The sequence below is a fragment of the Micropterus salmoides genome, unplaced genomic scaffold, assembly GCF_014851395.1.
Source record: "Micropterus salmoides isolate LMB-PRFRI ecotype aquatic unplaced genomic scaffold, ASM1485139v1 Ms_hic_scaffold_11, whole genome shotgun sequence".
Taxonomy (NCBI): domain Eukaryota; kingdom Metazoa; phylum Chordata; class Actinopteri; order Centrarchiformes; family Centrarchidae; genus Micropterus; species Micropterus salmoides.
Window position 1 is genome coordinate 29,383,407 of NW_024040152.1, and position 496,673 is coordinate 29,880,079.

The window sequence follows — 496,673 nt, forward strand, 5'->3', positions numbered from 1 at the left end:
GACTAGAGAGAAGACACAGTTATTACAGCACAATCATTTTGTTGTGACTGTGTTTCTGGCCCCGTTCACCTTACTCGGTCAAAAGAGCAACACTACAAAATGAGCAATTAATGAAGCAATGCTATGACGCTTTCCTCAGAAATGGGTGCGTTACTGTCAGATCCTAAATAAGCACTTGTAAATGTGATTATTTTCTTGTCGGGTTAGTCGTTTTAAGGGATTTGTTTCTGCACCACAGTTATTTTAATTGAAGTACAGCATCATGTGCACTAGTTTGACTAGATTCGTCTTAGTTTACTAGAGAGGCAGTAACATTGCTCCCTCAAGATGTACTGTAACTTCTCTTTGGTTATGACTGAGTGTTCACACGCAGCTGCTCATTCCTCGGAATATATGTATCTAAAAATAGATACAACTTATTTGACAGGTTTCTTGTTGTTTTTGCTAAATCTTAATTAGTGATTAGTTATAATAATTCTCAAACTTCTTTTTTTTCTCCCCTCAGTGGAGGATGGGCTGTTATTTTAATTAAGCAGAGGTCAGAATTATTAACTCAGCAGGAGTGTGTTGAGTGAAGCTGTGGAAATCAGCATCAACTCTACACATTATGCCACTCAACACACCGATGCACATTTTATCTCCCCCTCCCACTCCCCTCCCTTCCCACCAAACTGTGAAACAAGGGAGGAAACGAGTCTTGGGAGGAGAAAGGGGGGCTTTTGTTTTATGTTATGTTGCTCACTGATTCCTTTTTATGACTTAGTTGATGCTGCCTTTCTGCTCTTTCCAGTGGCTGGGTGATAATACGGCTCAAACAGACCCCTGATGGGAGTATCCACTGGGTTTTGAAAGTAGGGCGTGGTACAGGAAGAAAAGTTGAAGCAACGAGGTGAAAGAAAGAAAATTAAAGGTTGTGTGAAAAAAAAGGAAAGTGTGTTGTATGAGAGGAAAAAGATGTGATAATTAAAGGGGAGTGAGAGATAGTGTATCGTGCAGCTCACGCAGAAGAGAGCTGATCAGACTATAAATCAAAATGTCTTATCTCGGTTCAGATCTTTTGACAGTATATTGCTTGTTTTCCTCGCGCAACATGGCAGCTGGCTCCACATCAAGTGGATAGATGTACAGTACATAAAGATTTCATTTTCAACCTCCTCTTAGATAGTGAAATCTGAAAAAAACATGACTGAACCAATCAAATTCACTCAATACTTAAAAACTTCTGATACTTAAAAAAACTTCTCCTCTTGGCTTCATTCTGGACTTTCAAACCAAGTCAGGAAGATGATTCATGGTAGATATTAGCTGAATTGTGATTTGAAATCCATAACACGGTGACTCGGTTGATATGTAAATACAGAGAGACAAATGCAAATTTCAGCAGCGAAGAACAGAGTTCATTCTTGGGTTTTTATTTGTTAGAAATCTCTGCAGGGAAAGATTGCAAAGTGTTGTACATTCTGTGTGTGGCCAAAAGGCAATTACAGCCAGAAAGCTTTTGACTCCTTCTGATTATGTGATGCCTTTCAAAAAATTACACAGATTTCACATCACATGCTGAGCATACCTCGGCTTCAGTTGGGAGCCTCAGAAGAAAATCCTGACATTCATGTACACCACCCCAAGCCCCATATCTACTGTAGGCTTTATTTTGTCTGTGGGGATGATGACAGACAAATAGAAGGGGGTGCCGCTTCCACTCCCTGGTCAGTACTACAAAAAACATCCATATTAACAAGTCAGTTAGTGTAGTCTTGATTTTGAAATCCCATTTTTTTATAAAACTAAGTGACAGCTTTTGCAGTCAAGATGGTGAACTAACCAGTTTCTGATCAAATAAATTCTTGACATTACTATAGTGATGAAGACACTGTGTGACCTTAGAATTATTTGATATATTTAACTTAATTTATATGGTACATTTCATAGGTTATAAACAAGTAGGTTTAATTGACATTTTATGCAATAATGGCCCTACATTTTGAAAAAATAAAAAAAGGTTCTATCTCCAAAGTCATTTTGTAACTTGGTTCTAAGAGGGTCCAGCTACTGTACACCAATTAGTGCTTGGAATCTACACAGGAGAACCAATCAAGTTCTGCCTCTTTACTGTGTCACTGCTCTGAGAGTGATGTTAATTAACCTAATGAGATGGTTTTATTGAAAACATTGGCTCTGATACAAATCTCAACTAGCTGAGTGTTTTTTTTTTATTGTAAAAGCTAATTTTTAACAATAGTTGCCATGCTAGAAAGCTAGCTTGCTAATGTTAGATACATATTATATTTAATGTTATTTTTAGTGAATTAATCTTAGTATTAGCAATTCAAGTAATGGTGACTACCTCAGAGATGACTGTTAAACCTGATAAACCTGACATAAATTGAGGTTTCTAGCTGCTAGTTGCTGAACATTTTAGTGACCTGATGCTAACTGCACTGTGCTGCAACTGGGGTTGTGTCTGTTTAGTTTTTAACTAGTTCTTCAGCTGACTTAGCCTTATGACAGTTACTACACTCAGTGCTCAGACCCCAACTTGACCTGGAAAAAAATTAGAAGTTAATTTGGGAATAGAAAAGATCAACAGCAGACAGTGGGACAGTAGACAACAGGAAAAAAACCCATCAAATTTAGAGAAACAGTTCTGAATGTTTTGAGTTGAATTGTTAGTATTGCTTTGTCCTAGGAGTAAAGACCTTATTATTTGAAGCGGAAAATTAGTTTTGAGAATTTAAAGCTTCAATCAGAAAATTGTATTTATTTATATATAGTGTATTAAGGATGTTGGTTATATTATATCATTGTAAATAAAAAAGGACTTCACCATATATCACTTTTGCTATCTAGCATGTGAAAACTTTGAAACACAATATGCTAAAACCACTCAGATTGCTGAACCTTATAATTCTATGGTCACGACTGGCATTTGTCAGATTTCTAAAAAAGTGACAATGCTTCCCAAATGTGTTACGAGGTTCAAACATTCTTTTAAACAAGTAAAACTACATTATTAACAAGTAAAATTTATTTTTTCCAAACGGTAGACTGTTATCAGCTATTTATTAGACTCAGTGCTGGATGAAATGGCTTCTTAAGCTGGATATTTTTTGCAGTGTGCCCTCAGAAGTGTTCAGGTTGCACCAGCGTCAGTCAGGGGCCTCAACACTGACTGACACTCTGTGAATGATAGTGAAATCTAGCAGGTGCATTTGGCTCGCATACCTCTGATCAGTACACCAGTGTGCTTGTCTTCTTAGCTTGCTCTGTAATAAGCTCCTTCAAAGATCAGTATGTACACCCCCACCCACTCCCCCCTCCCACCTCCCTCCTGATAAGATCTGGAATATGTAGTTCTCTCCTTCCCTTTATTCCCAACTCTTTTCGTTTTCTTAAGAAAATGTCAGTTTAATCATATCTTAATGCTTTGATAATGGGGTTCTTTTACACGGGCGAAGAACAGTCACTTCAGTGTCTTAAAAGCCCAGGATGTGGAGGGAAGGAGAGAATGTCTCTAAATTAAATTTGCTCGGCCCTGCCTCAGCGCCGTGTATGTGCATTCATGTGTGTGTGTGTGTGTGTGTGTAACAGCAGAAACTGAGGTTCTTTTTCACCCCTCTTGACAATCACACAAAACATGTAATTGTTACATGTGCGCAAGTGGAGACTATTAATATTTAAATGTCAACTTGGATGATTTAAGTAATTGGGAAAGTTTAAGTGGAGACTAAACAGGAATGTCAGTGTAGGCCAAAAACCTCTTTAAATGTAATGTATGTAGCGTGCTTTATCTTTACTGCTTTACTTCACATAATGAGGTGCAGAGAAATGTCACTTGTCTGTCATGTGAGACTTTTTTCCCCCCAGTATAGTTGTATCTTTGCTGTTTTGGATATAAAGTATTTCAGCACCAAATTGCCAGAAGGAAATGGCCAAACAAGAGCGAACAAATGAATAATTTCTAAAGTGTCACTGCATGCTAACAGAGAAGGAGGGAGCACGATGATCCCCAATGGAAGTGCGTGTGCGATTGTGCAGGTGCGACGCCAGCTGCTGCCCCCCCACTTCCCCTGTCACTCACAATGACAGGCAGGTGAGGCGCAAGCGCACCCACATTCCCTCAACTACAAGTGCACAACGGTTAAGATGTGTGTTACTCGATTGCCATAAGGGAACTGTGCACTGAACTTGTGTTACTCTGAGTGTTAGGGAAAAGGGGAAAAAGTTGTTCATGTTAGGTAAAGGCTCTGCTACTCAAACAAACCCTGAAATTGCTTTGCATTGTGGAGGAAGAAAATTTGTAGCAGCGCCACCCACTTTCAGCCATTTAGACAGTGCGAGAGGGAAAGACCAGAGGGCATATTTAAACAGCCCTGTGGCTCTTCCATGTTGCTGTCAGTCCGCTCTGAGACCGAGACACTGCCGGCTGCAGCATTGTCTTGACCTACTTGTGACTCGTTATTGCGCTGAATTAGAGGGATGGCTGACAAAAACAGCTCAACAAAGGGAGGGGAAAAAACAGCTTAAGAACAAATAGCCATTTCTGGTGGAGTTTTGAGTTCTAATCAGTGAAGCAGAAGCCAGAGGAGAGCAGGGGAGTCTGCGCGCAAAAACATTATCTGCGTCTCAAGATGGATCCTTGACTAATCCCGCTGTCTGAGCTCAACACTCCCAAGATGCTCCGAGAGGAAGGAAGGAATACTGGAGGAGAGGAGGTGGTGAGGGGTGGGGACCACAGATTCAATGAAAAAAGAAAAAAAAAGAAAAAAAAAGCCATTTTAGTCTTCCCACAAGGCCGGTGTCAGTTCAGGGACAACATTTTGGCCCTAATTGCACTCTCTCCACCAGCAGCATACTATGGTTGGATCCCTTATACGCCCAAATCGAGACTGTTAGCTGCTCTACAGTAGATCCTTTTTAGCATCACACTCATTTTGGCCAAGTGTTCAAGACTACAGTGTTAACATTCTATGAAATAGCATCATCTTACTGCTAGGAAGACATCCCCCTTTCATCTTTTAATTAGTTAGTTTGCATTGGCTCGTACAGTAAGCGGCGGATTTGTTATTTATTTGCTGAAACACAGGCTGCCACGTTATTGTGTGGCTCCACGCAGGCTGCTGTCCTCTTTGATTCAGGCTAATGGAGTCCCACCAAGCTACATAATATGTGCTGTATGAAAAGCCTCTAATTCCAAATCATCTTAAAGGAGCGATGCATACAGCAAGAGAGAATGTCTGCACAATGACACAAGCAAACAAAAAAAGAAAAGAAAGAAAACACAAAAACTCCATGTGATTTTGCCTGGACATGAAACCAATTTGTTCAGAGAATCATTTTACTGCCATTCACAGTAAATGATTAAAGGGGAGCTACTTCACATTGATCTCTCGCACAAAGCTCATAAGCAACTATGGTTAAACAAGGAAATGCAAAGATTTCATATTCACAGCTGAGCTGCATTTGCTATGACTTTGTCGTAGAGGTTATTAAAATGCATTGAGCTTACAGTTGCATAGAATGGTGAACTTGGTGTGTGTGTTTGCCACTGAAAATGCATGTTCAGTGCAACTCACGCCATTTAATTGTGCTCTAATTTTCAAGTAAAGATATTTCATGAGGGCTGACAGAAGAGTCCAGTGATGCGGTGAACAGCATTTAAGCTGTTGCAGACTGCTGCTTAACAGGACTCTGTCACTGGCACTCTGTAAAACTGTCAGGGTTACCATTGAGATGAATCTAAAACTGGCCACAGGGTTATTTTTAGACTTGGCTGCAGGATAAAAAGTTTCTGAGCCCCATAAGTAGGTCAGCTCAAGTGGTGTTCAGATTGCTGTTATGTACAATTACTGAAAAGTAGCATCTCCGGTCAAGAGCAACTTTTAATCCACACTCCAGTGAATGAGCAAGTCAACTTCTCCCTCGCCAACTTAAAAAAAAAACAAAAAAAAAAAAACTCCCTAATCCACAAACAGTTGGTTCTATAAGTTGGTTTTGTCTGCGTACCTGACATGAGCGTTTTGTCAAAACAGCTGCTGTAAATTTGTACAGTTTTTCCTGCCGGGGTGGAGAAAGATTATATATAAACAGATATAATAGTTTCCTACAGCTACTGTGGTTTTCTCTCACTATAACCTCAAGTATCTTTACAGCGCTGTTAGTGCTAATGCAGAACATGCATTAGGACACAAATCTGTCTAAACGTGCATGTTCCTCCTTTTGTTTTTCAGCACTAGATATATTAGAATTACAGTACGATAGGGAGGGTTGATTTGAATTACAACTTTCATATTCAGGGTTTCCTTTAAAGTTGTATGTATTTTGTGTTTATTGCCGGCCCATAGCAGAAAATGTCTCACATTTTCAAGTGCTTTTTTTCTTGCCAGTATAAACCTTTTTTACTTTCATGAGGTTCAAGGGCAGCTTTCAATACGGTATACCATATAATGAGAGCAATCGCGGTCAAATAAACCCCTGCTGTATAAAGATGCTATTTCACAACTGTGTATTCAATTGCATTAATTGAATAACAGGAGGAGAGCAGATGACAGTGCTGGAGTGAAAATGATGAGCGACCGTTACAGTGGCGCGGCCTCCATTCCAACTTTGACAGGTAAACAATCTAATTGATTTTCCATGGCGTCTTGCCGGACTGTTCAATGCCATATTTCCAGTTTAAACGCAGACCATTCTCGGTGTTTGCAGAACAGACAAGCCCGTCATCTGTACCACTGAAAACATGTCAAGTTAGAACGAGTAATTTGTGGTGATGAATGACAAGTGCAGGCTCCTGTTCAGTAGTCTGAGCGCTCATTAGAAAACACATTTTCAGATGTCACCAGGCTTCTGTGTTTTTGTACTTTTTGGGTAGAATAAACAAATATTGCTTGAATACTGCAGTGTCACAGGAATGAGCAGAAGGAAGTTAAACCTCAATTGACATGTCTCACGCAGCCGACTTTTTTGAACGTTGACAGCCATCTGTGTGGATTCCTTTCACTCTCCACTAATGAGCTGTGGGTTGAGGAGACCCAATCTACACAGGCTTGTCCCTGGGGCCCTGTGCAGCTGCTGGGCACATACACTCATGTTCATGCACGTACACACACACACACACACACACACACACACACACACACACACACACACAAACACATACAGCCACCAGCTTCCCTCTATGTTTGAAAAGCACACTTTGGCTAACTAAGATCTGAAGTCGCACAACTTCACATAGAGTATATTTTATATTCTTGCACCACACACATTCCTGTGTGCCAACTAGAGAGCGTAAAAGTGCCAACATCGGAGTAAAACAGAAGCAAAAAAATGGATCCAAAGAAAATGCGAATGCTGCACATAATGCTTTGGTTGTGGCAGGAGCATAATACAACTGTTGAGTGTGTTTTTGCAGAGATGTTAGATAAATTATTTAATTTCGTACCGTCTGACTATGTGTGTCTTGGTGTATGATTGTGGGCATGTGTTTTCATATTTCTGAGCAGTAATGATGTGTCTATGACAGTGAGAGAGAGCCAGGCAAACAGACTGAGAGACATCATGTGTAGAAATGGAGACAAGAATATGTTATTAAGTCAAAGTTTGACTGGCTATTCACGCTTTCCCATCCTCACATTCCCGTACCTGTAAATGTTGTGACAATGTGTGGAAATCTATTTGATCCCTATCACGCACAAAAGCAGATGAGCTGGAATGCCACTGATACAGTGTATGAATAGGAAATGACAGGAAGAGCCTAATCAATGTCCTCCAGGACCAGCAACCGCCTCGCCTTTGTTTCTTTTTGTAAATACAAGCCTCTTTAACATCACAATATAAGCCATTATCTCGCCTGGCAAGGTAAATTTTGGGGGGAGTCGCACAAAAACATACATTTTCCCTCTGCTTGGAGCAGATCAGTCAGGTGAGATCTAAAGTCATGCAAATGTTACGGCAGAAAAATACTGGCAAACTCATTCTAATTATTCCATATCAGCACATTTGCATGGAATGGATTTTTTTTGAGAAGGGAAGAGTTTGTGATCAGTGGAGCTTGGGCATGGGGGCTGTTTAGGAATTCACAGCATTTTGATCTAATCACAAAATCAAAATATTCATGAAACACAATGATATCTCCCTGAAGCAGGCGGCTAGCCATTAATTTTCAAATTCAGGTAATTTATTAACACTTATCAGAGGCTGAAAAAGCCTTGCTCTGTGTTTGTAAAGTGGGTGAGAGGGAGAGAGGAGTTCGAGAAAACTGATTCCAGATGATTTATAACAGTGTTCTGGGTGCATTTTCAACCAGGTATTCAATTAGAATGTATGTCCAATTTTCTATTCTAGATCTACAGTTAAAAACTCTATTAAAGCACCATTTTCCTTAGCATACATATCTATTATCAGCGTTCACGGCAAATTTGATAATTCTGGCTCTGGCTCTGTCATTGTGCTCTTTTAAATGCTCATTGGTCTTTTTCTCTTTTAATTGGAGGAGGTTTGACTAAGGTCTGCAAGACGCTGCTTGGACATATTTTTCTTGCCTGTGAACGCTTGCGCTGAGTATTTGTTCCTATGAATAAAGCCATCATTATAACCATAAAAATCACAATTCAACTAATTGTGAGTGGTGATAAATATAGCGACTAGTAGTGAATAGAATTTTTATTTTATTTTAGTTCATAACCTGTAACTCCACAAAATAATGCAGATAGTTAATGAGTATCTCCTTTTCCCTGGAAGTAAAGCTTGATTACAACAGCAGGTGGTAAGCTAGTTAGCTGGACATGCTAACAATTACAGTTTACTTTACTGTAGAACAGACAAACAAAATATCTTAATTCATTTACTATGGGCAAGCAGTTTAGTGAACCATCTATTATCATAAGACACTTTTTCTTGTGATAGTTGCTTATGTTTGTGTATATAGAGACCTCAGATTTCCAAGCCTACAAGTGAAAGAAATATCCAATAAGGTGAACTTTTGAGCAACAGCTTTAGATAGAACAGGCCGACATCGCAGGCCATCTGGGTGTATGTGAATCCATCTGGGTGCATGTCTCCCGAGGGAGGAAGTCAACTTCTCTCAACTGCAGCTTATATTATGATGCTATACTTCTTCAAAGTATTCAATGTTTCTCGCTCCATTTTAAATCCAGAATGCATCTTTGATTCTTTTGAACAGGTAAAGACAGTGAATATCAATGAGCATGTTCATTAACATGCACTTTGAAGGTGCATCTATTATGGGAATGTGTTAATAAAGACAAAAAAAACCCCTCTTGATTAAGTTATTGTGAATCATATCTTTCCAGAAATAAAAAAACACATTTTTACATGTTCTGGATGAGTATGGAGACTCTCATTGCATCACTGGAAAATCATCAAGGGGATTGTGTGGGCGTTTTTTCTTAATCATTCTACTCCACTGTGCCAAGATTATATCTCATACCTCCCATTGTATATTTAGCCATCGCAAGGAAACAGCCATGTGACACATCTTCCCACTGTTCCACTGACAAAGTGGTCTGGGGAAAAGGATGATCCAAGGACAGGAAAAAAAAAAACAGAAGGCCAGGATCTCTTTGTCTCCCAGTAATATTGCCGGGTGGATTCAAACAGCCCCTGAAGCTGAGCTGAGCTGAGCCCTGAGCTGTGATCGTAGCGTGATAACAACCAGATGGATCAATACATGTGTTGTAAAGGTTAAATGATGTTATGTTGTTCGTTGTTATTGGACATGGCATGTCACACTGCATGATACTGACACCCTTTCTGCCCTTCCTCTTTCCCTGCTCCAGGTTGGGTTGAGGTTGAGGCTCCGCGATGATCCCAAGAAGAGGGTCAAGTGTTGAAGCCTTCACCTGCTCAGCCAGTGAACCGTTGCTCACCACAGTGATTTGTCCTGGCTGCAGCTTAAAAGGTCCAATAACATTTTTTTGACTGATTCACAATCAAATTTCTGTCAAGGGTCCTGATTTTAAAATCACCACACCAAAATACATTTCTGCCCGGCAACCCCCCCACCTTTCTATATACAGTGTTTCAGAACAAAATTCCCTCCGCCCACCCTGTGCTACTTTAACTAGCAGATATATATGTATTTTGAAAATCTGTCTAAAGGCCAACATAAGATGTTTCAGAATGATGTTGTGAATAACATGCATGTTGTGCACCACAAATGACATGTGACAACAGCATAAAATAAAAACATAAGCAAATTCGACAGGAAACTGCCATGTGTGCTAAATGTGAAATGCTAGTTAATGGTTAAAATTAAGATAATAAACCACTTTGGCTAAAGCCACTAGGTCCAGAATTAGAACTGTCTTAATTGGGTCGTCCCATGGTAGTACTGAAAAAAGATACAGTGGAGAACGGCAGTGCATTGACATGAATATGCTACCACCACCTAGAAAATTACACAACCACTGGTTGTGTAATTTTTCTGCAAACATTATACATCAAAGTTTTAGTTTAAAAGATGTTATAATCTTAAAAATTCTACTCACATTGCAAGTCAGGGTTAAGATTTGGCTAAAATTGTGGCACTACGGTTTGCTCAGGATTCCTCAGATTCCAAATCTATCCCACCAGCTAGTTAATTACATTCACCCAGTGCTCCAGCTGTACATCACTCACTGATTAGCTAGTCAGAATGAAAACCAGCAGCTCTGGGTGCAGCAGACCAGGATCAAGTAGCACAGGGTTAAAGTTGACTGACTAACTATATACTATACTATTTAAAGGCCCTGCACACCCACACAGGTGTTTTCAGTTTTGGGCTGATTAGACCTCTGCTCATGGGGAAGTTGGGTGGAGCTTTAATGGGTGTTTGATGAGGTCACCAAAATATATAAAAGAATGATAAAGTTTTTAACCTATCCCACCCCAAAGTGCAACACAATGAACAGGAGAAATCAGGGAGATGCCAGTCAAGCATAGTCTGTAGACACCCACACCAGGGAAGACTAATCAGCTAAAATAAGTGTGTGTGTACCAAGGGTGGGAAAAGGCTGTCGCTGTTTTATTCAATGATTCATAGACACAGTGAAGACATGATCATTTAACATCAAGGTCATAGTCATGTTCTATGTACTTTTGTTGTCCTATGATTGAATCATCATTAAGACTTTAGCTGTAAACACAAAGCTGACATATTATTACTTTAAAAAAGGTTGATATAGTGAACGTATTAGCAGTTGCCTATTTTGCACATCCACCAGACACAGAGCAACATTAGCATTTAATTTGAGTCTGTGTATTTCTGTCCTCCTGGTGATTGTAAGTCTAACATTCATTCTACTTTCAGCTCTGTTTGGTCTCCACCAACTCTTGCAAAAAATGTCTGGCTCTCCAGCTGTTAAATGTTCCATTGTTATATGTTCACCAGCTAGTCGCTCATTTGTGTGTCTGCTGTTTGATACTGGCAAGTAATGCACAGTGCGTTGATCAGAGTTTTTTCATTATAAACAGCTAGCTGTGACAAATTTGATGAGAGCTGTGAGACTGAACCAAAACAGTAAAGTTGCTGACCTTTAAAACCAAAACAATGAGCTGAAAGACACCAAAAGATTTTATAGAGTTGAAGGGAATTGCAGATTTGGGTGATGATTCTTTGTTAATTTGTCACTATAAGTGCGGCCTTTCACATTACACAGTCATTTGATCCTGTGTAATTAGAAAAATGTTGATTAGTGGAGCTTTAAAGTCGAAAAAAATATTGATAAAAAATTTGTAGTGCTCAGCTTCTAAAGTAGTAGAAATTGACCAATAATACATTATGCGGCACACATTTGGATGTCTTTGCTTTCCTTTTCAGAACTGATTACCTGTAACTTAAGCTTTTCTTTCACCAGCTGTACCATGTGTTTACCCTCAGTACCATAGAGGACTATAGCTTACATTACCAGTCACATTACCACACCCAGCAATTAGCAGCTTAGTCTTTAGTTGGCTGCATGTTGACGACTCTGACTCTTGTTTCTGAGGTGCGCAATGTGGCAGTCCTGGAGGATTATCAGTGCTCCAAATTACATAACTGAACTAATGAGATACATACTCACACAGTTTCAACCCCTATTCCCACCGGGTGCCTCACTGGCGGAGTGAAATATTCCTCATCTCCCTGTGGACTCCCCGCACATCCCTGCCTGTCTGGGGAGAGGAGAGCAGAGGAGGCGAGCAAGCACAGGGAGAAAATGTAGAGAGGAAATAAATGGAGATGTATCGTCTCCAAAAGGTCTGACTGACAAGTAGCTAATATGTTGTAATTGTTTAGTGAGTGGATTGGAGCTTCTCTCTACAGTGAACCAAGGTGAAAACGACTTCTTAGGCTAAGTGTTTGTTACACTTCAGGTTCTTTTCTGTTGCTGATGTCTCATTAAATAAAGGCTAAAGCAGGCTCAAATTGCTATGTGTATATTAGGGATGCATTTCTATCAACAAACTATACTGCAGGGGAAAATGGGTTGTTATAATAGTTGCCTGTGGACATGGACCCTGAATATTATTTCTACCAATTCAATACTAAACCGTGTGATTGTTGACTTTGTGATAGGAGCGAAACTGAGACCAAACAAGCACTTTGGGATGGAATAGCACTTAAACCATTGGTTTCCTACACTCTCTCACACAGTGCAGAAAATTGAGGTCATGCTGTCATTTGTATTCATGGTAATATGGCACCGCAAATAGCAGTCGGGTTTGTTTAAAGTTCTATGCTCCAGATGTATGTTTATGCTTCTCAACCTGGCACCCAATTCATTTTGCACCAACGTCCACTCTGCTTGTAATTCTCAGCTAAAACCACAACCTTTTGATTTATACCAGATAAGAGGAACAAAGCTAATATATTGTTTTGGTGCTATTTCTCCTTGAATGTGCCTTGGGTGACATTAGTTCAAACACAAACGCTGCTAGTCACACCAAGTACGTAAAATATTGGTAACGCTTTTACCTGTTGTCTAAGTTATTACTTGTTATATTTACTCCATGTGACACTGCGATCAAGGGAGACTCAAACACAAGGACTTCACACGACTGCTTTTATCAAGGAATGTAGGCCTTTAACAAGAAGTGAGAGCAACAAAGATTTAGAGCAGACACATATCTTCAAATGCCCAAACCCAAGTCGCAAAAATACACATTTGCCTTAAAAGCTTGTAGTCCCTACTTAGTATTTGTATTTAATCTTTGACACACTGATGGCAAGCTAAATGCAACATAATTTTCTCTAGAACAACACAAGATGTGGAATTAAAGTCCACCCTAATAAAAAGAGGAGACAACCTAACTGGAGGGGACAGATTCACCGCATTATTTATCATGTTACAATGAGCTTATCCCATAATTACTGCATGGTAATTCCCTTATGGATGTCAACTATGTTTTTCCCCCTCTCTCCCCATCCAAATTAAAATCTACACTGGCTTCTTTATCATTCTAACTACTGTATATTACTTCTAGTACTAATAATGAGGCTTTTAAAAGACACTTACCTCAGAAAGCTAATTGTTTTTGTTTGATTTTGGTGACACGTTATCAAGACTGGCTGTTAATTAACAGCAATTATACATTAACTATTAAAGGAGGCACCTTATTAATTAATGGCCTCAGATGCAATTAAATTACAGATGCACACACCAATTTAGCAACCAACTTTCCTTAATCCTGCGTAATTTCAAAGGGATTTCAGAAAGGGGGAAAGTGATTCTATTATTATGGCTGCAGTAGGTGTTAATTAAGAAGTAACTAGCGGGTGCATCTAATATGGATGTTGTGTGTGTGTGTGTGTGTGTGTGTGTGTGTGTCTCAGGGCAGGCACAAATTTAGGCTGGGTTTGTGGGGTGCTGGGTATTTACGCAACAGAAACACAACATGGGAATTCACCCCACACACCAAGGCCACGTTTCTGCTCCAATAGCGAGCTATTTCTCTGATAGAGCTGTGTTCACTTTTACTGCTGTCACTGTCCCTCTTTTGCTTTACTCTGTATGCTCCTCCTGAATCTGTATCTTTGAGGTAGAGTTTCCATTTTGCTTCCAGCAATAAGAAAGAGTCCTCGTGCTGTTACTGAATCTCTGTGTTCATGCTTGAATGCTTTTTTTGTGTTTCTTACCTTTGCAAGTAGGTGATAGATATTTCTTTCAAACAGTCAAGGCTACAAAAAGGCAACTACTTGTTTTAAAGAAAGAAGACCACTCCATAGGCAAGTGTACCACTTTTTTGTTACAATTTGGCTCTCTATACATCAATTCTAAATAAGGTTACAGTGATATAAAAGGTTTGTCTTTCTTTACTAGAGGTGACCATCACCAAAACCATGTCTATGACGATGCTGTGGAAATCTCTCTCTGATTAACAAAGGTTGTTTTTTTTCCACATTAATCCTGTGTAAGTATACAACCTGCTCCAATAGTCAGGCTGAAGTTAGAGAAACAAAGAGCAGCTCATGGGACCTGGATGTACATTCACCATCTCCTTCTATAAGGTTTAGAAGAGAAATGCAGCTCATAAGGGAATTTCCAAGTCAACGCGCGCGCTGTCCGATTATGTTAATAGTAAATCCAATTATGCACTTATAGCCTAATGCTTGAGAAGGAAACTAGGCTTGTTGCCCATGGGGTCCTCGAGAAGTGGGACCAGTGTATGTTTCCTTAGCAAAAGGGTGGAATCGATCGTTTTTCTGCTCAGGAGACATTGAGCGCACACGGTAATTACCTCAATTTCTGTGTTTGTTGCGTCAATGTCAATTAGAATATTAGGAATGGTCAGAGAGGTTGAGAGTCCTAATTTATTTCTTATGATCTGCTTCACTATAATAGAGTGTGGTTTAGAGCCTAAATAATTTGTTAAATAATCAATTAATGAAGAAATATATGATTATATACATATAAATGATAAAGTGAATATCATTGGGTTTTGGACTGTTGGTTGGACAAAATAAGCAATAAGAAGATTTCACAGTGGTCTCTTTAATAGATAGACATTTTTCACTGTTTTCTAAAAACTTCAAAGACCAATCGATTAATCAAGAATTTCATTGGCAGGTTAATTGATAATGAAAATAATCATTAGTTACAGCCCTGGAACAGTTTGTTGTGGCACTACAAATGCTTCTAACCTATAGCAGGTTATATCTTCATTTACAGACTCTGATTTAACCAAAACACATCTAGTTATAATGTATCATTATGGTCTACAGTATGTCCCACTTTGCTAATGTTTTTGTATTTCTGCAATAGACACAGTTCTAGCAGTCCTGATCCATGTGACTCAGACAGTTGCTGTTTGTGCTGCACATGAAACGCCCTCTAAAACACCCAACTGTCTGTGTCCACGCTAATTAATGTTTACTAAACTTGAAAGCCTCTATAGGCTACACTGGGAACCACAATTACAAATGTGCCTTCAACAACAATTTGTTTCTTGGGTGACAGAGAACATTAAAAGTCTGAAATAAATGAGCGTACAAAGCTAACACACACATGTATTTAAACTATTTCAAGCCCATTTTGATCCCCCAAGACATCCTATCAGTAACAAGTCCCTGATCGGAGAAGAAACTGCACAACACAGTCAAACCAGCAATTAGTGCAAATTAACAGACATTTTCAAAAATGTCTTTGCTCAGAAAATGGCTGCTTTGTAGTTCAAAAAATTCCCACTTTGGCCTTAGAGTTGGAGTGTTTCCAGCAAATGCTTAAATCCTAAAATAAGTACTGCAATCTTCTGGCACAGACACACTGTAATGCTTTAAAAACAATTTAGCAACTGTCATCGCTGTAATTACAGTAACTAATTACCATCCTCAGCAAACAAATAGCTTAACATAATACGCAGGCCCAATCAATTTTGAAGAAATGCAAATTCCGAAAGCAAAAAAAAGGACATTTTGGCAAACCTGAAAGAATTACAGGGAAATAACACTTTGTTTTATCCACACATAATTCCCAGGGAATATCATATCATAAATATTTGCATTCAGTTCTTATCAGGACATTTGCATTTGCCTCTTATCAGTCAGCAAGCCAGGCACTGGCAGATAGGGAGAGCTGCCTCCACGCCATACACACATTTCTAATGAGTCACGTCGCAGGCTGATATCATATTTTGGCTAGAACTTTATCACCAAAACGAGGAGGTCATTTTCTCCTGGAGTTGGCTCATCTTGGAACTGTCTTTGAGTTTTTTCTCTGATGTGATTCAACTGAGATTCATTTTTTAAAGCCCACAAAAAGGATTATTTCCTCTCCTCCCCCAACCGCAACAGTCCCATATCAGTGGCACGTATGCTTGCAATGATTATCATTCTGTCATAAAATATTTCAGTTTTATCAGAGTATTATTTTATTTGCCACAGCATCCCTCGGAACAGAGACTCTGGGGAAGGGAGGAAAAAAAAACAACAACAAAAAAAACTAGCTCATCTGCATGAACAGCAGTGGATGACAGGCAGGAGACTCTGCTCCACCATCTCATTTTAGTAGGCATGTGCAACAGTTTCCAGGGGGAAAAATTAAAGTAATTGTTTGATAACATTTTCAAAAAGGTATTCCACAATAACAATTTCATGGTGCATTGCAGAGTATAATTATAAATCAGCCTTTTTTTCCTGGACAGCCAAGGAACACTGGGGGTCAAGTAAAGTATCCTAGTCAAATTCTCCTCTCATTAGTGCAATCGCTTCTCTCTGCTAATTATTTCCTCCCTCTCTCCCTCTCTCCCCCTCTTCCTCTCTCTGGATTATCCTGAACAACATGCAGCATTGGGCCGAATGATGATTTAATATATTTTTATTGAAATGTGTTGTTCTTGCAAATATGTTTTGCATTAATTACAGCTTGATGTGACAAAATGTTAAACATTCGTTTGATGTAATGTAATCATGCATTATGCCAAAATGCATTTATATGCATGCTTTTTTTTATGCAATTGGACAGTTGACATATTTTTTTTATTAGTTATGTATGCAATTAAAAGGCAAAATGCATTTTCCTGCCCACAGTGAGGGGGGGTGAGAAGGGGATGTGGAATAATTGAGAAAATTCAAACACAGAGTAATCATTGAAATGTGCTGTAAGGAATGGATGTGACACATAAATGATTTGCTCTCCAAGTAATTCACATGTAAATCCAAAACAGAAAATGCCAGTGAATTGACAGGGACTTGTGATAAACAGCGGACAACTGCAGCGGCTACTCTGAAACAAACCAGGAAAACGATAATAAGGAGTGTGACAAAACTAAAAACAGAGTCATCCCTCTTCCTCTCATCTCTCTTTGGCTGTCTCTTTTTCTGGAGAGGGGATGAGCTGTAAGGAAATGCGAGAGGGAATGTATTCATCTGCAGCCTTGCCTTCTGGAGGTGGGTCTCTGAGCCTTTTTCCTCAGTCCTCATTATGGCTCTGTGCCTGCTGCAGCTTGGAGGAGGGCAGCTGGATCACCTTAAGGATTCTCCTTAAATCTTATCTCAGGCTTTGTTTAAACAGAGGAGGGGAGACATTCCACTCGGCCCAGCTCTGAAGATCTATCAAGCAGCATTCATATAATCAGCAGCCTCTCTTTTCCAAGCAGCAGAAAAATGAGGACATTTAGATCCCTATTAGCCTGCTATATACAGTATTTCGAAGTAACAGTGTACTGAAGGCATCCAAAGTGTGCACCAGTGCAGCATTTCCAACAAATCTGTGACTGTTAATTTGTAAAGACATATTTTGTGTTACTTTTTAATTTTTTCTCAGTTAGCAGCAGCACATGTTGTGTCAACTGTGCTGATATTCACACATCATTAACATATTTGATGAAAAATTACACAATATGTGGTGTAACACAACTAAGCTCGCAGGTGCGCAGCCCTCAGTCAGTTGCATGTTTTCTAATGGCAAGCAGTGCAAAGTATGTATGTGGACATTATTGTAGACAGTGTCTCTACTGGAGTTCACGTTTTGGAGGGCCCAGCCTCTGGCACACAGCCTGACGTCTGCATGGATGGTGGTGGCCTCCAATCCCTCCACCAAGCCTGACAGACCGAGTCCAGAGCTGTTAACTAGCTGTAAACACCATGATCTACAGTCTTCTGCTCTGTTCTGGCCCACACTGCACAGAATCATTAACTGTTTGTCCAGCCACTGAACTCTAAAATCTCTCTCTTTGTCTCTGTTCATCTTACTGCAACCATCAACCTTCTGCAAGTTTATACTCCATTTTTTCTTTCAAACACTTTGATTCCGCCTTTCACTGAAAAGCTTAAGGTTGACATTTTAAACATGTGTTGTGACTCAAGTGCTTTGAATGGTTAGGATAAAATAACTGACTCTTAATTTGAACGAGGTAATGAAACTACAGCTACCCTTTCATATGTCCTGGTCTTGCTATACATATTAACTAATTTCTGGTAACTAATAATACTAATGCTATGAACTTACAGCAATGGTTAGAGCAACGCTCAATTGAAATACCAAAAACATTATCACCTTCTCCAATTTTTATAATTAACTGTTTCAAAGTACTTATGCATGGAAAGAATCCTTGTGACATTTGATTCCAAACTTCTTGATGCTTGAGAAAATCAAAAACTATGGCTAATGTATCCTTACTTCACACAACATGACAACTGGGTATAATGTATTTAGATAAGATGGACTTACCTTCTCTCTCTTTTTTCCTTTTCTTTTTTATTATTGTTTTTGTTTTGTGTGTGTTTCTGTGTGTTAGTCATATAAATATATAAATTAGTATGTATAAATGTGTGTGTGTGTGTGTGTGTGTGTGTGTGTGTGTGTGTGTGTGTGTGTGTGTGTGTGTGTGTGTGTGGATATGTATTACAGTATATACCCTTGGTATGCACATGTAGAATATATTATACAAATTAATCAAATGTGTTATTCCAAAAAACATGTTGGTTTAGTACTCTGTTGGGGCTTAAATTTCAAACACACAAGTTTACAGTGCAGACATTACAATGTTTGTCATATCTGCAAGCAATAAAAAAAATACTTTAACAAAAAAGCAAACTGCTTTTTATGGTTCATAAAAAGCTACTGCAACACTTCTAATGTGGAGTAAGACTTGTTCCGTGTAGCTAGCACCTAATAAAGTTTTATGGTACAAGCATAATGAACCATTTACTCCTTTTGATACGACTTTCCTTTTAGTCTCCGTGTGTGCATTACCTTCTGTGTGAGCGAGTCAAGCATATATTTTCATTTGGTAAATGATGGTTCACATTATCACATGTTTATAATCATATTATTATTTCCTTGTGTGCCAGAATACAGGTATGTACTTATGATTTGTGACAGGTGGACCCATAAGGCTGACTGGTACAAAAAAGTTCAGACTGAAAAAGTTTCTGACCGTGTTATATCATGTAACGTCATGTTAGTAGGAATAGATCATCAAGCTGGCGCTGGAGCAGTCTTAGATGTAACTTTTGGATAAGATTCATCTGCCCAGCTGTTGTGATAACAACCTTCACAATAGCCCTCATTCAACATTTCCCCAGGCACCTGGACTTGTGAGTGTACTGGTTTAATTCACAAGAAAGTTGTTCAAATGAAACAGGAGTCACAACAAAAAGACAAGTCAACTAAGTGGCCTTGGATGTTGCCACCACACCACCCTTCCATGATTCCCTGTGCTGTAACATTTATAGAGAAACATTCACACAAAAGGAAATAGTAAAACACATTCAGACCAGCTGAAAACAGTTTTTGAACTGACATGTGATTTAGGCCAAGATTTCATCAAACAATGCAGGTACAGTTGCAGCAATGGATGACTGCAGATGTCGTCTCATCTTCCATTCTGGCACTATATTTACATGGGTTTTCAACATTTGTGCAGCCTGTGGTGTCATTATCTTTCAAAATGCTTGTTGAGCAGCATTGCTGGAGCCTTTTCCTGCAGCCATGGTTGGGCTTTGCCTGGTACATGTGGGGTCGGCGCATTAGAAGCCAAGTTACCAGCCGCTCTCAGAGGGGGGCCACTGTCCGCGCCGACTTTTACAACTGGTGAGCTGCCATCAAACCAAAGTGCTGCTAATCGCAAACTCATGAAGAGCTAAAGGCCTCGCAAATGAGTGCAGATATGGTGTTATGGTGTTTGCAGAGTGCGGCAGTCGGGTCCAAATCAAGAGGAGTTTCGGCCCAGTCTTTGTCTGTGGATCTCAGTTTGGCCAGCGGTCCAGCCCCAGCAGGGACCGGGATCTAGAGGATTTGAGTAGAGCTTCGGCAGCTTTTAGAAATAAGCTTGTCGGGGAGACGGTGCTGTACAGTACAGCAGTGGATCACAGTCAATGGAGAGGAAGTTTAGAGGGAGACTCAGACACAGAATACAGAGTTTATGTAGCGGTTTTATCAGCATTAACTACTGGATGTACGACACCTGGAAAACACTAGCATCATAAATTAAACCATTCCTTTTTAGTCTTCAGTTTGTAAGTAAAAGTCCTGTGAAGTTTTACAAAAGTGAAAGTATTATAAGAAAAAGTTACTTAGGAATCATCAAAATACTAATTCTGAAAAGAAATGGTTCATGTGAGTGTTATGTTATATTATGTAAGTTTAACCAATGTTTCAGACCACCAACTCAGGGAAATGTAATTGGGGCTCTGGCAGTCGTTTGCTACCTGTATCAAGTTACTTAATTACTGGGCTGAACAAATCTGAAATTGCAGGAAGCTTACAAAAGACTTAAACTGACCTAAATTCTTATAACAGATGACAATGAGTGCAAAAATATTAAACCTTGGTTTTACACACACAAATTTATATATATATATATATATATATATATATATATATATATATATATATATATATATATAAAATGATTAGAGAGAAAATAAAATCCTTCACAAAAATAAAATGGATGTGCCTGAAATTCACACAAAGTCATCATAAACAGCATTTTTACTGTTGTAGCTGTTCAAAGTGATTAGTCTAATCTGTAAAAAAAAATGCATCATATTTTTTAATCTACTCTTAATTTTTTTTTTTTCTGAATTCTTAATCAAAGTAACAAGTAACTCCAACCGTCAAATAAATATGGTGCAGTAAAAAGTGCAATGTTTGAAATTGTAAAACAAATTGTACTCAGTAACAGCCCTTGAGTAAATGTACTTGACTACATTTTTTATTGTAAGAATGATTTCCCATCTTGCTTTGGGTTTGGTATTAAGTTGGTCTTCATTAAATACGTCTCCCTCAACCTGACACCATTCAGGTTGGTCATCTTTTCAGCAGGACTCAAGGGTTACCACTGCAGTGCTACGCTTTGAAAATGCAAGGCCACCCTCCACTGTGACACAGCCATCAGTGCTTTCCGTAACCCTTTTACTCAGATGTTGCCCACACGCACGCACACACACACAGTGAAAACTGACTGCGTGGAACAGGGGAAATAGCATATGATGGAAGACAGGGACAAGGCTGGGTGGAGTCAGGCTGATTAAGTGATTGTGACCATTCTGTTACTGAAATGCTTTCTTCAATCCTGCAGATAACATCATCCTTGGGCTTTATCTTTGTTCTTGAACTTATTTTAAACATTCCCCTCTGCTCTCTCTTCATTACATACTGTCCTCTCCTTTTGGCATCCAGTTTCATTACAGGCGACTTATCTCATACATCCTTCCTTTCTGTCACTCTGTTTATTGTGTGGCAGGGATTTTAAGATTAGCTGTTCCCACATACCCCTTAACACTACTGTATAATGAAGACTTGATGCACAAAACCAGTATTGGCCTGTGTGCTGCACTTGCAAAGAACAAAATATTTATTTATAGTTGAAGTAAATTAATTAGACTATCTAAAGAAAGATAGGAGAAAAAGGCTGTGCGTTTAATTTGAAATGGCATATCTGCAATGCATTTCTTCATTCTATAATCCCACAGCAAATACGTTGTCTGCTCATACAATATTACCACTCGGAGCAGATTATTTGCATATAGGTTGCAAAGTATAAAAGGGTGTGTGATGTTATTTAGATTAATGAATAAAAGTGTGCATTGAATCAACTGATATGGAGTCGTCTTATTAGAACAAGGCCAGGCTGCCAGGCTGGGATTTGAGGCACATGGCTGAATGCAGCTCTCTATTTACTGCAAAGAAATCAAGGCCTCATCATGCTCATATCTGCTGTACACATAAGTCCTACAGTTGTGTTGATAGATGAGGATTGCTCCTGAATGGCCCCTTATTAACACCATGAATGCTCTATTAGAGGAACATTTAAACATATCACTGAGTGCATCCATGAGTATCGAGGCAAGAAGAAAAACAAGCGGAATGTGTTGCTCTCAGATTCTACTCTCACTTTGATTTGACGTTACTGAAGTAGTTCTGGAGCTGTTGCAAGATCACTGCTTATTGGCTGCATGCTCATTGTTCCCTCTTCTTTTAAGGCAAACCGATATTGCCATATAATGTATACCTACCACACTTTGAAAGGGGAATTGAACTAGTGTCTCTATGTGTTAGACGATTAATTGTTCTTTAAATAGGCTAGTTGACCTTTTCCTTAAAAAGACTACAGCTTTTATTTGTAGGAGTGTACTGACGGGGAGGAACAAACATTTACTGGGAACAAGTCTACTCAAGATTACAGAAATCATGGAGCTTAAATATATATTTATTTTTCAATTCAAATTGAAATATACAATATGTGTCTGTATAGATGTTACGACCTTAAGGGTCATGTGTTTGGGTTGGGGTGTGTTCCTTCTCTCTCTCAGGTAGTGGCCCTTCCCTCTCCCATGCCTCAGCTGCATGAGTGAGTGGCAGCAGGTGTGCCTGATCACCACTCAGTGCCTGGAGGATAAGAAGGCTTGGGTTTTCCCCACAGCATGTGGTCTGTTTCCTTCCTTTTCCTTCTATCTGTTGTGACCACACTGCAGACCAACACCTGTGAGCAGACCACTGCCAGCCCAGCGGACAGGGGCAGCCCATTCAACCAGTGGGTTGAACACCAGGTTAGAGCTTCCGTGAGTCCAGTGTCGGACAGTGAGAGAGGACTCTTTTAGCTGTTCATTTAGTGTTGAACCTTGCTCCCTCAGTTACTTACCCTGTGTTTATTGTTACCTTACCTTGTTGGCTCGCTATCTCCTTTTGAGAGAGTAGTTTTGAGTTGGTTTCCTTTGTCAATATTGAATAAATACTCTTTATTTTGCATATAACCCTGACTTCTTGTCCTCTTTTGCCCGGGTTTTATTTAATATTGTTGCTCCTCCTCCCCCTGGACTTACCATACAGAGCAACGTAACAATAGAATTGTGTAATTAATTATTAACATACTCTTTCACAAGTTTGGTGTTATTCTTGTAACAACTACAAACAGTTCTTGAAATATCCCACTTTTTAACCACCGATTTGACCAGAATCATATTTATATGTAAAAATAGTGGGGCACCAACCATTTCAAAACAGATATAGATGTCAACAAACAGCATGGCTCCAAACACACAGCGGGAGGAGTTTATTTACACAGGTTACAGTATCACTGTCACAAACCTTTTATTAAGAATGCAATATTTTAGCCAACGCAACCGAATTCAGAACAAATGAGCCTACAGGGCCATAAGCAAACAGTGAGCTCAACACTGCTGAAGTCAACAAGGACGCGCACAGACAATATTTTAGGGATCCGGAGATCCTACAATCATAATGGAAAGACTGTCCACCAATATGCATCCCATTCCCAGCTCCGTACCTTTCATACAGCACAGCGAGCCGGCATATTGGCCTAATCCCGAATAATAAACCACTATGAAAGTGGCTATATGACAACACTGTGTCCGTAGCCTAGTCTCAACCAATCCAGCTCAACAATTGCCCATGCAGGGACCAGCAGCAGAGTCAGGATGATAAAAGGTGCTTTCACTCACCACAGAAAGCGGCACAGCGGTTTTTACTCTGGGCAAACTTCTGGGTGACTCCATATATGTTACGACCCCCTGTTGGTCTAGGGGTGTGGGGGCCATAAACATATAGGCACAACTGGTAGATCTTAACAAGGTAACTTTTATTGGTAACAGAAGAGATGTAGACAGGTAACAAAAAAAACAAAAGGAGGGCGGACGAGGGTGCTGCGAAAATAACAAACCAAGTTAAAATAAAAAGGTCCTCAAAAGGAGGCCTGTACATATCAATCGTTGTAAGCAGAGTTGATTCTTGCTACAAAAGAACAGCGACAGCCGTGACACTCCCCCCCATAAACACAAACTCCCCAGTTTGGGAATTAACCAGTTTAGACCTAACTACTTTCTTTTCTCTATTATGATTGCAGCCTAGACAAGGCATCTGCAATAATGTTCTCTGAACCTTTCTTGTGCCGTATCTCCAGATTGTATTCTTGTGCAATCAACGCCCACCTCATGAGCCTCTGGTTATGGTTGTACATACGGGCTAAGAACACAAGTGGGTTGTGGTCTGTGTAAACTACCACGGGCAGAGAGGTGGAACCAACATAGACCTCAAAATGCTGTAAGGCCAACAACAAAGCAAGGGTCTCTTTTTCGATGGTTGAATAGTTAAGCTGATGGCGGTTATACTTCTTTGAGAAGTAACATACAGGATGGTCTATGCCCTCTACATCTTCCTGCAAAAGCACGGCACCAGCTCCCACGGCACTGGCATCCACCTCCAGCTTGAATGGCTTGGACAAGTCGGGGGCAGCCAGGACGGGAGAGTGGTAGAGGAGAGATTTAGCACTATCGAATGCGACTTGACATTCTGGGGACCACACAAAGTCTACTTTAGGGCTAAGTAACCTAGTTAACGGTTCGACCACGGATGAGAAGTTCCTACAAAAAGCTCGGTAGTAACCAGCTAGGCCGAGGAACGAGCGCAACGCCTTACGAGTGGTTGGAACTGGACTCGAGGCAATAGCTTCCACTTTTGCCTCTACTGGCCGAACTTAACCTTGACCGACTTGATGGCCTAGATAGGTCAAAGTGGCCTTCCCAAATTCACACTTAGCGAGATTTATGGTAAGGTCGGCTTGAGCAAGGCGAGAAAACACTTCGGAGAGGGTGGACATGTGACTCTCCCACGTATCTGAGTAGACAATGAGATCGTCTAGGTAAGCATTGCAATTTTTAACACCGGCTAACACTGTGTCAACTAACCTCTGGAAAGTAGCTGGAGCGTTACACATTCCAAAGGGCATTACAGTGTACTGTAAAAAGTCATCGGGAGTCACAAAGGTTGCGACCTCAGACGCACGCTCGGTAAGAGGGACCTGCCAGTATCCTTTTAAGAGATCTAGTTTGCTCACAAACACGGCAGTACCGAGGGTATCAACGCAATCCTCCATCCGAGGTAAGGGATACGAATCAAGCACTGTGACCGCATTAACTTTCCTAAAGTCGGTGATAAATCTCGGTGAACCATCAGCCATGCTTTCTACAAGACATGGTGAACTCCACGGACTGGAGCTAGGCTTGGCGAGGCCATGCTGAAGGAGGTACTCTACTTCTCCTTTCATTACATCACGCTGCGTTCGGGTAGGCAGCGTTTAAGCTCCTCTATTAAACAAAGTTCTCTAAGTGAACTGAACTCAGCTACATTAGATGACGCAAGCCACCGATCAAAGAGAATGGTTTTCTCTCGGGCAAACTCCGTGTAACTTTGTGTAGCCGGCTTCTTATGTGACCGAAAATTTTGTCTGTAAGCTTCGGGCACTAACTCATAAATTCGCAAAATTGCTGACTTAACTGTTTCATAGTCTGCACTGTCCTCTACAGAAAGAGCAGCTATAGCCTCCTGAGCTTTTCCCTGTAGCTTACACTGCAACAATAACGACCAAACCTCAAGCGGCCATTTTAATGCTAAAGCTATTCGCTCAAAAACTTGGAAGTAAGAGTCCACTTCAGCCTCTCGGAACGACGGCACCAAAGCAATATTTTTGCCGACATCAAATCCGGGACTTACCGAGTCCAATTTGGATGAGTAGGGGAGAGAAGTTGTACCACCAGAACCCGCGGCCCCACCAGCCCTAGCTGCATTGGCGCTTTCTAGCTCCAACTTCCGCAGTCTCACCACCTGGTCAGCCTCAATCTCCATTCTCCTCACTTCGAGTTGGAGTTGCCTCTGACGTTCTCTGTCCTGTGCTTCATACTGGAGACGGGCAAGGCGTACCTTGAGCCGCGCTTCTCCTAGCGATCGAGCACTGCTGGCAGAGGACGGATCAAACCTGGGCAGTGTGAACGGCGTTGCTGGCCTTTCACCTACTTTGTCTGAGTCCGCTACGTCCGTGGCATTGTCAGGGGTAGGCGTGACCTCCCCTTTGGCAGCTGAACCAGCAACTGGGAACATGGGCTCTTTCTCGGGCGGTTCTGGCACTACAAGTATCCCCCTCTCAACTAATGCTAACCAAAGCATAGGCTTCAACTCCTTTTTAAGAATGGTTTTGGGAACCGAGATGCTAAAGTGGGCTGCTAACTGGAGAAACTCGTCTTTCCGACACATATCAAATTTCTCTACTGAGGGCTGTTTTAGAAAGACCTCAATCTCAAAACGTGCAGCGGCCATGATTCCCTGAATCAGGCAAGCTGTACCTCGTTACCGTCAAGCTAGTCACTCAACTGTTACCAAGAACCAATTAATGCCAATTGGGATTCCTCTAGAAGGAGTATCCCGGACGAGCCCCCATATAGCTAGTTACCTAGTTTTTCAGACAGTCCGCCAACTCGTTGTGTCTGCGCAGTGTTTGTTATGCTGCTCAATGGAGTGCCTGTTGCGATGTTTACGTTTTGCAATGAAAATGATGATGAAGACAGGCACAGGACGGTCTCCCTCGAAGCATACCGTTAACAGCCGGTCACACGCGGCGCTGTCGCGTGTGACCGGCTGTTAACAGGTCACACGCGACACAGTCACAGGTGCTCCAGTGTTCGTATGCTTAGCTTGCTGTTAGCGATGGTGCTAACCTGTTATCTGCAGACTATTAGCTCTCACACATTACAACACACAACTGTGTAGCAGTGTGACAAACTAATTATAAACTAGCCAGGCTACTAACTGTCTCTGTACATTAATTAAATGTCACAGATCAGGGTCAGAAGTTACCATCTTAAAGTGATAGAGCCTAATATGACAACACTGCAATTCACCTTTTAACTCAAACGCAGGGGTGACATGATAGGTGCGTTTGACTTAATGCGGCTCTGCGCAGCGCTGACTTAACGTTATGCATGCTGGACTTAAAACAAGTCATGCTGGTTAGAAATTGTGTTCGACTTTCGCCGGCGCTGCAAAACGTCACCATGTCACATGACATTAAACCCTCGAGGTAGCAAGGGCGGCTGCAGTCGCCAAGTCCGGTGGCCACAGTTGCTTTTCCCCGACTGCACCAAGTTGGAACCACACTATTGCCTGGTCTCGCGGTATTGTTTTTTGCAAATACGCAAGATCAGTCAATGATCTGTGCTCACAGAAAGCTGCTACAGGTAGAATGTGTTCGACGTGATACCCCGCCCCCGCAGTCACCTGCAGCTCACGTTAGACTATCAAGTTGGCAAAAATCAGCCGCCGTCATCTCGAACGCACCTAATATATACAGTCTATAGCATTTTGTACATATGATCCGTGCCATTTTCTTAGGGTGGCCGTGCCCCCCCCCTTCTGAGATTATGTGCTCTGTTGAGGATATATACATAATGAGGAAATGCAAAAATTTAGATTTTGTGAAATAATTAGTAAGTTAAAATCAAGAATTTTCCCTAACCTCAACCAAAGTGCTTTCACCGCCTAAACCTACAGATGCCAGTGTGGATACCCTGGACTCTGGTATCAAAGTCCTGCGCTTTGCACACCCACCAACGACCCCAACCACATCATTGTGCCTCTGGTGCGAGATATATACCGCTTCATACAAAAAACAAATAAGAGAGTTAAACGGTGCTTCTAAAAACAATCCAGGCAATGCTTATGTTTGTCACAACAGCATAATTTGGAAATCCAAAGATGGATATCCAGCATTTGTATAACAAAAGTGTTTTCACCTGAGTTATGTATTTTCCTTATGAAAACATGAGGTGGGTGACAAGTGAGTGTATACATGTTTCACTGTACCCTTACATCATTTGTTATATGTGAAAGTACAATTTATTCCTTCCTTCAATAAATTAGAGAAAAAAAACACACAACCCCATTTTATCATTTATTCATAAAATGGATTAAAAATAACTTTACTGAAAAGAAAGAAAATGGGTCTGAGTAAAGTTACTTTGAGTACTATTTGGAGAAATTCAAGGAAACATTAAAATCATGATTGACCTGCCATGACACAGGTGAAGCAGGCTTTAAAAATACTTTTAGTTCTTCACAAAATAACAAACAGGAAAATACAATTTGTTCCTTTAACAGGTGGAGCCCAGGTTTTGTTCAAATAATCATATATTGCAATACTGAAACATCGCTGTTATCTTGAGGTCACCGCTTTATCTCCACTGACGATTTTGTGGATTATACCAGTTTTATTGTTCGTCACTGATACAGAGACAAAACAGGAGGTCATCATAACCTCATGATCAGATGATACCATCAGCATTTAGTGTTAAATGTAAAAACCTTCCAGCTTCCACATAAAGTGATTGGGTGTCTTTTTCATCCACATCATATCAACCCTTGTCTGCACCACAAAGATGTAATTGCATCACTCAACAAGCAGGTTCAGAGACGGGGTTGGAGAAATTAACGGGTTTTCTTTTACATTGCAGATTTCCCCAGTTGTTTTAATAACCCATCTCAAACCTGTGATCTAATCTACAGCAACAGTGGAAGTAATTAAAGTTGAAATTAATTACCGTCTGTGCCTGATATTCTAATAACGGCTTTGAGTTTTGTAGCAGGAAGTTGATATTTTGTCATCCGTGTTTTATCTCTCACGGCAGTGTGTGATTGTCTGCTCTTACAGATTATTAATGTAGCCAGGAAGGGAGCAGGAAATGGCAGATAAAGGCGGAGAGACTTTCCTTTCTAGCGCTCCTCCTGACCACAGTGGCCCCTCTTGACAGCTCCAAGCCCCTCCTCCCCCTCCTCCTCCACCAGCCCTCTTCTTTTAACAGTTCCTTTATCATGACAGTATTTAGAAGAGATACCGTAAGACTGAGCAGGCCTTATGACTGCTTTTGATAGAAATTATACAATTGTTCATTAGTAGTTAAGATAATGCCCCCCCCACACCCACCATCACACACACCCCCACCCACCCTCAGCATTACTTTCCCTTTGGGATCTCATTTAAGGCCTGCGTTCAGCAGTGCATACTGCAGGGGCTATAGATGTGACACCACACAGGACCCACCGCAGACAGTGCAGCTGGAAATGTCAAGTTAAGTGAAGGGAACTGTTCGGCCTGCACACTCTAGTAAGCAGGGTGCGTACCTCCCTGTGGGGTGGGTGAGGTTATATGTGAGTGTGGTACGCCTTCTGCCTGGGTCTGTCACTCTTACAGTGGCTATCATGTTTTTAATGGAAAATGGTCAACTAAAATCATATATTAAGCTTTGATAACCATGGTGGAGGAGCAGTGCCTTTTGAAGTGGAAAAAACCTTTCAGCTTTCTTTATATTGTATCACTTTACACCAACTCAGGAGCTTCCAGACTCCTGTTTGCTCCACTTGCCTTAAAGATAAATTCAACCCTTGGATACTTTTGCACTGCTGATCTCATCAATCTGTGCTGTTCAATGCATGTCAGTGGTGAACAACCGAGTAAGCTGTAATTCTTGTTAAGTGATTTTTTTGTACCCACTTTCTGTTAAAGTGCCTCCTCTACGTCTGTAAGCGTTCAGCAAAAGTTACATAGTTTTGTATTTATGCGTTCCATTCTGCATTCATAAATGCAACTGGAGTGGACTAATGTCAACTTGACAAATTTGTTGCCTTGCCTTTAATGTTCAAATGCAACAACTTTTGTCACTCTTAGCAACTGAAAAAAAGTCCTTTATGTCCTTTTAATTGTCCTTTATTACACTTGATGCTAATGTTCATTATATAACGAACAGTATTTTTCTTTTCTGGCATTTTATTTTCAGAAATGATTTGTAGTGTGGTATGAATAGTCAAACTAAATTGATTTTTAAAACAACGGAAAGAGGATGTCAAAGGATATTTAAATCAAAGAAAAGCACTACACAGAGCCATATATTAAATATAAAGGCAGGGATCATTATGTGAGCAATCAAGAAGTATAACTGTATCACTGGAAGTGGAAGCAGGCATTCCTGCACAGCAGTGTTTGTGTTTTTTGTGATGTTGGTGTCTCATTGCCCTACATGCAGCAGCAAACCTTTTGGTGAAGGTAATATGTTGGCTTTTTAATGAGGACAGTTATGTTTTAGTGTGATTTATTGAAAATACATGACAGCTAAGACACTTTATCCTTCATGAATCAACATTTCTGTTGTGCAGGCTAAATAGATTTTTTTTGTTTGAGGATCTGCACTTTATGATTTACCATGTGATCATCTTGGTAGTTGTATCTAGGGTCTTGTAAGTTCATCACTCAATCAATAGTCAACAGTCAATATGATTATCTAACACAAAGAGGTCTTTAACTTTTACATGCTGAACACAAAACAGCTCTTGCCGTTGAAATGACATCATATTGTCTTTTTGGTGAACAATCTGGAGGATTTAAAAAATGATATACCTCCAAATGAAAAAATGGTCCCCAAAAATGTGTCATTTATGATCAAATAAAAATGTTTTAGGATGGACTTTTTCAAGGTAGCCTATGTGTTCTATCAACTACTGTACAGTAGAACAAACCATATAAACTAACTGGTCAGTCAGTCACATTGTAAAGAAAAAAAAAAGACGCAGCAGAACTTGTCTTCCTTGCCAAGGCTGAAGTCTTATAGCTGGATCAGCTATAAGACGATTTCAATGACATGCAGAAGATCAACTGTTGGGAGAGTGAGGACTGCGAGACAGGGGCTTAGAATCGCGGCCGGATCAGAGTGAGATGAACATACAATCAGAGGCAAAGCCACACGGGCTTATCTGCCCTTTCACGATGGCTGTCATCATTTGAGAGTTCCCTCGGCTGCTCCTCCGCTAAGATGAGAAGGCTTTCTGGCAGAACCGGAAAGTTTCTCTTTTCCGCTTCAGGAAAAGTTTTGGAGAAACTTGCAGCGGCCCAGAAAAGAACACATGAAAGTTGTCGAGACAGGGGTAAAGCAAAAATGAGAAGTCAGGAGGTGTCAACCTGGGTGAGAATAACAGCATCAAATACAAGGAGGGCAAGATATCAAGCTGCAGGGCATACAAAATAATAAATAATGAATGGATCTGTGGAGGCATGGCTTTGAAACACAGGTTTTAAAATAAAGGTTTTTTTCCATTACAAGCTGCTCTTCTCTTTCCCTCTCACTCAATCAGATCTATTTTTCTGATCTTCTTGAACATTAACATATGCTTTTCCTGCCAAGCCTTCCCGCTGTGATATTTCATGCTCACATACAATACCGTATGTAGCTTAATGTAAACCTGCAATATCCTTCCAAAAACAGAGCTTCGTCCCTTGAGTGTCATTTTGATGTGAGCTACTGATGGACTGCCGGCACACTCGGCATATGTCACATATACTTCATAAACAAAACCCCATTTGGCAATAGTGCTGTCAGCCTGTGTGGGAGATCTGTAACATGAAATGGATTTCTTTCAGTGCACATCACTGAACATATCCCATACAAGGCTGCGGCCAGTGTTTATAGCTTACCCCCTGTGAGGTGTTGGCATCCAGTAGCGGCTCTATATCTGAGACAGTATGGTGGTTGTGTAGTCTTTTCCCATGTGAGCCCTGCTATGCGAGGTGATTAGAGCATCTCTGTCAGTGACTGAGGGGACAGATGGAGCAACAGAGGACTTTTTGGAGAGGCTATGGTAATTAGGAGTGAAAGGAGAGAAAATGGCGGCTTCAGAGCAACTGGGTTCAGGGACAAGCTTTAAACAACACTATTCAAGTGGCGCAGGGATTTGTATGCCCTTTGGCCACTCAACATGGCATTGTTATATTCATGTTAACATGTTTTCACATGCTGTGAGTTGTGTTGTAATAGAAAACTATTTATGGTATGTAGAAATCCTTTTTCTTTTAATGAGCAGTGCAGAATATTTTATACAAAAACATCTATTTAAGGGACAGTTCACCCAAACTACAAAACAGAAAAAACAAACACATTTAAAACATACTGCAGTTATAGGCACTATTTTTTTTTATTGAAACTGTTTGTTGCTACTTTATGATTAAGAACACCAATGCCATACTTTCTTCTGCTGTGCATTTGCCCTTTGGCCAGTCAACGTGGCATGTTCATGTTAACATGTTTACATGTTGTGAGGTTTTCCCCCCAGGGGGTCTCTAACTACAGTTCAAATACAAATACAAACACAAAACATTTTGAAATATATTAAAGGGTCAGTCCACCAAAATAACGTTGTAAGAACCTCAATACAGAGGAGGTAAATTGTTTTTTCATTGTGGTGAACAGAAACACATTTCAGACTATTTCTTCAGGGACAAGTTGCTTTTTTCATATTAGTTTTGGGGTGGAGGCAGAATCTCAAAACTAAAAACAAAATTTAAAAAAATAAAACCAACAAAAAGATATTTTTTCACATACACAGTATATATTTGTGGATTAATTTGCCTACTTTTTGCAATATCTGCCAGGAGCAACATCTCTGTTCCGAAAAAAATACCTTGGTTACCTTAGCTTATTCGCCATCCTCTCTGTGAACAGCTTTAAAATTAAATTTCATTCACCTCAAAACAAGATCTGAAAACCTGGACAAATAATAGCAGAATGAATCTGCATGATTCAATGATGCTAGATTTAAGTGAGAAAATGTTTTCTTTTTACAATGTGGTCGTAACTCAATTCCAGACTTTTCTCACGTAATTGAAATTGTATGAAATATAGCATTAACTCATCACTGTCGACATTTTAAACAATCATTCCTTCACCTGCTACACACACTGAGGAGAGGGTCATTCCTACATGTGATTAATTGCGTTGTCAACTATCAATCTCCAGCACCATGAAAGAGCCACAGGACCTGCAACCAGCAGGTTGCTGGTGAAATGATGGCACTGAAATCCCCATGGGGCAAACATTAATGAGGCTACAGCAAGAGTTAACAATTCACCATTAAAATGTAATGCATTCTTTAATTAATGAAGTACTCATTTCTAAACATCCACCACTTCCCTCTCACTCCAAATCTGACCTAACAATAGAGTACTTAATGTTTTACTTTGGAGGCATAACATATTTAAATGTCATTAATACATGAACAGCAAGATAAACATACTCAAAAATTCTATTAGCAGTAATAGGTGGTGTCTGCGCAAAGAGTGTCCCCCTGTTTTTGACCAAATAATTCAAAATGAATTTACATTACAGCTTACATGCCAGTGCTTGAATTTGACTTTAATAGGAAATATTCAGAGAGGTGAGGTGTTTTTTAGCCCGAGAGTAGGTAGACTATCAGTCTTCTAGTAGATACACATGTGACATCAAATGATTATCTTCCAACTCGTCCCGATATCAACTAACTGAAGATCTAATTTCGTGTTACACATGCTCAATAAAAAAAAATCAAATTGGCTCCTAAATTGGTTGGTCACTCCAACATTGAAAAATAGGTCAAAGTTTCTGCAATCCAAAGTGTCCGCTAGGCTCTATGATTGCAGATTGATATGTGGGGGAGTTTTTTTTTCTTCTTTTTTTTGCCCTGGCGAAGCAGGAACTAGAGATCTCATGCACAGTGGGAGTTTTCAGGAAATGTTCATCTCTAAGGTATGCTTTTACCCAGCTGAAGAGGAATGTGGAATCAAAAGTGAAGAAATTGGCAAAAGTTATCTTTACATTTTGATGATCAAGGATGATATTTGAACCTTTATCTAACTTTTGGAGGGAAATAACATTCCTAACTGTGTACATTTGGTTGTTTGTATTTTGTTGTAAGATTAAATTATCTCATATTAATGTCTCTTTTTGGAGAAAGGATCATGTAGCACTGGTCTAGATGCAAATCCTACATATCTCTAAAGCAGAGCAGCAGTGGATCCCGAATGAATTCCTTTCTATTTCAGATGTACGTGGACGTGCTTACAGCTTAATTTAGTGAGTTTTCCTGCATCAGACTGTTGGTTGTGTTCAGCTAAGCCAAACTGCTCCACCATAATCATTTTGATGTTAATGATGTCTGCAGAACTGCAGCATCACCCCTGTGATTTAATCAAACCTCATTTGGGTCAGTCTATTTTGGCTGCGGCTGAGTACTTCAACATCATCATTGCGCTCCTTCAACCCAACCTCTGTGCTCATCTCGTGCCCTCGGAGTCTGGACGAGACGACCAGGCTGCAAACAGCTGTTCAGCATCTGCCTTGTCACAACCTGTCCTGCTTTCGGACAAGGGGCTCGTACATTCCCGAGTTTTGGTTCTGAATTTCACCATGATCCGAATCAGAAATGAGACTTTGTGTTTAAGATTTCACTTCCAAGCTCTCTCTGCCTGTGGGACCTGCTCCTTGGGCTTTTCATCAGCTGCCATTTTCGACGGCATGCAGTAATTTCATGGCTCATTGCAAGCGCTGAAAACCTTTGAAACTGCAAATGTTAACTTTGCCTGGCCTGGAGCCATTTAGGAAGCGATTAATTTAGCAAACAGAAGTGAGCCACTTTCTCCTCCTAGCTTGCGCATAATTTTTGGGGGCTTCTATCTGTATTTGAGTAAGAGTGAGCAATGTAATGACGGTTCCTGTAATTGTGGCAGTGTGAAAATGATTCCTACCTCAGCCTCCACTATCTCCCTCATCTCTCTTGGCTGAGCCTCGACAGCCTCGTACAGTGAGAGCACACGCAGATTGAGAAGAGGTGGAATCACTTACAACGTGCTTGACCTTATTTCTTGTTGGCAGTTGTTAAAGCGTGTTAAAAGAACATGTTTGTTTGCAATTTCAGCACCTCGCCGAGTGATGCCATGCTCACATTTGCAAGCCACTGACTGAACAGGCATTTTTCTGATCATGACTATTGCATATCTTTGATAGCAGTGTGATATGGAAGCAACAATTCAATTTAGAAAAAAGAAGTGAAGACAGTATTGGAAGTGTGAAGCTTTTTGGCTGTGGTGCTCTCAGGAAATTGTGCGGATCCCAGTGAGAGGCTCTCAGTGTTTGCCCAGTATTCCTGGAGGCTTGTTTTGTCACAGACTCTGTGCAGCTAGGCATGGGAGAGGCAGAAGGCAGCGGGTCGGCCAGCCTTCCCCCACAGCTGTCCTCCTCCATCCTGGCACTCAGCGCCACCGAGCCAATATGAAAACAAATTCTCGTCCCTCTTTGCAATTAATTTTCCTTTGCGCGGAAAAAAAAAATCAGTCTTGACAACATAACATATAGCAGGTTGTGTACAGAAAATCTGGCTGTACACAGGAGCAGGAGTAATATTTCTCTCTGCTGGGAGCAGTTGCCTAGCACATATTCCTCCCCATGTGCATATAGATCAGTGCAGTCCAATGAAGTGACAGAAGTAAAGAAGTCTACAAATTGTATTTCCACAGAATGAGTCTGACTGTCATTAACTATAGTCATGAGTATAACAGGATGTTTTTATATTCAAATGATACATTCTTGATTCACATTTTTATAATCAAGCCTGCATAGACCATTTTAAGGATGTTTCATGTTGCTTATGTACTTCTCTGATGCTAATAATAGGGTCAGATTAGATATCAAGCAAACCAAGCTCATGGGAGTCTTAAAAACTACAAAACAAATCTACGTGTTCACAGAATTTCGAGGTGGGTCAAGGGGCAAAAATGACAAAAGAGAGAACGGGGGAGTAATAGGAACACACGATGACAATGATCCGAATTCCTATTTTGCCTCTTACATTTACACCATGCATGTGTGTGCGTGTGTATCCGCGCTGTGTTTAGGAAATGACTGCTTCCTTACCTGGATGCCCTGTAACCACATCTGCATCCTGTTTTACCACGGCCACACTGCAATCTCCCCCACACCATTAATTTTACTGAAAGCCATTCACAATAACCATGAGATACTGGGCAGCGGTGTTCAAATGTTTTCTTCCCCCTTCTTATCATAAAGGTCCCACATGTCTTGGCAATATCCCCTAAATAAAAAAAAGATAAATTTGTCCTAATTACGTCCCTCGAACAATGTTGTTTGACGGCCAAAGACATCAAATTAAATACTATTTTGATTCTGCAAAAGTGGTGTCAAGGTCTTATATTTTCATTGCAGGTACACTGACTGATAAATATGGGGGAGAGAACAGTAATTATAGGGTGGAAATGACATCAGAAATTAAGCAAATTGTGAAAGGGTTTGCCTTTAAATGGGTTTGAGCCATGAATTAAAAAGACCATTAACTGGGTAGAACCAGGTGTTATCCTCACTGCCCAAAACAAAACAAACAGAGAGGGGGAGGTATGTGTGTGTGTGTGTGTGTGTGTGTGTGTGAGTGTTATGAGTGTGCTTGTGCAGGGAGGACGAGATGCAGGTGTGTGTTGTTATCTATGAACAATCCATGTCATTACCAAGTGAAGGTGTATTAAGCTGATTTTCCTCAGTTTCAGTACTGTGGCAATTTGTATTGTATTGTTCCATAAATAAACCACTCTGGACTGAACTAATATGTCCTGTACGTTCAGTGCTGGGAAACTGTCATTATAATACAAACTAATATAATTCTTTAATGCCTTCTAATTGCAGCTAGTGTTCTCTTTTACATGTTTAATTTCTAGTTTATATAGGAAAATGCATTTGAAATCTGCATGCAATGTCATTGATACAGCATACTAGTTTTTTTATTTTAGCATTTTTAAGTATTTCAATAAGAAGTTCACTTCCTGTTCTTCCTGTCTCCTTCTCTGGAAGCATGCATGGATTCAAATTCAAAGAACTTTAAATTGTACTACAAGTAAATTGTGCATAGTGACTCCACCAAATATCAAAAGGCAGAGGATCAGAGTCTCATTCCACCCCATTTTGTGTTGCCATAGTTTTTTTTCTTTCATTTTTTATCAAACCTGTGTCTGGTCTTTTCATGAGCCCAGAGAAATTTAAAGGTGATGAGAGGTCCTCTGCCTGATAGGACACAGGGCCAGTGCGGTGATCAGACAAAATTACATCAAGTTTTTCCCCCTCGACTATGCTTGTCTTTTTTTTTTTCATTTAATCAAAGCTCTTGCAGCCTGATGCTGCCCTCTCTCTGGGCCAGGTGTCAAATGGTTTCCATTGATGTCAGTGCGGTGGTAATCACAAAGTCTATCCACAGATGCCTGCTTGCACCAGCGTCTCACTGGGGCATCGCATTCTCCACTCCTCAACACCTTTGAGGCATGTAAGATTATTTCTGCAATCTGAAAGAGAGAATAACCTCTAGGAAGAAACTAAATCACAATATAAAGTAATTAAGCACATTATCAACGTGGAGGTTAATTAGTGAGACCCTGTACGCCAGCACCACTGGTAGCATTGCAAACAGACAAATGCTTTCGTTTTCGTCTCTTTTTTTGACCACACTCTCACACATGCACACACATACCCACACATATACACACGTGCACATGCACATACACTAACTGCAGGCGGTTGATTGTCACTGTTTGGGGCTCTGAAATTGATTAAACAACTTGCAATCCAGTTTAATTAATGGAAACTATCTGTAGTTCAAAGCTATTTAGCTGCATGTTGTGCCTTAGCGCTGCCCTCCTGTCTAATTTTGCTTAGACAATCGTAGAAATTAATTGAATTCTAGCATTACTGTATTGAATAACCTTAAAACAATCTTTGATGTTATAGCCCATATTAAAAGCTATTCTATGTATAAACACACACAACGCGAGAGAATTGATATACTGTTAGCCGGTGTTTATCCTTTAACATGAAAGAACTGTGCCAAGCTGTTATATCACAATACAGGGAAGACAACATGGCCAGCCTTTATATCTCTGAAGTGCAGCTCAGTCCGAAATGGCACATTGACAACAACATACATAGTTGCTGCATAGAAACAAAGGCAAGGCATTGCTAATTATTGACAAGCAACATATATTTACTTTTCCTCATTTCAAAATGATAAGTCCTTCAAGCTCCACTCAGTGTCTGCAGTGTGAAGATGTCCCTATCAAAAACTACAGGCGTACCTGTTTGTTCAGGAAGGCTTGGCAAGAAAATGCCATCCCTTCTGTTCCAGCTGTGGGTGAAGCCATTAACCAACTTAACTTGACTCTTTTTCTACACATCATATTTCTTATTGCTCCTTTTGTGCTTCATATCTCCTTTTAGGCTTGTAACTTTAAATGTATATATTTCTATCCTTGTCTCAGTAGTTTGAAGTTTAAAACTCTCCCTCTAAAACATTCATTCCCAAACATGGGAACTTCTGCAGTTGCAGGGGTTCATGGAAAGCTCAATTTACAATAACCAGTAGCCTAAGCTTCCCATCACCTCAGTCGGTTGTAACACAGTAAGCTCCACATGTTGCAGTTGTGTGTGAACTAGTTAACAAGTGAGCAGAGAAGTGCACCTGCACATATGTATTGAAGCCTGTCTAACCCCTTCCTCTCCCATACATTCTCACAGACCTCGCCCTTCAACCCCTTCATTCTATCCTTCCTGAACCTTCTCGCTAACCAGATAAACTACCTGTTGTACCTCAATTGGCATGGTGTTAGTGAATTAACAGTTGAAACAGTTAGTTAAAAGTAATTGTTAAAATAGTTAGGTTAAAGTAATTAACAGTTGAAATAGTTAGCTTATCTGTTGTAACAGTTAGCTGAAAGTAAATAACTGTTGAAATCGTTTGTAAAAGTAATGAATTAATGTTGAAATAGTTAGCTGAAAGTCATGAATAAATGTTGAAATGGTTGGCTTAAAGTAAATAACTGTTGAAATAGTTGGCTTAAAGTAAATAACTGTTGAAATAGTTAGCTTAAAGTAATTAACTGTTGAAATGGTTAGCTAAAAGTAATGAATTAATGTTGAAATAGTTAGCTGAAAGTCATGAATAAATGTTGAAATGGTTAGCTAAAAGTAATTAATAAATTAGTTAGCTAAATGTGATGGATAAATTTGTCTAGTTTCTGCCACTCCATGTGGTAGTATTAGTGCAAACATGACCAAACCAACCATGACAAATCAATTGTATGAAGAAAAAAATTACAATACAATAGAATTATATATCCACTTTCATATAATAGTGCTAAATAACATCCAGTTTGTAATCCATTCCTAAAACATATTTGGAACATTACAGGTGTGGTTGATGAGAGGGTACTACAGCGTTGATTGGACAGGGTGACCAAAAAAGTTAGGTTAGGAAATACTGCTCTAAAGCGTCTATATATTATGTAGCATTATTTTTCTGCATTTCTTGTGTATCATCATATAATTTCAACATTGTCATATAGAATGTATCATATCCGATCAGTCATTGCTTTCCTAATTTTGAGTTAACTTAACAACATACATTGTTGGTAACCTCATGGTAGGTGCTGGACAGACAACATTCAATGCAGCATACAAACCATCATATAAATAAGACAAATAAAAATAAAGTTAAATAATCTAAAATCGCAAAATACCAGAAATTATTAAAAATAAATTCAAGGTATAAGGCAAAGTGACAGAAAATAAGGAACTCTATTCTGTTTTTAGATTAGCTATACAGCTGTGTGCCCAACAAACATGCCAAACAGCTGCTTTCTTGCCCTAAAACTTAAAAGCAGGATCGGCCAGCCCTACTCACAACCCTCCCTTTCCTCCCTCTCTCTTCTCTCCATCCTGCTGCACCTCCACCCCCTACCCCCTTTTTTTTCTTAAATGGCATGAAGGTTGAGATGGCGGGAGTCCAAGATCATCGCGCCTGAGACCACACAGATGTGGAGAGATAAAAGTTCTCTGTGAGCTGCTCACAGTGCTGCCATTTTCCACACAAGTAAAGGGGATGTTGGGGGGGAGGGGAGGAGGAGGGGGGAGCCACCTGCGGCCGTGACATCACCGCCTTATCGCATATCATGTATCACCTGCAGCTCCACGTCAAGCCCAAGGAGACAGATTTCATCTGTCATCTCTGAGAGGATCTCAATATAATTTACTCTGCTGATCTGACATCCAGAGGAGAGAAGTAGAGTTGCCAAACCTAATCTTACAGATGAGGACTCTCCTTTTTCTGCCCAGTCATGTCCTTGTGTGCCGTTGCAAAGGGAGAGAGGGGTTGGCATATCAGATTTAGTTGTTATTTGAAAGCAGCATTGTGGGTTAAGTGGCTCTTGTGGTTTAATGTCTCTGTAAACTCAATACATGTACAGGACGACTTACTGTTCCTTTTGTTCCTAAGAAACATCACACAACTTTGCATGCAGAAATATTCCCAAAAAATCCAAATATTTTGCAACAAAAAACAGCTACATGCAAGATATTTATTACAACCATGGATGTGAAAATACAGACTTTACACGTATGTGCTCCTGTCTCCATGTTCATGATGCCAGTGTATGAGTACAATGAAATAACTTCGTAGGCAAGTATGCAAAAAAGAGATTATCATACATAAAAGCCAGAAGCAAAAAACACAAGCGGTATCAAAAAGCATAACCTAATTAGAAAGACTAATCAACTTTAATGTCTTCATATTTAAGGGAGAGGGAAAGGATAATTAGTCTTGGGGTTCAGTCTCCTTTCCTCTGCAGTCATGCTACTAACAAGAGTTGATGCTGTCTAGAATGGCCACCCACATATAACAGCTAATTGCAGGTCTTCGCCCTCAAGCACCCTTCTAGTCATAGAGACAACAGGGAAATTGGCCATTTCAGCTGTGCTGGGTATCATTAATAATTAATGGCACTTTCAAGAGTCAGACTGTCCCTAAAAACCTAAGCAAAAGGTGCTTTGGGAACTACGCAATGTGTCATTTGCCCTGATAGCAAATATAGCCTTTTACTTTGTTAAGCGTTTTTCTTCTCTCAAGAATGCTGTTTTTATTTTATGAGATGTTTTGTAGCAGGAGATAACTACTGTCCTGAGATTTGTCACATTCTTAAAATCCCAATTAACTATCAACACAACTTTTTAAAAACACAAGCTCAAATGAATTGCATATCGTATTCTGGAGTACATATAATTCTAGATATCAGCTACAGCAGAGATAACACACATACACACACTCAAATAAAAGGCAGCTCTCATTGCCATCTCTGTATAGTAATAACCAATACAATAACAGATAATGGCCAATAATGCATTGGCCTCTAAAAATAATATGTAGGCTACTGTAAATTCACCCTAATGTTTTGTTTGGTCAGGGAGAATTGCTCATAAATTTGATTTTGAAGTGCTGCCATGTTTCACAGGTCCGCTTCAGAAAACGAATACTTCTGTTTGGGATGTCAGAGACCTCAGCTGTAAACACCGCTAAATATAATGGACTTTCATGTGCTCTATATCTGTGATTGGTGTTGACTGTACTCTTTTCACAGCACGTCTATTATAAACAGGTCTATTTGGATTTCTGTTATTATTGTTCTAACAGGGAGTTAGACCTCTCCGGGGGCACAAAACATCCAGTAACATCAACATAGAACATAACATACATAGTCTAACATACTGTACATTTCTTTGTCTGTGAGTAACTTCTTGCAAACAAACACAGAGAATATATATTTGTTCATGCATTGCTCAAATAACAGCTACTGCAAAACATGAAATATTTTCTTATTTCGTGTAATAGCAATTCTTTATGGTATGGTATAATGTTGCAGTGGGGAGGGTTACAACTGCTTCTCTTCAAATTGCTCTTTAATACAATCAAAAGTAAATTGAAGAATATCTAAATGGAAAAAAAAATGATGATTATCATTGTTACATATACAGCAGTGAGGTCTGTGGAGCCCTAAATAATGATGTCAATGTCAACTCATTAGTTTGTCATTGTAATTCTACTTTGCATCTTCCTGCTGGTCTTTACAATGGTGCTGCACTGGCTGCATATTTATGAATCATATGGCCATGCGGCAGCTAATCACTATAAATTTCATATTAATAATTGTTTTATGAGGTTGCTCAAGAGAGTAATAAAATAGTAAACTAATCGTTTCTATGTTTAAAACAGTGAAGAAGATGATTCCCTAATAAGCAGCAGAAAGGATGATCATATTTCCCCTCCTCAGGAAGTCATCCACAGCACTGTTCAAGGGTAACCAACCACTGTCTTATAACTTTATTATTCTTTCTTAATCGGTTTATAAATATTTATGAATAGCCAAAGCCACCCTGACTTGCAGCTGAGATTGAAGCCGGAGCGGAGTATGTACGTTCCAAAGCAGCCATGGGTTGGAAGGAGAGAGATAGCGTGGACAGGAGATTTGTGACAGAGGAGAGCATGAAACCCATCAGTTGATGAGTGGAAATCCCTACTTTCTAATTAATAGAGGTACACAGGCCAGGGGGATAAGGAGGATCAGGGAAATGAAATCAGCAAAAAGATACCATCACTCATTTCTGAGGTCCATTGTCACACTTCAGAATCTGCTGTAATGAATCACTCAAGCATTCTGCAGATACATTTGAATGGTGGGGAAAATTCATTGTCCGGTGGAGAGCATTCGATAAGGATCTTTTCTCTTGCCTCTCCCGCTTCTTCAGCCTCTTCTTTCCCTCTTTTGTCAAAGGGCCCTCTGATCAAAAAGCGAAATCAAGGCTCAAGCAACAGGTGGGCCGTCTGAAAGGCTGCCACAATCTGCAAGTGAACTGGAAAGCTATCTCGGATAAAAAGACTGATTCCAGAAGTTTCAAGGGATTTGCTTCTTGGGTTCAGCTGAAAAAGTCGTGGTAAGACGCTCGAGTAGGTCCATAACTTACTAAAAGCATGTGATAGAAGAATTACAGAACACAGGCTGGAATGATTCTGATATCTTAAATACAAACTGTGATGTACTTACTCCCCTTTGACTTGAGACGCAACTTTAGACTACCTATCGACCAGAAAATAATACAGTAGAGTAAAACATGACACAACCTCATATATGTTTTCAACCCTGTGTTTCTGCGTGATGTGTTGGATGTGTTATTTAAGATTTGTAGTGCTGTACTGCTAGCCAAAGTGTTGTTGCTAGGATATGACGATATGTTTTAGTTACTATCCACAACATTATAGGCCAACACAAAGGGCGTGTGACCCTCATTAGCCAGATCAAACACAGATTTTTGTATAAGAATGTGAGGACAAAGGCAGCCGTCACTCTGCGCTCCCTGCATGCAGCATTTTTACATTTGACATTATTAAGCTTGCAAATCCAACTTATATGATGGATTCATCTGCAGCCGAGGCAGCCATAACCTTTGACCTTAAAGCAAAATGTGTTTTGCCAGAGGTGTCTCAGAAAAAGAGGTTTTAAACCTCTTGCCTGTTTGTAACCAACTACTGTACGACATTAACAGTTTAATCTGCTACTCTTTAAGGAATAAGAGAAATGCAAGCATAAGCCCAGCACATATTAGCTTTTGCTCACAGAACTGGCAGGCTGAACACAGCTCCTCGACATCCTGGCATGCATAACTGTGATGGTGGAATCTGAAGTCGACATGAAATGAGAAACAAAATGCAGCATATATCTTTCCATATCATACATCCTCAGAGGGGATTTGCCAGAACTGCCTTTAGACATTATTATTCTTGTTTGCAAAATGCACCAAGAGCCATTTCAAAAACACAAGTAAGTAAATATACACTAGCTTCAGTCTTCTCTCTTTAGCCTTTGTCTTTGTTTGCTTTCCAAAGATAATTTAAGTTTTCAGTTTCTAAGTAGTTCAATCCAACCCAGGGGAGCTATACCCCTGTGAGACAAGGTTTTTTTAAACTTCTTTTTCTCTCCTTTTTTTTTTTAACTTCAACCCTTATATCCCAATGCAATTATTTAATATACACCCACTCATAGTCTGCATATGAGATATGAATATAATTGTATGTTACTTTTTAATTACAGGAAAAATCTAACTTGTAAGATGATGGGCTGGAAGGTGCCATTGCATTGTTATTTTTTTTCATCCTCGTTTTCTGATTATGTGAGCTGGGCTCCTTTGCTAAGCGATGATAAGCAGAATTTCCATGTTCTCTGCATAATTAATCCATCTTTGCCTCTCTTCATGCCAACTCTGCCGTTATCGCCTGCACATGCCTGAATTGCAAAAGAATCCTCTCTTCAATTGGAACTTATTGATATTCTAAAAAAACTGGAAATCCTCAAATTTAAGCCACAGATTGTTAAATGGATTAATTTCGCGGCAATCGCAAGCATCTAACGCGGGGAGACAGGCAAAGCAAATTGAAAGTATCTCCTGTTTGTGGAGTTTTAGTCCCAAATGATAGGGTTTATTGGCATGTTTTTTTCTCCATAGTCAAAAATTACCATTTATTTGCATGCCATAAAATACTTTTATATGGTTGAAAATTCAGAGGAATTTCTTTCAATGCCTGTCGTTGGCTTCATGATAACAACTTCAGCTTCCCACATCTGGACGCTTTTGATACTGGGTGAAAGGAATGTCTGAATATTTAATATTTTTATCTGTTTTCATCGATGGTTTCACCATTAAGGATGGCTCTGCTGTTTGCATGGAGCCTGGCAGATGTAGATTTATTTTCTGAGCTGTCTACGGCCTGCCTTTCTGTGAATATATTGATGCATTTTTCCATTTTGCTGTGCACTGATGCCTCTGCATATGTAATAAACCAGCAGACACACTTATAAAATACATCAACAGACTGTATTATAATGCTGCGTTCAGATGTGGGTCCTCAGTTACTTATGAACATATAGGAAAAGGAAGGGGGAGGGAAATCAGCCACACATATCAAATATAATTTACTTGACTTCATAAAAATGAATAATATGAAATCACAGGATGTCAAAACACATGAGGTGCTCATGTATAAAGCATCACATATGTTACTTGGACACTTGGCATACAAACCTCTGACTTACATACAAACAGTGATATATTGAAACATGGACATGATCACTACAGTGAGGCATACTGCAACTTATAATGTCATGCACATTTTAACTGATTTTAGTGGTTATTGATGGATGTTATAAGATTATAACAGCTGCTTTCAATTGAGTGCTAGTATTAACAAAAAGTCATAGTATATTAATATCAGTATATTGTATATATCATAAACTGTAAAAAATAAATAAATACATAAAAATCATACTCTTAGTATTTTCATTGTAGTTTGGATTCAGATGAAACTTAAAATACCAGCTAAAGATCTTTAGTTGCACAGCTGAGACAAACTGTACAGTAAAAACTATTGTGAATTAAGAAAGTTCATTTCCCCTGAAATTCTTTCACAAACACTAAAATGATCAGATGAAGATGATCAGAATTTAGAATAGTTGTTGAATTTGTATGTGTTTAAGTTTGCTAACTTTGTCTCAAAAGCATGAAAAAGAAATTGAGATAGACTATCCAATTAGTATTAACTCCGGCTTCCCCAGTATTATGTTGTAAACATTTTTTTGACAGTGATTTATGAATTTTGCAGACAGTGAAGGTCTGAAGATCTGATTGTGAAAGTGGTTGAAATTGGTTTTCTTTATTTTTGAGCTTCATATTGTTTAAAAATGTACATGCAGCACTCTGGATCTGGCTTATATGAATTTGTGCTGTTTTCCAAGGACATGCAGTCACTGTTCAAAATTTAATTAATTCATTGTATGTGGAATTGCATATTTACACATGTGATAAATAATAATAATAATCAGGAGTGGAAAGGTATTCTATATTAGGCAGATATCACCGGAGCACTGATATATAATGTTACAAACATTACTTCAGGTCAAATCCAGTTCACAATTTCACCTCACAGGGTAAAAAAGTACAGTAAAAACAGGAAACAAGTGACATCAGTTTGTCTGACTTTTAATTCAAGCGTTAATGATACATTTATAAACATATTTTTTAAATTACAAATGATTATTTATTTAAGGATATCAGAATTGACTATTAAAAGGTAATTCGGGGGTCATGTTAAAGTTTCCAACAGAAAGTCATTGATTAATTAATTCATTCTACAGGCTGCATTCCCTCACCCTCCACTGTCAGATCAATTTTTCTCCTTACTTAATAATGCAACACTATTATTTTAAGAAATGAACTCCTTGAAACGAGTACGGGTATTTATGATTTTAATCCATAAAAGGCTTGTGGGTTGTCCCCTGGAGGTGTCACAATCTCAGCTTGTGACCACATAAAAAGACACTGAGATTAGCAGTAAGAATATACTGCCCTGTGGTTCTCTCCTCCTCCTCCTCCTCCTCTACAAAAGGCCTTTATTTACAGATTTACACACTCCCAGTGGGAGGAGCATAGTTTGTTCATCCCGCCCTCTTTTAGTCTTTTCAACACTTCCCTAGACTTCAACGTTTGGTGTAATCTTAAGATGCTTTGGGGATGTGTGGCATTTTGATTTCATTTTTTGAACGTTCCGACTTTTTCTGATGCTTTGTTGATGCACTGCATGTTATATATCTCCCTGGTAAACGGAAAGGATAGGAAAGATGTGGGGAGGGAAAGGCACTGGATGGTGGTGCGGAGAGTGAAGCCTCCCTGGAAAGAGCTGGCGCTGAGGCCTCCAGGGCCGCGGGTGGTTTTGGCAGCTCGGCCAGCGGAGTGGGCACTCTCTCAGACATCTGTTTGCTCACTGCTGCTGGAGCTGCTGGTTGGGTGGATGGGGGTGGGGGGGCTGGAGAGCTGGAGCATTCAGCCACAAACAGCACCAGCATCTTACCCCTTACCCACGACAGACAACATTATAGCTATTAAAAGTCACAAATCATATTAATGTAATGTTGTGTCTTTTGGAGGGGTGCTTTCATTGCTAGGAGTAAAGCGGGATTCTTTAAACTGTAGATGTCAGCATTGGGATGCAGCACTACATCCAGGGCATCCAAGGACACATAACTTGAATAGAAAATCACAAAGAATTATGGGATATTATGCAAACAACATTTGGTCCTAAACAACTATATATATATATATATATACACACACATATATATGTCATCCCCGCCCTGCACCCCACATCACCCTACTTCGTACACACACACACACACATAGACCTTCCAACCTCTGGAGACAAACCAATCCCCAACAGCCAGAGGGTGACACCACAGCAGGCAAACTCATAACACTGATGTCCAAGTTGAGCTACTGAGACTGCTCTTTAAGGATGGATTCCCTGTCCTACCGATGGCTGTCACTCCCAGCGCCACTGGACATGTGTGATCCCTTAAAGAAATCAACCTAGTAATTTGTCATGCCAGACTCGCTGTGATATTACTCGGTCAGCACAGCAGCTCACTTAAACAGTGTAAGAGGGAGACTGCAGTTGCTGTTATTATGGCAATAATTCAATTTATGGTATGAAATTAACATAATACAAACAACTGGGAACACCTGGTGAAGTTACTACAGGGGTAGATCAATTAAGACTTAACTGTTGGATAATTGTTGCATTGTCACTTTGTTACGATGCAATCACGTCATTTAGGGACTGTATAAAAATTTATAGGAGGAGTGGGGATCAGAAAAGGGGAATAGGTATTTATTTTCATTTTTGCTGAATATAAAATTTTGGGCGAGAAGGGGAGGGTCTTTTTTCTCATTCAAGAATTTTTTTATTCTTACTCATTTTAATTTTAAAAGGATCAAATATTTTAATAAAAAAGCTGGCTTTTTTGTGGGCCAGAGTTCCTGAAGGTGCATTTGACCATATGAGGGCAACAATCAAATCTCTGTACCAGTTGTTTTTTTTTCAGATCAAAATGAACTGCTAGCTAATAATATCAATATGACAGTGTTGAGAAACAGATTACATGTGGACCTTTGTCTTTGTCATTTGTGGGTGCATATATCTCCAAATGGTGCATCTGAACAGAAAGTAGATAAATGTGTTAACAAAATGATAAATGTGTCATAACAAGTGACAGTGTCATCTCTTGTTAATAAAATAAAGAATAGGTGGAAAACTTGGTAATAGGACACATCATTTTGTTACGTTTCCTATAATTTTGGTAAATACTAATTCCATTTCTATTGTACAATTTCGTGGCTATGTGAAAATCATTATTCCATTATGGTTTACGTTGGAGCACAACATCTGAAGTACTTTCTACATTTATAGATATTAAATGCAATAGTGCCATCTTTTAAGATATTTGAGGGTCCAAAGAAAATATAAAACGTTGTTGTTGCAGGGGTTCTTAAAAACGTTAACCATATGGTTCGGCTGCCTCCTCCCCACCCAACTATTTTTTTAGTCCCTTACAACTATAATGTTATAACAAGCATATAAATTAGGAGTTTGTGCAATGATGGCACCCTGCCACCAAGTTTAGGGTACAGCAAAAATGTTTATTGACACAAATATTGAAATTCCCTATTTGAATACAGGTTAAACTAAAGAAAAAGTGCTATACATCCATGCCACCCTCTTCTTAATCATGAAAAAATGTGCCATTGCTTGAGACATAGCTGTCAAAAAATAATCACATCGGTAAACAATACTTCATCTATTTATTTAATATCAACAAGTCACTATCACAAAATATTTCCAAACTCTGAATGAGACACACAGTTCATGTAGACATGCTGATGTGTTTTCAGTCAGAAGACTATTGGGCATACCAATGAGCCACACAAATACCATTTGTTCTGAAACATATTTTCTTTAAGAAGGAACATGATGAAGCCGCCAGACAGCCCACCTCCACTGCCCCAACATTGAATGGCATTCCCCAAATGTGACTTGGCAGTTCTAATCAAATGATTTAGCACGTTAAATCAACCTTTCCCCCTATAATCAGATTATGTGAGTGCACTGTGCAGCATCTCCACAGCATACAGTATACCTTAACCTATTAATATGACCAACCTTGTGTCAGTGATTTCCCTTGCGATGGAAACAGTATCATGTTAATTATCACAACCATCTGGTCCGAGCAGTGAAAAAAAGCTTTCTCTTCCTCTCGCAGATTTGTACCTGTCAATCAAAGACGGCTTCAAACAAGCCACTGGGGCTCAGGAACAGCAGAGAAGAACCACGCTCCAGTCTCAGAGGATTTAGGAGTGGCGTTAAATTAATCTTCAGCTGGCAATTTGACTCTACTCTCTCACTATGTTGTTGCTCTTACCACAAATCATTATTGATTTTGGTGTTGGGTTTCTAATATGGCCATTAAACTCTATTTATGGATGTTTAGCATGGTAATGTTAGACATTGTGTAGTACTGCTTTATTTTTAACCTTCTTATGGGTTTCAAGGTAATTTTACTTGTGGAGTTTAGGAGAGTTTATTGTGTGTATGACAGAAACACACACACACACACACACACACACACACACACACATTTTTTTATTCCCATGTCGTATTAACTTGTTTTTGTATTTAACAGTTTTTTTTTTACTTTGTTTGAATAGACCATCACTCTCTCATTTCTTAACAGAAACTCTGAAAGTACAATGCAACAAAGCTGAGATACTGAATCACTGTCTACCACCGTCCCATGACATCTCTGCGTTTGGATCATGACCAAAGCTGTATGTAAGAAGAAAAACAAAACAAACTTCAGCCACCACAGGACTGGGGGTGGTGCAGGAAGAGACAAACCAAGGAGTCTCGCAGGACAGATGCTCTCCTCAAGGTGAACCACTGCTGACCCGTGTGCCACATAAATTATTCTGTAGTTTCAGACTCCATTCCAAAGTTGTGGAATTGGGTTACAAGATAATTTCACAGGCCACTTGCTTGTCTTCCTTGGCAGTCCAACTGGCTAATTGAAGAGAGTGATTTCCAGTTTGGGCAACTATTCAGAACATGGCATTCAAAATCTAAATGATTTGAAGGCTCTCTCTCGCTCTCTTTCAATATTCTGAATATTTTCCCCGTCCATATGCAGACTAATTGTCGGTAAGAATTTTTTTTTCATATTCTGATTGACAGTTTTTTAAACACTGATAAATAAACAAAGCATAAAAAGCAGAGTACTGCCTCTCACTGGAACTACAGAAAAAATAAATATATTTTAAAGTTATAATTATATATACAGTAAAAAAAAAAAGTATAAGGCTCAGGTACAGAGAACACCTGGCTTTTAAATACTGTATAATTTTGAATTATAGATTTTGTGTGTGTTTAAAAAAGTTACTTCTTTAAGCTTTTGGCCACCAGGTCAAGTCATATGAGGTCATGGCATCTCAAACTTGATCACCTCTCAGAGTGCATTATGGGGGAAGCTCAGCAACTGGGCTAATCCGGGTGTATTTAACCAATATAGGTTCAGATTTGTTGGTGATATGAGACCACATGCTGTATTAAATTACCCTGGTGCAAAAGTGGAGCATTATCCCCTAAACCTCTTTTTTTTATGTGTTTAATGGATAAAATAAAAATGTAGCTGTTACATTAATCTCATAGATCATTCAAAGCTGAACCAAACAAATGGCAACATGATCCTTTAAGAAAAAAAAGGTGTGGAAAAAAATGTTTACCTGAAATATAGGCGAGGCAAATGATTTGTTTATATTGTGACTGTGATGCCTCATGATGATCTGGAGCTCGGTTCTCTCTCCATCTGCTTTTATATTTACCCCCAGAACAGGGGCCTTCAATAAGGGTGACGCTAATTAATAACTGAAAGTTAAAGTAGCCTAATTGTGGATCAAGTGAAGTTCACGAAGCTGCGGCTACGGTACCCGGGGAGGAACAAACCTTATCTTCAAACAAAAGCGCGAAACGCTTTCACCTCCCCAGTCAGTCCGTGCGGATCGCGGCGAAGCGCAGCCTCATCACGGAGAACTGTGCTCAGAAAGAGTGAGAGAGAGCGAGAGAGAGAGAGGGAGAGAGGGAGGGTGTGCATGTGTGTGTGTGAGAGAGAGAGAGAAAGCCAAAGCCAGAGCCAGGGAGACGAGAAAGATAAAGGAAAGACAGACGGAACGATAGACTTGTGCCTAAAAAGTACTGGTGCCCCCCTTCTTCTTCTTTTTCTTTCTCAATTTCCATCAGACAAAAACCTAAACCGGCTGCTTGGATGAACCAGAACCTATCGATCTGTCAGTACTACACCTGGATTCACTGACCAGCCGCACAGCAGGCATGTCCCGAAGGAAGCAGAGCAACCCCAGGCAGATCAAACGTAAGTTTTTGTTTTTTTTTAATGTTGTCTAGTCGTGACACCGCGTCTCCTCGAGCTTATTAGAGTTAGCAGAATATTGTAATGATAGTGACCACGCTGAAGCTGATTCAGCAGCGCTCAACTATCGCCACTCATGTGTTGCCTGTCACGGTCCGTACGCACCAGTCTCTCTCTGCACGTATTTTGTGTTTTTGAAGAGATGATTTACAATCCAAATCCCACGGTGCTGCTGGCTGAAAAGTTTCACCGACGCTGCCAAGTTGTAGCAAAATGAAGTTATTTCGTTGGTTGTTTGATGTGACCATTCTAGTTTTCATCCAGAATTTTGTATCAGGCAGTGCAGCACTTTTGGCGTGCAGACTAAAGCTTTTTAGGCCAATTAATCGCCAGTAATTTTAAATTATAGGCCAATGGTAAATACTGAATCTGTGTTGTGCAGTGGGTTTAAAATGTTTTTGAATTGTGTCATTATTAAATGTTTTTATTTGTAACACATAGACACACGTGTCTCACACACACTCCTGCACACAGTCTTACATCCCCCCCCCCCCAATTCCACATATACACAGTCTCTTGCAGGTGTCTGATCGTAAATACAAGCACACACTCTTTTTCAAACTTCAGAGTATCCTACAGGCTAGATGGCATAAATATCGATTACTAGTGTTGATGCTTGTGACTCCTGGTATTGCAGTAAAAGAGCAAGTGTGGCAAGTAATAGCATGTTTTAATTTTAATTTCACTGAGGAGTGTCATTCCTCTGGGTAAAGGGTTGACCTTGTCTCTGCAGTGTTTACACGTATTTGCTTTTCAAATTTAGATGAAAATGCATACAGCTTTATCCTAAAATGTAGAGGTTTGTTATTTGTTTTTTAATACACAGACATTTTTGAATAAAGTCTAACCTACATTAATTCAAAAGCGTGCCATATTCCCATTGTTCAATCTTAGTCAAAATACTTATTTTTAAGATATTTTATATGAATGGTTTTATCAACTTTTCATTATTTTAAGGATTTTAAAGAGCCTGTAGTTTATTCATAAATATGTTGGGATTATAATACACACACACACACACACACACACACACACACACACACACACACACAAATACACAAGCACATGGACATAAACACACTTTCACATCTCAAATACAGCTGACATCTGAGTGTGTGTACAGTGTGTGTTTTCAGTTTGCCCACTGTGCAGTATGCTGGAAGAGGCTAAAAGCAGACTGTTGCTGCTTTGGGGTCAGAATATCCAATTTTAAACCACTTCCACTAATTTGCATTGTGCCTATGATGCTGTTTAGCTGTGCTTTAAGATATTATGGAGAAGTTAGAACTAAGGCAACATTTGTATGTGTGTGTGTGTGTGTGTGTGTGTGTGTCCATGTGTGGGTGTATATGTTTGCATGTGTGTGAGCTCACATGCATGAACTCATGAGGGCATGTGCATCCTGCTATACAAGAGCTTTTTTACTACAGTTGTGTGAGACAGATTTTGCGACACAACAGGTTTGTCTGTTGTCTTGTTTAATTTTACACGTAATTATTGTTGTTTCACCAATTCAATATTTATTGATTGTACATTTTTTGTACAAGTTTTTAAAGCAATCTTTTTGGAATCTGGTTTTATTTTTTGTTTCTTTAAGTAATGAAAATTGGATTTTTTTTTAATAGTGTGCTGTGCATTTTATTACATTAAAATTATTGGAAAAATCTGCAGTTTACAGCAGTAACACCATTTTTATTTTTTTGGTTGATGGTGAAAAGGCTATAGTTTAAAATGTTTAAATGAATAAATATAGTTTTTGCACTTATTTTTCTTACATGAATGAAAATTATTATTTTTACAGAAGCATGTTTTTGTTTTAACTATCTTTGAGCTCCTATTTGTGCTTTTGCTGGCATCCACCACAAACCCGCAATCATTTCTAATCAGCGAAGAAGCACGACAACGTATGACGTGATAGGCCCACTCATTTTTGGACCAATCCCATTGTAGCATCCAAATTTTGTTGTCGAGCAAAGGAAGTCTTTTGTCGTTTGTGTTATGCTTTTGCCAGTGTGACCTGTTCGTGTGTGAATTAGTATGTCATGTGTAAGATCTTGTTAATATGGAGCTGGTGTGCAGTCGTATAATCAAGCTGTAGTTAGAAACAGAAAGGTCACGAGGAGCCTAGATCCTCTCTCCTACCCCGGGAACTCTGGGAAAAAGGCAAAGGAGGCACTGCACAGAAAGTCAGCACAGACAGTCATTCTAAAGGACAAAAAGGTTGTTGGGCGCAGTCCCCCCCCCACCCCCCTCCTGCATACATTGGACTGTTATCTAAAATTGTGATTTATGCAGTATTTTAATATTTTGCTTATTCTTTCCCCTTGGGTGCTCTCTGAGCGGTGATAAAAAGGCGATGCTGAAAGAGCACCATTAATTTGCTCCGATGACTGGGGAGATAAGGCCAGATAATGGGAAAGATAAGCAGAGAAGATATACCATCAGAAACCCGATTATTACCATTAAAATTCCAGCCCAGCAATCTGCAGCTGGCTGATAATTCCTTCTCCGTTTCCACCACTTTGGATGATAAGGCAAAAAATAGTCACTCAGTGCTCCTTGATTAGGCTGCCTGGATATCCCGATAATACAGTGATAAATTATGTATTTTCCACCCCTTGTTTTTTTCTGTGAAATGTTACATCTGATTTTTATATATAATATATATAAATATATTTCTGGTCCCCTTTCTGTATCCCCCTCCCCTTGTTGCTTTTCCAAGAAAACAAAAACACCCATACACTTTTATTATAATAACAGTTAGATAGAAAGAGGAGATAGTGGTGGAGGTGTTTTGTGTGGGAGCACATATCAATGTTATCAGCTCATCTCCCAGGGCCAGCTGCTAGCTGCTGTTGTTTTTAGCCTTATCACCCCGTGCCAATATGCCAATAAATTGCCCAGATTGTTAGCCGTTCCAAGGCGGGTCAGTAGAATTTGACAGGGATGATGAAAATATCGCTGATGCTCTGCGGATTGCGATTAGCTGCTGTAATATGATGTGTGAATTCCACCAATCTCCCTCTATCCTCTCTTCTCCCTCCCTCCTGTCCTCCCTGAACCCCCACCCCCCCCCGACTCTCTCTGGCTGCTGGTGGTGTCCATACCTCTATTCGTACTGAGAGGAGAACATTTTGATGCTTAATAGGAAGGAAAGATATGAACAGGCTGAATTGAAACCAGGCCCCTCAGAGTAATTTTTCTGTAAAATTGCCCCCCAAAGTTTCACGGCGTAAAGGGGAATCTGGATGATGTAGGGAGCGTGCCTCCACCAGTGTTTATGGGAACATATTGAAGCGGGCCTCTGAGGCTATGGGCGGACATCTAATGTCAAATGTGCTTATTAAACTGACTTAGTGTTCTCCCCTTTACTGTTGTCTTCACCATATGAACCGTCTGAGAATTCATGTTGCTTCTTCTGGCTCTTTTACTCGACGCTGTCCAACCAGAATCAAGCACCATACTGTAGTGATTATCCTGCTTTACTGTAAGTTTGTATAGCAACCGAGCAGCAAGTGCATTACTCCCCAGAGCTTACCACTATGTCATACTGTCAAATTGTCTAATCTACTCAGTCTACTCAGTCTCCACTGCAGTGTACAGTTATCCTTTTTGTTATTTTGTTTTGATTATGTTGGAGGAGGAACTAGTGATGCTATAGTAAATAATGTCTTTCCTGTCTCATTTTCTTAGATGCATCATTTGACTGATAGTCTATATCTATACTATTAAGGCCTTTGAGGAATATGACCCCAACTGTTTTATTTATTTGTAATTGTTAACTGCTGCTACTACTGCTTTATACCTTAAATGCTAATTAATGTATGTACAACCTTTGGATTAATATAATAAGATTTGTGCTTTTTTCAACCAGTCAGTTTGGAACTGAACAACAGCCAAACAAGGTTCTCCGCTGGGGCTAAAAGTCTGTTTTTTTTTTATCGTAGCAACCATTTTTTTCCATCTCCGCTCTACTGTTAATCTCTCCAAGTCCTTAGCATAAGGCCACTTTTATGTAACGTTAGCATACTGTTTATCATATCAGGTGACGTTTCTATCTTTGAGGGGCATTTATCAGAGGCAGATTACAGTAGTAAGGGATGAGGGGAGTGTTTACTGAACTGACTGCCAACATCCTATATCTGAATTTGTGTGTGTGCGTGTTTGCTTGTGTATACATTGGTGCATGTACAGTATGTGCGACGAGCATGTGGCTTTTAGCAGAAGGATCGGAGCTGTTAGCTTGATACTTTTTTTTTTCTCTCAGGGAGCAGACTCCTCGTCCATATTTCCTACAATTTAGCTCAGCCTTGCTGCCTTGTATACGGAGAGCGTGCTAATGCTGTGGAAGTTGTAGACGCTGCGTTTCACCCTTGGCCCACAAACGCTGGCAACTCCAGCAGTCAGATGTTTTGGGGGTGTAAAATCAAAACAATGTTTGCATGCCAGTCTCCCTGTATATTTAAGGGTTTCTCTTTCATTGGGTGACAATCACGGCGTGTCTCTTGTGTTCCTCTTGTTGATTTCTGTCAGAAGAAGAATGGTAGTTGAATGCCAACTTTCCCTCAAACATCTGTTCCCTGCCAATAACAGCTTGTGCTGTTGCCTCGTCTTAGCTGAAGGATCCCCAATTGCCTCCTCACTTTTGACACAAAACAACAATACAAATGAATGTCATCTTCTTGTAATGTTTTTTCTATTGTGTCTAAAGTACAATGTTTCTTGTTTAGAGAAAGTATTTACAACGCTGCTTATGTCACAGACTCTACAGCTATATGGAGTGGAATGTATAGCAGCTGCTGTTTCCTTTGTTGACAGCAGTGCTGTGTGATGTGTTCGATGGGCTGGAGCTGGCAGCCGGTGGACTGACTGACGGTTCCTACTCCTGCCCTCTCTGTTGCTGTAGCCTGCAGTGCCTGGACAGCAGTGTGAAATGTGGGCAGGGTTGCTGCAAAAGTGGAGGTCACTTCCTCATGCAGTTTCCTCTTTATCTTCCTCTTTCCTGAATTCCACTGCTATTCCAATAACCGCCGTTCCAAGCTGTCACCATTGTGTTTTCATTCAGGCACTGTAACTGTCACAATGTGACCAAAATGTTAGTCTCAGAAATATGTGCAAAAACAAAATGTGCTAATGCTTCACTGCTGCTGGTTGTGCATTTTATCCTGACCGTATTCCTCTCTGTTTATTTAGATTTTATATCAATGATGGCCATTGAGCCCCCAGGTAACAATTGACTTTCAGCCTGCTTTAAGTTAATAGCCTTGTCTCTTGCTTGTAGGGATCAATATTGGTATTAATTAATCACCATTATCAAGAGCAGGATCTAGTTCCATTTGTTGTTACATCAGCAAAATATCAATAGAGAAAGTGGACTCCCTGATCGTCATGGCAACTTCATCTCTTAGGTCAAAGAGAGTTTATCTTATCTTGCTGCTGAGAGTGGCAAACTGCTTAGGAATCTAGTTTAGACTCAAAGATCATCGATTTAAGCCTTTTTTTCACCCCCACCTTGTTGTTTCAGGAGAGAGAGGGGTGAAAAAAAACAGAGAAAGGCAGCATTCTAATCACAACAGAGATGTAAGATTTAAATATTGATGTCCAAAGGCCATTACAGCAAAGAAGGCCTCTGGTCTCGCTGTTGTTCAAGTACGTCCTTTTAAGACCCAGACAAAGCTTTGATTATCAGAGGTGTCACCGTGGAGTATGTCTGTATAGCTGACAGTGGGACTGCAGGGGAGATCAGTTTCCTGCAGCCACCGTCACAGAATATGAACAGATCACACTCTACATCCTGGTATTTTTACAGGCCTCCTAGGCTTACAGTATATACTGGCATTGACTGTTTATGGTGATCATTATATTGTGACTTAGCAAAGTTGTGTTGAGCTGAAACGATTAGTGGATCTACAGAAAATTAACTGGCAACAATTTTGATTATCGAATCATTTTAAAATGAACTTCTTAAATGTGAATATTTACTGGGTTTCTTTGTCTTCAGTGAGAATTAACTGTTGACAGCATGAACTTTACTATTTTCACTATTTGGTAACATTTTATAGAAGAAATGATTAATAATGGTTAGCATAGATCCTTTACTTAATATAACAAAACCACACTGTAAAAATACTATTACATGTAAAGGTCCTGCACTCAAAAAAATATCTAAAACTAGAGAAGTATTAGAAGAAAATTTACTTTAGGTATCAAAGGTAAAACTGCTCGTTGCGAACAAAATGGCCCACATGAGTGTTTTATTATTATACATTATATTATTATTACTGATGCATCCTTGTATAAGTTGTGGTTTACTGTTGTAGTTGGTCATGGTTGTGCTTTTTACTTCTATTATGTCTTTTTTTAACTAAAGATTTTTAAGGTGGATCTCCAAACTAACTACTAACTATAGTTTCTATAGAAGAAGATGACCATGCACATGGTTTGACTTTAGTAAATTAAAAGCATAAAGTAGCATCAAATTTAAATCCTGAAGCTAAGTATAAGCGCCACAAAATTATACTTAAGTACAGTACTTGAATAGATGTACTTAGTTACTTTCCATGTCCATGACTGCCCATAATAAAAATAAGTTGTGCTATTTGAGCATATTGAGGTTTAGCTCGAGTTCTTATTTTGGGTGAATATGTTCACTGGCATTGCATATTCTTTTGAACCCGTACGTTTTGTGTGCATTGTACAATGAAACTGCTTGATTAGGAATTCGACTAATGAGCAGTGCATTTGTATGTGTATTAGAGTGGAGTGGCCTGTTCTCATGGGAAGTTCGGTCTGGTCTGAGCTATTTGGGTGGTGGCAGGCCTGGGTGCTTGGATGTACCTCATCATGCTGCAGAATGCTCCTCAGGGTTGGAGCAGAGAGCAGGGGCACTGCCTGCTTCTTTTTTTTCTTCCTCTTTTTGCCTCCGGGACACAATTGCCTCATTTAACATTCTCTATTTGGCCCCTGCCAAGAGGGGAAATAGCCAGGGTGAGTAAGAGAGGCCGCCACACATCATGAATTCTTCTTTCATTTAACTTGCACAGTCCCTTTTCACCTTGGTGATGCACATGGATCAGGAATGGAGATATTGCTCAATTAAGGGGATTTCTGAGGTTGCTCCTGAGGTATTGCAGTTATTTTTGTGCCATGCCAAGGTTTTGATGTATCATGGATATGGATATTGGGTTCATCACATTTGTGTGATGCTTTGACATCTCCATAGCCCAGAAGAGAAACAGCTCTGCGCTTTGCAGCACTTACCTCTGTCCGTCTGTCTGTCTGTCTTCCATTGCATAGATGTAAATAACTTTTATGTCTGTGTTCAGATTATTTTTGTTTATTTCAATTTAATTAGCTACAGTTAATCAAAACATTTTCATGGCATATGTCAAAATTGATACTAGGGTTTTGACTGAATCTTGGATGAGAGAAAGGAAAGGGACTCCCAGGAAATATGACTCACGTTTTGCAGCAGGCATTGTTACAATACGTCAGCAGCAATATACAGTGAAACTATTAGCCAAGCATTAAGTTTGACTTCATCCACATAAATTGTTTCAGTAATTAAAAAATACACCAAATAATAATATAATTTGGTGAGCACCTTCTCCAGAGCAGGATAGTAGCTGGCACACCAGAAAGTGATGCCCTAATAGCTGTTCAGTGTAAATCTCTGGCTTGGCAGGATTTACTGAGAGTGTATTTGTGGGGGGGGGCAGCGCGATGCAGAACTTTGCATTGGAATGAAATGCAGCAGGCTCTATGGTTAAGGGATAGGTGGCAACAGAGGATTAAGTAACAAGCTTTTCAGTTCAATTTGTACATCAGCATTTCCCGCCAGACGAACGGCACAAAACACATAGCATCTTGAGGCTTCCGTGGAAAATCACTAATGACAAAGCTTTGTAAATAGATAAACAATTTATGTCAAATATGCTGAAAATATAAAACAAACTTCAAAACACGTTAATACTTTAAAGAGGCTGTGTTTTGATTTGCACCATTGCAAAGCTGGTAAAGCTGTTGACAGCACAGCTTACACATCATGTGATCAGTGGCCATATCTGCCTGCATGTGATTAGCAGTGCTACAGAAATAGCCGTAATGGAGCCATACTCCAATTGGAACACTTTTTTGATGATCGATTATATTTATAGTAAATTATGCAAATTGGTGTGTGCGTGATATTGGACAGTGACGAAAAGAGTGACGTGTTGCAAAGCACATGTCTCCTGCTTCGTATTATTTCAAAGCAGGCTTTGTGAAGTGGCAGAGTAAACATCCAGCGAGAGATGCAGCCGCTATTATTTCAGAATCAGCCAATTTTCTTTCTCTGTGTATTTCAGAGAATGCTTATCTGGTAATTACTAAAAACTGTTGACATTGAGCAAGTGCTGTAGCCAACTAAAATGCCTTTTTGTCTTATGATATCAGATTGGATTTTTATCTTAGTTTCACGCTATCACGCATTCCTGAAAAGCAAAGATAACTGGCTCAAACTCCTTATTTCCAGCATGAGGGTAAAATTAAGAGCCTCATTTTGAAAAACTACAATCATTACATCCTGCATTCATTTCTGTGACGAAATACTGATAATAATGTTTCCCCCTTTTGGTTCAGCCTAGGATGTGCCTGTGAATCTCTGAGACATACATTTGACCATAATCAAGTTTTTTTTTAAGCTTCAGAAACAGGATAACAACTGGGTCAGATGATAAGCCCGGGCAAAACAGGAAAAAAAGCCTCCTTTGATAGACGAGGACAAAATCTGATTGATTGATGTCTGCTAGCTTCGGCACCATCACAAGCCAGCTGACAGTTAGTTTGGGATCAGATGATTTCACTCTTAAGATTGGGGTTGAAGGGAAGCTAGGCAAATATGAAGGACACAAAGGTCAATGGCTTCTCTCCTCCTCTCTGTATCTATCTCTCCCTCGCAATAGCTTGCTTTGACAAACTGTAATATGTTGCTAAGCTTTGTGGCAGCAGGACACATGGTCATAGTTTGTACTGTAATATCCTATTGCAGTAATCTCACAAGGAATGATTGAAAGTGCTGGAGGAATCTAGTAGAAGCAGGGACCCGTTGACATCATCAGCTGCTGTGGACTGGCAGATGTCTCCTGACTTGTTTGAACTGAATTTTCCCATGGGACTGAATAAGTTAAACAACAGCTTTGACTCGAAGTGAATCTGTTATTGTAAGCAGGATCTGATAAGACGGCACCATATTATGAGTTTGTGTAGCAAAGAGGCCAAAAATGGAATCTCCAGCGAGTGTCTCTCTGTGGTTTCGGAAAAAAAGACGAACATGGAACTGTGACAAAGGATGATTGGATGCATATTGTAAATAAACACCCAAGTCTTTCACGATTGCCTCTCAGTCTCTCCATAAAGATGTTCCATACAACATTTCATCTGCTCTTGCTGCTTAGAAGTTGTATCACTTAGATGAAATGATAAGCGTTGTTCTGGGTTTGACCCCGTGTGGCAAAATAACAGTAACAATTAGATTATTTTTAACCAAAACAAACACTTAGAAGATATTTTTTTGGTCAGAGCAGGCCGTAATATAGCCAGTGTTTGTCATGTTGTTCCTTTAGCTATTGTTATGGAGCTGAAATTTAATAAGAAAGGCCTTGGGTGCCCATAGTGATGTCTGTGATATCGAATAGAAGGCCGTGGATCCTCTGAGGGTCCATCTCTTATAGACATAACAGACATGTCCATTAGCTTTGTATGGGGCTGCTTTCAAGATCAAGGTCTCACTTGTAATGAAGTGGCTATGCAAATGCTAGTCAAATTCTACTATTGTGAATCACTTGTTTTAATCAAGTTTTTATTGAAAGAAATGTAGCCTCCATTCAGAGCCACTAACCAAACAATAAAAAGAATAAGCCGAAGACAATTCCCATCCGAATGGAACCGGACATCATTTAGGGGAAGAGACAACAATTCTTTTGTTTGTTTGAAGTGGTTGATGACAACCTTCTTGTCAAAGACTCAGGGCGAATAAAAGGGATTTGTAATTACCATAATTATCTCTTATATGTTTTCACCTAATGATGTCCATTAAATGCCTGAGGCTTCATTTAGAGTCTGCCTCACTGTAGGTTGGCATAATGCAGCATGTTACATTACACAGCGCACAAGTAATGAACTTCTTTCATCAAAGATGTTTATCGTGCAGTGCTTCTGGGGGGAAAAGCCAATATACTTCAGCTTTTTGTTACACTTGGATTATAACAATTCTCATAGTTCCCACTTATCTTTCAAATTTTCTCCACATGTGATATCAACCCAATTGGCTTCATGTCTAAACAGGATGGCTCTCTAATCTAGACCACTGTTCGTTTCATGTAAAACATCTCATTTTGTGGCTTAGGCTGGTGGCTGTCTTATCGTTACATAATACACTGCCCTCTCTGTGATTTTCTTTGTGGCAATTTATTTAAATTCCCCCATGTTTATATATTTTCTGTCGCCTTTCATTCAAAATGATTGCCTTTCATAAGTTCAAAGACTCATCTTCATGACTTTTGGTAACTTCGCAGATATGAATTCACAGTGGGGAGAATGGAGGTGGGGAAAAAGCTGTTTTGTTGGAGAGCAGAAGAAGAAGGAGTGCCAGTGCATGTCCATCCCTGTCGCGAGGCCGAATTCAGAGGTTGAACTAACCCCGATCAAAAGCGCAGATATAGCACTCTAACAGTCCACACCTCAGCAAGTACAGCATTTGAGAGATCATGGCTGAATACATGTGTGCTGTTCTGCTCCTGCGCTAAGGCCCTCAGTCCTGCATGTGGCTCCGCTCCTGTGGTTGCTTTGGTCTTTGTCCGCCACCTATCAGCATATCAGCAGTGTCTCTGAAGCCCAGTTGTATAATGCACCATTTATGGCTTTGTGGAGGGAGATGGCGGTCGGGCGGCGGAATAGCTCCAGGCCTTCCCCTCAGTGAGTGGATTAACGGCGGCCTGCTTTAGCGCACACTACCGCGGTGTGAAATCGGCCCCGCTTCGGCGCCGGCGATGAGGCTCCCTCTCTCTTTCTCCCTCTTTTCTCTCTCTCTGTTTCTTCACCTCCATGCAAAGCCTCTCCCAGCCATCTGTGAAATGTGGAAACTCTGTGTCTAAGTTGAGTTCAGATCCCATCCTCTCCGTCAAGCTGAGGCCAGGAAGCAAATGGGCAGGCAGTCGGCGGAGGGGGTTTGCAGGGGAGGAGGAGGGAAGGAGAGTGAGAGAAGAGGAGGAGTGTGGCGGTGGGGGGATCAGCTCACTGATGTCGTGCCGCGTGTGCAGGAACCCTGCCTGTTCTCCGCGGGCGAGTTGGAGGAGGGTCCAGGCCTGGGTGCCGGCCGAGAGATCTCTGGTTCCTGCTTGCAGGTCCAAATCCCCCCTCTGTGTGCGCCTGTGTGGAGGCGAGGCGGTGGCACAGCTCCCCTGAGCCCCTGCCCAGTCCTTTGAAGATAAGATGGTGATACAGAGTCCCTTTCGGTACGTCGCTAACCGATGGTCTTTGTGTGACACACATGCTTCTCTCCTTTGGAGCCTGCAGCTAAAACACCTATGGTCTTTACTGAAACGAATCGGCTGTATGGCCTCGGGTCAAATTAGATTATGAATGGGTGACAAAATCCTAGATCGTATGTTTAGGATATTTCATTTTTTTCGTCATTTCATGCTGTTATCGTGGAGTTGTTGCTGTGGTTGATATTTCTATTTGATTTCCCCTCCACTGAGAATCACTTTCATAAATTCTCCTCATACACTCGCTGCTGACTTAATTTTTTTAGTTTTCCATGGCAACGAGTTGTCATCTTAACTCTGATTTCTCTGCTATCTGTGCTGTATTGCTCTTGATCATGACAGTTTTTTAAACACGTTTCTCCTCTGCATTTATAACCATATTTTGTAGCACTCGCAGGCCAATTCTCCCACTTCTGGCTCTCAACAGCAGCTTTTCACAAGAGCAACCATCATAATCAGGCTTTTGAATTATGAACTCAATATTCCCTTTTTTTCTCTCTATCCTGTGGCTTTGGGGTTCAGATCTGTGCATAATGTCTTGTGATTGCATGGCATTATGGTGGTTTGGAAAGCCGAGTCAAGGTCCAGCCACGCATCATCTTTCCATAGACAATGTGGATCTCTGTGTCTCTCTGAGCTCATCAGGGATGGGGCGTTGATTGCTTTTTGATACCCCTCCAACGTGGATGAGGTCCTGCATACATCAGCTAATTAGAATGTACTTATAGTGTGTGTGTTTGTGTGTGACAGACCCCACACTTCTCATCAGATCCTCAGCCCAAGTGCTCTAACCACACTCACTAAAGGCTTTATCAAATTCCAGAAAAGAAAAGCTATACAGTGCAGGGCTTGGGCGGGCGGGGGGCGGGTGGTGTTTTTTGTGTGTGTGTGTGTGTGGGATTGGATGTCAGGGAAAAATAAAACAGAAAATGAAAAGAGAATGTATAACGACAGGAGTCATTTCAGTATTTGGGTTAAAAGTCCACAAACCCACTTTACATACAACACATATAGGGAAAATCTAACGACAGCTGTCGAGTTTAAACTATAAAAAAAGATGACTGTGTTTAAGAACAAACCACCTTGCTACTGGTCCAGACCACATTCAGAAGAGTCTAACATACTGGCAGCAGTGGAGTTAACTTCATCCCACAGTAGCTAATGATGGTCGCTTTGCTAGAAGCACTGAATGGATGGCACAGCAGTGGGGAGGGAAGTTGCAACAGCTAATTAGGCAGCACAAATGAGTGAGTGGTATCACCCCATGCACCTTGAGATTACGGTCGTGAAGCATCATAGAGGAACATGGGGAAAGTTTTGCGGTTGCCTTACTGACTTTTTGTATTGAGGTGCGTTTCAGCAAGGCCATATTAGTCAGGGGCACTTTCCCTCCCTTTGCCTCACACACACACACACACACACACACACACACACACACACACACACACACACACACAAACTCCTTCTCACCAACCATCCTATCCCATGCTATGATCTGTGGAAGGTGCTGGGGCGTCTCTATATATTTCATAAAGGCATCCTATTACACCCCCGTGGCTTGTGGGGAACAGTACACTGTGGTTTAGTCCCCAAGCAGCGGAGAATAAAGTGTAGGACGTGGCACTGGAACAGAAATCTAACTGCTGTTTCCTCAGGTAATCTTGACTTGGATCTTAATTCCAATAAAGTGTTTTTTTTTTCCACAGCATAAGCCAGATCCAAGCAAGAACACTCCACTCTGTATTTCTGCGGTCATACTTTATTGAATATCATTTCAGATAAGAGGTGTAATCCTTTGGGTGGAAGTGATGTACGTATATTGACCAGCTCAATGATAACGATACAGTGTATGTCTCTGATCTGAGAGTGGTAAATAACTATTTGTCATGGGCTCAATCAAATGCCGTGGAATATTGAAAACTGCCCTACTTGTTGTCAGTCTCCAAGTTTGTCAGATTCTGTCTGAATATTTTAAATGTCACTGCCAGAGACCGGGAAGATGCAGGTATTTGTTTCTTTTGTGCTGCGTACAGTTTTTTTGAATTGGTGCACAGAATTGTGTGATGTTACCTTTTTCCAACTGAGACCCCTCTGAAAAACATCAATACATAAATTTCTCATGTAACAACAACTTATTTTTTTACACATTTAGAAGTGTTTTGTGAAATTCAGTGCAGTAGCAATGCAGCCATTACAAGTAAAAGCAAAATAGAGTTAGGTATACTAAACCAAAATTAGACAACATGTCCCTGACATTGCACATGGATAATATGGTGAAACACATTGGCACAATGTAGCACAGTGTTAGGTGAATAAATCTGTTATAATGCATCATGTTTCTTAAGCTTAACATGTGTTTTGTGTGTAAAATCTTTATTTGCAAAGTAACTGGTCGCTCTAGCAGTCACAATATTTACCTCTAAAATGTAGAAGAGTAGAAATATAAATTAGGAGAGTATGAAAATACTCAAGTTAATGAGGTTTGTTTGGTGTCTATAACAACTGCAGTGAGATTTTATTATATTCTATTTATCCATTTAGTTCCTGAAATATAACACTTTAACTGCATAGACATCATATTTATACAACAGAGATTAAAATGCGTCATACTAATAATTTGTTTTGGCCACCAAACAGCTATGGTGTATCAGTAAAACCCTATTGTCTGCTTTTTCCTCTCTAAACAGAGTGTGGTAGAGTTCAAGCGGTGAGCCAGGTCACTCGGGTCAATACAACACTGTTACAGTCTCACCTCTCAGAGTGACTGGGTTTCTTCCATCAGTAGAGAGCAGCCCTCTCTGTTCCCACATAGTTCATTTCATCAGGGTTTGTTTTATCTTGACTGGCCAGGCCCATGACCCCTGAGCACTGATAGTCCAATAAGACTGCAAAAGAGCATCACCGGGGCATTGTGGAGACTGAAACAGAACTTAACTGGGCTAAGTTTTCTTTCCCATTAGGTTTGTGTGTTTGTGTTTGTGTGTGTTCGTGTGCGTTTGTGCATTGATTCACCGGTCAGACCTGTACATGTGTGCGTTGAACTGTTTGAGCAAAAGTTCAGTTTGAAAACTTCAAACAGAGTTTACTGGAATGGCACATGAATGGTGACAGATTTAGCATGAAATATGTATCATGAATGAAATGCAAATTCATCTTTGAAGCATTTGAAAAAAAAATATATATATATTGACTATGCCAAAGCTGTGGTAGAGCGAACACATCTAATTCTAAAACACAAGAAAAAGAAAGGACTAGCCGTTATGCTCAGAACTGTTCAATTTCATGAGCCTGCAGAGAGTGCCATGTTTACTTTTCTTTGCATAGAAGAAGAGAAATGAATGCTCTGGGTTCCCTGTAAAGACAAACATGAAAGGAATCACCAAGAGTTCTTTAGGCCCTTTCTCTTGTGTTGTGTGTAATGCAGCTTCTTTACTGCCTAGGTAGTCTCTGCCATCTGACTGGTGTTTGAAGTCAGCAGAAGTCGACAATATTTGCTTTTCAGCAATTCTAGCCCACTGTGTGTCTCTGTTGCATTTGAAAGTGTGGCCAGTGTGGAGTCTATCAATTCCCTTCTTGGAAGAAATGGCTCAAATTGGATGTTTGGTTCATTGGTGGGTTGACGATGAGCCCCCACAAGTGAGGGCTTGCCGTTCATTTTTGTCGCAGGGTGAACGTGATGGACAGCGGAGGAGGGCAGGGGCGGAGGAGGAGGAGGTGGTGGGCAGTGGTGGGGGGGGCTTGCAGGAATAGTCTCAGCTCAGACCTGCTGGGGTGCGATCTCACCAAAGCACCATGAGTGGGCCAATCTCAGTCAACCCCCCAACCCAAAAAAAAGTGGTCACTTTTTTTTTTTGAGGATTGGAGAGAAAGAAAAGGGGAAAGGTGCTACCAGTGCCAGACAAGAACAGGCAGCCCAATTCAACTTACCTCATTATCCTCCCTTCATTTTGTTTGTTTTTAATAAGGCTGGGTAACTGTTCAATACCAGTGCCAATACATGTTTTACACATTTTTTGAGCAATGTAAACATGTTTTTTCCAAAAAAAACCCATATTTTTTTAATTAAAAATCACAAGAGGAGTAAATACCCAAGACTCAGAAACTGACCAAGCATTCAGTGCTAACTGTCACAGAAACATTTCATGCTACTTCTCCACTGAGCTCCTTCGCTGCAGCACCTCCTTTGCCTTGTAACATACAACAGTCATGCCATAGAAGCCACTAAATTAAGAGATGCAGCACAACCTATTCCCAACATACTGTACTGTGTGTTTTCCTAGTTCAGCAAGCGCATCTTTGTGGTTTTGAGTGCTATTTCTAATGGCAGTATCCAGTGGATGCGCATGAAAGCTGCTCCTTTTCTCTAGTGGAGGTGCGTGTGGGTGGGTTAGAGGGGAGGCTGTAAGGCTGCTGAGACCCCGGCGTTATCAGCACCAGATGCAGGTTGACTTCAGACTTTCAATGGAAGGTAAAGAGAGAGAGGGGGGAAATTAATGAGAGCCATAAAGCCAGCAGGATAAATAATTAGCCAACTGGTCCTAAGATCCGTCCCCACATTTGCAGCTACAAATGAATTCTCCTTGCAAAGTTTGTTTGTCAAAACTGCAGCCTGATGCCATTTTTATTTTATTTATTTTTTTTGCGATTGCATACATGTGTGCGTTTTTAAGATTCATTTGTTGGTGTTTTGCTGTGCTGTCCCTTCTTCATTTGTCATGTATATCCGAGTGACAGGTTTCTCTGTCCTGCCACCGATAATTGGCCGGACGAGCGCTTCCTCCAAATGTGTTCAGCACAGGCAGACTGAATAAAAGACAATTCAGCTGTCATAACGTTCTTCATAAATCATCTGGATGAGCGCGTGTCATATTGGTGTCCACATTTTTGTTTAGAATAATCAGGAGGACATAATGTTGCTTGTTTACTCGTGGCTGATGTTCCCCAGCTGAGCTTCTAGAAACAGTGCAGGCTGTAAAACACATTACTTTGTGCAGATACTGAACCAGACGTGCCTCAAACCGCGTTTATGTTGAACAAGGGATGCCGTTTCACTAACCTGATTGCTACTTTGCCGTGCCCTCGTCAGGATCAAAGCTAATTTTTGGTGCATTAGAGGACACTTTGTGCCAGTGTACTGTGTGTTGATCAGGAGTGTTTACATGCAGTTCACTCCCTGAGGATTTTGTATTATTGTTGTCACACTATATGGAGCACAGCCACTTGCATTGTTCTAATACTCCACCGGTAGATTTGAAAAGAGCTGAGCAATCACTGAAAGACTTACATTATCCTCCAGTCTTTGATCGCTATTCATGTGTCTGCGCTAAGTAATCTTCCCCTCTAATCTCATTCACAGATATAAATAAACAAGTAATGCTCTAAACGAGAGAGAACACACGAGTGAACATCCAGAGGATTATGGTAATTTTTGGCTAAATAGAGGTGTTTAAAAAATGTGACTATTTATTAAGAAAGTTACTTATTTAAAAAAAAATCTGTTTTCACTCCATGAACCCGGAGAACTTAATCAGTAAATTGTATTTCACTCAAATATTCTGCATGAGTAAAGGATGAAGTGATGATCTTTCAGTGTTTTTTGGCTGATTTAGACGAGAAATACTGCATTAAGCTGTTGACATTTGTTGTTCATTAAGGTATTCTCCATGAACGTAAAATTCCCCTGGGAATTACTTAGATAGTATAGACACTTCAGTATTTGCTTACAATTGATTAACAATTCATAAATAAAAGCTCAACACACTAAATACCATCCAAATCAACATGCCCATATTGCCGATTGATTTTTAGGACATTACTCTTTTTTTCTCATCTCTTCCAACTTGACATTTGGGAAGTCAGAAATCAATTATGTTTCCTTCCCAAATGAAAGGCGGAAAAAACTAGTATATGACTTTAAAGTCAGCCTAGCTCGCCTTTGACACGGCACATTACAAAGGGAAAGGAAAATCACACTGCATACCTGATCCATAAAAAAAGCCTTTGAAATGGATTGCTGGGTGGTATCCAGTCTGGCACAAGTCATGGCATTGATGGCACAGCCCCTGGGCGCAGGGATACTTGGCCTGGACAAGACGGTTGCTGGGCCCGTATCAGTGGGCACTGGCCCATCCTCTGGGAGCTCCTAAGCCATGCTGTCTGAAGAAGAACTGATGGGGTTGGCAGCACATATGGGCATGCTACGGGTTTTATTTCAGTCAAAAACAGCCCCGATGTTATCGCCTTCAGTCACGAGCACAGCAGCATCAGCGAGGCTGACCGAGATGATTGGGATTCACAGGAGAGAGAAAAAAAAACCCTCCTGCAAATTAACTTCAAAACGAAAACTTTTCTTTTGTTCCATCTGCACAATTTTTTTAGTTTTACACCGTATGTACAACCCAGGTGCTCAAATCTAATTGCAAACCACCATTTCTATCTCACATATTGTGTTGAGGTGACAATTTGTTCCAGCTAATTGGAAATGTTGCATTGCCCTTCCTTGCACAAAACATCAGCCTATCACAAATGACATTGATATGATAAGCATGGATTCTGCTAGCCTCCACTGTTTTTCAAGGCAGGACAGGAAGTTGACAGCTGCAACAGTTTTCCGTAATAGTTAGTTGATAACCATCCACAGGGTAATGAAACTTCCACCTTTGATGAGAAGTTGAAAAGAGAGAGTGTTTCACTGTTGGCTTGGCAGAACATTAGACGTGGCTGCAGGCAGGCAGGGGCAGGCAAGGGATCGAGCTGTTTTAATAGGGCTCATCCAAAGGTGACGAGAGCACTGCATGCACTGAACTGGAGGTGTGAGCCGGGGCTGCCAGTACATATCCTTTGTCTTTCATTATCTTTATTTCCTTATTATTTTAAATGGCCGGTGTGTGTGTGTTTTTTTCTTCACTAGAAGCTTTTTTGATATCCATTTAGATTGGAGCTTCATTAAAAAACCTCAGACAATGGAGTGACTTCTAATTAAGAAGCGCCGCATCTGGCCCCTGGCACCCTATCCCGTTGTTCCATCTATTTTGCTGGGGAGAATTCATTTGTTTCTTAATTAAGAAAAACACCAATAGCGTGAAAAATCTGCTTATGGTACCTGAATCCTAATTAGTTAAATAGTGAGGGGAAGGGGAAAACACATTCCAGTAGCCCTAGAAATGAACTCAGAGCTGATAAAAATGAACTAACTAGCCTTGCATAAATCGAAGCTGGGGAGAAAGTGTACCATCATTATGGCTAAGACAATATGCAAACTATCTTCAAAGAAATCAAATTGCCGGAATGTTTTCATTTGCATGTATTAACCATTAACATAATGAGGAGAAGTGACATTGGACCCGGATTGTGTGTCTGTTCGGATTGATAACTCTGCTGCATCTGCAAATAGTCTCCTCTGCAAAATTATGCTAGCAGTCAAATCAGTGTTGAACTGTGGAGGGAGAGGGAGAGTGATGGAGTGAGAGAGAGAAAGACAGAGACACAGACAGAGAGAGAGAGGAGAGAGAGAGCGGAGGCTTTTGCTTTTCTCCGTTTTATCAGGGAGCTCTGTGCGAACCTGCTGCAGTGTTGAATCTGAGCCATCATCCTCTGACAGCTATCCTTAAACAGGAAGGGGCCGCAAGTCATTGTCTCTATGGCTCTGCGGAAAGCTGCTGTGCATGTGTGTGTGTGTGTGTGTGTGTGTGTGTGTGTGTGTGTGTGTGTGTACGTGTGATTGGGGCAGAAGGAAGCAGGGGGATGTGCCCATGTGGCTGCTAGCTGGAGATGGACCTTGAGTGGGCACACTTCACACTCCTTGCCCTCCCCACTTTGTACATATCGGACACATGCACACACACGCCTGCACACAGACTCATGCATACGTGGCCCCCCCACCCCAAACACACACACACACACACACACACACACACACACACACACACACACACAAACACACACACACATCTGAGTGCTTCCAGGATACCAAAGGCTCACTTATCTGTTCTGTAAAGACTCACCATGGCCCACATTGGCGAGTTGGCGGGCAACCAGCCAAATCCACTGTGTGTTCTCCTACTGCAGGCATCATGCAAAACACTGAACTGTCTTCAATATTCAAAATAATTTTTCCAACATGCTACTTCCCAGGATCAGCAGCCTCTTAGGTCAAATTATTCAATTAAGTGTCTGTTTATTACTGATACCAAAGCTGGGTGGCGGTTCTACTTATCACCTTTTTTGCAGATTGGTGTTCTCGCAGAATACCACCATAAAGATTGCCTTGGCTGTAATTAAAATGGCACAGAGACAAATTTGGCGCAGGGCTAAGACACGGGGAAATGAAGGAGGTAGGGGGAAATTGCAGGGGCTACAGTCTGTCAACCAATGAAAAAGTTCAGGTCGTAAAGCAGCAAAATTATTGTCAGAGCGCTACTGTACGACACAGGTATATGAACAAGAAAAAATAGCAACGTTGTGGTTGTGGTGTCATCGCGGTGCGTTCATGTGCAGAAAATGTTCAGGAAACAGGGGCTCTTCTTTGTGGCTCTGACTGAAGCAAGTGAACAGGCGTCAATGATAGTTTGTGTGGCAGAGCGGATGCTGTTTAGCTGTCCTAAACGCCAGCCGGGCTTGCATCCATCCACAGGCCTGTGTGTTTGATGAGCTATTGGCAGGCTATGGGGACACGTGTTCCTGTGCCTCGTGGCAAACATACCTTTCACTGTCTTTGACTCCACAAGCCTGTGTGACTTCTCAGGGAAAAAATATGAAAGAAATCAAAGCGCCAATAAGCTGAGGGTGTTAAGCCAGAGAGAAAAAAAAAGAAAAGAAAGACCTGAGCGACTTTGGATTTTGACAGAATCTTCATGCGCTCTCTGACAAAAATTTGCATTGTTATCACAGATAACTGGTGATGTTTTTACTTGGTTGTACATTTTTGTGAAATATGTAAAATGTAAACCGAGCCTCTAACGATTCCCTTAATGACGCGGATCTTGCTTTTTTCCTTCGAATCGCGTCTTAGCGGGCTTCTCAGTGCAGGATGTCTGATATCTGAATATTAAAAGGGAGTTTCAAGCTCATCTGCAAATGTGATTTGCACATATCACACTTCTGCAGTCGTCAAGCTGCTTCATCGCCAAGCTTCTGAGCAAAGAAGGCTGGGGAGGGGAGGGAGAAAAAAGAAAAAGAAAGATGCACATATGGGTTGCTATTGATGTATTCCATTTCTGACCTAATTTAAATCCCTGCCAACAAGCTCATATGCATACTGTACATTTGCTAAATTACAGAGTGTAAACCTTGCCTTCTCACAAAGACAGGTGTAAACATCAATGTTGTCATAATGCACCACCAGTAAATATGATAATCGCTCCATGCTGCAATAGAGCACAAAATAATTTGGACATCATTTTGATGCCTGAGGGGCCCAGGGGAATGCCCTCCAGAACGAAGGTGGCCCATTGACATGCTATACACGCCAAGATATAATTATGGCTGCCTGTCTTTGTTCCTCCCAAGCTTCCTCTCAGTGCACTAGTAATTTGCTTGTGATATTTTGGTATTCTTTATGATTGAGTTATTCTCCGTGGACTTGAGTATTACATGGGTGTAAATGAAGATGCGAAGAAGCTGCTCTACTGCCAAATCCCAAGTTCAGGAACTGTAAGTGTAATATAATATCGTCAAAGTCAACGCTGATACTAATGTTATTTTGTAAAGCCTGATTTGAAAGTTTACGGGAGATCCTGACACATGACAAATCCTATTCCTTTCGATTTTTGGTGTCATCTCTGGCTATCTGTGTGGGACATTCCTGATAATAAGGGGCAATGCCAGAATATCTTTAGGGTATGCAATGTGTCGAGCTGCGGTTTGTTGTCATGATAATCCCCTCATTTGTAATGTTGGGATCAGCAGGTTACGGCTCTCCACTTGCCTGCCATGTCAAGACTTGGGACTGGCGAGGTGGATTGTCATTTCTGAAGCAATATTTTGACAGCGCCTTCACTTTGCTCGTATGCTGCGGCTCAAAGGTCAGAGCTGTGCCACTTCCATTTACTGTGTGTGAACACTCAATCCCTGAGGAGTGAAGCTCTCTACATCCCGCCCTGCATGAGTTTCTCTCTCTGACACAAACACACACACACACACACACAGACTTGCACGTTGTCTTTCTTTCTGCCTCTCACCGTTTAACTCACTTGTTTTAGGAGATAGATGTCAAGGCTAGTCCCACACAGAGCTTTATAGTGGGTCTAAAGCTCCCAAATTGAAGGGCAATTACAACTTATAAACCTTTATAATAGAAAATGGAAAAAGGCAGCTCTTTTCAGTTTAGCTCACTGTGATGCCTGATTTCCCCTCCTGCCATCATTCCAATTAGTGCATCGCAAAGACAGCCACCTTTCCCTCAGTCACTGCTGTTCTCACTCGCCTCATATCACACACACTGCTGGGTATTTTTTAAAAACATAGTCTGCTATGATTGTTACAACTGCACAATGTCTCAATGGTGTAGCTGTCATCCATTTTCCTGTGCGCTTAGTGCCACTCCTCAGACACCGAGGCAGGTTATGTCAACCAAATAAGGCACATGTCAGTAATACAAAAAGACATTGTTGCTGGTCCATTGTTACCTGCTCTGCCAGCTATCATATAGAAAGTGATGGAGTGACGGTGTTGTGGAGCGCGGTGCAGCTCCGGAGCCCCAGGGGTATTATGGGTGTAAATCTCCCTCACACAGTTCTGCTCCAGGCCAGGGAGAGCATCATCATTAGCCAGAGCAGATGGAGGGGCTTCAGCACTGTTTTCCTTTCTCTTCTGTCGGGCTATACTGCTGGAATCTAGTTTGATACAATGCGAGTGGATTGGAGCAACAGCCGAGCTTAGACAAGGAATGATGAAATCCACATGAAATCAGATGAAAGCTACAGTACACGCACACAAAGGCAGTCTGATTCATCATTTATTTGTGAAGTGATGATAGTGGAGGTTAGCTTAAGTATTGTTCATACAGCATGTGTTATGTTTTGGTGGCAGGAAAGGCTCATGCAAGCTAGGCATTGACTAATAACAAAGGCTGGCTTGATAGATAGAGAGGAAATTATCAGTTGATCAACAGAAAATGTATGTAGCTATTTTGGTAATTATTTAATACTGTTAAGTCATTTCTCGAGCAAAAATGTCAAAACATCCTTTGGTTGCAGCTTCTCAAATGTGAGGATTTGCCTTCACTTGTTTTACGTTATAGTAAATTCAATATATTTTGGTTTTGGTCAGACAAAACAAGAAATTTAATCATGGGCTCTGGGAACTTTTGATGGACATTTTTCACAATTTTCTCACATTTTACAAACAAACAAGAGAAGATTATGCAGATTAGTTGCAGCTATAAAATATATATTTTAATTTGTATTACAGATAACATAGCTAAAAAGATTGCATAATATGTTTAAATCTAACCATTGTGTGCTACAATGTTTAATGTTTCAGGTAGAGTTCTAGTTTTCGTGTCTTTGAAGGCTTTATAGAGTAACCTGCTTTTTACATCATGAGCCACCCTCTATTTTCAATAGTATGCGAAACTTTACAAATTAATGGCAAAATCAGTAAAATTGATAAATAAAATTACATGTTTCCTAGAGATTTTTACTGTGGACTGGAACACATAACTTAATATACTTCATAAAAGCCAATCAGCCTGATATAACAATTTAAACCTGATTACAAACAGCTCATCAGTGCAATCATTTATCAATGAGGAGTATTTATCTCCAGCAGCCACTAGCTCCCCATTGATGCAGTAGTATTTCACAGTGTGCTAGAGGCCTGCTATCCAGGGAGCAGGGAGTGTGTGTGTGTGTGTGTGTGTGTGTGTGAGTGGGTGGGTTGGTGGATGGGTGTGTGTGTGTGTGCTGTCTGAAGCACTGGCAGAATCCTAATCTTCTAGCAAGAAGCTTCACATGGCCAGATCAAGAATTAGGAGGGAGACTGACGGGGGGGGGGGGAGGAAAAAAAGCCCATCTCGGTCTGTGTTTTAAAGGACAGTGCTTTGAATGTCATTTGACAATTTCCTTTTAATTAGAACTAATTTACAGAAAGATGCCCACCAGCTAATCTTTACAGGATAATTAACTTCTATTTTCTTTACTTTTAATTAAAAAGTGGAAAAGATTTAGCTGATCCATAAAGAATTGTTCTTTTGAAATGTTCATCAGACTTCACACTTCTTTTGGCATTGGTAATATTTAGATCCTATCTGTTGCTCACAGTCTCCACTGAGTTATTGCAATGATTCCCCCCCCCCCTTATCCGAGGTATTAAGAAGTGGAACTATCAATAGTAGAAATGGGGAACCAGAGGAAAATTAGAATTGAATTAATGAAGAATTTATTGCAAAAGGAACCCCCCATCCTTCATAATACTGGAATGAAATTGACATCTTAGATATATCCATTTCATAGAAATTCCTTGATGGGAAACTGTTGTTTTATCTACATTATTTGATACAGTAATCATTTTTCTTTTTCTGAAGGCTCCCTATTAAATTCTTTGAAATGATGCTCCACTAAAAGCTAATTGTTGCAGAGGCAGTTTGAGCGTTTACAATATTGCTATTTAAGCCCCCACAAACCGGCAGGCCACTGAATGTTATGGATATGATGCTTTTCAGGTTAAACAGCGGCATCTTATTAAGCACTTAAGACACAGTGAAGTGCCTGGTGCTGCTACAGGATGAAACCTCACTCGCCCTCATCAGAGCTGGTGGAGAAAAGTATTTTCTTGCCACTGTTAGCACCTTCCAACAGACTTTACTTAGTGGAGATAAAGTGAGCCAATATGAGGTGAGCGTGCAGTAGACAGAGCCCCCACTCGTCTGCAGACGAGCCAATGGCTGAAGATGGATGCCCCCACTTAACCATGATAGCTCCCTGGAGGAGCCTCAGTCAATGGCTTCATTAAAAGTGAACGTTGAAGTGAAAAGCTCGCTTATAAACCAGTAATTAAGACTACACATATTTTACCCGCTTTGTTTCAGCTGTCAAATCCAGTGTTCAGGCACATGGTTAACTTTTATTTTCTTATAAGTAACAGAATGACACTAATAAATCATTCAGCTAGAGGAGAAGCAAGCGTGTAACAGGAAGGACTTGAAGATGCTTAAATACAGCAGACTGGCCATTTTAACAGCATTTTAATCTGGTCACTGCCCCTGCAAAGCAAATATTTCCCTGCAAGAGAGGCATCAGCTAAGGCCATATTAGCTGGAGTACAAGCTTTGTGACTTTTATGGACCAAACATTGTACCATTGTCCACTTGGACATGTGTGTGTGTGTGTGTTTGTCTGAAAACTCTAGAGAGGCAAGTAGAGGCAGTAGAGTGAAGCAGGACCCAGCTAACTCCACAGAGAAAGTGGTTGGCATCTGCTGAAGCCCTCGGGCACGCTCAGAGGTGCCTCCAGCATTTTAATGGCATAGTCAAATGCCAGCATGTTTTCATGCCATTCCAATTCAAATTCATTGGATAAAGAAGTAAGAGCGTGTTATTCCCCTTCAACAGTCCAGACAGAAACACTGGGCGCAACAACACAGAACTTAGCAACTCTGCAAACATGCTGAAATCCAACGCTGTGTCTGATTGGAATGAGATACCCGACTAGAATTATGTTAACAGTATTTGTGAAATGTGAACAATAATATTTCTTAGAGAAATAATATTATTCAACATCTGGGTCACAAGCTGTGATGAGGAATATGGAGACAGTGATATTGACAGCAACACTTTTTCCCAGTCGATGGGTGAGTCTCAGTCTGCATAAAGCAAACTGTACAGTAATGTAAACTTAGTGGGCCATCTAAATGCATGATGTCATCAGACTGCATATAGAAGCCTTGTCATCTCTAGCGCTGCAGCCTCACAGTAGAGTGTGTGTGTGTTCGTGTGTGTTTTACAAGGATGTGAATACATTTATTCATCCCCGCCCTCCCTCCTTTTCACCGCAATTTCCAGACGAGCGTTGGTGCTGAGTTTTCAAGCAGTTTGTTGACTGTTGATTGTAAGTGCCCGAATTTAGGAAGGCAGCCATTTCTAATCATGAGAATTACATTGCTTAGCAACCGGAAAATCAAGTTAAACAATACCATCGCTTATTCTTGGTCACAGACTGCAACTCTGAGAACACATCAGTCTCCAATGAAGCTGTTCCACGCTCCTCCCAGCACACACACACACACACACACACACCCACAAACAGCCATTCACAGACAATATACAAATGGTAATTTACTTCTGACTTGTGTTACAGCATTAGCTCCACATTTAGTTTGATCACAGTGTACAACTTGAAAAAGACTTTTTTTTGGTAACATTTATGCAGTATGAAAAAAGATTTCTGAAATGAAAAATTCCTTTGAGGGTTCCTGTAGCATATTAAGCTATTAAGAATTGCGTAAATGGTATCTATTTCATTACAGTGATCAAGGATTAAATTAGAGGCTTGAGCCCTGTAACATATACACTAAGTCTCCTCCAAGGCTGAGGGAGCCCTCTGCTTCCCAAAGGTCATTAGAGCTGAGGAGAGAGTATGGCCCCCAGTCACTCCTTGCCTCTCTCCACTTTCTCCTCCTTCTCTTTCTCTTCTCTGTCAGCCTTCCCAGCCCTTCGTGCAAGATGAGACAAAATAGTTTTTTCTATTTTCACACCTGCTGTCAGAGAGTCAGAGTGTTTATCCTTTTTTTTTCTTCCTCCAGCTGTGGAGGCAAACATATGAATGTGTGTCTAAGCCTACCTGGCTCACAGCGTACAGCTACTTGCAACTTGAGACAAAGTCTATATTTCCTCCCTCGCAGAAGTTTGAAGAGTCCTGCGGACTATGTGTGTGTTCACCTGGAAGTAAGGAAGGCCCAGTATCAGTGTTGGCACAAAGGGCCAGTCGCAGGGAGCGGAGTTGGCAGAGGTTGAGCAGTGTGGCCCTGTTGGATTTTAGGGCTGCATTATGCATTCATGTTTAGTCTCAGGTGCTACGTTTTATCCCCAGGCCAGCTTGGACACATTTTCAATGGACCCTTTGGATGAAAAACTGTATAGGTGGGAGCAAAAATGATTTCCATGCTTATAGAGATCTGCCGCTTTGTTCTGTCAGATTCAATTACCTCACCTCTAATTAGGGAGCTATAGAGGAGGCTGGGTTTGTGATCCACACATCACACTGTGGAGCCTGCTGATAATGTGAGGTATCGCTATCGCAGCCCGGCCACAAGCTCCCCATATTGCGGACGGCTGAAAAAGCATGCCATGAAATTACCAGTCACTCATACAGTTTTGCACATACACATATATTTGTTCAGAGCTCTTCTTTTTTTAAGTGCGAGTTTCCGAGGCAAGGTTGGCACATCTGTGCTTTTTTTTCCTTCTATTTTCTGTTTTAGTCCACTGAGGCACAAACTCGTGTACAGAGTATTTTCCTGAAAGATATGCTCATTCCACCACCTCTGTCCGTACTCCTCTCTTCCCTGCTCCCCTTTCTCTGTGACTCATTAATCCTCTGTCCATCATATGGTCTCAGAGTATCACCCCATTTTATAGACTCAGTGGGGGCATTACCATATCCCTCTCCGGAGCTCCACTCCGCATGGCCGATCCCTATCAGACAGAGGCCATGCCATGAACAAAAGAGCTACTGTGATCAAGCCTGCATTCAGCTACCAATGTCTCTATTAGCATTGGCTGCTCCTGCCTGCTGCTCCTGCTGCATGACTGTTTGAACAAGGCTGAGATTTCTCTCTCCAGTCAGCAGAGGAAGAGTCTGATGAATGCGGATGATACACTTCAGGGAGGAGGGTGTGGATGACAGGGGTCGGGGGGAGGGGGGATACCTGGACAGTGACCCTGATTGAGAGGAAGTTCAGACAGGGTGCAGTTTCCTAAAACATCCTCTTAAAATTGAGCAGATATGAGTCTTTGTGCTTTGGTGATTTTAGCAAACCAAGCCTTTCTGTAGAAAGTGAAGCTCCTGAATTAGCACCTGAAAGTCTGACCAGAACAGCTGTCAGATATAAAGATAGAGATGATTATTGTAGGACCGCAACTAACACTTATCCTCTTTGTTCATCCAATCATATTTTTCTTAAAATGAAAAGTTTCGTCAGACTCATCACATGGCCTCTCAGGTTGTTTAATCTGAAGGACTTTTAGAGACCTGAAATGGTAATCTGGAATTTACAAAATGTGTTTTCAACATAAAAACCAACAGAAACACATTATTTGTTCATTATTTATGCATTTGTTTATTTATTATGCATACTTTTTTCTTATACCCATATAATTGTTTAATTATTTATTTGGGATCCCTTGGGTTCCAATTGAGAACCACCCAATTAGTGAAATGCAAAATAAGCACAGAAAAAGACCATCATACGTTCTGAGACCAAGGTAGCATCTCCAAATTTTGTGTTTTGTCTGACCAAATGTCCAAAAACTTTTGAGAGGCTGAAATCATTGAATGTTTGGCATTTCTGCTGTATAAATGGCATTATTTTGATCAACTTATTATCATCGTTGATTAATTTTTAGTATTTTGTTTTTGAGTGGTACTGAAAATCACTGATTTGTTCAGAAATGGGGTTTTCTGAATGTAACCGATGGATGTTTTGAAGGCTTAGATATGTATTACGAACTTCAAAAGAGCCACCATTTAGTGCTGACTTGGCTATTCTTTTGTAAACAGTGTAATAGTGTAAGACACCCACAAAGCAAGGTATCTAGAAAGTGAAAGACACCACATAGATTTCCATAATATTTCCAAGTAAACTTCCAAAACAGTGTTTCTTCTGAAGATCACCTCTCATGTAAAACCCTTTGCTTATTACTGATTTTTTTGGTGTCTGTTGTTGTAATGAGCGCACGATTTTTAAAGGAAAGAAAGGGGAGCAGGGCTTCCACTGTGTCATTGGCCATCTGAACTCCAGAGGAGGCTTGATAAGAGGGTGAAGCAGCAGACATTCTCTGGCCCAATTCGTCAGCAGACCCTATAGAAATGCACCAACAAGCGTAGGTCACACAGTGAATGTGACAGGATTTTAAACAGTACACAACTAAATATAGCAGGAACGCCACTATCAGAAAATGAGTTAGGAGTGTGGTGCTAGTCGTTTAGAAAGTCATTATTCTTATCATTGCTGTCTCTGAAATAATTTCAGGTCTCTCCATGCAATGAATACTGTATAATAAACTAAACATGTGAGAATGCACACAAACTTTGGTAATCTACGCAGTCCCCAAGAAGTAGCCATCAGACCCCCTCTAATGTTTCTGACTGGGTGGAGTATTTCATTTTTCCATATTCAGTAAGGCCTCCAATATCTCTATCAGGTTGAAAATGCTCCATTTAGTTACTATCTGTTAGACTGGGGAAGTGAGATGCCCTTATTCTGAGTCTATTAAACCTCAATTCTATCTCATCTTATCTACCTAATCTTTGTGTCTTATTGGCCATGAAGTTTATCTTTAATCTCCCTTTACCCTTATTATCGCACAACACTGTAGGTCTATTTTCTGTGGTGCAATAGTGCTGCTGTATTTGCCGGCAACAGAGGAAGAATCGTTTAGTTGTACACACAGTTCTTATTCAGCTGTGTAATGGAATGTGTACACGGTGTGTGTATAGAAATGTATTTCCCCTCTTTCTTTCACACTGTCTTCAATTGCCTTGGCAGGAGCCTTTAACGCCAGTCATACAATCTCCCCTTGATACTGTGATATTTATCTCTCAGTATCATCTTAAGCGATGGTAGACTCATCGAGTCACTTCACGCCTCACTTCACTCCTCAGCGAATCAGCAGAAGGCATCAGATAAGATCATAAAACTGTATCCTAATTTAAAAGCAGCACTCTGCCTCCACAGTGTCTATTAGAGATCTGTGCGCTAATTCTTTTCATGTCCGGGGCTCCTGCAGATGTAGGCTTCTACAAAGGAGTAATTTATAAGACTAATGAAAAGAGCAAGCAGTTTGTGGACATCAGGGGGGTCTTTTATGAGGCTCAGTGCAGGAAGAAAGAGAAACAGGAGAGGCACACCAGCCCCACTTTCTGAATTGAAATTATTGCTTTATTAAAGCTGAGGGGCTCACTCCCACTACAATAGAACAAACACATTGAAAGGTGTCGAGAGGATATCAGCGCACTCTGTTTGAGCTCCAGGATGATGCACAAGAGGCTGCAACATAGCTGATGTGTGACAGGCAGAAACGGAGACAGCATCCACATCTAGCAGCACTTCAGATATGATTATTCAGTTTAAACACAGCTCGAGATGGAGATTTCTTTTATAAAAATGACACGGTTTCTTGCATGGAGTGTATTATTTCAAACATAAACTAACCTTAAACTTGAAGTACTCCATCACTTCTTTGCTATGGTAATTCACGCGCAGACACTGGAGACATGTTTTGGTAGGAAGGAGAGGTGTGCACATTATCTTAATAACATTCAAATGCCAGGTGAGATGTTTTTTTGGAGCTAATACAATTCAGGTGGCTGTACAGTAATTCCATCAGCGCGCTTGATTGAAGCAAAATGGTAATATGCAAATACCAAAAGAGATGTACAGCTACAAGCAAAACTCTGAAATCATTTAGATTTAAAGAAATAATATTGCACAGAGGGGGGAAAACATTAATCACACGGAAAAGTGTCTCCTTTAAGATTGCACTGGTGTATTACCCGGAGGCATGGAATGTAAATGGAAAATCAACATTGTACCCTGTGATAAGGCTAACAAATTAATAAAAGTATTTTCTTTCCTCCTCCCATGCTGATGCCTGTATGAAAAGTCTGGAATGGAACTTTTTTTTTTCTCTTCCCTCTGCCTGGGTGAGGTTTTGTTTTGCAGGTAGCGGGATTAAAATCAACGCTCACCTTGGCTGCATGTCAGCTTGTTTTCCAGGTGGCACAGTCTCAAAAGCTACATCGAAAAGACCTTCATGAACTATTATAGTAAAATAATCATCTTTATTAACATGGCCTTATCTTTGACTACACTGAATGTCTGAACATAGAGAGCATATACTGTAGAGAGTTACATCTGTCGTCACATTTGTCGTATCTCGGCAAAAGAAATAAGGAGAGGCAAGGTTGTTTTTTTTTGAGAGCCTGAAGGATGTGATGAAACTGCTGAACATCTCTCTTGTGTGTGTGTGTGTGTGTGTGTGTGTGTATGTGTGTGTGTGTGTCTGTGTGTTCCCTCAGGTCCTCTGGAGGATGGCCTGGAGGAAGAGGAGGAGGAGTGCGTCTCCGAGGAGAACGAGCTCTTGGCCAAAGACGAGTTCTCGGTGGAGGAGAACTTCTCCACCGAGTTTGAGACTGAGAACATGAGCTGTGAAGACATGGAGTACTTCTGCAACAAAGGTGAGAATCGTTTACTTATTCGAAACCAAAACTCCAGAAGCCGTTCTTCACAAGCAGTGTGCAGTGCTCTTGTTAATAACTAATCTGAGGCAATATGTTTAAGCCACCCTTATGCCAAGCATAAAAAATAAGTTAAACTCCTGCCAATGGCGTCTAATAAAATTCCTCAACATGTTCAAATCAAACCTGGCAGAACTTGTATCTGTATGAGAATTTCTCCCCGCATTAGTGCCTAGAAATGAAACTATCCATTTTGATATTTGATCCCAAGAGCAGTGGTTTGATCTGAGAAAGATATGGCACCGGCCACACTGGCTCTCCCTCTGTGATAGCGCTGTGAAGGTGTGCTATGGTACACCAATACACTGGAGAGCGTAGCACTTCCCTTTGAGCCGGCGCTAAAGCTCTGTGAACACTCAGCAGCACCTGCTACTGCTCGGAGGTCCAGCACTAAAAAGCGCCTTAGCATCGCCAAATGCGCCCGAGTCCTCTTTGAACTCCAATTCAATTAGATTGCTTCTTTGTATGTTTGTTTCATTTCGGTCACACCTTGCCATCACAGGAGCTAATTTGTGGTCTGCTCCAGGTTACAGTGTGAAGATGACAGACTTGTCCCGCCTCCCTCCCCCCTTGCTACCCCCCGGTTGCGTGGGTTTCACTACCCCAGGTGTCCCCACTCTTACTGGCGCACGGATGCCATAAATTTGACTTTTTAATGAAGAACCAATGCTTTGAATGTCTGCTCTTCCGTCTCCTTTCAAAGGAAAAAATTTGTTTAGAATTATTTCTTCACACTTCTAAACTGATGTGCCTCGTGGGATTACATTATTGAAGAAAAATAAATCTTTCATGTTTCAGGTAGGCTATGCCCCAGTAATCGTATCAATAATGTTTTCCTTTTGTTCTCCGGGAAAAGTTGAACAGCACCAATTGTTTGGAAATTGCAATTAACCAGCGACGCCTCGTTTGCTTTACCCTTTGTCTCCTTAATAATGTCTCCTTACACATACTTCAAAGTAGAATGTATGGTCTTGTAATAACACAGTAGCTAGGAAATAGATGGTGCAGTACATATTGGCTGCTGCAGCCAGAAAAAAAAAGTACAACTTCTGAAAATCTTCAAAGAACCTTGTCGGAGCTGTTTGATATTTCCATTGTTTTGGATAAAACCGTGTGAGGAACTGGGCCTCAGATCTCCTTTCCATGTTTATGAATAAAGTCAACACTAAATAGTAATCCCAAATGTCAAACACTACTTTTGGGGGACGCTGGTAATCTGGTCCTTGTCATACACAGGCCTTACGAGTCAGATTTCTTTTTTATTACTTTGCTATCTAAGCTTACAGTAGCTAATTCTCCCATTGCTTCCTAAGACCCAAATGATGTACTATCCAAATTTTCTTTTTTCCTTATGGCAAGTTGTGTGCAATCATCAGGTGTAGCCATTCCCCCCATGATCCCTTCCTCAATTAGATCTATTTAAAACTAATGTCAGCGTGGCTTAAATTTACCCCACTTGTGTGAAACTGCCGTGAATTAAACAGGACGCAATCCTGGCGGCATTAAATGGTTTAAGTGTGTTATTCCTCGACTATAGGAGGAAAAAGAGAGCCCCCTTGATTAACTAAACCCTCTCAAATGTGATGGCGTGCTGTAATTAGCCCTGTGCGGACTTGAACGTGGGTTTTAAAGCAGCCACTCATCCCATGGCCTTTATCTTCTGCTGCTTCCCGGAGAATAAGGTCTCCCGTGTAAGGTTCCTCCACTGAGCAGTGACTCTCTGGTCTTAGCTTAGCCTTGTATCTGTGTAGTCACTCTCTGAAATGGGCTTGTCAGGGGGACCTAAAACCTCCATTAAAAGTTTCAGTCTATAATAGGTATTAAAAAGCTGTAGGAACACAAAGAGGAGTACCAATTTTCATTAACATATGAAGCACTTATTAACTTTGATCAGAGTGCGGTGAAGTAGCAAAGCCGCTTAAAGGCGCAAAGGTCAAGAAGTTGAATGCCACCAAAGACTCAGTCATTTGCCTTACCCTTGCAGAAAAGGGACTCCCCAGATAAGTGCATAGAGCACCTTGACGTCCCATCTTGGTCTGAGGCTTGGGAACCTCTAAATTGGGTGATAGTTGACTCCATAACCTGTTTACTTAATGGTGTCATGACTCACGGTGGTTTTTGGTGCTCTCTTGGACGTGGTTTATAAGATGCTGGTGGTATCACATACAGGGGCCTGTTAGCTTTGCCTTTTGCAACATAAATATGAAGTCTCATGCTAAACTGTGAGTATACTGCATTTTTCACACATATCCCAATACATTTTCCTCCAAAGCCCCTGCTGTATTATCTATATCTGTTCCTAACCTTTTAGGCTTGTGACCCTCAACACAAGCTCTTATCAGCTTGCTACCCTCATCACTAGTTGCATATGTTGTGACCAGTTCAACATCAAGAGTGATTCTTTTCCTTGTTCTGTATGAAACATTTTTTGAGGCCGACAAGGTAAAATTCCAATAATCCATAAGAAAACTATTGTGGAGCAGAACAATGTTTTCCCTGTTTGTTAGCCATGTTGCGACCCCTCAGCAGTGGAAAGTAATCCAAATACTGTACTATTTTGAGGTCACTGTTCTTAAGTATTTCAATTTTATGGTACTTTTAACTTAAGGGGGGAATAATGTACTATTTACTCTACTACAATTATTTACAGTTTAGTTGTTAATTTGCAGGTTGAAATTTTAGATACAAAATGATCAACAAATAATATATGGTTCTTTTTTATTAGATTAAACTAACTGTTACTTTAACTAGTAGTTAAAATTAGCACTATCTAGACCAACTAAAACATGAAAATGCTGCTTTCATGTCAATGCATTGATAAGAACATTACACAACAAATAATAATTTTATATATACAAGAATAGAACACTTTGAAACGGTGAATTCTTAATACTTTAAGTACATTTTGATAATAATACTTTAATGATACTTTGAAGATGAGTACAATTTTGAATGAAAGACTAAAGTAAAGCATCTGACTCCTTCCACCACTTGCTATGCGACCATTTAGGGGGTCTCAACCCCAGGGTTGACAACTCATCAATCATCAATCATTAATCAATAATACAGGAAATGTGTGGGTCTAAAATATAACAGTTATAGTTATATTAATGAATAAAGAGTCCCTAGTCACTGGCACTCAACATGTTCCAAATGTTACTGAAACGACATGCATGGGTGTGAAATGAAGCAGCTTGGTAGAGTATAGAGCCCCAGAGAGAAGGAAGAGTGTTTTAATATACATGAAATTAGAGGGGGTCTTCCTAGCTATCGAGAGCTCTGTAAGAAAAAAGCCACATATCTAAAGAAATAACCTTGGCTTTGCCTGCGATTTAAACAGAATCTTTCCTCAAACAACTTCTCCTGCTCGGTCAATTTCACATTTATGGAGCTCTGCTTGTGAAGAGCCCACAGCTGAACACACTGCCTTCACAGCAAAGATTTATACTCTATTGATACACCTGGCTCTATAATTGTAAGAAAGACACTTCTTTTATATACACTGAGGCATCTTTTTTTTTACTGAAATAGTGAAATTTCACCTTGCTGTTTTACCCCCTCTTTTATTGTTGGCTATCTGTGAAGTTCAGCACAGGGTGTTGCCACAAGCTGTTCCCTTTGTGTGTTCCAAGTGTTGTCTGATGACAAATGACTTCCTTAGTTAGCTCTGACAGTAAATTTACATGTCATTTCATGTGTCTCATTTCCTCAACGTGAAACATTTTTTTTGTGAAGTGATATTACATGTTTTTTTCAGCTCAAACTACCTGCTTCTGATCCTGTAAGTGTTTATGTGTCAGGACACATCAAGCGCAACTAAATATGAACATTTTGCACTCTTCTGCACCATTCTCTTCAAATTACAAAAATGATAATGTAGGCAGAAACATTTTATCAGAGTGGAAATGAGGAGTGAAAGCTCACAACTGCATACACAGGACTTAACATAGCAAATAACAAACCCACCTTGACCCTTCAAATAACCTCTTAGTGAGTAATTTGACTTGCAGTGGTCAGAGACGTACAGTAACAAACAGAAAGTGGCAGAATTAATTATGCCACTCTTTGTGTAACACAGAAGTAATCAGAATCTCCAGTAACACAGGAGGAAGATCTCCTTGGCGCTTTCGCCACAGCTGCCAGTGCCCAGAATGGTAAATGTGGAATTTTAATGCACAGTTGATGCTGGAGAATATGGAGAAATGCTAATTTGTGGTGCGATAAGATGAATCGAGTCATCCCTTTAGCCCCATTTGACTCAGTGGAGGAAATTAATCATTAATGTTTGTTAAGTATGACAATCTAACTGGGCCAGATCTACATGCTCAGAGACTGAGGCAGAGTGAGATAAAGACCCAGGCTGCAGACAGGGAGGAAAACTGCCAGATTCTGTAATGATGGGAATTTATTGGCATTTAAAGAGACAGTGGCAAGGCATTTCACTAATAGCCTCCCTCCATTGGAGTGCTCTGCCTGCCACAAATTGCATGCAATTCAAACCTATTTTTCAGATAGCCGAGAAGTCTTACAGCTATGCTTGACTTTGGTGAAAGAGGTTGCTTCCTGGAATTGACTTTATCTGTTGCAGCATAATCTGCATCAACAACCAAATATGCAATATCAACTGACTAGCACTTTCAGTGCTGGGGGGATAGCGGGCACATCCTCTAATATTACATTCTGAACATCATTGCCAATACTAGCTAGATTGTGATGGGTTTAGAAAAGTGGCACTGGGTTAAAGTCATCGAGCCAAGAATTCACTAACATATAGAACTCTGCAATCCCATATGAAGACTTAAAAATACTTATACTCCATTTTGCAGAAATTGCGACCTGTCTCTAGACTCAGTGGTCAGGATTAGAGCGCTCTGAGCTTCTTAAAGTCGCACACGAGAGATTGACATTTTCAAGGGCTTCCTTGGCAGAGACAATGCTAAAAGGGAGAGAAAAAGCCAATATGACTTTGTTGCTACCTTGCTCCAGGAATTGTGTGTGTAAATCGCCTATAAGCTTATTGACCTGAATGCATAGCACGCTGCGAGTGACTGTGATTTGGCTAGAGAGCTGTCCTTTGATAGAGCAGCGATAGGGCTGATTTTAACAGCTCACTGGCTCCTCTTGCATGCCCGCCAACCCTGCACTCAGCAGGCCACCTCGCTTCCCCAGCCCTCCCCGTCCCTTCTGTTCTGTTCAGCCTTCTCTCACTCAAGTATCTCCATTTGATTGTGCAGGGAAAGAAACCTAAGCCAGATGTAAATTATGATCTAGGCGATAATGTAGAGGATGATCATTGACAATCTGTCTCTCTTGATAAGACAGCAGAGGGATTCAATTCAAATGATGAAACATGGCAGATTCTCTATTACTTATTGTGCACCTCTGTAAAATGAAATGGAGCATCTCAATCAATCTATTTCTATATCAAAAAAAGGTCAAAATTCTTTTGTCATTTAAAACCATAAAAATGGCTCTCCATATTCATCTGCATTCGAGGTTTTATCAACCGGTACTGTAAGCAAAGAAGTGCTGCTCCTGCACTTCTTCCTCTGCTACGCTTTTTCCTAGTGACATTTGTGCAGGAAACTTCATCAAAGCCCTGTGACATTGTTCCCTGTGAGGTTGCCTTGGCGATTGTGTTTAAAATGCATTGCAAACTGTGTTAGATAGAAGGCAGAAAATCCTTAATCACTGCTTAATTAAGGAATCATCTTGTAGCTTCATTTCCCGGGCTGTAATTAAACACTTCCAATACGTTTCGTTACAGGGCTTAACATGTTCGCCTGAGATCAAGGTAGTGCCTTTAATGTTATCTCACCAGCTTTTTTTAAACTCCGCTCCATTGGAAGGAACTGTTGATATGCGCCTTTGTTATCCTCGTCATAATACGAGCCTAGTATGCTAAAGAGGTTCTCTGGGCCCAACAATAAATAGTGGGGGAATTTAGTTGAGTGGGCTTCCTGATAATATAGTGGGAGAGGGAATAAGTGGGGGGAGAAATCGCCAGCCCAAGCAGACACTTGCATAAGCAAAACTGGGTCATAATGACCTCATGTACTGTAAGTAGGACATTTCTGTAGACTTCCCTTCAGAATCCCTTTTTTCTTCATATACATCTCCCCTTTTAGTGCGCAGCAGGACGCTGACATCCTTTTGGCAATGTTTGCTACCTTCTTTGAAGTGAGCCATGTCAAAAAAAGCTAAACAAGCATGATATGTGTGCTTGATCTGAAGATTAACCTAACTGAGGACGGACGGCGTTGGAGTGAAGTGGTGTGTGTCCCGTGGCAGTTGTCACTGGAAGTGCGATAACTAACACTCTGAAATGCTTTTTGGAAGCTGTGGGGGGAAATCAGATACAGATGTGGTAAACAACCATATGAAAACAACAAGTACGTATATCCTATCATATCTGGTGCATTTTTTAGTACTTGGTGTATGTGCACCACATGTTAACTATTGTTTTTGTCAACCTAATATATTTATATATATATTTTCATTTAAATCTACACATACATTTCTTTTTTTCTTGTTGAGTGTATAAAATGTAGTAATCCATTGTAGTAATCCAGGCCTGTCCTTGACCGTTCACTATTGGGTTTAAAACATCAAAGGGATGAAAACGATATGGTGACAAAAGTGAGAGAAATGTTCCTCCACAAACTATCAACTGCCGCCACATGCCCCGAGCAGGTTTGCTCTTACTTGCCCGTGTTTGGAGAGACACTGTGCAACCACTGTGTCAGCCACATTGGATTTATTCAGAGCACCACACTAGGGGCACCTACTAAGCACTGATTTATGTGCCTATAAACTTTGAGTACAAACTGTGCTTACTTACATGCAAAGATAGATTTTCTTATAGTAAGTGCATCTAAGAGCGCTCAACAAGCCGTTCCCGTCAGTGTTACCGCTGCATACTCAGAGGTGGAATCTGTTTAATAAGGTCTTTAAGCACTTACACCTTGGAGAGCGATACCCAAATATCCCTTAGCATGGTCTGCGTGAACCCCAAGACTGTAAATCAGCCCTACATCCTATAACACACATTCTAGCCAGCTCCACAATAGATCAAACAGTAATAAATAGCCACCTCTCTCCCGCACATTGCTTTCCTTCCTGTTCCATGGGGCTTCCTCCTGTTCCTGCAAGCACTCATGGGAACTTCTTTTACATGAAAGTATGCAGCTGGACCTGGTGAGCTCACAGCAAATATACATATATACACAAAAATACATTGTCGAACACAATAAGAGTGGGTGAAATGAGTTCAGATGGTGACACATGCAAATATTACAGGAAAGAGTAACATAAAACTAAATGATTTTTTCTGGGATAATATCCAAAGTCCTAAGAATTTACCCTTTCGAAGGGCGGCATAGTCCATAATGCAGTACTTAATTTAATTAGGTGTCTGAGCATTAAAATTGGATTGAGTGCCACTACCTTTGTGTCATTGTGTGTTTTATGGGAATTTTTTCACCATGCAGGAGGGGAAGATGGCAACCGAGAAGCAGGAGAGACGGAGATGGACGGGCAGGGGGAGAAGACCAGGCATACTGCCGTGGGGCCAGATGAATGGGACGGTCCAAGTAAGAAAAGCCTTCATATCACTTTTCTGAGATACTTTCCATCTGAGAAAGTTTGTGTAACTGTACTGCAATGCATGCTACATAGTTTGAGGTAAGGTAAAGATTTTGTCATTGAATAGAAAGTATATACTTCTGATTCAAAGTAAGAAAGCATTACATCTTGTACAGCAACTATAGATGGACAAATAAGTCCATCTATAGTTTAACAAGTTGCATTAACTGATGCACCCACTGTTCAGTCAACAGTACCTTCACTTACCAAAAATTGCTTGTTTTTTTTTAAATAAGCCTATAATGCAGATGCAGATGTAGGAACACATTTTCTATCTTGTTTTGCCCCTTTGCTAAAAGTAACTTCATCAAAGTGATGGATAATACATTGAACAAGATAGTTGTGCAGCAATAGCCTGCACCCACACTGCTGAACACACAAAATATGATTCCTTTTAATACATAAAATGACCTCAAGAATTTATTGCAGGTACATGCATTTGTAAAAAAAAAAAAAAAAAAGAGAGAGAGAGAGAGAAAAGAGGAGAGAGAGGGAAAAAAGTGGATTTGGGCAAGTTGTGCTTGCTAGCTCACAGCCCCCCGGGGTGTGTATTTTATACTGACAGTGAATCAGTGTTATCGCACCTATCAGATAATGCATTTATCATTAAATTTCACATTTGCATTTAAATCTGGGGAAGGAAATGAGCATTGCTGGCTAAAGATAAGAACGCTGGGACGACAGTAATAAACCATCACTGTGATCAGTCAGGAGACAGGGCTGAGGGGGTCAGCTCAGAACTATGGGGGCCATGACAAAAAGAAGGCATCACATGCGGAAAAAGGCCCTTTTTGGAGAGAAAATGCTGAGCTTAAAAATACTGCTTTGAAAAGGAGGGATGGATGTAGCATGACTAGATGTATGACTGACTGTAATTATCCTTCCCCCTTCTACTTAGCCATCAGAATGAGAATTAGAGGCTCAGAAACACACTGCTGGACAGGCAACAGAGAGAGAGGAGGGAGACTTGAGTTTTATGGGAGGAAAGTGTTTGGAAAGTGAGGATGGCTGAACTGCAGAAGAGGTGATCTGAGACACCATGTCCATTTTATGTTTTACTAAACCACAGCCTGAGTGGTTCCGAGTTATCAAGTGACATCCAGTCTGAAGACTTCAACACTGTGTCCTAATCTCTGCTATAAAAGGGCACTTAGCACATGGCTGCATTCCACTTACACATGAACAGAAACATGCTTTTATACATGTACTGTATACGATCAAGCCAGGATTATCAAAGAAAAAGCAAAAGTCTACTGTTTCGAATCAACATGTTACCACCAATGCAAAATTCTCAACATCTCTATGACATGCCAGCCAATTAGTAAGTGACTTACATTGAGGCAGCCGTGCCCCTCTGTTTTCTCAATGGGCAGCGTAGAGTGGGCAGAAATTAATCTTGGCGCATAATAATGCCATTCACTCCCCCATCATGGCTGCCATGAAAGGTCATTTCCCTTTTTAATTTTTCCCATTGTGCTGGAAAAGTCAGATGGGCATGTTATAATTTGAATAAAGAGGGGAATCAGACAATCAGATAGGAACATTTGAAATGACATGACTTCCTGTTCAAAGCGATTAAAAGCAAATTTATTTAGCTTGAGACTGTCTACCCTTTAATCTCTTTGTAAATGTTCAGATAGTTCAGCATTCAAAAGTTCTTTGTTATTCTTTGGCTTAAGTTTAAGCAGGTGTGATTATGATCACCAACAGATAATTTTTAATCACTGCACGTGGGCATCTGAATAGGATGTGTAATGGCCGTTACATAAAAAGAGAGTGAAGCCTTTTAATGAGGTGGGCTAACTCAGAACATGCCCACCTGCTTTGGTGATTCTATTGAAGCACCTCCATACCGTTTCCCTTTTGCTGAGTAACAACAAAAGCCTTTACAATCTACATCCTTTAATTGAACTTTTTTTTGTCCCTGCATTTCATCTCCACTTTAGTAACTCATGTCAAGTGCTGTCCGCGATTGCCCCGTGTTCTCTGATTGTCTTTCTGTCTGGAACAGCAGAGAACCGCACAGAATGACTCACTATTAATCTGATAGCTGCCTCGCTGTTCAGAGTGCTGGGTCTCTGATGTGGAACACCCAGCGAGTTCCCTTTCTCTCCCCTCGTCTCTACAAGTATGTCCTTAAGCAAATCTGCACACTGATCTTCTGTCTCATGTTCATTTCTCGTCACGGATGTTTCGCAATCAGCCGCTGATTTGGGAGATAGCGTGTCATGCTATTCTATTCATTTTCATGGACTAGCGGTGATAGGAATCTGACTCTCTCATTCTCTTGTTCTCTCTCTCCCTTTGGCTAATTGGGAATGGTGTGTGTTAGCTAGCTAACTCTGCTAATGAACTTATTCTCAGCCTTATCTAAATGCTTGCTCGTGTAAACTACACCCAGTTATGAAAGTCATGAAAATCCAGGGTTCGTTAAGAGCGCTGTAATTGGGATCTCGGCCATTTCCTCTAAAAGTGTTAAGCCTGTAAAATACCATTTGTTTCAGTATGGTATTTAGTCATACATATGTTAATCTACATTTATGAACTTTTATGGACTAATGAATATATGAAGCAGTATTAGTGGTCTACTGGCCTTTAAAGACATTGCATATTTTCCAGTCTGTGTTGTCCACCTCAGCTATGATGAAGTTTGGCTTGTTACACATATAACTGGGAAACACTACACTTCTTGTGAAGCCCTTAACTTGAATTCAGTGTAATGTATTTCTTGGTAGCAGTATTTGCCAGATAGGTATAGAATACAGTACAATACAGCTTTATTATCCACCCAACTGGTAATGTGTCTAGGTCTTTGCAGAACACAACATTATGAAAGGGACACTCCACCGATTTTACACAACAAGTTCAGTTTACTCATCACGGCCATTCACCTGTTAAGCAGTTGTATAATGTCTTTTTTGCCTGTGGGAGGACACTGATGACATCATTGGGGTTATTAGGTTATTTCAACTTGAGTTTGGAGCCTCTTCAACTCATACAACTACAGACACAACATGTAAAATGACATTTTGAATGAAATTGCAATAATATCAGTACTAATAAAAAGACAGTAACATTTTGATAAACGTACTTTGTAGCGGGACTTATGTAGCTGTCAGATTGCAGCTAACATTCTATATCCTATGTCAAGTGACTGTATATCACTGCCTTTGCATCATACAAAGTGGTGACATCAGGATCTAAGATAATGCAGCAAATGCACGTAAAATAAGGCACACAGCAAAGGAGGAGATACAGAAGGAGGCGATGAGTGTGACAGAGAGGTAACAGAAGCCATGTGATCACCTTGTCCACAAATCTCTCCTCTTGGCTGTCCCTGACGGCCGGCATGGCCCAGCTTGCTCCGCTCCTGGTGCCAGCTGGGCATCGGCCAGGGCGAGGCAGGGGTCAGCTGAAGGAGTGGCCATCTGAGAATCTACCTGACGGTCAGACACAAATGGAGCACAAGCAAAGAGAACCCCCCCCCCACTACCACCACCACCACCACCACCTTAAAAGTAATATCCATTTTCATCCACCTCCCTTCTTCCCCTTTCAAGACATCAAACATGCACACACTGAAAACGCAGCTTCACTCAGATGTAAAAACTCTCGAGTCTCATTTTTGACTCCAGCCAACCCAGAAGGGTCTGTGGCCCGATCCGTCTTCTTCCAGTCTCCAGAAGAAAAAGAAAAAAAACAATAGCCGTTTCAGGTTTAATGCACATATGTCATGCTAGGAGAATTGGAGGACCAGATGGCCACGATACTGTGGCAGGTGCCTCAACAAATGTTTGCGGTCGCCCGTGCTGCTATTTATATCGTGGTGAAACACAGACACGCAAATATTTGAAAAAGGACAGTGGGCCCTTTTTGTTGGGAGTCAAAATGATCACCAAAAATAAACAGATGGGATTAAACCATTTGGGCATCAGTCACATGAACTTTGAAATTCCCACAGTTCCTCAAAAGAAACTTCTTGTTCTAGAGGAAAAACAGGTAAACGCTACATCATTGCAATCAACAGCTCATAATGTTCATAGTTTTGCATTTGAGTTGCAGAAGCATTTCAACATTTTAACTGAATGTAAACTGACCCAAACTCCATTACAAATAGTGCGAAAAACTTTTAAATTCTTGCACAGCGACATTCCATTTGTTCAGTTCACCCAGGTTGCTCTCAGTAAACAAGGCATTTTCTAACTCAGCACCCAAGTCCATTATAAAGTCAGGGTGTCGTCAAGAAAGGAGGGGCGAGCCGAAATGAGAGAGAGAGACAAACGGAGCACCCAGATGCAGATTAGGCTGCAGAAGATGAGGGTGTAAAAGGGATTTAATGGTAGGATGGATTAGAGAAATCCTTGTAACAATGTTAAATAATTATGGTTCCAGCCGAGATCAAAGCGCCATTGATTGAACCCCTCAAGCCTTCAGCACACACAGTCTTGGAAAGCAAAGATTGGTAAACTAGTGCTCAGACCACTCCGGCTGCTCCAGTTAAATTGGATTGGAAATATTAGGATATAGATGAATCCTTCAGGAGGCTTTCGCAAAGCTTTTGTCACCGGAAATGTAGCTTGGGAACGGTATGAAAGGTTTGATAGTGTACTGTCTCGACAGAATCATAAGACGAGGGTGTCGCAGCTGTCTCCACTGATACCTAAGCGTTTTAAGTAGACTTATAGACACACTTGACTGTTATATCAGCAAACTGAAAACTTTCAGCGCAGGCTTTCATTCAAGGTTTTATTTTTTCCTCCCCCCTCGTCTTGTAATCAAGAAATTTGGACGTGCATCATGGCAATTCTCTCTCAGAAAAGGAAGGTTTTATCTCGCTCCTCCAGGGGTTTATTCAAAGTCTTCTGACAAGTCTCACAAAACATGAATGACACTGAGATTGCTGATACTGGTGATGAAAGTCCATCATCAGCTTCTCTGTGAGTTCTGGGCCCTGAGTGATGTAAAATTAAATTGCAATCAAAGTGCTGTGTGTAAACATTGTCCGCCTTTTCCCAAATACATTTATTTCTTAAGAGATTGCTGATGAAGGCTTAATACTATATGCATCACCTGTGTGCAGAGAAGACACTGCACTCACACACAGTTTCACAAATTCACAATGTGTGATTATAATGATGAAATATGCAACAAGAGATTAGAAAAATCACTGTACTCCTATGCTGCATTGCCTTGATGCAAATTTAGTCGCTGATCCGCTATACTAAGAGGCTTTATGAAGGAACTTCATGGTTGTTAGTTATATAATCTAAAATAGGGCAAAATGCAATCACTGCTCTTATCATCTGAGGAAGATGTCACTATATTCAGTAGTTTTGTGTGGATACGTGGGATGTGGCACACCAAGAATGCCCTTAATAAGATAATTCACTTCCAACCATTTTGTCCGGATTTCAACTGAATTTGTGTCCACTTACAATGCAATCTTTTCACTGCGATTACTATTTCACAATAACAAGCCCAAAGAATTCAGAAGAAAACGAGAGCTGTTGCTAAATATGAAGCTGACTTAAAGCACGGCTGGTGGTGATGTTCCTGCCCCCGGGGACGTGACACCCATCGCGTCTTTCTTTAGCTCTCTGAATATGTTTGTTCTGCAATGCTTACCCTCCCGGGCACTGTAGCTGCACACGTTTTTCTAAGAGGTATCATTGTAATTGGTTGAATATTGGATATGTGTATTTAGCATTAACATGGAGACACTCGTGCAAGCAGTGCTAGGGGATATAATGCTGGGTAAACTCTGGATTGCTCAACTGAAACATACTCCATGTGTGGAAGTTTTCATTTCTCTTGGCCTTTTTCAAATGAAACTACAAAGTATATTTGAGGGATTTTGGTTTGTAGTTCTTTTGCATGCATTACTTTGCAAGTTTTTTTTTGCAAAATGAAGGATGACAGTGATTCAGATAGTGCATAGTTTCATATGCATGACTTTTTACTGACATGGAGTTTACTTTCCTCACATTATGATTTGGCCATTGGAATGCACTCAGTCCCATCCGAGCAATATCTTTCCCAAAACCCCAACCTCGTACTCTTTCCCTCTCTCTCACACACACACACACACACACACACACACACCCATGTGCAGCCTTCACACTGATAGGTATTGATATCAGAACAGTGCCCCTGCCTGTGAAGACCTCTCACTGGTGATGAACAGCTGGGCCCAGCTTGGCCCGCTGGTCACGCCAATTCCACCTCCCTTTTTTTTTTTTGTCTGTTTAGGGGTGGTGGGGGGTGGGGCCCACTTGTCAAGTGAATTAAAATACCAAATAATGGTAATAATAATGATAATAAAAAGTTAATAAAAAATGGCATGTTCCTCCCTGATTGTGCGGGTGTTGTGGTATTCAATTATGCAATTTTCATTGGCATATTAATCATCTTTTCAACAAACAAGCCGCCGTTAATTAAAGCAAAGCATGGATAAAGACGTGTTGCCGGATCATCACTCCGTTTATCACCGCGCACAGACCCGCAGTTAAGTAAATTCAGGCTGTGAGATGAATTTCAATGGTCTCCCTGTTTCTTCCTCTGTGTGTGTGTGTGTGTGTGTGTGTAGTTAGCCATGTATTTATGCACATTGTGTTTAGAGGTGTGGTTAGTGACGTTTCATGTCAGTTTGTGTGGGAAATTGAAATCACACATTGCTAGCAGTTGAGAAATACTTTAATTGTTTAATCCAGACCTCCAATTCATGTGGTTTCTTTTTATCATTCCTTTTTCTCACCACAGATGTGAACGTTAAATACTCCTTGATTGTGACTGCCGCTACTCAGATTAGTCAGACTGACTCCGGTTGAATGAATTTTTCCTTTGCCTCTGAGTGGCCACAGTGAGTGTGTAGAGGACACAGTGGAACTATATGACATCTCTGTACACACAGGATAGCTCTGCCCATTCTCCTCGTCTCTTTTTCTCTGGCTTTTTGTGCCGCCTCTGTGCCTTGCTCATTGGTGGGAGGGGATGGAGATTATTCAGGATCTGGTAAGATATGGGCTTCTCTAATCATAGCTCACTGCCTCTACTGTCATTCAGTCACTAAATAGAAGTGGGGAAAATGTCTTGGTGATGGGAGCAGCCAGACAGCCATGCAAGTACTTGAGTTCCGCCAGCAGAAAAAGAACTCGAGGCATCTGTAGACATGTCGCTTGTCCCTGTCCCTCATTGTAGAGCAACTTTATCAGCACCAGCCGCTCACCCACTTGCTAAACTGGAGGGCCAGTCGCCTCTTAACTTAAACATAAGATCTTTGTGGTTTGAAGCACTCGGCTGCTCTGCGCCCAATGTGGATCTGAAAGGCAAACACGACTCCAGTGTCGCCGTCGCCCATCACAGAATCACACCTCATGGAAAACTTGTTTCTGCTGTGTTAGCTCGAATCTAAATGCACTCAAACAGACTGTTGCACTGGAGCAAGATCCCCCCCCACCTCCTCCCTCTAAAAGAAAAAAAGGAGAGATGATGGAGAAAGAAAGAGAGAGGGCGGGAGAGAGGGAGGAAGAGGGAGAGTGGGAAAGAGATGGAGATGGAGGAAAGAGAAAGAGGAGGGAGAGAGGGAGAGAGGGGGAGAGAAAAGTCAAAAACCTCCACATAACAATGCCGGAGAAAAATCAGAACATTTTCCACCGAAAGATGGGCCATTTCCAAATCCTTGTGCCCTATCAGACAAATTAAAGTAAATCAAGCATGAAATGAAGCAGAAGAGCCCGGAGATAAGGCTCCTTTAAGTCGTTTACAGATTAGGACAGAGAGAGAGAGAGAGGGAGAGGTGCATCTGGTCTCTGGCAGTGAAGGAGGCTAGTTTCTCATTTCACAATAGCAGCCTGTGTATAGGATTACTCTCCCCTGTCACCGACATGAGGAGCAGTGGGGGAATAGACGTCCACAAAATGTGTCTAAATATGTCCCCTCAGAAATGTTTCTACCAAAAACCTCTCAGTGTTGGCCCGATGTGACATGTGATAAACAAACATGTGACACGCAGCATTTTTACCTGGTGTAGCATTCTGATTTGTTTGTTATTTCAGTCGCCCCTTCACCTTTTCTTATGCTCAAGAGGCTTCATCACGGCGCGGCTTAAAAATTCAAATGAATTCAGGATTGGCTGAGCAGCGTCACATGATTGTACGGCTGTCAGCTCATATGCGCATGTTAAGCACGCCTCAGATCAGGTTTGGGGGAGGTGGGAAGGGGAGGTGGTGGTGTTGGTGGTGGTGGGGGGTTGTACAAATTATATTCTCAAAATGTGATTTTATTTTAATGTTGCATCGCTCTGTAAACTGGGATGTTTAATATGTACGTCGTACTTCTATTTTCTGTCTTACATCAACAGATTAATTGCTGTTTTATTTTAGTCCTCGCAAATAATCAAAACATAATTATGGAGCTAGTTGCTCATGGAGGAACGATATTTTACAGTGTACACACAGGAATGCACGCACGCACATACACACTCCCATCTCATTCATGCATGCACGCAATGCAAGCAGGAACTAAACAACCCCCCTCCTAGCACACATGCTTGCTTACACACACACACAGGCACCCACACAAGGCAAGGGTGCACTGCTCTTTGATGCCGCCCGTCGAGCTCTTGCTGGATTTTGTTTCACTCCTTTCGTGTATCTTTTCTGGGAGTGATGAGAGGTGGGCTCGGCTGCGGCGCTCAGCTCACTCTGAGAGAGATGAGAGCTGGCCCCCGTCACCGGGTAGCTGCTCTCCAAAGCCGCGACCTTGACCTTCCCGGCCCAAGTCTTAGGTTTAGCTCCTTTATCGCACTATCTCCAGGCATTTAAAAATACTCCTGAAACTCAATGATTTAACCCGCTTTTACGCTGTTCACATCAAAACTGGATGAGAAAAAAAAAAAAGCTTAATCCATCTTATCTGTTGACTGTCAAACTGCTACGGCTAAAACCTACTCACAAAAGACAACTAGGTCACCCAGGAAAAAACAGAATTCCCCGTTACCCAAGGGAAGTTGCAGCCTGGTAATTGACTTGGGAGGAGATTCAGGAGTACTTTAAAAATAGTCTAGAATTAACTGCAGAACATCAAGACTTGGAGGTAGCAATGTTTATGTGTTTTCCTTGTTAAAAAGTTCTTTGTTTAGATTTTTCGCAGTCATATAAGGATTTTTCAAACCAATCTCTACCGATATTTCCTCCCAAATATAACAATTTAATGTCATGCTGTGTTTTACACACTTTATTTATAATCAGACAAAATAAGAAGTTCCTTTTGCAGCTGAAGCTTTGTTATCCATCCGTCTTCAAATGCATGCATTCCCACTGCACATACCATCAATTCCTCATTCATCCTGACACACTCAGATGGAGTAATGTCCTTTCAATGGTTCTGAAATTTTAAGGAAAGCATTTAAAATAATCCAATTCCAGCAGGAGTGGTGTGTGTCCTCTAGATGTTGTCGGCGATACGGTGATATCTCTGTGTGAGGACTGTCATTCTTTAAGTTTTGCTGTCTGCCTTTACATGCTATCAATAGAAATTGCAGTGCTCCTCTAAAGATGGATGTCTCAGAGATTGTTGTCAGCGAGCCTGCTGCTGACTTCACCAGGCTTCTGATGAAACAGAGTGCTTGACAGCTGGTATATTTCAATTGTTCAATGACACCAAACAACAGTCTTCGTGTTGGTAATGTACTACAGGAAGTTCTTGTGTGTCAGTGAGTGAGTGTGCCTTTGCAGCTGTACCTAAATGTTCTAATTTCTTTATGACTTTAATTACTGACGTTGAAATTCAAAGAGGGTCGTGAGTTCAGTATCCCTAGGATTATGTGCACAATGGACGATTCCACACTTGCCAGCGCAGGAAGTAGTGCGCTGTTTATGTAAGGTGAAAAGTAACTTCGTGGAGGTCGGGGTGGATGGGCATGTAGCGTCTGACTTGTCACAGTCCTGTTGCAGACCTGCAAATAAGCTTTGCCTTTTCATTAAAGGAATAGTGTTTGCTCTCTGGCGGAGAGGTAGATGAGGAGATTGATACCACTCTCTTATCTGCCTGTTGAATATAAGGCAGCAGCCAGTTAGGTTCACTTAGCACTGGAAACAAGGAAATAGCTAGTTCTGTTCAAAGGTAATGAAATCCACCTCCCAGCACCTTTAAAGCACGCTAATGTTATATTATGTTTGGTAAATCCATACAAAAACGTGTTGGAAGCCAGTGCCAGGCAACCAGCGGAGGATTCAGCAAGTTCCTGCCAAGAAATAGTCTGCTACGTACCCAAAACGACACACTGATGTTTTAAAACTTTTTTTTTTAGTGATTTAACCAAAAATATAATGAGTTTAATAGTAAGCTTAAGAGGCAGTTATGAGCAAATTTTGTTAGTTTTGGGCAAGGCCAATGCTAGCTATTTCCTCATTTTTCCAGTTGTTATCCAGCTGCTAGCTGTAGCTATGAATTTGGGGGGAAAAAGGGGGCAGATGTAAGATTGGGATCACTGTTCTTATCTAACTCTCCACAAAAAAGCTAATAAATATGTTGAACATTTGCTTATATTATATAAATGTATATTGCAAAAATCATGCATTTTCAAAACATTAGCATTGAATATTATCAGGGGGGGACATGTTCTTGTCTGGCAGTGGGTCTGAAACACCTGAATTTCTAGCTGTGCTTTTGCAGGCATTGTTGGATCCTTCAACAGCAAGGGGGTGGAGTCCTCCATCCAAGGGACCCCCACAAACTCCACAACCCCCTGCTCAGCCTATGTGCAGTGTCACAGCTAAAATGCCCTAATCGTTTCGGCCTGTTTAACTCTTTCCCCCCAAGCCCTCGGCAGCCTGAAAACAAGCCTGACCTTAAGGGGTGAATCCCTCTATCAAATCAGCCCTGTTTTTCCTCTCAAACACTCCCCCTCCTAGTATGGCCAAACTCATGTGGTTGCCTGGAAACTTGCTCTCCAGCAAACGGTCAACTTTCTCCCCGCTGTTCATGGCCAGAAGCAGCCACATCTAGATGGGTTAGGGCGGGTTGGGGGGGTAGAGGTGGGTGAGGAGGAGACGGGGTGGTTCTGCTGGTAGTGGGGGTCCTCCACTGTTTTAAGACAAGCGCCTTTCTCAGAGATAATAGTGTGAGCTGGGGCTTATAAATGATGCATTTTGCTCACTAGGACCTGATAATAGCAGTTTGGTTGAAAGCGGGAGAAAGTTCATCGCTTTCTTATCAAAGCTCTGCGACATTTCTCCTTCAGTTGTAAAATTTCATATCACATCACTGCTTTAAAGATCTGGCACCTTTTGTTGAACCGATATAGTGCATTCCATTTCACCCCATATGCCTCTCTCATGGTATATTAATTTATAGCCCATTTGCTGGCTCTATAACACAGCCTGTCAGTGGAGATGACTGGGATTCAGTAAGACATCTGAGAATTGCCACGCACTGGTTATTGAACTTTGAACAGCAGTCATTTATTTGCTTTGATTCAAAGGTACTGCGTGATATCAAGAGGGATCATCTGCCGTGTGAAGCTCAAGCATATTTTCCCACTTGTCTCTTCTCTTGTCGTTCTTTGTTTCCTCATAGCAGTCGCCCTCACTGTTAATATGCTCAATATAACTAGAGAAAAGGTGAAGTAAACCATAACCACTGTCAGGTTGTTTTTTTGCCGTGGGCAGTTTCTTTTCCTTTAGGTTGGTTCTTTGAACTAGCTAGAGAAGAATTCATGTTGAAAATAGCTTGAGCAGATCCATTGCTTTAACAAATGTTAATCTGCAGTAGCAAGCTGATGATGTCATTTGTCATCTCTGACCATTAGCAGGGACCATTACTCCGGGCCAGAAATTATATTAAGAAAATTCCGGCTTACACTTCATATGAATTAATAGAAACATTTGCAGTGAAATGTAAATCTATTATTGCATTTCAAAGAATTAAGGGAATGAATATTTCAGTAGTCTTAAAACTCAAAACCTGTTCAGAAAGTGTTCAGTAGTGTTTTTTACCTTTCAAAATGTATAACTTACAAAACAGACTTAAACATCATACCAAACTCATGCTGTGCAGCCAAACATTTCATCAACAGATCTTTGTTTATTATTCCAGTGGAGATCCGATTGATTGATTGATTCAATGGAAAATTGGGGACAATTGCACGTTGAGTGATTCATTTTATCCAAAAGTATTATTTAAAAGTAGAAAGTGGTTTTTCACCTCTTTTAGAGTGGCTGTCTGTCAATTGTCCACACCCATTTATTCTTTAAATCATACCAGGCTGGCACCCTGCCACTGAGAAACTCATTAGTATTCAGTCATATGCCATTGAAGGGAAAGATGAGGTCCCCTATTCCTCTGCACCATAACAGAAAAGAAAGACAGGACACACACAAAAAACTAAAAAAAACTAAAAAAAACAAACAGATGCCAGCGTGGAGCATCTTGGGTGCTATCTGAGGAGGATCTCTCCACACAAAGGGACATTCATTGGTCTGCCAAGTATCTGTGGAGTGCAGGAACAGACCCTAGAGTCTAGCGACAGATGATGATCTTATCGAGGGAGGGGTGGGGGGGTGGGGAGTAGGTGGTGGTGGTTGAGGGGGTGTTGGATGGTGTAGAGGGTGAAGGTGGCGGAGAGGGCTTGGTTGGGATTCGGAAGAGGGGGTAGAGCTCTTGAGCCACATCACGAGCTCTATTTTGCCAAGTGTGTGGCATTTGAGAATTGGACAGTGAGGAACACTGAAGAGAGAACACAGGCGACGGGTTTGTTAAATCTCCTAATAGCCCATTATGAGCTTTCCTCTTGGTTCAGTCTGTCGTTTTCAGTTTGACTGGTTAAACACTGTGACTTCTCTATTTGCATAAAATGTATTTGTGATGCATGTAGGTAAGAGAACTGGGACTTGTGAGAAATTGAATAATCACTGTGACATCAAGAGTTTTTGCAGTGATCATTTTAAAACTTGTCAGTAGCCCAGCTGATAAAAGAACTGTATTTTCCCAATGTTACTAAACCTTTAAATGCTCATAGAGAACATACAGGCAGCGCATGAAGGGAGCTCATTATTCATCCACGGGTGTTTTTGTGGAGATCTTCCACTAGTATCTGCAACAGATGTGACAAGCCATCTGTGAGCCAAGGTCCTCAGGCAACATTTGGTGTGAGATGCACACAACTGGCACCTAAACATGGTGGACCGCAAACTGCACAAATTGAATCGTACCCCCCTTTCCCCCTCTTCTTGCACCTACACAACCTATTACCCCCTTTTTACTCCAAGCATCCCACCCAAAAAAAAGAAAGAAAGGGTAAAAGGAAAGGATTCAGAATCGTTGGCTGGGGATGGCTTGAGCTGTTTGTCACGCGGGGCTAAACAGGAACTTGCATCCAAGCGGTTAAAGGCCGTGGGTCTTATCTGAGGACAAACAGAATGCATCAAGCAGTGGCTGTTGCTCTCAGTGATGACGACCAGCTGTGCACCAATGTTTAATTATTTCTCTGTAATGAGCTTACCCACCTTCAACTGCAGCACCAGGAAGACAGCATGCAACAGCGGGAACATGGGAGGGTGTGAAAGAAAGAATGAGATAAAGCTGTCTAGATTATCTTATTTTTAGGCCTATTTCAAAACTGCATGTATTTTCGCTGAAATATAACTTAATGTTTACACCACGTGTTGGTGTTGTAGTGATTTTGTATCTACCTTTGACAAAGATTTGGTCAAACAAGTGAATTTTTATTATGGGTGACATTTAGCTTTTTATTGTTACCGGAGTGACCACTGCTGATGAGTATATGATCAGCAAGGTGTCATTTGTAGCTGGTAATAACATTAGCCTGATGTTTGGATCATGTTTATGCATGCAAAGGAGCACATAAGCACACATTTCCATACCAGCACAACAGACGGACACAATAGCGTGTTGCAGATACACGGGTGATATTTACACAGTAGAAGAGGGCTGAATAGGTCATTATACCACATACGCATCAGAAAGTTCAGTGATCACTTCAGCCCATTCAGCATGAACCGAATGCCCTGAATACCTATTAGCCACATGTGTGAACAAATAGGTTAAAAGACACAATGTTAACAATTCATGTAGAGTTTGTTTGAATAATAATAAATTGATTTAAAAAAAATATTATTTACATAATCAAAATAATAATAATAATAATAAACAGGTAGCAGGTTGGTTTCCTGCTAAAGGATCAGTCCTTTGGTTGGAGCGTCCCAGAACAATGATTATTTCTGAGGCTGACCCAGATATCTGTCCTCCCAGATCAGTCCAATGATCAAATTATCACATTTGAAGAAAGCCTAAAACACGACTCAGTCCTGATAAAAAAATATATATATTATTTGAGTTTCTGGACCTTTTTGTGTCCAGAAAGTTTTTGAAATCGGATATAACTTGTAGCCACAAATGTCTAAATTATCTCACTTCCTCTTACAAGAATTCATAGGGTTGTCAAGGCAACCAGTGTAAAATGTACAGTCGAGAGCTGTATACTTTCCCTGTGCAATGCACACACATAGACACACACCCACGCACAGGGAAACATCCTCATCGGTAAACTATGTCATGGCCTGCCATGGGGTTTATCATAACTATTTGATTAATCACCATCCCGAAAAAGTACACTGAATCTAAGAGATAAGATAGTGGGGGGTGACAGGGAGGTGAGCACCGGTAGTTCTAACAGTGCTATCCGGTTTCACTGTTAATTAACTGGAGCTCTGCACAGCACTAACAAGGGCCCAGCCTTCCTGGAACAACAGAAATAGGTCTGCCACTAGCTGCTCTTGCCAGCCAGTGAGCCTGCACTGTCTCACAGAGATTATCTCAACACAAGACACCTTTCAAGTAAGGTTAGCGCGCCATGTGTCTGACGAACACCATCAGATGGATGCTTGTTTGATTTGCTTATCCATTTTGAAACTGCTTGGTTTTAACCTTCACTGTTTACTCCAGGGCTTTGAGGCAATAATGTGATCGCATATGTAGGTTTGAGGGGAAAGGACAATGAATGAACGTCAGTGTGATTTGATGTGGAACTTTCGTGCTATATAGAGCACTGTGGCTGACTGCTTTGGGATCTGGTGTGTTTTTAGGAGAGCTGGATGCATTCCTTAAAGATGGCGAGCGTCGGATCCACAGCCGGCAGCAGCTCCCTGTGGGGACAACGTGGGGACCCTTCGAGGGGAAGATCGAGATGAGCACTGACAGCACTGCATTGGTATGTCCTTGGTCATCTACTGTATCGCTTTGAATGTTTGGGTACCACTTTCTTATATTAACAACCAACTACAATTGTGAAATTAAAAAATAAAACAACAACAACAAATAAAAAAATAGAACTTTTTTGTTACTAGTTGTTACTAGTTATTAACTACTTGTTACTAGTTATTTATTACTCATTAAAAAAATGATAATATTACTTTACTTATTATTAGGTGATAAAAGTGATAAAACTAGTTACGTTACTCGTTACATTTCTATATTACTACCACCCCCCCAAAAACTCTCTCCCGAACTTTAACTAATATCATATTCATAGCAGTAGCAAGGAGTATGGTTATATTTATATAAATATACATTGTTTCTTTACTGCACCGGCTGAAATAAAAAAATAAAGCAAGTAAATCCTTTGAACTCCTGTTTTTCTGCAAATGCATTTATAAGAACAGTATTCAGTATTTTTACAAATCGTTACGTTGCTTAAGTCCAAGCATCACTGGCAGCAGCGGCTGGAATTTCTGTCTAAAAGTTTACATTGCTGTGCTGCTTTAGATGCTTCAATAAATTAGATATAGAATTGTTCACAGTTGAACAAAGGACGACAAAGTTCTTTGCACCTTAAACTGTGGCACAATTATGGTGATACTTACAGCTGTAGAAAGAACACATTATTATTATTACAGTAATGCGTTACTGCCCAACACTGAGTAAAATGAATAAAATAAGAGGGAGCTGAAGAAACTAAAATCAGGGTAAGCAATGCGATAAAAGTGGGACCTGAGAAGTCATTTGAGTAAGAGGACCCAGACTCAGATGAACAAATCTTGTTTAAATCTTTGTATTGTTCCCAAGATAGTAGAAAACAAGACTGAACTAGAGGAATAAATGAAAGCTGAGGTCAAGGTTATACTAATGTTTTTAGCTACAGGTTTAATGTTCTACGATAAGAATCCTGAAGGTTGGCAGTACCTGATCAGAAATGTGTTGTGGACCAATAATAAGATGTCTAGATTTAGCTGAAGAAAGTTGTTGTTTGTCATCCAACTAGACAGTCCTGTATTGTGTGCAACATACTAAAGTGGGCTTTATTGGAAGGTATATATTGAGGCATACTTTATGAGGTGTTATAATTGCTGAATCACATTTTTAATAAATGCGTACTGTTCTGGATGCTCTGAAGTGCTTTTTTAGAAGGTAAGTGCTCAAACAGTCCACTGGTGGGGTACACATGATGCCTAAAGACAAAGGAAGTCATGCCACAGTAGAAGAGGATGCAAACCAATCAAATACATACAAACCCAAATATTGTCTTATATGAATGACTTACTTCAGATACATAAAATACCAAGAATTGATTTATTAATCATTATTAAGTCATTAGTTACAGCTTATAACCCCTTTATAAAGTGTGCCTTAAAGTGATTTGATTTGATGAGTTGATTGGACTAAAGGGATCATTACAACATGTTGTGAAATCACATTAGTTGGTCCGAGTTTGCCTAGCCGCCATAGAAATATGATCGCCAGAAAGTTCTACATCTAAAGAGCAAATTTATGGCAATTCCCATGACATTCATACCTACTGAGGTGTCTCTTCCGGGATCCAACTGGCCCCCAACAAAAGCCTTTGAAGTGCATCCATTTTAACCATTTAATCTGCATAATTTATGAAAAAACACTTTAATTGGTGGATTTTGAACTCAGTCCAGGCTCCAATTGAATGACTCACAATCCATTATTTTTGATGTTACCCTGCACACAGCAGCTTTATAGCTCTTGTTTCAAAGATCCCAGCAGACGCTCGTGTTGACCTGCTGCTCTGGTGACAAGTCCTCCACGGGTTTGATATTCCATTCTGCATTGGATTAATTAAGAAATTCCTATTAAAATTGTAACCAAGCTCACATTCATCCTGTTAAGAAACATAAGGACAAGCCCCTCCCGCCTCCCCCCATTTTCCGAGATTCCTTAAATGCATAACTTTATTAAATCATTTTCAGAGCAGTTTTGACTGTTTTCTGAGCTCCCCTCATGGTATTGAAATCATCAGTGGCTTTAAATAACTCAGGCCGTATTATAGCCATGAAATATGGCTTCTCTCAGGGCAAAGCCAGTTATCCTTGGGCGGAAAAGTGATTTGACAGAGCAACACCTCAAGTTGCCTTCCAAAGTAACACACTTCATATATTTCTCCAGCAATCTCTGCATGAATTTCCTTGAAAGGCATCAAAAACCAACCTTCAACAGTCCCTCGAATGACCCTCAGACTCGCTACGTGATGTCATATAAAACATCTTCCTGAGTTGCTTGGGTGCTTTTAGTAGATACAAACTTTACGCAATCATCCCACTACTTGCTGAACTAGATGCATAAACTCATTGTTGTTCTTGGCGAGAGTGATAAGTTCTTAACTAACTGCCCTCTGAGGAATTCGTTGCTGCTTTCCAGATCCTCCTCAGGTTTTCTCTGGTTGTTTTAAGTGAGCAGGTGCTGGTCATCACCTGTAATAGGCTGTGGAGGGGTTACAGAATATGCCAAACCTCCCTCGCAATTAAAAGCAGTGGAAGAAGCTTTGGCATATTTCCTTTAAGGATCTCATGTGTGTCTATCCTCTAGGGAGCCCTTTAAATGCTTTGCTGCTTGCACCCTTCCTCTCCTAAGTTTCATTCTCAAATGGGGTACTGGCTGTTAGCAACTTCTCACTATCTCTCATTAAAGGCTAGATCAACCGAACTGGCATGTTTTGTTTTATTATTATATATTGTAGGGTTCAGTGTAACTTTTTACTTTGTTTCTTAGATGCCGAATAATCCAGAAAATATCAATTCTTGTATTTTTGCACATCACTAGAGAATCATCTCATTTGCTGTAGCGTAGTTTTATTTCTTTCCCTTTTTTATCAAACCTCTAGTTATTGAGCTGTTGCCTAGTTAAACAAGCAGCCGTTGGCAACGTCCCTAATACTGTGCTGTATTTATCACAGTTGTTTCAGTGGGAGGCGAGGGAGTTGTGCAAATCTTCAAACACTGACACGTCAAGACAGGAACAAACCCTGATGCCTCACCTGGAGAGGGAAAGAGGGAAAATAAAAAATAGGAGCGAGAGGAGAGAAAGAAGAATATGAAGGAAAAGGCCTGGCTAGTTTTGATGCATGTCAGGTCGACCAGTGCTGCAGAGCAGGGTCAGAAGGCGGTAGAAAGTGTTTGAGGTAGAAATAAAGGCTCATTGCTTCGTGGGTCTCTACCTCAGCTAGGAGGCATCTCAGTCATTCTTATGAAGTGTGACCTCCACAGACTATTAAATCTCCTTTTACTCCCTTAGACTTTTTGAAACCATAGAGGTGAATGAATTACCCTAAGGCAGCCAGGTATATAGCAGGAGTGACACCTCTCTCACGCTTGAAACACATGACCCTCTGGTGAGATATTGATATGCCCTCTCTGAAATCAAACATATATTATCCCTTCATCCAGACACATCATTTAAGATATGACTTTTCTAGAGGTCAAGCTATTTTTGTCGAGCTGCCACGTACAGTGCAGAGGTCCGTTTCTCAATCCTTGGCATCATGCCCAGAGATGGACTAAAGTGTAATGACTCCATAAAGTGGCTTACAGTAAATAATGAAAATATAATGAATTTAAGCAGTATTTGTATTAAACTGGACAGGAGCAGCACTTTGGCACATGCAGAGCCGTTTAGTAGGAAAGTATGTTAGGTCCGGCTGGTGTCTGGGGAGTAGTCCTGGGGAGTCTGATGGAGAGGTGGGTAAGGATGGGAGGAGGGAAGGGTTTCTGGTCCCTAGAGGCAGCAAATGGGAGCTGAAGCTGGAGCTGGCCTAGCTATATGTGTTGTGGTGTGGGAGCTGATGTGGGCTGGCGGCTGGTGGACGACAGGCCTCAGTAGCTGACTGCAGTGATGGATGATGCTGAGAAAGAACGGCGAGTGAAGCGTTACGTGCAGTTGTCCGGGCCAGGCCTGAAAAGAGAGGTATAAAGCCTGAAAAAGAAAGAATAAAAAGAGAGAGAGAGAGGGGTAGAGAGAGGAAGCACAGGAAAAAACAGAGGGGAAAAAGCATGACAGGAAATCTGGGCATCTGCAGGACAGAGATAGGGTCACATCTCGACCGTTTATCAAAGAGGAAAGCAGATTTCACAGCTGATGGGTCGGCCGTGGCAGGTCTGTAGACCCCAGGGGCTCAGCTTGGCATGAGGGACTGGAGTTATAGTTATTGCTGTTGCAGACCTCTTAACACAATCACATTGCACTGTGTTTGGCAGCTCATATGCCTTACTGTGATATATTTATATGCTCTTTATCATTCTTAAATCACATACAGACTAAAAACATTTTTGTACAAATACAGAACTAGTTTCCACATGTAATATTTTGTAAAGAAGATAACAGGACTAGATGTAGCTAAGGTTGTGAGCCCTGCCTAAATCTGAGAAACAGAAGCCTCTCAACTGTATAACTAAGTAACTGGCCTGGGTCAGTGCACTTTGTAGGTAGTGAGGCAAAAGTAAGGAAAGTGGGATGGTGGCGCTGGAGGGGGTCAAAGTACAGACAGCTAGACATAACATAAGGCAGAGGAAAAAAGGCTAGAAAGAATAAAACACCCAAGAGTTGGCGTTTTGCTGCTGTTGTCAGCCACCTTCTCAGCTCTGTTCCTCTTCCTTCTCCTCTGCTCTCTGTCTGACTGATGGAGCTGCCAGAGCGCCGTCTCATCCCTCACTTCTCTCACTGATCAATCAGACCATTAGACTCCAATTACAGTCGCAGCCCAGGCGCAGGTGAGCGACGAGCACATTCAGCCGGCTGCCGACAACGCCTCCGCCCGGCTTCCTCACAGTCTCCAAATTAACGCAAATTAATAGTGACACTCAGACATAAATGTCTGCAATCGAGGGGCTAAATTAACAGTCTGGGTCGAAGCTATTGAGTAGCAGGTGTCTTTAAAAGCGGTAATTACCTGTGCTGGACAGAACCGGGAGGAGAAGGTGGCCCACGGTTTGCCTGGAGTAAAAGGCCTGGCCCCGGTGAGCCTGGCTTCCATTGTAGGTGTTAATAATTGATTGGGAGGCAAGCTATTAATGAGCAGCAGATTTAGAGCTCTGTTGTAAATGTGTGTTGATGAGGGTGTTGCCGCCTCTTGTACAATGCCTTACCCATGCTAATTACTGGGGCTTAGTCAAGGTGCACTGTAATGAGTCTGGTTTCAATAGAATTCTGGTCTTTATGTGTTTTGAGGACCTTTTAGTGCAAATTGCATGCTAATTGTAATGCATATGACTTGCTTAATTCCAGAGTAAGATCTATCAGGCAATTTTTTATCTTGTCTGCTATCACAATATGCTTTTTGTATATCAGCTAAATTTGAGCAGAGGTTTATGATAAAACAAATCTACTCCTGTAAGGGTCCTGAAACAAAGGCAATGATGTGGAAGGTTACAAGGACGTAATAAAAGTCAATAAGAGCTACAGGCTAATAACCAATTCAGTCTTAACACAATATTACTTGAATCATAAGGGTCATCATAATAATACCGTGTTATGTTTATCCAATATCTGACGGCAGGGGGAGAGTTTCACTTGGTGCTGAAAAACTAACGTTTAGTATTAGAAAGTTGCGTTTTTGTCTAATTCTGTCATGTGGATTTGTTGAAGTCAGAAAATTAGCCTAATTTTCTGCCTAATTCTTTTGAATCTACTGGTGTAAAGTCTCACACTGACAGAGGGAAAAGACTTAATTTTTTTGCCAGAATACCTGTGTGCATGCACATGTGCGCGCATATTTGAGTCCACATGCACTTAAGTCTGTGGTTTTGGGTCATACTGTAGTGTCTGTGTATGTGTGGGAGGGCATGTGCGGGCATCCCAGTGTGCATGTGCAGACTGTGTGCTGCGTTTGGCTGTAAACAGAGAGCTTTAGCTTGTAGACTACAGAAGAGTGAAAATGTCAAGATACTGTCCTAATTTTCACCTGGGACAGAGAGAGAGGCAGAGGCTGTCAACCGATGGAGTGTGATTATTGTGTAATTTAGTACAAGGGTAGGAATATGGGCCTGTGCAACCAAAAAATGTTCCAGAAAATATTCAGCCCATCACTCAAGCCATTTATCTCACCCCTTTTGCCCACCCTCTCCCTCCAATATGTTTATTGTTAGCTACCCCTAAACTTTAACAAGTGGTGGCGGATTTTTCTGTTTCAGAAATTATATTTTTCTTCTTGTCATTGCTTCATTAATCAAGAGGAGGCATTCTGAAAAATGTTTTGTTTTGGAGGCTGCAATCTATTTTGTGTGTGTGTGTGTTGTAGTTAATCTGCGCCCGTGGCAGGTTTCCCCTCCGAAACGCAGCGCTAAGCAGCGGTATCGCAGGCCTATTGTTGTAGCCTCTGTCATAGCAAGGAGAGCCTGATGCAGGCCTGGGCTCGCCTGATAAGGAAAAGAGGATTCAACATGGCTGGAAAGGAGAATCAGTGGGACTTGAGAGTGGAGTACGGATGGGGCAGATGCGCTCGCACACACACATACACACACACACACACACACACACCCATACATACAGACTCACACAGACATACAGGGTGATGCACACATGTTCTACACACATACAGTCACACATGAGCCGGCACACACACAAATCATCACCATCATCACACTGGCACATGCCCAGGCAATTATTTACAGTAACATCCAATTACATATGCAAGAAGGCACCCCAGGATAGGACCTCTCTGTAGCATAGCTGCTAAATGACACACACACATACTCCTGGCCTGAAATATGCATGTATATGCACATAAACAAACAAACCATTAAATTAAAAGAAATCAACAATTTCAAGTCCAAACGTTTTGGTTTATGTTTGCATTGTAAGGTGGCCTGCGCTCTCTATCTGTAAGTCACACTGTCTTGGATATGGTTTGAAAATGCCAGACATTATCAGGACTAACAGGATTTGAATTTCTGTGTTGGACACACAAATAATTTTGGCACAAAGAATGTGGCTTCATCTAATGAAATAATGGGCCCAAATTTTAGGCGGAGAACCAATTTGTGATTGCATGCATCAATTATTTCTTGGGTTTAAACCAATATCAGGGCTGGGGTCTCTTCAGATGGGTAAAATGGTAATTATCTGGCCTGCTTTCCCTTGCTCAATGTCATCCATATATTTATCGATGGTATTATCAATGGTTTTCATGTTCTTACTTTAAAATGGGAAAACATCCAAGCTTATTCAATTGAAGTTTCCACTTTAAATCTGGAACAACATGACATTTATTATGTCTGTGAGTCAGATGGAGAATAGATTGCAGGCTTTTATTGCTATTTACATTTATTTCACAAGCCCACACTTTTAAAGTTTCTGTGAGCTTGGCCGGAAGTCATTGCCGCCCACGGCTCTATGTATTAGCCGTGAAGCACTCCGTCAGTCAGCTAGTCAGCGCTATTATGGGCACGGCTGAGCTCCACTGTTTGAGAGATAATGCATGGTTGACTTGATCTACAAGTGAACCTGACATTTTGCTGTCCTTACGTCACAACACAACTACCCAAAGTGATATGGCAGGTCCCCTGATAAGCAAAGCAGGACTCACTGATATGCTTTGTGCTCACTGTAATGGCTGCCTGGTTACCTCAAACATGCCATGGATACAGTGACTAGATCAAAACACAGTGCATTTTTGGTTTAGAAGTTTTGTTTCAAATACCGACTATTCTGATTTTTGAGTAGTAAGTGTAGCATTTGTATCTATGAATATATCACTTTCTTGTAATAATTCCAGCAATACTGAAACTTAAGCCATGGTTGAGGATGATCGTCGCAGTATTTTCTCAAAATTAAGACCATATTTCCCATAAATCCCGTTGCTCATATCACGAGCATCAAAGCTTTTCTCTTTATCTCCTCAAAACAAATAAACAAATTAAACATTTACAGTGGGTTTTTTTTCAATATCCTTTCACTCCCTCCATCATCTAACACTTTAGCTTTCATCAAAGTAAAAGCACTGATATGCTACTTCATACTTCCACTCCAATACATTTCAGAGGGAAATATTGTGCTTTGTACTTTGCTACAGTTATCAAACAACTATACTTTTCAGAATAAGATTTTAAATAAAAAATCAAATGATGACATTTTAAGATATGATATAATAAAATAGATTTAACTACCTAACAGTAGATCAAGTAGTTAAACCTAGCTCTACCTCAGTAAAATACTACTTATGCATTGATGCATCAATATTAACAACCTAATAATGTATATAGAATATATATAATAACATAATATAGCACTCGTACTTTTGCTTTGATACTTATACACTATATGTTTATTTAAGCATGATTACTCAAGAGAACAATGTATTTTACATTGGTTATTGTACGTAAATAAGGATCTTTTCTGTTTTATGCCAATAAGTTATGTGTAGTGCTTGCAAAGGTATGCAGGTTTGGTTGCACACAGATTTATTGAATGGAAATGCAGCCACTGTACAGTGTGTTGGAAACATTCTAAAACATCCACTGTTAGCCTTTCAATTCCTGTCACTAGTTTTATTATTCACTCGAGATAATTTACAAGTGCTAAAATGCTCATGTCTCTGTATAGACATTGCTCCATCCTCACAGACACTAAAGTTGTGACCGTTCTACTGTAATAGATAGACATGCTGCCTTCCTGCAGCAGTGTGTTCAGCCATCGTTCAGCAGCTGCAGAGCAGGACTGGTGATAGCTTAAACCCCTAGTGAGGCTACAGGTCCTGGGGGGCCACTCTTCACAACCACAGGGCTTGAGGGTGAGGTGGGTGTCCGTGTCCCCCTCACAACTCTCTGGGTGTTTGCTGTCTGCCAGTGGCCCATCAGGGAGCGACACAGTCTGGATAGCAAACTGTCACACTGAAGAGATGTAGTATCTGCATGCTTATGGTTTCTGTACGTCATAAACACACACAAACAGCTTGATACGAACATTAACATTCATGAACAACTGTTCCATTTGGGATAGTATAACACTTAAACAAGTCACACACTATCACTTACACACTTATCTCAAGAGTTTTATGAATTTAAATGAATGCTTACGTGTAGCAGATTTGGGGAGATGCTTCTTTAGCTGGGATATACCTTACAAACAAATAAGCAAAGCAGGGTTTCAGTCTTTACAGAATGTTAGTCTGACAGGCAACAATAGTCAAGCTCAGAACTCCCTGGCTTCACACGTATCGCCTTGTTTTACAGTACACAGTATGTCTTCCCAAATGAATGATTATCCAACACTTCAATACACAACAGACCTCGATTGCAGCAAAAGGCGCAAGAGGAGGAAGAAGAAGAGGCAAAAAGAAAGAAACGTGAAACAAAGTTGAGTGGTGCCAGCTGCTTTGCCATCTGTCATTGTCATGGCTGTACTCGTGATATGTTGAAACAACTTTCTTAAAAAGTGGTGGAGATAATCCTTGATTGTTTCCATTTGCAAGCCCCTGATAGTCCTCTTGGCATTCCAGCACAAAGTGAGTTCAGATCGGGGGGTTTGATGGTAGTTGTAAATGGCTTACCCACCCTCTACTGGCTGTGATTGTAGAAATATAAAGCTGCTGCCCTTATCTTTTCTAAAGGAAGTTTAAAATTTGAGTTCTCCATGTACGGCCTCTGGTTAGAAAGTGAGGTCATGAGACTTTAAAACATCTCCAAAATCCTATATTATTTACAGCAAAGACCTTTCTACATAAGCATTGTCACTCTTAGATATTCAGCAATTTTCCTCCTCTCTTTCCCTCTCGTTCACATTGGCGAGGGAAGTGGAGAAGCACAGAGGCTTTGCTTGCTTCACCTCCTTTAGAGAAAGAAGGACGGCCACCCTACCGGGAGGCAAACCCCTGCTGGTAGACCTTGATAAGTCCTTGCTGTCCCCTGTACTGGCCTTAGCCCTCTGATCCTCAGCCTAGTTGGATCGGGGCCTACCAAAGACAAAGCCCTGTCAAAATGACTCTTGACGGATGAACAACCAAGCAGAAAAATTCAAGTCTTCTGACGAAAAAAAAGGTTAGCATTGAAGATAAGAAAGCTGATAGGTGCTGGAGGAGATGAAGGTCTGGACAGTGTCCATTCACTCCCCGGTGGTCCAGCAGCACCTCATTAGATGAATGTGTGTGAGGCTGTCAAAGCAGGAATATTATACCACGGGGTCGTCAGCAAACTAATTGGGTAACAAAGACCATTTTCAGCTCGGGAAACCCATCTTTTAACAGTCCGTGTGCTGAGACTCTGATAAGAGAGTTCACGTCTAATGCATTTAGTGAGGGGCAAGTTCACCATCTTTATCTTATTTACTTAACTTGGTGTAAATATTGTTGGTCTTTTACGGTGGATTTAGTGAGACCCCATTTCTCTGAAGTGCGCCCAAGGATCAAACTATTGAACGCTGCCGCAATATGTAGATGATCGGGTGGAATGCAAATCACAGATACCTTTGTTCAGTTTGTCCGTCATTACAACAAAAGCTACGTTTGCGATGCATTACATGTGTTTCTTCTCATAACTCTTTGTCTCAAATGCTTTTTAATTAGTTGTACTTTGTTGTACTGTAATTATTATTCTGCACACCTAGATATGGCTTGAGCTCAGTTTCTGAATCAGGAGGTGAGACTGGCTGCACAGACTAAGAGACTAAGAGAGTCTTCTGAAAAATAAAATCACATACAGTAGATGCTATTCTAATGCATCATAAAATGTTTAACTCCACCAGAGAAGAGAGGGGAGTTCAAAAGAATATTAAAATCTAATACCTAAAAGGGGGCACAGAGGTTTATCTAAAGTCAGGGGCTTTATTCAAGCATCATGCCTGCTATTTTATTGTTTGTCTTTATTTACTGCCTCTGACTGATCCTAGTCTTCCACGTGTGGTTATGAGAGCAGGGATTTGTTGTGACCCCATCGACTGATTGACTCTTGGGTTCCGTTCTTCCTCTCTGAAGAAATCCCCCATCCGTATGTTTATTCCTGACAGAGAAAGAGTGGATCTGTCCAGAGAATATGCCACCTGCCACCTTGACCCCCAGGGGCCATGGTAATATCCATACAGGTGAACATTACTGGGTCCGGGTTCCCTATTATGTTCCCTCACACAGCTCCTCGCTGCTCGGGGAGTCAGCTCTAACTTACATGCAAAAGATCAAACAAGTCCTTCCCAATTGAATTCAAATGGGAAATTTTGAGTAATTCAAACAGTGAGTAGTGAAGCGACAGGGCTGTTCTATCCCCTGACCAAAGCCAAACACAAGAAGTACACGTGTGTCTATGTGCGCTCTACCTGCAAGACATGATTAAGTCCTGGAGCACATGCATTACAAATTCAGCTTTCTCTTGTTTACAACTTCAAATAGTTCTCAGGACATGTGCATTATGGCAGTATACACAAATTTACGTGTGAAGTTGAATTAAATATTCTCCATTACAAAGAAAGTTGGGGACATTGTTGTATGATGCTGAAGGGCTGGGGACGGGAATGAAGTATAGATGATATTTATTGAAATTTTGACTGACTCGGTGGAGAGTGGTGTGGGTGATGTACAAATATAAGAGGAAAGAAAAACGGAGATGAGAGAGGATGGTAGATAAGGGGAGGAACAGCAAAATATTTTATAGAAAATGATTAAAAAAGAAATGAGAGGAATGGAAAAGAAAGAAGAGGAGAGAAGAAATTATAGCAAAGGAAAGGTAAGGAATAGCAAAAGAATTAGTAGAAAATGAAAGGAAAAAAGGAGAGGAAGGAAAGGGAAGCATATCAAAGGATAGGAAAGGAAAGGACGCAGGGGTGGAGAAAGGGGTTGCTTGTCTTCAGGGCAGGTACAGCTTACACTAAACTGTTTGGCTTTAGAGTTGGAGCACCTCAATGTGCCTGAAGGTCTTGAAGAATGGAGTATGGATATAGCACCCCCTCCCTCTGAATCTCTATTCTTCTCTCTCCTCACTCACTGATTTAGTGTGCAGCAGATTCAGTTTAAAAACAAACAAAAATAATATATAATAATATAATTATTAAAAACCAAAATAATTTCTAGATGTGCTGTTAATAATTAGGCATTGCGCCTTAATCAACAACCCGAGCAGGCAATCACTAGTCCTAGGCCTTGTTACCAGTCGGTTATGTCTTAAACAAGCAAGTGAACATACAGTAGTCATGCAATGCCACCCATAGTCCATATAAATACAACCACTGTGAGCATTTCAATGGCATGAAATAAGTAATAGCTAATGCAGCACATGCACTTTGATGCTTACAGTCCAGTCAGCAGGATAAAAGGTGATTTAAATGAGAAAATATTTATTCCCCATAGCGCCGCCATGATAGCAGCAGCCAAATAAAGGCACATGCGCACACTGATGGGTGTCCCTTTAAAGATTCCGGGAACAGCAGTGACTCTCTCAATTTAATCGATTTTAAAATGAAAAGTCAATTTAACAAAGTTGAAAAGAGAAAGATGGGCTAAGGGAAGAAAAAAGCATTCTCTTGCACTCAAGCAGTAAACTAACTGCCGCACAGAGCAGGCAGAGATTTGAGCTGAATTATCTCCCACCTCACATTTGCTCTTAGGCAAGCAGTTTAAAAGCCAAGCGATTGAGCCAGTGATCCAATTTGAAATGCAGAAATGATTAGAGCAGCTTGCCTCATTTCATATCGAAATTCTCTGATTTATGACAGGGCACCAGCCAAGATCTATCTCTAAAGGGAATTAGTGTGCAATTCCTGCATATTTCTGTTATTTAGTTTCCCAATAGCAGATGCTATAGCCTTAGAGAGAGGGAGAGAGGGGGGAGGAAAAGGAATGAAAGCAGTATGTAGGTATCTTTTCATTTCAGCAGATGTAACCATGGCCATTTAGAAGGGGAGAAAATGACACAAAAGCAGACTTGAGAAATGAAGGTATTTCCCACTTTATGTAGGCTGTTGACCGAGAATCTTATTTCAGGGTGCAATGAAAAATATGCAGCACCTAACTAAGCATTTACACAGCTTTCGCCAGCATGGATAGGAGAGGGAGAACACAGACTGTGAGTTTGGCTTTGGCCGTTTTATTCAACAAAAAAGACCCTTGCAACCCATCCATCCTTGAGGCTAAGAAAATATTAATACGCAGAGCGATAACGAGGGCTAGAGGAAAATCTCCCTTAATGAAATTTCCAGTTGACCACATGCAATTTGTTTCATCGCAGTGAACAACTAATTGCAAAGGACGTTATCAAGGTGTGAGTGTGCTGTCTGCTGTAAACTGACTGGTAAAACAGGTACAAATCCTTTATCCTCACTCCCATGTCAGAAACAGAGAACATATAAACTTGACATAACCCATACATAAGCTTGTTTTTTTGTTATATTTATACTGCCAGTCTCATCTGAAAAGGACATGGTACTTTTTATTTGGGCCATGTTGCTGGGACATTAACACAGGGTCAAATGTAATGTAGGGGAGAGTAAGTCAAATGTTTACCAGTAATTCAAGTGAAAAAAACCCCAACTGTTTAACTGAGTTTAACTGGGGGAAAAGGGAAAAACATGTAATGTTTAAAAGATGTAAATACCATCACTTGATTGTAATTTCCACTGGTGTTTTTGTTTTAAAATGGCACTACTTCATACTGAGTGGGTGTTGAAAGCGGAATGTATAAAGCCAATGAATGTCTTGAGATATTCAGACGGAGTGGTTTTGATCTCTCAGTTGTCTAAATCCTGCAGCTGTGGGATCAAGACGGATACAGTGCCAGTCAGTGACCTTGGTGGGGGAAGAAGAAAAAAAAGCGATGAGGAAAATAATCATTCCCACCAAGGTTTGTATCGATTTCACCTGCCCTGACCATGAAGCGGGTTAAGAGTAGCCAGTGGTGGTGAAATGGTCAGCGGTGATATCATTAGCTTGTTGTTTACACAGGGAAGCAGGGAGTTGAAGGAAGGCTGAGTGTCACAAGCCACTTTCTTCTTCACCTCCTTCAGCTGATCAGAGGATCATGGTATCAAGGAGGGATTAGTAGCGACTTGGGATTTGTGTGATTGGTTAATTTATTGCGGTGATGGCAGGTCTTTCATCTATGGCAACATTTAATCAGCGCAGCCACAGAGGCTATTACAGGTTAGCTCCTTTCTGGAGTCAGTCCGGCTGTGCCATCAGCTCTATCACAATTCCCCTGAAATTTCCAAATTATCTGGAACAGGCTTTAGCTTCTCAGTAATAAAAATTAGAACAGATTCCTGATAGAAGCTTTTGCTCACACAGGGCCAATTATAAATAGTACAGCCCTGCCTTGGAAGAGGGAAAGGAAAGGGGAAAAAAATCCAACTCTGAGAGATGTGCACGGAACTTATCGTTCAGCCCCTGCTCCGCTCTGATCCAAATCCGTGTGGCTGAAAATTTATATTAGATTTTATCACAGAGGCCTAAGTCTAGAAAAATCAATGAAGGTTATCTTTTATGTTGCAGCAACTTGTGGAAATATTGATTTTCATTTTATAGCGAATTTGGAGCATCAGTTTGTAATCACTTCCTCGCTGACTACACTGTTTTGGTCACTGTATCTCTTACACGAGGAACGGTAACAGAGCTCAGAGGGGGAAAAAAATAAAAATACCGGGAGTGTATTGAAACCACTGGAGTGAAGGCAGAGGGTGGATAAACCATAACACACTACATAGACAGGAAGGCCAGAGGGGCTTTTACAGGTCTGAGAGGGATGATAGTCTGTAAACTGATATTTAACTCTGTATCTCTTAAAACTAAACAAATATTTACTTGTTTTTCAATATCTCTTTATTTGGATATCTGTAATATGTTTATATTTCAAGTAGGAATATATTCAGATTTCTTTTAGCATTGTTAGATCTAAAAGATGAACTAAAAATAGTGGCTTTAGTTAACTTTTATATGCATATACCCAGGTTTTTTGCACTTGACATATTTAACTATCCAATAGGGGTCAGCATATTTTACAAACACTCCTCATAGTCTGTTTTGGACAGGAAAGAGCTTCCATACGTCACATCCCCTGGTTGTGTGAGGAGTTTGTTTCTATAAAGCCAGTTCATCATATGCTCCCCCACCAGGGAAATCAAAATGTTCTGCCTGTCAATCTGCATTTCTTCTGGCCTCGGCCACTTAGGCCAACTGATCTGGTTGTTCAAATGTTTTCATTTGCATTTCCACACGCTCCTCCCTGCAGTGACGCCACTGTGTCTTAATCCTAAATATGTTGTGTGCAGTTGCTCCTCTGCATTTCTTTGTCTTTGTGACGGCTGGTACATGCAGCATGCTTACAAAGCACATAGGCCACTATTGTCACGATAGATGCATTATGTAAATCTGCATTGAGAAACTGTGATGGGTTGTCTCCACTCTGTTTACAACAAAAGGAAAGCAACGAAAATAATAGTAATTAACAATTCATTCAAAATAATATGTAATACCCATAGTCAGATTTTTAAAACTTTCTATCTCAGCTATAATTGAAGGAAGAATTATGATTACTGCAAAGATTTCTAACAAATTTCCCATGATTTCTAACAGCAGGAGGATGTCTAGGCAATGTGGTATTTTGTCCCTGTTGGCTACATTAAGAGCAGCTGGAATATCATGAATTCCCAGAGGCTCAGAGGGACGGCAGAGAGGCCTCACGCTGCTGAATAAGAGATGGCTCCAGTCTGGAGATCTAAGGAAGGGTTAATCTGATTCCCATTTCAGATAGTCGTCCTAGCAACAATCGGCCGGTCTGCTCTGCTCCTTTGACAGGGGTGTGAGATTTTCAGGTTAGCCAGATAGAAGACTTTATTGTGAGGCTAATTTGAAATGCGAAATCAAGGATGACTTAAATTACAGAGGTTCTATTAGAAATCTGTCTTTATTTAGCATCTATATTCCTTTCCTTAATTTCCAGACAAAATCCAAACAGATTGCTATCGTCTCTCTGAGATGTATTTGCTATTTGTAAATAATGCTCTCTAAAAAAATCAGTTTGTCCTCCAGCCTCCAACTAGATAGAGTTCAGGGAAAGAGAAATGAGCGGGTGGAGGAGGAGGAGGAGGGGGCATGCAGGCGCACTGCCGGAGCACAGTGCTCATCTCTTGTGCATATCTGTGCCAATTCAGACCTTTAACATGCTCAAGTGACATTTGCATTTATCCTTGAAGGTTGTTGCCTTTTGCGGGGGAGAAATAAGTGAAAAGCAAGAGAGAGGACTAGTATTTTTCTGTTGCATTAGGCAGATGCACAGTGTCCTGTCGCTGGCTGCCTCAGATGGAAAAAGAAATGAAGTGTCGAGATTGTACCCCAACCCAATTTCTCTTAGCTAAACTATTTCTGTAACATCCTAATGAAGGAGGGCCCCGGGGTTCAAAAGTAATGGCCTTGAAATACTGACATTTTGCCTTTGAGTAATAGGCTACTGTACCCAGCTGTCTGAGATGTTGCTACCAGCCCCCCAACACACACATCACCAGCACACCATCTTGTAAGAATCAAAATAAAGAGAACACCAAAATGAAATCAAACAGAATAGAAAATCATATGAGGATAAATAGAGCAAGCAAATCTGGTGACAGTGCACCGTGTGGATCTGTTGTTGTGGATGTTGCACTCTATCTCCCTGTTTTATTTTTTCTTTCCCAAGAAATAAAACTCCACGTTCGACCTCTGACCAAGAAGAAAAATGACCTTACACATTCAGAATAATTTCTAAAGCTTATTATAAAAACTCTAACCTCAATCGCCCTTTGAAATGGATACTGATTCTTTAAATTCTTCCCTGCTTGTTTCAGGAAATAGTTAGATCCTGGCGATAGCGAGGCACAATGTGCCCAAAGTTCACCGCTGAACACTCGCTTCCTTCTCTCTGAAAGTCACCAGCCATTTATATTTGCCCTCTTTCTACTTTCATGATTCCCAGACACTTTAGATGTTCTTCTTAATCTGAAAGATCTGGTGCTGAATCACTGGGTTCAATCCTGGATGATTTCTCCTACGTTTTGCTACAAGACAGGCTCTTGCACCCATTTGTCACCACTCCAACCACGGTACAGTCTTTGCCTGTAGGTCATCACACACACACGCACACACACAAAACCTGCACTGATTCTCAAATCTTCTCTGGAGTGGAGAAAAAAAATAGGATTGGGGTGGACTTGAGTTGCATGCTGTATAGTTTCTGAAATTGTCTGTTTATGGCCATTCAGTGCAGCCGAAGAGCGTTACTCAGTGGTTATTAATGTTTCTTTAATCACCAAAATAAGCAAATGATTAGTGTTTGTTATCTGTCCCCGTCCAGAAGACGAAGAGCACGGTCCCGGTGGTGCTGAGCGCCGGCCCCAGGTGGCTGCTGGATGTGACTTGGCAGGGAGCGGAAGACAACAAAAACAACTGTGTGGTGTACAGCAAAGGTAAGCAAGCAGCGCCGGCATCCTGTTATCTCTCCACAGCGCAACACACCCCCGCCGCAAAGACACTGACAATCCTCCATCCACTCCACTCTCGCCTGTCTTTCTCTCTGCCTGTCTCTCTGTCTTTCTTTTACTTTTTCTCCTCTCTTGCCCTCCTTGCTTCTCAAAGTCATGAAACGCACTCAAATAATTGCATTTACACAGCTACGGGGACACACAAAAAGACATACATGCACACACTCCCACACCATATCTGTTTTACTCCTAAGAGTAATTTATATCACTAAAACTCTGATTAAGAACTGAGAAACATCACTTGACACACAAAGTTAATGGTCTTTAGATTTCACAAGGTAATTAATGCCCCTTTTTTCTCTTTTATACTAAGTGAATCGCTATCTCAGTGCAGATAGCGAGCAAAGCACAAGTGGAGATGGGTTTGCCATTTTGCTTCATTTGTTCTCTCACTAATTCAGCAAAGCTTTAGCTGTATATCTTTAGTAAATCAGACATAATCATACAAGCCCCACCAGAAATGGATTTATGTAAATATGTGGAAAGAAATACAACTTATCTGTCAGAAAATCCATGTTGTTTATTCAGCCTTGACCCTAAAAGCACAAAAACCCAAATGACCCACTGTCATAAAGATCAACTCCTCAATCTGCTGCATTGTGTCCAGCAAACCCACATTACAACAGGCCAACATGGATCTGTAGAGAGCCTGGCTTGTTGCAGATTGTATGAGAAGATGCTTTAAACTGTACATTGACGCCACAGTCTATAGCTTCACTTCCCATGAAAGCACAAGGCTTCTGCAGCCATAATTGGGTCTTGACGGGTGTTAACCAGGGAGACGCAGCAAAATAAATACGTAAATAAAGATGTGTTTTGGATTCCAAAGGGTGAAGGAAAGGGGCTCCATTTATCACTTTTCAAAAATGATTACCCCGTGACAATACCCCCAAAGCTGAAATGGAGCTTCTTCTCCCTCAAAGTGAATAAGTGGCAGGAGTGGGATTTGCAACCCGGATTTTCAGTCTCCCAATTCTCATCTACTAATCACTAGACTGCACTGGGGATTTATCCTCTTAACCGGCTACTTAACTTTGTGCTCTTTATCACCAAATCATTAAAGTTTTGATAAGCTGTTAAAGAAGATTATGTACTTCTTTAAAATCTTCTAATCTTTATGCTTGGAGACTGACTGTATGAAACAAAAAAAAGGGCAATAACAGGATTTCTCACTTTTTGTGAATTCTGGAGAATTTCTCTTCATACAGATATGCCCGAGATAGCATCACATGCAGCATCATCACCTCAGCTGTGTATCACTGAGAGCTCCTTTGTTTGTCACTTCCAGTTTGACCTTATTAAATTAAACACAATAACATCTTCAGACGTCCCCTTGTGAGACTTGTTCTGTGTTGTACTGTATAAGTTCATTACAGCAAATCCTCCACAAGAATCTTCACACGCTTGCCAACTGATGGTAAATGATAATAGAGAGAACATTAAATACAAAGAATTAATTTAAATCTCGGAGTAGAAGTTAAATATCTCCTGTCACCTCATAGATGCCGCATAAAATACACCATTTATTCTATTCTGTCAGTTTTCTATAGTTTTGGTATGTTAAGCTACAGAAGTATTATGTTTAAGTTAATTTAATTAAATAGTAAAGTCATGTTTTGACAAGATGAAAACTTTTTACTTTGAAATGAATGTTTTGATACTTCTTTGATACCACGAGGTACAAAAAATTCAGGCTGTGTAATTCCATCCTTGACTCAAACTGCTTTGTAGCAACTTTGCCACAAAGCTTTGGATAAATTGGTTGGGTGTCCGTTTTTCTCGCCTCTCTATCCAAAATTGTTCCACATTTTGCTTCTGGCGCAGTTTTTTTTAGGTGTACTGGGAGGAAGTTCAGAAAGTGGTGAAGTGTTTGATGCGGTTCAGCTGTTTGACTCTTGCGTCCGGACTGACTCGATTTATACCGCTCATTCTTCTTCATCGCCCTCTTTTAAATATTTCAATCTGCATGTGTGGGCACCCTCTGGAGGTGACATTGAAAGTGAATGTCAGCTTGCCGCAAATATCAAATCTTCACATCACTCTTCAATTTCGAATTCTGCCTTTTTGCTCCAGTTTTGAAGCAGTGCTGGAATTGTGCTTATCGTGTCGACACTAGCGTGGATCGACTGAAGGGAAAAGGCCAAAGAGTCCGACAGGAACTTTCTTCCCACCTCAGAAAGCTGAGGCCCAGATTGTTTATATCTTCACCCCTGTGCTATTTCTCCTCTGTAGGCTGCTTCATTGCTCCCTGAGATGCGTTACTTATGGAAAACAGTGAATATCTCAATACACAGTATGCTTACAAAATATGTTTTGGCTCACGTTTCAGTGGTCTCGGCTTTCTTTATGGCTGCCTGCAAAGATAGTAGCAGTTCACTTTGGATGCTTGCCAGTGTGAATCTATGTGTGGGGGGGGGGGTTATGTAAGAACTGGTGATTGGTTTGAGTGGCTGTAGCTTACTGTTGGGTGTTCAGTCCTATGATTTCTGCATTATAGTTTGTACAACTGCTTATCCTCTGTCCCCGAAACTTGTCTTTCAGGAAATCTGAGAAATATGTGGAGAGGGAAAGAGGACAGGATTCAGCAAAATAACTCCTCTGAGAGTTGTATTCCAGCAGTGTGTTATGCATAATACATGCACTGGAGTGTGTAACAAGCACCAGGGTGGTGTACTCAGGTCCCCCACGGGGTGCCCCTGGTCATCAGCACCAAGACAAGCTTTCTATAGTGTCAAATATAGAATTTTTTCTGCTCTTTTTTGGGATACTACAATTCATGTTGCCAGCAAAACTATGTCTATCCTGACAATTTGTATTCTGTTTTCCTGTCTGAATCATTTTATCCAGATGAACAGAAAGACAGGAGCATTTTATCCATTTAAAGAAATTAGAAGTTATAGACCATGAGTGATGTTTGAGGAATTTAAATGTCTCAAATTAGGATCCACAGAGCATTTCATGAATATAAATTCTTTCTTTGAATTCCCGTTCTTAAAATGAGGAGCCCTGAAGTGGAAGTGGAAAACTGCAATATCTGTTTTTCCCAGGCTGTCAGCATGGCCCTGTTTGTTTTACATTAAACTCCCAGGAAGAGCCTTAGCAGCCAGCCATTACTAAAACTCTCAACTCTACTACTGCGCTAACTCATTATCGAGAAATCCACCTGGAACTCCCACAATGCTCTCCTCCACACTCCGACAGTTTCTTTGAACCGCTGAAGTTATAGAAACAGGCAGTAAGTCTGCAGAGTAATTATATGTTACAGTAACGCTGGAGACTGAGAGAGAGAGAGGGAGAGAGAATGACGGACAGGGACCCAGAGAGAGAGGGAGAAACCAGTGGAGAATTTTCTGTACAGATAAACAACAGATTGATAAACAATACAGCTGGAATGTAGGAGAGATTTAACAGAGAAAGGATATTCAGCCCCGTTTTGTTTTGTTGTTTTCTTCCATCATCTCTGAATATGTTACAAGTTAAGGCTCTGTTCAAATTCTGTAAACCTGCTTGATTGGAAGAATTTTAGCAACATTTCGGAGAGCGAGTGTGACCAAGCCCAACTGTGATGTGTTTCCTGTAGTCAAACAGCTTTTTAAAGGATACGTCTGGTGTTATTCTATATTTTTCTTATTGTGAACAAATCCCATCAAAACATTCTGACGTCCCTATATCCTGTCTGTGGCATACAGCCCCAAGCCCATTTGTTTCTACTGAAGACATGAAAATCTTTGAAAAACAGGACATAAATATATTGTTTCATTTTTGAAATAGGCTAAATAATTTCCTACCTCAGCTGGGCACTGAAGTTTTTGGCAAATGTTTCTCAAACAGGAGTAAATTATGAATTTGTTGGGGACTATTTTCAGCAGCAGATGAATACACAGCTGTAGGATGGTGTATGTGGCACTGAAAGATAAACTACTGTGCCCATGTTTATTGTAACAAAGGAAAATGTCACCCAGTGCATTGGTCTGACCAAATTATGTGTTTGTAATAGTTTTTGACAATAATGGAGCTCTATGGCACAGAAGAATAAGATATATCCAACTTTGGCTACACGGGCAATACTTCCTAGTTAATTTATTTCTGGTTTTGGTCTTTTAGGTTTAGAATAGGATTTGTTGAAGAACAAAAATATTTTTAACACTTTCTATATTATATTTTATTAGATTGTTATCATACATTTTGAAATCCAACAGCCCCCTTTAAAAAAAACTCTCTACAGTGCACACTTGCTGAAATCAAACACAGTCAGATCTGAGTGTATGGTTGAAGACACGTGTCATTTTTAGGTCTAAATATATGACTTCATTCATTCTCAGTGTGAGCCTTCATTGTGCTTACTCCATTGTTACCTGATATCTGAGCCCATTGAAACTATACACACTCACTGTGACCACATTATGTGGCATTATTCAGAGGTCACCTAAACTTTTCAACTGTAAGCCTCTTAAGCCAGACCACATTCAGATACAGCATGTCCAATAAGTCTCCAGAGCAACTTAGCCCATTGTTCGTGCAGAAATTGACCAATGTAACTAGGCCGTTTTACATAAGCCCGGACGGTGCCGAATTAGCCAACTCACTGTGTCTTTGTATTATTTCATATTCTCTAAGTCCTCACAATCAGATCCTTTTTTATGCCTTCATTTGCTCTTTCCACTGCTCCAAAGCTGTAGACCTCTGAGGCATAAGATGAACCAGCATGAACTGCCTGGACAGATGTAGTATCTATTTTTCTATGTCTCTCTTTTTATATATATATAAAACCAGTCTTGCAATGTGCTGCCAAAGACATTTTGAGTGTTTATTTTTTCACTAGAAATGAAAGCGTAAAACTGCAATGTTTCCTGCACTGCTCCTTGGCAGCATGCAGCATTAAAGGGTGAGAGGAGAGGGCTCTTACAGTTCAAAATTTAATTGTTCATTTCAACCCTCCTCTTTTAAAATGACTGCGGCGAATAGGAGGTGCGAGGTTATTATCTGTTATCTGGGAACATAGCGAAATAGTGTGACTGAATAATAACTAAACAACTGACACAATGTAAAAATTTCATTATCAGTGTATTAAAACAAAATTGTACCCTAAAGGAGTCCCCACCACAGCTCCGAGCAGCCGACTAATTATGTTTAATTAAAAGACAACAGATCAACAGAATCATTTTCATTAGGAAATTATTAATGATTCCACTGCAACAATAATTGATTGCACTGAGCCACGCGATAACTCGGTACGGTCAGGCTGGAGTGAGTCGGGTGGAGAGGAGTGGCTGGTTTAGGCATTTGGCAGCTGTTGAGTAGCATCTCTTATAGCTGAAGCTTCCATATTAGCAATTGAGGAGAAGTTGTAAAGCTGGCTTTATGGAGAGGAGAGGCGGAGGAGGGGAGTGTGTGGTGGGTTAAGGACAGCAAAATCCAAATCTTACGGTGATCTGAGAGGACTTACCATCCCACACATGTATTTAGGCGCACAGGCATTCATGCACATACAGTCACACACATACTGGTACGCATGACTAAGAGGGGAACACACACTCTTATTATTTTCTCCCGTCTCTGTCTACAAACATATTCAAGAGGGCGTTTTCTCTTTTTTTCTTTCTGTCTCCCTCGTAAGCATATAAACTACATGCACACACACACTTTGCTGCTGCTCCATTCAGAGCCATGTGAAAGACGTCAGCTCCAGACGCTTCCTCCGACAGCCTTTTATGTGCATTGTTCTCGCGCCGCGCAGGCAGTTTCCCTGTGCTAGACAGTATAGCAAAGGCAGCAGACACCACACTCTGCCACAGCATTCCCTGCGAACACACACACATAGACCAAACGCCATTACCGAAAATCTGCATAATGGCTGCTGACACATATATGTCCATCTGCATTCAGCGTAGACTAAGCCTTAAGACAAAAGCAACAATACGGGGAGAAAATGTAAAAGAAGTGATGGGCACTGATGAGGGACAAGATTGTTCTTTTTGTATATCACCATGCAACTTTAAATTTTGTGGCTGTGGTCTGTATGCACATTTTTGAGTATGTGCTTGTGATTTGTGTTGTGCGTGTGTGAGTATAGCTGGTCACCCTTGTATCAATGCCACGGAAGGTGTCGGGCTAATGAGCGTGGGCTGTCCTTAGAGCAGGAGGGTTTGGGTTGCGCCATTCACTCTGCATATTTAAATGCCTTGTAGAGCTTAAGTAGGCCCACTTTTCCATGTCAGGGCAGCGTTCAATCCTGCTGCGACCATTAATTATGATACCATTGTGCTCCAGTGTGGCTAATAAGAGTGATGTATTGCACCCTCGTGGCATTATAATCATCTGAGTGAAGTACCTGGACTACACTGAGCTCGCTTTAAGCACCACGTGTAAAAAAAAAAAAAAAAAAGAAAGAAAGAAAGAAAGAATAAAAAACAGTGAGTGAAGAGGCAGGTTTTTCCCTCCTCTCACTCTCCACCGCTGGCTGCATTGGTTAATGCTTCTACATGAGAGTGTGTCACAGATTTAACTTCTCTATAATTGTATAATCAATGATGAGAAATGCTTTGGTATTGATCATGTAGGGAGGCTGTGTGTCTAGGAGTGAAGACACATACAGTCACTTGTGGTCAAAATTCTGGAAATGCACAGGCATCAAAAAATATGTCAAATATGAGTCATTTTTTTTGGTTATTTATTTCACTTCACATGTGCACTCCCCATGTCTACACTGTAGAATCATGTCATATGAGTTATCTGCATTGCTTTCGCAGATGTCTTTGAAAACAGAACTTGTTAAGTGGATTTTGAAGGAGCTGCTTCTTAGTATTTGGCATGTCTCCTTAGTGTGTGTTCAATACAGATGGGGAAAGAAGATCACATTTTATTACATGAATCCCTGCAAGTTAATGTGATTAAATATACTTTATATTTCCCTTCTTAACTTCCCTCCTTAACGGCATAATCAATGACCATTTTTATATTCATTGAAAAATTCTGCGGATATGAAAATAAGCTTCTGCAAGGTTTTTTAATCTACTGCGGGATCGGGTCAGTAATTAAAGAGTCCATTCTGTGTGTGTCTTCTAAAAGCCCTTAGCCTGCTTTTAGTCCTGGGTATGATGCAGCCCACCGCCCCCATCTCTGCTGTGGTAAGTAGGTGTGAAAAGCATTGTCAATGTGCTTCAGGATAAAGCCCTGCTGTTGGATGCCATTGGTCAGAGTCAACCCCCCCCCACCACACACACACACACACTCACACATACACAGAAGATCAAGGAGCAGGTTGAGAAGAAGAGTGTGTGTGTGTGTGTGTGTGTGTGTGCAGGAGAGGATGTAGGGGGTCGCGGAGGGGTGTGCACGTGTTTGTGTGCAGGGATAATCAGAGACAAAAGCTGAGAGCTGGAGAGAGGGGCCTTTCTGCACATCCACACAGCTTTTTTGGGGGTGGGGGGGGGGTAGGTGCCTTTTTTATCAGACTTGGGGGGTCACAGTGTGTGTGTGTGTGTGTGTGTGTGTCAGAGAGAGTGAGCGAGAGAGATGGAGGGAGAGAGATAGAGGAATCACTGGGGTGGAGGGGTGTTTAGATCGTCAGTCAGCGTGATGGAAAACCACACGGTTAAAGTCTCTCTGAGGGTTGACACAGGACTGCAGCGAGTGGAACTAAACAAGTGAAACTGAGTCTAGGTGAAACTCTGATGCACTGAGGGAGAGAGGAGATCATCATACTATGAAAAAAAATCCCACAGTGAAGGAAAAAAGAACATGACAGTGGAAGAAAAACACTGATACACCCTTGAAAGAAAAACATACAACACTGACTATAACAATGATACCACTAGCTTAGAGAATAGAGGAAGAACAATTCCATTCAAGCCTTATAAGGTCCATTTTTCCTTTGATAATGTATACCCCTGCAAATCAATTTTTAGGTAGGGCAAAACATAATCAGATTTTCTCTGAAGAAATAGCTCGACACATTACAAAATTGTTTCGTGGGGTCGCCACTGTGTTCATGCAGGAGAACTAAGCGATAACCTTTATACATACCTTTGCAGCTAATCCATTTTATTGATTGTACATCCACCTGCGTGTAAAAAAAAAAAAAAACACATAGCCCCACAGTCTTTAGAGTGCCGTATCAGTGTGATATCACACTTTTTCTTTTCTCATTGCAGTGTGCGGAGGAACACAACTGCAAGCCACCTCTAGCATTAGTACCTTATCTGTGGGTTGTTTTATCATGCTATCTGGTCAAGGGATCTAAGCTATTCTACCCCTCTTAAAGTCAAATGCCATGGGTAAGGACACAGATATGCATGAGGTGGATTCAACAATGAGCTTAAAAGGTGTAGTTGTAACAATTTGGAAATGTGTTATGTGGTTAACTTGTGAATAATCTTGCTAAAAGCATGGCTTAAAACATGTTTCATCTTGTGTTTGAATCATGTGGAGATACTTAAGAAAAGCAGCAAACCACGTCAAGTTTTGGTTATCAAGTTTGGTTCAGGATGCCAATTCTTATTGTCAAAGAATCCAAACAACAGGATTGTCTAGAGACTGTCCTCGCCATCACAGGCCAAAGTAGCGTGAGGTTTTTGTACTAAACTTGGAGAGTGAGGTTGCCTTCCCTTCTGCTCCCAACCATCAACAGTGGTTTCTTTTAAGCTTGACCATGATCTTTCTCTAAACTTAACCAAACCTCATCCAAACTTATTACTATTATTATTACTTATGACAAGAAAAGTATGATGACTTCTTGTTCTAATGTCAATTATATTAAGTTACAGTTTATACATTTTTAACATTGTTAAGGCAGAAGCCTGGTGTCTGTCTTAACCATGACAGTGATATTAGCTGCCTATGAGCAAAAACTCTACCGCCTCTAGGTTGCTTTAGTGCCTGAGCTCTGCTGACCTCTGCCTGTCGGCACTGGGTGACAGAGATGGGTGCGCTTACTGTGTGTGTGTGTGTGTGTGTGTGTGTGTGTGTTAGAGAGAGTGAACAGAGCGGCGAGCGAGCAGACAGGCGTGCTGTAGGTACAGTAGTGTAGAGGACTAGACATCAGTGTCGTCCAGGTCAGACAGGGCCATCTATTCTCTAAGCCCCAGGGAAGAGAGAGAGAGAAAGAGAAGGAAAAGGAGAGAGAGTGGAAGAGAGAAGTGTGTGTGTGTGTGTGTGTGTGTGTGTGTGTGTGGGTGTGTATGTGTGTCCGTACAGAAAAAGAGAGATGGGGGGGCATTGATGCACTGTTTCTCTTAACTCTGTCAAAGCCACTCCATTGTGCTCCCCCCGTGCAGTGAGTGGAAACCAATCTGTCATCGCTCCACTAGCCAGCATACTAGAAGAGGGCTAGACTGCTGGAAACACAAGTCTATTCAATGTGAAATGTAACTGGAATCTGAGCCCTTCGATAGCTGGATTGAAGAAGAAAAAATTGATGTAAGATTTTTGAACCCCGCTCTCCCACAGACTGTGAAATGGAAGCCGTGAGTACAGTATTTGGGTCTGCGCAAGATAGGTTTCAGTCTCGTATCTCTCCCTTTTTCACGGAGAGGTGATTGACATGTTTTGTTGATGGAACTCTATCCAAACCATGTGAGGTTTGCATAGGCATGAAGGGCTCAGTTAAAACCTCAGACAGACATCCTCGCTTGATATTACCCAGCAGAGTTGGCCTCGTTTGTTTAAGATTGGAATTGTTTTCTGGCTTTGACAATATTTAGACAGTCACAGTCACAGAGGAGTGACTGAGTAGCAAAGACAAAGCCTTGAAGTGGGGCTGTGAAGAGTTCAGCTTTCTTTTTCCCATCCCATATCCATGTTGTCCTTACACCTGTTACCTATAGAACCTAGCATCACCTGACCGGCACAAAAACATGGCCACCTCTCCTGATGCCCTGAGCTCGCTAAGCCTGCATACTGTTGAATAGTGGCTGCTAATGCTATGTTCCGATGCCATTTGGAGTCACTTCTTCGCCTCTCTTCGCAGGAATCCCCCTTGCGCCATTTTCCCTGTAATCTCCCCACTCCTCTCTCTTATGGGGTGGCTCACCTGCTGCTCCCTTCACTATTTCACAGCCCCTCTCCTTCTTACAACCAGCACCTCCACTATTTTAATCCCTTTGACCCAAAACCTGTGTGTTTCCCTGTATCAACAGCTCCTGGAGATTACATCCTGCCTGCCTCCTCACCGCTGTGTGCTTCAGTCACTCTGGCTGTAGCTGGCTAGTGCATGCTAGGGTCTTAGTCAGACACTGCTGGGTGTGATAGCCACTTTGGCTAGTTAGCTTGGGCAGGGTTGTAGCCAGAGTGCAGGCAGCTGGAAGCGAAGTGATGGAAAAAGATGCACTCAAGATGAGCTCCAGCCTCAAGTAAAAGTTTGTTTAGGTGAATGGAAACATCAGATACTTTGGGAAATTGAGTGAGCATTACTGTTTCATTATTTACTACTCAGCTACTCTCAGTGTCCCCCAGAGCAAGACAGCTATCCTCCATCTGCTCCATTGGAGGTGTTCATCGGCTGACAGTTCTTCAGCAATATTGAAATACATGGGAGAAAGTGTGTGAACCTAAAAAATAGAAAAAAGCATTCTCATTTCACATTCCCGGGAGGAAGAAGGATCCAGACAATATTTTCGGTGATTTGCTTAACCACCTATTGTTTTGGCTCGTCCTGCAGCCAAGGATTTGAGGCATCAGCCGTGAGCTGCGTCTCAAATTTAGAAAAGCAGTGATTACGAAAGCTGCTGACATTGCCGTGCACCACTCCTTTCTTTACAATGCACTAAGATAAAGTCATTTGTGACACTGATACCACATTGCAAGATTTCTGGGTAATGAAGTGCCTCAACAATCCAATTATGTCACCCCATGCTTACATTTGGTGCTTCCAAAGTTGTGTAGTGCAGATAAAAGCTATTTTAGAGGTCAAACTGAAACTGCGATCAATTAAAATTATATAGTAGCGTATGCATACACTTAATTTTAAACACTTTCCAAAGATGCTGATATTTCAGGAAGAACTATGGTGAAATGTGTGTGAAATGTGAAAACTATGGTGAAATGTAGAACAGAACATTTGAATGTAACGGCACAGCCATTATACCACTGGGTTAGATTCTAGTATTTGACTCAGTGTGAGCATCATGTAACTTCAAAGAGGTGCTGAAACATGCAGATACAGAACAAGGTTAGAAATGTGTTTCCCTAAAATTAATCTACATTAGGGGGAAATTAAGAGGAAATCAGGGTTCAAGAGGTTAAGTGAGTTATCTTGAAACAGCCTGCCAGGATCCTTTACTGCTTCTGCACAGCTTGTCAGAAAAGTGAAGCAGCCGTCAGGAGAGTTAGAGCCGGTTCTCTCTTTATGCTGAGGAGCAGTCTGTGCTCACGGAGGGCCCCTCCTCTTTCATGTAGTATTTCTGGTAATGGGTCAGGGCTTTATTGATGTGAACTTATGTGATCATTGCATAAAGAACTACCATTTCTCTCCCTCTCCCTCTCTCTTTCCTGCTCAGTGTTCCTGTGGGCCACATTAAATCAAGCCTCCGACCTAGACTCTAGTTAAATTAAACCCTATCAGCATGTTGCCCTCTCATATCGGAGAACAGGCCTTTATATAGACGGCCTGTAAATGGTGATTAGTGAGTGTTTTGATTAAAATTCAACCACATATGTGATACTCTGGTGGAGCCAATCACCTCCTTTTCCCCCTCCCTCCTTCTGTTTCTATCTCCCTGTGCATATATACATTGAGACATACATGTTACATGCACACACATACATACATACACACAAACCCTCCCCTCTCCCTCCCACCCTGTCTCTGTCTGGCCTGTTCTCATGGCTCAGCAGAGTGCAGAGCTGATTTAAGGACCCTTACAAATGGGAAGGTTGCAAGTGAAGACAAAACCCAGAGACAAATCACACCACAGCAGTCTCAAGGTTTCTACTAAAGCTATTCAACTGGAGGGGAGCGGCAGAACAGTGAAAAATATATACACACTCCATCCTGTCAGAACGCTTTTGGCTTATCTTGAGTGACTGTCAAGGCTGGGAATATCAGGGAATGGACAGAAATATATAAAATTAATAAGCCGCTGGATGTTGTCGGGAGTTATGATGCTTCATAAATCCTGGTTTGATCATTGCGGACAAGGCTTAAACCCACAGCTTCCTAATGCGCACAGCAGTGTTTTGGACTGGATTTTATTCTGTTTGGGAGATAGAGGCCCTTAGCTGGCAAAAGTAAGATTCATCATCTCCCTACCCTCCCTCTTTCTTTCATGAGTGACAAATATTAAAAAGAAGGCCTGAGGGAAGTTGGCAGCCATTACCACCTTTAATAGAAGGGCACAGGCGTAGCAAGGTGAAACTGGGGGCAAAGGCAGAGAAATGCTATTCAGAGAAAAAAGAGAGAAGCAGAAGAAGAGGGAGAAATTGGTACTAACTTATCAGTTGTACTTCCTTTGTCGGGTCAGGGGTCTTGGAGCTTTTGTTTGTTTGTTTGTTTCTTATACTGAAAGGATGGATGCTATCTCTGCTGCCATCCAAGCAGGTCTGCTCTGTCGAGTGCTGCAGGTAATATTTCATGTCAGGAATTAAGCAAGCTTACCCACCGACTCCTTTCTACAGTTAGATGGCCACCACATCCATCATCGTCCCCTCTTCCACTTTATAGTGTAGGCTTCAGTGGTGGAGTGTATCTCAGTACATTTACTCAAGTACTGTACATAAGTACAAATTTGAGGTACTTTATATGAGTATTTCCATTTTATACTTCTACCTCACTACATTTCAGAGGAAACTATTGCACCTTTTACTATCTGACAGCTATAGCTACTTTACATATTAATGTATAACATACAAAATATACGTAAAACTTGAAAATATTATTCATAGTAAAAAATAAACTACCCAACATATAATTTGAATAAATATATTTTTTTAGCTTAAACAATTAGTAGATTAATCAGTATGTTGAGTGGTCAATTATCCTTAAATTAACTGGTTTGATAACTGATTAATAGATTAAGTAATTTTAAAAATGACAAACATTTTATGGTTTAAGCTTCTCAAATATTGCGATTTGCAGCCTTTTCTTGTCTTAAATTAACTGAATCATTTTGAGGTTTAGATTGTAAGTCAGAAGAAACTAGACATTTAAAGGTGTCAATTTGGGTTCTGGATAATTGCACGATGTTATTACATTTTACAAACCAAACAATAAATTGGTTGATCAAGAAAATAAACAGCAGATGAACCATCCATCCATCGTCAACCACTTATCCTGCGTACAGGGTCACAGGGGGCCGGAGCCAATCCCAGGTGACATCGGGCGAAAGGCGGGGTACACCCTGGACATCTCGCCAGTCCATCGCAGGGCCACACATAGACAGACAATTAACCTAGCCTGCATGTCTTTGGATGGTGAATAAGCCAGAGCACCCGGAGAGAACATGCAAACTCCACACAGAAAGGTTGGAACCCACAACCTTCTTGCTGTAAGGCGACAGTGCTAACCACTGCACCACCGCGCTGCCCGCAGATGAACCAGCATAATGAAAATAATCATTAGTTCCTGTCTAAAGATTACGCCACTTTAACCAAGTACAAGAGTGACATGATGCTTGAACACTAATGCAAGAGTAATTTTAAATTAATGATATACCATGTAATAGTACACATTAGTATACTATATCATTAGATATACAGTAGTACACAGCGGCACGTGGTGCAGGGGTTAGCACTGTCCACTCACAGCAAGAAGGTTGTGTGTTCGAACCTTTGTCATCCCAGGCCTTTCTCTGTGGAGTTTGCTTCCTCCCACAAACTAAAGACATGCAGGCAAAGTTACTGTAAATTGTCCTTAGGTGTGAGTGGTTGTTTGTATATGTGGCCCCCCCGCCCTGTACACAGGATAAGTGGTTGATGAATGGATCATTAGATATACCATATATACTCACAGGGGCCATTTCTCTGCATTGAGTAGATTTTGATAACACATACACTAACTTCTTAAGTAACTTCAGTTTACAATGCAGAACATTTATTATTGGTACTTTAACTTACTGTAAGTAAAGGATCTGCTTGGCTTTGTCTGGATCACTTTCCTTTCAGGGGCTTCGGGTGTGTAAATACGACAATGGGGAAATAGACTAATTAGACCACCATGTCTAATCTCCGGGGATTTACCTGTCAATAAAAATGTTGTCAGTGAAGATGAAGCCTCTTTAAGTGAAAGACTTGGCAGTTTTGATATGTAAAACACATGTCATAGTGTTACAGTCAGTAACATCCCAATGAGACAAGTTGTCAACAGAAGTAAAATGACAACAAAAACATCTTTGCTGGACCAAATCAGAATAATGACATTCTAATTTAAGATCCCCCCCCCCCACGTTTCTATTTGGGAGAGGTCATGCTTTTTGAACACAAGTTGTTGTAAGTAAATTTATTCCACTTATTTCTTGTAACTGCATGAAAAAGTAATGAGGTGTTGGAGATAAATATATGAAGACAATAAGCCATGCAATCCTTTTGTTACAGCTGCTTTTGTGTCAATTAGCACATTTCAGAGAATACAGCTGCCTTATGTAGCTTCTCAATATGCAGCATCTGACTTTTTATCCAATTACATTATGTGAGGTCTGTGGGCACGCAGGGCACAGCACACATAATGGAGGATGCCATCTTTGGTGTGATATTCTCTAACACTTTTCCTTTGCATATGCCTATGGCTCTCACTATGAATTATTCAAAGGCTTCATCCACACAGAAGAGAGTGAGGAACTCGGCTCCATAGTAAACAGATTTTCTGCTCACCATCCTCACAAATCTGAAGTGTAGGACATTGTAAGTGCCAAATAATTACACGGCGCCCTCTTTTCCCTCCTGTCTGAGTTAACCTGGCCTCAGAACTGCATTTGGACTGAATAATAGTTTGTCATTGGTGAGTTAATTGAAGTTTGGTTGCTCCGGACCTCCAACTACAGATGCATGAAATTGATGCATGAAGATACATGATGATTCATCTTTCTATGTAAAATAATCCACTATTTAAATATTTCTTATCCCATTTTTTATCTCATCAAACATATTTGGCTCAGGAAACGGCTCCAATATGGTTACCGAATATTTGTGCACCCTGTTCTCCCTCTGTTGATTTATTAAACTATAATAGATAACGGCCCTAGAGTTTGACTCTGGCTATGTATAATCACTTTAGTTCCTCGCTGGCTATTGTGCTGTGAAATAGAAAATATGAATATTACATGGGTTTTAAATCCCTGCAAAAATTCTTTTTTCGAGAACAAGAAAATTGACATATCCATTGCATTACTGCAGCGCCCATCTTTGGCTAATGGAGATTTCACATTATAGCGCCATGAAATATGCTAAGCATTTAAGAAGAATGAACTTTTTGAATAGTCCATCTGTGTAAAAAAAAAAAGAAAAAAGAAAGAGGTCTACGGGATTTTTTTCCTCTGTTTTCTCTGCTTCAGGGATTTGCCCTGACCTTCAACTGGTCATATCTTCCGGTGCAGATCTGTGGCAGTGACACATGTCATGTGTTGGAGAGGATTGAGGAGGAAGCAGGGGAGACAAGAGGGAGTGATCTTGGTCTGTAGCCCAGTCAGAGTCGGAGTCCGCCCTCGTGTCAAAGGATGGGCATGTTTGGCCCAAAACACAGACTGTACCTCATTCTACTAATCTCAACACAAAAACACCTTTGGGTGGCTGACGGGGAAGCGAGCGCACACACATTGTTCAAAGTCGAAAGAACACTGAGAGGGTTCAAAGCTGGCCTTAAATTCTTGGGCTGTGGGGAGGGATGGCTATACGGGGGAGAACAAGAGAAAGAGTGAAGGGGAGGGGAAGAGGAGTGTATCTCCAGATTCGCCTCTTGTAAAGTCGACCTGGCTGATGCAAAGCCAAGCCTCCCTTTCTCCTTCCTATTCTGCTTTGTAGGAAACCCTCTGTCGCGCTTGTTCTCTCCCACTCAGTAGGAAAACACAAACTACAAAAGAGTAGACGCTCTCCATAAAGAGGCGACATCTTAAGGATCCCCCTCCTCCGCTTGAATCTCAGGTTCGCTATCGTGTAGTTGAAAACACATTATCACATGTGAATGAAGTTAACACACACATCGACCTGCGGTGTTTCTTTGTGTCAGTGCAATGCTTGACTGAACACTCCCTTTTCACTCAGACAGATTGTATGAAGGCGGTGGAATAATTTGTTATCGACTCACCGAGGCTCTGAAATTGAGATCAAAAATCTGCAAACCCCCCAAAGATTAACATCTGTATCTTACAAAGATGGCTAATGTCACACGGTTGACAACTATCATTATGTCCTGGTTACTTCTGAAAGTATTTAATGATCAAAAGGCTGCATTTTACCTTTTCTTGGGAGCTAATTGATAGACTGAGACCTTGATGTTTGAATGCAGCGTATCAAGCAGACGCTGTGACTTTCAGCGTGTGTGTAAATAAATAAATCATAAAGTTTGTTTTTCTCCCAAGTCAAAAGAAACCTTTTCTTTGTCTTTGTGTTTAGCGCCTTTTGCATCGACATGAGGCTAAAACCCTGAAGACTACAACGTTTAGGAAAGCTCCTAAATAGCGGCTCTGAAGCTAGGTTTGAGCTTTGTCATCACGCTTGAAGAATTTCCTTTTAATGTACTGTAATGTGAAATTCAGTGGGGACAAGTTTAATTGAGTTTTACACAAACCAGTTGGGAGTAGCGCTGGAAGGTAGGTGATGTTGAGGTTTTTAATCTCTGGCTCCGGAGAGGCTTGTTGACGAAGTGGTTCTTTCTCTTTGTGGAGAAAAAAAGAGGAAGCCTAAGAAATGATACATCCATGGATAAAACCAATTGGCAACCCTCAAAGGGACGGGGGGTGATAAGGCAAATCCAGCACTTGTAGAGAAATAAAAGAATCCAACTGTTCATTAAAACGGGAAACAAAACAGGCGATTGAGAAGGAAGGCAGACTGCTCAGTGGAGGAGTGAGTGAAACAGACAAACAGAGCCAGAGATATCAGAGGAAAGGATTGGAAAATAATCAAGGATTTGTGAGGAGAATTAATAAGGAAGATAGGCACAAATAAGCATTTTTTCTGAGTCTGTACAAAATTAGGAGGGATGGACTACAATTATCAAACAGGGGAAATGGCATAAGCTACATAGACACCTAATTATAAAGGATAACCTAGATATGAAGGTTGCTGTCTTTTTATTTTACACACTTTGACTATGAGGCAGTAGGGTCTTTTGTGCTCAGTAAACCAGATATTCATTGGATAAAGACTATTCAGGGACTGTTTAATATAGTATTATTCTCTTATTCTTTACCAGCCGTCTACATTCTGTTATTAGTAAATCCATTTAGAAAAGGAATGATTTTAACTTCAAATAAAGGATTTAATCAAGCACTGGAACAATATTTTAACCCAGGGAAGGCCAGATGATTTTCTGGGTCTAAGATAAAGCCAACAAACAATCACATGAACAAGAATAAATATAATTACAATTATTATTCCTTTGTATCGTTCAGAAAGTGTAACAACACTAGTTTGTGCAGAAAGGGTGGCTCTAAAAGTCACTGAAGGAACTTTTATAATAATATTTCATTGTACCATTTAAATTAGCTGAAAACTGACTAGTTTGGCCTTTCTAGTGTTGAATTCAGGATCAAACCATTGACACAGATTTTAGCTTTAGGCACGTTGTGAAATGGTCCCTGCTTGTCTTTAGACTTAGGTCTCTTCCCAGACATTGTGCTGGGTATCTCATACACAGGACAGGCGGATGTTTGTGTGAAGTTGGACTGTTTATTTCTGACAGTAATAGGTGAATTACTGGAGCCTGGAGGTTAGCTGACTCTATCACCTGATCCAGCTCTTGGTAATGAGGTTTGAAGTCACAGACTTAAGGTGATACAAACAAAGGGGTAATGAAAGACTCAAGAGGAGAGGTTCAAGGAAAAGCAGGGCGGGGGGGGCGTGGGTTAAAGAAACTGTCAGTGAAATAATCAGCACTTGTATGATCGGCCACTGAGACATTCCATAGGTGTTTTGTGTGAAAGAGAGCCATTCATCAACATATCAATAAAAATATGGAATAGATTATTATTGTGTTTGCTTACCATGGGCCCCCATCGTAAATAATGGGTCTGCTGCTGCTGCCTGTATTAATTATAATTAGAATGCTGATAATGTGTATGCTCTTTTATTACCGGAGCTGAATCAATTTTACAGTCTTATTCAGCCCCACAAGGTCACACAAAGTTGCCAGGGTGAGAGATGGCTCATTGTAGAGCCTCTCTGCAATCAGGGCTGCGAGAAGAAGGATAGAGAAAGAGCCAAAGCGGTCAGATAGATGTCTCAGCATCTTCACATAGCAACTACCATGAACTTTTTACTTCGGTGTAGCAAATTCAGGACAGGTAGAGAAAAAGACTCCGCCTTAAATATGGTAGGACAAAGAGTAATATTAGAATTCATTTTGAGTCAAGTTTCTGGCCACGGAATGAAGTGTTCTCTTTTTAGCATTTGTTTTTCGGTATATTTGGGTCTTTAGCTTACTAGCTGCTCCATTATGTTTTTTTTGTTTTTTGAAAACAGGGCAGGTACTCCTGAAAATGGTGCCGTAAGAGCAGAATCTGTAGGGCCGTACAACAAAAACTATGAGCTAAAAGGGACTAGGTGATTATTCTCTGTTGGGTAACCCCTTTCACATTACACAAAGTTAAATGTTAGATTATGAATATAAAAATATTGATTAAAATCTGTTTGGTGACATTTCTGCATTTCATATTTCTGCTAAAGAAAGATTTACGCCTGTTATAGCAATTTTAGTATTACTTATTTCTCAGCTCGTTACTTTCATTAACCCCAGCAAAAGCGATTCTGGCATGTGTTGTCAAAGTGGCCCCCATGTAAAACCACATGACAGATTACAAAGCGGCGCTGGCAAAATGCTTTTTCACCACTACGGTTCTTGGTGGGTTTGGTTTGCATTTGTTAACAGTTCACAGGAGAGAGTGTGTTTTGGCAAAATGTTGAATCTCAACTTAGTCTAAATTCATAAGGCACCCCACTGGCTTGTTCCTCTGTTTCCCCCTTCCTCATGAGGTAGACTGTCAGATGGCCTGACAACAATGGATCTCACCAGCCTATCAGCCGGCTCCTACCTTTATAGCTCGCTGCGTGGCTTTAAAGACTGGATTTAGCATGGCTGGGCAAGGTTCAAACCAACAAACCATGCCACAGATATTTTATAAATCTACATATCTGTTCGCCCCATTTTCACATTTGGAATACATTGTGTTCAAGTTGCCACACATTAAATTGGTCTCCTTCCATTACGAGTCCAAGACCACAGTGGTGTGTTTCTAATGTGTCTTCTCAGTGAGTCACCTGTTAGAACAAATAAGCTCATAATCTTAACAATAAACATGATCATCCTAATTAATGTTATGCATACACAGGGATTTGTACAATTAGAGACGCATATTGATATCCATAGGATGCTGTGTTTCTAAATAGCTAGATATGTTGGTATTAAAAGAAAGACACATATTTGTATATATGTGTATATCAGTGAACAAACATTTTACATATTTCATTTGCAATTGCCTCCTTTTGCCCGTTAATAATTGGGTGTGCATTTCCTTTCTAGGGTAAGTTGTTGTATTTTTTTGCCTGTGAATGTTAAAATGACCTTGTGTTCCCCTGTGAATATGTGCATCTGTCATGAAATTATACATTCCATCAGCCCTCATTGAACTGGGCATTGACTCTGTGCTGCAGACTCAGGCTCTAGCAGTGAATCTTGATTATGGATTCTGTGATATTGTAAATGACTTGAGATTCCTCTGAATGTTTCGGATTAATCGGTTTTTGCAGATGTGGTTCGCTTTTTGGTGGGCGCCATCTTGAACAGTTGCTCATTTCCATTCCTCCATCACATTCTGCATACAAAGCAGATTTCATGATAGGTAATCCTTGTAAGGTTTTTAGAAGACAGGTTATTAGAGGATTGAGGGCTCTGTGTGTGTGTGTGTGTGTCTGAGGGAAATTATGTACATTCTTTAACTTGGTGACAATGAGCTGTGTCTCAAGGCAGGAGACATAGTAACTGTTTCCTTTCACTTCTCACCTAACAACATCCCACCCCCTTAAAAATGAGCACACTCCAGGTACACAGACACACACACAGTCCCCACCTGCTCCCCCTTCTCCCTCTCCGCCACCGCCACCCAGAATTCTTTGAAATGCCTGAGGCTAAAAAGCTGGTTACTCTCCCCTGGCTTGCAGCTCACAGCTCCAGATTATTCCTGAATGCCAGAGCTGGTCTGCCCCCATCATCTTGCAAACCCAGCACCCACCCCCCACCACCCAACCCTGTCTTAAACCTGGCTCTACCTGTCACCTGTCAGACGCACCCCACCTTTAAGTGGCCAGTTATTTTCCATTGGTTTTAGATGTCTTTCATATCATGGCTCATTAAAGCGCAGCACAGTAGGCAGCATATTTACATAGGCTACTGGGGAGGTTTTAATTTGCGTCGGTACAGAGCATGACCGGAACTGAAGAGTGCAGCGCCAAAATGACTTTTTCACATGACACCCCCCCCCCTTCTACCGCCACCCTCCCCTTTCTCATCCATTCCCATATGAAAACATGTAGCTGGGCGTAATTGCTTGAACGGGGCACAAAGACGGAGACAGAGCCGTCACCGAGGGGACTGAGGTTTCTCCCAAGCGACAGACCGGGAGGCCAATCAAAGCTAGCAATGAGCTGTGGTCTGTGGTTGTGATCATTCTACTGAATATATACCATTAGTCTCTTCAGAAAATCCCAACTCTTTCAGCCACTGTGGAACTCCTTTTTACTCACTTTGTCTGGCTACTATACTCATGACTCAGTCCAGAATCAGACTATCCTGCCATCTGCAGCTCCACTTTCATCCCAGTAATGGCTGCGTTTATGTTTATTTAGTTAATTAGTGGATATTTTTCACTTTCAAATTGATACTTTAATCATTGCAGCCAGGCTCAAGGTGAGTTTTAAATGTATTTAAAGCTGCAAAGAGTTCATTTTCATCATTGTATTTTTGGATCCTATTTTTGCAGTTTGTCTTTCAACAGTTTACAGACTAAATAAGCCTTTTATGAATCTATTTCCTGTGCTATACTTCCAAATAAGGCTACAATGTAATGTAATGCTGTGTTTGTACGGTAACTATGAAAGAGATGGTTTCTTTTTTTTTTTGGGAGGGTTAGGGGGAAGGCCATTCTGTTAAATTATTTACATGACAAGATAGTCAAGCTGCCAACTTCTGCAATTCTATCTCACACTGCGTATAGCAGAGGAATAACGTAATTTCCCTCAGACAAGATTTTCAACAGAGATTTCCCCAAAACAGCAGACCTTTCCCAGTTCGCTGCAGAGACTCCCGTATCAGTAGGAGATACCACTATCAGTCTCCAGTTCAAGATTCTATTCAAAAAGACAAGGAGGGATAGAGGCTAATATTGTCATAAGATGCTCTGTGTCACTCCCAAAATACATGGAGCACTGGGAGATTCAGCAGTTGCAGAGTCCGCTCCTCAAACATTTGCTCTCCTCCCACATCTCTCTAAGGACCCAGCGCTACAAACTGGCTCCTGCAGATGCACTCCAAATAGCAGGCTGTTCATCATGCATTGTCATAGAAACATTCCCCCCCCAACAATCCCCCTCTCTTCCCCACGTCCACCGATGCTCCTGCTGGCCCTACATCCCAGTGCTGCGATCCGATATCAATCAACAGCAATGAGGCTGGCTGGCTCCGGCTTCTTCATCATCCCAAACAACGCTGCGTTGCCCCTGCCCAGGTGCCACACCCAGGCAAAGATGGCCGGGATGCCATGCGGGACGGACGGAAGGACAGACAGGCAGGCAGGCAAGACACGTGGCCATGTGATTTCAGTGTAATTTTGGAAAGCATATTGTCTAATTTTGCCATCTGTCCGGGAGGGAGCGATGGCAGCATGGAGCTCATTTGCCGTCTGCTTGCTTTATTGCGGCTATACAGAACAAGTTTTTGGAGCAGGATGCAGGCCCGGGTGTGCAGCCCACTGGAGCTGAGAGGCGTGTCGATACAGGCACCATGTTCTCACCACTCCATCATGGGCTACTGTGTATCTGACATCCAGAGACACATGCAGAATACCTCAAAATGAAACCTAGTTTGCTTGAGTGATAAATGTAACAGTAAAGAAGTTAAAAATGCAGACCGAGAGCAAACTCTTGAATGTCGACAGTCCTTAAGTTTCTGAGGACAAGTTGGAGAAATGTTTCACACTCTATGACAGTTTTGAGTTGTCTGTCATACCAACAGACCATAATGAATTTGGTCCAGTTTGCGGCGAATGGTCATATAGACACACACACATACACACACACACACACGCGCGCGCGCGCATGCATCGCTGTCACACATTGTGGATCACGTCTGGTTCAGCTGCTCCTTGGCTCTGACATTAATACAGAGCAGATTGGTGGAGATCTGCAGCCCTTGTTGTTTGATCTTTCCTCCTCTTGCCACATTTCCTGGCACTGCCCCCCTGCCACACCGCGTGGCGCAGGCAGGACTGGCATGGCCTCAACGTGCCTGCCAGGTTTGTTCTCTGTCTTCTTCCCCTTCCAACTTATTCCCTTATGCCCGCTCCATGGATTCAGTTCTGCAAATTACAAGAGCTCCCCTACCCCCAGCGACAGCCCGTATTCAAGAGACCTTCAATCTACCAGTTTGTCTTCTTCAGAAAGGAGTGATGCTACCTCGGCCTGCAACGTGTCACTCGGTTGCTTTTTTACATGATAATTGTCCTCTGCACCAAATTAGGTTATTGTCCTCATTCTCCTTTCCAAGTTCAGCTAAAAGATTCTCCTCTGAAAATATCTTTTTGGAATAAATTGTTCCAAGACATATTAGAAGTATTAAGTTGTATGGCTATGACTAAACATTAGATACATTAGATACAGACCAAGCTTCACCTGGGAACAAAAGACAATCCTTAGCCAACAGTAGCCGCAGACTCAATTTGAACAAACACTGTATTCTCTTATCAAGACCCCATCCCCTCCCATGTTCTATTTACTCAGGACTGTCATTTGGCCCGTAATGCTTTGAGTCTCACTAGAGAAATTGTTTAAAATGTCACAATCGAATGTATGAATTAAAAGCAAATACATCTTAGAGGTAAAGGCGGCATCAGTGCCTCCTGTGTCATCTGAAGTATTTGTTCAAAGAATAATGTCTGTGAGAGCCACACAATAGTGTCTTTTCTCTCCATTCCTCCCGAGGTTGTGATCAGGATGGGCGGGAAAAAAGCACAAGCTAATTTGGTAATAACATTGCCTCATGATGTCGGCACCCAATTTGCACGGTCTATCTGCCATTTTACAACAATCTGCCTTCCCTTTTATGAATCAGCATCAGATCTCAGCCTTATCTTCCCCCTTTTTTGCGTTAACCACTTCATTTGTGACTAATGGCACACGCGCGATCGTTATCGTTCTAATTTATTCCAAGTTTAAGATGAAGGGCTGGATAAGGTGCGAGAGACAATAAGTTGAAAAAGCCAGTGTGATGCCTCAGTTAATGAGGCACATCGTCTTTTTTTTTTTTTTGCGCCGCCGCCGCCGGGGTCAAAAGCAGAACGCATGCTGATTGAGAGTGAAGGGAGGAAAACTGAGATGGCAATTCAGCAAAAGAGGGAGCAGAGAGGGAGGGTGAACCAGGGTTTTCTTCAGTGAAAATCAGCCTTTGAAGGAGATATAAGATCATCAGAGCTTTGAAATAGAAGCTCAGCTGGAGATGAGGGTTAGCTAATGCCTTCATGGGAGACACTGACTCTACATGGATATTGCTGATGTCTAAACTCAGGTAGCTGCACATTCAAATGGACAGTAGTGACTCAGAACTATGTCACCGTTCAGAGTGAGGCGCCAAATTGAAACCCCGAGTCTCTCAAGCATCTCAAATTGGACCTTTTGAACATTTGTATTTTACTATATATTTTTTATTTGTTCAAGCAGCATAATGTCTTGTTAAGTGGCTTAGCGACTTTTTAGTAGTTTGCAGCTTTAATATTTTGAACACACATAGATAAATGATTATTGTGTATTGTGGTCATTTGTGTATTTATTTGCCTGAATATCTCTATATATCTATGCATTAAGGTCTCCATATTTAAAAGGACAAATTTTAAATGAAGGCAGCCCAAAGATACATATCTAATGATGAACACCATTCATTGGTTTGGCTATCCATGAGAAGAATGAAAAAGCTGCTCTCAGGAGTGAACATAGTGTTTCATAATGTGAAATACGCTGGATCGGTTTGTCTCCCAGGCCTCCTGGGCAACATATGGAGCCCTCCAAGTTAGTGTTCAACTTCCCAACGGCTGTTGTGAAAACTGCTGCACTAACTGCGGCCCTCAGAGAGCTAATTAGAAGCCCTTGTGCATAAACCTTGCTTTGGAAGTTGCTGTAGGCTGCACCAGCCCAACCAAGGCAGGATCTGTGCTGCCTGCAAGATAATAAACAAAATTTGCATATAATGTCAACGTTTGGCATCCTTCAGCGATGGCCTAGACACTCCAGTGGCAGGCTTTTGAAACGCATCGATCAAAAAAGTTTGGGCAAAAAGTCTCATCATTTACAGCCTTTTTTATGTGCGAGAGATGTTTGGATTCATTCAAGGGTTTTTCTATTAGAATTCTGGATGCCTAAATCCTCACTAATTATCACTCCCACCCTCCAGTGGTTTAAACTTGTGATTTGTAACAGATAAAAATCCCCACATAAGGGATTCCTACAATACATATTTAGCTGTGGAGTAATTAAGCTGTATTAGACTTCATTCATACCTGCCAGAGTGTAATACTGCGCTGTTACACAGTGACGCTTTCAATTAATGAAAACGTCTAAACCAGCGCACATCTGGGATCACTATGCAAGGTCTAGCTCGACTGTATTTATCATGCGCTGTAAGCCAACACAATTACACAGGCCTAACATAGTAATTGCTACGTAGCAGCTCTTACAATGGTAGAAATGGAATTACCTTGACAGAAAGCGTTAGTAGGTCTAGAGGGAAATGGAGGAAGAGGAGGAAAGGAGGGGAAAAAAAGAGAAAAGGCGCAACCTTTTCCCAAACTGTAAATCATGCTTCACTTTTAAGAGGTGGGAAAATAAATAATGTCTGAAAGTGCAATGATTTCAGTGATTTAGGGGAGCTTTTGAGAAGCGTATTACTAGAGGTGACAGCTTGTGGGAGATAGGCAGGTTGTGTTAAGAGGGAAGGATAAGAGGCTATGACATTATGTCTGCAGGGTTAAGGTGTCAGAGTCAAAGCGTGGACCACTATTACTGGATCAATACTTCTCAGTTTTGCACTTATCTCTGGCCCGATGGTTAGCAGCAGCTTCTCTGGATATACACAGACTAAATGCCACTACTGAGAGGGGGGCTGCATACCTGCTCCATTTTCTACAACTGGAGAGGAGTATTGTAACAGGAAATGATAAATATTTGAGCTTTTGTGCAGGAAATGTTTAATTCTCCACTGGTTTGAAATGGATTCCTGGGCTCAGTGAAGGCTGAAAATCTACCAGTACTATATTTTATTAGACAGTTCTTTTAATTTCAGATATCTGTCAAAACAAATAAATATAATGTATATGTATATAGTTTTTGTTTTATTATTGTAAATTTGGATTTGTCTTGTACTGCTGCTGATATGTCTCCTTAAGGAAAGTGAAGTCCATCCTTTATGCTTCAGGTATAAAAAAGTTGTACTCATGTCATGTCCGCTCTCGCACAGGAAAAAGAAACATTGTCACAGCCAGAAACAAGGAAAAGTGTGTACTTTCAAGTCTTTCATTAAACTTCTGAAGCTTCTGAGTTAATCCTTGCTGTACGCAGAACAAAAACTCAGCATTCAACAATTTAAAAAAGCTGAGAGAGAGAGAGAGAGAGAGAGAGAGAGAGAGACAGAGAGAGAGAGAGAACGGAAGAGAGACAGAGAAAGAGACAGAGATGAGGAGGAAAGGGGGGCGGGGGGGCTGGCCTGATCGCTACATATTCATATTCCTATGCAGGCGTTATCACTTAAAAGGCTTTCTAATTACAACAACAAGACAAAAACTCCTTGGATTCCTTCCAGACCCGCTAAATGATAAAATAAGCTTGCACTCTCTCTCCTTCTTAATCTCTGCAAAGCACCTTGGAGCCTCATCTCCCAAATACAGGCGAATGAATGTGAAAATGCCATTTAGAGATGCAGGTGTGACATTTGATAAGAAACTTCTGGATTAAATATGTTCTGCTAATGAGGAACCCAGCTACCCCATCAGGGCAAACTATTGGTGGGATTGTGTGCGCGCTGATAACATTCCACACGCAAACATCCAAATTCATTATTAATAAACAGCCGCAGTCTCTCTATCACACAGAAAGTCTGGATCCTTCAGTGGAGAGACAGGGATGTTGCGTCTCATTAGGAGAGGCTAAGGAAAAGAAGGGGGAGGTACGGGCGGTGTAGGGGTGTATGTGGCAGTGTAGGGGTATCAACTGTTTTCATATTTAGCTGTTTGGGGCTTTTTTTTTTGGGAGCGGGGGGGAGACAATTTCAAAGGGTATGTTAATGGTGCATTGAATGTTGGAACAAAAGGGTTGAAAGTTTCAGGGGATCTGGCAGTGAATGTAATTCTCTGGCTATAGCTAATACGGAATAGAGGGGATAGCGGGCTAAGCCATTGGTGCGGTAGACTGGGAAGTCCCTGGCCCCAGCTTGACATTTATAACGATTTGGAGAAGATTAAAGCTGCATTACTGCTGTAGTCCATAATGTGGCTCTGTAATGAGGTGTGAGTGCATTACCGTCCTGTGGAAGTTAGCAGCTGTTTCAGACCTTTAAAGGAAAGACACAGAGAGAGTGGTTTCAAAGAACACCGATACTTGACTGTACTGTGGTCATCTGCGGTGAAAGACTGTGAGGCTGGGAGCCAGAGCGAGAAAGGACTCCAGAGGCCTGCCAGTGGAAGCTGAGGCTGCCACCGTTGAAGACTTGTCAGTCTAAACCAGCTTAGTTCAGCCAGCCAGCAAAGTGTCTCAGACTGACAGGCAGCACTTTGTTATTCGGACCAGTAACTGGAGGTCTATGTCTGCCACCTGGAAATATTTTATATTCAAATAAAAATTAGAAATGGAATGTGTTATTTCAGGCACAGCATATAGCAGGGCACTTTTTTTAAGCTGCATACAAACTCACAGGGGAAAAAACAGCTTTAGGAATACTGCCAGCCCTCTGTTTTGACAATTATTATTTTTGGCTTGGTGTTTTTTTGTTTTTTTTACAGTACATAGTGAAAACGACAGTGGTGCCAATTCTAAAGCCAGCCACGGAAAAATGAATATTCTAAAAGGTGTTAAAAAAATGCATGCGTTATCTGCAAAAATAAAAACACAGGTAATTTTGTGTTAGCGTGTGCAAATGAAGGTTGCAGGTGTCGTCCGTCCATTTAAACGCTCTTTATGATGTTAATTAGTTGTTAGCGTAATTTTCCAGCCTCCGCTATCAAGCGTGAGAAGTTCAGAGACCTGCTGTTAACTGAGAGTCAATGCCATGGCACCGTTTCAAGAGCTCCCAAACAGGACGGCCAGTGATAACGAACAGGTGATGGGGCCTGATGCCTATGGCAGCAGGATATTGCAAAGACAATTGAAATCGTAGGGAGAAATGAATCTTCTGGACAGCATATCAAATGTTAAAACAACACACATTGCATGCAATTTGCTTATGCAGGAGGGTGATAAAGTGTGCTTATTTAAAAGATAAACAAAGGGGGGATCTAGTGCAGTAAATTGTGCATGTGTGTTTATTCCCTATGAGTAACGCCAGAGGTTTATAGTCCCAGACACAGGCAGCCGTACTTTATGGCTCCTCTGTTTGTGTGATAGGAGTATTTATGATACTGGAATTTATGTTGTACTGTATTCACACTGTCTGCGTGCTAGTGGTGGTCTGTATTTAATGTACTTAAGTAGATTTGGTGTTTGTCTTGTGTTTGAGTGAATGCCTTTGAGTGATGTCAGTTTTAGCAAGAGGTCAGATTCATTATCCCCGCCGCGCTTCTCACAGGAATCTGGCCTCCCAAGGTTAAATTCAGCATTCCAAGTTTTCCTCGAGGAATGAAAGCCGTTCGAATAGAGAGGAGTTTCATCTCCTCAGCCCCTGCTTCAGCTAATCTTCACCCCTCGCAATAACATTTCCACTCGGGTTCCTCCGACTCCAGACATATTTGCTCTCCCTTGCTGCCTGTGTCCTGTTAAGATTTAAACAGCAAACATAAAATGTGGAAGATAACCTGCGAAAAGCTTTGGAGAGACTTGACTCCGAACATTATTTTAAAGACCAGATCTGAGAGCTCCTGCACAGCAGTCGGGAGCGATTATCTGCTGTGATCCCTCTCCGATGCACCAAAGTCATTCATCTGCCGATCCTCCACCCCCCGCACACACACACGCAGCCCTATGCAAAGGCAGACCCCTAATCATGTCGACACCGTGTGTCAGTGCCGTGGATGAGCAAGGCCTAGAGATGAGAACGGCTCTGTAAACATGGGCAGGCAGCAGGGAGCTTCCCTCTCCCCCCATGCTGCTCCGAATAAGCAAACGGGAAGATTTAGGGATTTTGCCGGGGCCCAACTTTGTAGTATCGGCTCAGGGTCTTTTTCGACGTTTTCCGGGGTGCTGCCTATGGGATATTGTTCTTAGCTTATGAAGTGCCGCCCGCGCGTTATAAGCTGTGTGTCTTTTGTCAATAGTATTACAATTTTGGAGCTGAATCTTTTTCTCCTCTCTGCCTCTTTGGATTTAACTCTTCAGTATCTGCTGTGGCCCACATATTGTCTACATATTCTGTCACTGACCTTTGCTGTTGACCTCTAACATTCCAATAAACCAGCAGGATCTTTATGAGGAACTCCTTTTCTCCTGCTGCAGCCATTTTGTCATTTGACCTCTATATTCATTGAAGTCAACTTTTTTTTTTCCAGCACTGTCGATTATGAACTATCATGACAGACTAGTAAATCTAGTGTGCATCAACTGGGTGCATTCCATAAACAGGCTAATACAATTGGCTGTATCAAATGGGATGTATATTAACAACAGTCAACTGTGCTCTCTCCGCTGTCAGGATTCTATTATGGAGCATGCTCCCGCCCCTTGTTTTGATACAGCGGTAATTTAAAGACCGATCTTAATTGACTTATTTTTTCCGCATGTCTGTCGGAGCTTGTGCATGCACTGCAATAAGAGTCTTGTTTCTTTATTGGGCCACACACAATGTACTGAGTTCAATTTTACCATTCATAATGAATGCAGCCTCGCCATTCAAATGCAGCCATAAGCACACAGCAGATAAGAATTTAATTAAATGTAGATTAAAACCAAACAGGAAAACACACTGGCTGATAATTTTTTATCACGTCCCCTGGTCATATTTTTTTCCCTCATACTTTCGACTTGTTCTTCCTTGGGCTACATCTTTTCAGCTTGCCAAAAGTGGCAAAACACCTCACACATCTCACCGTGGCGCCGTGAGATTGTGTAAAATGCAAAACGAGGGGCGGTCACACGATTAATCAGAATCCTCGTGTCTGGGGAGGATGGAGGCTGGCGGAGGATTGAGGGAGGGGGTGTACAGGGGTGCAAGGAAGGAATTAGTTGCTTCATCCCAAATTTGCATCATATTCCAAAGGACAATCCCAGCACTGTAGGCAAGGGGAAACATATCTCGCTCTCTGCAGGAACAATTAAATATTTTCTACAATGCTGAATAAATGTCACCTTCAGTATCAAATTGTCCATACTTGCTAAACATGGTGTTACAGTGAGTGCCTCGAAAGCATGCCTGAGCAGAGGGAAACCTCTATTTTAGATGTGGACCACAGCCTAAGCTAACATACTGTAACACACATTTAGAAGCTGTTCACCTCAGGCACTAATAGACTGTTGAACTCCACTGGGGATACTGGTAAGCAAGGGACAACTGCAGCCTTGTCAAGCATTTCCCACTATTGAAATATTACACCCGGATGCTCAGTTACATATTAAACACTTTTTTTAAATGTTTGAAACACTGCAAGAATGTTCCCCTATATTGTATTTATTTATTATAAAAAACTGCCCGAAAGGCCTTCTAAAATATCAGAATACAGCTCTGGTGTAAATGCTCAAGTATTTTGGTGAAATTTCTTTTTTTTTTTCCTGAAGAAATACATTAATTTACCACCATCTGGTGTACTTATCATGTAGCATATTTCACTTGCATCCAGCTTTTCTAACCGTTTCAGACAGCTGTTGGCTTAGACATTTACCTGAATGACTTGAAAGACAAATTCTGCTCTTCAAATGACAGTTTTTTTAATCAGAGGAGATGGTCTCATCTTCAGCATGCATACACATGGTTCTCAACGATGTGCTCAGAGTGGAAAACTCAAAATTTGCATGATTGTAAATTACAATTTGGAAAGATTGTGTTACTGTAAAATTAGAAGTGCTGCAGTTGCATAAACAGAAAGGTTAGATTAGGTTAAACATGGTCTTGGTAACGTGGCAGTGGACTTTAGCACTTGTGCCATTCCCAGCCACCTCCACAGCGGCTGACACCGCCGTGCCGCTGCCTGCCTGCCTGGCTGTGCCCGTGCCCGCCTGCCCACCGCGCTGGTGCTGCATCTCAGTTCCACTCTATTACCCTCACGCAGGCGATTGGCCTTTTCTGTGGGGAAAAGAGCAATTTCCTGTCGCAGTCTGTTTGATCAAGTGCTAAACCCTTGTGATCAATAGAGAGACAGATGTCGGCTCCAGATGGCCGCGTGGTGATACCTGGGGCAGCGCAGGGGCTTGCCAGGACGACAGAATGGCAATGAGCAAGGGCAGCGGCTGTGCTCCCGATGTACCAGCCACCGAGACACAATGTGACAAACGCAATTAGGCCTTTTAGCTGCAGATTATTTATTTCTCTTGCAAACCGACAGAAAATTTAATTAGCACATACTTTAAGCAATATGTAGAATTACAGGGGTGCAGAGACAGAGGGCATGCTGGGATGTTGCACCGGTGACTAGTGTATATGCATGTGTGTAAGTGTGTGTTTGTGGTGAGAGTGCGAGAGTGTCTGTGAGTGTTTATTTTTTTCTGTGTATTGCTGTGCTGTAAACACCAAATCAGCATGCTCGTAAATAAGGCACAGAAACACTTTGCAAAAGAGAAATATGTATGTTTTAAGGCACAAATCAATAAGTATTCATTTAGAAAGACACATAGCATCATAAATTCCATTCCTCATGACCAGATCAATAATGTTGAATTTCAAAATGGATGACAGGTGCATCTTCCTGGCTCTCTGTCCTTCTGGAAAGGAAAAAAATAACTGCCAGCACCAGAAGGCCAAAATAGACCTTTCCAAAGAGGAGAGACAGAGGAGGAGAGAGGCTCCCATTTTTTAAACGGCAAGCATTTGCATTAGGGCTGGCATCCACCATACACCCCCACATACACACACACACACACACACACACCCACACACTTAAAAACACACAGACACACAGAATGGCCAGCCAGCCCATGTGGCGTAGGGCCGGAGCCATGTTGGAGGAACCACTGAGGCGCGTGGCAATGGCGCACTGCTCTCCCAGGAAAAACCAAGCTCACCGGCGTTGGCCCTCCGCCGTTCACCTGCTCCCGCCGAGGCATGATGGGTAGGGGGACATGGGCCATGAGGCCGCAGCTGGAGGGGAGGGAGGGGTAGAATTTGCTGCGGTGCTCACCACAGCGGCGCCCTGTCACGAGGGGTCTTCTGGTCCCATTAGCAGGGCTTGGTCAGGACGGGACCCCGACCAGCCTGCCGCCACAGCAGGGGCCGCAGTAAACACATGTCGACCGGCCACAACCAGGACACAGGCAGCACTACCCGCAGAGAAGGATAGCTAATAGAGTGCTCAATGGGACAAACCTGTCCAAATAAAGAATAAAGCAGAGCGGAGCTGAGAGGAGAGGAGCCAGTCAGAGCTCTCCTTTAATAGTCTACTCCACTTTACTGTGGACAGGGAGGAGCTGACTGCGTGTGTGGCAGCTAATGAGGAAGAACAGCTTTGTGCTATAGGAATTTGTGGCTGGTATTGTCTCAGACTGACAGCACACATGCAATATAGAAACTGTAAATGATCTCAATAGCCATTTGCTGTTTACAGTAGAACATTTTATTTGTTTGGAAAAAAAATAAAAATGTCAAAAAGAAATTATTTAGAGAGAGTATTTTTTGTCCATCTTAAAATAGTTTAAATATAAAAATTAAAGTAAAACATGGAATATTTAGAATGTTAAATATGTCACCATTTAATATGTTTCACTAATAAATAAATTTGTATGAGAAATTGAAATCTAAATATCCTTCCTCTGTCGTTAAACTTTAATAGAGCAAAAATAGCTGCTAATTCACATTTCTATTTTTTCCCCCCTCAAAATTATTACAACACTATTACCAGGCAAACATTCCTCTGCCAGTATCTATCTCACTGTATTGAAAAAGCTGCATGAGTCTCCAGAGACTAGCCAAACGTTGTGTAATTTCAAAGTGAGACGTTTATTTTTTCTCAGTAAAACATTTGCTGAATCACATGATCGGGATTTTTTTTTTTCAACTGTTTTTGTGATGTTCAAACAATGCTTAAATATGTGTTTAACGACATTGTTCAGTGTGCTGTGCAGCTTTTATGTCTTTGTTGCCTGTGAATGTATACTATTGAGAGAGCGGCGTGTATGAGGCTCCCCTGGGAGGACTTTTTAATTTGTGGATTCTGACCCATGTGCCATTTGCTTGAGGGCATCCATGAGCTCTCGGTACTGGCTATATCTGCAAAAACACTTGATGCTAAAATTAGTCTGGACGCTGTAGTGCAAAAGTAGGGAAATCTGGGGCTTTTTGGTGTCGGGCAAGACAAGACAAGTCAGGGCTCTTTCAACACATATTTACTGAACAGTATTAATTTCCATGGAAAATAGGTGATTGTTTTTTCCTTCTATAATTTCAAGATTTTAGAAGTAAAATTTTAAATGTGTTAAAAAGTGACAAAAGCATTCTGGCATGCTTGATTACTGTCATTACAGAAATGCGGCAGCAACAGACAAAAGATTATTAAACATAAAAACATCACAGAACATTTTAGTTCCACGTTTAGGCTTACACAATGTAATTTTCAGTCAAAAATAAGGTCAGAAGAATGCCTTTTGATCCAAATACATTTCTCACAAGAGTAAGATCTTTGGCACCTACCTGCAAAGATGTATAGGCAGACTGGCGTCTACGCTGCTCTGCCATGTCTGAGGTGTCTGCATCATCGCAGCAACAACATCCACCAGCAGCTTCTGCATGAGAAGAGTGCCTCCTAGTGGCCAAGACAAAACATGAGAAGGAGGAGGTGGAAGAGAGTGAAGGAGAGATAGAGAAGGAGAGAGTCAATCTGTGTCAGTGCCTTAGTGAAATAATAGTAGAGTCAGCTAATTCTAGTTTAGTGTACCGTCAATAATAGTAAGCTTGTTTTGACCCTGTGAATGATGTTCCCAATCGGGTCTAACTCAGCGTTTTCCTTTCTGCGGCCTGCTCGGGGCTGGGGATTGTGACGGCCGGGTTGACAGCCATGAGTCATCCTAATGTGTTCAACTCTGATGATCCAGAAACATCCAAATATTTACCAGTATTCATGAGGAGCATTTGTTTAGTGTTTGCTGCAGCACCGTCTGCTGTCAGGTGCAGATACAGATATTATTCATCCCTGAGTTGTGATAAATATTTTCACAAGATCCAGGGAAGTTGACTGGGAAGTTGTTTTGTGTGTGGCACTGTCATTTACTCCTCCTATGATAAAGCACTGTTAAAGAAAGAAGTGGTGGTTAACAACATGCAGCTACTTGATATTCGTAGGTGCGAGGAGCTTGTTCCCATTTGACCAGGAGGGGCTGGAGCTGATTTGAAGACAAGGAGAGTAGAGGTCTTTAATTACAACCCTCTCTCTAGCTTCAGGCACCGCTAGCCTCTCTTCACAATTAAGAACGGCTGTTAGCGCAGAGCCAATAGACAGTGACGAGAACTTTAAGGGGCAGAGTCACCAAACCAAAGGAAAGAAAGAACAAATCAGGCTTCACAAAGGAAAATTTGACTAACACATTAAACATGACAAAAAAGATTCGAAACCTTTGCTCTTTAAAATGTATACCGTGGTCACCAAGCATGCACTATATGAGTGCGGAACTTTTTATCATCCTCTCCCATTTCTTAAAGTGCACCGTGATGCTTTATTATACATGACCCCATGATACATGCAGGTAATGCCAATGGGCCACTGTTAGTTTTCCCAGGAGCCCCATTCAACCCCTCCCATAATACGTGGCTGTGGTGCAGTGGGACTGTACCCCAGTGCTGTAATGGCCTCTGCAACGGTAATGTGTTTGGACAGATGGGAGAGGCAAGTGCTGATGTGCTTAACTACGCATTTTACAGCTAAACTATTAAAGAGTTGTGCTGTTTACACACCAACATTTGAATACCTGTCTTCAGGCCAGTTTAATTATCCGGGCCCTTCTGTTATTTCTGCTGCTTTGTTGTCTCTCAGCTTTTGCACGAGGCATGAGAGATTTGTTTGCGGCTTCATTAAGATATGGTGGTGGTAGCCGTTTGCAGGGAGCAAAAGGAAAAAAATGTATTCCTGCTCAAGTATCTCATACTCTATTCTCCCTGCCTTCCCCATACATATACAGATACTGTACACATCCATTTTCTTATAAAGTCATTTAAAGTGAGAAAATTAAAAAATGCCCTGTGATGCCTGCACTTTGAAATCTCTCGGGGCTTTAGGCAAAGGGGAGGGGACACACGCCCTGAGTCCCTGCGATTCATCCTGAGACATTTGATTAGTTTATAAGTACTTATAGGGGGAAAGGGTTTGCATTATAATATTGTTTCATGAATTCCTTCATATGTTCATCTTCAACTGCATGTTCAAATAAAACATTAATCAAAGGGAAGAGAGAGAAGAGGGCATTTAGCCAGCAGAGCCATAGTCTCAGGGCCTCAGTGAGCTGGTGGATATGGTATTGAGAGACTGTAGGAAGCAGTGGTTTTTAATTATCTGGACTACGTACAGGATGCCGTTTTTGATTGTTTTAATGAGGCAGCTGGCCTATTGTCTCCGCTTAATTCCTCCATTGTTTTTAGAATATGTCATAGTTCTTTATTCTTTTATCAGGTGCTCTGCAGGAGGATTTAGACAATAGCCTTCATTCCAACTGCATTGGCCACTGCACAAAGGCAGCTCACTGCAGACAGTTAGCAGGCAAACAAGTGCAAATCACAAGCTGCACTTTTCCCAGCCTTTTCCCCCAGTTTCACGACTTACGGGTTTGGTCTTTCGCTCAAACTGTTGACCCCCCCCCCCCGACCCACTCCCCTCCACACTTCCTCATTCATGTGGATCATGCCATTGTCATAGGTGGCTCACCTGTGTTTCTATGATTTTAAATCACCTGTCATTAAAAGACTGTCAGAGGGAAACAGCCATGACTTTCGACAGAGCTCCTTCATGGGATATTGATTTTGTCTGTAGCCACCTGATGCCTCTGTACTGACTATTTTCTATGCCTTGCATCTCCATATGTGCATGAAAATGACATGTTCCTGCACAGTAGTTTGTATGCATTACATACATGCACTGCAGGCGTGCATGTGCACTTGCATTTGAGTGTGTGCAAACTTATGGCTGTACAGGTAATCAGAAATACTGATATGAAGATACAGAGCTAGGATCATGATGCATTTCAGAAACAAAAATACAGGAAATTGCAGTAAAAATGTCACAAATCTGAGAGAAACAGCTCTGATTTCAATGGTAAGTGCAGTTTAAACCATAATCCTGCAGCCAGAGCACATGTATCTTTCTACCTTGTCTTGGTTGAGTGACTGTAACACGTATTGCCTCAGTGTTTTGGTAGCTCAGTAAAACTAGGACATGCAGTCCTGAAACTCACTTCCAGCATTCTCGCACACAACAGATGGATCTGTAGCATTCTTGGCTGAAGGGATGCAATCTGAGTGCATATTCCGCTGTCAAAATGCAGTAAAACATTTTCATCAGACTGTACAAAATCTACTTCATTTCAGCTGAGGAGAGCATACAGTATATTTGATTTGGATTGATCCAAAAAAACACTGATTTGTATCTCAGCATCAGGGCCTGGTTCATAATTCTCTTTGTAAACTGAGCGCGTCTGAACTAAAAGATCCATTCAGAGGAGAGAAACTTTTGTGGCTATGACTGCGATATATATTCCCCGCCATTGTCAGTGGCAGTTTGTATCTACCTTGATGGTAACTTGGGCAGACAGTGGAGAGGAGTTTTGTTATTTTAATTAGGAGATAAAAATTCAAAGGGCCTCTCCAGGCAGTGTGTGGTATGACAGAATCAAAACGATGAAGTGGAGCGGCCTGAAGTGTGTGTCTCGTCACAGCAGATTGGCCGACAGATAGGCGCTGCTCTTTAAAGTGGCGCTGACATGCACGCGCAGCCACATACCCACACTCATGGGGAGGAGGCCTGCACACAAATGGGACTTTGAAAGATAGCATATTTTAATACTATTTCACTCCTTTGACACATTTGTGCTCGTCTAATTTTCAGTGCCTCACCAGCAGATAGGAAGGGCTAGAAAGGTTTTAATCAAAACAGCGATGTGAAATCTGAAATATTCAATTTTGCATTGAAATAATGGGGCAATTCATTCTAGAAACCTAACAATGATTTATACATAATGCTTGGCATAGTGTAAGTTCATGGTGGATCTGTTTCCATCCCCTAGTTTTTCAATTTCCAATAAATCCACAGAAAAGTGGATTGTTTTCAAACAGAGCCTTACTCAAGCACCTTCACCGTGTCTACAGGGCGATTTTGAACCTGGTGATTCATAGGTTTTGTGTAAACATGAGTAATCAGTGTTCGGCGTGTGTGGGGGCTTTTCTAGCTGCGTCCCCCCTGCCTTCACACCTCTCCTCGGGACTCTCTTTATTCCACATCAGCCAGGGCTCAAATCACATGTCCCCTCTCAGCCTGACACTCCGTCGGTATGTTTGCACATCTTTGAAAGCTAACAGCGTGCTTTAATTAATTGTCCAGCTTTCCTCAGAAACAATGTCCTAATTCTGCCATTTAGCAGGCACATATCATAGTTTGTTGTTATCTCCTCAGCCAGATTTCTGTAAATAGTCATATTAAAAACTTTAATCTCTTCAATGGAAAATGAAGTGCAGCTGAAAAGCCTGTCATGTGCTGAGATAAATATTATCTAAGCTAAAACCTTCACTCTCTCCCTCTACCCCCCCCCTGTCTTCCTCCTGCCCCCTCCCCCCTTTCTCTGACTTAATGAATATGTTCAGAAGATTTCAGAGGAATGCTTAATCCCAAAACACAACAATCTAATAATGTGGAGGACCTGTCTCAATGTTCCAGCTGACAACAGCACTGTAGGCTACAGTTTACCACAGCTGAGGTTTGCCTTGTTTCTGGATAGGAGCGCCAGTAGCCTAGAAAGACATATGAGTGACAGTAAAAAGAAAGAAAACACCTTTTAAAAGGTTTGTTTACAAATCATACTTTCTCATGCACCTTTAGTTGTATAGTTTTGTTTTATTTGACCAGGTTTTTAGATATCTGTTTCTGAGATTCTCCAACCAAAAACAACAAAGGCGAATGGAATTTCATTTTTAGTGCTCATAGAATTGAAAATTGCTGAGAAAATTGACCTCATCGTGAACAGTTTTTATCAGAACAGAAAAAGTAGTGCTTATGAAAACTGTTGATGGCATCCTCTGTCAATTATCCAGAGTAATGTGGGCACTGATTTTGGATTTTGGCTGCTGAAAGTGTAATTTCTCAATTTTCAACAAACGAAATTCAATTCACCTTTGTTGTTTCAGGGTGGCAGCAAAAGTGAGAAAATTGTTTGTTTTTTTTTTATACTGGTGTACTGACCATTTGGTACTATTGGAAGCCTTTCTCAATTACATGGAAGAAACAGTTTTATACTTTTGAACAATGCATCAATTACACACTGTTACTCTTTGAGATGTTGTACACAAATGTAATTTCTTATGTTGCATAATGACTTGACATGATAAGTCCAGACTTACTCACGTGTACACGCAGCAAAACTTTCTCTTGTCTCGGAATAAGTATTTAAATGTCTCCTCTATCTCTGTTTTGTCCAGGTGGCCAGCTGTGGTGCACCACCACCAAGAACATGATGGAGGGCGAGGAGCTGGTGGCGTTTGCGGTGGACTTTGACTCGCGTCTGCAGGCAATGAACCACATGTCTCTGAGTGAGGGCATGTACCCAGCCAGGCTGCTGGACAGCATCCAGCTGCTGCCGCAGCAGGCCGCAATGGCTTCCATCCTGCCCACTGCCATCGTCAACAGTGAGTGCCCGCGCACCAACACGAGTGCACGTACACAGAGCTGGAACGAGACGTGCCTTTGTTTAGACATGCACAATCACACACGCGTGCTCTTGTTCTCTCTCTCTCACTCGCGCGCACACACACACACACACACACACACACACACACCAGTCCACAGCCTGCACTCAGTCACCTGCTTAACAAGGAGCGTCGTCTCCGCCGGGCGTAGATTAACCCAGATGAGTCTCTGCACTGGAGATAAGAGCCATCGACCTTCAAGTTTTGGGTTCACATAAACACACTGAGACTCAAACTAACGTGTTAATTGCGAAATACACGCCTCATGCAAATAGTGTGTTTGTTTACTTAGCGAGGGCTATCTGGGTTCAGCTCAACAGGGAGGCTTCTGTAAGCAGATGGTCCAGTGTTCTTGTTTGCCCTTGAGAAAGGGCACCAACCCAGTGGTAGCAACACAGCGATATGCAGCAGCTGAGGATTTGGTCGAAAAGCCTTTTAACACAGGCTTTGAGAGTCAAAACTGTAGAAGAAGAGGAATATGTTTGTATGCATGTGTGCAAGCTCTTTATCTTTATACTTGTGAATAAAAATATGTAAGTAGTGTATGCTGATACCATGTCCCCTTTGTCCCTTTCCGTGTCCCTCCAGAGGACATCTTCCCCTGCAAGGCATGTGGAATCTGGTTTCGGAGCGAAAGGAACCTGCAGGCCCATCTGATGTACTATTGCAGTGGGCGACAGAGGGAGCCAGAGACGGTTTTGGAGGAAAACGACACTGGTCCCCATCAGACCCCCAGTATCTGCCCCTTCCCACAGTGCAACAAGAGCTTCTCCGGAGCCAGGGCCCTGGAAATGCACCTGAGCACCTCACACAGTGGTGAGTGACAATGCCATGAATCAAAGAGTTTTTGGTAGATTAGAAACTAGATTTTTACCACAAAAGAAATATATATATATATATAACAGCTTGAAGATGGCTACTTTCAGTCCCCTTTTATTAAAGAAAGAGGGGTCCTAAAAGTGCTTTAGAAAAAAATGACAGTTTTTTAGTTTTACACAGGTTTGGAAAAATGACTGTCATTTCTTTTCAGAAATATACATACCCTGCTGTCAGCTAGCATAGTTGACAGTTTATCATTGAGAAAAAAATCTAGTGGATGGCAATAGGCTTGGCATAATGCATGAGTGTTTGATGGTTTCTACAGTTAACTCTAAAGGAGAAGTGGGAGGCGAGATTCTGAGCATTTCTCCCTTTTATCTCCTTCACAGGTGTCAAAATGGAAGAGAGCCTCCCTCCTGGCACCAGCTTGAAATGCACAATCTGTAACTACACGGCAGATTCTCTTATTACATTCCAGCATCACATCATGTCTCACCTGTCACAGGCGGCCTTCAGATGCAATCACTGCCATATCAGCTTCCAGAGCCACAGGGAACTCTTACAGCATCAGGACTTACATGGGCACGGCAGCAAACTTCACAGGGAAGGCGACGGCACCGAGCATTCCCCCAGGGGGCCTGAGGAAAGCCTCCAGCAGCAGCAGCAGGCCCGCACTGAGCTGGCCAACAGGAAGGATGCTCTACTGGGAAGTCCCAAAGGGGCCCTCAACAAGGAGACCAGCACAGACGGAGAGGCTGACAAGGCTGAGAAGAAGCCCATGCTGTCTGTTCAGAAGGGAGAGGCCCACCCAGGAAGCAAAGCCAGTTTTTCTTACACTAGGATCAAGTCTGAGCCCTCAAGCCCCCGGCTGGCCTCCTCCCCTGTGCAGCATAACATGCCTACATTTCCCATGGGCCCCTTCTTGTCTCAGTTTGCTTTCTCCCAAGACATTTCTGTAGTCCCGCAGGCTTCTGAGATTCTGGCTAAAATGTCAGAGCTAGTTCACCGGAGGCTGCGCCATGGAGGGAACAGCTATCCCCCTGTCATCTACAGTCCTCTTATGCCCAAAGGGGCCACCTGTTTCGAATGCAATATCACCTTCAGCAACCTGGACAACTATTTGGTCCACAAAAAGCACTACTGTAACAGCCGCTGGCAACACATGGCAAAGTCCCCTGACTTCTCTGCCCTCTCAGATAAGGTCCCTGAGGCGGTGAGCCCCAACAGTGGTCACAGTTCTGTTAGCATGTTGGCCGGCTGCCACCCTACAGAGGCTGACAACCACCTCATGCAGTCTGCCTGTCTGAACTCCAGTGTGTTGGACATGATCAATGCTGGGGCTAAAGGACCTGATAAGGATCTAGCAGGACAGGTGAAGAAGGTCTCTACCCCAACTGGGGCAGAGGAGAGGCAGAATGGCAAGCAGATGGAGGGGAAAAGCCCCAGTACGGGTTTGGTGGAAAGTGACAATGACCCAAACAAGACAACCTGTGATGCCTGCAATATCACCTTCAGCCGTCACGAGACCTACATGGTCCACAAGCAGTACTACTGTGCCACCCGTCACGACCCACCCATGAAACGCATGTCCACCAACAAGGTACCCTCCATGCAGAGAACCATGCGGACCCGCAAGCGCAGGAAGATGTATGAGATGTGTCTCCCTGACCAGGACCACCAGAGGCCCCCTATGGGTCAGCCTGGTTTCCTCGGGGTTCCGCCAATGAACCCTTGTACATCCCAGGAAGCTGTAGAGAGCCTAGCAGACCGCTTCCACCCCCGCTGTGACATCTTCCCAGGTATGGTACCCAAACACCTGGAGGCCTCTCTGACTGTCACTAAACCTATTCTGGCTCCCAAATGCAATACAGTGGAGCAGCAGGAGCTAGATGCTCCCATTGATCTCAGCAAAAAGTGTTCGCCAGTCCCTGACAAGACATGTAGCTCCCCCAAAAGACTGTTGGACTATCACGAATGTGCTGTGTGCAAGATAAGTTTTAACAAAGTGGAGAACTACCTGGCGCACAAACAGAACTTTTGCCCTGCAACAGCCGCCGCCGCTGCTGCTGCTGCCGCTCAGCAACAGCCACAACCGCAGCAACAACACAGTGAGACTGGTAGCCTGGAGACGACCATGTTCCCAGATATGAAGAGTGACGGCAACCCTGATGACGTGTATGATAAGAGCCCAGGCAAATGTGAGAAGAATGGCAATGGGAAAGTAATGGTGCAGAATGGAGGCATGTTCCCCCCTCACCTGGGGCCTGTTTCGGGACTCAAGCCTTTTGCTGAGCCCCAACTCATCCCATCAAAAGATGAGAACAAGAATATGTTTCTACCCCACTGCCTTTATCCCGGAGCAATAAAGAAGGTTAAAGGTCCTGAGCAAATATCGCCGTATTTTGGGATAAAACCAACCGATTATGTGACCGGGGGAGCAGTGATGCAGGGAGAGGCCAGCGAACAGGAGCAGAGCGTTAATGGGGGAGGAGGAGGTGCAGGAGGAGGGGGAGAGACAGGAACAACCAGAGAGCAGGCCCAGCAGCCTGCTGCTAATGGCTGCCCCCATCCTGGCAAGGAGCCCCTTCCCCTACTGCCCAAAAACCGGGGCATGGTCATCGTCAACGGGGGGCACAAGCCAGAGGACCGTTCAGGCATAGCTCCACCACAGCAGGAGAACCAGCCCCAGCCAGACGGCCAACCTCCCAATCCCTCACCTACGTGGGCCACCGAGAACCAGGCCGACTCCAACGAGAACATGTCGCCTTCCTCAAAGTCTCCAAACGATGAGGCAGCACCCACAGCCAACAAAGGTGTGAACGGCTCTGGAAGTGGCAAGTACTGCCGCCTCTGTGACATCCAGTTCAACAACCTTTCAAACTTTATTACCCATAAGAAGTTTTACTGTTCATCACATGCTGCAGAGCATGTAAAATAAGTTGAGAAGATTAAGACACGTTCTTCTTCTCCCACCCAAACCCACCCCCCCGTTCCCCAACTTTTCCCCCTTTTTTCTCCTTTGTTTTGGTACACTGTTGTGTCTGGAATAGTGCATCACGCAGTGCTAAATGCTGCTTGTGGACAATCAAGAGAAGCTTCTTCTTTCATCGTTTTAAGACTTAAAAATGCAAAACCATTGGTTAAAAAAGAAAAAGAAAAGAAAAATGAATCAAGAATAATATTGGTGCCACTTTCACATTAATTTATTTTACAATCAGTATTAATAGGGGTAGTGATCTTAATTTAAATTCAAAATGAAATTTATATCAGAGTTGTTTGTAATGTTATTGTATAGTCATTCTTGTGTAGCACACATATTGTTTACACTGTAATGTAGGCTCAATGAAACAATAGACAATACAAAAATGAGATGCATTTTAGACACAAAAATAGCTACTGAGGCACTTGTGTATTCTTATTTGCTGTACCAGTTTCTGTATATGCCCAAAATGTCACATGCAGATTGCTACTAATGACTTGTTTGCCTTAAAAAAAATCTCCATTTGGGGGTGATAACCAGGCACAACCCTGCATCTCACATTTTGGCATATACACATGGCTTTGCATACATATGTGGCTGTTTGTCCCTGTCTCTTTTCTTCAACTCAGATGTGGATGTTTTCATGAGGATGGCAGCATTCTTGTATAGTACTCGTATTTCTGTTTGATGATACACTTTGGTCTCCCTTTTTGAAATTTGCTCTCAATGCAATACTTTGTAAATTAGGGAACATTACTGAAAGCAGTATTATGAAATGGGGACTGTGCATATAATTATTTGTAACCCCATAGGGAAAAAAAGAAGTTGTACAAGAATTACGTTTATTGCTGATGAACAAAATGGGTGGGAGGTCAGTGGGGATACTGATGTAAAATGATCATTCCAATGTCCTGATTATGGGAGAAAATGTTTCTTAAAACGTTGTTGCTATGCATGTATATGGATGGAATTAAATTCCAGATCTGTTGGAAATTTTTATTTTGATGTGGTGTCATAATTAAAAACTTAAATCCTCAGGATAAACCACCGTTGTCTGGTCGTTCTTTCACACTCCTGTATGTAATGTTTTCCACAGAATTAAGCACAGTGCAGTTAAAAGCAGACGCAAAAATACATAAAGATGTATTTACAAAAAAAAAAAAAAGCCAAATTAGCTTTGCAGACCAGAATCCTCTGTTTACAAATTATAAAATGAATCCATCAATGGAAGTCTAAAAATAGGTTCAGGTCCACGTCTGGTTGTGATGTAACTCAATTATATGCAAGTAACAAATGACAGAAGCTGATGCAACAGAGAAGGAGGAACTCAGTATGCCTTTCCTCTGTGGCTATAACATGTTAGAATATTAAGACAGAAGTAGATAAGAAGTATCAGGTTAAGCAATGATGTGTGTGGCCTTTCCATTGATAAGGAGCAATGTGTTAATTTTTGGCACTGGCCAATCAGGTAAAGAGACTGAAATAACTTGAAAGATTAGATTTTCTGAATCTAAGACAGCAAATATTTCATCACTGAATACCCTCTAGTTAGTTTCAATTAAAAAAAAATCCAATAAGGCAGAGCTGTGCAAAGATATGTTAAAAAACTGACTTCTTGATGAACCTTATCAGGTATATAGACAATCTCTACAGATTGCTGCAGGGAACGGTAAAAAAGATAACTTGAATATTTTATTGAATATTTAAAACATATTCAACAATTACTCTGTACAAGTCTGGGGTATAGTTACATGTTGGCCACGGGTCACTCGCTCTGCTGTTTTGCTTGTCGTTGATTGACTAGCTTCCTCAGGTGCTTGCTGATGGCAGATGGCTTCTTGTAGATCATTCGCCGGTCTGCTCCTTTTATGTGAATGTGATTGGCTGACGGGTAGGACTCCTCCAGAAACTTCTTTTGAAGCTTAGCAACCATCTGGTGCAGAGAAAAGATGATTTACTATGGGTTTTACACAGCCATTTCTACAGTATTGTTCAGCCACTGTACAAGCGTTAATAATGCATCATGGAGTTTTGCAGCTATAGGAAAAATTCTCACCTGGTTTAGGTGTTCTGGTATTTGCTGGTCAAAGGAATCCCCGGTGATCACACTCACTGACGTCCTGCCGGAGAGGGGCTTAAACTTTGTGATATCCCTTTAAAAACAACCAAAAAAATGTATATACTCATTTTCCTTAATACTTCAATGTTCATTTTGCCTACATCAAATATGCAAATAGCAGACCCAGAAAGCAAATAATGGCATACCTAACTTGAGCCGCACTTTCATTTAAAAAGTAATGCTCATCCACAGCACTGCTCTGGTGGGCAGGGTTACTTAGTAGGTATTTCTGTAAGAGACAGAGAAAACAGACACAATATTTAAACAGTGTGTATTTATTGTCAGCAGCATCTTTCCATTGCTCAACCTTATTTAGAACCGTAGGATCAAACTCTGATTGCCAGTGCCAAAAAAAATGTAATACTCTTAACTTCTTAGTCCCATCCAAACTTTACATTTCCAAGATGATTTGGAAAAGATGGGGAAATTAACTTCAACTATTACTATAGTAAGTCACTTTGAATGCAGTGAAGTCAGCTCCAGACAGAATACTGATATGACGTTGTAAATCTCAGTCTTGGTTCTCTGAGTCTCCTGCTGAGGGCAGGGAAAGTTCACCACGCTACCAGAAATATATGTGAATTCTCAAATTGAGCAGAATTCCCCTTTAACTGTGTCTATCGCCCACATGTGATGAGACTAGATAGCTTTGGTGCCGTTAACATAGCTGCAAACAATTCTGCTCCAGTTCAATTAAGCAGTGGTTACAGAACATGCCCTTGAGAAATGGACTGCATGCTCTATTGAGTCCGGCAAGCTTGTGAAAGTCTGTGCATGTTGTAACCTTCACTAGCCTGTCTACAAAACCTTTCTCTGTCCTTGGAGAATTCAAGCACAATGATGTCCTTATCTCCTTGGCAACAACTGCAATACTTGAAAAGCTGAAATAGGTCCCTCATCACTGCTGCCATCAAATCGTGGGTGGCTGGCAGCAGAGAACAAGGCGTCTTAACGAACTGCATTTATCCCAGAGCAGGCGTTGTCGCATCATACACAGGCATTTTATGCTGAACGGATGTTATAAATGTCACTGAGCGTTCACAGAGGGTCAATAAAGTGTAAGCTGTTTCTCCAAACAAAAAAAATAAAAGAATATGAAGGAGGACTGTATGGTTTAAATGCAATAAACGGCTACTAAATTACCTTTCCTGAAATAATCTCTCTTTCTCTATGCCCCTAATGCACCTAACATGAATGTTTGTTTCCCTGCTATAATAAGGTGTCAGTCTATAGAGAGCATTATTCCATGTTACCAAAGATATTGGTTGTTGTTCATCACCAGAATCCATTACTATTCCTCTGCCTTAGATGTTTTTCATAGCAAGTAAAAAATGACTACAGGACTTCATGACAGGCAGTGTCACTACTGGATGTGTGGGTTGTTTTGTATAGAGTCACAGCAGATCTGAGTATGGACAAGTGTAAAATAAAAAACCCTGCCCTGTAGTAAAACTTCATCTCTAATACACAGCAAAAAGCTTGTCGGTTATATTAACAGCTTTTTCAGCTCCTTTCTACCTGTCAAAAGGCTGAGTTTACAATATAGGAGGCATCAGAAGATATAGAGCAATAGCAGCGTCACGTCAGCTCCAGGAACGGGTTCAATTTTCATTTCTTCTAAAATGACATCTGGTGTCATATCATGCCAAATTCACAGTCTCTGACGATATGAAGACAAACACTTCTGCAATCGACATCCACTCCTATCTCGGCTGAGGAGGAGAAATGATTTTGCTCACACTAGCACCATCCTGTGGCTGTATAGCAAAGATGGGAGGAGTAAATTTAAAGTGCCTGAAACGTGCCGTTTTGTCCTCCACATTTCTAACCAGGTTAACAAAAGCTGAGCAGTCTGAGCAGAGGAACAGAGGCTAAGTATATGGCAGGATAACACCTTCCTACCCTGATGACGTATGTTATATTCAACACTAAATCACCCCTGACCTGCTGTGTCAATTTAAAAAAAAAAGATTTCTGCAGCTTTATTCTTTAGTTTTTATTTTTTTGTCTCATAGCCTTTCATCGTATGCATCGTGTGTGTGTGTGTGTGGGTGCACATTAGCCCGACCTGGCGCTGGATGACCTCCTCTGAGACATTTTCTCCTTTAATAGTTGGTTCGATGGCCCCAAGGATAATCAAAATGCGGCTCAGCCCTGTAGCTGCCGAAAACTGCCTGGTTTGGAGGGAGGGCAACAGCTTACCATACCTGAAGAAATACAAAAATTCATGCTCATAAAACTTTAGAACGAGACAAACTGAAGTCTAACAGTTTAACGATTTGAACTGCTGGTTTTAAAAGCTGTATTCATTGATTTTTGGCCACTTGTGTGCAGCAGGAGATGCTAAAAACATTGACATATTATAGTGTTATGAAGGCATTTTAGCTAACATTTTAGCAAATAACTGCCTATTTACAGCTCATGCAGACATGGAGTATCCATTAATATGTCAGCATTCATTTTAGGGATTAAAGTTTGACTCTCTTGCTCGTCATTAGCTACGTTTGTTTGTGGCACCAGGTTATCAGAGCTTTTTCACTGAAAACAGCCACCAGCTTCTGTTGAGCAAAGTTGTAGACAGTTTGCGGGCAGTAAAACCAAAGTAATGTGTTAATAGATGCCAAAAGAAACCAAAGAAATAAGGAAGACTGCAGAATTTGGTGAAATGTTAACATCAAGAAAATCGAACAGTGCGGCTTTAAAGTGTAACCCTCAATGCCAGCATAAATTTCTATCATTTGTTTTCCAATAGTCTAATCTATAGTCTACATAAGGCAGCTGAAATTGATCAAGTTAGACTTAATTTGTGCTGCTCAACAAAAAGCTCAAGTTTTGAATGGCTCTATTACAACGACATGGGGGATTTTTATGATCACAATAACAGTGACTCAAGCTAAAACATTTATAATATTGTCTTCCTCCGTTCTTTCTCCAACCCAAATTTCAAACTTTCTCTATGAAAACATTTGCCTGGGGAATGAGAAATACACTTTTTTTGGCAGATGAGAGAAGAAGAGCTGGTGGGATTTTGTAACTCAGGAGGCCCAATCGGTCTCGGCTCACTGGTGCTCTGAATTGGCTGGTCTCAGCCTGCGGAGCCCAATCAATAGTGCCGTGCGCCTGCTGCCGTCCTCGCCGCACCGCGCTGCCTGCCCCTACATGCAGCCAACACACTGTAGATCAGCCCACCCTGCACCAGGAAACACTCGCTGTCTCAGTTTTACTCCTGATCTGGGCAAGACTTAAATCACTGGGCCCCTATGTGCCATCGGTTTCTCTCTATTATATTCAATACTACGTTAAATTTCAATATCTGATATTTGACTATAAATAAAATATCCGAATAGATTGGCAGAAGATGCTTTCTTAGTGGACAGGGGATGACGCTTATTGACTTTGGTGCCGCCGCGAGGTTGACATTTGTGTTTTTTCAGTAAAATTTCTCAGTAGTGATTGATTGGTTGCTATAAAGTACAAACAAATATGTTAATGAAGGTTAATTTAGATAACTTGTATTTGATAGTAGCAGTAAAGATACACACAGTGCTAATTAACAAATGTTAGCCCATGATAAACATGGGAAACATTACTTGCTGATTATCAGCGTTCAACATTGTCATTGTGAGCATTTTCACAATCAGTTTTATTCGCCAGGTATGTGTACATGTACGAGGAACTTGACTTTGGATTGTACATTGCTCACGATGTCTTTAAGCAACCTCACAGAGCTGTTAGCATGGCTGTTCACTCTGTATTACAGTATACTATAACATGCAGGCAGTCTTCAGCGCTGCTTCACTGCAGTTATACTGATCATATCATAAATATACACTTTTCATGTGTAAAATAACCCATTTCATCTGTTGTTGATATGACATCGCTACCCAAAGAACTGAAGCTTGAAATATCAAGCTCTGACAAAGCATGTCAGCGCTGATTGGTCAGATAACAGCGGAGGAGGGGTTTTCAACTGCTACAAATGGCTATGTAAAGATAACATATCTGCCACAATCATGGCAAAGAGACAATACATACAGGTCAATAACAGATATAGGCAGAAGGGGGGAAGGAAAGGGGCCTGTTCTAATTTTTAGTCTTCAAGTAGACAGAAAAAAACTTTTCAAATCAGGCCTCCAGAGAGTGACATTTTGACATTTTCATCTTCCTTTCCACAGTTTTCCCCCGAAGTCATTCTGGCACCACAATTTAGAACTGACTCTTCGACCTGGCTCTAAAGGGACTTCGCAGTCTCTGCACATTTTCCACCTGTCACCCTTTTCTTACCCCTTGATTCCAAAAATAAAGGGAGAAAAAACTCTCTCCCTATCAGCCCCCAAGTTCGAATCTGGTCAAATCATTCCTGGGTCTGGCATTGAACATTATTTCAAGGATTCTCCAGCCACCTGTCCTATTCCCTCCTCTTTTTTCCATTTTTAATTCTGCCCCGGAGTGAGGATTATGCGAAGCAAGGCATGCGTGTCAAAGGGAAATTTAGTGGGTAAAGACAGCCAAGATTGGCGGGATGAATTAAACAGATAACGGGAGGAGACGAAGTGGGGGAACCATGTAGAGCAAAACGCCTCACCGATGTTGGTCATTTCAGAGGGGCTCTTTTTTCCCTCCCCACAGGAGCGAGGAGGCAATATCTAAATTAATAAAGTGATGAAATGAGTTTGTGCCGTGGACTTTCTGCTGTTTGACTTTCCCATCTGGATTAGTGCAGGCTGAATGGACGCTCTGTTACTTTTGTTACAACTGCGCAATTCACTGTCGGAATTTGGCCCTGTAGTGATAAGGCTCCCCTCTTCCTCCTCATTACCATCTCATTTCATATGCAGGGCCTCTGTTACCTGAGAGCCTGCTCACACACAAAACACGAACTATTACACGAGCTTCTGCCAAATATTACAATGAGAAGAGAACATTTAAACACGGACTATTACACGAGGCTCAACTAACTATTACGCCGAAGGAACATTTTTCAAAAAAGCGGTTCCCGCAAAGACTTCCAGAGACTATCACAAAAAGGAGGGCACACAGACGTGGTCAGGTACATGATAAGGCCCACAACTCTCCACAGGCAGGACAATTTGACCGTATTTGGAAGATTCCTAATCGTCAATGATTTGTTAGCATCAAGATTCATCACAGCGAGCAGAACATTTAACTTCAAATTTTACATGAAGGATGACACAAGGCCATAATCCCACAATCAATTTGTAGTACGTAAGTCTCAAATGGTTTCACACAGTAAAATGTAGTCTTGAAGAAGCAAAAGATAGTGTTGAAATCAAGACAAAACTGTAAGATTTAAAAATTTGTATGTGAAATACCAGGATACATAACATATGAGTGACCTTCTAGTCAGACACATCCGACCAGTGAAGTCAGTGTGAGTATACTCCCCTGCATATGTATTTTGTATTTATTTATTTTATGTAACTATGTTTGACTGGTTTTATTGTAGTGTATTTGAGTGTCATTATCTAAATTAATAAAGTGATGAAATAAAAGCTATAATTATTATTACTTTGAATGATTTTATTGATAATGATATAGGTATTTAATGTGTTGGTTTGTCGAGGCAAAAGCATCCAACTGCATCACCTCAGACCCTTTTCAGACCTCTCTTCTCAGACCCCTCAGACCAGGAGTATGTTTAGCACAGACAAAACATAACAAAACAGTTATTTAAACGGGAAACAGTGTCAAGTTGAACACCCTGTTGTGTAACGCAAGTAATGCAACTCTGGCTGATGAGAAGGCCATTCTTTGCGTTGTTTTCTAAGAGTTTTCAGAGTCTGATGAAAACGGTCCTAAATACGTGTTTTAACAAAATACACAATACAATGTTACTGGCTATGAAGTCTAGAATGCAAATTTGCAAATCCTACTATGGCGAATGTGTGTGTTTGAAATGGCGGTAAGCCATGACTAAGCATAATAACACTAGATCACCCCTTCCAAGGATTTATGTGTAGACTGCCAATAGATTCATCAGACCTTACTAATGTTCAGTGAAATGACCCAGATGGACCCTGGTGGTATAAACATACAAAAACATTTATTCATGAATGAGTTGCTGCTGTGAACAAATGGACTGCATTCAGAAGAAATTATTATGGTACAACAATTTTGAGCTTATTTCCCTGTTTTTTTTTGTTTTGTTTTTTAGGGAGGACTACGTCAGAAACGTCATCGTCCGGCTAAGCCAATCAGAAGAAGAGTAGGGCAGGTAATGCTTTGCTGTAATAGGATTCACATCCAGAATAGGCCTATACACATCATTGCTGACTGGGTAACAACTCAGGAAAATGAAAAACAAAGTACAGTGTTCTAGTTGCTGACCACACCTGGTTTATTAGAACGGCATTTGTTGGAAAGCTAGACGCTGGCAGCCAATGAGCTACCCATAGACTGTATAATCCACAGACTGTATGCCAGTGTTAGCTAACACGCTAACTCAAAACAAACTTTTAAATAATAGGCGTAAGATCTGAGTGAAGATTCAGCAACTGGATTGCTTATTTCTCGCCTCATAAACAGATTTTGGTGGACTAAGTGAACGTTTACATATCTTACTAAATATAATGGAACCCTATTACTCATGCTCAAACCCCATTGGCTCACAGAACAGGGGCCCTCAGGAGGGAGGACTGCAGTTTCGACTCTCTTCAACTACAGTAACTTAACGACCTAATACGTGGAGCATCCCACAAAGTGAACATGTAAAGAATGTGTAAGGTCTAGGATCTAGGTTGTTGAAAAAGCGACACTGTATGGTGACACTGGGACCAACATCATCAATTTTGATGAGTGCAGTGCATTTCTGCGACAGACCACAATGGAAAAAGTGGTACTAATATAGATTTTTTTTCCACATGTAGCGATACATCTTGTCTCTAATGATCTTTGTTGGGAGTTAGACTTGCGCAGTTCCTAGTTAAGGACTACTAGCCAAGCAGAAGCAGAGAAGGGCAGGTCAGTGAGAAGCCCGTAAACACGGCTTCAGTTCAGCTGTATATCCATCCCCTTACCAGCTGAGAAACATGGACTGGAGATAGAGTTTAAGAACGGTGAGTAATTAATCTGTAACAAAAGTATCTTTCATCCATAAAGTTATAACGGAGCTCTGTCTCTACATCACAGTAACATCTTTATGTCCACTGACTGTCTGGAGGCTAGCTATTGTTTGGAAGGGAGAGGAGAGGTGTGTGCTGCAGCTCACTGTTTTTCTACCGGTGATTTTGAGGGCGGAGTAGCTGCTTGGCGAGCGTTATAAGACGCGCATTTTGCTTGAAAACTACAAACTGGAATACAAATGAGCTGTTTTCAGCCAGTTCAGGAGCAGTGGTTGGGGTGGACTTTGGGCTTTTTCACTTTGCAACCCTATTACATGCACAAAAAAAAAGATACATAATTCAATAAAGGAGACGGAAAAGGGCAAAAAGCATAATACCACCTCTTTAACAAAAGAGCCTGCAGCAAATTTAAGAATATAGTGATTTTTTACACTGACAAACATTTTTTTTTTCAACAGCCTGTCACAAAGTTTTCAGAATTCAATAAACTGAGAAAACTTTTGAAATCAGACCCAGAGAGAGTGACCTTTTCATGATCCTTGCCACATTTTTTATGCAGGCTTTATCTGTGACACAGTAAAACACACTGTTGCAAGTCAGATCAAACTTTACATCTTCCTCTGGCCTTCATGAAACACAGCCAACGAATCAACACTTACATTAGGCCTACACTATACAATCATACCAGAGTAAAAAAGTAATTTTAAAGTCATTGCTTGGAACACAGACACTACAGTTTGGTATCACATTTTTCTCATTTTCAAGAACAAAACAATCTCACAAATTAAAAAGGAAATTCATGAGACTCAAATTGCGCTCGATTGTATTCCTTCACTATTTAATCATGTGTTTATATGTTGGATTGTTATACCTTTTTGTAGTTGTGTGGTTGTAATAGCCCAGTTTCCCCATGGGAATCATTAAACTTCATACTTTACGCCAACAAGGGGCAGAAAAATGGTTTTTGGAGAGCTTTAATCTTGCAACAAATTTACTGCTGTTCCTTGATACAGTAAATGCATTCTGGTTGCATTCTGTTTAATTATCTGATATAAATTGTGCTGATTCTGTTTTTATGAATACTCAAGGACAGTTGAATGTATTCCAGCTACCATAATTATTGTACATTCCATTTTAGTAGCATATCTGCATTCTTCATTACTAGCCTGATAATCAGACTTAATTGCCATTTTGTTTCACTTCATTCATTCACTATTGGAATAGCTAAACAAATCTAAAGCAATTCAGTTCAGAGGTCTGGAACCAGGCTATGTTTTACACTCCATATTGCTCAGTGGAGACTGATCATACTGTATGTGTGGTTGTGAAAAACGCAACATAGGTATTTACAAATCATTTAAATAGAGTAGAAGCAGAACTTCTAAACTGCCCAAATACAAGACAACTGAAACATAAAGGTGAAATCCCCAACTTGAAGGTGTAATACCCAGTATTAACACAAGGTGTCACTCAAGCACCACAGCCGACGTCAGGCTGATTCCAGCATCCCTCTTCTGCTCTCAGTCTTCCTCCCTGCATCAATACTATAGATTACACTGGGGTAAATACACAGGGGCCACAGCAGCCCTGCTTCATTAGTAGAACGCAAGAGCAATAGTTATGCTTACAGTGGTTCTAATTACAATTAATTGTGATTCCTGACTCGTCTGGGAGTCTCTGAATGAATGGGGAGGTATCAGGGAGGGGCACCGCACTGTGAAGCATAATGAATCGCACGCTGTTGAAGCCTGCAGGGTCAGATACAGAAACTGAACTGAACTATAAGTACAGATAACATACTATAACGCACACATATATAGTATATCACAATTTATTCTCTATTGAAAACTGCTTTACATTTTACACCAAATGTCTTTCATATCAATCATGCGGTTTATTTTTAACTAATTTTGTGCCAAAAGATGATCGAAGAGAATTTTTAAAACATTTGTATTAGTTGAAGTTAATCAACAGTCTCTGCGCCATAGCTTTTGTCAGGCTTTGGTCATACTGCTTCATTTTATTTCAGCTGTCTCAACTTTTTTTCTGTTTCTCTTTTTCCCTTCATTCCTCTATCTCCCTCTTTCCCTCCCTCCCTCCATCCATCGGCCCATGGCTGGGTGATTGCTGCCAATCTTAGCCAAGGATCCCTAAGGAGGGGTTTAGAGCAGGGCTGTGCTCCAGTGGGTTATTGACCGCAGCTCACAGTGAAAGCGAATGGGCTCTGAGGGGGAGACTGCATATGCCATCACTGACTGCTAGTTTACCAATCAAGGCAGAGAGAGCGAGAGAGAAAGCGAACACTAACAGATTACATAATGCCACTTATGGTGTTAGATTAACTACTGTAGCATCCGAGTATTAAAATGTTTATATATCTCAACAATGGAAGGTACAGTACAGAGGAGACGAGTGAAGAGATGAGAAAATTGTTAAGCCTGTACATCTACCCGCTAACAAAGTGCTGTGAGGAAGGATAGAAACACTCCTTATGTCCTCATAATAAACGCTGTCTGGCTTAGAAATCAAACCAGATGCAGCAGTTGTGAGACTCTGAACAGTCGTCCATCAAGTGTCACACGCTGCCTGTCATACATAGAAGGCTCCAGGTGAGCCGCAAAACATGTCTATCTGCTACACGCTGCAGCAAGCTGTGCGGGTAACTGTTGGGAGTGTGTGTGATATGTATACAGACAGTTTATACTGTACATGTTTGTGTGCTGAGCATATTAATGACAGGTAGGATTATGCAGGCCTGCTGCCACAGCTGTTAGGCCTGCACTGACAGACTCGTCACCTCACACACCCCCTCCAGAATGCACCATATATCTACACAAACATAAACAGCGGATATATATAGCTTGCATACACATATAAGCTAAAACAATCTCACTTGATATTCTTTTGCTACGTACCTGTATACAGACCTTAACTAAAGACTTTGTGCCTCAGCATCAAGCTCAAATTATTCAAATTATGACTGATTAACTGACTAACACTTAAAAGAACTCAGACGCAGAGGAAAGGGATGAGGAGACTTTCAAGTGGTGCTCCTGTGAGGGCCGAGTTGCACTAAACACAGTAATGGTACATTAAAACGGGGAGTTTGCCAATCAATCAGCATTCATTAAATTGTAAGGACCATCCCATTAGACGAGAGTGTTCCCCACTGTTTCTGCTCTCTGAGCAAACATATTCCCCATGGGGTAAATTAGTTTTATACTCCACACACAAACACACTCATCTGCAGAAAGACAGGAGACACACACGCTTGAGTGTGTAAATGTACAGCTAAATTCCTTCTTTTAAAACACAAGACGAAAGAATTATAAGAGCAATTTCCTTAGTGACATTTATTATAACCTTTGAAGGCATTTGTCAAATTCCATCTGAAATCTCTAACCAGGGACGGTCTCTTTGAGAATCCAGAAAGCCTAATTATTATAAACAGAACACTATGTGGCCAGAAGTGTGTCGACTTGGTCCCTAATGTCGGGCTGCAACTACTGATTATTTCCATTATTGGTTAATCAATGAATCACTTGATCTGTCAGAAAATAGGTGCAGAGGAAAATCCCAAATAAGAAAGTTGACCCCTTACAACAAGTGCACATAAGCAAACGCCTACACTCACACATTCATAAGCGCACACACAAGCACGCAGAAATACCATTCTCAGGAGATGGTGGCGATTCATTTTGTAGGATGTAACAGAACTAATTTTGGGAGTGAGCCTCTGTTAATGAGCAGGTCTTTGATGTGTAAATCCTCCAGTCCCAGTGCAAAGCTGATACGGTCTCCAACAATCCTGCTCAGGTGCATCCCTGCTCCCTTCTGCATTTCTTATCTTGTGTACCAAATACTGTAAGGCCTCCGACAGCTAATAAACCCGTGTCTAAGAGAAAGAAATACACACCGACATGCAGCCATGGTGAATGAAAAAAATAGACAAAAATGAGGAGGAAAAGCTAGTCAAAGAAAGCCAGCGGCACAGGAAGCTGTGGTGCCACATCTCTTAAATCGACTTCATACTGTAAATCCCCATTCCAGTTTCCATTTTTACTACACCGTGGAAATCCGGCACCAATGACAAAATAAATGTTATGAAGTAAACCTAAGTTCATTTCATTACTCCATTACGTTCCCACAGAATAATTAGATAGTGGCTGCACTGTCATGTACTCAGAGAAATGAATGCCTATTAATCAGAGGATAATTGGACACATACCCCTGATAAATGGTGCTGCTCCACTTTGAGTCACGTACAAATTAGGCAATTTTCAAGGATCCATTTCTTATCTGGCTTGACTCATGCTTATATAAGCCGTGAGCTAATATTGGTGGACGGAACTACAGATGCACTAAGTCATGAAGTCATGCCCAAAATAAGATTACTGGATTTAACTTTATTTATTTTCTGTGATCTCTAAGTGCATATTATCTCCCTGTTTGTGTTTCTAGATGACATCACAAAATATTAGATTATGTGAACAGAAATATGTTTTTTAAACTCTTAGATCCGCTTTGCTGGCATTGAGGGCACTTGAGAAGGAAATACCTGCTGCAATAAAAGACAATGAACATTCGGGGTATTTCTTGATCTTAAATAAAGCAGACTGAGCCTTATTTTGAAGGCGAATGCGAAACACAAAGTTGTTTTGCAGATGAACACATTTATTTCATCTTATTTTGTTTGGTAAAAACTTGATTTTGGAGTTGGTTTTGATTTTAACTAATTATCTCTGAACTTAAGAAATACTAAATTCATCATATTTGGAGCTTTATTTTTGCAACAAATTTACAAAGCAACATACTTATGCTTCATTATATTATTTACTGCACTCAAGTAAAGGGAAATACATATAAATCAAATACAAATCAAATTTTATACTTCCGAAGAGGGCTATAAGAACTGTATAAAAACTACTACCACTATCCAACAACTGACCCACTGTTTTAAATTAAAGGCTCTAAAATTCACAGACTTGGTAGATTTTAAAACAGCACAAATCATGCATCCGGTCAAAAACGAATTAATTGAAAGTTGAAACAAAAGTTCAGGACTAAAGGAAAAAAGGTCATTGTATTTCTGTTAAAGGGGTACATTAATGTATTAATCGCTGTACGGATGAACAGAACATGTGTAGCACACAAGAAATAATTAAATGGAAAAATGCATGATCCCAATGGCATGCTGGTATTAGTATAGTTAGGAATAGTGTAATTTTGACTGATGTTATGTTTTACATCCAGTGAAATAGGTAATGTTTTGTAAACACCGTAAGAGAAATAAGCTGTATTTCATTGGGTGGAATTGTTTTCCTTTTGTTGTAGTTTTTCACTTTCAATTGACAAAAAACACAGGACAGACACACTCCAGAGATTTGTTCATTATGTAGCCATCGCTGCTCGGCTGTCAGCTACATCTTAAAGCTTAGCGTGGTTTTCTAAATGATATAATGGATTAATTATTGTCTCCTCAGCAGTGAAATACCTTTTAATGATAACACATGACATGCTTGCTGTACTTGTAAACAATCTGAGATAGTGTTAGTGTTGCATAATTGACACTTCCACCAATATTCCTCCTCTTCACTCCCAGTTATCATTAATAAGCCCCCCCCCATATGATAATGAAAGCATAATGAGATATATGCTGTGACAATTACTACCACTTGACATATATCTTGCCTGGAGGATTAAAGCAGTGTTATTACACTCTCTGTCACTCAGTCCCGACCACCACCACAACCCTCGATCTCCCCTCATCTGTTTCACGCTAAAAGGGTGCGATCAGCTAATTAGTTTCTTTGGCCTCCAATTAATCATGATAATGAGCCCCACCCTGCAAAGATAATCAACTCTTCTCACCATAAAGGCCAATAAGGGAAGAGTTTGGAGTTTGACTCGTGAAACACGCTAGCGTCGCTGCCTCCCAATCTCCTCATGCTAATCCTCTTTTTCTTGATACATTTCCTATTTTCTTCTCCTCTTCCCTGTCTTTATCTGTCCCTCAGAGCTTCTTATCGTCCTCCTTGCTCCTTTCCAAGCTCCTCTCCAAGCTCCTCTTTTCTCAATCTTCTTTTACATTCCACTTTTTCACATCCCTCCCTACTTTCTGCATCTTCAGCATCTTTCTATTCTCCCTCTTCCTCCACTTTTTCCCCCACTTCTCTCCTTCCTACGCCCCTGAAAGCAGCTATAAACTCACCAGTAGTCTTTCCACTGGTCCTCCTCAAAAACGTCCTCTGGGATGGGATCAATCAGCACCAGGTCTGACACTTGCCTGAGGACAAAGGGAGGACACACACAAACTCAGATGAAGTAAGACTCATTGACTGCCCTTGTCCACTTTACCGCACCACCCCTGCCTTGGCTGTAATGAGTGTGAGATGGATGGTGTCATCTGGTCAGTCTTTCAGTAGATTCGTCTGTCCTCTGTCCCCACAGACAGATGACCACACGTATACCAGTTCCAGTGGCAATATTTCCATTTGGACAGGTGTCATCCACTCACCACTAGTTCATTTTCTCTCTTAACGGCAGCAACATCATGCTTGATTAAATACAAAATCTTTCATCCCTGGTACGGGCTACTTCTCCTGTTAATCACCATGTTGTCTCTGAGATGGCTGAGTAATGGGAGATGATGGGAATGGACACTGGAATAGATTTTGTTAAGTGTGTGTTTGGGAGGCACTGCATGCCATATGTTATAAAGCAATTTCCAGACTACCGATTTTTTATTTTACGTCTTATGTGAGTGATGTTGAGATTGTGTCAAAGCAACTTTTTAGTAAATAGTAAATCATGCTGGAAAGCACAAGTCTTATAGCGTTAATTTGTACTTATCATTTACTGTGTTTAATCGTGGGAAATACCTATTAAAATAAATAAAAAGCCACTTTTATTGACCATACGTACACCTTAAGTTCTTAAGTTCCTGCCTGGTTAAATAAAGGTTTAATAAAAAAAATAATACATTTATATTCCCAAACAGAGCTATAACAACTGTGAACAAAAAATACTGCACCAACTCACCCACTTTATTAAATTAAAGGTTCTAAAATTCAGACACTTGGTAGATTTACTAACAGCAAAATATAGCATACCTGTGTCTTTTTTGCTTGTTTTTAATGTGCCAGAGTGAGTCATTAGGTTATTTCTTTCATCCATTTGTATGTGTATTTATTTGAGCAACTCTAGTGAAGTTACAGCAATGTTTATTAAAGTGTACTGTCCCTGTTAAATAAACCAATAAAAATACAAATTTTGCTTGTGTCAGTAATTTCATTTTGGCACCGGTTAGTAGTATTTAAGCAATTTAGTAATGCACTTTTAAAAAGCTTACGGGGCTACAGATGAAAAAAGAATGGCCAAAATTTAAGTAGGTGAGGATGAGATGCAAGTCCCTACTATGGGTTGTGCTCCTAGAGCTCAGGATCCTACATTTCCCGTAATGTTTAATTCTCATCCTGCTTGTCTGGTAAATCACATCTTTCAAACTCCAAGCAGTTTGTAATGCTTTCTGTTATAAATATTTAGCCTTCAAAGCAAGCCCCAGTTCTCCCACTTAGAAATCATGGAGGGGTCTGAAATTGTCATCGTAGGTGCATGTCCACTGTGAGAGACATAATCTAAAAAATAAAATAAAAAAAAAATCCAGAAAATCACAATGTATGATTATTTAACTATTTATTTGTATGATACAGCTGCAAATAAGTATTTGAACACCTGAGAAAATCAATGTTAATATTTGGTACAGTAGCCTTTGTTTGCAATTACAGAGGTCAAACGTTTCCTATAGTTTTTCACCAGGTTTGCACACACTGCAGGAGGGATTTTGGCCCACTCCTCCACACAGATCTTCTCTAGATCAGTCAGGTTTTGGGCTGTTGCTGAGAAACATGGAGTTTGAGCTCCCTCCAAAGATTTTCTACTGGGTTTAGGTCTGGAGACTGGCTAGGCCACGCCAGAACCTTGATATGCTTCTTACAGAGCCACTCCTTGGTTATCCTGGCTGTGTGCTTCGGGTCATTGTCATGTTGGAAGACCCAGTCTCGACCCATCTTCAATGCTCTAACTGAGGGAAGGAGGTTGTTCCCCAAAATCTCGCAATACATGGCCCCGGTCATCCTCTCCTTAAGACAGTGCAGTCGCCCTGTCCCATGTGCAGAAAAACACCCCCAAAGCATGATGCTACCACCCCCATGCTTCACAGTAGGGATGGTGTTCTTGGGATGGTACTCATCATTCTTCTTCCTCCAAACACGGTTAGTGGAATTATGACCAAAAACTTCTATTTTGGTCTCATCTGACCACATGACTTTCTCCCATGACTCCTCTGGATCATCCAAATGGTCATTGGCAAACTGAAGACGGGCCTTGACATGCGCTGGTTTAAGCAGGGGAACCTTCCGTGCCATGCGTGATTTCAAACCATGACGTCTTAGTGTATTACCAACAGTAACCTTGGAAACGGTGGTCCCAGCTCTTTTCAGGTCATTGACCAGCTCCTCCAGTGTAGTTCTGGGCTGATTTCTCACCTTTCTTAGGATCATTGAGACCCCACGAGGTGAGATCTTGCATGGAGCCCCAGTCCGAGGGAGATTGACAGTCATGTTTAGCTTCTTCCATTTTCTAATGATTGCTCCAATAGTGGACCTTTTTTCACCAAGCTGCTTGGCAATTTCCCCGTAGCCCTTTCCAGCCTTGTGGAGGTTTTTGTCTCTAGTGTCTTTGGACAGCTCTTTGGTCTCGGCCATGTTAGTAGTTGGATTCTTACTGATTGTATGGGGTGGACAGGTGTCTTTATGCAGCTAACGACCTCAAACAGGTGCATCTAATTTAGGATAATAAATGGAGTACAGGTGGACATTTTGAAGGCAGACTAACAGGTCTTTGAGAGTCAGAATTCTAGCTGATAGACAGGTGTTCAAATACTTATTTGCAGCTGTATCATACAAATAAATAGTTAAAAAATCATACATTGTGATTTCTTTAGATTATGTCTCTCACAGTGGACATGCACCTACAATGACAATTTCAGACCCCTCCATGATTTCTAAGTGGGAGAACTTGCAAAATACCAGGGTGTTCAAATACTTATTTTTCTCACTGTAACCTTGAGGATAAAATCAGGGTTACTTTCTCAGACTTAACAAAGCTCTGTCTGTTGTCTTGCTGTTTTCACAAGATAAGTAGTACTCCACATGACAAGTTAACTAACCTCTATGTGTAGAATTAGTGGAGCTACGCATTTCCATTCAGCAATACTTACACATCATGAATGTGGCTGTAAAACCTGCCATTGAGTGTGCCGAGCTCAGAGCCCACCAGGATGAAGGGCTTGGCTATCCCAGCAGCCTGCAGGAGTCTGTGTAGATCATCCACCATGCTGGAAGACAACAACATTCATCTATCTCTGCACAAAACCAGGGCACGCTGTAAACTGGGCCAGGAGGTTTATTTATTCAGTTAGGTGGGACTAGGACTCCTAGCGTGAAAGATGAACACCACAGGTCATCATTAATCTTATTCATCTCTAATCTGCTCATTAACAGGTTTATTAAGAACGTACTAGCGAGTCATTATTAAAAAGCAGAAATAACCTAAGAGGGAAGTTTTACATATTCTATCTTAAAATTAACAATGGTAACAACTGAATAAAAGGTCAGCAGTATTTTAAGTTTTCTATTTAATCTCTTTCCAGACATGGCACCAAAATAAACAGCACTGCTGAAACCCAAATGACAGCGTAAAGTAAGGGACTGCTGGCTCCTTTTCAATGCAATCCGCAGGAAAAACAAACTTATATCATCAGAGGACGCATCATCATTACATGAGATGCAGCAGCTCCTCTCCGAGAGCCATCTGCTGTTTGTTGTGCCAATAAATCAAACCTGTGGTGTCACACCGCAATGGAGAGACTCCAAGGGTTAAGGTTGAGAAGTCATCAAACTCCTTGAGATATTGAATTCTGGGAAATTGATTGCTTGCATCTCAAATGGGCAGATGCCCGCTTACTGGGCCAGATGCCAAGGTAAACTAGTCTGCTGGCCGTCGGAGAACCACGCCTGCTCATACCTCTGGCAGATTTAAGACTCAACAAACGCGTTACGATGTCAAAGACCGTGGTGTGAAGGCACAAGTTCTCCACCCGCACACTAGTCTACACTTCCAGTAAGGACAATAATGTCCCAAGCAGCCACTTTATCAAGGAAATATTGATTCCCAGTGGATAAATACTGTATAGTAGTAAATAATAAGAAACTGAATTTGATGTGCTTTATTGCACTAGATGCAGGCCCTGCATCATTTTCACAATCTGACTGATCTAGTGCTGAAATGATTAATTTGATCAACAGATAGCATTAATCTGCAACAATTTGTATAACTGATTAATCCTTTTAGTTATTTATAGAGCTGAAAAAATGTGTCGATCAACAGAAAATTAATTAGCAACAATCCAGATAATCAATCAACCGTCTTGAGTCAATTTCCAAGCAAAAGCTTAATAAATTCTATGGTTCCAACCTCTCAAATGCTGCTTTTGCTCTGTGTTCGGTAATAAAATAACAAGCATCAATTCCTTGGGATTGTCCACATAAATGAATTGCCTTGGATGTTAAATAGACATTAGATAATACATGACCTACATCAGCCGCCTCTGTTGATGGCGAAAAGGAAGTTGACAGGTGTAAAACAGCCCATTCACTCAGAAACCACTTCATGGCAATAAAAGAACATTTTGAAATGGTGGCATTATGTTTACAGTGTAGACTTTGTGTACAGCAGCATGCTTTGCAAAAAAAATAATGTTACCCCACATTTTATATGCCACTCAAAATGACTGAAGTAGTATACAAACCGTCCAGTTGTTGACATCCCCCAAACTTTCTCAGTTCCTGTGGTTTCATTCTGCAACAGCCGCTTGCTGAAGCCCAGTCCCATTCTGTCATAGGTGCAAACCTGAGCAGTGTGACAAACAAACAGGGACACCACAGGTTTAGAGGGATTTTTAAATGCACCTTGCTCTACATTCACACAATATGCTCTCTTTAAGGGGCTCAGCCCAACCCTATCCTGTGTGGGCACTTTAAAAATGCATAAATGGCTGAGTAACACAGAAAAATAAGATACAGATAAAGTTGTAAACAATACCCCGCCTGTTTGTTTTTGTCACTGCTTATGTGATTTAGTTCTGATGAATCTAGGTCATCCCCAACAAGCCTGTGACCTTGTTTGGGTCACATTTCAAACAAACAACATGGGGCAAGCTGTCAGCCCAGACTTTCTGCTGTACTGAGTCCTTGTTGAGCAGAGTGGATGTGGCAGAGCCAGGACTGTCCCTGCATGCCCCCGACAACAAACAACATGGCCGCATTAGTAACTGATTCCAGAGAAAGGTCAACACAGTGTATTTTCTTGGTCAAAGGAAGAACTAAGGTCAGTACTGTATGCTAACTCACCCTTTGTGAATGAGGCACCTTGTTTTAACATAGTGATAAAAAAGCTTTTCAAATTGCAACCATTCAATACAATCAGCAATATTTGTGTAATTTCTCACCTTTGTTAATGAGGCCACATTTTCTTGGACATGCAACCAGACGTCTGAGGACATTCCAGTTGGTGCATCCAGTATGACTAAAGAAAAATAAATGGGTTAGGTTGTGCTGTGCTCAGTTAAAAGACAATAACAAGCCACGCAGACATAAGACCATGTGCCTGAAAAATGTTGATCATTTTTCATAACCTTTCATGGCAGATCATAGATTATCTTCATAGTATTTATTACCAACTTACCAACTGGTTGTCCATGTCCTTTACACAAAAGATGCATCTTTTGACCCAAACCAACATCAACAATCTGGCTATCTGGATGTAAGAGGGAAAAGAATAGACAGAAAGATAAGGATTTACAGGAGACTTCTCATTTGGCAAAACAATAACAAAAAGCTACAGACTATCTCCCACTGGATGCTGTCTAATAGTTTTATACATTTAATAAAATTATTTAAAAAATCTAAAATTAAAAAAGCACCTTTAGGCAAGAGCATTTGTCCTTCTCTCTGCAATGATGCATAGTTGAGGAACGGAGGGATGATGATGATTAAAAGTAAACACTTTCCAATGTTCATGAGCATAGAGCTGTAAGACACTCTGCCCTCTGCTGCAGCTGGGCTGTGCAGTCTTTGATCCGGATCCTAGTTTATGTAGAGAAGAAAATGCAATGTTAGCTCACACACTGTCCTGACTACAGCACCCTAGAGTCCATGCCCTGCAAAAATATTTTTCATCAAAACCCCAAAAGTTAATTGAGGGTATCTGGGTTAACATTTTGGTAGATTTGACCTTCTCACTAGTCAAACAGCTGCAAATATTGTAATTTTATTGTTCTGGAAGCATGCCGAATAAGAGAACTGTTGTTAATGATTTGTTTTAAATATATATATTAATAGGGATAAGAAGTGAGTAAGCTGTATATAAGCAGAGTTATTAAAATTGTGCAAATCTGAGGGACGGATTCTGAGTCATGCTCCACATAACGAGAAATCAGAATAAGAGCAGGAAAACGTCCGTAGCTGACATACTTTGACGACAGCTTTCGACTTGAACGAACGAAGACTTGGCGAACAGCTACTGTTAGCTAATTTAACAGACACAGTAAGTTAGCTTTGGGAAGCTAGCTATCGCTAACGTTGCATTACCTTTCTATCAGCATTGACGGGTACATTGCTTGGTGCTTGAGCTTCGGTTCGTCTACGCATTTTGAAATAAAGTGTTGTAATACTTAATGCATAAACTCTACAGTCCGTGAACTGAACTGGAATGAATGAAATTGTAGCAACTTCCTGGTGAAGATACAGAAGCTGACGAGAGACAAAACTTGCTCGCGCGTTGCTCTATATTGTGGCCGCCCACAGCAAACGCTGTTCTTGGTAACGTTAAATGGGTAAACACACACCCATTTGTCAATTATATCAATACTAAAAAAGAAATATGGTGGTGGAAATTAGTGGTAGACTAATTTAATACTGAGCTAGAAAAACAAGCGTGATATTGGAATTATAAATTGGAAATACATAAATAATGCCATAAATAATCGTTTTTTGTATGTTGATGATTGCTGTATGCTTATTTATTTATTTTATTTGCCTTATTGGTGGTTTATTTTGTTTTTGTATGTCTCTGTCTTTTCTGTCAGGCACATGCAGGATTATAGTAGTATAACTACTGGCCTGCAGGGGACACTATACTACATCCTGTATTCATGCATCATAATGGACTGCACTCACCAGCAAAGGTAGCAAGATTAACATTAAATTGGCTCATATTCACCATTTAATTAGACTCTTATTTAAACAGCTCACACTTTCAAATTAAATGCACCCTCATACAAACTGGAGGTCAATGACTAAACATATGGAAAATTTAGACTGCATGTATAACCAAATAGCCTACATATCAGAAATTGGGGTTGTGTTGTTCTCTATTCTTCTAAGAACAATCAATCAACCCCTCATTATGTATATTAATAACACATTTATGATGCGCAGGACTGCTGCTTCTAAGACAAGTAATATATGCTAATTGCCATAGTTTTTTGTAGTCACACATGTGTGGCATGCCAAAGTGTTCTGGTTTGTGACATTGGGTTCACTGTGACATCCATGCTGATGAATTCTGCATCATTCACACAGATTTCACACAGTGCTTGTTGCTCATCTTGCATGTTTCAGACACCAGGGAGACATCAGATAATTAAGCTTAATGGTTTTAGGAAAAGAGTCACATTTTAGGCAGTTCATCACAACAGAAACGTGTCACCAGTACGGGACTGTGAGAACTTATATTTGATCGCATTCAGAATTCAGAGTCAAGTAGCTGCAAAGATGTATTTCTCCCATTTGTTCATATTCACCAAAGAGAGAACAAAGCCAGACTACCCTGCCTATTTATCCATTAAATAGTGTCTAGACAAAGCAAAACTTCAACAATAAACCCTGTACGTACAGCAGGTTCATTGCAGTAATTAAAAAGCCTGGCTGGACTGAAATGATGAATGTAAGGTATTGACTCACTGTCAGACTAGCTGTGTGTGTGTGTGTGTGTGTGTGTGTTTCATGTTCTTATATCTCGGTGGGGACTTTAACCTGAATGAACACTGACCCATGGGAACTCATGTAGCAGCGGGAACAAAGTTTGAGGCCCCCACGAGTACAGACCGCTTTTTAAGGGTTAAGACGTGGTTTTAGGGTTCAGGTTACAATTTGGTTAAGGTTAGGAGTAGGATCAGGGTTAAGGTTAGGCATGCAGTTGTGATGGTTAAGGGTACGGTTAGCTGCTAGGGAATGCATTAGATGTCAATGAGATGTGCCCACGAGGATGGTGGATCAAACATGTGTGAATGTGTGCATGTGTTGTCTTTGTTTCAGGGTATGCAGGGTTGATTAAAGCTAATGATGCAGGGCCTTCTTAGCCTTTCACTTCTGTTCCAGCTCCACATAATTAGGACTGAGAGAAGGATGGTCTAGCCAGACTACTGTAGTTTCACTCTACAGTTTGAATGCCATTCAAACAGCAGTCACTCAGCCCTTGACTTCAGTACGGCGCTGTCAGTCTGAACAGCGGTGACCAAAACACAAAGGTTTTTTTGCTGTCTGCCTCCTCTGGGGAAAAAAAGACAACCCATTCCATCAAAGATTTAGACTTAATAATATGATTTGCCACAGTAAAAAGTACTCTGATGATGCATGATGTCCTTGACTGCCAGACTAAAGGTTAGTATTTGTAGTTTGTCCCTTGGATTACCTTCTCAGGGTTCAGGGCTTTACACATCTCTGATTGTTGGCAAAGCTCTAAATCAAACCCACAGAATCCAGCAGTGATTGAACCCTGAGATTGTCAGATATGAACTGCAACGGCATTGCTTTTATATGATTGCTTTCTTTTGAAGCACACATTCCTTCTCTATAATATCCCTACAACATCCCTTTGGGGATTTAAACTACACTTGCTGTCCTGTTGTGTTTACAGTGACCTTTATATAATAAGTAAAATAATCTTTGGCATCAGAGTTATCCTTGAAATACTAGTTTAATATTCCTTATACTTATAATTCTGTGATGATGCTCATTTGAAAATTGCTCTTAATAAAAATAGTGTTGTAGTTTCTGTTTGTTTCAGATTAACATGATGTTTCTGTGTCCTTTAGCACCCTCAGAACAAGAAGAGACTGTTCTTTTCAGTTTATTGCTTTGAACACTCTGCAATTCTAATTAGGTTTTGCTCATAAACAACATCTGCCCTTTAGCCACATGTAACATCTTCATACTCCCCATGCACAGAGATGAAGAGCCATTCCTTCAGTGCCAGGTCACCTTGACACCATTTGTGCCATTTGTGCCATGTCTGGAGGCAGCAGCCATTTTTAAAGTGTTGCTTCTTCCTCCTTTAGCCATGACATTCAACCAAATCTCACACAATGCATTTCCTCCTTAGTTACAGGACACCTTTCCCAAATAACAGATATAGCATAGAACACTCACTAAGAATGGAGAGCAGAGCAGAGTCTGTGCAAATAATAACCTATTATTTTGACATTTCTCCCATGCCTTTGCTCCCATACCCGCTGGCCAGTTTCAGCTCCTTCCCGAGCGGTGCTACTCACTTTTGCTCTCTGCTTGATCTCAAGCCCTGAAAATTGATTTGTTCAAAAAAAATCACATCACACTGAGACACCGACTCAGGAGACTTTACTAGATGTACATGAAATCAAACCGTAATTGAGATAGCATGGCAGGCAGATGAAAAGCCATTTCCTGTTTGTCTCATCTGTTTTGTCACAGAGCAGGTTAAGTGGGTGACATTTTCCGCACTCAGCTATCTGTATCACCAAAGGCCATCACCAAATTCTGCTTGGGCATTCATATCTGCTGGCTTGCCTTTATTAAATCCACCTAACTGAATGGTGGTATGATGTTCCAATGCACCAGCTCAAAGTCTTAAACAGTAGCTGTGGTTTTTAGCCACTCTAGCAGCACATCTCTGTGGATGGCAGTGTTGGTGGGTTACTCGGTGCAGACTGAAATATCTCAACAACTATTGGATTAATTGCCATCACATTTTACGCAGGCATTTGTTGCCACTATGACGTTTATATTTGTGGATTTTGAGTTACTTGATACCAATTGATGGATTGCCATAAATATTTAGTACAGATATTCAGCATTCAACATGCTAAATAAGAGGGTGAGCATGCAACATTATAACTTCTGATGCCGCATTTATGTCAAATCTGTCATACCATAATTACCAGCTGTAGAGTGGGAAAGGTTTTTCAGTAAAGTGCAACGCTTGTGAGTACTTCTTGCTTCCCAAGTTGGAAAATTGACCAGGCAGACCACTTGTGCCTTTCTAGCAGCAAGGTCGGAGAATATGTACCTTGGGTCCCAGGTTTCCTTACCCCCTTGAGAGGAGGAGGACTCTGTGTTATACATCGATGATGCTTGGTGATCAAACGCAGTCAAGATGGACACTGTTTCCCGAATATCAGACATTTTAATGTGAAGATGAAACCATATTATCATCTTGTTGCTGCTGTTTACATTCACCCAGATGCAAATTCAAAAAATGCACTGCAGAATGTTCTGGGTGTGTATGTGTATTTGTATATAAATAACTGTTCATACTATTTTTTTTATTTTACATCTAACCACATGTAAGAAACACTTAATGTTACGTCTGTGTGTGTAGAATGAAGGGACTACAAACTTTCTTTTTTCGTTATACAACCTTGTGTTGTATAATGACAAACAAACAACCTTGTACCTTGTATCACTTGCATCTAGCATACTGCCAGTAAAACTTACACCTTACAAAACTCAATTTCACTATATAACTTGTTATATTGAGAATACCAGGTTGAGTGCTTAAGTTAATTAGGCTAAATTAATGAATTAGACAGGGTAAACTATAGTCCCGGGTCGCTAGAGACCTAAGGTATGTATTTATAGCTTAAAAGGAGTTATACAAGATTTAGGCTTTCTGGTTTCACTTGTTCACAAACTGTTCCAAAAATCTAACACTGCAAAATAAGCTAATATTGGACATTTAGCTAGCTAGCTGTGGGGTAACCATCTTGGAATGATGTGCGAACGCTTCAAAAACATTTCGCAAATGCAGCGTAAATATTGAGCTTGTCACTGTCAGCATGTTAGCATTTAGCTCAAAGCACTCCTCACAGAGCTACTAGCATGGCCATAGACTTTTAGTCTTGCTGTTACCAGTGTGTAATATAGTGATGATAATGAAGGACATATCTCCATTTCCTCCTTTTTCCTCATTAGATTTATCAAACCTATCTTCCTGCCTTGTATAACCAAGAGGGTGAATGTGCTAAAATTGGATGGAACAGCCTGTCATATTAGGACTTACAAGTACAATATCACCAAGAAAAACAATGCATTTCAAACATTTACTGAAAGCATTAAATGTTCCATGTCCATTTTTTTGCTGCACAGCTTCACTACAAGTACACACCCCAACGGGAACAAACTATATAAAATGAAGAATCGATGTTTTTTTTCATGTTGTTGAAACCAGAAAGGTGAGGTGAGATAGCCTCCACTTTGTAGACCAAGAGGTGGGTCTGTCATATCCTGGCCTAAAGAGGCCTAAAGTCATGGTATGTTTTCATTTTAATTCATTAAACTTTATGTGACATTATAGGCAATGTCTTCCAAGTAATTTCACACAGATTCACTCAGATGAGAAATTCATACTTAATAGCTCTCAATATGTCTCAAGACTGTTTACAGTTTGATGACGGGTGTAAGAAAAATCACACATGCACACACACTAAATGTTTATGCTGCAATAAAGTTCCTCTTTAACTGAATTCTGATTGATGGATTTTCTGCTCCATGAAGAACATGACTATATTGTGTATTTGTGTAGTGAATCTGTAATATCTAATTTCTTAATGGGTATTGTCCTATTCTGCATATGATTCAATGAGAAAAGATTCTATATGGCGGCCCTTCTTTTGACAAAGCAAGCTATTTCTCAGGAAATGCAATGTCTCTTTCACTTATTTATGAGTGAGCTCTGGGGTGTTCAGGAGGGTACGCATCACAGGCATCAGTCTTCAGCCGTCAGTCTTCCATGTAGACTCCATGTGGTGCTCATCGATTGTTGCCCCTTGCTGTTGAAGTGCATCATCAATCAATACAGTAACAAGTCTTCATTTATACTTGAGAAATGCAGTTTCCAACTCAGTGGGCAGGAAGTCCTGCTGTTGTCAATGTGGTCAAGACAGAGAGGCACTGGTTTGCATTTGGCCTTGGGCCATCCGTGGAGGGCTGGAGCCAATCCCAGCTGATTTTGGGCGAAAGGCGGGGTACACCCTAGACAGATCGCCAGTCCATTGCAGAATACATACATATCATACAATATAAATGTTAATTGCAAGAACAACCATGAACAGCAAAATTTCAACTGAATGGTTTTCAGGGGTTCAAGTGGATGCTTTTCTGCATCCTACTGAAAGGGTCCCAACACTGAATGAGTTTGATATCTATTTTGGGTTTTCTCCTTTACACCCACAATGACAACTTTATGGCACATGAGTGCAATCACCTGGAAATGAAGCAGTGGTTTTTATGAGGCTGTGTTCTTACAAGGCTCACATTTAATGTAAAGTAAGGGCCCAAGGTGTTTCAAATCACCACTTCCAGGGCTTTTATTTTGTTAGCCTATACACACATGACTTTACAGAGTAAAATTAGGACTATATTATGTGGATGGTAATAACATTCACGGGGATGTTATCTTTAATCCAGATGAAATTGTTCGTAAAGCTTCTCTATGAGCTCATAGTGTGCCATTTGACCAACTGGATATTCTACAATTTAGGTTCTAATTCAAGCCGCTAATTATGAGTCAGTATATTTGTAACTGATACACATTTGACTACATGAGATTATTCTATTATATTTATCACTTATTGGTATAATATTCAAGTAGTGTTCTGCCAGGATATACGGCATCTACAGTATGGGCAAAGTGAGTGACAGTAGCTTTTATACCCACTGTTGTCAGATTAAATTCCAACAAGGACTATGTCAACTGTATAGAGTGAGTCAACAGAGCCCTTTTACCTACTATATCATTATAATATACTAATATACATATACTTTTTGTTTGATAGGCATATGAACAGTAATGCACAGTGCTTTATTTTTTCCTCTTTACCTCATAGAATGTCATTTATTTAACAGTCCTGAGGGGACTTACTGTTATACTGTTATATGTGAAACATCACATCATTTAATGTATAAATGGTATATATGGGCGTTAAATAATTAACTGTAAATGGATTGTAAAAATAATGAAAAATCAATTATTCTCTCTCACCACTGCTGTCCATTCTTAACGCTACAGCAAAGATCAGAAAATACAACTGTGTGCTTTCTAGTCATGCCGCCTGCCACATGCTGAAAGCAACTCTGATGTGGGAAACCGTGAGTTACTGGCTGTGAAGCTTGCTTTGGAAAAGTGGGAGCAATGGCTTGAGCGAGCTGAATATCCCTTTACTGTTGTGCTGAACATAATAACCATGCCTAATTCCAGACAGCTAAATGCATTAACTTTCACCAAGCTCGCTAGGCACTGCTTTTTGGTCACTTAAAGTTTGTGTTCACTCTCGACCTGAATCAAAATATGTGAAAACCTGATGCTCTTTCTCACCAGTTTGCCTCCAAAGAAAACTTTGTGGCTCTGCTGTAACTCCCTACTGCAGAGATCTTGCTCGACTATGTTTTCCACCTCCACAGTATGCCCTCAGACACTGTCTTTGATAGAGGGCCTTAGTTCTCCCAGGTGTGACAGTCATTCTGCCAAGCTCTGGAAGCCATGAGTTGTGGGTGAGTTTGTCTTCTGGTTTTCATTGCCAGACAAATGGTCAATCTTAACACGCTGGTCAGGATATGGAATCTGCTCTCTGCTGTATTGCTGCCAGAAATTCCTCCTGGAGCACACATTTTTCCCGGGTCGAATATACTCATAACTCTCTGGCAATCAATCCCCTTTATTTACTTTCCAGAAGGCTGAGATTGGGTGCAGCTCATCTCCAATGTAGAGTCGGATTTGGAAAAAGGCTCGAGCTGCTCTTCTCTGCACTGCGGACCGCAACCGGCGTCTTGTTGACCACCGCTGGATTCCATTCCAGACTTACCAACCAGGTCTGAAATTGTGTTATCATCTAAAGACATTACACTCAAAACTGATTCAAACAAACTCTCACCCACTTCATTGGTCTTGGCATTGAGATTACTTCCATCATCTGTTGTGAAACAGAAGTTACCCAGATCCTTGAGAATTCACCCTAACTTTGATTTCTCAGCTTCTTTCAATTTCTTTCAGTCCATTATGTTTATGGAATAGTGATGTCAGTTAGATTTGGTTAGGTCAGAGCTATGGAATATAAAATCATCGATCTATGCTCACTAGATCTTTCTTACCCACAGGTAGTGTTGTAGTCAAGACCGCCCAAACCGAGACCAAGTCAAGACCAAGACCAGAGTTTATCGAGACCGATACAAGACTTTTAGGGGCTTAGCGCAGTCGAGACCAAGAATGAGGGAGGGCAAGACCGAATCAAGACCAAGACCAGTTCCCTGCATTGCATGGCACGCAATAAAATGTGGAATCATGGAGATCATAGGTACTTCTCAAATTGATCTGAAAGATCCACATTCCCATTGAAACACCCACATACAAAGAGCTGAAATCAACTCAGGGGTGACAGTCGTTATTTAGGGTTATTGGTTGCATTTAAAGCAATAAATTTTACTTCCAATCAAAGTTAGGAGGTTAACAAATCAGACAATGCAAAAGCAATTTATCGATATTCCCAAAGTCATGGTCTTGACTGGTCTTGAAATAAAATCAAAAAATCAAAAAGACTGAGACAAAACCAAGACCATCAAAAAGACCGGTCTTAAGATCAAGACCGGTCTCGAGTACTACAACACCACCCACAGGTGTGCATAAACTACAGGTTATGAGCTTCTTTTCAAAATACAGAAATCTGAAATTATTGGTTATCTTATCAGTATCAGCCATGAGAAGTAAGTCATCATTGTATTAGCTGAAAAGAAATATATTGTGCATCCCTACACTCAACCTCATCACTCTAATTTATGTGCAATATCTGCATGGAACTCCTTTAAATGATGGAGGAAGATTCATTTGTACCTTTTCAATCAGTTCTTGGTCATTTCCCTGTCTTCCTCTGTAAAATGCTTTCTCCTGTTTCAAACCGCTATTAAACCAAATCATCAAGATAAATAATCTCCACCGTCTGTTCTGAACTACAATTTGCACTAACCCGGGTTTGGAATATTTTTTTTAATGTTTTTTTGATTTATTTAAAATTCATTCATACATGATTTTAAACATATATCACAATAACACATTTTTATAGTTTTATGAATAATGCAACTGTTTAAAATATTCAAGTTCTAAGCCAGTCAATGCCAATTTGCTATACCTTACTCCGCACTGCCATTTCGGCCAGGAAATGTAACTACATAAACTCGTCTAATTCCATTTGAGTAAATATGATATGTTCAGTAAGTTTCAGCATAAAATTAAAAGTACTTTTAAATCATGAAGTGTGGACGAAACAGCAGGGAGAGTGAAACCTCTCACCAGAATGTGGGATCATTTCTAAAGACTGATGAAACTGTGAAACTGAATTAAAGTGCCACACTCTTATTCCCACTTAAAAGTTTTCACATTTCTTTCAATCCTTTTACTGCAACTACTTGGATGATTTATTTACATCCACACATGTACGTCCAGCTTTCCCTCCTCCCCCTCGCCTTGCTGGGACTCCTGCTTGGTATGGTCCGCTCCTCCCCTATCCCAGGCTACGTCTCAACGATGGTAGTTTCTATTGGGAGAAGGTCAAATGACTTCGCATGTCTGCCTCTGTGTACATTCCCGCGATGGTGCACGCCTGATGAAGAAACACTTCTCAATCGTGTGTCCGAAAATTCTGGCGACCATCTGAAGCGGCTGCTCGCATTGTGTCCGGCTGAAAGTAAGTAGTGACGTGCAGCGACATGTTTGTTATTTCCGAAACGATTCATCCGGCTTATATCTTGATATGGCCGGATTGGTCGTTTCCTTATAAAGGTTTAATGATTTTTTAAAGTGTTGTGTTTCCGTGCAGATGGTAGCTCAGGAGCCCGGATGGTTTTCAAAATAGTTATTTAAGGATACTGATTCGTGTGACGCCTCAGACGGTGCAGGTGAAATTCAGGTGAAGGGTCTGTGTAGTTCTTCCTAAACTCGTCATTGCATGCTTTTTATGTGGTTTAATTGTAGTATATACTACTATCAAGAGGTAGGGTATGTCTCTTTTACATTTTAGCATTACTAGAAGAATATGTATCTATCATTTCTACATCCCAGAATACATTATAAAAGCACAGTGAATAAATATCCCAGCAAAAGTAGGTTGTGACTTCCAGCAGGAGTGTTATAGGATCATTAAGAGATACCAGAGGAGCATAAAGATAGCATTAAGTACAATAAGGTCACTAAATTCTTTTTACAGAATATTTTATTTAGTAAAAGAAAAGCATAAAAATACTAAATACATTGCAATAAGGCAATTACGAACTCAGAAATGCTTGTCAAAAATATATATTTTATAAATTTTGTTATTGTGAGTTGATAATTGGATGTTTACTGTCTGCACTCTACTGTTTATGGCATCTAAGGTCAATGTTAATGTGGGGGGGGGTGGAAAGTTCACTCCTCAGCAACTAGAAAGCTCTGAGGGAAAGAGACTTAATGAAATGAGTCATCATACTCAGCCCCAAACTCCCCCCTGCAGAGTAGCATGAAGCTAAGCCTATTACATCATTGCATAATGCAAGAAGGTATATAGCCCCTTAAGGTGCACAATGAGCTGCCTCCAGGGTGAGATGGGGGCGAAGCCTGTATATTGTCCAGGCTCCCTAATCTCCTATTATTATATATCCTAATAAAACACATCAGTCCAGACTGGGGTCAGCATGTTCAGGTACTGTATTCCTGTCCAGAGACATGCTGTGCTTTGCTAATGCACTCTGTTGTTTGTTGAAGGTCGTGAGCTGTTCAAGGTTGAGTCAAAACAAAGTGAGATGGAGGAGCTGACAAGTGTTACAAGTCATGCTGATGAAAATGTGTCACCATATGACTAATTTTGTGACAACAGTGGCTTGTGGTGTTTTATATGTGCCGCATTAGTTAGTGGTTATAACCAACAAAGATTACACCTGCAACGAGCAAATATTTCTAACAATTATTTGACAATTATTCATTGTCAAATAATGTGCCAGCCAGGTGTTTTCTCAATTCATCATTTATCTGTAAAATATTGCGGGGAAAAACCTTAAACAAATGCCAGGCTGTTTTCCGTAGCCTAGGATGACATAATAAAATTGTTTGTTTTGTCCAACTAATAGCCAAACCCAAAGAGAAATACTATTAAAAGTATGTAAGAAGAAGAAAAGCTGCTATTCTTTACCACTGAGAAGCTGGAACTAGGTAATATGGCACTTTTGCTTGAAAAGGGACTCAATGATTACTTGATGGTCAAAATGGTAGATGATGAACTTTCTGTCAATAAACTAATCAATTAATTGACTAATTGTTTCAACTGTAACTACAATATTTTTTAACATGTGAAGACCATTACTTGAATATAAAACCCTCCGTCTTTTCCCTAAGTCATCAAAGGCAAATTTGGTTGAATCTTCTGAAATATAAATCCACTTGTTGAGAACCTGTCATGTTAGAGAAAACAAGAACCATCACCTCTGTCACTCCTATAAAGGATGGCCATGACACACTCACACACTTTAAATGATGACTCTCATGATGAAATTATCCATGGTCCTGCTGACTTTGATTAATCCTTCACCTTGCCATCATCAGTGGGTGCTTGCTGTTACCAATTGATTACTGCATTGAGATTCGTGTTGATGAAACTGAACTATTTTCACTTAGAAGAAATGATTATATACATGTTATCTTTAAAAGAAACAAATTAGATTAGCAGACTTCTGATAAAAATATATTTCAAGTATATGAAACTGTGCTTTCATGCTTTTGATGCTTTGTTTTCATGCTGATAAGCCAAAGCAGTAAGGGATGAGGCTAGATGCTTATCAAGAGGGCTACGACAAAATCTAGCGCTTCTCCGTCAGATTCAACTGTGAAAGCCTCTAAAGTCATGTGGTGTTTTAACAGCTGCAACTATCTCATCTGTCTCTGCAACCTCATTAATACACCCACACACACATAGGTAGAAGCGACCTGCACTACCCTGAAGAATACCGACAAATCACCGACTTCCTGACGTCAGATCAGACTTGTTGCTTGGAGCAGTGTTTCTTGAAAGCGTGCATAATGAAAAACTAGTTTTAGTGTTAAGCTGCTACTATTTTTATACTCTTCAGTGAGGTGTTTACTATGACAATATCTAGAGAGCAAACTGCTTTTACATCGAGCCCATGCTATCTGACTTTCCATAATATGAAGGTAAATTAGTGGTTCTGTGTAACCTTGAGTGGCTCCATGCGGATATAAGTGGTTCCATGGGGATCCTGCGGTTTCTAAGTACTGCAGTTTTATGTAAAAATGACTGATCCTGAAAATATATTCCCTTTTAAGTCATTAATGATTATCATCTGTTTTATAATAGTCAGTGATGAATTGTTTTTGTACGCATTTGTAATACATATGGTTCTCCAGTGGTTCTTTGAGAGCTCTTGAATCAAATTGACCAGAGGGAGCCACCATCACTAGTGGAGACAGGGCCTTAAATCTGCCTTTGTAACTGGCTGGTGCTAATCCATGTTCAAACCCCACTTAAACTCATAGAAGCGGGTGCAGTGAAAAAGAATAAAGAAGCATTTGAGGCTGAAAGATGCTGAGAATTGTAATCTTAAATAATAAATCTCTTAAAGATGGTTTGTTCCCTCTATCATGGGCCAGAGTTTTGACTGTGGTAAGCGCTTTGTTCAGGCTTCACAAGAACCTTTTAGTTGCCCAGTCTCATAATACTGGTTTTACTGGTCAAAAAAAAAAATGTAGTAGAAAAACTTTACTCGATTCACGAAATATGTTGACATTCCTTACGTTATGCAGTCTGCCTGCTACTAGTTTGGTCAATATTCTACAATAGCTGATTAACATGAAAGAAAAGAAAAACCTTTATCAGAACAAGTAACGAAGTGGGAGCATGTCCTGTAGAGTTGTCTCTTGTAAACAAACAGAAGTTAAAATTGTGTGCATCCTTGAGATCTTACAAACAGGCTGAAAGCTTTTCCTTCCCTACATAAAATTTGCAAAGCCGATTTTTTTTATTTTTTAAGGTATTTAAATCCTGTATTGTTTACATCCATTATCACTAGCTTCCATGCACTTGGTTGGTCGTAAGTGTGCATGAGACAAACTTCGTGGATCTTTGTTAATCAATTAATGGAGTAATCATTACAGCACTACCTGAAATAATCCTGTCGTTTAAAACTTTCTGGTGTTAATTTAGAATGTAATAAAATAATGTTCTCCGATATTGGAAAGCAGCCGCATGTGCATTTCATTTCAGTCCTGGTGCCAGCAATAAAACTGGTCAGGGGATTTATTCAGCTTTTTTTAGCTTTTGCAATTATTAGTTTTTCACAGACTGTACTTTTGTTTTTGGAATAATGGAGAAGAGTGCTGTTGCAAAACATTAATAGACGTAGACAGAAAGACAGACACACAGACCGGGAGGGAAGGAGGGATGGAGGGCCTTGAATCCTCAAGAAAGCAATTGGATAACGACAGGGGCAGTGACACAGTGATTTGTTGCCTTCTGTTGTAATGTGATTCCAGGAATCCAGCTGAAAATTAATTTTAAGGCTTCCAAGAAATCTATTCTTCCATTAAGTTGCGTCATGGATCCATACCGGCTTGAGACATTGTTTACAAAGACGCACCAGAGATTCCTAGACAGGATGATGCTTTTATGGCACTGGGATGTTTCATGTGCTGAGTGGTTTGTATGTAAGAGTGCTGATCTGGAGTCAAACAGAAAGTTTCAGTTCTCCATAAAGACTTCTAAAGAAAGCTGTGATAATGCAGCCAGACTGCAGGCCATAAAGCGCCCCCCTCCAGCCCTCCCTCATTGGTATAAATACCCTGAGGAAGGTTTTGTTTTCTCACCCCTCTCTATGTGATTTTCATCTCTTTTGTCTGGCTCCCTCACTGTTATCCTGCTGTCTAATGACGATATTCTCAAAAGAGACTTGCGGAGGATAATCAAATGTTGTCTTAAAAAAAGAACAGGTGAACAATTGTGGAGGACTAACTGTAGCAGTTGTAGGATGTAGCTAACATGGTAGCAGGGCAGACTTGGTCTGCTTCCATAATAGCTTTACCTACCTTCAGTAAACAGCGCCATGGGAGTGGTTGGAGGATTACAGAGGATTTGCCATGCTAAGCCATAGGAACCCAGCCCAGTGACCCCCTCATGTCTCCTCCTCCTTTGAGCACATCAACAAACCACCTTCTTCTTCTCTCTACTCCCAGCCTACTGGGTCGGGGGATGGCCATGGGACCCAAATCAGTGATTACATGGGTAGGATAACGGATGGCGGAGGCAGTCTTTGGATGTTGATGTTTCATAAAGTGATTAAATCTGTTTCCCTCGAACTGGTTTGAGAGTGATGAATCTGCACTCATTTCCTCTGTTCTACCGTTTTTCACTCCTGCTCAGCCAGCGGTTTTCTGATAAATCTGCAAATTTTACTTTAATGACAAAACTTATCATCCAAATAGCTGTCAAGGTAAGTTAGGAGTGCATTTCCCCCCATTACTAATGGAGTGATGATGTGACAGTCAGATGACATGCGTCACAAAACCCGCGTCACGTAATTTGATGGGAAGAAGGCGATGCTGTCAGCAAACTAAAATCTGATTTGGCCCCATCACTTGAGTTGAGTGTACATTGCCTTTGGTTCCACTTTGGGACACTGCTTGAAAGCTAATTGAATCAAAGCAAGGGGATGGGGTCATTTTAGAGTGACACTCCACAGGCATTTGTCTCTGTCAGCCTTATATCATGCAGTGAAGTGACTCAGCAGAGAGCAGTCCCCAACACAACTGTGTACATGGCCTTAAGTCCAACTGACAAGTGTCCTAACTCCCGTACATACCTTGCCATGAGCTACTCTGCTTGAAAGCTGAGGTTTTCTCCCCCCTTCTCCCTCCTCCCCCACTATTGTCGTCATCATCATGTGCAGACTCCATGCACATAGGAACCTCAGGAACATACAGACAGCAGACATTTATTTTGAGGAAAGGGTGAACTCAGTAGTTTTCTTGGAATAATGTAATCTCATGGGGCCGTTTATTTCCTGGGAACCAGACAAATCTGCCAAGCTCATGTTGAATTTGCTTTGGCAGATACGTCAGCCCCCCCCCTCACTTTGTTATGTTGTCTAAACTAAATCTAAAATTGATTATGGGAATCACTTCAACAAGTTGAATGAAACATTAAATGAATTCAGCCAGCTTGAACTCATACTGGGTTAAGTGTGTAATGGTAATTCAAGAAACAATTATAGTCTTCCATATTTTAACCTCATTGCAGTGGCATTCCCATAAGCATAGAACTCAGCTCTAATAATAACAAAAGCATGCTGTCTATAATAGATATAGCTGTTATGATTCAGGCTACAATGAGCCTCTGGTTGCTCTATTAGGAGGTGGAAACAAACTGGATGAGTGTGATCTATTAGTTGCGGTGAACCCCTCAGTGTGTTAAAGTTATTATCTTCCTTTCATAATTTGACATATTTTAAGCTTTTTTCTGTCCAATTCAGTCCTTACTAAAAAGTGTACTAGTGTCATTCTTGGGTCTAAATTGGATATCCTGAATTCAAACAAGATGAATCCATTATCCCTTTCCACTGACTGTGGCTGGCAAAATTTACATTGGAAATTTTTTCATTTGCAAGGAAAACACTCTCAATCAGGACAACCCAACAATCTGACCTCAAGCAAGTTCCTCCAGGAGACGGAGATAAGATGCCCCTGAGTAGATAACCACCGTGCGTCGCAACCATTAGCCCGACGCAAGTATGAGAGTCAAAAATAACAGAGGGTGTTTATTCGTTGCCCAGTAATTGACGGAGCATTGCCATAATGGCATTGTGTTTCCTGCCAGGCTAATGTGACCCCTATTAGTTCAGGAAACTTACCACAATTAGGCTCTGTGTGTGCTGCCAGACGGGCCAAGGAAATGAATTGGGGAGAAAGGGGAGATGAGGGACTGGAAGGGAGGAGAAATGTAAACAATGGTGAGGTGCAGACAATGGGATTACCAGGGGACACAGGAGTGGAGAACAGAAGGGAAGATGAGTCATATCACTGCAGCGAACTGGGTCCTGATTGAAATGCCACTGCAGCTACTGGACTTTTTGGCTGGCCCATATTTGAATTTACAAGGTACTCAAAATTTCAAATTAGGCATTGGTTTTCTCTTATTTGAATGCTTTACTTTGAATCTTTGTGCTAGTCTGTAAGGAAAAATTTACATGTATTAACATGTACATGTATTTAAGCTAAAAATTGTTACAATAATTTTAACACACTGAGAAATCTTGTACAGTTGAATGTGAGTGAGCTGCTCGCCCTTAAAACCTACGGCATATATCAATACATTCAACATGCCTGACATTAATTTTGACAACAGGGTATTGCCTACACTATCTCAGCTGTTAGTACCATAACTTCTCTTCTCCACTATACCCACTGTATTACATGGCCGATGTTGTGTTGTTTTCTTTCCTCTGTACTTCTTCATGGCTGTTACTGATTTAGCTGCATGCTGGGTCAGCTAATCCTGCCTCTGATCAATACTCCACTTCTCCATCTCTGGATTTCATCCAGGAAACAGCACAGCAGATATCTTTATTTACCTCCTCTCTTCTTGTCAATCATTCATAAACCCAGCAACACGGGGAATTTAAACTTCTGTCTGAAACAGAATAGATTTGAAACATTTGATAGAATTGACTGTATTTGCCTTGGCTGGGATTTAGTCTGATGTGTTTGCAGTTGGTTGTGTTAACAGGCCACTGAATACATGCTTAGGTCATCTTTGTTTTGTGTGAAATAGCTCTGTCAGCCTAGAGAAAGTTGTGTGTTATGCCGAACACATCACCCCTGTGTCGTTGCTGTTTTATGACCAGCAGCTTTCAACAAAAGTGCAGACCCGAGCACCGGTGATACCTGCTGTCCCTCTGTCTGTAGGAGGGATTCGCCTCAATCCATTACATGCTTGGATGCTGATAGTGTTTGTCAGGATGCTCTGCACGCCCAGAGACAATTAAGCTGAAACACAAGGCTGGCTTAATGAAGCTCGGCAGGAAAAACATCCTCCAACAAGGTTCTTTTGCTATAGAGATAGAAGTAGACAAGGTCCATTCATGTCAGGAGGAACCACATGGCTTCACTGGTGCATTGTTGTGGTGCAGGTTCATGCATTGGTGATGGGGCAGAAGGACAGATAAACCATACAAATAAGCTAACACTGAATGTAACCTTCTGGAGACATTAGGATTTACTGACGCACTTGCAACTATATGCGACACTAAATTGTAGACTGTTTTCTTGGTCCTGTGCAAATCTGCCTTGTTTGTAATATTTCACAGCAAATTTCTTGCTGGAACAATATTTTGACAACCAAGGTAATTTGAAGTAAATATTTAGTCTGACGCATCTGAAAAACGTAAAATGAGTAATTTCAAACATTTCTTGTGGTGTTCGTTTCTTCTTTTTCTAGTGGCTATAAATGACAACTTTAGCATTTTGGGTGCATATTTGAGAGCTTTATCGAGCTAACAAGATTCAAGCAAAACACAGATTTTGTGGATTTCTTCAAATGTGCTGCATGAAACAAAGCAATGTTAGTTAAATATCAGAATCACACAAGTTGCCAGATAATTCTAGTTCAGTGCCTTGTTCTTCATCCGTTGTTTAACTAATCAAAGCTGTCATGGTGTTAGTCAATTAAAATTCAAAAGCAAACAGAGTTGATTTGTTTCCTTTTTATGTCAGCTGGACGGCAGCACAGTGAGAATAAACAATGGTCTATTTACTGTAAATCTTGCATGGTTGCCAGAAATTGAACCAAGCCTGCGAGATAGGTCAAGCACAAAACCTGAGTGTTCTGCGCATGATATACTCTACTTGCTGTGCCTTTAAACAGCGATTTAATTCAATTTAAGCTTTCAATGCACTGCTCACCTGAAACTCCTACTAAGGCATCAGCATCCACCTGTAGGCCCTGAGCTGTAAATTCTCCTGGGGAGGAGTTTTTATGTCACACCCCAATCTCTGCTGTGCAACATGGTCCGAACAAATTTCAATACATTTGTACTTCTACTCCTGTAGTATCCTGTCCCTTTTCCTCTATGTTGGCTTCAAGTTACTTTTCTTTTTATCGTATATTGCTTAAAAAAAACTTCTTGGTTTGTGCTCACTTTAAGCCCGCTAGCAGGTGATGCTGGCCTCATATAATCCCAAATAAATGTATTTTTGCCTTGGTTCGGTACGGACCCGTGAAAGCTTGAAGGTTTGTTATTATTTTTGAGGGGAGTGCTGGGTTTGGTAAAGTACTGTGTGTAATCATTTTAAAGCCCTGCAACACTGTGACGAATGGGAGGATGAGTCATATTTTAACAGCAATGGAAAAGGAAATTATGTGACGGTTTGAAATTATCTGTCTGCATTCCCTGGGCTCTGAATTTTCCCACAGATTAAACTGTTCCTTTTTAATGAAATGTCGGTTTGCATGTACCTGCAGTCCTTTATGATGAGGAATTTCTCATCTCATTAGTGTCCCCCTGTTGCCATAGTGGTATGACATGTTTCAAGTGTGATGTACTGCTGTAAAGTTTAAAGATTTTCCAAGTTGATCTCAATTATGGTATGAATTTCTATGAAATTCTGTGCAGACATTCATGGTGCCCAGAGGATGAATACTAATGACTTTGGTGATCCCTTGTCATTTCCTCTAACACCACCAGTAGATTGACATATATGGTTTTTGAAGTCTGACTGAACTGACCACATTTGGTCATCCCTTTTTGCATGATGTCAGTGTTTTTTTTGTTTTTGTTGTTTTTTTTTGTTTTTTTTTAATTACAAGGAAGGACAAAAGGTCTTTGAGGTCATTTCAGAAATTCTCTTTTTCTGTCTCAGTGTGTCAAGTCAGTGTCTGTATTTGATTGACAGCAGCTGGCAGGCTCAGCTCCAACAGGGGAACAAGAGAAACAAACCTTGGTAGACGGTGTATTTTTAGCATTGGTATTGAAGAGTAAGGACCACACTTGCATGTAAACGGACCAAAGTCATTTGCAGGTACGTTTAGCCACATTTGATTTGAGTATAAAACTGTTGACAAACTGTTGACAACAGCTTTTACCCTTATCTGAAATGTGTGTTTTGTTTGACGCCTAAAAGTGAGACTGCTCTAATCCTTAGTCCAGCTAATTGCATTATCAAATGCACGTCATACCTTGAAAGTAATGCAGTGTCACAACAATTCAACTTAACTGCAGGATGCACTTAAAATCATTTCTTGTCTGCCAAAGATGATATGAAGAAATAATATTAATACATTTGGCACTTTGGCTGTGTGCTGTTATCGTCTGTGAATCATGGAAGCCTCAAAATTGGCCGCCTCACTGCCTTCGATTAGGGAGTACATCTGTGGTTTCCATGTCACCCGAATGAATTATCAGATGTTTCCAGTGCTTTGTTAACCTTCATGCCTGCTTATTCAGCTCTCTTCTGCTCCTTGCCGGTGTGTAGGAGAGAGGAAACGCACTCCAGGTGTTATAAATGAGATGGTGTGTGTGTATGTACGTACATGCTCGTGCGTCTGACTGATGGAGGGGAAAAAAAGAAGGTAGATGGGGCCGAGCCAGGCGCTATAATCACCCAATTCTCCTTCCCTTTCCCTCCCTCCTTCCCTCTGGCCCTTCACTCATCTCATTACAGACAGGAGAGGGTGAGAAGTGAGGCCTGCACAGACCTCGGCATTAATTATTGAACCCTATCTTCTTTTACTCCAGCTCCTCCTTCACAGTCTCTGATAACCTTTACATAAATGAGCAGAGGCTAACTCCCAGCCATTATACAGTGTGTTATAGGTGTATACAGGTATAGCACACGTGTACAGTATATAGAGAGACCCAGTTTGTGGTTCTAACCAATCAGAGACGGTCCTACTTAATAGCTTGCATGTGACATGTTTGCCTACACAAGCAGATATATAGTTCTCCTTATTAATATCACTTTTCGTGTTCCTCATTGCTCCAGTTGAGCTTCAGTGTTAATTAATTCTGTTCTGTTTTAAATGGGTGCTGTTGTGGCAAGGTACTGTAAAGCAAGTAATTAGTAAAACAGACATTTGACTCCATGCGTTTTCTTTGTCATGTTGGCTGAGTTGTGCTCCGCTCATTGCCCCCCCTGTCATGCCAAGTCATTTTGAATCGCTCAGTTGGACGCCAGCTAATGAAGATTCTTGAGGTCATCATGGCCAAGGCATCCAGACAACTTGAGGGTGACCTGACTGTGATGCTGAAAATCTCACCGTGATCTATTTCTGTCCCCTCCCTCCGTCTTTTTGCTTTGTGTGTGTGTGTGTGTGCGTGCTTCCTGCAGGTTTGACAAGTCAACATCAAACCTTGACCTCCCAAAGCCTCTGAGCAGGAGAAAGACGACGCTGCCAAGATGTTCAGCACCAAAAGGTCAGTAAAATGTCACCTTTGATCTATTCTTATCTGCTCATAAAAAATAAAACAAAAAAAAAACAGCAGAAAGCTCAGGGCATTTTAAAATGGCTTCTGCAGATAACTGCTGACATTTCCGGTCAGCTACGTTCCACAGATAACTTTGGATGTGAAAAGGCATTGATGTGAAGAAAGGTGATGGTTGATTTCAGGTCACAACACAGAAAATTGTTTGTTTAGGGTAAAGTCCATGAAATAGATAATTTGAGACACACTATCTTCACCCATACATGCTTCTGAACTGGTGTTTTCAGCTACCACATTTCTAAATAAGTAGAAATGGTAGTATTGAAAAAAATGGAAATACTCTCTCAAAACCTTTGTAGGAAGTTTAGGAAACCCAGTTCACAGTCCTCTTTGGTTGTCTGTACATTCTATATTTTTAATGTGACTTGTGGTAGCTTACAGTGTGCATAAATCATTTATCACTTTGTCTTCTGTGGATGTTGACTGCAAATGGTCAGCCAGTATGTGTAACATTTAGGTTTCAAAAGAAAGGACATCTTTTCGGCGGGGAGGTATAAACTTTAAGTTAGCTGTCCTGTCTGCCTGCGCAGAGAGCAGCTGCGCACACGGCCATTGGATTGGGTTAAGGTTTGCCAGGATGCGGTGACATAATGGTTGAAATTGTATGTGGTGTATGGATTGTGTGAGTAGATTGTGTTTCATAGACAGTCTGGCAACTTGGCTGACGTCAGACATGCATCCAAAACTTGTATCCGTGTATGATGATTATTGGGAATAAAGTCTGAGGGCCATGCAAATTAAAGGGCTTTCCTGGGAAAAAAAACAACACGAGTAGGGATGAAACAGTATGAAAATGTTATATTATGATTATAGTGACCAAAATTATCACGGTTATCAGTATTATCACGGTATTGTAAAAATGTGCCAAAAAAGATTCAAATGTACTGATACAATAAAATAACAGCCAATACCTTTTGTAAAAATATGAAAACCATCTAAGTGTGCATTACCAGTATTGTATATTTTATATTATATAGGTAATGCAATGACTCCATGCACAATTACATGAAAAGAAATAAATCTTTAGAAGGCAGTGATGCTATGAGCCCAACAACTGACAGAGGAGTCAGCGTTTCTCCCGTTCAGACACTTTTACAACTAATTTGATAGCTGCTGGATTTAAAATGAACAAGATATGCTGGTTGGTTGACTGAACTGCGTAAAAGTTTTCACAGCGCTGTCCTCCATCATGTTGTCATTGACGCAAACAAACCCACGTTGCATACTGCGCATGCGCACCTGCTTCTGGGAGACTCTCGCTAACTTGGTTGATGCTGCGAGTTTATAATAGCGCAGTAAACGAGCCCGGTTATCATGGTATTTAAAATGTGTACGGTAATAATAACCGTCGGGAATTTTACCATTGTTTATCAATAAACCGGTTATCGTTTCATCCCTACACGGGAGGGTGCTGGGAGAGGGCCTTGAAATATGGAAGAAACCTGAGAAAACGTGACTGTTGGAAGATATGGTAAGGTGGTTTAGGTGGATCAAAACAAATGATTTTGGTTGTTTCTTTTATGTTGTTTTAATCCTATGGGAAACAGTTCACAGCTTGGGTTTGGTTTATATGTGAGTATCTTTAGTACTTGATAAATTACTGAGAACCCCCAATCATTCTCCCTCTTGAAAACAAAAATTAATTTTCTCTTGAATTATTAATCCCATGAATTCTAATAGAACAGTGCAAATTGAATCAATAAGGTTATAATGTACACACTTATTACCTTTTTAAAGCCTAATTTTGTTTTCACAACCTTCAGTTATATATACATATGGAGTGGTTATCTGTAACTAAGCCCATTGGCATGTGAAAGGGCTTTGTGTTGATGGCAGCAGAATCCACAATGGAAAGATCCACATGGTGAGATTAGGCTGACATTTTCCTTAAGTCCTGATTTACACTGGCAAAGAGGACTCACCTGCATCAGTAAGATAATGATTGCACCTTTGTCTACACGTTGAAAGTCATAGCGCCACATACCGTTGTGGTCAAAAGTTTGCATACACTCTTATTTTTCTTTGATGGAAAAAAAAACAGACAGAATCTTCTGTCTTTTGAAAATGTGACAGAGTCTACTGGGTCAAATACACATTTAGCAACGTAAACGATCAATTTCGGTGATGTAGAAAGTTGTGTCCGTCAAATTTGTTTTGTGACGTGGCCTCTAGTCTAAGGAGCTCAGCACGGCTCTGAAGAAGCAGATCACTGACTTGAAGAAGTTAGGAAAGTCACTTGGAGCCACATCAAAGCAGCTACAGGTCCCAAGTTTCATTGTGCAAACAATTGTTCATAAGCATAAAGTGTATGTCACATTTGTGTCACTTGTTGTTGTCTGATCAGGAACTTATTATATGCTGCTGAGGGAAAATCGTTCACGATGGTCAGTGGTCAACCAAGAACCTCCAAAAAGCAGGTCTGCGATGAATTAGAAGCTGCTGGAACACAGGTGTCCGTGTCCACAGTTAAGCGGGTTTTACATTGCCTTTGGGTGAGAGGCTGATGTGCAAGAAGGAAGCCCTTGCTCCAAAAGTGGCACCTTAAGGCTCGACTAAAATTTCCTGCTGATCACATGGACAAAGAAAAGGCCTTCTGGATAAAAGTTCTGTGGTCAGATGAAAAATGCTACATGGCCACTAGAGCTGGACCCGAATATTCGACCGTTGGGTACACATTCGATTTTCAATTATGAGATTCGATTATTGAGGGTTTTTTTTCGCGCGCCTGACCTCCGCTAACAGCAGTGAACGTAACACTTCAGTTCACATCAAAGGGAAAATGAAATGAAGCCCTCAGCTGTGTGGGAGCACTTTAAACTGAGTGATGACAACAGTAGTGTGGAAGTTATGGTGTTTATTGATTTTACAATTGCTTAATTTCATTACAGATCAAAACAGTCCAATTTCCCACATTTTAAGATTAATCAGGATCAAACTGTAGGCTGGAAACAAACAGCAACACAATGCATTTTGTCCCCACTGAGTCGGCGTGCGACCTCCGACATATATGGCAATTCTAAGTCGCTTTGGATAAAAGCGTCAGCTAATTAAATAAATGTAAATAAATATTTCTCCCTTTCTTAGTCCTGCACTTGGTTTCTGCTAGCCGTGCTATAACAAAGTTAAAAACAAAGAGTTAGTAATAATCACTCAGCCTAACTATGAGAATAAATGAACAGAGCGCTCTCTCTGTTTTTCTTTCTCTCTCACACACGCACACACAGACAGACTTGCGCATCCATGCCGCGGGGAGGGGGGGGGCGAAGCTTCAATTATTCGCTCTTCATTACTATTGAAGCGTCGAAGCTCAAAAAATGACATTCGGACCAGCCCTAGTGGCCACAATGACCACAAATATGTTTGGAGGTGAGGCCTACCTTCAGGCGTGGTGCTGGTAGTATTCTCTGGGCTTGCTTTGCTGCCAGTGGACCTGGTCCTCTACAGAAAGTAAATGGAATAATGCAGGAGCATTACCTCCAACTTCTTCAGGAAAACCTAAAATCATCAGCCAGAAGGTTGGGTCTTGAACGCAGTTCAGTGTTTTAACAGGACAATGACCTCAAACATACATCAAAGTGTTAAAAGAAGGGTTAACTCAGGCTAGAATGGCCTTCCCAAGGCCCTGACTTGAACCCCATCAAACAACACCGACAAAATTGAGTTGAAAATGCCCAAGGGACATTTGACCAAATATTAACATTGCTGTATGTAAATTTTTGACCCAGTAGATCTGGTCACATTTTCTGAAGACCCATAATAAATGCATGAAAGAACCAAAATTCATTAAATAGGCCTATGTGCTCCAATGATTCCATCACAGAAAAATAAGAGTGGTGGGAATTATTTGAAATTGAAACTGCCATGACGTAAATGTTTTTTACAAATGATTGTAAACTTTTGACCACAACGGTATAAGACACATTTTATTTGCTGTCTGTCAGGACGAGATGTCCACAGAAAGAATTAAGGAGTGTATTTGCAGTAGGAAGTTTGTTTTATGGGAAAGTGAGATGTGTAGGAGGAGGTTTAGGTATCATGATGTGATGGCGACGGAGTTCTGTCACAATGTGGCATCCATCCACCTGTTACCTCGCTGTTTTTGATCCTCATACTGTGGGTGAGAAGATGATTAAACCAAGCCAGCTCTCCGTCTTCAGGGAGCTGTGTCAGCACAGTCGATGACACAGATACGCTCAAAATGACTGTAATAGACTATCATCTTGAAATTCAAAGACTCCGAAACCTCATTCACATTTTTGCTGAATATGAAACAAAGCATTTTTCTCTCGCTAAACTGCTGAACGAAACATAAAGTGGATGAGGAAATATGTGTATCATCAAAGATTGCTATGTGCTGTTGTGGCTTTATCTGTGGGTTTTTAATATTGGTTTTCTTCACGGGTTCCTCAACTCATCTCCAACAACACTTGCGTACAATGCAAGAGCATAATTAAAAGTCTTTAATTAAAATTTAATCAGTCAAACGTCTTAACGTCGCAGTTTACCTTTTGATTTGAATGGAATGAAGTGTGGAAGAGAGGCACAGACAATAAATCCAAAGCATTAGCACTTTGTGCTTCTGGCTTTGTTTAGTGCTCTCTCCTCTGATTTTATGAGCTGTTTCACTATTATGGATAAACTGAGAGTGCATGTATCCATAGCCTGATTGTTTGTGTCTACATGTGCTCATTAAAATGTAACTGGAGCACTGTTAATCTGACTTTGTCTTCTGGATGAGAACATTTATGAAGTGATGCACCAAAGCTTTGATTTTGGTTACACATTTAAACTCTTACTTGCTATAGCTGCGTTGGCCTGCTTGCATAAATCAAAATCATAGAGAGAAGAGCTTTAATTCTCTTTGGATTTTTTTTAAATGCCCATTATTTTCTGGACAGAAATGTCTATAAACAGCAATCACAACCACAGTCTTAAGGCCTAGCCTGTTAAATAAATTTCAAGATGACATTGTGTTCATGTTAGTGAACACAAAATGATATTTCTTTTTTTTGTTTGTTGTAAGTTGACTAACAGCAACCTGTACAGCTTTGTCAATCTCATTCACACTTTTTTTCATGGATGTAGCTAGCTGTGTAGAAAAAGGACACGCATATTCTTAATCCCATCTGCAAAACTCTGATTGGTAAATTGTTTCTCCAACCGGCAGAAATAACACCATGTTTTATCCCATGCATGTTAAGCCAATTTATCCCAACTTCTTATTTAATGACAATTAAAGTGAATGTACCTGAATGTGCACCATTTAATTTCACTTTCAAAAAGGTAAAAAAGAGGGTTGTTTACAACCGCTCTAAAAGCCAAAGCAAAAACTCATCCCATCGGAAATGCACAGGGTATTCCCGTAATATTCCTGACAACTTTTTTCAGGAATATATATTTTGTCTGCAAAAAGGTGTCATACATGGCTCTTGGCTACTTTTTTGTGGACCAGTGTGGGTGGACAAGGATTCAGTTTAGGACCTAGAGGGATGTTGTTACCATGTTGTCAGCCATTTGACTGTGACTATTTATTCTAACCTATCTTCTCCTTGTAACTACTGTAATCTGCATGGATATATACCCTCTTTTAGCTCTCAGAATTATTAATACTTCTACTGACTCAGCATTAACTTCCTGGGCTGTGGAGGTGTTTACTTGGATGACTGTCACAAAGAGTAATTCGGTTTCCATCCTTGGTTGCCAGCCATGTTGGGTCATCAATTCAAAGTACTTCCTCCCAGCTGTTTTTCGAAACTGTCGTGACAGGAACAGGAAGTAACTGGCAGCAGCTCAGACAGGGATCTTGGAGAGACGGCGTGAAGGTTTCACAATTGGACGAATAATAGCTTCCAGTGGGCGCTGTAATGAAATTACCACAATATGAGTTGGACTCATATTGGGATGTGTGCTACACATACATTGTGGAATGCCCCCATTATAGTGATAAATTGTGGAAATATGCCTTCTGGTGGTAGATGATAGTTTCTTCCTTTGCCTCAATGAATGACTTATCACAAACAGTAAAGAAAGTAAACACCTTTTATCTGTAATGCCACGCACTCTTTCCATGTTATGTGCAGTGTATCCTTGGCTGAATCTTTTACTGTGATGACACAGCATGCATGTACCTGCACCTCTGCCCTCATCTACAAAGAAATCAATATGTCACGTCCTCATCATGGTAGTTACGCTTATAATGACAAGTTAGTAATTACAGCCTTGACAAAATATCAGATCTGACATTGACCCCCCCACTTATCTTGACCTTCATAAGGAGTAATTGGATATCGGTCTGTCTGTAGCTCTGAGCTGTTGATCGACATCAGTGGGCCTTGCGCTTGATTACTTATGTATGCGGAGGGAAGAGAATGGTGTCTGGGGAGTAGAGTGCATGCTGGGAAATGTTAACCCCCTGCAAGGGCCTGCTGATCCAATCATGATGAACAGGCTGCCATCCCGTCACTGCACACTGACTCTCCTTGGAGCGACATTGGAGGGAGTTGCAACAGTGTGGCTGTAACAGCCAAACATTCAAAGACATTATCTATCTTGCACTTCGAGGACTTTTTAATGTAATATACATTAGGTTTGGATGTACATTATTGATTTAGTTGGCTACTTAATGAGTTTTTGCATTTAATTATACTGTAACTTGGCCTCAGAAAATACTAGTTTCAGAGAGGCAAGCAGATGTTCATTATAATCAAATAACAGGACACCTCAACAGCCAGAGTTAGCGTTTTAACCATCTTTGTCAAGTAGCGCATAAAGTACAGTATGTTAAACAGCAGATATCAATAGTAATGGTACTTCTACTTTGTGCTACAGCCCCACTAAAGAGAAAGTCTTGTTTCATACAACCGTAGTCTTATTTTTGTAGTTTTGAGCATTATCCCGGTTTTACATTTTACTCATTTTAAAACAAATATCTAGGTTAGCCAAATTCTTCAGGAAGCGGAAACATACATACAGACTGACTTGTTCACCTTGTACTACAAATCCCTTGCCTGCCACAGTTTTGTACAGACACAGTTTTCCTGTGCAGTTAAATTATATTATATTCAATACAATCACTTCCTATTTAATGTGTAGTGCATTAATTAATTCTTACAGTAGAATGAGACAGTAGTGTCTGTCAAATGGACTTTCAGCTACCATCATTCAATTACATATTTTCAAGATGTTAAAATGACAGTTTTTCAACAGTACACCTGTAAGAAAACTATTGAGTATGTATCATGGGTGATAGTGAATGAGGGAGTGATGCAGCCTAATATTTTGGGAGCTTTCATTTGGATTTAATTTAAATAAAACCCATACATATGGCTCAATAGATCACAATGCAATGCAGCTACATATTATGTTGTCTTTTTGAGTAAGTAACAGTGAATCTTTCTCAAGTGGATGAAATTGGTAAGAACTCTTTCTCAGTATTACTATCTTCATCTACATGTGAAACACATGAAGATAATAATTATTCTGTGGGGCAAAGATATTTTAAGAGATGTAAAAGAGACTGGTCACACTAAAAAAACAAAATGTCATAAAACAGATGACATAAATGCATGTAGGCCTTGGATGGGCTGTGTATGCCGTTGGAGCCTCAGTCAGAACGAGTGGTACTGCTGAGAACACACCCAGAGCGCACGAGAGGCGACTACGCAAGCCTGCAAGAACAATGTGGATACAATCAGTCTCACGGATAGAGATGTCCAAGTAAGTCTGTACCTACACTGCTCAGTATTTACAATTTAGACGGCGGCAGCATTTTGATCAGGCAGCCTTCGATGCAGCAGGTCCACATAGGAAGTGACAGCATCAGTAAACGAGACTGAGAACTGCTAAACTCTGCAGGAAAGTGATGAGGAGAGGGCTTTCTGCTGACACAGGAAAGGGGGAGGTATCAAATGTCAGGGGATACATTCATTCTGCTGCTTCATAGTCCTAGGCAAAGTAAGTGAACTGAATATATATGAAATAATAAAGGAAAAGGCTATCTGTCTATCTATCTTTGCATTGCTATCTTTTCAATATTAAATGTGTTATCTGATCTGTTCTTCCACATCGCAAGTCAGTTTCTATGTATAATGCAAGGGTGCTCCGATCGATCGGTCACCGATTGTAATCAGCCGATAATGGCCGATTTAAAAAAAAAAACAAACAAACAAAAACAGCCAATCAGATGATGCAATACTCGCCAGATAAATTTTCAACGGCAGCTAAAATGGTTTCACTAGGTTTCACTTTTCAAAGCTAGCCAAAAGTCCTTTTTAAACAGAAAGGGATTGATGCGCCCACTTAATCATTTACAATAAGAGTTGAGCAGCAGTCAGACAAGCGGAGCAACAAGCAGGAGCGATCATGTTAAACTGTCGCGGTTGTGCTCATCTCACACACGCACATAAAACGGAGACCTCTTGCTACGTTTTTTCCGCCTTCCAGAAGATGTTTGTCTAAAAACGCTGCTGACCTGGTGGGCAAAAACAGAGGACTTATACAACGATGACACACACTCACATTTGGCTTTCTGATTCGGTCTTATCAGTCATGCAGTTATAGTTTTTGGTATTTTTATTCAGTTCCACTTCGTTGTCGGTCAGTGCAAAGAAAGACCTGGTGTGGTTCTTCGTCTGTATTACTTTCTTCTTTCGGCAAATGTTCTGCAACTGCGGAGTAGACCATCTGCTTCATGTTTACGCCGGCTCGCGCATGCCCAGTGTACGTGAATGGCCACTGAATGTATTTTCAGTCGTTTTAATATAGACGGAGATAAACTCTGATACGCATCTAAAACGCTGCTGTGGACGGAGAAGATCGTATTCGTTATAAAACTGTCTAAAAAACCGTAGTAGTGTGGATGTAGCCTCACATTACCCCACTCCTCTCTCTACTCCTCTCATGTCAAGCCTCCAGGTTTTCCCCGGGATTCTCCCGTATGTTTCCGTTCTCACCCGGTATCCTCCCATTAAATTTTTCCCTGTAAATCTCCCGTGTCTTTAGCCTTTATAAAATCAAATAAAAACCTGCTGGCTGTATTTAAAGTGTTTGCTACTCTCTCCTCTGGTAAAGCTGGTGGCAGGTGGCCTATGTAAAAGATGTAGACTGTGCTTCTTGCACAAGGATTAAATAAATAAAAACAACCCACTGAAATGATATAAGGCCTGTAAAACTAAATTATAATGAAAATAGTAACTATAAGTAATATTAACAATATACTAACAGTATACTATGGAATTAAAATTGTACTTTTATTTATTTAAACGTCCCTTATTTTCAAATATCATTGATGACAGTTATGACTCTGTAGCCCACTCTCCCTCTCTCTGCTCCACTCTCTACCCCCTAAAGCCCAAACAACCTGAGCTTTCCTGAACAAAAAGCAGCTACTTCAGAGATGCCGTTTGTTTTGTTTTTGTAGTTTATTCCACAGTAAAGCTATATTTCTTAAGCTATAAGATGTTCACATTAACCAGGCAAAGGCTGCTATGGTTTAAGTCTCTAAGACAGATAGAGTGGAATTTGTTGCCCATGTTTCCTGGCAATAAAATAATAATAAATAAAAAACCGTTGTCATTTCATGATACTTTATCATCTGTTAATGTTAATACTTTATACATTGTTTTTAGGACTAATTACATAAATATACAGTATACTGTATAATGCTACATGATAAATAAAAGGCTTCAAATAGACCTAGTGATCGGTATCGGCCGATACTGCTTTCAGTGCTCGGCACAAAAAATACTGATCGGAACACCTCTAGTATAATGAAGACATTGTTCAGTCTATCTTCTGTTATTGATTGAAGGCTGTTGAATTGATTCATCCGGTCTATTGATTTTGCATGCTATTTAAACAGAGTAGGGTTTTTTTTCAGATTTTGGTGTGGAGCATTGGTCAGTAGGCATTGACCAAAAATAAAATCATAGCTCCTGCTGTGCTCTGGCATGCAAAACACCATCTCAGCGTTTCAGCTGCAGGACTGAACAGTAGGGCTGAACGATTAATTGCTTTTGCGATATTATCGCGATATGATAAAACAAGATTTTCTAATCGCAAAGTCTGCAATTATACTTTGGTCACATGACACACGAGAGTAAACAAGTCTGCAGAGACTTGTTGTACAATGGCCTTAAGCTTGACAGAAGTTGACAGTACAGAAACTTTAGTGTCACACAGGGAATGAAAGTAGCACACGCCACCCGCGGGTAATTTGGTGGTGGTGGTGGTGGTGGGTGAAATCATCGGGACATTCGCCGCTTTGACGGACTAGGAAAAAAAACAAAAACACATGTGTAGTAAGGTAAGCATATTGTGGCCTGTGCCATACACTGGTAGGGCTGGACTGGTGATCTGGCATACAGGGCAAATGCCAAAAAACTAGCCCCCACCCCCTCTGCTCTCTGTTTCTTGCATTTTGGGCCAAAAAACCCCATTCTTCAGACGGCTGCTGCCAAATGAGCGAAACCAACCGATGTGTTGGCTGCAGTAGCTTCAACATCAGCTGCAGTACTCTGTGTAGAGCAGGCACAGGCACTTGAAGGAGTAAAAGAGCTGTGGTAGCCACTGCCAGGCAGAGGAGGAGGTGTGCATTAGCGAAACAGAGGGACAAAGTGACAGGGCTGAGTGAGAGAGAGAGAGCAGGAGGACAGTGAAGGTGAAGTGCATGGTCAACCTGTGGGGAGGAAGCAGGAAGGGAGGGTCATTTACAGCGGGGACGCTGGGGACATTTGTTAAAAATGTTCTGAAAAATGGCTTGCACCAAGAAATGTTGATTAACAAATAAAAAAGCTATGCGAAAGGTTTATTTGCACAATAAGAAAACCTGCAATGCAATGTAAATATAGAAGAAACCTCTGCGTTGTCCAAAAAAGTAACTGATTACTGCATTATATTTTATTATATTTTTATCATGTGAATTGTCACCTGCCACCTGAATTTTGTGCTTCCCTTTATAAAAATAAATACTTTTCCAGCATAAATTGGTGTCTCCAGAATGCAGGAATTAAGTCTTTAATGCTAAAAATACCCCCCTATCGAATATTTAATCTATAAATATTTAATAATTTTTTTTGTTTTATTAAATACTAGGTCTATTACAAAACATTCTTGTCCTGTAGTCATGCACACCAATCTTGTGCAAATGTTACATCTCAGTGTTTCATCACACCCCTAATCTGACCCCCTAAATGGATTGATGGTATATTGGTGAGGGGTGTCCAAAAATGCCAGGGTCGATTTTTATTTTTATATTTATTTTTTTGTCCCAGTCCACCCCTGAATCCTTGCCTCGTGCTACTCTCTCTCCTCCAATCATCACTAGGATAAACACTACTACCATGGCAACAGCAGATGTATGTTGTTGCTGTCATATACACACGGCCTTGGTCTGCTTCAAGTGCACTCTAGTAACTTTGATGACAGATTCTATTGTCCTGCTTTAATCAGAGTAACGTTCAGATTGGTTCAGTCTGTAATTCTGGGAAAGAGTGACCTTCATGGAAGTATACCTCTCCAATAGGATATGTTGATGTGTGGGTTGGGGTTAATGTTTGGGGAAAAGGAAAGGTTAGTAGTAGGGAATGTGGTAATGTTTCAAAAGATAGAGACTTCTAAATATGTGAAAAGCCTTTACCACTGCTAATTGTGCGGGATTTATTGCCTTCATAAGAGACCATTTGTGTTTGTGCAAAGTAGCTTGCTCTAAATGTCATTCATTGCCAATTTTAGATTTTAAGGTAACAAAACTTACATGCATCAACTTGAAAATCAGTAGCCACCTATTAACCCTTGCTCATCTTGTGAAATTGTTGGAGTCCAGTTTTAAAAAACAATCTATACTCCAGAGATATAATTTTTTTTTATTCTTTGCATTCTTTTTCCTTTTTAAAACCTGGCGTTACCTGATATTACCCACTATGCAGTGCGGTGTGATTGCATTTTATATGCCGGACTTCCCTTTTAAAAGCTGCATCAATGCCAGCGGCTACCAATAAAACATTGACATATTATTGCCTTATTAAGTTGTATTGACAACCAGCAGACATGGAGCAAAACTTTATTCATTTAGAGTCGAGTTTCTGGCAAACTGACAAATGTAGCCAGTTAGTTGCTAACTTTGTGTTAAGTGCTCGGCATCTAGCGTAGCGGGTTTATCGGAGCTTTTGTTTCTCCCTAAGAACTGCTGCCTGTTGCAGCTGGAAATGGATGATAAAAGCAGAGTTGTTGGGCCAGACAACCAAAATCATTAGCTAAAAGATGTTAAACATCTCAAAGAGCTGAGTTTGGTAATTCTGTGTGGGTTTGTCACTACAAGTTATGCCTTTCAATAACGCACTGTATTCTGTAATGTATTTATGTTGTATGGAAACAAAATTCCCCTTTGGAGACAGTAATTATCTGTCCTTTATCCTTACATTGAACATAATGATTTGATTCATTATTTATATAAAATATTGATTCGTGCAGTTTAAATATTTGTATTTCACATGAATTCAGACATAATTTGGATTCCATGTCTGTGAAACTGTATTTGTGCGTTCCATCTAGCCTAGAAGTGTCAAGTAAAGGCCCCTGAGATTCAACAAGTCACTGCTCGGTTTTGTTTTTGTTTTTTTTGTTGGTCTTGTTTACTGTCAACTTTGTAAAATGGGGTAATGTGTCAGTAACGCAGGGCATGAATTAATTCTTTACTAGAATCCAGTTAATGTCTAGAGCATCTGTATTATCGGGGGCTGTTCCCAGTACACCCAGTACGTGTTTGTCTTTATTCAGAACATGTACCCTGCATTCTCTGGCGATCGGTAATCAGTGTGAATGGTTGGGGATGGGGCATAGCTCCACCTCACCTCATAAACCACAATGTTAACACATAGAAACATTAGAAATAGTATGAAGGTCACTGTTTTAGGATTTGAGGTGCATGTTTTGTCTTTGAGGCAGATTGTGACAGTTTCCCCCCCCAGCACTTGTCACTCATTTTGATGAGCTGTCTGCTACAACTGAGAGCTGTCCGCCTCTAGCTGGAGGGCTATAAATCTGCAAGAAAAAAAAGAAACAACAGAAATGTTCAGTGTTTTTAAACAAGTCCACTGGTCGCATGTTCTATACTGCTGTGACCTTTCTGTGTCTTGTCTTGACAGCTGCACAACAACAGCAAACACTAAACACCCCAGGAGCAGGACTTGTGTACATATACACGTGACTTAATGGGTGAATTGGTGCATGCTGTAGCTTTAACAGAATGAAGTATTTTATTTTCTTGACTTTACAGTTGCAGCTGAACTAAAGCCCCTCAATAAGAGAGTGCTGGGGGGTGCATAACAAAAAAAGAGCTGTACGTGTCTTCAGGAGCCTTCATTAGTTGAAATGTATTGCCTCATGTATCAGATCAATGTACAGAGGTTGAATGTCACCTAGTGAAATTAGTGAAAGTGAGCCTGCAGCCCATGGGGACCAACTAATGAAATTTTGATGCAGCTTTATTTAGAACTATTTTTACAGGATTATGTTCGAGGCTCTGTTTCCAACTTCAAGGGCGAGCTTTCACCACTGCTGGGGGTGGCAAGCCTAGCTGTACCACTCCCCGGAATAGGACGGTTCCTAACAATTTTGTGCTTGGGTTTAGTTCCCTTTCTTCCGTCACTCAGAAGGCTTTCAAGTGATCAGTTCTAATCTGACTCACTTTATTTTTCATCCTTTTCCCACTTCGCTCTGTTAATCCATGAAGTGAGATATGCAGCGGGTTTGTGTGCGGCTCTCTCGATTAGATTAGATTAGTGCTTTCATCACTTGTGACCAGATAAGAGATAGAATGACTGGGGGCAGGTTTATAGAACAGCCAGCTCTCTCCATTTAAATGGTTCTGGAGTGGTGACAGCTTTACCCCAGACTAAAGACATGATGGGCTGTGTATGATGTTAATATTTCTGCTGCTCACATGCATTCACATCGTAGAGCTGAGGTGAATGCATTTCACTGGTTTTGTATTTTGGTTGTGTCGGTGTCTTGAGTGCATAACGTGAGACCACGCTATTAAGATCTTGATTTAGGCCTCTATGCAGTCTCATTTTTGATGCATTCTTGCTGTGTTTGCATTAGTGGGGAGATCCATTGCATCAAACCAAGTGGTCCCAATTTCTCCCTGAGCTGCATCAACTCAAGTGACAAGTGTTTGTGTTACTCCATGTGATGAACTGTGCATGGGACAGGAGGAAAATACAGTAAAAAAAGGAACAACAAAAATATGTTAAAGAAATGGAAACCCAGCGATGGTGAGGGAGAATAAATGAATGTATCCACCCCCAGTTCTGACGAAAATGTAGAGCTGCTACGATTGAGTAGTAGTAGTAATCTGCAACTATTTTGATAATCGATTAATCGGTTTGAGCAATTAGGGAAATAAAGTCAGTTCTCTGATATCAGCTTCTTGAATGTCAATATTTCCTGGCTTCTTTACTCCTATGTGATTGAGGAACTGCGTATCTTCGGGCTGTGGACAAAACAAGACATCTGATTAATTGCCCACCCTACTGTCTCCATAACCTGCGTGTTTGCTGCCATTAGGGCTGCAGCTAACGATGATTTTAGTACTCGAAGCGTCTATACGTTATTTAAACAACTCATCGATGCGTCGTTTAAGAGGTACTTTTGCTTGCCGGTGACGACTTTCACACTACACAACTTGCAGTCTTGTGACAGGAGTCTTGAAGTCATTGTGGCGTTCACACCACGTGACTGATCGGTCACAGGGGGTCACCCACTGCATGAGCCGACAGCAGCGTGTCACCCGACTCTGGTCTCCAAACCATGTTTTGTCAGCATCCTGACTGGAAACATCTCAAACTGGCTTGAGATGTGCACGGCCGGAGGGCTCTGCAGCGGGTGATTAAAACTGCACAAGATCATTGGTACTCATCTCCCGAGCTTCAGTGATACATAACATTGTAAACACAAATAAAAGTCAACACATACTTTAAAGATAAAAAATAAAACATTGGCTTTTTATAAAAGACCGTTATACCAATGTTTCCACAGGGGTGACTGGTGCCGTACGACACTAAAACAGACAGACAGATATTTGTACTTCAGATTTCTCAGGAAAGTGTTTGCTCTTGCATTACAAAACAAGTCACTTGCACTACAACATCTAGGTTTTTTAAGTAATATCCACATACAATCATTATAGGTAACCTGAGGCTTATGTTTGCCTTTATCAAATGTCTCCCACAATGGTGCAGTATAGAGAGGAGTGTGATATGCTCTGAAGAGCCTTATCTGAACATGGTTTGAACACATTTTGAATTTTCTTGAGCATAGCAGCTTGAGCATATAATATCCGACACTGCATGTCATCATCATCAGTCATTAGTTATGTAATAATTTTTATCAATCTCATTTTGACTAGAATCACATGAAGGAGAACAAAACTCATGGTTCATTTAGACACTTATAAGGGAAAACTATCCACTTACAGTCTGGCATTGAAAAAAGCCAGACTGTCATTTTCTCTGAACTCATTAACAAAAATATTAATAATGCACGTGTCTTATTTTCCACAGTTGACAAGCTAACTAACTAAGCTCTCCACTGAGTCATGCAACGACTTTGCCTCCTTTTCTCAGAAAAGATTATGAAGATCAGGAAAGAAATCAGCTCCTCTACTCTCAGTGACACTGGTACAGTTACACCAAACAAACATGCCATCATGGCAATCATGCCAGTTTAATCCAGTCAACCACAAAACACTAGAGGAAGTGGTTGTCCATCTTAAACCCACTAACTGCTGCTTTGATAGTCTTCCAACAACTTTCTCAGAAGTGACTCTGACTCTTTGACTCTGTTGCCCATGATCGACAAATTGTCCCTCCTTTCAGGTGACTTCCCTAAGGCAATAAAAACTGCAGTTATTTAACACCGCTAAAAAAGAAGAATCTTGACCCTTCAGTAATCTGGAATTACAGGTTCATATCAAATCTACCATTTATATCCAAAATTATTAAAAAAGGTTGTCTTCCTACAACTAAATAGTTTTTTAGCCTATAATAACATTTTAGATATCTTCCGATCTGGATTCCAGTCCCAGCACAGAGACTGTTTTAATAATGGTTTTAAATGAGATTTGTTTTAACCATGACTGCGGAAATACAACAATTCTGGTTCTACTGGACCTTTACGCTGTGTTCGATACGGTAGACCACAACATACTTGTTGATAGACTGGAAATGCATATAGTTCTGTCTGGCACAGTTTTAAAGTGGTCCTTATTTAACTTGTAAATGCTGCCAGTTGTTCAAATTATCCAAAAGAACAATATAACCCACCATAGTTACGCAGATGACAGATCTACATAGCATTATTAGCTGATGGATATGGTCCAATTGATTCAGTAACCAAATGCATAAAAGAAATTAACAACTGGATGTGCTGCCATTTCTAAATATAAATAAAACAACTTATTGTCTTCGGTGCCTAAAAGGAGAGTCTTAACTTTTTTGCTTACCTCGAACCCCTTTCGCTGACTATCAAAACTCAAGTCAGAAGTCTCGGTATAATCATTGATTCAGATTTCAACTTTAACTGCCACATGAAAGCCATTACAAAATGAGCTTACTATCACACAAAATGAAGACTCTCATGACCAAGGAGGACCTTGAGAAAATTATGCATGCATTCATTTTTTGTTAACTGGATTATTGTAACCGTGTTTTCACAGGCCTCTCTAAAAGCTTGTTTACACAACTCCAGCTCATTCAGAACGCCGCTGCTAGAGTTAAAACCAAGACTGGGAAATTTGATCATATCACTCCAGTTCTGAGATCACTTCACTGACTTCCAGTGAATGAGAGAATTTGCGTTGAGTTTAAGGTCTTGTAGCTTGTTCATAAAGAACCGAATGGGGCTAGGACCAATATACATGATACATGATCTCCTTCAAAGGCATGAACCTGTCAGACCCCTCAGGTCTTCAGATACTGGACTGCTTTGAGTTCCCTTCATACGAACAAAACATGGAGAAGCAGCTTTTTGTTTTTATGCTCCTCATACCTGGAATAAACTGCCAAAATACCTGAGATTGGCTAGCACCATACGGTCTTTTAAGTCAGGTCTTAAAACATTCCTGTTCTCTGAAGCTGGTATCTTTGCGTCTGTAAAGCACTTTGAATGGCTGTAGTGTTTGAAAGGTGCTATGTAAATGAACTTGCCTTGATTTACCCTAGCATATAGGACAGAAGGCAGATTAAATCATAAACCTTGAGAATGCAGTGCATGAACTCATACTGCAGTTCCTGGCATATGATAAACATCCATGTTGCATTCAAGTAAAGTCAACCTTCCCCTTTGGCCTTCTCCCTCCTCATTATGACTTTTACCTTTCCCTCTTTCTCCTCGTCCTCCTGCTGGATGGATGGTTGGCAGCTCAGTTGGCTGAAGCAGCTGGTGCCCCGGGAGATCATTGACCCGGGGTGAACACCGAAGAAGAGTCAAATTAGAGTTTTATTTCATTACTCACAGAAACACCAGCAGTTCTCAATGTCATCCAGAGGGTAAACGCTGTTTAACCAGGGGGAAACAACAAAAACCTCAACAGCACCATCACAACACAGGAAGACCGTACAAATTTACATCTCCCGCACTGGAATCAAAGCTGGTGTTTATTTAAATGTTTCTATGTATTTTAGACTATAACAGTTTTGTAATGCCAACAGCATCTCTCTCTTCCTGTTGTTTCTTCCTTTCTTTATCACTGAGGGTACAGTATCATGTCATGCAAACAGATTGGGCCAGCGGTAGCCAGAGGAGAAAGCACCTCCGGGTGGTTGGATGTGTTTAAGCATGGTAATTCACTGTAGAAAGCGTGCCGGAGTAAAAGAAAATAACTGCCACCATTTCAAAGATAGTCTGCCTCTGTAACTGTGCCGTCTTACTTTATCTGGGCTTTTATCCTCATGGCTCAAATGATTCCATATCTTATATAAGGAGTGATTAAGAAATAATAAATAGTTATACAAAAAAGACAGTGAGTCCAGACAAAATAACTTCAAACAGCCAGCAATTAGGAGTCAGATATGCAGTGTGTATGGCTATCTCCCACTGCCATTGCATCTAACTCAATTTGCCGACTGCTGTGACATTTTTATGATCATGGAAAAGTGCAGTGACTGAATTTATATTTGCAGGGCTTCTGCTTTTTTTGATGAATGCGCTCTGAGCTCATCCTTATCTGGCAGAAAGCATTAAAACATGAATCATACCATTTTGTTTTCTGCCTTATTCGAAAATCGACCGACCAAAAATGGCATTTAAAGACACATGAGTTAAGGTGACCAAAATCAAAGTGATGCAAATGAAGGACTTCATGGTAGTCTCTGTAGGACAACAGGACATAAAAGAAATGTAAGATTTATCTTTACAATCATGGAAAGTACATATAGTTTCTGTCGTATATGTAGTTTACTGTATGTGGGAGTTGCATATATGAAACCATCTCCGAAAAGAAAACAACTTTTCATGAGTTAAGGCCAACAAGTATGTTTTCATCTTCTTCTTTTTTCTTATATTATCAAATGGTTTTGGAGATACATTCATTGAACAGCAACACCCTTATATGGTACATATGGCACACAGTATATGTCATATATGCCCCTTTTGTGTTCTTACCATTAATTTAATATAAGTTAAATAGATGCTACACACATTTAGCATATCTATATATCTATCTATGTCTTTCATATATGTACAACCTCCTGGATACATTTGGAATATACTGCACGTATACTGTAGACACCAGCTTCTGGTCATTTCAAAAGGTTTAATGATCCTATTGAACTAAAAATGTATTTGCTGCTTCACTCTGTTGTTGTGTGAATTTCTAGCTACTGAATGGTCAAACTTAATTACTTATTAATAAACGACTGGGGGGTGATCTGGGGAAAATCAGTGAGGGATTGGCGCCCGCCAAACGGCACTCGATCATTATGTGTGAACTACTTAACAACTTATCAAAGGGGCTCACCAGTGCATCTCCAATGCATCACCAACGCTGGATGGATATCTAGCATTTTTTATTTCCCTCCAACTCTTTCTGAAGAACAGAGTTTTGTGTTGTTTCCTGTATCACTTCTCGTGTGTGTTTTCTTGACAAAATGTGGTTTGGAGACCAGTTGTCCGGTGACAGGGTCGTTGTCAGCTCGTGTAGCGTGTGACCCCCTGTCGCCAATCAGTCATGTAGTGTGAACACCACTGCGACTTCAAGACTCGCGATTGCAAGACAGCAAGTCGTGTCTGAACAGCAGAGTGATTGGCCAACGTTGAAAGTCACACTGCTGGCATAGTGAATTTTTAATATCATCGCTTATTTATTATGTTTAACACACTGAAAATAATATATTTCTTTCTTCTAATGCAACGGGTTTGGGGATTATGATTCTTGATCCCACACACATACAGAACAAATATAGATAAGTTGAAAATTGAGTAAATGAATCATCATCGTGATGCTGACACGCATGGTTCTTGAGCTGCTTGCAATTGTCAAGGAATGTGATATCAAATCCACGCTCTCGCACAGTCGCAAGTATAAAAGTAATGTTTGAGATGTAGTGGAAGAGGTGTAGAGAAATCAGAGCATTGAGACATTTTCAAGGCTAGCGTGGGTATTAGGACAGAGGGAAGAAGGTGCCAGTTCAACTCATTTTACACAGGGTTCACAGGAAGGTAGCAGCCTCAACGACACGCCAGTGCTCATCAGCCTCCTACACAGAGCTGGCTCCACTTACTCCGCTGTGTAGCCTGCGCTTTCTTTCCCTAGTAGTTATTGTTACTGTTATTCAGAGAAAGGAGGTAAGAGAGAGATTCTGCTTCGAACCAACAGGAGCATGAGCAAAACACACTGTACACATGTTTTGAGGCCCATGAAAAATTTTAGGTTTACAACACTAAAACCAGAAGGCTTTTATCCTTTGGACACAAAACAAACAAAATATAATGGGTTAATTAATGAGCTTCTGGTACTGGTAGTTGGATTTTGTTACTACTGGACCGATTCAGGCTGGCTGTTACCTCTGTTTACAGTTTTTGTGCTAAGCTGACTAGATGTTGGTGTTAGCTTCATATTTACCATATAGCCAAGAGAGTGATATCATCGTACGCGTATACATTTTGTGACATTCAGCCCAGACAATTATCTAATACCAGTATTATAATTCTTTCACTTATTTTATTGGCACGTTCCACTGGAGCCCCTTTAAATGGTTTCTGACAAACCTACCCAGTGGTACAGAGGCATCCAAAAATAAACTGCCCTTTTCCCTCCATCTCCTCCTGACTGCTGCTGAATTCAAATCACATCTCTCCCCCTTTCCTGAGCTCTGTTGCCTAAGGTTGGGCTGTGACTCATCATAAAAAAAGGAACAAGTTAGATAATGTGGTGGCACCCTGAATGCTACACACAGCATACATAGAATGGACATTATGTGTCTGCACACGAGGTTAGCCTGCTGTACAGCGGAATCATACTAATGAGGCATGCACTGGGGGATTAGGATGAAATTATGTTAGGGGTGGTATGGAAAACATAAAGCTATAACATAAAGACAGCTGACTCTGAGGGAAAGTTTGTCGTTTTCCATAGCTGAAAGATTACATTTTTTACTTTGAGCATTCAGATGTTTTCCTAATTAGCATATTATATAAAGGTCAATAACCCATGTCTTGTTAATAAATTATAACTAATTTATTAATAATGTAATACAATATGAATGTATTCACTCTTGTTCAATAGAGAAGGTAAATATAATCACGAATGAACTAAAAAAAAAATAAAAACAGCTACTAGCGTATTAGAAAAAAAAATAGAATAAAAAAACCTCTAACATGGCTGAATCCATCTGGTTTGTAAAAGGGAGGGAGGGAAGGGGATATTGTTCTGCCATTATTATATGTTAATATGAGGACGGATTAATTTAAAGAAAGCAATATTTGTGTCCCTCAGTAATGCTAAGTCTACTCCAAATGCACCATTAGTTTGATTTAATTTGGGTAATTTTCTGCAGTGGAGATGTAATATATGCTCTTAATTAGGTATTGATGTTATACACTGCATAGTGCATACTATACTGCAGTATACCATAAATAAGCATAAATTACCTTTTTAATAAATCATGTTACAGGAGAGGTGCCCCCTAATTTCCCAGTTGTCAAAGCAAATCTTCAAATCGGCAAGCTGAATTGCTGTAAAATAGAAGCTACTTACAAGCGCTATATCTGGCATAAGAGGTATCGGTGCGAAGAACATTTCACTTTCATCAAACATGAGCTGGTTACCGACTCTGTGTGTATACTTTGTGAATTGCACATTGTACTCCTGTGCATTCTTCTGAAGACTGGAATAAATCTGCTCCAATGAGGCTTTTCTCTCTCTGGCTTTGTAATGGCACCATCTTTTGACCTCATACTGCCTCTCTGTCTATATCTGGGTCTTTCAGACATGTGTATTATATAGTGATATATGTGTATCTGATCCACATCCAAGCTAACTCTTTAATCTAATTCTAATCAAATGCAATTCCCTCTCTTGACCTGTGAGCTACGAGCTCTCTGCAGTCTGATTGCATCTTGTGATGTGTTTACAGTCTTATGGTGCTGATTAAGTGCTGGGAAGGTTTTTCTCCACCAGCCACAGCTAAATTAAAATGGGGAGGTGTGATGGGTTCTGTCAACACAAGCTTTAGCACCTCATACACAAGAGGAGATGTGCCAAAGAGTCAGCAGCAAATGCTTGTTTACCTGTTGTGACTGCACTAAATTAGCACTACTACTTTGAAATAGCTAAAATTGAAGAAATATCCAGGATTTCCCCATTAAAGCAAGAGTGTGGGACTTTCTCATATAAGTAAATATCCATTAAATTCAAGCATTGATGGCCACTTTCAGGAATGATCTCTTGTGCTGCTCTTCTTCGTCACCGCCTCCAGCTAGACTTCTCCTCAAATCACTGAACCACTCTAACTAACTTGTTTAGCCTGTTAGCATCTCTTGCCCTCGCTCTCCGGCCCCAGCACACAGCAACATAAAAGAAGGCGCTGGCCACCACAGACTGATAGAACATGCTGGAGCTGCTGAGCCTCCGCAGGAAGTATAGCTGGCGCTGGCCCTTCTTGTTAGAGGGGCTTTGTGTTTTGAGCCCACTCTAGCCTTTTACAGGATTATAGGAGCGAACCACCTCGACATCCTCCCTGTGTATGGATACAAGGGCCAGAGGAGGCTTAGTCCAGTGGAAGTCAACAATCGGCTCCCTCATCTTGCTAATGTTTAGCTGAAGGTGGTTCAGTCTGCACCACCCAACAAAGTCTTCCACCAGGCCTCTGTATTCCTCCTCATGTTGTCCACTGATAGGTGGCATGACATTGCAGCTTAAGTCAGAGGTGTGTAGAGTAAACAGGAAGTGGAGAGGATGATCCCCTGGGGGGGGCTCCCATGTTTCTCATTACTGTTCCTGACACACAGTTCCTCACAAACTGTGTCCTGCCAGTCAGGTAATCTGTTATCCAGGAAACAAGTGGAGTGTTCACATGCATGGCCCTGAGCTTCTCTCTCAACAGCAGATGTTGTGTGGCGTTAAATGCATTGACATAGCAACAAAAATAAGAGGGGCAGGTTTAGTGAATGGTCAATTGTAGAAATGCTGGATAGTGCTTTTACAATGTCATTGTCATCAAGGGGTGGTGATGGAGCAGTGGATAAGACACTTGCCTTTGGTGTGAGAGACCTGGGTTCAATTCCCCACTGTGACACAGCCAGCAATGTGTCCCTGAGCAAGACACTTAACTCTGACATATATAGCAATTGTAAGGCGCTTTGGATAAAAGCGTGAGCTCAATGAATAAATATCATTGACAATTAGTCAATGATGAGCAAAAGTGTTGAGGTTGTGCCTTTTCATAAATATTCACTAACCAATTTAGAAAGTATTTTTTGATGAAGGAGGTTATGGGAGAGACATGAGCATGTCGGCGTCATATATTCATTTTCACTCTACTTGGCTTGTGAAATTGAGACATCCATATTTGATGTCCTGTCTGTGCTTTTCTGAGACCATCCCCTCTCCCAGAGACCCATCCCTGCTGTCCTGCCATACAAATGATCTGTTTCTGACACGCTCTCCATGTGGGCCCTGACAGACATTCTCTATGGGTGTGACAGCGTGGCACTGTGAAATGCATGAATCCCATTTAAAGAACATGTACAGCAACGACTGGGTGGCTAGCAGCAGAATTAGAGTGTCGATGTGGCAGAGTAGATTTACAAATTGTTCTGCCCGATAGCCTGCAGAGAGAGGCACATACAGTCATTGTCTGTATAAATGGAGCATCACTATCTGTCTGACAGGTTATCAGTGAGAATGTTCAATAATAGGGACCACGATACTGCTTCCTTTTCCTTTGAATACCCATGAGCTTTGTTCTTAGTGGTCAAGGAATTGATATACAGTAACAGAGTGTATCCATCCAGAGAGAGAAAGCTGGCCTAAACTTTAATGATGCCGGGGAAATGGAGAGGTCAGACCAAGGTGTCTGCTGATTTCACTAATCAGCCGCCCAAAGCAGAGCCTGTCTCGAGCAACAGAAAATGACTCTAAGTATTCAGTCTCCTCTCTTACTTACTTTGTTTTTGTACCGTAGCGCCTCATAGAAAAGTGCTTAGCAGCTTCTTCAAGGTTTTAATTACGTGTGGTGTTTGTTTGTTGCTTATTTGAACCCCTTTTTTCATTGCTTTTCATGGGAACAATCCTGTTCACTATGTAATGAGAACAAATCAGCAAATAAGCACGTGTAATTACACCATAAAACAGGCGACTGACTCCATATGACCAAAAGTATGTGGACACACATTTGTCATTACACCTGTATGTGATTGCTAAACATGTCATTCCAGAACCACGGGCCATAACATGCTGCTGTAATTGCCTTCTGGTTTCAGGCTTTCCAAAAGACTTTGGAACCTGGCTGCAGGGATTTGTTCCCATTCAGCCACAAGAGCATTAGTGAAGTCGGCCGATGATGATGAGTGATTAGCCCTGGCTCGCAGCTGATGTTTCTCTCCCAACAATAAATTGGCTAACATGAAGACAATGTCAGGCTGAAGAATGACATCAAGAAATATGCCAGCCCAGTCTGATTAGCAGGCTAGAGGTCAGGGCTCTCCATTAACAACATCTCATATAACTGAGATTGAATGACGGTATGAACTGTGGACATGGCCAGTGTGAGTTACAGAATGAATAAAAAAAAACTGCTGTACCCACAGTAGCTCTGTTTCGATGTTGTCTTCGCAGATTTGAGCATTCCAGATCCATGGCCCACTCACAGTCATCCCACACACACAGTCACTGTTGTCGCTGACAGTGGCTCTAACAAGGCCTGATAAATGATGTGTTCTCTGACCCTAAAGAAGGGTGCAGGAAGCAGACGCTGAAGGCAGTGCAGTGAAACCAACAAGGCTTTTATGACTGCTGCTGTCAAAGGAGCGTTTTACTTGAAGTTGATATATTGTGTAACTGCTGTAAACGACCTTGACAGTTGTCCTCTGAGTGGTACCATTCAAATGACTGTGTTTTTGAAACACAGTGATGTGATGTAAAAAAATAATTCTATACTTTATGCTGCTCCCAGCATGATGTAGCTGCAGACAGCCTATATAGGTTGTTTTGTGTTGCCATATGGCTGTATGGAAGGTGACATGTGACAACTACAGACACAGCTGGCCCTGCCGGATGTGACAGGAGTAAATAATTTGCTTTAGAGAACCCGCCTGTGAGGAAGAGCATTTATTTTTAGCCAATAAGCTCTCTCCGCACCTCCTCCTTCCACTCGATGTGTTACTACAGTCCTTACCTGGCCTTATCCGGACTTTGTTTGGATATGGATTTGTGGTCAAAGCTTATTCATTTAAGATTAAACATTTGGAGGAAATTATTCATAAAACTGATGGGGTGGCAATTACTGTTCAAAACAAGGTGACATACTGTTTGTTTCTAATTATCTCAGAAGGAAGTTCCCTTGTTAATGATGGATAACACTTCTGCCTATCAAAGCCTTTTTTTGGTGCATCACAGGGACACAGCTCTGCTGGAGCAATGGTTGTAGCAAACATTTGTCAGTTATGTCACATAAAATGATTCAAGTAAAGAGAAATGACTTAGACTCTGTCAAACAGCTCAAGGAGGTATATGCTAGAGTTTGACGAAGATTAGCTACCCAGGATCAAACCGATCAAACAGTTTGAAGACAGTTTCACACCTGTTCAAGCAGGTGAAACCCTGATATGCTGCAACAAAGTGTCCGCAGGTAGAAATTGCTCTTTATTTCCTATGGGCAGACAAACAGCGTGGTTGTTCTTTGACAGCTTGTGCTGCACAATAGTAGTGTGCTTGCAAATCCATCTCTGGGTCATCCTGAGTTCAGTGGCACAAGAGGTAGTGGAAACACTCAATACCCAACCAGTCATGACCCATACCTGTCAACCTGCCAAGAGGAGATACTGTCAAAGGCGTGCTATTAGCCTTGCATCAGCTCTGTATCAAAGCATTGAGATTTTGCTGATGGGAAATTTAAGTTGTAGGAGTAGAAACTAGCATGGATTGGCTTTTGAATTTCATTGCTCACAACTGAAAGTGTGTCTTTATCAACAATGTGTTGTATTATGCTTTTAGGTTAATTTCTAATCTCTTCTGACTTCATCTAATATGGTCCTACTATCTTACAGCGGCTCTGGAATGTGCAGTTTGTTTTTATTAAGAAGTCTGAATTACCCTTTGCTGTTAATTCATTTTTTTAAATAATACACTAAAATGCCATATCATGTCAGATTCAGACATTAGATTAGATGCCACAAATATCAACTAGTCCTGAAAAGTTACCAGCTGTCAAACCGCTGGTATTTTAAAAACCTTCCAGTTTTTTTTGTAAAGGTAGATGGGTTTATTGGTAGGTAGAAGGTTTATAGAGAGCTAGATTGATGAAAGCAGATAAAAAAGGGATGTGTGAAAGTAAAACAGAATAGATAGATCAGAGAGCAGAATAGGAAATACAGACAAACATGCATACTGTGATTACCACCAGAGTCTGGTGTATATTACATGAACTTATTATCATTAGGAGGCAGCAGAATCCCAGGCTGTCTTCTCTGGGGTTGAGTCATGTTGGATATTTATTTAGCAGGCTAGAGGTATATCAGCATTACTGTGCCTGCTTCCATAAAAGATGCAACAAAAGGGACACTCTTTATCTGGCCTTGTTATCCTTGACATGTTTGACATTTGAAACTAACATATAGTCCAGTTTAGTCATCCCAGTTGCATAATATCCACTCCCAGGCTGAAAGCCCAAGGACACATGGCCACAATTATCATGAAAGGTCATTTAGTGTAGCAGAATACGGTGCATCCACTCCGTTGCATGCATAATTCAGGAGCACAAGCTCAGCGGTAGAATATATTTTATCTTAGACTCCGTTGCCGGTCAGACATAGTTATTTAAGGCTGTTTTGAAAGTTTATTGAAATAAATTAAATTAGCTTCTGGTTAACTGATAGGGGAGAGATCTGCTTCTGTGCTCAGGGCAAACGTTTGTAGTGTTTGTCAGAATCATCAGAATCAAAAAGATGAAGGACACAGTCGGAGCCATGCCAGCAAACTGCCTCTTATTATATGCAAGGCTCTTTAGCCCTCTGTTTTCACCCCGTGGTGTCAGTACTTATGCCATTGAACTCTGCCTGTAGTTAATGTATGATGACTCATAGTGAAGTAAAATGTAAATATGACATTACGTGTAGTAGAATCCTTTCTTGTGTGGTGGAAGTTGTTTCTTCTAACGTCTAAGAACAGAATAAATGAAATTATGCCTCAAAGAAATGGGAAAATTTAATGCTTTATCCCGTCTTTAAAGTCAATAGTCTTGTGAAATTGTATCGAGGCTCTGAAGCTCACCAGGAAACATTGCAAATGCTAATTTTGTGTGTGTGTGTGTCTCTCGAATTGATTAGCTATAAATTATTCAGTGATTTCTGCCACTAATGAAGATTCATCTCTTGGTGTACCTGTGAGTAGTCACCCGCAGAGGTAGGGGTGTGTGTGTGTGTGTGTGTGTGTGTGTGTGTGTGTGTGTGTGTGTGCGTGCCCAGGAAGTGTGGGGAATTCAGCTCTGCTCTGAGGTGTGAGTAAGACAGAATCCAGACAGAATGTGTGTGTGTGTGTGTGTTTGTAAACGAATGAGTGTAAATGCACACAAAAACATGTTTTACTCCATAAATGAGAAAATGTCTAGAAAAGACGAGATTCTTCACCCCCTGAGATCTTTGTCTCCGTGCTATCAGCTGTCTGATATAAATGTCAAAACAATTGAGATTTTCCCCTTTGGGACACATGCAATATTGTCTCCTTTGTGTGCTCTATATGATGTAAAGACCTGTGTTGTTACTGAGCATCCTCATTCCAAGCTGTCAAACATCTGCAGCGCATGGAGACTTTGCATCATTTGTTTTCTGTGTGTGTGTGTGTGTTTCTCTCTTTTATGACTCTTGGTTGAAAGGTGCCATCTCTCATGAATGTGTTCAGATGACTGCGTCCTCCGCCACACCACTCACACATAGGAACTGGTTAAAGAAATAGTGCGATTTTTAGTGTTGACCACAGCATGTTCATCTTGAAGAAATTAAAGTGGTAGATTTGAAGCCAGAAAAAGCTGTAGTATGACAACTCCAGCATTTTTCCTGGCAAAATGACTTTTGGGATACTAAAAAAAGGAACCCTTACTTGTCTTGGAGATGAGACTGTAATTTTCATAAGCTGTGACACACCTGTTAATGTTGTTGCACTTCCTTTAGTTACCAATAGAGGCCAGCAAGAAAAGGATAAACCGTTTACTTGTGAATGTTGACCTTTTGGCTGCTGTTGCTTACACAACACAATTTTTTTTGTACTTGTATGCTGTAAAGTATTAACCTGGTTTACCATCATGATGTAAGCCCTTTCTAAATATAAATCTGACAAGATTAATGTCTGGTATGAATTTTGATGCAGCATAAAACTATTTATGTAATGCCCCCATCCTCCAGGAGGATGGGGGCATTACATAAATAGTTTCTGATTAAAAGCCCATTTTCCACTGCTCCCTAGTCACAGGCTTTTCTCAATAAATCGGAGAGAGCTGGAGATAAAGCTTTTTACATTCCTATTGGCCAACAGAGGATTTATTTTAATTTTTACACTGGATGTTCTCTTAAGTTAACAAATGTTGCATGCTATTTTTTAATCTGAAAAACTAAAAGACTGGGACTAAAACAATAATACAAACCTCAGATTTAACAAGGTATTACTTACTAATACACATGATTTACAAAAGGTGTGGAGTAAAGTTAAATAATAGAAAAAAGATGGGATGCATTGACATTAAAACATAAATATAAATCATTAAAAAACAATATAATTTTCATAATCATTTATACGGTGCATTGGACAAGATTTCTCTTCTTCCAGGGTGACGCAAATTTTGTTGCATAGTGCCCTGTTAACTTAACTGTAAGTATCTTTGTAAATCTTTAATTAAAAAAATCTTTAAAACTAATTTTCACAATTGTATATAGCACTAAGCCCATGTGTAAAGATGAGGTGGCTTTTTATTTTGTATAGTTTTCTCCTGTTACGCTTTATTTTAGGGAGTTGGGTTTAATGGATGTATTTTGTTCTTTTAGCACATGTCAGAATTAAGCAGGGAGTATGCACTCAGAGTATGGACCCAAATGCAAGACACCATGTCACTAGGTCAAACTTAGAGCAAGTGTCCGAGGTGCTGGGGAATGGGGCAGGCGATAGCAATCAAAGTTGGACCAGGGTGGGTGAAACGGAGATCTGGATGAGGGATTCAGGGTCAAGTGTCCAGGGAGATGAGGAAAAGGGTAGGTGCTCTCAGGTGGGCGGCCTGAGAGCTGGCAGGCCAGGAGACCTGAGGTGGTGGTAGGCAGGGTGTTCGCTTCACAGTTGGCGGGTGACTTTGGCGGTGAACTGTCCATTTTGATCTTAGCTATAGCTGCTGTTCTCAGCCATAGTTGGAAGGTTAAGGAGCCCGGGCCAAGAGAGAATGTTTCTCTGCAGTGAATATACAAATAATCTATACTTAACAATAACAAAAGTGTTGGGGAAGTTACTCAGAAATTGTAATACTTTTAACTTCTTACACCTTTAAAAAGTAATAATTAAAGTAGTAATATTACTTATTACTGGGTATTAAAAGTAACTAGTTACGCCACTTATACTATGTCACTTATACTACGTCACTTATACTATTTTATACTGGCGCTGCGCAACGATTCAAATTTATAATCACAATTAATAGCATGATTAATTGCATGATTTTCTGTGATTAATCGAGATTAATCGCATAGTTATGCGCAAAAATTAATAATAAATTGAAAAGTAGTGTATTGCGCACATTTAATTTAAATGTACTGCAATTTACACAAAAGTGCAATAACATGTGGTTTGCAAACATTTTAAACAAATAATCTGCTTTTTACCAGCAGTATTCCCTTTACACAGTAGCAATAAAATATTTCTTGTAAATCTCAACCTAAACATTACTGTAATCAAATATAAAACCAAAGCTATTTGCCAGTGCGAGGGCATTACATTTTATAGCTTGATAAAACGTTTTTTTCTGAACAGGTATCAACAGAAAGATGTTTCTTTTATCAGGGAGCAGCATAAACAGTCTATGTTCAAGAACCATACGCTATGGCTGGAAAACTATAGCACTGATGAAGAAAACCTCGACAACTAACAATGGAAAAACACTGACTTAAATACACAAAGACGGAGGTTAATAATGAGACACAGGTGGAACACATTAGGGTGGAGCAAACATCAACCAAGGAACACAAAAACAGGAAAGATACTTTCAAAAACAGGAAATCATAAAACTCTGAACAGATGCTGTGCTGATTCAGCATCATTAAATTCATTATTATACATATCTTGATATATGTATCTCTTTCACAACTATACAACACCGTGTGACAAGATCTTGTCTGTAAAATGAGGCACAGAGAACCTAAAGCACAAACACTATGCAGCCATCTGTTCCTCTGAGGACAAAATGACTGCATCACTTTTTGATTGTTTATAATGTAGAGAGAGCGAAGGCAAGATATATAGATTGTGTTGGACTAAATTAAATAAAACTTATGACTTTGTATATATGGGAAGTTAGAAGGAACCCTTTGTTTTGGTATTTATTCTTCTGTCCACACAGACAACAGGGCACAGTATTGCTTTTTTTGTATTGGTCATCCACTATTACTACCAATTACATACTTTGACTCAGGCAAACTAATACTTGGCAAAAGAAAATGCTTTTCATTGTTTCTCAACATTGCATTTGTTTAATCATTTTTTTCTCTCCTAGAGTGTCTCTTTCTTTTTTACAACTCACTCCACTAAGTTATTTACATCCTGGGGGTAGATCAGTATTCTGCAGTGTTTGTCTATCAGGAAGGCATTACAGTCCTCAGCCATTTTTCACCCTCTGCTCAGAAACATCACTATGCATTTCCCTACTCAAATCGGGCCACAGTACAGACAAGCAGTTTCATTACCCAAAATATTTCAGGGCGAGAGTGGCGTTTCTCATGAAGATGGAGACCTGAGATTTTCCCAACCTCTTCATTCTCCTCTCTGCAGCTCTCTGGCAGGGTTTCACAGTGACGGAGCACCTTGTGGTTTAGTCAGCCATAAAAACTGCTGAGCCATATGACTCTGTTACCAGGCTACTGACAGCCAGTTTAAAGACAGAGGGGTAATTTGTAAGGAAGTATGCTTGTAACATCTATACTTAACTTCACTAACTGACTTTAAATGACTTGGTGTTTACTGTATAACAACATTACTACAGTAAGCGTGTGCGCACCAATGAATTCCAGTTTTATTTATTGGTAAACATATAAAAGTGAGTTTTTCCTTGACCATTTCAGAAACAAAAGTATTATTCTTATTCTTATTATAAACTAAGTAATTTTGTTCCACGAACATGTACTGTAGGCGTAGCGGCTTTGCAATAAATCATATTGTGCAGTTGTGCGGGTGGCAAACATTTGCTACAGGTCTATGAAATTACAATGACACAACGCTTAATATGCTAAATATGAAAGATAGCAGTCCATTTATGATTCAATGGGTGAATCCTCAGCCAGCCACTCTCTCTCTGTCTTGCCAGAGGTGCTATTGAGTTTCCATGACAATGATAGATGGATGTGGAGCCAACAAAAAATGTTAACTCTGCAGCTTTTATTGCTGCTGTTTTGGGACACTAATTTTTTGTGAAATTTTGTGACCCATGTGTCCAGATCATCTTTTTCAAAAGCTTTGGGTTAACCTGCACAAGGACATGTTCATGAGTTGCTTCTCTTTACAGTTATAATGTAATAGGACAGCACTCTCAAGGCCAGCCTTCGTTCAGCACCTATATGTATAAATAGTGTCACAATAGGAGCAATGATCTAGGATCACTGGTCAAGTCACATTAAAATGATTTTCCTTCCGATAGAGTTGGAATTCTTAAATTTCAATATTTTTTTATTTCATAGTATTCATTTTTCCTGCAGTAAAACCTCAAAAACATACCTAGCGAGTGTTAAGCTGGGGTTTGAGCCTTTGTCATTTCTTTATCAGAAAGTACAGAATTGGTTCAGTAACTTAGTAATGTATGGCGTGTCTCCTTATTTTTATTTATTTTTAACTAATGTCTGTTTGTGGACTTGAGAGCAGTATATCAGCTTTTCAATGGCCAGGCAACATTAAAGGCTCTTCAGCCATAGGCCTTCATAAAACTGTAGGAAACACATAATGGAATGAATGATGGCTGACTTTCATTTAGCTGTTTCAGTTTCAGGGTCCTGCTATTGTGCATCCTGGCTCGCTGCAAGACAACAAAGCCATCGTTAATATTATTGGGAACACCTCTGCTTTTCCTTCTCTGACAAGTCAACATATCTGTTGTGAGAAAGGCCTCAGTTTGTTGCCACTGTAATGCAATACAAATACATAATTTTCCCTGGAGGAAGCAACGGCTTACGATTTACATTTTCAGGAAAGAGATGAGGAAAAAGTAGAGTATAGAGAAAAGATCTGTTTTTCCCCAGATGTTTAGCATCTCCTTGCAATTCTACATATATATGCAGATGTCATTTTGTTTTAAACTGAGTTTATTTTTCTCAATCTAAAGTAATAATATGAAGTCAGATTTTTCACAATCAAGTTTCAGTTTTCCTAATTCTTGTGTTGTTGTTTTTTTAAAGCACTGTACTGTATCTGCTGTATGTGCTGTAATTATCTGTACAGTGAAGTTAGGCTACATATTGGAGGATAGGGGGCAGTAGAAGTATGGCTACGAAACCAGTAACCATAGCATGATAATAGTATGAGCAATGGTACTGGGATTTGAGTGTGGAGTGCCCACTGTCCCAACCTCTGACGTGGAATTATGGGTAAAGTGGAGGAGAAAAAAAAACAGATTTAGGTCAGCTCTGGCCTGGAGGAGGGGAGCTGTCATCCAGGAACAGGGCTGTTAGTTGGCTGCTTGTATCTAGGAGGCAGCATGCATGCCACCATCAGGCATCCACAATACTGAGGAGATTAATGTGTGCATCGCCTCCAGCCCATGTACTATACCTTTTTGCATTTTATTTGCAGCACAGAGATGCATTTTTAACCATGTTGCTATCTAGACTGCTGTGTGTGATTCTGTCTTTGCACTATTACCATTAATACCAAATTAGCATCTCAGCATATCTTCTCCCTCTGTTTCTAATGCTCGAATAGGATACGTAACTCTGCACTCACGACGCCTCCTTGTAATAATACGCCCACGTTGCTGTGTTGATCCACAGGACTTTTATTTTAGAGGGTCACAAACTCGCTAAACTAAATGAGTTGTCAAGGCTTCTCTCATTGCCATATCGCAGATGGAATCCAGATACTTTCAGCTTTTACTGATTACGTCTTTGCTGAGTTGCCATCACAATAAATAGGATGCTAATGCATTGAAGGGACACACACATACACACACACACACACACACATACACACACACACACACACACACAGTGATGGCCTGCAATCTCATGCCCAGTCAGAGCAAACAAGAGCAGAGACAGAGTGACTCATCACCAGATGGCTGAGTGTGGCACATCTCCGCCACCAGGAGCCCTTATGCTTTTACCACCTGGAACAGACACAAGTGACACGGCCTTGGAGACCAGCCACCCGGGATACACAGTGAGGACCAGGCAAAACACAGCACATAACACCCCCCCCCCCCATCCCCCATCCCATCCCCATCAAGCCTGGATCTTTTTCCTCTTTTCTTTGCTACTTCTGCATTACTAGCTTGCTGTGTCTGGCTTGCCTGTTTTGACAGCTTCTCTATCCCTTTCCTCTACGTCCAGTCCATCTAAATTTTTTCTCTGTCATCCCATCTACTGTACCTCCCTACATACACACACGTCCTCCTACTCCTCCCACCCCTCAGCTCTTGGCTCAGGTATCAGTAAATGTCTGAAATCGGCTTGGCCAGCTCAAGCCTCTCCTCCCCCTCCTCCTCGTTCTGTCTGTGCGTCCCTGCTTGTCTGGGTTATATTGGGTAAATAAATCAGCACCCTCTCCTAATGAGGATACAGTCACATGACAGGCTTTTGCCTATGCTTAAGTTAAGCAGTTTAGGAGATCGATATCATTATCTCCTTTGCAAAAGCGTCAATGGAACCCGTTTCGAAACCGGCTGGGTATGTACCAAATCTTTTTACTGGATTCTTCCTTTTACCCCAAAGCAATTTCTTTTCCTAAAGAAAAAACAGTAGCTTTATTATAAAATTAGGTTTGTTTTGAAGGGAGAAAATGCATAATGAGGAAAAACTACAGGCTTAATGACTAATTTTCCTGTGCAAATGAAGATCACTGTTGAAGGGAAATAGTGGAGAGGCGTATTTGTTGTATTGCAGCCCCTTAACAAGTAAATCAAATGAGAACTAATGGCAAGGCCTTTTCTTAGAGTATTTGCCAAAGCTTGAGCTTTGAACTTTTTAATAGCAAATTCCTGAAGTACAATGATGAATACTTGGTTTTCCAAGAATTTTCTGTCGTCAAACAGAGTTCAAACCTTTTCCGATATTGGTTTGGAAACCCCTTTCAGTCGATTGTGTGAGGGGATTGGAAAAAACAGGGTTTTATTTTTAAATGAAAAGAGAGTTGACAAACACTGGCATTTTCTCCCAGGAGAGCAGAATGGAGAGATTTGAAAGGCTTAGTGGGATTGTGGAGGAAACAATTGGTGTGTCAGAGATGGGTTTGAAAGCATTCTTCAAAGAACAGGTCAGTTTTCAGTAGTGGCTATAGCGTCTTAATAGGCCACTTGAAAATATCCTTCTAATTTTTGACACCAGATGGTACAGTCGTCATTAGGCTGCACTGACAAGCCTTCTGAAGTGGAGCGAGCTGTGCGTCACTTTACACACCAGCTTTTCACAGACACATCACCCATTTGTCATCTCTCTGTTATTGTATGATCACACACAATCAGGGCCATCTGGCTGAATCATCATAAAGCTTCAAAGCAGCATCACCAGCAACAGAGAGCAGTAATGGACATATTGGAATAAGTAACTTTTTTAGAGCATAGTGGTCATAAAATTAAGAAATGCATAGTTGGAGAAAAATGTGCTTTATACCTTTTTATGAAGCTTTATGTCTGTCATTAACTTTTTCGCAGTAATTGGGAAGAAAGTATCTGATCCAACAGCCAGAAGAAAACTGAGTTTTGAGTATCAGATATCATCATAATAGAGCTCAGAAAGGTTAAGCACTAGAAAGGGAATATATTCCCCTAATCGGATTGGAACACATTCTTTTTGCCCTGCAACTTTAAGCAAAGTGCAAGTTTGGAGCCTCTAACAGCATGTGAAATACTCCTTTGGGCTGCATGTGATAATTTTTGAACTTCTCTCAAGCACATACAGATGTACGTACATATGCAGAACAATGGAGGATAACAGAATGACAGGCTGTAAACTTTTAAATACTGAGTCTTGTCTAAACCGAAGGATTATAGAAACCGAGGACAGTGAGACCCAGAGCAGGAGGTTGATGCACTGGTACATCCTCCTCTATTGCTATGTAGTGTGACCAACACAGCGGAGCCTCTACACTTTTATAAATGAACTATGACCAAGATGCAAAGTTTTTATTTCTCTGTGTGGAAATCTCATCACAGATGATGAACAAAGCATCAAAACAGGTATAATGTACATGTAAAACATTGGACTCAAAGACTTAGTTTGTTTGAACTGAACCCTTTACCACTATGACTTTAAATAAACCGGCCATGAAACCACAACTCAAGTTCCCAGATAACATGTGCTGTAAATCTATATCTTACCCAGGGCAAAGTGTCCATCTTCATTCAATCCTTATAAATGTATTATGTAGACAAGTAAGACTCCTATGTTAATAATATTAATAATATTTATTAATAATATTCATCTGAAACTGGATGGAGATCACTTTAGTGTCCTTAATGTTGTATGCTAGATCAACCCTTGCATATGTAAAGTCCACAGGGATCATAAATACTCAACAATGCCTGCGATCACTGCAGAAAGCCCTTTAACATGACATGTGCATCTGTGCAGACACACACACACACACACACTTGCAGAGCCAGCATTAGCTGTGAAGTTTCTACTCCTCACTTCTCGCCCTCGTCTCTCGACCATTTGACCAAACTGCACCATCTGTTCCTTATGAGGAAAGTAATTGATGAGAAAGGGATTTCACCTGAAAGGATTGGAGATACTGTTGGTATTTTTTGGGCTCATGGACTGTATATGGTATATGTACAGTATTTGTGTACAGGGATACGTGCACAATTAATGGTTGGATTTGTTGCATGTTTTGTTGAACAGAAAGGGAGTTCAAAGTGTTGAATTATGCAGCAACTGTTCTTCTGTATGTTTATTAATAAGCATGAATTAACAAGCACCGTCACACGTTACTGTGTGTGTGTGTGCGTATGAGAGGGTCACACCTTAAAAGTTATGCATGTGGCAGCTGCATTGTTTTCTGTCGGATGTGATTAACATTGAACCCTAGAGCAACAACATGCTGCGTGTGTCTGTAGTCAGCTCTTTAGACGTGTCTAAAGACATTAAACTCGGACAGATATCCAGCTGTTAAGGTTATGTAAGCTCAAAAAGTGAAGTTAAAGCATTAAATGTTAAACTTTTCTCATGAACATCCTCCATGTTTGCAAGAGTTCCTTATGTAAGGACAGTTGTGCTATTTTTTTTTTTTTAGACAAAAGAAGCCAATTTCTGTGATTTATCCTCATGTTGCATTGTAAATGACATCTGTACCGAAAATGGAGATTTTTTTGTTTTTTTGTGAGCTTTCATATTTTTACATTTCATTTCAACCCATACCTGTGCATATACTCAGAATGCATTTGTTCCCCAGTCTGCACAGACAGAAAAGTGGTTTGTAGCTAATCGCATCATTTGATTTATAACTTCTTTGCACAAAGCAGTTGAAAATAGTCTGTTTAGATGTCAAATGGTCCTGCAGCATCACCACTTACAAAACAGTGTTTCCTTTGCTTTCAAGGTACAGTTACCAGCCCAAAGTTTGTTTACATTGTTGCCTGGTGTGTCTGCTGGCTCAGCTGTCAATGTATATGTAGCAAGTTATCAAACATTTACACTGGCCTGCCCACTCAGTGGCTTGGAGGTTAAAGGAGCATTTCTGATATTTCACAAAATACTTTTTCCCCCTTGTCTTTAAGTAATAAAACAACATTAAAGAGGCTGTATGTAGTTTTTAAGTAAATCACTTTTTTCCTGCCTATCTGTCAACGGCAACAACACTGCAGCTAACGAAACGGAGTCCACTAACACCATAAAACAACCGGCTCCCAGCCCACAACGCCGACTCCAACAGAGATTGCAACACACGCTCCACGTAAGGATGAAAAAGAACATCAAAAGTTTTATGTCCTGAAGTTAGATAATGTTAGCTCGCTGGAATGTTGCTAACATTATCCGGTGTTGTTGTATGGTTTTCCACATTACTTCACCAGCTAACACGATCCATAGTGATATCCTGTGTACCATCGGCATTATGTTAAAGACTACATTCAAACTGCAGGCCAGTGTGACCCAAATCCAATTTTTTTGCCCATATGTGACTCAGATCTCATCATTTTAGAACAATGTGTCACATGGAATCTGATTTCTTTCCGGTTCGTATTTGGACCACTTATGTGTGCACTATGTGGATCTTTTTAAATGCGACCTCAGTCTGGACACTCAGGTCAGAATTAATGTGACTTGGATGAGCCGCTGTAGACTGATCCGCAGTTAACGAACAAGCTCCTCTTCTACCTTGCTGTCATCAGCTCACACATTCCCTTTCTTACACCTGAAACCCAGCGGACCATGAGCTCTCTCAAATAGCATGAGTTATGTGCATGCTATTTGTCCGAGCGGAAACGGTGGGGGGAGAGACAGAGGGGTAGAGAGAGGGAGTAAGTGGTGGGGCAGTTGCTTTGTCCAGCGCCAGAAACTAATGAACAGAAAGTTATGAACACTTATAATTCTGGAGAAATGTGATCCGTGAGAGGACAATGGAAAACCGGAGTCTCCCATGAGCTAACTGGAGCTAACCTCTTTTGCTCCTTGTTTACTTCTGTAGCAGACAGCGTGCTGCGTGTGACGTTGTTATTCTTCTGCGCATGCGAGTCACTTTCAGGCCGCGGAGAGTTCACAGTGGAGGCTGATATACATTTAAACAACAATGTGAACTGTCAAACAAAAAAATCGGATCTGGGGAAAAAAATTGGAATTGAGCTTTAAGGCCTGCAGTCTGAACGTAGCCAAAGTGTTGATTTTAGCCTGCAAGAAATGATGTAACGGTACAAAGCAAATGTGGAGCGAATCGTTTATAGCCTTCATCGATGCAAGGCAGGGGCAGACAGCTAATGTTAGCATGGATCTACCACACAGTCACTGTGACCCACATACTATACAATACAGTGGAAGACCAATTCACTATAATTACTGCAGTCTAACTGTAATAAAGTGTGGAAACAATCTCATTATAATATTCAGTCTTGCTCACTAACAGTTTTCGTTATAATCCACAGTTAGCTGTGCTCACATTGCTTAGCCTCCTGTGAAAGAGAAACAAATAACATTAATTACTGAACGTAGGCTAAATGCAGTCAATGTTAATTTATCGTGTAACAGTTTTGGATTAGTTCAATCTCAAGCTGATACAAATGTGACTAACGTTGCAATGGGAGATTACCTGAGTTTACAGCATGCTGTGTGCAAAAAATTCTTTTTTTTTTACTCTGAAATATCAATATTGGTATTGGCCTCAAAAATCCAAATCCAGTATCAGTGTATCAATGTTTAAGTCCAATAATAAATTGCGCAATCAAGTTGATTCATTTTATCATGTTGAGATAAATCAGGGACTGCAGAAGTTCCAGGAATTGATTCATATTGTTTTAACATGAATTCAACTTCATCTCATTATATCAGTTAGTTTCTTTCATCTTTCCTTTTTTTTTAGTGTAGAGTAAGGAGGATTGTTGTTTTCTCTTTCTAAATTTGTATTCCGTTCTTTCATCTTGCTTTTGTTCAGTGGGAGCGTACGAAATTGTTATCTACTACTCTAAATTAACGCAGTATACAAGAGCATGAGATTTGTTTGTTCTTTTAGATGGGGATTGTGTGTTAGTATCAGTACGCACGTTCCCTCGGGGGCTTCAGGGGATTGAGGTAAACAAAGCAGATGTGAATCATGGAGTGGACAAACTCATTAGCAACCTATCATTAAACAGGTTCACATCTGCACTTCCATTTTTGGAGGGCATTGACTTAGAAAACAAGTATTTATGTCAGCAGCTATTAGCTCAAACACAAAGAGAGGCTGTCTGTCTGTTTCCATCTAGATCATGGGGCAGATATCAATACAGCATCGTTTAGTGTGTACGGTAGCGACTCAACGTGTGTGTGTGTGTGTGTGTGTGTGTGTGTGTGTGTGTGTGTGTGTTGTTTCTGAGGAGGTCTATACTTGGGTGACCTGTGTGTGTGTCTTGGGGAGCAGAAGTCGGCACACTTGTTTGTTTAGGAAGTTTGCGGGAGATTTGCACTGATGAATTAATGGTGGCAGAGCAGTGGTGCAGAAGATGCTTTGGGGGAAGGAGAGAGAGACGGTGAGAGAGAGCGAGAGAATGGAGAGAAGTTGCTGCTCCATCCTGCCATGCTCGTCTCCCCGCATCTAAAAACCCAGCTGGGGCAGAGTGGCGCTCGCTCGGCGGTGGTGGCGTGGGGTGTGGAGAGAGGGGATGAAGGAGAGGAGGGATGGAGAGTCAACACGACAAGGACAAAGCAAAGACAGGCCTCAGGCTTGCTGTGTTGTTTTTTGTTGTTTTTTTCGGTGTGAGAAAAGAAAGCAAAGGAAATGCTGTACTGTGGCGGCAGCCTTCCACATCACCACACTGCTGCTGCAACCAGCGGCCATCAGCAGCGGCCAGTGAAGGCGAAAGACTAGACTGTTTGATTCATGGGGACTCAAAGTCATGTGTCATGATGCCTTTTGAAGACTTCTGCTGAGCAATAGGCTTTGAATCTGTGGCTGAACTTGGATGTAAATATCCTAATACTTTGGTTCTCATGAGAACCTCCCACTGATGATTTAATTCATAACCTAACCCTCACCTCCATATGCTTAACCTTGAACCTTACTTCACAATAAACTTAATCCTTACTCTAATCCTAACCCTAAATGCAAATCCTGCAGTGGGTGGACAAAATAATAGAAAACACCTGTAGAGCAACCACTGCTTTCAGAAGCTGTTGTTCGCATAGAGGCACTGATTTACATTTGTTTTTGAGTCTGTACTGTAGTGTCTGGTGTTGACTTCAATTAAGATATATTGTAAGACATTCATTTTCTGTATGTAAGTTTTCCATTAATATTTTAAGGTGTTTCAGAAGCACTTTCGGGACACCTTTCAAAGTTACATACCCTTCGGGCCCACTTACTCGTTGGTTCTAAAGCTTTCAACCATAACAGCCAGTCTTGATCAACAAGAAGATCGATAACACTTCCACATCTGTATGGTAAACATGAAGTTATAGCTAGCAGCTGGTTAGCTTATCATAAAAACTGGAAACAGGGTAAGCGATTAGCCTGGCTCTGTCCTGCCTACCAACATCTCTAGCAGCATGTCTACACAGGAGGCGTTTCAGCTACTTTTCTTCTGTTTTACACTTGGAACTAAGGTGATTGTGTGTTGGGCTTTGAGTGATGCCAAAATGCAGGTGACCTACAAGCAATACTATGCCTATCTTATGTAGAGACGGATGAAGGACTGAAGCAGCTGCTTAGCTAATGAGCTGTCATGCAGTCCCTCCAGTAGACATGTGTAAAGCACACTAATTAGTAGGTTGTATGTTTGTTTTTAATCTGTACAAAAAACATAGTGTTTCCAGTCTTTGTGTGAAGCTAAGTTTCCCTGCTGTAGTATTTAGTGTACTGACATAAGAGTGGCATCAATCATTTCATTTAACTTTTGCAGAGCTTTTCCTTTAAAGTGGTCATATTTTCATTTTCAGGTTCATAATTGTATTTAGGCATTGTACCAGAACAGGTTTACATGGTTTCATTTTCAAAAAAACACCATATCTTTGTCATACTGCACATTGCTGCAGCTCCTCTTTTCACTCCGTGTGTTGAACTCCCTGTTTTAGCTACGGAGTGAGGGATCACACTTCTACTACCAGTGTTTTTTGAGGGCATACCACACTAGCCGCTAGGCGAGCATTATGATACGTGTTACAAAGTGACGCAGATAGGTTACCGAAGTAGAGGCTGGACTGCAGTCAAGCTGTTTTCAGGCACTTCAGGAGCAGTGTTTTCTGTGGGAGATGGGAACTCCCTTAGGGGTGAACTTCGGACTTTTTCACTTTGCAAACCTGTTACAGGTGACCGGCATTGACTGGTTTTCAGATTGATTGGCCATGATCACTCACATCATTCACTGAGTGGAGCATGCACAATGCTTTAAATTTCTAATACGTATGAGGCCAGAATGAGCTGTTTCCCAAACAGACTTTAGTTGGGCGGACCACCCCGGTATATTAACCGTCGCTATAAATAGTAGGCTACAACTGGCGCTGTTTTAGCACTTTGCAGAGAAACGAAGAGAGAGATGTTATCTAGTATTACGTTAGAAGAAGCAGACACAGTGGATATTTTACAATTATTTCTAATGTTATATTGGGCAACTTTATAAAACTGCTAACGAAGAAAGTGACCAGAGCAGACAGATACCGAGAGAGAGGAACAGAGAGAGACGGGTCTAGGGGTGTGCATGTGTGGCAGATTAAAGCAGTTTGTGAGAAACAAGAAAGCAGAATGATCTACAGCAAACACTGGTGTCACAAAGCAACAAAATCACATGAATCCCATGCATATGTATGTACATCCATGTTCCATTATCCCCCAGTGTTAAACGACACATTAGAGGCTAAACAGTAATGTCTAGGTTGTTGATGGATGGGTATTGGTGAGAATAATGCAGCGTAGAATATAGTTGTTTGTCAGCCGGTCTCAATCCTATGGATATGTGGCATTTATGGAAAAAAGGGGGGGGGGGCTTGTATTAGAGTGTGTGTGCGCACGTGGGATCTGTCGAGCAGGTCACCCACGTGGGTTCAGTGTTTACTGTTGGCTCGGGAGCTGAAACAGCTTAGCCTCTGTGTACAGCCCAGCGTGAATGGTTGCTTGTACTGTAGTTAATGCACCTGGAGAGTAGAATTTTGTTGGTAGTCAGTGAAGTGTGATAAAAACAAATTTTAGATGTGTTTACAAAGTGCTTTTTCTTTGAAGCATGAACAGTACTGGGCATTTTTTGTTTCTGGATTCATCTGTGCTTAGTCATTCTACTGATAATGGTTGCTTTTTAGTAATGACTTCTGTCAAGGATGTTTGGTTGCATTTTGGCTGAAATTGCTTTGTTTTTTAATAGTCAGTAAATAAGCATTATATAGATCTATAATGTAACAGGACATGTATACAGGACTAAAAATGGTTGATTTTCAGCCTGGTTTGCGATTGCAGGTAAGTGATGTGGAACACCATTACTAGAGAAAAGAGAGGTAGCAAGAGCAAGACCCTTTTATTTCTGCCATTCTATCAAACACTGTAATTTTGAGCAATCACAGGTCTTTCAAAATAGTAATGTTCGCATGTGAATGGTTTATCTCTTCTTGAGAAATCTGTCCACCACAATGACAATTGTTCTTTTGATGGACTGACATCTTCAGCTGGAGTTCATCGTTCAATTGAAAACCTTTTATTGAGCTGAGCATCAGCAGTGTGAGCAGAAACTGCATGGCAACTGGCATAGAAGGAGCAATTTGAAGATTTCTCGGAAGCAGAGGAGTAGATTAGAGGGTGTTGAACTGGATGAGACTGTCCTAGACCTCCTGAAGCACCAGATGAACAGGTTGTTGCAGCCTTAGGGCAGCAGACTCTCGAATCACACCACATAGGTGTTCGACTGATTTGCAGCTCCAGCACTGATTGTCCTCTAATTCCTCTGTATCTGTATATTTCTGTGTATTCCTAAATATATAATAAACTCACAAAGACGATTGCCTGCCTGTTCTTAAAAACAAATCACTCTTAAAGGGACTATATGTAAGTTTTTCAATTAAATTAATCAAATTTTCATTGCGTTATTGTCAATGGGCTCAAAACTCACTTAGAAATGAAGCACACGCCTGTTTTCTCCATTGCTTGCATCAGCCACTATTCTGCTTTGAATGTGAGGTCCGGGTCGGATTCAGCCCTGTGCACGCTCACGAGCCTCTCTCACACTACAGCGACAACACGGCAGCTAATGACATGCAGTCCACTAACACCATCAAACAACCAGCTCACAGCAAAACACAGGCTCCACGTAAGGATACAAAACAACAATAAAGGTTTATGTGCTAAAGCCCATCAGACCAAACAGGTTCAGAAGATGTTGAGTAAGAACCAAGTGAGCATTAGTAAAGCACAGAGAAAGTCACATTAGCGCGCAGGCTAACGCCAAGCAGTTGCTAATGTATTCCGGTGCAAAGTTATATAACATTAGCTTCCCATATTACTTAACCAACTAACGCGACCCGTGTTACTATCCTGTGTGCCACTGTTGATTTAGCCTGCAAGAAAGGATGTAACGGTAAAAAGCAAATGTGGAGCGATTTGTTTACTAACGTTAGCCTATAGTGATGCAGCCAGGAGCAGTCGGCTAACGCTACAGTAGCTCGGACCTGCCGCTGTTTGCTTCGTAACATTCATTTACTGAAAGCAGCAGGCGAGCTAACGATGTAGCACGTCTGCTAAATGCAGTAAATGTAACGTTATCATGTAACGAGCATGGATTAGTTGTGCATGCAGCTGATAAAACTCATTACTGTAACGTTGCAGTGCGAGTTTACCTGAGCTTTCAACTCTGTCTGTTCTCCCTGTCAGAGAGCCGCTGTCACTCTGCCTTTTTTCGGGAGTACTGTGCCGATATGCGGCTCGCTGCCCTGAATGAAAGGTACGGCGCTGGTGTTGAAGTAACAGAGCCTGAACATGTCTGGAGAAGAGCCACAGCCTGCATGCTGGCGTTCCTGCGTTTATTGTGGTATTTCTGTATGAAAGTGGTTGTGTTTCGGATTATGCTCTCTCATGAGTTCAAGCGAGCACGCGTGCGATCTTAGAACCGCACAGCTAGTGGCCACTGAAAACTACATAATGCCCCTTTAATGCTGCAGCTGTGCAACCCATTCGCCTACAGGCCCCTTTATTGCAGCATACACAGCAGTTAAAGTTCACCAAAATATTATCTTAAACTGAATTCCATCAGTTTTTGTAGTTAATTAAAATCAAAGCATCTGGGCAGTTCATCTGTATTCCTCTGACAATACTTAATTGTAAGGGAGGTGGGTGTATGGAGGCCGAGCTGCAGGAATCTAACAGATGTTCCATTTGAGCTGTGCAGGGAATATTAAGTGTAGGTGCCTGCATGATGCTAGCAGCAACACAGACTGTTCAGTAAGTGACATCAGTCATCTCTCTAAGTCTCATTTGGTCTGATGTGACTACACTACTTTATAATGAGTCGCCAGTTTATGCACTAGGTTTGACAAAATATCAAGTCAAAAAGTCATTTGAATTTGTGTAAAGGAATACTTTGACATTGTTTAACCCGTACTAAAACTGAAATGTAACAACATGTTGTGGTTATGTGTCTATTTCTTGGACTTCTGGTGTGTCCCCTGGTTACCATGAAGTTACTGTGCATCCAAGATATAGTCCACCCATACAACCACAGCATTTTGTTTTTGTGTGGGTTGAACAAACCAGATATAATGTGTTAAATATGGAGCTTTAGATGTCCTTGTAGACCTTTTGGATTGAACCTGGCTAGCTCTTTTCTTTTCCCCTGTTTCCAGTTTCTCTCAAGCATAATGTTATTCAGCCCACGTGGCCTTATCCTGAACTATGTTGTAGAATGTATATTATGACAAGCTAACTGGGAGCTTCAGTTTTGTTGTGAGTTAGCAAACCCCCTAAACTTATACAAAATGTTTCTGTTATTCTAAAATACTAAAACACATTTGATGTCACAATTATCTGTTCTGCACGGCTAACTAGTTTACTCCATTTCAGTGAGTGAATTCCTACCCAGTGAGGTGACAATTGTGCCCACAGTCTGCATGGCAGCTCTGGCGGTGTGTGTGTGTGTGTGTGTGTGTGTGTGTGTGTGTGTGTGTGTGTGTGTGTGTGTGTGTGTGTGTGTGTGTGTGTGTGTGTGTGTGTGTGTGTGTGTGTGTGTGTGTATTTTCAGCCATATTAGCCAGTTAACTAATAAATCCACGGTGACGAGGCTTGTTGTCGTGTAGATTAAAATAAGAGGGCGTCATCTTTGAACTCAAAACTAAATGAGTGGTGTGGTCAGTGGCAGGTTTTCCGGTCAAATCAAAAGTGAAAGATATAACCTGCTTTAAAACACAACACACTTGCAATGCCGCTGCAATGAGGCATTACTCACCATTTTCAAAAGCAAATTTATGTCACATGTGAGTGCTGTTGTTATACTACCACAGCCATATGAGTTATAAGGTCTTTCAAGCCTTAAATATTTCAAACAATTATCCCTCAGTATTACTTCAGGCATACAAAGTTTCTTAGTGCAGCTTTATGTTGGAAAAAAACAACACGCAATTCCATTGTGAGCTCAGATTTTTAAAAGTAATTAAATACAGTAAAATAAATTCACATAGGACAGCAGTTTAACTTAATATCTGCTTGTTTTAATAATGGCAGGCATATTAATACCATAAAAAGTCCACTGAGCTTGAAGGAGATTTATCTTTGTTTGTGTGTAAAGACGGCAGTTTTTTTAATTAATCATAACCCATTTAATTTGATTGAAAAGCATCACATGCACTTCGATCCAAAGTCAGAGTGGGCTTCTGCTTTTCTGTACTGACTTGGTGTGAGTCAGTTGGATGCGATTGACAGATCCTGGAGGCTCTGTCTTCATTTGCCATGTCCATCTCAACTGTCACTTTCCATTTAGGATCTGGTCTTTATCTTGCCTGCCTTGCTGACACCCTTGTCTTGTTCTTGTACTGGGAGACGTAGGTCTGGCCTCTGACGCTCCTTATGCCATCCCTATATCATTTTCTTTAAAGGTTAAGTACCTGCCAAAGCCGCTGATGATTGACTTAACTTATCTATTTTTTATATAAACAAATCATAGTTTTCCTCATTAAATGTGCTCAGGAAGCGGGGTTGTGCTTGATTACCATGTTAGATTTATTAAACAAGACATCTCCCATTTCCTCTGAATTTCCGCTTTAACATCCATTTAATTGTATCACACTTGAGTAAACTAATGTCTGTACTCAGTGAATTTCAGTGAGCCGCAGAATGTGCCAAGTGCTCCCATCGGTGCCTGCTGCAGAAGGGCATCAGGTTGACCAGCTTGAGCCAACCAGGCTGCCAAATGACAATATGGGGGGGGGGGACACACCAGTGGAGACAGATGTTGGTGCCTCCAGCCAATCACTGCTTTCTATCCTGCAATGAACAGATGTGCAAGTGAGAACACTAGCTGACAAAAATGGTTACCGCAATCAGTGCATGAATCTTTTGACTGTGGAAAGTTTAGTCTAAAGGCCGTACTTAACATATTAAAAGCTTTTTCATTGTTTGTAAACAAAGCGGTGTGTTCTACATTAATTCATGCCTTTATGTTGAATTGATTTTACCTATTTTATTTATTAGGGCCCGAGCACGACCGTGTGAGGTCCCTATTGAATTTGCTCGGATTATTATTATTTTTTCTTTTTTTCTTTTTTCTGCAAAGTAGGCTCAAATGACATGGCCTAAACATACTCGAAAACTCACCAAAATTTGCAAACATGTCAGAACCGGTGAAAAATTTCGTATTTTATCGGTTTCGTGCATGGGCGTGGCAAAATGACTCGCTAGCGCCACCTCGAAAATTGGAAAAAATTAGCCCCTCGTTCACGTTCAACCTACATGCACGAAACCTGTTAAATGTGTCTATTAAAAGTAAAGTAACACAAAAATGTCAGGGAAATTACTTTACTTAGATTTAAGTACTGCAGTTGTACATTTGAAATACCTTCCTACCTTTCTGATAGGAAGCCTTCTTGAGGTGGTATAAAACATTTCTTCTTATATTCTGATTTGAGTTGTGGACAACTATGACCACATGAATTAAAAAAATTAAACATTTCACTGCCCAAGTCAGCTATAACACAAGTCATGTCCATTAGACTACATGCTGTACAGTATTTGTGGACAGATTTTGTCCCAGGATTTATTATGCATTTCTTCTTCTTCGTTGCATGATTTAGAATAATAAGGTGAGAAATGGGTCTGTTCTGAGTTCATCCTGCACTGCAGCAGCTAATAAAGTCCATTTAATCCCAAAAACGCTTTTCTTTTAGGCAGGCTGGAGCAGAAAACAACTCACCTTTCTCAAGTTGTACAGTAATGTCACATGTGTATGAAGGTGGATCAAACAAGCTAATCTTAAATGTCAAAGTAGAGAGGAGCCTAGTAGGCCTATTTATTTTCATTCATTACACAATATGAATAAGCTATGCAGACAGTTGTAAAGAAAGAACATCTTTTTCTTCTGTTCTCTACTTGTTATAGTTACACAGTATTAGGGGTGTGGGCTGTATTAAAAGTATCCACTGTTCTCCCATGCTCTAACACACAGTAACGATGAAATGTGTGCTGTTCTCACATTTTTCCTCTGTATGTACACATAAACAACAAGGCAGGGAAATATAAAAGGAATTCATTTTATAGTTTGCGTACATTATTGTTCAGTGTACATGCTCACATCTGAAACAAACTTTACGTGCTTGATAACTCTCCCACCCCGCAGACATCTACACGCCAATACCGATTTATATTCATAGCGGCAAGTGCTATGTAGCTCCACATAGGGGACACAGGAAGTGACATATAGCACCTTCATGCGGCGTCGGAACCGCGTAGGAAATTCACAGCCACACCGGCAGAGCTCCAGAATATGCAACTCGGCCGGCTCACACGCGGACGCGCTACAAGTGCGAGGGCCCGCCCAACGCTGCTTGCAGCTTTAATTTATTTATTTTTTCCTCCCCCCAACATCTGTCAAAAGGGCCCAAATAGACTTTAAGAAATGAGGTTAGCTTTGCAAGACCAGGAAAAAAAAAAAAGTCCTTTCCTTTTCTACTCTGCCTGTGGCACTCAGCCCAAAGCCCATTCATTCCTACTGAAGGCATAAAATGGGTCATAAATTTATATGTAAATTTTTTGAAGGCTAATTCCTTTCTTTAAATGGCTGGGCACTGTAGTTTGTACCAAATTTATATCAAACAGGTGTATACAATGTATTTGTTATATACATATGAGTAATTTACAACAACAGGGCGTTGTGTATGTGGGATCTATGTTGCACAGAGGAATAAGATCAGGCTTTGGCTACGCAGGTACTACGTTCTAGGATAAATTTATTGTTGGTTTGGGGCTTTTGTTGACAGTAAGAAAAATTATATATACTATATCACCAGACTTTATCCTAAAGCTTATCGGCTCTGTGGCAACAGGAAACACACTTGTATAATTTTTCCCCAGCTGTTTAATGTTAGAACGTACTCTAGCTGGATAAAAAAATTTTTTTGTCATTTTGAGCAGCATCAGAGAGGTGGGCGTCCCTGTGCTCTCCACAGGAAAACAAAGGCTAAGCCAGTCCAAGGCCATTTTGCCAGTGATGGCATGTACTTTCTTTCATGTGTAGAGCCTGAGTCTGTCCACACTGAGAAAGTGAGACTACTCTGGGACTGTTTCAAGGACATGGTGAAAATCAGATGGACGGTGTCTGGCACAGGGGCTTTTGTGCTAATTAGAGTGGGCAGCCAATCAAAGGTTTGAGCTTCAGCAAATGAGCATTGTTTCACACCCACCTCTGCCCTGGGTCAGATGGGTTGTTTATATCACTGGCAGTCTTGTTTATCTGTTTTTCAGGCATATGCAAAGAAGAAAGGGAGTAAAGAGTGTTTTGTTAACATTTTATTGACTCTGTGTTTTCCAAAATAGAGCATCCATAACACAAGATCACCATGAATCTCTGAACCCTCTGCCCACACCGGTTTCAAAGCTTCTCAAATAACTACCAGATAGACTAATTAGCAACATATGCAACCATATATTCTTCTATCCCAGTGTTTGTTTTTTAGATTTAGATAAAATATCTGTCTGCATTTACTGAGCGTTTAACCCCTTAAGGAATAGTAAAAGATTTGGGGAAATACAAGGAAAGAAAGGCAAGGCAAACTGCTAGCAGGCAATGGCTGCAAAAATGTTTGGTTTTTTACATTATTTTCATGTGTGGGTTAAAGAAAAAAATGTCTAAAAATGTTTTTTTTTTCGAGGTGCGTTTCACTTTGAGCAGAGCTAGGCTAGCCATTTCCCCCCGACCTTCAGTCTTTATGCTACTGTAAGCTAGGCCAAACATGTCCGACTCTAGCTTTGTACTTAACACACATGATATTGCTAACAGTAAGGCTTCAGTTTACATGACAGGAGCTCAATTCCTAACAAATTCCCCATTTGGTACAATGTAAGTAGAAAGTACAATGGAGACGGTGTTCAAATGCAAATTTTACCTCTGTCTTTAATTCATCTGGCATGAGATGTGAGTAGGCGCACAGGATCTTTCACCACAATTTAATAAGGTTATCTCAGCAGTAACATACCCACTAGTATTCTCAGGTTTTACATTAATTGTAGCAGTTTGTGGTTGTGGGAAACTCTATATTACATTTTTCAGAAAAGCACTTTTGTTGCTCAGAGATATCGCTGCGTGTAATTCTTTCTGCAATTAGATGCAACGTGGGAAGCCAATAACTGTGATAATTAAAACTCTCCTTTTCATCTCTGCTGTCTGGCCTGCCCTCCTGCTAATGTAATGATCTAACATGATACTGCACACCCTGCTGAAAACTGCCAATACTCAGAACGCATCCCTGATTTCTGCACCACCACAAGCCACAGTGGCCTGACGTTGTAGCCACTACTTCTGCTGACCAATCGTGTCGCTGCCTGACGCTGGCGCTTGGCAAATGAGAGCGCGAGAGCAGGACTGAGGCTAGCAACGAGGAGAAGAAGAAGGAGGAGGAGGAGGAGGAGGACAGTAGAAGAATGCAGTAACAGCAGTAACAGTCTCAAGGCCCTGCAAATACTCACTGAATCAAACGCTGAAGGCTGTGTATGATTGAGCGGCTGCGTCTGACAGGGTGTGTTTGTCGCCAAGATGGGGACAAAGACAGCAAGTGTATGCTTTTTTTCTTTACGTATGTGTCTTTATTTTCTGCTTGTGTCATGCAGAAAGCCACAAAGTGAGGAAGAAAAACATGCCCTGGAGTCAGAGCCAGACACTTAATGAAGCAGTGATATGTTTTGTTTTTTTCTCTTTCTCTCTTCCCTCCCTGCCTTTTGTCAGCTAAGATAATTCCTCTGTTAGTCAAGTGAAAGGTTGTGGCTGAGGGGTGTTTCTGTGCAATATTGATACATTATAGAAAATGAATATCAGCCTTTCCCCGAGCTATGAGCTTATGAGCCAAACTGTTGATTTATGGACCAGTTTTGGATCAAAATGGAGCTGTTCGACATTTTTGGCAGATGCTGCTAAGTGATGGAGAAATCATTACACCTAGCTCGAGGGCTGGTTGGCTGGTGAGGCATTTTGTCTAGTGTTGTTTTAGTGTGTGTGTGCGCTGTGTGTGATTGGTTAAGGGTTAATTTAAGTGTGCAAACTGGTGTCTGGGGGATTTTATTTAAACCCCCTAGATTTTAAATTGAAGCACAGGTTCAGGTCTTCTTTATTGTTATGGGTTTTATTATTATTATAAAGATTCTTCACTACTTTAAGTACCAAAGTATTATCAGCTAAATTTACCTAAAATATCAAAAGTAAAAGTGCATAAGGTCTAGGTGGAGGTTTAACTTTATATCTGGTTAGGGAGTGTGAAGGATAGAATAAAAAAAGTTTTACTTCACAGACTTTCTGGACTGCTTTTTTGTTTAGATAATTTGGACTCTTGGCTTCAAACAGTGATTTAAAGGAACCCATTTGTGAAGTTGAAGGGGAAATTGTCCTGCATTCAAAATTTATTTCAATATAAAATTGAAAGTACTCATTATGTGAAAAAATGCCACCTGTGAGCATTATTTTATATTTAATTACATTATTATCATTGATGCAATAATATGTATGCAGCATTATAGAAAAGACAAAATAGGTTGTTTGTCAATGCCCTTTAGAACAACACATGTTTTGTTAAGATTGGGGGATGTTTGTTATCATGGTTACATTAATTAAGGTTAAGATTATTAACAATCTTCCACTTCTGCACATATATTTTTGGATGTTTAATACTTTATTGCAAATTAATAGCCAATTAATTACAGCAATAAATCACATTTGGTGAATAGAAGTTATACCATACAGCAAAGAAAACCCCAAAAAGCCATCACTGCTGTACCACAGTCAGCTAAAGGTCATTCAGAGTTTTCTTAGTAGTATGCTGCAGTTTCTTCTTGTCTCAGTAGCACATCTCACTTCCTTATTACTGTTACAGTAGACACTGGAACTCGTGCGCACACACACACACACACACAAAGCTTCTCATCTTTTTATTCCCCCATCCACCCAGGCTGCACAAGCTGGCCTCTGTCTGCCTTCACTGGTGGGAAACAAAAAAGCAAGACGTAAAGAAATTCAGAGAGAATGTTTGGGGTCTCAAAGAATTCAAAAACGGGAAAAAAACAACAAGCATTTGCTAAACAGGAGATGTGTCAAGAATGGAAAATCACATCAAACTAGATATGCAGCTGAGGGGGGAATGCAAAATTGACACCCACTCAGCAAGGAAACAGTGCATCTCACTTCTCAGTAATAGGAATGCTCTTTAATGTGTTACATAACTAATAAAAGGAGATGGAAGGTGGGTTTCACTGTTCGATTGCATTGTTCAACTGTGGCTCAAGCACTTAGCTAAAATATGCTTTCAAATAGTGCATTCAAACGCTGATAGGTAAATGATTATTTTTCCAGTAAAAAAAACACGCAGTCGCAACCCAATGCAGGAATTAATAAAGCTGTGCATGTTATCACTTTTCACTTCATTCAACTTTTTATCTGCTTTGTGTCTGGCCTTTAGCTGCTGCTGCTCTCACCACTTTAATCTGGAGGCAGACTACGTTTAAAACCTCATTGGTCAAACTGCCACATAACCCTTTGACTCAGAATTGCTGCTCTGGCATTTAGCAAGGGCAGATGAGCGTAATGCGGCGTAGAGCTCCATACATCATTATGCCGAGGTGTCCGACAGTAGAGCAGAGAGCGGCGAGGTCCAGCCTTGTTTCATTAGGCTTCCGGATGCAACAGAGGGCCTCATTAACATGCATGGCCACAGGTTGTTCCTGCCCTCTCTTTCTCTCTGTGTGTCAGTATCAGGAGCACAGCTTCAGTCTGACAGCCTCGGCGGTGACTGACTCATTCTTATTAAGCTTAAACTAGTCCACAGTTGTCCAATTGTTTCGTAATGATTGCCTTGAATTGAATTGAAATCCCTGCGATCCAATTCAAATAGTAATTTGATACAAGTCTGACGGATGGATGATGTGAAGACGGGAGGATGTTGACAAGAGACGATTAGCAGATGCTCTGGAGATTTTTCCTGCAGGATTGGAACACATCTCATGTTTTTGTATGTAAACCTAATGAGTCCCCATCAAAGTTTCATGTGATGAGGATTACAGAATGCCTTATTGGTTTTTATAATTCCTAATTGATAAACCAAATGTGTAAAACAAAGTGACTGGTGGCTAGTGCTGGGTGTCAAAATTCCTTTTGGGTACTGACTGAAATGTTTCTTTAGCATTGACTGTTGAAAACTGTCAAGCTTGCTCAGATTCACGGTCTCTTTACTTGTTCTTTGATCTAGTATACAATTAAAATCATACCCTTTCCATTATTAGGCTTGTATGGCTATTTGTGATTAGACATTTAACATGTATTTCTATTCTTCAAAATAAGGCAATCAAAGACATCATCTTGGTATGAGACCTTCGGTATCGTATGCGCAGAAATTTCAGACCATACCCAGCCCTACGAGCAGTGTTGGGCAAGTTACTTAGAAATTGTAATATATTACTAGTTGCTTATTACTCCTTAAAAAAGTAATAATATTACTTTACTTATTACTGGATGATAAAAGTAACTTGTGACATTACTCGTTATGTTACTATATTACTTTGACTACGAACCCCCTCCATTCACGTCCAAACATAGCGGTCTCTCCTGACTTTATCATCTTCATAACAGCAGCAAGGAGTGTGATTTTTATAAAACATATAGCCCAACATTTCTTAATAAAATATAATAAAGCAAGTAAATCCCTACTTTTGTACTAGGCTACATTTTTACTGCATATGTATTTATAAAAGCAGTAGTCCATTATTCAGTATTTTATAAAAAACATTGTTGTTGTTACATTGCACGCCACTCTCTCCCGATGAGTGCATGCATCACTGGCAGCAACGGATTGTTTGCGGTTGAATGCTTTTGCTGGTCGCACAACGTTTACAACGGACAACAGTGTTCTTTGCATCTTAGACTGTGACATAATAATAGCAGTAGCTACTTACAGCTGGTGAAAGAACGCCTCTCTCCCTCGTTCAACTGGTGACTTGAACAACATAAGCTCCCGTGCCGCTGATCCGCCGTACAGTCGCATTCACATCAAGGATGATGGGTTCAGTAATGCAGTAACACAGCATTACTTGGATTAGTAACTGTATAATATTACTGTTTAGGAAAAGTAATCCATTACACTACTTGGTTACTAGGAAAACTAATATTATTACAGTACTGCCCAACACTGCCTGTGAGTGGCTAACACAGACACATTGACAGGATGCTAATTCAGTACGCACAGGTCCATAGAATAGTAAGTAAAGTGTATTTCCTTATGACTTTCTCATGTGGTTTCCCAGCCATCATGGTGAAAACTGGAATTTCTGTTATTTGTTGAATCTTTAAGATACAAAAAAAAAACAGTGCAGGAGTGAAAGGCAGAAATGCACATTTCCATGGACAACGTTTTTTGGCCATTTTGGGGTAGTGGAACAAGCTATAAACACTTCACTCTATATCACCTTAGTGATAGTTTTTGTAGCAAACTTTTTGATATCCAACAAATGTGACTCCATTACGCACTCTCCGTTTTCAACCTTTTCTCACTCACCAACTCTTCACATATGGACGCATGGTCAAGACCCAACAGTGTCAGCTTTCAACACACTGGGCATCTCTATAGAGAGCCTAAGTCACTCACTTCCGCTTCCGGCCCATGGCCTTATTTCAGAAAAAATATGTACGGTAGTCAATTGCAACTTATTTTTTGATCCTGTTGACCTGAATTACACACATGATGTTTGTCAGTTTAAAAGATAACTTTGTCTGTGAAGTTTCAATTTGTTGTAAAACAGTAAAGTTTAGTTTTGTGTGAAAACCGTTCAATGAACTACGTCTCTCGTCTTTCATAATATACGTCACCAACATGTTAACACGGTAATGTTAGCTAACGTTCTTTGCTTGATTGCTGCTAGCTAGATAACTTGACTATGTTCCACGCAGAAATATATATCACCTGATGTGTTTAACCCAGTAACTCTCTATAACTGACTCCTTTGATCACATAATCTACACATGGAAGCTCTTTGACGTTAGCTTCAGTAACATTAGCTTCAGTCATTGCGAGAAAAGGTTACGACGTCGCATACGCGACTTTTGGGTTTGTGGTCTTTTGTTATGGATTTTCACAGTCTTATACCTCCACAGTTTTACATCAAACTGCGACTTTCTCGACTTTTAAATGTTCATTTTAAATTGACCATCATATGTGTAAGTCAGAGCACAATTGAAACGGGATCAAAAAATTTGTTGTCTCATATTTTTTCCGAAGTAAGGTCCCATGGTGGTCCACCGGAAGGGGAGGGATTTAGGCTCTCTATAGCGTCATAGTTCAACGCAGTGGGGGAAGCTCTGTAGCGTCCATTTTTGATGGTAAAGATATTATATTTCACACAGAATACTGACTAAGGAGGTGGTTGGGGTGGATGGAGGGCCAGAACCTGGACTTTGAACCCGGAGACTGGTGTTCATGTCCCGTGTGAAACAAAAAGTCAACATTAAATATTTTTATTTAATGCGTAAGTAACGCACGTAGTTATTTTAACCCAAACCATGATCTTTTCCTAACCAAGTAGTTTTGTTCCCTAAATCTAACCAAGTACTTTATGTGCCTAAACCTAACCAAATTGCAATGTTTCACAACTGTTATAACGTGCCGTTTCAAATTTTAGTTTGAAGGTCCAGCCAGATGTTGCATATTTACTGCGGAGCCCTAAACATCAAAAAATGAATTATAAAAATAAAAATGGGGATACCCAGGGCGTTTAAAAGCAACACCAAAGGGCCTTGAGCAAGCATCAATATGTGAAGAGTCGGGAGTGAGAATGTGTTGCCTTTTTAACTTTTGTTATTTTTTTTATTTATTTTTTTTGGGCTCTGCAAACTCCTAATGGGAATATCTGGCTCTTTAGCTGCTAAATGTTCACTAGCTAGTCCCTCACTTTGTGTGCGGTGCTGAGCAGGTAGTGCACGGGTTTAGATATTTTCCTGGATGCAGCTGGAATGAGTTTGAGCAGTGAGACTAAACCAACGCAATAAAGTTGTAGGCCATAAAACTAGGACAATGAGCTGAAACACGTTAAAAAGCTTTGTGGAGCAGAGGAGTCGAGTGATTATTGTCTGTGAGGTCGTCATTGCCAGCGACACATTTCACATCAGTCTTATTGTGTAATTTTTCAAATAAAAATCTTGGTTACTATAGATTTATGATCCAAAAATACCTGTTCCTGCAGTTAGAATAGCAGATTAGAAGAATAGCAGATTGGAAGAGATAACATTATCTGCCCATCTTGAATAACTTGCAACATCCTTTGCAATAGTCACTGATCTCTCTTGTATCTTTACCTGAATTGAACTTTATTAACTCTGTGGCACATTTTTGTTACTCCCTTGTGTTTTCACTAAATTGGGCTTCTCTGCAATAAAATTGTGATAAGATTTTTCCATCCCATATTTTTCAAAGTTACATAAGCAGCATTCAGAGCATCATTACTGTGAAACGGGTCATTGTGCTGCGAGCACAACAGAGTATGACGTCAACCCAGCCTTCCCCTATGGGCTTTATATAGCACAGCACCCTATCTACTGTTATATGTAAACACCAGTTCCCTGAAAAAAAGGTGTTGCGCAGTTGCTGCAAGGCGATCAATGGGAAGCGAAGCAAAGAGGAGGAATGGAAGGCAATTCAAAGGCAGTCCCCTTTTTTCTAGGTCTAATCCCTCTTAGTAGGGAAGCGATAAGAGTGTTTTGACTTAGACCCAAATTTCCTGTTGTTTATGCATTCTTTGCCAAACCACGTGGATCCCTGTAGAGTCGGATAATCTTAGTGATGCCAGTTTGGCAGTGCAGTGCAATACCACTGCCTCCTGGCCCAGGTCAGATCACAAGCGGGGTAGAAAATAAAATGCCTCTGCTTCTGTTTGCCTTCATTTTTCCCTCCCTCTATTCATCTTTGCAGAAGGATTTTGCTCATAGATAGGAATCTGTCACAGCCGGTGGCTTTGTTGACATGCGCCTCTCATTCCTTTTTGGTGCTCAGGAGGAGGAGATGAAGATTGGTGCAATCACAGCTCAGGACGAAGACTGTTTACCCAGGAAAAAAAACAAACACTTGCCCAACATTAAACCAATGTGGTCGCAGTTAAGCAGGGTGCGTTGGTGGCGTTCACATGGACCTTCACTTTCTAACACCTCACTCTTTCAGCTTGATGCAGAGCAGGACAACAGGGAGTCTACTACATACAGTAACCATTACCTCTGATGCTGTAAATTCCTTCTGTGTTGTAGTTTTGGGTCACGCATACTGAGCACAGTTTGACACCGACATTTCCAATCACACTATAATGATACTATTTGAAAACGTGTTGCACTGTGTAATAGGTTTGAATCTTTTTTGTGCATAAAAGAGCCTGTTTTAGCTAGGTCGTCATTATAGTACACTGAACAAGTTAATGGAAACCTGCTGTGAAAGTCATGCTCTTAAGTTAGATAAGGGATAATACTCATTTGTTGCGCCATTAACAGCAACGACAAACAGAAGCTGCTGAAGACTGTAGTTGAAGTAGGCGCCCAGCGTAACAGCTCTCAGGATTACATTACCTGAGTCTTGATACTGCAAAGCCACAAATGCTGTGTACACAGCTGGGAAGTATATTTGAAGGGATTTTGCTGACCACAAGTCAACTCTTAGCAGGGCCACAACTTCCTAATAGTGCCTTAGGGCACAAACAAACTTAGAATTAAAAATTAAGGGACAATAATTGCGTGCTGTACAAAATTTTCACATTCTTGATATGCAGTTGACTCTCGTGTGAATGTGACCCTCGAGGGCCCAAACAGGTGATCCGTGGTACATAGTTACCAGAATACAGAGCCTGAGGCAATGGAAAATGTTGGCACCATGCAGCCTGTAAACAGAAGAAAATGCTGACACTACATTACAAATGCTGCAGCAAGAAAAAATACAACAAGCATTATTGGATAGAAACGCAACAGTGGAGAGCTAGAGGTGGAATGCTGTGCCGTTAGACCTGACTAGGTTACAGTAGTGAGCGTGGGTTCTTTGACATATCTGTGCCAGTTGACCTCAGTGATCACTTTAACTCTTAGCATTGGCCTGATAAGACAGTCTATTTTAACATGGTGTCAACTGTAAACACAGTGATAAACCCAAAACTTACAATTATCTCGATAGCTGGTGGCATTTCAGTGTCAATAAAATGACATAGGCCAGCCCCTTCGGTAAAACATTTACAAAATATTATAGTATCACAGGACATGGTGTTAGAATTAGACTTGTCGCAGTGGGAAAATTGGTGTCCTTCCCAGAAAACCAACAAAAACAAGTGTTACCAACTTTTACATCAGAGTGAAGAATTAAACATCATCAAAACAACCTTACACATGTAGTTATGTCCAAGAACATTTTATTTATTTTATTGATGCTCTTATATAGTTATGTTTTTCGAAAAAGTTTAATTATGATTTTACAAATAATGCAACATTTAGGGTGTTTCCTGTTCTCATCACATTTCATAATATTTAAATCCAAAGGACTGTATTGAGTGACTGACATTAGCTCACAGTTTACGCATAATGAATATTGAATGGGCACTGTTTTGTTGACTCACATTCGATCTTGACTCAATCTTGAAATAGCTTTGGACTTGGTCTTCACTAAAGCCCTGCATATGACTCAGGTGAAGGTATACTTCCATAATCGTGAAGATTTGTGGAGTTCCCCAAAACAATGTTGTTGTGAGTCTTAACCTGTACTACAGCAAATACCTTTAGTGAGTTTAGCCTTGTTAAAAGTTTAGTTAAGAGTTTGAGCTCCTTTAGAACTGATACTAAACTATCAATAGGTTATTAGGTAGGTTATTGATCAGTTATGTTTGTTTCTTTTCCAGAATACTGTTTTGGTTCCTTACTGTCTGTGCAGTTGCGTGCCACATTTTTCTTTTTTCTTTGGGACTGACCGTTGAGAAGTTGACTCTGTAAAGTCCTAAGAAACATACCTTTGAATAAGTGCTCCATAAATAAATTGGTATTTGATTGAACTCTGTTGTGATGCTATAAAAAAGCATGAATGAACTGTACACACACACACATACTGTTTACACACATACACATTCAGTTTACCTATCGCTGTCTTCTGTCTTCTTTTTTTTTGAGACATACACTTTGACGCATTGATTCTGTCTCTTCCTTTTCATTTGATCTCTGACACACACATTCTGTTTTGATACCGTTTGGCCTTGGAGCTCAGTGAAACTGAGCTAGAAGAGTAGCTTCTGCTCTACTGAAGAGACAGTAATTAGTAACTCCTAAGGGAGTGGAGATAAACTTCATGCAGCTTCCTCTCTCTCTCCTTCTTTCTGTCTCTCTCTCTCACTCTCTCTCTCTTTCTCGTCCTCCACAGCCATTAACAGCAGCAGCAGGTCTCTATTTCTCACTCATTCTCCAACCTCATTATGTGCCAAACAAACAAACAGGCAGCTTCCTCAAACTAGTCATTAGCACAATCTGGCATATCCAGCTAACTTTGTCTGCCTTTGTTTAGCTTTGTGCAAACTACATGTAGTTCTGCGAGGAAAAGATAAACATAAGGTAGATAAATCAATAAAAAAGGAATGCAGTCCATTAACTGCTTTTTTTAGTTTTGGTGTAGAAAAATGGTCAGTGTGTGTGTTTTTTAAACTAATCTGACTTTGGGGTAACACTTCTGTGAAGCAGAACATAGTTTCTTGTGGCGTTTAGTCACAGCCTGCTCAGTTTGCCTCCTCCTCCAGACCGTTTGGGTTTGTTCGATTTTAAAAAGAACACACACAATCACATAGAGTGATAGACAGTATTTCCATGGAGATTATGCATTTTCATTAGCCAGTTAGACACTGTCATGTGTGCTGCTTTGGTCCATCAGGGGATGGGCACTTGGGTGAAATGGGCAGAAAGATTCTGTTCGCTTCAGCAGTTTTGCTGGAATGATTGAAAGTGTGTGTGAGGCAGCGGAGTGCTGGGAATCTTGTATTGCTGTTTCAGGACTTTTTAAGACTATAGATAGATAGTGTTTCAGGAGCCATTTTTCCCTTATTTCTACTTCAAGTTTTTACAGGAGCGCCCAAGTATGATCTTGGGGTTTTTTTGTGTGTGTGTGTGTGTGTGTGTGAGTGAGAGAGAGAACATATGTCAGTGGAAGTACGGAGTGTTTTGGGATTACCTGTTCGGATTAGCCTAGTGAACTCATTCATAAACTGTGCAAAACCAAACCCAAGATCTCATCATCCCTTTAATAGGCTTTGAGGAGTTGTCGTAGGCAGATTTGATTTGACCCAGCTTAGCTAGCCAATACCTTGATACGTTTTACGTAAGCAGTCTATTTCTGCCCCATCCTGCAAAAGACAATGGAAGGAATATCCATTTGTAACTCTAGAGTCCACGGCTAACAATGAAAACTACATAGAGAGATACTCACAGAATGTAAATACATTCAATGGCTATTGTCGAACAAAATGCAGATCATTAATACGTTTGATTTTATTCCATGAATTCCTACCTTTTAAAATGCTTTTTAAAGGGGATTAATTTTACATATAAAGTCCGACAACATTATAGGAGTGCTATGCAGTGGAGTTCTCTTAAGTCCAAATGGAGTGAGTTTCAAAGTTTATGAACCATAATTTCGATGGCACAATCTCTTTTTGTTTTGACCCTGAACTGTGGAAAAACCAATAAGCCCTGATCAGAGGACCTCAGATTCCTACTGGTGCCATAAGGCTGCAGTAGATCTCTAATGTAGACTGGTGCTTGACTGTGCAAAGTGATCACAAGAATCTTAAATTGGATTCTGGATTTAATGGGGAGCCAGTATAAAGAAATAAACATCTGAGAGATTCATGAGAGCATCTGAAACTTTCCACCACAAACACAAACAACTGTACACTTGCTCAACCATTTGTTTGTCAGGTTGTTACTCAGTGAGATTTTGTCTCTTACAACGTCTTTACTCTGGGCCCCTGCTGTCCTCCAAATGGGGGCATATTGGATATTGCTTCATCTCTTTTTACGGTAGGGAAGGCTGTGCACTGGGCGAGCAGAGCAATGCTAATAAATTCACCCTTAACAAGAATGTGATTAGCCTATTGATTCTCTCTCCCAACTTCCTTGCCGCTGCAAAAATTGTCCTGGACGCATAGGCGGAAATCACGGGGGGGACGGGGGGGCATGTTCCCCCCCTATCTGAGGGGTGTGTCCCCCCTTAAAAACCATCAAATAATATAATGATATATACTTGAAGCAATTGTGTAAATAGTCAAACAATACAGATGCAAACATCTGTTTTTTAAGTTTAGATTAAAATAAAAATTAATAAATAAAATTTGAGTTATAACATTGCCTAGCTTATTTGGTAGCTTGTTTAACAGCTTATTGGACTGGAACTCATCTTCTACAGCTAGATGCGCAGATTGATCAGCTGGGGACTGGAATAGGCCGTTTATTTTCGCTTACTCGGCTCCGACCAGTGACCGGGGTTGAGCAGTGTCAAATATCCAATTTTCTGCGTTATAAACATCTGCACGGTGTGACACCAAAATGTGTGAACTATCAGATTCTGTGACCCAAATGGGAAGTTAAGCGCCAGAGGCTTTGTTGACTATGTGAAGCGGTTGCAGTTTGGTTGGGTTTAGACACCACAAGTACTTGGTTATGGTTAGGAAAACCATAACCCAAATCGTCCTTTGGGTGTAGTCACAGAATCTGATAGGTCACAGATTTTGGTGTTACACATGTAAAGCAACAGTGAACACAGCTGTTGGTGGCATGTCATTCATACTACGGTGGTCTCTATCGGTAATTAACAACAAGCCTCCTCCACACACGGCTCAGCTGCTGCTGTAAAAAAGGAATCGCGGGTGAAAAACCAAACACTAGTTCTTGTAAATAAAACTGCTGACAAATAAAGTCAGAGCTGACAGAGAGAGACAGACAAGTGTAGGTCTGTGCTTGTGTGTCTGACGGGAAAAGAAAGGTGAGCAGATTACTGTAGTTTGTGATTGAACACAAAAATAAATTGGAGAATTAAGTAGAATTAGTGGTAGTGTGCAATTTATTTTCAGCTCCTTCCAGTAAAAAATGCTATTTTATAATCAGTGTTTCATTATGACCAAACAATTGAGACCAATGAGAATAACTGACATTTATACTGGTGCTGATGAGGATCCTAGATTTTTCCAATAAATAGTAACAAAAATGTTTGTGTATGCTGTCAGTTATAGATATATTAGATAGATATTAGGCTGATACCGTAGATCCACCTTTGTGTTGGGCTTTGCGAATTATGATAAGTGGCAGAGCAGTTGGCTTGCTACTGTTAAATATCTAATATATTTTATATATGTATGTAATAGACATCCTCTATCCCAGAAAAAAACTAAATTACTGTATAGCCTAGAGGACGCAAGTTATTTAGGATAATATGGCCGCGTGGTGAACCTATGAACTTAAGTCATAATTTAAAAAAGTATTGCTTTGTGTTGTTGGCCAGAAAAATAGTAGTAAGACTCACATGCAAATATACTTTGACTTGCCTGCCCTTGAACGGTGAAGCTCGCGCAACATTTCCCACTCAGCTGTGTATTCACACTGGCATTGGCACATGTAATAGTTTTCAATCTTCTAAGCATGTCATTGAAGTGTTCTGCTGGGGTTTGCTTGTCCCCCTGCAGATTGAAGAAGAAGTCTCAGTCGGTAGATATTGCCAGTCAAGGTTTCTCCCCGACTCTGGTGCCAGCCTCGCCCCTCAACAAGGCTGCACCACCTGTTGCCAAGACAACCGCTGTCCTCGCCGTGCAGGAGAACAACACCACCAACTCCCAGCGCCGCAGCCCCCGTTGTGGCGAGCTGAAGAGAGGCTACACCATAGGTGAGTCATCCAGAGGGGTTGGGTTTATGATATGTATGTTTGTGAAGCAATGTTAAACCATACAATATAATAACACATCATACAGTATAAAAATTTGAAAGTTGTCTGTTTTTAAAAACTCTATTTGTGCATGCATTCATTCCTAACGTCAGTTTCCCAGCTAGTCAGCCGATTCAAACCAACAACCTTCTGTTCCATTGTTCCTAATACTAGGCTAACTATTAATGCAATACAATCCCAGAGAGATTGTGTAAAAATTAACTCATATTCTAATCATATATTTTTGCCTACAATACATTATTACTTTAACCAAACCCTTTTCTCATCTCAGTGTATGTACTGGAACATTTAATTAGATTTTGATGTCCAGTTATTATATTATTAATTGAATTGAGCTGCTGGGGAAGGACTTTTTTATTATTCTGTGTGTGTTTGTGGGGATATTTGAAGTTCACACGCTCTCTGAACTGTTGACATGAACTTCCTACACAGGCAAACTTCACTGTATCACATCCATGGCTGGCTCTCCCCGTTTCTCATCTTATAATTTATTTCCTGTCTACAAATTATTATTACATGACTCTGAGATTCATTCCTGCCATGAATCTTATTTTTGCGTGTGTGTGGTGGGGTGCGGGTCCATTTAGGTGTCGACGGGTAGGATGCTTCTGTGAGAGTAAGTACACTTAAGGGAGTGGACTTCTCACAGATGATGAAATGAGTTTGAACTAAACTAATTCCAAACTCATAAAGGCAATGCATCTCTGTTCGCTTTATTGATGTGTCGGAGAAAGTCTGCAAGCTGGACTTTTAATTGTTGCTTAATAATAAATAAATAAAATAATAATAATCATCTTTATTTATAGTGCTTTCACAAGACCAAAGAAAATAAATAAACCACTGATGGTAATCTGCAAGATCTTTGACTAATTCCTTTTTTGTTTGTGGTGACATCTCTGGTGCTTTTTGCTGTGCTGTAACCCTACTGTATTTCCTTGATATAATTCACACCATATACCATACCAACTGTATTTATTCTAAACACGTTGTTGCTGCAGCACCTAATCTTTTATTTTGTATTTTCTTTGATAAGACGTCTTTTTTAAGACTGCAAATATAAATGCTTTTATGAACTTTGTAAAGGTGGAGTCAGTGTTGTCAGCCAGCATTAGCAAGTAGCAAAATTAAGACAACTCGATATGAACCTACCTAAGTGTCCATAGACACCAAATATGTCATTCATATGAATTTCAGGGAAATGTGTATATAATTATGCACAAGACATTCACACTTTTCAATTTCATGCAATGTTGCAGCAGTTAAAATGGCTCTGACCATTTCACTACTGGCGTGATATCCTTTCAGTGAAAAACTGAAAAAAATAAATATATGACATTTTTCTTTTACTGTAAAAAATGAATAAATAAATAACAGGGTTAAAGAAGCTAATTGTTTCACATGCTTACTTAATGGTACCATGGAAACTGGATGATGGCAAAAAAAAAAAGAAAGAATGAGCAGTGACAGAGAATATCAGTCACGTCGTCCCTCATAATGAATTTCATGAACGACAAAGTGAATGTTGACAAAAATGATACAATGTTGCCTTTTAGTTTCTTTTTCAGTGACTATTACATCCCATCCACATTCAGTTTAGGTGATCATCACCCTGCATCGTCAGCGCGGACCCACATGGGCGAAATAAATTCAAGTCACGCAGCACGTTTTTCACTGCACTCTCCCGGTTCACAGCAGGATGTTTAATGTTATAGTAGGTGAGAGTGGAGGCTAACGTTACGCTGACAGATGTGATTGTAGATATATTCTGAAATAGTGCGGCAGTTCTAGTGAATGGTCCTCTCATTTCTCTCTAATTTATTACTTCTAAATAATCTCCAACAGTCACTTACAGCAGCTAACGCTGCCCGTTGCTAAATTAGCCACAAAGCCAATGCCATGTTTATCAGTATAGGAGCGCTAACGTTATAGTGTTTAACGTATTCTAAATATCTGCGAGCTGCTTGTCTCTAGTTATAGTCGGTGTGTCCGAAATGATTAAACCAGAAGGGTCATGTAAAGCTTTGGCTAGTAAAAAGGATAAACTAGATGTGAATGTGCTACATAGTAGAAAGTAGTCATTGTGACAAATTATATATAAGGTAATAACTATTGTATGACAAAGAATATATACATAAGTTTTTGCCTATGTAGGGGAGCCCTGATATCATGAATAAACCATATGATATATGGTATTATTAGTAGTAGTAGTAGTAGTATATAAGTATTTTTTATGGTTTCTGTTTCGTTGGTGTTACGTCCCCGCCCGCTAGGGGTAGGGGAGACATAAACATAAACCAGATGTTTTTGGTATGGGTTGAAAGATTATTTATTAAACAGAGGTAACAACAAAAGTCAAACAGAAATTGGGCAAGCGGGTGCTGCGTAAAAAAAGAACAAAATATAACCAAAAGAGATCCCTCCTAAATGACGGATTACTAAACTACCACAAAAAGAATAAACAAAAACCTCTCTAGTCCTCGTTGAAAATTGAAACACGGGGGCGCAGCACCCCTAAACCTAGTGTAACTAAAACAAGTAATTACTAACAGGTGTAAGCAATATCAGTAACAAGCTTCTCCTGGCCCAATTCTGCAGACCAACACTTAGTTCAAAACAGGGTGTGTTACCGACTCAAAGTAACACACTGACGCAACTAACAAGGAAATGTAAAAATATAGGCTTCGCCCTCTAAGAGCTGTCGCTATTGGGTTCATCCCCGCGCGCATGCGCAGTCCTGAAGATTTCTTTTGCGCCCATGTGCCGTGCACGGGCGTCTCTCAGGTCCGCAAATTGGGTATATAATACCTTCGAGACCAGAGATCTGCTCCCCTTTTTTCTTCAGCGCTGCATAGCAGTCACTTCGGAGCGCAGAGTAGCATCTAAAGAGCAATTTCTCCTACTAAAGAGTTTTTCCTATGGCTGCTCACCTCTCTACCGTTGAGGTCCGCTGCTCGGAAGGAGTCCGCCTCTGCTCTGGCTCTGACTCCCCGGGCCTCGTGCCCCTACTGTGCACAGCTGCCCGTGGAGGAGAAGCGACGGCGGATCGACGCCTTCGCGACCCTGCAGGAGGAGGAGGCTGACGATGCTAGCTGGGCTAAGCCAGTTAGCTTCACGGCGGACCTCGCCGGCGGGACAGCCGGCGATGCAGGGCTTGAGTCCTCTGACTTTGCTCCCTCCATTGCTGGCTCCCCACCAGGCTCTCCCCTCTTCGCTAGCTCCTGCTCCACTTCCGCCTTCCAGCCTGCCGTCTTGTGGGGCTCTCTTCCGGGATCTCCCCGACATAATCAAGACGGCTGCTGAGCGCAAGGGCGTGCCGATGCCTGCTGAGCCTCCTGCACCTGCTCCTAGCGCCATGCTCGGCGACATCTACCAGCCAGAGCAAGCGTCCAGACAAGTCCCTGTGTGGCCCCTTTTCCCACCGCTTCAGCCCTTTCTCTCCGAAGCGGGGGCCGAGCCTGGGAAGCTGAAGGCGCCGGTGGCGAGGTACGTCAACTTCACTAAAGTTGAGGGCCTCACAGACCGTGGTTTTCCCTCCGTTCCACCTCTGGAGCCCAGCCTGGCAGCCATCCTGCTGCCTAAAGCCACTTTTTTCGGCAGGAGGAAGCCGACTCCGCCCTCCGCCCGCGACCAGGTTAACGGCTCGAGTCACCGACCGCTCCCACCAGTGTGCCGCCCAGATAGCAGCTGCCATCAATAATATCGCTGCTGGCCTCGTCCATGTCGTCTGCCGCTGCTCAGCCCGACGCCCTTTCCCCCGAGCTTGCCAGCGAGTTTGGGAAAGACACGGCCGCCATTTTGTCGCTCTCCACAGCGGCGGCGGTCGGCCTGTCTCGGATTATGGCGTGGATGACGATGCTGCAACGCAACATGTGGCTGCACATGTCCCAGCTGCCGGAGCAGATCAGGAAGGAGTTGCTGGACGGCCCCATCAGCCCCGATGGGCTGTTTGGGCCGCTTCTCCAGGATGCACTCACCCACCTGCAGCATGCTTCAGACGAGGCAGACAAGGTGAAGCGGCACACGGCGTGGAGCAGAGCGCCACCTAAACACCCACGGCGCTCACAGGGCTCCTGGCATGATCGCAGCGACTCCCGCCCCAGGCCGAGGCGCCCCGCGGCCACTGCTGCGGCCACTGCTGCGGCTGCGCCCCCGCCGGCTCCAGCCCAGGCCCCCCGGGCTTCCCCGGCGGCGGCTGCTCCCTCTGCACAACGCCGCTCCGCCATCAAAAACAGGCGAGCGGCTTGCTCCTGGTCCAACCCCCCCGCCGAGCCTCCCCGCAAACAGCGAAGGTATTGACGGGACGCGGGGGACGTGTGTTTTCTTCCCGTAGCAGCCGGACACAACGTCTCTTTTCAGAGCCAACCAAATGTCCATAAAGAGCATGTTCCTAACAGTCAGCATGCCCCTCTCTCCCCTGAGCTTCCTGCAGCTGATGAAACACACGTCTCCCACACACAAGCAAGCTCCGCTGCGCACGCACACGCTGCGTCAGTTGTTGAGCCGCTGTTGTCCCTCTCTCATATTATCATGAGTGAAAAACATTCACATCAGATAAACACAACAGCCCACCCGCACTCCCTGCCTCTCTGCGGCCTCCCCACCTCTCACCCTTCAGTGTGTGTGTTAGTAGAGGTTTTTTTCCAAAGTCCCGTCGGGCGAGGAGAAAGAGGCTTTTTACTCCCGTTACTTCCTGGTGCCCAAGAAAATGGGCGGAATGAGACCGATCCTGGATCTCTCCTCCTTCAACAAATGCATAATGAGGAGGCCGTTCCACATGCTCTCAGTCAGGCACGTATTGGAATGTGTACGTTCTGGGGATTGGTTCGCGTCCATCGACCTAAAGGACGCCTATTTCCATGTCCCCATCATCCCCAGACACAGGAAATTCCTGCGGTTCTCTTTCAGAGGAGCCCAGTTTCAATACAACCGCCTGCCTTTCGGCTATTCTCTGGCCCCGCGCACGTTCTCCAAATGTGTGGAGACAGCGCTGGAGCCTTGACGACTTGATTGTCATGGCATCGTCCAGGGAGAGCTGTGCGCTACACACGATGAAGTTGGTGAAACATCTGTCCTGCCTGAGCTCTCCTCTCCTCTCCCAGTCAATAATCTATCTGGGAGTGCATCTGGACTCAGCCCGCATGAGAGCCAAATTATCTCCAGCCAGGCTGGAAGCTCTCAGCTCTCTGCTTTCACGCATCGCTCCGCACAAAGTGGTAACGGCTTTGTCTGTGATGCGCCTACTGGGCATGATGTCGGTCAGTCACGTGGTGGTCCCTCTGGGTCTCCTCCACATGAGGAAACTACAGAGATGGTTCAGCCGTCTCCGCCTCGATCCCATAAAGCACAAAAGACTCCCGCTGTCCGTCCCTCCCTCAGTAAGTCAGACCTGACGTACTGGAATCCCCTCACGTGCTTTCAGCGCCCCCCCCCCCCCCCCCCCCCCCCCGGGAAAGTGACGTCACATGTCACAGTGTACACGGACGCGTCTGTCATTGGTTGGGGCGGGATGTGTTTTTCTCACGTGGTGGGAGGGAAATGGCCACAGCCTCCATCTCTCCACATAAACTGCCTGGAGCTGTCCACAGTGCAGAAAGTGCCGAAACACTTTGCTCCACTCCTGAGAGACAAACATGTGCTGGTGAGAACAGACAACATGACAGCCGCGGCTTACATAAACCGTCAGGGCGGCGTCCGCTCGGCTCGGCTACTAGAGATAGCCAGGAGCCTGTTGCTGTGGGCCCACGTGAATTTGCGCTATATCAGAGCACTCCACAGTCCCGGTGTTCAGAACCGAGCCACGGACCTCATGTCACGCGGCGGTCTCTCTCAGAACGAGTGGAGACTGAATTCCACTCAGGAACTGTGGGACAAATTCGGGGAGTCAGAGATAAATCTGTTCGCCTCACGAGAAAACGCACAGTGCGCACTGTGGTTCTCACTGAACGCACGGGACGAGCCGCCACTGGGCGTGGACGCCTTCTCACACAGCCCATGGCCCAGAACGCTCCTTTATGCTTTTCCCCCGGTTCCTCTGATTCCCCGCCTCCTGGCGCGCATTCAGGAGGAGCTCCTAACAGTGATTCTGGTGGCACCAGAACGCACGAGCGCATCATGGTTTCCAGTGATGATTCAGTTGCTGTCGGGGAAACCGTGGCGCTCTCACAGCTGGACGGCGCCATCCTACACTTTCCAGTGATAGGTCAGCGTTTGTGGGCTTGGCCCCTGAACGGGAGCGCCTTGAAAGACTAGGATTGTCCCCTAATGTGGTGCGCACCATCCAAGGCGCCAGGGCTCCCTCCACTACTGCTTCTTATAGAGCAAAGTGGTCCGCTTTTCAGCACTGGTGTGTGGAAAGAGACACGGACCCCGTCTCGTGTCCCTTATCTCATGTTCTGTCCTTCCTCCAGCTGCTGGTGGACAGAAATCTGGCTTTATCCACGGTCAAATCATACGTGGCGGCCATCTCATCTTGCCACGAGGGTTTTGGAGAGAAATCGTTTTTTGCGCATCCGCTGGTAAAGTGTTTTTTAAGAGGAGTGAGAAGACAGCGGCCTGTCACGCGCCCCTTGGCGCCACAGTGGGATTTACCACTTGTGCTGAGCGCACTGAGCAACCCCCCCTTTGAGCCACTGCCGCAAACTTCTCTCAGACTGCTGTCTTTGAAGACAGCCCTCCTTTTGGCACTGACCTCTGCTAAAAGAGTGAACGATCTGTCAGTTGCTCCATCTTGCCTCGCTATCAGAGCTGACGGGAGCTCCGCCACCTTGAGGCCGAACCCAGCGTTCATGCCCAAGGTTATAACTAACTCCTTCAGATCACGGATTATTTCCCTGGAAGGTTTTTTCCCTCCTCCTCATCGAAACGAGGAGGAGGAAGCATCTCATCGTCTCTGCCCGGTGCGCGCGTTGTCTCATTATGTAGAGCGCACGGCTACCCTCAGGAAAACTCAACAGCTGTTTGTTCTGATGGACAAAGCAGATGGATTTAATAGTAGCTTTTGAATTCATGTGAAAATTACATATCTGCTATTAAAAAAATTCTGTTTGCCATGCTTTTGCACCACCACGAACAAGTCCGATTGGACCCAGACCCAAATTCTGGGCAGTCTCGATCTGGGTTTTGTGAGCGCTTTCACTACCACCTGATTTAACCAAACCATCTGAGTTTGAACCACGCCAAACAATTTAGACGTGAATGTACCGTTTAGAAAACAAAAATAATTTACGGCTTGACTTTGAAGTAAAGATGGACTGAAAGAAAGAGAAACTGCTTATGGCATCAGCGCACTTTACACTTCCCAACCAAAGAGAAAACATGGCTTCAAGATGGACCGTTGTTACTCACAGAATCTCAGGTGAGTTTATGCTGATCCACCAGCTTATTTCACATTTGTCGCCTCTTGCAGCTCTCTTAATAGAGTTCTTTTCATTGCATGTCCTTGAGCTTACGGTCTGAGATTAGTCATGTAAATTAGTGCAGCAGCTTAAAGCTTTGCAGCAGCGGCTCTTCTTCTGTGGAGGGCCGTGTCTGGGTTGAGGGAAGATCATGTCACATGGGGTCCTAGGTCACCGTTGGCATCACAGAGGTAGAAGAGAGTTGAGGATGGGTGAAGGTGTGCCATTCCTTATGTGTGTCTGCTGGTGTCAAACTTTCTACAGAGTCATCAAGTATCGACTCTGGCCTGGCACTGACAGGAGAATGGATTGATCTGCGGCCGCGAGTATCAGTTCAGTTGGCAATAATCAATAAAGGAAATTGTGGGATAAAAGCTTGGCAGGACAGATGGAGTGACTTTTGATATTTCCGCCCGCTCATGTCATCCATTACCCATTCAGTGGCAACTCTCTGCTTTTTTTGAAGGCGCAGGGTCAGAAGTCAGTCATTCAGCCATTAAATGAAACACGACTGTGACTTATTATACTTTCACTGGTTTTAGCTGCAAAGTAACACATTGTACAAGCCTCTAAAGCATGAGTCATAGCAATTTGCTGTTGCTAACGTTGGCCTAGATACACCACATTCAGATCACGGTCTGCGTTTTCGCTATATGACAAAAGAAATACTGCGTCCGTCAGTCATTTACCCTGTTGTATCACCTAATGAGGCATTGATTAGTGACTGTCCCGTCTCTCTAGTTCCTATCTAGATGGGATCCAATAAGTGGAGCCCTGTGGCATTTTTATAGTCAAACCCAGGCCATGCTGCTCCTTACAGGCCAGATCTTGCTAATTTATTCTAAAGGGATAGTAATAATGTTGCAGACAGCTTGCTGTGCTGTCTGCCAGGCTTCAGACAGACCTGTTGTTAGAGGCACACAGCACATTCACCACCGACATTTTAATAACCCCACCAATGAGCCTCCTGCCAGGATGACACTAACCAAACTCCTAACCACTGAGGAGAAGCAGCGCTATGATATGGGGATGGTGTTCTTCCATTTAACATGCTACTTTTTCATTTGCTGCAGCTTTCTTTAACTCCTTAATGATGAGGGGCAGCATCTAAACATTCTCTGATGAATGTCGGTCGTCACTCAGAAAGCAAAGTTGGGAGAAAGACAAAGAAAGAGAGTAAAAAAAAGGAAAGATGGGCATTATTTAAGTTGTCAAGGCAGTTCAGAGTGAAGTCATTCAATCATGGAGTATATCCATGAGGAGGACGGAAAGCAAATGAAAGACAGGGAGGGGAAAGAAAGCGGAGGAAAGGAGAGGGAAAGGAGAGGAGAGGAGAGGCCAGATTGCCTGTGATCTCCCAGATGCCTGCAGTGCTGCTACTTCAGAGAGTGTGGCACTTGACACCAGTTCTCCTTAGACTTCCAGCATCTCTGTCTAACAGAAGACCCACTGCCATGTCTGACCTTTACGTCATTGTAGGCAGCCTGTAGCCTCCACTCTGGACCTCAGTGAGCTCTACCCTGTAATAGAAGGCCAAACAGGAGATGAACCGAATGTTTCCATAGCTGCAGACTCATTAAGTATGACTAAAAGTGTTCCTGCCTACAACGAGCAAATTTGAAAACCGTTTCATCACATAATGTTCTTATTGGATACATGCTGTACAAGTACTCTTCTGTGTCTTTGTTTTCCACGGCTGACTCATGCTCTCTTCCTATATTCAGTACATGTGGGTCTGGTTCTGTACGTGTCTGTGCATAGACGTAAGTTGAAAAGAGTATTTGACTACGTTAGGTAAGCACTTGTGGCATGAGATATGAGATGTCCTTCCTGCATATGCCTTTGTATGGGTACAAAGGAAGTGCCTTCACGCCGCCTGCAAAGACCTGGCCATGTCATGGTGTGTAAGTGGAGAATTCACTGCACTTCTCCTCACCTTGCATCCCTCCACACCTTCAGCATCCATCCTGTTTTTTTTTCTACTCTTTCTACCATTTTGTACTGTGCTCCCTCACCCATTTCCTTTCTCTTTTTTTCCTCTCTCTACCTCTCACTCTCTCCATCTTCACACTCTGTACCTTGTGATCCTCTAATGTATTTCCTGTGTATCTGACCGGGGGTTCAGAGAGAAGGGTAATCTGTCTCAAGGACAGACGGACAACACCAACAGATTGCTACAAACTGTGGCACCAACCTTGGCTGCAGTCTTGAAAAGACATTTTTATCACATTATGCTCTTCTCAGACTTAATTCCACACACAAGAGACAGCAAAAGTCATGCTTTTATAAGAAAATACAATGACTATTTTGTTGAAGCTTTGCAGTGTTTCCCACAGGATTTTGTGAGACTCTGGAGGGTCGACATCGGTGCACTTTAAAAGCAAAATATAGAGGCTGGATCTATGAAAAACTTTACACTCGTGTTAACAATTTTGTGTCCTAATAAACAATTTGATCATAAACACACTGTATAGCTATAAATGTTGATGAAACAGCAAAAAAAGTCAACTAATTTATTTAATGTTTTTCCAGCAACCCTAAATCAAAGAATAATTTGTGAATAATTACCCTAACATTTTACTTTTAATGGACACATGTAACGAGTGAGTGGAAACACTTATTACAGATAACGTTATATAGATAACGTTATTGTAATTTCCTCGAAAGAAAAGTGGTTGTCTCGAGTCAGATGCCAAAGTGAGCGTGAGTTTACAGCAGCGGGGAGCAGTGGCGCAAAACACAACGTTAGAGTCTTTAATTTCTTTAATGTGAATATATTGTAATGTGAGTTTATTTTGAATCTATGGCAGAATAAAATAGACTGTGGCTGGCCGCCATGCTCTTGTCAATTAATGGGAAACACTGCTTTGCTGTCATAACACAATTATTTGAATACAAAACAGGACAAAGTCTAGCACATCTGTCTGTCTGTGTGTATATAGTGTGTGTGTGTGTGTGTGTGTGTGTGTGTGTGTGTATATATATATATATATATATGTGTGTGTGTGTATGTCAGTAGACAGAACTTAATCTGAAGTCTCATCAGAAACCATCCTAAATGCTATCCTTTCAACAAGGCAAATTTGGTGTATGTGTGTGAAATTGTTCATGTGCTGACATGCATTGCTGCATCGGTGTGTATGCGTGCTTTTCAAGCAGAAACAGAGGTCTGACTCAGCTATGGCAGCATTGTATCTACAGCACCTGATGGAGGAAATGCTAATAGAAAAGACAGAACCACACTTGTTGGCATACCCTAAAGCCCCAAGTGTGGCGGCCCCTGCCATGTGACTGATTATTACCCTGTTGGTTATTCATTGCATCTTCACTGCAAGGTCGAAGAGGGGATGAATCACGGCTGGGGTAGCAATACGCTAACTTGCTGTTGGCTCCTACCAAGTCTTGCTTGATATGCAGTTTCATGAAAGGGACTAAGTGGCCGGAATTAAATTAGCAGATCGAAGTCAGGTTAGATGTTAAGTCGTCATCTTGTTGCTTCTTTACTTTCTGTTACTTGTGTTCTTGTTTCAGTGTGGACCCACAGCTCGAGCACAGTATATTTCCACTATTCAGCAGCAGCCGTATAGTCTCAGCATCATATTGCGTGAGGAGCTAATCACTACAAATGACAGTTATAGCCAGTGCTACAGGGGGTACACCGGTGTTGCTCTCTTTTTGTGTTTGATGTAATTGTCTCAGGTGGCATATCTCATGTGTTTACACAACCAGATTGTCGCCAGGGGTGGCAATTACACACAAGCTGCCATGAAACATCTTTCTGCATTTTTCTAAGAAAATGGGACAACTTGCTTATCTGTGCAAATCCATTTTCAAAGGAAATGAATATAGTGTGTTTTGTGGTACCAATAGCGTGGCCTTGGTGGTACAGTATTCTCTGGATTATTTGAATTTCCAATTGCTTGTCAACAGGTTGATGGCCAATAATGTCCGATGTTTCCTGTCTAATAGAGAGAGACCATGTGGGTGCCACTGTTAGTACAGAAGGTGCTTTTCATTGTGATTTTTAAGAGTCATGTCCTGTCCATGAATGATTTGATGATAGAAGTCAGTTTTTAAGGAATATTAAAAGATCCCAGTGACACAGTTGGACCACTGATGACAAAATACGTACTAAGGACCTGCCGATCAGTGGGGACATCCAGTATTTCTTTGAATGGTTTCCATTTTAAAAGAAACTTTGAATCCCTTATGTAAAGATTTGTGGTTGGAAGAGTTGATTTTAGTTCAAAGCGACTCATTCAAACAGTTCACTGTTGAACTTTAAAAGGGGCATTTGTGGTCTGGAAGAAAGGTTTGGCACACATTGTTTTACCATTGCCTTTATCATTTTGGACATAAGTTTAACATTTAAACCCAACAAATGGAAAGATCCTATTAACTCACTCCCATTCTGTTACTACAGACCATGTGGGATGCAGACTGAATGAGTGAGAAGGAGGGAGGGATGGCGTGAACGGGTGAGAAATTATAACAGAGTGAAAGTGAGAGAAGGGAGAGAGAGTAAGAGCTACCCGTCACGCTCTGACAGCAGCACCCACAGCCATGCCAGGGTGCCTTTGCCAGCAGAGCTGCTTGTGTGCGCTGAGATAAGCCCGAGTCCTCTTGCCATGGCGGTATAGGCTGGTCACGTAGCACCAGAAGGCAGCTTAGCCCCACCACAAATCCAATGGAGGGTCTTTCTCTCACCCCCCTCTTACTTTCGCTTTTTCCCACACAGTCTTTCTTTGTCTTGTCCTCACTCTGTCTTCCTGTCTTTCTCAAGGTCTCAAGATTTTCCCTTCCCGTGGGGTTCTGTTTGACGCTGTATTTTCACACGAGAGATCAGTATTTATCCTCTCTAGCAACTGCTGAAAGAACAGCAACATTAAGGAGGTGGTGACTGGTGTGTAAAGTGCAACTCGAGCAGATGTATGGAGAAGTTACGTTAGACACTTGTAGCATCTGGAGCTGTAACAACTAGATTATCAAAGTTCCATCAATCACTTGTTGATTAATTGACTCTACAACAATGCCAGACATTTGCTGGTTGCAGCGGCATTTCAACTGGATCCAAACTGGAACTTATTATGGGACCCCACTGTAAAATGAAATGCACATTTAAAGGGTCCATTTCTATCATTTTTACCAGAAAGTGGCAGGATATAAAGATGGATGACTTGTGACAAAAAGGTGGTCATTTGTAGTTGACTGTTATCTAAATAGACCCCTGCGCCAATTGGAGATCCCCATTTGCTCTTATGCCTTTGACAATCATTTCAAAGTTCCAGCCCATTAAATGATAGTTGATAATAGTGCTTAATCATATAAAGCCCACAGGTCTACCAGTGTTCTTAAGTTACATTACACTAGCAGAAGTAACATGGTTGACAGGCATGGTGCTGCAGAACATGTCCCTTTGTTTAGGAACTCTCTTGAATATTTAAGTCCCTTGTGACATTGAGCCCAACGCCCAAATGTACATTCATATGTAAACACATTAGATTAAACCCAGCATTACACAACCATTCAAGTGGCGTTTAATGTCAACACAACCCAACATGCAATGTTTGACATCTGTCTTGAACAGAAATAACTGTGCAAACCATCACACCATGTGTTTATCGTCCAAATGATTGCTTGGCACTGACTTGAAATGTGAGTTATGTACAAGTAAAACATGGTTTGCTAACTTAAAGTAATCACAATAACACAACCAATGGGCTTGTATGCTCTGCACACACCAGGGTCTGGGGCAGATTGAGTAATATTGTACAAGAACCTCCACAGTTAATCCTGTGAAAGTGTTGCTGCCCAGAGGGTATCATAGTCTACGCTGCGCGTTGATAAGAAAAACCTGACAACAGAGTGCCTCCGGGGCTGCATTCACACTAAACTGCACCAGAGGCAGCCTAATCACACTGTTCTTGCAAACCTTAATTGGGATATCTGATACATCTGGATTTTCCCTGTCATTAAACAAAAAGCAGTGATTGTTTTTGTTCAGGCACCTCAATGTTTGCAACCCGGCAGGTCTGATGGAGTTTCGTCCCGGTGTGCATCACCCAGACAGAGCGGCAGGAGTGTCCCTAGTTGTCATTGTGTAGATGTGTCCTCAAACTCAGTTCACTTTAATGTCTGCACTTTAATAAGAGAGAGTTGCACAGGCATGCATTAAAATACACTCGCACTCCTAAGCAACCCGGGAGGGCTCAGACACCATTTCTGCAAAGGTTAATAATGTGCTTTAGTCATCCCCAGACAGCAAAGGAGCAGTTTTGACACTAACTTCGTTACAGGCAGAGAATGTCACCTCTGTTTTTCCAGGTTTTGACTTTTTACTCTGCGCTTATTATTCTCTGAGCTCCTTCCACCTTCTTATCCAGACCAGACTAGCTGCTCCGCTGAATTAATCACCGCTCTGTGGTGCTGTGCAGAATGTACCTTTTTTTTAATCACTGCAAATAGTAGGAGATAAAAGGCGATGCAAATAAAAACAGCATGTCTCTAGAGCAGTTGTTTTGACCGGAGATGGTTAGCCATGTCGCAAAGCCTGAGAGAGGCTTGCTGATTGATTCATGCTGGCCTTGTTTCCATTTATCCCCCAGAGAGAGTGAAAAAGCACATGGTACTCTCTGGTTCTATCAATCTCACACTAACCAGGTTGCATGCAGAAGAGGATTCTTGACTGAATTAGGGGGAACATCTTTTAGGCTACATTTTCGACATGGAGATTTATATAGTAACTGAACGTCAAAATAAAAGTAGTTGCAGCTCCTGCTAATTTCAGAGAGAAAATTAGCAAGATAACACTTGGGAAATTACAGCAGTGGTCAAGAATTGCGTTCACTGTACTTGGACTTATGCATGCAAGACACACACATACACGCCCCTGGGTTAACAGAATCACTTGTCCTCGGGCTGTCTCAATGTCATGGAGATCAGCTCTAAATGTCTCCAGAGACGATGCATGTGGTCTTTAAATCAATTCTGCGCTTTTAAGTTACTCCTGTGTCCTTCATGTTTTCAAAAGGGAATATTATTTGATGGACTTCAAGAGAGCAATACATTCACCTGTTTCAAGGGTACTAAATGCAGATTTCCATCCACAGCACACTATGCTGTCAAATGTAAGAGTCAACAATGTATAGATCTAAATCTCTACGCTGACTCACAGCTTAGCTAGAAGCTAAGGCCACAGAGATTTGTAGCTACCAAGGACACTGTTTTGTTTTTCTCTTGTTCTGTTTCTAACTTCAGACAGCAAAAAAAACATGGAGGGTTTCTTCTATATTGCAAGAAAGCAATGTAAGGCAAAAGGGGTTACTGCTGAATTTAATGCAGTGCTACTGTAAAAGATCTGTGGGTCAGATTTATTGGCCTGCCGGTGTAATTACGTTGACCGGGAGTCTCTTGGTGGCCCTCTTCTCGTTGGGCTCAATTTATAAATGCCACAGAGCTAGTAATCCCACTGTTTCCCCACTTAGTTTGAAAAGGGCTCTAGCCATCCTCTGGCTAGGATTGATTACATAGAGCTCAAATGAAGAGTAAGCAGTTTTCTGTCTAACGCCAGCACCGGCCCCTGCTATTGATTGATTTTGCAGCGGAGGGAAAATAAGATCTGCCACTTCACAAAACTTTTCATATTTGTTTCCCTTATACTCATGAATTTATGGTCTCCTGTTATTTAAAAACAGCTCTATTTTGCCTGTATCAAATGTACATGTGCTGGTACTGAGGCGGGCTGAGCTAAAAACAGAAGAAACTCTGTTTATGTAATGTCAGCCAGTGCAAAGCAGTATTTCTTCTCAGAAGTGAGTAAATTAGTCAATGCCTCCAAGGAGCAGATTACCATTATACAGTTATGGAAGATATTTATGTAACAGTTAATTGAATTTACAGAAGCATGGAGTGTCAATGGAAACTAATTAGTAGTAGTAGTGTAGATTTGCAGGCCTCTGCCCAAGTGTCAGAAGTCGTGTTAATGTGGATCCTTAATAATATCTATTATCGAAACAAACCTGTTGCTCCATCTGTAGTCAGTGTGAAATTGCTAATAGTGTTTAGGCGCTTGAAAATGTAAGTTCAGTGAATGTGATGCCACCTAGTTTAACTGCAACGTATTGAAAAAAACTCCTGCAGCACCGATATATTATTCAGATTCTGTGTGGAAGTTCATTCTTGACCCTGGTAATAGTAAAACATATAAATAAAACACAACTTAATTCAAGGTCCACTTACTAACTATAACATATTTCATGGTCTTCCTCAAGAGATGGCGTCTGCTCATTCTGAAGACCATGACATGCAGTTGAAAATTTAAAGGTCACTCACAAAATGTTATTATTCTAAGTTTCTTCATTTACATATTTTTACACACATGGCATTGCTGAGCGAGCAATTAATAATAATAATATTTATCAATTTATTTGTAGAGCACTTTTCAAAAACAAGTTACAAAGTGCTTTAACAAGTGTAAAGACAATAAATACCCAAAAGACAATAATACAAAAACAAGAAAAGATAAAAACAAGAAAACATTGAAAAGACTAATATACACGTTTAAGATAAATATAAAATAAGTAAAATAGAATAAAATAAAAGGGATGAAATAAAGTCAAATAAGATCGGGAAAGGCTCTCCTATAAAAGTATGTTTCTAGAAGGGACTTAAAAGAGTTCACTGACTCAGCCGACCTGATTTCCTCAGGCAGGCTGTTCCAGAGACTCGGGGCCCTGACAGCAAACGCTCTGTCCCCTTTAGTTTTCAGTCGAGACTCTGGAACAGACAACAGACCTCTGCCCGAGGATCTCAAGGTACATGCTGGTGTGTATGGGACTAAAAGGTCATAAATATAACAAGGCGAGAGGCCATGAAGAGCTTTAAAAGTGATCAATAAAGTCAATTCTAAAACATACTGGGAGCCAGTGTAATGAAGCTAAAATAGGGGTAATGTGGTCATAATTCTTTGTTCTGGTTAAAAGCCTGGCAGCTGAGTTCTGGACAATCTGAAGTCGATCAGTAGATTTTTGGGTTAAACGAGTGAAAAGGCTGTTGCAATAATCCAGATGAAGGCGTATAAAATGGTCTTGGTGTCCTTAAAAGTTAACATAGATGGAATTTTTACTATATTTCTAAGTTGATAAAAACATGATTGAACAAGCTTTGTGGTGTGCTGCTCGATTTTTAAATTACTATCAAACAAGACACCAAGGTTCTTTGCAACAGGCTTAATGTGATTTACTAGGGAACCAGCAGATGGCAGTATTTGATTTGCCATCATCTGGGACCCAATGACCAGGATTTCTGTTTTGTCTGAGTTCAGCTGGGGGAAATAATTTGAATTTAATTTCATTAATTTCATTTTTGAACTTCACAAAGGCAGTTGTTAAGTGAACTCAGCATTCCAGGGTCTGTGGATCTGACGCGCAAGTATATTTGTGTGTCATCAGGATAAATATGAAAAGAAATACCATGTTTATGGATGAATATGTCCAAGGGGAAGCAGATACAAGGAAAACAAAATGGGTCCTAAGACCAACCCCTGAGGCACACCATATTTAACTGGACAGAACAAAGAGACATAGTTGTTTACAGACACGCAAAACTTCCTATTTGACAGGTAGGATGAAAACCATTCTAGGGCAGTACCAGAGATCCCCACCCAGTGCCTCAGTCTGTCTAACATGATGTGATCAATGGTGTCAAAAGCAGCACTAAGGTCCAGGAATACTAGGACTGAGCACATGCCTTCATCAGCAGACATTAAAAGGTCATTGGTGACTTTAAGCAAGGCAGTCTCAGTGCTGTGGTACTTCCTGAAACCAGATTGAAACTTTTCAAATATTTTGTTATTTTCCAGTACAGTGAGCAGCTGTTTGGACACAATTCTTTCTAGAATCTTTGCAATAAAAGGCAGTTTTGAAATTGGTCTAAAATTTTGATGGAGGAAGGGATCTAAACCAGGTTTCTTTAAAAGTGGGTTCACGCAAGACGTTTTAAAATAATCAGGGACACAACCAGTAGATAGGGAGCTGTTAAAAACAGAGATCAAATGGGGCCCAACAGAATCCATTACTTTCAGTAAAAACTTTGTAGGTATTACATCAAGTGGGCTGGAGGACACTCTCATTTGTGATACTGTTCAGCTCAGACAATTCGATGGGATAAAACTGGTTAAAACTGTCTTGTTGCTGGTGAGGAACCTCTGAGTAAGAGTCCGCGGGGTAATAGAGGCTCTGATTAACACCACCTTATTGGTAAAATAAGATAAAAACAATTCACAGTCATCATTACTTCCACAAGGAGGGTTACCAGCTGATCCACAGTCTTAAACAAACCTTTAGAGGAGCAGTAATATTTAGTGACGACAAGCAGATATGATTGAAGTGATCGACCAGATTGTTGGTGTTGGAATCTTACAGGTGTTGGCTTTGGCTCTGAAAGAATGCGCAAAACTTTGAAACACTTTGTTCATTAAAGATGCGAGAACACACGGAGCTTGGTGAGGCGGCATGAGTAACAGGCGAATCGCAGCTAAAAACAATACATCTGTGGTCAGATATGGTCATGTCCACTAATTCCACAGAAGAAATGCTGACACCCAGGGTAAAAACCAAGTCCAGTGTATGACCACGGTTATGTGTTTGCCCTTTGACATGTTGTTTGAAGTTAAAAGAAGTGGCCATATTTAAAAGGTCCGTTGCATTAACATTGGTGGGGTCATCGACATGAATATTAAAATCGCCACAAAGAACAATTCTGTCATAATTTAAAACCAGAGTAAAAGATAGAGATAAGAGATAGTAAGAGATAAAATTCAGGAAGCTCTGATAAAAATCCTCCAGGTGGTTTTGGGGGGGGGCGATAAATTATAAGAAATATGATAGGTTGCAGCCCTCCAAGTTTAAGAGTGAGAACTTCAAAGGAGTTAAAGTCGTCACAGCATACTTGATGACATTTAACGTTTTTCCTGTACAGGGCCAGCACCGCAACCAACTGTGGGAATGGGACCAGAGATAAAAACAGACTTTCCACACTGCTTTAAAAAGTTAAAAAGACGGTTAAAATCACCCAAAGTGTCATTTGTTCCGACATGGACTATCACTCTTGTGATGGAGGATGGGAGCAACGGCATTAGGTCCTGGAGTTTTTTTAAAATGTCAGCCGTGGTGGCACCGGGGAAGCAGTGAGTGGTAGCGTTAAAGAAACGGTTGTTTCTGGTTATGGAGTCACCAATTATTAGTGTGGTTGGGGAGAAAAGGGGACGAGGAGATGCCGGTTGTGTGGTTCCAGAGCAGGACTGAGCAGAATCTGCTTCAACACTGTGTGTGGACTGAGGATGGAGTGTGTGAGCTGCCGAGTGTTGTGTTGGAGTAGCAGTAACAGACCTGAGAGAGGGGCTACCTAACGGTGCTGGGTAGAGACGGCCTCCGGAGCGTCGTAGCGATCCTATGTTGGGAAGCGGAGGTTTTTGTGACCGGGATGACGGCCGCCGATCAGGCCCAGCGGCAGACCGGCAGCTCAGCCGATCACCGTTTGCCGCCAGTGCGGGAGATGTAGCCATTGGAGGAGATGCAACAGTGTCGGCAGGCACTGTTCGCCGAAAGAGATCCGTATCAGGGAGATTCGAAGCCGCAGGTGCATCCGCTGGATGGACCGGAGTGTCGTTAGACAGGGCTGCATAGCGGTTGGAGAGGCCGATGTGCGGAGGAGAGGCAGCCCCGTCTGAACCTCTCTTGCAGCCACGGACCACCACTTCAGCCCAGGTTGACTGACGCTTCGGAGTCGAGCAGGAGCAAAGCCTTGGAATGGTAGAGTGGTCCCATAGCACGGTCTCCTGGATGTTAGCGGTTGCGCTAAGAGAAACAATCTGTTTGGCTTGTACTGAAGCCACATCCATAAAGCCAGTCAGCAGGGAATCTTTCTCTTTGAGTTCCTCTGAAAGTCGTCAGATCTTTTTGTTCACTTTCTTAAGGAGTATGCAGTCCTCATGGGGCAGAGTTATCTCGGCTAGCATAACGTTAGTCGCCGGAGCTTTGTTGTGATCAGTAGCGTTGTTAGCGTTTTTACGGTCATCTAGCTTAAAATCCATGTCGGATGACTAAAATCCTTAACCCACGTAAAACTTAAGTTAAATAAAAGGATATAAAAAATGTAACGTAAAAGTGTGGATTAAAACTGGATAAGAGTCCGGTTTAAGACGGAGCTTCCGACAGGTAGCTACAGACGCCAGCACATGCGCACATACAGATTACATAAGCGCCCCATCAGTGTTTAGTGAAACTTTAGTGAAACAGACACGCTTTAAGTGCTTTTAGGTTTAATTTTTGCTGCATCCTTGTAGGTTGTACCTAATCACTGGGTATGATGACAAAAGATAGGAAAGTCGGGTCCAGGCCAAATTGGCTGGAGTTGAGCTACAAACAGGCCATGAATATGACTTATCAACATCCACCTTGACTCCTGCTTCCGCCCTCCACCTCATCCTCTAAGCTCTCATTATAATATGGAGGACTTTGCATTGTAAATTGCTCCGGGGCCATGTTTGCTATGCACTGGTTTATCCAAGAGGAAGAATGGCTGGAGGACAGGATTTAGCCAGCCAGTGCACTACGCTGTCTTCTTCATATGGGTCATTGCTCTGGACATTCACTGGATGGCAGGGCTCTGGAAAACTGTTACAAAGAAGCGTAGTAGCAGAAGTTACATATATCAGGTTTGAATGCATCCTTTTTTCCCCCACTCTGGCTGCACAAAGTATTACTTGAGGTACAGCTATGTGGAGTACACACAGGCCTTAAACCAAAAACTTATTATGAAAACAGGCTTAAAAAATGTATTTTGTCATTGGAAAACTTAATTTAGTTCAGCTATATTCTAGTGCGTTATTTAAAGAAAGTGTGTGTGGGTGGGGGGTTATGCAGTTTATGCTTCAGTTCTGAAGCACTTTGTAATTATTATTATACTAAATTTTTGAAGAGACCCAAAACATAATTTAATTAAGGTGACAACATATGAATCATTCTTGTGCTGTATGGAGGATGTAGCCTCAGTGCTCCGACGGTTTCTACGCGAAGCCTCAGGTGTGATATCACATGAAGCACGGGCTATGGGTATTAATCTGCCACGTTTACATGGCTGACACACGTTGTCTATCAAAGCATATACACATTCATATACTGCCCTGAGTGCTGGAATGTAAACACAAAGGACTACTTACAGTAACAGCCTAAAGAAGCTGTGCAGTAATCTACATACTTATGGTGGAGAAGTGAATTTGTAATCTATATTTTTATGGTTTAAGTCAGTCACAATCTTATTGCGTAACTGTGATGATTTTTAATTCCTTTATGTTTGACTGTAATACAAAATGAATTTGAGTAATTGTCTGTTTTTTAGATAGATTTTTAAAATTCTATATCTCTAAAGTTTAAAGGGATTTTTCATCACACTTTTGTTAGTTATGTAAAAGAATAGAAGCAGGGGAAATGTTGGCTTTGGATTGACAAATACACTGAGCAACAAATGACTGTAGTTCAGTAAGTGTGTGTGTGTGTGTGTGTGTGTGTGTGTGTGTGTGTGTGTGTGTATATATATATATATATATATATATATATATATATATATATATATATATATATATATATATATATATATATATATATAAACGAGTCAGTGTGACTTTTGTTAATGAATCCCTCTTTGCACAGTTAATTACATCTTCAGTGGGTCTTAATTCATTCATGTTACTCCTTTGGATTCCAAAAGGTTTCATCCATTTAACTACTCTAACGTCTCACACCTCGAATGATGCAATATGTCCCCGGCTCGTAATTTAACCAACAAATTATTCATCTACTGCATCTCCTGGGGGGAGAGATTCATTATCCAATTTAGAGTACTTGTGGAACGGCCGATTTCAGGTGATAAATGAACAGTGTCCGGGGTGAGGACATTTTTACAGCAGATAGAGAGAGTGCAGAACGTCTTACCATTTTTGTTGGATATAGGATGTCTTTTGGCTCTAATTTCTTCCCATCCCATAGTGCATTGCTGTATCTGTTCGTAGTCTGATTCTAATGCCCGTTGAGGCGAAGAGGCTTATGTAGAGCAATCTTTGTGCTTTTGTGCTTCTGTTGTAGCCAAAGTGATTCATGAGAGGGTTTTTAGTGTAATGATGAAATATATGACTGTCTGACTTTAAAAGGAATCAATTAACTCCTTTCGAAGAGTTTAGCACAGATAATAAAGTGGACACTGACATAGTGGAGCGTTTGTTTTGTTTATTTGCCTGACAATGACTCAGTCTCATAGCCTCTCTTTTTGTATCCTTGTCAAGTTTATTATGGGCTCAGCCTTTAGCGCAAGGCTGGGCTTTATTATTTTAATAAATTGCCCTGTGTGAGGAGAGCACTGGTGCGTGTCTGATGCATGTCCTTTTCTCTTCCCTTCTTCCCTCGCCCTCTTTCTTTCTCATCCACCGCCATAGTGTTTTTCCTCCTGCCTTCCCTCTTTCTCTGTTCTTCTGTACCTGAATTAACAGCACACTTGCTAGGGAATAAGATGCAATCATAAAAGAAGGAGAGAGCCCTGCTCAGGGCCTCGCTTAACAGACTGATGTGTTCTTCCTGCTATGCCAGTGGTCATCAGTCGTCAGGGCCACCCAGCCTCTGGGGGCGACCTCAGACAGCACAGACATCCACAGAGGATAGATGACCGTGAGCGGGGGCAGTGGAAGTGGCGGTGAAAGATAGCCCGCTCTGACGCCACCGGTCATCGATCACAACTAGCCACCATGTAGAGCTTTCCTGAGAGAGGAGCCCAGGCAATAACAGTGGGTTGAATTGTTGCGGTGGGGTGCAGTGTCAGACTGGATGGCACAACAACTCCTCCGCCATCACCTCCTTGTTTTCTGTCTCTTGCAGAGTTTTAACATCAAGGCATTAAGCTAGGATACTGAGGCTTATTTCCACACTGTGACATCATGTATTAACTGTGAGTGTGGAGACTTTTTCAGCCAGCAAGCCCATTTGGTCTTTATTCTATACACTTACATAAACCTTGCATAGCAACAAAAGATCCACTTTTTGGGTGATTTATTTGGATCCTTTGGTCACAAATCTGACTTAAAGCGAAGAAAAATGCTCGGCTAGGGTTTCCTGAATTAGTTAGAGGGAGAAACCCAAATGCATAAAAGAGCACAATTGACTGTGACGAGCAGCTTATCTTCAAAAATTAGGACAGTGTCTCTGACGTGATTATGTTTTTTTCCTTAGGTCCGATTTTTTTTCTCATAGCAGAATAATGTTGTGGTAAATGTATCAGTACTGGGGAAGATAAAGGCTAGTTCCAAACATGTGTCTTGAGCCTTTAATACAATATCTAGCACCTTCCAGCAAAAGAACCACCTTTTTGGTAGCAGCTGGGGATTGGGTGGGAGGCTGTCTTGGACATGACTAGTTACCTTTACTCCCTCTCTCATTTACTGCAGGTCAGAACCCAGGGGTTGTCTGGGTAACTGTAGTTCTCCATGATGGTTTACTTAAAGGCCAATTTTACTCAAAGCACTTTGGTGTTGACCTTACATTTTGCAGCTTGACAACAGAATTGTCAACACAAAGTAAAAATTACATGTTGCATCCAAAGCTATCAACCAATTCTCATGGCCTTCCACAGTAATGGGAATTTTGTATGTTGCCCCCATTTACAACATTATTTTGGTGTATTGCCTTAATTGGATCACAGGAGATGGAAAACAGAGACAGAAAACATGGTGAAATGGAACAAAGGTCCCTGGCCAGAAAAAAAACTGTTATAAGGTACTCTATGCCTGCTAACCACAAGGCCATGATGTTGTTCCCATGTTTGCATTGATTTCCCCATCTCTTCCCGTGGTCCAAAGATCAGGTGGATTGGAAAGTCCGACTTGCCTGTTGTTGTTGTCAGTTTGAATTTGTTTAGCTCTCTGTTGTTTGTTTGCCTGTGAATAACTGGTGGCTTGTCTGGGGTGTTTGTTTTATTTCCTTTCACCCACTGCATGTTGGGTAGGTGCCAAGTAGAAGTCATTGTAGAAGAAGATCTTGTGGGAAGACTGATCTCTACCACTGAAAAAGTCATGTTTGTGTATTTACTGACTTTACCTCAATAAGGCCTGGCAGTTTAATATCCATGTCATTAAAAATAAAGACTTTGTTCAAAATATTGGGAATTATGTTTATTCACTTTCTTTTTGAGTTAGATGAGAAGAAGTTATTTTAGCACAACAGCTAGCGAGCTCATTTGCAGAGAGATGTTAAATTAATTTAGCCTGAGCTTAGTGCTGAACTAAACAACCTACATTAGTTATATCACTCGCACAGGCAAAGTTAGCAACCAGCAGCATTTACCTACTAAGCGAGAGCGACTGCAAATAAACCTACACCACTGGGCAATATAGCAAGTTGAATCACAACCTATACAGACTTGGTTACACTCACTTAACAGAAATGTAAAAACGTCAGTTTGGTGCAGCACATAACACCCCCTTAAAGCCACCTAGATTGTCCCTCCTGTTTCCAGTTATCCATTCTTGATGCCCTGACATGAGAGTGGTATCCGTCATCTCAGCTCACTCTCAGGAGCAAATGAGCGTATTTCCCAGAATGTTGGACTATTCCTTTAACCCACCATCTAGCACTAGAGCTGCTAGGTTATTTTCTCAATTTTTAGGTAATGTTAATCGTCTCTGTTTGCTCATTGATAGTGCTGAGATTCACAGATGGTTTTAATATTAATTCTAATATCACATATTACATAGCGACCAATGGGCCACACTCCATGTTTGGTGGTATAGTCCTTTAACTGTAGCTCAACATAAACTGCCAGATGGGAGATGTTGAAAGCTCAGATATGGCCAGTGTTCATGTACAATGATAAACAATGTCTGAGTGACAACAGTCAGACTTAATATGTAACTACAGCATTGAGTATGTGAACAGCCCTACTCGTCCAGATGATCTGGTGATTCAGCTTGCCATTGTTACGGTCTTAACAGGCGCCACACAACATTTGATTCATGTTTCCCCCTCATGAATATTTGGGTCCTGCTGCAAGAGTGAAAAACATGTTAATCTCTTATAGTGTTGACAGCTTTTGAGAGGCGAAGCTTCACTCCCCCAATGAAAACAACCCAGAGAGGGTGGGATTTTTCTGACAAGGGCTGTTAAACACCTGTGATTGCTGCCATTGTCTGGATGCCTCAGTCCAATTCCTCCAGTAGCTAACTGTCTCTATTGGTCGTCATCTTGTTTACACCTCTTGTACAGGCTGTGAGATAATGGAGCAGAACGCTTGTGAAACACAGGACAATGCTTGCTGTATGTTCAGTAGTTCCACTCCACCTCCAGGTGCTCCAAGAAATGCCATGTGAGATCCATCACTTCCAACAAAACTACCTCAAGCCATCTCTTTTGCCTTGTATACCTCAATGAGCCTTCCCAATAACCACACACTGAATAGCTTGTTTGTGTTTGCCAGCAGGTGCGTATGTGTCGCATGAGTGAACTCTCTGCTGCATTTATGTCATGGTGATTTCTGCTGTAAACAGGAAAAGTCTGGGAGAAAAAAAAGCAGATTGTGGATGTGTGAAAATTTGTGTACAGTATGTGTGTGAGCATATGCTAATACAGCCATTCCAGTGCACACGCGCTAGTGTTCACGCCAGCGTGCTGCAGCTTACGTAACCTCGCTTGTGTACTCCATCCATCCATTGACAGTGGAAAAGCGGCAGCTCCCCAGTGGCTTTCATGTGTTGTTCTGTAATGAAAGTGTTCCTCTTCTCAGGATTAGGTTGCAGCCTACCTTCCTCTCAATGGGAAACTGCTGAGATTAACACTCGCTCCCCAGTGCCCCGCTCTCAAACGATGACAAAGCCTCACACACAAGACCCTCTCAGGGCTTTTGCTGGCAGCTGCTGACACCAGGAGGTTTTTATACGGGTTATTGTATAACCAGACTTCACCACTTTAAAGTCATTAAATAGAATGATTCTCTTGCTAGTACATTACGATATGGTCATGTTAGAAAATGAATAAGAATAGCATTATAAATTGGGTATGCACTGTAAACATATGCACAAATTAAAGGAAATGGAAGACTGTAAAATTACCTATCATAATATCAATCAATAACATAACCCCATAATGGATGTCTGTTAACTAATTGGCATCAGAGTCTCTTTAATTACCCATAAAATACAGAAAACAGACAATACGTCAAACATACAAGATTAAGTGGACTAAAGTAACTTACATAATTTCCGTGCAATGAGGCTCATGTTGTTGGATGAGCACAGAGGGAATTCTTTAATTATCGCTCTTTGGTCACACTAAAGCTTAATTACAAAAAGGAGGAGTTCTCAGAGAAAATAGGCCTTTTACATCTAGATTCAGCTTCATTGCTTGGTCTGCACTGCTTGAAGGGACATCTCTCAACCTATGGGGTTGAAACGCAGAGAGGATGAAGAGAGTCAGCCTCTCTCTGAGGATGTTATTTGATGACCGCTTTGGGCAGCTGTACAGCAACACAGTATATCACGCAGCTACAAAGCCCTGTGGGGTGGCACTGGGCCAGTCTGAGACCTGTCTAAATACCTTGTCCAAGTGCCAAGTGTACCAGCAGGCCTCTGTACGAGGTCAGAGAGGAACAGAGAGCCAAATAAAATCCCCAAATTCATAATCCCCAAATACATCAGTGTCAGAGTTGTTGACAAAGGTCTTTGAAATGGCAGTTTAGACAAGCATACAAAACTGAAGCTTGTATTTTACATGCCTTATTACACTGTTGCATAAGACTAGTTTGACCGGTTTACATGCCGCAGGTGATGTGCAGATAGTTTAGGAGATGTTGATGAATGCAGATGATTTTAATTGGTGGGTTTTCCTACACAATTCCGACATGGCTGTGAAGTGCTGAATGATAAGCTGATGCACAGAAAAGTTATCGCTAAGAATTTTGACAATCATTTAAGTCACTGATGAAGGACAGCTCCAAACATTAATTGATTCTAGATTCTCCGATGTAAGGATTTGCTGCTTTTCCCTTATTTAAATAACTGTATATGAAATAACTTTTGGGTTTTGGACTGTTGGTCACTTTTTTCCTGACATTTTGTAGGCTAATGTATTAACTATTTCTCAATGAACAATTACCAATGGATGAATCAATAATGAAAATAGTTGTTCAGTGCAGCCCTACTCATTTAATTCAGGGCACAAGCAAAGGCAGATTCGAGTTATATCCTTGTGAATAGAAAGTTAAGGAGGAACAGCCATCCCAATCAGCAAGGAAATGTGCTTATTACATATTTTTAAATAGATTTTTTTAGTATTTGACTTTAAAATGACCTATATATTTTATAAGATTGCTGCTGCTGTCACCTTAACTTTCACTCTTGTCACTGAGTGAGGACGCTACAGCATGCACAACCCAATGTAACCAGCAGATGGAGCACATTCAGTTTTGAATATGGCCCTGACTCTGTCTGGCATCACATTGGCTCAATGTGCTCAATTATAACAGCTGTTTCAACCTCAGCCCACCTACTGCAGATGCCAAGACTGAAACACAGGTACTTCCCCTGTCAGATTACAGCTTGAAGAGAAGAAATGCGACCTTCTTTAACTTTTCTGATGTGAATGAGTGAACAAATGTAAGCCAGGTCCCCCACTGTAATCACTTCTCTGATTAATTCAACATTACAGGACTTCTTTACACTCCAGTCTCACCACAGCTCTGGCCTTGAATGAATAAGGCATCATAGCCTTTCCAGCTCACTTCATGAGTCTGCTGCCCAATTATTACACCCTGTTCTGGTCTGTTGGTTTTTCACTTTCCCACATTAATGTACGCGCCGCAAATGCCATCTACTTCTATCCCTCACTAGACGAGCAGACTCTTATATGTCACAGGCCTTAGAGTTGTCACTATGTCCCCTTGAGTCGTACTTAGGCACAGAAGTGTACTTTGGCTCCAAAAGTGAAAGTCTCAATTTATTATAAGGTTATTATGGTGGGAGTCAGATGGATGTCATTCTCTTGGGTGCCAAGCCCCACACTTGATGGCTATGGAATATCCTAGCAACAGTCTGGAAACCGGTGTGGGCTGTGCTGGGATGCATTTGTATGCATATATTTATTATTGTATTTATTTGTAAAGATTTTTGTAATACCCATGATCTGAATTATAATAGCCTTTTAGAAGTCTGTCTCCAATCTGCACTGAATCTGCAACTCATTCATTTCAAATTAAATGTAGGCTTATAGAAAAATATGTAAAGGAAAAGGTATTTATTATTGGCCCCAAGTAACAGGCTAGCTATAACCGAAAGTAAAAATGAAGTAAAATTTAAATGCCTGTATTGCCATCAAAATATGTATTATGAATGAATTTGTGTAGGCCTATGTTTTGGAAATAAAACATTAGTTCTGTCCTTGCTAAAACATAATATTCTCAGTTTTGTTTCTTCAAGATGGGGACAGTATACACCCGTTTGTCGGCACTGTAAATATATGCCAATAGGGCAGCAGGCTGTCCTCTCCAAACTCCGTTTCACAGCTTGACTCCACTAGGGGCACAAAAAGTTTGCAGTTTGTTGACGTATTTCAAATAGTTCCTGTTTTGTAACGTAGTGAGTGTAGAAGGCTTCACGGCAGGTTTCAGCGCGTTTCTTTTTGCAAACACTGCGTTTTGTACAATGATCGCGGCCTTTACAACCCGTACCTAATTTTAGATTTTGCAGCAATAGCGCAATATGGACTTCATAATTTCTGTCACGGGCAGCGGCGCGAGAGTTGTCAGGGAAGCAATCTATCAGAGACTCTGGCCTGGATCCGGGCAGGAGACTGTCCAAATTCAACAGCACCATGCTGGGACAACACAGTACAGTAACACCGTCCACTTCAAAACAGGTTAGTCTAACATTCATTTATACATTAACACACCCTTAGCTCATGGTTTGGAGAATACAGGCGATGTCGTCAGCTTTCCAGAGAAACTAAACCCCCAGCGTGTAGAGCCAAATTCCTTTAAGAAATACGTCAGTTTAAAGTGTCCTCTTTCCGTGTATCATTTCCTTAGCTGGAAGAACATGGGTTAAGAGCTAGAAATAAACAATAAGTGTCACCCTTAAATTCGGCCAAGTTCTATTCATTAAATTTGCTGTATTCCAATTTAATTTAAACTTTTACTTTAGTTGTTTCCGCAGCACGTCACTAAAATAACGGTGTGTTCAGTGCCTTTAGCGTGACATACGAAAGTTGAGGGTTTTAAAAAAAAATAGCCCACAGCTATATTTTTAAATCATGCTGAATTCACTCGAATATTTACACACATAATATTCCACTCTGAGAATTGGTATGTGACATTTGACGACTAAATTCTTAACACGTTTGCAACTATCCTGCAGTCGGTGTGCGCACGCAGCCCTGTCAGCTGAAATAGTGACGTTTGGTACGTGATTTCTTTTCAGCGTCTTGCCAAAACATGGAATAGTCATACTGCAAGCAGGTGGGCTGCATAACAACAGTAGAGACGTTGAACAGATTAAAAAGTGTTTTATTTTCTTTACATTTTCTGCTGAGAGGAAATGGAACCCCTGTCTACCGATGACCACACCCCCTTTTTCAGAGTACTTGTCCTGTACAAAAAAACTTGAGCTTCACTTGTGTCTGTTTCTGTGTATGAATTTGCCTGATGGGGACACAAAGGGGCATAGCCTACATCGTGCAACACTTGCCGTTGCACACATATTTAGAAAGACTTCCTGGACAGTGACTGAAATCTGAAATGTTAACTAACTCATCATCAGTTCATGTCCCGAGTGGTTGCACTCTGCTTGTCCAGTTTTGTTGTAACAAATGAAGCATTACAAATATTTCAGATCAGCAGGCAGTGCATGCTTAAACCGTCCAGCCAGCAAGTGAACAAGTAGCCTATGTCCTCAAGGCTTTTCACATTGGGTAGTATATCTCCATGTTAATGAAGATTGGATTTTCCCCCTTTCTGCTTTGCCTCTCGCACATAATTTATTATGAGAGCCTCCTCTGACTTTGAATTAAAAGCGAAAAACTGTAGCGCCATTGAAATGAAAAGCAGGAAAGGATCTGAGCTCTCACACGGTCCGTTGAAATATCACACAAAATGCTTTGCACTTATTAGCTGGCATTAATGGGTTGTTCTGAAAACACAGAAAGTTGCAGTATGAGGGCACACTCTCACCCTGTTGTGGTTTAATGTACAGGGATTTGCAGCTCATGCAGAGTCAGTCTAGAGCTCGGTGGCAGGCAGGTTAATTGTTGGATCTAATTAGGACAAAGATTAATCAGATGCATGCTCTGCTGCTCTTGATACACCACGGATGGCAGTCGGGTTCATTAGCAGTCCCTGTGCCTCTCTCTTCCAGCAACAGAGTGGACCGCGGGGGTTGCTTGTGTCTGCAGGCTACTGACCCACTTGGGGGGGAGAATGAGACTAACAGACATGGAGTCAGGTCGTGGATGTGAGAGGATGATTTTAGAGATGAGGGTGGAGCGACATCACTTGTGTGATCCTGATCACTTCACATTTGAGTAAATACCTCGCTCCAAAAGCTGTTTGAGAAATGGGACAGCACTTTGTGAGTTCACATTACCTGGGGCAAAGGCATTTTTGTGGCCTGTTAGGTGTGAAGCTCATATTTCATATGTAGTTTAATAAAACTGAGGGTTTGTTGCTCACTTTTTGATTAAATATCTGTGCATTATTATAATAAAGTTTTTGCTATTCACATCTGACATGAACTGAGACGGGGCTTGTGATCTCCCCTCATAGAGATCACTTGTTATCACATGACTGAAGTTTCACACTTCCAGCTCCATCTGCTGGATTAAGACTGTGAAATGTGCAATTAATGATTATTTCCATTATCGATTAATCTGCCTATTATTTTCTCATTTTCATTCATCGATGTGTCAGATGTCAGAAAATGTTTATAAAATGTCCTAAAACACAAAGATGATTATTTCAGATTGCTTGTGTTGTCAGGCCGAAATCTCAAACTCTCATGTATAGCGGTGGTGGTGATGGCGCAATGGATAAGATGCCTGCCTTTGGTGTGAGAGACATGGGTTCAATCCCCCACTGTGACCCATCCACCATTGTGTCCCTGAGTAAGACACTTAACCTCTAGTTGCTTCAGAGGCGTGCGACCTCTGACATAAAATAGCAATTGTAAGTTGCTTTGGATAAAAGCGTCGGCTAAATTAATAAGTGTAAATGTCAGTGTTCAGTTTACATTACACCTTCATGACATAAGAAAAGGATCAAATTGCAAAGCTGAAAGTAGGTCATGGTCTTTTAATCAAAAGAGTTCCTAATACATTTTCTGTCAATTAATAGTTTCAGCTTCAGTGTGTTTAAAAGTTCTGAAAGCTAGTAAGTGGACCTTTTTAATCTTAGATTATTGTATCACATATTTATGATGTTTGATTAAATGAAATTAAAACTCTGCAGGGTCTTACCTTCATAGAAAGGACTAGACACGGTATTTGCTTCTTTGTGAACTCATGGTAGCCTTTTAATGGTCGTCTCAGTTGTAGCATCAGAATCCCATAAATGGTGGGTAATTGCCTGAAGCAAAGTACTTTAAAGTTCACCTAAAATGCTTGAAAAGCCTTCAAGGCCTTTCTGATTTCACAGTGGGACAGCCCTGAGCTTTAGCAGATTTATTGGGAATGCATGTCAAGGTCTGAGTTCACAAGGGTGGTCTGTGAGAATGGGAAGTTGTTGCACTGTTCTTGACAGGGGACAGATGGATAGAAAAGAGACAAAAATAGAGATGTAGTTTTGCTTTCAGCTGCTTGGACAGGTGACAACTGCAACATGATGAATTACAACATGCAGAGTTGAATTGAAAAAGCGCTGATTAGGGGGTGAGCCATATGGCTAAAATCATAGTATATGTAATTTTATATCACGGTAATGGTATATATCACAATTCATTAACTGTTTATTGTGTGTATATATATTGTATATAAATTCAATAAAGAAATGGTTTAGAATAACCATACTTCAACACATTTGATTATCTTCTTTTATGTGGAACTTCCGTACAAACAAAAACAACTCGTCCTGCTCTGTATTTACAATTTCACTCTCCTCCTCCCTGTTTTCTCGTCATACTCTTCTAATGAGCCAGCTTTGAGGGGCGTTGCTAGCACCAACTGTCGCTCTTACGTCACATGAGAACGTGGTAAGCAGTCCTGCTGCTCACATCACTTTACCTTGTGGGGCAGTTGGACAATCCAGCCCTGATTTGCTACATAGCCTGTCCCAAATATATAGCACAGGCGGTATTGCCAAATCTCTATAGTTGCAGTACTATCATGTTGCCCTTGGAATGCTTGACACTGTAATCTGAAACTGCATCCATAACACAGGTGCTCCAGATTTCCAAAGCAGCGGCAATGCAATGTCTTGATACATTCTGCAATGGAGAGGGAAGACTTGCTGGCCAACAAAAAAGTAATTCTAGCGATTTTCTGAGAGTTCACTTTAATATCAATCCCCCCCCCCACCCCCCACCCCACCCCACCCCCTTTTCACAGTTATCGATCTGTGCAGCTTCTAAGTATTGAGCAATAAATTATAAAAAAAGATTTTGCTGTTGCTCTAGGACAGTGATTCCCAACTCTTTTGGCTTGTGACCTCTTGAAGTATAGTGTCTTTACATGGTATGACCAAATCAGTCAAAGTGGAATATTTTGAAAACACATTATACACATTACAGGTTTTGTGGATAGCTTTGTTAGCTACTGGTATGCACACATTTTGTGATATTTAAAAGCACTACTGGTCCTGTATGAGTGTAACTCTGGATGTGCCGTTACAGTGAAGTGGCCATGATATCGCTTAAACAGATTGTGTGCCCATTTATTAATAGCAGATGATTCACCAGTGCTACGGTGCAAGAGCAGATTTGTCCTCCCGACATTGAACTCCTCTCTGCATCGCTCCCCCAGGGTGTTCACTTATTTGTCACTATTCATGTTCGCCCTAAGGCTGACACCAATTCAGCTGCAATTATCAGGATGATTCAGAAAGTGCAATCTGCTGATGCTCTCAGCACTGTAACAGGTGATTTTAATCACCTTAATTTCCAAAAAGTCCTTGAGCAGTTTGTCTCAGCACGTCATTCACCCTGCATGCCATTATGAGATAGTCCTGGTATCTGTTATGGCTCTGTCAAGGGAAGTGGCAGCAGTCTCGGTGGGATCACTGGACCACACCACTGTACACTTGCTTTGCACTTAAAGAACTGGGGTTCTTTCTTTAGATCAAGGTTTGAACTAGTGACTGCTCCCTTACTTTTCAAGGATTTTTTGTCCCCACAAACTGGTTTATGTTTCAAGAGTGAACAGTATCAATGGAGGCACTAACACTGTATCTTCCTCCAAGGACTTTGTTACCAAAATAATGACAGTCTGTCCCACTAACAGGATGATACATCTCCTATGGGGATGACGAGAAAGGAGGTCAGTTTAGAAATAAAAACAAATCCAGATGAAAGTAGAGACACTGAAGCACATCTTAGTAGCAACAACTTGAGGTCTCTGTTGTGAGGGAGATACCTGACTGGCACAGATGACTCTAACAACACAGTGAAAGGCCTGAAAGGTTTTAAATTATACATAGATGCAGCCAATGAGCTGAATAGCACTACAGTACTCTACATCGTGATTGCCGGCTCTGAAATATTTCAACAGATGGTTCAAAGAGACCAGATGATGAGCGCAAATGCTGAGTACAGTTGACGTTTAAGGGAAGGTAATTAAGACTTGTTCTGGGTGACTCAGCTGCATCTTTTGCATCTTCATCACTCCAGCTGAAAAGAGAACCCAGCCTCTAGAAACAAGCAGCCGTCATATTCAAGGATTCAAAGACACCTGTGGTAGTGATTTCCCTACTGAAGAGAAAAAGACTTAGGAAAAGCAAAGGAATGACATCAGTTGGAGTTATCTAAAGGGAAGTTTTGAAGCTTGGATTTGGGTTTTACCGCTCACAAACGTCCTGATCATAGTTTATCTTTTGGCCTTTTGTAGCCGATGGACTTTCTTGTCAGACTGATAGGTTTGCAGCTCGTTCCAACAACAAAGTACATTGAGTCTAACCATTTTGGCTGCCACAGATCACACATTATTTTAACCTGCTCACACTAAGTTACTAAGCAATAAATGATTGCCTGGCTTGGTCAAAAAGCCAGTAACAGTGTTGGCAAGGCATACCTAAGCTAAATGTAGTTGTGAGGACAAGTAGTTTCATTCTTTACTGTCCCTGTCAGCTGAGTTTTGTGTATACCCTTTAGGCACAACAGTAGAGGGCTTTTATTCGGACTGAATTAAATCATTGGTCATGCTTATTACAGGCCTACGACAGCCACAGATATGTATATTTTAAATTTTTGTGTCACATCATTTCATTTATTGATTGTTGTTGGGATATAAAGAGAATTTCAACAAATATAACCAAAAATATGCTTCTGAAATAACTTGCCTACCCAGGCTTTAAACTTCCTGTTAAGCCCTCCCCCAACTTGAATGGAGAGAAAATGATTTAATCTTCTAGACTTTCCAAATGTTATGTGCCAAATGGATAAAATTCTGCACATAACATTACTCAAAAACATTTACCGGTGGGTTTGCAGCTGCTTTTTTCACAATGCATGTCTGTAGGAAAACCTGGAGCACTTCCTGGAGCCTTGTTCATGCGCCACTGAGCAGCTTTCATAGAAATAAACGTTGCCCCCCCTCCAACGCTGTATCAACTTCGCTTTATACATCTACGATGGAACCAAAAAGACTGTTCAAAAGAGCAAGTGAATACTATGGCTGGTGACTTCTTATATTTTTCTGTATATGGCCCACAATCAAAACGTGTGGCCACCCCTGCATTATACTGTACAACTAGTCCTATGGTTATATGCCATAGGTAGTTATTTTGGAATCCTTGACTTTCGTGTTATACTTCATGCAATTCATTTAGGTTTGGCTCCATAAATACGACAAACTGTGGCTCATGCTTTTTGACTCAGAATGCCTACTGTTCATTCAATGCTGAAACTTCAAATATATCACCTAAAGTCTTGTTTGAAGAAGCCTGAATCATGCCTGAAATCATGATGTACAGGTTTATGCGTTCAATGGTGAAGACATTGAATTCCTTAACTGGAATAATAACGTACCGTTGTAATACTCAAACACTCGCAGTAGCCAGTGGAGTACAGAAGCAAGTTTTATTTCTCTAAGTATTATCCTTTCAAAGGGAAATAACCTTATTACATTGAAATAGCTCTAATAGCTATACTAATTTCTAGTATTTAGTTCATATTGTATTGTACTTTGCCATTAGGTAGTTACAAGTTGATTTGAACAACTTTTAAAGACCAACTTTTACTAAACCAATTTTAACAAAACCAAAGGAAAGTAACTGCTCTGACCACATGCTGCTCAGTGTGGTTAAACTGACAGCTTACAGGCCTTCAGTGAGGAGAACGATCCTTCCTCGTTAACTGTTGGGGGAATCACCCATCTGGTTTGTTTTTACCTGTGGTTTTAAATGTTTGATTCAACTCCTGACCACCCATGTTTTTTTTAACGTCCTTTCCATCTAAGCTAGCAGTATTGCAAAGGATAAACATTTTCCCTTAGTTTGTAAGACGCTTTTTGTTTTATTGCTAAACAGAGAGACTATTCATCAAGTTGTCAAGTCTCACCACCCCTGTGTGTCATAGTTAGTCATGCAGATGGTTTTTGAACTGGCTGTTTACAGTTGTTCCTCAGAAGACCTGTCTGGGTAAATGGAAAGCAAGCTGCCTGTATTGAGTGATGCAGCCTCTATTTCTTGTTGGCTATTACAGACCGTGGTTAAGCAGGATGTGCATTGCATTTTACTCACTTTGCTAAAGACCTTTATTTAAGCAGTAGATGGAGATTTTTTTTAGATTCTTTTACGTAACAATACTGCAATAAAAAAGTAATCAATTGCAATTAAAAGCCCTTCTTTCGAATATTTACTGAAGTATTTATCAGTAAAATGTACTTGCCTATCAAAATTACTGTACATGTCGTCATCATGCAAAATGACCCCTTTCTAAGTGTTTAGATGTATACTGTGTGCTCACATCTGTACAGAAAATATAAGAACCCTGTCTACCAGCAATAAATCACAATAATCACAATAAATGTCAAATGATTGTTTCTTTCAAGTTTAAAGGTGGATTTTTGCTCCTGAGTAAAAGTTGAAGAAACCAAATGGTTGATTGTGGTTTTAAACTAGTTTTTATGGTCAGAACATGACAAACACTTGATACAAAATAGTGGGTCACTTAAGAAATCTGAGGTAGAACATTCAAAACAATAATGATAAAATCTTTTTTCAACAATTATGTATTTGTAAAATGAAGTAAAGTCCATTTTCAGTCCCTTTTCCTAAACTAAATAAATACTGTAATACAAAAATTAAGTGCTAATTCATTCATGATTCAAATTTAATAATTTATTGAACATTTATAGAACATGTGTTCTAGTGTTACTGAGGAAAATTATATGGCAGTACTTATCATTATTTTGTATTGCCCAGCCCTATTTTAAAGTTTTAAAAAGTATGGTATTTCCCTCTGACATATTGATATGTCACCCTTTTTTAAGCAGCATAAAATGGATACAGTCAATTTAAATACAAGTACTACAAATTTGTGCCTAGAGCATGACTATGTGACTTTTGAAAGATGAAATTTACCCGCATTTGGCCCAATCTGTACAGTACCTACTGAAATCTTGACTCCTGAACAGAACTCTTTGCTTTTGGCTCAATCTGAGAAGTTCTTATAATGCAGAGTTTGTGTTTCTCATAGCTGAGCTCATCACTTCTCCTGCTATTGATTAGAGCAGTAACCTGAGAGGTTTGTGTTGCTGTCGAGATGCCAGGACTCTTAAGGGCGATGTAAACCGATAAAGATGCGCTGTTGGATCACAGAGGTGGACGGCACAAGTGTACAGTGTATAAGTGTCTTCAGTCAATCCAAGGTTTAGTCCATTAATTAAGGGTAATTATATAATAACAAATGAACACTGGTCATTAATGCCCCTTTGCAAACCATCACTGTTCATCATCATCACTTGAGTTACAGCGTTGCATTACTGTCACTACAGCAAGTGTACATTATGTCTATGTATCATCATCACCATCGATCCAGCCTACGCAGAGTTAGACTTCAGCCATACCATTCATCATGTCCCCCTTTATCCCTTCAACACACACACACACACACACTCATCCCCAGCTTTGACTTGCAAAGAAATATTGCCCCAAGTGCAAAAACCTTAATGCCATAGGTGGGAGGAATCACAGCGTGATTAGTCAGCCTGTAGTCTGAATGCATGTGACAGCAGAGAGGAGGAGGACAGGAGATCTGGAGCTTAAGTGGGACCTCCTGTTTTCAGCTGCATCAACTGTTGATCAAAGTGCTTTCACTGTGGCTGTGTCCGAAATCACCATTTATTCACTACTCCCTACTCTCTATCTAGTGAGTCATATATAGAGGACTATATACTGAGCTCACCCGCAAAATGAAAGCAACACTTGGACCCTTCTCCGATCATTATGTCAGCACCGTTAATCACATCATTGCCGTTGGACAGTCGGTTGGTGGACTGTTTTGTTATATCCGCACAATGCATGATGATATAAACGGCTTGGTTAGTGACCATCGGTTGTACACTACTTTTCAAAAGGCATTCTGGGATACTTTGAGTGGACTACATAGGATATAATAATGCTCACTATACGTTCAGACAGCACTACAAAATGGCGAGCTCACTACATATTCCACTATATAGTGAGTAGTGGGTGATTTCGGACACAGCCTGTGTGTTACATATTTGTCGTGGTTCATGGTATGCAGGTCATAGTTTCATCACAGTGGTGACAGTGTCTGTGTGTGGAGATATAAACTCAGCAAAAAAAGAAACGTCCTCTGACTTTCAACTGTTTTTTCTTTCAGTAAACTTAATGTGTGTAAATATTTGTATGAACACTAAAAGAGTCAACACCATAAGACATAAACGAAAAATGTTTCACAGACATGTGACTAACAGAAAGAGAATAATCTGTCCCTGAATGAAGGGAGGCTCAAAATCAAAAGTGCCAGTCAGTATCTGGTGTGGCCACCAGCTGCTTGAAGTACTGCAGTGCATCTCCTCCTCATGGACTGGACCAGATTTGTCAGTTCTTGCTGTGAGATGTTACCCCACTCTTCCACCAAGGCACTTGCAAGTTCCTGGACATTTCTGGGGGGAATGGCCCTAGCCCTCACCCTGCGATCCAACAGGTCCCAGACGTGCTCAATGGGATTGAGATCCGGGCTCTTCGCTGGCCATGGCAGAACACTGACATTGCTGTCATGCAGAAACTCACGCACAGAACGAGCAGTATGGCTGGTGGCATTGTCCTGCTGGAGGATCATCTCCGGATGAGCATGCATAAAGAGTACCACATGAGGGAGGAGGATGTCTTCCCTGTACCGCAAGGCATTGAGATTGCCTGTAATGACAACAAGCTCAGTCCGATGGTGATGTGATATACCGCCCCAGACCATGACGGACCCCCCACCTCCAAATCGATCCCGCTCCAGAGTACAGGCCTCGGTGTAACGCTCATTCCTTCGACGATAAACACGAATCCGTCCATCACCCCTGGTGAGACAAAACCGTGACTCATCAGTGAAGAGCACTTTTTGCCATTCCTGTCTGGTCCAGCGAAGGTGGGTTTGTGCCCATAGGCGGCGTTGGTGCTGGTGATGTCTGGTAAGGACCTGCCTTACAACAGGCCTACAAGCCCTCAGTCCAGCCTCTCCCAGCCTATTGCGGACAGTCTGAGCACTGATGGAGGGATTGTGTGTTCCTGGTGTGACTCGGGCAGTTGTTGTGGCCATCCTGTACCTGTCACGCAGGTGTGATATTCGGATATACCGATCCTGTGCAGGTGTTGTTACACGTGGTCTTCCACTGCGAGGATGATCAGCTGTCCTTCCTGTCTCCCTGTAGCGCTGTCGTAGGCGTCTCACAGTGCGGACATGGCAATTTATTGCCCTGGCCACATCAGCAGTCCTCATGCTTCCCTGCAGCATGCCTAATGCACGTTCACGCAGATGAGCAGGGACCCTGGGCATCTTTCTTTGGGTGTTTTTCACAGTCGGTAGACAAGTCTCTTTAGTGTCCTGCGTTTTTAGAACTGTGACCTTAAGTGCCTACTCTCTGTAAGCTGTTAAGGTCTTAATGACCATTCCACAGGTGCATGTTAATTAATTGATTATGATAAATTGAACATGCATGGAAAACATTGTTTAAACCCTTTACAATGAAGATCTGTAAAGTTGTTTGGATTTTTATAACATTATTGTTGAAATACACAGTCCTGAAAAAGGGACGTTTCTTTTTTTGCTGAGTTTACAATCAGCAATTGTTGCCATAGTTTCAGTACTGATATTAAAGCAATATTTTGATACCTTATTTTGAGAAATATGAACCAGTTGGTCACTTTTGTCTAGACTGAAATGTCTCAATCACTGTTGGATGGATTGCCATGACATTCATAACCCTATCCCAGCGGATGAATACCACCTACCTTAAGTGATCTTCTGACTTTTCTTTCAGCGCCAACATGAGGCTTGACATTATGTCTCATCTGCTATTCAGTGGATTGCAATTAAATGTGGTACAGACATTCATGCTCCCCTCAGGACGAATTGTAATAACTTTGGTGATATCCTGACTCATCTTGCACCACCATCAAGTCAAAATAATTTGGTTGATCACCAAATACCTGCAGAACTAATGACATTCCCATCACCCTCAGCTCTACTAATGTAAACTCTGTAGTTCTAACTCTCATGCTAACACACTAAACTAAGGTGGTGATCATTATACCTGCTAAATATTATCATATTAGCCTTGTCATAATGAGTGTGTTAGCATGCTGACATTAGCATTTAGCTCAAAGCATCACTAGGGACAGACCCACAGAGCTGCACACATGCCTGTAGACATTTAACAAAAGAAGCCAAAATCCTTTAAATGTTTTCATCACAAGCCAGCACTTATCTGAAACTGGCAACATTTTTATTTCAACTCTGAAATTAAGAATTTAAGTACCAACAAAGTAATTGTCTTCGTATTACTTGTTTTGATATTAAATCTTCACACTTGCGAAGCTGCAAACAGGGGAGTGTTTGGCATTGTTGCTAGATAAACTTAAATAATTAATCAGTTCATACTCTTGCTGGATCATTTTCTGTCTGATTAATCAGTTAATCAGCTAATTGTTCCAGCACTATACTTGTGAACACAGTAACACACAAAAGAGATTTGCATGGTGTCTGTGCCCTGCAGATTCCCCCTTTAAGATCAACTGAAACAACTTAGAGTTTTAAGATAGGGCATTCATATTAATAATACAGATGTAAGGGAACCCAATGGTATGCTGAGAAAGGTATTCTTAATTAATATTTAAGTTGACATCCTCATAGTTCATAAAGACATATTAACCTTATGGTTAATATGTCTTTATGATGAAAATGAGGCACCTTATGTGCTTCAGAACAATATGATTTGAAGCAATTATTCCACAAGCTGAAACTACTTCTGTTTAAAGCAGACAGGCCACTCTTAATTTTTTTAATAACACCTTTTCCCTTTCAGTCTGCACCAGGTTTGTCACTATGGAAACAGTCATGTACACGCCGTCAGAATATTAATTAAAATGAGAGTGTGTTAGCATTTTGACACGCCACAGTACAGACCGCTGTCTGGCTTTTAAAGTTGGGAAAATGGAAAGAGAATCATCTCGCAGTGTAAAGAATTTAAGCCACATTACCAGCGACACAACAGGGGTGCGATTAGCCAACGTGGGGAGAGTGTTAATGAGAGGACAGGGCAGATCCCGAGCCTCCTGTTCTAGCATGGACATGCCCACACACACACTTGCACACATGCAAAACTGCTGTTCAGCAAAGTTTCCCGTAAAAGCTGACTGGTGTATAGGCTGGTCTGTGGAGGCTGGCAGTGTAATATAGAGCTGAGTGGTACTGAGAGTGTTGGCAAAGGGATGTCTCCTGTCACACTGTGTTCTCTGTGTTCAAGTTGACAGCTACACTAGACCCATGTACTGTATATTCATTACAATAGAAAGACCACAGCTTGTGCTAGCACTGTAGCACCTTTCATATATTCAGTGGTATTCATAACTCCTCTGAGTTGATTAGGAAAGTTGACATTTGCTGTTGTTGGTGTGATACATCGCCTTCATCTCCTTTACAATGAGAGAAATAATTAGGCGATCCAAGAATGTAATTACTTTTCTGCAGTTTGGAGACATTAAAGGTATTTGCATTTACATTTATTGATTTAGCTGACTTACAATTGCTATACATGTTAGAGGTAGCACGCCTCTGGAGCAACTAGGGGTTAAGTGTCTTGCTCAGGGGCGCATTGGTAAATGGGTCACAGTGGGGAATTGAACCCAGGTCTCTCACACCAAAAGCATGTGTCTTATCCATTGCGCCATCACCATGTATTTGAAAGAAAAACAGCCAGCCTTTAAAATAAGTAATACATTAGATAACCATGTTGCACTATCATTATATGACTTTGTGTTTCTGGCTGTGTTTATGTCTGTAGCCAAACATGAAGTGAGAGGTTGCTCTCTGGCACCAGCAAGACACACCATCAGTGAAGGTGGCCTCTCAGGTCTCTGAATCAAACTACTTTATTATGCTTATGGTATATAAAAACCTAACGTAGCTTTGAATACATAATAGCTGTGCTTTTGCACACGAGAAAGAGGCTCTGCGCTGTAATAATGTTGTCATGTCCACCTTACGACGTGGTGATAAGATAGCAGCACCACCAGCTTAGCTTTAAAGCCAGAGTTTGTCACTGTAATAGTCAGCACTTTTTACCAGTGTTTTGTTTGAGTAAGCATTTCACTGCGTGTACTTGGCTGGTCAGTCCCTTTTCACACACTCTTGACTTCAGGTCAGAAAAAACAACTCTCCATCTATCCCCCTTAGCCCAACACTGTGGCCCACATGTCGGGATTAAGAGCTTTCACAGTATTTTCTTCCCTATGTTCTGCTTGTGTTTCCTAAGACAACAACTTAGTTTTTAATATATGAACGCTTTACATAGCCTAAGTGTAGCTGCATGATTTTGATCAATATCCAGTGATCCAATCAGGTGCAAAGGTCGCTGGCTTTGAAAACCACTTTCTGACTTGTCCTCCCCACCTCTCTATCCTAAATTGTCATACACTCAAATTGGAGGATGTTGCCACAAGTGAGCAGCCTGTGTCACAACACGTTTTGCTCTCAAGGCAGAAAAGCAAATGGAAAAGCAATATTGTTTTGTGTTGTGAAACAGCCTTATTATCTTTTTACTTTATATTCGTATTGGATTGTTGATTTAACTAGCTAGCAGGCTGATTCTGTTTTGAAAAGATGTCCATTACGGGCTGTTATAATCTGTGCCAGAGGGCTGTTGACATTGTTCAAATCCAATTGCCAATAGATGTTAAAGTCAGAACATACTTAATGTGCATTAATGTCCACAATTCCCACTGTCCCTCTTTCTGTTAAAGTAAAATGTAACAGCCAAAGTATGTGGTGCGTAGCCTAGGTGTTGTTTTACATACAAGGAGCTGGACAAATTAAGTACTGCTGCAGCTAATGAATCACTTTTTGTATTAATTAATTTGAATCTATAAAATATTAGGAAATTAGAGCCTAAGGTGTCATCTTTAAATTGTTTATTTTGTCTCAACAAGAAACTCATTTAGCTTATAGAAAAGCTGCAAATCTACACATTGTAAAGTGTGTTTTTAGCCATGCTGTTGGCGTGGCTGTAAGGATGGCAGTGTCAGTCTGTCAGTCCACCACTTTGGTCCAGACTTGAATATCTCCACAACTATTGGATTGAGTGCCATGAAATTTAGTTCAGACATTTATGGTCCCCAGGTGATCCCTTGATTTTTCACTAACATAGCACTATGGCAAGGCGATATGGCAAAAAATGTTACCACAAAATTTCATCATTTGATATTGATAATTATCACAGTAAATGTCAAATCATTATTTCTTTCCAGGCTGACATTTGCTCCCGATTGAAAGTTGAAGAAACCAATTGTTTAAAGGTGGTTTTTAAACAATTTTTATAGTCAGAACAAACACTCGATGCCAAACAGTGGATCACTTCACAAATCTGATGTAAAACATTCAAAATAATTATGGTTATATATAACATAATATAATTATAATTATATATAAATATTTTTCAAACAAATAAGTATGAGTAAAATTAAGTACAATGTTTTTTCAGTCCCTTTCCCATAACAAAATAAATATCTTAATAGAAAAATGAATTAAAGCAAACATTTATGGACCGTTTGTTTTATTGTTATTGAGGGAAAATATATTGTGATAATTATCATTATTGTTTTATTGCCCAGCTATATATAGCACCATCATCAGGTCAAAATTTGTAATTTGTCCAATACTTTGGGTTATGAACAAATACCTGTAAAACGGATTACATTCCCATCAGCCACATTTCGTTAAGTGCTAATTATGTTTGCTTGTTAAATGGCCTAATACAACATTGTAGATGGTAATTGGTGGACGTTTTCTTACTAATCAAGTAATCTTTTAGCACTAAATATAACAATATGATGCAGATGTCCTCAAAAATGACCACAGAGCTGAATCAACATCTCTGACAGAGATACTGTGCCATTGACTCTGTCCTCCCTACAGCGCAAACTTTTGAGGAAAAGTCTCCAGCTCTCTAACTAGTCCTACACCATTTAGGGGTTTTCTAAAAATAACATCTGGGGGGAGGGCTGCATAGCCAGCAGGCAGGAAAAACAAGGGAACAGGGGGAAATTGGCTGTTTGTGTATTCAATCAAACCATGAGGGAATGTTAGTCAGATAGTTGTTGACTCTCCTATTCCCTGCCTGCTTCAGTTTGTCATGGCTATGTACAAAGTGAGGGGAACTATATATTTAGCAGCTGTGATTCATACTTAACAGATTGCACGGGTACAGAACACGGCACAGAGTCGAATAAAGAAGCATTTGCATTTAGCTCTTGTCAAGAATGAATTCCTTGCATTCCTTGGCAGTGGTTGGATTTGGAAATGTACAAATTCCCAAAGGTTTACATAGATTGTGTGTGTCTTTAATGGAGAGATTTTCCGCTGTTTCTTTTTTCTGTGTAATTTCATCACAGAGGACATCCATCAATGGCAACAATGAAAAAGATGTGACTTCACAAGCTTTTTCATAGTAATGTCTTCGCAAGAAATCATCACAGTAAAACTGCCTAATGCTAGTTCAGTAAGGCAGTCTTTTAAAGAGTCTTTCCTTGTTTCATGTGTTTCATTGAACATGAGTCAGGACATAGATAGATAACTTAAGAATGCTTGTTAACAGAAGAGTTTTAACAACACATTTCAATATTTTCTTCTGTCCTCAAGAAGCCACTTCAGCAGGGGGTTTATTGCAGTTTTCATGACACAGAGAGAGGTGAGAGTCGAACCTTTCACCAGAAAAGTTACTTACTTATTATGTAATTGTGGTCATTTTGTAGTGGACATACATCAAGGACAAAACCCCTCATTGTTACCAGCTGTGCTCCTGTAGTGTTGTGTTGCTGTGACGCTGTAGGGTGGGCCATGACTTTGTTGCAGCCCTAGTCACAAATTTTTTTTTGTTAAGTTGCTCAGATAGGCATGACTTCTTGTGACTGTTTACATCCCAGATCGGTGAGAGGCAGCCTTTGTTTTTCCTGACACACAGCAGCTCCTTTCAGTGTCTGAGTGAGTCACACAGCTTCTCTCACAGTTGACCCAGTGTAATTGTAATCCAGCTTATTAATGAGCCAAGTAAAATGTTCTTTATGGGAAACGACAACAGTAAAATAGTGTACGCTGTGGCAACTGTTGTTTTGCTTTGTTGAACAACAAATTGGATAACTAGCGACCTCAGCTCACCTCTGCTAGAAATTTTCCCACTGTGCCTTTCAGCAAGGATAACTGCATTTACTCTAGATTGGCAAAGGCCCATTTCTTCATGCCTTTCCAGTACTGCCTCTACAAATCCAGATTCTGCCATTTTATCCATGTTATATCATGCTGTCTCAATGCATGATGTGCAACGTGTTAACTCTTAATGGAAACAAAGCATGTATAGTGTCAGAACAGGAACAAATCTTGTTGAAAAACCATCTGTATATGGACGGCAAAACCATTCTTTACTGAAAATTGAAATTCCGATACAAACAGAAGAAGTATCTTCCTTCTATATAGAAGCAGGGCTTATTTAGAGACAACAGATGCTCCTGGTTTCCTGTGGAGTGGGATGAAACTAGAGCTTTTGTTACTGAAGATGCCCCATTGCTGAGCTCCTCTGTGTGTCTGGAGTGTGAATAAAATGCCAATTTCTTGTGCCACCATCCATGGTGAGGTTTAATTTTAGACCAATCACTGGCTCACCATGTGCAAACACCCCTGCCGCTGCTAATGCATATCTGTTATTCTCTTTCGCTCCCTCTCTCTGCCGGTCTTGCTCTTCATAGCTCACTGTCACTGCTCCCTTCATTCAGAGTCTGATCTTGTCTTAACCCTGACTGGGCTCAGCCTGTGCCAGTTTAGTGTTTACAGCTGTCTATAAGCGCATCAAGCTACGATGTAAGTAAAACACTGCATGCTGCACAGTCTTTCTTGTTTCTGCGATTCTGTAGCTAACAAAGTAGATCAACACCACCACTGTTTACTAACAGAGTCCGGTTACATGCAGTCTGCTGTGCTGGCATGACCTGCAGTTAAACACAGACACAGTGGATTACATTTCATAACAGGAAAGCATGGAATCACAGTTATGACGTGTTGCCTCTAAATAGCAACTAATACGCAATCATCCATAGCTCCCGTTTGTGTTCTCCCACTGAAAGCAATCATCCTTCCAAGGTTTTTGTTTGGATACTGAATAATTGATTAGGCACATAACCACAGTTTGTGCAGCCATTGTGTTCTTTCTCAACACAACTACTTATCCAAGGTTTTCTTGGTGCCAGAAGTTATTGTATACACTACCTTAGTTGGGCAGTGTCTGACACAATCAAATGTCGTGACTCCCAGAAAGTGCTTCAATATTCAATGAAGCACAAATAATCTGGAGAAGTCCCAGGGACTTTCATTGTTGCATTTATACTCTAATACTGTGGTTCCCAATCCTGGGAGGTCTAGAACCGTTGTGGTGTTGTGGACTTACTTTTCTAATCAGCATCATCTTTGCTTCTTAATTTTCTTGTGAAATACCGGAAACTTTCATCATTTCTGGCCTCTATATGATCAATCTAAGAACAATCTGAGAGGGGGAAATCCCACTTTGTTTGAGTGAGTCCAAAATGTTTGATCCGATCTGACATGCATTCATTTTTCAATCAAGCCATAGAAACTAATATTCAATTATATTAAATATAATTATTTTACATGATTACAATTCAAATAAATATTTGAAATCATTGAAAACTTCTTCACCAACAATTAAACATTATGTCGCCAACTGGGCGATATTTAACAAGCAAACCAGACAAATCTGCAGATACGTCTGTCCCCCCTCCCATTCAGACAGATTTCTACCATCGTGGATATGTTTGGCCCAGTCACAACAGTCTAATATTGAACGGGTTTGATACAATGACAGTTTTTGTGAACAACCAAGATGGCTGCTGCTCATGTGGAACTGTTTCTGTTGAATTCGCTATCACGTCAGTACTAAACCAACCAGATGGCATATTTTCTTTAAAAGAAGAACTGCACTTTTGTTGATAAGAAAGGATTTGGTAAGTTTAATTTACCAACTACGCTGCATCACATTTCCTTGCTCTGATTGGTTGTAGGTCTATTCAGTTGCATCCAGAGACATTTTGGTCTGTGCCAGTTGATAATGCGGCTTGGAAATCGTACGTAGAGGTTCCAGACTAATACGCAGTTGCGATTCCAGGCTAGGCGATATTTAGACAAGGGATAAATTGGTTAGAGTTGGAATTACTAATATCTGTAAATCAAATTCTAAAAGATTATTGTTATGTAATCGAATAGGTCTTTTACACAGATAACTACTTCCCTAAAATGTTTTCTCCTCCACTGATAATGATCAGAGCTGAGAGCGAGTATGCCAGATCCATTCAGACCCACTCAGGTTTTAGACATCACCACACAGAACTCAATCCAACAGAGTAAAATTTGGACCTGGTCCAACACCTTGGTTTGTTTTCTGTTTTCCATAACCGAGTGAATCCGTGAAGACTTTGGCATTAAATCCATATATTGGCCAGCCTAAGCATACATTTAATGTCCAGCACTTACAGTATCAACTTTACTAGGCTGATATTTACACCTGAAGCAGCTCTAGTCTCCCTTGCCTTCTTACTTTCTGCCAGCCAGTCCTGAGCCCTAGAAATAGCAACACTGGTGTATGACTCATGTTTTTAGCTCTCTGAGATGCCTGATGAGGAAAACGCAAATAAAGGCAGTCATTGGTCATGTGCAACACCTCCAAAAGAAAGACTTTTAAAGACGTGGTATTATTCTCATTTTCAGGCTCAAAATCCTATTTAGGGGTTGTACCAGAACAGCTTTACATGGTTTAATAAAAAAAAAAGAAATACATCTTTTTTTTCATACTTCGCTTCGTTTTAGCTATGGAGTGATACATCTAGTCTCTAAATGATCTTTGTTCGGAGTGGCACATGCGCAGCCCCTAGTTAAGGACTATTAGCCAATCAGAAACAGATGTCTGTGAAGATTCTCGGTAATCCAGGTCATAGTTATCCAAAGAAGGTTAAAGTCAAGGGCAACTGGACTTGGTTGAAGATACTAGAAGACGTTTCGTCCCTCATCCAAAGGACTTCTTCAGTTCTGACTGACTGGCAGGGAAACTAAGCTGTTTAACCTCTGTGGGGTCGTTTCGCATGATCGTCGATACCGGTGGTTCGTTAGTGTTCCTGGCTGTCAGGAACGACAGTCATTATGATCATTAGGGCTACCAGTTCAGTCTTGGCCTTGGGTAGTCCTAATGATCATAACGACTGCGAGAAGCCGTTAAACAGCTTCAGCTGTAGGCTACATGTTGCCAAACAGCTTGGCAACATAGACTGGATCAAGAGTTTCAGAGAGGTGAGTTATTAATCTGCTACATCACAGTAACAACTTTATGTCCATTGACTGGAGGGTTGCTAGTGTTTGGAAGGGAGAGTAGGTGTGTGCTGCAACCAGTGTTTTTGAGGGCGTGTCGGACTAGCCACTTGGTGAGCGTTATATAAGAGGCATTTGACTTTGATCCCTGTGACGTCACAGGGATCAAAGGAAAACGGCTGGACTACAAACAAGCTGTTTTCAAGCAGTTTAGTGCAGTGTTTTCTGTGGGAGATGGGATCTCCCTTTGGGGTGGACTTGGGGCTTTTTCACTTTGCAAAGCTATTACATGCACAAAAAAGGTATATAACTCAATAAAAGAGAGGGAAAAGCCAAAAAGCATAATACCACCTCTTTAAGGGAGTTCTGTGAGGGCACTGGGTCAACATATACTGTATGTCCAACATAAATCCTTGATCCAAACTTCCTCCAATCAACTCCTTTCTTGGCTCTCACACCCTACACATTTGAACAACAAAGCCATGTAGATTATTCCTTAAGCCAATTTGCCCATGCTCCTGTCCTAAGTCAAAGACCAGAGTCAGCCCCTTTTCTGTATCTCCTCGGTTCCCAAGTGTCCCCTGCAGCTTCTTTAATCTCCTATCTTGTGCTTCTGTCTTTCATCTACTCACTTCAGTATTCCATCCACCCTCTTGCCTTCATCTCCATGCTTTCTTCACGTGCTTATTTCCATCCTCTTTTTGTCACCATCCACTCTTTTTTTTTAATTTGTCCTCTGTATACACCATAAACCATCAGATTATCTTACTCTCAGATTAAAACCCCCTGGTTGTCAGCTTGATCCTCTCCTTAATTCCCCTAACCATCGATCCTGGATCTTCACCTCTGCCTTCTCTCCCTTCCTGTATCTTCTAGTACCATTCAACTTGCCCAAGTCCTTTCACAAATAGTAGGAAATTTTAAATATTCCTTTGAAAATGCCTAAAAACCACTTGAACTGCCGCTACAACTCTACACCTCCACCCTCTTCTTCAGCTGCCACTTCCACACATGCTACATCCCCCATTACCCAACCAACACACAGCACTGAACCCTCCCTTCTCCTCCATCCACCCTCTGGTTCAGCCCCTCTTTTCCTTCTATTCCATCTCCAGCTTTGCCACCCCTTGCTTCTCAACTGAATCTATCTTCCTCTTCTCATCTCGAGCTTGTATCCAAAGCGGCGATGCCCTGATGGAGGTCAGCCTGGTCTCTTGTCTGCCGTGAGAGGCAACGTGTGAAAGAAGGCAAGGTGAACTGGTTTCAACAGCTGTCACTGCACTGTACGGTAGACGAGGAGGAAGAAGGGAGAGAGAGAGACGAGGATGATGGTGTGATAGAGGGAGAGCAAGGGCAGGAGGCTAGAAGCAGAGCGAGAAGGAGAGAGAGGGAGAGAGAGAGGGAGAAAGTGGTCCAGCGCTCACAGCTCACATCGCTGGCTGGCTGGCTGGCTCGCTCACTGTTGACGAATGAGCTGTCTACCCACGGGGCTGGGAAACGGCAGCTTGTAACAAGCTGGGGAGAGAGGAACATGAATGTAATGCGTACCTTGCCTCGCTTGCTTGCAGATACCGGCCAGAAGAAGACTCCTGAGAAGAAGGATGGAAGGCGAATGTCGTTCCAGAGACCCAAAGGGACCATAGAATATTCTGTGAGTAACGCACAAGCAACACTGCTTTTTCTGTGTCAATGTCGTTATGTGTTTTTGACGCTTATCTGCTCCCATGCTGCTGCTGCCGCTTCTGTGTGTGTCTGCTGCTGGTAGTTTCTGTAGCACTGACCAGCTCCAGTAATATTCTAGCTGGAGCAGTTGCGTTTGTGTTGTGAACGCACAGTGTCTGACCATGCTTGATAGCTCATTAATGAGGGGGAGAAGCATTTTGTGGATTTTGCCAGTCTAACACGTGTACCTCATGCTCGAAGTGTTTACTTAAGAGGAATCTGTGTGTGTGTGTGTGTGTGTGTGTGTAAACACAGAGTTGCAGGGTAGCTGATAGAAAGCTTGTGAAAAATAAAAAAAGACTCACTGTGCAGCAGCACAACACTCAGCTCCATTTTGCATGTTGATGTATAGGAATATATATATATATACGTTTCCTTCTGCTGAATCGGAGCAGCATCAGAGCGCTGGCAGTATATGCATTTGTTTTTCTATTGGTTCTCTGTGTCACATATCGGAGAGCATTCCACCACAGAGTTGGCTGTGCTCGCGAATGACCTTCCAACTGCGTTGTCATTTGTATTGATTTAGCTGTTGTGTGGGAGAAGGGGAGGGGGGTGAGGAGAGAGAGAGAGAGAGGGAGAGGGGCTCTGGTTCCCTGGCGTGAGCTGAAAATGGAGCCCTTCTCCGCTTTTCCTGATTGTGTTCTTCAAATGACCCTCAAATCCAGCTGCAGTCAGACTGCTTTTCCTCGCCTCTCTCTCCGTGGCAACAGTGGGGAGTGGGATTGCTGTGCCTCAGCTCCGGCTGTCTGCTGAAAGGACACGAAGGGAGGAAGGAAACAGGAAAGGGAGGAAGGAAACAGGAAAGGGAGGAAGGGAGGGAGGGAGGGAGGGAGAACAGGGTTCGTGGTCTCTCACTGACATTCCAGTCTGTTCTCCCAAACTCCTCTTCTCGTTCATTCTTTTTGGCAATTCACCATCGGGTTTCTCCGGCTGGCACTCCCGGCTCCCGGAGCTGCTGTAGGTATCACTGTGAGTGGCTCTCTTTCCCCACCTCCAACACCTCAGCAACAACACAGACATCACCTCCACATCCACAGCTTCCCCAACCTGTCCGTCATCCAAGACATGCTGATTGACAAGGCTCTTTTTTATCTCGCTGTGGCTTGAAAACCCTAAACCACTACAACAAGATATTTGTCAGAGCCAATGTCATGGTCCTGATATGAGCATAAGGGCCACAACGAGTCAGCAAGATGGACATAAATGCTGGCGTTAAAGAAAAATAGGGGACATTTTGTGTTTAGTTTGATTTTAAAAAAGAAAAAAAAGATCCAATCACACTGCATACTTATCCTTGTCAGCCATCACTCTCTCTTGCTCTCCTCCAACCATGCCGCCCCCCCCCCCCCCGCTCGCTGAGTGCTTAAGGCAGGATAACAAAGCCTCCCCTACACTGTGACAGACACATGTTCGCCAGTGTCTCACTGATTGGGAAGCGGCATTATCTTAAACTCATCTCTCGCGCCGGAGGTACGGCCGGCGATGTTTCCTTATTTCCCTTTCCCGTTTTTAATCTATTGCTCGGCGCCCACAGGAAAAAGGAGGTTTTCCTCTTATGTCGCCTTATCAACACAATCTCCCTCCCTCTCCCTCACCCCTCCACCTCACACACAGGCTTCTTTCTCTGCCCACTTTTTTTACTTATTGAGAAATAAACCGAGCAGCTGCAACCCATCTGCCTAGACGCTGATAACGCCTGTCTATTCGGCTAAGTCCAGCGATTGGCTGACCTGCATCCAATTAAAAAAGTGTTTAAAGTCTGTGGGAACAACAGAGATAGATGAGGAGACAGAAAGATGCAGTCAGAGAAAGGCAAAGAGCAGCACAGAGGTGAGCCGCGCAGTGGGAGGGGGGGCATTCTCTTCCCCACTGACAGGCCGAGAGGACGTCCAGTCAAAGTCAAACAAAATAAAGAACTGAAAGAGTGCAGGCCGTGCTTTATTACCTCCGATACACCAACTTTGCCACACCATGGTGCTCCAGTTGGGATGCTGTATTGGATTCGGCTGTTTTGACAAACACACCATTATGTAATGTATGTATTATTATGTTATAGGAATTACAGAAGGTTGAACCGGTAATTCGGTCTCTAAGCTGTAATGGACAGTTTGGGTAGTAATTCGGTTCACCTTAATTTTCTAATCCAAATATATAACCTGAGGGGTTTGTTTAAACCTGTCCAATCAGGGCATCATAGTGACCCAGGAATTTCTAAGAAGCTGACAACGTAATGACGACATCCCCAATTCTTTTTCCATCACTTCTCTACTGCTTGCTATCATATATATATATATATATATATATATATATATATATATATATATATATATATATATCATACAAATAGTCATATGTGCTCTGCAGAAATACAGTGGGATTGTTTTTCTTACCACTTCAGACGCCTTCTAGTAAAGCCCAACCGATCGGTATGCTGATATTATTGGCCAATATGAGCTCATGCAAATATATCAGTGACAGCCTATAAATGAAAATTAAAAAAGAAATGGGGAAGACGGATCCCTGACCCCTGTTGGGACACACGTGTTTGGAACGCCACCCATCCACCACAACATATCAGATTTTAAAATCTTCAAAGATCAAAGTCTTAAAAATTCTGCATTGATCCACTGAGTTCAGTGTCAGCATAACCAATATCAACCATGGCCAAAACTACAAAGAGAACATCTACTGTGCGAGAAACTGGATTGATTCTTTAATGTTGAGTCATGTTTAATGTTTTGGCCTGAACCTCCCATCCCACACTCTGTTTCAGTCTATTGCAGTGCTCTCAGCAGAACTGGCTCAGCAAAGCTCTCATTACATTTTGTATAATGACACTAGAGAGCAGTTTTTTAGGGGAAGGACTGTCTGCAAATATCTGTTTGAAGAATAAGTAAACAAGACCGCATATCTGAGAAAGCATTCGGTTCCAGCTCACTGTGCTTGACAGTTTCTGATACTTAGTGCTCCAGGCATGTTTCGGTCCATACCAAAAACATATTGAGGCTTTAATAACCAGCCAACAACATGTCTACTTCTGTTTTATAAATGCTACTCTACTGATTATAATCTACATGCAGATGGGTCACGATTCCACCAAATGTGAAGACTATAAAAGCTAATAATGACAGAGCCATGGTCTCTCAAATCACCAGTCTGCAGGTTGAATGGATTTCTGCTGGGCTGAGAGGAAGCACTGTGGGTATTAGTGGACTTGCGAACATTAGATGAGTCATACGCCGAGCGCCAGGTGTGTGTGTGAACACAGAGAGATACACACATTGTCGGCAATCTTAACTCCTGACAATCAGTCACTCTGATTGCATTATTCACCGCTGGGTGGGAGAGGCAATCCCACTGTTTCAGCTCTTTCACAGCTCTCTGTCTGAGAGTAGGAGAACAGGTCATTGGATGATGGTTAAATGATGGGGATTGGAGGAGCGTGTGGATGGCAATGTTAAAGGGGATTGATAATGGGATAGAGGGGAATGCATGTGGAGAAGTTGGTAGCTTAATACGTAGCTGAATGGGTAGAAGAGCAGACTAATACATGATGTCCAGATGTCCACATCACACTTTTACCCTTTAATCAAAGCATTTTTAATTTCTATTGCACTTGTCCCACCTACATGTTGGAGCCTGTGATTCTTGTTTAAAGTTATCCAAAGATATAAGCTGGAGGGCTAAAATATTGTTGACATATTGTGCGAGGTGAACTTTCCAGTTCAGTCAGTGCTCAGCCAGGGTTTGAGCCAGAGCCTGCCATTGTGACAGTAGCCCTTAAAAAACACAAAATATCCCTGTAATAGACCCTTGGCTAAGCCACGTCAGTTTGAGACAGCCTGAATACAACCTTCAAAAGCACAATGCAACTGCAAAACTGCCTGCTTCTTTCTGAGATTGCTTTTTCCAAAAATTAGACAATATTTCTCCAGGGAATGAAGTTACAGACAGTGGCAGCGCCGTGATAAAAGTCCAACAGGTCCGACAGTTTGTCGGACTGAGCAACAGTAACTAAAGGGGGCGTGGCTTAGCAAAGGTGCAATTAGCAAGCTTCTCAAGCGGGTTAACTTTCAAAATAAATATTAATACAAACTACAAAATGACGTGACTGTTTTCTGGTAAAGCGTGCATCGTGAGTCAGTCTGTATGCTCTGCCAAAGATGTCTTTTAGGGAGGGAAATTCCACTCTATATTGTGTTGATATTTAAAAGTTTAGATTTTTTTGGTGTTCAAAAAGAACAACCGACTGATGAGTGTGTTGCTCACTAAGCGATCGTGTGTTAGCTGCCTGTGCATGTCATTTTCACCGTACGTGGTAACTAGATATCAGTCGAGGACTGTCAGCTGATGCTAGTAGATATCAAACAATGCTCAGAATCACTTAAGTTATACTTTAAGTACGTCACAATTCAGGGTCCAAAATTGGCACCAGCCACCAGCCAAATGCTGGTAAAATATGCAAATGGTCTGTAGATTTACTTCATCACCTGCCAAAAAACAATGGTAATCTATTGAGTGGCTGGTAGACTTTGAGCATTCACTAGCCGTTGGCTGGTGGACAAAGTTAATTTTGCACCCTGCGTCACATTATATCACACCATTATCAGCTTCCAAAAGTGAGGCTGAGAGTTGGCAACAGGATCAATTTAGATGAAGTCTTCAGATTCATTGTCAGACGTGACTTACCAGTAGTGTGTCATTATTACCAAATAAATGGAAATAGTCATTTCTATAGTCATATGTAATCAAAAAGAAAGTTTGTTATATTTCTCATCATCTACGAAAGCCCTAAACGGCCATCGATTCAAATATTTTTTTTACTCCGTTTTCCCGTGATAACGGGATCATTTTCTCGTTATCTCGAGATAATGAACCATAGCTGAATACGGGGGTCTGAGTCAGTTTGCTGAGTCAGTAGTTAGCTCAGTTGGTAGTGCGCAGGACTTGCATCCCAAGGGATTGCAGGTTTGACCCCTGCTCTCTGCAAGTTTTTTATTCTTTTGTGTGTTTTTTAATCATTCTCTTCAACAAAGTTGTTGTTGAAGAGATTCAGGGGAAACCAATCACACATTTCCCGACAGCTATTTCAAAGGTTCTGAAATAGCCGTCAGGAAATGTGTAGTTAAATGGATTCGTCACGTCGTACATTTTTGTTGTTGAGTGTTTATCTGTGTTGTTGTATATTTTTATGTTGTCAGTTTATATATTTATATGTACACAATAATATCTTCCGTTGCGTTACTTCTGCACGGCACAGACCCAGAATAATGCACATGTATATATCTGCAACGTTGTTCTTCCATTCCATATTTATATATTTCTACATTTATTTATGTTGACTGTATGCTTGTCTACATGTAACACCTTATCACCACAGCAAATTCCTCGTATGTGTAAAACACTACTTGGCAATAAAGCTCCTTCTGATCTTCTGATCTGATCTTCTGGATGAATTTCCTCTGCCTGGGAATGGTGGGGAAAGGAAAAGTCCGTAGTTTGATGAATGTGGACCAATTGCTTGGATGCGCACACTCCAGCACGTGCTTAATTGTGAGCATGTGAATCAGTCATCTTCATAACAACTTTGTTGGAGAGGAATATGAAAAACATTTTTGTTTTTAAAATTGGTCTTCCATGACGTTTGAATTCACAATCTTAAGACTATGAGTCCTGTGCCTTACCAACTGAGCTATTCAGTGGCACTGAAACCACCTTGAAATTACCATTAAGAAACATTCTTGCCAAACTCGTTATCATGGGAAAACGGAGTAAATAAAGATATGAATCGATGGCCGCTTCCGTAATCATCTTATATATTTTTAATGTTAATCTGTAGCACTCAGCAGGTGAACAGCTTTCATTGTAATGTTCCCCTGTCCCACCATGGATGAAGCAATAAAAAAGTTATAATGGGCTCATTTGGCTCCCTTCTAGACAATCCTGGCTCAAATACTGCCTGAGCTGTGGCATTTCTAAAACATAGTGGATCTCTTTTTGCTTTGTCATTAGGTCCCTGTATATGTGTTGGTAAATCAGGCTATCAAAACCTGAAGTAGGAGGCCTGAGCCCGCCACAGGGAGGGATCCATCAGAGCTTAAAAGTGAGACCGCAAACTTGGACTGTGTCTCCTGAAAAGGGACAGAATAATGTGACTTTCTCCCCTTTCACTTATAGAGGATCTAAATTTAGTTCTGCAAACGATCAGCAAGGGTGTACACACAATACACATACCATTAGGGTAGTAACGACAAAGTCGCCATGGCAACTGTCATGCTAAAGCTGGGCTTCATCCTTCATTATAAAATGAGGAGCTGCTTTGATATGGCATTATGGGTGATGAAACCGTACACTGTTGAGTTTTATTTCCAGTTTAATGACGACATAGTTGATGAATAATGTTGATTATGGTTCCTGTTTTTTTAGTTTTTTTACTTGTGACTCCTGGACCTAGTAGTTGTTGGCTGTCCAGCCAACTACTTGAATCTGTGCGTCCTCTCCTGTTCAACAAGGTGACCATTAGCTAGATGTCAGTCACTCTCAAGATGGCTGCCACGGCCTTGCTCTACCCTTCTGCTTGAAAGGACGTATGTCACCCTAACAAGAAGAAGCTTAATTATTCATCCCCAGTTTGAGATGAATAATGTGTATTATTGATCTGGAGGATAAGAAGATAGAGTTCCTGGCATTAGTGGCTATGATCCTGATTGTGATTACTCTGTATTTCTCTTCCTTTCACTCCCTTGTTCTGCTGTCAATGTGTCAATAACGGGTCTTTATCAGTGGGTCACATTTACATGTGCCCTGTCCTCTGCCACTTTATTGAGTTAGAGATAGCTCCTCTTACAGTGAGATCACTGGCTGAAAATCTTAGGTTTGGTGGAGTCACATTTACATGTGTCATTTTAGTGGTCCTTTGGTGGTTCTGTGACGTATGAAGCTGCTAATATCTTGCCTGTGTTGATTCGTTAAGCTTAAAAGGCAGACTTGAGTCATATTATTAAACCACATTTGGTTCCAAGATCAGCCCACCATCTGGCCTTGCCAATGTTTACTTCATTTAACACCAAATTTTTTTTATCCATATTGATGGCTGAGCTACTGATACAAGAACTAACACGGCAGCTATTTGATACAAGAGCGCGCAGCTGTCATAGGTTAGGGCAAGCATTAAAATATCTAGTCTGTAGTGTAAAAACTAGAGGTTTCTTTGATATAAGCCAAGTATGTGCCCTTATATTGCAGAATGCTAAAGAAAACCATATAAAAACAGTGTTTTAGCAGCTGTAAATGTCCTGCAGACCTGAATGTCCTGTAGGCTGGCTTTGTGCTGGGCAACAGAGGAGCTATAAAGCTAAAAATAAATATTTCATGGATGAGACGGTAGCAAATAGCACCTAGGGAGAATCGATGCTCTCTGCTGAAGCCGCCTGGATGAAAGGCTCTGACACTGTAGGAGCCCTGGTGATTATTAACTCCTTATGCTCCTTACTTTAATACAAGAAGGACAGCGCCTGTTGTCCCTTAAAACAAGACTTTGAGTTTTCTAACGGCAGCCATGTACCAAGGACGTCACAAAACAAACACAAATGCTGAACAGGGGATTGTAATTACATAATCACTGATGACACCCCACAGTAAGAATTTTAAAGGTTAGGCTATACTTTGAAGTTATTGTCCTGCTTTTTATGGCTGTGTTGTAAATACACGGTAAGTGCGTATTTGTGCGTATCATAGTGGAGACTCAGCCAATCTGGGTCTGATCTCTGTGACGCCTGTTGTCCCCTTTAAGATGGGATATTTATCAAGCTGACATGCTGCTGTTGTCTGAATTAGCAGTATGACTGTTTTTACAGAGCTGATGAGATGACAAATCATGAAGGACCTTGAAACTGTCATAAGATAAGAGCAGTTGTTAACGCCACAGTTATATGGAGATGGGACGCATACAGTACCTGTCACCACATCCTCCTTATGTATTTTCTTTTTTACACCACACTGCCTGGCTGTGGACTGCATTCGCTTGATCTGACTAGCTTAAATCCAAACAAATCCGAGATCAGTGTGTTGACACGCAAGCTAGTATCCCAGTTTTGATCTTGCTTGGGATATGACGTTTACATGCACCATAGAGAAACATTGATTCTAAGAGTATGCAGGTACAGTATATGCACGTCTTTAAATCCTTAACATCTCAGTTACTCCATTCCTGGACCTGAGTTTCCTCAGCAGTTTGGTTTCCTGGATTTGGCATCAATATGATCAACGGTAGTGGATTACGAGAACAATGTAGTTAATGCTTTGCATTACCATTATCAGACTGATAACTTGTAGTTGAGTTTGTAGACCATTACATCGTTTACATCCAAACTTTAGTTTAGGATTACTCTGCTCAACGCAACACATAACCACTATACTGGAAAAACCGGATCATAACGGGGATACTTCCATGCATGTAAATGGTGTACGTGTGGTTACATGAGCAGAGCTGTTGGAATTAAGTTGTTGATGGCAACCCTGGTGTGTTGAGCAATTTGTTAACCTCTGCACATAATATCATTTGGACAGGCGCAACCTAAAAAGTCGTTATGGGAAGGATTGCCTGGATTCCAGTTTGAAGGCCGGGGAAGAAAGAAGGAAGTTGTCAGCATTCATGATGTCAATCTGGCCAACAACACGATCAGTCAGATAGCATTATAAACTTTGTGTGTTCTAGTGGCTTGCAGTAAAACAGTGGCCATAGCACTCATAAAATGTGTATTCACTTTTACAACATGTAGTGCTGTGTGTCATTTGAAATGTTTGAGATAGTAGCTGAAAATGCCTGCGGTTGTCTCACTGAAAACACATCCTGAAAACTGAATTTGGCAGCTGTTTGCTTTGCTTTGTGTACTACATGTTCATCACAAGCAGACTAGAAGGGTTTGTGTTGCTTGTGATGAATGGCTTTACATTGCTAAAACAGGAATGAGTCCATGAGCTTTGTCCATGACTTCACTGCCTGGGTTGCTGTGCAACCTGCATTTAACTGAATCTCAATTTTGATGCAATTATTGAATTAATTGTGGCCTGATAAACAAACACTGAACATTCTGAAATATAAAGGATGCCTTCTAATTTGATTCTAGAAAATAAAATACAGTTTAATCTAGCTGGAGAACAACAACAGCTGTTATTGTGTTCTTGCTATACTTTTTTTAAATCTACATACTAATATTGTCAGTAGCGGTGTTTGAGGGGTAAAGGAAGTCTAAAGGTTCAATTTAAGCCCGAGACATCCATCTGCAGCCAGTTACTAGCCTACAATAGTCAATCTCCACCCATTCCTTCATCATCTGCAGTGCAGTTCTGCTCACCCTGAAACTACTACCTCAATCAACCCTGCACAGCCTACCCACCCAATCCACGCTGCACAGTGCATCCCTGCTCTGCCTTGTTCATTGTTGTCCAAACAAAGTTGCTCTCATTGCTGAGTCAGGGAGACTGTAGCCCAGCACCGTGGCTGACCTCAGATCTGATTAGTTTGTTCCCCCAGAGTGTAGGACATCCAAACCCAGTGTAGCCAGCAATCTGGGCCTTAGTTTAGCACTTTTAGGCCAGATTTGTCCAACCAAAGTAAATTCAGCCTTTATGGTCCAGCCAAGATTATAGGGACAGGAAGAAATATGTAAGAAGTACCCTGTGATGACCGGACTGTTAATCAATAACAATGACACAACACTTATTTTGTCAACTGAGATTTCTCAATTTCCATTTGCCAGCTTTTTATTATTATATTGTTGTTTATATAAGAATACTCCTTCCCCCACTTTTTTAATTGCTTAACTGTGGAGGATGGTGCTTAAAGCAAGTGACCAGTATCACAAGACATTTCAGCTGCAAAAGCTAAACTGCTGTGCTCTTGAGCCAAAACGAGTGACACAGTAGTATTACTGTCAATGTGCTTTCATGGTGATTACTCTTTTACTTGCCATTTCTGCTGGGTTTATGCCATCATTAGCTCACTTTTTATCATATGTATTTATTTTCAGTTACACCAAGAGGGTTTGCCAAGAGACACTGTATCAATGTTATTGTTATTTACCCTGGTTGCCTGTAGTGGTGTTGGCCATAGCCTCATTATGGATGTCTGCCTGAATCCATTCATTTTTAACCATTTGAAATAACCATGATCATTAATCAGTTAAATGACACCTATATTCATTATTAGAGGCATGAACAAACATTCTGCCAAGGAAAATATATACAGCCAAGATGTCTCCGACGTCTGAATGTCTAGTGTTCCTGCTTCTTGCTGGTAATGCGCTACCATCTCATATTTGATCGGCCGGGTTTTTCCCTCGACTGAGAGAAAATATACTACATATTTTATTTAAATTTGGACACTAATCACACGCTCGCACAATTTTTGTGAGTGTCTGACTGAGGAACTGCACACGATGATGAGATGATGTTTTATAGAAAAGTGTCACCTACCATTTTCCGTCCAATCTCAGTGAAAACCACAATATTTCACCACAAACCATTCCACAACCACATTGTCCCTGTTCCCAGCCATGACTCTCCAAAGACCCGCTCTATCCTCAGAAAATGCTCAAGCTAACAAGCGAAATAACACACTTGGAATATTTGTGCTTATGAGTGCCTGATTTGCTCGCCTCTCGGAGCCGCAGACTGCTAAATCAAGTACACTGTGTATTTCAAATATTTGAAATGGGAATTCCTTAGAGCTCTGTCTCAAACCAAACCTTAGCCCGTGTACACTTCCTCTCTCTCTTTCTGAGTTTACTAAGGATTGTGTCTCATGAAATGCTAATGTAATACAGTGAAAGATGCAGTAGCTTCTAGTTTTTCACAATGACTCTCAGTTGCCACCTGGATACAAAACGGTCTGTTTTCGGAGCTTGAGTGCGCTGTGGCATGTACTGTGAAAACACTGGTTCCTAACAGCGCCTGAGTTTCTGTATTTTCTGCTTCTTCCCCTCGATGTTGTTGTGAGTTGACATATGATCATATGATGCTGATCATGTCATGCGTGATGGCCTCACACACAATGATTCTGTGTTACTAATGTTCCAGCTTGTCTGTCTTGGTTCCCCTTATTCAACCTCCTGACTGTGCTGTGTCTTTTCTCTGTCTGTCTGTTTGTGCAAGAATATCCTCCTGGAAACAATCTGTCATGTCAAGAATTTAGAGAAGCTGTCATTCCTTGGTGTTTTTGTAGGACTTTTTGTACACACACGCACAGAGAAAGCTGCACACACCTTGTATGCTGAGAGCCACCGAGGCAGTCCCATGACTGCTGCACCAAAACACACAGTGCCATTATCCTGTCCTAATTATACACAGCTCAGAGACAGCCCTGCCTGTCTGGTTTTCGGGGCTTCTCTCCCCTGAGCTCACTTTTTCCACTTATATCACATTTCTCACACATGCAGGCGCTTTCTGGCATGGTTGTCATCCTCATTTGGAAGGTAGAAATCCCCACTGTGCATGTTTGATGCTTAACTAGTTCAGACACGTGAATCACATCTCTGTTGTATGGATTTTAACTGGTGGAGACAAGCTAATGCACCTGTGTCACACTGCAGGGCGCAGCAGCTCAGCACAGGGTGTAGCCACAACAGCAGCCTCCGTGATGCGTTAAACCTCGACTAACATGAAGCACTGCCTCCTCCTCTGCTCGTTTGTACACTTAATATGGTTCAGGATGATATGCTCTATCAATTTGAATTTAATGACTCCTTGCTCAATTGATTAGTCAGTTAATCAATTGACCAACCAACAAAAACGATCAGTTGTTATTGATTAAGCAAAAATGTCGAACAATGTTTGGTTTTAGCTCCTCATGTGTGGATTTGCTGCTTTTCTCTGTTTCGTATCATTTTAAACTATATATCTTTTGGCTAAAGACTGTTGGTCAAAATAATACTATTTGCTAAGCCCAACCCCCTTAGTTACCTCTCAATTTATTAGTAACTTAATTATTTTCTTTAGTAAATTAATTTCAGAAGTAAATGGAAAAAAAGCTACGTCTTATTAAAGATATTACAACGGTCACTGGCAGATTTTATCAGCTATCACCAGCTAGCTAAATAAGCTAAAATTAGCTACTTGATCTAGTTGAAATAGCTGTTTCCAGCTGACTTTTTAATGTTTCCTGACTTGTTTTAAATATTGATGGCTACATTCATGATATCGTGACTGAAGCTAAAGCTAACATCCCCCAGCAAAAGGTCTGCATCCTCACCTGATGGTCCATGTAGAAGACACTTAGATAAAGAAACTGCACTGTTCCTGTATTGTGGTGTAGAGCTAGTTATTTCTAGTATTATTAGTATGACTTAGTAAAGCTTGTGCTTCATTCAAACATTTTTTAGCTACTTCACTTACATACATGGACAAGCAAGACAGGGGTTTGATTTATACTTTCTTTTCTTTACGTTACAAGAGAAAATGTTGTTACATGAGTGGTTCACAAGATAACAGAAGACTGGAGTTGGCATTCATGTCAGTTCATATTTCTGCCAGCAACATTGCTTCCCATGGGAAGAACAGCTGACAGCTTTCATTTGCATAACATCCCAAAATCTAACATGCAAAAATGAACCATTTAAAAAAAAAAAAGAAAAGATAATTGCACTGCTCTGTTTTTCAGCTCTTCCTCTCTCTGTCTCTCATAATCTGTGTCTCATCTTTAAGTCTCGCCTGTTCATCTTTAAGGAAATGCCCTGCAGGAGTGTGATTTTGTGTCCTCTCTCTTGTTTCTGTGGTCCAGGTGGAATCGCGGGACACGTTGAACAGCATTGCGCTCAAGTTTGACACAACACCCAACGAACTGGTTCAGCTGAACAAGCTGTTCTCCAGAGCAGTGGTGCCTGGCCAGGTGTGAACCACAGTGCACGCCTTCACTGATATATTCAGCTACATCGCTTCATCACTGTCCTACTGCAACCTCATGTCTACACAGCATCTCACCCACCGCTCGATCTCGTAATAGCTGTTTTTGACAGTTCATAATGTACTCCCCGGGGTTTTCCTTGATCTTACACTCACTAAACATTTCTCTACAGTACATATGGGAATTTAGGTAGAGAAACTGGAAATAGAAGGGTTTTTTTGGGGAACATCACATGCTGCATGTCTTTATCCTCCTATTTCCTCTGACTTGCTGACTCACTGTTAGCCCTACTATCTGTTATCTGTATCCCCACTTAATTGCCTGCTAATTACAGTGTCACTTCTCCCATTAAGATGCAATTAATTGCAAAAGGCCTATTTTGTTTCTAAAATGGTATAATAATATGTGTGATGCTTAAATTGTCCCGAAGACACTTTTGTTCTGACAACATGACACAAACTGCCCATCTGTAGCTTGCTGAACACGCTGCCAGCCTCCCCGGCTTTTGTTTGTCTTTTCGTATTACAACGATAGACCCAAATTCTAAATTAGTTTTTTAATGGGGGAAAGTGACAAACATCCAAAATGATATTTTGTTCTAGACCTAGTTGACCATCGTTTCCCCTGTGCTTCCACGGCTGAAGCAGAGCTTGTACCACAGGAAAAAACAGCTCATTTTTTTAACCCTAAGGTTGTAGTTAGATTGATATTTCATCCCCTACCTTTTTGCACAAGCCAATGTACAATCTAAAAACAAATCAATTCTTTAATATTTCCTTAAGGTTTTTTTCCCTGACAATAGAAATTGTTTACTTCCAAATGTCAACCATGAATGTCCATACATGTATACAGGTACAAAGGTCAGATTTTAACAGCTAGTCATTCTCCATTTATATATTACACAACCGATGGAACTCAAACTGAAACTTAATGTAAGCATGGAAAAGTAATGCATTGCCTACATTGACTGTATGATTCTAACTACATGAAAACCATAATTCTGACACATTGATGTACCTTCACGACAATCACTTTCCCTTCCTCTGTTTATCCTTGTCAATAGCATGAGACTGTTCATGTGATTTTATGTTATCTGCCTTGTCAAACTTTTGTTTGGATTGTGTGTGTGTGTGTAAGAGATACATTTTAATTTCTTCCTGTGTGTGCATGTGTGGTGTGCAATGTGTGTTTGCACAAAGGCGGTGCCTGTGTAAATACAGACATGGATTGTGTTTGCAGGTTCTGTACGTTCCTGATCCCGAGTACGTCTCCAGTGTCGGAAGCTCCCCTTCCCTCAGTCCCATCAGCCCCCTGTCTCCCACCTCCTCAGAAGCTGATTTAGAGAAGGTGACGGTATGTTGACCACACCTCTGAAGCACAATCTCACACACTCAGAAAATGTCCATCCATATTAACCTTACTATTGTGGTGCTATATTTGGATAGAATCAAGACCTGTGTGAAATATTTACCGATATAAATAGAATTTTGATCCAATATTTTTTTGCAATAGATGTTTTTTTGTTCCAGGCAACAGATGAGTAGAAGGAAACTGTGGAAAATTTTAACAGTTTGATGCTGAGCCATTGTTTAATTTTGGCAAAGATAGTTCACCATGATCAATACAGATGGTCAGACAAATACCAGAGGCTGCATACAACAAATGCATTCAAGTGTTGTAATCTCTGTAAGTTACTCGTGAGGCAGGTGGCTTGTATCTGGTACCGACAATAGAAACTGTGACCCATAGGCACCTGATAACCATACACAGAGACTCACATACAGTATTGCCCACATTGTCTGTGCCTCTCTGTCACCACCATGTAAACACATTCACACACACACACCATACACAAAAACACTGACTCAACCGCAACTGTTGCATTTCAAAGCTCCGTTCATTGTCAGCCTAAAGGTGAACATCAAGGACAGAAAAAAATGTGTGTGTGTATGTATATATATATATATATATATATATATATATATATATAAATAAAGTAATTTCCAAGGATGGGTCAGACTATAGAACCTGCCTTCTATTTTCCAAGGACAGGACAGGAAGTGATGTGTTTGTACTGTGTTTCACATACATTCAAGAGCAAGGATAAATTGTGTTGCGTCAAAATTATGCTGTTTTTATTTTTATTTTATTCACTCTGTGATAGAGCACGGATTTCTTGTAGTCCAATAACCCACAGAACATGTAATCTCTCTCCGTTGGGCTTTTTTTACAGAGTTTAAGATTGCAGGGAACAGAGGTTTCATTTGGTTGAAATTTTGAGGAGGAGGACATAAAATCACATACAACTACAAAAATTCAACGACACAATAAAGTCCTTTGTGTTCCTTAATGCAAAGGCAGCAAGGATGCAGGAGTCTGAGCACAAAGAAGCACAAAGCATTAGCATAAAACATTCGAATGAATTATTACTAGAATGATAAGCTTAGACAAGTTTCCCAAACTCCCCGTAATAATGTGACTTTTTTGAAATAGCAGTTATTCCTTAAATTTGTAAAGGCACAGTATGTTGCCAATATGTGGTCTTGGTTTTAAACCTAACTCAACCTTGACTAATTTGCACTTAGAGATCTGTAGTTTGTCTCTACTGTATGTGTTTTTCCCAGACTGAGTAGTCAAGTTATACATGTTTGTTAGCTTTTCATGCCAAAAACCTGGTTCCGCTGTTCACTTTTCCTAGGGTCATCTCAGATCACTAACAAACGTCCTAGGTGAGTAATGCTACATCCACACTACTACGTTTTAACTCTGAGCTTTTGCCACGTTTGCACCTCCCGTCCAGAATAAAACATGAATTTGAATACCTAAAATGGAGAAGTTTGAAAACGCTGCTAGTAGATTGCCAGAGCAACTTGAAAAACAGCTTGTGATCCTTTTCAGACGTGAAGCTGACATGTAAAATTGCCGTCTCATTTTAGGAACAAAGTGCATGTGTGAAATGGGAAAAACTGTCTCTGCTAATGCTTGGCCCTTAATTAGTATTCACAGCTCTGACAGACAGATTTTGGTTTGATTCGTTATTGTAGTATTTCTTTACAAGAAATGGATGGAAATACACGGCATCTGAACATTGTTAATTATTATTATTATATTATTATTATTATTATTATAATTGTTAATTGGCCATGTGTATTTCACCTCCAAGTGGTTGGTTTAAGGGATCACGTATTCAGTGTGTTTTGGTGCATGTAAACATTTTATGGTGATGAGTCTGGGTACATACTAAAGATAACATATACTGTGCAATAGCCCTTTAATTCCAGTGACACCATGTTGTTTTGTGATAAGGATTAGTCCTGCTCTTGATATATTTTCAAATCTACGTGACATGACGGCACATCTTTCCCATGTGTCCCTCTAAGCGTCACTGGTCACATAAGATAGAACACAAGCTGGAGGTCTGAGGTATGTTGTTAGTGTCTGCAGTGACTTCAGGTCTGGTCCAGTCAGCCGTAGACAGCCGGTCCTCACAGCTGTAAGACCAGCAGCATGAGCCGTCTCCCTCAGGTGCTGTGCCTGCAGCATCTGAATGAGCCAATCACTAAGCACTGCAGGAAACCCAGTGGTCCCTTTAAGAAAAATGACTGACTGCAGGTCTCCATGGAAACGGACAACTTGTTTTGCCACTTTTGAGAAAGAAAAAAAAAAAGGATACTGCTGTCTCCATCGCTGTCGCTGCTGTTCCACTTGAGTTTAGACACCATCCAATCACAAGCGTTCCCCTTTTGTCTGCTCTCATCTCTGTCCGTCAATTTCTCCACGCTTGGCAAAAGAAAGGGGCCCGTTTATTTACTACTTATCTATTTAGGCCGTGCCTGCGAGAACAGGCACGGCTCTCGGCGGGCGAGGATCAGAGAGCGGGACTGTGACTGCAGAGAAATTAAGCCTTTTAAAAGTGATGCCGTGTCTGATATTTGGAGCAACTAATGAACGGGGCAGCTCGCTCTCCCAGGCAAGCAGCCAGGCAGCAATTATTCCAGGCAGAGGAAGTGTGCTTGGAAGACAGAAGGGGGGGTTGACATTACCTCACCCGATGTGCCACTCTGTATGTGTTTGTGGAGGCGGTGTGTGTGTGTGTGTGTTTATTGGTCTGTGTTAAAGTGTGTGTCTGGATCTGTCAACTCTGTGTGTGCCTGCACACTCCTATCTCTCACACTAACGCACACACACACAGTAGTTATATTTCAGGAGGCAGTATCCAGGTGCCATTTGATTTTTTAAACTACAGAAAGGACCTTAATAACTCACCCTGCTTCTTTTTATTTTTTTCTCCAGAATCCCCGGCATCTTTTAATTACAAGCCTGTTTTGGTGCTCGGCATGCATGTCTCAATGAGGATGTTATCTAAATAAATGATTCTGGGAGTTGCATAGTAATAGCAATGCAAGCAGCGAATAGCTAGTATAACCCTTATGTGACGAGTGCTCTGAAGGGATACTACTTTCAGATGCTTTTCTTTTATAGTTTGATATAAAAAGAGTCAGATGTTTGAAATGATGAGGTTTTCACTGCAGAACATTGCTAGCATATAATTTGTCTGGCTATTCATTTGCATCAAAGCTGAAATCATATGTATTTTTATCACGTATTTTTATTGAAGCTTTGATGGTGTTTCAAAAACACAGACAATTATGAACCCACTAAAAGACACAGTAACATAGTGAAGAGTGTTCAAGCTGTCAAAAGAAACTAAAGTTTGTACATTTAGGAAAGAAAAAGGAACCTTTCTGCCCTACCCAGTAGCCACAGACTAGGGTGGTTTCAAAGACACTGTGGGCCCTCCTCAGATAAAGTTTCTGTTTTAAGACCAACAGTAAAAGTCTTTGTGGCACCCTGACATGCCAGAACGGATCATGTTAGGGTCTGGTTCTGGTACCACCTTAGGGTTAAATTTCTTCCCAGTAGTTAACAGCTTAGAAAGGGCATTAAAGCCACTCTTTGCAACTTCTACTGAACGGGGACAACTGTGGCCACAAGTGGCAGTTTACAGAAATATGGTAAATGCTAAAAAGTAGCACAGTGTATAGAAGAGCCACAGAGTCAGAGATGTCAGTAACACAACAATACCTTAACTTAAATTCGGTCAAGCATATTTGGGCATAGATTGTCTAAGCCTCTGTGTCTTGAAATATTGTTTCACACCGGCCTTTTCCCGTGCTTGCCTTACATGCCTCCCTGGAGTGTGAGTTTAAGTTTTTGGAGTTTAACATGTAATTCTTCAAGTTCTGAATGGACAAAATTGGGCAAGTACTGTTACATAATGTTTTACTTGAAGACAACTGGAAAAGATGAGTTTTAGGTCCATTTTTTCCCCTGTAGTTGCTGAACACAACTAAATGAATAGCCTTCAGTAAGAAAGTAGAGGGGAAAGAGGGGTTATTTGACATGAGGTGTCAAATCAAAAGTCTATAGAATCTCCTGTGAAATATGAATCACTCATATGCTTTGATGCACAACACTTCAGTTAGCAAGATAACTGAGGTAGGAAGTTTTTTTTCATCATCCAGCATTGTTGTTCAGGAGTTTTTTTGGATAGAGCTAAAGGCCAAATAAGGCAGCTATGAAGTGTCTTCATGCTCTCGGTCTGCCTGCTGGCCTGCTGGTATTGGCAGCAAAAAGTAACACATCTTGCAGGCACGGATTGTTGGCTGCGTCTAGATGACTGTGTGCGCATGTGCGTGCGTACGTGTGCACGTGCATGCATGGGTAGCTGGCTGACTTTCCGGCTGGCGGTCTTGCTGTCGTTGAATTATTTGGCAGCCTCCTGCTCACTGGCATACTTGCTCTATGGTCATCTGTGTGGGCAGGCCGTCCTCTTTGTCCTATCCAGACCCTCCTCCTGCTCATACTGATACACACACACACACACACACAGACTCTCACCATAGTGACACAGCTACTACTGTGACCTTCACTATCTCTTCCTCTTTTGGCACCACTTTTGCCTCCCTCCTTCCTTCCTTCCTCTCTTCCACTGAGACATGATCTAAAATTAGTAGTGGAGGAAGTAGAACCAGTTTGGATTACATATATATATATATGAGAATCGTGTGGTAAAGTTATAGAAATGATGTCTTTTAAACTGGTCTTATTTTGTAGCGTGACAGAATCAGTATATCGGCTCATCGAGGTGTCTGCTTGGCATGGGCTGTAAGGTTGTGTGATATGCACAATAGTACAGACTGCACTTGAGGACTTCTGGCAACTGACATGTGATGAATCCCAACCATTTTGCACTCCCTCTTGCAGAACATGGCCATGCCCACAAGGTGGAGCTGTGGATTGATTAATATTTTTTTTTTGATAGCACCATGTGTCACTGTCAAGGTCAAAGCTGGGTGGCACCTGCAGGCCTCCTCTCTGAAATCTTTATTATTAGGCTCCATATGGACACATGCAACTAATGTACTTAACATTTTAAAAGAGTTCTGCCAAAATTGTTAAAGAAATGACAAATGTATGGGAACATTTCCTTTTTAATTAATATGAAGTACAACAGAATGTGATTTTATTGATATATTACCTCTCATATTTACAATATATCCTTCTGTGCTTCACTGCCAGGCTGTGGCCTTGATAGAAGCCATATTTCACAGGAGCCTTGGCCCCTTTCTACATTTTTTCTCTTTTAACTGAGAGAAATATTGGCTGGAAACTAAAAGCATATTGATTTCTGTAGCCCCACCACAGCTGTCATCTAACACTATTACACCCATCTCCTGTCCCCACCATCAGTGTCAGCCTCCCTCACAGCTTCCTGTAGAGTAGATGACTGTGATGCCATGCAACATCCACCCCCGCAAAGCTCCCGTGGCCCTGTCAAGCCCTGCTTTCCCCAGCACCCCTTCTCTCCTTTTCTTACCTCAGCTTTTCTCTTCCTTTACATCCATTTGAGTGCTCTTCCATCCTACCTTCCTCCCTCCCACATCTCCCCTCCCGTCCACCGCGGTTACTCGCACTCTGAGGCCAGGACAGCAGCTCTTTCATCTTTGGATTTCAGTGCAGAAGCCAGTCCACTATGCTGCACTGTGCTCTTTCTCTCCCTTTGATGTCACACACACACTGAAAAAATCCTTTTTCCAAGACTCTGGAATCTGGTCACTTCAGGACACTGACAAGTTGTGGCTCACCTCAAATGAGGTCAATTATTTGTCTTCATTGTAGAATTATTTTGTTAGGTTGTGTTAGCTCCTCACCCTCTTTCTTTTCTCTGACTGCTGTTTGTTGCCTTATCTGACCTGCATGTTTTAGCGGTTTAAATGAAAATTCTGTATGAACTTTAGAGTTAATGTGGGGCATAATAAAGAGACGAGTGAGTCCCTCATCCCTCACTGTACCACTCTCCAGCACCAGCTGAGAAAATATTGGATGCCTTGGAGGCCAGTGCAGAACAAATACTGGTCATATATTAGCTGAATGTAGTAGTGCAAAGAAAGCAGCCTTTCCGGGAAAGCAATATTCTCTTGAAGTATGTCAGGTGGCTGTGGCAGGATAACGCGGCCTTAACTTCCCTAGCTTAAAACCATATTGATCTGTCAGCTGTATTTATACCACTGTACCAAATAGAGTACAAATGCCTGATTAACACTTCTCTCACCTCTCCCTAAACTCATTGCTCTCTCTTTGACGTTTTGGAAAGATTTCTAACTATAGAAACTCTCTTACAATACCATCATGATCTAGTCAGTGGACGGTATGTTAAATCTTTGTCAGCAATCCAGTTAACTGAGAAATAAAGGAGTGGAGAGAGTATAATTTACAGTTTAGTTAGGTCTTCAATAGACATTCAGGGTGACTTACAGTACAAAAAGTGTCACTGTGAAAAAACCAATGTGAAAATTACTCAGACATCCGCAGGGAAAATGGACAGATAATTCAGAGTGCAATGAAGACACAATGTGATACAAGAAAAGTGATCTCTTGTTTCAGCAGTCCTGTCAGGTCAGTTAGTGTACATATAATAACTGGAATGAGGAACAAATGCTTCACTTTTTTTTGTGTTCCTGTTTGTTTGGAAATGCAGTGTGCAGGATTTGAACCTGGGTTGTGGTCGTTGTTTAAACCCTGCACTGTGTCAGAAGACGACTAAGGGCCCTATCTTGTACCCTGCGCAGAGCTTTGCCAAGCATGATGCAAGCGCCTTTGCAAGTTTCAGACCGACACAGTTGTTATTTTCCCATCCAACATCCACAATGTTTAAATAACAAATGCACTTGCGCCCAACTGTGTGCTCATAGCCATGCTGGGTCAGGGAGGTGTGTTAAGGTGCACTGTTGACATGTTGCTATTTTGAGACAGTGGAAAGCCATTGCGTCACTGATCAACAAAAACCTGGTCTAAAGTCAATATCGCAGTGTTTCACTGTAATTTAAGGATGCATTAGTAATATGCGCCTAGGCTAATATGTACTTGTTACAAACACAGATATGCACAGAGATTTATTTTTAAAGGCTAAAATGTACATCTATATATATTATATTACACATTGTTATGGTTACTCGTTATAATTATCAGATTTACAGAATTTTAGTAATGTCTAATAAAATTGGCTAATTATTTGACCAATCCAGGCCATACACATACAGTAGGTATTTAAACAGACACAAATCCATCATTATAACAGCAAAGCACCAAGGTACAAGCGCACCTGGCACACAAAACACACCCATGATTAATTAAGATTAAGATTAATTTTGAGCTTGTTTACCAAGTTGATCATTTTAGTTTAGCTTCTAAGCATGCCAACATTTCTTAATTACCGCTAAATACAAAGTACAGCTGAGGCTGATGCGAATGTCATTTGGTTTGCAGGTATTTTATCATAAACCAATTTTTATTAGACAATCAATCAATATGAGCCAAAGATGACGCTGGATGAAAAGTCAAATGATCACCAAAGTGATTAGATTTCATCCTGAGGGGGGGCATGTAGATCTATAGCAAATTTCATGACAATCTCCAATAGTTGTCCAGATGTTTCACTTCAAACCACAAATGTTAATCTGCTAGTGCTAGACTGACATTTCCATCTCTAGAGCCATGCTGCTATCATGCTTAAAACTTCTAAAAGCAGATAAAACTCATTTCAGAACAATTGTTTAATGAAGTTAAAACTATTGTTGTATAAAAGGTTACAGAGAAACTGAAAAATCCTGGAGTGATATGACCAGGCAAGGTCGACAAACCCCTGCCGACATGCAGTGTATCATTGGTAAATAACAAAGGGTTGTTTTTTAAGTAATCAGACAGCTGGAGGTGTTGGAGAGAGAAAGTAGCACAAGCAGCCAATAGCAGTACGTAGCAGGAAGGAGTGAGCAACACAGGTAGTCAGGGAGGAATCACAGGGAAGAGAAAGGAGCTGGCAGCATGATTGGTAAGATGTGATTGGAGCTTTGGATCGGGTGGTGATTCGCTGGTGTAGCATGACTGTACAGGATCATCACACCGTCTCCATCAGTTCCCTTATGACCTGGGGGAATTAAAATACAGAGAATGTGAGCCGAGGTCTGTTTTGTGTTCCCATATAGAATTTCACATTGAAAGGTTCAGACAGATTGTCAGCTCTTGACAGCCAATTAAACAGAGCAACTTAATTCCTTTTTATCAGAGCAACTTCGTATTTATTTATTTTTTTGCTTAACATTTGGTGTTATACCAAAAGAAATCATTGCCTGTCAGCTTGTGTTGCCTTATGAGCAACTGCTCTCAGCTGATGGACAGAAAATGTGTTCTTCACAGTCCTCTCTGATGTGGACTGTGTGGGACGTGTGATGGGTGTTGTTTTGTTACCAACCCATTTCTTAGATGTGCCAGACTTAATGAGAGGGAATAGGGAGACAGTGTTTGTTGTGCATTTCTATGAGGGAGGACATGTTTTGATATCTGTAGGTGCTGATTTCAACCCAGGTGTGTGCTGCACACGTGGACAGCATGTGTGTTTCTGGTCCCAGGTGTGTTCTAGTCAGTGTTTAGCTTGAATTTTTGGGTGGAAAAGGCTGCTCCTCTTTCCATATTTAACCTTGGAGCAGGAGGGCCCGCTTGGATGAGTCACTGGGAAGTGACTCGCCGGGACGTAAGTGCATAAGTGCAATGAATTGCAGTTGTGTAGGTGAGGTGTGTTCAGTTTAAGTGGATGATGAGCTGGTTTAAACAGACAAGTTCCTACATACAGGTCCTCATCATCATCACTGGTACCTCACATCTGAAATTCATCATCTATAGATGCTCTCATAGATCAGGGATCTGCTCTCTTTTTTTGTTTTTGTTTCAACAATGTTCTTGAGCTCCGATCCCTGTCGTCCTTATCTTTATTGTACAATTTTAAGTTCCTTTTCTCCTGTCCTTGTTAAGAGAGGCTTGTTTTGGCTGTAACAGATTGGCTCGGCCCCCTCAGCCTTCCCTGGCTGCCAGTGTCTGGGCTGCCTGTGTCGGTGTGGGTCAGTAGCTACAGGCTGTTTGTCGACTGCACTGGGAGACTGAGAGGGAGAGGTGTGGGGGTGGGTGTCAGGAGGACAGCAGACAGTTGTTACGGGCTCGGGCTTTCTCCTCTAAGCTCTTCACTGCTCTTCACTTCTCCATCAGCTTTTGACTCCCTCCCCGATGATAACTCCCACACACTCCTCTCTGTCCTCCTTTTGCCTTTTGTTCTTTGTCCTCACTCCAATCACTCTCTTTTATTGCCTTTAGCTCTCTTTATCTCCTTGTCTCTTTAATTTCTCCACAGCAGCTTTGTACTGCTTTCCTTTTTTAGTTGCTTCTGCTACAGTTTCTTCTCCGTTTTTCTCCTTTCCCTCATTTCTTCTCATCCAATCTGGCTGCTTCAGCAGTCATTCGGTGTCACAGACAGTCCATCTTGCAGAGTGTTGTTCTGTCACCTCCGTCCTGCAAAATGTCTCCCTGTCAGGCAGTTGTCCCTTTGGACAGTTATTTAGACAGACTTTCCTGTGGCTCAGACAGTTGGGCAAGTTAATCAGAAATTGTAATATATTACTAGTTACTTATTACTCCTTAAAAAAGTTATATTATTACTTATTACTGGGTGATAAAAGTAACTAGTTACGTTACTCATTACGTTACTATGTTACTTTCCAGTGTTTCCCACAGAATGACAGTGGGGGGGATATTCTAACTTTGGACAGGTTTGCGCAGGAGAGAGAGAAAGAGAGTAAGCGAGCGAGGGGAGGTGCTGCGCGAATATATGCTCCTCAATACAGCTCCTCAATCAAATATGATTTTAAATACGCCTATTAAAGAAAATTAGAAAATCAATATGTGGCGGTGCGCGTTGATAATTATCCAAATTATAGGCTAATTATGGGAGACACTGCTTTCACTACCACCTCCCTTCACCCCTTTTTAACTAATATCATATTCCTAACAGCAGCAAGAAGTATGGTTTTTACAAAGCATATAGCCATAGGCCTAACATTTCTTAACGCCACCGGCTTTTTCCCAACTTTTGAAGAGCTGTTTTTCTGCGCAGACTATTTATAAGAACAGTATTCAGTTACAAAACGTTACGTTAACGCCACTCTCTCCCGACGATTAGTAACTGCCGGAGTTTCTTTCTGTAAGTTTCACGTTGCTGTGTTGCTTCAACAGATGCTTCAATAAATAAATGTACAATTGTTCGCGGTTGAAAGCTTTTTGCTGGTCGGGCAGTGTTCTTTGCATCTTAGACTATGACACAAGAATGGCAGTAGCTACTTACAGCTGTGGAAAGAACGCCTCTCTCCCTCGTTCTCACATCTGCCCTTACTTTTTGGCTAACAGCGAACATGAACATAAGCTCCGGTGCCGCACAGTCATTCAAGATGGTGCGTTCAGTAACAAGTAACACAGCGTCACTTGGGTTAGTAACTCTAATAATATTACTTTTTTAGAAAAGTAATTAGTTACACTACTGGTTACTGGGAAGAGTAATATTATTACAGTAACGCGTTGTCTGCCCAACAATGGCTTAGACATCATATGGCAACAGGCCACTTACAGATACACCAAACCCACCACATCTCGTGTTTCCTGCCCAGCAGACACACCATCTGTAGCAGATTGCAGAGTTACCATTGTGTAGATTAAGAAGCAGTAACAAATAGCTTCATAGTGTATGTGTCAGCATATAATAGAACTACATAGTTTTCATTCCTTCTTGGCGGTGGAGCAGCTGGCAGGTTGTGGACAAACAAGTTAACCGCATCAGTTTACATTGGGCATATATGAGCAGTTTTTGCACACAAGGCCACTCAATGCAAAGGCAGGGCCAGGTGTGGCACGGCTCCCTGAAATCTAATTGGCGACCCCTGGTGCCCCCACCCCCCACCAGAGTCAGAAGGTGATAGGTAGTTGGCTTGTTAGTATCAGGGGTGGATTACTGAACGGATTGCAACAAAGAGGCTCAAAACAACTACAAAGAGACTCAAAACGACCACAAAGAAACGCAAAATTACCACAGAGAGACACAAAGCAACCACAAATTGTCTTCAGTTGAATCTATAGTTATGTCAAATAACACTTGACTAGACACCAAGTCATGCAAAAAGCACAATAATTAAAGCCGTGGTTTCATATGAATGGTGTTCATCTAATTGCCTGTGTGAAGCTCAGGCACACAGGAGGTGCGCTCCTTTGGCTTTCATTGGGTTTCTTTCAGCCTGATTGTCCTGCTGTGCAGAAAATATCTGTTTATACTGTATAAAGATAATACATTTAGACTCTCACATACGCATTAGTTTGATGAAATGAGACACAAATTAGTTACACCCTGTGTTACCAAGTGAACCAAGCAATGCCTGTTTGACTGATTATTATTTAGTCCGTTTGGTTGAATGCTATTTAGGGATTTAGACATGATTCATTCATATAGATGTTTGTGTGGAAGTGGAACACAGCTTTCACAGTTTTGCCTTTGTCAGTTTCAGATCCATCCCTTAATTTCACTTAACTCCTAAATATAAAATGCACCCTTTTTTGTTTATTGTGAAGAACGGCAAACAAGTCCAGCCTTAAGAATGCACAGCAGTATTTCCAGTGTGTCCGAAAGGTCACTTTTGTGGGTGCACAGAAAGAGTTAAAGTCTGCTTTGATCAAGCTGGATCACCAAAGGATTCAGGACGCACTGCTGATTAATGATGCCAAATGGTTGTTCAACCTTCCATTTGCAGCACACTTTGGAGGAGTGTGGGAAAGACTTATCAAGCTAGTGAAAAAGGTACTCTTCTCTGTCCTGAGGCAGAAAACCGTGGATGATGAAATGCTATAGACGGCTCTATGTGAGGTTCAAACCAATGATAGGCCCTTCACTACTGTGTCTACTGACCATCTGCTGCAGCTAAACGCTAGACCCCTTTTGCCACCAGGACTCTTTCGCAAAGATGACCTCTACACAAGAAAGAGATGGAGACAAGTGCAATATATTGCAGACCTGTTCTAGAAGAGATGGACTAAAGAATATCTGCAAAAGGGGGTCGATACCAGAAGAAATGTCAACATTAATGACGTGAATTCATGACGTAGTAGTAGTAGTGGAGGAAACTGCACCCAGGAGCTCATGGCCTCTTGGCCGTGTGATAAAGACCTTGCCAGGGCCCAAAGGGCTCGTTCGCAGTGTTAAAGTTCAAACCAAAACGAATGTGCTGCAAAGACCCATTGATAAGCTTTGTTTACTCCTCAAGGCCGAAAACTGAGCTTAAAGAAATCTGACACTTGACACCCCTGACAAATGCACACTCATTCACACATGCCCCTTTGCACACAACCCCTTTACAAATCCTGACATACACGGACTCCTGAGCTCTGCACCACGTCTACACTCATTGGACTAATGATTTTCTACCTAATTGAGTATGAACACTTGCAACATGGATTCATGTGGGTAGTAGATTCATGTGTCTCATGGTTATGAGATATGAAAAGTGAAAGTGACACTTGATTAGGACATCTAATGTTTGTATTTCACATTTGTATTCTTGCTCCATTTAATGTTTATGTTGTAATTATCTTGCTCTGGCATCACCAATTAGAGGGCCTCCATGTTGACGCCATACTGAGAGTTCTTTAATTTAAATATAAAACTGATCTTTTGAGTTAAACTTTGACACTGTTATTTATGAATTAGGAGGACATTTTTACATTGCTTATTGACCTTCTCCTCCTTGATTCTGCGTCTCTAGGGCGCTGATAGGTTGCCCTTAAGTAGACGATAGGGAGGGCCTGTGGATGAGTTAGATGGCGGAGAGCCAACAGTTTTCTGACCGCAACGCTTGACATTAGTAATATCAATCATGTGTTGGTCTTTTTATTTAAGTTATTTATTTTTTCGTTGTTTTAAAGTCAACTGGACAATAAATAAATAAATAAGTTCTTCAGTTAAAATGAACAGACTATCTCCGTGCGTGGAAGTGTGTGTGTCGGCGACTCCCCACCTAACACCAGGTGGCTCCTTAGAAAAGTTTGCCAGCTGTGTACATCTGACACTACTAATTACACCAATGTCCACACCCGCACTCATTCAACTCCAGGACTCTGATGGCCCCCCCAGACCAGAAGGTGTTCACCCTCCAGTGTTCTCTGCCCTGCGCCATTCCAGAGTGGTGTCATCCACCTCCGAGGAGGAAGAGGCCCTCACAGAGAAGTTCCTCAAGATCAACTGCAAGTACATCACTGATGGAAAGGTAAGTAGTAAAGATGCCCTAATTTAGGAGTGTGGGAACTTTGTGTGTGACATGAATGTGACAGACAGAAAGCTGCAAACTGCTAGAGTATAAATTGTCAGCCCCAAAAGAATACTACACCTAAATGTGATGGCTGGAAAGAGAGAAAAAGTGGTTGAATTGGTAATCAAACTAAATATATAAACATATAGAAGAGCTGCAGGCACTCAACACACTTCACATTCCAAAAGAATTGGCTGTAAATGTAGAATTATGACAGCTTGACGTCCAGTTGAAATACCAACAACCACTCTGAGCAACGAAATGTGTGACAAAGCGCTGAGCGACGCAAACATGTAAACAGCGCGCAGGGATAAGTTGTGATGGTGTGGCACTGATAATGTCTGTGAATGAGTGTTGCTGTTTTAGTTATCAGCATCAAGAGGTCCAGTTTGTTTCAAAAGAATGTTCCACATCAGCAGCAGCCATCTTGGTCGTGTAACAAAACATCATCGTCATCACAACAAACCGTCCCGTATTCGATAAACGATTGGCACAATTCAGGTCGGCTGGAAATCTGTGTGTGTGTTCCCGGGTTAGAATTATTACACAAATTACAAGAAAAACGTTGCACTTGAAATTTAAAGTCCACAGTAAAGCTGTTTTCTTTTTTTTGGCTTGTTGTTCAGTGTTGTTCAAACCATCTATGCTATCAAAGGGATAAAGTGAGTCTTTTGAGATTCAGTAATTTTCCCAACAAAGAACAAATCAGCAAAAATATCAAGTGCTCCACTTTAGCGGACCAGAATCCATTTGCTCCACAATGCTGTCTGTGATGACCACTTTCGGGTTTTTTAACTGTGAAACCATTATACTCTTCTGCTGTTTCCGTTGCTCTTTCTGTGCCCGTCTATGATACTCTCAGCAATTTGTGAAATCACTAACTGAAGCAGACATAAACAAGTCTGTTTGAAGTCATTACGACAAAAATGCATCGAAATCTTCCTCAACTGATATAAAAACAACTGCATTTCAGTTTTTTTAATTTAAGAAACCAGGAAGGAGGATAAAGTGAGAGTAAAGTAAATGCTGCAGGCAAGTGTGTGGGCAGATGAACAACCCTGTAGACCAGCACATGTAGAGAAGACCTGCTGGCTGTAGTTCAGTTCTGCTGGTTATAGTTAATGTTGTTAAGTATAAACTGAGTTATCTAAATTGGGAAACTAATAAGGTCTTATGGTTAAATGTTGTGTTTAAATCTTCTGGTCATTTCTTTTCTTCTAAAACTGAGATTTGATTTTAAATCTGAGAGTGTTGTTGTTTTGCTCTAAACATAAAATGTGCAGCTTGGTGGTGATGATGATGATAAAACGGTAACATCAATATTGTCAACAACAACAAAAAAAGCTAGGTAAGAAAAAATCCAGTGCACACACTTAAATGTTACTTTTGATACGTTTGACCACTGAACACACACACACTGGTCAGATTGATTGTGTGTGTTGTGGTTTGGTCAGGTTTGATTCAGAGCAGGCAGGATGATAGCCAGGGACATCCTACATTGAAATACTTACAGACTCCACCCAGCCGGTCCATCACTGCCTGCCTGCCTGCGTGTGTGCTCTGAAACACACACACACAGATCCATGGTATTGAGCCGCTGCTGATTCACTCCCAGGTACCAAATGAAGGCACTGGAGTGGTCAGCGCTGGCAGTCGATAACTTCTACTTGATTTAGGACATTTGTGGTTTAAAATGGATTTGGTCTCCAGTTGTTTATGTGGCTTTTGGTTATCTTTTGGTGGTAGATAAACATACTAAGCTGTTCCTTTTTATGTATTAAAAGTTCTGTGGGAACCCTTTGTTCCTCACCCGTCCCTCTCTTTTCCTATGGTGATTCAGGGTGCGGTGAGCGGGGTGTTGCTGGTGACACCCAACAACATCATGTTCGACCCTCACCGGATGGACCCCCTGGTTCAGGCCCATGGGTGCGAGGAGTACGGCATCATGTGTCCTCTGGAGGAAGTACAGTCTGCCGCCATCTACAAGGAGATCACTGACCCCAAGATCAGAGAGGCTGTGCCAGAGTAAGGAAAAACATTGACACATACTTAGTTGTAGACTGAATCTCATTAGAGTATGTATGTAAATTACTTACATACACATGTAAACACTGACCTCTAACTCTGATTTACTCCTCCATACAGTACTTTGCAAACGTTTGAGGCAGGTATTGAAAATATGCTGTAAAAAAATTATGCTTTCAAAAAAATCAAATGTTAGTAGATTGTATTTTATAAATTAACAAAGTGCAAGGTGAGTCAAAAGAAGGGAAATCTAAATCAAATTAAGATTTGGTGTTACCACGCTTTGCCTTCAAAACAGCATCAATTCTTCTAGGTATACTTGCACAAATTCAAGGATTTTGTAGGCACATCATGTAGGTGACTGCTGAAGGAGTCAGATTAAACAATTAAACAGGTGCTAATAATCACTAATTCAATATGTAGGTTGAAACACCATCATTTACCGAAACAGAAACAGCTGTCTCGGAGGAATAGCCAAACCAAATATTGATTTGATTTAGATTTTTTTTGTTCACTAACTTTGCATTTGCGTTAACTGATACATATAATTTATTACCATGTCTATTATTTTTTACATTTCCATGCCTACTTGGAAACGTCCAGTACATTTTCATTCTTATAGTCATCCTCCACCGTTAAATTCCACCTGTCTTTCTCCCGCTCTCCCCTTCACAGAAATACAGCAACCTCACTGTAATCAATGTCATTCTCTGCTGCACCCATAGGCAGATTGCGTCAGCAGCCAACCGACAGTTGCATTCCATTCCCCCACATACCAAAACAAAAAGGAAACAGCAATTACACCAGGGTTAATGAAGTATGCCTTCGCCCTCCTACGTTCTGATTGCTCAGCTCTTTATGCAGTAGGAACACTTCAGAGGATTCACTTGTGTTTCCTCCCACAGATTTGTCTGAGATTTTTTTTTTTTTTTTGGATTGTTTTAGTGCTGTTGAAGACACATTTATGCAAAGACAAATATGTTGTCGTATTAGTGATATTTTTTTCCCTGTCTGAGCAGGGCTGTATTTAGCTGGTTGAATGTTGCAATTATTGTGCTGGCTTTCTGCCAGGCCCAGCTGTTTTCTCAGCTGTGGTCCGTTGTCTGTCTCTTCCACCTCCCCACCCCTCTGACCATTCCCCATATCTTTCTGTCTCTGCTGACCCGTCCCCACCCCCCTGCTGACCTCTCTCTATCGCTCTCTCTGTCTGAACACATAGCTGAGCAACATGTGCCTGCAGGATGTGATTCTGTGGAGTGTGCTGGTTATATACCGTAACATGTGTTTGGTCCATTAGCATGCAAACTCATTAGAGGTTTGCAAGAACAACAAATAGTGTGGTTTTTATTTGCTGTATTTGTAGTACATAAAATTAATTGCAGCTGAGGGATATTAACATTTATGCGATGACAGACTAATCATTCTTAAAAGATTGATGGAACAAAAATAGTCTGTCCAAATATGGACGAAGTTGGTGCATCAGTATTGATGCATATGGGGACATACGTTCTGTCCGTGCAGGTGTTATTCGTGCCTGGTCTTGTTCTAAATTTCCATACAGTTGCTGTGCATGCTGTGGTCTGGGTAAAAGGTGTTTACACAGATCTGACTTCATCTAATCAGTTCACTGTGGTTGCTGCTTTCTTTTTGTTACCATTCCTGTCTGTCAGAACTGATTTGCTGAAATTGTTCCCAGTTAACAGGCTGCATATATGACCCAAACCACTAGATATGTTCATATTCCTGAATCAAAACCAGTAAAACCCGATTCTGTTCTAAGGAGATCAGGGCGGCTCTCTGTATTTTTTTTTTTACTTGACAACGTCAGTTTTAGGGTACAACCCTTTCCGTTGATATATAAATTAGTTAAGGTGTTAAAGGTGTACTCCGGAGATTTGATGGATAAAAAAAACATTGGTAAAATCAAAGCAGAGATATCCTGACTTTCAGTCCCTAGTTTGGGTCAAGCTCCAAAAACACTGGATCCTGCATTTCTCTAATGCAACTAAGTAGTGTCATGCCCAACAAACACCACAGAAGATATCATACTTTTGTTTTTACAGGCTGAGTAATACTAACCATGACAACTAATCTGATCTCCCTGTGTAAAACCTGTAAAGTGCTTAAAGTCCCTATATGGAATACACAGTCGAATACACACCCACATGCTAAACATGCTACATACTATAGTCTTTTGTTATTGATAGAGTTGTGGGTGTGTTATTGCTTCTCTTCCATATTTCCAGTGATCTGGAGCCTCTTCCAGTTGAGAGACATCCCTCCCAGCAGAAGGACCCAGAGCAGCGCCTGCGGGAGCCAGGAGCCAATGACAGCACGGCCCCACGCAGCGCCGAGGGCTCCATCTCCGAAGACGTCTTTACCGAGCCGGAGCTGTCCCCAATCCGGGAGGAAGAGCAAGCGTCTAATGAGGACCTCCGCCTGGACAAGTCCTCTGGCGCTTCCACAGAGTCTGTGCAAACTGTCACCCAGGTGGGGGCCGCCTGCGCTGACTCCCACACCACAGGCAGTGCCCGCGGCTCAGTCAGTCAACCAGAGGAGCCCAGCGCGGCAAAAGCGGAGGACAATCCACCAGACACTGCCACAGAAAATGATAGCCAGTACCCCCTGGGATCCAAGCAGCACAGTGTAGAGAAGCCACCAAGCACACCCACCACCACCAGCAGCAGCACTAGCCAGGCCCAGGGTCCAAGCAGCAGCACCTCCCGCCCAGGGTCCCAAAGCTCAGCCACCCCTGGTGCCACAGAAGGCACCTCCGTCTCAGCCAGTCCACAGGGTGATGCCAATGAGGGGACAGACGTCTCCAAAACGGACACTATGCAACAAGGCAAGGAGGAAGAGGAAATTGTAGAGCAGACGCAAAACGACGGCACGCAGAACTCTGCAGACGGTAAACACGTTTACTTAGCAACAGTCAGGACTTTTAACTTAAACCTTGTGAAAAACAGGTAGAGGATATTTCAGGTGATGAATGTGGCCTCGTGTTGACTTTTAGCTGCAGCCCGACATCCATATTCTTCTGAAGACTATCAAAGTGAGTTTCTCTCCTCTCTGGCCGCTTCAGAATCACTTCTCTCATGTTTGTTTCTGATAACCTTTCCGTTTCCACTCTGCCTTGGTGCTAGTAATGGGAATATAAAGACGAAATGGCTGCCTCTCTGTTGTTTGGCGGCGCTGGCCGGGCTTTATGCTGCTCTTTGATCTCTGGCTCTGGTGGTCTGGGCCACTCCTCTGGGCGATAAGCTAAAGCCTATCAAACACCACAATGCCACAAACACACCAAGTACCCAAAGGGGCAACACAGTGACGGTGAAACCCAACATCAAAACGCCTCCTGAGATACCATTCAGAGAGGTGGTATTTACATTTGACATCCTTCTCTGGTTTTGCTTTTATGTGGCTTGAAATACAAAATTCCAAAAAGGCCTGGAATAAACGTATTTTGTGTTCATTGCCTAGATTAAGATTAAAGGATTGTACAAATGGTTTTAGATGTTTTAACCTGTCTAAGTCCATTTTTTGTCAAGCCAACCATTCGGTCCATCTCACGCCGGACACTGTTATTCATCAAATACTGTATATAACAAAACATCTTCCAGCAACATGTATACCAAAAGAAAAACATAATTCATCTCATTATGTGCATTTTATAGTTTTAAATAACATATCTTTATGTGCAACATTTCAAATAAATTCTACACCATTTAGAACAGGAAGGAAAAGAAATGCTAGAAGCCTCAAGTTTGTACTGATGAAGGGCTTTTTTTGTCATTTCCCAACTCCCCCAAATACATTATTACAACAACATTATTGTCTTGAGTGCTGACTGCTCAACAGAAACCTGTTCCATGCAAAAGCAAACTATGGTTCACATCATCACATCGTTGTCATCCAATATAACTTGTAAATGTAGTGCGTTTCAGTAGCATACTTTCAAATGACAGATGTCATGAGTACCCTTGAACACACCAGCAAGTTATTTTAAAACATCTCATTCTCTTAACTGTATTACTCCACAGTAAGAACATACTGTAATGTTATCAAGGTAGCAGAATGTTTGCTGAAATACCTATCTCAAGCAAGATAATGTTCAGTGTACTGAAATAAACCGCAGTGACTGCCTGGAAAGCCAGATGTGCTAGAGAAAATGGCTGACAAATACTATGCAATTAGTAGTTAATAGGCTAAAACATACAAAACCATGGCAGCAGTATCAGTATCTGATAGGCACAGTTTTGGTCTGGTTATCGAACCGTGGCCCCCCCAGTCTGTCACACTTACTGACTCACTTGTGTCTATGTAAACCACTCTAGTTGGACACAAGGTTGTAATTCAAAAAAGGTTTCCCTCCCCAAGAATACACAGACCAAAACAGTGGGAGAAAGATTTAACATTTTCTCCCTGGCAATTATTGTCACACAGAGAGCCAGGCTGCAAAAGCAGTTCTAACTCACAGGGATCCCAGCAGGGCTGCCCATTATTCTGCACACATTAGCGCAGCCCACACAAGTAACAGCAGCAACTTCAAAAACAAGCTGCATTAATACAGAATTAATGCATCTTGAAAATTGAATTTGTCCCACTGAGCTGTGTTGTCCAAGCAGATTAATATTATTGTGTCATTATTGCTAGTTACGATGAGCTAAGCTGCCCAACCATGAGCTGACAATATCTGCCAGTGTAATGTCACTGGCACAGTGCTCTCATTCAGCTTCCTGGGGCTGTGACCTTATAATAGGCCATTGATAATGTACCATGGGCAGAAGACTCAGTGTCGCTATCAATTATAGTGTGCTACTCCATTTATTTCTGTCATCTGTTGTGTTTCTGCCACAAAATGACTAATGCCAGCTGAAGTAGCCAATAAATAGAAGATAGCAAATTGGGTCACATAAATAAAGAAGATCTTAGGAAGAGAGTAAACAGTTAATCAAGTAGATGTATTTTGTTTTTAGATGACAGACATTTGATACAGAAAAAGCGCACATTATTGTTAAAGGAACTTACATTGCCATTTTGTGAAACATGTTTGTCGGCTTCCTGCAAGTTAGATGAAAACATTGATAACACACTCATGTATTTAACCTAAAGATTGGGAAGACGGGGGGGCAGCTAGCCTAGGCTTGTATAAAGCTAACAAAACCAGAGCCAGACTAGCTGTTTCCCTCTGTTTGCAGTATTTATGCTAAGCTACACTAACCAGCTGCTGGCTGTAGCTACTTTTTTAGCATACGGATATGTAGGCCTACACTAAAAATTAAAATATGTACAAAATCAAAGCGAAGCATTAAGGCATATTCCCCAAGATGTCGAACTATTCCTTTAAAATATTTTGCGCTGTTTGTTATAGATATTGGGTTATAACATAACACATTTTTATGCTAATGTGTGACCATGTGACCTCTTTCTGGTGCAGGGTCCACAGAGAGGCGGAAGCACCGCTCTCACAAGTTCCTGTGTCTGCGGGTGGGGAAGCCCATGAAGAAGACGTTTGTTTCCAACGCCAGTGCTTCAATGCAGCAGTATGCCCAGCAGGGCAAGAAGCACGAGTACTGGTTTGCCGTGCCACAGGAAAGGTCAGTACCTCTGCAACACCTCCCACTACGCCTGAGCAGAATGAATTTAAATACAAGCAAAGCATTTTTGTGGTAGCCTAAATAACAGGCTTTAAAATCATTGAACCAGTGCTAAAACTGATTACATGGGATAGTATTTAAATTGGAAAAAATACAAAGCAAAGTACATGATTTAAGAGCCTCTGTTAAAGATGGTGGTTAGTCCACAGTGCAGCAGACTTTGTTTTTATGTGGAAAACTGCAGGGATTTCACCTTCTGCAATCCTAATATAGTCCTAACGCACCACAATAGTCAGCTGAGTTACTGAGGCTCTTCACCTCCAGTCCTTTTAATATTTGAAACCAATCAAATATGCATTCTTCGTCAGGTCTGACTCCCACTGCGGCTTCTGCCAAACAGCAGAATGATTTATTATTAATTCGCTCGGCAGGAAAACCGACGCACGCAGACTTATTCTTGTGCTGGGGCACATGTACGACCCCCACAACAGTAAGGATGTTTGTCCTCGTTTTGTATCTACAGGGAGCATTTCACCCACAGAGATGTCCATGAACTTTTTTTGACCTGCACTGAAATTTGTAATGTTTCATATGAACCGAAAACAGCCTCAGCTTATTTATGTGTCAAGTCAGCAGTAGTCATAATTACATTAGAGCTCTTCACACTGGAAGGAGATGCATTACAAGAACATATGTGCTTCCACACTAGTTGTGTAATATGTTCATGTGGATGATTAATCCTAATTGCAGCAAATAGCTAAATATATCTTTTCTTTCCATAAACTTGAGCCAAATCTGTCTCTTTTTAGACATGAGAACGCAAAAGGAAGCTGATCAGTTAGGTGACCAACCTTGAGTTTCACAGCACCGCTCCTGTTTTCAGTACATGTGTCTGCAGTTTTACAGCAGCAACACACATGGTGCTTTCACAGGCTGCTAATCAAATTTGAATCAGACAAACAGGCGTGTCCTTTTTAGTTAGTCATGGTACCATAAATGCTTGGTTATGCGATGTGTCGAGTGCCTGAGTGCAGTAATGAGACCGAAATCGCCCTCACCTCATTATTCACTGTGAACTTCAGAAGTCTTGCTAGGTAAAGGTTTGTTGTTTTCATCCACAGGTTGCTTAGCTACAGCATTTCCCACCTGGAAAACAAGTTTGCTGTGATGCTTTCCTACTCTTAGGGATGATAGCCCAGGGACATGGCAGATTCAAAGCTGGTATTAAAAGACAGGGCTTGTGCATGTTACTACTCATTATTCTTAACTGTCTTTCTTGGCATTGCAAGCAGGCTAAGGTGTGTGGGAGGAGTGATCATAAGCTGACAACGTAGCGGCTCATAGTCCTTTTTCTTCAGAAACTGCTAGACAGTGTAGCTTGGCCTAGATGGGAGGCGACCCGCATGATGTGTCTTTAAGTGTCCTGGTAATGGTGTAGGAAGAAATAGAGGCTATTGAATGAGCCATAGACAACAATGACGCTGAATACAGCTCAGCCTACTGAGTCTGCCACAGCCCTTTCATGTCTACTAGCCCACAGCAGTGTGTGACACAAAGTGTATTCTGTATTTGTTTTTTATAGCCGCAACTTCACTGTTTTGGCTCCGTGTCACCACTCTCATCAACCTCGTTTCCAGCTGCAGCTGTTTTCAGCAAGCTGATAATTGTACTGTACACTGCCCGCACAACACCATACAGCAGACAGACAAAGTTAGCAACCTAGCCAGTGAACGTGGTGGGCGATGTAGCGGTTAAGGAGCCAGATATTTCCCTCAGGAGTTTGTGGAGACCAAAACGGAATATTGGACTTAGATTCTTTGGGTATCCAGAAACACGACTCCAAATGAGTGCTAATCTGGCTCTCTGTCTGTTTGATGGGCAAATAAGCATCTGTTAGCTAGTGTGATTGTTGTGTTTACAGCTAGTTGCTCTGCTGCCAAGTGGCCAACACAAGCATAAAAAGTACAAAGGTTTAACTATTTCTATTATAAGACCATTTGTTCCCAAACTTTAATAAGAAGTTATAGCTTGTGTCACAAAGGCAAAGCAGCTTTAACTGTTAAGCATTATTAGCAGAGTAGAGTCAAGTAAAACATCTTGTTCTGTGTCTGTCTGGAGATGTTGAAAAACCTCCTTAACTGCCATTAGGGCTTTTTGAGAAATATTTAACATTAGCAATATTGAGATCAGATGAACACTTCACTAATTCATTTCTTGCAGCTGATCATGGACAATTACAGTATATTATATATGATTTTAAATCAATTCAAAGTCACAATTATGGATTTTACCTTGAAGTCTTTGGTACTTGCCTCGACATTTCAGAGGTACTGAATGTCGCATCTTAGATTATGATCTTTTACTAAATCTCTTCAGCCTTTCTCATGTGTTTCTTCCTCCAGGTCAGAGCACCTGTATGTGTTCTTCATGCAGTGGAGCCCGGACATGTACGGTGAGGGGGTCAGGGGGATGGGACAAGAGCCAGGGTTTATGGTTGTCAAGAAGAATGAGGTATCAGAAACAGCTGAGGACGAGCCCATCACTGACCTCAATGTCAAGGAATGGGAGGTAAGGTCTCCACAGCTGAAGCTGTTCCCTCACATTGCTTTAAGTGCACCTGTTGTGTTGTCTCAAGCCCCACAGACATGGATTAAGTATAGTTCCCCGCTATGGCTTAATCCATAACCTGTGAAACCAGAACCTTATGTGGTGTATTGTTAAATTACGTGTTAAATTAAATGTTAAATAATTGTGTTGATTTGGTTTCATTATGCGATGCATAGTGCAAATGTGTTGTGCTGATCTTGGTTTTTAATCCATCAGAATTGTAGTTGTCAAGCCTTAGTTTTGTATTCTGCTTCTGTATTTTGCACTTCTGTGTACCGCTGCACATTTCTTGATTTGATGGTAAATGTTTGTGCAAACTTTCTATCACATCTAAGTTATGAAAGTTGTGTGAACACTTGCTTTGCTTGGAAATGCGCTTCTCTGACCTTCCAACCAAAGTGTTTTGCATGTTTGTGTAATTGTTTACTCTTCTCGGTCAGTGTATTGTAGTTTCATCACATGTGTGACTGTCACAGTCAGCATTTGGCAACTTGTGTTGCTGAATGGCAAAAGCCTAACACCATTATGAGTTGCTCAACATATGCAGTGAATGTAAACATTGAGCAGCTAAACTGTTTGTTTTTTTGGTTATAAAATCCTTCAAGCTAATGTGACACTGATGTGGGTTCAATCAGTCTTCCTTTTTTGTCAAACTAACCTCTTAATGTGTCTTTATTGCAGAATGTGGAATGAGAGTAGGAAGCATAGATGAGGGATATCCATCTAAATTTTCAGCACTGTTAGTGCACACTGCTGCACCAGGTACAGCGTGGATGGGTTTTGGTCAAATGAGATTGTTTACGAGCCTGTGGATAATGAAAATAATGCATTAATCGTATGAAGACATTGATACGGTGGAAGCAGTGGAGCCTGGATTTAATTTTTAATGTAAATGAATGATGTAACAAAGTGGAGTGATTTGTTTTTTTCCTGGCAAACAGAGGCTACATGATCCATTACATTTGAATAAGTAAATAGGAACCTGCTGCTGCTCTTTGACAGAACATGAATTTTAAGTAACACTTTTTTTTGCACGGAGCTTTGAGAAACAAAATAGATATGTTTCACTAACAGAGTAATAGATATATTAGTATAGTATAGTTTCGTTCATCAAAGTGGACTTCAAAAGCTAATTAAAGTTTCAAATATATGTATTTAATTTGAATTCGTTTTTTATAACTCTGGGAATATATCTGTCATGTCTATAGAAATTGTAGCTCATGGGACAGTAGTGTTACTGTGTCTTTAAATCCCGTCCGTAAAGGGAGGGGATAGTCATCTTTTTAACCAATGGGGAGCCGGTTTTACTCCTGTCCCATATTGTTATTGGACTTAGAGATGTCACACAGCTCATACGGTGTAGAGACCCCTCTGAAAAAAAATGTTTCTATTTTAGTCAAGCAGGCTACATACAAACTTCCGTCTGCTTGTCTCAGGGCTACATGGGCAACTTAAAGGATTTGTAATGTGACAGTCCAGCTTCAACCTCGCCCAGAAAGCAAGACATGTTTTCTAGGAGGGTGAAAGACCAAGGGAAACCGCTGACTCCTAAGTATACCTGTGTATGTTCCTAGTGCACAGTTCATGTTTTTAGTCTCTAGCGGCGTTATATGTTCTTGTATGTTCTCTTGCCTTTGTTGTTAGCAAGCCATGCTAACTCGCTAGCGTGGCTCACTAGCCTGCTAGCCCGGTCCGGTTTAGTTCAGTGACTGGTGTTGAACAAAGTGGCCACTATCTGACCACTATTTGGCAGTCAGGACATTACTCTCATCCGCTGTCTGTCCCCTTGGCACCATGTAATCGGACGTGTGTGGCTGTGTAAGCTGTCTGAAAGTTTACAGTGCTAACGTTAGGTAATTGTTTAAAGATGCAGCTTCCCATTTCACTCACCACTTTATTTAACCTTAACCTACATTACCATGACAGTTTAACCCGGTATATCGTGTTGAGTTGGTACTCCGTTAACTGACTGTTAATTAGAAAGCTGCGACTGTGTGACACAGAGTTTAATTCACTGCTCACATCCAAATGCTGACCTTTATCAGGACTTCTCTTCAGATGAAAGGCTTTTGATATCCAGTGAGCCTAGCATGCTGCTAGCTTACCCGTTTTAAGGCAACAAATGCAAAAGTGCCTTCAGCTGTAACGTTAGGTGGCGTGAGGCACAGATATATTTTTTATGAGGGCTGTAGTTTACCCTCTCTGCTACATTATTGAAAGCTGTAAAGAGGCAGCCTGTTACCAAAAAAGTTAGTTACACCATTACTAACAAGGTGAGTGAAAGAGCATCCCAGGTGTGTGTGTGTGTGTGTGTGTACATAAAAAGAATAAGTTAAAATATAAAAATTACAGTTGAATGTTTTTGAAATGTAGACCTGGCCCAGTTAATATGACTGTGTATTTGTTGGTTTGTTTATCTCATGCGTCAGGCTTTAAACATCATTCCTGTAGTGGCCTATTAAACGCCAACCTGTATTCAGTGGCAGAACAGAGGCAGCAGCTCTCAGCGGAGTTTGCAGCGTGGGGTGTAACTTTGTTGGAACGTAGCCATGCTGGTGGGTTATTGTGTTGGTCTGTCTGGGGCGCAGTTGTGTGGATTGTTGTTCCTGACAGAGAATGGGTTCTTGTCTGCGGACTTGGCAAGAATTGCTGCATCAGTCAAACCTCAGTTGTTGTGTTTTTGTTGTTGTGTTCTACCATCAAATTCTTGTCAACAGCCTTCTCACTCCCAAAAATATGCTGCTGTTTTTTATTTTTGCATCTTGGGCTAGAATAAAGGTTTATGGTTCTAAGTTTGCTTTCTGCCGCAGTGACGTTTCTATCCTTTGGTCCAAGTTAACTTTTAGTATAACTAAAGCATCTGATGGTGGTGATATTAAACATATTACACAAACATGCAAAATGAGTGCACTAAAATCCTTTTACCCAGAGTAAACTCTTGTTAACAAGTTTGTTTCCTCAAATTTGGGACATCTACCATTCATATGAAGAGCAGTGTTAAGTTTGCTGGAATTGCACTACTTAGTGCACATAATACCTTCCAAAACTCACACTTTCCTTCCCATGGCTAGCGGTAGACCTGGCAGAGTTTTATGTTCCACTTGTTCATGTCTTTGTACTACCAGGTAGTGTCTCTGACGGAGTACCACCGTCGGATTGATGCGCTAAACAGCGAAGATCTGCGCTCGCTCTGCAAACGACTCCAGGTGCCCTGTCTGCCCCCCTCTCTCTGCTCTGCCCAGCCCGCTGCTGTCCGCACCAACATGGCCCCGACCCCCCTTAGGCTCTGTACCGCAGGCTTTAGCTGCTGCTGAAGTTGCATACTAACCTCAAAAACACATGTTCCTATTGCTTTACACAAAACAAGCGGGTTGAGTAGGTTTCATGAGTGTTTGGGCTCACAAAATCTATTCAAAACTTGCTTTACAAGATAAATTGAGAATAACCTTTTATCAATTCATTGCAGACAACTTGGCTTGTTTGGAGTGATGAGGTTTTCACGTGACAGCAGCGTTATCTCCATGTGTCAGGCTTCCCGTCTTAGACTTGTTGTCATGATGTTTTAAGTGCTTGAACCCTCTAGATCAGTCCGGCTATAAGGTAGTTAATACTAGCTGTCTGTACTGCATTTAGACAAAAATGTAGATTTTATATTGGCCACACATAAGTGAAAAAGAAAATTGCTTTTAATGCTCAAATGAGCTGAATATAAAGAATGTAGCCAGTGTGAGGACTGAGCAAGAGACAGAGAAAGTGGACTTAAGACTCACCTGACAGGGTGTATGATGTTTTCTGAGGACAATGCAGATGGGCCCGATTTGAATGAGAAGTGAAACATGAGAGCATCCCAGCCACCAGTGGTGAAGCGCTTCTCAATCGGCCTCTGTTATCGAGAAAGATAGATAGCCCAAACAGTCCGTTGGTCAGAGAAAATGTCAAACCGAGGAGTGCAAATTATTCATTGGGTTGATTTCCTATTCACTTTGCATTCTCCTTTCCCAGACAGTGTCTGTGCCCGCTCTCTCCTACTTCTGCCAAACCAATCCTAGTCATCTGGCATCGGAGAATGGCAGGAAGATATTCAGCTGTCATTATCAAATTTTTGGATTATTAGTGTGTTGCTAACAAATGCTGTATTTATAAATTTGGCAGGAAAACTGGATTTAAAATGGGAACTTTTGTTGCTCAGTTTAGGCTGTGGTTTAAGGCTAGTCTGCTCATGTTTTCCCCTGACATCCCAGCCGTTATCCACATCTGCTTTGTCGAGTTCATTATTTATCACTTCTGATCCTACATTTTGCCCTCCCTCTAGATGGCCTCACCAGTTTAATCTGTTGTGTCAGTAGTTTGATATGATGCAAAACAAAACTATTGATTGATGACATTAGGCAGTAATTGAACCCACCCAGTATCAGTGCTATATGGAAGCTGAAATTAAACTACTCCTTGTCAGTGTCTGTGCATATCTGACACTTATTTGTACTTGTAGATCACCACCAAGGAAGAGGTGAACTCTAAGCTTGGCACATCCATCAAGACGGAGCTGGAGCCAGAAACGTTCAAACCCAACCTCAGAGAACCCAGTGATCTTCTGGAAGCCGACCAAATAGAGAAGGTACAGACTGACAGACCTATTCTAATGCAGCTCTGCCACATAACACATCCTTCATTGACGTTTTCAGTAGATGCATAGACGTCAAAGAACGCTTTCGTAACCACCGTGGTAGCGAATGACATTGCACTGCTGTGTTCACTGTTGCTTTACCTGGTCCTCATCTTCTAACACAATACCAGATAATGTCTCTCTCTCTGTTTCTCTGCAAAGTACTAAATGGGTCGCCAAATATAGCCTATTTTGGCGACCGTTAATATACCTGTGTTTCTGAGAACGCACAAATACAGTCGGCATGCAAAGAAACGCTGTTTATTTTGGCCTTACCGGTATTACAAATTCACCGGCTGATTGATTGATGCATGTCTACTAATAAATGTGTTACCTGTTTTTAAAGATTCATGTTTTCAGTACCAACCAGGGGCTTGGATTGTTTGCTACAGACAAGATAGGAAGTTAGAAAGTATTGTGGTGCTAGGATAATACTAGCATTAATGGATGTGTTCATCTTACATGTGTGAATGTGACTGTAGTTGGCTTGAATTCTAACATGCAAAAACTGAGGACTTGCTGGTCATTTCACTTTCAAATTTGGTGCATGTAAAACAAACTCAACTCAACAAACTCAGTCATTCATTCCTGGAGCTCCCTTTCAGGATTATTGGTCAACTGTGTGCTTGGGGAATAAATGTATTTACTGCTGTAATTACACATCTACAGCAGAGAAGAAACTGTTGATGTATTATTTGCTTAATTATGTCAAATTGATCTGGATTGTAAGTACTTTATTTAAAGACAACACCTCTATTGTACTGTACAAAGAATACCAAAGTCTCAGAAATAATCAAAAGGAAAAGCCTTTGAGAAACACATGGAACAGACAGAGCCACAAACCTTGTATGTAATTTGAGGTATGGTGTATACCTTGTAGGGTTGGGCAGATAGACGATGCCATCGATGCGATGGCTGACAGATGGTCGATGGTTGAGCAGGAATTGTGATAAAATCCCGTTTATCGCATAATACCGCCATGTGGAAGCTGGTTTTAATCACCACGAACATTATTATTATAAATTTTAAATATGGTTCGCATTTTCCTTGGAATTCTCACAAGAGGCCTACTCCTCAGTTAAACCCACCGGCTTGCCCCGCCTCCCTCTGTCTCCCCCTTTGCCTGTCTACTCACTTTCTCATATTGGCATATTGATCAATAGATTGCAAATATGCAGCTTCCTTTAAACACCCTGAGGACGGAGCTCAGGCCTGACTCAAAGCAGAGCGTAGGTAAGCCAAGTCGTGGCTCATCTCCTCGTGGCTTCATTTTCATCCTGCTGATTACTTGACTGCTGCAGCTCCACCACTGGATGTGCTGAACCAGCAAGAAAAGAGCAAAGGGACTGATGAATTATTGTAGAGCGAACAGAACATTTAATGGCTTTTTTTACACAGAAGAAATGGTGCAGCATACTGTAAAAAGTTGTCACTTTAATTCCATGTTTTAGTCGGTGTCTGTGTTATCTGTCCATTAACATGAAGCATAAACTACTCTGCTCCTCCAGCGGCTTTGTCTGCTTTATCTCCCCGTGCACCACAGCCACTGTTAATCCTTCCGTCTGTCAGCAGCAGGGCAGCAGGCTCTCTCAGGGAGTGCTGGACCTCTCTTTCTCTTGAGACGGCTGTGTTTGGAGCCCTGTTACTCTTCTTTAAACACCACATGGTGTTAAAAGGTCACCGCAGATGTAATTGAGCATTGGTGGCTGTGGCCTTTCGGTGTCTCATTTCCTGTTTTTTTTTTTTTTGTTTTTTTCTTTCTTTTCCCGCCTCCACCCCCCACAGCTTGCCAAGAATCTCCCACCGCGGACCATTGGGTACCCATGGACGCTGGCTTTTGGCACATCAAAGCATGGCATGAGCATTAAGTCACTGTACAGAGCCATGCAGGGACAGGACACCCCAGTGCTCATGGTTATAAAGGACAGTGATGGCCAGGTAAGCTGCAAATTCAACATAGTAATTCAGCACAGCTGCAGCACACTGTAATATGTAGGAACTGAGTTATAACACTAATCATTTTCTAATTATTTGCCTATTGATGTTAGAGCTGCACCCCAAGTGTTTAGTAGCCAGGTGCCAATATTATTGGCCAATATGAGCTAATTGCAGATATCTGTGTTTGTAACGGCTGATGACCTTCAGTGACGTTATGAGTGTTGTCGTTGCATGGTTTGTCCACCAGAGGGCACTCTGCAACTCACCTATGGAACCACAAATCCACCACAAAATGCAGCAATCCGCTGTAGTTTTGTTCACAGTACTATTTATAACAATAAAAAGTTTATTTTTAAACTGAATTATGTTATGTTATCTTTGAGGTGAGGTCTCATAAGTACACATAACAAATGTTACTGTGCATTCTGACCAAACGCATATTTAATCCTCGCAACGCTTTCCTCGCGGGGGTTTTATCGCTGGACATCTACCAAGTGTTCACATACAACACGATAACGCAAATAAACACAACTCGTAATTACTACAGCTGAATGAACCCAAAGTAAACATTTTGCTGTGATTTAATTGCAATAAACTAAAAAAACTAAAGTAAAAAGCAAATTTAATAAAAGCAGTTTACTCCAAGCTCCTAACGCATGTAAACGGCTGTTTATTTGTCCAAAAGCTGCAACGCTGCTCCCGGCTCTGTCCTTGGCTTTTCCTTTCAGCTTAGCAGCTCTCCATCGGTCAGCGGAGTTTTACTCTTCCGCTCTGCCTGGTCCTCTCCAAACAACGCTCTGAGGCCGTCCGGATAATCTCAATGCTGATAGGCTATCGTCGTGCGACTTTCTCACTCGAGTTGAAAATTTTCGACTCACGCGAAGGCCTTTGCGTCATCAGCACCGCCCCCTCTGCACCGCCCAACGGGAATTTGCAGCTCTCCATGTCTTTGCATTCACTTTGTATGTTAGCGCACCGCCCCCAACGCTAACTTCGCTTTTGGTCTGAAAGCACCATTCATCTTTTGTCCTTGTTATATGTTTCTAAAAAGAAGGGGAAAAAAAGAATATCAACCAATATATCAGAATATCCGATTTTAAAATCCGTCTTAAATATCGGTCAGGCTCTAGTTGTTGTTCTGTTTTCTTTTTCCAGGTGTTTGGTGCGTTGGCGTCTGAGCCCCTTAAAGTCAGTGATGGCTTTTATGGCACAGGAGAGACCTTCCTCTTCGCCTTTAATCCAGAGTTTGAGGTGCACTACCTTCTTTTAGTTTGAAAATGTTAAAAGTAGGACATTTGAGTGAGCAGTTTTGTTAAAATACAGTATACTGTATGGTAAGAGGGCATACAGCAGAACTAATCTATGTGTAGTTGATGTCAATCAATATTTTTGAAGATAAGATAAACTTCCCCCGCGAAATTCACTTGTTACAGCAGCTCAAGGTTCAACACATACAGGAAAAAGACAAACCATACAAGAGAATGATCACACAGCTCTTCAGTTCCCCTCAGCTCTGCAGAACCTCTTGCCTGTTTACGCTCATTGTTTAGTTTTTCCGGCCCATCATACCTGCTGGATGAGGGAATTAGCAACTGTTTGCTAACACATTCGCCATATTGACTTCATGAGGTAAAGAAAATGTCCGTGTTGTGTTAACAGCTTGTTCCACTACACCAAAGTGGCAGGGGAAAGACATTTAATACTACTTTAAGATATTTTCACTTCAAGCTTTCCACTTCATACATCAAAGAGTAGAGGCAGCGTCTCAACACACACACATTTCCAACACAATAATGCTGTGTGGAACTGAAAAAGATTGGGTCAGGCGAGGTGTGTAGCTGTGTGATTTATTTACTACTTGAATAAAATAATGAGGCTTATATGTAGTGCAGTACACCTCATAACATGAATGCTGTGAATGTGGCTGCTAGTCACCTGATGTTCTTGATGCATGTGACATTCCAAACACATACCGCGTCTACACATGGTACAATTCAAAGTGTAGTGTCTTTTTTTTCTTTGAAGAGGTCTCTAAAGCCTTGTGACTCAGCGGTATTCAGTGCTGTGTAACTTGTATTCTTGATTATGCTCTCTTGCATTCAACCCAGGGACACTGCTTGAATGTGCTGAAAGCAACACATCGACTGCACCAATTTTCACCGGGTCTCATTTTTCCGCAAAATAATTTTAAACATGCAACAGCTGCGTAACAATTGTATACACAGTTACTTTAATGGCTTAATCCTTAAGCTTAAGCTTACACTCCTCATTAAAGGAAATTAAATGTCTTTTCAAAGATTGATAAGCCCTGCACTATATGTTGGTGCACCAGAGAGGATTTTGAGTTGTATTTAGCAATCTGGTGATGAGACTATTCCTTCGGTTGCTTCTAAGAGCTGTAACTGAATTACCAGATGTTCAAATTGGATCCTCCCACTGAGGTAAACATGCGTGTGCTCTGTTATGTCTTCTCATGGTAATGACTACTGGACAGAGTATATTAGATTACGTCAACATTGCATATGTCATGCAGTGTCTTCTAATAGTATCTAATGTATGCTCTACTGTGTCTGCAACAGGTGTACAAATGGACCGGTGACAACATGTTCTTCATAAAAGGAGATATGGACTCCTTAGCTTTTGGTGGAGGGAGGTGAGTCCAAGCTCTTTCGATGCGTACATGTATGACAGAAATCTAGCAGTTCTAGCAACATTTATTTTAATTTAATCTGATGATTTATAGGGATGGGGATCGTTAATTTTTATTATTATTGATACCCTTTATTGAGACTGCTTAAGGATCCGATTCTTTATTGATACCACTATTGATACTTTATTATTATTTGGTGACGGGTTTTTTTATTTGGTAAGACCAGACCCAACGAGCATGAGGTAGGCCTGCATGGTATGAGGAAAATATTCAATGTGCGATAACTTTGTTATTAAGATTACATAGGACTTGCAATAAATAAACATATATTGAAATGTGCATGTTAGCTGCTTGGTTTTTAAATTATTTATAGGATTAGAATTTAATATTGTAAATACAGCTAAATATTGTTTCTAAAATAGCAACATTAATGTTTACAAGTCACTATCCATAGTTTTTAGTCAGGTGACATGCACAGTGACCTGGAGGGCAAAACAGACCACCGCGACTCCCCATAGAGACGCTGCAAAAGCAGTAAAATTTTATTTGGATCACCTTTCAACTTAAGAAAAAGAAGTGTTGGGCGTATCTGATCCATATAACGTCACAGCATCCGCTGCCGCGTTTCTACCGTTAAAAACCGCCAGGTCCCTGTTGCCACTCGACTGTGGAATCCCTCACCTAACACAGCCCAGGCTTGTCTCCTCCTCAATTAGTGCATCTGAAAGCACGACCTTCCAGCATTTTGGCAATGCAAAAGTAACAAATTCAAAGTAACAGTGTTACTTGTAAGTGTAACTTGTTTCCGTCTTTTTTGCCCTCGAAGGGAGCGTTTTCCTTGGAATGTGATGTCACGGCAATACATCTGTTACCATGGCTGCTTTTAGCAAACCGGGGATGAAACAAGTGATTATTTGCTCAAATTAAAGGAAGTCGGACTCAACAGGGATCCTTACTGCTTACCAAAGAAGCAGGGGTCCAGCTCTTTCCCATTTTAGATGTGTTGTTTCTGTTTTAGCTGCTAAAACCGCTGCTCGTCTTTCTGCCACTCAGTGAGCGTAACTGCGTTCTGTGACGTCATGCGCATACCCTCTATATATAAACGTTTAGAAAGAATAAAATCTCAGTCTGGACCTCCTCCTCCTCCTCTGCTGTTCACTGCCTGCAGGAAATGTTACCAGGTGGAAGGAGGAGCAGCTGGTTTGTCTCAGCCAGCAGCTGAGTTTTTAAAACTTTTTAACCAGATTTTAAGACTACAGACCAGGCTATGTTCCAGACAGTTTTGATAAATTTTGGAACCGGGTCCTTTTAGAACCGGGTCTCGATCCCCATCCCTATGTTATATAGTTATAGCGTTATATAGTAATGGTTAAGTTTGCCAGCCAAATCAAATAATGCTATTGAAGAGGCAGATAAGTGATGTTGATTGCCTAACACTGTTTAAGTCTTAAAAAAGATACTTCAGGGAACGTAGGTACCTGTAGAAATAGTTTGTGGCACCCTGCTCAAGACTGCTTGTTCTCTTTTCCTTTAGCGGTGAGTTTGGCCTGTGGCTGGACGGGGACCTCTACCACGGCAGGAGTCACTCCTGTAAAACATTTGGGAACCCCATGCTCTCAAAAAAGGAGGATTTCTATGTGCAGGACATAGAGATATGGGCTTTTGAATAACAAAACAGTGCACCACAGGGAAAAAAACAAGTCCTGCAAAGGGCAAATGGAGAGGTCCTCCTTTAGAACAATGGCAACGTCCCAAACTTAACTGCACATCACCAGGGCTCCCCAGACCGGAAGCCAGCTATCGGATGCTTGTTGTGCGTTACTACTGCAGTTATTACGGAGCTTTTTTCTTTGTGAAAAATTACCTTTGTGTGTATCTTGTTACAGCCTTGTGCAGCGTCTTTGCAGAGTGGGGGGAGTGTGTAAAGCAGGGAAAACGATGGTAAGATGAGGTTGTGTCAGAGGGATGAAGAGAAGAAGGGACCATCAGGCCTTGAAGAAGGAAAGACCATCGGAGCTCCTCTCACCATAGAGGTGGTGAAGATGATGGTGGCCAAGGTTTGGGACTGCTGCAAGAAGAGAGAACTGCCCTACTTGTCCAGAATGTGTATCTGAGCTTTACAGTCCCCGGCATCCTCTCAGATCCCTAGAACTTCGGTAGGATGTTACTCACTGTGCTGTCAGCCTTGACGGAGAGAGACCATGTTAGAGGGAAATAAACGAAAAGGCTGAACACATTCCATTACTCTTGGTGATGGTGGTGTGTCAAAATAAGATTTGTGGTGAAACGCCGAGATACGAAACTCATCAGCAGCAGGATTCGATGACACCTAACTCATATTTGCAGGGGGAAGTGGGGATTCTTTTTACAGTACAGTTTTGGGTTGTCTTCTGAGGCTAAACTATAGAGTATTGTGTATTGTAGTCCTCCTGTTGTTCACTGTCATAGCACACCATCTGAAAGCACATAGCTATAATCAGATCACCATCGTCGTAATGTTCTGTTCAGTGGGTGTACGTGTGAGTCCAGCTAACACCGGCTCCTCTCGCAGGATGCTGGCTGTACTGTTTGTAGACAGTAACGTGTTGCAATAGATTTGTGGAATATGCAAATAACTGTCCTGTGACCTCAAATACCTGCAGGTCGTGGCACTTTTGCCGCCGCCTGTCATTCTTTCAAGAGAGATACTTGTAAAGCTTTTACGTCTTGATACACAATTGCTTTTCTGGGTATCATTTGAAAAGCTGGAGACGTGATTAACTGTTTTACATGCATATATGACAATTATATATTGGTATATATGATTATATATGGATTTATATAATCATATATATTTTTGCTGTTAAGTGTGACAGTGACCTTTGTGCTGATATTTCAGCTGTTACAATATAATGTATATTACCCTGTAAATTAATGTTATAATAGATTTGTTCCTATATATATATATATATATATATATAATGAGATATATCTCTCATATATATATAAAAAGTGTGGATTGGTGGGTTGCTTCTAGCACTTTAATCTGGTGTAAAAGCGTAAAGGCCAGGTTCTTATATTCTCTTAGCAGTAGCTGTACAGTACTTTTTTGTTTAGATCATAAAGATGTTAACTGTTAGTAGAAAGCTTGCTGCTACCAATATTAATAAGGGTATGCCCTAATGCTCTGCGTGTCTATAAAGGAGGATTACTCTAAAGTAGGAAGGGGGGGGGGTTGAATGTGGCAGCAGGGCTCGGTTTCTCTCCTCATGTGGCTGTTAAGTGAGTGTCAGTGAGTACAGGTAGGTATGCAGGTGAACTAACCTCTGACAGGCAGATGATGGTGGTCCAAGGGAAGTGTGTATAGTATGTAACCATCCCCCAAGGAGCCCCCCCCCCCCCCTTTCTGGTCTTCCACACCAGTATTTGTGTCCTTGTGGAGAGTCACAGCGAATAAATTGGATAATTCTTCCAATTATTTCACCAGAATACAATGTTATCAGTGATGTATAAATAACAATAAAGCAGAATTAATTGTTGTAACCTGGGATGTGGCTGAATTTGTGATGTTTCTACTTTTACCTGTATATTTCTTAAATTAGGCTTTTACACGTTAAGTCCTCTTAGGTCATGACAAATGGCAATGGACAGTGGCCTAAAAGGATTGGCAAGTTGTCAGTGGTTTAGTTTGCACCTGCTTGTGGTATGTCCCTCATTTGTAACCATGTAGCTTTAGGTATACTGAAAGAAAGTTTTGCAGTGTTCAATTAAAATAAATTGAGAAACCTTTTTTAAACCCATTAGAAACTGTTGCATTATAAAACTCCAAACTAGATCAGTACATTTGGCAGTTAATAATTAAACAGTCTAGCAAATCAAAATCCTCCTGCTGCTGCTCTGTAGGCTGGATTTAATTTCATTCTTAAGTGATACGCTGCGTACACATGTTTAAATTATTTATAAACGGGCAGCTGTCTTTGAATTAAAGAATTCCGAAATGCAAACTAAATGTTTAAGCAGGAAACGGATTGCGAGATGTAATATGATAGACATGCGCATCAATAAATGCATTATCAGAAAGTAACATTTGAGAGCCTTTTAAAAATTAATTTTGCATTTAAAAATTCACTTAAAGACAACGACACAATTGAATTATTAATAGGCAAACGTAATTCTATATGTATTATAGTTATGTGTATTTTAAATGCGATTTAATCTAATCAATTCATAATATCTGGTCAGTCTATCAATTGATATTAATCACACACAAATGTCTATAATTATTCTAGTGGCAAACTCCGGATTCCCTTCATGATTTGGTAGGTGTAGAAGATGTTTTGTCTCAGCTTTTAAAATGGAGCTCTGCTACTTTATAACTGAACATGGCTTGAAACTTTGGTGAGTCAAATAGCCAAAGATCTGTCTCTTTTGCAAGTTCTCTCTTGAAAAGAGTATTCCACATCTTTAAATGGCCTTGAAACGATTTTGCCAAGTGAAAATACACAGTGTAAATTCATCAAGATGCCTCACCACTGGATCTGTTAGTGTAAACACTTCATGTAACTTCACCCATGGCTGAACATAAGCGTTGCTATGACTACAGCGTTGTCTTACATGACAGGAATAACAAATGAGGCTTCTACCATGTTTAATTGCAGCTAATGTCACTGGCATTGTATATTTCTTTGGGTTTTACCCTGCAAGTACTTTAAGTCCTTTAATTATGTATTGGAGCATGGGAACCACGCTCTGATCACTGGCCAACTGCTACATTTATTGTGTTATAGTTTTGTTTTTTTTTTGGTAAAACCTCTTCAGCATCAGTAGCCAACCGAGGTATAAAAAGCTGTAGCAAAAGTCTAATACCAAACGCAATCTCAACAATTCATCATGTCCAAGTATATTCAATCTGCATTTCAATGCTAAAGCACAGCAGAGTAACTTAATCCGGTCCATTGAGAGCTAAACTGTGATCGGCAGGATGACAAACTAGAAGGCCATTCAAACAGAAATCCTTCAGCTGTGAGTGAGCGCCATCTAGTGGTCATATTGTCCAGTATGGTTCTAACTTAACTTACTCACTGGTATACTCATTTACTGTCCCAGGGGGACTACTGTCAGATATAAAGAAAAATAACTAATTGTATAGATTATCCAAAAGAAGTCTGCTGTAATAAGACAGGAAAACTGAAAAGCAATTATTCTCTGTCATGTATGATTTATTCAACGGCCCATCGAGCCCACAGCAGACACATGTAAACCCAACAGTGCAGGAAGCTGTGGTGAATTACAGGTCAGGAGTTCCTTGTGTGTGTCAGCTCAAGACAAACAACACCTGAGCATCATCCACTGACTTAGTCCCAATATGAGCACTGTTCCTTCTATCTCAGGTAACCCAAACTTTCCCCAGGCGACATGCTGTGTCAGCTCTTTCCTGACGTCCAGCAGGACTGAAATAGTGCAAGTTTCACTCTTTCTTTGGTCCTGGGATTATAGTTTTGTCATCTGCCACTGTCAGCATGTTTCAGACTAGCTGTAGGAACCAATATGTGTTACAAAAAGTCAACAAACAAACAATAACAAGAAGGCAGGAAATGATCATTACAGGACAGAAGGTATGTTGAAAAGAAAGTACCTTTTCCTCAACAACATGAGACAATCATTTTCACAGTTTGCAGTGAAATAAAATACATCGTCATTACATGATGATTCCCTTATTAAATACAGCCCAAATGAGCTCAACAAGAAAATATACAGCAAAATTATTATTATAAAATGCAGACGCCATGTTCCACATAGCAGTTCTGTTTGGCAGGAATAATTCCATAATGTTCAGTATTGAGTGTAATTGAGTGCTTAAAATACTGTATGTTGCAATCCCTTAGCATATAGGACAGACTGCGTGGGTGCGCACAAACCGATCTACACTAAGGCATCCAAAATGTCCAAATTGAAAGAAGGCATTAAGTAGGACATTAAGGCAGTGGCATCTCCAGTAAGGCAGGGGCATATTGTAGAAAATCCTCAGTAGTAAAATCATGGTTTAAGATTTTCAGCAGGAACGCCAACACATACCAACTTTTTGCCAAGTATATTTTTGCTTCCAATTAAGCTTTCTGTGTCCAGTTGTCATGTTCCTCAGTACACCAGGTACTTAAGTTCAGAGTAGATGAGTGGAAACATGACTGTGCAGGCTCTGTACAGGATGGCTCCACTCTTGAAAAAAGCTCGAGGTTTGGTGCTCCATGACTCAGACTTGAAGTTGAAGTACATTGCGTACAAGGCCACGGCAAAGAAGTGTCCAATAAGGGTCATGGGTTTGGGTGACAACCTGGTAAAAATGATTATGTCATTAATTTAACAAAATGTTTAACAAAGTCTATTGTTCTTAACCCTGTTTTGAAAGGAACGGTTTGACATTTACGAAATACGCTTATTTGCTTTCTTGCCGAGTGAGACGAGATACCACTGTCATGTGACAGTGAATATGAAGCTTCAGTTAGCTTAGCTTAGCACGGATAGCATTCACTGCTCACTGGTCCCAGCTCAGAAACAGTCCAGCATATAACCCCTCATAAGACCACACTTGTCATTTTTATACTTTGATTTTTCTATGGAGTTAACAAAGGAAACATAAAATGTTAATTAGTGTGCTTTAGCATTATGCTAGCTTTAGCTTAGCATAAAGACAGGAATCAGCTAACGAGGCTCTGTCCAAAGGTATCGGCCTACCAGCACCTCTAAAGTTCACTAATTAGTTTCTAATATATTGTTTGTTTAATCTGTACAAAAACCAAAGGGTAAAAACAACAAGTTGTGGTTTTACAGGGGTTACATACCAGACTATATTTTGGACAGTAGCAGTTCTTCCTGGAGTCCGTCAAATGGAGGTTGCCAATGGAAAATATATAATAATGTGTGAGCTTCAGAGGTGCTGGTAGATGGAATTTGGACAGTCGCTATATCCTAGCTAGTCTTTATGCTAAGCTAAGATAGCCGGCTGTAATTTCATATTTAGTGTACAGACATGAGAGTGGTATCAATCTTCTCGTCTAACTCTCAGCAAGAAAGCACTTAAGCATATTTCACAAAATATAAAACTATTCCCTTGACCCTTTTATGACTGTCTGTCATGCAGTATTAGAGAAAATCTGTCTATCCTATGTAACTGTGGAGGACATTATGTAATGCTTACACTGAGAGGAGTCCAATAGGCCCAGCAACGCACTCTCCACCAAGCTTGAAGTACTGGAAGCAGGCTTTTCTCAGCTCATGAAGAGAATCTGTTAACACAGAACAGCCACATGGACATCAAGCCATGAGAATCAAATTGACCATCAAGTGTTGCTTTAAATGATTACAGATTTTGACGTTTGTACTTGTTCAATGCAAAATAACAGTCATGTCTGATTTCCTATTATTGTTTTCCATGTGTTAGTTCATGCAGAGGCAGGCAGAGACTCACTGTCGGTGGCTGCAAACAGCTCATACAGGGCCTGGGCCAACACATTCACCACGAAAGAATGTGATGACTTGCGTTCCCAGTGGAATTTTTTCTTTGCCTATTGAGGAGAAGAAAAAAGCAGAGGGTAATAATGCACAATGGTCTGCAGTCTCTCACCTACAGCAGAGGGAATAATAGGACAGGGCAAATGTGATGCAGTAGAGGCTCCAAATATAGCTTCTGCTTGCTATCATAAACACATTGCAGAACAAAAAATCAATGAACCTTCCTGCAGGCACTCACGCTGGCCTTATTATTTCCAGTTTTATACATTTTTAATAAGAGTTTTAATGTGAAGGTTTGTCATTCTGGATAATAAGGTCTATGGGGAAACAGTGAATTATTAGCATGCAATTGGTTAGGTCTAGTTCCTGTATTCACCTGCAGCATAGCCCCGTTGTCATACAGCTCCGGGATGTTCTTGAGCAGACTCCTCCAGATGCGAACGTCGTTGAGAGCAACACTCATCCCTCCTCCTGTCAGAGGATGCCTCATGTTGTAAGCGTCGCCCAGGAGAAGCACGCCTGCAAACGACAGACTGTTGTTTGTCTTGCATCCAAAATACATGGACCCGTTCTTGTCTCTTTTTTTTTTTTTTTTTTCTTCCTCAGCACTTTGTAATCCTCCAATTAGTGCCAAACACAGTCAACGGGATGACATGGGGAAGATGACTTAGTGTTTCTCTGAGTTTTTATTTCAGTTATTTGACGATTAAAACACCTCCTTACACCAAAACAGCTCACTACAGCTGCACCTCCAATCCAACACCTGCATTCACAAAAACGGACAAACAGTTCAGCATTTTGTAGAAAATGCTTTGTCACTTTGTTTCCGAGAATTATATCGAGATAAGGCCGATATCATTCGCATGTCCACATTGGCGCTACATGTGAAGCACAAAGACTGGAAACAGGGATACTTCTATCCTGGTACCTCTAAAGCTAGTTATTATTAGTAGCAATTTGTTTCATCATACAGTAATGACCACAGCGAAGCACTGCTTTCCAAGATATGCATCATACTGTGCACAAGCTAATATCAGTTCAATAGATTCCCTCAACAAGAACACAGCAGTCAATAACACTTCAGTACCTGGCTTGTTGACAGGGGAGGGAGGGAGGAAGCTGGCTGGCATGGACCTGAGTCGATCGTTCTGCAGCGCCACCATGAAAGGCTCCTTTAAATGCTCTAAAGGAAAGAAAGAGAGAACACAGGCGGTCCATTACTCAGCTCGTTCTGTGGATGAAAACCCAAAGGTGCATGCTGGGCACATGCACATGAAAAAGCCCTTTCTTTTGGTTTCTGAATGTACATTTATCAATGTATCAGTGTGACTGACTCCTCTGGTCAAGGTTACCAGAGCTACTGCTTTGATATTTGATATTTCAGGTGAATAGCACAGCGCACCATGAATGTCAAATCCTTCAGCTGTAGTTTCCTTGGCCGTACACACAACAGCACAGGCAGCAGTCTGGATATAGTCCTACTTACTACGACGTCTGGCATCCTTGCTTCATGAAAACCTTATAGCACATTTTAAACATTTATTGCTGCACAGGGGTTCATTCATCAGGCCAAAGGTTATTTTTCATTAGAAATTAAAAAATAAAACCATTCTCAAAATTAATTTCACCTGGCAGCTGTGGGTATATCTTCTCAGCCATGTACTCTGAGAGGTTGCGAGGCATCTCCCCCCTGATGTCCACAAGTACTCTGGTGTGTGAGGAGGAGACCTGGTAGATGAGCACCGGGCTCGGGTTGGCCAGCACCAGCTCTGCATGGTTGGCTTTAAACTGGGGACAGTCCTGGAAAGAAGCACAGTGATACATTTAGATTCATTTAGCTGGCGCTTTTATCTAAAGAGGCTTACAGTTGCTATACATGTCAGAGGTTGCACGCCTCTGGAGCAACTAGGGGTTGTGTCTTGCTCAGGGACACAATGGTGGTTGGGTCACAGTGGGGGATTGAACCCGGCAAAGGCATGTGTCTTATCCATTGCTCCATCGCCACCCCCTGATAATTCAAAGCTCAGGGGGAAGATAATAATTACATTAATCCGCAGCCACTGTTGTCCTGATTCCAGCTGAGTGATTGATGGACTAAAAACATCTTGTTTCAATCAATATTTAGAGACTGCTTATTTCACTCAAGGTGGTGTTTAAACACTAAACACACATTATTGATTTCCCAAATCAATCACACATTGCATTTTAAACAGAATGTGTCCTTTAAATAGCATTTAAGTATGTTTCAATGATCACAGATTTGAACAGTTCAATTTAGGATTACTTTCATTATCAATTCATCTGCTGATTATTTTCTCAAAGAATTGCTTTTGATCATTTTGTATATAAAATAGTGAAAAATGCTTGCTGTAATTTCCCAGAGGCTGAGGTAGCATCTCCATATGAAGATATTAGAAAGCTTCACATTTGAGAAGCTGAAACCAGACAATGTTTGGTACTTTTGCTTGAAAAAATAAATAAATCAATCAAAATAGTTGCTGAATTTTCTGTCAATCAACTAATCAACTGATGGACTAGTTGTCTCAGCTCTAGAGCAATTTCAGTGTATTCTGTGCAATGTGATAACACTAGCAATGAATCTGTATCGCTCGTGCTACCTTCATAAGGCATCCAACAAAGTGAGAGGAGATGTGAGCTTTCCCAGAGACCAGACTCTTTCTGAATTTGGAGAAACAGCCATCAGCCACCACGGTCAGCGCTGCATGGATTTCCTACAGGATACAGGTTAAGGCAGTCATCATCATACACCTTGTGCACTAAATAATGGAATATAAAGTTCTACATGCACAGCAGTTTCCCCTTCTCACCTTGACGTCTCCAGTTTCTTTATCCTTGTACTGGAGTCCAGTTACACAGCCGTCCTCTTCCTGCAAACTGGTCACTGTGCCTTCTATGAATGTGACGCTAGGGGGAGCAATGAGACAGTTAGAGGCATTACCTCCACATGCCAGAATAATGTGGGCAACATTTAAAAACATTCTGAAACAAAATGCTCATAAATGCAAGATTTGGATTGTTAAGCAAGAGCTACTGAGTCATTTTCAGATAGACCTTTTCTGTAAACCATCATTAAATGTGAACTAACTGCTGATAATTATGTATATAGTCCTTTACATGAGAATAAATCTGAAATATCTATTATCTGAAAGGTCAAATCTGGTAAAACAAAATATGATAAGACTTTACATCTCATCTTCTGAGTGTTTCGAAAGTCAATCTGATCCATCTACCCAATAAACAAATTACTTGTTTGACCACATATGAGAAAGGAAATAATAAGCCCAATTGGTGCAATGTTTTGAGAGAAAATCTCAGTACTAGTTTCACTAGTAACGTAGAACGTAAAAGTTCTTTCATGAACTTGGAGATGGCAAAAAGAAAAGAAATCTTAACTCTAACAGTTCAATTTGGTGAATAAAGGTGCACAGCTGAAAGCTTCAGAAAAAGCCAGTAAGTGGATCTTGACTCAAGATCTTTTTTTTGGTCAAACTGGTCAAGTAGTTTGGCTTTGTAAGGCAGAATAAATGAGCAAGATGCGAATACAAGACACAAGGCAGTCACCGGATTTGAAATTATACTACTTCTAACTCTCAGAGCTGTCAAAAACTATGTCCTCCAACCAACCAGATGGCATATGAACTTATTTTATGACTCTGCTCACTTTGGCTCGGACAGGGCGGCTCTCCTCAGGCCCATGATGAATCGGCCGTGATGGAAAGCGCGTCCACACTGGATGCTTTCCTCCACCTGAGGGTAGGTGAGCTCCACCTCTGTGTTGCTCTCTATGTCATGGATCACATAGCCGTTCACCAGATGGGCATCCAAACCCTCCACTGAACCTGAGGGCAAAACACACGCAACAGGTTACAGTTTCACAGCACACATTCATTATTCACTCAGTCTGCTCCTGTGCTACATACAGGTAAGCATGTGGGATTTAATGCATAACGACAAAATTGAACACAGGCTAAAAGCTGCTGTTCAGCTCATTTAATGTAAGAAAAGTGAGCAGATTTAACCCATTTACACCCTCAAGGTGCTAAAAGGGTGGGACGCTGTCTAACAGTCACACTATATACATACTATTCAGCTTGTTCCAGTTATCTGGTATCATGACATGCAAATTCACCCTGACATATTTAGTATTTTCAGAGACTTTAACAATGATTGGCTGCACAACATGAGATTGTAATGGCTGTTAAAGAAATATTGAGCCAGGTTCAGATTTGACGAAGAAGTTTCAAAGACTAATGAAGACCTAACATCCATACATACAGTGCCAGCATACAACATGTGTGAACACATCAAATGCCAACACCAAATCTGAAATATAACATCTTTTTGTCCCTTTTATGTTTCTGTCTTGCCCCTAGTTCCTGTAGGTTTCCCTCTTCTGATTCTATTCTATTCTATCTGATTTAAGACTCCAATGTTACATGATATTGGAATCTATTACCATCCATGAGTTGTACTATAATCTGTTTTAATAATTTAATAATTCTTGAAAAACATTCTTGTAAGATTCAACCTTGCCAGATTCCCAGAGGACACCGATATATATATATATATATATACGCCTTACGCCTGAGCCACTGTCTCTGCCTTATCAGTCTGACAGTCGTCTCCCTAACAAGGACAGTTACATGTGAGAAATAACTAGAGCTGGAAGGTCAGTGAACACATGTTGGCTAATAACTCCAAGCTAGACCTGTCTTACCTTTCTCCGTTACATCAATTTAGCCCCCTAAGAATATTCTATAACAATGGCTGCCACGCCAACGGGTTAGTGAGGCTCAAAAGTGTTCAATAAAACCAATATTGTCAAACATGATTTCTAATTGTTTTAACACTAATGTACAAAGAAATTGCACCTGGCAGAATGTTTTTAAAGGGATACTGCTGATACATATAATTATATATAATCATATATATTTTTTAAATAGTTTTACATTGAAAAAAAAAATACACAAATTTCTCATGTGAAATACACACAACTGCTTCTAACTGAGGCAGAAAATAGAGTGTTTGTGTGTGTGTGTGTGTGTGTGTGTGTGTGTGTGTGTGTGTGTGTGTGTTCATCAGTCATAGTAAGAAGCTGGTTGGGAACATCTGCAGGTCACTAACAGGAGCAGATTCTGTCACTGACCTTCCAGTCCCAGCTCTTTGAGTGCCCTGTATCCTCCAGGCTGCAGCAGCTCCCCCACTATCTGTCAGGCTCCTTCAGGTCCCTCTCCACCACCGTCACCCTCCTCCCGTCCCGGGCTAGGACGGCCGCCATAGCTGAGCCCAGGACCCCGGCCCCAACTATCACCACATCTGGCTCCGGGCCTACCGAGGAGCAACTGGTTGAGCCACCCTGTGAGGCGGAGGAATCTATATCCACTCTTTTTCTTGTTCTCCGGCTCTGGAAACAACAGAGAGGAGAGTCTCATTATGCACAGTGTAAAGTCCAGACTGAATTTGACTGTAAGGCAAACATTGGAAAGTGTAAATATTTTATACATCAGCTAATAATCAAATATGTCTTTCTAATGTCTTCATAAACACTTAAAGCACTTTAGTTTAGATAATCTTAAATTAAACCTGAGAATAAGAAGCCATGAGAAGCCATAAAGCTTGCAACATTAAAACAGTAAAATTATATAATTCAAATCTAACAATAATTCATAATCATTCAATGTTATCTGTCTTTGTCTTCCTTTGTTCACATAATTAATCTGACATATAATCTTACCTTTTTAAAGTTGTTCTCTGCATTCTCGCTCCTCCGTGTTAAAGTTTGGGGGATTAAGTGGTTGACAACAGGTAAAGAAGACAAGAGGCGCAGAGGCAAATGAAATATCTGAGAGAGTCTGAGCTTCTGGCCATGAAAATACCTGATATAGGAGAGCAGCAGCACGACTGTAAGCAATAAGGCTGCAGCCACCACAAACTCTTTGTGAGCCAAAGTCAAGACTGTGCTGGATTTTTTGTAAAGGTACGTGAAGCTCGCTACTCCCAGGAAAGTCCACATGTTTTTGGATTTAAAAAAAAAAAGTTGAATTTGATGGTAATAGCACTACTGAGAAACAGGTTTTCTTAAGGCTGACAAAAAAAAATTACCATGAAATAAGAAACAATAATTCAGTCAACTATTCGTCTTTTGATTTTGTTTCTCATGTGCACCAAAAGCAACCCAGCCAACAAAAAACAAACTGTATAAGATGACAACTTGGTGATAGACAGCCGAAGGGATGCTGATCAATATTTTATGATAATGAGAAACGCGCACTACTTTTGATTCGTTGGCTTCACATCCCGCCTCCTCCACAGCTCAACCCTCCAATCAGGAGAGACGTGACGGTGAGCAGAGCTCACGCTATCCGCCGACTGCACAGACCGCACCGGCACTGGGCCTCCCCTCGCCTGCTGATTGGACAGTCGACTGGCAGGACGGTAGTATGATGTGATGTCAGTGGAAAGGTGCGCGTTTCTTTTACAGACCAGACACTGGCTGAGAGGCGACATGCTGCAGAGATTGTCCGTTGGCGAGAACAGAATCACTCTGAGGTGTAAAGCTGTCTGTCTGTGTAATAGTAGGCTACAACTAAGAAATCTTCAGTTTGAAGCAAAAAAAATAAAAAAATAAACATGCCCAGGGCTACTTCTATCCATGTTTCAATTCTGACTAACACATCTGAATCACACGCTGGAGACATTCATGGTACCCACAAAAGGTGCAGAGTGAGAGCTCTTTCCAAAGCCTACTGGTAAAATAAGGCGTTTGATAGTTTATTTATTTTATTAATTTATTTGACAGGGACAGTGTACATTAATTAACATTGCTGCAAATGCACCAGAATTAGCCAAAAGGCTATTTTTCATCCGTTGTCCCCGGACAGATCTTAAAATTGTCTACCTAAAAAAACAACAATAAGAAAATTACAGTGAACAATACAAATATAAAAAGCAGTAAAACAGATATAATTCTTCAAATCCTGTTGATAAATACAGTGTACAAGTCTGCTATAATACAGAAATTAGGTTAAAAAAAAAGGTAGATAGGAAAGGTCTATAGGCTCTGTCCAAATGTCTCTGGAGATACACACCTCAAATAATGGAAGTAGAGTTCAAGTATACGAAAGATTATTTATCATGGCAAAAATACAAACTTCATGTAGCATATTATGTCAGACTGCTGGAGAAGCTGTACTGAAAAAATAAATAATTAGAATTAAACAAGCAGTTAAACCCAAATGTATTATTTTAGGTTTTAAAAACCCACGTAAACTAACTTTAGAAATAGACAAAAGAAACATGTAACTAGGAATAAGTAGGACCTTGTTTAAACCTGCTCCACTTTCTCATCAAAATTTGTGATGAACAATAAATGGATTTGGGGAAATGGACAAAACACCTTATTAGATTAGAAATCCAAAGGTAAGAGGCGGTGGAATAAATGTTTAATTATTATTTAAGTCCACAATTAAATAATATATAGAGGGGTATATCATCAGACAAGGGGAAGATGAAGTAATAGGTTATCTTCGGGGGGTTCCTTAAAATATTCTGAATTCTTATTTTTTAAATATATATATATATATATTTATGTATATGGCCATTTTTCTTTTCTATATTTTTTCCCAGTTTCAGCAAAGTACTGTATATAAAGGTGCATCTTTTTTAATCTTGACGATTACGGCTTACAGTGAATGGAAAGTATTAGAACTTTAGAAAAAAGAATTTATAATACAGAAATATTGACCCTCTCAAAAGTATGTTAATTTATGCACTCAGTACTTGGTCTGTGCTCCTTTTGCACGAATTACTGCATCAATGCGGCGTGGCATGGAGACAATCAGCCTGTGGCACTGCTGAGGGGTTACGGAGGCCCAGGTTGCTTTGATAGCGGCCTTCAGCTCGTCGGTATCGTTGGGTCTGGTGTCTCTCACTTTCCTCTTGACAATACTCCATAGATTCTCTATGGGGTTCAGGTCAGGCGAGTTGGCTGGCCAGTCAAGTACAGCAATACTATGGTCGGCAAACCAGCTACTAGTGGTTTTGGCAGTGTGGGCAGGTGCCTGCTGGAAAAGGAAATCAGCCTCTCCATAAAGCTTGATGGCAGATGGAAGCATGAAGTGCTCTAAAATCTCCTGGTAGACGGCTGCGTTGAATCTAGACTCGATAAAACACAGTGGACCAACACCAGCAGATGACATGGCACCCCAAATCATCACTGACTGTGGAAACTTCACACTGAACTCTCCACTCTTCCTCCAGACTCTGGGCCCTCGATTTCCAAAAGAAATGCTAAATTTACTTTGATCTGAAAAGAGGACTTTGGACCACTGAGCAACGGTCCAGTTCTTTTTCTCCTCTGCCCAGGTCAGACGCTCCTCACATTGTCTCTGGTTGAGGGGTGGCTTGACATTAGGAATGCAGCACTTGTAGCCCATTTCCTGGACACGTCTGTGTGTGGTGGCTCTTGATGCACTGACTCCAGCCTCAGTCCACTCCTTTTGAAGCTCCCCCAAGTTCTTGAATCGGCTTTGCTTGACAATCCTCTCGAGGCCACGGTCATCCCTCTTGTTTGTGCACCTTTTCCTACCACACTTCTCCCTTCCACTCAACTTTCCATGAATTTGCTTTGACACAGCACTCTGCGAACAGCCAGCCTTTTCAGCGATGACCTTCTGTGGCTTACCCTCCTTGTGGAGGCTGTAAATGAGTGTCTTCTGGACAACGGTCAAGTCAGAAGTCTTCCCCATGATTATGGTTGAGTGGAATGAGCCAGATGAGGCCCTGTCCACACGCACACGGGTATTTATTAAAACGTAGCTTTTTCTAGACCTTTTGGCCTTTCGTCCACACGCAAACTGCGTTTTAGGTCACTGAAAACGAAGCTTGCCGGGGTGAGAAGAGCAGATGGTCCGTTTGTTGTCAAGAAGACGGGCTTGTGACGTCAGAGGGCGCGTCGTTCTCTCCTTTGTTTACATTTTGAGCAATGGCGGGCGAGAAACAACAATGCTCCTTCTGCCATATTTGTTTTGCAAGCTTTATATTCGAGTGTGATATTTAATAATAACTCCACTTCACTATCATTCCCCACGTTTGATTCATTCCTCTCTTCCTCGATGTGTAATTGCCAGCAGCCCACCGGAAATAGTGTTTTTTTTCCAGACTTCTGATTGGCCCACGGTTATATCGCCGTCTCCTGGTTTGGCATGCTCTTGACAGCGTTTCAATTGTGGCATTGCCGTGTTTTCATGTTAGGTGTTTGGTTTTGTTTTTTTTAAACTTCGTTGATACCATATATGCATGTGTGTCATGCATTGTCAACTTTGTTAAGTGTCCTTGGGTTTCACGAATGGCGCAACATACATTTAAGTTAATATTATTGTTAAAATAAATTTGATTTTAAAAAATACCCGCGTACGCGTGGACTAGGACTGAGAGTTAAAGGCTCAGGAAACTCAGATGTTTTGTGTTAATAAACTGATTAGAGCTTAAATTCTTTATTTTAAAATTCTAATACATTTTGAGATACTGGAGTTTTGATTTCCGTGAGCTGTAAGTCGTAATCGTCAAGATTAAAAAGACAATGTTTGAAATATAATAATAATAAAATAATATTTTCACTTTATGTGTAATGAATCCATAATATATGAAAGTATCACTTTTTGAAATAAATCGCGGAAGAAAATAAACTTTTCCACGATGTTCAAATTTTTGGAGATGCACCTATAACATTGCAAGAATGCAGCAACTATGCAATGAAACACAATGCTAAATGTATGGAATAAACTATATTTGTTTTTATAACTATTCAACAGGATTTATATGTGTAAAGTGGATTGTATGAATTGTAAAATAATATAGCATTAATACATTTTATTTGGTGGAAACCTTTCAAGACACTCAAGGACATCTTACATTTGAATGGTAATACAAAGTTGAAATTAATGCAGTAGATAATACAAACACTAAGTTATAATAATCAATAATTCATCAACTTCATTGTGAAAATGGGTTTCATTACACAGTGAACATTAGTCATCAGCTAAAGTGAATATAGCCTCTCACTGTACATTATATCAAATGCCAGTTGACATGTCAAAAGCACTACAAATATATACAGATACACATATTTCTTAAATGTTATATTGAATAAGTCTGTCAGTTAGTCTGTCAGGATACCCTAATATCTACTCTCTACAGTGCTCAGCATCTGTATTGGTAGTTTTTTAGTTAGTGAAACATCTGCATTCAAATGCAATTCCTGATCCCAGTGGGAAGGTCAAAGTTTATCATATGCAGACAGTAATGCTTTTATTATATGTAGTGATTAAAGATGGATTCATATTTTTCTTGCTTCCCTGAAGTTACTTTCGGCTCACCGTTCTGCTTGATGAAGGCCTGTGAAAACAACACAACAACACCTACAGTGGACTCAAGTTTTTACTCAAGTTTATTCCACTGGCAATAAACACACTGATAACCTCTTGAGCAGACATACACAGAGAAATCTCAGATGTAAATACCCCACTGAGTGGCCACAAAAACCAGTGTTCAGAAATACTGTCCGTTCTAGTTTTAAGCAGGTTGTATTGTGAAACAAAACAAAATAAGCCCATCGCTTTGACTGGTATGTTTTCCAAATACCTGGAAAATTTGATATAGAAGCAACAATCCTTTCTCATATTTCTAAAATATATTTGGTTAAAAGAAATGATGGATTTCTACATTCAATTCAAAAGGACGAGATACAAAGTGAAGCAAACAAAAGTGTTAAGCTATAAGACAATGGAGATGGTTGTGCAAAAGTGTCTGTAGTTAAATAAACATGTCTCCAATAGTCTTACCTCCATTTCCTCTAAGGTGGCAGAACCATCCTCCACTTTCTGTCCAATGCCATGACTGAAGCTTGAGTATCGCTCCTATTTAAAAAAAAAATCACACATAACCAGTCAGAGACCGAACGTAATGCCGCTATTTTCACCAGCTTTATTAGCATGTTTCCTAATAAAACTCTGCCTGAAAGTCTATATAACAGTGAATTCAGTTAGCTGCATACACACCTTCACCATACCAGTGATGAGTCCGTCCTCAATAATGCGAACAGCATTTCTGAGTCCTCTCGCAAAGGTGTCCATGGCTCCGATGTGAGCGATGAACAGGTCCTCCAGGTCTGTAGACTCTCTGCGCACCTTAGCATCAAAGTTCAGGCCTCCTGGCTGCAGGCCACCTTGTTCAATAACGGTCTGCAGACAATAAGACAGTAAATATTATCTAGATTCCTCGATTACTGAACTCAACTTAACCCACCTTGTACAGTTGATGCAGTACTACTACAAGATTGAGTTTCAAAATACCTCTTCTAACAAAAGATGTTTGTTTTACAAAAGATGGTAGTCTGTGTGATAATTTAGAAGTCAGGGTGTTGAGTATACATTTATATCAACATTAAAGCTGCACTATAAATATACTTATTTTACCAATGGATCAAATGACTATGTTTAACATGAAAGGACTCGCTCTTAGTGATAAACACAACAAGAATGACCACAGATTCTGCAGTTCCCCTCAGCTCGACAGAGCATAAAAGCCTCTTTGGCCATTTGGGGTTTTATTTTTTGGGGTTTTCCAGCCAGACACCTCCTCATTAACCGCCAAAGGTATATGTTTTCAGTAAAAAAGAAAAAGCTCTGATATACATGAACCCACAGTACTGTATACACTACCTGTCAAGGAGAAAACAGCAGAAAGACAAGGTTAGCGACTAGCTGGTGAACATAGCAGCATTTATCTAGCAAAGAGTCATATTTGGTTTCAAGGTGTAAATAAATACTGGACATATATTCATTAGATGGACAGATACATGGCCCCAAATTGATGCCAATGTTCTTTGTCTGTTTGACGCGTAAATAGACAACTGTTTGCTCACACATTCGCCATATCAACTTCATATGTTTATAATAATACTGCTTTAAACAAAGGATTAGTCTTAGCAACCCTTGCTAAGTATATTAGCATTGTTAGCTAAAGCCCATATCCAACAGTGTTTAGACAATGGCACCTTCACATACAATAAACTAAAGAAATAAGCTCACCTTCATGACCAAGGTGGTGTCCCTGATGTCCATGGGGAATTGGTCTGTGTCCCAGCCCAGGTCAGAAGAGCCAGTGTTGGAGTCAACTGAACCCAGCATGCCAAACCTGTCCACCACCAAGCAAGGATGATACAGAACATAAAAACGGCCATGGTGTTAAGTTGTGCCAAAGTTGTGACGCAGAAACATTTTGCAACATTGTTCACTTCGATATATTACAGATAAAAGGTATTAGGTTAAATTTCTGGTAACAGGTAAGATGTCTCACGTAGAGGCCATGACAATATCATGTTCGTATGAGTGTCCTGCCAGGGTGGTGTGGTTGGGCTCGATGTTCAACTTAAAGTGACTCTCCAGACCATAATGCTTAAGGAATCCTATAACACTCATAGCGTCTATAGAAGGAAACATTGACATATAAAATGCCTCAGTAAGACTTAAAAAGCGCATTTGTTTTGTTGAAATACGGGAAGCCTTACCATAGTCATACTGGTGTCTGCAGGGCTCCTTAGGCTTGGGTTCGATAAGAAACTGACACTTCAGCCCAATCTTCTCTTTGTACTCTGGTGACAAATGAGGAGACGCAAAACTGAAAGTGTGACACAAGCAGACCAGAACTTTGGAATGAATCCCATTGTCATGTGCACACTTACTGACAGCCATTTTGAAGAAGTTGGCCATGTGCTTCAGTTCCGCAGCAACATCAGTATTATGGATGGAAAGGAAACCTTCCCTTCCTCCCCAAAACACTGAGGAGACAAATATGATACAATGAGGTAGCAACACTGAAGGAGCATATGATTATTTTAGACACAGTGACACTATCAAGACATGCATACCAAAATTTTCTGCACCCAGCTTCTTGGCAATTTCCAGCCCCTTCTTAACCTGAGCACCAGCGAAGGCCAGAACATGACAGTCAGGGTTTGTGGCTGCACCATTCATGTACCTGTCACATGATTAAAATGTGTATACCATGATGTTTTACTTAAATCAAGAACACAATCCAACCAAAATGATTCTGTATTGTTTACAGCCTAAATGAGCAAGAGGTCTTTCCCTCGAACCGCAGGAGTCGACCGTCAGGTTTTCTAAATAAGATACTGACCTTTGGTGGGCGAAGAGGTTGCAGGTGACCCACAGCACCTTGATTCCAGTCTGGCTCTGCAGCTGGAGAGCCACGTCTGTTATTTCATCCAGATTCCTGTTGGACTCTTCCAGGGTGGAGCCCTCAGGAGCCATATCCCTACAGAACAGACATTGTCACAACACTGGAAGACCCAAGAAACATCAAATACTTGTCCTTGTTAGATTTTATTACTTATAAATACTATTAAGTGTATTTATTAAATAATATAATCGGATCCTATCAAAAAATAAAATATAGTAGTCAATTACCTGTCATGAAATGTGTAATATTTCACCTGTGAGAACAAGTTCACAAAAGGAAACACACAGTATTACACATATTCATTCTAATCCACTCCCTGTAACAGTGACTTTCATTGTAAAGTGGAGGTGATTTCCCTCACACCAAGCTTGGTGAAAAACTCAAAAGCAGCATGCAGTCGCTTCTTGGCTGATTCCATAGGAGTCCCTTCGTTCCAGGGCCGGTGAAGCGTCGGAAACCCAAAAGGATCAGCACCTAATAAACAAAACAATACAAATAAGGCACAATGTCTGCTGATTTCAGATTAAACAAATGATTCTACTAAAATACGATTCTAAAGGGATGTACAACCTAACACCCATACTGTGTATTCACTGGGTAAAACCTCATATTATTCATTACCAAGCCTCCACACAATGATTACTGACAGAGTGGGAGTGTTGGATCAGTTGCTACAGTACCAGTTCCACAGAAGGAGTGCCAATAGCAGACTGAGAACCTCAGCCAGTCCTCCATCCTCCTCCCCATCAGCACCTGCACACAGGAACACTGAGCTCCAGCCTCTCACAACACAAACTGTGTATTCAATCACAGCTCACTTTAACCAGGTATACAGTGTGTGTCCTAGTGCACACCATACTAACTTATGTGCCACACCTACCTCTTCTGCATTGTAGTGTTTGAAGCACATGACATCTCTTGCCCCAGCATTGGGTAGATAGGAGATCTTGGGAATGCCTGTGAAGCATAATGCAATATTCAATGAAACAATGTAGTGCTCCTGAAGCATTAATGTAACGACAATATCACACTGCAAAATCATTATTCATGAATGGGCAACTGTTTCAAAGTGTTCAAAACGTCATTGTATAAGATACTGCATTGTCCTACCATACAGACAGTTAGTGTCGAAAGAGAGAGGGATAGTTCCGTGTCATCTACTAACTACACAAACAGACGTGTTTTGGCAAACAAGTCTCAATCATGTGAATTGCACTTTTGCAGAATTCCAGCAGGCCTCCGCTGTTTACGGCCCGCTGCACTGCGGACACTTGAGCACACACAAACACACAGCAGACATCGTCAACAGCACTTTCTGAGCACTGAAATAATGTGATTTACCCGCGAAGAATTCTGCCTGCGCTGCCATTCCTTGATCTGAACTTCTCCTGTTCCTGCAAGCAGCCTGCAAGTTTGGTTTGTCCACGTCCTTCCTCCAGAACAAAGAGTGCAGTTCCCTGTTTGCGCACACGGTGTCACTAAATCCCTTTAAAACCCCACTCTGTCAGGTCAGCTGAAGCAGTTTTACTTCAAAATTGATTGTGAAATTGAAGTTTATATGATCACATGGCAAATACTATATTGTATGGCTTGTCAATGTATAATAATAATAATAATAATAATAATAATAATAATAATAATACATTTATTTATAGAGTGCTTTCAATCAAAGTGCTTTACAAAAACAATACAATTAAAATACAAACAGCATTTGCATCATGTCTCCTATCACATATGTACATACATACAAAGTCCTCACAAAATAAACACAAAGTAAAGCGAAATTATTTTGTTTTTTTGGTATTTGAATATTTATCCAACAGGTTTAGATGTGTGTTTCCTCCAGGTGGTCCGGTTTTCTTTCCACAATAAACATCTATAACAGCAGGTTAACTGGGGACTCTAAATTGCCTGTAGGTGAATGTGAGTGTGGATGGCACCGTGCCTCTGTGTCAGCCCTGTGATGAACTGTCCAGGGTGTAGCCCGCCTCTCACCCAATGTCAGCTGGGATCCTGTCCAGGCCCCCCATGACCCTGCAAAGGATAAGATAGATGATGGATGGAGGTTCCTAAATCTAGTTGTAATACTGTACATACCTAAAATTATGTATTGTGTAGCCTCCTCTAGTCATGTTTCCTCAATCTTCCTCTTTATCACCTTGTTTCTTTTGAAATCTTCTTGAAATGTCTTCCATGTCTTATGTACAGCATTTTAAAATATCCAGTTGCTGCTGTACAAATAAACTTGCTTTGCCTAAAGAAGGAAGGACTAAGTAAAAGTGTGACATGCTGCCCACATGCTGAGTCAGTTCATGGCTCTCACACTGTATCACTAGCAGATATATTTCACTTCCTTAAACCATTCTCTAAAAATCCATCTTCATCCACACAGCAGCACATCTCCATAATACACAGTGAGAACAACAATATTGTCGCTCCTGCTATGTCAACTTCCATGTACTCTTTTCTTGTGACCATGTTTCAAAGACAAAAGTGAAATAATGAGCCATGATGTATAAATGATAAATATCACTAGCAAACACAATACCATCTGATGCATATTTATTTCAGTTACAATGCTGCTTTTAAAAAATATCTGATGCAGAGACATCAAAAGGATACCATACACACATAACCCATAAATACACATTAACACACTTTAGAAAAGTACACATTATCCTCTAGAGCCTTTGGTCTGGGACATACGCCAGTTGGAAACAACATTTGCAGAAGAAAAGTTCTCTGTGCACCACTGAAGCCCAAGTACAGAATATACATTGCACACATGATGCTGTTTGATTTCCCCCATTATGAAAGAATGTTTTGCATGTGTCAGGGGTTTAACCCTGACGGCTGTCCATTTTCATTGCTATACTTTGCATAAGATAAAGATAGAATGGGAGGCAAAACAAATACAACCAAGTGCCAGGCACTGTAGAGTGAGGCACTTGAGTACCTAAGACCTCTGGTTTGGCATCATGACATTTGGCACATGAGGGTGGCATTGCACTTTGAACTGCGCACACACGTGTGTGTGTGTGTGTGTGCGCGCGCGCACGCGTGTGTGTGTTTGCGCGAGCGATAGGTGGGCAATAACAAAAGCCCTGTACAAGGAAAAGTCTCACAGCCGCTGCCTTCTCTTTACTACCTGTTGTGCATCTGAAAACAACTAGGTGAGCGAGTTACATTCATTCTCCTCATATTTACACTTCAGACACATAAAGTACATACTCTTTAGCTCTTAAAGCTACCTGCCGGAGCTTTAAGATGACAGTCTTCACTTGTTGACCCTTAACACTATACTGAATCACTGACAAGGCTTCCAGTCTGTTGAGTCATAACAAAGTACTCCATTGTTCCACAAATTTATTCCCTTCCACCGTGCAGCACTTGCACTTTCTTAGTTTCCTTTCAGGTTTCATGAGGTTAGTGGAGTATTTCTGGGCTGTGCCGATTGAGAGGGGGAGCTGCTATGACATGGAGGAGTCTGGTTGGCTGAGGTCCTTCTTCCTCGTCTTCTTCCTCTTTTTCCTTCCGCTGCAGGGCTTGCAAACGCAGCACAGGATGCAGGGCGAGGCCAGCAGGAGGAGAGGAGATGTCACCAGCACGACGAGGCTGATCCCCACCAGGATCCCCACCACCTGAAGGGCAACACAACAGCATCTTTTAAAGCTGCACTAATCAATATCTTATATTAACAATGGACCAAGTGATTATGTCTAATGTGAAAGGAGTTGCGTTGGTGATGAACCACCTAACTCTACAGTTTCACTCAGCTGTATGGAGTATTTTTAGAACCTTTCAGCTCATTTATGTTCAGTCTCACAAATATAATGTCAGTTTGTTTTCAGTAAAGTTGTCTGACTGACCAACTAACTACAAAGTCTTTACAAACAAGTGTATTACAAAAGCATCCCAACTTCATAAAATCTTAAATAAACTCTCCTAACTTGGGATAACTGTTTAGCTATCCTAACTTTTACTTTTCCACCAGGTAGTGTTTAATAACTCCTCATAGGTGCTTTTTTTATTGCTTTTAAAAAAACAACAAAATGTCAACTGGAACTTATTCATTGATTCTACCATGTGTTTGATGACAAAACACTCATTAGTAGAAAGGCTGTAGGCGATGTAACGCTAGTTAATGTCTCATTATATAAGACTTGATGTAACAAAAGTATCCTAATGCAAGTCTTTGATAGAAGGAGATCGTTAAATTCAAGAAATACATGAAAAACACGTTAGCACAAGACGTTAGCCCGCAGCCTTTATTATTATTCTTTTTAACCTTCATTATTAACTTTCCCGAGAAGACTGGTTTCTGCCGGTGTCAGTGAGGGAGCACAGGAGGAGCCACCACTGGATTTCCTCTGCTCTTTGGAAACAACACTTGCCTTTCTCCTCACATCACTTAAATGGACGTATTTTCAACAGCATCAACGCTCCACTGGATGCCAGATATGCGGCAATGACTGTGCCCGCTATTTTAGCCCACTCTCTATCTTTAATCTCCCGAGTTAAGTATTAAGTGAATTTGGATTTCTCAACGAAGGTTACCAACACCTCTAAGTCATCTGACTTCAATGAAAGTTTTTGTTTCTGCTCACTTTTCAGTGTATGTTTCATTAAAAACGACCAAAGAACACAGATTAAAAGCCGTTTAGCTCGCGAGACTTAAGATAGGAACTTTCTGTAATACGGCCCCAGGCCCCTATCTAAATGAGTGAGTAGACCAGTGAAGTCTGAGAGAAAAAAAATGCTGAAAAAGTTGAATGAGTTTGCCCCAAAATAAGGTTTAAAGAGCATTTTCCACCACAGGTTATACTTCTGCTATGCTTGCGCGAGATTTTACGCCATAAATTTTTTACTATTTACGGCTCTATCCAGAGAGCCGATGACATGACGCCATGAGCTCATCCCACCCGAGCGCCTGAACAAATGTCATGTTAACTGATGTTATGGACACAGCATAAACGTATACATTTATTATTAACACACATTGCAGGTACTGCATACAAAATCTGTCACCTTTTTCCGCAGTATTTTTGGTGACATGTAGTGCATCTGACCTGGTCACATACCTGCTCCTCGCTAACAGCACAACATTTGCAACTGTCCCAAACCTCAACTGTGCACTTACGTCAGTGAAACTACACCACGATCTCATTACATGATTTTACTATTCATTTTACTTGGTTCGCCACGGTTCGGGTGTCCGCTTACAGTACTTTTTACAATGCACTGTATACCAGTAGTCAGGATAGTCAGATATCACATCATTTCAAATCCAAATTTTGAAAATGTACAACACAAATGCAGTGTACAGTACACTTTAAATGTACTGCCACTACAGCAGTGTTTGGAGGCAGCTAAGAAGGAGTTACAGTGGCACAGGAATTTGTGACAATCAGATGTAAAACTTATAGTACCTGTTAAGCAAGGGTGTAACCAAGTCTGTCATGAGTTGTTTTCCATTCCAAGGTTTACTGACAAGCATGAGCATTTCAACAGGGACTACTTGATCTGACAGCCAAACAATGCCGCTGGGATGGAGTCCAAAATCTTTAATGCCCCACAGTTTTACTGAAATCAAACCCGTGCATGGAACAACCTCCCACTCACAGATGAGCGGTTCTGCCGGTTAATCCATACAGACAATGACAGCCTCACAACCCTGAAATGAATTTTGTTGTCTGCTCTGCTCCGTGCTGGGTGACCTCACCTGCGTTCTGTTCCACATAACTGAGGCCCTTGAGTGTCCCAGCTTGTTTCTGCACGGCCCCTTATCATAATGCCTCAGGAAGATATCGCCCTGCAATTACAAAATGCATGTTAAGACAAGAAATCTACTATCCAGCAATCTCAAAGTACATTCAAACACAAACTACAAAGAAAGACAGAGAAGCAGAGGCTGAGATGTTGTGTAAAGAAAACGTATGAGTGTAGATAAGAGTCTAAACAGGCGGCCAGGCTGTATAGTTATTTTTCAGCTAGTGTTCAAAGCCATGCATCAGATCTGTGAGTCAGGCAGCAGGGGAGACTTACATCCAGATTCTGCAGACAGTACCAGCAGAAGGTGTGTTTGCAGCTCTTACACAGCATCTGTGCACAGCCCTGGTTCCGCTCGATGTAGATGCCACACATAGGACACTGCTTGATGGGCATGTCAGAGTTGCTGTCAGAGGGGGGCCTGTGTATCAGGAGAAAGACACAGGAGACAGGAGACAACAGGTATGCGGTTAACGGGGGCACATTGTACGAAGCCGCGAAGGCTTCAAGAGTCACCAGGCGAGAGTGTGAAATCTTTATTTAGCAGTAGAGTTAAATGTCAGTGCTCACTTTGAACTGGTTTAATTATTTTAGGATTCAAAGGTATGAGGGAAGTATTCTGTAAGTACAATCAAGGGCCATAGCTACCACTGAAAAACCAGAAGTCATGTTTTAGGGTTTCGACAACCTGATGAGTTTATATTCTACAATTTAAACAAATTCTATGAATTATTTTTGTTTTGCCATCTTGGGGCAGGGCAACAAGCTGTAAACACAATTTTGAAATATTAACATCTTATAAAGTTGTTATGGCAAACTGGTTAGCAAACAATTGCCTATATACACTTTGGCATTTTGCTAAATTAATTTTCCAATGCAAGTCCAGTATACATAGAGTACGGTCTAGACCTGCTCTATGAAAAGTACATGAACTTCTGTTATGAACTGGCAGTATATAAAGAAAACTGAATTGAATTTAATATTCACTCTCCTTTTACAATAGCTCTGATTTTGTCTCTAGCTCTTGAGGGCAACATCTAGCTCTTTTGCTACCACTGATAGTTGTTCAATTTGACATTTGGCAGGAAGTGTGCAGTGGGTTTATAACTTTCTTGGTGAAAACAGCTGCCTGTTAAGGCTGGAAAATATAATGAGAGTGGCGAGACTGACCCAAAACAGTCAGGCTACGGGCCACAAAACCAAAACAAAGAAAGCTACTATAAATGCCCCTTAGAGCTGAGGGGGACTGCAGAGTTGGGTCATAATTCACTGTGATTCGTGCATTACAAGCGACTCTATTTTTATTTGTTCAGTGATTCAAAGAGCTCTGGTGTTGTGGTCACTGACAGCTGGTTCCCCTTGTTGGAAAAACAATCAAGTCAGTCAGTGGTTTGTAGGCGGGATTAAAAATGCTGTAGTAATTTTGCCGGGCCAGTGACATAAAAAATGCCACAAAAATGCTAATGTGTGTGATGGGAAATAACCATTTTTTAAACAGCATACATCTTTGATAAACGTGAAAAATCCTAGCAGGCGACTGGAAAAACACATATGTCAGTGCTGATGGATTAAGAAAAATCAGCAACCCAAACTATTTGATGGCTAGTCACAAAACGTTGGGGTTTTCACTGAGGGACAGACTACTAACAGCGGTTTTTCTAAAACACGGCCCTGGTACAGCAAGATTGTGTTTGATGACTAAACCTGCAGGCTGAGGCAAATGTATACCATGCTCTCAAGTTCAAATTTAAAGTTGAGTTCCCTTCATTCTCCTCATGCCTGCTCCACAGCACACTGCAGAGACCACTGCAGTGCGCTGGCTGCTCCTGTACGGTGAACTAACTGGCTCGCTGCCCACCCTCCTCCTCCCTTTGGCACAGAAACAATGGAATTCCATTATAAGTCAGTGAGTCCCCAATGACATCAGTCAGTCTGGCAGAGCCACAGATCGGAGCAGCACAGTTATGTAGCTGTGCAACAGGGACGACACAGAGGGCACTGCTGAGGAATACTGACCTATTAATCCTGAAATAATGTGCATATTCAGAGCAGGGTCTCCACTGGGAGATGAGGAGCTACACATCACTTGTATAATCCGTTCAGCGTAAATATCCTGCCACAATAACTGTCAGGTATTTTAAATTAAATGGAATGGGATGGATGGGATTTCCCCCTTTAAATAAAATGATGGAATTCATAGGGTAGAAAACAGTTAAGGTAATACACACACTATATTAAAAAATAGCAAATATGTCTCCACTATATAGTCTAAATTAAATAATAAAACCCTTTAATGGAATCCTGGTTCAGTTACTCGTTTGTTTACAACAGTAACAAGTGTTTCTGTGTATACACCGCAGTGTCCTGAACTAACTCACTCAGTACAGTATCATTTTCAAAGTGCAGCCCAGACTCTGTGGCTGCAGGCAGTGGGCGGCTGACTGACCTGCTTTCATGAGAGGGTGAGGGTGACATCATGGGCTGGCGCTCGGGGCAGGTATGGCTGTCCTGCCAGGGCCCTCTGCACCCGGAGCAGAAGACGGCGTGACAGGTCGGGCAGGGCACAGCAGTGGGCTGGCCTTCGCTGCTCGGCTGCACGTTGCACACCGCCTGGCACTCAAGCACCGGGCACCAGGCTTTACTGGGGTCCAGCTTCACTCCTGTAGAAAGCAAAGGGGAGATGTGATTTCTGAAATAGACACCAAGTGGCTGAGATGTTATACAAAATAAATGCATTTTTTCCTATTCTTTAAACCCAAGTAATACTAGCAATACTGTCTGCAGCAGTAGTATCATTACAATCAGCAATGTTAATGATCTGACCTACAGCAAGCTTACAAAAACATACTTAACAGAATTAGTGCTGAAGCAATTACTCAAGTCCTCCATCAACAGAAAAGTGTGATAATCAAATTGTTTCTTAAACTAAAAAGCTAAACATTCACTGGTTCCAGCTTCTCATATGTGATTATTTGGTGTTTTTTTTTATGTTTTATGATAGTAAAATATCTTCTCTACAACAATATGACAGAGAGTCTACATGCTAGTGGCTCTGTGAGGCTGTACTGGTTAGCAAATTAGCAGTAAACACAAAGTACAGATGAGGCTCATGGGACTATCACATTTAAAGTTTGAGCTGATGATGGCGCTAGATGAGAAGTCAGAGGATCATCAGAGTTATTAGAATTCATCCTGATGGGGACATGAATGTACCGAATTTCATGGCAATCCATCCAAAAAAATCAGTCTGGACCAAAGTGGTGGATCGACTGACCAACAGACTGACTGATCCCTGGTGAGAATGACTAAAAACATCTAACAAATGCATTGTTCTCATTTCATATTGGCTATCTGTGAAGGCAAAAAACCTTCAAAGTAATTTATAAGTACAGGAGGATAGAAATTGAAATGTAAAATGCTTACAAAAAATAAATATGACAAGTTTAACACAACTAACACAAAAACTGCAGCTTTCATGATCTGACTCAGATTCCCTTCACCAGCTCATACTTTCATTATGAATCATAACAGGAGGCAAACACTGTTGCAAAACAGCCTGTACTTTGCACTCCCAATATTATTAGAGTCTTATGATTTATGGCCTGAGTAAACAATAACTATTACTGGCATCACAGCCTATTGTTATTGTGCAACTGGAAAAGACCAGTATAGCTACAAGGCAAACTAAACTCACTTTGCAATTTGTAAAGGTCAACAGAAACCTATTTCAACTGTTACTCTCTTTCTCCTCCCTCCAGTGCAAGACAGAAATACAATTTGAGCTTGCAAACATTTCTGGAACAATCAGTTGAACATAGACCATACAATTTATTAGGACTGAAAAGTTCATAACTTCAAATTTAACATAATAGTAATATGGACCTCTTGCAGCATGTGTTACTGAATATCCTACCGGTTATGTTTGGTTTAACTTAAGGTATTAATGCATAATTTTAGTGACCTCCAGGGTAAGACTGTACCAGAGCAGAATAGAAAAATGGCAGCAGGCCCCACAATATCCCAGGCATGTGAAGCTCACTCTGTGAGGCTGCTTAGGGTAATGCCACCAGCTGAAGTGTGACCTGAAATAGCCCAATGCCTGTCACCAGTCATCAGCAATGCTAATGCAACAATACCTACCTCTCTCAAACTTCAGACGCTGATACAGCTCCATCTGCTCTTCTGGGGCCAAGCTAGCTATCTGCATTCACACAGCACATAGAGATGCTTCAGTCATGTTTTAGTCACTCAGAGATTTGACACTGAATTTTGTTTGAAAAATCTTTTTGGGTGAAAGAAAAACATTTTCAAACCCTAAGAGATAAAATGCAAAAATACATGGTCAAGATTAAAATAAGGCAATTATGTGTGGTTGCTGAGAAGCTGATACTTCAAAGATCATCCAGGATCAACTGGAGCAACTGAAATTGCATTATGCATTATGTCTAAGACACCTCATTTTCATTTCCTAAATGAAAACAACAACAACTTTTTATAGTTGTAGTAGAAGCTGTCATCTGCGTGCATAGATGTTGAAAAGGTGCTCAAACAAACATTAGCTTGCAGCAGGAAATGCTCGAAAAAATTCTTCATTTCTTACTCCAATCTTTCAAGACTAAAAAAAAAGTATTAAGACTGCTGCTGTGCATTATATTAATATGAACATATCTAACTATATGTCTATATTTCTGCCTTATGTCACAACAGGATACAAGTCAAATCAATTATTATTCAGATGGAAGGCCAATGAGCCCCAGTTAAAGAGGCATTTCTTGCAATAGGTGTCAGACATTACAAAAGAGGAACTGAGCAAAAGATTTGTTCATGAAGCAGCAGTTTAAAGAGGTGGTATTGTGCTTTTTGTCTTTTTCCCTCTCCTTTATTGAGTTATATCTCTTTTTTGTGCATGTAACAGGTTTGCAAAGTGAAAAAGCCCAAAGTCCAGCCCAAAGGGAGTTCCCATCTCCCACAGAAAGCTCTGCACTGAACCGCTTGAAAACAGCTCGTTTGTAGTCCAGCCCTTCACTTCCTTTACTTGTGACGTCACAGTGAAAACGCATCATAAAGCTTGCCAAGCGGCTAGCGGGGTCAGGCACGCCCTCAAACCAAGCTAGTCTGAGCGGAGGCCTTTTGGCTCGACTCAGCCTTTGTTTGGGTTTCCATTGTAGAAATGTTGTACCTGTACCTGCTCCAGGTACTTTTTTTCGTATCACCTCACGTCCGTTGAGGTTTCAAGCGAGCTGAGGGAAACTAAAATATAACATGAAAACACGACAGACTGCTGACTGATCAGAGAGAATATTCACTATTCACTGCATCATCATTGCGTGCACCAGAGGCCAGCACCAGAAAGTTTTACAGTTTTTGTATGTAATTTCATCACTAAATCCACTTCTGCGAAGTTTTGAGGTGAGAAATCAGCTGTTTAGATTTCGAATATTGACAGTTTTACGAGAAGTGATGGCGGAACAAAAATGCTTGAATATTGTCGGAGTTGAGGAGCTCTGCAAGTGGCTGCGGGGGAAGCCTGCGCCAACCCGCGGGAGGAGCATGTGAAGCCGGCCAGCCGCCCGCTCACAGAGCCCTCTGCTCCCGCCGTCACACAGGCCGCTGCAGAGGAAAACACAGCTGGAAGGTTTTCATACCGCTTATCTGTCTTTACATTCTGAGGAATGTTGAAACGTTTTAACCGAAGATATATTTTAAGAGCTGGTGTGTGTGTCGCATTGAACATTATGTTGTGGCAGCGGTGTGTGGCGTCGCTATGATGACAAGCTACGTACGTACTATCTCTGGGTACTGTCTGCAATGGAAAACAGAGCAGGGCCGAGTAGAGTCGAGTCTATCGATTTGCGCTATGGTAGCATTTTTCGGCAAGGCAGCATAGATTGTCAGAACACTGGCAACAGTTCAACGTTTAGTCCTGATGGTAAGATGTGGAACAATGATGTTGCGTGGTTGTGGACTTGTGAGTAACTTACACCATCTGCTAGGTTACAGTTGCAGTCTGAAGCGGCTTTGATTTGGATCACACTACCTTGTTTCTTACGACCTGCCCTTCTCTGCTTCTGATTGGCTAGTAGTCCTTACCTGGGAACTGCGTATGTGCAACTCCCAACAAAGATTTTGTACAAGTAAGATGCATCACTCTGTAGCTCAAGAGCGGAGCGTAACACACAGGGTGAAAAGAGGAGCTGTAGCAATGTGCAGTATGAGAAAAATATGGTGTTTTTGAAAATTAAACCAGGTAAACCTGTTCTGGCACAACCCCTAATTAAGATTTTGAACCTGAAAATGAGCATCATACCACCTCTTTAAGCATCATCTATGATGTGACAGCTCAGCTTTCACTTTCTGTCTGACTGCTTACGTTAGCTCTCCACAATCGAAAGCAACAAAACTTTCCTCAGACCTGTCATTAAGGCTGGATACACAGCATTTTCACAACACTTCAACATACCAGCCCACACAACTTTAAAAACACAAGTGTGAAAATCCAACTTCAGATTTCTTTAGAAGGTGGCTTGCAGCACTCTTGACTGTAAACAAACTGGTGCAGCCCAAAACAGGTTTTTAGTTCAGTAATGCTTGTATTTTATTGCCTCTGTAGACTCTTTGCCTTTTTCAGTTTCACTCATGACCCACATATCATTGGTTTTAAACAGGGCATACCTCAGAGTCCAGTAGCACCCCGGTCTTTTGGCAGGCCATATCTGGGCAGGTGATGGGTGCCCCTCCTTCCTCAATGATGGCGAGCTGAACATACTGCTGCAGACACTGGAGAAGGAGAAACAACCATTAGCATTAGATATGGAATGGGACTGGGAGAACTGTGCCACTATGCATCGCAAATGTCATGCCCTTGTAAAAAGCAACATATTCATACGATTCATCATAAGCATACATGGTACATTTACTGTCACTGTTACTACCCTGATGAAAAATAATAAAAAAAAGCACTACACATGAAAACATCACTCGTGATAAATGTAGTAAAAGCAAAGTAAGTAGAGGAAGAATGAGCTGTTGTGCAAATAAGACAAACTAAATGCCACACAAACATAAGCTCATTATTGGCATTCACGCGTCAAATGTCATGTGATGCCTCAGCCTGGAAACGTAGGAAGCATTGTGTAATGGCAAATAATTTTGAGGAAGAGAAATTAAAAACATTTACTTTTCAGTGGAAGATGACATCAAATCTGTTGTAAAAATCTGGCATGTATTTTTTGACTCATTTATACGCTTTCTCATAAAGCTCCGTGTACTTCTCATCCAAAAACTGAGCTGGAAATAAAAACATAAGCAACAGTCTGTGCTCTTGAACCAGACTGGAAGAGACATTTCAGGTTTATAAAATGCTGTCCAACCGATAAGCACAGTTTACTGTATCCATTTCCCTCCTTCCTCCCCTGTGACTCTGTCTGTGTATGTGTATGTGTGTTTTTATCTGTGTGACCTTGTGCGTGCAACACTGACAACTCAGCTAGCTAGGACAGAGAATAACAGCTGCCACTATTTAGCAACCCGTCTGTGTCACGGCACAACACCAACATCCAAGTTTCGATGTGTCAGACAGGCACATATCAGAGAAGAACAGTGTAGTAGCAGACCTCTGTGCTTCTGTTTTAAATAATACAGCCCTAGATTCTAGTGATAGTGCTTCTTCTCTCTTAAAAGGACTGAAAAAGCTCCCAGGAAAATGTTTGTGAGTTTGAGTGAGCACAAGACAAAGAAAGTAAATGTGAGGAGAAACCCATATCTTTGTAGAAACCAATTCATTTCACTAAAGCTGTAATATGTAATTTGCCCATGAAAGTACAAACCCGATTCCAAAAAAGTTGGGACACTGTACAAATTGTGAATAACAACAGAATGCAATGATGTGGAAGTTTCAAATTTCAATAATTTAATTAATTTTAATCAGAATTCAACATAGCTGACAATGAAAATTTATCATTTTAAGGTAAAAATAAGTTGACTTCAAGTTTCATGGCATCAGTCTGCAAACGTGGGGGCACTGAGGAGACAAGTTGCTCAAGTTTAGGAATAGGAATGTTGTCCCATTCTTGTCTAATACAGGCTTCTAGTTGCCCAACTGTCTTAGGTCTTCTTTGTCGCATCTTCCTCTTTATGATTCACCAAATGTTGTCTATGGGTGAAAGATCTGTACTGCAGGCTGGCCACGTCAGTACCCGAAACCTTCTTCTACTCAGCCATGATGTTGTAATTGATGCAGTATGTGGTCTGGCATTGTCATGTTGGAAAATGCAAGGTCTTCCCTGAAAGAGACGACGTCTGGATGGGAGCATATGCTGTTCTAGAACTTGGATATACCTTTCAGCATTGACGGTGCCTTTCCAGATGTATAAGCTGCCCATGCCACACGCACACATGCAACCCCATAGCATCAGAGATGCAGGCTTCTGAACTGAGCGCTGATAACAACTTGGGTTGTCCTTGTCCTCTTTAGTCCGGACGTCATGGCGTCCCAGTTTTCCAAAACAAACAAACAACAAATTTTGATTCGTCTGACCACAGAACAGTTTCCCACTTTGCCACAGTCCATTTTAAATTAGCATTGAAAGAGAAAACGCCTGCGCTTCTCGATCCTGTTTAGATATGGCTTCTTTTTTGACCTATAGAGTTTTAGCCGGCAACGGCGAATGGCACGGTGGATTGTGTTCACCAACAATGTTTTCTGGAAGTATTCCTGAGCCCATGTTGTGATTTCCATTACAGTAGCATTCCTGTATGTGATGCAGTGCCGTCTAAGGGCCCGAAGATCACGGGCATCCAGTATGGTTTTCCGGCCTTGACCCTTACGCACAGAGATTGTTCCAGATTCTCTGAATCTTTGGATGATATTATGCACTGTAGATGATGATAAATTCAAACTCTGCAATTTTTCTCTGAGAAACTCCTTTCTGATATTGCTCCACTATTTTTCGCCGCAGCATTGGGGGAACTGGTGATCCTCTGCCCATCTTGACTTCTGAGAGACACTTTTTATACCCAATCATGTTGCCAATTAACCTAATGAGTAGCAAATTGGTCCTCCAGCTGTTCCTTATATGTAATTTTAACGTTTCCGGCCTCTTATTGCTACCTGTCCCAACTTTTTTGGAATGTGTAGCTGTCATGAAATCCAAAATGACATTTCAAAATGTCTCACTTTCAACATTTGTTATGTTATCTATATTCTATTGTGAATAAAATATAAAAGTTTATGAGATTTGTAAATTATTCCATTCCTTTTTTACTCACAATTTGTACAGTGTCCAACTTTTTGGAATCGGGTTTGTATCTATTTTAAGATCTTAAAACAGGAAGTGGTGCTGCAATAAAGACAAGAATCCCATTCCAAGTAATTTAAACACTGGAGTTTTGCCTAAATTTCACAAAGAAAATTTTGCTGTTGGATCACTTTTGTAAAAACTTTACCGCCTACAGAAAGTGACTAAAAGCATGAGTAGAGAATTACTTGCATTTTCTAGAGAATCTAAATATAGCTTTGAGGCACCCTAAACTGTTTCAGTAATACATATTTGATTTTGCCTTTATGGCTAATGTGTACTATTGTAGTGTCCTTGAGCAACCCTGACCTGGTTAAAAAAAACACTATCATATGGATCTGAGCATAATGTACTGTAAATAATAAACTGGTGATCTTTTCTTACCGCTGTACAGAAGACACAGTTGCAGCTCTGCAGTGCCCGGGTGGCTGCAGATGGCTGCTCGCTGAGGCACAGCTTGCAGAATATCTCCGGCCCCGGCTGGGGGTTATCGCCGGCCTCAGGGGTCCCCGGTGCCAAATCCCCAGCTTCCCGACTCAGGTTGGGACTCCTGCTGGCCATGTTGGGGCGTGGCAGGCAGGCAGGCAGGTAGGTAGGTAAAGTGGGAGGGAAGAATCAGTCTGGTCCTAGCCCTTCTGCTGGGGACTGAGAGGAGCTAGTACCTCCATGTTCCTGAAAGCAGAAAAAGTTTTAATTAATTTGTCTCTTCAGTGTAGGTGTAGCACTTTTCTTCCTCTTTGTTACAGTTCCCACAATCACTGCCAGGCCTTTCGACAACACTGCAGCCTGTTTCTGGAAACCTGTCCTCTCCTGGTAACTGGTATATCCACAGTGATGACTTCACCTTTCCCTGAGGCAATACACCGCCAGTGTCCTGTTCCCAGGGAGATGAATTAGTCACTCTTTAAAGCTGCGTGGTGCAGGAAGTAAAATGTCATTATGTCTAACTACTGCCATATTATCAATTTCTCATCATGTCTGTTGTTTCTCCATAAACGGCCGTCATATATTTAAGGCCAAAGTCCAAGGTCTGCATTTACTGAGCCTACAGTTATTGACCAGCGCCTCATTAATTCTGACAGGAAGAATTGATTGTCATTCGTTTTAGAAACATGGTAAAGGCAGGCTCGTGTAGTTACAGTAGGTGCCTGGAAGCTATTTGAGTAGAATGTTATTTCAGCATTGAGAAAAACTACATGGAATCGAAAGAGGGAAATTTACTCAAATGCAATGAATGCTTTTGAAAACTGTCTGACTATAATGTACTGTTTAACATTAGGAATTTGAGACTAACAAGGATAGGATGGATTTATACAAGTTATTTTTGATTTCAACATTTCTGTTTGTACAACGATGACAACATTTGGACAATGTATTACTTAGGCACAGAACTGCTGAAAAATAGCTCAAATGTTTTCAATGTAAAATTACCCATTTAACAACTGCTAGCAGCTCTGTGAGGCTGTACTTGTAGGCACAGCAGTGCTTTGAGCTAAATCCTAAAGTCAGCATGGTAACATGCTCATAATAATAAGTAATATGCTTATGTTAATGTTGTACCATAGTTGCCATCTTAGCATGCTATCATTTGCCAATTGCCACTAAACACAAAGCACAACCGAGGCTGATGGGAATGTCAGTTTTGCAGGTATAAAACAAAGTACTGGACAAATTACAGTGTTGACCTAATAATAGTTCCACTGATTGATGTTCACCATTTTAGCTTGGTGTGTTAGCATGCTACCATTTCATGTTTAATAAAGCATCAAGCATAAATGTAAACTGTGATCTCCACATTTGGTTCTCAGACATAATGCACTAATTACATATTTTGGAACAGCAGCACAGAGGTGGGTGGGTAATAAAGGCCTAATCTGGTGTTAAAGTGACCCAAAGTCACCAAATCCAAAAGAATCCCTTTGGTTCTGTCCAATCTCAAAAAGCACCAGAAATAATAACCCCATAATCTGGGATTTGCTAACAGTGGTTGGACACAGAACAGGGTCATGCAGGAAACGGTGGCGTTAAAAACACACTCTGCAGCCTGAGTGGCTGTTGAAATCACACATTATCCCATGTACAATGCTCTCTATTTCAGCAGGCTGTTAAAGTTGGCAGGAAACTTTGGAGCAGCTCAATCAATACAGCCACCACCACTACCAGTGTCCTAAATTTTTCATTGACTGCTCTTTTATTATTGCTATTGATCAGAAGCAGCATGCATTCAGATATTGATAGTGGAGCTTGTGTAGCTGCGTATGTTGTTATTTCTGCACAATCATGGTATCTTCCTGCACTGCTTTCAGACAGGCCAGCTGAGTCGGCTGCAGTCATCATCCCACAATGCTGTCAGCCTGTCCTGTCCTGCCCAAGCTTAAGCAGCCCCAAGATCTCACATGGGAAAATAACAGGTCTCCAAGCAGCTAGCTTTGCTGCATGGAAACTATTCAATTTGTATTTAATAACAGTGTAAAGCCTGTTATTCCTGAACAACTTTAAAGTTTAAAGACCTTGAGATTATCAGGGTAACCATCTGTCAATAGATGGTGGATGTGCTTTTCTCTTAGAAAAACAGACAAATCAGTTTTGTTCTATCTTTGATACAACAGATGTTGATTGATTGACTGTGAACTGTAGAATTCATCAGTACATCGTGGTTGTCAACTGAAAGCTATTTCAGATGAATTTCTCACCCTGAATGTTTGCAAATGGGTAAAATGGGTATACAGGTGTGCTCCAGGTTAAGGTCCAGGCTTGACAAAACGGGACACAGGTTGGCCAAGCAACGGAAAGTCAGAGACTATTGTGCTCATATCTTTAAAGAGACATCCTGGATCAAGCTCTTGTCAGACAAACCGTGTTTTGGGCCGACAAAGCAATCCACCCAGATGAGAGATGGCGGACTCTGTGTTTCACAACGATGGTGCTCGGTGCTGAAATGCCGTCAAAGTGGATGAACACTGTTTTCTAAATGTCAGAATTTTAATGTGAGGATGATAACCATATTATCATCACTATCTTGTTGCTGATTTTTACATTCCCCCAGAAGCAAATTCAAAAAATGCACTGCTGAATTATTTCCTGGGTGTGCATTTGTATGTATATATGCATATCAATAACTGTATTTACTGTTTTATTTTATGTTACCATATTCTAATATACATTTAATTATCTCTTATGATCTATGTTTGTAGCTTGAAGGAACTTCCTTGTGTTGTATAATGACAAATAAACGACCTTAATATATTTAAATGACAATCAAATGCGCTTCCCTGTGTTAAAATATTTCTTTTCAATCTTTTTGCTGTGCAAATAAAGATTGTAGCCTCAGTTCATTCAGTGAAGCTGTAACATCCAGCCCTGTCTAGCTGCTGAGGTTGCTATGGTAACACCGCAGCATTTTTAGTGCATGGTTTAAATGCACTAAATTAAGTTGAATTGTGATTTTCTATTATTATATTGGTAAAAGTAGTGAAATATGGGGTTTGTGGCTACGCAATTATATCTTATTGCTCATTATTTAATTTAATTAGTTATGTTTTGTTATGCTAGCTAATTATCTCAGCTCTCAGATGTCGACAGGATTCACACAGAATGAATTGGATATCGTATATAACGAGATAAAACAATTTAATTACGTTTAAAATCACAAATTACAACTTTTAAAATCATTTACCAGGCGGAGATATTGAGTCCACGCGATCTACCTTGCGTCAGTTGGGAAAAGGCTTTGATCTGTGCACGCACGCACGTACGTACGTAACGACGCTGAACGTTTTTGGTGAAACTCACTAGTTCTAGTTTATTCACCTGTTAAATTCACGCCTCATGAAGTGTGTCCTCAAATCCTCTCCATCGAAAATAACAGTAGTTTTTACGGATGAGCATGTACGTGGGTGGCATTTGCAGGTCGGAAAATCCCAAATTCCGCATTAATCCGGGGGAAAAAAAAAAATCACATATATAAAAGTCAATACAAAATACTGACGACCAGAACTTTCAATCGAAATACACCACTATGTTGCCTGCAGGCACCTGAAAAGCAATCAAAACAGAAAATAAGAGTCCACATTCAAACTTTAATCTCCACTGTTGGAGCTTTTTAATCAAAACGCCCTTGTGAGCAAACTGTTCCTTTTAGGTGTAGGCCATTTGGTGATTAGCAGTCCTCACGGATCAAGGTTTAGATGGCATTCCAGCCAAGAGGGATCAAAGCATCATTGTTGACCAGAGAGGCAGAAAAGGAAAACCAGATCTGCCCGGTGAAAAGCTGCTGTTTTCACACAGAGTGCCACTGTGTTGGGAAGGAGGCAGCTGGGACTGTGTGCTCAGGAAGTGTGTTGCAAAATATATATGGCATCATTTATACATCTGCCATCACCCATTGTCTGTATCTCTGGATTTCTGGACCAATAACCTGTGTGCTTTTGGGAGAAAGCCTAAAACAAGAGCGCATAAAGTTGAAACACAGGCATTATGGAGAAAATGATAGGGTGGTAACATGCAAACCTATAATGTTTAACCAAACTGAGTGGGGTGGGGATTGAATTAGATTTTTGTGATTTTAAGGTATATTATTCTTAAAGTTATATCCTGTGCGCTGTAATGCACAATGCTTTTGTTTCTACCCTGAGGTTAGCATGGTATATGTTTCATGCCAAAATAACAGTGTAATGTCTCATCTGCTCGGGTTACAGTGCATTCAACATGAAATTTCACACAACTGCATCCCCATCAAGGTTGCAAAGGACAGGTCAAAATTCAAATTCTGACGCATTCACGGTGTAGGCTAAGGTATAAACGTTTTGGGTAATGGGTGGCCTATATGATGCGGACAAACGGCAGATGAGCAGAGGAGAGAGGGGGGACCTTACCTTGCCTGTGGACCACTGGGTGTAGGAGCTCCCTGAGTCCAGATCCACAGCCGCAGTGCTTATACTGTGGAGCAGACACATGTGTTGATACACTCTGCTGTTATAATAACCTCTGCTGTCGCCAGATTCCACCGCCGCACCGATACCGCCTTTTCTCACACACGTAGCAGCTTAAAGAAAAACTAAAAACATGTTTAAACGTCCTGCGTCCTGAGTGTGTGCCTGCTCTGCTCCTCCGTTTTGTTTCCATCCAGGAAGCAGTGCCTGCTCTCTGCTGATCACTCCACTCTTGACTGCTCCTGCCGGTTATTATTTCACTATATCCATGCTGCGTTCAGGTGCAGCATGAGAAATGGAAATCACGCCATGAGCTGCTCAGGAAGGTGTGACAGGTAGCTTATATAGAGAGACTCAAAACTGGCATTAGTAAAAGATTATCAGACAAGCCAAAATAAAACTAAATAGATCAATAAACAATATTATCATGTGTTTGATCCGTTTTATAAACAGTCTATGGTTTGATCATTAAAATATAAACTGATTGAACGATAAAGGAGAAGTAAACAATATATCTAACAATATTGTTTATTGATGTATTCAGTTTCACTTTTGACTTGTTTGAAAACCTGCATTGTTGCGTTGGCGCACTCTACGGTCAGTTCTGGTATATTCATGACTTTTTCCTGTAAGTACCTGCTCAGCAGCATTTTTGGTAGTAGGAGTATTCAATTTCACACAATTGCGTCACTTTGTGTTGAAAAGGGGTGGGGACATAAGGGCTCAGATTAGCGGCCTGATGAAACGCTTGTGACAAGAGAAGTGGATGCTCAAAAAAAAGATGAGAAGATTTTTAATTTAGGGAGGAAATGTCTTAATTTATAAGAAAAACAATCAGCTGGCAGGTGACAATTCATGAATAAAAATATAACAGAATATAATGGAGTAATCAGCAGCCTGTTACTTTTTTTTGGACAATGCACATTTGTTTCTTCTATATTTAAATTGCTTTGCATGTTTTCTTATTGTGCAAATAAACATTTCTCAAAGCATTTTAATTTATTAGTTAACATTTCTTGGTGCAAGATATTTTTAGGAACATTTTTAACAATTGCTTTCAAAAAGTGATGGAGACAAAATCAGCCATTTCAAATGTGGACATGTCCCCAGCATCCCCAGTGTAAGTGACACCTATAATTTCACAAAAATAACACTACAGCCTGATGCTACTTCAAATTACATAGTGTTACATGAATAATTTTAGGCTAAATTACCATATAACTTTGGTTAGAAATTGCATAATCTGATATTTTCCACTCATTCTTAACTGCATGAGTACTACAAACTCTAAAACAAACATTTTTCCATGCATGTGCGGCCAATAGTGGTTTAGTTGCATTGTTAATACTGTATCAGAGTTTTTACAGGTTTTTAATTTTTGCTCTGCGCTTTGCATGTTGAGATTGAAAGTTAATTCTTGACCTCGGAAAAGAGCAGTGTAATTGACCATATACCTAGATGTTTAATTGAAATTAAGCATCACATTTCACTTTGTTTTACATGCATTAAAGTTATTACCTGTAGCCAAAGAGTCAATGGTGTAAATTTTCTCAGTAAAAACACAGAGAACCATTTTGACTTTTTCGCAACACGTTTATTTCCAGTAGTCATGACTGAGGACTCTTCAGCTTCTTCTTGTTTTTTTTAACTTGACATAGCATATTTTCACCTTATTTTGGGAAATGACGTCTTTTATAGCAGTTAGACTACCTCCTCTTTGATGCACTTCTCCCATTCATGATCACGTGGTGTTGCCCATATCCATCGTTAGGGAAACCCCTTGCCTCAAGAATATGACAAGCCTGGCCTGGAACTATCAAACTCATGTGTGATCACCTCATTGGCTGATATTTATGTGTATAAGTTGTTATTCTTAATTGTACTTTTTAAGATTTTTATAACATAAAGTGTATTGTATGATGACCTTGATGAATGCCACAAGTCAAACTATGTTGGTCTCACAATGAAGTATTTTTTTTTTTTGTATCACTACTTTTCCTGTTGTATTCTTCTCGGTGCAGCTTGGAAGAAGCTGATGCCAGAAACTCCTGCTATGATAATAATTGGCATCAATGATAGAACAGAAAGATTTGCTTTTTGATTTGCAAGAGACTTGGATTTCATCTTCAATTCTGACTGGAACAAATCCGTTTAACTTTGAAGAAGATAGTTAAGTCATGTTTCATTAAACCATAAAGTATGGTATTTTGATGTCATCATCATTTTGAAGTTTGCACTGCAACATTATCTTGCATTCTTGTTGCATCATTTCCTCCTTTCTGATGCATCAGTGAAAAATACAGGTCCTTTCCATCTCATTTCCAAGAGTAAACAACTAGCTAGCTTTTGTTGTGTCAATTTGTTGCATCTATCCAAACGAAATGTGCTGTGTTTTAACCATAGACTGTATGGTTTTAACGCTGCTGCACTTGGAATTAAGAGTATAAGAGGTGCAGCGAAGGCAACGAGCGAGAACTAGAGAAACAGCATTTGTCCAAACAAAGAAAATCAGATTTAATTTAATTTAACATTAAAAGGTTGTCTATCTATTACTACTGTTGTCAGTCACTGACAAATATGTACTCACTGCAGTCACACAGAGACTTGGGAAAAAGGGTCACTGTTATGCAGACCTACTATAGCCTAGCTTTTCATAAGTGTGGCTCAAAATCACTCCCTGCAATAATATCACACTGAGCAAACATGTAACCTGCGTGGTGACAGTTGGGCTCCCAAAATGGTGCAGTGTTTAGAGTGTAATTCTGAGTGAAACCAATGCATAACAGGCCTGAAAATGAACGTTTCATTCTGCTATTAGTAGTTGTCAAGGGTTAGCCTAGTAATTGCATTATCAGTGTAAGGGGTATGCTGCTTGGGCTAGCTGCCACTCATATAGACAATTAAAAAAAACCACTTGAACAGGTGTTGTGCCGAATTCTGCTTGCCTGCCGAGAATTGCATGCACCTCGCTGTCGTTCTTTCTGTCTCTAAACGTAAAGGTGACTCTAAACGTTCATAAAAGATATACTTAGAATCATTTAACACCATTGATGGACCCCACAAATAATATTATTGCGTTTAAAAGCAGTATTTGGAGGTGCATGCAATTCTCGCCTGGCTCCGACCACATGGAAACCCCAAGTTGAAGTGCGCACGCGCCATTTCGACAGGGACTTTTCCGATAAATTCATATCAGTATGTGTTGTCTTTTTCAAGAGCACAGTATCGCTACCACACGAATGATGGACATCTCTGACCCTCTAACTCTGAGTCCTTTTAATAACGGCAGTTGTATGAAAATGAAAGAAAGAACGCCGTTCAATCAGGTAGGTTTCTTTAATATTTACATAGCCTATTACTTTTTTAGGAGCGTTTCTATGTATTCGCGAACGCATTAAGCCCTTTCGTATAGAGTTTTTCTGTCTGTTTTTTGTTTTTTTTTGCTGTTACCTGTTGCAGCTGCATGCCTTGACACAGTGTGTTTGGTGGTCGTGTGAAATATAAAATATATAATCTGGTGTAGTTAATAATTAAAATGATCCTGGCCACTCAACAGCCCCAATTCTCCCTGACTTCCAGCGCCTGCAAAGTCTACAACCTGCTTATACCGGTTAAACCGCATATTCTACACTCTATTTTGTAAAATGATCAAGACCATTTCCTCCAGCGTACCAACAATTCCGGGAATTGTTAGCGGTAGATGTGTTTTTTTTCCTAATCACAGTAAAAAGTTCCCGGCCTCAGGTTATTGGCAGGGGAAAGATCATGTGACCTAAAAAAACAGAGCTGAGCACCAGGTGGTCTTGCGGTGTGGGCTGTTGTTTTGACAGAAAGCCGTCCAGGCGAATCTCTAGTATGAGTTGTTGTCGCTGTGTGGCATTTTGAAGCTAAGACGCTTTCTCTCCGTTTCTCTCCTTTAGGTGATGACTTGCAAAGCCTCCAACATGCAGAGATTCATCCAGGTGATGCAGATGCTGGCGTTGAAGAGCTGCCGAAAGGTCTGCCAGCTGTTCTGCTGCCCCACAGTCACTCCGCTGTGTGAAGAGGTCACATGCTGCATAGGTAATTTTATTTTCTATAATATGAATTATATTATTGTCCTCAGTGTTTCATTTGCTGCTGTGTGTCCAGTGTTTGTCTCTTCAGATGTGACTGTCCGTCCCTGTTTCTCAAAAAACTGAACTCACACTTTATGTGCACTGAAGTTGTCATATTGCCAAAAGACAATTCATCAGTGATCTAAACATAACTTTCCCTATCTTTTAGGTCAAAAATGTCAAGATGCGCAGGATAAAACTCCACAAGGTAAGTTCTTCTATTTCTGTTAGGTTTCTGTATTTACAATAAACATCCTTCTTCTAATTCTTATTTTTACATGCCACTTTGCATTTCACTACACATATTGCATGTGTATGTGCCAAATAAACAGATTCATATGTTTATTTGTCCTTGAAACCTACAGGTGTTTTATCATTTTGTGCTGCAGTTTGGTTACAAACTAGTTTCTGTTTAGATGCTTTGCATGGATAATAGCTTGGACAAACTCTTTGAACCAAGAACATCAATGTTAATATTAATCGCATATTAACAATAATAATAAAACTTTGTTGGCAGCAGAATAAGCTCAGACATTCTTTGTTGTGGCTTTTCAGTAGAAAGAGGCTACCAGCGAAATAAACCCTTTCCATTTATTCAGGAACTATACTTTGTGATAATGACGCATTTCTCCTGTTACATCACTCTGGAAACAACTTCCCGTTCTCATAATCTCTTCCCTTTTCCCCTTCTCTTGGTTGCCCACTCATTAACCAGTGACACTGCGGAGTCTGCCTTCCACCATTTTGATTGTGAACATCAGCAACTCCACCTTGAATGACTGCGTTATAGGATACGACCCATCTGCTGTGGCACAAAGTCAGCCTCTACTACAGGGATCTGAGCACCAAATGCACGGTTGGTAGTGGACAAACCTAATTTATAGCTTATTTCTATGAATTTAAAGCACTTTGAGAGGCAATTTATACTCTCCTATATTCTATTATTTGCATATTATCTGCAGTAGTTGTACTAAACATGTCACAGCACTCAAACTGTACTCATAAGTAGTGAAAACATCTCATTTGTTTGTGTGTTACAGATCAGGCGAGGTGCAGCTGCAGCCGTGGACAGAAGGGCGCAGGACACACCTCTGCTTCACCTCCTCCTCCTGTCTGTCCTCCTCTTCCATCAGCGGAGGCTGCGAGCGTCAACATACACAGCTCCTATCTCAATTGTGTCATCATTGGAGACAACAACTACATGCACGCTGAGCAGATCCGCTCGACTGAAACAGAAGAACCCCAAGTGTGAAGCTTTGGCCGCGCAGAGCTGACACACACACACACACACACACAAAATGAGCTCTAGCAGCACTGCCATCTATGGCATGATAATAGTATTAGGTCAGATAATTTCCATCTCCAGACCACTTTTTTTCAACTTTTGGATTTGTTTCCAGTCTGCTTTTACTTTTTCTGGGTTTGGTTTTTGGCACTGGCAGACCCAGTGTCCATCTTCTCTATCCATCCATCCATCGTCAACCGCTTGTCCTGCATACAGGGTCGCTGGGGGTTGCAGCCAATCCCAGCTTACATTGGGCGAAAGGCGGGGTACACCCTGGACAGGTCGCCAGTCATCTTCTCTACTCCTTTAGTATTTTTTCAGGCTACATCTAACAATAATTTAAGTATTATATTATTATAAATCTGCCTGTTATTTTGAATCAGAAAAGTAAAAAAATTTTTTGACAAAACAAAGATCATAGATAGCTAAAACAAAAAGAAAAGAAAAAGGAGATGGAACCATATCATTTTTTTCATTTTTTTTCATTTTGACTTACATCATTACTGTTATAGTGTAATAGGACTTTTTTGCTCTGGTCCTGACATTTGCGAGTACTGAAAACATAACCATAATTAATCACAGTTCTCCAAGTGTTGTAATAGTTTCAGCACACACAAACAAACGTCAACTGCCCAAACCTTTTGGTAAGATAATCCTATTAAGTAAGGACTTTCCTGTTTTGCAATGTTGGGGCCTCTTCTCCCATGTCAGACATGAGGACATAAAGGTGGGAGCAGTTTTACTGCATTTATTTCCCACATGGATGTGACTATCAAATGACTCGTCTCTCTATGATCATCTGATCTTTCGGCACTTGATGTCCTGTGGCCTGATACGCTGACTGATATACTTTGTTAGATCCATTTTTTCAACTCATGTTGTGTGATTGCACAGGCAAACAAAAAAAATGCTTTGTGTTTGTCCTAATGTATGACAGTGGGGATGGCAGTGGTGCAGTGGATAAGACTATGCCTTTGGTGTGAGCAACCCAGGTTCAATCCCCCACTGTGTCTCATCCACCATTGTGTCCCTGAGCAAGACACTTAACCCCTCGTTGCTCCAGAGGCGTGTGACCTCTGACATGTATAGAAATTGTAAGTCATTTTGGATAAATGCGTCAGCTAAATGAATAAATGTAAATGTATGGCCTATGGTCATTAATAGTAGACTACGTAGTAGTGCTCATTGTTGTAACTCATTTAGATTTTTTGCATTTTTATATTTAGTGTAAAATGCTCAGGTCACACCGCACAAAAATATGCAATGAAAGGACTTTGAATCAAGGTTCTACTATTGTGTCTGCTGATGTTTATATGATGTGATGCTAAAATGCTCCATGTTAATTTTCACAATGTGCTACTTTTCTTATTACTTTTATTTTGTTGAGAGATTTTGTGGACACTATATGTTTGAAATGACAAAAATATGTTTGTATAATTAAAAATAAAGATGATAGAGATCTGTTTATTGTTATTGAATTATATACATTATTTCAACATCTCAAAGGAGCAATAGAGAAAACTCATTTCTTCTTCTTCTTCTTTCCTTCTTTCTTTTTCTTGCCTTTCTTGACATCCTCTGGTTTTTTAAAACTACCGAGGCCCCGGCGGACCATGCAGCCTCTCCACCAGGCCTGCAGCTGCAGGGTCAAAGGTCACAGGTCAGGGTCTGAATTAGGAATCGGTACACTAAATAACAACATTGATTGATCTAATAATAGAGCATCGTGGTAAGGCTCATGGATGATTTCTGATTGGATGTTATTACCTTGGTAGCAGCTCTGGCCTCTGCCTGCTGTTGGCGTAGTTTCTCCTGCTCTGCCCTGTCCTCCATCACCACCTGCTCCATCTCCCTGAACTGAACACAATTCAGCATCTCATTAGTCAAAGTAGTGACTGCGCATCCTGTTCAGAATCGGCAGCTGCTCCCTGGGTCTTGTTCAGCGCTAGGAGCTGCTCACCTTCCTCCTCATCTCCGTCAGTCTGTCCAAATTCACAGTCCTTTTGCAGCGCACACTGTTAAGCTGCTGCTCCATCTCCTGCAGCATCTGCTTTGTACGCTGCTGCCACTGCTGCAGCTGCTGTTGCAACTCCTGAGAACACAATAGCAACAACAAGATTAGCTGCTTGTCATGGATTATGAAACTGACTTTACTCACAAAGTTCCACATTTCCTCCCTGTTGGTACTGGATTTGTGCTGGTGCATTAATTAATACATTAACTGTAAGAACTGACCTCTTCAGTTTGTTAGCAGTGCAGACAATGAAGATGCAAATCAAATGTTCAAATCAAATGTTCAAATCAAATGCAAATAATAATCTAAACTAGCCTATCCTGAATTATCTAAACTGCTCTTTTGATGTAATGATCTATAGTATATTGTACAATGCCTCCATGTCTCAAGAGGTGTGTCCTTAGTTCTGTTTCTGTACTGTACTGAGTATTTTGAAGCCTTAAGATTTGATAAATACTTTTTATTTTTATGTTTGCAAGTGCGGTAACAGTACAGTACAGCACAGCACAAGTGAAGGGTTTTTACTTTCATCTTCACAAAATGTCACAGTTTTAGCACTTTGATAAATACAGACCCTGGTGTGCTACAGGTTTAATTTAAATCTCAGATACAGTGACCTCTAGTGGCATTAAGGGGTTTTCTACAGGAACTGGATTTACACATTTACACAGCATTGGGCTTTATGTGATCATGTGATTTTGATCCAGACTTTTCTTAAACCTTTAACTGCAGCTAAGCTAATGACAGAGCAATAGCCTCCAAAAGGAACAATTATATAATAATAGTAATATTAGTACCAACCTCATGTTGATTTTGCAGGAATGCCTTGGACTTCTCATGAATTCTTGTCTCCTCCTTCAACTGTTTCTGCATCAGCTGAGAGAGAAAGAGATAAGAAAAGATGTGACTTGGACAACATGTAAGTGTACATTTATAACTGCGTAAGTCTGAGAACAATGTAAGAACCTTGGTCATTATTCATGGTCATGTCTGGACTCTGATGGAGGATCAATTTGAAATTATCTACTGTCAGACTGGACAGGAATAGATGTTGGGCCCACCTCCAGCTGGTCCTCCAGCAGCTTCTCAGTCTGGCTGGTCTCTTTCTGTGTCTGCTGGAGCTGCAGCTCGATGTTTTTCTCCACGATCTTCTTCTTGTTGGCAATTTTTGATGACTGCTCATTCAGCTGAAACTTCAGGTCTTTGGCAAGCATGTACATGTCCTGAGTGGGGAAAGTATTGGACACCTTGGATTACCAATTTGCAGATTAACATGTTTGATTTTGTTCTTAAATAAAGCATCAGTTAATTAAACAGATTCTCACTTATCAGCCACTCATGCAGAAAGTTTTGGTTTCTGAATCTACTCAGTTTCTCACCGCCAGTTTCTCAGTCTTCTGTTGGAATTCCTCTTGCTGTCTCTGTACAGTTTGTTTTCTCTGCTCCAGCTCCCTCTTTGCTTCCCTGGGCAGAGAGACACATTACTGATACAACACAGACTTCCAACTTCCTTTCTCCCCTTTTCCCTCCAACCACTTTATTTCCTCTGCAATATATTCTCAGAAATCACATCACATTGTGTCTACAAAATGACCTCTTGTAGTAAAGTGTTAGGATTAAGATTAGTTTCAAGTAATGTCTCCAAAAGATGCTGTGATGAACCTTTTCATGTTCTCAGCCATCTTCTTCTGCTCCTCTTCCTCCACAACCTGCTGCAGAGAATGGAAACTTTGCTTCTCCTCCAGCTCCAAATGCAGCTTGAAAATCTGCTGCGAGATGTACTGACTGCAGAGACAGACAGCCTTAGTCATAAGAAATGTTGACGCAACATAATGTTTTTCTGTCTACTCACCAGTCTCTTCTGAGCTTAGTCAGTCTGGCTTTCTCCTAAATACACACACACACACACACACACACAAATCATAATAATATTTTAGTCGAAATGTGTCCAAGAAGACCGTGAACTGGAGAATAACCTCAGATCAAAGTAGCAGACAGCTGCTGGAACATATGTTCCTCTGGACTGGGAACATGAACATTTCATAAACACATAAACACAGTCAAGTTCACCTGTGCTGCTGCAGTGTCTTGCTCCCTGCGGATCTGCACTGTCAATGTATGCCCCAGTATGTCCAACTGGTCTGAACAGTCCTCCAGTACAGCTGCCAGTCTCAGACTCTGAATCCGGGATAAAGACATCCTGTGTGGAGAATGACATGAGAGAGATTTTGTTGTTAATTCCACTTCACACAGGCATGTGCGGCTAAGGACAAGAAAAGCGTAGTTTCTAGGTAGTTAAACATTTATCTTCAAGTTATTCCTTGCATTGTGCTTTCCCAAACCTTGGGGAAATATATATTTATGCCAAATAATGCTGATAAATATGCCAAATTCAACAAGAGAGGATAAATAGAACTGGTGTGCTTCACAAGGCATGTAACGTTACTTTTATTGGTAAGCAGGTAACAGCTAAGTGATGCTTCTCTAAGTTGCTAGCTAACTTTCCGTTTCACGGGAAGAGACAATATCAAGCGTAACAGCAGAAAACTTACTTCACTTCTTTCCGTAACAGTCACTCTCACTCTGGGTCAATACTAACTTATTTTATCCTTCAAAACAAATAAACTATTTTCTAAAACCAAGCTGCTCTAAGCCGACAGTTTACACGTCACTATGGCAACACGTTTTTCTTTCTTTACTTAACTTTATTGAAAAACCAATAACATGACAATAGCGTGGCAGGTAAATAGTGTTTTAATTAAAACACATCATTTACGAGTGAACCTGTCGTTTTAGTAACAGTACGTCAGGTTTCTGAATCTCTCATTCTGCACCTACAAGAGCAGAAGTGTTGAGAAATTATTGGAAAAATTATGTAATCATCTTGTTGTTGCTGTTTACTTTCACCCCAGACGCAAAAAAATAGTAACAAGCTGCTGATTACTGCATTATATTCCTTTATATTTTCATATTTTGAATTGTCACCTGCCACCTTAATTTGTTGTTGTTGACTATGTACAGACCCAGTGTATGGCAGAGCTGTAAAAGCTGCATACCGCTTGTATTAGTAAGCTTGTCAAAGCTCTTTCTAGCAGGACATTCAGGGAAGGGGCAGCAGGTGCTTCCAGGTAAGTGTTTGTCTCCCTGGGTGTTCATAGTGTCAGCTCTTTCCCCTGTTCAAGCGTTCAAGTCCCCACAGAGTAATACATTTCCCATGGTTTTATAATGGTTAACTTCCTCCTCAAGAATAGAGAAAATATCTGGGTTGTAGTAGGGGGATTCTGATGGAGGTATATAGATGGCACACATGTAGACATGTTGCTCAGCACAAATCATCTGTTTGTTAATTTTCAACCATATATAAGATTCTTCTTTTTTAATAACTGTGATGGACTGGCTCAGTTCTGATTTACACCATATAATCATGCCTCCTGAATCTCTGCCTTGGGTTATTGTGGGATGATTTGTTGATGGTATTTTAATCTCAGTGTAGCCTTGAGGACGACCAGTGGAAACCTCTTATCTGCACCATGTCTCCTGTAAAACTATGATGTCAGAGTCTTTTAACTCTGTATTAAAATCTGGATTTCTGCTCTTTAAACCAAAAACTGATGATCTCAGACCTTGAATGTTCCAACATGTTATTGTAAACGATTTCATCTCCAAGTGTAATCCGTTAAAAAATTAAACAAACACCTTAAAAAACAATTAATAATAATAATAATAAATTAGATATTAAAAAATAATAGTAACAAACAAAAAGAAAAAAAAGTGTAAAAAGAGGAAAATAGTATTGTAGGTAAATGAATAATATATTAAACTTTGAGTGACATTTTAGAGTGTATCATGTGTGAAATACTGTTGAGAATTGTCCTTTCGTTTAAAATGATACCCAATATGCTAAATTATGAATTATTGTGATGTCTCTAAGAGGTCTCTGCTCTTCCATCATGAAGCTATATGAGGCAAGAGCAGAGCAGGTTTAGCATGTGTAATATGTCTTTGAGTTCACCAGAGTTCACCGCTGCAGCACAGTTCAATCCAACAGGCTGCTGCTCCTGTAGTCTTGGTTCTGCTGTTAGGATGAGGCGGGGTATAGGACCTCCAGGCTGGGGGGGCTTTCTGGCTGGGTATCAGAGGCCAGTGTTGTGTTGGCTGTGAAGTGGGCTGTGGGTTGTGATGTTGGTGACGCGGTGGATTTGGTGACCTGGCTGTCCTCTCTGACAGCCGGGGGTAGATGCATGGTGGAGGTCCGGATGGTCTTGAAGGTCTAGGAGGTCCTGGAGGTCTGCGTGGGGTCTGCGTTGTGTGGTTACCCCTTGGAGTGGTGGTGAGGCTCCTTCCAAGAGTAACATCCTTCAGGGTCCTAGCAAGGGTGGGAACCCCTCGAGGAAAGTGCTGTGTTGTCCTTCAGCAGGTGTAGTGAGAGTTTGGCTGGATGTGGTCTGGATCTGAGAGGCGGGCACAAGGGGTTGTGTGGAGTTCAGTCTGGCTTGTAGACTGAGCCTGTCCCTGTCCTGTAGCTCTTCTCTCAGTATAGCCAACTCAGTTCTGCAGTTGTCTCTGTCCTTCCTAAGTTCCTTCATCTCCTCACTTAGATGATCCAGCTGTCTTCTCTGACGAGCTAGTTCTTGTTGAAACTCTCTCAGCTGTGAGTTGAAATAGTCCTGTTCTTTCTTGGTGTGGAAGTCACTGACAGTAGGAGAGGTAGGCTGCTGTTGGTCCATCTGCTCTCTGATCTGTGCCAGTTCTGTTTCCATCTGGGAGAAGTGTTATCTCATGATGTCCAGGGCCTCAGAGTGCTGAAGCAGGAGAGGATCAGCGTCAGCATCTGCAGGCTGTCTGTCTGGAGCAGGGACAGAACAGGACGGTTTGACTCCCAGGGTTGGAGCGATGCTTGACCTCCTTCTCCTTCTCAGCTCTCAGTCTCATAGCAGGAAAGTCGAGCTCAAACTGTCTCAGGTAACATTAAACTCAAGTGTAGCTGCAGTCTTATATTTGAGTTGTTTTACGGTTCACTGTCTTGTTAAAATCTGTGTTCATTGTAGGTCTGAACAACAAAAGCCCCACACACAACTTTATTTATTTATTAGAAAGATCTTATCGATATTGCCGTTGTTGCTGCAGCGGTCTGTGTGACGGTGGGAGCAAAGGGCTCTGTGAGCGGGCGGCTGGCCGGCTTCGGGAGCCCCTCCCGCGGGTTGCCCCAGGCTTCCTCCCACCGAAAACATTCAAGCACATTTTTGTTCTGCCATTATTTTTTGTAAAACTGTCAATATTCGAAATCTACACAGTTGATTTATCACCTCAAAACTTCTCCGAAGTGGATTTAGTGATGAAATTACATACGAAAACTGTAAAATATAAAACTTTCTGTTGCTGGCCTCTGTCAGGCGTGCGCAATGATGACGCAGTGAACACTGACAATTCTCTCTGGCCAATCAGTAGGCCTAGTCTGCCGTGTTTTCACGTCACATTTTAGTTTCGCCTCAGCTCGCTTGGAACCTCGACGGAGGTGATACGAAAAAAAGTACCTGGAAGCAGCAACTTTTCCATAATGGAAAACCAAACTAGGTGCACATGGTCTTCAGGAAGCGCTGGGTGGATGATCCCATAAAACTTCTGCAGCCAACCTCAACAGGAAAGGTGGCTGCCCTCCACCCAGCTCCTCTACACTAAGGTGGCAGCTCTAGTACTTCCTATGTTCTACCATGATCACTGCTTCAAACAGAAGGAAAACACAAGTTTCATCTTCAGCGTTCCTCTCTTCCTCATTACAGACAGATTGGTGAGACAGGAGCAGAGGTAAGGACTGGTGAAGTGCTGGACTGTGTGTGCGTGTGTCAGTAACTCACTGCACTCTCAGCAGCAGCTCAGTCCTATCTTTAGCAGTCACCTCAGATGGGAGCTGCTTTTTCTGCTGAAGCCTCAAAAGTTCAGCCACCAGTGCGATCTAGACAATATACAAGAGATCACATGTCTTTATGTGAAACTACAAGACACAGTATGTGAGACTTTACCTGCTATTTTACTTTAGTGTAGAATCTGTCATATTACATTTACATATTATATTGGTAAAAAATTAGATGTTAGTTAGATATTTTTCACAAGAGACAGTTGTAACTAATAACATCAATCATGGCTCCATTCCGGCAAGTATTAATTAATTAACTAATTAATGATGTATCAGTGACACGTGTTTGATAAATCAAACAACCTTTTGCTGCCTCGTTTTTCAAGTTAATGTTATCCACTGAGCTTCACTACATCGACTGAGCTACAAGGTCTCCTCACATATCTCCACACTCCATACTACAAATCAACATCTTTTTTTTTGCAGATGTCACTTGACAATCTAGAGCCACATCTAAAACAGATTTTATAAATTGAATAGTCAAAAACAAAGCAAGAGGGCAGCGATGTCCTGACTTTGGACTCTGAATCTTTGGTCAAACTCCAAAAATTCTATACTACCTGCCCCATAATGCAACTCAACCAATTGCATCTTTTTTTGGACCCTGTCTAGTAAATGCCCACATCTTTCAAATTTCTTTACATTACAATACTACATTGCATTTCATTTCTAGGTATCACACAAACACCTCAGTACTGTACTGGACAAAGGCCGTGGCGGTTTCTGAGACACTTTCCAGTGTCCAGTCTGGTCCCATCAGGCTGTTTTTCATGTTTGTTGTCTCAAGCATGAGAGTTTGGACTGGATACTGTCTGCAGACCTCCATTGCTCCCCAGTTCATTTACAGTCAGCCAGCTTCTCCATTAGATTCCTTTTGGACCCCCGTTGTCATTGGAGGGGTCTCCAATAATGTTAGATTGAGATTGTCTATAGGAGCACTCCTGTGTCTCAGGCTGTGAGATTCTGGATCCAGCCCTGATTGGAGACTTCCTATCACCATCCTGATCTGCCTGGAGAGACACTAGGAGCCATTCCAAGACACAGATTAAACATGTTTTTGCATTATTTTTGATTACAACACAAAGAAGATATGTTGATCAGGTATTGCATTACACTTTATTGTTGTAGTCATCATTTGTTGCACTCTCTGCAAGGAGTTACAGCTTGAAGGTAATACAGACTGAAGGTACAAGCTACACCATAGTACATGCATGATGCTGTCACACTGTGAGGTTTCTTCTGTGGACTTCCCACTCCTCCCCTGAACACACTATACTGGGTAGTTTCCCTCTCAGAGACACAGATCTACAGCAGTCCCACTGTCAAGATACCATCAAGGCAAAACAGAGCAGATCTACAAACAAACCATCAGAAACAAGGTATGTACAGTTACAGTAGATGACTGTTCAACATGTGTGTGATCATAAAAGGCAATTTTTAAGGCAGAAATATGTTAAGGAGGAAGACAAGGAATGTGATGAAGAATCAAATGGACATCCAGGCCACAAGTCAGGTATTTCTCCCCGCCAGTGAGACTGAAAGATGGAGGGAAATCATAAAGGCATTATATTAAGACTTACAGTGTGTGTTGAACAGCAAGACAGTATGCTATTTTTTTGCTGCCTGTACAGTGAACTCATCAACTACATCTGTACAAAAACATTAACATGAGGTGTTTTTATTATGACTAATCTTTACACAGGTACTTAATGTAAAGATAAGCAAAGGAGGATAATACATACAACATATTTATCAATGCAAAGGAATATTTAAAAATGCAAAGATATGCAGATATTTCCTGTAAATTATTATTATTATTAAAAGGCGGTCCTGCAACACATGATACTGCAGGTAATGATGTTTCTATGCCTGAATCTGTTTAAGTTAAAATGTAGTTGCAAATGAACATATGGTATAAATGTATGGTTAAGAAATGTGCTTTAAAGGCCCTTTAAAATCATGTTTTTAATCTGCTTCTTACTGTATTTTCTGTTTCACATGTGCTCTTCTCACTGGTTTGAGGGCGAGTCTCAGTTGGAAACAGGCAGATATCATGTACTTCCCTGGAGAAATTAGTATTTAGCTTTGTTTCAATTAGCAATTGTGGGGGTGTTTGTTAATAGGGGCACTTCACAGAACATGAAGATCAGTTTACTCATTATGAGTATTACTGAGCCTGTGACAACAATGAAAACTCTCGTCGAGCGTCTTCTGTGGCTCAGAAGGAAAATTATCATTTTACGTTTGATTATATTTTATCGATTGATGATCAAATGTATGGTTTGTTACCAACTCGGGCCGTGGAGGTTGAAAGGTGTGGGTATTTAGCAGTTAGGAATGGTTTACAAAAGATGCGTAGGTGTTGCATCATGGTAAATGTAGGCTCTAGCATTTTTTGAGCGTTTTTTGAACCCATATTTCAGCCTCTTAAACTGAAGTTATGAACAACGTTTTTTTAATCTGTCTCTTACAAGTTCCCTTACATTATGGTAATGCAATACTAAAATTGCTTGATTGTCACATCACTGTCAATCAAATCGGATCAAATCATGCCCACAGAGTCCTGACGAAGCAGGACTGCTTCTGTGCTTATTTAATGCATAATGAAGGTTATAGTGAGATTTAAAATCATGTTTTCATGGGCTTTAAAGTTTGTTAAATAATTATGTTGCAAGACTGCTTCAAACATACATCAGAGGATATTTTTTTCTTTGGGTGGCATGTAGATCATCAACAAGTTATTATTTGGCACTAAATATGCATAATGATGCAGATGATTTCTAAATATGATGCAAAAAACGAATTGCTTGTATGTTTAGTAAAGTTGAACGTGTGGGAAAGTCTCATCATCAGCAAAAATAAAACTGCTAATCAAAAACAGAGCGTGACTTTTCATCGAACAATCATTTACTGTACACACATTAAAAAAAACCCAACTAAATTAAAAACCATACAAAATGTACTGTTCAATATTCCATATATTCTTGAATGTGACACTCTCAGTTTACAACATGATCTCTCTGCAGGCCCTGTGTCTTCTGCAGTGCCTGTGCCTGAGGAAGTCAAACAAACATGGATCCTTCTTGTGCTTATTGATCTTAATGTGAGTTGGGTTGGACCATGCTGTTGTGCCATCAGAGGGGAGGAAAGTCATTCCACTTTGAGCAATTTGTCATCACAACAGTTTTTGTATCTTTACTCAAACACTGTGGCCAGATATTAAAGGGTCATTCATGATATGGTAAGTAAAAAAAAGGTTGGCAGATCTATAGTATGCTGCTGTCTGAAGGAGCTGTACACAATGATCAGGACAGAGCAACAAAAACCACACTGTCCACCACTGAGCTTCAGATCAGCCATTCTGACAGCTTTATCAGATTGAAGTGTACATGTACAGTAGGATCACATCCAGTGTTGAGTCTTTATAATTGTGCCATTGGAGCCGTAAGCAGCCAGAGTGATATTTAGATCTCTTTGATTGTTCGTTCAGAGGGCCGGTACTCCTCCCTTCCTTTAGGGGAGGACAGGTAGAAGGATTGGGTCTTGCGTTTTAGGCGAGCTCTTTTGGTGGCCAATGACAGGCTGTGCTTGCTGGAGGCGATAATGTCAGTGATGAACTTCTTGCAGTCTACACACACCTCCATGGTGGCCCAGTCTTCCGTCAGCTCCGGGGGTAGCTCCAGCTCTTCATGGGACTTTAAGGAGCCATGCTTTGAAAGCCTACATTGAACAGAAACAGGAGGACAGCTTGGCATGAATTGGTATTACAGTTTGATTGACTCTAATTGTCCAAATTATCCAGGGAACGTGGTCAAGTATGTGGGTGGTCATAAACAAGGGACGCTTCACCCTAATTACAGAAAAACATATTTTTCAACTAACCTGTAGTGGTATCTAGTCATCTGTATTACTTACATTTAATTTGTTCAGTTTTTGAGGTGTTGCCACCCTGTGTATTGTTTTATTATTTTATATAGTTTAATATTTTTACAAGTACTTTTTATACTTTTAAGAGTAACAAGGACACTGTTTCTGGAGAGAGATATGGAATTCACCACCATTGCAATGGGGAGGAGGTATCAGTCTTAGAGAGGGAAATCTCAAAAGCTGTGCAGATAAAACCAAAATTATCTGCATATACCCCTAGGGGTAGTTAAGAAAATATGTTTTTCTTTTTCAATAATTTGGAGGCATCAAACCTTTAATTGACTTGGTTGTTGCTGTTGTTGGACAGATCGCCATTAAATTTGAGTTATCGTGCATATATGACAGCATGATAAACGGTAAATATTATGTCATAACCTGCTAACTTTAACGTTACAAGCATGCATTTAGCCGGGAAGCTAATTTGCATAATTAATTAAGTTGTTGTGTTATGAGTATTACATTTCTTATAATTAGTTGATACAATAAATGAATAAATAAAGACTTTACTCCTGTCTTTTACTTGCTACAGCCACAATACTTTTCAGCCACTAGATGTCGCAGGACTGTGCACATCGTCCAAAGATACACACTGGATATAGGTGAGGAGAACAGATTGTACCCAAGCAGCAGCCACTATGATGTTTGTGTTTTAGTATTTTCTGCATTTTGTGATTATGAGCAAATGTGTTTTCAGACGTAATTTCTTATAATGTATGTACTTTCACTCTTAGATAATATGTGTTTTTATCTTAGAAGCCACTGTACCAATATCATACAAACTCTCTACAGGAGAACCTGTATTATATCAGGACATATCATGCACTCTTGACAGACTGAATATTTGTGCTCATAGCTCTTACTTGGACATGGTCTTCTGAATGCCGTGACGCTGCAGGCTGCTGGAGGATTTCTCAGATTTAGCAGCAGCGGCTGCTGCTCCTGGGGCTTTTCCAGCTCCTTTAGATGCTCCTGTTGTTGCTCCTTTCAAAGTTGGAGGCGCCGTGGACTCTCCCACTGTTGACGGTCTCGGGTCTCCAGCCACAGAGAGTCCTTGTCCTACAGCAGTCATAGCACTTACCCTCTGCCTGGGGAGAGTGTTGGTCGAGCCAATGGAATAGATGGGCAAGCTGGAATAAGGTTTGGACGGCAGTCGCATCTGTTAGAGAGGGAAGAAGGAGCATAAGTCTGTCAGATTTCAGATTTCTGTACGCTATTATGAATGTACGGATTTAAAATCTCAGTTAAACTACTTTGGTGAGCATCTTGAAACATTGTAATGATGCAAAACAGGAAATACATCATCAGCAATACAATTTGGTTGCTATGATACTTTTAACTGACTTAAAGTTCAGCTTTTTGAATGGCCCCACTTTCCTGTCAGCTGACTGATAAGAACAAATCTCGCAGGATCTCGTGCTGCACAGGCAACTGACTGGACTATTTGACTTACCTTTTTGCAGCACTGTGAACAAACAGGCCTGCAAGGAGAAAGGAGAGAAAAAAACAGGGGAAGTGATGAATGAAAACAGTCACACTTCCTTCTGAATAGATTTAAAATGCAAAAGATGAAGATAATCATGTGAGTGGTTTTACTTTTTGCAAAACTGGCAGAGGTACGACCAGGTGAAAAAGGAGAACCTTTTAGTTCGACAACAGAAGCAAAGCTGCAAAAAACAGATGAATAAGATGTTAGAATTAAAAGAAACAAATGTAAACATCAAGAATTTGACCAAATGTAATCTGTTGGAACTTTTCAGTTGGAAAAGATCTGCATGCTATTTTCCTCATAGGGAAGTCAGGGAAAGATACAGGCCTACTCATTCATAAAGGATGTTACAGCTGTTGTTGTTGTTTTACACTGTAGATGATACAAGTAATGTGTGTCATAAAAGAAGAAGTTACCTTTCCCTTCTTCATAGCGTTGTAGATGTCTTTGTACTGCTGGAACTTCTCCAGCTCTGCCTTAACCAGCACCTGTCTGATGTGCATCACCTCCTCCACTGTCAGAGACAGACACTCCACAGGGAAACAAAACTCCTCCTATAACAACACACACACACACACAGACACACAGACACACACACATACACACAGTGAGTGACCCTGGCAACAGCAGATCCAAAACACAGGACTCAGTGTTTATCATTCAGTCCACAAACAGCCATCTGTCTGCACTTCTCAGAGCAGCCTGTGTGGGTCCAGACTACATTTGGGTCCTTAAAAATGTTGTTCACTGAAGAAAAAGGCAGCTTCAGAGTGGGCTCATGATGCGTAAACAGCTGGTGAGATGGGAAGACATGACTCCAGCAGCAGTGCAGGGACCCAAACTGGGCAATGATTGCCTTGAAGCACCATTCAAATGTGATTTGAGTCGTTTCTCCTCTCATTTCATATTTTTTGTAGTTATGTACAGTACACTTATTTATTGTGTTAGACAATATGTTTTTTGTGAGTATGTGAGTAAATATCCAGACACAAATGATGTCCAAACATTTGGAAAACTGTAAAAAATTAAAGCAATAATTGTGTTGATTTTGTTTCGGTTGATGGACTGTGACAGGTGGAAGCATTGTGCTTTGGTGTATATGTTGGTACGACTGCATTGTGATTGACAGGAGGTGGATCACACACTTCCAGAGAAAATTAGCAAGTGGTTTAATGTAATAATTAAATGTTTTGGGGGCTTAGTTTTAAAGGAAAGCAAATTTTTAACATAATATGTCCTTGTACATAACATTTCTTAAACTGGATTATGGAGATATACTATATGCTCATGTTTTCATTTATAAGGCCTTGATGTCTTAGTTAACACCTTACTACTGCAATGAAATGAAAAAACAAACTTTAATAGAGACCCCTGCCATCACTGCCATCCAGGAAGGTTTGTCAACCAGCCAGGCTAAACGAGTGGAACAACCAGTCCAGAACCAGACTCCTCCACCTTCTCCTCTGACCCCTCCTGCTGAACCACCTGCCAACATTGGCATTGATGAAACCAACACTACATCTCGAAGCAAAAGGTATTGTTACATTGGAGTGTTAGGAGTGTGGTTTTTGTGTTCATGTCTTTCCTGTTTAAGTCTGTTTTAGGTTCTGTGTTTCTCTGTGTAGTCTTGTTCAGTTAGTTCCTAGTCCTGTACATTAGTTAATATCTTTTGTGTTTACTCCTGGTCTTGTGTTCCCGGTTTTGTCTTGTGTATTCCCTTGTTCATTTACTGGTTCTGTTTAGCCCGTACTTGTGCATTCTTGGTTATTCACCCATGTCTGCTTGTCTAAGTGTTCTCTGTTACCCCCCGTTGTGCCTGCCTGCATCTCTGTTTTCCTGCTGTCTCTCTGCCTCCCTCGTTAGCCTCATGTCTGTCTGTAAGTGTGCTCGCCTTTAGTTTGTATTAAACTCCATTCGACTGTTCCTCCTCTGCCTTGTGTCCTGCGTTTGGGTCCTCCAACCTGCCTCCACACCACCACTAACCGTAACATGGAGTCAGTTTGAATCATTTGTTGTGAATTCATGCAACATAAAATGAAGACATCACACAGGGGGTGGAAGCTCATTGTCAGAGAGGTATAGAAAATCAGATTTCAAAACATTTAGTTTTTATCTACACAATCACAAACAGCCAAAACTAAAATAAGATAAGAGCCAGAACAATACTGGACAGTTCTAAAAGAAGGATGATGATATATGGGCTTATATATTATATACTAATTTTTTTACATTCACACAAAATTTTGACAAAGAGCCCTTAATTTTTTTTTTTTAGAGAAATGTGACCATGTTTACTGAACAGGACATTTAACAGTGTAAAATTTTGCTTGTTAGTGCTTTGGACAAACTATGTAACAACGACACTCTTTCAAAATTATCTTAAAGGGGCAATATGTAGTTTTCAGTGGCCACTAGCGGTGCGGTTTTAAGATTGCAACCGTGTGTGCTCGTACGCGTGCTCGGCTCGAACTCACTAGCGAGCATTATCCGAATACAGAGATCCCACAATCATTACGGAAACAAACAGACATGTTCCGGCTCTGTTTCTACCAACAGCCCGGCTGATACAGCGCGGCTGCCGGCATATTGGCACAATACTCCCGGGAAAAAAGTGTGACAGCAACTATAGACAGACGGACACATCTTGACACAACATGCTGGAAACTCAGGTAAACTCCCACTGCAATGTTACAGTAATATTTTTATCAGCTTGGCATTTCTGTACTGCTATTTCGTATTTACCTAATGGCCAACATACACGGTTGCAGTTAGTCCGATTTGTTATTTGTCCAGCTCTAATTAAATAGACACAAAATGTAACAAATGAGCCCAGTCAAAATGGTTTGTGAAATAAAGCTTTTGCCGCATCCACATACTAACTTGAGTTTTACCTTGCCATGTGTGATCATTATTCTGAACTTGTTCACTTCATGTTTGGTTGAAAAAGTATTAATGTAATCTTAATGGTGTTTTTGTTTGCTTGTCATGGCATACTGTTGAAGGCATTTTTAACAGTCACACATCATGAGTCACTGACTGACTGCTGTAGAACAAGGTAATGCACTATAACTGCTGCTGATCTCATGACTCCTGACAGCTACAGTATGCTGCTTTGTGACCAAACCAGAGGCAAGGAAGGGAGGAAGTATCAGACAACTAAAAAACAGGGGGTTTTCCTCTTCAGAAATAATTTTTAAAAAAGGGTAATTTTGGTATTTTCACGTATTTTGTGGTCTAGTAGCTACAAAAAGTTTTAGGAACACAAGTCTCGCTCGCAGGTCTTCCAGCTTGTGCAGTGAAACCCCTACAAATGGTTCAGAACGCAGCAGTGCGTCTGGTTTTTGATCAACCCAAAAATGACTCATGTCACTCCATTACTGTCTGACCTCCACTGGCTCCCCGTGGCCTCCAGAATCAGATTCAAGTCACTAATACTTGCATATACAGTGACTACTGAGTTTGCACCCATCTACCTAAACTCCATTATACAAGTTTACGTTCCTTCTTTGCCGCTACACTCAGTGGCGTCCCTCTCTAACTTCAAGAAGTCACCTCTAACTCCTAACCTCTAACATACACTTCCTGTGCTCTTCTTCTTCTATCCCCTTACAATTGTCTTTTATTGATTGCACTTTTTTGTTAACTCTTATGTCTTTCCCTAGGTATTTACCCCATTGATGCGATATGTGCTATTAGCTCTTACTAGTATTTATTGCTGCTCTTACTAGTATGTATTGTCAGTTGTAGATCTCGTGCTGTATTTGATGCTTTGTTGATGTTTGTATGTTGTTTCACAAATGTAAGTCGCTTTGGATAAAAGCGTCTGCCAAATGAGTAAATGTAAATGTAAATCAGACATTTTATTGTAAATGCGTCCCACAAACAAATAATTTGATCAACACTAGAGCAGACTTAAATGAATTTTAGCTGCAGCTACCTACTTGTGCTTGAGTGTTAAAATGTTATCCAAAGCATTGAACTGAATGATTTTTAAATAAATTATATTGCTCATAAGCTGTATGATCACACCGCAGATAAAAAGCAGCCCTCAGTCTATGATGGCAGCAGCCTGCTCTATAGGTGAATGATCTCTAGAGAAGCAGCAAGTATTAGGAGAGGATGGGCAGCTATGGTTATTATCCCAAGACGGACTGAGGGAGACTGGCAAACCTTGTCTGACACTCTTCCTCTGACGTAAATGCCCCTGCACAGTGCAAAAACTGCCTTCATCAACCCCAACACAAACGCCTCGATAGGGTGGGCACTCCGCAAAGGGTGGAGAGTGGAGGGAGAAGGGCGGAGGAGGTGGAGGAGGGGGATCCAGGGACGATATGAAGCTATCATCCCAACCTGAACGAGAGAAGGTGAAGGTGTGTGTGTGGCAGAGGAAGAGAAGGGTTCCTGCAGCATACACAGTGGTTTATGCGATAGAAGAAATTCAGTAACATGACACATGTCACGCAAATAAAAGGATAAGAGAGATGACAGTGAGTGTTTAGTTTCAATCGCTTCTCAATTGCTTCTCTGTAACGATCTAAACGATTGCTTTCCCTCCCCCATTCCCCATTTTCCTCATTAAGTTACTGGACAGGATAGATAGGAGAGAGTCCACAGTAATATGCTCAAATGCTGTTGTACTTTTTGTTGTTTGTTAATTGTTACTGCTCTTACAGTTGAAAAATAATGAAACCAAAATAAATACTTTCACGGCCCTTTTTATGTGGCTTATGTATTTTTTCATGATACATTTCATCTGCTGGGGATACACAGTATAGATGTCTGACTCACCAGAGACTTGGAGCTCTGTTTGGAGGGCGGCTGAAACTGTCGGACATTGGTCGGGGTTTCCTTCTCGATGGAGTGTCTCCTCTGGGGGGTCCGACGCCTCTCCGGCTGGGGTGTGGAGGAGATGGGCAGAAACATGGGTGGGGCTGGTGTTCATAGAGGAAAGAGAGGTAAACGAGAGAGAAGGACGCATCTTAACCGGAAAGATTTCATTGATTGGTTAATTCAGGGCTTAAGAACATCTGATTATAAACAGCAACAATAAAAGAAAGTGGCAGACAAGGCTGTAAGATTTAAACTCATCGATCACAATTTAGCTGAGGAGGCGAGTGGGCTGTGACAGGGGTGTAGAAGTGATTCCTGACTCACTTTTCTTCCCAAGCACAGACTCTGGGGATGTATCATCCATCACAGATGTAGCTACGCTGGAGCTGCTGGCTGATTTGCGGCCAACGATCTCATCCTGAATGAACGGAATATAAAAACACTTCAATTAATATTTGCTCGGCACATGACAGGTGTCATTTCTAAACATCCATGCCAAACATACAAGCGCACAAACACACAAACTCATACTGACATCAGAGTCAGAGCTGTCCAGCTCGGCGAGGCTGGGAGCCTTCAGGAGCCTCTTCCTCTGAGGTGCAGACTGAGATCCGGAGGGTTCTTCTCTGGGAGATGCTGATCCATTGGTCAGAGACAGAGAGCTGGACACCCTCCTGCCCATGTATGGACTAAACTCATCTGCACAGAGCCACATATAAGAGAGAGTCATTCAGACAGAAGGAGAAAAATCACTTGAGATGACTCTCAAAACACTTCCTCATCTGATCCCTTGCATCATGTGTTATTCTTTTATTCTATCTCAGGGCAAACTGCAAATCACAGCGTGTTTTAAAAGGAGGTAAGCTGAAAAGATGCAATGAATCCTGTACAGAGGATTGAAGTTTGAGATCCATCCCAAGGTTTAAGAGGTCAGGAAGGGTGAGTTAAGTTGGTCTGAGGAGCAGGCTGGTGTTACACACAAAGCAGAGATGCATCTTTAATGAAATATTTTTTAATCTGAGCTAAATGGGATTCTCTCACCCGACAGCCTCCACAGTGTATTTTTGGGGGATCTGAGTCCTTGAAACCAAATGCCCCAATTGACTAACAAGATCATTCTGCACTAAGAGAGGAGTTGTTAGTACCAAAGATAGAAAACAATTCATGGAAACCAAACACAAACCAAGCTGCCTGACTCTAACTTTGGTTTCTAGGAGTACAAAATGGTTGAAAAGCGGGAGGGAGTGTGAGAAGAAAAGACAAGGGAGTGCTGCAAAAGACAGATAAAGAGCTGCAGCTGAAAGGATCTATGGTGGCCCTGAAACCTCTTTCTTGTCTCCATTCAATCTCTTCTCTTTTTTGTGGGAAAAACCTCCACATGAGCTGATTGTCTGAACAGGAGCTCTATTTCTGCTGCCGGACTACAACTAATTGTCTTTCTACAATCTAAGATTCCTAAGAGACTACATCACCAGGTTTTAGACTTTACTACACAAACAAACTAGCCATAATTGTACACTGTACTTGTGTCTTGACTACGCTTCAGTATTCAAATATTTAAATAGAGGAGATATTAGCTTACAGCCAGGGAGGTAGACAGACAAGGGCATTAGGTTAAGGGAGGCCTTCCAAACCACAGCAGTGCTCATACTTTACCTAATCCAGAACGGAACAAATCCTGTGGCATACTGCGAGTTTTGCCAAAACCTAAAAGGGGACACTTCCTTCATTATGATAGCTATATGAATATTCCACCGTTTGGTATGTCTGTGCTGTTAGATCCCAAAAATATATCATGATGAATGCAGACATTGCATTTCTGTGTGGTTAAATGTGGCTAATTTTCACTTCTTTGGTGGACCCCCCCCTACCTCGACTTGGTTTGTTCATGCTTTTTAACTGAGGCCAAGGTGTTGCTTTCAATCAAAGGTGGTTACATGAGCCTATAAATAGCTATACAGTGTGATTATGTATACAGTCACACAGCTGTGTTAAAATTCTACATGTCTTATTGCTGCATATCGTTTTGGTTTCAGGCTAGTGTTGATGGTTACATTTGTCTGCCAATTTTGGGGTTTTCCTGAAAGACATCAAAACTCAAATATTATGCATTCATGTTTGAGCTGAAAATGTTTTTGTTTTAAAAGAAGTAAACTTTTGGGGGGAAACTATTCTTGCTGAAAATTAGATGTCCAACATCAAAAAAAATCTTCTTAACAGCACATCTAAAGCTCCCTAATTAACTTATTGTATCTTGATAGTTTAATCTCTACAGAAAAAGAAATGTGGTTTTACGGGGAGTAAAGTGTTGTAAGAATTTTAGGGCTCTCCCCGATTTAGGATTTACGAATCAGAATCGTTGAGTCCTGCCTATAGTCAACTGATAGTCTAATCATGTGTGTGTTTTTGTGCGCAGCGATTGCAGGTGGGGGGTGGGGGGGGTCCTTCACCGGTCTTGTGAAGAGTTTTACGTGCATTAACGTTACTGTTGCTGACAACTGCATGCACGTCGCGGTTCCTCGCGGGTCTACGATAACATATTGTTTGTGTGGTTCATCAACGGTGATAAATTATCTGAAAGTCCCGCGAGGTGCGGACAACTCAGCACAACACCAGTGAAGCTGGGGCTCGGTCTCTTCAGCAAGTGTTCCTCCACTGCTACTGCACACATTCACGCTACGCTTACACATGCGCACTGACGACCAGGGTAAGGGTTACAATTTTGGATTTATTCACACACTTCAAAAACATTTATTGAAAGTGTTTTTCTTTTTACATATTTATTTACAGCATTAAACGTTGAAATGTATATTGTAATAGGCTGTATATAAACTTATTGGCAGAAAAATGGCAGATCTTTGTAAAATCAGACGTTGACACCCCATATCGCCAAAATGGCATGATGATTCGCTGCTAAGCTTCGACTGTGAGATTGACAGTCGGATCAGGCTCCGCCCAGCAAAGCTTCGATTCTTCTACTATTCGGGGTCAGCCCTAAAGTTATATTAGGCTAGTTATATATATATATATATACAGTGGGCTTCCTCAACAAGGCCGGGGTCCCCACTGTCACTGACTCTCGTTGACCCCCTCCCCAAACACACACACACTCATACACACTCCTGACGCCACACTTAACAACCCTCAACTGTGTTTTATGCTCACGTTGTGAACTTTTGCACATACTTGTCAGCATTGTATTATAGCATTATTGTCATTTTTGTATACTTGTGCATTTATTGGATCGCCTTACTTTTTATATATTTATATTTATATTTATATTCATGTATACTGTAAGCACCATTAATACCAAGGCAAATTCCTCGTGTGAAAAAATGTACCTGGCAATAAACCGAATTCTGATTCTGATTCTGATTCTTCTGGTTTTATCTTCATATTTCCTTCAAAGGCATGAGAGTGGTGTCGATTTTCCCATCTAACTCTTGGCAAGTGTATTTTTCCAAAATTTCAAGCTATTCCATAAATTGTTTATGCATTATAAACATGTCAGTAGGACACACCATCTCCATGTTGCCAGTTATGAGGAAAAACACCACGAAACAACAAAATGGACCCAGAAGTGCATGATATATCTTGTGAAATGGATTTATCCCTAAAACAGTATCTTCTTGTTCCTGATTTAAACCTTAATCATGTTCATGCAAGTGTCAGCGGGTCTGTACCATCTCCCCGTGAAATATGGACCAAAGGAGGAATCAAACTGCTCACTCCGCGTGGGAATGATCCATTATAGAGGGGAGTTCGAAGACGCACACAGATTATCGGACAGCATGAATGAGTAAGCGTGAGGTGATAAAGCTTGTTGTGTGATGAGAGACACTGGTTTCAAGAGAAGGAAAGTGGAGCGCAGCATTATTCTGATTTGCCTGCCTCAGCAGTATTATCTTATCACCTCAATCAAAACTGTATATAGCATAAAGCTGGTCATATGCATTTAATGCTAAACACATACCACTACTGGGAGAACGTATATCCTGTCCAGTGCTGGAGCATGAGGCTGCACACTGATCCATCTGTTCCCTGATTAAATTCTGCAAAGTCATCGTGGCACATGAAAGACTCTTGTGTATGGAGTTGATTTTTGAAGACACAGAGGTGGTGGTAACTCTTTTGGCTGCTCCTTCTCATTCCTTGATTAGATGGGTGGCTGCACACACTTCTACTTAAGATTCACATAACAGCAGTATATTTGACAGATGATTTACTTAGCAAAGGTGACACTTGGCGTGACCTGGGGGCTCAGCAGCAACAACCAGGGACATTTTTCAGGAGTGAGATAATCCTGGGCTTTTATTTGACAGGAGCTGTAGGTAAAACAGACTGTATGAGCTGTACTGTTCTGACCAGGATTTGAAGTGCCACAATAATGTCATTTCACAACTCACTCTTCAGAATTTCACATTGGCTCTACTCATAAGTATTAAACAAAAATAAAAGAACAAACAATGACATAGAATAAATAAAACTCAGCAGGATAATGTTACATCATTTAAACCGTCACTGGTCATTAATTCAGTATCATCATAGAGGGCACCAAGAACAGTAAAGCCCTTAAAATATCCCAATCCGCTGTTAGGCGATCTGATCTGTTCCAATCAGCCAGAGCTAGGTTTAATCTTTCTCTTTAGGACAGCCAGATGCTAATGGGAAGTTAGGATTCCCTCGTGTCAAAAACCACAGGCTGCGAGTTGTGTACATGCCATGTTACTCATCATCAGTCATCATCATAACAACCATTTTCTTCTTTATTTTTCCCAGGGAAGAAGATTCAAAAGGGAGGAAAAATATGACATGTAAGTAAATGTGACCTGAATCCTGCATAAATAAAATTCTGTGGTTTTTAATTGCATCTCATACTGTCATGAGATTGGGATACTGTTTTATAGCATTACATTTGGCATTTACATTTTAAAACAATGGATAATATCACGCAAACCATAGAACTACAACCAGTTTGTGAAGGGATGTAACTTTCAACAAAGAGTAATTGATTCATTTCTATGGTTGCAGGGTTTTAGAAATACTGAGTCCAAGTCCCTTCATTCGGTTGTTCCTAAGTTCATTTATCCTCACTTTCAGCAATTTATCTCGACTTCTTTGTAGTAGTTTTCGCAAACTCTCAATCAAATGTTGGTGTGCAGCCAGCCTATTGTTGTAGTTACTGAGATGATAAATATGATAAAAATCGTCATCCAAAACACATATGTGTGGTAATTAGCTAAGCTACTCTGCAGTCTCTTCATGCAGTTTTCAAAACTATTTTTATTTGTTATTGTTCAATTAAATTATATTTACATTTTTCCAAGATGAACTAAATGCTAAAAGTAGTCAAATTGAAATATATATAAGCTGCAAACGAATGTTATGTTTAATTTGCTAATACCCCCAAATTCCTTAATAAAAACTCAAAGGACATTACCTCAGTGTCCTCGGTGGTTGCTGTGCCCTGACTATAGAACTGTGTTTGTACTGCCGGTCAATGCGTCACTCATCTGTTTGCTCTCAACAGTGTCCTCCTACTGACCAGTGTCCCACATCACCATGTTTCACCTCCACAGACCACAGCCAACCATCACCAACCACTGAAGCATGACATGAAATGTGTGTGCAGTGGGCTGATACAAAAAGTCTGATGTGTGTGCAGTGTGATCTGATAGAGCAGATGAGCAGCCACAACAAGGTGGGAAACAGAAAGAGATAAAAAGCCAGGTAAGCAGGGAAGTAGACTTTACCTGACGCATCAAAACTGAAAGACATGCTAAGTGGCCGAATTACTGCAACGAGAAACAGTCATGGCATCGGATGGTTATTGCTTGTGATTAGGAGGTAAGCTAAAGCAGGACTTATAGAGAGTATAATACATTAACGGATGTAATCTGCTTGTATTTGGCAAGAAAGGCAGGGGTATAGCATGCTTATTGTCTAGTTTTAGATCACTGAAGTATAACCTTTTTCATGATGGGAGATAATAGGATTTCAAATAAGCCATAGCCAATGGTAAGAGATTACTGACATTCAGAAACAGTAGTGGTTTTAGCATTGTTGTGTTAATGCAATTGCAGACACTTAGCATCATTATTCATGAACAACTTCCACTATATTGCAATGTAGTCAACAAAACAATAATAGGAATTAGTTGCAACACAAACATGAAAGGTTAGGCAGCATTAGCTACAACAGCAAAGAGCAGAGGCACAAATAATAGTGTTGTAAATTGTAAAAGGAAGTAAAACATAGGTCAAAATAATAAAGTTACTACACATCTCTCATTTGAATTTGTTTGATTAGCACATGATGTCCTGAAGTTGCAAGCATCAGCTCCATACTTCACCTTAAAAAACACATTTCAGACTGAAGTATGTTTTCATGTGCATGAGAGTGTGCACACTGTGTGTGTGCGCAACAAAGGTATAAAAATAAATGCAGCAGGTACAAAGAAGCGGTGAGTTTCCTTACCCAGCCTTCCCCTGCGGACCTCACCAGGTGACACAGGTCGAAGTTTCCTCTCTGCTTTGATTTCCTCCAGGATCCGCTCATGCAGTGTTGGAGGAGGCTGAGTCTGTGGCTTCAGCTTACGAGCTGACACCTAGCGCAATGACAGAGTGTAAGTATAGTGAAGTACAACAACTGCCTGAAACAAACAGGGTTATAGCTGGCAGCCTGTTTATATCTCATATCTCCCGTGACTGACTGTTATGTAGAGTTCAGCATCCTGCTGAAACAGCGCTTGCGAGTATTGCAGTATGATTTATATCAGTACAGAACTGATGAATGCAGCATTTCCCTGAATTCACAGTGCAGAGAAGCTCTAAAACAGTTTGCTTTTGCACCATACATCTTCAAGTATGGTGACATCTATTTTTATCAATTAATAATCATGATGTCTCTGGTGTTAGGTACATCAAATCAGCTTCTTCCCAACTTCAGGGTCAGGATCCACACGACGGGGAGATGAAAGGTAAAAATCTTTCTTCATTTGAAGACAGTCCACTGGTCTTTTCTAATTAACACAAGTTTTCATAGGCTGCACAAGGATGGGTTGTTAAGTTGAACTTACGGGGTTGAGAGGTGGTCTCGATCTGATGAACTCCAGGATGACTTCATGAGCGCTCTTCTTTAACTTGGGCGGGACGTCTCCATTTACCTGAAACAACAGAACAGATAAAAACAGAGCAAAAAAGTAAACACTGACATGAAGACAGAAATGGCTTGATTCCTTAACTATCTTGAAATCACTCATGTAAATCTAGCTCACAAATCCTGCTTGTTTCAGAAGTTTATAGAAAAGATCATGAAGTTTAATAACATGTAAAAATGCTTATTGCAGGACATCCAAATCCAGGACCGTTAGCAATGCTGCAACCAATGATTATTTCCATTATTCATCAAAATTTTTACTTTTAATAGATTAACAGTTTAGTCTGTAAAACCTCCGACCAACAGTCAAATCAAGCACTACACTGGTATCCAAAAGAGCAGCGTCCCAGCATAGACTTATTACACAACAGTGTTGCAAGCTTTTCCAAGCAATTTCCCATGGGATTGGAACAATTGTATAGCAGAAGTACAGCAAGCCGGTGGCACACATGGGGCTACATGTGGTCCAAATTGGACACTGACCATGACTTTGCGCAGTTTGTATCGTTTGGACCTGATGTCGTCCATGAGCATCTCATAGGGAGTGAGCTGGTACTCGATGGGCAGAGGGTTGTACTGCCGCTCCTGCACCTTCTTCAGCTTGACTCCATCACGCAGGTCCCTCATCACCTGAACCCAGAATCGAGCCTGATGGGAGGACGCAAAGGGCAACATGAGAAAGGGGAAGTAGAAAATAATATGACCCTTTGAATATGAAAATAACAATCCTCTATGCTCTGACCTCTCTGTGCACACAAAATAAGGAGGGTTCATCAAGGGCAGTGGTTCTATCCATCTCAACATGGTTCCTGAGAAGCTCTTTAATCACTGCCTATTTAGAGTGTAACATGCAGTCATAAAGATTTCTTTATGTGAACATGCAATTGTGGAAAATCTTTGATAAGAAACCCCCTGTGCTTTTTGGTGAGTTAGACGTTCATCAGAAGAAATGATCAGTTGTTGGAGGTCATAGGTCAAGAGTCTAAATGCCTACCCAGTCAGCATTCTGTAGGTCATTCAGGTCGTGGCCAGGCTCCACTGATGACTCATGCTCCATTTTACGGAGGTTCTAGTGAAAAGAGAGAGAGACATTGTTTGAATATAAAATAAAAAATCATAAAGACAATTTCAGACACAACATGTTAAAAAAAGAGGTAAAGCTAAAAAAGGGAAAGATGAAGAGCCAATAGGCTTACATGTGAACCAACAAAGTCATAGTTGTTTCTCCAGTTTAGTTACCTTTGTGGTAGGAAAAACATGTTTTATTTTTTCAATATGTAGACACTCAGGTACCATTGAGTTTCAATTTACGGACAGCTAACAGGAGCTTTTAACATGTGATGCACCACCTGTCACCAATATTACATAAACACTGTATCTTGGTGCCACCTAAAATAACTGTTCATAGTTTATCAAATTAAAGCTTATAATGATAACTTTGATTGACATAGGCATTTGCTGACGTGCATTCATTTTCCTCACATGATGAATTGCATTAACTTCAATGGTCCCTTGACATTTCACCCAAGCACCTAAATCAGGTCAAATTTAAGTTTGTATGTGACTATAGTTTGTGCCTAAGGCTAGATTCCCATGTCAGCAAATGTTAACATTTTTACAAAAAGTAAAGAAAGTGACGATCGTAAACGTTACCTGCTAAACACTAGCATGTAAGCATCATCATTGTGAGCATGTTAGCTTCACAACCACTACCTTATCAACCACTAGCATTTTTATACTGCTAAATATCAATCTTATCGATAATCCATCCATCCATCCATCGTCAACCGCTTATCCTGTGTACAGGGTCGCGGGTATTATCGATCATTTAGTTTGTTTTTATTTAAAATGAGCATTAGCCTCACAGACCTAGTAGCATGGCCGTAGATTCTGTTTTCTACTTTTCCTACCATGTCATGTTAAAATGTCTGCTCATTTAGGCACATTATATTGCCTATCAGCAAATAATACCATGTTAATACGCTAAGCTAAGACAGTGAACACTGTAAACATTACCCATTACATATTTGCAAACAAAACATTGTTTTTAAATTTACTTTTGTTTTTACAGTAAGCACTACAGCCTCACAGAGTTGCTAGCATGTTCTTGAAAAATTGTACTGGCAATCTTAAATATAATAAAATCACAAATTCCACCAGATGTGAAACTGACAGTCCCTTGTGATCAGGCAGTCAACAGTAAGTCCAGCTCCTCCATCCTGACACTTGCGTGAAACTGGACAACGTGAGGCCATTAGTGTTGTAAAACACAGGCAGCCTGACTGACAGCCTATCTGTGGGAAACAAGGGGAGAACCAGCATTCCTCTGCAGGTGCTTTGAAAGCAACAGCTGGGAGAAGTAAACAAAATGTAACAGAAAGGAGTTGGCAGACAGAATGTTCTCCCTGGTTCATTTTTGTGGCAAGGTTGTTTTTGTCACGTCACAGCAGAGGAGAGTTTGATAAGACAATCACGGGAGTCTGCCCAGCTGACTGCAGAGTTAAGACCTTAGCCCAACGGGGAAATCTCAATTCACCAACATGCTGCCAGGGAACAGAACTGTTAGGCTCAATGTAGCAGTTACATAACATCACTCACAACATAATGCATTTTGCTGCATAATAACTCTGCATGACTACAGTTTATACATCGGTATCACAAGGTAGTGCTGAAGTGCTTAAAGACTTGCTTTTAAACACCATTGTCTCATTGGTATGAGTGGCCTGTCATGAAATTGCATCAAAGCCACATATTTCCATTTCAAAAGGTTTGATTAAGCAGTGCTCTCTGCACTTGATGGGGACAGCATTTTAATTGAAACATGCACGGCAACCCTCGTGTGGACAAAACCAACACTGCTGCAAGTCCACATGAGTAATTAGGGCAATTACCAACTGCATCTACAACCTTTTTTTTTCTTCTCTGGAATTCTGCTCTCCTTGTTATTCATTTTCAGCTCTCAAGAGCTGACAAGAAGTACTTATCCCTGAGCAAATAGGAGCCAGGCTTGTTTCTGTGAATCACCACTAATTCAGCTGTTTTTCTCTGAAACTCCAGCAGCAGCAGGTGTCTTTGGGGAGAGACAAAGCAACTATTTGGCAGCCATGGCTGGTAGTGGTGGACAGACAAAGATAGATGCCCTGTGGGTCGGCACAGCTCTGCCATAAAAGACCGGCAAGTGTGGGTCTTACTCCTGGGTATATCACACACACACACACATAATGTATATGGACACACACTCATATGGATACACAACTCAGATAAACACAGACACAGACTCATACATACATTAACAGACAGGAGAAATCACATAACAGTTACACAACCACACATCTTGCTCATACACACACATACATACTGCTCATTAGTCTCCCATGTGCTGATGATGACTATTTGCTTTTTGTATCTGGAGGCAAAAGGCTTATTGTTGACCTACATTTTATCATTTCCGCCTTGTGTTTATTGTATCTACACATTTAATAAAGAACCAAAACCAAATAAAATGGGGTAATAGTTTGGACATGGACACGTACGACAGGTACAGTTTGTTTCACACAAATTTAGACAAGGGCGTAGAATTTTCAGCAACTACTGAATTCTCCCTAGCAATAATTATGATCCAAAAATTAAAATCAAACCACTGTTGTGCATCAGCGTCAAGTCAATGTATTTGGTACACAAATAGTTAACAGCTCTCATTCTCTACCACGAGTCCAATGCGTTTTTTTACGTTTTCAAAGAATATGTCCTCCCCCCTCATGTGCCTCACAGTGGTGTAGTCCACTGCCTACCTTTTTCAGTTTCTCAGCGACTTCTGAAAAATGACCAGAGACAAATATAGTGAATTATATAGTATACCTTTCAGGGAAAAAAGAGAAATATACAAAAGTCTATTATATTTATTTTATTTGTCTCCCTGCTCAGAGTAATCTCCTCTCGCACCGTGCACATGCAGGCAGGCATGAGAATGAGTTTGTCTCTGTCGCTCTGAAACTTCACAACAACACAGAGGGAGAACAGGCAGATAAGACAACATGCTGATGATGGTGCTAGATAAAAAGTCATGAATGCCTGTAAAAAATGACATAGCAATCCATCCAGTAGTTTTTGGATAGACAGACAGACCGTGGCTAGAAAGGGGAATAAGAATAAATAGATAGGATAGAAGTAGGGTCAAATAATAATCATTGCACAGTGTTTGCTTCATGAGTGTCCTAACAATTCCATTTCTGTAGCTGAAGTCATAGATAATTAACAAGTTTACATTTTTTTGCATTATTTTTTACAATTATTATTTATAATAATGTGCAAGAAATGTGTACCTAAGTGTTATATAAAATACTAAATGATGATAAAAACATTACTACTTGAGTTTCTTGGCTTAAATAATATCCTGTTTTTTAGGCTTCTTTCTCAACTTTCTCCACCCTGCAATAAGTCCTCTCTCTCCTAACAGAGAGTTATGTAACCAACCAAATCCCCTCTATTCATTCAGATGCATTACGCACACTGAAAGGGCAGCAGCAATAGTGCGTAGCAGGAAGGAACCCTGAGGTGGCGCACGCACACACACACACACACACACACACACACACACACACACACACCACAGGAAATGTTTCAACCCACAGCTGAGCTCCAAAATGCTCCTGAGGAGACAAAGCACAAAATGACTCCTGCACTTGATCTTAATGAATGACAATTCATTTTTCATGTTGTATAGCAACAAGACATGGCTTTGCGTTTAGATGAACTATCAGCCTTAATATGAACTTGGGTAACATGAAAAAAATTGTGATTTAAATAATAATACTATGAACATTTCAAGCCTTTTCATTAAGTAGAAAGATAGTGATTATGACGCATTCTAACTGTGCAAACCAGCTAATTGCAGATCACTGAGGGAAATAATTGGAAATCACATTCCAGCCCCTCCTTGAATATGGACACATGACCCATAACAGACAGCATACCAGTAATACACTGAAGGAGCATTAATCCTTTACGGTATGTGGACAAGTTTGAAAAATATAATTATCACAGACCCAACTACTACCATTGCAGCAGGAGCCTCATGCATGATTATTTGAATCATGACTGTCTCAATATTAGCGGTGAGAACCTGAGCTCAGTGCTTTTGGCAGACTGAGAGTCAGCATGTCTCCAGATATTGTTATCCATGTCGGACATGCACAACAAACATGTCACTCCCTCTTCACAGTGGCCCTCTTCAACCTGTCAGCCAGCAAAGTGTGAGAGCACAGCTTGTCATCCACATACTGCACGGCTGCATCGGACTGTTTGGACATTACAACACTAGTGAGGTACACTAGGCTTAGTACGCCAAGTTGCTGATAGCCATTATATTGTCCTTATACTCATTGTTGTCAAGTTTAACCACTTTCATGCCAAAAAAACTGCAAAAATGTACACATATTTTGTCTAAATATTACATTTAACTCCAATGGGGTGAGGAGGACTGAATCTTATGTTTCACTTGAACTAATATGCAGTGTTAAATTGCTATAACTTGTTTAATCATGTACCCCAATTTATACCCTAATATCTTGATGGAAACTCTGATGTGTACCACCAATTGGTTGGATGGATGGATACAAATCATAATATCAATAGAAACAAAAAAACATGCCGCCTTCACTCTCACTTTTGTTCTATTTGCACACATTTGTTAATGGTGGTGCAGGTGCTGGCAAGTTTAGGACTAAAGAGTTTGCTTTAAGTTCATTCAACAGAATATCTTAATTTTGTGCCTTAAAACATCTCTAAACTTTTCATATGACAGTAATATCAAGGTGCAATTACCATGTAATAGGTACCTTTAAGGGGTTAAACACCTGAATGTGATTGTGAAAGAGCAGACCACAGTGAAAACTTAAATTCCCTGATGCCCCAGACTTGATTTATTCAAGTATCCAGTCCCCTAATGTTGCAAATCAAGGGTAATATGATGTATTAAAATGAAAGGTTTTAGGGAACCAGGGTTTAATTTAATGGATGTTAAATTGTCTATTATGAGTGATTAAAATCTTTAACATGCTTTTGAGGGATGTTTGTCAACTAGATATTGTTTTGTCTTTTTCTTTGTGTGATGTTTTATGCATAAACCTGATTTCTGGCATAAAATGGAGTTTCTATTTGGTGCGCACTGTGTAAAAATGTCAGGTTTTGTTCACTTATTCTTACAGAGAACAGCATTAGTGAAAGCTTTGAGACAGATTTATTGGTTGTTATGTCATAGCTTGAGGAATATAGGCTGTGCACTGATGTGTCCATTCGTTTCTTTATCCACAGATGCCTTTCTGAATCAGTGAGTGCCACTGCTCTGTCACACAGGAAACACGGCAGTTCGTACACTGCCCTCATGTCTATGTGTGTCTATATATGTGCATTACAAATGAAATATATTAATTATTATTCTCTGCTATGTCCATACCTATTACATGCTACAATTAAACCCTTCCTCTCAGAAATCTGGCTTAATACTGAAACGGGCAAGATGGCTCACTCAGATATGACTGTTATGCTCTGCTGGTTTCCTCATTTGAACCCTTTATACATAAAAGCAGAGAGAAGAACCAAGAATATAATCATCATGCATTTTGATTCAAAATGGGTTTGGAGTGTGTCAAAACCATTCATATGCAGACCGATCATATGTCTTTTCATATGAATGACAATCACCACAGGCCCCAGCAGTTCCACAATACTAATGTGGCCCCTGCCAGCACTATCAGTGGTACACCCACAGAGAGTGACAGTCGTGTTGATTAGTGTGCAGGATATGTAAGGTCACCCTGCTGAATCTTCTAAAGTGAAGCCTCACTATGTCTTTCACGTAAAAGTCAGTGGTCCTCCCGTAACCTTTTATTAGAGTGAAGTACAGGCAGTGTTTTTAAATAAGACTAGTATTATAAAGCGAGAGTTTATGCATTAACCATAAATAAGAATCTGCTGTTTAATGTGCAACTGAAACACAGGCTTGGTTGGATGGTTTATACGGCAATTAATGAGCTCTCAGCCATGATGATGATAATAAGAACCCACCTCCTTGGCACTCTTGATCTTCTCCAGAAAAGTGCGCAGCTCCCTGGTTTCTGTGTACAGAGCACGACACACTGCCTGGTAGTGATTGGGTGCGTCTGATAGACTGGGTAGATGAGCTGTGCAAAGCTACAAGGGAGACAAAGAAGAGATTTTCAGTATGCACCACAGGAATCTATTACAAAATTCAATACAAAGTTCTGTGCAATGCTAGAAGCAACAATGGCTACCAATATCTATGTTATTCTGATATTACTATCACATACTCAACAAAGGGAGTTATGTAAAGCACTCCAAAAAACAAAATACCCCAAAAAACATTTGCAGACAAAACTAAACTGTTGTTTAGAAATGTCAACAGTGACTGATGAAAACAATTCACAAGACAACTATGCCTGAGGTCGGCCATGCTGCTGCTCAAACACACACACACACTCTCTCACACGCAGATCGACAGTGATAACAGAATATGTCCTTGTCTCGCTCAGAGGAACAGAAGACACCCTGGGTCAATGCTTGGCATGTTCATGGCATCCATTTGTCCAGACTGCATCCCAGTTAGAGAAATAAATTCACTAAACACAGAAAATACCAGACAACTGCTTCTTCCTGCCCACATCCTTTCACATGTGTGGGAATAACAGAACATGCTGTACCCAGGGTAAATGAATGCATTATGGTGGTTGATTTCACATACAAAAAAACACATAACTTTAAAGGTAGGGTCTGCAATTCTGGAGAAATCCAGTTCAATGACAAACACCATGATATAGAGCAAACAACAGAACAGCAAGCAATGTAACCAACGTGAACTGTCGCTACAGTTGCTGCTGAGAAGCTAACATGCAGAGAGGATGAGATGGTCCCAGAGCCAGCACACCAGCTCCAGACAGCGATACTCACAACTCTCACAACATCACCGTGGGCAAGTAGGCCTAATTCAACATTACCTGACATACATATCATGGCTGGAATGGCTAAAATATTGTTGTGTGGCGGGGTGAGGGCCACTTTGTTTGGTTTCCCATTTACTGAGCCAGGGCTGTATACAAAAATCAGATTTTTTTCAGCGCACACAGAACGGATAGCTTGCGGACTGTGAGGAGATATAAATTTGACAAAAAGACACGTATTGGATTGTAATCACATACCCCACCTTTAAGTGAATTAATGTGGTTAAAAACAGTTAATAGTGGATTCTATGTCAGCTAGGGTTAGTACAGTAGGACAAAAGGTAAACTGAGGGAGTACAGAGAGTGAATAGTCTGAGGGTGAAAAATACTGAGACAACAATTGGAACTGACAGCTAGCTAGCCATTGGGCCAGCCAGACTGCCACACTGCTCAGATACATCTCCTTGGAGGGCACTGTTGCTGTGTGTGTGTTCGTGTGTGTGACTGGGTATGTGGACATTACGTAAACAGTGTGAGACCATGTGAGGTCTGACACAGTGACTCTGGGCTCCACTGGACAACAGTGAGACATGACTCCCAGCAAGCATGAGGCCGACAGCCAGACTGCACTGTGGTTTTATTCTCTGTGTTCGGAGCCATGCTTAACATTTTCATTTTCTCACACATGTCTTTTCCTGAAGAGTTACCCTCGCTGATATCATCTGTTCCTGGAGTCCATCCGTGGATTATGTTTAGTCAAGAACTGTATTTCCAATTTAAAAAGATACTTTATACTTCTACTGGATATATAAATATTATACTTTTTACTTCATTAGATTTATTTAACAGCTATATTTACTACATCTAAAACATATGATAACAAGCTTAATATATGATGTATAATAACTACCCAACAGTATATAAAGTAGTTAAAATTAGCTCCTCCTCAACCAGCTACACCATAGAAATGCTTACAAGTTATTGTGTCAGTGATAATAATCCGACAATACAAATAATATACCACTCTGAAAGGAGACAGTCTGTATAACCTGCAATTCTACTTTTCAAACTTTAGGCATATATTGCTGACAATACTTTTGCATGCAGGACTTTCACTTGTGAAGGAGATCATTTAAATTGGTGTCTGGGCTCAACTTACAGTAACTAATTGTATAGTTCTTCCATTACTGAAATTCATGAAATCAGACTTCTCACAGCTGTTGTAGTAGCCCTCTGTCAAATGTGGACTAAAACATTTCTTAATGTTTTGCTTTTCTCTAACTTAATCAACAATCTAGGTGATGGAAACCGCTTGGTTCGTTAGTGCTTCTGTCTGTAATGACGACAGTTGTTGTGGTTGTTGGAGTCATGTGAGGCCAAGTCTGGATGACCGGAGATGGCATTCTCACATGAGGCCATATGTGAGCGTTTGCTTAATCGCCTTGGAAGGGATGAAAGGACAGCATTGTAAGTCAAGCATAAGTGGTGTCTCAGCCCCTCTCCCCCCGTTGAGAGGTGGTTTCTCTACTCTGGTGTAGATGGCTGTTTTGACTCATCTTTCAAACCATCTGTCCTCCCTATCCAGAATTTACGTTGTTGTCCTTGAAGGAGTTTCCTTTATCCTTCAAATGTAAGTTAACTGTTGAGTCTTGACCTGAAAAGTTGGCCCTTCTGTCTTGAGCCATGTGTTTGTGTAGTGGTTGTTTAGTTTTCCCACTAATATGTCTGTGCCTTCCTCAGAGTAACCAAGCGGTATCCATCATCTTGATAATGACCCCACAGAGGTTAAACAGCTGGCACTTCCCGCCAGTAAGTCAAAACTGAAGAAGGCTTGTGGATGAGAGGCGAAACGTCTTTGAGTATCTTCAACCAGGTTTAGTTGCATTTGATTTTAACCAACCTTGGATAATTGAGAATCTTCACAGATGCATTAATCAGTTGTCATTGACCACATGGGGGCAGAACTACAAGCTAAAAATAACACACATTTGCCATGCTTTATGATCTTATAAAGTTGATGTGACATGAGGCATGTAAAAATAATATATAATACCTATTTCCACATACAGCAGACATGGAGCAACATTAGCTTTCATTTGGAGTCATGTTTCTGGCAACCCAATGAATTATATTCCAATATTCACTCTCCTTTGAGCTTTGTTTTGGTTTCCACCAACTCCTAAGGGGAATATCTCTTTTGCACTTTAGCTGCTAAATGCCCCACTATGTTCACCAGCTACACTCTAACAGGTAGATAGGTAAACAGGTAGCATACGGTGAGTTTAGCAGAGCTTTGTTGCTAAAAACAGCTGCCAGCTGCTGCTGGAAAACAGGATGATGACAGCGGTGAGAATGACCCAAAACAGTCAAGTTGCTGGTTGTAAAACCATAACAATGAGCTGCAGGACACTAAAATGCTCTGTAGAGCTTTGCGGGTGATACTTCTTTAAGGGTTCAAACAATGATTTGTTCACAATCAGTCAAAATTACTGTCTAGATAGTTTAAACATAAATAACCACTAATGACCAAACAAAAACAGACAAGACAGCCAGAGCCACTTACTCAGCTACTGTGCCTACCTTGAGGATATCTCCGTAGCCATGAACACTGGAGATGTCAGGGTCATCCTCTGCTTCATCCTCTTCTTCTGTGGCCTCATATCCTTCGTCGGGACAGGCCTCCCTCTCAGCCTCAGCCATGTTGGTCATGAGGTCGATGAGCTGCTCCAGAGGGGGGCTGAGCTCCCTCTCCTCATTCTCCTTCAACCCGTAATCCAGAGCTTTGTAGATCATGATGCCCAGAGACTCAATCACCTGAGAGGGCACGGGAGATAAACAAAAAGTAGTGTCACATGAGCTGCATTCATTCTTGTACATACTGTGTCACTTTTGCATATTTACACTCATTTCCACAGGTGTCACCTCTATCTGTAAAGTTTACAAGATAATTATCAGCATGCTTGGATGTTTTTTTATGAAAATGATGTCACTTCCATCTGTATATCTAACAATCTTAATAACTCACAATGCACATAGGTTGTACACTTTGGAAGTACAATAACCGCAGTCTGATTATACAAATGGATGTATGAATATTAAACAACACACATTTTTGAAGAATGCATCATTTGTCTTGTCATTTTGTACATTGTTCTGTTGTCCATCTGCTACATAATAGAAACAAACATGGATTTGTCTGTGTTATGCAATATGATCCTTTTTGTGTGTCAAGCCTGAGATGAACAGCTGTAATATGGTGACCTCATGACTCAACCTTTGATGAGAAAGCTCTCCTACACACACGCAAACACACACAAACTCACTGGTTTTTTGGAGGCTGACGCTAGGAGCAGATCACTGATACAAGATCTTGTGATTAACTGACGCATAAAGAAAAACACTATCATCACATCACACATGTCCTCAAGTAGACAGAGTCAAAGGATGAAGGAATTCAGAATAATCAGAGGCAAGAGCAAAGGTGTACCAGAGGACGACCATTTGTTCACTGTCTGAGATTCATCCTAGACTTTTAGGATGTCAGGATGTGAATGATACTCCACCCAAATGTTTATCATTAAATACTCAGGCATGTAGGCTTGAAACGTGGCTATTAAAAGTTTGTCTTTCAAATAAAACAGTGCTTGAATTAATTTCAGTGGCAAAATTTTATGGCGGAAAAAGCATCAAAAAGGTAAGGGGAGAGCACATAGAAAGCCCGTGGCAGAAAGTAGCGGTAAAGACATGCATACATGGGACACAAAGAAGTATACAGAACTTTGATTCACGCAAAACGACGTATAGCATATTCATAATTTGCAAAAAAGTAATTTGTAATATGGTTATAATGGTTGGTTTGCTGTCCATGTAGAGTGAACTAGATGTCTGCGTGTTGTTTATACGCTCTGATAATACTAATCCAACACAACTTTGTAGGAGCGTCCATGTTGATTCCACATTCCAACTTAAAAGCACATGAACACACACTGCAGTCGGAAGAACAACTTCACAACTCGGGAAATGGGACCACCCGAGGAGTCCCTGGTTGCAATTTGCAAAGTTCACCACAAGATGCCACTAAAACACACTGAACCTTTAAATAAGGCTTTAATGGAATTTGCCAATGAATGCTTGATTTATTTAAAAGCAATAATAAATACTGTAGATGAATGCAGATTGAGGCAAACTTTTGAAAATTGGTTTATGAAACCATGCTTTTGTTTTTACAGTCAGGACGAAGAAGTCAGCTAAGCAACAGAATTTCATTTTGATCACGTCTTCAAATAATCAAACTCAGAATACAAATAATAAGCAAACACTTGAAATGGAAAATGTGAGTTTGGTGGTGTTTTTACAATAGCTTATTGCAAGTCTTAAACTTATTATTTTATTTTTATTTTATAATAATATAACTTTGATTAAAAAAAAAGATCACTAAATGTTCATTGTGAAGTACTGACTATTTCAAGTTTCAACATTGTAAATCAATGCATTCTTCAATCTAACAGACATTACTGTTTATTTTATAAAATGCTCGCCAATAAGGTCTGGTATCCCAAAAATGTTAAAACATATAGTATTTTTTTCCTATTCCAGTGCCTGTAGGTCATGAGTAGCTTAGTTTATGCTGATGGTTAGTTACAGCTCTCAATCTGCCCTGGAATTGGAGCGTCATGGTGGATAAAGGCAGGATTGCCAAAGCCAAGACAAAAGACAAGAGTGGGAAATCACACAGGGAATTATTCTGCAGCCCTGAGCACTGAGAAAAGACTGAGAGTGAACAAGACAACATATAAACCACTGAGAGAACAGAAACTGCGAGAAAGGGGAAATGAGGAAATGCATAAAGGAGGGAGTTAGACAAGGATCAGAGACAGAACTGTATCATGTGTGTATGTGTGTGTGTGTGTGTGTGTGTGTGCGTGCCTGAAGACATGAAGATCAAGGGCAGTTCATTGGACATTCATGTAGTCAGGAGGAGTCTGAGAGATCTGTTTTCCTCTCCCCCATCAGTGCATAACAGCTGGGTTTCTCCATGGGGGAAATGGCTGAATGCCACCTCTTTGTCTAAGCTACACCCAAATCCACACTCACTGATATATGACACCATGCAGACACGCACACACACACACACACACACACACACCAAAAACGCACATGCAAACACACTCCTCCAGACCTTCTGTGAAATCCTGTTCAGCAGACAGCCACAGCATGCCAGAGAAAATGTGGCAGGTATGGATTGTTCTGCCCTGCCCATTATGAGCTTTTGTGTTAAGTATGTGGAACTTCAGGCTACTGTTTCTTATCTGCAGCTTTTCTTGGAGATCTAAAAACCACATCTTCAAGAATTCAGTCAAAGGCTATAACAGTCTCTGATCTGCAAAAGGAGATTCACTTAAATTGGAAAAGAAAGGCTGCAGCAAATTATTTTTTTCGCTTTCAATTAGCTAAGTTTGGGCCTGTAATTAGCAACAGCATTACTGTTTGGTACGTTGTATGCCAGGAATTTAAAATAGACGGTAATTGGCATGTAGATACTGCAATATTTTATAACCATGACCTTCTTATAGGTGGTCATCTGATTGCTTTTAATGAGTGGAGTAGAAAAGGCATCCTCTCTTTAAAGGATATTGTGGGACAAGATGGTTGATTCCAGCACCATAAATGTAATTTTGATCTCCCTAATTCTTGGTACACACTGTACTACATGTTTATGGATGGGTAGGAGACAGTAGCTTCACCTCTCATTCTTTTAATAAAATCTTTAAGGAATCAGATAAAGGAGCTGTCTCAAGTCTTTACAAATACATTTATGGTTGAAAATAGATATGAACAGGCAGTGGTCAAAAAGCATTCTTTCATAGGAATCGAGACCAAATGATCCTTTATAAATTCAATCATAGATTAAATTTCTTCACCCAGATGATGATTTGAAATGAAAATACTTCAGTGCCTTAATTGGTCATTTTGTTCAATGGTAAGTCAGGAACTTTACATCCAAATAAAAAATACAAACGTTGTTATGGGAAAGTCCAAAAATGAGGAACTCCTGGAAAATACGTGGTGATGGGAGGAATGAGGTGATCTAGTTTCTCACAACTTTTTTTTGCACACTTATAGGACATTACTATTTTTAGTTTTGTATTTATTTGTATTTCTTTCCCTTGCTAAAGGCATATACTGTATTGGTGTGACTATGTACAGTACTGGAGGGGAGATATGCTACTGACCAATGTTCCTTTTTGTTTTAAAATACAAAATACTAAAAAATTTATTACAAAAAATGTGTTTTCCCCTATCACAATTAGACTAATTACAAATTTATTGGACAGCTGATTAATCGGGCCAATATCTGGCCTTTTGAGATAATCAGCATCAGCCGATACCTGCACTCATGAGGCCGATGTATCATCCCAAATGACAACAAATCTAATCTAAAATCATTACTGGCTAGTTTTACATATATATTGTTATACTGCAGGGAAGAATGCAGTTCAACGACAAACAAGCATTTACACACGTGAAAATCAAAATACAAGGCTAAAATTTATTATTTTTGTTCATTGAAGTCACCTGTCATCAGGAAAAACACAACAAATGTGGACATGTAACAGTACATAACCCATGTTAAGGGTAATTTTCGGGACAAACCATACAGGAGTCGGGACAACTGCTCGTAATTCAGGACTGTCACAAATTTTTTGGGACATCTGGTCACCTTAGATATAGGTCACGTGATTTCCAAAACGTAGGACTGGTCGAGGAAACGGAGTTCGAAATTGCCGTTTTGGGAGGCATGGAAAAACGCCACCGGTAGCGGCGCTATTTTAGGATACGCTCATATAAGTCTGAGTATTGGGAGGTTCGTTAAAACGACCTATGTTGTCGTTCAGGTTGGAAGACTTGATGGACGAACTGTTCCCCTATTCTAGTTTATACACCTGTCACGTTCTGAAATCTACAGCATAACCTGATGAATTTTTCTATTTCATTAATTAATAAAAAATCTGTTTAAAAAACACGTTACTGGCTAAGATAACAGGTATATTAGATTGTACCCCGCATGGAATAATTATACACAACTTTTCTTTGTTTTGATATCAGTATGAAATATCGGCCATCAGCTGCCCTGCTCTCTAATCACAGAAAAACCCACTCAACCACTAATCACATACTTTGATTCACCCCCTGATCGTAACAATGTTAGTGTTAGAGATAATCCTGTCAGTCAGGTCTATAAGAGCCTGGCAAAGTCATTTCTTACACATTCTTCACTAATAATTAACCCCGTGACTGTGAGATGTTTGAACATGTCTCTATTCCACTTAGAAATCTCCCTGACTGGTTCCCAGGCTTCCAGGCGACTGAGCAGAAAGATGGGATAGAAGGGAGGAAGGGGTGGAGAGACGGAAAAGTGGGAAGAGGATGAAGATATCAACCAAATGAGATTTGCCCGTGGTGCAAAGTGCAGCAGTGGACATCATCTCAGGCAAGAACAACATCAAATAGCTTGGCTTAAATTTCAGCATTCCTGTCACGGAGAGGAGGCAAGCTGGCCAAAGAGGCAAAATAAAAGGCGTTGTGACGCACAGGGAAATGTTTTTACATTGTTTCCCGAAGCCACTTAATCGCTGCTGTCCTGCAAACACCTCATAACCTCACCTGAACTTTTCATCAGTGACCGTAGCTTTGTGATAATACAAATTGGGTTTAGAGCCAAATCTTGTTTAAACAAAAGTACAAACTGAACTCTGAATTTTATTTCTTATGCTATTCCTGTTTTCACATTTGAAATCAGAAAACACTGGCAGTGTGACGGCAATGAATAAATATGCCATGATCACAAAATGCATTTATAATTTTCCTTAGTTATCAACGTGCTGGCTTCAAATTCTTCCTCAGTTACACACAGAGACAGCACTTTATCACATTCATGGACCCTCTCTCCAATATCCATTTATCCACCTACATGTCTATTATCCCTGATGGACAATGCAGGTTTTTACATAACAAATTGAAGTACTTCATAACGGGACAACTGAATGTTATGTTTAGGTGTCAGTTTCTGATCCAGTCAAGGTTGAATTTCACTACAGCGTTCAAAAGCAACTGTAGTACACGACCTCAGGTATAAGCAGTGAACACTAGCAGGATATGATATGACAACAGAGCCTTATACTGATAACAGTGCATGTAACATCTAATAACCTTTGTTCTAGTTCAGGACATTACAAATGATGTAATGTGATTAGCATGTTATAACTTGTTTGTTGAATCCGTACAAAAAGAAAAATAACAATTTGTGGATTTACGTGGTGTTATCTGCCTATATGTAATATGTAAACGTCTCAACTTCTTCAAGTCTCTGCGGGGTGCCTGGCAACCTCATGGTGGTGAAAAGACAGGTGCCATCTTCATTCTGAATGGACGGATTTATGGAGCGTTATTGCTTTTCTTGTCTAACGCTTGGCATGAGCATATTTCCCAAAATATTCCACTTAAATAGTTTCTTAAAATTGCCTCTTTTGTTTGTTTGTTTTTATTGTTTTTGAAGACCTAAATATATTCAATTAAAAGTGGAATTAAACAGAAAAAAAGTAGGCTATCTAATCCTCACATTTGAGAAGCTAGAACCAGTTTGGAATTCTTTAAGCCTTAAAAGATGAGTCTATTATCTAATTCATCTCTTGACTAATCAATGTGAAACTGTGGAAGGTCAGGGAGGAATTACATGTGGCAAGGAGGCTGGCAGTAAAGTAGTCTACGGATCTGGAAAATGGGATGTTATGGGTCAGCAATGCATTTTTTAGTGACCTCAGACAAAGACACCAGCTGCTGAATCTCATTAGTTTCCGTTATGTAGCTTAGTGAGCTCCTCATAGACAAAAACGCCACAGCCAATTATGCTAATTAAATGCTAACTGAAATCTATGAGATCTACTCTCTCGTACGCAAAAGCCTCCCATCTATCTCTGTTAGCCAACTAGCAGAGGATTACAAGAATCAGCACAAACGCGTCAGAATTAAAGGATTGTAGAAACAATGTGGGGATTTAAAGCATTTATATTTACTCATTAGTGGGTGGACAGGAATTAGGTCAGTGAAACTGAACAGGAACTGAGCTAGGTGGAATTTCACTTTACTTTTAAATAAGAAACGGCAACAAATGAATTACCTCTCTACTGATTACCTTCCTTTTATACAAACCACTTTGTATTAATTATATTACATCTTTTTGACAATAAGAGCCAGGAATCTAGACTCAGGGCTAGTCCATGTGGTGCAGTTTCTGTTCTGTTAACAACACATCCACAATAAATAAATAAGACACTAATGAGCAGTTTAGTCACTCCATCAATTATTCACAAGCCACATTAACTCTAGCTCCATGAACAAAGAGAGAGAGACTGATTGGCCTTTACATCCACCAGCTTCACCGACATCTTTAAATAAAGCTCTTCAGTAACTTCTCAGATGTACCACTTAAGTCTCAACTTCTCAACTGAAGCTTCACATTGGCCACTAGTACATGCAGGGCACTAAATGTATGCATACGTATAAATAAGTCAGGCTGTTTGAGGCTTTGTGAGGCTAAAATCTACATGGCCTTTTAATTCTCTAAGACTAAGAAATTAACTAAAGTCCCTTTCTTTCAGGAAAGAACTTTATCGAATTGATCAAACTTTCTGCTAGGGCCATCGTTCAGATTTGACATATTTAATAAGATTTTCTAAAGCTGGGGGAACCACACAAAAGAATGGAGAATACACAACAACTCCTCATCTAACAAACGTGATTATGGCCAATCAGTGTGTCCATTTATAATTGAGGACATTAGTGTTAAGTTGATAGCAATGAACTAACTGAATAATGAAGACAGACAGTACACTTGAACTTGTTTACAGAAAAAAGATTCCCAAAACAATAAACAGGCGTCAGACTGTTTGTGGATTCATTGTGACACAGAAAACTCAGGTTATTTCCTCTCAGGCACAAACAAACGCTGAGGGGACTCCTTTTTCAGATTCTTACGTCTGACTATGCTAGTGTGACCTCTGACTGTCATATGACTGAGCATGGTTGCTTTGGTTTGTCTGGACGTGGAACCAACATAACATCTCACACAGAACAGAGACACCATTAATGCTGTTCTGTCTTCCTATATATCTATACACACAAAAGTCTTATAGTAAGCCCATGAGCAGATGTGATTCCTGCCAAACACGTTCACAAGTAAACACTGAATTTGACATTAAACTCTAATCCCTTCCCAGACTTCAAAGCTCAGTTAAGAGCGCACGAAGCATGCACAGTTAAACTTTGACAGAGAGGAATGTTTTGAAGCATAATCCACAAAGGTTTTATGAGGTTACATTTCATCACAGGACCAGGAGGGTGTAGCTAGCATGGCCAACCAACATATTCAGTGCAAAAGCTAGCATGTAAAGAAAGCTGATGTGTGGTTAAAGAATGCAATCATCACATTTGAGAGATCGCTAACAAATTCTGTCCTTTTCCGGTGAATTTAGCTATAGTGATTTCTGTACAAAGGGCCCTTCGCTGCAGCATTCTTTGCCGGGTGCTCGGTTCATTGGCTCTGAGGAAATCAGCATCATCTGACATTCACAGCGGCATCATTTGCTAGAGTTCACACTGTTTGAAGCCATGTGCAGATAATGTCTGTCAGCGTTGACTACCCGTGTTCCTGTTCATCCAGCTTTGGGCTAATTCCGCACTGTATGCTAGCAGAATGCCTCTGCTGCAGGAGTTAATGCTGTCAAGCATCAAGCAGCTCCAATAAATTGCCGGTAGTTTTGTCAGCCAGTCTGTAACACACTGTATTGTGAGAACTAATTTCTAGTGTAAAGCTGCTTAGCAGGGATTTGTCTATACAGTTTCACATTTCTACTTCCACTGTGAACTGTCAGTGTGTTTGTGTGTGTGTGTGTGTGTGTGTGTGTGTGTGCTTGAGGTATTCGCTGTCCTATAATGAACAGGGGAGAGACCCTCGGTCAGTGTGCAACATCACACACACAAAACAGTTTCTAAAACTATTTATCAGCTTTGAATTCATCAAACAATCAGCATCTACCAAAAGTCACACCAAAGAGATCCCTGCAGTCTAAATTATTCCATCTACAACAAACAAAATATTCCTAAAAAGCAGGGACGCTGCCTGAGCAACAGCCCACTTTTACAATCAAATTGATATTATATCTGCAATAATATGTTAACTTACACACAGTGTGCAGCTTTTTAAATTTCTGGTTAATTCTAGCCCTGTGCATGTCCCTGCTAAACAGCAAAAGCAGAAAAGCAAATGTAAGACCTATTTTCACAAACTATTATCACAGCAATTAACAGCAGTTGATGATCCACCAGAGAGAGTATGTGGAGAAGAAAACATTTAACAGAGCCCTTTAATTAGGTCTGAAGCGTCTCCCAAAGTAGTTATCAAAAAGGAGGCCTTGCTGGGTGACATTTCCAACCACTCAATCAGAGAAGCCAGCTGGGAGCTCTGGGGCTGCTGGAGAAAATGACTGGGTGAAGACACAAGCTAAAAGACGGGAGGCTGGGACACATGCCGGGGAATAGTCTTCCACACTCACAACTTTTGCCTTGTCCTAACAATTTTAAAAATGTATAACCATCAGCCAGTATAAACTACAGCAAGTATTAGTGTGTTGTATAAGACAAAGTAAATTATCTATACTACTGTGGCCCTTCTATAAGCCCTGTATGTTTGCTGACTTGCCAAGAGTTAGATGAGAAGATTGATACCACTCTGATGCTTGTAAATTAAGTATGAAGATAGGCAGGGGGTGATTAGATTAGGTTAGCATTATGCTGGTTTAACATGCTGGTGTAAAAAGGGGGCAGATTGTCTAGAAGAAGATCTGGCGAAAGAAGAAAGTACTACTACAGACCAACAACCACACCAGAGATTTTTTTGCATGGACCAAAAACGATGTGGAACTGAAAGTAACACAGGAGTACAAAGAGGCTGTGGTGACGGGAAACAGACTGGAAGTCGTCGCAAAGTAATTACGGCGACTTGCACTGTACAAATGTTCAAGGGCTATTTGCACAGTACAAAATATCAAAACTAAAACACTGTCAGTAGCATCATGTTTTTGTTTTGCAAGACCTAATCAGAAGGCCAAATGTGAGTGTCTGTGTCATCGTTTTCAAACTTCTCAATTTCAGGTCTATGGATTCATCTTTTTAGTCTGGACAAGGAAGTGCAAACTTACTCACTACGTAGTAGTGCAGATATAGCCTCAGAGGGCTGGTAGGCACATATTGGAACTTTGGAGGGAGGCAGGCTAGTTGCTTCCCCCTGTTTCCAGTCTTTATGCTAAGCTAAGCTAATTGCCTCCTGGCTCCAGCTCTATACTTAGTGTACAGATATGAGAGTGGTATCAATCTTTTCATCTTACGTTCACACAGAAAGTAAGAAACCCACGCAACAGTTGCATTGCAGGCATGAAGATTAACACAACACACACCCATGCGTTATGACAGTTTCAACCACAGCCCTATCTGACACTGGTTGTACTTGAAATAATCAGAGAGTGCCCACTCTAAACTTAATGTTATCTCTGTTGCCCTCTTTTACTGTAACTAGCTAATGTAACCAACTGTGAAGGATAAATATTTAAAAAGAACATAATGCTGTTATTGTGGTTAGGCCTGGTATAATCTCTGTACGACCATATATTTCCTTTCATAAATACCTTGTTATTGACTGACTGGTTCCTTTCCAGAAACACTGGAGTTTCCCAGCCTGCACTCTGTGAGTGGTTTAAGGTACTAACAAAACTAAAACAATCCAAACAATGTTTCAAACCTAGTTACTCCCCAAACAAATCCATTAGTGTGACCAAAATACTCATTTTAAACATAGCAAGCATATCATTTGTTTTTTAAAACTCTAGTAACTTCACATCAAAAACATTAAGTAAATATTGCCACAGTAAGAAAAATTTTTCCAGACATAATTTGCCAAAGTTAAGTTATAATTTCTCTGTAAGCATGTGATGATGAAATACAATAACTACAGCAGAAATACAATTACTCACCTCTGTTGTTGTGCAAGGGCTGTATTTACCTGCAGGGAAACAAGAAAGCAGTATTGAGATAAGCAGCAAATGTAAGCCTAAGCATAAAGTAGCTTACAAACACACGTGCATGGCTACATACATAACACTGTTCAGTTACAGCGCAAAAATGCAGTATATTCAACTGAGCGGTCATTGAGCACATGTGATGATGCTCTTAAGGACACGCATTACTTTTGGTTCAGCGTCTTAATATCATGGGAAAATGTAAATTGTCTCTGGATCCACTGCAATCACTGGGCAGAAGCTGCGTTAAGGCAAAGCACATCCATATTGAGCCTAAATTATAGGGACAGCAGCTGAGCAACGGAGATGACTCATGTCATATGTATATTGTCACTGATGGAAAATCAGGAAATTGTGAATCTATATAAACAGAAAAGAGTGAGAACTTCTTTCATTGAGAATGCTATCATTAAACTCTCAAGTTCACAGTGTAGCTTTAGAGGATAAGGCTAGTCGCATTTCATATTTTTCGTTTTGCCAACAAATCCCATGAAAAGACCAAAACCAACAATACATTAGTCAGCTTCACAATACTTTCTGATTTTTGTATGTTGTGTGTGGTCCCCAGTCTATTAGGACTCAAAACGTAAAGCTTTAAGATTTTTTTTATTTCCTAAAACAGCTGGCATTAAACTCACTGTAGTTCTTAGCAGTTATTACTCAAACAGGAGGAAATAGTGAACTTGTTGGGGACTATTTTCAGCTGAGGATTGACACTAGGACTGAGCGATTAATTGCATTTGCAATAATATTGCAATATGATAAAACAAGATTTTCTAATTGCAAAGGCTGCGATAACACACTAGTCACATGACACGCGAGAGTAAAGCAGTCTGCAGAGGAAGCATCAACCTCAAGCGCAAGTAGGTAAGCCAAAAAAGCATAGGTCCAAAATTTACGTCAAAATCCTGTGACATCCCGTCGCACATGAGAGATTGTAACCGTATTGCTTAGATTATAAGCTCTCTTTTATATAATATTATAAAAATATTATTTTATACTTCTTTTCCACTATTGCTCATAATAATAATTCATGCAATTCATGCCTCACCTAATTTCATCATAACACAGACCCGGCCTACAGGAAAGAACAGTGTATGTTTAATATTTCTAATATTGTGTTGGTCACACTATACAATTATTTATTGCTTATCTGTTATGAATAACACAGGCGATAAGGAGCTTAAAAATAATCATAAAGTGGAATTTTAAATGTAGGGATTTATATCATCTTTTGCTATTCTACAGTTGTTCTGTGGTGTAGCACCTCTTGTATAGCTTATTTATCAGTGATTACATATTTTCTTCCTAATTAAACAAATTTCAGCGAATGTGCCCTGTGCTCTAATTATCATTATACAAACTAGACCAGTGTTAATAAAAGCTCTGTTTCATTCCTAATTACTTTAGTGGTTTAAGCAGCATGTGACAGATGATGACAAAACTCCATTCCAAGAAGCCGTGTTGCATGAATGTACTCCCTTCAAAAAGAAGACAACCTTTAATGTTTCTCCAGGCTACATCTGCCCAGCTTTTACTTCAGCCTGCTAACAGATGACCCTCTTAACAAACGGCTGTTTTGTGTTATAACACCGTAAACACGCAGCAATGCAACATCACAACAGCTCTGACATCTTCTCATGACGTTAACTTGCATCAGCAGGTTTGAATTCCTCTTCCAGAGTAATCAGTGTGATGTATGTGTTCACATGTACTGCAAACATTGTGAGCAAATAATTAAATAACACTTGGGGAGGGTACCAGCATGAAATTAAATCTATTTATCAAAGTCTAGACATGACACCAAAATAAGTGTCCAGCTTTCATCATGTATTCAGATATAATACAAAGTGTCATCTGACCTAGATAAACTGCTGAATAAGAGAATATTATGTGAACACAGTGTTGAGTGACAACAGGATCTAAAGCTAAGCATGTCAGTTTAACAGATGAGAGCTTCAGAAGCCCTAAATCCTTAAAACTTTTGCCACAGATTTATTTCATTACATGAATGAGTTTCTCTGACTGAGCTGGAGCATCAGGGAGAGACAGCCTGTACAGAGCACATATAAGTGGCAATTAGATTAGCAAATTACCCTGAAAACTGAAACCATTTGTGTGGTTACAACGATCAAAACACATGCAAAACACTCCCAAAATTTCTAAGAAGTGCCTTAAGACATGCAGAGCGGTGATTCCCAACCAGGGTTGCTTCTGCAATTGTCTGGAGGTTGATGGAAAGATTGTGAGGTAACTCTATTTTGAAAAAATAGAAATAACTACTTCATTAAAAAAAATATGTCAAAATATCGAATCATCTGTACACTGGACATTACGTGTTGTAAATTAGCAAGAAAGCAGAAATAGCTAAACGTAATGAATAAGCAATTTAAATAGTTAAAATTAATGGATAAAGGATTAAAATAGTTCAAAATAAAGGATAAAAGGTTGATAAAATCAGCTAAAGGTGTTGGATAAGCAGTAAAAAAGCTAAATGTAATGGAAAACAGTTCAAATTGTTAGCCAAAAGTATTGGATAAATAGTTGAAACTTCCAGCTTCTGCCACAAGTAGCCGTAGAATAACGTGAACAAACTGACCCTAAACTCAGCCAGTTAAATTGTATGTAACACTTTTCATTTTTATCAGTCGAGCTAAACAACATCTAGTTTAAAATCAATTCAAATGAACATATTTGGAAAATGACATCTGCTAACTGGTGTACAGAATATTAGAGGCCTCAGAATAGTAATAAGAAGCAGCTCTAACTGCATAATCCATGTTTCAGTTGTCTTTCTATATCAATATCCTATTGGTATGGTAATATGGTATATCTGCCCCCTTTGCCATTGATAATGCACCTTTTCTGTGTACCTCACGAAAAGTGGGAATAATCTTTTGTACATTCGCTGTATGATCCGAAGGAAACGGTGAGACTGAACATACTGAAGCAATATTAACAAAGATAAGAAATGACAACTATATTACAACTATAAATGCCCCAAAACATGCTGAACAATTCAATACATTCTTATTATATTTTGCATGATGTAACATTAAATGAGCAACCAAGGAACAAAAGCCTGGCCTCCCCTCTCCAATGGTTCCTTCCATGCTCCTAAAAATAGCCCATTCATTCTAAGCATATAGACCTACAGGCCACAACCAGCTTCATCATCACAGCTGTGCCTCTCAGATGTGCACATAAAAGTTGATTAGACAAAGCATGCGGTGCATTTATTGAATCGAAAGCCATGACATTGACTCGGCAGTGATTTGTATTGTGTACACTAGCCGAGTTAAAAGCACATCCCTCAGGTACAGTCCATTACAGATAGATAGTTTGCTGCTCTGCACTCTGCGTTTAGTGTGGAAAATGTGATTACAGCGTACGATGAACACGCCAGGCCTCGGTCTGACAAGACACTGTAATGTGTTTGGTTTAAGTGCATGCTGTCGATCACAGACACACCTATCGACTGTAGCAACACACACATCACATGGCATGCAGTGTCATCTGTTGTTTTTAGGTTTGAATCCCTGTTGATGCCTTATTAAAAAGATCTGTAGTAACTCGGATACTACATAAAAGTCCCAGAGACACTGGAAACTCACTCCCACATGAGACACAAATTACCACAAAGTACAATAAAGTCACAATTAAAGCTCTGCATAGCCCCACAGACACATTGTAAATCCCTAACGGGATATTTCCAGAATATTGCAGTGATCTTTCATTTGGCAAACTTTGCTGCCACCACTGTCTCTTCTCCCTGTCTTGGGTATTTTTAACGCTGTTGTACCAGCAGAGCTCAAACTTACCTCATTAATTATAGATGTAATTAACAGAGGTTCCCATGGCCCAGGTAGTTAGGAACAGCTGAATCAGGCCATAAAGATGGGCTTCAAACATAGAAAGTATGTGCAGGGATGAACCATCATTCCATGTCTGTTTTCTATTCACACACATATAGGCATCAGCCCACAACTCGATCCTATCACTGCCCAATGCAGATTCAGATTGTAATCCCACTCTTTAATCAGATGAAGCAAATGAACACACTGATCTGATGTGAGGTGGGAAACAAGCTGAGGGGCTTTTAATGAGAGAAGAAACCACATGGTGTGCACGTCCATGTTTTCAGTGAGGAGGATGGATGAAAATAAGTGAAAACCATGAGGAAAAACAAGAGTGAGGGCAGCAGGGGTCTTAACCCTGGCTGTTGTTGTCCTGGTTACAGAGTAGTCTAATCCAGAGGTGCAAATAGGCTAAAGCACCTGATGAAAAACACCAGAAATCCTCCACATGTGCATCTGAAAATATGTAGGCTTTGCCTAGGCTACACATTTTATAGGCTGTAGTGATATTATGGCTCTGTGGGATTCCTAATGTGTTCCTGTTGGGGATTATAGGCTACACAAGTGCTTTTTGTAGCCTACCTTGCCCTCCTAGAATGTAGGCCCGTTTAAGTTTTTCTCCATCACAACACCTCAGCCCCATTAGTTGAAATGCAAGTGATGGCCTGGCCTAGATCGGAGAAGCTATAGGCGCACTCGTTCAATAATAATATTTTACCTTCACAGCCCTGGTGCTCCACCCTCACAGACCCGTCTTTCTGTATCCTAACATCCCCAGGTCCAGATATCTTCCTCGGAGCCGCCGCTGATGATGCTCCGGCGGCGGAGGCGGAGGAGCTTCTCCTGCTCCGGTGTCTCTTCGCCAGCGTCATGCAGCACTGGTAACACACCGCCCAAGCCTGCTCCTCATTGATGGGCTGGCTGTAAAGCCTCAGTATCTCCTCCAAAGAGAGACACTCTCCTCCTGCTTCCTCCGTTGAATTCATCGTGTTGTGATGCCGCTGCTCATCCCGGCGAGTCGCTGCAGCAGCATCCGTCAGCCCTCCGTGGTCCCCGCATCGCTGCTCGGCCATCCTTTCATTATCTCAGCGCAGGAGGCCCGATGGTGAGAACAGATCCAGGCCGATATGTGAGAGGGAACTTGGAGGCATTGATGCTCCCCTTCTGCTCCCCAGAGCAGCAGGAGCAGCAGCACACCGGTGGTTGTTTCCCCGCCCGCCCGACGACTAGTTCAGGTCTCGGTACCAGCGGCCATAAGACGGTGTGTGGGGGTTTGTGTGATTATAGCCCTTCACTGTGTGTTCAGCAAGCCGGGCTCACTCTTTTGTCACATGATCTCTCTCTCTCTCTCTCTCACACACACACACACACACACACACACACACACACGCCTGCTTCTATTTTCGGGCTTTTGAGAGATGGAGGCTAGCGATAGTTAATTCAGATATTCACATATGTTCCACTGGAGTCAGCGCTGGATTAGCAACCAGTCAAAGCAGGTAATTCACCTAGACCCCAGAACCCCAGGGGCCCAAAGTCCTCAGATTGTTTTCATTTGTTTCAACTTGTTCGATTAATCACACATTTTGTAGGAGGTGGTTGGCCTATAAGTGGACATTGTGCTCACTTGGTGCATATTCCTAAATAAATGAGTGTTTAATTAAATTATCACTCTCTCACACACACACACTGATTGACAGGCAGAAAACTTGTATGTAATATTCCAGTAAAGTAGGCCAAAGTTTTTGATTATAAAATCATTGTACAGGTGTTTTTAATTCATTGGCCTATACAAATCTTCTTTGTCCATTTTTGTAGTTAGTAATTAGTAGCTGGTACTCTTTGTTAATGTGTTGTTTGTATAGCCTATGTATTCTGTTATTCTTTTGTAAATGTTCAAATATTTAAATACACCCACACAGGTGCCCACAAATGGGCTTGAGTGACATCTTTCTCATTGTCTAGTTGTTAAAGCAGGACAAGTTACAGTTTTATCACTCTTGAGATTGGTGACATAATTCTGATCTGATCAAGTTAACTGAAAACCCCTGTGCATGAATGCAGAGCCTTTTACAAAATTCTTCAAGGCATTCATATTAATTCTGCATTGCTAGTTTTGACTTATTTTTGCCACATGATATTACTCTCTTTATCTATTTACAATTTTTCCTGTTGTAGTTTCTTTGGTAGTTGTTTCCTTCTTGGACACTTCATTCATGCGGTACATTGTATTTTACTATTTTGCCAGTAGCTATGTATATTTAACAGTTAAAAGTTACTTTTTAGATTCAGATTTTATGCACAAAACATGTGATCAGTTTGTAAAATATGAAGCACTGTTGGAGATTAAACTACCCAACAGAATCCAACGTAGGTTAAAATCGAGGGAAACTGGATCAAGAGACGTCTTCAGTTCTGAATGACTGGAAGGGAATCCCAGCTCTTTAACCTCTGAGGGGTTGTTGTCAAGATGATCGATACTGCTTGGTTCGTTAGTGCTCCTGTTGTGAGGACATTATGGTCGTTGCCAAGTCTGAGCAAAGTTGGTGCGTACAATAATACATACATTATACTTACATTGTTGTGTAATATGCCAGTCCTAGTCAGTCAGAGAACTGAAGAAGCCTCTCGGATGAGAGGTGAAAGGTCATCAAGTATCTTCAACCAAGTCCAGTTGCCCTTGATTTTGACCTACCTTGGATAGTATTGAGAAGTTTAATTTCCAACAATGGTTCATACTTTACCCTGCGATGGATTGGTGACCTGTCCGGGGTGTACCCCGCCTGTCGCCCGATGTAAGCTGGCATTGGCTCCAGCCCCTTGCGACCCTGTATGCAGGATAAGCCCTTGACGATGGATGGATGGTTCATACTTTACAAACTGATCCCATTTTAGTTGTAAAATCTGAATAAGTAACTTTGTTAAATACATTGCTGGCAAAATGGTAAAATACTATGCAACACATACATTAAGGAATATATATATGCTATCTGCTGGTCCCCTTCTGCTTATATTTGTTTGGTTCCCTCTGCTGGCTGTTGGTATTTCCAGCTGTCCTCCATGTTGGAGCTATGTTTCCAAATGGTTTCTGCTTAAAATGTATTTTCTTTGAAATTGCCTGTGGTTCTGCATATGACCATGAGTTATCACAAGGCTTCACAGGGAATCTCTCTCTTTCCTGCCCAGAGACACTTCCTCTTTCTCATTTCGCTCACATGCAAGTCACTGTATAACGCCCACACCATTTTCATAAAGTATACTGAATTATGTTCAATTTAAATTAAATGCAAGAAGAAATGATATAAATACAGTGGTTATCTATTAATTTATTCACAAATTCACACGCATTTCATTTGGTTTGTTCACAATCATATTTATTTAATCCACGGCTTACACAGTACTCAGAGATATAGATCTCTTCTGACAGCAAATATACACAACATGAGACAACAGCACACACTCATTGAACATCTTTGTTACACAATGCAATGGGGACCCCACAATCTCCAAAACACATACCTGATTTGATTGCCATTGGTACAGTGATAACATTGCCCATTTGTTAAAACAAATATCTGGACACCAACACAGAAGATGTAGCTATCAATACACACCACGCACATGTGGAATGATACAGTAAATATACAACTCTCCAGATTGATTTCTTTATCCATTTCACATCAAAAAAGCTAATTATCTTTGCAGCTTGAGAAGAAAAATATAGTGTAAACAAAAACAATATTTAAAAGTCTTCTTTGTCCCTTGCTTGTAAAAGTGGTAGAAGCTTGCTGATGAGCCTTTTCACCACAAGGAATGAACATGCAGCGTTGTCATTCAAGCAGCTGAAGGGGAGAGGCAGCGGTGGGGAGACAGACAGTGGGGAGGAGGGGGAGGTTTGTGCCATGGGAAACCTAACTTAATCAACACTCAACATAAAGACAAAGTGTTAAACTTTAAAGTCAAACAGGTTGCAGTCGACCTTGTAGTAGACATAGGGATAATACTCCTGCTGGCTCAGGTTTAGGCCTGGGATGTCCATCGCAGACTGAAAAAAAAGAGACAGTACAGGCCGTTAGTGAGCTTAAGCAGCAGTTGCCAACAATAAGAAAAGAGCACCACTTACATGACCGCTGAGAAAAACTAACCAGCATTTAGCATTTAAATCCCAGGTTTCCCAGCATTACCTTCAACTTCTTTGAAATTTAAACAAACAAACAAAAAAAAAAGTTTTGTTTTTAACTCCTTTTTCATGATTAGTTTCTTATCATTTACACAACACAACTTTACATAACATTGTTAAAAGGCTGAGATATCATTCAATACAGATTTATACCTCATTGAAAAAACAAATTATTTGGATATGTGACAAGTTCACACCATAGGCTGTATTTAAAGAGGTAGCAGTTGCAGTCAGTAGCTGTATTTGCTGTCTCTCTTTGCAGTAACCAGCTATGGCCATGAGAAGGCGCACGTTACACAAAGTGATGGAGGAGAAGCAGAGATTGCAGCAGTTGAGACTCCAACGGTATGACCCAAATCCATAGTACTGTCCATACTGATTACATACAGAATGTACTACATACTAATTGTCAAGAGTATGCTGTTTTTGCAGTTAGTATAAAAACAAAAGGAAAGGTAAATGTGCAGTGTCAACCAAACTGTGACTGTTGGGATGTCACTGGCAATTAAACTTCACAGAAAAAAAACAGAACAGATTTCTTTCCACAGCTGTAAGCAGCTGCATCGTGGGGGAATAGTGCCCATCGACTGCACACTCAAAAATGCAGTGTAAATACACCACAATGTCGAAACCTGCTTAGAATTAATGTGTGGTATGGATTTAGGACACGCAGCATGCTCTGTTGTTGAAATTAGTAGTTAATGTCTTCTCCTGCAATAGACTAACTTGTACCCTTTACATCTAAAATACTGTAACTGAATTATATGTAATGTTGCAAATGCCAAAACACATATTAATGCAATTTAGCAAGTAAACTTTTCTAAAAGACATACTTTGTTATATGATTCTTTTAAGTCATGGAGGGATTGTAATTTGTTATAATATGTTGTAATAAGTGTAATGTGATGTATTGCATTTCTCATTTTAGTTATGATTTAAATGCATACTGAGATAATATTTCATATCATAACTTCTGCCATGATAATCATATTAGAAAGTGTTATAGTTGCACATCTTGAAGCAAGATAGACATGTGCACTGTTTTTCTTGATGCTATGAACTTTTAGTTAGTATAGTAGTAAGAACTATCACACAGTACTACCAAAGTACTCACATCAATGATAGCCGCTGCACTACTGTCCAGATGTTTGTACAGGTCATTGAGCACCTCCCGCAGCTTCTTCATGGTCTTCTTGTTTGGCTGCAGGAGCATGGCTTGAAAGTTCACCGGCAGCCCATATCTGGAGGAACACAGTAGATAAATTAAGCTAGATTGAATTGAATTAAATATTCCTTGTCCATGTAAACCTGTTTGGGAATAAACTTGATTCTGATATTATGTATTTCTAATGACCGTACCTTAAAACAGATTCCACAAAGACCCTTAATGCTTTGATGTGGATCCATGCAATAAAGGCTTCACTGAAGTTCACTTTCAACCATCGGACAAGAGGGCCCTGTAGAGAAGTTAGATTAGGGTCAGAGCTATTTGTGACAGTTTTACTAATCTCAGCCAAGCAGGAGAAGAATGGATTTGTAACAGAGATAAAATCAAATTTGGCAGACAGGTCTTAAAAAAAGAAAGAGCTACATTTCTCTTTCTGTCCTCAAGAAGTCCATTTTACACCGGTGAAAGAAACATTTTTACTGCAGTGGATTTGTGCGTGGTCAACATTTTCAGATTGCTGCTGTGTGCACAGAACCGAGATGTCCAACTGCTTCAGGCTCTTTAATTGGTTGTTTTCTTGGGGGGAAAAAAATCATTCAACCAGAATTCAACAACAAAAAAACCCCTAAAACTTCAAGAAACTCTTAAAAGTACATTGTCCTAATGACAACAGTGCAATCTGTAGTAAATTTAACCACAAACTCCCATAGCATTTAAAACGATACTATTAAAAACGATCAAGTCTCAGGCGTTGGAGTGTTTGGTAATTTATCCATTACTATGTGACAATAAAGGGGTGAAATAAAAGCAACATTATCATAAAATAAAGTGACCTTACTGTAATGTATTAACTAACTACCTAGCACATTTAGTTGTGCAAGTTTATCTTAAGAATTAATCCAACGGCTGGTCTGGAAAACATAAAGTATGCTTGGCAATAATGAAATTTGAATAATTTGTTTAGTGGTTCCTTGAAAAGATCAGAAGGAGTTCTTAAACTACCCAGCGTGGAATTGTATCAGTGAGCAAGTTTTAGAAGCCTCACATTGCAAACAAATCTCCAAGAGAATGGTACTCAATAACTAGGACAGCAAAGGACGACAACCTCACAACACATGAAACAGACAATAGATGGGCAAACTAGGGAAACTCACCAAACCAGACCAGACCCTAGCCTCAGCCCTGACCAGATCTCTAAACTACTGGACCTCTATCTAAACACCACCTATTTCCAGTTCAACAGAGGATTCTACAGACAGAAGCATGGATGTGCCATGGGCTCACCAGTGTCCTCCAATGTGGCCAAGAAGCCTTCACAGAACACATCAACTCTGTGACGAGAAGATGTTAACAACAGATTGGCCTTTTTGGACTGGAGAATACAGAAAACCCCCACACACAGACCAATTCCTACTTTTTGATTCTCACCACCCACTGGAGCACAAGCTAGGGGTCATCAGAACCCTGTACCACCGAGCTAAGAAAATACCAACCAGTGCCCAAGCCCAAGGAGAGGAACAGAACTTCCTGAAGGGGGCGCTTACAGCCTGCGTATACCCTAAATGGTCGGCATACACTAGAAACTAAACAACCACTACACAAACGCTTGGCTCAAAACAGAAGGGCCAACTCCTCAGGTCAAGACTCTGTAGTTAACTTACATCTGAAGTATAAAGGACACTTTTTTGAGGACTACCAGATGCACATTTTTGACAGAGAGGGTAGATGGTTTGAAAGAGGTGCCAAGGGAGCCATCTACACCCGGGTTGAGAAACCGTCGCTCAACAGGGGAGGAGGTCAGCGACACCACTTATAATGCCGTCCTTTCATCACTTACCAGGAAACAAAACAAACTTTCAGTTTTGGCCTCAGATGAGGATGCCAATGATCGTCAATCGGACTCGGCCCCGGGTGGCTCCAACGACCATAACAACTGTCGTTACAAAATCCAGGAGCACTAATGAACCAATGGTATCGATCATCTTGTCAACGACCCCACAGAGATTAAATAGCGGAGTTTCCCTAGCAGTTAGTCAGAACTGAAGTCATCTCTGGCATGAGGGACGAAACGTATCTATAAGTATCTATAACCAAGTCCAGCTGCCCTTGATTTTAAACTTTCTTGGATACTCAATAACTACTTACACTGATCTGCCATAACATTATGACCACCTGCTGGTCATACCCTTTTGCCCCCAAAACAGCCCTGACCCGTCAACATGGACTCCTCTGTGTATTCAGTGTGTGTTCTGGCATCTTTCATCAGATCCAGCATCAACTTTATCAGCAATTTGACCTACAGTAGCTCGTCTGTTGGATCTGACCACTCAGGGCAGCCTTGGCTACCCATGACCCTGTCGCAGGTTCACAGATTTTCCTTCCTTGGACCACTTTTTATAGGTAGTGACCACTGCAGGCCGTTTGGGAGATGCTCTGACCCAGTCGTCTAGCCATCTGATTTTGGCTCTTGTCAAAGCAACTCAAATCCTTACATTTGCCCATTTTTCCTGTTTCTTCTAACACATCTATTTTAAGGAGAAAATGTTCCCTTGCTGTCTAATATATCCCACCCACTGATAGGTGCCATGATAATAAGGTAATCAGTGTTATTCACTTCCCCTGTTAATGGTCTTAATGTAATGGCTGATCGGTATAACCAACTTGAAAAACATTTTGAGTTTTTTCCTGTTCCATCACTTACAAACTGCTTCTTCTTATCTGTGGAGAGCCGTGTCATCTCCTCTTTGTCGGCCTTCATCTCCTCTTCATTATACTGGAAGTCTCTCACTGTGAACCTAGAAATAAGATATAGTGGGCAGAAATCAGCTTCTTTTGATAGCAATATTTCTGTTTTGTATAGATAAAGATACTGCTGTGTGAAAACCTGTGACCACAGGAGCGCTGTCTAGTTAATATATTTAGTTACAGCTATTTATAACTACCTTGCAGTCTGGTTTCTTTTGAAATAAGCTCATTTTCCCTTGTACACACTTTTCACACCTCTTGTCTGTGAGTCATACAGTCCTGTGCAATGATCTTGTGTGCTCAATATAACCACTCTTACTTGTTCTCTCTAGCTTTGTGTTTGAAGTCATCAATGGCTTTCATAAACAGAGTGACACTGAACAGTCCACTGTCATTGTCTTCAAATAGCAGACTGGAAGAAAAGACAATATACGTGTTATACTGCTGTAACGATATTGACAAGGTTTAGTGGGCATTTAAATATTGAAGATAAGAAATTAAAAAAATACAGATCATGTGAAACAAATCATCCACTAAAAATGCAGATACTAGTTATCTGTGATAAAACATGTGTCATCTAACATTTTATGTGACATGATCGCTTACTTTGAGGATCGCGGCACCACCATCTCAGCCAGCGTTTCATATGTTTTCTGCCAGTCATTGTATGCTGTCCTGAAAGAACAACGGACAAGGCAATACTAATATAGCATCTCATCTATCTTTCTCCTGAGTTACACTGCCACATGTTTCTTATTCAATCATTTGCATACAAACATGCTTGCAATGCTCAATACAGAGTAGCAATACTAACTTTGGTACCACTACCAACAGAGTGATGAGGTATTCTGAATCGAGTACAAAGTCGTCCTTCTTGACAATGTCAGCCAGGCTCCTGGTCAGCAAGCTCCCCCTGGAGGCACACAACCGTTTAACAATAACACTGACATGAAATAGAGAAGGTGACCAGTGTTGATGTTGCAGTAACTTTTCAGACCATGCTGACGTGGTTATGTAAACATAGTCAGTGATCCTTGAATCTTGACTGATGAATAAGCACAGACCAAAGTGAAACAAAACACTGAGGCTCCTGACACGCTGCAACCCCTCCGAAATTACCTGAAAACCTCTTTTTAAATCCGCTAAACTAATAAAATAAACTTCCAGGAGACGGATAAGATCCAGCCAAGCAGGTCTGTTTGATAAATTCTAGTGGGACAGTCTAGTTGCAGGGGAAACGGGTTTTTTTGTTTTGTTTTTTAAAGCTGCCTGGTATAACCAAAGAAGAGAAGTTAAAATAAGTTCACATATTTTGCTAAAAGGCACTTGGAAGATAGTTGAAAAGGCTGCAGAAGATACATTTTGTAACCTAAATGTAGTATTGTAGTGTAATGTAGTGGAGATTATTTACGCATTCTTCCTTTCCAAGTTCTGCAGGTTTCCCTTCAGGTTGTTATAAGCTGATGCTCTGGCCTTTAAGTCATTGTCAATCTGGGTTACTTGCTGTAAAAGATAAAAGAAAAACATTGTTGAAATGATTTAGGAATGACAAATAAAACAGTAAGAGTAACATGCTCTTTAAAACACACAAAGCCCCTTAGAGTAGCATATGTGCACAAAGCACATAGGTGCTAGGCGGGCCCAGTGGAAAATTTAAATCTCACACAAATAGTTAACTCTCCCCATCAGGCTATAAAAATAAACAATACTGACAATTTAAATAAATATCTGTACAAATACTGCCAGACATGCAGACTGCAATTCTTTATTTTACAATCTAATTGAGAGGCCTACCTTTGAGATGATTTCAGAGATGTTTTTAAGTGATTGTTTAATGGGATATTTTGCCATATCCCACTGAAATCTTGTGATGTAGGTGACAAGATCAACTGAAAAAAAGACAACACAAGACCTGTCAGGCTATTAACTGCTTATTTTCAGATTATAGTAAGAAAGAATTTGGGTAAAGCTACAATTTTATTACAGTAATTTCAGATCAGGGTCAATTTATTTTCCCCAGATTATGACATATCATTTGCTAAGATACAATGAATGAAATTTAGTTTGTGTCCAAAGCATTGCTAAAGGACATTTTAAGAATTACTGCCCAGTTAAAATCCCACTTGATAATCCCAACTTTTTTTTGTTACTAAAATAATCGGACACGCATTGTGCATCAAAATACCTCCGTTGGCCAGCAGGTTCTCCTGCACTTTGTCTCGACTGTCTTCCAGCACGTCGGCCATGTACTGAGCAACCTTCTTCACCACACTGTGAACAGCCAGGAGACATCAAAAAACGCCATGCCAACACAAACTGCATACACAAAGCCAGTGTAAACCACACATTCACCCTGCACATGCTCACACGACCACCATGCCCTCATCTCCCAAATTTAACAGAAGCTTACACACAAACACACATCAAAAACTTTCACGTATTCCTGTTAAGGTAATTTGCTGACACCGCAATTTATAATATGGCAGTCTTGCGGAGTTCAAGATTTTTTAACCACAGTGTTGAGCAGCACATCAAAGCAGAACTCTGTCTACAGTAGTGAAGTCAGAGAAAGACTGAGAGCCAAGTCACATCTCATGCCTAAAAGCTTCACAAGAAAGTATATCTGCTACTTAGGTTTAATTTTAAATATTTATAAAAAAGGACAACCAAATAACCTTAATCCAATCATTTAAATGAAAACCAACAAACACATTAACGGACACGACTTTGAAGATTTCAGTAGTGTAGGTGTATTGTTTTTTCACAGATATGCCAGACGGAATCTTCTAAAAAGGAACTAGATTAAAGACAGGCTGTGGTCAAACAAGTGAAACCGTGTTGCAAGGCTGGCCTTTCTCACATTCTTGAAAATATCTACAGAGGAAGCAAAGCAGAGCTCAGGCAGTAATGGCTGTGTGTGAGTTTTGAATGTCAATATTTCCAAAAGCCTATAAATTACACTCAAACACGCTCGCGGCAGATAAGTCATTGGGTATAAATATGACTAAAGAAAGAGCTGCTGGTGTGTCACCCAACTGTAAATTGCCACATTTAGACTGCGAGGCCCACTAGACTCAGGCCCCTGTGAAATTCCTCATTGTTAAAAGGTACGGGAAAGGATTAGGGAACGGTAAACCGGCTACATCAGAGAGTCGGGAGCACTGTACGGGTCAGGAGACTTTTTTTAGACTGTATTCAACATAATTATCAGAGCCCTATAAAATAACAATTTAATAACAAACAAAGTAATTCCTCAGAGAGAGAACAGCAATGTTGATTTCAAGTCAGAATACAGCAGGTAGCATACCTTTCTACAAAGGAGTCTAATTTGGCCAGTTCATCCGACAGCCCAACCAACACATCTAGAGTCCCCACCTGTTTTTGAACACAAAAATCAAAAAGTAAAACATCAGCACATTATGACTTTTAAGTATTCAGTTCTGAGATTTGGGTCATTTTTAGTGAGGTCAGCAGAGTTGTGTTTAAATAGTGACATCTGGGGTTCAATCCGCCTACAGTGACATCCAGGGGGCCCCATGTGCTTAGGATGGCGCCTCTTTGTCCAGAGCTGCTCATGCATTGCTAACAGTTCCAGGAGAACATTACAGCCCCACGTGGCAGCAAGGTCAGCTGCGTTACTTCACCTTCAGCACAGAGAAGAATCAAACCACATCAGCTGAGCTGCTCTGTGGATGAAAACCTCACCAAACCAACGCTTCAACATGCAGGCATCGGATCTGTGTATAGAGCGCTTCCCATACACACAATCAGCTTATTCTTGACAGTGGACTCATAAGGTGAGTGATGAGCATACTTATACATGAAAACCCACAATATGACTTAAAATTAGATACTTGTGAACTTTGCAAGAAAGAAAATGATGACTTGAGTCCATACATTTATTACAGCAAAGTAATGGCACTGTTCAGTATGGGAGAAAAAGTGGGAAAGTGTGATCAGCCCATAAATCCATGCTAACCTTGAGGTCTGGGATGTTGAACTTGTGGTTGACGGAGAGGTTATTGGTGCGTGTGGTGGCTGCCATCATTTTGTCCCATGTTTGCTGGCAGGTCTTCTCTCCCGGTGCAGAGATCAACCAAAACTCTGTCATGGTTACAGCACTGGTGCAGCTAGAGAAAACTGAGAGGACAACTGTGTTTAGACTCATGCGTGCAGCTCAACATTTAATAAAACACTGATAAACACTGAGTCTGTCTCTTTATAAACAGCACTGGTTTGGCGACACTACAGGTAAAGAGTACTGTGCTTACATACCTCCTGTCTTGAGCTATATTTTAGCTCTAGTAAGCTGCTGTCATGACGTCCTGAGTCTGTTTACCATCTAAGCTGGCTAATGAAATGATGCTACACTAGCAACAGGAGCTCATTCAGTGTTTAAGTACATTACAGGAGGACGTTACTGTTTTGCCAACACCAGTTACATATCCCTGACGTTACACGGCCATAAATAAGAATGAAACGGCAGTGTATACAAACCAAAGCTATTTTAAAAAGATGGTTAAGCTTAGGCAATATTTAGCAGGGATTAGCTACCGTTAGCCAGTTAGCTTTGCTCACAACTACTGGTGTTTCTTTGCTATTGTTTACGAATTTCACTCACCTGTGAATGTAAAAAAAGGCCGTTAACAGTGAAAAATATAGTTGTCATATAGCGTTTCTATGGCTTGATATTTTTCATAGTTGCCATTCAATACAGTTGTCGAGGTCTCCTGACAGCAGCATCAGAGTCAGCTGATCTGCCAGAGGAACCGGAAGGCCTCTCACACACTCAGGAAGCTCAGCAGCGACCACAGCTGGTGCACAGTGGGTACTGCAGGGCAAGTTACATTACAAATAATGCCAGTGTCACTCTGACTCTTGTCCGGGAGTTTGATGCTCAGGTTCAAGGACACTACAATAGGGCTTGCAAACAGAAAGAACCCAGCAGTTCCTCCGGATGAAGGAGTGTCTCAATGACTAGGTCACACTCTAATTAAAGGTTTAAACAGTTTCAACATTGCGTGAATGTTATGATTCAGTACATGGCTCAGAAACTGCCGTGAATAAGAACTTAGGCAAAATCTTTTCACTCCTGACGTGGAATTTAATCAACTTTCCTGAATTACAAAATGTGATGAGAACTCCACCCCAGCTTGAGCGTCAGTCAACATTCCAAGTGCATTATTACCTTATTAGAGAAGGAGACAGGCAATCTTGGATGCCAAGTCAGCAGCATTTGAGGCTTTAGAGTTACTAAATTTGGAAACGTCGGGTCAGGTTTCCTGACATTGGGTGTCTCCTGCACAGATTCTGAGGAAAACGCCCCCAAGGGGACATGTTTATAGTTCAGTGGGTCTGGGGTTCATTGTTTGGGACACAATGCTTGGTCTGCCTGGAGCCAACCCTCAACATCAAACGGCAGGGTGAGCTTGCCCATGGCTGGCTAGAGGCCAGTCTGCCGGGATGTTATCAGGACACACACACACGCCATAATCAGTCTGTCTGCAGAACGGAGACTACTGCTCAGAATCTGGTCTCTTCATGTTCAATAAGAGAGAAATGTGTTGTTATAGCAATAAATAGCACAGAATGGATGCGTAACTATTTACAAGCTTAATACCATCTCTCACGCACCTTTAAACACTGTGCATGGACTCCCACCTCTCTACTGGAAACAACCATCACAGCTTCTCACGCACATGTCCTGTGATTTGTCTGAAAGTTGTGTTTATAGTTACTAAAGCCTGAAAGTGTTGAAGTATTATAATGGAATAGAAGCATTAAAATAGCCAACACATCTTAAAACGGATATTTTAGACCTCTCCTCTTCCTTAATTTCTTTCAGAAAATGTTCCCCCGTTTTTTCTTCTATTACTAAAACAATGAAGTCCAACAAAGGTTTGTTGTTGGCTGATTCGCATCTTCCACAAATGAAGGTCTGTCTGCTTTGTATACATTGTGATCACCTGTTTAATCCTTCAGCTACCTAAATTCACCTGAACTACAAAGACCTATGCTTTCAGAAATGCAAGTGTGCTCACACTAACAAACTTCTGTATATATGAGTGTGGATACATAAGTATGCAGGCTATATCTACGCAGGTGCATGTCCAAACACATGCAGACACACATGCAGAGCAGTCTCCAACATGATTTACTTGCAGAATATCTAACAAATCATTAGATGTTATTATAATTGATGTGGTCTTCCGGATGGTATCAATTTCTCAGAAACTGTGTACTTTTAGAGTAAGCCACATATAATGACCTCAACTGCTGACACAGAGTTATCTTATGAACTTATTATAATTACTTAATCTGCAATATGTCTTGGCAGAAAGGAAACAAGGGTGAAATGTCCATCATTTTTTAGATGGTGTTATTGTTTGACCATCATGGTATATCTTGCTGTATCTCCCTGCCACTTTGATACCATTGTTAAAAATGACATGTCCTGGGAAAGCCCAGTGATAAGAAAAGTTCCTTTTAGGTGGCACATCGTAGAACCAAAAACGAAGCCATTTTAGGATACATTTTTGGGTGTGTTTCAAGATTGCATTGAAATTTCACAAATATCTATGTAGGTGAAACAATTGTGAAATAAATTCACAAACATTTTTAGATCAGGTCTTTTAATGAGATTGCTTTTGAATATTTGTTATATTCCTGCAGACAGTGGCTTTGTAGTTCCCTGCTTGACATTCAGATCAGTGCGAGGAAAAGTTTGTTCGGAGTTCCTTTTACTTAGCAACATTCTTTGGCAAAAAAGAGCTGCTGAGTGACCTAACAACACTTACAACACAGGAGTCCGTTGCATAAGACCAATTCATGGTGGGTTTAACCAGTCACTCATGTCCATGTAATGAGTAAAAAAGTTTTCGTCATTCAGATTTGCAGAGATAATGCAGATTTATAGATGCCTTTATCTGATTGATTTTGTTTGTTTACATCCATTTTGGTTTAATTAACTAAAGGGTAATCAATTTATTTGAAGTTGCTATTTTACTTAATCTTTTTATTTTTGGAATATGTTGTTTATTCCTCTCTGATTGGAGACTTTTGGTCAGTCTGGGTCTGTCTAAATATGTGTGTTGACGTAATCTGTTTGCAATTTTTGCAAATAAGAATTCCTGCTGCACAATGCAGCCACTGGAGTATTTGCCCTCACAGTGGGTGGTACACATGTCTCGCTGTCGCATACCCAATAGCTGCGGTGGCTATTATGATCCAAACAATGGAAATCAAACATTGTGCTTTACTGGAAGCCACTTTAGATGCTATGTGTGATTAGACTTATATATACATAGACTCATTTAGTGTCGGAGAAAACAGGCACAAAACACGGAACAGCTTTTGTGTTGCAGTTGGAGGAAAATACATTGCCTCTGTAACCTTTACAATGGACTCTGAGCAGTGGTTTTAATAGTGAAACAAATGCTGTTATTGTTTATCTTTCCCTGGGGTTTGCTTGAAGCTCATTTAACACTCTGAAGAATTTAACAGTAATTGTAACTGTTTTGGTTTAGTTAGTGAAAAACAACACATATTGCACTGGTATGTGAGGGGAGTCAGTCAGGACGGTAATAATTGAGGTGATCCTGCAGTGTCCTTGGTTAACACATGATCTCATTGGAAGAATAGGGCTTCTGGGTGGACTGGGTGATAAAAAATAATGAATCCTGGAAAACCCAACACCGCAGAAGTTAGAAGTGAGTGGCCCTGTTTTCTGGTGTACTGGTGTAGTTTATAAAATACTGTACTGTATGTCTCTATCACCATGTAATAATTCCTTGAAAACACTGAACTAAGGGAACATTGAGTGACCTGTGCGTGTCACACTGCACAGACACTGCTGAAAATGGACTTTGACTCCAGGAGACAGACATAAGTGAATAATTACAACATAGGCAAACTTCATATACAAATTTTCATAGATATATTTCCCAATGTTTCTAAAACAAATCAGCAAAGACATTCTATTGATATTATTTGCAAATGTGCATTAAAACCTTTAGAAACCTATGATACTGTGCAATTAGACACATGGGGATTTGAATTAGGGATTTTATGCTCAGTTCTTCTATATTAATTTCAGACCAAGATAAGTCAAAGATGAGATTAGTCAAAAAAAAGCCCCAGAGAAAACACTTGCCTTCTGTTTAGCTAACAGTAGCTGAGTTTTCCTTGCCACCCTCCTTCTCCTTCAGTGTTGAGGAGGAGACATGCAAATGTATCTCCATGGAAAATACGGCCCCAGACCCTGCATTTTCAGAGGCAGGCATAACTTCTCAGAGTCACAACAACAAAAGCAAGGGATCGGAATAACCCAGTTTGAGCTCAAACTTGGTGCAAAAGATATGCATCCATCTGCTTATTACTCAAGGTGATGCTTCGCAAACAGTTGATTTTGGCTACAGAACAAAAGGAAAATTCTGCAAACTTTATTGGACAGTATTTTGTCCTTATTACTGAGCCATGGGAAACACAATGAAGACATAACACAGGTAATTGATGGAATTTTTTTTACATTAGCCTGTTTAACATACAGTAGATATAGCGTGTAGTCAACCATGGTATGATTTTATTCTGGAATATTTCTGAACGATTTAGGAAATTGTATGGAAAAAATAATAATAACAGAATACTACTCTTTAGATTCTTCTTCTTCTTCTTCTTCTTCTTCTTTTTTATTATTATTATTATTATTGTTGTTGTTGTTGTTGTTGTTGTTGTTGTTGTTGTTGTAATAGTAATAGGTGGCTTTGTTAATAAAGGTTCCACATGTCATTTATTGTTGTATTATAAATGTGAGGTCGTCTTTGGTTTTGACAGCTCTAAACTCCGCCCATCTATTGTGCATCAATTTCCCCACACTTAACTAAGTGGAAGCAGACCGACAAAATATAAATAGTCATTCTTAAGTCATGTTAAAGATGAATGAACATTTCCAGAATAATGTCGATAATCGGTCGATTATCACTATTAATATTTTATTTTCACATTGATGCTTTGTATTGCGGAAGAAAACGTTGCCGTATGTTCGCTGTGTAGGTTTTATTTTGATATTTTAACCGGATATCTTAAAGTTAATGTTGGTGTCTTGACGCTGCCGTCTGTCGGTCCGTCTCACGGCACACTCGACCTCCACTGATGCTTCCGCTCGGTCCTAACAAATGATCCGTACCAGCTATCATCGACAATAACTCGACCTAATCCACCACGTCCATGGCAGTTATTGTTTTCTCTTTTAGTAACCCCACCACTCTTTAAAAATTCCGCCTAAAAAGAAAAAGCGTTCTGTCCCTTCTTTTGGGTTTTCAGCAGACGTAAGTAACGTTAGCCACCAGCGTTGTGTTAGCTTGCTAATGAACTTAGCTGATGTCGTGTTTGTTGGCCAACAAGCCATACCGGCTAGCTGTAAGAATATAACCTAACTTATTACTTAGCAGCATTATAACAATGTGTAACTTGTAAAACAACATTTACATTGTATGTTGCTATGTAGCTAACGCTAATACCGTATGCTAACTTTACCAATGAATGCAAACGTCCTGTTACAATAGCAAGCTAGGTGACTTACTGTATGTTAGAGATATTACATGTGGTTTGGTAGCAGGCAGCTTGATATTTGGCTTATCGCGCCGGACAAGAGAGTGAAAATACAGTTTGCTGTTGTGACTTAACACAGTCATGTCGATTAATTTATTCAAATCATGATTGCCTCAGTTCAGTTTACGGATCACTGTCCATACCAGCAAAGGATAAAACATTTCCAATATCAGAAAATATCTGTCACACACAAAGTCATTAATAGTTTCATCTTTTTCTTTCTGTACCAATATGAAACTCCCTTGCTCTCCTTTCACTGCTTTTATACATTGTACATACACCACTTAACAGATTAGATTGTAGAAGCACTGCTTAATTGGACTGGTCTCTCTGTCAGTGACTGATTCCTATGTCCCCTGTCCTCATCTGTCCCTTCACAGGTGTACAACAACTATCCAGAGGATCTAGGGGCGGCTCTATACCGAGAGCCATTTGACTTCAACGCCGAGCCACCTTGGGATCCTAGCTGATAGTGGGCAAGTTCATCCCAGGACTCGTCCATGTGAGTAAATCCTATGTCATTTGAGGAATTAATGCATCCTCTTTGATTGTTTGACTGACAATATTTTCATAGTTGAAACATATGCAAATAAAACAGTGGTTACTTTTGCATTTGTGTATGTGTGTCTGTTTTAATGGGCTATTGCTGTTTATTAATGCAGTGTGACAAATTGTTTCACTGTAACTCTTGACAGAAGGAATAAAAAGGTGTATCTACAAGCTGCATGTCCTAGATAAACCACAACATCTCTGTAGTTATTTTAGATCTTGCATTTCAGATCTATTTTGAGCTTCTCTATTAAAATGACAGGACACAGTTTTCTGGACTGCATTTAACTGCAGTAAGTTGCTCTGATTTAGTTGCAATAAAAGAGAAAATTGTTTGGTTGTAGACACTAAACCTGCTATTAGTGACTACATTTTCAGTGTAGCTGTTTTTGCAGTGTAATATGAATATATTGCATTCACTGAAATAACTGATTTTTAACCCATGTTTCTGATGGGGACTTTATAATTAAAGCTAACACATTTTTGTAGAATTGCAATAATTTAATTTCACAATCCTTCACAATGAAATCAAGGAGTGAATGCAAATTTACCCTTGTCAGTTCGTGTGTTCAAACTGTCTGTCAATTATTCATGTACAATATTTCACACTTAACAGGTTTTGGGGGAGTAATTTGCATACTTGCTCCTTTTACGGCAAGTATGGAGCAAGTATTAAAGGGTGACATACTTTGCAGTCTCATGTGGAGTTGGTTACACTTGTTCCCCAGAGTTGTGTCAATATGTTGACCGTCCAGTGATTTTACTTCCCTTTACATCTGTCAGTAACTGCACTCTTTTTAGGAGCAGTAGCCCCGGCCTCGTCACAGTTGTCAGCAGTACAGCAGGCTTTCCAGGCACATTGTTGGTCTCCCTGTTTAACCTCCCAAAGCTACAGCAATGTCACATCTGGTCCAGTCCAGACTACAGTGCCTCTCTGATGTATTGTGCAACATTATTGAAAGTAAAGTTGTGGCACCAATGCCGCCAGTATTGTACCTTGTTTAATGCCATCAAAAAGAACCTTTACGGGTCACCAGCTCAGGGATTAATGGTGATTGTTGGGAGTAATTGGTGGTAAAATAAATGAACCCGTGCCCCAGACTCTGTGTTTTCACAGCGGCTTTTCAGAAGAATAGGCCCCTTCCACAAAGCTATCCTGTAACGTGGAGCCTGCTCTGTGCTCTGATTGGATGCGCACTGAAAATGACTTGTTTGATCGGGGATCTCATCAGAAAGTTTCAGGTTCCAGCTACTGAATAAACTAGAAAAGAGTTGGACAACATCGATGAATATGCATTATCCAAATATTGAATTGTTTTGCGTCTTAAACGTTGTGTCTTATGTTGACTTTTCTCTCTTTCTTGTACAGTTTGTTGCATAAGTCTAGGAACCCAGGGGCTCGAGAGGGAGCGAGCAAGACCACTTCGGACTAGCCACATTCTTTATGCCTGTCGGATTAGAGGAAAACGGTTGAGAGGATGAAAGGAATTGCTGATGAACCACAGTATTCTGTTGGCCTACTGGAGGGAGGCATGGCCCTCTGTGACGTGATTGACAATCACATTTATGAACAAACTCTGGTAAGGAGTCTCACTGCAACAACATGTATATTTAGCACATACTAATAAAGCTGAATTTCTTACCGTCTTAGAATTGTCTCAAACACCTGTAATTATATTGTTTGCAAAGTAGTATGGTTACATACATGCACGCTTTTGCAAAAGCTTGCCATGTGTATCATCCAAATGTGCGTTTCCTTTTTCCTCAGTCTGAGAAGAATGCATTCTTTGTAGCAGACCTGGGAGTCATAATGAGGCAGCATGTTCGCTGGCGAACTCACATGGCCCAAATTCGACCCTACTACGCTGTCAGATGCAACAGCAGTCCAGCTGTTATTGAAGTTCTTGCTGCCCTCGGCACTGGATTCATTTGTACCAACAAGGTACTCTCTCACAAACTTGTTAGATCACTGTTGTCAGTTCAGGTTTCGTTGCTCTGTTGAGGCAGCACAGTCCTGCCTATTGAGCAGAAAATAGCAAAGTTTTTAAAGGATTTTACTGCTCTTATTGTTCCAGTAATGTATCAACCCTTTCTCTACCGGAGAAAGTTTTAGTGCATTTCCACAAGATGTGGAATAGAGATAGAGGCACCACCAAATGTTCAGTATACTTCAGTGCCTACGTTTTTGTATGTTGTTTATCATCATATATTTAGTCTATAAAAAGTAAACCATGCAGGTTGGACATGGTAAGTAGCCCACAAACAGTATATTAATGGAATACTGTCATGTCTGTGTCTTTTTTTTAAATTTATTTCAGTCTGAGCTTGAGCTGGTGCACAGCCATGGTATTCCCTCTGAAGATATCATCTACGGTGGAGTTTGCAAACAAGTCTCCCAGATTAAATACGCTGCTAAGAACAGCATTGACCTCCTGGTGTGTGATAATGAAGCAGAGCTACGCAAGATTTCTCGCTGTCACCCCAATGCCAAGTAAGTGCTTGATTAGTCTAGCATTAGTCCCAGTGCCAGTGATCATGTGACTTGAGAGCTGCTATTTCAACATTGGCAAGTGATTGGATTTGAGCATTAGTGCCACTTTTTATGAGTCATTAGATACTATCGACTTTGCAGGATTTCACTTGATATGCAGTATATTGTTTCCTATCATAGACATGTTAGTGTTGCCAAACAAAAGGCTTTATGTCATATCAAGCTGTATAAAATCATTTTGTTTCAGCTGCAGATATTTTGTGATTTAATGTGCCAGCTTCTCAACTCATTGTAGTTGTGCATCACTTTTATTTCACTCATCTGTTTTTTGTTTTTTTTCCTCAACAAACCAGTAACCAAGATCCTTTATTTAATTCAGGCTGCTGCTAGAAGTTTCAACAGAGGCATCCAGCCAGGACGATGAGATGAGCATGACATTTGGCTGTTCTCTCAAGGATTGCAGGCACCTGCTGGAGAGGGCTAAGGAGTTGGGTGTGCAGGTGGTTGGGGTCAGGTGAGGCCTACAGAACTACACTGGTTGTGAAGTACTTTGAGGAAACCTATAGACTGTGAAGGACTACAGCACCTCTGTTTGCCACAGCTCTCTCTTGAACAAATCATTTAGTCCAATCTGCTACAGCATAAATTTTTACTTTCTGTGCCAGGTCAGAGTTTGACCATTAACCACTTTGTTGCCCCCTCACCACCCACAGGTGTCACATTTCCAGCTCCTTTGAGGATGACCAGGTGTACATTCATGCCATATCTGATGCCCGTTGCGTCTTTGATATGGGAGTAAGTAATGTTAAATGTTGTTATGTTACTAGTTTCACTATGAGCATTTGTATTGCTTTCTGTTACACACTGTGTTTTGGAAACTTGAGTGCTTTGGTAATCACTTTTGTTTTTGGTTACACATTTACAAGCCTTTGTCTGCCTCAGGAGGAAATTGGCTTCAACATGAAAATCCTTGACATTGGAGGCGGCTTCAGTGGCTCTGAGACCCAGCTGGAACTGGTCAGTAGCTTATCTGCTTTTTACATGATACTAATCAAGGACACACTGGGCAGTACAACCTGTATAAGCCACACTGCTGGAGAAATGTGTCATAATATGGATTTGACTATTTCTTTTGTCCTGGTTTAGAATATCAGAATACAAGTGCACCTGTCTGTTTGAATGTTTGTATTAATAAAGTAGTGGAAAAGTTGATTAAAAAATGTTACTATTAATTTTCTTAAAATTCAGCAGTGTAAACAAATGCACTCTGGCTTTTGTAGTCACTGTACAGGATGCCGTTCCATCACACAAGTAGAGGCGCATAAAGCTGTGTTCACAAACGCCTGCTGAAAAACCCTTTTGTTGTGTGGCATCAACACCCCTGTGCTGCAGTCCAACCAATCAGACGGCTCTTTTCTTCCTTTCTGGAAGTTTTGGCAGCGTCTTTCCCTGCACACCGTGCTGATTAAGATACGGCATCACCACATCAGCGTAATGCTGCAATTGCAGTAACACATGACAGAAATCCACAAATTGCAACACTTGTTAGAAAATAGTGTTGACCATGAGGACACCTGTAATTCTCTATGCAGGAAAATCCCTGGAAGTACAATGTATCATTAGTTCAATATTCAAAATGTTCTGTGATATAAATTGTATGTTGTCTCGCCCAGTCGTATGACACACTGTAGTCGGTGCTATTTGTGTTAATGAGAGGTCTGAAATAAGCCACTCTTTAAAGGTTAACAATGGGATTAAATTAAGTAACATATGACGTGTGATTTTTAAAGGTCTGCACATTTTGGTTCCTATTTTTAACCACTGCTATCTCTATTGCAGATCAATAGTGCAGTCATGTCTATGGTAAACCTATACTTCCCTCCTTCTACTGGAGTTTCCATCATTGCTGAGCCCAGCAGCTTCTTTGTGTCCTCTGCTTTCACGCTGGCTGTGAACGTCATCTCCAAGGAGGTAGTGGCACGCGATCACCAGGACCAGGCACATGGTCAGTGGCATGGTATTATTCTATATTCATATTTAAAAAGATGTCGGGGCTTATTTACAGACAAGGAAACAGTGAGGCACATGACTGCGTCTGAAAATGTTGCATTCCAGGAGTAACCAGACTCTAAGGCTGACTTTACGTGGTGCAGTTTGGTTGCCTCAGCAGTTTCATACTGTAGGACCAGGAGGAGGACTGCCATTTTGAGGCTGTAAAAATGAAATGCAACTGTTGTATGAAAGATGCATTATGTAAAGTCCACCCAACAGCTGTGGCAAAGAGAACTACGCAAATGTGTGATTGAAAAACTGCAATGTGGACATACATTAACATTAAAATAAACATATTAGTAACAGTGAGTTTAAAAATTAATGTTGTAGATTTTGTCTACCATCTCTTTTTAACAGATGATCCATCTCCCAACGATGAGCCAGAGTTCCAGTACTACATGAGCGAGGGAGTGTATGGATCATTTGCCAGCAAACTCTCTGAGACCCTGATCGCTGCTCCTGCTGTTCACAAGGTGAGTCTAAAAGATTCTCTATGGTTCAAGATGTAGCACACAGCAAAACTTTTCTTCTAAGGTTCTCAATATTTAGACTCATTCCCTTGATCAAATTCACATTTGTTAGTCAAACATCACATCCTAACCAGTAGGTGGCTAAATAAACTCACTGTATAACTAAATAATCATCTTTGATGCCACCCTCTACTGCTATAATTGAGTGAAAAATGGTAATGTAATAAATAAATAGATGTAGAATGAAATCAAAACATTACATTTTTTTGAGATTTATTTAGGGAGTTGTGCAGCTCATAATGAAGCCCCTCCATCTCGTGCATGCACAATACTACTTTTATGTTACGGAGATGTGTGATCCTGAATTTCAAGATGTGAAAACCAAAAATCACTTATTGATAGATGTTTAGTTGAGAGGTTTATGTCGTGGAAATTATATTCCTGGTGAGGGGTTGAGCAAAGAATTGAGTTACAACCAACCGTTGTCTTTGAAGAATTTTTTTAACAAAAGAGAATAAACAAAGTACTTAAACACATATACAGCAGGTCCAGAGACCTGCCGCCTTGGGCGTCTTCGGTCGTCTGGCCCCGAGCATAGGGATGCATCATCAATTACACAGTCTAGGTTTCTATGTTTTTGGGAACAGAGATCCTCTCTCGGCCTTGAATGAACATTCCAGGAGAGGAGAGGAACAACAACAGATGAAAACACCAAAACAATCTCACAGCTCTGACCTAAACCCTAGTAAATGTGGACGGACTGACATAAGGAGTATAGGAAAGGAAAGGTTAAGGATAAAAAAAACACAATACATATATCTATAAGCCATAACAAGAATAGTAATAATAATAATAATATTAAATTATCATACATAAAAGATTAAATGTAAGAGGGCACAATTTTCTGCCAAAACCGTATACATGCAACAGATGTTCATTTAGGTAAGTAAGCCAACGTGTTAACTGGATCTTCATTATGATGATGGCTATGGCTGTACTCTTAACTATGGCTATGATATTTAGATCTGTCAACCCAAACCAAATCCAGTTGAGTAAGTGTTACGAAGTTCTCATTTCCAGGTGATGATTGTTGTGTGTTTGGATTACTAAATACATGATCTCTGCTCTGTATGTTAGCAGAACACATCGCTGGAATCGCCAGTGTTCAGCAGCAGCCTGTGGGGTCCCTCTGGGGATGACCTGGACCAGGTAGTGGAGCACTGTCTATTGCCTGAGATCAACGTCGGAGACTGGCTCATGTTCACCCAAGCAGGGGCTTACAGTATGGGGCAGCCACTCTGTGCTGCCACTGACTCACCACCACCCCCTGTATATTATGTCATCTCCTCCAGAGACTGGTAAGGAACTCGGTGGAGGATTCTTTATACATTGGGAGTGTGTTGCAAAGTTCACATATTGAATGAAACCTTGAGAATGTTTTCTGTGCCGATTTCACTCATGTCCATTTTCCTCCGCCAGGTTTGAGATGCAGGACACTGGTGTCACCCACGAGGCTACACTGAAGAACTTCTCATTGGTCCCTTATTTCCTCAATTCCTGCCAAACAGAGGCTGCACTGTCTGTCCCAGCTTAGCGATCATCAGACCAGGAAGATGTTCAGCTTTCCTTTATTGATTTCTGCTGCTAGCTTCCTCTGGCCTACATTCCACTGGGATGAACTGAACTGACTGTGCAGACAGTGCTTGAAATGTTTGGGACACACCCCTGTGTAAAGTATAACAAGTGATTAGACCCTGGAAAACCCATGTTGGTGTTAATTAATATGCAACACAATGGATGACTCCAAAAAAGAGGATTGCATTCTTCCCTTTGCTTTGGGCATCCCATGGCACTACAGTTTACGCTCATACAGTAGACATAGAGATATAATGATTTTAAATGATTATATTTGAGAAATGTATTATCTATTATCTCCATTGCTGTTGCCAGTCTTGTAAAGTAAAATTTGTATCCCCGAGTGAAGCAGTGTATTTAAACAGAAACACAGTTCTGAGATGTTGTAGGCTGCTTTGCGACAAGATGTGTATTTATGAATTTTAATTGGTTGTATAGTTTCTTTTGTGTGATTTTGATTTCATTATTACATTTAAAATCTGTTGTCCTTCTCAGCGTTTTTGAAATGGAGGCTTGCATATGGAGGTGTATTTACTCATCTGTCTGATGCAGTAAACAAAGCCAGTGATCAATGTGCAGTGTCTCTGTGAAATCCACTCCTGGAAAACGATAAGTGCAGTCTGCTCTGGTGTGGTTGGGAAGCTAATGGCTCATTTTTCACCAGTAAACTGGTGTTTTCAGTATTAAGTGTTGCTCACTAGCTGTCTCACAGACCAGTGAAAGACTGGCAGGTAGCTACTATATCACGGCATAGCAAAGTAGGTTTAATAGACAGCATGTGCTGCAGATGGAACAAAGGAAGTGTTGATGGATAATGAATCAGCTGACATGAAATGGGGTCTTTCCAAAAAAAAAATTGATAATGTTACTTTTTTGCTGTTTCTATCAACAATTATATTAGAAAAAGATTTTTTCAACATTTGATTGTTGAAAGAATATTATTTCCCGACAGGGTCAGGCGTACTTGCAAATTGTGTATCATATCTGTGAAATGTTCTCCTAATCTGTGTCTTAACGCATGATAAATTATCGGGTTAAAAACTTGTATCTCTGCTTGTCAACATGGACAATAATAAACACCTCATTGACTGGACTGTGAATCACTGTGTCTGTGTCTTGTTGTCTTTAACAGAACATTCAGATTTTTCTTATTGAAACCCTTTTGCTGCAGATTTACCGAATTCAACTCGAGCACTTTCAGAAATGATTTCATAACGTGATGACTTTATCAAATTCTCATCCTGGATAATGGGACTGCAGCCTAAATGGGATTTGGTTTGAGGAGCTAAAACTCTCACAGGTCAAAACCATGTAGGCACTATTGAACAACGTGACCTATTGTAAGTGTTTGTCATTGCATGTAAAATAAGTAGGACAAACACTACACTACAAGATTTCTGTACAGGAATTACATGTGTTCAAGTTTAATAAAGAATTCTGTTTTCCCTGCCAGAAAACAGCATTGTGCAAAATCGTTATATAACAGATAGACTCTCATGTGGCACAGAAGAACAATAGTGAACATTCTTTGGTCAAATATCACTGAAAAGTGAACATACATTTAGCATTCATTTGTAAAAATGTTATTCAAATTACCAGCAGAATAGTTTCTCCAGTTGATATTTTCAGTGTAATTGTAATCTAAGTTTACAGTAGTTTGAAGTTGAATGGAAACAGTCTCATTACCTCTTTCATATTCAACTATAATTAAGGAACTGCAGCAAAGATCCTTCCATGCAACTTAATTTAGGGTTCAGTTCTGCAGTGTTGTGCAACTTTCATGAGCTGACTGGTGACGTGTAAAAGTCTGGCGCACACTCCTCTGTGTACTGTTAACACAAAGCCTCACTATTCAGTTTCACAGTTTTTACTCAGGATGCCTCACAGAGAGTTTGTTAAAGATTGTAGAAGCGGTGAGGTCAGCAGACTGGGTGACCCCTAACGTCCAGCAGGGCACCGTCCTCGCTGATAGGTGTCGCCGGGCGTGCTTGGCCAGGTGGTCGCTACGCATGAAGCGGCTGAGGCACATCGGACAGGCAAACCTTTTCTCGCCGGTGTGGGTACGTCGGTGGCGAGACAGCTCGTCAGAGCGTGCGAATCGCCTCTCACAGCCCTCCCACTTGCATTTGAAGGGCTTCTCCCCTATTGGAGCACAAACAGTGAAGTGGAAACTGGGGTTTATTTGGATTTTATTTGACATTTGGATGCGTTTAAAAGTGTTCTTTAATTAAAAAGCATATGCTTTTTTTTAATCCTGTATTCAAATAATTTGTCTCTTACCTGTATGTGTCCTCATGTGGGCCTTGAGGTGGGAGCTCTTGAAGTAGGTCTTGTTGCAGTCCTCATGGGGACAAACATGACTGCGTACACGGGACACTTCTGGCTGCTTTGGGCTTTGTCTGTGCTCCACCAAGGCACGACCAGGCGCGGGGGCGATGGCTGGTAACTTGGTGCCACCGGGGGGTCCTCAGTGCTGGCTGGACGTAGAGTGTGGGAACAGCCGGCTGAGGGACAAAGAGCATTACGGTACCTTTTGCCACCTGACCCCCTAGGAGGAAGACCTGGGCAGGAGAAGCTGCTTGGGTTTGTGGTTGTGCCAGTTGTTGTTTGTGCTGCTGCTGTTGTGGTGGCGTGCACACAGTGCTGAGTGCTGATGGGATAGGTAGCAGGTCTGGCTTCTGACTCTCCGAGGCATTGGCATAAGGAGAAGAGATGGGAAGAATCTGGCAGTAGACAGGCAGAGGAGAGACACCGGAGCCACCAGCTGAGTTTGATTTATCCTCTGGGTCCAAAAGAGGCATCTGCGTCTGGCTGGCTTCAACCACATTTAACACAGTGAAAGAATCAGAGTGCATTACAATATGTCCCTCAGAATCTCTTCCGTTCATCCCATCCTCAGAGGTCAAATCTGTTTTACAGTCTTTTGTTTGAACTCGAGTGAATAGGTCTTCACTTGAGACAGGATGGACGTTATAGGAGCAGCGCTGGCCATCTGAAGTGTGGCGGATTACACTCGTGCACAGGAACTGTTGCTGAGAAGCAGCAGAGTGTGTGTGCAGACGAGTCTCTTCTGTTTGCTGCAAGCTTGGCTTAGCTGCTGCAGGGCGGTTTAAATTCGCTGCTGAGGGTGGATGTGTGGCCTCAAAGTTGGGTGGACTGTATGGCGGTGTCATACACTGAAAGGAAAGGAGGTGTGACAGTCAAGGACAAGGATATTTATAAATGCAGGCTGCAGAGCATAGAAAACCCTACAAAATATATAGTGTCATATTCTAGGCCAAATTTTTAAAAAAAAGTTGTTCACTCAGGCTTGTTCTAAATAAAATAAAAAACTTAATATAACTCTCAGCACATATGCCTCACTTACCAAAGGAGAGCCCTGTAGCATACAAGACCCAAGGGGGGCAGAGTCATCCTCTGAGTAGTCTGAGGACGGACTCAAGGGTCTGAAGTGTCTGGTCCTGAAGTTCCTGGTCTTCCAGTGCTTGGTCATGGACATCAGAGCCTCTACAGCCTCCATGTCACCTGAACCTAAAGGGGAGGGCTGAAATTCACCCTGGACGTCTGAGTAGAGCTCCTCACCTTCCATGTTGCAACTCTGATAGAAGAGCAAAAATAAGTATAACACAACACTATGGACAGTTCTTTCATTTAAGTTTGTGACCTTTTCTTTAGTAGATCAGCAATAGCTATGCTGGATTTAAAGAATAACAATGAGCTATACATTATGTAAGCAATCATGAACAGCCCACTCCATGTCCCAGCATGTTCACAATGTTTTAAAGCGCTTTGCTTTCGCCATTCACCTACACATACACGATATGTAAGGGGCCATGTGAAGTGAGCATGATCACTTTCAGCACTGGGGCCCTTTCACCTACTTCCCCAGGGGACAAAAAGAACCAAGTGTGCTGCTTACACAAGCAGTCACACAACACTTAACAACCCCTCCCAGACCTGTCCAGCTCACACACAGTTTACAGACACCGCCATCGTGAATACCATGACTGGTGGCATGTTACTGAACTATAACCTAGATTCAAGCTGGTCATAATAAGGCTTGACAACCATCATTAGAAATAAAACAAACAAAAGCCACTAACACTATCTAGCCCAGGTAATAGATAACATATCGTTTGTGTGTGTGTGTTATCAGACAAAAAGAAATGCCACTAGATGAAGACTATATAAAAATATACTACTATATAAAAAATCGATTTACTTACATCTTCATGTGAATCTGTGTGATCTGTTCAGGAGCCCGGCTATTATTCGTCCTTGCGTCTCGTGTGAAGCCTTCAAACCAAAAGTGTGAAAGTCTCCCAGCTTTCGCCTGAGCCTAGTTCCCATTCATCGTTTCAAACACGGTGGGGAAAACAGCCTGGCTCAACGTCTCGTCCAATGGGAGGCAAAGGTGTGTTAAGGCACCGGCCAATGAGAGAGACAGTCGCTGCGTGATCGGGGACTGACTGCACCATGGGGGCAGCGTGGTACACAACAGCGTGGGCGTGTGAAAAACATTTCCGTCCAACCCCTCCCCATCCCCCAATACACACACCCACACCATCGACTTGGATGAGTCACTTAACCCTCTTCATCAGCAGGACCAGACAGACACACACACACCTTCTATGACTAATCAAACTTTGGAGAAAGGAAATCAAGTTTCACTGTGGCCTGAAAGAACCTTTTAGTTCCTTCAAAAGTAGATTACCCTGCTGTAATGTTTCAAATTTTTCACCTGTGAGACAAATAAAGGCTGATCTTATCATATCTTATCTTATCTTAAAAGTCTCAGGCACTTTTGGTGGAAACTCAGCTTTTAATTGACCAACTAGAAATGTGGTGTCACTGCTCCAGAAATAGCTTATTAGCATTTTTAAAACATTTTGAAAATTCTGTACTTGTTTTAGAGTTTACGTCCTCTGACATTTCTCATTCGGTAACCCGGAAGAGGTATCAACTAGCTCTAAGTGATAAAATTCTTAAAGCTGAAGTTGAACTGACCTCAGCTTCTTACCTATGTAAAAAAAAAAAAATGTTCCAATTAGCAGGCTTCTTGTCCTTTGTATGAGAGAGAGGTCAGCCAACAGGAGATGGCCTCAGGCAGCCCACTGGATTAGGTGTTAGCTGTCTAGACCTTCCTGCACAGCACAGAGAACCAGAACAAAAGGCCAGCTGTAGACACACAATGCCGAAATACACACACAGCACTTTGAGTCTTGCACTGCGGGGTGTTCCTCAAAAGCATGTCCAGGAATGAGTTGCTGGAAGAGAAAACAAGAAAATAAATAATTATTTTTAATATATCATAGTGACACCCTGATTCCAGCTTCCAGCATCCTAAATTTAAATTTGAACCATTGTTCACACTTCAGCTTCTTGAGGATGCTCTTATCACGTAGGCAACATTGGCAGTTTTTCCACTCTTCAATATGCACCTAATTAATATTTATAGTGTGTAGTTCTGCACATTGTGTAAAAGCTTATCTTTTTCCATAAAAGGTTGTGCCTTGAGCCTTTTTTACACTCCAACTTAAATTACAATATATTAAACAATACAAAACCTTTTTTGGGGGATTTTTTTGCACTTTTAGTTTTAAAATAGGACAGCTAATAGTTCACAGCTCAAAACTAGAACAATATTACCATCACAAATTTATATTGGCTGGCTGTTACTTCAATATGTGCAGCAGGTCTTATCTGGATTGAGGGTCTATGGATCAAAATGCCATCTGCTGTACCGATTATAACGCCCCCTGAGGCAATTTTGTGATATTATTATATCATACTATCAAAATAAAAACTGACTTGACTTAATTTTACTAACTAATGTAATTAATGAAATGTCAAATGGATTTGGCTCTACTGAAGACCAAAAACCCTGAGCTGCATTAATTGATTCTTTTTTTCCACTTGGAGGCAGCAGACTAAGCTAAAAACACAATGTGGACATATTTTCACCTTATACCTTATTCCAAAGGTTCTATGGCAAGTGTTTGCAAAAATTGCCTATTTACACTTCGTGCAGACACAGAGCAACATAAGCATGTGGAGTTATGTTTCTGGCAACTTGGAAGATCTGAACCAAAACAATGATCCAAAATAGACCATAAGGCCCTGCTCCCTATCAACTTCCGAGTTGGGTGTAATCTCTGTGGGTTCGTCACTACTAGCAACGCCTTTGCCTCACACAAAGTTACTTAATCTATTGTCTTTATAAAAATATACGTTTGTGCAGCTTTAAACTGAAACATATTGCAGAACGGTCTTTAATGTGTTGATTTATTTGTGTTTATTTTGATATGACCTCTGTAATAATGGTTGTGGCTCAGTCTTTTATTTATCTTTACATTCAGAGTGAGAGGTTGTCCTGGTCTTAGGCCAATCAGGTTGCTCTAGTTTCATAAGCATGACGAAATGGGGACCCAGATTTTTGGCCAGTTTTAATAGTTACAATGGCCATGCTCTTTTGAGCAAAACTTTACAACATCCCCATATTGTGCAATCTACAAATGTATTTTGTTAGAATCTAGTCCCAGCATTGCCCCAGATGTTGTAACTTCCTATACAACATCAGCAAATATGCAAGTGATGTTGAATGGCAAGAGAGACAAGGCTGACAAGGAGTCACTGTTCTCATTTGGTGTTAGAGAAATGGATTCTTGTCTCTCTACAAAAAGTAAAAGCCTCTTAGAAGATAGTGGAACAGCTCATTACTTCTTGTTATTTCTCATGTCCATGCAGGCCAGCGTAATGCCAGCATAATGCCCTTTAAGCTGTGCAGCATCTATGACTGGGTGTTTGGAACAGAGGGGATTGTGCGCGAGAACTGGACTGACCTGTTGCTAACAGGCAGAGTTACCCCCTCATGGTCAATCCTGCCCCGGGCCGGTAACGATATGTCACAGCCAGCACTAAGAGGAGTTATTTTAAAGTCTTACTCTCCAGCCAGCGATCGTCTTACCTCACTGGGAATAACTTCTGTTTGGGGCCTGAGTGACAGGAGCTGGTGCTGATAGACTGATCTTTGAATGAATGTGGAAGATGGCTCAATACATGAAAGTAAGACTTTATCCATGTAAAAGGCTTATTTTAATTAAACTACTATGAATGAACTTACTTATTTTCTAAAGCTGCAAATCCATTAACCTTGCTCTGATGACAGTGCAGTTTCCAGGCTCTGACTTTTTGTACCCGTATTTAACAACACCAGAGGTCATTTGATAACATAGTAGGTTACCCAATACCTAAATATAGCTCCTGGAGATTTCTGGGATTTTGTTTGACTTCACTCTTAAAAATGATAACAGGGCTGTTTGCAGATCAGTGGAACTGGATTCATCAACCTCTGAGTTGAACTCAGTAAGCACAGAGAAAAGGTCCTAAACTTCTGCCTCTGCTGGTTACATGACATGTGGCATTTGGAGCAAAAAGTGAGACTAAATGATAGTTAGTTTAATTCAGTTTAATTCCAAATGATGATATCTGCAGTATTGCCCATTATTTCAGCTCGTTACTAATGACATCAGCATCATTTTAACCTATTATTGAACAGATGTGCTAAGACACCAATGACAGCCCAGACAAGACTAAAGTTGAAAACAAACTTCGACTGCTTTTTTTTCTACGTAACATTGCACAAATCAGATGATACAGAAAAACACGTCCACACATTTGTTATTTCTAAGATGGATTATTTTAATCTTTTATCTTTATTATTATTATTATTATTATTCATTATTGGCTCATTATCAAGCGGCTTGAATAAGTCCTTTAAGACCCTCCAGTTGATCCAGAATGCTGCGACACACATGTACTGACAAGAACCAGGAAAAGAGATCATATTAGTTTCTGTAAAATCCAGAATAGAATTTCAAATCCTTCTGCTCACTTACAAAGCCCTTATTGGTAAGGCACAATCCTATCTTAAAGAACTCATAGTACCTTATTCCTCTGCTAGAACACTGCGCTCACAGAATCTAGGGTTACTTGTGGTTCTTAGAGTCTCCAAATGTAGAATGGGAGCCAGAGCCTTCAGCCATAAAGCTCCTCCCCTGTGGAACCAGTTCCCAGTTTGGGTTCAAGAGGTAGACAGCACCTCCACATTTAAGAGTAAGCATAAGACTTTCCTCTTCGATAAAGCGTGCAGTGAATCATCCCTTAATTACGCTGCTATAGACTGAAGGGAGACTTCCCATGATGCACTGAGCTCCTCTCTCCTCCTCTCCATCTGGATGCACTCTTATCCCATTGATGCATGTTACTAACTCAACGTCTTCCCTCTTCCTTAGGTTTTTGTTGTTGTGTGGTTGTGGGCCGCCTGCTGCCCCCATGTTCCTGCTCAACTCCTGCTGCTGCAATTATTATCATTAGTCTTATCATTACTATTTCTATTCCTATCATCATTATTATTCTTTTTCATTGATATTTGTATTATAACCACTACCATCACTATTATTTTACATCTCTATCTGTTGGGCTACTATGTTCTTTCCTCCTGTGATGCAGGTGGCAGATAAATGAGGAATCTGACCTGAGGCAGTGCAAATGTATGACATGCTTAATTTTAGATGCCATCTCCATCAGTAAGAAACCTCTCAGTTTAGGTTCCAGTTGTTAAAGACATTATTTTAATCTTATTTCAGTACAGAAATACTTAACAAATGGCCATCCTGGACAGTTACAGAGGTCTAGAGCTATGCACATGTCTATGGTCATGTGCATAATGGTTAAGGGCAAAAACTCTGAGGGGCAGTGCAGGAAAGGGACAAATACTTTCTGAGACTAATTATAATCTCATTATGAAAGGTAAACCCTGCCACCTGCTGGTGTAAAAAAAAGCTTTTATTGGATTAAACTGTAGATGAGAGAGATAAAATCAAAGATTAGGCATTCAAATGTTCACCACACAATTGTGTGTACAGCTTTTGATTTGTTTAACAAACTGACCATGGCAAAGGTATTTTTGTGTTATTGTACTAAAAATTACTTGTATAGTGTATATAGCGGAAGAAATACAAAACTCATTCTGGATTATCAGTTTATTTGAGCAATCACATGTCATTGTTTGATCCATGCTGTGCGATGATCTCCTCTGCCCCCACCGCCTTAGTTATGTGTGCCATAACTAGGCCAGTTCCCCCTCTCACATCCACAGCACT

At 40.9% G+C, this 496,673-nt stretch overlaps 12 protein-coding genes and 1 long non-coding RNA gene across 27 annotated transcripts; 4 read left to right on the plus strand and 9 right to left on the minus strand.

The window, feature by feature from the left end:
* Positions 1–50,850: 50,850 nt before the first annotated feature.
* On the plus strand, positions 50,851–166,125 carry zfpm2a (zinc finger protein, FOG family member 2a). Of its 2 annotated transcripts, none has more exons than XM_038712182.1 (8): positions 50,851–51,240; positions 82,058–82,216; positions 89,767–89,868; positions 105,025–105,149; positions 122,470–122,581; positions 161,016–161,222; positions 161,871–162,098; positions 162,491–166,125. In XM_038712182.1, exons 1-8 carry the CDS (start codon positions 51,201–51,203, stop codon positions 165,037–165,039), a joined length of 3,522 nt encoding a protein of 1,173 aa, XP_038568110.1. In that variant the 5' UTR covers positions 50,851–51,200; the 3' UTR covers positions 165,040–166,125. The 2 variants fall into 2 exon arrangements, with proteins under 2 accessions (XP_038568110.1, XP_038568111.1); XM_038712183.1 differs by having other exon boundaries at positions 122,473–122,581.
* Positions 153,108–161,079, minus strand: LOC119898052. Of its 2 annotated transcripts, none has more exons than XR_005443477.1 (4): positions 160,942–161,079; positions 160,241–160,331; positions 156,036–156,147; positions 153,108–154,715 (listed from the first exon to the last, which is right to left on the minus strand). It is a non-coding gene; the product is annotated as an uncharacterized LOC119898052 (long non-coding RNA). The 2 variants fall into 2 exon arrangements; XR_005443478.1 differs by having other exon boundaries at positions 160,938–161,074.
* A 628-nt stretch (positions 166,126–166,753) lies between the features above and the next one.
* On the minus strand, positions 166,754–187,149 carry si:dkey-122a22.2. Its single transcript, XM_038712184.1, has 11 exons — positions 186,993–187,149; positions 186,326–186,488; positions 186,088–186,159; positions 185,852–185,928; positions 185,153–185,253; positions 183,563–183,679; positions 180,494–180,568; positions 169,269–169,407; positions 167,347–167,429; positions 167,138–167,234; positions 166,754–167,014 (listed from the first exon to the last, which is right to left on the minus strand). Exons 1-11 carry the CDS (start codon positions 187,050–187,052, stop codon positions 166,847–166,849), a joined length of 1,152 nt encoding a protein of 383 aa, XP_038568112.1. The 5' UTR covers positions 187,053–187,149; the 3' UTR covers positions 166,754–166,846.
* A 9,082-nt stretch (positions 187,150–196,231) lies between these two features.
* Positions 196,232–369,719, plus strand: oxr1a (oxidation resistance 1a). Of its 4 annotated transcripts, XM_038712186.1 has the most exons (17): positions 196,233–196,393; positions 207,067–207,152; positions 269,389–269,585; positions 318,929–319,011; positions 331,864–331,971; positions 333,226–333,339; positions 346,521–346,673; positions 348,556–348,740; positions 350,987–351,648; positions 354,175–354,334; positions 356,737–356,902; positions 360,067–360,147; positions 361,431–361,556; positions 363,390–363,542; positions 364,698–364,793; positions 366,122–366,195; positions 367,727–369,719. In XM_038712186.1, the coding sequence occupies exons 2-17, from the start codon at positions 207,136–207,138 to the stop codon at positions 367,860–367,862; spliced, it is 2,511 nt and encodes an 836-aa protein (XP_038568114.1). In that variant the 5' UTR covers positions 196,233–196,393; positions 207,067–207,135; the 3' UTR covers positions 367,863–369,719. The 4 variants fall into 4 exon arrangements, with proteins under 4 accessions (XP_038568116.1, XP_038568114.1, XP_038568115.1 ...); XM_038712188.1 differs by lacking the exon at positions 360,067–360,147 and having other exon boundaries at positions 196,232–196,393; XM_038712187.1 differs by lacking the exons at positions 196,233–196,393; positions 207,067–207,152; positions 269,389–269,585 and adding an exon at positions 297,642–297,984.
* A 1,616-nt stretch (positions 369,720–371,335) lies between these two features.
* sqlea (squalene epoxidase a) lies at positions 371,336–379,915 on the minus strand. The gene is given in 12 exon segments (XM_038712190.1): positions 371,336–372,502; positions 373,367–373,454; positions 373,637–373,733; positions 374,057–374,199; positions 374,768–374,863; positions 375,309–375,480; positions 376,299–376,412; positions 376,509–376,605; positions 377,363–377,540; positions 378,848–378,907; positions 378,910–379,105; positions 379,436–379,915. Coding segments are annotated over 12 exon segments (1,713 nt in total). The 5' UTR covers positions 379,715–379,915; the 3' UTR covers positions 371,336–372,309.
* Positions 379,916–380,434: 519 nt separating this feature from the next.
* LOC119898055 (xylose isomerase-like) lies at positions 380,435–388,433 on the minus strand. Of its 2 annotated transcripts, none has more exons than XM_038712192.1 (14): positions 388,303–388,433; positions 387,842–387,918; positions 387,642–387,714; positions 387,323–387,435; positions 387,189–387,214; positions 386,899–387,036; positions 386,630–386,739; positions 386,444–386,539; positions 386,270–386,353; positions 386,059–386,185; positions 385,791–385,896; positions 384,759–384,941; positions 384,543–384,617; positions 380,435–380,599 (listed from the first exon to the last, which is right to left on the minus strand). In XM_038712192.1, exons 1-14 carry the CDS (start codon positions 388,328–388,330, stop codon positions 380,555–380,557), a joined length of 1,281 nt encoding a protein of 426 aa, XP_038568120.1. In that variant the 5' UTR covers positions 388,331–388,433; the 3' UTR covers positions 380,435–380,554. The 2 variants fall into 2 exon arrangements, with proteins under 2 accessions (XP_038568120.1, XP_038568119.1); XM_038712191.1 differs by lacking the exon at positions 380,435–380,599 and adding an exon at positions 383,557–384,096.
* A 1,073-nt stretch (positions 388,434–389,506) lies between these two features.
* rnf144b (ring finger protein 144B) lies at positions 389,507–407,190 on the minus strand. 2 transcript variants are annotated; one of them, XM_038712193.1, is made up of 8 exons: positions 406,901–407,190; positions 402,411–402,698; positions 399,403–399,507; positions 396,871–396,931; positions 395,177–395,390; positions 393,007–393,151; positions 392,684–392,773; positions 389,507–390,602 (listed from the first exon to the last, which is right to left on the minus strand). In XM_038712193.1, the coding sequence occupies exons 2-8, from the start codon at positions 402,585–402,587 to the stop codon at positions 390,432–390,434; spliced, it is 963 nt and encodes a 320-aa protein (XP_038568121.1). In that variant the 5' UTR covers positions 402,588–402,698; positions 406,901–407,190; the 3' UTR covers positions 389,507–390,431. The 2 variants fall into 2 exon arrangements, with proteins under 2 accessions (XP_038568121.1, XP_038568122.1); XM_038712194.1 differs by lacking the exon at positions 406,901–407,190 and adding an exon at positions 405,703–405,724.
* Positions 407,191–410,127: 2,937 nt separating this feature from the next.
* LOC119898059 lies at positions 410,128–413,804 on the plus strand. Its single transcript, XM_038712197.1, has 5 exons — positions 410,128–410,283; positions 410,878–411,019; positions 411,224–411,262; positions 411,770–411,910; positions 412,095–413,804. The coding sequence occupies exons 1-5, from the start codon at positions 410,155–410,157 to the stop codon at positions 412,304–412,306; spliced, it is 663 nt and encodes a 220-aa protein (XP_038568125.1). The 5' UTR covers positions 410,128–410,154; the 3' UTR covers positions 412,307–413,804.
* On the minus strand, positions 413,788–417,019 carry iqcg (IQ motif containing G). The gene is made up of 10 exons (XM_038712195.1): positions 416,906–417,019; positions 416,424–416,553; positions 416,206–416,240; positions 416,016–416,138; positions 415,733–415,817; positions 415,415–415,576; positions 415,155–415,229; positions 414,300–414,431; positions 414,107–414,196; positions 413,788–413,978 (listed from the first exon to the last, which is right to left on the minus strand). The coding sequence occupies exons 2-10, from the start codon at positions 416,550–416,552 to the stop codon at positions 413,862–413,864; spliced, it is 948 nt and encodes a 315-aa protein (XP_038568123.1). The 5' UTR covers position 416,553; positions 416,906–417,019; the 3' UTR covers positions 413,788–413,861.
* Positions 417,020–421,364: 4,345 nt separating this feature from the next.
* On the minus strand, positions 421,365–463,926 carry spire1b (spire-type actin nucleation factor 1b). Of its 6 annotated transcripts, none has more exons than XM_038712198.1 (18): positions 463,329–463,926; positions 458,709–458,737; positions 448,204–448,437; positions 444,734–444,859; positions 438,663–438,737; positions 438,411–438,500; positions 438,152–438,316; positions 437,589–437,675; positions 436,988–437,117; positions 432,167–432,217; positions 431,046–431,209; positions 430,835–430,928; positions 430,469–430,611; positions 426,097–426,234; positions 425,788–425,858; positions 425,645–425,672; positions 425,055–425,350; positions 421,365–423,987 (listed from the first exon to the last, which is right to left on the minus strand). In XM_038712198.1, the coding sequence occupies exons 1-18, from the start codon at positions 463,681–463,683 to the stop codon at positions 423,732–423,734; spliced, it is 2,532 nt and encodes an 843-aa protein (XP_038568126.1). In that variant the 5' UTR covers positions 463,684–463,926; the 3' UTR covers positions 421,365–423,731. The 6 variants fall into 6 exon arrangements, with proteins under 6 accessions (XP_038568126.1, XP_038568127.1, XP_038568128.1 ...); XM_038712199.1 differs by lacking the exon at positions 432,167–432,217 and adding an exon at positions 436,264–436,305; XM_038712200.1 differs by lacking the exon at positions 432,167–432,217 and having other exon boundaries at positions 463,329–463,925.
* A 2,036-nt stretch (positions 463,927–465,962) lies between these two features.
* LOC119898061 (V-type proton ATPase subunit C 1-A-like) lies at positions 465,963–475,482 on the minus strand. The gene is made up of 13 exons (XM_038712204.1): positions 475,325–475,482; positions 474,683–474,843; positions 474,011–474,078; positions 472,889–472,974; positions 472,498–472,592; positions 472,115–472,206; positions 471,518–471,616; positions 471,310–471,378; positions 471,023–471,115; positions 470,660–470,753; positions 468,150–468,247; positions 467,905–468,031; positions 465,963–466,655 (listed from the first exon to the last, which is right to left on the minus strand). The coding sequence occupies exons 2-13, from the start codon at positions 474,812–474,814 to the stop codon at positions 466,557–466,559; spliced, it is 1,152 nt and encodes a 383-aa protein (XP_038568132.1). The 5' UTR covers positions 474,815–474,843; positions 475,325–475,482; the 3' UTR covers positions 465,963–466,556.
* A 3,504-nt stretch (positions 475,483–478,986) lies between these two features.
* LOC119898063 (antizyme inhibitor 1-like) lies at positions 478,987–488,609 on the plus strand. 3 transcript variants are annotated; one of them, XM_038712208.1, is made up of 12 exons: positions 478,987–479,207; positions 480,693–480,814; positions 482,231–482,441; positions 482,630–482,803; positions 483,180–483,352; positions 483,732–483,866; positions 484,066–484,147; positions 484,295–484,369; positions 485,192–485,357; positions 485,762–485,877; positions 487,012–487,232; positions 487,354–488,609. In XM_038712208.1, the coding sequence occupies exons 3-12, from the start codon at positions 482,340–482,342 to the stop codon at positions 487,466–487,468; spliced, it is 1,359 nt and encodes a 452-aa protein (XP_038568136.1). In that variant the 5' UTR covers positions 478,987–479,207; positions 480,693–480,814; positions 482,231–482,339; the 3' UTR covers positions 487,469–488,609. The 3 variants fall into 3 exon arrangements, with proteins under 3 accessions (XP_038568136.1, XP_038568135.1, XP_038568137.1); XM_038712207.1 differs by lacking the exon at positions 478,987–479,207 and adding an exon at positions 479,822–480,029; XM_038712209.1 differs by lacking the exon at positions 478,987–479,207 and adding an exon at positions 479,822–480,029 and having other exon boundaries at positions 487,015–487,232.
* A 294-nt stretch (positions 488,610–488,903) lies between these two features.
* LOC119898062 (Krueppel-like factor 10) lies at positions 488,904–491,927 on the minus strand. The gene is given in 5 exon segments (XM_038712205.1): positions 488,904–489,651; positions 489,790–489,970; positions 489,972–490,685; positions 490,877–491,107; positions 491,736–491,927. Coding segments are annotated over 4 exon segments (1,392 nt in total). The 5' UTR covers positions 491,099–491,107; positions 491,736–491,927; the 3' UTR covers positions 488,904–489,376.
* Positions 491,928–496,673: the final 4,746 nt, after the last annotated feature.

Coding starts and splice junctions, on each gene's coding strand:
- zfpm2a (XM_038712182.1), top strand. CDS start 51,201: ATGTCCCGAAGGAAGCAGAGCAACCCCAGGCAGATCAAAC. Junction 82,217..89,766: donor GGAGTACTTCTGCAACAAAG/GTGAGAATCGTT, acceptor TTCACCATGCAG/GAGGGGAAGATGGCAACCGA. Junction 105,150..122,469: donor GCACTGACAGCACTGCATTG/GTATGTCCTTGG, acceptor GTCCCCGTCCAG/AAGACGAAGAGCACGGTCCC.
- si:dkey-122a22.2 (XM_038712184.1), bottom strand. CDS start 187,052: ATGCGTAGACGAACCGAAGCTCAAGCACCAAGCAATGTACCCGTCAAT. Junction 185,254..185,851: donor ATGTGGCCTCATTAACAAAG/GTGAGAAATTAC, acceptor CACACTGCTCAG/GTTTGCACCTATGACAGAAT. Junction 180,569..183,562: donor TACAGCCACATTCATGATGT/GTAAGTATTGCT, acceptor CTTTGTCCTCAG/GCAAGTGTCAGACCTGGTGC.
- oxr1a (XM_038712186.1), top strand. Junction 333,340..346,520: donor CTGATTTAGAGAAGGTGACG/GTATGTTGACCA, acceptor ATTCAACTCCAG/GACTCTGATGGCCCCCCCAG. Junction 363,543..364,697: donor TAAAGGACAGTGATGGCCAG/GTAAGCTGCAAA, acceptor TTCTTTTTCCAG/GTGTTTGGTGCGTTGGCGTC.
- LOC119898055 (XM_038712191.1), bottom strand. CDS start 388,330: ATGGCAGCGCAGGCAGAATTCTTCGCGG. Junction 385,897..386,058: donor GATATTGTCATGGCCTCTAC/GTGAGACATCTT, acceptor GGTGGTGGACAG/GTTTGGCATGCTGGGTTCAG. Junction 384,942..385,790: donor ACACCACCTTGGTCATGAAG/GTGAGCTTATTT, acceptor TATTGTCTGCAG/ACCGTTATTGAACAAGGTGG.
- rnf144b (XM_038712193.1), bottom strand. CDS start 402,587: ATGGCCAGCAGGAGTCCCAACCTGAGTCGGGAAGCTGGGGATTTGGCA. Junction 396,932..399,402: donor GGGTGCTACTGGACTCTGAG/GTATGCCCTGTT, acceptor GTGTGAATGCAG/ATAGCTAGCTTGGCCCCAGA. Junction 390,603..392,683: donor TTATGTGGAACAGAACGCAG/GTGAGGTCACCC, acceptor GTTGCCCTTCAG/GTGGTGGGGATCCTGGTGGG.
- LOC119898059 (XM_038712197.1), top strand. CDS start 410,155: ATGTGTTGTCTTTTTCAAGAGCACAGTATCGCTACCACACGAATGATG. Junction 411,020..411,223: donor AGAGGTCACATGCTGCATAG/GTAATTTTATTT, acceptor CCTATCTTTTAG/GTCAAAAATGTCAAGATGCG. Junction 411,263..411,769: donor GCAGGATAAAACTCCACAAG/GTAAGTTCTTCT, acceptor CTCATTAACCAG/TGACACTGCGGAGTCTGCCT.
- iqcg (XM_038712195.1), bottom strand. CDS start 416,552: ATGTCTTTATCCCGGATTCAGAGTCTGAGACTGGCAGCTGTACTGGAG. Junction 416,241..416,423: donor AAGACACTGCAGCAGCACAG/GTGAACTTGACT, acceptor GTGTGTATTTAG/GAGAAAGCCAGACTGACTAA. Junction 413,979..414,106: donor AGGCCAGAGCTGCTACCAAG/GTAATAACATCC, acceptor TTGACCCTGCAG/CTGCAGGCCTGGTGGAGAGG.
- spire1b (XM_038712198.1), bottom strand. CDS start 463,683: ATGGCCGAGCAGCGATGCGGGGACCACGGAGGGCTGACGGATGCTGCT. Junction 432,218..436,987: donor GGTCCGCAGGGGAAGGCTGG/GTAAGGAAACTC, acceptor GTCCCCTTTTAG/GTTTTGGCAAAACTCGCAGT. Junction 425,351..425,644: donor GTTCACAGTGCTGCAAAAAG/GTAAGTCAAATA, acceptor CCTCTCTAACAG/ATGCGACTGCCGTCCAAACC.
- LOC119898061 (XM_038712204.1), bottom strand. CDS start 474,814: ATGACAGAGTTTTGGTTGATCTCTGCACCGGGAGAGAAGACCTGCCAG. Junction 472,207..472,497: donor TCTCTGAAATCATCTCAAAG/GTAGGCCTCTCA, acceptor TATCTTTTACAG/CAAGTAACCCAGATTGACAA. Junction 468,032..468,149: donor TTTGTGGAATCTGTTTTAAG/GTACGGTCATTA, acceptor GTGTTCCTCCAG/ATATGGGCTGCCGGTGAACT.
- LOC119898063 (XM_038712208.1), top strand. CDS start 482,340: ATGAAAGGAATTGCTGATGAACCACAGTATTCTGTTGGCCTACTGGAG. Junction 482,804..483,179: donor GATTCATTTGTACCAACAAG/GTACTCTCTCAC, acceptor AATTTATTTCAG/TCTGAGCTTGAGCTGGTGCA. Junction 484,148..484,294: donor GTTGCGTCTTTGATATGGGA/GTAAGTAATGTT, acceptor TGTCTGCCTCAG/GAGGAAATTGGCTTCAACAT.